Source organism: Miniopterus schreibersii (genome assembly GCF_964146895.1).
Source record: "Miniopterus schreibersii genome assembly, chromosome: 2".
NCBI classification, from domain to species: domain Eukaryota; kingdom Metazoa; phylum Chordata; class Mammalia; order Chiroptera; family Miniopteridae; genus Miniopterus; species Miniopterus schreibersii.
The window spans coordinates 179,087,180-179,663,895 of NC_138102.1; the positions used below are offsets into that span (position 1 = coordinate 179,087,180).

General features: G+C 46.4%; 8 protein-coding genes, 1 long non-coding RNA gene and 1 pseudogene across 38 annotated transcripts; 3 read left to right on the plus strand and 7 right to left on the minus strand.

Annotated features, from left to right (window-relative positions):
* Positions 1-2,039: 2,039 nt before the first annotated feature.
* Positions 2,040-14,232, plus strand: RASD2 (RASD family member 2). The gene is made up of 3 exons (XM_081129219.1): positions 2,040-3,047; positions 8,214-8,493; positions 11,911-14,232. The coding sequence occupies exons 2-3, from the start codon at positions 8,223-8,225 to the stop codon at positions 12,438-12,440; spliced, it is 801 nt and encodes a 266-aa protein (XP_080985345.1). The 5' UTR covers positions 2,040-3,047; positions 8,214-8,222; the 3' UTR covers positions 12,441-14,232.
* A 35,126-nt stretch (positions 14,233-49,358) lies between these two features.
* MB (myoglobin) lies at positions 49,359-63,136 on the minus strand. Of its 3 annotated transcripts, none has more exons than XM_081128895.1 (4): positions 63,056-63,136; positions 58,964-59,066; positions 53,843-54,065; positions 49,359-50,030 (listed from the first exon to the last, which is right to left on the minus strand). In XM_081128895.1, the coding sequence occupies exons 2-4, from the start codon at positions 59,056-59,058 to the stop codon at positions 49,884-49,886; spliced, it is 465 nt and encodes a 154-aa protein (XP_080985021.1). In that variant the 5' UTR covers positions 59,059-59,066; positions 63,056-63,136; the 3' UTR covers positions 49,359-49,883. The 3 variants fall into 3 exon arrangements, with proteins under 3 accessions (XP_080985021.1, XP_080985022.1, XP_080985020.1); XM_081128896.1 differs by having other exon boundaries at positions 63,060-63,104; XM_081128894.1 differs by lacking the exon at positions 63,056-63,136 and having other exon boundaries at positions 58,964-59,380.
* A 17,198-nt stretch (positions 63,137-80,334) lies between these two features.
* On the plus strand, positions 80,335-95,737 carry APOL6 (apolipoprotein L6). 5 transcript variants are annotated; one of them, XM_081128309.1, is made up of 7 exons: positions 80,355-80,463; positions 87,872-87,924; positions 88,005-88,105; positions 90,278-90,395; positions 92,547-93,381; positions 94,179-94,272; positions 95,157-95,737. In XM_081128309.1, exons 3-7 carry the CDS (start codon positions 88,042-88,044, stop codon positions 95,168-95,170), a joined length of 1,125 nt encoding a protein of 374 aa, XP_080984435.1. In that variant the 5' UTR covers positions 80,355-80,463; positions 87,872-87,924; positions 88,005-88,041; the 3' UTR covers positions 95,171-95,737. The 5 variants fall into 5 exon arrangements, with proteins under 5 accessions (XP_080984437.1, XP_080984435.1, XP_080984434.1 ...); XM_081128308.1 differs by lacking the exon at positions 80,355-80,463 and adding an exon at positions 83,519-83,652; XM_081128311.1 differs by lacking the exon at positions 87,872-87,924 and having other exon boundaries at positions 80,335-80,463.
* Positions 95,738-104,784: 9,047 nt separating this feature from the next.
* Positions 104,785-105,432, plus strand: APOL5 (apolipoprotein L5; the record flags this gene model as incomplete). Its single annotated transcript, XM_081127832.1, is given in 4 exon segments — positions 104,785-104,962; positions 104,965-105,096; positions 105,099-105,256; positions 105,259-105,432. Coding segments are annotated over 4 exon segments (642 nt in total).
* A 3,721-nt stretch (positions 105,433-109,153) lies between these two features.
* On the minus strand, positions 109,154-358,356 carry RBFOX2 (RNA binding fox-1 homolog 2). Of its 20 annotated transcripts, XM_081129938.1 has the most exons (15): positions 358,073-358,356; positions 276,691-276,741; positions 162,174-162,398; positions 148,314-148,460; positions 145,663-145,716; positions 136,256-136,348; positions 133,504-133,564; positions 130,448-130,501; positions 130,235-130,327; positions 129,202-129,334; positions 125,437-125,476; positions 120,573-120,604; positions 116,626-116,714; positions 116,208-116,280; positions 109,156-114,533 (listed from the first exon to the last, which is right to left on the minus strand). In XM_081129938.1, exons 1-15 carry the CDS (start codon positions 358,259-358,261, stop codon positions 114,479-114,481), a joined length of 1,389 nt encoding a protein of 462 aa, XP_080986064.1. In that variant the 5' UTR covers positions 358,262-358,356; the 3' UTR covers positions 109,156-114,478. The 20 variants fall into 20 exon arrangements, with proteins under 20 accessions (XP_080986067.1, XP_080986069.1, XP_080986068.1 ...); XM_081129941.1 differs by lacking the exons at positions 120,573-120,604; positions 125,437-125,476 and adding an exon at positions 122,586-122,628 and having other exon boundaries at positions 109,154-114,533; positions 148,314-148,457; XM_081129943.1 differs by lacking the exon at positions 120,573-120,604 and having other exon boundaries at positions 109,154-114,533; positions 148,314-148,457.
* An 8,059-nt stretch (positions 358,357-366,415) lies between these two features.
* Positions 366,416-366,655, minus strand: LOC308552626 (cytochrome c oxidase subunit 7B2, mitochondrial pseudogene; annotated as a pseudogene). The gene has a single exon. The product of its transcript is annotated as a cytochrome c oxidase subunit 7B2, mitochondrial pseudogene (transcript).
* Positions 366,656-388,825: 22,170 nt separating this feature from the next.
* LOC308553136 lies at positions 388,826-402,126 on the minus strand. Of its 2 annotated transcripts, XR_013998191.1 has the most exons (4): positions 401,886-402,126; positions 400,021-400,181; positions 392,554-392,782; positions 388,826-389,172 (listed from the first exon to the last, which is right to left on the minus strand). It is a non-coding gene; the product is annotated as an uncharacterized lncRNA (long non-coding RNA). The 2 variants fall into 2 exon arrangements; XR_013998192.1 differs by lacking the exons at positions 400,021-400,181; positions 401,886-402,126 and adding an exon at positions 397,216-397,343 and having other exon boundaries at positions 388,834-389,172.
* A 4,326-nt stretch (positions 402,127-406,452) lies between these two features.
* On the minus strand, positions 406,453-416,621 carry LOC308550503 (apolipoprotein L2-like). 3 transcript variants are annotated; one of them, XM_081124390.1, is made up of 5 exons: positions 416,509-416,621; positions 411,901-411,942; positions 411,600-411,708; positions 409,574-409,694; positions 406,453-408,428 (listed from the first exon to the last, which is right to left on the minus strand). In XM_081124390.1, exons 3-5 carry the CDS (start codon positions 411,628-411,630, stop codon positions 407,570-407,572), a joined length of 1,011 nt encoding a protein of 336 aa, XP_080980516.1. In that variant the 5' UTR covers positions 411,631-411,708; positions 411,901-411,942; positions 416,509-416,621; the 3' UTR covers positions 406,453-407,569. The 3 variants fall into 3 exon arrangements, with proteins under 3 accessions (XP_080980516.1, XP_080980518.1, XP_080980517.1); XM_081124392.1 differs by lacking the exon at positions 411,901-411,942 and having other exon boundaries at positions 416,519-416,621; XM_081124391.1 differs by lacking the exon at positions 411,901-411,942 and having other exon boundaries at positions 416,509-416,620.
* Positions 416,622-421,982: 5,361 nt separating this feature from the next.
* On the minus strand, positions 421,983-510,170 carry MYH9 (myosin heavy chain 9). The gene is made up of 41 exons (XM_081127966.1): positions 509,936-510,170; positions 479,905-480,256; positions 475,497-475,653; positions 461,654-461,681; positions 460,815-460,908; positions 456,738-456,830; positions 456,161-456,224; positions 455,512-455,610; positions 454,986-455,129; positions 454,064-454,159; positions 453,139-453,257; positions 451,554-451,706; positions 450,542-450,715; positions 449,029-449,202; positions 446,998-447,112; positions 444,504-444,697; positions 444,028-444,149; positions 443,224-443,293; positions 441,263-441,423; positions 440,323-440,431; positions 439,124-439,255; positions 438,493-438,699; positions 437,837-437,974; positions 436,698-436,821; positions 435,554-435,725; positions 434,534-434,746; positions 433,982-434,126; positions 432,483-432,689; positions 432,147-432,251; positions 431,721-431,873; positions 430,352-430,600; positions 429,060-429,272; positions 428,731-428,943; positions 428,252-428,413; positions 427,067-427,195; positions 426,062-426,150; positions 425,850-425,973; positions 425,408-425,616; positions 424,702-424,810; positions 424,423-424,595; positions 421,983-423,515 (listed from the first exon to the last, which is right to left on the minus strand). The coding sequence occupies exons 2-41, from the start codon at positions 480,235-480,237 to the stop codon at positions 423,398-423,400; spliced, it is 5,883 nt and encodes a 1,960-aa protein (XP_080984092.1). The 5' UTR covers positions 480,238-480,256; positions 509,936-510,170; the 3' UTR covers positions 421,983-423,397.
* Positions 510,171-564,754: 54,584 nt separating this feature from the next.
* TXN2 (thioredoxin 2) lies at positions 564,755-576,115 on the minus strand. The gene is made up of 4 exons (XM_081126048.1): positions 576,008-576,115; positions 574,950-575,212; positions 572,538-572,661; positions 564,755-565,349 (listed from the first exon to the last, which is right to left on the minus strand). Exons 2-4 carry the CDS (start codon positions 575,210-575,212, stop codon positions 565,236-565,238), a joined length of 501 nt encoding a protein of 166 aa, XP_080982174.1. The 5' UTR covers positions 576,008-576,115; the 3' UTR covers positions 564,755-565,235.
* Positions 576,116-576,716: the final 601 nt, after the last annotated feature.

Sequence of the window (576,716 nt, forward strand, 5' to 3'; positions counted from 1 at the left end):
GATAGGGAAGCGGGCACACACGGGAGGTGCGCTGTTGCCACGTGAAGCTTCTTTGGGCATCGATCCCTTATGAGCACCTGCTTATTGACCAAGCCATTCTGCACTGGGTGGGGAGGGAAAGGGGTAGCAACAAGGGCAAGGTGGGTCTCCCAGGGCCCCGCAGCTCCACACACAGCACCCTCAATATGAGGATATGGTAAGTAGAGCGTGACCCACTCAGGGTGAAGAACTCAGCTGAAGCGGTAGGTAATGGGTTCCTGGGCGGGCTCAGACCTGGCCACCTGCCACGTTACCAGGTGGGGGTGAGGGAATTGGCCCAGTGGCCTGAGTCCTCCTGACCCCAGCCTTCCAGGTGAAGCGTGCCACCCTGCCTGCCTCCCACTGCCAAGTTCACCGCCAGCTCAAGGTTTGTAACCTCTTTGCGTCAAGCTGAGCACCAACCCTCCTGGTCTGAAGCCAGTTCCTAGAAGCAAAGTCTGGATGTGGAAAGAGCACAGGGCTGGGATCCTGCCACTTGCTGGCTGAGTGACCTTGGGAACATGCATCTTAGCCCCTCTGAGGCCTAAATGTCACTTCCTCCAGTTAGGAGATAAACACAAAAAGGGCAAGTGCTATGCTCTCCAACTAGTCCTTCCCCCTCCACCTGCCCCATCTTCTCTGGTTAATGTCCCTGGAGAATCTCAAGACTGCACAGGGACAAGAGGAGCAAGCCACTTTTTATAATCAAAGTCTAAGACCAGGTAAGTACTTTTGTCACTTGGTGGACCTAGCATATCATACCCATTTTATAGATGACACAACCAAGGCCCAGAGAATTTCCATGACTGGCCCAGGGCCAAATATTTGAGAGGTTACAGAGGGAGGCTTGAATGCCAATCTCTCATTTAACAGAGCTGGTCCTTCAGTTTGCTGCCCGCAGATCCCCACTGTTTATCAAGAGGTGAGATGATAAATCCGTTGGTGGGAGGAGGGTTGGCAGACATCCTCCAACTCCAGGGTTCTGGAAATGAGGGATTTCCCTGGCTGATACAAAATATGGGTTGACAGGCACAGTATTATGCCCCTTAACTGCATCAGAGCGAGAACATTCTCTTTTCAGCCTGCAGATAGCACGATGGAGAAGTCTATTGGATGCTAATGGGTCTTTAACACCTCTCCAACCCTGGCCGATCCCCCCTTTTCACAGAGGGCACATCTCAAGCCTTGGCAGACCAGTTTCCAACTTGAATTTAATAACCTTGGTTTGTTTTCATTGTGCTCATTTTTACTCTTACCTTCTATTTATGGCAATAGATACTGGTTTCTCATTTAAGGCAGTGATATAACGATTCTCTAAAAAAACGTGTTTAAGAAAGAAAACCTGGGTCTTGGATTTAAAGAAAATACTAATAAATGGTGTCTAGATTTGGCACAACGAGAATGACTGACGTCTGCCACAGTCCAAGGTGGGGAGAATGGACGTGAGAGAGGCGCTGTCCCAGGGCGCCCGGTACGTCCCAGCAGGGCTCCCTCTACAGTGCTCGCCCAGACCTGCACTCCCAGCAGACCTAGACCAAGGCGAGTCCACGGCCCCTTCTGGCGGCACGTGCGCGACCCATGTGCCATCCCATAGGGTCCCGCGGACCCGAGACCTCGGAGGCGGCAGCTAAAGGCGTGTGGTTTCCACGATGGAGGAGGGCGCGGGAGCCCTGGCCAGCGGGCTGCAGCTCGACCCAGCGCAAGCAGCTGGGGACCCCGGCCAGCTGGCAGAGGGACCCTCGCAAGTCACCTGAGGCCGAGGCCGTGTGCATGTGAGCGCGAGCGCAGACGTCAGCCTCCGGGGCCCGTGCCGCCTTCCGGTCACGGAGCGCGTCCCCGGCCACCCCCAGCGGTCCCGGCCCCACGCGCCCGGGCACGCGGAGCGCCAGACCGCAGCGCCCCGGCGGGCGGGGGCGGGGCGGGCGGGGCGGGGCCAGGCAGCGGGACCACCGCCCATTGGTCGAGCCCAGGGCCGGGGGCGGGGCGCCGGGCGAAGGCGGGTGAGCCGGCTCCGGGAGGCGGAGGCCCGCGCGGGGCGGCGGGACTGGCGGCGGGCGGCTGCGGAGCGGGTGGTCGCCGCGCGCCGGGTCCGCGTAGGGGCTCTCACGGGGACTGCGGGGCACCCAGACTGTGCTGGGCTTCTGCCGCCGGAACCGCCGCCGGGAGCCTGGGCTCCGACCACTTTTCCGAGGGACCATCGACCTTGCTCTGTGGGGCGTTCGCCTTCGGGAGAGGGAAGCGGGGAGGAGCCGGGGCCACGCAGACAGAAAGTTCGCAGGCTCGGGGGCCGGAGGAGGCGCACTGGGAGGAGGAAAGGCTCAGACTAACTCGGAGCTGCGAAGCCTTGGGGCGGCGTTCAAGGCCCCCTCCCACACGCGCGCGGAGCGCAGCGCCTCGCTCCTCCTTCAGCGGCCGGCGTCGCCTCGCCTCGCGGGGTTTCAGAAAGGAGCCTGGTCTCGGCGCGGGGAGAGCTGCGGAGCTGCGGAGCTGCGGGCAGAAGCGGAGGCCGCGGCCGCGCCGAGGAGCGCCCCAACCCGAGCGACCCCCTCTGGGGTGGGCAGGGGAGGTAGCCCCGGCGGCCAGGACGAGCGCCAGAGGACCCTCCGGGAGTCCCTAAGGACTCTGTTTAAGCCCCGAAGTCGCCCCTACCGCTCTCCCCTCTGCCCGGAGCCCCAGGCGGGGACCCCGGGATCCGACGTCTCCGCCTCTCCGGGCACCTGGCTCAACAGGAGTTCCCCGGGTCGGGGCAGGGCAGGGCCGGCGGCGGCGAGCCGGAGCCCGCCCAGCGCCCGGGCCCCGCCGAGCCCTCGGAACCCACCCATGGGGCACCAGCTCCCCGCGTCCCCTTGCCCGGCTGCGCCCAGACCGGCTCCCCGAGCGGCGCAGAGGAGGAGCCCGGCGCAGTGACCCAGGAGCCGCAGACCCTGGAAGACGCGGCGGCGGGGGGAGAGACAGGCTCTTCCCCGCATCTCCAGACGCTTCCAGGCAGCCCTCCGAGCCGACCCAGAGGCCTGGCCCGCCATCCCCAGGTAGGAGAGGGGCACCGACAGAACTGGGGCGCGGGGTGAAGTGTGGAAGCCAGGGAAAGAAGGTTGGGGGGTGGTCGGAAGGCTAGTGAAGCTTTACAGGACTAGCACAGTAAAACTGATGGAGCCTCTACAGTGTGTCAGGTCCACACGGCGACCTTACAGATCTACAGAAAATGAAATTAGCGGAGCACCTACTGTGTGCCAGGCTGGGTGCTAGGCCCTTTACTTACGCCTGCTAAGAAAAACTTACTGAACTTCTACTCCTATTGATTGGAGCTAGGAGCTTCCATTTAAGAGCCCATTCTGGTATGAGGAAACTGATTCTCAGGGAGGAAGAGGTGCTTATCTTCCCCAAACACTCCCGCCCCTTCTTCCTGAGCCAGCTGCTGCCTGCATACCTGGAAGCAGGGTGGGGCTGGGGTGCCACCAGTTGGTGTCCCCGCTCCCCCAATCCAGCCCTGACAGGACCTCCTCTGAGGAGGAAGGATTTTGGTGCAAGGAATGAGTTTCCTGAGTGATTCTCTTCCCAGGATGGGTGTCCTGTACTCAGCTGACCAGAGGGTCCCCAAACACCTCTGAGGGGCTCCCTCTGACCTCTCTTCCCTTTGCCCCCAGCCCTGGGAGGATGATGAAGGATGTTGTCCAGGACCTTATGGGAGGTAGGAGGCCAGGCTGGGAAGGGCAGCCAGCTCAGAAGCCTGAGATTCAGGCTTCCCCTGGCATCAGAGAAGCAAGATGGGGTCCCCCAAGACCTCTGCCTGCACTCCAGTGCCACCCCACCTAGCTGCTCCAAGAAGCCCCTTGACTGCCTAGAAGCTCCACAAAGCAAGGAACCCGCTTGCTGTGTGCCAGGAGCTGTGTCAGCCTCTTGGCTTCTCAGTGGACTCCTAGGGCCATGCTCTGGGTTTCTACCGTGTCCCTTTGAGAGATGACCAACCCCAGCAGGCCAGGCCGTTTTCCCAAGGTTGCTGAGCTGGTGAAAGGCAGAGCTGGTCTGCCGACAGTTGACGCCTGCCTGCTTTCTCCCATCCTGAGCCGCCAAGGGTGGTGAGGCCGGTGTTGCAGAGCCCCCAGGACTCATCTCAGCATGCGAGTGAATCCGTGTGTCCAGAGAGGCTGGGATGTGCCCTAACCGAGGAGACTTGGCGTGTGTGGGAGGGGGGGAGGACAGTGCAGTGACAGGCGCTCTGGGGTACTCACAGGGAGGAGCACACGTCCCCACTCATCCTGCTGTCTTTGCTCACCTGACCCCTCCATTTTCCAGATAGGCCCTGGGGGAGGGGCTCAAAGAAGGGGTGAGTCCACAGAGGCATTCGCTGGGAGCTGCTGAGCAGGGTTTGGAGGAGAGTCCTGGGCAGGGGACCAGTACCCGGCTGCCTGTAGGGAGAGAAGGGGAGTGAGAATGTAATAGGCCTCGGGGGTCATTTCCCCTGCCTGACTCTAGCTGAGGCTTCACTGAGTCAGACACTGTTTTGAAAGGCTCTGGTTTTGGTCTGGGGGTGGATCTTCACAGGGGTCAGAGCCCAGGCTTTGGAGCCAACTGCCTGGTTTTAATCCTGGCCCAGCCAATCGTCTGTGTGAACCAGGGCAAGTGACTCCAGTGTCCCTATCAGTCCAATGGGCAGATGATGGTCCCCTCTTCATGGGGCTGCTGTGAAGTCATTGGAATAAGGTACAGCATGGAGCCTGCCAGGCAGTGGTGACTGTTCTCCCAGGATGGCCCCACCCATCTCTGCTTCGGGCCTTTCTGCCTCCCTTAGAATGGTCCTGGGGTGGGGCCTGCCTAGTCACAGAACCTGCATTCAGGTACTCATGCTGCTATTGGTCCCCATTAACCAACAGGGTGGGACTCTAAATTCTAAAAGGGCCATTTGAACTCTGACCCCTGACTCCTCCTGTCAGCCTGGCTGATGATAGAGGAGCAGGCAGCAGAGGAGAGAAGCTGTGCCCACAGCAGCTCCCCTGGGGGAGGAGAAGGGAAGAGAGATGTGGGGGTGGAAGGCAGAGCCCACAAATGTGCTGTCGCCTGGCATCCAGGTGTCTGGGTGCCTCACATAGCCCCATGTGGTTGAGGCCATGTGAAGATTCACAGTCCTCTCTCAAAGAAGAAGGTCGCAGATTCCCCTCTCCCTTGTTTGCCTCTCTTTGACTCCCTGCCTTCTCTCCCTGACTCCCTGCCTCTCTCTCTGCCTCTCTGCCTCTCTCCCTGACTCCCTGCCTTCTCTCCCTGACTCCCTGCCTCTCTCTCTGCCTCTCTGCCTCTCTCTCTGACTCTGCCTCTCTCTCTGACTCCCTGTCTCCTCTCTCTGACTCCCTGCCTCCTCTCTCTGACTCCCTGTCTCCTCTCTCCCTGACTCCCTGTCTCCTCTCTCTGACTCCCTGCCTCTCTCTCTGACTCCCTGCCTCCTCTCTCTGACTCCCTGCCTCCTCTCTCTGACTCCCTGCCTCCTCTCTCTGACTCCCTACCTCTCTTTCTGACTCCCTGTCTCCTCTCTCTAACTCCCTGTCTCCTCTCTCTGACTCTCTGCTTCCTCTTTCTGTGCCTTAGCCCATTTGGTCACTGATATTAGTATGTCTATACTAACAGCCCTAAGGGTAGAGGCTGGGGCACGCAGTGACAGAGACAAACACTGTTCCTGAGGGCTGCTGGCCTCCTTCCCTCTCGATCTAGACAGAGGTGACCACCAGCAGAGTCAATTTCCCTGCAGAGGGACTTGGGGAGGGGATGTCCTGGTGTGGGGCCTCTTTCCCCACATCCCTGTTGAAGGCCCAGACTAGCTCACCCAGCCCCAAAGGAGACTGAGAAGGACTCACTGCTGTTGATTTTGTATGCCCTGCTCCCCACTGTCGACCTATGAGTGTGCCCAAGGCACTGCGACCCTCCTCATCACAGCTCCTGGGCCAGCCAGGCAGGGTGGGGTGGAGGGAGAAGGCCCCAGAGGAGGCTTTAAGTGAGCTCCAGAGGTAGAGCCATTTGCTCCATTCATTCATGGATCACTTTTTGATGGAGCACCTGCTGTGTACACGACACTGAAATCCTGTGGGATAAATTGAAAGATGGCTTCGGACATGAATTGTGTGGGTAATGTGGGGGTTTTAGGCTTGGAGTCACTGTCCTGACTCCTTTAGTAACTCATGGGCTAGTCCCATAGCTTTAAAGCACCAGGGTCCTTACTAGGGAAATGGGGAAGGTAATATGAACCTCAAAGGTTGGTGGTGAGGAGACTCCATAGCCCAGGGCAGACTGCCTGTGGTCCAGTCCCTCCTCTGCTGATTACAGGCCTAGTAACCATGAACAAGTTACTAGATTTCTCTGTGCTTCAGTGTCTTCATCTGTAAATTGGGGTAACTCCACTTGCCTTCTGGGATTACTGAGGGATAGAGCAGGTTATTACATGTTCTCACCCCTTAGAACATTCTGGCATACATTAACTGCAAAATAAATGTCAGCTATTATTATTCTATACTTAGCACAGTGCTCGGCACGCGGCAGGGGCTTGGTTAATGGTGAGTGTTACCCTGGCTCCAGGCACGGGGTCAGCGGTGTGCTGAGCAGGCTTATTGTGTGGGTCTCTTTGCAATTCATTTATTGACATCATCTTGGTAGCTTGCAATCAGCCACAGTGGCAGGATGTGCGCCATGGAAATTGACAAACGCTACCAATAAGAGCTTTTTAAAAAGGTATTTTTGAGAGCTGGTTTACTGCGCAGCAACTCTCAGTCGAGTGGGTGGGCAGATTTGGATGCCTGAATGCCCTGGACAGAATGTGTGCCGGGAGACTCGCACACAGGAGCTATCTCTACCTCGGGTCTCTTGGCATCATGGCAGATAGAACAGTATGATGCTGGAGAGAGAGCATTGCAGGCTACTGACCTGGGACATCCAAGGGTGGGGGCCAGTCAGAGCTGGCATATACAGCTCTTTGAGACTCCTCTGAGCCCCCATTTCCCCACCCAGCCTGTACCTCCAGTGTGGCAGCCTGGGGGGGTGTTGATATTTCAGCAGGCCTGTATCCATTTGTGGTTCCTGTTCTCCAGAGAGGGGAGGGATTCCTGCTGGAGAGGGTAGGGGTCAGAGAAACCTTCAGACACGAGGTGGCATTTGAGCCAGACCCTGAAACATAAAGGGGAGGGGCTGTTTCAGGGGAGGGACTAGCCTGAGCTAAGGAGTGGAAGCAGAGCTCAGCAGAGCTCAAACTAACTAGAGTGACAGGGGCTCAGGGGTCCTGGGGGAATTCTGATGGACGTTGAGATAGGAAAGGAGGGTGGCTGGGCTGTGACTGGCCTTTGGGGTGGGCCTGATGGAGCCCCTGGAGGTTTACTTATGTCCTGGACCACTTGGGGTCTAGAGCTTGGGTTCATTGCAGCCTCTTCCACAAGGCCAGGAGGCTCCCATAGAAAGTTCTGGGTATATCCAGAACCATAAGCCCTCGGAGTTATAAGGGACTTAAGTTGTTCATGGGTCATTTCTCCGACCCACATCACCTAGTCCAGGTCTCTGGGTCTCCTAAGGTGGACAAACTCCCAGGGCTTGGGGGGCAAAAGTTGCCTGGCAGCCCCACGCTCTGGCATGAAGGATGTGGTCTGGACATGGCTTTTCCCCTCCACTGGGAGAGCTGAAAGGCCACAGCACTGTGTGCTCTCAAATGCTCTCCAGTGCCTTCCCCATATCCTGTCCCAGAATCATGGGCTTCTGGGCTGCCAGAGACAGAAAGGACAGATGGATCAGAGAGCGAACGGATTTTAACAAGAGTTAACATCTCTGAGGTCTCACCGTGTGCTGAGCCCTTCACGACAGCCCTATGAGTTGAGTCCATTGTATAGATGAGAAAAGTGACTCCCAGGGAAGGTAGGCTGCTTGCCCAGGAACAATAGTGAGTTAGTGATAAAGTGAGGATTCAAGCCCTAGCAGTCTGGTGCTGGAATAAATAAGGGGATGAATATGAGTGAGCGGATGAACGAAGGAGGAAAGACACGAGGGCGTGAGTGAATGAACGGGCAGAACTCCAAAGCCTCTTAGAGAGGCCCTAGTCTGCATTTCCCATTTTACAGACAGAAAACTGAGCCCTAGTCAGGAGCCACACAGAGGAGGCCAAGGCCTTCAGCAGGGGGCTGCGGGGCTGCATCCGGGGCCTCCTGACACCTGCTCCCCTCTCTCTGTTGCAGCCCCGAGCCATGATGAAGACCTTGTCCAGCGGGAACTGCACGTTCAGCGTGCCCGCCAAGAACTCGTACCGCATGGTGGTGCTGGGCGCCTCTCGGGTGGGCAAGAGCTCCATTGTCTCTCGCTTCCTCAACGGCCGCTTCGAGGACCAGTACACACCCACCATCGAGGACTTCCACCGGAAGGTCTACAACATCCGAGGTGACATGTACCAGCTGGACATCCTGGACACATCCGGCAACCACCCCTTCCCTGCCATGCGCAGGCTCTCCATCCTCACAGGTGGGTGCCTGGGGCGGGCATGGGCGCCGCGTATGTGGGCGTGTGTTCTTGGCACTTTACAGTTTGCAAAGCACTTGCCTAGCTATCATCTGAAATGAAGGTCACAGCAGGCCTCCGTGTGCTGTGCGGGTCAGAGAGGCGTTGCTGCTGGCCCGAGCAAATGCTGGGGCTGCGGCCCAAATTCCATTCTGTCCGACTCTGGATCAGTTACTCACGACGCCTGGTGCTGCCTTCTCGATCAGGAGCTGATAGAGACGGGCCCTGGGGATGTTCCTCTCCAGGGAATGTGGGGCTGCTGCCTTCCTCCTGAGGGAGGCGACTCAGCAGAGCTCCAGCGCCCCTGGTCAGGCTGCTAGGCTCAGGTCTCTTGACACCCCATGTCCTTTGCCACCTCTCAGAGCAGTAACAACAGGACCCAGGTAGGGGCCAGCCAGAGGGCAGGCAGGGGCTCTGCCCATGCCGGGAGCTCGGCAGTAATTACAGTAATGGTAATGGCGATAGCTAACACTTATCAAGAGCTGTGTGCCTGGGTCCAGTCTTAGAGCGTGGCATTTATTTAATCCTCACAACTAACCTAGGAGATGGATATTTGCCTCCATTTTACAGGTGGGGAAACTGAGGCCCGGAGAGGTTAAGTTAATCCAAGTGGTAACACAGCTGATAAATGGAAGTCTGTCTCATGCTTTGCCGCTGTGGTATCCTGTAGCCGCTCAGCCTGTGAGAGTGGTGGGAGGGAGGGAGAGATTGTTGGGGATTAAGGGGGAGGTGGCAGTGTGGGGCTGGGCCATCATTCATGTGACTCCAGCAGTTTCGTGTGGAAACTAAGAGGAAAGGCCTAAAAACCAGTCTGCCTGGACCCAAATCCTGATTCCCCTGCTTCCTGGTTTTGTGCTGGGCACAGACTTGATCTCTTTGCGCCTCAGTTTTCTCATCTGTGTGTTGGCGTCACATTAGCACCCATCCCAAAGGTCATTGTGAGAATTAAATGAGTTAATGTATGAAAAGTGCTAGGTAAGCAGATTGCAAGTGCTCGATAAATATTGGTCTTAAATTAAAACAGCATTTATAGTGACCCTGCAGAGTCATGTCCTAAGCCATGCCTCTCCCATTGCTGGGCAGTGAAGAGGGGAAGGAATGAGCAAGTCACCCACCCTCCAGGCACCGCTGAAGTAACCCCCAAACCAGATACTTCTGCACAAGAAACCCAGGCCATGGCACCCCTCCCCCCACACCTGGTGAAGCCCCATCTTGGGGTCCCCTGGGCAAACAGCTTTCTCTTCCAGACTGTCCTTGCTGACCACCCGACACAGATCACACTCAGATCTCTCCCTCCCCCAATATTTCGGAGAGGCAGTGTATGGATAGGAGGAGCCCTGGGTTGACCTGGGTTTGAGTCCTGGCTCCATCATTGGGGTGCCTTAGACAGGTGACCAGAGGTCTGAATCTCAGTCTTGCCAGCTGGACATGACCTTGCTTCCTTCAGGTATTGCCGAGTGGAGGAAAGCGCGTAGGGGGGCACTTCCGGCATACGATGAATATCGCAGGAATGTCAGTTCTTGGGGAGGGGCCTGGGTGCCCACCCATGTAAATAAGCTAACGTCACAGGGAGGGAGAGGGGAGATGCAGAGAGGGACCATGTGCATGTTTTCAAAATTAATTTTTAATTACACAAATAATATACAAACGCCCTTCTTTAAACATATAGACAAGCCTAAAAATCCCCCTTGACTCATGTCCCCACCCCCCAGGTTCCAGCCCCCTCCCGGAGGTGGCCACCCCATCAATCCGGAGTGGAGTCTTCTGGCCCTCCCCCACAAACACGTTAACATTCATAGTTGCATCCCCGTAGCAGAGAGCATTCTTGTCTGTCTCTCTTACGTGCATATACCATTCCGAGCACATCTGTCTGCTGCTTGCTTTTCCACTCAGCAATCCGTGCCTCATTTTCCAACCTGGTGCTGGTACGCAGGAAAACCATTAATTCTGCCGCCACCCCTCCTTCCAGCAGCCAGCCCGGCCGGCTGACTCTGAAGCTTGGCATCGGCGCAGTCTTGCATTTGAATGTGTCAAGGCTGCCGAATCCTCAGGGGCCCCGGGTTAGCCTAATGGGTTGGGTTTGGCACCCCAAGTGGAGTTGGTTGCCAGGCTGGTACGGCCTGGCACGTGCTTTTCTAAACAGCCCACACCAATCATTCCATCCCATCCTGTCCCGTCCATTCAGCCAGCTTTGTGAACACCCACTGTGTGCTGGGCACCGGGAGGTGAAGTCCCCCTCCGCTCCAGAGCTCGCTGTTCAGAGCACACCGTTGGCTGGAACAGTTCTGAACATGGCATGTGCTGTGACGGGGACAGATGGGTATGCTCTGGGGTCCGGCGCTACAGGCAGCAGCTCCAGGCCTGGAATCACTTGATTCTCCCCTCGAGAGCTTGGGCCAGTTGCCGATGCCTCTGAGCCTCAATTGCCTCGTCTGTAAAACAGGGATCTTGACATCTTATCAAAGTGAGGAAGGTCCTCTGAGCGTGAGATTGTGATCACGGTAGGAAGATCTAGAAACTGCGACGAAGGCACCAGCCCTCCCTGCCACCCCTGCCGTCTCCACATGGTCCCTGTTTCAGAGTCAAAGTTCTCAAGTGATGCAGTGAGCTAACCTAGGGATACTGTGGGCCTTGGAGGCCAGCATTCGCTTATTCTTTCAAGATTTACTCAAGAAGCAGAGAGCACCTACTGTGTGCTGGGCACTGGCTAGGTGAGGACAGACTTGGGCCCCAATCTTGGCCTGGCCACATCAGAGCTGTGTGATCTGGGGCACGTTGCTTACCCTTTCTGGGCCGCAGCTTGCTCACCTGTACCGTGAAGGTGACATATCTCACAGAGGTTTTGTAAAGACTCAGGGAAACAGTGGGCGTGACTTGTGTGGCCCATGCTGGCTCCCCAACATGCTTGCTCTCATTGTCACTGTTGATGCCGAAGACCACTGACCAGCATCCCTGCAGTCATTGTCTCCTGTGACCCTCGAGGCCACCTCACAAGGCAGTGCTTCATCCACATGGGGGAGATGGGGAAATGAGATTTGGGGAGGTTGCGTGGCTGGTAAGTGGAGAAGGCGAGATGTGCACCCAGGCCACCCGATGCCACGCTCCGAGTTCCTGCTGTGCGTGAGGTATGCCTCCAGGCCGGGGATGTGCACTGAACAGGACAGGCAGGACCCCACTCCCCTGGAAATTGTATTTATTATTATCCTGACACCATCTCCACAAGCTCATAGGCCACTTGGCCCGTCTCCAGCCCTGCAGGGAAATGTAGGGTGAATGAACTGTGTCCCAGCGGGTTGTGCCGTGGCTGAGCTGCGGGGCCTTGCGGGGGCGGGGCCTTCAGGAGCCCCCTTGAGCTCACCGCCTGGGTTTCTCTCCCCGCAGGGGACGTGTTCATCCTGGTGTTCAGCCTGGACAGCCGGGAGTCCTTCGATGAGGTCAAGCGCCTGCAGAAGCAGATCCTGGAGGTCAAGTCCTGCCTGAAGAACAAGACCAAGGAGGCGGCGGAGCTGCCCATGGTCATCTGTGGCAACAAGAATGACCACGGCGAGCTCTGCCGCCAGGTGCCTGCCACCGAGGCCGAGCTGCTGGTGTCGGGCGACGAGAACTGCGCCTACTTTGAGGTGTCGGCCAAGAAGAACACCAACGTGGACGAGATGTTCTATGTGCTCTTCAGCATGGCCAAGCTGCCACACGAGATGAGCCCAGCCCTGCACCGGAAGATCTCCGTGCAGTACGGCGACACCTTCCACCCCAGGCCCTTCTGCATGCGTCGCGTCAAGGAGACGGACGCCTACGGCATGGTCTCGCCCTTCGCCCGCCGCCCCAGCGTCAACAGTGACCTCAAGTACATCAAGGCCAAGGTCCTTCGGGAGGGCCAGGCCCGGGAGCGGGACAAATGCACCATCCAGTGAGCAGGAAGGACGCTGGGGTGGGGCTCGGGCAGTGCCTTATGGGCGGTGGCCCCAGATGCCCGCACCCCACCTTGAGACCCCAATGGCAGTCTTATTGGAAGAACTTTGGCACCAGACTGGAGGACCCCAGCCTTGAACCTCTGTACCTTCTCTTGCCTTCTCATCACTTCCCTCCAATTCCATAGTTCCCCCATGGTCCCAGCTCCTCAGTGTGGGACTAGATCTCTGCAGAGCAGGAGACAAGGTTGGGAGACATCTGGATTTATGCAGGGATCCAAGTCAGAGCCTCCCTGTCGTCGGGTTGTAAGAAACACTGATGCCAGAGGGGCCAGGACCCCTGCATCCGACAGAGCTCCTGGAACTGAAACAGGATGAAAACTGCACCCAGAGCCAGATGGGAGAGAGCTCTCCTGTCCTGGCATGAGACCCAGCTTGGTTTAGGTGGCAGCTAGGACACCCCCTCTTCACTCCCAATCTTGGAATTCTGGCCCTCTGACTCAGCTGTTTCTACCCCTGCCCCCCGCATTGGCCCCTGACTGTCCTTGACACCAAGCCAGGGGCATGTGTGTGTGTGAAGGGGGTGCAGCCACATCTGGACCATGCCCGCCTCTGGGACCACATCTGTCTCCAGGACCACCTCCTCCCTCAGCCTCCTCCCAGGTTCCTCCCGGCTGCTGGTTGCACTGTGTTGTTACAGCTGTCCTCACATCATGTGTAGCGTAGGAATGGAAATCCTTGTACTGTAAAAGCCTAGTGACCCCTCGTTGGCCAGGCCTCCACCCAGTTCACATCCACTGCCTCTCCCGCTCCCCATGGGGTTCCCGTGGCCTGTCTGCAGCTGGACACTGCCCTCCGCACTGAGCTTTACAGTTTATACTCGCACAGGCGGGGCAGGCCCCGGCCACTTCTGTCCCAGCCCCCCCTCCCCTACCCCCCAGCTAGTTCAGGACAGAGCTCCACCTAGAACTAGGCTATCCTCGACTGTGCTTGTTCCTCGAGCATTTATTGAGCACCTGCTGGGTGCTGGAAACAAAGAGGGTGAGTGATGCACTTTATGACTCTGAGGCTAGGACCTCCCTCAGTCCTGGCCTCTTACCCTTCACCCGAGAGCCCTCTGCCCACACCTGCTGTCCCACTGCCTTCTGCACGTGCAGCTGGTAGGAGGCTTGGAGGAGCAGCCTGGAGCCAAGGCTGAGCCTGGGAGAAGCAGGTAGAAAAGCTCCCAGTGGGTCTTTTTCTTGTGCCTGGAATTGGGCTGTACTGGGTACCAGGCCTGGTGGGATTTGAACCTCTAGATCAAATGCTCTTGTCATCAGCTCTTAAATACATTTTGTATTTTAATCTCCTGAAAATATTTATGTTTAGGGCCACAAAGAACCTTAGCGATCATCTAGTGACTTTTTCAAGGCCCAGAGAGAGGGTAGGTAACTTGCCCCAGGTCACACAGCAAGTCTATGAGTGGTAGACACAGGGCTAGGTCTGGGCATTCGGCACACACCATGATGTGCGTCCTCTCCTCATGCTGCCTCTGAGGGCTCCTGTAAATTCTGTGTACATTATGCCCACGTATGTAATGTACACACATGTGAACACATAACACACAAGCCCTAGCCTCAGCTCTGCACATCCTACACTCCTGCCCTGGCCCTGCTGCTCAGTGCAGCAGGCCTGACCCTGCTTCTGTGCCCCCCCCCCGAATCTCTAGTACCTTGGTACCTTGGCCAGGACAGGTGTGTGGCCTGGTCTCATGCAGATCTCTGTGTACACTCTCAATTAAAGTGGGTTCGTTTCTAAGCTGTGCCCTTGACCATGTGTATTTTCTGTATTTCCAAGAGGAGGTGTGCCTCTTCGCAACCAGGCTGGCCTTTCCCTCCCCAAGTGGCACCTGCTAGGGTCCTCGCTCTGCATGTCAGTCTGAGTTAGTCCTCAAGGTTAAATATGTGGGGGAGGGGGAGGAATAAAGCCCCAGCCCCTCTCAGCCCAGGCCCTCCTGGGCCCTCTGTGGGGGAGGGGTGTGTGTGCTGAGTGGCTGGGACCCTCTAGAGGAGTGGACAGGTGAGACGGGAGGAGAACTATGGACCGTCAGCCCAGCGGAGTCACCACATGTTTGAGTTCTGTGTGGCTCCTATAGAGCATCAGTTTTGCCCCCAGGGGACATTTGGCAGTGTCTAGAAACACTTTTGATTGAAACTTGGTGGGGTGTGTTGTGTTACTGACATCTGGTTCCCAGAGGTTAGGGATGCTGCTGAACACTCCCTGTGGCCAAGACACTCCACAAGAAGGAGTCACCCTGCTCTGAATTTTGGCCATGGGACTGTCAGCCCTTGAGGGCAGGACACTGCCCAGGTCTGTGCATGGTTGATGTGACGTACAACTTTCTGGATGGTCCTTAATAAACACTGGACAAGCAGTGTGTGCCCTGCTGGACAACAAGACAGGGCGTGGGTGGGGAGGCAGGTGGAAGTAGAGGGAGAAGGTGTTGTCCCGAATATGCCACCTGGGACCAAGGTTCTCCCTGGGTGGGGGGAGAGAAGGGAGTCAGCCAGGCACCGGCTGCCTGCTTCTCACACCTCATCTCTGGCCGTCCTCAGATCTTCAGCTCCAGGAGATGCACCCTCCTCATGTTTATCAGTTTTCAGTATTGTGTCCTAGATGGCACAGCTGATGAAGTGGCAGGTTGGGGAGTCCAAACCAGAGGCCATTGGTCTCCACGTGGGTGAGGAAAGGATTTACATCTGGGAGATGGAGACAGGTCTATGCTATCGATCAATCAGCAAACGCCCCTGAGCATGTAGGTGCAAGGCCCCCGGAGATCGAGGTCAGGCTGGGCCCTGCACCTACATGCTCAGAAAGAAACAGGGCAGGCCCCTGTGTGCCAGGAGCTCAGGCTCTGGAGCAAGAAGCCCCTACTTCACATTCACAAAGCAAAGTGAGCCTGGCTGTGGTGGAGGCAAAACCAGGCAAACCTGGGATGTGGGGGAGCAGGGGAGAGCTCCCAATCTCGGCCCACCCTGGAGGGAGCCCAGCTCCTTTCTCTGCCCACCTGGGAGCCCAGCCCCCTCCCATCCTTTGCCCACACCAGCCAGAGAAGGTCAGCGTGGAAGGCGAGTCACCCTGATGCTTTCCCAGACCTGGTTTTTGTAAACGTGTAATGTGGCGATGAGCACTCCCCCTGCACTGCAAGTCTCTGCACTGCAGGTCAGAGCTGCACCCCGAGAAGGGCTGAACAGGGAGGCAGCTGGGTGCACCGGAGCAAGCCTCCCACAGGCATCAGGCCCAGCCGGCCCACCTCCTCCATGTGCGACTGCAAGGAAGTCACGTTTTCTCCCAGGATTCAGGTGGTTCGGCTCTAAATGAGAGGTGGGGAGGAGGGCAGCCAACCTAGATAACAGCCGAACAGCCCCTTGCAGCCCTGTGTTGTCTACAAGAGAATTAATATTCCTATTACATAACCCATAACATTCCGATCGTTGCTAAACAGAACACGCTTGCTCCAGCCCCAGTCCCCACATCCCACAGACACCCTGGAGTAGGGTTAGCCAGCAAAGGGCTTTGTTAGAGGAGGAAGGTTTCCCCAACAAATCTCTTCTTAGCCCTGGGACGGGGGTTGGAATAAGACTGTAGGAAAACCCCCTCACGGACAAGCCCAGGACAGCCAATTTAATTCCCGACCCTAGGCCTTGGGTGTCTGATTTCAGAGAACTCTGCGCTGCGAATTCTAAGTGCTTGTTCTGTTCCGCCTCCCTGAACCTGTCACTTACTCAAAAGAAAAACTTCAGCCTGCGTCACAGCTTGGCGGGGGCTGACTAGAGGCCAGCCGGTTCTCAGAGGCAAAGGCTGCTGGGAATGGGGGAAGGGAAAGGGGGAAGGGAAAGGGAGCTGACCTGTGTTGAAGACCTACCGTGCACCAAGCACTGTGATGGGTCTGTTACCTGTATCCACTCACTGGATCCTCATGGCAAAGCGATGTGGAAGGATGATGCATCCCTTTTCACATATGAGGGAAACTGAGGCTCAGAGAGGTAAAGCCACTTGCCCAGGGTTGCATGCCAAGTGGCAGATCTGGGCTTGGATCCATGTCTGATAGCAAAGCATGTTTTCTCCCCAGAGCTTTTGTCGCTGGGCCAGCTGAGGGGCTGCCCTCTGGAGGGAGAGGCCAGCAGGTTGGAAGTTGTTCAGAGACGGGGGCAGGTGTAACTCACAGGGCGGGAGATGCCCTACCACTCATAGCAAAAGGAGAACTTGATTTCTCTTTCATGGGAAAGTCCGAGATAAGCATGCTAGGCCAGAGGGTGGCTGTGCTCCACCTGGTCACTCAGGCTCCACCTCTAGGACCTTGTCACCATTGGCAAGGTCGAAGCCACTGCCACAGGCGGGTTCCGCAAAGGGGTAAGGGAAAAGCGCGCAGAGGATGCATATCTGCTGTTTTCAGGGCCCTGGACACATCCCCTCCACTCACTTTCCCCTGGCAAGACTCAGTCACGGGACCTCCCCCATCTGTGAGAAGGGCTGGGAGATGCAGCTCCCGGCTAGGTGGCCACGGGCCCTGTGGTGACTCATTACTGTAGAGAAAGGGCAGGACCGATCTGGCTGGCCAGCTGACAGTCTCCACCCAGTGGCCTCAGGCAGTGGGTCCCGGCCTCAGGACCCACATGCATCCTGACTCAAACCAGCTCAGCTCCACAGGCCAGATCAGAGGGCAGCTCTGACCTCCCACTGCTCCTTTAGACCGCCGCTGGCTTTATTGTCCCCCTTTCCTCGATGAAGACAGACTGTCCCGTGCTTTTTCTCATCTATACCCAGGGCACTACAGGTGGCAAATACAGCCTCAGTGAAGCCTTCGGCCCATTTCAGCCTTCATTCAGAGGGAAGACTCTCCCTTCTTCCCTGGGGCGAGCGAGGTCTGCGCACAAAAAGCTGCAATCTGGGGGAGAGGAGGGTGGGCAGATTCTCTTTTTCACTCTCCATGGGCCCTTAGCTAATTTCAGTCCCTCTCTCCTGCATTCTTGGGAGGTGGGTCTGGTGGTGGGGGCAGAATTGCTCACAGACACTGGGACGTCTCCTTGCCTGGTGCCATGGTACCGTAATACAGACGGTCATTGCTCAGTGCAATGACTGTCATGGTAGATGTTTAACGATGGCACTGAAATCTCAGGGATAATTTTGTAGATTTTTTCAGAGGCCATATAATAAGTGCCAGCCATAATTATTTCTGTACCAGTGAGGTCCCTGCGGGCCCACCTGGGGTGGGCAACACCTGATGTGGCCCCACCCTGCAGCACCAGCTCTGGCTGTGTGCCTTTTATGAGCCAACTGTGGACACATCACTTCTCTCCGCTTCCATGTCTTCATCCCCGAATCTCAGGACCAGAGGAAAGGTGTACACGAAAGCACTCGGCCATTTGTAATCTGGAGTGCAAACGTTGGCCATTTGTCATGTGTTCGCTGAAGGTTTTAAGACATGGCCCCCCACTGCTTTGTCCCACCTTGATGTTTGTGCCCTTCCCCTTGATCTGGATGAGCTTCTGACTGCTTGGACCAAAAGAGTGTGCTGGCGCGATGCTCGGTGAGTCCTAAGGCCAGCTCAGAAAAGGCCACGCAGCTCTGCCTGGTCTTCCTGGACCGTTCTCTCGCTCCCAGGACGCTCTCTCAGCACCCAGCTGCTGTGCTGTGAGAAGCCCCCTCTTTGTGGAGAGGCCGTGGGGTGCTCCGGGCACAGTCCTAGCTGAGCCCAGCCCAAATGTCAGGCACATGCCAGCAGGAGCCTCCAGGTAGCTCCAGCTGCAGTCGTTCTGATCTTTTGGACGTAATGGAGAAGAGATAAGCCATTCCTGCTGTGCTCTGTCCGAATTCCTGACCACAGGATCTGACAGCAGAATAAAACAGTTGCTGTTTTATGCCACTAAATTTGGAGGCAGCAATGCTCATTTAAAACATTCACCAACCTGCCTTCTCTGTCCAGGTCTTAGGGCACAGAAATCAATCAGAGGCAGCCCCTACTCCACAAAGGACCAACATACAGCCCATACGCAGGCAATCGCAATGTAGTCTCTTACATGCTGTGACAGGGGCTGTGGAAGCTCAGAGGAAGGGCCCCTTGCCCAGCCTGGGTGAGGTTCTGGACTGACCTTTTTCTGAGGGAAATGAGGTTGGAGTGAATCTACAGCTCAGCAAAAGCTAACCAGGAGAACGGGGGAGCAGGTTTCTAAACAGAATGTGCAAGGGACTAGAGCTCAGTGTGCTGGAGCACAGAGAACAAAGGCCTGCTTTTCCTCAGAACACCCTAACTACCCCCTGCCACAGGGCCTTTGCACGTGCAGTTATCTCTGCCTGGAATGTGCTTCCTCTAGAGACCCTGCTGGCTCACTTGCTGACTTCATTTATATCTCTGCTCAAATGTCTCCTACTCAGAGAAGCTTCTCCTGACCCCTCTCCCTAAACTCTCCAGATCCATCACTCTCCATCCGCTTCCCCTGCTTTATCTTACCTGACTTGACTCTTTGCAATGTGTTTGTTGATTGCGTGGCTCTTCCACAAGAATGTGAACTGCGCTGGACTAAGGCACAGGCCCTCCCAGCATAGCATAGTGCCTGGCACACAGCAGGTCTTTGATAAATACATCAGGAGTGGGTGGGTGAATGCAGAGAGAGGCATGCTCAGCTACACCTTTTGGAAGCCCATCCTGGCTGCAGGAAATGGGTTGGAGGGGCATAAAAGGGGCGAGGAGAGCAAGTGAGGGGGGTTTTGTTATCCAGGTGGGAGCTGATGGCATGAAAGAGCCTCTTCTGAGACATGGTGTGTGGATGGCGAGGAGAGGGTGATTCCAGTGGGCAGAAATGAAAGCCTGGGATCACAGCCCAGCCGTGGGGTGTTGCACTGGGTGGAGGGTCCAAGGTGGAGCTCAGGATTGGCGTTCGGGCAGCTGGGTGGTCAGTGGTGCCAGCCACCAAAATGAGGGCTCCAGGAGGAGAGGGTGCAGGTAGGAAGGCCATGTGTGGTGGGGAACAGGAGGGGAAGACAAGTTGACTTTGAATCGTGGGGAGTTTGGTGTCCTTTGGACTTTTAAGCACAATTGGCCGGCAGGAGACTGGATGGGAGGGTCTAAAGCTCGGGAGAGTCCGGCCTTGAGTGACAGACCCAAGGGTCATGTCAGCCATGGGGAGAATGCCAATCAGACAGACCAGGCAGGGAGAAGGGGGCCTAGAGGAAACCCACAGTTTAGGGAAAGACAGCAGAGTACGAAGAAGGAAGAGAGGAGAGGCGGATGGGAAGCTGGGTGCGGGGCCACCAAGGCCGGGGAACAGGACAGCTGGGGAAGGAAGAGATGGCTCCAGGGTCAAACGCTGCCACGAAGGGCTGAAGCGTGGCCTCTGGGCGCCGGAAGAAGCCCAACCGGAGGACAGACCGCGCAGGACAGACCTCAGACCTCGAGGGGAGGGTGTGGCATGCACACAGGGAGGGTACCTTCGTCTCTTCTTTTAAATTTGTAATAAGCATGGCTATAATATAGATGAGAAACACGGTGCAGAACTGGAGGGGTGTTGGGGGTTCAGGGAGGATGGTTGTTAGTATCACCACCATTTTTAATTTAATTTTATTTTTTAAATATATCTTTATTGGTTTCAGAGAGAGGAAAGGAAAGGGAGAGAGAGAGATAGAAACATCAATGATGAGAGAGTCATTGGTTGAGCCCGCAACCCGGGCATGTGCCCTGACCGGGAATCGAACCCCAATCGCCTGGATCCTAGGTCGACGCTCAACCGCTGAGCCACGCCCGGCCGGGCATCACCACCATTTTTTAAGATGGAGAGGTTTGAACTCGCTGCAGTGCTGTTGAGAAAGATCCAGAAAAGAAAAAAGATGACAGGAGAGAAGGCAGGATGACTGCTGAGGACGTGGGAAGGGCTGGGCTGCGGGCTGCAGGGGAGGCTTGGCTTCAGTGGAGAGGGAGGCTGACCTCCAGGGGGAGAGCCCGACGGCCTGCGACTGAGCCAGCTCCAGGGGAGCCAGTGTCCTCCCTCCAGAGCCAGCGGAGTCCTGGGGTGCTGCCTGCTGGGACGGAGGCTGGCCCCCAAGGGAGCGTGTTCTCAGCTCGCTAATGTTTTTACAAGAAATTAAACCTGAAGTAGAAAGGCCTGGATCAATTTTATACAAAATGAGAAAGGAGCGGAGATGATGGCTGCAGTCCAGAGGGGTGGGGACTGGAATTGTGGAGACAACTGGAGGGAAGAAGCCACTTGACATTTAATATTCACCCCACAAACACAGATCCTGCGGTGCTGGGAGCTGGGACAGATGTATAAGGTTCTCAGGGGATCGTGGGGTCGGAGGGACTGACAGGTGCCTTAATTCAGGGAAAGGCTGGGAAAGGTTTCTCGGAGGAGATAACAATTTTAGCTGCCCCTGAAGGATTTGCAGAATTTTACCAGGAAGAACTTCCTGGAGGTGGGGAATTACATTATGCTACTTAATATAAATGTAATTATATTTCACATAAAAGCTCTTAGCTCAGCGCCTGCCGTGTCGTCAGCTCGCAAAATAAGTGAGCCATTCAAATATTATTGCTAATAATTTCCATGTGTTTATAAGTTTGACTTCGCCCAACTGCCGCAGGGTTTTTTTGATGCTTATACTTACTGTGGACCCTGACGTTCACAGGAAACCGGACGCAGGTCTTTAACAATGCCCCGTTGGGAAGCACTGTCTCCAGCAAAGTGTAAGTGACATGTGAAGCTGCTGTCCCGACACCTAGTGGCTCTGAAGCGAGGACTCTGGGTTATTAGCGTGGGCTCCGCCTGCCGCTCCCGCTTGAGCTGCTCCATGCCAGCAGCAGAGGGTCCCTTGCCTGGCTCCCACTGCGAGCAGCATATGGTGAGCTCGTTTGGAGCTGCAGACCTAAGCCAGGGCCGAATGCGACTCTACTCTTCAATCCGCTCCCTGCTGCTGAGTAATGTTTCAGGCGTCTCATCTTTCTTGCCATGATTAGCACTAGGAACTGGAATTCTTCTGAAGCCATTTTCCTGAAGGAAACAGTGCTTATCACTAGGGGAGCAGCGAGGCTCACTCACTAGTTCAGTTCCATGCTGACATTTTTGCCTCATCAAAAATGTAAATTATAACAAGCCCTGGGTCTCTGGGTGACTTGCAGTGAGCCCAAACTGCATGCTAAACCCTGGAATGTCAAGGACTTTTTGGGTTTTCCAACCTTTCCCCTTCCCGAATGTAGCCTTTAAATCACCTAACGCTCCACACTGCCTAACACACATGTACACACACGCACACACAGGTACAGGTGCATGCATGCACACATAGGTATATGCATTCACTCACGTACACATGAGCACACATGCACACAGGCATATCACAAGGCACATGAGCACATGCTTGCACACAGAAGTTCACACGCATGCTGTCACACACTGACACTTGTACTCACACATAAACACACATTCATGCATGTGGAGCACAGACATGCACACATCTACCACCACCACACATGCATGCATGCACACATATGTACACCACCACACACACACAGGAGCACATGCAATTTTAGTCATGCATGCACACACAGGCATAGAAGTGCTTGCACACACATGCACACACAACGTGCATGCACAGGTACACCCTCACGTGCATGCACACACAACATGCATGCATGCATGCAAGACACAGCCTTGCATGTCAACGCTTGCACACAACACATGCACATGTACAGGTATATCCTCATACACAAAGCACGCGCACGCACACACACATGCTCAGCGCGGCAGGCGCAGGCATTCACAACTCTGACAGGAACAAGTGAGGAGGAGGAAGGTAGACACGTCACTCTTCTCCCTCCTGTTCAAATGACTTCTCTTCCTTGGCACCAACCTTTGTATTGATATATTTGTTATTTTTTTAGATCACGAAGACATGGGACTGGAACCAAATCCCCAGTTTTACAGATGGGAGATTCGATTCCTAGCAATGAATCTTCTTGCACAAAATGACACAACAACAGATGAACTTGGAGGCCCCTCGGAGTGTTGGAGTGTTCGTTGTATCTGCAGCACCCCAGGCCCGGCCCGGCGGGAGGCAGCGCAGCGAGGGGACCACACTGACTGAGGCCGCGCTCTGTTTCTGGCAGCTCTGCTGCTCCTTTGCTGTGGGCACTTGGTCAACTCACTCCCCGGCTCTGGTCCTTCCAGCTTTGACATTCGAAGGTTTGGGTGTCTGCTTATAACAGATGGAGACATGGCGGAGCTTTCCGAGGCTCCACGGAGCTGGATCTCAAGTGCAGTTCCCACCAGGGTCTCTCACTACAGGGCTCCCCAAATTTGACCGTGCACACGAATCACAGGATCTTGTTAAAATGCGGAGTCTGAGTCGATGGATCTGGAGTGGCCCTGAGACTCTTCCTGACACACTCCCAGGTGACGTGGATGCTGCTGGCCGGCAACTGCACCTTTACTAGAAAGGCCTTACCCTCTGCCACACTTTACATGGTAGAGTGAGGCTGAGGTTTGCCACCCCCGCCCCACGGCACCCCAAGCCCCTGGCTGGGACAGAGATGATGCACCTTCTCTCAGAGCTGCTCCTTTTGCCTTGGGCTCTGGGTCTCCCCAGGGCCACCCACCGCCCTTTTCCAAGGCAGCTCCTCCCCCCACCCCCACCTTTGAATCTGTGGGTGTCAGAAGATCCGCGTTGCATTTTGCTGGCCTCCGGAGGCCTGGGGCAAGTTCTCCCTCCTGTTGGAGCCTCAGTTTCCCCCTCTGTATGAAGAGGTGGTTGGTTGGGCTTGTTCTTGGCCCTGGCTGCCCTCTGGCAGAACCTTTACCAAGTACCCTAGCCCAGGTGCCCCTCTCAAGGATTTTTATTTAATCGGACGGGGGGAGGCCCATACATGCTTGTTTTTAAATAGCTGCCCAGGTGATTCTGATGGATGCCAGTGTTGAGAACCACGGGTTCGATGCTCGCTAGGGGTCAGCTCAGCGCTGTCAGTGTGGGTCCAGTGGCTGGGCCTGCGCACAGACCTCACACGATCGGTCTCAGGGCTCGGGAGCAGACAGTGAGGCCTCAGAAGGATTTTGGCCCAGCTGTTAGACAAGGTCGCTCTAGCCCCACAGGAAAGAGCTCTTGCAGGGATGCTCAGGATAACGCCCCTGGCTTTGAGTTGAACTTTCTTTTCTGACTGGCACACAGTGCACATTTTAATTAAAGACTCAACCCCACACGTCAATCACCCGCAGACCTCCCCCACCGACGCACCTTCCCACAGGAGGGCTGGTGGCAGCAGCCGCAATGTATGTGCAGCGGGGGGAGGGGGGGGAGAGGAGGAAGGGAAAGGAGGGGACGGTGGGGGATGGTGCGGGGCTGGCACAGGTGGCTGCTGTGCACTGGGAGTTAACCTGACATCCTGGCCAAACAGGGGGCCCAATTAGCTAGAACCCCCTTGGCTGCCACCCAGCAGAGCCCCAAACGGAGCCTTCCTTGAAGCCAGCGGCGACGTGGCTGTAGAGTCCCCTGGTTTCCATAGCAACCTGTCCCTGGCTGACAATGGGCTCTGTCCCTGGGGGAGGCTTTCAGGGTCTAAGAGGCCCAACCCAGAATGGGTCACCAGACCCATCCAGTCTCTGCTCAGTGATGCCTGCTGGTGGCTCAGGGAACATCCTTGGGGCAAGGGATGGAGACGCCAGGTGGGCAGCTGCTCGCCCTCGCCAGCGCCCCAGAAGATGGGAAAGCGGTCATTAGGGTTAGGACAGTCAGCGGGTACCTGTCCAAGGTCAGTGGCAGTGTATCGAGGTGGCCCAGCACTGGACACTGGAGCCAGACCCCCTGCGGCTACAATCCTGACTGCACCCAGGTGCTCAGAACTGTTAGCACCTGGCGGCTCCGAGCTTCAGTCTCCAGCTGTGGATAGGAACGGTAATAACACCTCCCCTTCGTCCGACCCTTCCGAGGATTGTATGTGTTCATCAAGGGAAGGCCTTACGACAGTGTCCAGCACAGCACGGCCCCTGCGTTTCCTCTCACTGCTACTGCCCCACAGTCCTCGGCAGTGGGACAGTCTCCCATGTCCAGGTTAGGAAGGGCTCCGCCAGGGCCCAGGCTCCCCACTGGCCAGAACACTGGGGACTTAATTATCCTGCTGTCCAAGCACACTGGGACCTCTGAGAGGGGGACTCAGGCGTCGCGGTTTTAGAAAACTCCGCGGGTAGTGCCAAGGGGCAGCCAGAATTAAGCACCCCTAGAAATCTGGAAGTATTGGCCTGTAAGGTTTACTCAGCCTGAGTTCCCAGGGAGCTCCTGAAGTCAGCGAGGACTTTGAGGGTGGGGACAGCATGGAAACTGCTGTTTGTGCAGAGGTGCCCTCTGCTCGTTCCTTCCTTCCACGCAAGCACTTAAGCTCCTAAGAGCCCGGCTGTGCGTAAGACCTGGAATGAGGTGGGGGCCCTGCCCCAGGCTGCTTCCTGACTTCTAGGGAGGCAACATGTGCCCATTTATCACACAAACACACCTGTAATTACAAGTGACAGTCAGGGCCACGAGGGGCGGCCTAAGGGACCAGGGAAGGCTTCCCATTCAAGTCGAAGTCTAAAAGATATGAAGTTCGCAGGTGGGAGGAGGCCTATTCCAGGTGAAAAATCCCACATGGGCGACAAGTCCCATGGCCAGATAGAACATGGCCCCTTCAAGAAACCAAAGGACAGGTGGGGTGGTTAAAACTGGGGAGGAGGGGACCGAGATGAGGGCAGCGGAGTGAGCTGAGCCAGGCCAGGACTGGCAGCGGGGGGTGCAGTCCAGCTGGGCTCTGTGCCTTTGTCCAGGCGCTGCAAGGCCCACATAGGTGTTAAGCACCAGATGACATCGGATTTGCAATTTAAAAGATCCTTTGAGCTGCTGTCGGGGGAGCAGACTGTCACCCTCGCAACGGTGCTGTCAGCCAAGTCTATTAGACAAGCAGTGAACCTGAGGCCTAGGAGACTGAGTCCCCTGTCAGGGTCATGTGGCCAACAAGCCACGGAGGCCGGACTCCAGCCCAGGTCTTCACACCCAAGTCTGGGCTCTTTCCATTTCCTTTCGTTCTCACTGCATCGCCTTCGTCCTGCACGGCCCTGTCAGCCGCACAATGTCATCGTCAACTCCAAAGTCCCCTGAGACCTGCCTGCTAATCCACATTGGATGACATCCCTTCCCAAAGCCACACTGAGGGCGGATCTTCATTCTTTGAAGATCGATCTGACTTAGAGCAGCAGCCAGAGGCCAGCAGCAGCCAAATTTGGCAGGATAAGGTGGTAATTATATCAGTTATCACTGCTGTGTAACAAATTTCCTCAAAATTACAATCAACATTTATTATCTCGCACAGTTTCGGCGGGTCAGGAACCTGGAGCAGCTGAGCTAGGGGTTCAGGCTCAGGGTTGCTCCCAAGGTTGAAGTCAGGGTGTCAGCCAGGGTTGCAGTCACCTGGAGGCTGGACTGGGGCCGAGGAGGGTCCACTCCCAAGGCAACTGCCTCCTGAGGCCAACAGCTTACACCAGCCATTGGCTGGAAGCCCCGGTCCTTGCCAGGTGGGCCCCTTTGTGGCTGCTTGTGTGTCCACACAATGTGGCAGCTGGCAGATCCACTCAGTGGAATATTATTCAGCCTTAAAAAGGAAGGAAACTGACACATGCCACAACATAGATGGACCTTGAGGACATTGTGCTGAGTGAAACAAGCCATCACAAAAAAACAAATGCTGTATGATTTCACTTATATGAGGACCCTGGAGCAGTCGAATTCACAGAGACAGAAAGTAGAATGGTGGTTCCCAGGGGCCCGGAGGGGAGGGGAATGGGGAGTTAGTATTTAATGGGAGCGGAGTTTTTATTTGGGGAAATGAAAGGAGTTCTGGGGATGGATGGTGGTGATGGTTATACAACGATATGAGTGTACTTAATGCCACTGAACTGTACACCTAAAAGTAATTAAAATGATACATTTTATGTTATGTATATTTTGAAAAAAATCTCCCCAGGACCCCAATTCCAAGAGAGCTCCTGGCTGTCGGGTCCCAATCCTTGGGAGAGATGGGACCTGCCACCCCCGAGGCAGGAAACTCATGTTTGCTGAGTGACTATGCGGCTGGGACTTCCTGGGGTGGGGAGGACAGTGGTGAGCCCGGCTGACCCCCAACCCCGACAGGCAGCCCTGATAGAGCTCGTAATCAGGCGGGACAGACAGACACCAGCCAAATAAGCAGAGGGACAAGGAACCCTGCAACCCTAGGAAAGGCTGCTGGAGTACATAAGGGGGAGCTCAGGAAGGCTTCCTGGGGAGGCGCTGCTCAGCCGAGGTTAGGAGAGAACCGGGTAAATATGAACCGAGGAAGAGGAACCCGCTGCTCCGAGGGCCTCGGTGACTTTTTCAAGGGAGGAAGGGGGCAGGGAAACTGGTGGCAGGAGGAAAGGTCGGGGAAGAATGTGATGGCAGAGGCCGCGGGGCTGAGCGTGGTTAGAGCCACAGGGCAGGGCCCTGCTGTCCCCGGCAGTGTCCCTGAGAGGGCACCCGGAGGCAGCCACAGCCCAGCCAGCCTCCCGGGGCTGAATTCCAGCTAAGGGGCACGGGGCCTTGGCAGCCCGCAGGGGAAAGGAGCTGTGCTGTCATCTGTCACTTCCAGGAGCTGGCACTGTCCTGCTCGCAGGGTCCAGCCCTCCTAGCTGCAACCTCACAGCCTGCTGCCCTGGGGGCACAAATGTCCCCTGTCCTGGCTCTCTCCCAGGGCCACACCTTTTGTGAAGCAGGCTCAAGTCTGGGACTATCTTGGCCACATACTGAAACCAGGCCCCAGCCCCCTCTGAGCCATTAGCAGCCCCAAAGACAATGGCAAGAGGCCCCTTCTTAGGTCTCCCTGCCTCTTTGCACGTCTGTGCCTGGACAACACAGCAGATCGAACCTCTCCCCTGATGGAAACCGTCAAAGGCTCCCACCTCCCTGGGAAAACGCCTGAACTCCTTCCTGGGGCCTCTGAGGTTCATGCCATTTCTCTGCATCTGCCCCTCCACACTCCCACTCAGGCCTTGCACTGTGCCTCCCACCCCCCAGCTATGCACAAACCTCAGGGCCTTTGTCCCTGCTTTGCCCACTGCCTCTTTTCCCAAACACATGGGGCTTCATCTCTCCCTTCACCCAGTCTCTGCTTAAATCTCAACGATTCAGAGAGGCTTTCCCTGGCTTCTCTGTCCAAAAGGACCACCCCTCTGGCACTCTGCTCCCTCTGCTTCTTTCCTTCATAGCACCCACCACACTTTGTGTATGTGTAATTTGTTATTTATCATCTATGTCTCCCCTAGAATGCAAATTCCATGGGGTTATACCATTGGTTTTGTTCAGTGCTATATCCCCAGTGCCTATAGTGTAGCCTCAAGTATAGTAGGCCCTCAGAAAAGATTTATTGAATGAATGAATGAATTAGGCACATAGTAGGTTGTCAAAATATGGACTGAATGAAGGATGCTATGATGGCCAAAGTTTGGCCCCGAGTTTTTGAGTGGCAAGTATTTGTTGAATGAATATATGAATTTGTATTGACCTGGGTACTGTTTGAAGAGTTCTCTTGCTGGGTGTGTGTCCTGGATCTTCCACTCACTGGTCAGCTTCATTCATGTCTCCTTTGGAGGTCTCAGTCTCCCTCTCTGTAATATGGGGGACTTGTATTAGATAAGTGATTTTTTAAAAAGTCGCTTATATTTTTGAAGCAGCTTTCAAATAAAAACGTATGTGACAACCTGACAGGTTAGTGGAGGTGTTGTTGCTTAATGTGGAAGTTTGGAGCTCTGTTCACTTGTACCCCAAGCAGGGGTGTGTGTGTGCTTCTGAGAACAGTTTAAAACCCACTAGACCCCAGGTTCCCTAAATCCCAGTAATAAATTATATTGTTTTTTTTAGCAAACATTTATCACCAGCCCTGCCCACTAGTGTTGAGCTTGGCCACTCAACTCGGCTTATTCCCCCAAATGTGGGCCTAAGTGACAGTGTGACAGTTCCCAGTAGAGGCCTTACGAGTTCCCCTCATCCCTCTTGCATGCCTGACCCTGCCCTGAGAACATAACATCCCAGATAAGAGCTGCCTGTTCATCCTGGGTCATGGAAGGGATGAATGTGGAGCAGACCTGACCCTGATCACAGCCTGGGCCAGAGCCACAGCAGCTGGGCCCCTGCCACCAACGTGCAACATAGTTGAGAAGCACTGGGTGGGCAAAAGTAGGTTTACAGTTGCAATACAAATAAATAATACAGTAATGAATAAATAATAATACAAGAATAAACTGTGTTTTGTGTACTCACAACTGTGAGTTATTGTTGTAAGAAGCTGAGATTTTTGGGGGGGATTGCTTGTTATGCAGCATAACCTGCTGAAAACTGACTAATATAGGTCCCTTCCAGCACTGACGTGACTGGCTCTTAGCTCTGGAGGGGGGAACCCAGGTTTGTAATTTCTTTTATCAACCTTCTGGCTTTTTCCTCACCATGTGATCCTTCCTTAAAAATGCTCCTCATCTCTCAAACTGGTGGGCCCTGGCTGCATGGAACTTGAATTCGTGCCCTTTTTGACCCGGATTTACTCATTCATGTGTTCTGTTGCTCATTTTTTTTATCTTTTAAACAAATGAACTCTATGCCCATCCACCTACATGTGAATCTGACCACACAGCTGTAGGTTTCTGAGCCGCCTCTTAGTAAGTGTTAGTGTTGTAGCTACGCTGCCAGGGCTGCGGAGATGAACATGAAACAGGCCCTGCCTCCATGTAATTCAGGATATTACACTCAGGGTAGGAAAAGAGCCTGAAATGAGTAAACCACCATCAACAACACACAAAAAAGCCCTCTTCATCTCAAATTCAAAAAGCATCCGTCATTTCTAGTTAGTGGGACTGGGTAATTTCTGAAATTGATGGATGCTTATAGTATACACAAGAAAAGCATTCTGGCAGCAACGGAACCTTTTATCTGGCTTACAGGCAGCGGAAAACATCCCAAACCATGCTTTTTAGCTGTCTTCACTGAGACTAATTTTCACAAACATCATTTTGAAAGTGGGCCATGGTTTGCAAAAGTCAGAAGAGTGTGCCTGAGGATTCAGGCACACATGTGGCTGGGGGTCCCAAAGGAAGTCATTTCTCCCCTCTGAGCCTCAGTTTCTTTATCTGCAATGCGGGATCATGTAAGCAAATGGGGCCGGACCAGATGACCTCTTAGTGCTTTAAGTCTCTCAGGCTGAATCCAGAATGTCAAGAGCGTGTTCCTGCTCATCTGCTAAGTCCAAGTGGCTTGCTGCTCATGGGGGCAGAGGTCTGGGAGGATGAACCCGAAGAATGTTCCCTCTCCCCAGCCCAGCAAGGCAAGGCCGAGCCTGGGGGCCTCCTCCCCAGCTCCCCAAGCCCAGGATCCCTAACCAGCTTCCATATCACCTCCTGCCTTTTCTTCTCTGACGCCATCCACATCCCCCATATTAACCCCCACCCAACGACGTCACTGCTCTCCGACCCCAGGGCCTTCTTGCTGGCTTCTGGAACATGCCCAGCGGGTTACAGCCAGGAAGTGGCCCAGCAAAGCGATCTCCGTTCTCTAGTCTCTTAAAAGCCACCTGGGGCTAGGGCTGCAGCCTGGGAGCTCCCTGTCCCAGAGGGAAAGCTGTCAGTCCGCAGGGAGCTCATCTCCTCCCTCCCACGGCACCTGCCACCTGCCACCTGGCAGTGTCACATGGCACCGGGAGTGAAGCCTGCGGGGGCGCCTCCCCTGGGAGGCTGTGCGGGAGCCCTGGGAGCTGCGCTTCGTGGGTGGCAGCAGAGGACGCGCACGTGTTCGGGTGCATGCCCATGCTGGCGTGTGCGCGCTCTCCCTCCCTCATGCTCCCCCCCCACCCCCGGCTCCTCCACGGAAGTCTCCGCTGTCAGAAATGGCAGGAAACCTTGGAGACCCGCCAGGCCAGCCCCCTCCCTTGTCAATAAAATCTAGAGCCCTGTGTGTCAGAATCAGGGCAGGCCTGGGTGAGGTCAGGGTCCTTTCAAGAACATGCACTGAGCATGTCTGTTACATGCAAGGGCTCCAGTGTCAGACCCCCTGGGTTACCATCTGGGCTGTCTCCCATCTAGTTGACCCCAAACAAGATCCTTGACATCTCTGAGCCTCCGTTTCCTCACCCACTTTAAGACACTATTTACTGAACCCTTGCTTAGTGACAGGCATAGTTTTATGGTCTGTGCCCATATTTACTCCCCCAAGCAATCCCATGAAGCAAATATTTTTGTCGTCTGATTTAGATGTGAGGGAATCGAGGCACAGAGTGGTTAGGTAACTTGCCCAAGGTCACACAGCTGGGAAGCAATGGAGCCAGGATTTGATCCTGGACAATGAGGCTCCAGAGTCCCTGAGCTACGCCAATGAGATACGACATTAAACACCCAGCACTGTTGGTTCAGAGTCAGCACTCAATACATCATTATTATCAATAGCAACGACTCCATGGACCTGTTGAGAGTCTGATGAAAGCTACAGATCCCGTTGGTAGAAGACGGCACGTGCACACACTAAACACTGCACACAAGTTCAGGGGGCTCCTGCTCCTGAAGCCCACCCGCCAGCCCATCTTGGGGACCCCTGCTCAAGCCCAGCCCTGTTATTCACACACTAGAAAGGGAGAGGAGCGGGCATGCTGAGTGTGTTCACATCCTATTACCCCACTTGTGATTGTCTGAGGTGGGTATCACTAACCCATTGGACAGATGAGAAAACCGAGGGAAATGTCAAAGTCCCACAACAAGCTGGTGGCAGATGGGGCTCTCCTCTTCTCGGGGGGCTGCTTCCCTGGCTGTGTGCCGACTGGCCCTGAGGCCAAGGCAAGAAATGAAGTCCCCGGGGCCATGTCCTTGTGTGGTACATACTCAGCAAAGGATATGTGGTGAGCGAGCGAGTGAAATGCAGTCATGAGCGGGTCCACACTGGGCCAAGCCACGTCCAAGGCCAGGGACTCAGCTCCCCCGGCCCAGCTCCTCTCTTGGGTCCTCGTGGCTCTTCATGAGGAGGAGCAGTTGAGGGACAAACGAGGCAAAGCAGGAGGGATCCTGGCAGGTCAGGAGCCTCTCCCACACCCCCCTGTTTACAGGCAAAAACCCCTGAGGCCTGAGCCTGATGACACAGAGTCACACGCCGGGGTGGCGGCCAGGCCTGGACATGGGGTCTCAGGTAGTGGTGGTCAGAAGGAAAAAGCTGTCACTCATTAGTGCTGAGACTTTAGACAAACCATGTGGCCCCAGTTCCCACATTTGCAAAACGGCGATAGTATCTGCCGGCGAGGCCGCCGTTAGAATGGAGCAGCCTGACCATTTTCTAGTTGGGGCTGTCCAGCGTGTGCCCTCATTTGTCAAGCGAGGACGGGCTGTTGTGAGTATTAAATGGGAACGCAGGCAGAGTGCCTGGCAGAACACAAGTGCTCAGTAAGTGGTCGCTGTTACTCTAAATGCTGCCGTTACAATGCTGAGCGCTCAGGACATACCTCTCTGAATGTCGCATGAACAACTGGATGGACGAATAGATGGGCTGAGAAGGGGGCTGGCAGAGCAGTGGGAATGGGGTGGGGAGATGAATGGATGGGTGGGAGGAAGGTGACAAGTGGATGGATGTGTGGGGTAGTTGGTAAGAGAGGTGGATTGGATGGATGGATGGATGGATGGATGGATGGATGGATGGATGATGGATGGATGGATGATGGATGGATGGATGGATGGATGGATGGATGATGGATGGATGGATGGATGGATGATGGATGGATGGATGGATGATGGATGGATGATGGATGGATGGATGGATGGATGGATGGATGGATGATGGATGGATGGATGGATGGATGATGGGTGGATGGATGGATGGATGGATGGATGGATGGATGATGGATGGATGGATGGGGTAGCTGGGTAGATGGGTGAAAAGATGAATGAATGAACTGGGGGGCAGGAAGATAGAGACGTAGGTGGATGGAAGACCGGAGAGTGAGTGGATGGCGAGTGTTCCTTCCCCTTGAACCGAAGCTGAGGAGCTGGTGGTGGCAGCTACGGAACTGACATGGTATCCACAGGGTGGGGAGGAAGGAGGTCAGGAGCTTCTTGCTTCCACCGGGCCACCCCAGCGGTGAGCAGTTGCTTATTGTAGCCCAGCGTCTGTGCTTGGATGGGAGCCCTGTGGAGCGAGATGACAGGCAGGCAAGCACAGGGCCCTGACCGCATCTACTCACGCTCCTCACTGCCAAGTGCGCCGGGAGGGCTGCTTAGGAGGGCACAGCTTCTACCAGATGCGGTGGAAGCTCCACAGCCTGGAAGGGACCCTCAGCTGGAGAGGCCTTGGCAAAGGCAAATCAGAATGCATCCCCGGGGACTCCTTGCATTTAGCTGGGAAAAACAAAACGTCCTGTTCACTGAGAGCTCTGCAGCAGGGGGGACCTGCTCTGGAAGGGAGGAGCCTTGGGCTTGATTGCTAACAGTCTCCGATGCACTGAGTGACCTTGGACAAGCCCCTTCCCCTCTCCAGCCTCCTTTCCTCACCTGTAATTGAAGTCAAATCACTTCCAAGGTCACTTTTAGTGCTGACACCTTATGAAGATCACAGATTTCTAGGAACATCATATGGAGGGGGTGGGGCTTCAAGGGTTTAGCTGACAGGACACCTTGGGATAGCTCCTCACCTCATTCAAGTCCGCGCCCAGTGGCCACTGTGGTATTTGGCTCTGCTCTAACCCCGCCATCTCTCTGGCAACTCTCATCTCACTTTGCCTGGCCCAACCCTCCCCCCAGAGAACCACATGATCACTCCCTCGGGTCCTACACGACCTATTTAAATCCCACCCCTTGGTCCCCACCCCAGCATGCCCTATCACCCCAGCACGTACTACTTTCTAACACACTCTTTAATATATTTATTTTGTTTATTGGTTGTCTTCCCCAGTATCAGAATGTCAGTTTCGAGGGCAGGGACTTTTGTGTTGGGTTCTGTAAAAGTTAATAAGGAAATCTCAACTAAAATTGGAGTTGGGACAGCCTGTAGAGAAAGCTCTCAGGCCCACCACTCATCATCAATTACCCAAAACAGGAAGAGGCACACCCTGCATTCCCAACAAGAAGCTGTATCTACTTACTACCCCTGCAGGAGGAAGGAAGATTTTCTTCTTGCCCAGCAACAAGCCCAGCCAATGAAAAACACTGCAGCTCAGCCAATGAGAAGCCATTGTCGCCTGAACTCTTACTTTCCTCCAATTAACTTTCTTCTTTTTTTTTTTTTTTGATAATGACCTCCTTGCCCCACCCTCTTTTCTATAAAAACCTTCCCTTGTGTATAACTCCTGTGTTTCTCTGAGTTGCTAGGTGAGATGCTGTCTGATTTATAAGTCATTTAATAAAGCCAATTATCTTTAGATTTTTCTGAGTTGAATTTTTTTAATAGTTCCTGGCACACAGCGCCCCATAGTATTATCTGCGATTACCCAATAAGTGTAATGTGATCATGATGAGGGCAAGCAATAATGGGGTGTTTGCCCGTGTGCCAGGCACAGGGCTCACTCACTTATTCCTCAGGGCGCCCCCAGGAGACGTGGTTGTCATCTCCTGGTTTACAGAGAGGAGAGCAGACACTCAGGGAGGGGTCTGCTCGGGTCCCGCAGCAAAACCGAGACCAGAACGTGCCAGAGTCAGGTCCAGGGTCATCCCTGGGTAGGGAGAGTCCACGGTGCCCCAGACAAGCCCAGGGCCCCAGGCTTGGTTTAGGGTAATCCAGGATAATGCCACTCGCTAGCTCCGGGTCAAAGATCAAGTCCCTCCTTTCTAGAAGTTTCTTTCGTCCCAGCTCCAGCAGACGCAGCCTCCAGGGAACTTCTCACAGCTGGTGGGACATGGCCGCTGGGAGGAGCACGGGGGTGGGGACAGGAAGAGCCTAATGCTTTCCCAGGCTGAAGGCCACCAAGGAGCTGCTCTTTAATTCCTCCCGAAATGGCTTTCCCAGACCCCGCTGGCCCGGCTGCTGGTGATAAATACAGAGGAGCCGGCTCCCCAGGGGGAGGGGAGGGCCTTGCAAAGAAGAGGACTCTGGGGGTTCGGGGCAAGCACACATCCGGTGAGCTTGGGGCTGGGATTGCAATTCTCTTGGGCAACTCCAAACTCAGTTTCCTCACCTAGAAAATGGGTTTGGACTGGACGATTTCCCCGGAGCAGGCCAGAGCTGGAGTCCAGAAGAACAGAGCAAGCAGCCCCAGGACCTGCCTGGGAAACAGCTCCCTTCCTCCCCTCACCCCTGTGGGAGGGGGCAAATCGTCCCCTACCTCTGCCTCAGGCTCCGCTTGTGCAAAATGGCCTGGTTGAGCTGGAAGGTCCTTGAAATCCTTCCCTCTGCCACTCTTTTACATCTGGAAGAGGAAGGAGGGTTAGGGCTGGGAGGGAAAGAGCACTTAGTGAGCTCCAGCTGTGCCAGCTGCTTTTTGGACTTTATCTCCTTCACCTGTGTATTAGTTTCCTATTGCTGCTGCAACAAATCACCGCAAACTCGGTGGCTTAAAACAACACTCATTTACTACCTCGCAGTTCTGGAGGTGAGGAGTCCAAAATCCACCTCACTGGGTGGAAGGTGTCAGCAGGGCTGGTTCTCCGGGGGCTCCAGGGGAGAGTCCTTTTCCTGGCCTTTTCTAGAATGGATGCTGTCTTCATCCCCACGTCACAGGGCCTCTTCTCCCTCCGCTTCCTCTGTCCCATCCGCTTCTTCCCACTCTGACCCTCCTGCCTCCCTCTCAGAAGGATCCTTGCAATTACATTGGGCTCATCGGATAATCCAGGATAATGCTCCTATCTCAAGATCCTTACCTTAATCACATCTGCAAAGTTCCCTTTGCCAAGTAAGTGTTTTGGGGATTAGGATGTGGATAGCTCTGGAGGGCCATTATTCAACTCACTACATCTGTCAATGCGAATCTGGGTGTAGAGCTTGGTTTCAAAGCCCAGCTTCTGACACATTGCAGCTGTGTGATCTTGGGCAAGGACCTAACCTCTCTGGGCCTGTTTCCTCACCTGTAAAATAGAGATAATGGCTGAGGATTGCTAGAGGTAACGCAGGTAAAGCTCTGAACACAGAGCTTGGATGAATGTATATAGTAACTGCAATTATAATAGTAAGAACAACTCTTGTTTATTGAGGAACTTACTATGTGCCGGACACTGAACTGAGTATTGAGTTTATGTAGGGAAACTAAATAGACATGATCCAGGCGCTAATGGAAATTACAACAGAGCCAAGAAGACAGACAGGACAAAGAATCACAAATAATTAGTTAATTGCCATCGAGGCCCAGAGAGGCCTGAGGTCACATAGTTGGGAAGAGGCGGAGTGGGCGGGATTCACACCCAAGTCTGTCTGATTCCCAAGCCCTTATTTTCCCATGATGCTCAGAGTCTCTCAAGGTTGTTTGAGGCCAACAGAGGACCAGAGACGGGAAGGGACTTGCCAAAGGCAGACCCAGATCTCTGGGCATCCTGCCCAAGCTTCTTCCTGGGGGAGATTTGGAGACGTAAAGTGGTAATGACTCTTGACAGTGCTCACTGCGTCTCGCTCCGGGTCAGGAGGCAGGGTGGACACTTTACACGTTCGGTGTCATTGGGTCTCCATGATGCCCAGGGAGAGGCTTGTTATCCTGTTTCACAGACAAAGAACCTGAAGTCTTAGGTCAGATGACATGTGCAGGGTCACCCGGAGAGTTAATTGGCAGGAGAGAGCCAGGACGCTCACTATGGGGAGGGCCTTGGGTGAACCCTCCCAGTTCAAGTTTGCCTGACCCTAAAACCTGTCTTTAACGCTGGCACACTCTGCCCCTGCCAGCTGGCCTGTCCTGAGGGTTTAACCCCAGGGTGGAATTCTTCCTGAGAACAGCCTTCAGGGAGACGGGTGACCTGCTGGCGCCACCTCGTGGCCTGTAGGAGGCACGCCACTTACCCCTGGGAGCCTCGAGGACCCGCAGAGGTCCTGGGGGAGATATGAACAGAACTTCTGCAATCTCCACCCAGCTGGATCCCTGTGGCAAACTGATGAGGCTGAGCTAAGAGTGATCAGCATGACCAGCCTCCTTTTTCTCATGAGGAAACTGAGGCCCAGACAGAGAACGACACACTCAGCCAGTCAGGGGCAGGCCCAGGTGGCCGGAGGGACTGGCTGGGCAATAAGGCTTGCCCTGAGCCCGTCCAGCCTCTGGGGCCTTTGTGGAGGGTGCAAACAATGAGGCCCAGAGGGGAGAGGGGCCTGCCCGGGCTCCCACCCATGCCAGAGGCCAGGCCAGGACTGCAGGAGGCCCGTCTCCCGCCCAGCTCCATGCTGGCACATGAACTCCGGGTCCACTTATGGGTAGGCCATGGAAGACCAGAGCAGCAGGACTTGTTGCTCTAGGTTTGGCCTAGGAGCACCTATAACCCAGGGCCAAGAGGAGGGTGTGGCTGGTAGGAGCTGACTATGGTGGGATTCCTGAGGCCAGCAGAAGGCAGGCTGGGAAGAGAGATGGACTCCTTTTTTTAAAAAAAAAAATATTTTTATTGATTTTTAGAGAGAGAAGAAGGGAAAGGGAGAGCGAGGAAGAGAGACAAATACAGATGTGAGAGAGGAACATGGACCAGTTGCCTCCCACACGCACCCCTACTGAGGATCGAACCCTCAACCTGGGCATGTGCCCTGGTCGGGAATTGAACCGCCGACCTTTCAATGCACAGGGTGACACTCAACCAACTGAGCCACACTGGCCAGGGCGAGATGGACTCTCTTGGCTGAAGTAATAACCACAGCTCCTCCCACAGAGATCGTTCATGATTCTTAGGGACAAATAAGGCTGGAGAAATCCCATGATTTTTAGGGACAAACATGGCTGGAAAAATTCCATCATTCTTAGGGACAGCCTTAGCTAAAGAAATCCCATAATTCTTCAGGGCAACCTTGGCTAGGGAAATCCTATGATTCTTAGGGACAAATAGTCCTTGCCCTCAAGGAGCTTGATAATATTGCCTTCATTCAATCAATAAGCAATCACCGACCACCTACTCTGTGCCCGCCATGTGAGGGGTGCTGAGGACCCACAAACCAACCGGACCTGGTTCTTACTCTGCAAAATCCCACATCCCAGTGGGGCAAACGGACCATGAGAACCAGAGCTTATGGCCCAGAGCCAGCGCCTCCTGTCCAGCTGCTGGGAGGATGCCTTGTCCCCTACCTGTGGATGCCAGCTGGACGAGACAGGAGAGAGAGGACAGCTTCTGTCAAGTCACTCCCAGTGCAACCAAGTCTCTTGGGAGTGGGGTGGGGTCAGAGCTCAGATTCTAGTCAGCTTGTCATCACAGCACTCCTTAGCCAGACTGCTAAGGTTACACAGTCCAGGGTGCTGGCTGGGTCACGGAGGACCTCAGGAGCTCTCTTCTCTGGATCTGAAACAATATGGTGGGGGCAGAACTAAAGATAACATTGGAAAACCACCAGCCCCTCTCACCCTCTAAGAAAAGGAGACTACAATGTTCTGCGGGCTCCTTGGGAACACGGAGCACTCCTGCGCACCCTGACGCAAGAAGGGAACTGGGTGGCACAGAGCTTGACCCCTTGGGAGAGGTGTGGGGTCCAAGGGGTCTGGGCACAGGCCACCCGGGTTCAGGTCAGGCTCTACCCATCTCAGTCACTGTGTGGCCTCAAACAGGTTCCTCAACCTCTCTGCACCTCTGAAAAAGTCATCTGAAAAAATTAGGGTGGCGCCAGCCTGGTGTGAGACGAATGCTTACATGCTCCAGGGTCTCCAGTTTACCTGGAGTCTTTCCAAGGACCGTACGAGGTGAATTTGTGACTGCCATTTACAGATGAAGGAACTGAGGTTAAGACTCTCTCGGGGGCCACACCGAGCTAATAAGAGGTGGAAACTGTCAGGGTTCAAAGCTGAGCACTGTGCTTGCCTCTGTGTCCCCTTGCCCCTCTTCATTGTCAAGACTTTTGTGCAACACCTGTTAAATGCCATCATTGTCATCAAGCAAATAGAATGGTTTCGGGGGTGGGTAGCGAGCTCCCCATCACTCCAGAGGTCTGCAAGTCCAGCCTGAGTGAGGTAAGGGTCTTCAAGTGTTGGATTTAGGGTTCAACAACTCAGTGCCATTTAAGGTTTCTGCCTGCCCATAGGTGCCCAGGTTCATCACTGTCCTCGCTAAGAGAAAAAGAAGACACAGGGATGATTAGACTCACTTTATAGTGGGGTAAACTGAGTCCCAGGGCCAGGATTTTCCCAGTGTCAGGCATCCAGCTCAGGGTGAGTGAGTTGGGGCCTCAGTCAGGGCAGACGCTCAGTGAGCCCACCCTACACCCCACCAGGCTTAAGAGCGAGACAGAGCAGGAAGGTGGCTCCTGCGCCGAGTGATGAGAAGGCAGACAGGGGAGTGAAGACAAGGCCTCAGACACGCGTGGGCAGTCCTAGGGCCAAGGGTGGGCGCTCGGGACATGGGCGCCTGGGAGCGGGCGGAGGCCATCAGAAACTCAGGCCTTAGGCTTCTGCGGCCCAGTCCCCTCATAGGGCTGACGGACAGTTGAGGACCCAGAGAGGAGAATGCCCCAGGCCTGTAATGTCATTCAGGCCACAGGGCTGCTGAGGAGGTGGGAGGAGGGGGGAGTGCAGGCCAAGCTGGGCCAAGCCTGGTGCTCAGCAAAGGGGCATAATTCACCCGGGGAGCGGGGCAGGGTGGATTTGGAGTCTCCGGGCCTCACTCAGCTCTCCTCCCACTTCTCCAACAACAGAAAGAGCCACTGTTTCCCAAGCCGTTGGGATGCGCTAAGCCCTGCTCCCATGTTCTGCACAGATGCCTTCATCTTTTTCCTTTTAAAAATATGTCTTTATTGATTTCAGAGAGAGGAAGGGAGAGGGAGAGAGAGGTAGAAACATCAGTGATGAAAGTCATCGATCAGCTGCATCCTGCGTGCTCCCTACCGGGACTGAGCCTGCAGTCGGAGCATGTGCCCTGACCGGAATCGAACTGGGATCTCCCGGATCATAGGTCGGTGCTCAACCGCTGAGCCATGTCGGCCGGGCCAGATGACCTCATTTATCTTAACAAATCCCTGTGAGGTAAGGACCGAGCATATCATCACCTCATTTTTTCACAAGAGGAGACTGCAGCCAGAGAGGTTCAGTAACTTCCTTGAGGCCACAGAGCCAGTGAGTGGCAGAGCTGGGGGTTAAACTCTGGCAGTGGCTGCTGAGTCCCAGGTCTTTACCCCGTGCCACCCTGGCTCTGGTAGCCTCCTTCTGAGGGGAGAGGGTGGACCCTCCCTCCTATCCTTCCAAGTTCATCTCATCTGACCTTCAGGGTGAGACTGTCTCCACCTCAGCCCCATCCTCTGTAAAATGACTCATGCTCTGGCCAGGAAACCACAGCCCATGCCCGGGACACTGCCAGGCAGCAAAGCAGCCAACAAGGTTGGCGCTGTGAGCCTCAAGCACCCACATGTGCCAGCCAGCCACCCACAGGCGCCTTCTTTTTATTACCAGCTTTTCTGGAGATAGACCTCACAGTCTCTGCACGTCACCAGTTTAAAGTGCACAGCTTAGTGGTTTCAGTACACTCAGAGTTGAGCAACCATCACCACAGTCCACTTGAGAGTCATCACCCCAGAAGAAGCTCTGCACCCCTTAGCGATCACTTCCCAGCCCCGCGCCCTGCTGCCCTCGGCGACCACTGACTTACTTTCTGTCTCGGTGGATTTGCCTCTTCTGGACATTTCTATAAATGGAATCTCGCGGCGTGTGGCACATTTGCAGTTAGATGGTGTTCTTTCAATTTTATAGGTGAGGGGTCTGCAGCTCAGAGTGGTCAGATCACTTGCCCAAAGTCATCCAGCTGGGAAATGGGGGACGGATTTGGATTATGTCTTTCTGGTTCCAGACACCCCAGGTCACCCTCATAGGCCTGGAACCCGGAGTTGCCTGACAGCTCCAGGGGCTTTTACAGGGTGGGAGGAGGGCTGAGGAGGTGGGGGAGTGTGCGGGTGCCAAGGGCTCTGGGGGAGGCACTGGGTCCAGACACCACGTACCAGGATCACCGGGAGGAAGGGAAATGGGCAGGGCAGGTGGGGGCAGGTGGGGGCAGGTGGGGGCAGGTGGTGGGGACGGGCAGATGGGGGAGGGGTGGCTGAATATCCCCTCAGGCGGGCAGTCCCGGGCTCTGCCCTTCCGGCTCATTGGCCTACTCTTATCTCCGGCTTTTGCCTCCCTGCCTCTCCCCCTGGAAACAGCCCTCTCCCCTCCTGCTCCCAGACCCTGGCCTAGTAGGATGACTCAGCCGCTGTCCCTCTGCCACCTCCTCCTCCCCGACACCTGTCCCTGTCTGGCAGAAGCTCCCGGGACATAATTATGACCAAAGCCAGGGTGGCCAGCATCCAAGGGCGGGCAGCTGTGCCCCACGTCCCCTGTGCCAGCCCCTCACCCCTCACTGGCAAGCCCGCTTTGGGTGAACAGAAGAACTTCAGGCCTTCTTGCAATGCTTTTTGCATTTTAAAAAATGATTTCCATAGCTTGATCAAAAAAAATCAAATTTTAGAATATGCTCTTTCAGGCTGTTCTCAGCTTTGGAGCCCAACCCAGTCCATCCCAGCAGCCCCTTAGGAGCCACTGACTAATGAACCCCTGACACATAGGAAGGTTTCCCCTTTGATGGGTGGGGAAACTGAGTCTCAGAAGGAAAGGGACTTCCCCAAGGCCGCTCGGCTTCGAAGGGGCAGGCTGGAAGTGTGGCTGTGTGTCCCGGCTCCCAGCACCGTGATCCCACGAAAACGCAATTCTGAAGGTGAGGTTGTGGGCCCAGCCTGCCAGGGCGGGGAGGGGGGACTCCGGGACCCTTGGTGACCCAATTCAAATGATAGCAGCAGCTGCTTTCTACACTCAAGCACCAAAACATGACACTTCCTCTTCCACTAATTCATTTAGAGCCTGACAGTCTGGGCTGGAATACCGGCTCCACCAAACTGAGTGCTCCGGGACTTTGTGACGGTCAGCTGATCTCTTTGAGCCTCAGTCTCCTCATCTATAAAATGGGTATGAAAATAATAGCCCCTGCCTTACAGGGCTACAGTGAAGATTAAATGAGTTAATAGGTGTACAGTGCCCGGCACATACCGAGTGCTTGATCAATGTGAGCTGCTATTGTTATTATTAGGTCTGACCAGTGCATTGTGTGGGCAGAGCCCAATCCCACCGGCCCCCGGCCCCAAGGAGCTCACAGTGGAGTGCAGGAGACAGTCAAGAAAATGGGGCTGTTATGATCCAGAGAGGTGAGGCCTGGGACGAAATTTCTCTATAACGGGGACCTGGCCCAGCCCAGGGCCCCTAAGGAGGTCCACAGTGCTGTGGAGGGTGCCAGCGGGAGGCAGAGGCCAGGGCTCTGGCTCCAGCTCTGCTGCCCACCTGCTCTTGACCTTGGGCAGGTCACTCTCCCGCTCTGGGCTGCAGGTTCGGGCTCTGCACGGGGGAGAGCTGGGCTGCTTCTCCAGGGGCTGGGCAGCCAGGCTTGCAGGAGGCCAGCCATGACTCCCGGGCTATTTTTACCGGGACTGCGGGCAGTCACACCACCCGTTTTGGAACCAGAAGCCCACAGGTGCAAGGAGCCTGAAGGTCATATAGCCTGACCCCTCCTGTGCCTGAGGCCGGACTGGCTCCCTCGCCAGCCTCCTCGCCTGTGAAATCTGAGGTGGGGGCAGAGCTGGACTCCACGCTAAGCCCCTGGCCTCACTGCGCCCCGTGATTACCACCCCTTCTCATCTCCGTTTGCATGCCTGTAAATGTTTTATTTTAAGCTGTTTGCAGAGTCCCAGAGCGTTATGGAATTGGAGATGGGGAGAGAAGGAGAGATAGAGATGTCACCTGTGACAGAGATAGAGAGACAGAGACAGGGTGAGGGAACAGAGACACAGATGGAGATAGAACAAGACAGATGGACAGAGATAGAAACTGAGAGACAGAGTTGAGGACAGCAATGGAAAGAGAGACATAGTCAGTACAAGGAGACAGAGAGAAAGAAAAATAGAGAAAGAAGTAGTGAGGGGAGAGGACACAAATGGAGGGGACAGAAAGACAGAGGTGGCTTCCCCAAAACAGAGCAGCTGGCAAGAGGGGTCAGGCTTGGGGCCCTGGCCCAGGTTCACCTTCTCTGAGCCTCGGTTTTCTCAACTGAAAACCAGATCTGATCTAAGGGGCACCCAAGGGCACCCGGACGCTGACCTCAGGCCCTGTGCCGTGAGGCACCGTGAGAAGGCATCAGGACGGAGGCCCCCAGGCAGGTCCCCACTGTGCCCCCGGGTGTCTGCAGACCCGCATCCAAGTCTCCTGTGACTGTCCCATCGCCTCCTCTGCTTCACTCTCTCTCTGGCCACCCTCTGGGGACAAGGGCAGAGGTGACCCAGCCCCACACATGCTCTTCCCACAAGGTCTGGGATCCTCTCTCAGCAAAGGGTAGGCCCTTTCTACCCCCTTCCTTAGGGAGAAACTGCGGCCCGGGCCCTTTCACTGAGGACAGACACAAACCCGGGGTAAGGAGTCCAGCTCCTGTCCTGCTGCGGGCCCCCGCGAGGCTGCTCCCCACGCTCAGTGTAAGACTGACGGGGAGAGCCAGCAGGAAAGGCGGGCCCGGTCCAGGAGCCTGATGTGTGCTAATCCGTGTAATCCTCAGGAAGGCCTTCGGGGTAAAGAACTTCTTATTTTTATTCCTCAGATGAGGAAACTGAGGCACAGGGTAGTGGAATAACTTCCCCCAATTCACCCCCTGGGAAGAGGCAGGCTGGCTCGAGAGCCTGAGTCGGTGATGACTAAGGCTTGTGTCACACCGTCTTCTGGATTTACATTCAAGCACAACTCTGTCCCAAGGTGACAGCTCACCCTCCCTGAGTCCCCATGTCCTCATGCCAACACTGCTGGTCCCCTCCATCCCATCTTCCTTGCCTCGAGTCCATGCTGGCCTGGGAGTTCACCCCCAGGGGAGCTCAGGGAAGGTAACTCCAGCCCTAGCCCCAGAGGTGAGTTACAATTGCTGTCAGCCCATCGTGGTGGTCTTGCCCGTGACTGGCATAGACATGGACATGTGATCCAATCCTGGAAAATGGGGGCTGGGAGGGGATCTGTCAGAGTGGAGGGAGAGGGGCTTCTAGGAAGGTCTTCCTTGCTTTCAAAAGAGGACATGAAGCAGAGACTTGCCTTTTCCTGCTTTTGCATGTTGGGTGAGGATGTGATAACAGGAGCTGTGGCAGCAGTTTTGTGATCTTGAGGGGAAGGTGAATTATAAAGAAGCAGACCTATAGCCGTGTGGGTGGCCCTGAGCCAGAGCCCCCTCGCTGAGCACGATCAACCTCGAGAATCATGAGAGGCAGTAATGAAATACTGAACTGTTGTTTTAAACCATTGCATTTGGAGTGGTTTATTATGCAGCAATAGAAATCAGAACAGTAATTAAATGTACTAGGTACATGACTAGCTAATTTTCCTTTTAGAAAAGCAGCCGTGTAAAAGAAACCAAGAGTTTCCATAGAGCGGCAGTGACCTCAGATCGCCTGGAATGGTTCGCTTCTGCTCCAGTGACACTCCCACGTAAGGTGAGAGGTGAGATATGAGTGACCTGGATCTGGCCAACCCAGTAGCCTTTGGAATATCACCCACAGCTTAGGATCCTGGCCAGCCCAGCCTGTAGACACTTAGCGGGGGATTTGGTCACTTGTCTTCAACTGGCAGATTAGTGGGTCTTGCCTGGAGAATGTCATCGAATGAATGTCATCACGCTGCCTCAGTGTGCCTGCAGAATGGAGGCCGGGACTGACTCCAGGACGCAGGTCGCTGGACCAAGGAGCGTCAGCCTGCCCTGAAAGGATATCACAGCTGTGTGGCTGGTGACTCCTGCCCAGCCTTCAAGACCCTACATTCCCCGATCCCCTCTCTGCCTACCCCTGCACCCTGGAGACACTCCTCTCCCTCCCTCTCCCTCTCTCTCTTTATCGCAAATTGCCCAAAGCTGGAGGCTTTATCTCATCCATCCTTTTGTTTCTCCATGTCTAGCTGTGCCTGCCACAGAGGCATTTGATAAATGTTGCTGAATAAGTTGAATGGTCCCAGCCAGGGGTCATGTAGTCCATTCTTGGTTGCGTCTGGTGACGGGGAGCTCACTTCTCCCCAGGCAATCAGTTTCCGTTTTTGAACTCAAACCCACTGATTTTTTAGAGAGAGTGAAAGGGACGGGGGAGTGGGGGAGAGAGAAAGAAACATTTATATGAGAGAGATGTGTTGGTTGGTTGCCTCCCACACACGGGCCCTGACTGGGGCCAGGGAATGAACCTGCAACCCAGGTACGTGCCCTTGACTGGAATCCAACCTACGACCCTCCGGTGTGCTGGCCGACGCTCTGACCACTGAGCACGCCGGCCAGGGCTCGTATGAAAGCTTTTGATGAGCTGGTTGAAAGCTACATTCACCACCGTGTGGAAAGGCCACACACCCAGCCTGGGGAGCTCGTGGCTCCGCCATGGTGCTCGTTTTCTGTAAGGAAACAGCGTCCTTTGATGAGTAGAAATAATTTCAGTGAAGACTCTGCTTTCCTAAATATGTTAACATGGGTTCAATGATTTTGTTTCTGTTTCTGTGAGAAATGTCAGCACGGGAAGAATTTTTACATTCGTGGCTGATCTGTGGTCCGAAAAGGCCACAGAATTGATTGGGTCAATAAGTGAAGGCTTTGTGGCTTTTTTAAAAAAGATAAACTTTTCACTTGTTTGGTGACACTAAATGAATGGGGAGAGCGCGCGAGAGAGCACAAGCACAATGAAATATAAAGTGAGATATCATTTAAATTATCGATAAAATGACAAACGCATGTGTGTTTTCGGTATACTTTGTGAAACCTGCGCCAGCATTTGTAAATTTTTTTTGTCACCGGAGGCCTCCAGCTCTCCTAGCTAAAGACCTGCAAGCCAAGGGCTCCAGTGGCCGTCACACACGCGCTTCACCGGTCCTGCCTGTGCGCCCCCAGACCTTTCCTGTGCTCCCTGACTTCTCCGCCTGGCTTCCCCTGGAAAGCCACATCCGGCACAGTCACAGGGCCGGGGTTACCGTCCCTGGAGAGGTCATGTCGGCTGTCCTGGGGGCACGACTCCTGTGGGTTTCAGAGCGGGAGTAAAGATTGTAAAAATGTTTACAATCTTTAAAAATGGATAAGTGAGCAAGCACGTGAACAGGCAAGTGGACTCAAAGCCAAGATCAGACCCAGCAGTGGAGGAGGTGGACGTTCACACGCTCAGTCTCACAGAGATGCACACACCCAGCATCTTCCCGGAGACGCCCCACACAGGGCAACGGGCGCGCGCACACACACGCACACACGCACACACACACGCACACACACACACACACACGCACCCAGCTCCAGTTCAGGAACCAGACGTTCAGAACAGGCGCCACTGGTGCTGACACTGAGCATCAGGCCAGGGGCTCATCATTTGCAACGAGGAGCGAAGCAGAGGGGACTCCTGCCTTCCTGTCCAACACGGGAGAAGCAAATGAAACCTAGGCAGGGGGGAAAAACACACCCCAATTCATAATTATAAATTGTGATAAAGATTTCCATTTTTGAAAGTACAACAGACGAGATATCCTGAAATACACTCCACTCCTAATACCACAATAACTCTGGATAAAAAGTTTTTACAATCTTTAAAAATGGATAACTGAGCAAGCAAGAAAATAAGGGATATCCTTACTCAGGATACAAAATAGCAAAGAGGGGAAAACAGGAGAGAGCTGTGGAGGACAGCATGAACCAGACTAAAACACGTCTTATAGGAAATGCAGGAGGTAACAGAGTGACGTGTGACTGACCATTGAAGAGATATTTTATAGATATTATTATATATAGTATATATTCTTATATATTTTATATCTCTCTCTATGTAAACTATAGATTATATATTAATCATATATGATATATTCTTATATAGTCTATATTACTATCTCTTCAAATGTAACATTTCATATATATTTATAAAATATATTACATATATATAAATAAATCTTACAGGTCCTGCTTCTCTGGAGAACCCTGACTAATGTCTACCATCTGTGTGACTTCAGTCCACCGTGACTGGGCCTGTCTCCCCTGGCCCCTCAGGCCCCTGCCTTACCCTCTCCATACCCCAGAGTCCTCTGCCTCGTGAGCACCCCGAAGGCAGGGGCAGGCCTGTCGGCTTCGCCGTGGCCCCTGAAGCCCAGCCCAGTGCCCGGCACGCTTCAGGTCCCAGTGAGTATCAGTCTGACAAATGCACTCAGGCACCATTGGTGAGTTCATTTTGAGAGCCTCTCCTAGTGCAGCCTGGCACCTGACCCCTGCTTCCCCTTTCTCCCCTTATCAAGCCCCCCACTGCCCTCAGGCCCTGAGGCCTGCGCTGGCTCCTCCCCAGGCCCACACCACAGAAGCTGCATGAGGGCTGGGACCCTCTGCCTGCTCTGGGGCCCGGCACATAGCATTTGCTCAGTAAATATTTGGAAAATCAATGCAGAATAAAAGCCACAGCAGGATCATATTCTGAACGTATTAGCCTGTATCTTCCATTGGGATCTTCTTCCCTCCTTGGCTCTTTGCTTTTCAGACAGCAGGCATTTTGGGGCCTCAGCAAAGGATGTGACTGCTGAAAGCAAGAAAAGCAGGTCTCCTGCCTGGATTTGCAGATTCAAAAGCTCAAGCCCTGAGATGACCCAAAAGAAACATGTAAATTATAAAAGACTTGGAGAAAATCGTGAGGCGTCCCTGCTTGCTAGGCTGGAAATGATTTTCTGAACGATCAGGAGGTAGAGCGTTGAAAAGGGAACAGGGAGATCGCCATCAGTGGTGGTTCCAAGAGAAAGCGTTTTTCCCCCTGCTCGAGGCCATCGCCAGCTCAGAGCTCCCTTTGTAGCCAGGAAAACGCCCCCCCTCCGGCCCTGCAGCTTGGCAACTGGACCCGGCCCTAACTGGCTCCCTTGGCCGAGCCCCGTGTGGGGCACTCCAGCCCATACAACTGCACAGGGCAGCCCTGCCAAGCCCAGGAGAGGGCGGCGAAAGCTCAGACAGGCCTGTGGGGCCTGTGCCTCACATCCCCCCGGGGCAGGGGAGCCCCTAAGGAGAAGTGGCCTGAGGCAGAAGTAGCCTTGGGCAGCCTCAGACTTTCATAAATGCCCGATGGGACAATACGTAACTGAAGATGGGGGCCGGGGGGGGGGGGGCAGCATCCCTGAGGACAACACTGGGGACAGGGGACAGCAACAGCCAGGCTGCCACTTGACTGTCCTCAGGTGTCACACCTTGGCACACAGAAGGCCCTTGGAATTAGCCAAAACCCCTAGGAAATTTGGAACTGGGGAGAAACCTCAAAGAGACTGAGATGAAGTATCTGCCACCCAGCCACAAAGAGGATTCCAAAAAAAATTCAGTTGACTTACTAAAAAAAAAAAAAAAAAAGTGGCATTTTGTGCCCATCAAAGGTATAAACTGAGATTTTTTTTTTTTTTTTTAACTTGCTGTGGTCCACAAATATTCACTGAATGAGTGCCGAATGAATGGCAAGTGGCTGGTACTTCTCTGCAGCCCTAACCTTGCTCCACAGATTCAATTATCAATGCGAGTGGTCTCCCTGACCAGGTTGATGATGGTCTGAGGGCAGGGACCAGCTTCTGCAACTTAAAATCCTGCACACGTGTCCTGTGCAGAAGTGCCCAGTGCCTGGGCATTCAACTGAATTGCTATAAACACATGGGATTTTTTTCCAGGCTCCAGGAACAAAAAGCACCCCTCCCTGTCCTCTCCTCCCTTCTCCCTCACCTCCTCAGAGATCACCCTATTCCCAAAGCCTGGCCCAGGCACAGACAGAAGGAGGTGGCCCCATTAATGCTGTCCTCTGGCGCTGCAGCACGGCCTGGAAAATAACCTGTTAGGACCTGAGACACGTCTGCATTCGGCAGATGAACTCTGCCCATTCAGCGGCCGTGAGCCTTGGTGCGGTCTGAGGCTTGGGGCAGCGAGGTCGGGCTCCTTCCAGGAGCCTGAGCCCCCGATGGACACTTGAGGGTAGGGGGCACTAGGTTACTTGTCCTGGGAGCCCCTGGGAATTTATGGGACCAAGGACTTGGGGCTTCCCAGAGTTGGTGCCTCGAGTCTTAGGTGCTGTTCAAGGCCCTCCAGGCTTGGGCACCCAGAGGGTCCCAGACCACCAGCCCATTTTCCACGGCCCCTGTCCACAGCCCCTCCTCCAGCCTGGTCACATGCCAGTGCTTTATTCTGGGTCCTGGAAGTCATACTCACACGTTCTGCCCAAGCACTTGGCCTCTGTCGATATGGATTCTGTCTCTTGGCTTGTGCTTGTAAGTTGTTCCCCTGTGTCTGTCCTTTCTCTGTGGCCAGAAGGTCAGCGCTTGTCACGGGCTGGCCGCCTAGCTGTCTCCCTAGCTGGAGTCCCCCCTGCCTCACAAGCCACCATTTGAGCTCTACCACTGACTAGTTAGTGTCCTTGGCTAGTGTTATTTAGGTTGTTAGGACCACCTGACCATCTCCCCTGGTTCTGTGACCCTGCTTCTGGCACAAACCACTCCATGTGACAAAAGTCTGTTGAGCTGCCCACTGTTGCCACCAGACGAGGCTCTCCCCTCCATTCCCCGAGCCCAGCATTGTCCCTGCCACTGAGTAGTGGCCTAAGGAAAGCGGTTCCCGACCTGTCTCCCCTCCCGCTCTCCCCTCCTCTCCCTCCGCCTCCCCACAAGGCTCTCGCACACTCTGTTCCAATGTCTGCCTCCCCACCGGTTGGCCCTAGAAGCCCCTCCTCTTGTTCTAGGGGGTGAAACACTCGGGGCAGAGGCTGTGGTGTAGCAGAGTCTTTTATTAAAACCAGGTGAGACACTCGGTTAGCTGAGAAGGCGCACTTCTGCTCCAGGCACCCCATGCCTCCCTGGGCTGGGTGTGACTGTCCCACCCTGCCCAGACCTCCTTCTCATTGCAAAGGGACGATCTGTGGTGATGGGTCAGAGAATGATTGTGGCTGGGGCTTAGTTTACTGCTTGGATTTGGGGTTAAAGGCGAGGGTGCAGGTGTGGGTCAGTTTGGAGGTTGGAAGGAATTGGGTTGGGATTTAGGTGAGAGGAGAGTTAAGTACGACCCAAACTCTGCAGGCCACAGTGAGCCAAGGGCCAGCTTCTCCCTGCTCCCAAGGCGATGACCCCCCATAGGGACCCACCCCCAGGTGTGTGAAGCCACCTTGCCCACCCCCCTCCCAGCCCACCTCTCATACACAAAACAGACACTCAGAAACTCTATGCGACTACGTGAGATTCGGTCCCCACGCTCCGCTGCGGCCAGGCCCAGGTGGGTGGGGATGGGGGCTGCCGGGGGCTTAGCCCTGGAACCCCAGCTCCTTGTACTTGGCAGCAATGTCGTTCCGGAACAGCTCCAGGGCCTTCTTCATGGCTCCCTGGGCGTCAGCGCCGAAGTCCCCTCCGAGCTTGCTCTGCAGAACCTGGATGATGGCTTCGGAGATGAACTGCAGGGAGGGCGAGAGGGTGCAGGTCACTGGGCCGGGACCCGCAGGGCCGGCTGGAAATCAGACCGAGTCCCATCTCTTTTTTCCCTGGACCATTTATCCAGCACTTACTACACACTAGGCGCATCTGAGCGGTCTCCACAAACTCCTCTAATCCCCACGGCCCTCGAGACAGGGACGGGTCGGGAAACTGAGGCCCATCTTGGTACAGATGAGGAAAGGTTAAGCCGTGTGCGCAAGGTGCTCACCCACTACCCTCCTCAGCGAGTGCTCAGGGCGAGGACCCAGCCGCAGCCAGGCCAGAGCTCAGGGCACTGCCAACTGGGGGGGTGAAGGGAGGAGGGAAATGCTCACGGTCCATGATTTTATCTAGCATTTTGCAGTCAGGAAATCTAGAAAAATCCATTTCCATTTGCGTGTATTTAATTTTTGCATTAAGTACTTAGTGAGGTCATTGCTTTAAATAGCCAGGGGTGGGGCAGGGTATAGAGCATCACATTTTCTGTGCCAAGCACACATTGGAGCTCAGAAATATTGGTGGGAGGGAAGGCGAGAGACGGGGAGGACCGGGCCAGGCCCGCAGCTCACCCCCAGGACCGTAACGTCTTGTGCTGGCTTCACCGCCACCAGCTGTCATGTCCACAGTGTCATCACCAGGAACATGGAAGCAGGAAAAGCTATAGCGCGGGGCTGCTTTGGGACTGGAAGGTCTCATGGATGTAAAATGCTCCTGTGCTGGCCCTGCCCTGTGTTGCTCAGTGGTTAGAGCATCAGCCTGTGCACCAGAGGGTCACAGGTTCGATTCCTGGCCAAGGGCACATGCCTGGGTTGCAGGTTTGATCCCTGGCTCCGGCTGGGGCACGTGCAGGAGACAACCAATCGCAGTGTCTCTCTCACATCGATGTTTCTCTCTCTCTCTCTCTCTTCCCCCTCCCTTCCTTCCACTCTCTGTAAAAGTCAATGGAAAAAATATCCCCTGGTGAGGGTTAACACAACAAAAATGGTCCTGTGCTTTTTCAATGGTTAATCAAGACCTGATGCCAGCCACAGTGCTGGTCAGTAGACCAGGCGGGGTCGTTGACAGAGGCCCAGACAGGGAAGTGGCCAGACTGAGCTCGGAGCTGGAGTTTGCACCCAGGGCACTGTGGACGGCTGACTACCAGAGCCAGAGACAGCCAGTGACTACACGCGGTCGGGTTTTCCCATTTCCCCAGGGTGCCCAGGGTGCAAGGGACCGAAAGCAGGGAATGGGAGGCCGCGTGCTGAGAGGCCTCACAGAGCACGAGTATCAACACCCAGTCAACACCGTGTGGCTCGAAAACCACAAACACCTACCTTTGGGCCTTGATTTGGGGACATATGTCAAGTTCACCTTTAATGTTATAAATGCAACAAAATGAAGTGTGGCTACAGGTGGAGCAAGTCCTGCCCTTGGAGAACTTGGGAGACCTGCGTCCCAGGCCCAGCTCTGCCCTGACCCTCCACCACGTGTGACTTCACCTGTAAAATGGGGGTTCTGATGACCCCATCAGGCCCCCCCAACTCAGCCTTTCCTGAGTCTATGGCAGAGCCACCAATATCTAGAAAATTGTGGGATGGGGCAGCCGGACAAAGGAGAAAAGACAGTGGCCCTTAGCATCTCAGCACCCAAGTGGGAAGGAGCAATTTCTTACGAAGGGCTCGGAAGGAGGGGAAGGGCATTCATGGGGCTCAGTCTTCATTGTTTGCAGTGAATTAGACTTGTTTCCACAGTCCTGGGTTCTAGCCCACTAGCTGGTTCCAACCTGGCTACATGGTTTTTTCTCTCAGCCTCAGTTGCCTCGTCCCTAGAGAGGGGATTGGTCATTCCAGTTGTCCGGTGAGCCCACCATGTGCCGCTGGGGTCAGCAATGGGAGAGGGCCCAGGCCTGCCCTTAAGGAGCGCAGGCCCAGTCATAAGACAGCTGGGTAAAGAAAGAAATCACAGCACAGCCGGGCAGGTGACATAACAGACTGAGGACCAAGAACCTTTGCTGGGGGAGGGCTGGGGACGGAGCAGCTGGCTGCCTGGTGCAGAGGAGGTGGCTTCTGAGCTGAGCCTTGGGCAGGAACAGGGAACAGGGATTTGCCAGGAGGAGAAGGGGAGGGGTCAGGGGGCGCAGTATGTGCAGATCTCAAAGGCGGGAACCGGCTCCTCACGTCTGTGATGCTGAGTAGGTTGGGCAAGCAGGGTTGTTTGTGTGTGATTGGGGGGGGCGTAGGGGTTCGGGGGGTGAGGCTGAAGAGGGGTGGTGGTGCTGCTTGTTGATGGGGGAGATTGTGTCACGGGGAGTAAGAGCTTGGGTTCCAGAGTACCGCAGGTCAAACTGTACCTCCTGGCTTATTAGCTGCCCAACCTTGGGCAAGCTGCTTAACCTCTCTGAGCCCTCAGTTTCCAAATCTTTAAAATGGGGATGAAAAAGTTCCCTGCCTGGGGCAGGGGCTGCTGATTGCCTGCCCATGTTCGTTCTCTCTTCCCTCCCTGCTAACAGAATGCGAATTGTGCTGGAGTGGCAACAGACTCCACTAGCCAGCTTCCCGCGCCCACAGGTGTGGTCTTAGAACTTCCGGCCAACGAGGTGCATGCAAAATTGTTGGAGGAGATTTCTGGGACTCCTTAAACTCCTTAGAAGGGAGCCTTCCTCTCTTCCTCCCGCTTCCTGTTTGGAACATGGACTAGATGGCTGGAGCTCTGGCAGCTGCCTTGGACTGAGTCAACTTTGGATGGCAGAACAGAAAGAGCCTACATCCCTGGGGCGTCCATACCAGCTCTGGACTCCCTACCGCTGACCTTTTGAGTGAGAGAAAAAGGAAACTGAATGCAATTCCTAACCTTTTGGTGTAATTGTGAGAATCCCACACAGTGACCCAGGCAAATCATATCACCATTATCCTTATGGTCATTGCTGCACCCGCCTGCCTGCTGCTCTCACCCCAGAGGATGCACCTATCCACATGACCCTTTGTCCCTGAGCTCCCTAGTGCTCCTGCCACCACATCCCTCCTCCCCTAAGACACCTGAGGCTCTGTCTCTTCATCTGTAAATATGCTGGAACCAATAAAACCAGCCTGCTGGCCACCCCCGCACCAGAGCTGAGCCCCAGTAGCTGAGCTCCTGCCACGTGAGTCCTGCATGTCTCAGACGCTCAGTGCACAAGTTAGAAGCTGGGGTTCTGCAGGAATATAGACCTCATTTGAATCCTGGCTCTGCTATTTGCTAACTCTGTGACCACACACAAGCTATTTAACCCCTCTGTGCCTCCGTTTCATCTGTCAAGTGAGCATAATAATAGTCCTACCTGTGGAGAGAATGCAAGTTGTGCACCTGCCCGGCCGGCATGGCTCAGGGCTGAGCATCGGCCTAGGATCCAGGGGATCACGGTTTGATTCCCGATCAGGGCACATGCCCGGGTTGCGGGCTCGATCCCCAGCAGGAGGTGTGTGTGAGGCAGCCGATCAATAACTCTCTCTCGCATTGATGTTTCTATCTCTCTCTCCCTCTCCCTCTCTCTGAAATCAATAAAATTTTTTTTTTAAAGTTTTGCACCCAATATCTACTCTCCCCTTCATAACGACATACTGATTTGGGAGAAAAATATATACAATCTCAATGACCCCAGGAGGAAGGCAAAGTGGGTGACAGCCCACTTGACAGATGAGGACACGGAAGCACAGAGAGCAGTGACATAGGTCACCCAGCAGGGACTTGAACCCTGCTGGGACTTGAACCCAAATATCATCCCTTTGAGGCCTCTCCTTCTGTCCTCCCACCAGCCCCCGGCCCCGCTTCCCACCTCCAGGTACTTGACAGGGATCTTGTGCTTGGTGGCGTGCGACTGGGCCAGGGGCTTCAGCTCGGCCTCATGCTGTCCCTTCTTCTTGAGGATGCCCCCCAGGGCAGTGAGCACGGTGGTGCCATGCTTCTTCAGGTCCTCGGAGGCCTTCATCTCGTCCTCAGTCTTCAGGTTCTTGAACTTGTCGAACTTCTCCAGGGTCTCGGGGTGACCCTTAAAGAGACTGTGGGCACAAGGAGGGCTGGAGTCAGACCAGGGAACACGCAGTGGGTTCTGGAGGTGGCCAGGCTTGAGTTCAAATCCAGGCTCCCCTGCTTCCCAGCTGTGTGACCTTGGCAACTCACTCCACCTCTCTGTGCCTCAGCTTCCTCACCTGCGACGTGGGGATAACTGGTCACTGTCTATAGGAGTGCTGAGGATTATATGAGGTCGGATGTGCCGAGTGCCACGCAGCAAGTGCTGCGTGAATGCTTGCTACTAGGATTCTTCCCATCTCCCCTCTTCCTTGCTACTGTGAGAGGCAGGGAGGAAAGACATCGTCACCTTGCACCCTGGCCTCACCCCAACTTTCTCTAAGTGGTTTGTAGAGTAGATGTCAGAGGAGCATCAAGGGTGTAGCAGAGACGGGCCAAAGGGCACTGGATTTGCTGAGTACCTGCCACCTGCAGGCCCTGTGCTGGGCTCTGCACCTGCACTTCCCTTAGGGCCATATGATCCCCACTTTAAAGATGAGGAAACAGGAGCTAGGAGGTGCGAAGGCCTAGTTCAATATTACAGGGCTGGTGTGCACAAAAGCCAGACTGAAATCAGGTCCGAGTGACTCAAAATGTAGTCGGTGCTGGGGACCATCTCTGCAGTTTCCTGCCCAGGGCTCATCCTTGCGTTGCTTAAATACTTCCAGCTACAGGAGGCTCACTACCTGTGGGAGCTGTTCCACTCCAGAGCCACTCTCAGGCTCAGAAAACTCTTGCTTTTTTTGAGCCTAAGCTCTGATTCCCTGCACCTCCCATGCCCTTCACAGTACAGATGGCGAGGGGCCCTGGTGAGAGCTACCTGCCAAAGACCAGGTCCTCGCTCCAGCCAAGGACCCAGGGAGCTGGCCACAGAGGGATTCTATTGTAATCCTGAGCAGGCACCTCCAGCCTTGGACCCATCTTTCCTGCCATGAGAAGGCTGGTGTTGGTTAAAGGGAGTCATATCTGGCCCTGGGGTGATTTTCCCCATTTCACCCATGGGCAAACAGAAGACCACAGTGGTAAGTGACTAGCCCAGGGCCACACAGCCAGTTGGTGACAGAGCCCAGACCCGAACCCAACACTGGACGAGGTCTCCATAACTCACGCTTTCTCCCTCGGGCTGCACCCTGAAACATGTGTAGGAGTAACCCCGCCTGCCCCAGCTTTCTCTCCTCCTGCCTAACGGCTTCAGTTCCTCGAAAGCTTCCTCCTTTGTACATTCCTGGCTCTGCGACACCCTTAAACCTATGGACACACACACAAGTATGCTCCAGACAGCACGGACAGGGAGCACTTCCTTTCCCAAAGGCCGTATCCCCAGCTCTCCCAGAAGGCCCAGGGCTGACCACAGACTAGACGTGCCCAAAGTCACCTCCTCACCCTGGGGCCCGGGCCAAGCCTTGAGTGTCACTGATAGCTCATCTCTGGCACCTTTCACCCAAGGGTCCATGGCTCCTGGCTATTATTATCTGGTGACAATGATCCTGGAACTCCTGTCTGACAGAAGTGAGACCCAGCACCCAAAGGTGGGGGCCTGATGTCGGGACACTGGAAGGAGACTGGGACAGAATGGGGCCAAGGACCTGGGACCCAAAGGGGCTAGGGATCTCAGGCATTTTGGGTGCCCCCTCCCCCCAGATGCCTGGAAGAAAGAACATGGGACTGAGAATTAAAGAAGCTGAGTTTTGGCCCCAGCTCTGACTCCAATGTGCTGTGTGACATTCAAGAAGCCACGCAACCTCTCTGAGTCTTGTTTCACCTGCCTGTAAACCAAAAGGGTCGGTCTAGCTGATTTCTCAGCCTTCAAATTCTTAGGCTTGACCCCCGTCTCACCCTCTACTCTGAGCACCAGTCAGCGGCAGAAGGAGCCCAGACCTATTTCATATAATACCGGAGAGTTTGTCTGATGAGTGCCCGCTGCTCTCAGTGCCTGCAGCTGAGAGCCCCAGGGCAGCCGCAGGGGGCCATACCCAGACTTGCCTGACAGCAGCAACCCCCAAAGTGAGCTCACATAGCACCTCACCTTGCGGAAATGGGTGGGGGCGTTTCCCTCGCCTTGTGTTTCCATTTCCAATTCCATCACTGACCTGCCCGGCTTATCACAGGGCTGCAGGCAGGTCAGAGAGAAAGGAGGCCACTTCCCGGCTGTCTGCTGAAGGACACCATTCAGACACCGAAACCAAAGACTGAGGACTGTCGGACCTGCGGAATTCTCTGCTCCAGGACCAAAGAACCAGAGTGGGGATGGGCACTCATCTCTAATGTGCCAGGGTCGTGGGGCAACACAGCACAGCAGTGAGAGCCGCAGCGCTGGATCCAGGCTGCCTGGGTTTGAATTCCAGCTGTGTGGCTTCGGGCAAGTTACTTAACCTCTCTGTTAAATGTGGTGATAATAATCATTCTAACCTCATAAAGTTGTTGCGAGGCTTAAATGAGTTAATACGTGCGAATTACTTAACACGGCCTGGCAGTCGGTGTGCACTGTTCAAATATTTGCTGCCCGCTTTCTAGTCCTACAGCCGCCATCGCCTCCCTCCCCCTCCCCGCGCCTCCGCGCAGCAGCAGCGTGCCTGGTAGGGGCGGGAAGCCTGGGCTCTGCTGGGCTCTGCTGGAGCTGCCACTGGCTAGCTGACCCCGGGCCAGGCTTCCCCTCTGCGCTATGAGAATTACTGGCCAAGGCAGTGATTTTCAAACTGTTCATGACCTCGACATCCTTCGTTCAAATGCAAAACTAAAGCAAGAAAACTTGGGGCAAGAGAAGGAAAGGCAGGGGCCCGGGGCCCACTCAGCAACCCCCTCGCTCCTGAAGCCCCACTCCTGGAACTGGGTTCTCCAGCTGCCCCTCCAGCTTTCACGTCCTGAAGTTTACGATCGTGAGCTTGCGGTGAGCCCTCAGCGGTTTATTCACAGGCTCAGCTGAACCGAATCGCCTCTTTTGTAATCAGAGGCGTGGGAGAAATGACCTTCCAGGTCCATTACCTGGGGCAGAACCAAGAGGCCAGGTCACCCAGGGGCACTGGCAGGCCTGGGAGTGAGCATCCTCTCCCCCCCCCCCCCAACACTGAGAAGGAAGAACCAGTTGTCGTGGCCTCTGCGTGTCCCACAGCCTAAGATGTGATAGGGCATCTTAAGGAGCCACGAGCCTTAGGCATCACGTCTTGTCCCTGGCACCTGGCCCGTGGCACCGCTCTGATCCACCCTGGGAAGGGAGAAAATGTTTCTCCTGATGACACAATACCCGAGTCTCCTTCAAGACATCCAGTCACTGCCTTGGGGCTGGCAGCCCTCAGAGCTCCTTGGAAAGACTCCGCTCTGCTAACTAGTCTCCCACCCCGACTCCCCTGCCCCCTCTCCAATAGCAGGGACAAAGGACTCGGAGGATGCCAGGGCAGGAGGGCGGGAAGGACCTCAGAGACATGGCAGAAAACGCCTTCACTTAACCAATAGGAATTAGGACCCAGAGAAGAACAGTAACTTGTTCAAGGTCACACAGCAAATTGGTGCTTGAGGAATTTATGTCAACTTGGGGGGAAACCTTTTATCCAATCAAACAGGACCCGTTGTAGCCCCAGCAGTCAGATGACAGAGCCAAGAGGAGAAAGATATAAGAAAATGCCCTGAGATACCAGTTAGAGTCAACAGAGAACGTCCTTGACTGTCCTTCCTCAAGTGTCCTAGTGTGGGCCACGAAGGGCTCGAACTTCGGATAACAGAGCTTCCAGGACCGACCATTGTCCCCGGACATGAGATCTGGAGATGGGCGAAGCCCAGGGGAGACCGAAAAGGCATCTGAGTGGAGAGGAAAACCTGCTCTGGCTCAGAGCGAAGGAGAAATTCATCTGTGAATTAAAGTGCGAAGGACAACGCACTCACTCCTGGCAACCCCGCAGCCCCTACCGAGCACGGAAATGCTGACTTAGGCCACATCGGGCACCTGACCTGCGCTGTCCCGGAGCACGAGAGACGAGGCTCGGAGAAGAGGAGCGTCGATCACCATTTGGGGTGGAGGGCAATGGGAAAATGAGATTCCATTTACAAGTCACAAGCCATCCCAATGTAGGAAACTTGGAACTTTTCTCGGGTTTACTTGGGGACCCCTTGCTGTAGAAGGCAAGATGTGTTTGGAGACCACACCTATCTGAGCCCTCAGATTCAAGACATGCTCGAAGTCAAAAGCCACTGATGGGCCTCTGTCCTCTGCTTTCTGATGACAATACCGCAAAGGTCCCTAGGCTGGGCTTCATCTACAACAGTCATTAACATCTAGAGTTCACTATATGCCAGGACCGGTGCCGGGCCCCTCACACGCATCATCTTATTTAATTCTCACTTCTCCTCTGGAATGCAGATTTGGGGATCTCCCTCATTGTGCAGGAGAAGAAATCGAGGCTCGGAGAGGTTGTGGACCTTCCCACGGGTCCCAGGGCCACTTAGGGGCAAAGCGGGTCTAGAGCTACCTGTCTCATCTTGAGGGCCAGGTCTTAGCCTAGACACTGCACAGGCTTCAGTGGATGGGTGACTCTGGGGGGCGTTGTCCCCTCTCAGCCCTTGCTGCCCTCACCCAGTGAGCGAGGCAGCTGGATAAGGTCACTCGTGGCCCTTGCTAACTCTGGCTGCCTAGAAGTCCTCTTGGTGGGCTCCAGGCATTCAGGGTTTGACCATCGGGCTGCTCCCAACTGCTGCCGTGGGCATGGGGTGGATTCCCTGCCCTGCTCTGACCCCCACCCCTGACTTAGAAGCAAAAGAAAACCAAATGGGGGCTCAGTCAGCAAACTCAACTAGCACAGCCAACTGGTCAACCCAGGGGCAAACATCCCACCCAGCTGCCAGGCAGCCTTGGTCTTTGGCAAGTAGGTGATAGGACGGTGGGATCTCTCCTTTTTACCTGATGAGGACGGCCTGCCCGTGGCCCGGGATGTCAGCCTCCACCTTCCCCCAGGCATTCAGCACCAGCTGCCATTCCCCGTCGCTGAGCGCCATGGCGAAGTCTGGAGAGGACAGGAAGAGCAGGTGTAGGTCGACTGGGTGTCCTGGCCCTGACAGCTGGGATTTGAGGCTGGCCGGCCCCGAAGGGGTTTTATACCTTCCCGGTGCTTGACACAGATCACTTGACAGCTTGCTCCCCTCAACCCCCGCCCCCATGCAGGGGTCTAATCTCTTCCTTTCTCTCGCCCTCACATGGAAGCTATTTTGGGGCAGGTGCCATTGTGGGGAGGTAGGACAACTCAGGCCACTCAGAGGTGGGGGTGGCTGTGTGTGTGGAAAGAGCGGGGAGAAGGTTGAGCCACTGTCTGGACTTTCAAAGGCCAACAGAAAGGGCACCACCGAGGCCGATGCCAGCAGCCTGAAACCCAACCCTCCTGCCGTCAGCCGGGGGGACTGGCAGGGCTCATCGCTCTCCTGGTCCACGCTCGTCCCGCTTTGTCAGAACGCCCCTCACCCAGCCCGAAGTGGTGGGAGGACCCGAGATGGTTTTATGCTTATAGCTGGCAAACCCAGACAAATCCATAGCCTTTTGGAGTCTGAGTTTCTCTCACTCCACCCAGAAAACCGGCTCCGTGACCTTGCTCAAATATTGCCCTCTGAAGAGCTTTGCTTGGCGTACCCCTCAAGGCACCGTTCATTGCTTTCTGCTTCCACTTATCTATCGGGGGTCCTGTCATATTGCCCCTCACTGCATCGTATTTCTTTGTTTCCATTCGACCGACTCTCCCCTCAGCCCTGTGCTGGGTGCCAGACCCTGTTCCAAGTACCTCACGCCTGGTAACCCATCCTGACACACTGGCATTGTCCCCATTTAACCGAGAGGAAGTTAGGGAAGCTCGCCACCGTCGCCCAGCTAGGGGACGGAAGAGCTGGAATTCAAACCCAGACAGTGGGGCCCCTGAATCCCTAACTTTGATGGTCAAGTGGCCAGGGCCTGTTTCATTCATCTGAGTATCTCTTGGGCTTCACACAGGTCTTGTACCGGGTTCAAATTAAATAAGTGCTCGCTGGATAACAAGAGGATGGCCTTGCACGGGGTGAGTGAAGGTGACTGGCCCTTAAATCCACCCACCCCCCGTCACCCACCTGCTGGCCCATCCGTTCATTCGTCCGTCGCCCATCCTCCCATTCGTCCATCGCCCATCCGCCCGTCGTTCATCCAGCACACAGCTAGAGAGCACCTACTGTGTGCCTGAAACTGTGCTACGTCCAGAGGACAACAAAACCAAATGAGACCTATCTCTGTGTTCAAGAAACTCCCAGTCTCCTTGGGGAGACGCGGAGGAGGAATGCGCTTCAGCAGTTAGTCTAGCGCCGTGGCCGAGGCCCGCACGAGGCCCGCACTCCACGCGCACGGGATTTTACAGCTACGAAGGGCCTGCGTGGGCAGGATTGCATCTAACCCTTACGGTGGCCCATTTTACAGCTGTGGACAATGAGGCTAAGGAAGAATAGGCGAGCGGGCTGACGGCCCTGGGCCTGTGCTGGACGTCGGTTCTGACTACCCTCCATACACGCTCTTTCCAAAAGTAACTGTCCCGCCCCAGCCCTGCCGAGGGGCAGGCCCAGCAGCCACGCTCGCTGTCCCCGCAGCTTGCTGCCCGACTCAGCTGACAGGACCGGAGCTGGCGCCTGGCCTGAGGCAGCCAAGGGCAGGGCCTGTCCCACAGCCGGTGTCTATTGGCCGAGTCAATCAGGTCCCCTCTTCAGAATGTGGACAGGCGCGTCGGGCAGGAACTGACTAGGTAGCAGGAAATGCAGAGGCCAAGAGTCCGCTTCGCGGCCAGCATTAAGAACCCCGAACCCGGAGCCTCCCTGCCTCCTGGGCTCCACCATGACCTCCATGATGATCTGCTTAAAGCCGCGCCCAGCGGCCATCTGAGGACTGCCTTGGGCTGCCGCTTGCTACACAACCCCCTGTGTATCCTTTCAATGAGCCCCATTTGTTTATTGAGTCAGCTGCTCCCTATCAACCCAAAGGGTCAAGCGCCTGCCCCTGACAATGTGCTCAGAAGTCAACCACGAGTCCTCACCCAGGAGGCAGAGCAGGGGGACCACCAGGAGCTCATCCAGCTTCAACGGTGGAAGATGCAGCAGCAAAATCAGTAGCTAAAAATGCTATCAGGATTTTTCAGGGGGCCATGATTCATTCATTGGTTTTCATTCATTCATTCCTTTGTTCATTCATTCAACAGCCTGGAACTGAGGGCCCACTCTGCTCCAGGCCCAGGATTGAAAGGAAAGGTGACTGTGAGGTCTGCTCAGACCCCTGCTCAGGCCCACAGCAGCCTCAGCCCTACTTCTGCTCACTTGCCTGGCTGGCTATTATCCCACCTGCCTGTAAGGAAGCAAAGACTTGAAGGTTGGCAAGCGGCAGAGCTGAAAACCAAACTCGAATCTACAGCTTTTCTCCCATCTCCAGCGCCCGAGTTGTCTGGGGACAGCCTGAGTATTTAAAATCTCATCAACTCATTACCAACGCTAAAGTGTTTAATATGAAGCTGTCACCCCTTGGCAGGCACCCGCATTAACTGGCACGCTCGTGGAAACCTGTGGCTCTGAAGTCTTTGAACCTTTTAAGTTTTACCATTTAAGCTAATAGGAAGGAGCCAACATCTGTTTGTACTTACACATCTCTACAACAGAGCAGGCGTTGCCTAACGGTTGCTATGGCTACCTGGAGTCCCAGCTCTGTTTGGGGGCTATAATTATCCCCGTGGCAGCCTTCGAGTGGCCAGAGAGGGAAGCTGGAGGCGCATGAAATAGGAAAGCCATGCTGCCTTTGCGTGCACAACTTTCTGCAGCCTTGCACACTTGTGTCACACATTCACACACACACACACAGGTGGGTTAGTTTGACACCCAGTGGGGCAAAACTGGATCCCACCTACTCAGACTCTTTTGAATGTGAAAATCTGAGACTTGTAGAATCATCCTCAAGTCTGCAAATTCTGGAGTCTTGAGACCCCAGAATTAGAATTCTAGAGTGCTCAAGTCTTCAGCTTTCACCACTCTGGAAACTTGGGTTCTAGGTTCCAGAATCATAGAAAGGTAGAGATAGAGAAGTCTAGAATCATAGGGCCAGAGTATCCTGAAGCTAACAGGCCACCTTCAATGGTGTCTTGTCCAAGTTCCCACTAAATGCAGCAATTCTTCCTAAAGATCATTGTTGAGCATCTGCTTGACTACTCCCAGGAGCAGTGAGGTCACTACCTAAAGCTTTAAAGAGGCTTCTTTATATTGAACCAAAATACGCCTTCTTGTCACACTTACTCCCTTGTCCTGGCTCTGCTGGCTCCTTGGGGGTTTAGAGGACCAAACAGGTCTCTCTCACGAGGAAAACTGCAGGTTCACCCAAGACTCCTTGTACAGACCAAACACCCCCAGGTGTCTAACTGAGCACCTGCCCTGGCAGAGTAAGCCGGGAGCCTGCCTGGTGGGGGAAGACCAGCTCTGTGCTTCAGTGTCTCATCACAAACATACACAGAGAGAACTCCCTAGCAAGGGGCTTCCAGCACCCACCACACAGGTTTGAGTCCCCAGGTGGCTGTGCACCAGGCCCCTTTCAAGGGACACAAATCTAGCCCAGGTGACCTGGGAATTGCTACCCCTTGGGCATCCAGCAACTCCCTGCAGGAATGGGGGGCGGGGTACACTTTAAGATGCCACCAGGGAGACCAAGGATGGAAAGGAGAACACTTTGGCTCTTCAAAGCCAGGGGTCCCCTCAACCTTGGCCTCTGCCCTTCCTCCTCGCGGAGCCGCCCCCTGGAGGCCAGCCTGGACGATGCCTCCTCCCGCCCAGCTCGGCCTGCCCCTTCCTGGAAGGGTCTGTCCCCTGAACCAGTGCCAGCCAGACTCAGAGCGGGGCTGGGCCCGGAGCCTGCAGAACCAGCCTGAGGTCCTCAGTGGGGCAGTGGGATCCCCTAACTTGCCCCAGACCCCACTCAGGCCCCCCACCCACTCCTCCCAGCCCCTGGCAGCCACCGTACCAACCACGTCTCCCCTTCTCCCCAGCTGTCCTCCTGGAGCCTCCAGCCAGGCGGCAGGGCTGGGGGTGGGGAGAGGTGTCTTATAGCAGCTGGGGAGAGGCCCAGGGAACTAAAAATACAGCTCCACCGCAAGGCTCCTCCTCTCCCTGGAGGCCCAGAGGGGCTTACTGGAGGGGGCTGGCCGGGACACAGGATCCCAATATTCCAGGCAACAGGTGTAGCCTGGGGACATTGCCTTCTTTCCCCTCCGCTTTCCTCCCAGCCTCCGGATGGCTCCTCCAGCCCCACCTCACACCTGTCACCTGGTTGGAGCCCAGCCCCACCGCCACAGCACCCCCTCCCTTCCCGGCCCACCTCACAGAAACAGCTCTCCTGGGAATCCTCCCCTGCGCTACTCCCTCCCAGCAGGTGTGTCCTCTCCCCCTCCAGGCTCCAGCACAGGTGCAGCCCTCTCATCTCTCTCTGCTTTGGAATATAGCACAGCTCCCCATTGCTACCCTGTGAGCTTCTCAGAAGCAGAAATGTAAACGCCACAGACATCCACTGCACTTTCTGCACCCCAAGGCCCTGCCTCTCCCAGCAGCCCTTTTCAATAGACATTTTTATAAGCCCACTGAACACACGAGGAGACTGGGGCACAGAGAAGTTAAGTGACTTGCCCAAGGTCACACAGTTAGGAATTGCCAAGCATGACATTTGAGCCCAGGCAGAGTTTGTGCTTCACAGATAGGAACTGGTCTAACTTTTGGATCCTTCCTCTTTCCCTTCTCACCTTTCTAACGGCACGTAGCAAAGGGCCAGGTCAGTAAGCTCTTTGAATGTTTATTTTACTGAACTGAGTCCTCCAAGGTCTTGGCTCCGTGGGGGTGAAGGCAAAGACAGCTGGAAGGTTAGCAACTGGGAGGCCCGGCTGCCCTCTCGTGGCAGCAATGGGAAAAGCCTCTGCCTCGGGCTCAGCCCTTCCACACGGGCCCAGCCTCCCAGCCGACCAGGATGGTCTTTCCATCTGCATATTCGCAGCACCGACCTGGAACGGCTTAACAAGTTCCTAAAAGATGAATAAGCCATGGTCCTTGCCCCCCGATCGACTCAAAGTCCAGTGGAGGGAACACCCCAAAGGGATTGGGAATGCAACAGAGATTTGCGGTGACATCTACATGGAGAAGACCTGCTGGCAGAGGTGACGATCGGTTGGACCCAAAAGTACGGAGGAGCATTCTGCAGGGTCCCCTAAGTGCGGGTGACAAACTGTGTGTGCCAAAGCCCAACGGATGCGGGGGACACATGGGGACAGGGTGCTGTGGAAGGTGAGACCTCCTGGGAAAGTCTCCCGTGCCAGAACAAGGGTGAGGGACTTAAAAGTGACAGTTCTGTTCCACAAGCACTCAAGCTCGCCTGCTGCCAGGCTCTGTGCCGGGCCTTGGGGAGACCCGGGGGGCACCACACAGTCCCCGAGCTTTAGGGGTGACGGGAGGGAGGGATGTGTACACAGAGGCTGACAGTGCTCTGAGACAAGGACAGTACCAGAGGCATTTAAGTGTAGGGTTAAAGGCTTTGGAACCAGATGCTTGGATTAGGTGCTTGACTCACTGTGTTTTATTTTTATGATCCAGGGAAACTATCATAACTTTCCAGGGCTTTTGTCTTTTTATCTGTAAAAATGACAGCTTTGAAAATAATTACCTGTCTCAAAGATCGTCTTGAGGATTAAAACAGGGGGTACATGTACAAGACTCAGCATGATGCCTAGCACACAGTAAGTGCTCCATAATTGCTCACAGTGATACAAGGTACAAAGCAATCACAAAGGAAGAAATGACTCATTCCACCAAGGAACGTATAACAGAGAAGATGGTGCCTGAATGGGAATTTGAAGGGTCCATAAGGGTTTATTAGGAGCAAAGTGAGGAAAGGATATTCCAAGCACAAGGACCAAAACATTTAAGGACGTGGAGGTTGGTGTGTTAGGACCAGGTTTGTTTGTGGGCGATGGAAATTCCAAAATAACATGGTTTCAGCAGGAGAGGCAGTGGTGCAGGGCTGGTATGGTAGATAACAGTGTCGGGGACCTGGCCTTTGTCCACTTTAGTGCTCGGCCATGTTACACACATGGCCTTCACCTCTTGATCCCAGCTGGCTGCTTGAGCTCCAGCCATCACGTCATCATCCCAACCAGCAGGAAAGCAAAAAGGGTGAAGAAGACTGCGCCCCCTATCTTCAGGGACACTTTCAAGAAGTGGTCATCAATACTTCTTCTCACTGCACATCACATGGCCACACCTCTCTCCAAGGAAGGCTGGGAAAGGCAGCCTTTATTATCATTCAGCCATAATCCCCAGATAAAAATTGAGAGTTCTAAACAAAACCAATCGGACTCACAGATACAGACGACAGACTGGTGGTTACCAGAGGGGAAGAGGGTGGGGGGAGAGTGAGATGGGTAAAGGGGTCAGCTATGTGGTGGAGCATGGAAACCAGACTTTCGGTGGTGAGGACACTAGAGTGCATACAGATATGAAACCACAGTGGTGTGCACCTGAAACTTATATAATGCTATTAACCAATGTTACCTCAATAAAAATAAATAAATTCAAAATAAGAAATTAAAACTGAGATAGAAGGGAGTTTTATAAATTGGGAAGAAGGGAAGGAAGTAAATTGAATGTAAATTAGAAATTTCTGCCCAGAAGTTGTAAAAAGAAAAACAAATATTTTGGTGTTTCTGTGGTGGAAAAAGTGAGGGAGGGAGTGACGGAAGATGTGGCCAGGGAAATAAACACAGGCCCAAAGTGGTCGCGGTCGGAAGGACTGCGGGTTTCAGGCAGGGGAGGGCGCGGCCTGGTCTGCTGTCAGAACCCCCACTAGTGCGGATGGGGATCAGGTAATGGGGGGCAGGCCTCCCCAACACTTTATCACAAATGTTCACACATGCAGCAAAGGGGAAGGCTTTGGAGTGAACACCGTATACCCACCACCGAAGCGCTACCACTGACATTTTACCAGTTTTACCACATACCTCCCCACCCCTCCGTGGCCACCCGCCTTTCTTATTTTTGTGGCATTTCAAAGTAACTTGCAGACGACCGTCCTGTCCCACCACTTCCCCTAAATACCTCAGCCTGCCTGCCCTTAAGGAGAGTTCAATATTTGCATTTTTTTCTTTTGATGTCAAATTTCCATCCAATCCAATGCATGTCTGAAGCTGCATTTGCTGCATTTTGATGAATTCATACACCGGCATAACCCCAACCCCCTATCAGGATAGGCGCATTATCAGCACCCCAAAAAGTGCCCACATGTCCCTTCCGGGCCGCCCCCCGCCCCCCACCTCTCAGACGCAGCCTCGGCCCTGATGTCTTGCTCCATTTGCGGAAGGGAGACCTCTTAGAGCCTGCTGTGGCACCCTGTCTGGGGAGGGGGCAGGGCCGAGGGACAGAGAGGAAGGGGGACAGGCTCTGCTGGGGAGGCTGGGGAGGGGGCAGTGAGTGACCCTGCAGATGATGGCGCCATTTACTAAAGCGGGAGGGGACAGGTCTCTCTTGGGACAGTAGCATCTGGAGTGTTTGCCGGACATCTGTCCAGCAGGCCTGGGGATACCCATGCGTCCCCGAGACTTGCACCCCTGGCAAGGTGGCATCAGGGAGGTGGCCGTGGTTCTCCAGCCTCTACGTCACCCACAGCCCAGCTCTAGTAGCCACAGGACTCCTGCCACCGCAGGGGACCCCTCCTCCGCTGTCCTGTGAGGAAGAAGGCCACGGCCCTGCCTTCGCCAGGCCGCTGTGTGGGCCTGGAGATGGCACAGGGCGTGCCTGCCTCTGGTGGGCAGGGCGCAGAGAGGAGCCCTCACTCCCGGGGGCAGGGCTGGCAGCGCCCACCCGGCGGGCCCCTTGCCCCTCCTTGCAGCCTGTCTCCCAACTTGGACAGCCATGTACCCCTCCTGTCCCTCCACCTCCACCCCTTCCCCAAGCCCTCCCCCGCCTCAGGTCCGAAAGCCCCTCGGGGGAAGGATGCCGGCTCTGCTGCCTGGGAGGGAACAGTGGGAGCAGAGACACAACATGAAGCAGGGGCCCACAGCCAGACGCGGGTGGGCGTCCTCTCATCTGCCTAAAATCACCGCAGCACAGAGCAGTTTCTCCAAACCCGCTTGTCGGCAGGAGATGCTCCGTCCTCCCATTCGCGGGACTTGGGGTGAATCCTTGGGAATGAATCTGCTGACCTCCTCCTACCCAGAGGGGACCGGCCCGCACTCTGAGCTCCGGCACAGAACACCCTGGATTTACCTGGCAATTAGGAGAAGCCTCAGTTTACCCCATCCGCACAGGGCCCGAGACTGAGTTAGTGCCGAGGAAGCAGCAGGTCACCTGGGAGAGGACGTCGCGAAGAAGAGAAGGACCCTGACCTTAGGAATTGGGGAGGGGGGAGGAGACGGAGACGGAAACCTCCAAGGACAGCCGGAGCCCTGAGGAGCTCAGGGCGAGGGTGACAGGTCAGGCCTGATCTGGAGGGCGGAGGAGAGGGAGCCGTGCGGGAAGTGCGGGCAAATACGAAGGACTCCTCTGTTCCAGGCGTGGGTGAGGGCTGAAGCGCAGGCAGACGTGCCAGTGTGAGTTAGAGCACTAGCTGCTGTGAAGACAACCCCCCAAATCTCGGGGTTCATTAGGTCTTAACGATGGCTTCCTAGGTTTGGTTCTCAGTTACCTCATAATTCAAAGCAAGCTGGGGACCGGACTCTGCTCCACAAAGTGATCCAGGGACCCAGTCCCCTCCCCCAAGGACTTCAAAGACCTTGGATCCCTCTGTACCCAGCAGGCAAACAAGAGAGAAATAAATGTGAATAAAATAAATGTGAATAAATGTGAATGTTTTATGGTCTCGCGGACAGATGAGAAAGATGAGCCGGGAACAAACATTCATACAAATAACGTCTCAACATCCCACAGAGCACACAGTGGGCGCTCAGTATCTGTTAAAGCTCCCGGATCGCACCCGCCACCCAGCGCCCTACCCTGTAGGTGAGCCGATCACTGAACCGCCTGGCAGGTGGGGAGAGGGGCAGGTGAAAGGGGCTGGGGGAGGGCGATGGCACCGGGCGGTGGGGTCTGTGATGGTTAGAAAGGCGTTCTCAAAGTGTGGGCGTTGGAGCAGGACCTGGAAAGATTGGATCAGAGAGTTACGGAAGCAAGAACGTGTATAGAATATTCTGGAAAACCCCCGAGAAGATCAGCTCATCCGGTCAGAAGTTCCGTGAAGCAGATTGGTGGTGGGTGAGTTTGGAATGCAGATAAGGAATGACTTTGAATTTAGGAATTTTGGCAGCTCTTCAGCAGGCCCTGAGGAGTGGCTGTGGCTGTGGCTTGGGGTGCGGCCAGGGGAGGGGGTTCCCGGCCATCTGGGATGGGTCAGCATGGTCAGTTAAAATTAGTCACAGTGGCCCAGCACTGAGGAGCCAAAGGCCAACAGTTGCTCGGGCTCCTGTGGCAACAGGGTGTGTTTCCCTGAGGACCTCCGGCCTTCCTGTTTCGGACTGGGGGGCTCAGAGTGGGAGCGCGTGCTCTGGGCTGTCCCCGGACCTCCGCTCTGGGCTGTGGCGCAGCTCCTCCAGGCTTCTGACCTTGGCAGCAGGAGGGGCGGGTGAGAGCAGCCTCTCTTGACCGGAGTGGCCTCCTTCCACCTTGCCGGCCCTTCCTTCAGGGGTTTCTTCACCAGTAAGACCAGTTGGTAGGCTCTCCATGAGGCAATATTCACAACTGTAACTGTAAAGTGGATAATGGTTGTAAGCTTTTAAATTATGCATTATTGCCCGGCCGGCATGGCTCAGTGGTGAAGCGTTGACCCATGAACCAGGAGGTCATAGTTCAATTCCTGGGCAGGGCGACATGCCCAGGTTTTGGGTTCAGCCCCCGGGGTGGGGGGAGGTGCAGGAGGCAGCCGATCAATGACTCTCTCATCATTGATATTTCTAACTCTCCCTCTCCCTTCCTCTCAATGAAATCAATAAAAACATTTAAAAAATTTTTTTAATTATGCATTACTCAGTAGGCTCAATACAAAGTCCCATCCTTTGCCTTCCCTCTTGTCCCATACACCCACCCAGGCACCATGTAGGAGGGGGAGAAAGTGTGGTGAGGTTAGGAACCCGGCGAGGGGGTGGGGGGCTCGCTGAGATACTGAGTACTTACTAGGAAAGACTGAGATCCTGTGAACTGGCTCATCTAAGCCCACACCCCACCCCTGAGCACACGCGCGCACACACACACACACACACACACACACACACAGCAGAGGGTGCTTATCAACAACAGGCAATGTAGTATAGTGGATGCTAGAGCCAGACTACTGGGTTTGAATTCTGGCTACACTGTTTGCTAGCTGTGTGACTTAAGGCAAGTTACTTAACCTCTCTGTGCCCCAGTTTCTTCATCTGTCAAATGGCAGTCATAACAGTACCTGCCTCATAGGGTGTTGTGAGATTTAAACTGGGCAAAATACTTCAAACTATGCCTGGCACAGAGTAAGCTCTCAGCACATGGGTGGGCTGATGGTCTCAGTTATAGCTAATAAACCACATTTTATAAAAGAAACCACCTTTGTTTACACATCTTAGTTGAAATAGATGGTGACACTTGGTGAGTAAGGTCCTTCTCCCTGATCCACTGTGAGGCGCACGAAAGCGGGTCCCATATCCGTCTTGTATGTCCACTGCCTGGTACGAGGCCGAGATCACGCTGATAAGAGCTGGGCCAACCCGCTCGGCACCACGCCGCGAGCAGGCGCTGCTGGCCTGGCCCCGAGTCCTTCACGTGCAGAGGCTCGTTCAGTCCTCCAGCCACCCTGAGCAGGAGTGCCTGGTAAATGTTTGTTGAATAAGGAAATGCCTAGATCCTGGGACCAGGTAGATAATGGATGGAGAAATGCTTTGTAAACTGTAAAGTGCACAACTTGAGGATATGAAACACTTAGCGCCTCTTCCTGGAGGGTCTAGGGTCCCATGCTATTGTTGGCTCAGCGGCAGTGCCTTGGGGGAACACAGCCTTGGTTTATGGCTGCACTGCTCCTGGGTCTCCCTCTGTCCTCACATGGCCTGCCCCTCTGTGTCTCCTCTTCTGTCTCTTTTAAGGGCACTGTCATTGGATTTAAGACCCACCCTAAATCCAGGATGATCTCTTCTCGAGATCCTTAATCACATCGGCAAAGACCCTATTTCCAAATAAGGTCACATTCATGGGTGCCAGGGTGAGGACTTGGATGCAGCATTTTGGGGTCACCAGTCAACCCATTACAGATGGAGAAACGCAGGCCCAGAGGAGAAGGGATTTGCTTGGGACCCCCCGGGCAGCCAAGGGACAGCTTGCTCTCCCGACGCTGGGTAGCAGCTCCGTCCCAGCCCGCGCTGCTCCTGCTCTCCGAGTCCACACAGCTCCCCCCTCTCTCAGAGTCCACGTCACCCCTGCTCTGGGGGTCACACTCCCATCTCCTTCTCCACTGAGGCCAGAGGCAGCCCTGGAAACAATGGAGACCAGAGAGGGACGAGGTTCCCCCTGACCTTGGGGTCTCCTTCTTTCAAGGAGAGGAATCCTGTGCTCTTTGGAGAGAGCCAGAGAGCACTGCATAGGGTTTAAACTGATGAGTCGCACTGCAAGTCCTCGGGTCTCAGCGGCTGCAGGGCACAGTGATTCGGGTGCAGGGCACAGTGATTCGTGTTCCGACCTTGAGGCCCAGCCGTGGGGCTCTGGTCCCAGCTCTACCCGTGGATGGATGTGGCCTTGGGCGTGGCATTTACTTCTCCAAGTCTCAGCATTCTCACTGGTACAACAGGGACAGAGCTCACTGACCTCCTGGAGTTATAAAAAGAATTAACCTAAGCACCTAAAGCCCTCCTCACAGGGCCCATGGTAAGATGAGGAGAGATGGCTGTTGTCACTGTGCCTGATCTGTGGGGCCACTGACCGCAGGCTCAAGCTACAAATAAAGTCAAATGCCTACTACAATCAAATTAATAGGACCGTTCGCCTGAGCTCTTCCTTGCCAGAAGATTCTCTCTTCTCATTAGTACCGTTTAGCCCCAGGGCTTTGCTTTTCTGTGCAAATCCCAGCTCAGGTCCTGTATAGAGAGAGGGCACTCTGACTTTCTGCGTCCCTTTGACAATTCACCATGGAGCCACCGTCAGCCAGGACGGTTATGTCAAGTGCTAGCTCAGGACCGAGGGAATGCAGCGCAACGGGAGCACCCTTGGGAGGAGCCCAGAATGCCCCAATCACAAGTCTGAACACTCGGATAAGGACTCCACCGGGACACGGGTGCGAGTGGGACCTCCACCCCTGCTGGGCTGTAAGAGCGCAGAGCTCCGCCCATCCACCTCTCAAGCTGGGCTGTACCAGGATCATGCTCCGAGCCCTGCCGGACTTCCGCCCCCGGACGCCTGCTGCCACTGCGGCCGCCTGGCTCGAGACCGACGCCAGCCTCTCTGCCCGCGGCCACGGCCCGTGTCTGGGACTCCGGGATGGACCTCGCTCCGCTGGCTTCTATCGCATCAGCTCCCTTCTCTGTGTGTAACCAGCGTGACTCTGGGCTTACTGGGGAGTCTCCCCTAAGAAACCTGGCATCGTGGAAAGACATCCGCGTGTGAGGCTCCTTCTGGGGATGCTCCCTTGCTCCCGACAGGTCCTCAGCTAGGGAACCGCCACAGGCCACATGGTTTGACCCCTTCTTCTAACGCGTGGCTGCCTCCACGTGGCAGTCTGAGCGCAGGGCAGCAGGCCGGATCGGGGTCAGGCTGCTGGCGGGGGCGGGGGGGGGTCTTGCCCCCTCGTGAGCAAAAGGCTCACAGTGCCGGTTGAGACAGGGGAGCGAGGGGCTCGCTCCCTCTCTCCCGAAGGCTTCTGGGCCTCCGCAAACCTGCCCGATGCATAGCCATCAACTCTGCGCTCCACACGGCGCAGCGTGGGGCGCGAGTGTGGGTTGTTCTCTGTCGAGCCCAACGCTTGCCTTCTTTCCCATGGAATTGCAGAATCTAGAATGAGAACCTAGAACCTGAAATGCTAAGTGCTGTGGGGCGTCCAGCAGCCCAGGCTCGCCTCTTCCTTGGGCCTCCCTGGCCAGCATGCCTCACGGCCACATCGGAGAATCCAGACGCACAGACAGAAAGAGCTGGAGGCCTCACCCTTGCTGACAAGGTCACAGCTGGCAGCAATGGCCAAAGAGCCCCATTTCCTCTGCTTTGTCACAGTCCCGCACCTAGCAGTCCCTTCCTTCTGTCCCCTCTGACCTCTCCCCAGCTCCACACTCCTCCATCCCGAGGTGCCATGAATTTGTCTTCCAGCCTCAAAATAGGCCTCTCCCAAGGACAGAGCCCAGTGTGCTGCCTGCCTGCTCTGTTGGCGGAGAGGGGGCCAGTCCAGCCGCCAGGCCCCCTCCGGCCCCTCTGAGCTCTGGGGCCTAACGTTTTCTCCGCCTCACTACATGGGAACCACGTGCCGGTGAGCTGTGGGATTTAGGTCACTGTGGAGCTGGGAGCTAATTGCCAAGGAGAAAAGAAGACAAAGGCACAGGTGTCACCTAGTGAAGGGTATAAAAGTGGGAGAGCTCACGGCCACCACAGGAGTCCTGTCTCCCCTAAAGCTACGTTCCCCGTAAAAGCACAACCTCTCTCCATCCAGGGAGATCAAATAAACGCTGGGTGGGCGGCCTTCTTCCGTGCGCCGTGATGTGAAAAACGGAGCCCTGGGGCTGGGGAGAGGATAAGACTCGATCCAAAGCAACAGTCAAGGAGCGAAATCATCCAGGGTTCTCAGTCCCTGGAGCCTCAGAGTCACAGAATGTTAGGTTCCAGGGATTATAGAATCAGAACCAGCTCACCCAGTGGGTTCCCTTGTTTTCCGGTGTGGACAGGGATCTGGTGGCTTCGGGGGAGCCCACCACCTTCCACACTCTTTCCAAGCCTGGCAATCCTCCCTCCAGAAGACACTCTGGGTGGTGATAAGGTGACCAGGGACCCCGACGAGCCTGCTGGAGTCCGACTGCCCACCTATGTGGAGGGAGCAGCATCCCCACACCCACTGCAGGAAGGAGGCACAGCTGGGCCCAGGGCCCCTGGCGAGGCTCAGGTGGCCTCCGGACTTTGATCCTTGGCTACCACCGCAACCCTTCCTGGAGCCAGCCAACAGTTCCTTGGCTGAGTCGACACCATCCCCAGCTAAGCAAGAGGGCAAGTTCTGATCCCAGGGGGACCAGCTCTCTGTGAGCAACACGGAGAGATGCCCCAAATTTGGGATTTCCCCAGATCCCATGGCCAGAGAGCTTAGCGGACATCCTGAGATGGATTCTTCCTTTGGAGCAGAGTGGGCAGGCTCACCGGGGTTCTGCAGACCTGTAGGGCACCCAGATCCCCCCAGCCCTGGAGGATCAGCTCCCTGGGAAAGAAGCCACTTTGCAAAATGCTACCCAGATGGTCCCTGGGCCAAACGAGCAGCAGCCAGCTCTTTGACACCTGGCCCTCTGTAGAGGACAGTCGTTGGCTGACTTGTCCAGATAGCACCCTCTTTACTTGGGCCTGCTTTCTTCCCCCCCTCCAACCTCCTGGTTCCGGTGAGGACTTCCAGAAACAGGTCGCTGCTTTTGCCACAGGGGAGGGAATGTGACCCAGGCTGGGGAATCTGAGAACCACAGTCCCCTGGCCATGAGGAACCAGTGGGACAGGGACACAGGTCAGCCCAGAGATACCTTCCAGAGGAATCTTCTCACTGAATCTGGAAACACTCTTACAGCGACAGTCCAGGACACAGGCAGACATGAGTGGGGTTAGGCCCGAGGCCCTGTGCTCTCTTATGGAAAAGGCCTACCTACGCTGCGACTGAATGAGGCTGGAAAGAAAAGCACAGTGTTTGGGGGGAAGGAAAGAGTGAGAGCGAGAGAGACCTGTGACCTATGAGCTACGAGGGGGTCCCTAATCCCAGGACCTGAAGTTCCCGGAGCTCCTGCCACCTGTGGATTTCCCTTTGGTTCTCTGAGCTAGATCAGGAGCTCTCATTCTATCCATGGCCCATTGCACACTGCAGTCCAGAACACAGACCCGTGCACACACACACATACGTGTTGCGACTCTATGTATGTAGTTTCCATGGGACAATACATACCCGTATTGTGTATGACACCCTCTGGCACTTTCTGTTCTGTTCCTTGTTATTTTCTCTTACTAAACATGGAGACCCACTAAGTTGATTTCATAGCAGGATAAAGGGCCATGACCTGCAGAATAAAAACAGCCAAGCTGGATATAGCCTTCAAACCAATCTCTGTTTTAGCCAACGCTAGTTCAAGTTGGGTTTGTCCCTTGCAGGCCAAGAAAATGCTAACAGAATTCACCCCTCACACGCCCTTCGCTTCCCTTTCCAGCCCTGCCCCCCCATGCCTGGCCAGGCTACCAGGAGGAGCGGGTTTGCAAACTTATTTATCCGTGGAAGAGCCTGAGGGCCTCTGGAATGTGCCCTGGTGGAAGGAGAGCCGGGAGCCAGCAGACCGCGGTTCTCAGCAACCCCAGCACTTAGCGGTGGTCAGGCACGGCACCGGGGAAGGTACTCGAACCCACGAGCCTTGGTCTTGGCAGCTCTACTTTGGGCTGTGCTCCCTGCCTTTTAGAAGGACCCTGTGGATGAAATGAGACCACACATGAAACATTCCGTGATACTGTGATTTAGGGTAAGAAATATATAGTTAGTCTGCGATCCCATTCCTGGCACAGAGCTCTTAAAGCCTTGGAATTCCCTGAGGGAGGAGAGCAATAGAGGGGTCTTGTGTTGAGTTAATAAGGTGTCTTTTGGAATTTCCTGCATCACCTGAGGATGGGGCTGGTTGCCAGGGGAACCAGCCGTGTGATGAGGGGCTGGAACTTTCAGTCCCTCTCTGACCTCCAGCGAGGGGAGAGGGGCTGGAGATGCGAGCTCAGTCCCTAAGGGTGAGTGATTTAATCAGCCAGGCCTGTGTATGAATCTCCATAAGCCCCAAAAGGACGGGTTCAGAGCGCTTCCCGTTGGTGAACCCGTGGAGGGGCGGGGAGCCTGGTGCCCCCGAGAGGGCACGGGAGCTCTGGGCCCTCCCCACCCCCTGCCCTGTGCATCTCCTCCACCCGGCTGTTCCCGAGTCACATCCTTTATAATAAACCAGTTACGTAGGAGTAAAGTGCTTCTCTGAGTTCTGTGAGCTGCTCTAGCAAATCGATGGAACCCAAGGAGGAAGTCACAGAAACTCCCAATCTACAGCGTGCAGGTCAAACACAGGCGACAGCTGGACTTGAGGTTTGCGTCTGCAGCTGGGGGAGTCTTGCAGGACTGAGCCCTCAGCCTGTGGGATCACTTGGCAGGTCCCATCCCTCCAGCCCCACAATCACAAAAAATCTTTATTTCCACTGCAGGGTAGGAGAAGGAAGGGGAACATCCCCTCAAGAGCCTCTCAGCTCCCCCACAAAAGGCGAGTCCTGTGTGTATAAAAAGGACAAGAGTCGACAGTCTTTCCCACGTGAAGATAAACTCGTTCAGTCCCTTGAGAACCTGGAGGCGGGTGACATGCTGTGGGGTGGTTATGAGGACAACAATCAGGGGCCTGGAACCAGGGTCGAGGGGCCCAGCTCGGTGCCCCCCTCCCGCCCCGTTCCCACCGCAGGATTCCAGGTCCGGGTTCCCGGGCAGCCTCCTGGCGAAGCTGCGGCGCAGGGATGGGACTTTTGCTACAGTTGGCACACGGCGCTCCCTGGGCGGCGCGCTCCATCCCTAACTGAGATTCCGGGAATCCAAGAATATCAGGGTCAGAGTGTCCCTCCTGGCGCTTCTCCATGCCTCCTGCTGGCACTGCCTGGGCCGGGTTCTGCCATGGGGCTGCCAGAGCGGCAGGGCCTTTGGGGGCCGGTGCACATCGGAAGCATGGCTGGGTTATTGTCGCCGTGGCCTAATGGGTCCCACTCCCACTACCACTCCCACTCCCACTCCCACTCCCACTCCCACTCCCACTCCCACTCCCACGGGCGCAGCTGGCCTGGTTGGGCTGCCCCCTCGGGGTGGGAGAAGCGAGTGGGCAGCTTGGCTGTGTTCCAGGCGAGGTCCCGGCCTCCCCCAGCTCTGGGAGGGGAGTCCCGCCTGCCAAGGGGCCTCAGAAAGCAAAGAGCAGCACGTCCTGTGGCAGATACACATCCAACGCATCACCTTTACCATGCTTTAGCGTGCAGATCAGGGGCGGTAAGCACGTTACGCTGCTGTGCAAACATCGCCCCCTCCAGAATTATGTCATCCTGCAAGACTCAGACTGTCCCCATCCAACGCCAGCTCCCCTTTCCTCCCTCCGCCGGCCCCTGGCAGCTCGGTTCTGCTTCTGTGTCTGTGAACCTGACTCCCCCGAGGGCTGCACACAAGCAGAACCCTACAGGACTTGTCCTGTTGTGTCTGGCCTCTTTCACGTAGCATAATGTTCCCGAGGTTCACCATGTGGTAGCACTGCCAGAATTTCCTTCTCGTAAGGTTGAAGAACATTGCAAGGTGTGTGCCTGCAGCATTTCGTTTCTCCGGGGGTGCTCGGGTGGCTCCCACCTCCTGGCTACTGTGAACAACGCTGATACGGACACGGGTGTGCAGATCTCTCTGAGATCCTGCTTTCAGTTCTCTTGGGTGTGATAATTCAATTTTTTATATTTTGAGGAACCTCCATACCATTTTTCCACAGCAGCTGCACCATTTGACATTTCCATCAACAGCGCACAGGGTTCCAATTCCTCCACCTCCTTGCCAACACTTGTTATTCTCTGTATTTTTTTTTTTAAATAACAGCCAACCTTCTGGGTGTGAGGTGTCATATGGTGACAGGGCAGCGCTCTCTCTGCTTCGCCAGGGAAGCTGAGACCTGGTGACCCCAGCAGGGGTGGGCAGGATGCTTCCAATAACCAAATCCATGAGGCCAGAGACCAACGGGTGGGGCGGGGGAGCTGTCTCTTAAAATTACACCACCAGCCTCCATATTTTGCTTCCCATAACATGCCTTGGGGCTCTACTCATCTGGAAGGTTTAGCTGAATACTGAAAGGAGAAATACACCCACCAGTTCACCCAGTAGTTGTCAAACTGGAAACTGAAAGTGTGAGCTGGCCTTTAAAAAACACACAGCCTTACTGAGATATAATTCAACACCATACAATTCTCCCACAAATGTGCACGTCAGTGGTTTATAGTATGTTCCACAATATTTTCAAATCAGCCTCAAAGAAACCCCACACCCTTGCCCTCCCCTCCACCCCGGCAACCACCAACCTACTTTCTGTTTCAATATATTTGCCTATTTGGACGCCTCATATAAACGGCCTCATACAGTGTGTGGCCCTTTGGGACTGGCTCCTTTCACTCAGCAAAATATTCTCAAGGTTCATCCTTGCTTTAGCATGTATCCGTGCTTCATTCTTTTTTATTGCAAAATAATTTTATTGCAAAACAATATTCCATTTTAACAAGTTTATCCATTCACCCGTTGATGGACATTTGGGTTGTTTCTACCTTTTGGCTCTTAGGAACAATGCTGCTGTGCACATTCACGTACCTGTTTTTGTGTGGACATGTTTTCGTTTCTCTTGGGCATACACCCAGGAGTGGAATTGCTGAGTTCTAGAGTAACTAACTCTATGTTTAACCTTTTTTTTTTTTTTTTTTTTTGACACAGCAAAAAGATGCATTTATTTAGTAATTCCTAACCTTTTTGGACCCAAATCAATTGCCCTGACTTTTTAAACCTGGGTACTCTTGGAACAGTCCCCAGCACGTGGCAAGCGCTCAGCAGATTATAGCTATAGCGATTACCCCGACTATTATTACTAAATCAGAGCATAAAATTAGCTGTGTAGTACATGACTAATGCTGTGTAGCCATCACCTCTATCTAGTTCCAAATGTTTTCATCGCTCTAAAAAGAAACCCCGGGCCCCTTAAAGAGTCACTTTCTATCCCTTCTCCCCCCAGCCCTGGGCAACCATGGATTTGCTCTCTGCCGCCGTGAATTCCCCTTTCTAGACATTTCCTGTAAATGGAGTCATACACTGTGACCTGTCCTGTCTGGTTTCCGTCACTGAGCATAAAGCCTTCGAGGTTCTTCCCCTGGTGTCATGTACCGGTACTTAATTCCTTTTTACAGCCATAAAAGAATATGCCATGATTTATTGACCCATCGATCCATTGATGGCATATTGAACTTTCTGAGGAACTGCCAGGCTGTTTCCTAGAGTAGCTGCACCATTTTACTTTGAGCTGGACTTTTTTTAAAAAAAATTGTGGTAAGATGCATATAACATAAAATTTATCATATTGACCCAGTGCGAGCTGCCCTTTTTGAGCTCCTGGGCCACGAAGGAAATAGGTGGAAAGAGAATCATGTTGTTGGCCAAGTGGCCGGCTGTACCCGTCAGAGGGATGTAGCCTTGCCAATATGCCCTGGTGCGGGGGGTGCCGTGCCTGCTTGCCCCACTGGGGGCTGCTCCAAGGCTCCCACCACTGCCTCGGGAAGGCGGGACCTGGTGATCACGGAGGAAAGTCACAAATACCCACCATGACCTTGAGCTGACTCTTGTAATGCCCTTGGAGCAGTGCCCAGCACGTGGCAAGCGCTCAGTAAATTATAGCTGTAGTGATTACCACGACTCTTATTACTAACATTTTTTCAAACTGGTAATAATAGTAATACCAGTTTTAGAAAAGAGTGTAACTTTTTGCTTGCTGTCTCGTGGAATACCTTTTCCTTCCTTTCCTCTTCATTCCCTTTGCTGTCTGTTCGTGGCGGTTCATGTTACCACTTAGGCCATAGGCGGGCGTGTCAGCGAGGGTGGGATGGGGTGGGTGAGAGGCCAGAGGTCCTGGAGCCATAGCCGGCGGCTCCCCGGGGACCCACTGCCAAGCACCAGGCGTGAGAGTCACCTCAGAGCTTTATCCGAGTTATCACGTCTTGTAAGGAGGCATTTTAAAATTCTGGATCTGAAAAGAAGGGTATGTGTGAGTGTGTGTTATGTGTGTTGTATGTGCATGTGGTGTGTGTTGTATGTGTGTGTGTGTTATGTGTGTGTAGCGTATGTGTGAATATGTGTGTGGTGTGTGTGTAGTGTATGTGTGTGGTGTGCGTGTGTAGTGTATGTGTGTGTATGTGTGTGGTGTGTGTATGGGTGTGTGTGTGTAGTGTGTGTGTATGGTGTGTGGTGTGTGTATGTGTGTGGTGTGTGTGTAGTGTGTTTGTGTGGTGTTGTATGTGTGTGGTGTGTAGTGTGTGTGAGTGTGTTATGTGTGTAGTGTATGTGAGTGTGTATGTGTGATGTGTGGGAGTGTGGTGTGTGTGTGTGTGTGTGTTGGGCAAAGGATAGAATGCAGTGAATGCCTTTGTTTTTGTTTCCCAACTCTCCCAACTTCCCCTCTTGGCCTTTTCTGGGAACAGCACCCCTTTCCTTTGGGTAACTGCCTCTCCTCCACCCCATGTGGTCCTGGTGGGTGGACTAACCAACAAGCCTCACCTTCATGCCCACCACTCTGCTATTGCCTAAGTGTTTGTGTCCCCAAAATTCACATGTTGGATCCTGCGCCGGTGTGATGGCTTTAGGAGATGGGCCTTCGGGAGGTGATCAGGTCATGAGGGTGGAACCTCCTGAATGGAATTAGTGCTTCTAGGAACCTGGCCCCTTTCGCCATGTGAGGACACAGCAAGAAGTCTGCAAAGAAGAGAGTCCTCACCAGAACCTGACCATGCTGACACCTTGGGCTTAGACTTCCAGCCTCCAGAACTGTGAAAAATAAAGGCCTGTTATTTATAAGCCATGCAGTCTTTGGTATTTTGTTATAGCAATCTGAATGGACTAGGACACACTCCCAAACACAGGGCTGGGCATGTGACCTCAGCTAGGGCAATCAGATTCTCTCCCAGGAATGTGAAACTGGAGTGGACAAGACGGGACATATGGCTGAGTCTGAAACAGGTAGAATAAAATGTTCCCAAAACTTGCTCCCTCGAGTCAAGCCCACCAGAACTATGGCAGTTATCAACAGCTATAAAACAATGTTCCAGGAACCAACCTGACTTCTTGTAGGTTTTTCAGATCTAAAGCCACAGTACCACAAACTAAATACTCGGTTGGGAAAGTCCCTTCCTGCATCCCATAATAAATACTGCACAATCCCAGAATGCTTTGCTTCACTGATGTATACCCAGACATCAGTGTTCCAAAAAAGGAAAAAGTCTGCTACCCTACTCCCTGATTGGTTAATCCCAGAAACTTCCTGGGACCCTATATCAGTGTTCTCACCCTCTGCAGAGCCTCAACACCTCTGCCTTTGCTTGGATCAATGTTCCTGGGCTAACTTCTTTTCATCAGGAGACAAGAACCCAAGCTCATCCGATGGAAGCAGCCTGGTGAGTCACCCCCTGAGCTCCCACCAGGCTTCCTATTCTCTCCCAGGGCCGGTCAGTCAGCTATACCTCTGAGGCTGGAGCTGACCAAGGCCTTTCAAAAATTCTTAAATTTAAATTAGCCCAACTCTATCCCTACCATTTGTGTTCAAAGAACGAAAATTGCAACCCCAGGCAGCCAAGGTGTCTGATCGTAACCAGAATCCAAGGTCGGCTGCCTGCCGCCATGAAACCCAAACTCATGAGGCAGGTGCTGGTAAAAAGGAAAGAAGTTTATTCAAATGCCAGCCGCCTGAGGCGATGGGCGCCGCCTGTCACAAAGCCGTCTCTATGTCTCAGTTCAGGCAGAGGCTTTTATAAGGAGGGAGAGGAGAAGCAGAACAAAGAGATCGAGGGGAGGGGTTGAAGGTTCTCTCTGAGCAGCCAGCACAGTCCTTTCCAATAAGAATCCTGAAACTGGTCAAGGGATGGTCCCAGCTTCCTTGTCCTAGTTTTACGGTTGAAAGTCAGCACTTCTCCTAGAGCTGGGATGACTAAAGGTCTAAGTCTGTATCTTCTGAAGTTCATTCCTAAGATTCTTATACAAGCATGCTGTTTATCTACAAGCTAATATTAGTCAGAGTCAGCATTTACAGACACAATGGCAAAAGAATGGGCGGGGGGTTTACAGTTTTCCATTGTGACATGATGGTCAGCCAGTAGATTGTCCAGCAGCGATGACTGTCCTCAGGCCCCAGGGTGGGGAGAGGCCCCCACAGGAGGGTCTGACTTCCAGCCATCAGCGTGGTTAACCTGACTGGTGCCCCTATCACACTCACTTAGGTTATGAAAGTGAAAACGTTCCTTGTTTATTAACAATAGACATTCTCTAAATTTCTGACAAGTGAAACAGGGATATTTTTGAAATACCTCCTGGCATATAGTTCCCTTTTTTGGAAATTGTTCCCCCCAACAGACCCCTTTCTTCTCTGACAAAGGATTAAGAACAAAGGACAAGTCGTTGGGGTAAGGGAGGGGCAGGAATGACCTATGAAGTCTCCACCAGACCGGGGCGTGGGGACAAGTCTTCCAGGATGGGGAGGGAAACAGGCCGATGGAGGGACAAGAACAGAAAGTCAGAGGCTGGTGTCGCCTGCAGCTCCTCCCCATCACCGCCCAACTGTGGCAGAGATGGTACAAAAACTGCCCTTGGTGAAAAAGGCAACTAGGCACAGCGAGGACGTGGGCAGAGCAGGGGCCGTGCGGCTGCTCAGGGAGAGAGTGGGCAGGGCACCACCTCCCCCTCTGCCCTGTCCAGTCCCTCCGCCCACAGGAGCTCCTCCGGGCCTGGGCAAGGCACAGGAGAAGGCTGAGGGCGAGGGCTGAGGGTTCGGGATCGCAGGGAGCTGGGATGCAGTTGTGGCTGAAACCAAGTGGGAGGGTGGGACAAAGGAGGCCTCTGCCAGCCAGTGAGACCCCAGAGGGCCAACGCAGGCACCAATGCCCAGATGCCATCTAGGGGCACAGCAAACTTTTAAGGAAAGAGAAAAGGCCCAGATAGGAAATTTGAATCTGAATTTGCCTAAACATTCACTCCCAAGTGACTGACTCTACCTGACAGAGTGGGTTTTAAACAGAAAAAGAATGAGGTACTTTAAGGTAAGTTTGTTTCTTTCAGCAGGTCGGGGCCCTGAGAAAGCTTGGGGAGTTTAAGCAACGACACAGCCCCATCCTCTGGCTCTCCTGGGCTACGGGGGGCTCATCTGTTTTCTGTCTTGCACATGCGCAGCATTCCCCAAATGTGGCAGGTCTTTTTGCTCCCTTGGCCTCTCCTGGGGCTTTGGTTTCATAAGAGCTGCTGTGGGAAACACCACCCCCGGTCCAGTGGCTGGCCTGGTCCCGGAGGCCCCAGGACTGAGGACAAACAGCAGGGAGGCCCAGCTGGTCTGGCTGCCAGCCAGCTCCACCTCCAGGACAGCCCCTGTTCAGAGTGGGCCCAAGTTCAGGAGGCCAGACGCCAGGGCTGTAAAGTCCCCTACGGGTCCCAGCTCAATGGGCCCATCAGCCTCCCATTCCTGCTCATAGCACCCAGGGGACATCAGTTAGCTCCCGCCCCCTGTAGAGCCAAGACTGACTGACTGGGCGACACCTTCTGCAAAGCAACAACCCTGGTGTGGCCTCAGGTAGGGCGAAGGAGAGGATGGGGGAGCTTTTGGGCAAATAAATTTGAGCAGACCACAGGGCCCGGTCCCAGCTTGCACACACACACAGAGATACAAACCTCAGCCAGACCCCACCATGAGCTCATTCCTACAAGTGGAGTCCAGAACTGGCTCTGCCTTTGCTCAGCTGCGGGACCACGGGCAAGCCACCAACCCTCTTGAAGTCTCAGTTTCCTCATCTGCAAAATGGGCGAGTCAGGACCATAGTCCTGTATCTCAAAACATGGGGGCCAGATGTGTTTCAGAGTTTCCAATTTGGGGTTTTTTTGAAAAGGTACAGATACTGTGCATTGTGTAACATCTCAGCAGCCCTCCTCACTCAAACACGGTTAATATTTCTACAGTGACACAATGAATATTCAGAGTAAATGGGATTCATCAAAACTATAAACTTGTACCAATTCAGGTCAAGTTTTACCACCCAATGAATTAGGAAAAAAGTTTCCGTTTTCGGAGAATTTTGCATTTCACATCCCGATAAAAGGTGTTAGAGTTTTAATGTCATTCCCCTCAGAGGGTGGGACAGAGATGTGACAAGAGTCATCACAGCTGCCCCTGACTCGATGTTGGGTGCTCATTCCACGGGGGGCGTTGAGTAGCTCGCTGGGGGCTCCTCGCCACAGCTCCGGGCCCGGGGGCTGTTTTAAGGCCATTTCACAGATGGGGAGTGGAGGCCACGGCTCAGGCGATACCGCTGGGCGGGTGGCTCCACTCCAGAGCCCTTGCAGGACCACCCAGCCTCCACTGATCCCACGGCCCCCTCCCCTCACATCTACCAGAGAAAGAGGCGAGAAAGAAAGTGAAAACAAAAGCGGCTTCTCGCTTCTCAGCAACCCCGGGGTTCCTGGAAGGGGCGTGGGCTTTAGGAGGAGGCAGCTGGCAGCCCCGCCGGGAGCAGACGGCGGGCGGCCGGCCGCGCTCGGACCCGCTCTCCCCTCCGTCCTCGCAGCCAGCGGCTCGCAGCGCCCGCCGACTTGGAGGCCCCGGGCAGGTGAGGCCAGGAGCCGGGGGTGCAGGGAGAGCAGGTGGGCACAGGCAGAGGGGGGCAGCTCGGGCCCACGGGGCGGCTGGGAACAGGAGCTGTGGTCAGGCTGCCGGGATTCAAGTCCCTGCCCTGCCGGTTACTGTGAGCCCGGGGAGGGTCTGAAATTCAAAAATTTTTTTTTTTAGTAGATTTTTAGAGGGAGAGGGAAAGAGACAGAGACAGAAGAGAGAGAAAAACTATGATTTGTTGTTCCACTTATTAATACGTTCACTGGTTGATTCTTGTATGTGCCCTGACCGGAGATCGAACCTGCAACCTTGGTGTGTGGGGTCGATGCTCTAACCAACTGAGCTACCCGGCCAGGACTGAAGTCCACATTCTTTACTGATAAATCAGGACAGGAATCTCTCCCTCACGGGCCATTTGAAATTCAAATGAAAATCTGATTAAGAGTGTGACATGACCAACCACGTCTTCCCCTCCATGGGCCGGGGACCCAGGGCCCTAAAGGGAGAGGGCCTGGCCCCCAGAATATGGACACTTCCAGGCCACAGGTGTTTCCCTGGAAGTCCCTACGGGAGAGGCTTAGGGGTGTCATCTTTGTAGAAGAAAGAGGCTGGGCGAGTTGTGGAGAGTGCAAAGCCAACCCCAGTGTCTCCTGGATTGTAGGGTTTTTTGGGGTGGTTGTGGGAAGGGGGGGAGGGCGGCTGGTGATAAAGATTAAGGGGGCTGTCCCCAAGCTGTGTTTTCAGAGTAACCCACATTTTCTTACTTAGAGTGCATGTGGGGGGGGGGGGTCGGTCTGCGGGGACGAACAGTTGAGGAACGCAGGGGACTAAAGGGTCCCCCAGCAGGCCCACAAAGCCCGTCAGAAATATGAGCCGTCCAAATGAAATAACACCGTTAATCCAGCCATCAACTCTGTTGTCTCCCCTCAATCTGCCAAGGTCAGTGGGGAGGGCACATGTTCCGATCGAAGAGCTCCCTGCCTTCACCTCTGCCCTTCACCTGGTAGGACTAACACCACAACTGGGGAGGCGCCACAGGTGCTGGTGGAGAGGGGGACCCCAGGGCAGTTTCTAAGTCTCAGCCCCACTGCCGTTTTGGGCGGGATCCTTCTCTGTCGTGGCCCATTCTGTGCCTTGGAGGTTGTTTAGCAGCATCGCTGGCCTCTACCCACTAGATACCAGCAGCACCCCCCAACCCCCCTACCACCAATATCTACAGACATTACCAGTATCCCCTGGGGAGAAAGCTCACCCCTGACTGAGATCCACTGCTCTAGGCTCGTACTAGCTGTTGTCCCAGCTGGAATCACACTGGGCTCTCCCAACCATCAACTGCATGACATTGGCCTCCCTGTGCCTCGGTTTCCTCATCTGTAAAATGGGAATAATATTAGCATCTCGTTCACACTGTCAGAGAGGATTAAAGGTGTCTAAAGTAGGTAGATGCATGTCTGGCTGATTTATAGGCCATGGGCACCCTGGAGCCAAACCCTCCACACCCCACTTTATAAACCAGAGAGGAGAAAACCTTTTTTTTTTTTATTAAATCTTTGATGTATTAATTCTACCCGAAAGACTATCCCAAAGAAATAACCAAGCATTATTTATAAAACAAAAACTGAAACTGAAACTGAAAACAACCCAAAGATTCAACAGCTGGGGGGTAATTAAATACGAAACAACACATCCATAGAATGAAACGTTACACAACCTTTAAATACCCTGTTTGAAACTATTTAGTAATATGAGGAACCACTAGAATATAAAGTTAAGGGACAAAAATTCACGCAAAACCACAGGAACGTCATGAGTTTAACTTTTTTGTTTTTTAAAATAAAATGCTGACGATGTTTATTTCTGTGTAGTGAGAGTGCAGATGAATTTTATTCTTTGTTTCTAAATTTTCTATCATAAATCTGCATTCATTTAAATAATAAGGAAAAAAAGGGTTATATGGATTTTTCTAACTTCAAAATATGTAGGGGAGGATTCGTTTTCTAAGAATTTTAGAAGTCACACAGGAACCGGAGAAGGGGAAGGAGGAGGGTCATGAGGGCGGGAGGGGGCATAGATCTTCAAAGACCTATTTCCAAATAAAGCCACGTTCTGAGGTTTCAGCTGGACATAAAGTTTGGGGGCACATTATTCAACCCACTACAGGGAACAGTCTTTAAAAATTTGCCTGGCCAGTGTGGCTCAGCGGTTGAGCATTGACCCATGAACCAAGAGGTCACTGGTTTGATTCCCGGTCAGGGCACATGCCCGAGTTGCGGACTTGATCCCCAGTAGGGGGCACGCAGGAGGCAGCCGACCAATGTTTCTCTCTCATCGATGTTTCTCTCTCTCTCTCCCTCTCCCTTCCCCTCTCTCTAAAAATCAATGAAAACATATATATTTTTTAATTATTTAAAAAAAATTTGTTGGTATCACAGACAGGCACATGGGAAAACTCATTGATACAAAAAGTATAAAAGGGTATACAGTGAAAAGCAAGTGTTTCTTTCATCTCTGACCCTTAACAGTATTAACTAGCCTCTTGTCTATACAAACACAGGTATCTTTTTTGTATACAAAGGAAGCATCTGTACATTGTGTGTACCCTGCCTTCTCATTTACCGATGCACGTGGGGGATCCTTCCGCACCCGCTCATGTAGATTTGCCTCATTTGGTTTCATGGCTGCGTATTATTTCATCACTAGATACGCCATAGCTTATTTAACCAACCCACTTTACAAGAATGCTGGGCAGCCTTTAGACTTTTTGAAAACCATGAGTAATGTTGCAATGCTTCTTTTTTGTATCTGCATCCAGTGGCTGTTTTTTTAAAATTAGACTTTTTTTTTTTAGAGCAGTTTTAGATTCAGAGCAAAATTGAGGGGAAGGTACAGAGGTTTCCCATATACGCCCCCCCCCCACATGCACAGCCTCCCCCATTATCAACATGCCCTACTGAGCCTACACTGACCCATCATCACCCAAAGTCCATAGTTTGTATTAAGGTTCACTCTTGGTGTACATTCCGTGGTTTGGAGGAATGTCTAAGGACATGAATCCACCATTAGGGCATCACATAGAATAGTTTCAATGCCCCCAAAATCCTCTGTGCTCCACCTCTTCATCCCTCCCTTCTCCCAGCCCCTAGCAACCACTGATCTTTTTACTTTCAAAATTGTACCTTTTCCAGAATGTCATATAGTTGGAATCATAAAGAATGCAGCCTTTGCAGACTGGCTTCTTTCACTTAGTAATATGGATTTCCGTTTCCTCCTTGTCTTTTCATGGCTTGGTAGCTCATTTCCTTTCGCACTGAACAATATTCCATTGTCTGGATGTCCCAGTTTATTTAACCATTCACCTACTGAAGGACATCTTGGTTGCTTCCAAGTTTTGGCAATTATGAATAAAGCTGCTATAAACATCCCTGTGCAGGTTTTTGTGTGGACATAATTTTTCAACTCCTTTTGGGTAAAATACGAAGAAGCCCAATTGCTGGATCATATGGTAAGAGTATGTTTAATTTTGTAAGAAAGTGATAAACTATCTTCCAAAGAAGCTGTGCCATTTTGCATTCCCGTCATCAGTGAAGGAGCGTTCCTGTTGCTCCACATCTTCCTCAGCATTTGATGTTGTCGGTGTTCCGGATTTTGGCCATTCTGATAGGTGTATGCTATGTTTTCAAGTTTTAATTTTGAGATAATTGTAGATTCACATGCAGAAAGATCCCATGTATCTCCCTTTACCCAATTTCCCCACCAGGAACAGTTTACAAAACTCTAATATATCACAACCAAGAAGTTGACATGGATACAAACCACTTATTCAGATTTCACCAGCTTCCCTCGCACTCCTGTGTGTGTGTGTGTGAGCATTTAGTTCTACGCAACTTTCTCACACATGCAGCTTTGGGTGGTCAGCATCACAATGAAGATACAGAACAGTTCCATCGCAAGGACACGTTTGTGCTACCCTTTCATGGACACAGCCACCTCCCTGGCCTGCCACACATGGCTCATCCTGCAGGTTTAACTTTCCAAGTCCCTCTGTTTCAGATGCGTCTCTTTTAAGAAGTGCATGTAGTTGGACTTTGCTTTCTGACCCAATCAAAGAGTCTTTTCCTTTTAATAGAGCATTTTTATCCTGCTTGTTTTATGAAAAATGCAGAAACTACTGTCCCACAACACTTAATGAGATAAGCATTTTACTCTCGCCTTCACAGGTAAGGAAAGGGAAACAGGGTGGCGAGTGAATTTCCTTGAAATCAGGGAACTGGTAAGTGACCGAGGAGGCTTTGATCCACTTTACCGCGCTGTCTCTCTCCTAATTTGAAGGTCATCTTTCTCCTGGTGCAGGTAAGACATCTCAGCCAGACACCCTGTCACCCTGAAAATGGGAAAGAGCCAAAATACCATTTCAAACGTGGCAACAATACAGACATCTCAAATCTACCCGGGTAAGCTTTCCCCTACCCCAGCCGTTTTCACTGGAGGGTAAAGCAGAATCCAGCGGTGTCTTTGCAAGAGAAGATGGAAAGGAGAATGGCCCAGAACACATAAAAATACAAGGACACGCAAAAACTCGGCAGTCACACACCAACAGTTTGTTCCCGGGAAACCCCGGTTGGGTTCAGGCTGCCGGTCGCTGTGTCCAGTTCAGCGGAGGCGGGGTTGAATCATATAAGGCATGTGTTGAGAAGGCCGGCCACCACGGAGACAGGGAGCACACGAGCATCCAAACCCTGTCTTACCGCGCGGCGGGAGGGACAGGATTACAGAGGGGAGCGGGGTAAGTTGAGGCTGGAACGGAATGCAGCTACCTGCAGCCCCAGAGGGCCGCAGACGCCAGCTATTGCTTTGACCGTTCTGTCGATGCCCAGACAAAACCGCATCTGAGTCTTGCGGTCAGCACTTGTCTCTGGCTGCTCTGTGCCTCTAGATTTATGACTGTTCTTATCGCCCTGTGGGTTTGGGTCCAACCAAAACCGGTCTGCTGAATTCAAAGGGAACACAAAGGGCCTGGAAAGGACAAACTTGCAACAATATACATCATACTATGAAACAAGCACAACTAGTTATACAATCAAACTATAAATCATAATATTCAGGCTATTGCACCCCATCAAGTTCACTGGATTCCAAAATTCCGTTCTTAGGTCTCCTGTCCTTCCCCAGCTGGCCTCTCCTCTCCTCCCTGGCTTAGCTGCTGGAGTCCTCCAGGGCTCAACCTTGGGCCGTGCTTGGCTTCTATGACTCTCTCTCTAGGGTTCACACACAATTTTGTGGCTTTAACTACTTTCTACACTGACAGCTCCCCCATTTAATCTCCCAGCCAGAACAAGACCCATCTATCCACTGTCTACTCAGCGTCACTTGGATATCTAATCGGGTATCTCAGACTCAGCCCACCCCAGACAGAACTCTATTCCCTGCCCAGGAAACCTTCCACCACCTCAGCAGATGGGATCTTCGATGCAACAGTCCTTCAGGCCCCAAACCTGACTCACCCTGAGGTCATCCTCGACTCTGCTCTCTCCCATCCCACATCCATGGAAAAATCCCGTGGATCCCTTCAAATCCATCACTCTTATCATTTCTACCAACCTGGTTCAAACAGCTATCTCCTCTTGCTCTGATCGCTGCAATAGCTTCCTAACGGGTCAACCTGTTTCCTCTCTTACACCTAGAGTCTATTTGCCAGCCCAAGTGATCATTTTAACCTATAAATTAAACCAGGGCCACTGCCAGCCCAGACAGTGCCTTAGGGCTTATCAGAAAAAGCCCACCCACAAGTGGATGTACCTCTGTGAATACACATATCTACAAGTGGATGACAACTTCGTGCAATCAATCAATTGATCGATCTAAGTGCTCCTCTCTCCAGAGAGACACAGCACCTCCCCCCACCCCTGGTCCCCAGGTCTCATCACTTGGCAAGTAGATTCTGGGAGGGATTTCAGACTCCACCTGCATGCTCAGACAGGGCCTTCTGCAGTTCTCATAATATTATTATGTCCTTGGGAATATAATTTGTATAAAGGGGCCTTATAAGTTGTTGCCTTGTCTTGTAAACATGAGCTTTTAATGATTTACAATCAATTCATTCATAATAGTCAATGGCTGACTATTGATTTGAAACAAACAGATCAATTGATAGAATAGATAAGCAAATTGTAGTGTGTTTATATAATGAAATGCTACACAGCAATCATCTTTTAAAAACTACTGATACCTACAAGAATTATATGAAGTTCAAGAACGGGAAAACTAATCAATGGTTATAGAAATCAGAATAGTGGTTACCTCTGGGGTGGGTATTGACAGGGAATAGTTACAGGAAATCTTCTATATCTTGGTCTGGGTGATGATTACATGGGGGGATATATATACATATATATATATATATATGTATATATATATCTCAACATTTATTGATTTATTGAGCTGGACTTCAATTTATGTACTTATATATAAACTGCACTGCAATATAAAATGTAAGAATAGTTTGCCAACATTTAGTACAAGTGTTTCACTATTATTTTGGTTCCACATTTGTAAAATCCCTCCCACTTGAATTTCATAAGGTTTTGTGGCACTGCAGTCACCTTGTTTTCCATGTTTCCAACCAGAAAGTCATTTGACCCCAGAGGACACCCCTAACTTTCCCATGGGCGAGATGAGCACGGAGGTGAAGCTGCCAGACAACCAGGCAGAGCAAGAACTCAAGGCTGGAGTTGGTTTGCAAAGGTAACCCAGCGAGTTTTGTCCCCGGGGACAGGGACAAGTGGCAGGCATCCTCATGATATGCAATGGATGTGTTCCAAAGGTGCCAGCCAAACGGAGGCCCTGTCCTCCCACTCAGGAGATATATTCTCCTAGAGAAAAAATATTGCACAGGGTACACTAAATATTTTGGAGAGCAAGTCAAGATCTAATTAGGTACATGACACTGAGTAATGGGACGCTAAGGGTATAAACTGTCCCGCTCTAGGGGCCTCAGCTTTGTGAGGCCTCGGAAGCAGGAGCTCAGTCTTTTGGGCTCACCCGTGGTCAGGAAAGCCGTGCAGTGTTTCTGCATTCATGAATTTACGCCCAGTTACCTGTGGGTCCGCAGACGTAGCATCCCCAGCCCCCAGCACAATATGGGCGATCAACAGACGTTGGCCAAGTGAACTCGGTGAGCCGTGTGCTGTCCTCGTGGAACCAGGCTGCAATGTGACACTGTGTCAGTGGGCACCGCTGCCTCATACAGGATGTACTGTGCCCAAAATGTCCATATTTGAGGACTGGGCTTAATTTTTAAAAAAGCACAAGCAGCCACGCTTGCCTTAGCTTGTCGATCGCGTTCAAGTCAAGACTTTAGAATGAATGCAAAGTGGTGGTGTCCCAGCTGCAACCACATAGCAGTTTGTTCTTTCTCTTTGTCCCTACAAACCTGGGAAAGACAGGGGTCAGGGTGGCTGGCTGGTGGCACCTGTAAGGTTTGGGGTTCCTCAGCAGGGCCTTCCTCCTCGCCTTCACCCCACCCCGTCCCACCGCAGCCCCTGGCAACCCGACACGCAGCTGCCAACTAACTGACAACGGGGCTTAAATTCATTAACACTAAAGGGTTTCCTTGGTAGGACATTTCCCATCCTTTCCCACTGAGAAAGAGTGTGTGCGTGGTGTGCATGTGCGTGTGTGGAGAGAAAGGAAAATGGAAGGGCACGTGCACATACGCCTCAGGAGGAATCCGACGTAACTGATGGACGAGATGAACAACTGAAGCTCTGCGCCCCATTCAAAGCTCCCCCTCGGCCCCCGTGTCCCTTCGGGCGAGTCTCCTTTCCTCCCTGGGCTTCCACTGTCTCCATCAAAGAGTAAAGGCGCAGCTCAGCTCCTCTCCAGGGCTCCCCCAGCTCAGACACCCGTCTGCCCGCCCGCACCCCATCACTTTAGTCTGTTTCAGCTGTCCCCTTCCTTCTTGAATGTATCAAAACGCACACTGGGCGACAGGCGGCTTCCGGGCTGCCAAAGAGGGTGTACTCTCTGCCCGTGTGCACTCTTTCCTCGGACCCTCCCCTTGGCGCCAGGGAATCGGTGTCGTCCCCAGGCCTCCTGACCTCGCCCTGACGGAAATGCACAGTGACACTTGGCACGAGGAAAGTGCCCACAGGGGTCGGCTTTCCTCTTCCCGTCACTGCTCTCCCATGGGGGACACACTCCATGGCCAAGACCCCTTAACCCTTCACACTATGAGATATTCGGGGAGCAGGCCCTGGGCCCACTGTCCCTGACCTCTCCCAGGAAGGACCAATCCCACCTGCTTGACCCAGTGCCAAGGAGAACGGCCAGAACGTTACTGGTCGTTTGTCTTCGCCCTCTTGGTGTGCTGCTCTTCACAGAAGCAAAGACACACCACGGTGGCCAGGCTCAAGGTCATCACAGTGGAGGTCGCGCCACACAGCAGGGCGCCTGCTCCCTCGGGCCCGCCTCGGCCTCTACAGAACTTTCAGCCTCCCGCCCAGCACCCGGCCTCCCCCTCCACTGGCCCCGGGCTTCACGAGGGCCTTAGCGTTTCCCCAGGGCCTCTTGTCGGTGACAGTTCCACCGTCTCTCTGAACACGGCCACAAACATCCGTCAGGGTTACTCTCCCCTCTGCCCCCCCTTTGGCCAAGGCTACGTTTCTCCCACGTGCCCCTCCAGATGCCCCTCTTGCATGTTGCTTCCCTCCCTGGCACCGCAGCCCCCAGTGCCCTGGGACTTTTCACGGCCGGGTCGGCGGGAAAGGAGGTGTCAGGGAGACGCAGGCAGGATTCCAAGGCGGGGTGGCCGGAACATGGGACAGCGCCCGGCCTAAGAGCGTGGCTTTCCCAGCTGGGACACTGAGGCCGAGTCTTTATTTCCCTCGTCCGCAGGGGCGACGCTGACACTCCCCTGGGTGAAGATGTGCAGCAACTAGACGGAGATCTGTCCGCCGAACAAATAGCGCTTTTTAAAAAAGAGTTTCCCGCTTTTAAAGAGCGACAAGAAGCAATCATCAGAGGGTACCGTGCCTTTGCTGACGACATCGACAAAACCCACAAAAATTTCATCAAGACCAGCGTGGTGACCAGCTCCGTGGCCGTCGTCTCCGGAATGGCGAGCATCCTGGGCTTACTCCTCGCTCCGGCAACAGCGGGAGGAAGCCTGCTGCTCTCCACCGCCGGCCAAGGGTTGGGGACAGTAGCTGGGGCCGCCAGCCTCTTCACCAACCTTCTGGAATACTTTCACAATAAAAAAGTTCAAGCTCAGGCCAGCAGGGAATTGTCTACCGTCAGTCACAAGGTCGAAGACCCTGCAAAGGACATATCCCATTTGGTAAGTGCTGGAAAGACCATCTATGACTGCAGAAGAGCCATCAAGGCCATCAAGAAAAACAGCAGTGCCCTGAAGATAGCCAGAGCCCACCCGAGCCTGGCCAAGGCCGCCAAGCGGTTTGTGGCCACCGGCCAGCTCCCGGCCAATCGGATCGAACAAGTGCAAAAGGCCTTTGGAGGTACGCCGCTCGCGCTGGGGAGAAAAGCTCGCTGGCTGGGCGGTGTGACCGGGGGCCTCTTCCTCAGCATGGACGTGCACAGCCTCCTGAAGGACTGGAAGGAACTGAAGGACGGAGCCAGGACAGAGTTGGCACAAGACCTAAGGGCCGAGGCTGAGGAGCTGGAGAGAGAGCTGGAAGAGCTCACCCTGTTCTACGAGAGCCTGCAGCAGGAGGTGGGCTGTGCCTTCCCTCGGGGTGGGCTGGAGGTGGGGGGGAGACAGAATCCAGGCTTGTGGGCACCCAGGTTACCGGAGGGTGTGAAGGAAGCCAGCCCGTGTGACATTTGCGTGGCTGTTCCTGAGGATGAGGGGCTCTTGGGGGTGATGGTGCCAGTCCTGGACAGGCCTGGCCATGCCTTCTCTTTCTCCCTGATGACCTGCGGGGTCCCTGGGCTGGGGAGAGGGTCTTCCAGTTGTACAGAAGAGGGCGCTGAGCCACAGGGAGTGTTGGGGATGGAAATGTTGCTCCCTAATATTCATACGTTGAAGCTCCAGTGTGAGTGTTTGGAGATGACGCTTTGGGGAGGTGATTGGGGTTTTATGAGGTTGTAGGGGTGGGGACATAATCCTAAGGGACTGGTGTCCTTATAAGAGGAGGAAACACAAGAGGGATCTCTCTCTGCCTGCACCGGCCCAGAGAGGCCATGTGAGGACACAGCCAGAGGTGGCCATCGGCACACCAGGAGGAGAGCCCTGACCAGAACCAAACTGGCCGACACCTTGATCCAGGCCGTGGAGTCTCCGCAGCTATGAGAAAACACATTCCTGGTGTTGAAGCCCCAGTATTCTGTTAGGTGGCCCGAGCGGACTCACACCGGGAGCTCACGTCACTGCGGGGCCCTCCCAGCTGGGTGGGGGTGGAGGCGGGAAGACCGAGCCAGGAGCCTGACTTCAGAGCTGGGCCCCACTCTGCCCTGCCCCACAGCTCTCCTGTCATTGGTGTTTTTGTTTCTTTACTGAAACTCTTGCAGGAAAGAAGCCTTGGGAGCTCATCTTCGGAGGAAGCCAAGGTGACACTGCCTCAGCCCCCAGCCAAGCAGGGGGAAGCAGGACCCCTGGTGACAGGTGAGGCGAAGGCAGGCTCAGCCCAGGGGCCTCTGAGTGGAATCAAAGGGGACAGCATGGGGCGGGCAAGGTTGGCAGAGGAAATGCCTGGAGACCTACCCCCTGGGAGGGCCAGCTGGGTCCCGAGGGCGCTGTCAGCCAGTGAGTGTCCTGAAGGTCAATCTGCCCCCTCTCTTCCATCGCTCCCCTGTGTCTTCATTGTTGCTCATTCCTTCCCTGGGGGGGGGGGGTGCTAACTCAGTCACTTGCTTCCTCAGCCCCCACTCACTCTCCCAGTCAGCCCACATTCTTGTTTCATGCTGGGCTCCAAATTAAGTGTTGATGATAAAACAATAGGGTCCCTGGTGTGAAAGGTGTCACCCAGAAAATAAAAAGGCCCTCCGAAGTGAGAGGGAAACAATTGTTTATTTGAGACCAATAAGGACAGCTATTCAGGAATCACTAATCCAGGCAGAAGCCCAAATAATATTCTGGTTAGGAGACCAAGGCCAGGGGTATTGATGAGACAGGGAAGGGGAACAATTACTCAATAGAAGGAAGGCATTTCTACTGGTGCAGATAACGTAACACAGTGAGGCTAATTCTAAATGACGTTTTTCATGTTCAGTCCCGTAGACATCATTCCATTAGTCACAATAACTGCTTTCTTGTCTTTGTAAACAGTTTTTTGGGTTCAAGATTGCTTAGGCCCAGTCCGAAGGTCATTTTAACACTCCAAAGGTTTGAGGCATACTGTGCGCAAGGCAGTTCCTCTGGGATGGCAGCTCCAGCTCCACTGCAAAGCGGCTCCGTTTACATAATTGTTAACAAGGGTGTGCTGTGTGGTTCCTTCATCAACTCACCTTCAGTTTTTTCTCTGCTCTCTTTCTCCCCGCCCTGGGCAGCAATGGGTGGATAAGGTACCCCTTTGTTTGCACACAAAAGGATGTCACTGGAACCGGCTCAACCAGATTCCATTAGGAAAGAGAGAGGCCCTGTCATCCCCAAGACCCAGGAGCTGGAACTGAGTTTAGGACATCGGAACTCCTAGGAACTGCCCTGCCTGCCCAGTCCACCTATCTTAAACATGTTTTTGTGTATGTGGGGTTTTTTTTTTTATGTTTTAGCTGCTCTCTTGAAAGTAGTGCATTGACGTTAAATACAATTTTTTAAAATTCCGGAAAGTAAAAAATAGGGGGGAGAAATAATGCGCCAGCCAAGGTGACTACTGTTGGTGTTTTGGTGTACAACTTTCTTCCTGTGCTTTTCTTGGGTTGGGTGTTAAGATACTGGCTTTGCGTAGCTGTCATCAGTCTGCCTGCTGGGAGCCCTCCCTCGGGCTGTATTAGCAGATTTTTTCATTCTCAATGCCCTCATTCCCCTGCAGATCTATTTACTTTTCCTGATGCTGTTTTCACTCGGTAATGTTTTCTACCGCTCTGTATTCCACTTGGATCTAATAAACATTGCTTTTAGGTTGTAAAATGTTCTCTTGACTGTACGTACAATCTTTTAATTAGACATATATTAGTCATCACTTTATCAAAACCAACTCAAACTTGGCCTATACAGAAAGAGGGATTTATTGTCTCACGTACTTAAAAACTTTAGGGCTTCAGGTGTGTCAGGAGCCCGACGATAAAAATGTCACCTGGCCTCTGCATGTCTCAAGATGTGCCCCCTTCCCACCTGGCAAACCCTACAGACCCGCTCTGACAGGTCAGGACTGGGTCACGTGCTCTCGCCTCCGCAGGTTGATGGGAACTATATGGAACTTAGGTCATTTCCAGTTTCTTATTATACATGGTGGTAAAATGAGCATCTGTATGCCAAAAGGTTGTTGGATGACTATTAGAATTTTTTTCTTAAAACAGAGTACCTAAAATAAAAAATGACCTCATGGAGAAAAGGAGTCTTCCCCTCTGCCCTCCACAGTACATTAGTGAAACAATTATAGGACATTTGAGAGAGAATTTACAGGTGGAGGGGAAAGAGCAACCCTATCAACATTGTGGGCGACACCTGCCAGTCTTGCGATCTAGGGCGTTAAACATTGTAATCCCACCCCTGGGCCACCGTGTTTTCAGCTTTTGTTGATCTCAATTCTTTGTTTTAATTTTTCCATACCTGTAAGTAAACAGCTATCTCCACATTTTATATTGTTCTCTTGTGTATGAGCATCCTTAGAGTTCAGAATAAACATCATCCAAAATAATACATGGCGTAACATAGACAGTCATCAAGCTTGGAGTTTGGTTTGTCTGGAATTTAGAAAAAAAGAATGAATTAGAGAATGGAGACTTGAGACTCACCTCTGACATTCATTTGCCTGGGCCAGTTTCTGAGCTTTGGTTTCTTCAGCCATGAAGTCAGTGTGACCTGAACGAAACCCACCGCTCCCTGTGGGCGGGAGGGTAGTGCCCCTCACAGAGATGGGCGTCTGGGAGAGAACACCCTTCACAAAAATTCCAACCCTTCATAAAGTGTTTGCGCCAATACCAAGGGAGGTGGGAGAGGCTCATTCTTCCCTCTTCCCTCAGTCTCAGACGGTCTTCCACGAGGCCAGAGGCTCTTGCACTACCTCCCCCTACCTGCCTGGCCGGCCCCCCCCCCCCCCCCCCCCCCCCCCCCCGTCTGACCCTCCCCTGCTGTCTGGCCCCCCCCTCCGTCTGACCCTCCCTTTCTGTCTGACCCTCCCTCTCTGACTGGCCCCTCCCTCTGTCTGACCCTCCCCCTCTGTCTGACCCTCCCCCTCTGTCTGACCCTCCCCCTCTGTCTGACCCTCCCCTGTCTGACCCTCCCCTGCTGTCTGGCCCCTCCCCCTCTGTCTGACCCTCCCCCTCTAGCTGACCCTCCCCCTCTGTCTGACCCTCCCCTGTCTGACCCTCCCCTGCTGTCTGGCCCTCCCCTCTGTCTGACCCTCCCCCTCTAGCTGACCCTCCCCCTCTGTCTGACCCTCCCCTGTCTGACCCTCCCCTGCTGTCTGGCCCCTTCCCCTCCTGACTCACAGCCTCAGCAGCTCTCCTGGCTCCCTCCCTGCCCCGCCTCCAGCCCCAAGCTGCCCTCGGGGTCACCGTCTCCTCTGAAGCGCCATCCCCTGCTGCACCCGGAGTCCTGGCGCACATGCCCTCACCTCATTAGAGCTCCACCAGTTAAACCTTCACTGCTCGCCGAAGGAAGCCCATTGACTCTCCAAGCTACTCGGGGCGACCCCACCGGCACGACTGTCCCTCCCTCCGGGTGGAGTGGGGTGCTTCAGGTGTGCCCCTGAGGGGGCGCAGACTCCTCCGGCGTGGCCAGTGAGGCCAGGAGTTGGAGAAAGCCGTCCACTCTCCCACGTAATCTCTACTTTCTAAGATGAGGAAGAGACGCAAACTCCAATGAAAGTGGAGCAATCAGCTCTCAGAGGCCCCGATGCCGCAGCCAACACCGTCGGAGGCTTTTCCAGAGTGTCGGACCTTCCAGAGTGGCCAGTGAACTTGTCCCGCCCATGCTGAGGTCTGTGACCTCAGGTGGTCCACAGGCCTGCTCATGACCTGCCCTCCCATACTAGAAGCAAAGCAGGGATCTCAGTCACCAAGCAGAACCCCAGAGCGGCTGGGGAAGGGGGATGGGCCCCAACTGGGGTTGAGAAACCTCACTTTCCCAGTTCCATTAGCACCTCACTAGCTGTGGGAGGTCTCAAGGGGCCTTCCTGTGTCATTCCAGCTTGTCCCGGTCCACCCTCACCAACCACGAGCTTCAAGTGGCCCTTGAATGTGTGACGAAATGCAAGCTGTTGTCACCTGTAAGTCACACTCCTTTGGACCTAAAATCTAACATTCAACCAAAAGAAAACCAAAAGGCCGCTGTTCGGTCAGCGCCCGACGTTACCGTGAGGGGGATGCGGACAGGAACCAGGCCGGGAAGCACGGAGGGGTTTGGAAGATTCTGCCGCAGCATCTTCAGCGGGCTGAGACCAGCAGCACAGGGCAGCCCGAAAGTGGGGGTGAGCTTTCTCTCGCAGGGGCTTAGGATGGGGTGAGGGCGGCGGTGCTTCTGTCCCAAAGTAAATACACTCTTTCCTCTGAGGCGTTTACCATAAAAGGTGCTGGCCTTTACCTTTTGTGGTCAACGCCCCCTTGTGCTGAGAAAGCCAGAGTGTGTCTGTGCCCCCCCACCTGGTGCTGAGCGGTCCCTTATTGATCAAGCCCTTTGTCCTCGGTCTACCAGGCACAGCAGACAGCGGTCGGCGGTGGCCGGACCCTCGGGAGCCCGGCCTGAAATTCCAAAGTTAGGAAGAGGCGTCTGCGCTGCGGGGACCCAGCGTGGCAGCCAAAAGCGAGCCAGCTAAAGAGAGGGTCCCCGGCCTGCACTCCCGCGCACGGGGAGACCCCGCCCGGCTGCGCTGCGCTTCTCTTGGCTGGAAGATGCGGGGACATATGTGCACTCACCCTGCAAGGCGGTTGGGAGCAGGCGGGAGGGAATGGCCGCGAGGTCCTTCAGGAAGGAACCGGCGGCCCGCGCAGTGGCTGCAGGCGATCGGCACCCGCGGCGGGCTGACGGCGACTCGCCTGCTTCCTCTTGTCCAGCCGCAGTGTCTGCAACATAGTTGGTCGGTTTTGAGTAAAAAGTCAAAAAGATAGAAGCGTTATCGGTTTCTAGATAAATTCTAAAAAGTAAACCTAAGATATTATGAATCAAAATATCTCTTCTATGCACCTAAGAACTGATAGCATGCCACAGAAATATGCAGGGACATGAAAATGACAACTGTCACAGGCACTCGCAGGTCCTCTGAAGACCGCTATCCTTACAGCTTCCCAGGCCCGCCCCAGTATTTGTCCTGTACACGTTTTCTGTTTTCTTCTTTGGGGAGCCAGTCGGCATAGGGTGGAGCCTCTATCCCAGATGTTCTGGCCCAACTTTCTTAGCATTGTTTCCGGGTCATTTTGCCCACTTTCTTCATCTCTGTCTTTGGTGCCTTTTTTTTTTTTTTTTTAAATAGGGTGCCTTGTCCCTTGTGTGCCTTCCCATAAGCATTCATTGTGCGACGGCTTTATTTCCCCGGCTCTTCTTCCCAGGCGCCCCAGCTGTCACTCATGTCCCCGTTGTCCTGCTGCGCCTCCCTGGGGCCTTCGCAGCTGTTCTACGGTCTTGCGTTGTCAAGGAAATGGTTTCCCTGACTTTAAAAAAGTTAATTGCCAAACAAGTGTTTGCAATTTTCATTGGCTTTTTGGCAACACTTTCCAGGTGAATGTTCTTTACCTGCCATTTGTTTTTCTTGTTGGTGTCACTTTTTTTTTTTTTGGTGATTTTTTTCTTGTGGTAAAATATATATAACATAAAATTGACCATTATAACCATTTCTAAGTGTCCAGTTCAGTGGCATTACGCACATCCATACTGTTGGGCAACCATCACCACCGCCCATCTCCAGAACCTTCTATCTTCCCGAACTGAACTCCGCACGATTAAACGCTCGCTCCCCAGGCCCTCAGCTCCTACAATTATGGCTGTTCTCACTCTTCCCCTTTCTGTCTCCCTGAACTTGGCTTTTCTACATTCCTCACAGAAATGGAATCAGACACTATTTGTCTTTTGTGGCTGGTTTAACTTTCTAGGGCCAGGATGGAGCTGCTCCTGCCCGGATGCTGCAACAGCAAAACTCGGGTAACTTCCATGTTCCTGCAAGTGTCCTGCTTGACCAGAAACGCACCGCATCTCGACAGCTGATCCCAAAACCTCAGGCCACCTCTGGGCCTCCTCACCCCAAACCTGGTCAACTGTGTGGCCCCAGCCAGTCCGATCGTTCCTGTTTGCCTCTTCCTTGTTTCTCGTTTTTTTTACCCCATAAAAGCTGCCTGGCTTCCACCTCATTTTGCGTTTCTCCGAAATGCACTTCATGAAGCGCTATGAAGTTTGTTTGTAACACCTAAATTGTCTTCTTTAATCTTCTATTTAAAGCTGGCATAATGTCTTCAAAGTTCCCCCTGTTGTCGCATTATCAGAATTGCATTCCTTCCTGCGGCTGAGCGCTATCCCACCGCACGCACACCCCACATCTTACTCAGCCCCCCGTCCGCCAGGGACGCCTGGGTGGTTCCTGCCTTTCAGCTGCTGTGAAGGTGCTGCTGTGATCATGGGCGCACACATGTCCGTTCTAGACCCTACTTTCAATTCTTTTGGGTGTACACCCAGAAGTGAAATTGCTGGATCATACGGAAATGCTATCTTTGATTTTTTTTAGTAACTACGATAGCGTTGGCCGTGGCTGCACCATTTTATATTCCCACAAGCAGCGCACAAGGGTTTCAATTTCCCCACCATCTTGCCAACACTTGTTTTTTGGTTGGTTGGTTGTTGGTTTTTGATAATAGTCATCCTAACGGGCATGAGGTAGTATCTCCTTGTGGTTTTGATTTGTATTGCCCTAAATCAGTGACACTGACCATCTTTTCATGTGCTTATTGGCCATTTGTATATCCCCTTTAGAGAAATGCCTATTTAAGTCCTTTGCCCATTTTTTTTCAATTGGGTTGGTTGTTTTCTGTTGTTAATATTTTTTGTGTAGACCTTGTGCTGGCTGCTTTTTTGCATGGACCGGCTATTTGTAGGAGATTTAAATAAGGGAGAAGCCAGGGCTGGCGGAACTGTTCTTTCCGATCTAGGGCTGTTTTCAGTCTTTACTTGTCCCTGGGCAAAGGACCTGGTCAGCTTTCAGACTGTTCGCAACGCAGTCTTTTCTGTCCGTCTCAGGGACAAACCGCACCCTACCAGTATGGCTGTTCCCACTGCGTTCCTCATGTAGTCCTGTCTTCACTGCTTCTGCGACCCAGTCCAGATTAGTGCCAACTTGCATACATTGTTCTTACTATTTTAAAAAGGGATTTTAGTTTCGCACTTTGCAAGTCCCTTGAAGAGGGGCTTTTTCCTGAAACCTGTGGCATTGCCTCTTTCTGAAACCCACAGTTGTCAGCATCCTTTCCCCTTTCCCTCCCAAAGCCTCACTCAGTCCCTTTGTTTTGCATCCTTTTAGCCTAGTTTACCCATTTTTCCTCGTTTCTAATAGATGGTGCTTGTGTCATTTTTTTGTGGCTATTGGATAATTGCCAAGAGAGGAGAAACTGGTAACTTGATTCATTTATCTTTGCCCCAAGAGCTCACAGAAAGCGTTCTGAGCACCTCACATCATCACACGGACAGGAACTAGACGTGGCATCAGACGAAGCAGACTTCGGTTCCCCCCCCACCTCTCCCCCCTCTTCATAAAATCCGTCTTAGCAAAGGAAATTTAAGACCTTTAATAAGCACACTAATAGGTGCCCAGACACCAGGCCTATCGGGTGTTGGCGTCTTGGAGCAGGATTTGCTCCATTTGCCCCAGTCCAGGAACACTCCTTCCCCAGCCCTTCTCCAGCCTTGCCCCAGGCACGAGACTGTCTAGGCCTCGCCTTGAGAACCACACTCCTGGGATCTGCCTTTCCACAGCCTTTGCCTGGCCACCTAGACTCCCCGATAGAGCCGGGCTGCAGGTTCTACTCAGCATAGGCTCTGCTGCCTGACACAGGCTGTTCTCACTCTTGCTAAAGTATCTAGAAGTTTCTGTAAAATGAGGTGCACTCTTCCACTCTTTAGATTCCTCCCCACAGCTCCACTCAATCCCAAGATAACTCAAAACATTGTCCTTCCCATTTGCTGCTGGCTGATGAACCGACTTGGACTAAATGGGGTCGCTTCCCATGTGCCTGCGAACGTGTCTTCCCTCCTCTGCTGAAGGCAGACAGGCGGGGTTTCCTTTCTCAGTGGTGAGGCAGAGCAGAGGCTTCTGGGAGGCTGCAGTCCTAGGTTCTGTCAACCGATGGGCGCTGGCACCAATTCAACACCAACAGGAATCCCCAATTTGGGGTGTGGCGAGAAGGAAACTCCGCTTGGTGCAAAACAACTCAAGTGCATAGCTGCAAGGTGGCCCTGGGCCAGGCCCCTCTCTGGCTGGACAGCCCTTCTCGGCTCTGCGTGGCTCTGCTCTGTGCTGACATCCGTGTTGCAGCTCAGCCGGGGAATCACCCCCCGGCCCTGGGGAGCTGGTTTACACAAACAGAAGTCCCCACCTCTGGTCCCTGACGGCCTGTTCTCATGCAAATAAGGACTCCAAATCCTTGCAGTGTGATTGGTCCAAAAGGGCCAGGTGACTGTCCTGATTGGTCAGCATAGAGCCTCTCTAATTGGTCAGAGCTGTGCAGCTCCGTTGGATGGGGAAGGCCTCGGTCCTACTGGTTGAAATAGGGTGGCAGGAGCTCATCCTCAAGGGCTGGTGCGATGGCAGAAACGGGGGGGGGGGGGCAGTTCAGTGCGGCTTCTCCCTGAAGTGCACTTTGCAGGAGGCCCATGAGTAGAAACGGCTGCTAGGCTCTCTGTGTGTGCCTGTGTGTTTGTTTAATTTGAGCCCAGTTAGCCACCAGGGGCCTGTCTTAGTAGGTCTCTTCCTTCTCAGGGCCCACAGTTCTCTCCCTAATTCCATCACTACCTGGACTGTGACCTAGGATTGGAAATCACCCGGCTTGGGGCCAGACTTCTCCTGTGGAAGAGGGATGGACTCACTGCCGGTGAAAGTGGCAGCCTGCCTGTTATCGTCAGCGCTGGGTAGCCTCAGGGGTCAGCTGTAGTATTCTTTCTCAAAGAGCCCGCAGGCAGCCTCACAATTCTTCTCAAAGTGGCCTAGACACCTTTTTACCAACAAGGGCTAGGGACTTTGCACCTCTTTGCTATCCATGTACCAGAAGATCTCGGTGAGCCTTCCAGGTCTAACATCCCACAGCTCTTTAAGATTTAGGTTGGAGGGGGGCTGAACTCCTACGTGTGTGGAGACACCCCAAAGAAAACTCTGATTAGGCCTTTTTTTAAGAGTGACTTGATGGGGAAGGAAGTCAGATGGCCCCTCCTGCTTCCCTGGGGAGGGGAGAGTTGGCTGGTCTACCTGAGGCTGCTGATGGCCTTGCCCAGGGAGCAGAGGGCTCTAAAGCCATTGTCAACTGTTCCTTTGGGGCCTTGGGGCTGCTTGGTCTCAGCAAAGACTTCCTGCGAGCCCTGCCTCTTTCCCAAAGACACGCTCTCCAGTATCCTAAACCTACTCCCCGACCATGGTAGGTGCTCAGTTCGAAGGGAGACAGGAACGAACCTGAGGGTCACACAGGTCAGACTCCTGCGTGTGGCAGGAAGCTGACTGCAGCATCCTGCACAGCATCCGTCCGCTGGGAAGGCGCATCCTTGACAAGGCGCTTCTCCTCCTGGCCTGTTAACACATGAAGAGGGTGGAGCCCGCTGCTTCTAGGCACGACCACCCATCTGTCAGAAATCTACTTTCAGTTTCCAAAATACACACGCGTCAGAGTGAATGACACTCTCCCTGTGGGAGAGATGATACTCGGTGTCTCACTGGAGGGCCTCCCACCTTTTTCTTTAGATTACTTTACCATTGTTTGAATAATTCTAATACATGCACGTTACAAAACTTAAAAGGAGCAAGAGGGCAAACAGTGAAAAGTGTGTGTCCCGTTAAGCTTTGTCCCCAGCTCCCCGGCTCCCCTCCCCAGAAGCAACCACAATTTTCAGGTAGATCCCCTTTAAACAGAAAAGAAGGAAACTGAGACAAACCCTCTACAGGATATTTATTTATTTTTATTTTGTAATCCTCACCCGAGGATATTTTTTCCATTGCTTTTCAGAGAACGTGGGAGAGAGAGAGAGAAGAGAGAAAGAGAGAGAGAGAGAAACATCGATTCGATTGGTCGTCTTGACTGGGACCTGGGATTAAACCTGCAACCGAGGTACGTGTCCTCGGCCAGAATCGAACCTGGGACCCGTCAGTCCGTGGGCCAGCGCTCTAACCACCGAGCCAAACCGGCCAGGGCCTCTGCAGGCTCTTAGTGCTCTATTTCCCAGGATAGAACTGCTCACAGTCTGTACAGATGTATGAATTACATACGTGTGTGCATATATGTATATATTTATCTTTATTGTTGAAAGTATTACAGATGTCCCCCTTTCCCCCCACTGACCCCTCCACCCCGCACCCTGTGCTCAGTGAAATAAGCCAGTCAGAGGAAGACAAGTATCACATGCTCTCACTTATATGTGGAATCTAATGAACAAAATAAGCTGACGAACAAGAGACCCAGAGACAGAGAAGCATGGAACAGACTGAGGGATCTCAGAGGGAAGGGGGTGTGGGGGGGGCACACATATGTATTTTTTTTAAGCAAAAATTTGGTGACAAAAGTCGGTGGTGCTTTAAGTTGTGTTTGATTTATCACGTCAGTGTCACAGCCAGTCTGGATGTGCAGAGGGACAGCATCAACCGTCCTGCTGAAAACACAAGGGGGACAGGCCCAAGGGCGACCCTCTGTCATGCTGCTCCCCAGTTGTACCGTGACCCCCAGGGCCCTGCTCCCTGAGTGTGTTCGAGAACTCAGACGACCTAAGAGCCTCTCGCCTCCCTGGGGAGCCTGTCCCAGAGCTGGAAAGATACCTGTGTGACGCAGTCTGTCCCCAGGCATGAAGCCATTGTGCCCCACTGCATCCTGGTGCGAGGTGCCGCGACTCGAGGAGGGGTCCAGGCCACCTGGGAATCTGTCACAGGAGGAAAGAACGTTTCTCTTAGAGTTTCCCTTGTGGAGCTTTAAGACGGAAAAGATGATCAGAGAACTTAACAGCATCGCAGACCAAGTTGACACAACCACAGGATGCTCACCAAGACCAGCCTGGTAGCCAGCTCCTCAGGTGCTGTGTCCACCGTCATGACCATCCTGGGTGTGGCCCTGGCACCTGTGACAACAGGGGGGAGCCTGATACTCTCAGTGGCTGGCAGGGCCTGGGGGTAGCAGTTGCTGTCACCAACATTTTGACAAGTGTCTTAGAAAACAGGAGCAATTCGGCAGCGAGAGACAGAGCCAGCAGACTGGTGGCTCGTCCAGTGACACTGGAGCAGGGGACTGGTGGAGGGACAGATATTTCCGAAGTTAAACGGCAGGGATTCGCGTTAGGAGGTGTATTGAAATCCCCGGGAGCACCAGGCAGCTTTGTGCCCACCAGGCCGCCCAAGCCAACCCTGGCTGCATTGTGATGGTCAGGAACTTTGTGGCCACAAGCCATGGGCCCCTCTGGAGGGCCACAGGGATGCAGAGACCCGCGGTGCCCAGATGATGAGCGCAGCTGGGGCTGGCTTCTTACTCGTGCAAAGTGTCAGCAGCACCGGCAGAACTGGAGGCGCCTGGAAGGGGGCGAGGACAGAGGTGGCCGCAGATAGATGACATAATCACAGTCGCCTTTCCCACACCCCTCACTTAAATTAGGTCCCTCCTGTTGTTTCCAGCACCCTGTGCTGAGCACACTTTTTTGAGATCACGTGTTTGCTAGGTGCTGGCTGGCTGTCTTCCTGCCGAGCACCCCCTCTGGGCACCGAGCGGTGCTGGGCACACAGCAGGTGCACCATACATCTGTGTTGAATGACCCGAGTCTGGCATTTCCTGATAAAGGTGACATTTCACATGAGTTGAGAAAGAACCTTTATTTGAAAACTAGTTTGTATTTCTAGACTCTCATTCAGAGCCATTAACTATCTATTTGTAAAAAATGAAAATGACTACCAGAAAATGAAGCAGAATTTCAAAATTCCTCCTTAATTCTACAGAGAGGGTGGGATGGGACTGGGTCGCAAGGCCACTGCCCAAGACCCTGGCAAGGGACACAGAAGACTGTGAGACTCACAAATTCATTGTCATTAGTTCAGGTAGGTCAGACGTTCTGCGGGGGCCCCTCCCGATGTGGAAGCGCTGACTCCTGATTGTCCCTGCGGGTGGGACGCTGTGGGGAAGACAGACAGAGACGCGACCAGGAGCACACAGCGTGCCACGGCCCAGAAACAGAAGCCTGTGTGGTTCCCCTCACATCCAGGCTTCTCTTTGAACCAAAAAGCTGGTCCTTGGCTGCCGTAGCAGCAGCTTGGGAGCATGGAGTGAGGGTGTAGTCCAAGCACCTGCATGGAGCTGACTTTCTGATCCTGAGTTTTATATGACACCTCCGGGGAGTGTGGTTTCGTTCCCAGCACAGCCCGTGCCTGTCACAGCTGTGGCCGTGTGTCCCAGGCTCTCTTTCTGTGGCATCTTCAGGAACTCTGGCAGGTGCCCCAAGGAGGCGTTAGAAAGCTGGGCATGATTAATCTGGTCCTGTGACCTCTGGAAGCTCAGCCGAGAGGGGAAAAGACAGGTACGCTTCCCTAACAGAGAAGCCAGCGGCTCCAAGCTGCGTGTCACCAACCAATGTTCGTGTGGTTAACAGACGCTGCAGGTCTGGACTGAGCTTGGGTCAGAGAAAAGCCTGCCTCAGTTAAAGCCGTTGAAACAGGAACAATTTTGTGTGGAAAGGGTTCAAGCCAACAGTGTAAAATGTATGAAGAGCATACTATGTGCTGAAAACGAGTCGACTTTGGATGCTTTCGGGCTGGGCCAGAGGCCCCGACCCAGCAGGGCAGGTGCTATGGTGGCGTGTGGTGCGGAGCAGCAGAGGGCAGCAGGTCGAGGTGACACCTGAGCTGAGCCCTGAAGGTCGAGGACAACTCCACTTCGGGGGGGCGATAGAGGAGCAAAGGCAAGGGGTGCGGGGGCACGGCTTCTTCGGGGGGACAGGCTCTGGTGACAGGGCAGGTGGATGGGGTGGCCTGAGACCAGCGTGAGGCCTTCAGCGCCATCTTAAGGAATTTGGATTTTGGACGCAGGACAATGGGAATTTCTCAAGGCGCATGTATTCTGGGAGAATCGGGGTGGAGGGCAGAGGGTGGACTGACTGGAGGAAGGCATTGGAAGCCGAGGTCAGGCCTTTCTGTCAGCAGCCTGAGTGTGCCTGACCCGTAGGGCTCATGTTACTGTTGCTGTTTCACGGATTCGGGCAGAAGACACAGGACGGTGGAGACAAAGGACTTCATCGCTCACGCACAGCGGCCGCAGGAGCTCAGCACAGGTGAGCTTCCCTTGGCGCACGCAGCAGGCCTACAGCGCAGTGGAGGGCATCGGACGCACCTTCCTCGGCAGGTGGTAGGCAGCTTGATCTCTGTCCGAGGGACGCCGCACTCCTCTAGGACGCTTGCCGCAAACACCCCCTGAAAAGGCCTGGAAGGAGCAGCAGGGCCCGGCGGAGGCGAACCCAGTGAGATGCACAGGAGCTGGGGGACGGAGGAGCGGTGCGCCCGGCACCGCCTCAGGGCTGCGCGGCACCGAACGGATGCACGTGGAGGGGCCTCACCAGTGCTCTGAAGTGTCCGCTACGAGCACCAGGGGTCAATATGGAGGCAGATATGGAAACATCATTTTAAAAAATTGAAAAAAGTAATTCAACAAATGTTTACTGAATGCTTCCATGTGCCAGGCACCAGAGATACAGCAGTGAACAGAACAAAGTTCCTGACCTCCGGGTGCTTCCACTAGAAGTACAAGGAAAATAAACCAGCAGGGAGCACATCGCCTCAGGCCTCAGGGAAGGGGCAGCGCCTGGAGCTCTGCACAGAAGCCCATCGCCGTGCAATTTATGCTGAAGCAGTCTGTTTAGAGACCAGATGTGGGCGGGGTGCTGCTGCTGCCAGGAAACAACAGAGGTAGAGGCGTTAAGGAGCCAAGGCCAGATGTGCCAGCTCGTCCTGGGTGGCAGCAGTGGAGGAACTCACTGCCCCTGGCCTGCCGCAGTCCGACAGGCAAGTGGAAGGTCTCGGACCGGGCAGCACTGGACGCCAGGAGGCAAGTGCACCCAGAAGGGGCTGCTACGGTCCTGGAGGGAGAAGCCCGCCGGCAGCAGGGTGAAGAGTAAGTGGACGCAGCGGGCAGAAACTTACTCCAGAAGTATGCGTGGAGAGGACTTGGGATCTTGAAAAATTGTTCTAATGGGTTTAAAAGACTTAAGCATGTTTAAATGCCGCAGGGACTAGAGGGAAAGGTTAACCATGCAGGAGAGGGCAACAAAGCACGTCCCCGAGAAGGTGGGAAAGGACGGGACGCAGAACGCGAGCCCCTCTTCCAGAGCAGGAAAAGGGGAAGAATGGGTGTGAGCTCAAGAAGGTGTGCAGACCTGGCAGCAAAAAGTTCACCCCAGGAGCCCCCGGGACGGCCTCTGCGTTCCCCGTGAAATAGGAAGCAACCGGGTGATCTGGGAGAGGTCGAGCTGGAGACCTATGGAGGTCAGAGACTTGCGGACTACTGGCCGGAGGGAAGGTGAGAAAGCCCAGGTGAGCAAGAAAAGCGCCAGGCGGGACCCCTGGAGGGGCGTTTCCTGCAGGTGAGGGGAAGGCTCAGGAGCCTGGTGGCCCTGGCAGCCAGGGGCACAGGTGGGAGGCAGGAAGGTGCCTAAGGCTTCAGGAAGGTCCCGCGGGTGGACTGGGCCCAGGGAGGTCACGGTGAGGGCAGCAGCCAGGAGTCGGAGAAGATGGAGGGTGAGGCAGTGAAGCTGAAAGGAGCCGGCAGGAGCACAAGGGCGGCTTCTGCAAGGACCGGCGCTCACGAGGGAAGGCAGCCAAGGGGAGGCCTCACCGACCTCCCGGCTCCCCACTCCTTAGAGGACTTAGAGTCAGGAAGCGCTGCAGTTTGCCACCGCCTATTTCACCCTAACAAGCCAAATCCAGCCCGGCCAGGCGTGGCTCAGCGGTTGAGCGTCGACCTAGGATCGTAGGCGATGGGGGTTCGATTCCTGGTCAGGGCACATGCCCGGGTTGCGGGCTCGATCAATGACTCATCACTGATGTTTCTCTCTCTCCCCCTCCCCTTTCCTCTCTCTGCAATCAATAAAGATATATTTAAAAAAAGAAAAAAAGCTAAATCCAAGTTGTAACTTTGAGCCTCCAGGAGGCAACAGGGATTATGGATCAACACGCACAGGCCAGAGGATGGTGTTTCTCTCTTTTATTTAAAAACAGTGCTTCATTACCATTGGCAAAGGCAGAGGCGGTGCTCCCCCTTCGCGTAGAGTTTATAAAAGCCAGCAACATGATCAATAATTTATACACATGGATAGTAATACAAAAAAATAAGGAATAAAAGCTAAAGATCTAACTACTCCGACCTTCACAATTCCAGCTACTTGATAATAATAGGAGTAACCCAATGAATACTGTATGGTCTGAAAGCTACTATACAATATGATTCTTAACGAGAAGGGGAGGGAATCAGAGACTGTCACAAAGCCCTGGGGTGCTTCTCTGGAGTCGCAGGGAAACAGGACCCTGGGCAAGCAGCTCGGGTGTCCTAGGAAGTGATCTGGGGAGGGGGTGGGAGAGAAGGCGAGGTGGTCAATTATACAAGCATCCCACGTGATGTCCCCCTGCCCCGAAGGTACCTGTTTTGCCATGGCAATGGGAGGGGCCGGAGAAACGCATGTTGCATGTGGGGATGGTTGAGTCCCTGCCACGGGGGTGGGGGAGGAGAAGAGGTTCTGTGGCGTTTTCAGCCTTGCAAAGATGTGGACTGAAGAGCTCAGAGGCTAGGGAGGTCAGCCCGTTGGGACAGCGACGACCCCCCCAGCTCTCAGCGCTCTGCAGCCCTAGCTTACGTGTGTCAGCCCCAGGTTTGCTCCAGCTTTCACAAGCAGAATTATAACACAAGAAAAACAATTCATATCCCTTAGGGAAAAAGAGGATCAGTTCATCACTCGATATATAATACAGCCAGAACGAGCTGCCAAACAAGCACACACACAAGAATACTGTGAACAGAAAGGTACAGGAAATGACCAAGATCGGAGTCTTGGTGGGTACAGACACTGCTTAAAGCACTTAGTCCCCGGGAAAACCAAACCAAAGAAACGTTTTTTAAAAATTCAAAAACTAGTGGACCCCCCCTGGGAATCTGGTGTCAGTAACAGGGATGGGGGTGGGGAGAGAAAAGAGAACCAATGTTCCCTTTCTGCCTGCCAGCGTGAACCGAGCCCTCGCGGCGCCGGCACGCACGTGACGCCAGAGGCCCGAGTCCGCGCTGGCAGTCTCCTTAAAGGCAAGGCTGAGTGCTGGCTGACGAGCGGTTCCCAGTTACCAATCCTGCCAACCAGCACTACCATGGCTGAAGTGATCGGCCGATTTCCTGAGTAAACTGGAGCTGGCTACAGTGCCGGTAACGTGGGTGAGAACTCAGCTACCACAGCCAGCTGCGACACTCCAGGACCCCCTCGGCTCCTCGCGGGATGCGGGCATTCAAGAACCTGCTGCAGCGTGGGCTGCGAGTCTCACTTTAAGACAGGTGCCAGGGACTCCGCCGCACTCCTAACCACGGGCAAGTGCTGGCCTAGGACACCCAGAGCCGACCTGGGAGGGCCTGCTTCATGCTCTCGCTCTCGGATGGCTATTGCCTGGTTGATCAGTAAAGCAAGTATGAAGTACAGAGGAAAGGCGAAAGGGAGGAGGGAAGAGGCTTTTGGACAGTAACATTTCAAAAAAAATAGTGTTTTCTGCAACAGAGAATCAAGTTTCACTGGTGTACACTACAAATGGTCAAACATTTTCAAGAGCATGACAAAATAAAAACACACAAATTTACGTCTGATGTTCACCTTGCCCACTATTTTTTTCCTATCTTAAAACAGTGCAAACAGGTAACTTATGCGTTTAAAACACCACGACCCCTTCCCCACCCCCCAAAGTCCCTTTCCTCCTATTACCTGGGGGGAAATCTGCAATTCTGCAAATGTTACTGTGCTAGAGGGCTGCAAGCAGTAGAGAAGCAGCCGGCCGGCCTTGGTGAGAGGGGAGGGTGGTGTCCCCTCCCTTCCTATGTGTCCAGTACCCTCCAGACCGGCCCTCGCTTGGCCTCGTTCTCCCACCAGCGTGAAGGGACCATCACGCCCTTCTCGCAGATCCTGGAGTTGCTTCCATCCCGAGTTCCCACCTCCCTCCTATCTGGAAGCTACGTGACTAGTCATAGGGTGATGGCGACTCACCAACTTATCTGCTAATCTCTAGGAAAGTAGAACCTAAACTAAGAGCAGTTCAGCCCCTGAGGAGTCGCTTTTGAGGAAAAGCTGCTATCATTTATTTCTATGAAATAGGTCTCCACTAGCTCCCCTTAAACTGAGTTGAACCCACTCCCCTTCTTTTTCAAGGAAAAATAAAAGTGGCTCAATTCTCACTGTGACTGTTGGAGGATGGTGGTGACGATAGGTTTTGTAAAACCTGAGCGCCTTAAAAGCAACGAATCACCAGGGCTGATCCGGGTCCATAGGAGCTGAACTATGTAATGCAAGGGATTCTGGAAAAGACCTAAGGACAGCTCTCTGGGCTGAAAGAGGCATATTCAGATAGATTTCTGCTAGAGGTCTCCTTTAGCTAAAGGAGGCCGGCATCTAAAAGTAAGATGCTTGTATAGGAAGTTCGAGTCATGAGCTACAGTGAAGTGATGAGATCATTCCTGTTCTGTGACTCAGCATCAGTAAGTTTTGGGAATTATCAACCAGCACCCTCTAACAAACTTGCAAGATGTCAAACTCTTTTCTGACTGTGGCTTATCCAGTGGGGGATCAAGTCAGGAACCCACAAGCACTGATGCCTTGAGGAACCTGCCTCTGATGGAGCCTCAAAGTTCAAAAGTGGGTGGGAAGGTCAAACCCATCAAATCCAGGTGTTTCAAGAGCCCTACTTCTCAGTGCAGACACAGAAAACCAAAGGCCTTTAGTGAAAAACAGAACTTGAACTTGTCCTGCTCAGGAAAGGGAGCTGGAGGAAGCAGCGTGATCCCCAGGGGAGGGTGGCAGAAGTCCACCCAGAACACGGAGCTTGCCCTTGGGGTCCTCAGCCAGAGCCAGCTAAGCTGAAACAAACGGAGCTTCCACCTCTTTAAAAGGGTGTGGAAGCTGCCTTCTCTACCTTTCCTGTCACCCTTACTTCTTTCTGGAGGAGAGGAGACAAGAAGGAGGAGACTCTCAAATTTGTTGCCCTCCTCTCCTCCCTGCTGCAGACACAGCTGTTCAGAATGTGGCCCTGTCTCCATGAGGAGTGTCTTGCCATTTCGTGAGAATGGCCCTGCTCTGAACATGACACAAAATTTCTGTTTCTTTAGTCAGTAAAAGCTCTCCCTCAAAACAAAAGCAAAAAAGAAAGAAAAAACAATCCTCCCTGCCCCCATTCCCTAGAACTTCCCATCCCCCCACCTCTAACTAAAATATTTATATACATACAACAAAAATTGTCTTAACAGCAACAAACCAAACTTTGGCTTGGGGAGGGGAACCCTTAAAAAGCGGCCAGTGGACGGGGCAGTTTGGTGTCCTCTATTCTACAGTCCTCCCCAGAATCAACAAGAATTGCATCGAGGCCTCTAGCTTCCTTGATGTCCCCGACTTTCAGGGTCAGCCCCTCTCCCAGCTGCTAGGAGAGAGAATTCCGAAGGGGGAGAGATATGTGTTACACCCGACAGGCCAGGTCCTCCCAGATAAAGGCTCTGCTTACAAAGAATGCTTGATGCTGTCATACGTCAGTCATTTTAATTCAGGGACAAGAACATGTGTGGAGGCAGGAGTAAAAAAATCCAAACCAAACCCATAACAAGCCAGAAGCTCCATGTCTCTGAATTCCTCCCTGTATCAGCTATCCCTTGGGTGAAAGGTCACCCTAGTACCAATGTGAGTAGACCAGAGAGCCAGACAGGCCATGCTTTTCTATTTTCAATGCCTTCATGTTGGAAATGCTGCAGGACCCTTGCCTTTACCATTAAAAGCTAACAGCTCGAAGAGAAACACTTTCTCCCTTACCTAACAATATATATATAAAGTTGAAGCCAGGCAGCAACAGCAGTGACTCACTGCCACAGCCGCCCTGTAACTCCTTCTGGCCACCTCAGCCCTCCTTCCATATGGGAGGAGGGCAGCCTCGGGCTTCGTTTTCCATCCTGTAGTGTGGATGTAAACCAAGTGGCCCAGGCGCTCAGCTGGGGTCTTTGGAGGGTAATGAGAAGCTGGGTGGAATGGCCATGGGGCTCAAGACTGGAGAGAAGTGACTCATAAAGGCTCTGGATGAGAATTCCTATGGCTTTGGAGCTAGTACAAAGTGCCTTTGCTGCCCTGACATGCCCTAATCACCAAACCTTCCAGGGACAGCTGACCCAGGACTCGGTGCTCCGTCTCTTGCCAAGAGCCTTTACTCTCTCTTCTGCTCTGTACTGCTTTTCTGATGAAGATCAGGAGGTCAGAGTGCTTGCAGACACCATCGAAAACCCCTTCTCCTCTCTTCGCCCTCAGTACGGGCTCTTGACAATCAGTATTTCACCCTCTAGCCCTTCCAGTAAGAAATACGGCCACTAGCTCTTTATTTATTCTTCTGTCCCTGGGCCCTAAATTCTTGAATCTTGAGGACATGGGGGCAGGGTGTTAACAAATGATAGATGAGCTAAGCTGTGGTTCAATTAAAAGGGAAGCAGCCCAGCAGGAATGCCAGGATGGCAAGAAAGAAAAGAATCTTTTTCATTCTCCAGAGTTCATTCTGAGATTGGTTTCCTAATGAGGTGTTTATTATCCACAATCTGAGAGCATGTTTGGAAATATTAATACCATAATTCCAAAAACTATGCCAACTGTCTCAGGCTGTGCATATAAGATGATTGTAAAAAGAATGGAGAAGACAGTAGGGAAGAGGAAAGGAAAGTGTGTTAAATTTTCCTGCTCTGCAAGCACAAATTCCTATCATCTATCAGCATGTGGATTCCAGCCACAGCCAATCAGAACTGCCTGCCAAAGACCAGACACTCAGAGGACTAGAAGGGTATCTGCTGCAGAAAGGTCTCTTCCGCTCCTGCTTGTCACCCAGCGTTCAGCACCAGATACACTTTGGTAATTCTGTCTGCTGATTTCTGATCAGACGTATTTCTCAGCTCCTAATGTCTCTCCTCTCTCATTAACTGCCTCTTCCGTGATTGACAGAATAAGCTAAGCACGGACATACAGACATGGAAATGCATTTTTTTTTTTTTTTTACCACAGTTAAAAAAAAAAGAAGAAAAAAAAAAAGAAAAAAATGCACAATCTTTGGAACAAAAGAATTAAAGGCAGAAATTTAAAGGAAAATACATATTCAAAGAACATAGTGAGGTATAAAAAAGTATTCTCTCTTTTTTTGTGTTTTTTGTTTTGTTTTGTTTGTTTTTCCTCTTCATCTTGCTATAGAGTTCCTCTACTAGTAAATATTGCAATAGCCAGGCCTCATGAACTGGGGGCTGTCCCATTTGCAGGGGTCTCACGTCACTTCAGTAGGGGGCAAATCGGCTGTAGCCACCTCGGTATAAACTCGCCTGCAGTAATTAAAGACATAAAAATAATTAAAAGATTGATGAGAGAAGCATTAAAAATGAAGGAAAATGTCCTGAGAAGGAATTTGGGAAAACAGCTTCCTTGGACACTTCAAAGCAGCTGGTTAGATGCTGCCCGGGTGTGCAGTGAAGTCAGGAAACCCACTCTGCCTCCAAGATGCTCAAACCAGCGCCCAGAACATTTACAGCCAACCTGACCTTCTCAGAAAGAGGGCATGCTAATGGTTCATTTTGTGAACCATTGGTTCATTTTGTAAACATGAACTACCATGGAAGGGAAAGTCAATACAGTTCAAAACTAGGTCTGTAAATAGTTTGAATTTAAAAGCATGGGTCTTTGTTTACCTTGATTACATCATTATAATCATGACCTTCTTACACTTTACCTGTCAGTGGAGAACATGTTACTTCTGACTGCTCTCTCATATCCCATGTTTGAGATAGTGTTGGGTTTAAACCTGAGTCAGTCTTTCAACTAATAGAGCCTATTTCCTCTATAATCTATAAAACACACCAAAGTTGTTCCTTGACATATCCAAATTTACACGTATATATAACTGGAGTTTTAACTGGGCTTTACTCCTGCTTCATGTTTATCTAATGGTTTCTTTTTTTCAAATAAAATATCCCTAGAAACATAGCTCTCTTTGGCCTATTCTTTTAGTAGAGGACTTATATCATGTTGGCACTAAATAAAACCTTAGGAACTTCACCACCTTCTTTATATTGTATGTCTCTACCTCAATTCTAAACATACACCACCTCCGACACCTCCCACCCCAGGACCCTATTATTTCCTCCCACAAATCCTCATCAGTAAAAACTCAGTGTGTGACAATGACGGGCTCTCTCATTGTCCTTAAGCCTTAAATCTGGCCCATCATCTACCTCCCTCTCAGATACCTTTGTGCATGCTCCCAGGCAGCTGCCCAGTGGCATCTCAGATTGCAGAGTTTCTGGCATTAGCAGGCATCATTGTGGAAAGGCCTCCTTGGCTGGAGCCTGTGAGACCCTATCATTGGACCTGGAGGTGTCCAGGCCAACACAAAAATGCTGGGGTGAGGATCTGAGTTCAGTTAGGAGGGATCATTATAGAAGAGCTCTATACTTCTGTGAAAATACCATATTGCACGACAGATGTTACTAATAACGTATCTTTGTAAAGCGTTCATTCGCCTGGTGATTTCTAGTACTATCTACCAGAAGGTTTAAGAATAGTAGGGACAGCCTTTGGCATCTGCATTTGAAACTCATACAAATTAAGTTTTTTGAAAAGCTTACTGTGAAAACTGAAGAGTCTCATGCCCGGTCGTTGCTAACACCTATCAATAAAACTGTACCACAGGTATGTATCCCACATTCGAGCCAATGTAAAACATCAACCTGTTCCCTTCTTTCTCTCCCAAACAGTGCCATTACTCAGGGCAGACTGTCACCGTTCATTTCTTCCCACTGCCCTTAACCAGGCCACATGGCTCATACTATAATGCCCAGGGAAAGAAGGTGATGTGAAATTTCCAGATAGTCCCTATGTGGTTTTAATACCTTAGCAATGGAAGAGGGAATAAATTTACTACATCTCTAGATCTTTTGTAGTCTGTAGGTGAAAAGTTAGTAGGAGTAGAATGTTTAAAAACAAATTGTACATATACTTACCACAGCGCCAACTCCATAGCTAGCGGCAGGGGCAAGGGCATGGTAGGGGTCAGCTGTGTACACCCTGCCATAACTGGAAAGAAGAAAGACAATCAGGGAGAGAAAGGAAAGACAGCAATCCCCCGATGAAAGGGTTTACAGTGCTAAGGACTTGTGAGTGGCTTGGTCTTGGAACGTTATTAGGGAACTAGCAGAATGGAAAAGACCTTCAGATTTCTACTCCTAAATGCAGAACTCTCTTTAAAATGGAAAAGAAGGGAGTCAGAGACAACAAAGAGGGGGGCTGGGGAAAAAGGAGCCAGTGCCACCTGCTTTTGGTATGACAGAGGCCGTGAGGAGGCCAGGTCTGCAGGCAGACCCAGGTACCAGGTGCAGCTCCGGTGCGGGGAGGCGGCGACACGCGGCGGGGCGTACATACCCGTCGCTGTAAGCGGCGGCGGCGGCTGCAGCAGCCGTGGCTGCGGTTGCAGTAGCAGGCTGTGCATATCTGTAGGCTGCATATCCGCCCTACAGGAGAGAAGAGAACTGACTTTACAGCTACCTCTCCCCCGGGAAGCACAGGTGAACACACACCCACCCACACGCAGACGGACAGACGCTGGGAGACACAAACACAGACACACACATGGGAAGAGGGTGTTTCAAACTGCATCAGTCCACATGTTACTCCTCTAGAGCAAGAGCAGCTCCCTCCAGCGCAGAGATTTGTGTTCCAATTTGTGATGGTAATAAAATAACCCATCCTGGTAGTACCTGTTCTCAAATTTAAGAAATAAAGATATGAGTTTTGATCCGTCTCATTTCAGCCTCTGCTGGAACTTTCCGCAGGGAAGATATTTATAGGAAGTTGGGAGAACTTTGACAGGAAATATTAATTATAGAATGAAAACATTAAGTTTATGGGTATTAACTTCAGATTCCCTGATGCATACTCAGACTGATTTATTGCTAAGACACTGCAGTATATAACAAAGGCCCCATATAGAGCTATGCTCCATCAGCCTAGCATGTTTGCCAGGAGGCTAAGATAGTCAGGCAGTATTTAAAAGGAAAAACTAGGGTAGATTAAGAGTTGGCAGACTTCAGCCTGTGAGCCAATGTCACTTGCCACCTGTTCTGAAAGTAGTTGTGAAAGAGACTGTATGGCCTACAAAACTGGAAATATTTACCACTTGGCCCTTTACAGAAAAGTTTGCTGACTCCAACCTGTTTTTCAGATTCTGGCAAGTCAGACTTACACATGGCTGACCCTCTTGGCTGGATTCAAATAGAGATTAAGAATCCCCTACCCCAAGCATTAACTGCATTTATTCCCCTTTCCTAACAATGCTGAAGTCTCAAATCCTGATGGGACAGCAGGCTGGGAGCTTTTCTTTCAATGGCTCAAATATCCTTTCCGTCCTAAGGACTTTCAAATGCTCACATTCCACTATTTCACCTCAGTTTCCATGAACCAAATACTGTGAAGGTTTTCACTGTCGGGTGAACCACATGCACTCCGGAAAGGAGTGCAAAGGTAACCACACAACTGCACAGGAGGCAGGCTATTACCAAGGGGCAAACTCTACCTTGGCTGCTTCTTTACCCTTCCAGTATTCATGTATTTTATCTAAATGTAAGTCAGGTATGAATTTTTATTATTGCCTTTCCCTATTAAACAGAACCATGCTCAACTGGCCCATTTTGACACCATTTCAGGAGTGAATGACGGCACATTTCGTTTCTGTAGGTTAGCATGTCCATTTCTCACAGACATCAGAAGCTTTCTGCCCTGTGCTTTCTACTTCCTATTCCCTCAAATGTTCAAGTTTTGCAAAATCTACACAAGGAATTTCAAATTTCCTTCTGCACTGTTTCTTAGGATAGGTAACAAATATTTTCAAGTTGGCCTCCTTGGCCAGCTGAAGTGGGAGCTTCTAGCTTGCTGCTTTCATTTCTGTCCAAATCTTATTTTGGAAATATCTGCAATTTCTTAGGGGCTCCTAAAGCTTTGTGCTTCCTTTTAATATAATGTATGCTTTCTCTAACTGGAGAAACTGTGCTGTGGAGGAACATTTACTCTTGCTCTTTAAATTTATCTGCTTGAAGTCATCAGAAGTAGCTTCAAATGTGCATTTTTAAAACCTCTGATTGGCTTTCAGTGGTTACGTGTTATTCCTTCTTTGTTCTTCAAGGGAATGACTTAGAAAAAAGTAAACATTTATTTCTCAACTACAAGTTCTACAGATATTCATATAAATAAGAAAATTCTAATTAATATTAGCAAGCACTGGAAATGACATGGCCATGAATGGGACATGGTGGGAAGCGCCACAGGGGCTGTTCTCGATCTGCATGTCTCCTTTCGCCCTAGTCGGTTCTGTGGGAGCGGGCAGGCCGGACCAATGTGGGCAAAGCTGTACATTCTGGCGGCAACCTCTACACATACCCATTATGCCACTTATAAACTAACTGAAGTTTCTCTTTATTTCTTTTTTAAACTTCTAAAAAGGAAATGAAGTAGTAAAAGCATTTGTTAAAACAACAAGCTAATAAATACTGTTGGAATGTTGGGCTTTAAATGGACCTTAAAGGCTCAGTTTTCATTGTAACTAGAGATGGCTCCATTAGTTCAGAATTAACGTTTGCTACTGTGAAGTCTGGAGCAGGGTCACCTTTGTTAGAACTTCTCTGTAAACCAGGATGTGGTAAGCAAGCATTATGCCGTTTGTCTCTAGTATGCCCTCAAACACCCAAATAATCTTTAAAAATTGAAAAAGTCAAGGTAATAAAAGCAGTTAAAGCCCAATATTTGTTTACTTGAGTAGAACATTTAAAAACTAAAGTTCTACGCCATAGGGCTCACAGTACTGTTCGTGTTGCTAAGATGGAGATTTTGGGAAGTACATCATATCAGTACAGCTTCGAGCTGCATCTCACTATTTCTGGAAAAAAGAGCTTCTGAATGGGGTTCCCAAAAGAACCACTTCCCCTCCCTCTCCTCAGCCGCCAGAAGCCATTAGAACCTCAGTGTGTTGGGGTTAAGTTACTGTCAATCCAAAGGGATCAGACTGTGGGGAAGAAGTTTCCCTCCAAGCCAGGAGACGGACAGAATCTGTCTGCAGTAGTTTCCTTCTCTGAATAAGTGAATCTGACCTTGGAGCTTGAATTTGATGGGGTCCTCTGCTATTCAAATTTAGGAAAACAGGGCAGGGCTGCAAATATTTTACTGACAAGAAAAGGCTCAAGAAGAATATCAACATTAAGAAAAACTACATTAATGTGTGCTTTTTAAAATATAACTACTATGACTACTCCTCTAATTACTCTATGATAATGGTGTTACTGAGGGGTCTTTTAAAGGGGGTCTATGTTTAGGACGGGCAGGTAATATCCTAATAAACGAATCTGGTAATTCATCAATGACTACCCCAAAATTAGAAAAATTAAATTGTATATCATGGATTTACTTGTCTTAGAGGTAGTCTTACTCCAAAGTATTTCTGCTCCTTAAAATTGGTTATTGAACAAAATACATCGCATAATATAAAGCAGGACAAAGAAAATTCAGATATATTTATTTCGATTTTAAATTAGGAGCGAGTAAAGATTCCAGGCTGAGAAACCTCTCAGTTTCCCTTCTACTAGCAAATTTGAAGTCTTTTCTAGAACATGAGAACAAAGTGCAGTTTGAAACACCAAGGTTTTCATTACTGTCTCTTAAGTTTTTCAAAAAGAACAAGGGTGGGGAAGTGGGTAGGAGAGACAGGGTTCAGGCGTGGGGAGGGGATATGGCGCCACATTTATTAATCACATTAAGAACTAAGCATGCCAACATCTGGAGCTAAAACAACCAGCAAAATCACCACGTTCAGACTCGGATTGGCTAACTCTATCTATCCCAGCATTCTCTTGGGACAGCGGTTTGCCCTAGGCTCTACCACAAGCTCGGTGAAGTACACAGCCTCAATTACTAGAGCGTGCAGCCACAACGACCTGGTATTACGGAAACAGTCAGTCACCACTTGAGTTAACATTCCATACCCTAACGACTGGCCCCTCCCCAGCCCAAAGAAATAGGAAATCTTGCCCACCCTAGCCCTGGCCCACACCACAATGTTAATAATTATAACAAGCAGTAACCCATCTGTTATATCAGAGAAGGGAACAGAGACTCCACTGAGAGATTTAGAGTGAGATGTTAACATTTCTTCAGCTGACTGCACAAACAAACAAACAAAAAAAAGAGGAGAAATAATTCATTTGGAGATATGAAGTCATGAAATAGCTGATGTGTATTGCTTTTAACCATGCACTGATGCAAAACTGAAGCAACCATTAATAATAAAAATTAAAAAGGACATATGTATTTACACACAATCAGACCTGTTTGATCTGAAGCAGTTTGCAGATTCTATCTGTGTGTGATTTGAAATAAAACAAAAAATGGGGATTAGCATGGCCACAGCACATCCTAATGTAGGAGGGCACACACGGACAGCTTTTGAACCCTGATTGCTGGATAAATTTGGCATGGCTAAGCCCTATCCAAATACACACATTTCCCTTTAAAAATAACTACTTTCTTATTCCTTTGCAATTCATTCTGAATGATTCCTAGTGCTCCCAATGGGGGGCAGCCTAATGCTACATGGCTCCCCTATTCAATCTCCCTGACCCTAACAATGTGACTCGGTCCTGACCTGCAGCACTCACGTGTATGCTTGCCCTCTGTCAACACCCATACATCTACCCACAGTGCTCTAAAATATTTCCCGTTTAAGCACTGTATCATTACACATAGCTATAACATACCTCTGCCTTCAAATTCCAGCGTTTTCAAAAGAAAATCCTTTTGTTGTTGTTAAAGTCTCAGTTTTCCATGGCTCAAAGTCACCTCCTAGGGATTTTCTACTGCACTCGATCTAATTAACTTTATAACGTTGCCACGCTGACCACATGGTTTTCTGCACAGTTCTGCAGCTGTGCTTTAAACCAGAACAAAATGCAGGGTTCTACATATCGTCCCTCCTGAATCTGACCTTTATCTGCCACTCTATTAGCTCAATCTCACACTGGCAGATTTTCCCCATCTTGATTTTAACCTAGCCTTTAATTTCATTATATTTTGTTTTAGGTTTACATTAAAACAGGACTTTGGTGAGCATGTGATGTCAAGACACCTTCATTCTACCTGAAGACAATGACATTATGTGACACTGAGGAGAAGGGTGTGTATTTCAAGACCAGCAGACAAAATGAAAGCTCATTCCCTATATGTACAGGGCTGGGAGAGCTCATTCCCTATGTGTGTGGGAGGAATGGCAGGTGCGTTGCTGAAAATCACTGCAGCAGAGAGCGCTGCTCCAGCTGGCTGGGCTCGAATGCTGTGCGCCTCTGTGACTCTTATTTGTCCCTACATGACTCTAACCCCCTCCTCGTTTGCCTCCTCCCCACTTCAGCTGGGAACCGCTGCTCTAGCTACTCTAGATTGCTTTCGCATGAGGGGCTCTTGAGGAGACAGAGTTCTTATGTGGCAACATGGCGCCTTTGACTGAAAGTGAGTAACACAGACCTGAGTACAAAAATTTATAATTGTTATAATCAACTTGTTATCTCTCACTTCTAAGAGAGATAAGAGATCATCTTTAATGAATTTAACCTTTCAAACACTCTATTATTCCACATCTCCCCAAAGTCGTTCATTTCCAAACTCTCTCTGGGTAGCTACATAAATGAACTAATTGAATTGTGAAACACTATCCTAGTATCCAGCCATCAGCAGCAAGCCTTCTAACAGTGCATTAGAATCCAAATGGATTCACTGATCTTGTTTTAAGGTGAAAGGAAAAGCAGAAGGAAAATACATGTTTCAATTTTAGAGTCCCAATATGTCTGTATTTTTAAGGCAACTTCAACGTAATGTAGCAGTATAGTCCAATTACTACTACAATTCCACTACAGGGCCCAATCTGGGATTCAGGAGCCCTCTTTGGACAGATTCTACTTCCTCCCTTTCCTCATTTCTTTCACAGTGGTAAGAAAATGTCCCCACCTGCTAAGATCTCCAAATAGAAAAGCTGGTTTAAACACCACTATTCAATGTGATTTACAGACTAAAAGAGGTGGCAGTGATGGGATAGTGCATTAACACGCCCGATGCGGATATGTGGCAATGGGACAGGAGCACTAAATTTTGGAGCTAGTGCCATCATGTATGAACTTTACTATGTGCACTGCTGAGGTAGCAGGGCTTAGATCACACGCTCACAAGTCTTGATTGTCCAAAAAAGCCTCTGTTCCCATCTCTAACGTGGAGCTGGAATGGTTAGTATAATTCAATTTTTTTCACTGCAATCCACAATCTGATTGATCGGCAGGTCACACTGGCACGCCTACCTGAGGTATTTTAGCGCTAATGATTGGTTCCTGTAAGACTATTCTATAACAGAACACAGGAAGAGCAGTTCAAAACACAGCTGTGGAAGGAAAACGATCATACAAAAAGCCCGCCAAGGGGCCCACCAGCCTTTTCTTTCCTCTGGATGCAAGCATGCTTTTCATGGGCTAATTAGCAACAGTTTGGTACCCACTTAAAAGTGAATTAGGGTGGACCCATGCCTTTTCTACTGGCCAAATAAAAGGGGGCAGGTGGACAGAATCTATCTCCCAAGTCTTAGCGGGGGAGCGGGGGTCCCTTTACAAACTGCGGGCACAATCGCTCGATCAGCTCTCCAGAGAAGAGCGTGCCATAAAAGCAACAGGGAGGAGGGGATGGCTACCAGGGCTTTCGGCCTAAGAGCAGATCAGGGAGAAGAGACTGTAAAACCGCCACAATTAATAGTCTAAATTAACATAACAAAACTGAACCAGCACCTTACACTCTGTTCCCCCCGTGTCCCCTCTCAAGTTCAGTGCCCGCTGTTCTACACCAGATGAACCGTCCACTCTTTCCATTCCTAACCTACCCTCTGAGGAAACGAGAGCTAAGCACACGACAGATTTCCACAGATGGAAGGCACAGAGAGAAGCGGAACGGACTCAAGGTAAAACAACAGCACTTTCCTGTGTGTGTTTTTAAGACACACCCTTTACTCCCTCACAGATGAAATAGGGAGCATAAAGTTTTAAAAGTGGAGTTATATTAGGCCTCACTCAACATTTAGCTCATAATGTATTCTTATTTTCATTAGTAGACTCGGATACTATTTCAGCTCTAGTGACCAACTTTTTCCTCCAAGTAACCGCACTAAGATAGGAACTGAAAAATGATAACATTACTATTAAGTCTTTTCATCAACAAGGGGTCATGGGTCAAAAACACTTAGTAAGGTCACTGAATTACTTCTGTTTAGCTTGATAAGGTAATCCAGCAAGAAGATAAAAAATTCAAGGTTTTTTTTTCTCAACAAGTGCAGAAACATCATCTCTCTCTTAATGAAATCATATATTGTGAACTAAGGAAGGGAGAGAACTGTCAACAAATATTTTTGGTTGGTTGACTTCAGGTGGAATTAGGTCATACTTTTAAAAAATCCCCAAATATGGAACATATTCAAGAGGAAAAAAACTTGATTTAAGAAATAATTCATAGAAAAAGTATGCTCTAATAGATTTCAAGAAAACAACTTTAATAACATAAAGATGAGTTTCATGAGAATATGGATACTAATGTACATGACAGAATGTACATGCTAAGATCACATGTAAATGTGCACATTTAGAAAAGTGTAACTTGGTGTAAAACTAGGATATATTTCCCTAATCCTCAAGTTTCACTGTGAGCACAGAAAAGAACACACCTTTCAATACCTCTTGAAAATCATCTGAGGAAAGATGTGAATTTTGACTAAATACTAAGAGGTAATGAAATATGGATTAGTTGTGTTTGGTTATAAAAATAACTCATGTAATCCGGGGTGAGTCACAATCTCTCTGAGAAACGTATCTATGAAGTGAGAGGGTTGGGGCCGAATCATGGCTAAGGTTCCTTGAAGCACTTGTCAAATTAAAGGGTACTGTGAAGGTCTACTCTACATGGGACAGGTGTGTACAGTTGCTTACAGCACCTCATAGGATCATCTTATACTATCTCTGCTTTCTGCTACACAGACCCTTCAAGTACATTCTGAAAGTGCTCAAACATTTTTAGATTGCCAGAGAATCTTTGGCTGATTGTGAAAATTAGTTCACTAAAAAGATACCCTTATTGATTTTGGGGGGTAAAGGTGGAGAAAGCATTTCCAAACAATTGTAACCTAGGCCAAGAAATAATTTCATGATGACAAATTTATCTCACACAACTGTTCCTTAGTGATCTGATGGTTAGACCAAGCTTGCATTCAGAAAAAGGTCATTTGGGGAGGTCCCAACAAAAGACATCAAAAATCACAAACTTTGACTCTTTGTCAGTTAGATCACTTTGTCCATATTTTAAATAAAATGTGACAAACCAATCACAGAATTCCAGCTATAGCTAGACAGTCTAAGTAATGGATTGCATGTTAACATGGCTGGTAGAATCAACACATCATGTATGATAGTCCAATGTGTGTAAGAGAAGTCTGGGTAGCTAATTCTGCCCATTTCCCTCTCGATGGCTCTTAAGGAAAGAGACCCTCCAGTTGTGAACCTTTTGATAAAGAAAGGCCTTAGGCAACTGAGTATTTGGTTTCTTCTCATTCCTACCCACTCTCCACTGGCATCCACCCCTTCTTTCACTTTCACATGATAGTGCTCTCTCAAAGTATGGAAAACAGGAAAACACCAATTCAGAAAGCTTACTGCCATCTACCTAAATCAAAGCTCTAATGATCTAAAGAGGGATGTGAAATGAGAAGAAAAGCAGAAAAGGGAAAGAGTTGGTTTAAGGCTAAGCTGTCCAGTCATTTATGTATGCACATGATACGACAGTAATAAAAGACTTTAAACCTGCTGATAATCTTGCAAATATGTTAGTGATCCATAGACCATCTGTGGGTATAGGGAAGGGAAAAGAATATGTCCAGTAGACTGACTCTGGCAATGATGGAAACCCAAAGGCTTAGTTTTTGCACCCAGGGGCAAGCGCAGTGGCAGAGAAGCATGCTTGCATTCTTAAATATATAAATATATATATATCCACAAGGAAAAAGAAAACAAAAACTAAATAAATTATATTTTAAAAAACCAAATCAAACCAAAGAAACAGAAAAAAAAAGGCTGGCTTGTCAGGGGGTGGGGTCGAGAAGGCCCCAGTGTGTGTACTTACATAGAGGTCAGCACCGTAAAATCCGTCCTGGTAAACCACACTGCAGAAAATCCACACAAAAACAAAAACAAAAAAACAAAAGAACAGAAACACATTCCGGTTATTGAGGACGGCAGCATGCACATGCGCTCTACACGGGCAGGTGATGTATGAATACACGACCTGGGCTCGGGCCATGGCCAGTCAGTGAGGAGATGGGAAAGCGCACACAAGTTACTCAAGTCCAGGACACGCGAGGAAGGAAAGGAATGCGAACCTGGAATGACCCACCTGGATGTCTGGCAATTAAAGTAAGATGAAAACAATAGAGTATGCCCAGAGGGCCTAACATAGCTGCTGAAAATCTGCTGGAAACATCAACTCTTCATACCTGGAGTATTTGTAAAATAAGCTTGCCCTAGGAGGAAGTTTTTCTTTAAAGAGGGGCAAAAGGTGTGTGTGTATGTGTGGGTGGGTCGGTGGGTGGGTAGGGGTGTGGGGGCTGGCGTGAAGAGAGGGGTTTAACATGAAAAAACTGAACACAAAGAATTCCATTAAGGCAAGACCTAGGCAAAAGTATATTCCAAAATTATGTTTAGTATTTTGTTTTATTTTCGTAGTAACATGTAAATTTTTTCTGATATCCATACATCACCTGCTTTTTACCCTGCACATTAGACATGCGATAAGATTTGGCTGATCACACAAGCATGCAAAGTATTATTATTCAGCATTTTAAGAACCAATGCAACACCTCAGAAAAACAAGTCAATCAATTCTGACCAAAGTAAATAGAGAAATGTAATTAAAAAAAAACACAACCAAAAATACCCACAATGCATTGCTTTCACAAGCAGAGATAATGAGCTTATAAAGGTTAAGGTGATTGGTCCAAGGTCCAAGAATTGAAAGGTGCAGTGGGGATCCCAGATAGTAACAATATAATCCAGAGTGGGAAGGAGTAACGGGAAGATTTTAAGGGTTCTTTTTTGATCCTAAGAATATTCATGGAATTCTGAAAAATACAATTGTTAACTAGAGTTCTGGGCATGACCTGTTTTATTTAAAAGAATAAAACTGAAAAGGTTGCTGATTAGGAGCAGAAGGGTTTATTTTCCTGTTTAGAACATTAATTTGTATCAATCAAGCAAAGTACATGAATCTTTTTGTTTTAATCCTAAGCAAGACTAAACTATTAAAATTAAAATACAGATTTCAAACCTTTTGAGGTATTTTGGCATTTGTGCATATAATTTCCCCAAAACATTATTTTGGAACTAAGAGACATAGAACAGTGGTAGAGCTAAAAGATAAGACTTTCTTCTTCATAAATGTTAAATCAAGATTTGTCTATTTTAAATTAGATGTTTATTGTTTATTCAACTAAACAAACTGGAAAATTTCACCACTACCTTCTCTGTTACAGTAAACAAGTTAGCAAGTAAAATCATCACATCACATTTTCAACTTGAACATGAAATCACTTTTATATGTAGCAGGAAAGTTTCTGAATTCTACTTCCAGTGACTTTTGTTGTGTTTATAAGACAGCAGGGTCACACTCTGCAATGCCCCACATATGCTGTGGCTTTGTCTTACACAACAGGCAAATTAAACTCATCTGTGATGTTCATTTAGCTAAGTCCTATCCATTTTCAGAGTCTCTGATTGCAGTTAAAGAATGGTATCAGAAAGTAATCTGCCTCTCAACTGCACTTTTCTAAAATGGAGACTTGTTCATAATGAGATGTCTACTAAAATGCAAAGCATAGATGCCAAGTGGTGATTAGTTAACCTTCAACTATTTCAGTATGGGGATACAGGAAAAAGACTGAAAAATATTTCTTCTATAGAGAAAAGTGGTGACCTTAAAAACATGAATAAATTTTACAATAATTTTGCATCACTTATTGGGAATATTCACCTAAATTCTAGAAGAATTTCAATATTCCCTGTATCAAATACCACAAGGAAGCTAGAACACAATGATTAATGATGAAATTAGTTTACTAAGCTGAGAAGCAATTTTAGGCCATTCCCCATAAAATACTGGACTTATTCCTTGCCATCTTCCATGTAAATAAGGTGGTTTAGTTAATAAAAAAGAAAACATGGGAGATTAGTGTTCAATGTAATGCATGGAAATTGATGTAATTAGACATAAAGATAAAATATCTTTGAGCAAATATACCTGACACACCTGGGAGAGGGTGTGCTCTCAGGTTTGGCCAATATACTGAAATGGCCTAGGCTGAGTAGGAGTGAACTGAGCCCTTTGTAAAGTAACTTGGGAGTAGTGCAAACAAAGGAGCCCCACGTTCCTGCTGAGTGGCATCTCTCCGCAACTGTAACGGCCAAATCTCTTGGACTGAGATGGAAAACGCTTCATGAACAATTTTCCTAGTGTGCAGAACTTCCGAAAGGTTTGTTTTTATGTTTTACTTGATTATTTCTTGATGAAACAATACTGCATCTTTATTTACTTCTTTAAAAGGAGATGTCAGAGGCTGAAGGTCAAAGGTCAAGTGAGAGGTGAGAGGATAAAATTAAAGTAACGGCAGAAGATGGAGATGACGGGATGCATGGGAGCTGAACATCTGTGCACTGTGAGCAGAAGCTGATTTTAAGGCAGTTCCCTTCCAGTAGCTTCTGGAGCCTGCCCACTTCAACCTGCTTGCTTATCTTGTCTAATAAAAATGCTTTAATGCTGTGGAGTGGAGGACCCCTAACGGCATGCCCGCTGAGTCAATTAATGCATGCTGAATTGGCACACCTGAAAGCCAGTGCTGTCAGAAAAGGACCTACAAATCAGGCTCTTTCCCTCAGATTTTAACTAAGTGGTAATGAACAGGCTCCTCTGCCTCTACATTTATTCCTCCGTAGGAATATGGGAAAAAACACACACCTGTCACAGGCAGAGAAAAGGTAAAGAACGCAAGTGTCACATCTCTGAGGAAGGAAAGTACTTGATACAACTCCCTTATAAAAAGTCCACTGGAAAAATATACATTTTAGGCTGACCCTGAGAAACAACTAAAAACAAAAGCTGCCACCTTCACTCCTTCCCCCCACTCAGTAACAAAGGATTTGTTTGTTGCTATGGAATCATTCCACTGCATGAGGCACCCTCCACGCGGAAATCCAAGGGTGAAGGATGCTCAGCTACGTTAGTTGTTTTACCACCACTCAGAAGCCAACCGCAGTTTAATTCTTCCTACTTCTCCCTTTCTCCCTTGATTCAATTGGACTTGGTTCATCTTTGAATTAACCTCTTTTTATCTGTTTCCTACAAAGAAAGCAAATCCATTGTGGGTAACTAGCTCTGCTGCTCACCACCCAGGCAGTGAAAGCAAGAGGGAGGGCACATGTGAGAGCCTCAGCCTCAGCCCCAGCCCCAGCCCAGGGTGGTGATGGGGGTGAGCACAGCAGATGCAGGCTCGGACTACAATCTTGAGCTCCTATTTTGGTTCTCTGCAGTAGTGTTAATCCACATTCGTGCGATGCTGAGTGAACTCCATGCCAACACATTGCTAGTAAACACAAGACGGTTCTGGCTACTGTCTTAAGCCACTACCTTGAGGGCTTAAGGTGGCCAAAATGAAGATTTACATAATGAATTGATATCTGTTATATTCTGATGATGGTATATTTTGGTTCTTGCCATCTACTCCATTAATTTGCAAATATTCGTAGAATCTCTACTATGTGGCACGGCAACGTCCCAGAAGTTATAAGAGGGCCACGGTATTTTCTTGTCCGACTGCTTATTCTGGAATCTAATACTTACCCTGGATAGGCGGGAATGGCTGTTGGAGGTACCGCTCGGACTGCACCATAAACCGTCCGCCCCCTGCCCCTCAGATGGGCTCCTCTGAAAGCGGCCGCCGTGGTGGCTGCAGTTGGGTAAGGGAATCCAGGAACTAAAGGGAGACCCAAAATATGACAGAAATGTCAACTTTGATTCAACAGTAGGTGTACAGTCACAACTTACTTTGAACCAATTACAGGAAAGATTAAAAAGTATGTAGCACATCTTTTCTGAAAAAGAAAGGGAAAGTGAACCAATATGCAAAAGCTCGCAGTGGCACACCTCATTCATCACAATCTCAGCGAGTTCTCTGCTCCCTCCCAGTTCTGGCATCGCAATGCTAGCCCGTGAGCAGCAGTCAAAAGCTCAGAGAACTCCTGCCATGGTGAGAGATGACACTTCATTTCTGTGGGCAGTTTAAATGGACTGATATAAACTCTTTAACTGGCCAATTATTAACCTTGTTTCCAACATTATTATGTGCATATCGAAATCATTCATCATAGGAACATTCTTTTGTGTTTTTACAGGGTGCAAAACTCCAAGGAACACAATAGTCTTCAGGCATTTCATCCCATTAGTCAACTTTATTCCTTTATCTAAAGGATTTTAATCCAGAAATGTAAGGTGAGAGGGAAACTTTCTGTCCCTTGCTGCCTTGTACCCTGTAAGGAGGCAGACGCTGTCTAAGGGTCTGTTTTAAGGGTGCTCTGCTCCGGAAGGCATGCAGACACCAATTCCACGTCCACCGGACTAATTCTACCTCTTGCTGGAGCAAAATGGCTCATGTCAAAGTAACTTTGAGATAGAACAGAGCTGAGGAAAATCGACAGTCTTGACGGTGCTTTTAAGTGCTACTCTACCAGAGGGCCAACGCTGACTTGACAGCATTATCTCCCTGAGAATGCCTCCTTTTCAGTTATGCATTATACTTGGGGGAAAAAGACTTGTAGCACATCACTGCTTACTCACAACAGTCAAAATCCATGCCAGGCCAACATAGGCTACTTACTGATTAAAGGAATGTAAGTGTTAATGCCCCCTCTTCCTGACAGGGGCACTGCCGCTTCATTGCCCAGGGACACATCTGCTTGAAAGCTGGATGCTGCTTGCATTTAAAAAAATTTAAAAAATGCAAAAAGATTACAAAGGAATAGTGAATTGCAAAACAACAGATGTTGTTACAGTTAAATAGCACACATGGAAAAACCAACTTAAATACTACCTGCATATAACTCGGGGCCATATACAGCTCCAACCACGGGGCTTAATTTCCAACCTGAAATGGAAGAGAAGACAGTGAGCATTTGCGACGGCAGGAGGAATACGGCCAACGGAGTGATGCACAAGCTGGCCTCAGACCGGGGGTTATTTCTGTCTAGTCCCATCCCTTCCTCAGAATGCCACTTGGGGTTTATATGAGAGGGCAATGACGCTTCCAGACCCGATTATCTTTAAGCAGGACTAGCACAGTGAAGGGAAGGGGAGGGGCTGGGGGAGGGGGAGGGATGAAGGGGAAGGAAAAACGGGGAGGGGGGGGACAAGGGAAAGGGAATGGGAAGGGAAAAGGAAAGTAAGCACATCTTGGGGTTTGGTACAGTGTCTCCCACAGAACTGCCTAATGACCTGTTCTTTTGTCCAGGAAAAGGAAAAAAGGCAGAGTCTAGTATACGTCACTCTGAATCACGCTGTGACGCACTCTCATGTGCCACCCTAACACTGCTCAGTGCCTGGGTGCTTTATGAAGGTGCCCTCTGACTGAATTCAAGTCTGGCCTGGATCTCGGAACTCCCCGTTCCCTTATACCACGCTGATGGGTTCCAGGGAAACGGAAATCTCTTTTCATCAGCATTTACCATTGGGGCTTCACTGCGGTTAACCAAGCCAACAACGAAAAACACACAGTAATAAAATTCAAGCTACACTACCAACTTCCATACATGTCTTCTGAGATTTTAATTTGTAATGAATACATTTAAGTTAATCAGACTTTTAAAGGATACTAGACTGCCGATGAACCTTAGCTTAAGCATTTTAAAATTTTAAGTATTTGCAAACATTAGGCTTGGTATCAATTGTATTTCTTCATTCCCTCTTTATATTTACAGGAACATGGCAAGTGTTAAATAAAATGCCTACTGTTACAGATTAGAATTACATACAAAAACTTTAATCATCAATATTTATTGAATTTTACACATAAATAAGCAAACATGCCCTATTATGTTTCTGATGGCAATATAAAAGACCGGCTCTTTGGTTTACTTCTTTTATATTAGTTAGCTCAAGGGCCTAACACTGTGCCACTGCGTAAAATTATGAATGGAAAGAAGAGGTCAATTACCAGATTTAAATGGCTACATTATTCAAGAGAAAACCCATTCATTCTGAATCAATCCAATCCCCATTCATTATTTTATTGTTCACAGACATGCCCGTTCATTATTCTATGTAAATATTGGCCCAAATCTGGGTTTAAAGCCTACTGGAGTTGTAAGAACGCAAATGCCCTGTAATGTCAGACAGATCAAGTAATTCCAACCACCATAAATAAAATCTGCAAATTTGCCGGAAGGGCACCCAGCACACTCTGGTCACAACCTTTAACACTGCAGAGGCAGATTTCTACAGTGTGGCTCCATTAGACCTGAATACTGATTTAGAACAATATTAAAAAATGACCCTTCTCTTTCCTATCAATGGCACTATTACTTAAGCACTTCCTTTAAATGCATACAATGGATGCGCATTATAATAATGGTATACAATGGTATGCTGTCAATAATGTTGAATATGTTCAGTTTTGTACAATTTACAATGTATTTTCACAGACATTTATGTAATTTTGATCTTCACAAAACCCAAGATAAGTATCACCTGTGGGACAATGAGTATGTACTATATTTCTCTGGGTTTAATTTCCTAAATAATAAGAAGCTAAAAAGGTTGAATTCTGATGACTTATAAAGAGCTTCCTGATGCTAGAATTCTGTGACTGCAAATTTAGAGATGAAAACAGATCAGGCAGATTAGGAAACTGGCTCACGGTCAGAGTAAAGTGAGTCAAACCTAGAAGCAGAATCTGTGACCTGAGTTCCACCACTCTCCCGGGAGCTAAAGGAAATCTAACATACTTTGCCTCTCCTTTTTTGTCTGCACTGCATTTTCATCAGAATTGCAGACACTTCCACTTTTGTGAGAGCAGTGAAAAGAAGAAAACGAGGTACAGTGGGAGGCAGTGGAACCACGTGATAAGCCGCTGATAAAATAAGTAGGGAAAATGCAATTATGCTGACCTGTACCATCTGTTTGAAAAGCTAGTTAAATCTACTTATTGACGACTTCATGGGATACATTCAATACTAATATACTCCTATTTGATTTAAGACATTACCAGCACATACTGTCACTCTAGCAGTTAGGTCCAAACTTTCACAAAGCACTAAAAAGGGAGAAACTCCCCCTTTTATTCTAGATAAAAGAGTTGCAGAACTCTAAAATATACAACAGAGAATGAGTTGCTCAGATCAAAGTAGAGCTGGAAGCCTCAGGACCCAATCCATCCAGTTTCCTTCCCCAGCCAAGATGGTCCTGTAGAACACAATTTGCAAACCACTTTTGTACAGAAGATTAAAATGATATTCCATCTCATCTAGAGAATACGAATCTAGATTAAATTTGACAACTGATGTAAAAGTTCTGTTTCTGTTAGACCAAAGAGTCACAGAAAATTTTCTTCTCAATGAAAAAGATGTATAAACTCACTACATGACATGTAGTCATGGAATAGAAAACAGAACACACACCCCCCCCATGGCTGTTACCTCTAGAAAAAAAGGACAGCAAGGGGTCAAGAATTATTCTACTCTACTCATGCTCAGATGAATAGGAATTAGCAGTAAAAGTAACAGTTGGTGGGCATCCAGGGGTATTATGGACCAGCCTAATAATGTATTACAAAGAACTACAGCAGCTAAAAATAAGAGTACTCTAGTGGGACCTAACTTAACAGGTAATCTCAAATGACACGTTCACACTGTGTATCAGATGAACTTTACTGAGACCATAACACCTTAATAACTAAAAAATTAGCTTAATTCTAAGAAAAAGGTTAATTTCTAAAAATAAAATACCCTCCTAGGTAAAGAAAATACTTCCATGTAAATGAAACAAACTGTTTTGAGACTGAAATCAAGAGAGATTCTTTGATGTTTATGAAAAGCTCCTATATTTATACAAGAATAAATGATACCATTCTGAAGATGACTTGTAATCTCTTACCATTTGCATATGGTGTGACCATCTTCTTATTGGTCATTACACGTGCTGTAGCATTATTCACCTAAAAACAGAAAGGGGCAGGGGAAAAGTAGACCACATTAAGAAACATGATGTTGCTCATCCAATAACATAGTACTCAGTTTAAAATGTAAATTTTAAAGAGCATTGATTTAAATAATATAGCAATATAAAATATTAATATAAGTATTTTAACTAAAGTGTTTATTAAATGAGGCTAACAAGAGTAAAATGCAGTTTCTTAGTCTCCAAATGGAAAACTAGGGCCACTTTACCACCCAGTACTCCAAAGAAAAAATACATTTGCAAGTTCTTCAGAGATCTCTTAATCAAAGAAGTCTCTATATTAAGAAAAATACGGGAAAATAGTAAATTAGAAACATGAACTCGGAAGTTCAATAAAATAGAGGAAATAGATTTACAGGAGGATAAGAAAATAAACCTGTGAATTTAACCTATTCTAATGTTCAGCATTTTGAGTATGTTTGTACAAGATTTTACTGTTTGAAGTTAGTAAACAAATATAGGAACTTAGATTTCCATGTTCACAGTCTTCAGAACCACTGTGAATTTTCTACACCATGTGGTCTAGTCATTTATGAATCAAGTTTTCAGAAGGCCTTTAAATTAGGCACTTAAAATAACTGAAAAAATAAAGCCTGTTTCCTGTCTGATGGCCCTCTCCACCGTCGTCACAGAACGGCAGAATTCAAAGCGTTCTCGGTGCCAGGGTCAGGGCGTAAAGGATGGTGCTGGCGAAGGAGGAGGCGAGCAGCTCCGGAGCCCGGGCAGAGCCAGCTCACAGCTCCAAGGAGGCGCAGCCTGACCGCAGCACTTGCTTCTACACTGTGTTGTCAGGTCATAAAACAGGTCCGTTTTGAAAAAAATCATCAAATATACAAAATATAAATATGTCTTATTTGGCCTCTGGGGATTTACATGCTAAATTTGTATAGTGATAAAATTGTGTTATAAAAAGACCAATTTTAGAATTGGAACTAAAAAAATGCTTTTAGGATTTGTATAGTGGTAATATTTCTGTGAGGAAAAGAACTTGAAACTCCATTTACTCTAGTTTAACCCAGCAAAAAATACAAACATTTCACATTTAAAAAGAAAGAATGGGATACAACAATGATGAGACTGAGAGCATGCTGTTAAACACACACACACAAGTAAAGAAAGGAGAAACAATCACTTTGGGGGCGAAGGGAGAGAGGAGCGGGACTCCCACGACAGGGATGAAATGAGGCCAGAGCTCCCACCAGCTGCAGGGGCAGAATGCACCCAAGCACTTAAAAGAAAAATGGCCAGAACCAATCAGAGCCCACCAGTCAGCACGAGACCAAGGGCTGCACAGAGCAGAAAGGGGGGGAAAGGAAGAGAGGGGACGGCAGGAACAGAACTTGGGTCAAGAGACCGAGAAAGGGGAAAAGGGAAAGTCAGGGAGGGTGTCACGGGCAGGAAGGACAAAGAAAGAACAGTCACAGCTCTAAACAGAGGTTTGGGAAAGAGGAAAAGTGGGGGAGGAAGTAGGGGCAGGAAATGCATTAATAAAACCAGCCAAACTGGAGTTCAGTAACTCTGAGTAAGATGTGCAAGGGGGGAATCACCATGACGTCAGTATCAAGCAGCTCAGACTGCTACAAAACAATGTACATCCAAAGTCCAGGCGGCATTGCTCAACAGCATCGAAAATAAAGGGGGGAGGGAGAGGAAGGGGAGCAACAAGTCAAATCACATTTTGTCGTGTTAATGTGAGATGGCAGATGGACCTTTTCTTTCTTACTTAATTGTTTTGTAATTACATTTTATAAAGCTTCTTCTCTAGTGCTTTGGTTTCACTTACCGCCAACGGGCACCATCGCCAGCATTGTGTATAGTTACCATGGAAAGAGTGAGTCAAGTGAAGGGCCCTAAATGCTAAACCATTGGAAAGGGAGGGGGGAAAAAAGCAAAATATGCAGACATCTTACTCAAAATGGTGGCTTTTATATTTCATACTTTTCAAAATTGGGAAAGGGGAAAGGAGCCAGTTAACCTTCACTGCCTTATTAAGAAAGAAGCGCTCGTGAACGCCAGGTGGCTGACTCAATCATGATAGCACATTCACCAGGCAACCATCAAACCCTCGGTTTGAGTATTTTACCCATTAACTGCTGAAATTCTTGACATTAAATATATCTAATGAGTTTTGGATTCCCCCTCCCCCCAACCTCTATGATCTTCTCTATTTCTTACCACATACATGGAGGCGAACTGGCCTCCTGAGAGAGAGGGAGGGCATTGGCTGGCCCCGTGATTTATTACAGGACACAATGTTACAAACTGGATAGAGATAGACATTTTTAAAGTTAGTTTTATTTTGGCCTGATCACAGGAATTTGGAGTCTTGCAAACTGAAGCAAAGGAAAAAAATCAAGAGAGCAGAAGGATGAACACTTTGAAGGAAAAAAGTAAATGAAAAATACACACACACACACACACACATACACACACAAGTAAAACAAAATTAAAACCCCCACACAACAAAAAAAGGTGGGGGAGGAGGATTGAAGTGTTACTTTTATACATTTTAGTGCAAGAAGGTGAAGGACACAGAGACACAAACACACATACATGTGTGCACGCACACACACAAACAAGACAGGGCTGCAAATGTGAAATAAGTGAGGCAATACAAAAAAGAGAAACAAAAATATAAACCAGAAATTGAATTATTGAAGACATGCACCTCGATTTTACGGCCCTCTACCACGGTGCCGTGTAATTTCTCCCTGGCCCTGTCTGCATCAGCACTATTCTCGAAAGTTACGAACCCGAATCCCTGCATGCAGCGGGAGAAGGGGGGAAAACATGCACATCGTTATATTGAAATACTGATCTCTTGGTAAATAGAGAAAAAAAATATCACAGTATGAAACTGACATCAGCAACAACTCAGCAATATGCTCCTGAAGTCACATTTTTGGACCATGCACATTTTGTAAAGGGAAATTAAATCCAATAAGAGAATAAATAACTGTAGTGGTAGTAATAATAATAATATAATTAACAATAACAATAATAAAATAAAACATAAAGGCATGTGAGGCCAGACCAAAATTAAGGTATAGAGTTACTCGGGTCAAATTACTCAACCAAGAATGAGTATTTTTTTAAAATGTCCTACCTTTCTCTCTCAATTCATGCTGCTAACATACGTGTCCCTTTATGTAAGACTAAAGTATACTTACTTAAGTTGATGATTCCCTAGTAACTTCCACATGAAACATGATATTTAAGTATAATCATTATATAATGAGGTTTTTAGGAGGCCTAATCATTTGAGCCCCCACACTTTGCCTCTTGCTTATTCCACCATTAATTCTTTTGGAAATAGGATAATTTAAGACACAATCTTGAAGTATAATTCTGTGGATATTGGGTGTTTGTCTAAGCAAATGAAACTATCACTAAGCAGTGGTCAACTATGACCTTTCTTCAGTGGCAATTTTAAACGACCTGACTGGCACACAGAGTAAAAATATAGACGTGAGCAAAAGTAGGTTTGCATTTGTAAGTACACGAGACAATTTATTCTTGTATTATTTATTTATTATTATCTTCCATACGAACAACTATAAGCCTACTTCTGCCCACCCCCATGTTCAGCTAAATTTCAGAAAATTATTTATCCAAATTTGCCTAAGTTGTACATCTGCTGACACCTGTGTCTGCTACTAAATGTATTAGCAATTGTCCACATATAGAGAAAAAAGGAGCAGCCAAAAAGGCAATGGGAATGAAATCTACGTTAGTGATACCAGTTGCATGCTACTCAATAGGAAAAGAAAGAAAGCAGCAATATAGTTGCTACCTTGAGTTAGGATTAATTCATTTGTGCATTGTAGATACTGCAAAACAAAAACAAAAACAGCCCACAAAGCTTTAATTCACTAAGTGGACAAAGCAGGAGCCCAGAGCTAAGCCACTTCACTGTTCCCACGGTATCTGGAAAGACCGTATGAGGTATGGGTTACAATCATACCATTAATTTCACCATCTGCAGGGTTTGCCCTACTCTCATACAACCATTGCATAAAGCATCACACCAGATTCATTTTAGGTCGCTGTCCTTAGCTTTCCACTCTGCGACTATAAAATTTTCTCACTCTATCTACATCTGTAGAGTGGTAAATTCTTAGAATTTTCTGGGAAAGGCCTCATTTTTTTCAATAGCTTCATTGTTCCTCTAGCATTTTTTAAAAAGATTTTTAAAAATTGATTTTGAGAGAGAAACATCGATCAGCTGCTTCTTGCACACCCCCGACTGGGGATCGAGCCCAAAGCCTGGGCATGTGCCCTGACCGGGAATGGAGCCTGCAATCCTCCGGTGCACGGGTTGATGCCCAAGCAACTGAGCCACACTGGCCAGGGCCTCTAGCATTTTTTGAACGTCCATTGTAGGATAACCTGGAACCCTTTATGTTACTCAAGTTCTGCTTTACAGCTTCATACCATGAACCCTACACATACACAAAACATGTTCTGAGATGGTAAACAGTGTGCAGTGTTCAATAAAATTCTATGGAAGCAACTCCATCATTTTGAAGGATATATTACTCAGTATTTTACACGATTATATAGCTGGGCAGTGAACCATGGAGGATTCCAATGGACCATCTCTATCTTCAATTTGTATATTACCACAAATACCCTAGAATGTGCAATGCTAAGCTGATAGAAAACTTTAAATATATGTTCCTTGGGATAGAATATTATGGGTAAGTTTAGTTAATACTTCCCTTAAAAATGTAAATGTGTTAAAACTATCAATAGGAACACATTTTGAAAATCAAATTTTATTTTATTTTTTTAAAAATATATCTTTATTGATTTCAGAGAGAGGAAAGGAGAGGGGGAGAGAGAGATAGAAACATCAATGATGAGAGAGTCATTGAATGGCTGCAGCCCACAACCCGGGCATGTGCCCTGACCGGGAAACGAACCCCGATCGCCTGGATCCTAGGCCGATGCTCAACCGCTGAGCCACACCCGGCTGGGCGAAAATCAAATTTTGATGTCAGCATGTACAGGTATACAAGGGCAAGTTACTAATTAATTATACCATTTGTTGTCTACACTAGATCTGCTGAAGACAGGAAACCAGTTCTCCAACTCTGGAGAATCTTAGAAAAAGTTAAATCTTTTAAGACATCACAGATAGTGATGAGTTTTTACACCACTTTTATAAAACAGATTATGTGCAGACTAAAGCTAGGCTTAAAATTTGAGCATTATGACTATACCTACCTACATACATATATACATGTTTGTCTTTTATTTATTTATTTTTAAAATATATCTTTATTGATTTCAGAGAGAGGAAGGGAGAGTGCGAGAGAGAGAGACAGAAATATCAATGATGAGAGTCATTGATCGGCTGCCTCCTGCACACCCCCGACTGAGTATCGAGCCCACAACCGGGGCATGTGCCCTGACCGGGAATTGAACCTCGATCTCCTGGATCCTAGGTCGATGCTCAACAGCTGAGCCACGCCTGGCCAGGCATACATGTTTAAATACAACCATGGGGTAGAAAGGATAAACCTGTTGGTTTCACTGAGAAGGTAAAGCAACTGAGTAAAAGTGAGGTTAAGTACTCAGGCTCAAAGCATCAACAAGGCCTTCTACCTTCCAGGCAGCTTCTTCCTAAAGCTAATGGTGAGGAGATTAGAAATTCAGCTTTGAAATCTAAGTTCAGTATTCTATTTACTAAACTACATTAGTCCCCAAATCGTTTTCATTTTTTCTCTCAAATCTAATTGTTAAATGTAATCTATGACCCTCCTTTCTGGATGTGTGGGTAGGACACCCTGCACACCTGGTAACTGCATGTCCAGCAGGATGCAGGGTGTCACAAGCACTGACACTGTACAGTCAGCAAGGGCCAAGGTTAACACTGAAGCCAGCTTTCGTAAGATTTCTGTCAATAATGACTTTAATATTCTGAAACAAAGTTTCACTTTCAAAAGTTTTAAAAAGAAAGGTGCTTGTACGTCAAAGGAAATGCTAATAGAGATACCGAAGACAAGAAAATTAAGCCAGCTTCACAGGCATTTCTAGGGTAAGAGGAGGAAGGCCTTGCTGATACTTTGGGAGCCCTGATCTGAAACAGAGGTAAGAGGATTTTCTCTCCTATGAAGATAAATAGACCTTGTGGCAGGCAGAATAATGCCCCCCACCCCATCCTAATCTCTGGAACCTGTGAATATGTTACTTTACGTGGCAAAAGGGATTTTGCAGATGTTAAATTAATGATCATGAGATTGGGAGATTATCCTGGATTATCTAGGTGAGCCCAATGTAATCACAAGAGTGCCTATATATGAAAGAGGGAAACAGGAGAGTCAGAGTCAGATGGAGCAGCCTGAGAAAGACTGGACCAGCCATGGCTGGCTTAATATATTTGGAAAGGGACTATAAACTAAGGCACGTGGGCCACCTCCAGAAGCTGGAAAAGGCAAGGAAGTTATCATTCCAAAAAATTACTGGAAGGAATGCAGCCCTCCAATACTTTGATTTTAATCTAGTAAGACCCATTTTGGACTTCTGTCCTCCAGAACTATAAGAAAATAAATTTGTGTGGTATTAAGCCACCAAATTTGTGGTAAGTTGCTCAGAAGCAATAGGAAATTAATACACCTCACAGAATTAAAGTCTCATTAGGACGGCGAGAAGCATAGCCAGCATTCTTAAAGTACTGGTCCTTAAAATACTTTTGTGTTGAAACTTCAAACAGGTAATTTTCCATCAACTCAACTTAATGCTTGCTTACCTATCACATTTACAATATGGTTTCAAGAATATTAATTCAAATAAAGCCTGAAAATTTGTTTTAATGTACAATGTTCTTTAATAAAATGTAACATTTTTTTAAATGTGCCAGGAATTGAGCTAAGGATATTCACAGATTATCCAGGCTTAAAAAGTTACTAATAGGAAAGTATGCTTACATGAAATTATGTTTAAATGTGCCTTTATTCTTAGAAATCTAACTCACATTAAGTGAAAAAAATTAATGAAATTATGTCTAAACCTAATACATTTTCCTTAGAAGAGCTTCAAAATGAGCATTCAATGTATCAGAAAGGGAAACATAACAACCAGTCTAAATAGCTTCAAAGTCAAACTAAGATTTAATCTTAAACTCTTAATGAGAGTAAATATACCAGGTATGTATGAAGATGAAAAACAGATAAAAAGTAAACTTTTAATTTAAAAAATGACGTTATGTTTGTCAACACCAGCACAATCAGACAGAAATATAACAAGATTCACTTACATAATTTAAAAAGTCCTACTAGCCACATTAATTCACTAGGTGAATTAATTTCAATAATGTATTTTATTTAACCCAATATATACAACATATTATTTCAAACTGGCATCGATATAAACATGCTATTAGTTTGAAATTGGTGCGCATTTTACACTTAAAGCACATCTCAATGCAGATTTGCCACATTTCAAGGGCTCAACTCGGCCACTGTACTGGACAATGCAGGTCCACATGCTTTATACTCTTACCTAAGGTTCTCAGTTCCCCAAGTCCTCCTATGGGAACAATTTGAACACTCCAGTGTCACATTAGTGATTACCAGCTATCTTAGCTGTCTTTTGGAAACTGAGGAATAATGTGTTTATCAGTTGTGGTTAAAGCTTCTTCCAAGCACAACAAAAATTTTATCACCTGCCTTGATATCATCAAGGGCATACAGGAGCCGAGTAACTGTCACCTTTTTAGTCTGGCCTCAGACTGCAATAAATAACAAGCAATAGGATGAGCATTGTAAAAGTATTTTTTATTTGTATAATCTTTGAATTTTTCCATCTCAGAAGAATGAGAAAGAAAATTTACCATGTAACTTTTTAGGGAGAAATCAAAAGCAGACGGTTCTCCTGGGTATGGCCAGAACACAGAAATTAAAAAATAAATAAAAGAAAAATAAAACTAAAACCCACAAAATGGTAACAAAAGAAAATAAACTAAGCCCTCTGGAAATACACATACAGTTAATTCAGTTTTAAATACAATGAAAAACACTTCACCTCAGCATTACCTGTCAAATTTTACCGAAAATCACAAAAGCTAACAGTGCAATTTCAAAGACAGTCTTTTGACCATTTTTTGAAAGAAACAATTCCCCCTTTCATGAAATCGAAAGCCAGGGAAATCGGCAAGAAATTCGAGCATATTACCTGTGCATGAGGAATGGAAATAGAGGTTTTATCTTCCCTAACTCCAGCCTAAACTTAAGCCTAACCCAAACCCAGACGGATCTCCATCATTCCAGAAATCCACCTGAGAGAAGCAACAACACATCAACTAAAAATTTCCTGGAAATCTCAGTAACTGCTGCTGTGCTCCACTGTGTAGTCCTTTCATCAACTTAATAATTGGCACTGTCTGAAGAAGTAACGGGCTTCTATACATCCAGTATTTATAATACATACATGTCCCTTCAAGAGACGACTATACCAAAAGTATGTTGAAAAAACTTTATGGAAACTACAAATGTTAGATTATGCTTAATTCTTTATTTAATAAGCTTTATAACTATCACAAATTGTTAAGGGGCTGGGTGATAATGAACAGGATGGTGGGAAATCTGAATTTCAATGATGGGATAAACATTGAAAAGCAACAAATTCACAGGCTCTAAAAGTATCCAGCAGAGAAGGCAAGGTCAAGAGCACTGGGGTTGAACTAGGCGACCCGTATTTAGAGTTCTGTTTAAGATTCTATGTGAGAAAAAAGACTGGAAGGACATACATGAGAATATTAGTGAATATTCTCTTTAATGAGCTATGTATGCTTTTTTTCTACTTCTCATTAAGCATGTTTTCCTTTTATAATCATTTTTAAAAGGGTGCTTTTTAAAAGTTGTTATTCAAAGGATCTATAAGAAGAGCGACAATATAATTTACTGTCCAAACTGGCATATAAAGGAAAAAAGGGACATTAATAATAATTATGCTAAGACAACAGGTATAAACTGGGACTATCCTAGATAAACCAGGACATGCGGCTACTCTACCTATATCTTCTTGTTTACATTAATACTTTGTCATGAATGATGGCATTTGGAGAATCGATAAAGCTACATGTCTGTATAATCCTTTTCTAGATTCTGTTTGAGTACATTAGTTAATTTTTTGGCAGAGGTACCATTTTTCATCAAATATCCTAACTGAACATTTTCAAAAGGACAGTCTGTCTTTGTTTCAGTTAATCACAGAAAATTAAACACAGCTGACTTTATATTTATACAAAAGAGTAGGGAGTAAAAAGATTTTTAAAAACAACATGTATAGTGTGCACGTGTATGCATGTAAACAATATATATTCATCCCATAATCTAGGTAAACCAAATCCAGACTATGAAGGTCAAAGAAGGAAAAAGGAAAATAGTTAGCAACAAAGGAACAATTACTTCCTGGAGCACAGAAATCCTACTCTGCTGGCAAGCTGTAAAGAGAATAGAGGCAGGCGGGGAGCGATGGGCACGGCAGCATCAGTGTCCACTTAGGGTTTTAAGTGGGTATATTCTAAGCCCCTGGCTGAAAGCCTCATTATGAAAAATAAGACATGGTAAAGAGCTGCTTTTTGTTTTGGAGCCATTTGGTTAAATACTGCTTTACATGTAAGTATTACTTGTCTCAGAATTAATTTGTGACTAGTTTTTCCATTACTGCTTCAAAAAAAATTCAGTGAAGCTAATTTCTGTACAGAAAACACTCTTAAAAGACTGAACAACTCTTAACTAAACAATTGGACCACATAAGTTTCCTTTTCTCGGGTTCAAGACGTAATTTTATAGTCAACCTAAAACATATTAGAAATGAGAAACTAACCTTAATTTACAAAAAGAAAAGTACTGGTTAATTTATCTTAGGTGGATTCTTGAAGAGGTACCTAGGTTTGACTCCAAGAGAAACCTCTATTAACGAGCCTCAAAACAGTTCCAGAGGGACCCGTTCCAGCAAAGAACTGTAGATAACAACAGTTAAGAAGGGCAAGGAGGAAGACAGGTTTTGTATCTGTCCCTGAAGGCGGGCTCAAGACAATCCCGAATTCTGTGCTTTGTTTGAAAACATTTACCAATTAGTAATAGTCTGTCTACTCTTCAGAAGCCCAAAGAAAAAGGGGCAGTGAGGACACAGCATAGAGCTGAGAGGAGAGGCATATGCTTTTAGATTCCCCAAAGAGAAGAGGAAGGTTTGTGTCATTTAAAAATCAAAATTACAGGGGATAAGCAATTGAATTGGGTAAATTTAAAAATCCTTGAAGTCAATGAAAGAAGCTTTAAGAAAGATCAATTTCCTTTGCTTTAAAGAATTCAATCAACTTATTTTCTTGGTAAGGAGAAAGTCCTCAATGTCTGATGAAATTATACTGGGCTTTCGGTTGTTAGAATCTTGTTAAGGATATTTCAAGTGCACACACTTAAAAAACAAAAACACTTAAACTGCTACTTTAGATAAACAGTGTAGCCAATAATCTTCACATATTTATTTTATATTCATGTGCTTCTCATCTTTAAACCATTGTCATTTTTTCACCTTGTATCTAAAAAGGTCACAAAAAATAAAAGTAAACTGTATGACAAAGAAATAGAAATCCATTGTGAGGAAATTACAAACATAAATAGTTTTACTGGTTACAGTTTGAATTGATTTCACCTTAAAAATACTTACCAAGTAAGTGCTGGAGAAAGCTCGGTATAGGCATAGTAATCTTTTTTGTTTTAACTGAAAACTGGAAGCTTAGAGTATAAATACCTCTTTAATATTAAAAATTATTACGGTCAGTATTAAACACGTTTAGTGCTGATACAGTCTATAAAGAAAGGGAACAGCGATCAGGAGCATCAGAACATACACTTGTACCGGTACAGATGGGGCAGCAGGTATAGATCATTCTGTAGATATGTGGTATTAATTCCCAAAGTGTGGGGAATTTGGAATAAGAAATTGGAGAGAAATAAATACTAAGTTAAATAAAGCAAATAAATGAGTTTTCTCAAATAATATTCTTAGAGATTTAATCATGGCCAAGGGCTATTTTCAAAGTTCAGTAGAGCTGACCAAATGAAAATTAATTAAAAAAACCGGTCTTACCTAAAAATGCCAGTAAACTGAACATAGCAAGGTAAATATTTGTAAGCCTGGCCACAGGTGACTGTGTCTGTGGGGTGTATTTAATTTAATTTGTTGAGGAGGAGGAAAACTTTCAAGTAAAACTTTCCAAAATTCAATTAATCAAACCTTCTCCAATAATGCCACTGTAGGACTTTACCATTTACTCATTCCTAAAAACATCGCTGCTTATTTTAGTGTATAAAAATTCTGAATCATACAGATTGGGAATTTAACAGTAAATTATTAAGGGAAAATAAATTTTAATTAAAAATCTCAGTTCTTATAGTGAACACATTTAGAAGAGAATATACATCAATTTGTACGCTGTTAATTCTTTCATTTTTATGCAAAAAAAAGTCACTCACTGTATTTGGATCAAAGTGACTACATTCTGCAGCTGGCCTACATGGGTTTCCCTTAAAGGAGGAACTCAGTTCCCAGAGAAGCCCTGAGTCACTGAGCTCCCTGTACCTAAGCCTTGTCTAATTCATTGGGAAGAGAGCAAGCCAACTGAATAACTGAAATATTAAATTGGTTCTAAGTATGTCATTTCATAGTTTGATTTTTAAAAGCTGAATTGTTCTGAGACTTCAGAACAGAATTTTCACAGAACTTCACTTTCATCGGTCTTCTCTCTTTTACTTTAACGTGCGAAGCTTAGGGCAAACTGGCATCTGATGAAGGACTGGTGTCTCCCATGTCCTATTTTCCTGACTGCCACACTCTCCCCTCCAACTTCTCTTGCTTCCATCCCATCACTCTCCCGATTTAAGTATCTAGATACAGTTTGGCCATGTGGCAGCTTATTTTTAAAGATAATCTAATCCAAGCTAAATAGCTGGGGATACTTTTTGCAGGCTTGAAGAACAGTGTAAGTCTTCTGATTACTTACTGTTTAAAATAAAACAAAACCAAAAAGAAACCAAGCTGACTTAATGCTGAAATGGAGCTTACCTTAGAGCCGCGTTCATTAAAGATTATTTCTACATCTAGGATTTTGCCAAACTGCTGCAGAAACAAAAATAAAAACATTTGTTTATGGTCAGCTTTTATCCACATACTTTACTTTCTTCTAAAAAAGAAACAAACCCTCCGCCCCCCATACTATCTATTGTCCATGTTTCTATTTGTCTGTAGGTCTGAATACCAGTTTCCGAGTTTTCCATGTCCCTGAGCTGCTAACCCCTCTGTTTCTGCTCCTTTCTCAATTCACTCACTCAGGCATCACCCCTGTGGTGGGAGCTGTCTACAGGACACATTCGGTTTCCCTACCACATGTGTCTCCGCACGGGCAAGAGCTAGGGATGCTCCCCACTGTATCTCTGATTTTCCATGTCTCAGTTTTTGGAAGTAAATCCTAAGTAGAAAGACTTGAAGGCTGTTTTGCTTCCCTTTCTTTTTTTCTTTAATTTATGAAAGTAAATCATGTTCACTATAAAATTAGAAAATATAGATGAAAAGGAAAGGGGAAGCAGGAAATGAGTATCACCCGCAGCCCCACCCGCTCAGGTGTGGTGCACAGCCTTTCCGGCTATTCCTTAGGCACGTACTGTTAAAGAACTATTCCCACATAGTACTCTTATTTATCTATTTATTTATTTATTTAGCTTAATATACTATGAACGACTTTCCAAGTCAATAAATTTCTATAAGTTACATGCTAATTTCCATTATACTTAAACATTCATGGACACTATGTATGATCCCATTTATTTGCCACTTTAATCTTTCTACAATGAATGTGATCAAGAATATTTTAAATAGTAACTATTTTGTAATTAGTTAAATACTTTAACATTTGGAAAATCAAACGAAGCTAAAACCACAAAGGCTAAATAACTCTATTGTTAAGCAGCTAAGAGCTGACAAGGGGGTCATACACAACACAGTAATTGTTTGGAGAGGATGTGTATACAGTGACAAACTACCTGTCTTACTTAATCCTTGTATAAACTGCACTGAGGAGATGTGCAGGTGATATCTTTTTAGCTCACACTTCTCTCTGAGTACTAAACTCATATATCCAATTATCTATTTTACTTGGGTTTCAAACTAGACTTTGGGAAATGTGCAAAAACTAAAAAATAAAAAGAGCAAACAGAAATCATGCTTTCTCATTAGGCTAAAACATTACTATCTTTATAAAAAACATGTATTAAGAGCCCAAGTTTTCTAGAATAGGACTTCTGGGCTTGCTTCCCGTTTATTATAGAAAAAATCAAAGAAAGAGAAAAATGTCTTATTTTAGATAGAAGGGCATTTTATTTTTTTCCTATACCTATCCTATAAAACTAAGATTTGTAGGGTGTTTTAGAGTTTGTTTTCTTTTAAGTTTTCTAATGCATCCTTCTAGCATCCTTCTAAAGTAAGGACTGCTTTCCTTTTGTGGTTAAAAAAATGAGGCTGAAAGAAGCTATTTGTCAAGTTCACAGAGCTGATAAAATGGAGCATGAAGTCCCTGCTCTTTACCAAAGCAACTGTCATTCTATGTAATGGGTACTAACCATGTGGAAGGAGACAGAGCAACCAGGTACCCCTTGCAAGGAAATTGAATTTTTGTGTACTCAGTGCCTTGTGGGAAGGGTATAATACATTTCGAGAAATCACTGCTAAGTGGCCTAGGCAGATCCCCAATGAACACGCTTCTGACAAGAGAATGCATTCCATTTTCACAGAGCCCCAGAGAGTAAGATTCCATATTATCTCTGACAATTCAGCAGAGAACCTAATAACTCATACTCCCAGGAAGTTTCTTCTCAAATGTAACCTAAATTCTTTATGCTGCCCTTTGTATCTTCTGTTGCGCTCTTTTCTGTAGAGAAAGAGACCAGCTGGCTACCATCTTCTGTGTAAAAGCTCTCTTCAAGTTCTTCAAGAACATCGCTAAATCTCAACCCTGGTCTTGCCTTCAGTGCGCAGTACACATCCAGGTAATCAGCTATAAGTGACAGAACACTGTCTTGTCACCATGAAGTATCTAAGACTTCAGGAAGGGGAATTGCTTTTCTGACAAAGCACCAGGCTGTGATACTAATAAAATTTTTAAAAACCCAATTACCTCTTAGTCCTAGATCAAGTTAAGAGCTTGCTCAAATTAAAACAGGCAACAACACAATATAAACCCAGAAAAATATTAAGATGCTCAGCAGTATTCACTTCCCAATAACTGAAATCTTTGCTATTACACTTTGTTTTCATGACTGAGTTTGGGAAGAATTAAGCAGCTGGAAGAACACATCAGAGTAGCAAACTAAACCCCATACCTGATTTTAGATATTAGTCTTGATACTGCTGAATTATAAGCAAGGAAGTAAAAACAAAACACAGGTAATAAGATATTACTTTATTTAATTTGTAACACTCTGAAAGGTACGGATTCCTTTCTTGCCCTGATTTTAGCACTGAAAGTCTCATGTCCCAAGCAAATGGTCACCTTATTTACGTGAGAATTTGCAAAGCTGATGTGCACTAGACAGGTGACAGGAAAAGTTTCTGATGAAAATAAATATTTACACCAGCATCCCTAAAGTACTGATGACCAATTACACCTGGTGGATTAAATTATATTTTAATTGTAAACCCAAAAATGGAATTCAGAGACTTACCCCAAACATCTGCCGGAGGTCGGGGTCCCGGAAGCGGAAAGGAATATTAGAGACATGCAGCCGTTTAGGGGTAGATTTACTCTCTGAATTTTCACTACTTTGTGTCTGTGACTGCTGGCCGTCTGTCTGTGCTCCCCCTTCTGTCTGCTAAGCAAAGAAATAACAGTGAGTAAAAAATAAATATAATTACTTCACAAAAATTTGTAAAATACAGTCCTCCCACACTCCAATCATTCTCAAACAGTATGTCTTTAAGCAAAAATTAGTTGTCCTATGAGAAAAAAACAAAACAAAGTTATTATCTATGTTCAGAACACTATAATTTACAAATAAAATTCAGGTTTTTTAATATCTAGAGTATATTACTAAAATGGAAGAAACAGAAACGCTGAGTTACTTGCCCAAGATCACATGGAGATGTGTCAGGGTAACGGAAGATACAAAAACAGTGCTGTTACTCTTAGATTCTTAGTAGAGCTTTCTATTTTTAAGATGTTCATATTTGACAATGAAGAGTCTGTTGTATTAGTTCTGAAGATTGCTGCATTTTTGGTCTATCATTTCAGGAAATAAGAAAATTTTAAAATATTTCATTTCTTCTATTAGTTCCCGAGTTTACAACTAGTAGGTTTACCAAGTATAATTTATGCAGAGGAGACACCTGGTGACAATGGTCACTTAACTTAGAAACTGAAGAAGCATCTTCCTCTGAAAGCAGCCTGCGCTTTCCTCCCTAATCCCGCTTCCAGCTAACTCTGGCAGGCGCCCACCTTTCGCAGCCCAGAGCAAAGCTGCACTGAGAAAATGTCTGGAAAGGCTTTAAGGGAGTCTGACTAATCCACCACACACAGAAATGAAAGATCTGTGTAGTGTGTGAGTGTGAGGGGCATTTTTAATCATGAATCTCTGAAGCATCCCAGGCTCATCTAATTTTTCCCCCAATCAATCCTCAAAAACGTCAAGAAACACTTTTGACAAATATCTAACGGCTGTGACACAATCTTGCAGCATTTGCCTGGCAATCCCAGAAGTGTCGGTCTCTTCACCAGGAGGCGCGTGCCAGGCCAGACGGCAAGCTGAGCTAGTTAAAACCAACACACTTTCAACAGGAGTGGGAGCCACTGTTTTACTCTCTCAATAGGTTAGAACCGAGTCCCTCACCAGTTCTGCTGGGTGACACAGAACAAATCCCTTCCCTTTGACCCAATGCTCAACTAAAAGAAACTGTGAATCAGAGACACTTTTCTAGAAATGTTAGCAACCGTCATGAAATGAAGTTTGAGACTTTAAAATACAAAGGATAATCAGGAATAAACTCCAAATGAATACTAGCTTTTCAAGTGTCAATCTGAGTGATGGCAGCTTTTATCTCATTCCATTCAGGCCTTGCAGATGGCTTAAATGTGCAATGATTCATGTGATATAAAAATAGCAGAAAAGGGAAGAGCCATGAAGCAATGTTCTGCGAAAGTGTGAGGTTTTCAATCATCAATCTGGACACAATGCAGACTAAACAAAACAAATTCCATCCAAAGAAGAAACTCACTAAGTTACTAAAACAGCATCATGGATACCAAAGCAAAAAGCATGAGCATCAATTACAATGAATGCTTATCAAGAACCTTCAACCCTGCCTCTTATATCTCACAGCTGGATCACATAAAAGTTTATTGAATCAAACTTTAAAAGCACCAGCTCAGGTCTGCAGGATATCAGAGTATCACTCCAAAAAAGTAAAAAGACTGATCCCAGCTCCAAACCAGTTTTATATATAATTTATATACGGGTGGGCAGATGTAGGTTTATAGTTGTTCATATGAAAAATGCAGTAATAAATAAATAATAATACAAGAATAAACTCTTCTGCGAGCTTACAACTGTAAACCTACGTCCCCCCCCTCCCCCTGTGTGTAGTCCCTGTAATCGTAATACTGTATGTGAGATGACAGGATAAATGGAAACTAATGACTACTTCAAAGAATATTGCCCAAGCTACTTATTTGTTGCTTCTGAGTTTTTTACAGCCCTGAGACAGAATTTAAGAAAGGTCAGAAGCCAGGCTAGTTAATTTTCCGGCGCTGTAGTGAACACCTACTTTTTTTGTATTTTCCGACTCAGCCTTGCCTACCGCAATCAGACAGGCAGAAAGCTCGAGTGACAACCCTTTTTGCTTGCAGCTGCACTGGAACCTAACACCTACATTTTTTAGAAGTATGAAATAATTTTTTTAAATCCTCACCCAGGGATATGGTTTTTATTGTTTTTTAGTGATATTTTGAGAGAGAGGAAGGGGGGTGGGGGGTGGAGAGGGAAGGAGGGAGGGAGGGACGGAGGGAGGGAGCGGGAGAGAGGGAGAGAGGGAGAGAGAGAGAGCTCAATGTCAGAGAGAAACATCGATTGGTTGCCTCCTATAAATGCCCCAACCCAGGATTGAACCTGCAGCCTAGGTATCTGCCCTGACCTAGAATTGAACCTGCAATCTTTTTGGTGCACCAGACAACGCTCCAAACAATTGAGCTACCCAACCAGGGCAATTCTAGAAAGATTGGCAAGTGGAATAAGTGAGCTATCATTTCCAAAATTCTCAAGCTTTCTGATTTAATATAAATTTTCAATTGAAGTGGAACATACACTGTAGATACAAATGCACAAATCAGAAGCAAATAGCTAAAATGAATTTTCACAAAGAAAACACACCCAGGTAACCATCAAATTAGATCAAGCATCAAAACTCCAGAAGCACCCTCAGACTCTATTCCAGTAGGTACTATTTCTTACCCTGCTTTTCAGATGAATCGTCTGAGGAATAGAAAAAATTGCCTAAGTAACAGAGCAGGCACTGGAACACAGGCAGTCTGGCTCGAGTACATGTACTTAGCCACTATATTATATTGTACTTTAATGTATTATTTTTTAAAATTCTCACAATAATCTATGAGGAAGGTACTATTATTATCTCCAATTGACAGAGGCAGGAACTGGCACAGAGAGGTTAAGTTAGTTGCCCAAGGTCACATATTAAGTGGTAGAATAAAAATTAAAACTAGGCAGCCCAGTTTCAAGTGCTAGTCCGCCTCCTTTCTGTGCTGCACCATGCTCTCTCCTCCTCTCACTGGAAGGGTGAATATGGTGGACCCCTTCTCTGTCTCAGGACACACCTGAAGGAGCAGGGCTTCTCCTGGGTAGAGACAAGCATAGGGGTAAGGGACAAGAAAAACTTTGCAAGAGGTGACATGTATTCTACACCTTGAGGTCAGGCCATAAAGGAGAAGAAAAGTTAGAGGAAAGAAAACCAGCCAGGCACACTGGCATTTAAGAAGGAAAAATGCCAGAGAACTACTAAACTGGTACTCAAAAGGGCTGCAGAGTAGATTTCAGTGCTGAGTGGGCACAGGAATGGAAAATATACATTCAATGTAATTAAATGAGATCGTATTTCCCATCTGACGTTCTCAACTTAAATTTTATCTTACTACAGACTAATTATTGAAATAGATAAATCACAGAGAAAAGGAAAAGGTTTTTAGGCTCTATCTTTGTGAGAAGCGGACAGTTAAACTGTTCTGAGAAAAATCTGTCAATACAGCATTGGTTTGCTTTATTTTCTGTTGTTAGCCACTGAGCAACTTTACTGACTGTATAAACAGCCTCCGAAGGTTCTGTTTTTTCCTTCTGTGGTCATTTTCTGACCTAATTTATTCACTGGGCAGGGGATGAAACAGAAGAGGCGGCAGTCTGTGCACTGAGAGTTTACAGTAGGACTGGCAGCGGCAAGGCTGGACGCAATCCGATGACTCACGTCTGTACATCCACTCTTCAAACACCGTGGCCGCCCAGTGAGGTCCAGCTATCTGTCAACACTGCAGAGGAGCCCAGGCTTTTACACTGAGCAGCACATCAGATTTTTAAGTCGCAAAACCTCATTCTAGAAATGAGACTAAAAATGTTTTGTTTTGATAAACTCAAACTTTTAAAATCCTTATAACTGGGAAATGGATGAATTTTTCTGACTCTTCTATGAAACATAAAATATTTTAATTATTTATATATTGTGAATCAATGTTCTGTTATGGACTGAAAGAGAACTCTGGGCAATACAAGGTGAAGTATCACTTTCTAAGTCTCTTTCATAAAACTTCATGCACAATCTGAGATATAAAGGAATCTCTTAATTCAGGAATAATATTTTGATTTATGATTATCTATTTTCTTCAATATTTAATTTTTCTGTTTCCTGGGATGTTGTCATTTCTTCTTTTCATCTCTGTAAGGTGAAAGGGAAGAAGAGGGAATTCAATTTAACACAGTCAATTTCTTGAGAATCTGACTCATGTCTGAATCATCTATTAAGCCAACCCATTTTAATGAGTTGGACTGGGTATAGAAATCTAGGTTAACAAAATTCCTTTAGAATTTTGAAGGCAACTTTCATCTGTTGTCCAGCTCCCAGTGTTGCTGTTGAGAAGTCCGAAGGCACCATGATTCCTGTCTTCTTGTGTGTGACTTCCCCCCATTCTCTCTGGTGTGTAGACTACCCAAATATGTCCAGTGCTCTAAAATTCCACACTGATATGCCTTAATGTGGGCTTATTTCCCTTTGATCTATTTTTCTGGGAATTCAATGGTCTCATAAATTGGAAATTAATGTCCTTCAGTCCAGGGAAGTTTTCTTGAATTACTTTGCTGATGACTCCCACCCTATATATTTTGTCTTTCTCTCTTTCTGGAACTTGTATTATTAGATATTGGATATTCTGGATGGGTCCTCTAATTTTCTTACCTCTCTCTTGTATTTTCCATCTCTCTGCCTTTTGACTCTATTTTCTGGGTACTCAACCTAAAAACTTTAGGGCCAAATGTGTATCAGAATTCAGAATTTTTAAGTTTGGCCAGAAATAATGGTATATAATCTATAATGTAAAACCCTCTGTAAGACTTGAGGCAGTGATAGCTCATTAGCAAAATGTATGCATGTTCACATAAATAGGACAAAGGTTATATATAGGTTGTAAGTTTTGCTGTAAACTTACAAAAATAATTTGTTTTTCAGGACTTTTGGGTTTTAGAATTGTGGATAAGAGACTGTAGATCGCTAGCTGGATTCAATTTCTTTTGGATGGAAGTTGGTCTTCAGTCAAGGTTTAAATGAATCCTCCTCATAGGATGAATTAGATATTTTCACAGTGTTACAAAGTCAGTCACATATGGTTCTGAAAACTGCAAATTTCAAAACTAAGAATAGAAATACCAAAGAATAGAAAATATATCTGTTAACTGCTAAGAGTAGAGCTGCCATGTGAATTGCCATATAATTCATATAGCTTTGAAATTAGGCAACTTTCATTTAGGAAGATTCACATTGGTTATGTTAAAGGAACCAAATTGGGCCCAAAATGAAGTCGCTCATGCTAAGCCCCACATCGACAAGCCAAAACCTATCTGAATTTCTATGCTTGCTCTCCCAGAAAAGGCAGGCCTAGGGCACCCAACTAGCACTAGCCTGCTCAGCACAAGCTCCCTGACCCAGCCCCAAGATTTCCCTTTGCTCCGTATAAGGGAGGAGCCTGCCTTAGCCAATCAGCAAACACCCAGCATAACTTCCTCGTTCCTGCTCCCTGCGGCCTATAAACCTCTTGCTTTGCACAGCTCTTCAGAGCTGCTTTCTATCTGCTCAATTGGATACTACCCAATTCATGAATTACTAGATAAAGTCAATAAGATCTGTATAATTTTCTTAGTTGAATTTTGTTCTTTAATAGTTTAAAAGTTGCACGAAAGTGAAATTTCATTAGTTTTTCTAAATCACACCATTTCAATGCAGAAGAATTAAAATTTGCAGAAAGTAAAACTGCTGGATCTTATACCCAAGAAAAATTAGTGGAAAGCTCACTGCTCAAAAAAGCTTTAGCCCTGGCCATGTGGCTCAGATGGTTGGCGTGTTGTTCTGGACACTAACAAGTTGTGGGTTTGTTCTGGGCAACAGGAGGCAACCGACTGATGTTTCTCTCTCACATCAATGTTTCTCTCCCCCCACCCCCCCGCCCACTCTCTCCCCCTTTCTCTCTCTAAAAGTCAATAAAAACATATCTTCGGGTGAGGATTAAAAAAAAGATTTTTTTTAAAAGCTTTAAGTGCATGTAAAGGGTATGTGTGGGAGGGGGGGTATGCTTCAAAAATCACAGAGCAGTATTTTCTAAAGGGTAGAATGTCAGTTCTGTAGGATGCTAATTGGTGTTTTGCAGAAAATGAGTTTCATGGTCAAGTAAATTTGGAAAATACCAGACTAAATAAAGTTAATAGGGTTCTTATGAATTATGAAGAGGGAAAACTCACCTTTCTCCCCAAACATGCATTACATAGTTCATTCATTCATTCATTTATATTTGTACAGCAGGGTATAAAATTCACTTGGAAAAATGTTACTGTTATCAGAATGGCTCTTCAGGCACTAGCTCCCAAGAGTGCAAGGAAAGAAAATGGCCAAAGAGAAAAGGGATATAATTCGATTGCCTCTTAATTTGTATCATTTTATACATTAAGAGCTGCCTATAACACTTTCTTTGAAATTAAATAACTATATACTGATAGTGTCATAACTAATATTTATTGAACACCTACTATGTGCTAGGCATTATATATATACTATTTACTATTCATTTTCTTATTTAATCCTAAAAACAACCCTATGAGGTAGGAACTATTATCACCATTTTTACAGGTAAGGAAAATGAGCATTAAAGTTATAATTCTCTAATATAAGAGTTATAATAATTCTCACATTTAGCAAATGGAAATAGCTGAGGTCTAAATCCAACTCAATCTGATTTTCAGCACTCAGGTTCCCTAACCACGTATTATTTAACAAAAACATTTTTTAAAAAACAGCTTTCCCCCACTAATTAAGTTTTTCCTGATAATATTTTAGAAAGTGGATTGGGGTACTTTTCCTTGTTACTTTACAGTGCCTTAAAAAATATAAGGAACTACAATCCATATCGATTCACCAACTACAGTTTTAGCATTTAAAGCAGTTTTATAAATATTTATAATGGAGTATCTGATGGTTAAAAACTTGGTGAAATTAGACCATATGAGCTCCTTCTTAAAAAGTAAAAATGTCACCCTGGCAGATGTTACTCAATGGTTAGAGTGTCAGCCCGCACACCAAAGGGTCTTGGGTTGGATTCCCAGTCATGGGCAGTACTTCAGCTGCAGGTTCGATCCCCGGCCCCAGTTAGGGCTGGGCAAGAGGCAACCAAATGATGAGTCTCTCTCTCCCTTCCTCTCCCTCCCACCCTTCCACTCTCTCTAAAAAAATATCCTCAGGTGAGGATTAACAAAAACAACAACAAAAAATTGTCCTAACATGATAGAATATTATTTTAAAAGTAAAATCTTGGCCCATATGCTAATTTACTAAAAATAAGGGTATTTCACAGTGCTAAAATAACATACTAATAAAAACAGCTGTGAATATATATTTTTTAATCTAATGCTACCATCAAACAATTTTTGGGGGTACAGAAAATTGAATTTACATCTATGTAAATTACTCAATAGCAATTCCCTATTGAGGGAGATTACTCTTAGACATAGTTATTTTAAAGAGAAATGCCTAAGCATTTCTTCTGTGTATCTGAATACTGCTATGACAGCCAAATTCCGAGAATCTAGTCCAGTCTGGGCATTTAAATGTAAGCTAACAGTGTTTTCAATAAACTAGTAATTCAATTTTCTAAAGAAAACGTCTAGCTCTACTTTTTTCTGTGGGCCATAGTGCTATAAAAAGGAATGACAAAAGGCATCATTTGTATATGTAGTACATACTGATTATCCCTATCATACAGTGAAACGAAAACCAGTATCACACTGTTAAACAAATGTCATAGCCAGTCACTTATTTTTTTAAATCAGGAGTGAGAATTAGATAAAAATTATGAAACATAGATAGAAGATCACCTCAAATTTAAAAAACTTTATACTTACCTGAATGATTCTTTAATATTTTAATACACATTTTAATTTTAGAATGAACGAAATCATTATGTTCTAGCTGGAGTTCTTAGGTTTAAAGTTGAAGAGTAAATGGAAGCTAAGAAGATAAAACCTACAGAGGCCTTTGGTTTTTTATAATTTGCATGGGGAAGGGGAAAAAACCTTGACTGACAGCAATTCCTGAGTTCTAGCTCTGTTATGAGCACAAGGAAGGCAAAAGATAATTTCTAAAATTCATTTTAGTTTTAAAATTCAGTGATTCTAATCATAGTTTACTGACTTCAAAGGACAGTATTAAAAATACTTATGGAAAATGTACACCTCTTGCAGACAGGGTAAGAAAAACCATGCTCCCAAGTCAATCATCAGTGCTGCTGCATCCTTGCCCCAACATGGAGGAGGGATAAGGGTCGGTGGGGCCCAGTATTATCCTTCCTAGTACTTTTCAGTTTTAGTTTCTTTTGGTGAGGGGGAGTATATAAGCGAAGGCAAGCAAAGGAGAAGAAGCAATAATCATGAAGTTAACAATATTAACAATGTGTTGAAAGGGTGTTTTGAGTCTCACATGAACCAAAGGGCAAGTTTCTCTATTCAAAAATATCCATGCCTGGCTCTGAGTGTGTTTTTCTGTAGCAACTCTTGCATTTTCAGATCAGGCTATAGTTTCCTCACGGATCCAGCTTTGAAACTGCCAAGCTGCTTATAGGCACCAAAACTCCAGAGCTATAGGGTACAAGTAATTATTTTTAAGGGAAAATTGATAACAAGTGTAGACAGTTTGTGTGTGCTCAACATTCTCTACCTTTTATTACTTTGGGGGGAAATGAGGGTCTCTCCTGGAAAAGCAGGTGGTGGTTGAATGAATTCCCTTGTCATCCCAGGCCTCTAACTCTAGCCTCAAGGAAAACGTGCTAATGACAATCCCTCTGTTGCAGGCTGAAGGTAATATGGCCCAATGATACATAATGTGATAGGAAGATTTGGGCCCCATTTTTTCCATTATGTTCCAGAAGTCCTCATTTGGGCAAATGGGCCCACTGGCAAAGGGTATAACTTCTTGGCTATGTTTTAGTGGGTCTACATCCACAAGGGAGTCAGTGGGTAATTCCAAAGAAAGGGTGTGGGGAAGAAACGGAGGATGGAGGACAATATGGGGTCTGAGCCCCCTTTATTTAGAGGTGAACTCGAAAGGCCAAGAATGAACATCCATTACATCTCAATGGGAGCAATAAGAAGATGACAATGGTTCCTGCCCTCAAGAAATGTATAATCTACTAAGTAGGAAGAGTATGTATACAAATATAAACCTCATATCCGAAGATTATTCACCAAAGCCTGTTCACTTCAAATACTCTGCTTCTTCGTGCCTGCTGCACTTGGAAAGACATCTAAATGCATGGGAACTGCCACCCTTTCTTCTCTGTAGGCAGGCTCAGGGGTCACCAAGCCTTTGCAGACCCAGGTGGGAGCCCCTGACTGCTCTCCTTTGCAAATGCTCAGTATGAGACCAACTGACTATCAAAACAAGCTCTCATCTTAAGAGTACAATGTTAAAATCAATTTCTAAAATATATTTCAGAGACAAAATTCCAGGTTTCACTGCTTATTTCTCATTTTTGTATGAGAAGTCCCTTCTTCTGTTCTCCCCATCAATAAGATGGGGCTAACCAACATGAACAAGGTTAGTATTAAAACACAGCAGCAGCTTGCAATAACAAAAAGCACTTGTAAGTGACTTCGATCAGGACAAATGATTTAAAAAGATGGTTAAAAGCAATTATCTTAAAGAACTATTTAAACAAGTAATTTTCACAAAGCATTTATAATTTATTCCCACTACAATACTGTCATTATTAACTTAATTTGATAGGAAATGGAAACTTGGGAGGTACAGTGATTTATTCAAGATAGTTATTGCATAAGGATCACACAATCTTTGACGCCAACCTTACTTTACTCATCCAATCAGCTGTCAAATCCTGTATAGTCTACCTTCATAACTTCTTTAATTCATCCCTCCTCAACATAACCACTGCAACCCCCTAGTCCAGAACCTCATTATCAATTCCAAGCCTAAGACTCTTTCCTACCAGTCTCATGGCTTCTCCACTCATCTTGTATATACAACAGATTCATCTTTTGGAAGTACAATTCTGCTCACTTCCATTTCCCTGCTCAAAACCTTCAATAAAGTCATTTCTCAGTCAGGTATTCAAATACTCTTCCCAATCTGTACTCAGGGACCCTTCTCCCGGCTTATTTCCCATTGGTATGTACCAACACCCAAAGCTTTAGCCAAATGGAAACCCACGCTTTCATTCAAAGACATCTTGATTTTTCCCATCCCTCCAACTCTACGTTGAGAAATGACTTTTCTATTCTTCTCACCACCACCTGTGCATGCTCAAATTCTAGTCACTTTCAATACAAGGCCCAGATCAACACGATCTCCACCAAGAAGCCCTCGATTCTCTCTCCTCTGATCTCCCCTGGCACACCTGTATCTTCTTTCATTCCCCACCAAAAATTTACTGAGTAACTATTAAGGGCCAGGCACTGTGATAAGTCAGTGAATGCAAAGATGAACAAAAATAAATTTTTCTTTAAAGGCTTACAGTTTAATTAGGGAGACAAAAGTACAGAATAATCACACCTTATAAGTACCACAAAAACTGGACACTTGAGCCTCAATGAAGGATTCACCAATCTGGCTTCACTCGGCACGTCAAGCAAGGCTTCCAGCAGAGCTGACATGGGCTGAGTGGGAACAGAGGCAAGTGCCTGCTAAGAGGACCGATGCACAGCTACACTGTCTTCTGCTGTGGAACCGGAGATGGGGAGCAGAGTGTTGGAGAGGAAGGTATGGACTTTGAATTCTGAACTGTAAATACCTTAACAAACCACAAAGGGCTATTTTATGAACCACAATAAAATACTGTTTGTGGAAACAAATTTTAAACTAAAAAGTGTTATGCAAACTTAAGGTATCATTTATTTATAAATAACAATGCTTCCTATCTACCTTTCCCCCCCATTGCTCTTCAGGCAGAGTGGAAAGGCGGGGGAGACAGAAAGATAAAGGGGCATCAATGTGAGAGACACACATCAATTCTCACACATTGATTGGTTGCCTCTTGCACACACCCTGACCCAGGCCAGGGATGGAGCTGGAGACCCTTCAATCCACGGGCCAACTCTCTAGCCACTGAGCCAAACCGGCTAGGGCTCCTGTCTACCTTTTGAATTTAATTGGCCAGAGTAATCACCAGACCCATTTTAAGAAACATATGATTAGATAGTAAAAGTTTAACAGAATAATCTATAATGTTGTCAAATCTAGATTTTATGATACACTCACTACTCTACTGCTCAATCTCTATATACACACATCCCCCAAGAACACACACATATACAACTCCCAAAGGCAAATGGCTTAAGAGCAGCAAATCCACACTCATGTTTAAAATGAACACTTAAAAATATAACAAGTATCTTCAACAGAGTTCCCTAATAATTTATTATTTTATTGTTAGCAACTTCCCAAATTATAAAACCTGTGCTATCTCTGTTTGTAGACACAACTTGAAGGGGACTTTCCATTTTCTCCTCAGCACCAATAAATTCAGCATCTAAACATTAAAGTGTCATGTGGATTCCTAATATTATTTCAATATTTCTTTAGGAATTCAAATTGGCCAATAAATACCAAACTGTATAGCAAATTGTTGTCTTAACTGTATAGACTTATATTAAGGAACAGAGCTCGCCTTTCAAACTGTCAGAAACCTACCATCTGGAAGCCTGGAACAATGGGAAACGGTGGCACTGAGGAAAAAGGTAGAGAAATGGGCAATGGCCAGGAGGTGCAGTGAGACCTGTCAACTCTTACACAATGACTCAGGGAAAGGGCTTCTGGCTATGATGGCATGAGCAGGTCAGGGAATCCTCTCCTCAAAAGAGGACAACAGTAAGAATACTGGACAAAACTGTCCCACTGTCATGGCAGGGTTCTGGAAATCAATCAAAGGCAAATAATAAACAGAGAAATTTCTTGAAAAATTGCTAGAGCTTAGAGTAAGGCCAGCAGGAGTCTACAAACTTACTGCCTGGGGCTATTCCAACCCACTAGCCCCACCTCTAATCCCTCAGCAATGCTGGGGAGAACTTGGTTTGATCAGCACAGGGCTGGAGCCATGAAAACCAGTAGACTCAGCCTGGGGCATCTGGAGGAGGGAGACAGTAGAAAACATACAGCTTTGTAGGCTAAAAGTGGGAAATTGAGTAGAAACCTAACGGGAAATACAGTTTTTCTTGCTTGAGGTTGTGGTCTAATTGGGGTGAGTGGTGGGCCAGCCAGAAATCTAAAGGGGAGCCCCTGGAAATGAGACAATTACAGAAGAGCTGGATACGCTCTTCTCACTTTCCTCACTGACTATGAATCTACACAGATGAAGGGGAGATACAAGAAGGTCGAAGAGAAAGAAAAATCCAAGGCAAACTTGAGAATTGGCTGAACTCTTAATGTGCTTCACAACCCACAAACAGATGGTGAAAGTTTTACAAGCTCCAGATGCTTAAGCACAACCTCTGCCCAGATGACTGGCTGACCACTAAGCTATGGAGACACAGAGGTAACTTCTAGCGAGGCTTAAAAGTAAAAAATGAGAGTGAAAATCACTAAGCAGAAACATTAGTGGCTGCATACCATAGAGTAGCTTAAGTCCAGGCAAATAAATTAAATCCATTCCAAAGTTTAAGTCAAGGCAAATTACAGAAAACACACACATGTGAATCTTATCATATGTATTAACGGCTGGATAATCTGATAGAGGAAAGGCAAAAGAATATAAAAACTCTAGCTAGATATTTCTATATAGAGCATAGAAAATTTTTACCTTTGGGAAATATATCATACAATCCCAAAGACTGTATGATTTCCTGTAGAATAATATATATGCGATACATACCTACTGCTAATTTAAGACATTTCCTTTACTTTAGCAAGTTAGTAGTAAGAAGTAAGGTCAAAGAGACTGGGGCCAGGGATTAGTAAAGCAAGTAGAGAGTTTGGATTTTATTCTGAGCATGTTGGGGAACATAAGCAGAACAATAGAGTTATTTGCATTGGTTTTTTTTAAACCTATCTTGGCTGCTATGTGGAGAATGGTGGCAGCAACACAGGAAATAAGGGCTGAGGTCTGAATTAGAGTAGTGACGACGATGATAAACACCTTACACGAACTAGACTCTTTAAAACCACCTAACAGCCACTTGATGTAAGAACTACTGTCTTCATTTTACAGATGAGCAAACCAAGGCAGAAAGAGATTAAATAACTGGCCCAAGGTCATACTGCTAAGTGGGGGCCACATTAGGACCCAAACCCAGGAAATCTGGCAGAAGAGCTGAGCTCTTAGTCATGTAACACTATCCAGCTGTAGTGTTAAGACAGAGAAGAGGTTGAAGTAAGAAAATATTTTCAGGTTACGGTTGCCAGGACTTGCTAATGGGTAAGATGTAGAGATGAAGGAAAAAAAGAAATAAAGAATGACTCACAGGTTTTGCTTGAGCAACTAGATAAAAACAGCAGCATCCCCCTAAGTTTAGTCTCACCAGCACACTTACCTTGTTAAACTGTCTGCTCCACCTCTAGTCTACAAGCTCCTGGGCAGGGGCAGGGCTGTGAGGATGAAGGTTAAAGCCTCATCTTCTAATTACAATGCTTGGAATAGAACCGAAAGGACATAATGCAATGTAGTGTAATGTAAATGCTAAGTTAACTCAAAGGGTTTCTGGTAGGCCGATCAAGGTAAGATTTCACAGATGACACGCACCCTTCCATTTTCCACCTGAGAATTCACATACCGTCAGAGATCCATTTTGTGCGCTGGGTGAGTTGCTACTCTGCTCCCCGTGGGCCTGCGTACTTCCGTAGAGTGTCAGGTTGTGTTCACTGGTCTGGCCGGCATAGTCCTGAGTGTGTGGCACTCCGTATTCTGTGGGAATTCCGTTCTGTGGAGGAGGTGGAAACGGGATGGTAGTAAAAGGCTGAACCATTGCGTCAGGAGTTGTTGTTGGCTCCTGGTTACCCTATAAGAAACAGTGGGAGAGAGAAAATAAGGAGAAAAAGTGACTTTACGTTCTCATTACATAATTATTTTTAAGGTAAGTATATCAAATTCTCTGAATACTCCCTCACTGCTCAGGTAAAATATAACACTTACTTGACGGCCATTAAAACGCATACTCTCTCAAACAAAACGCATTCAAAGAAAGCTACAGAAAGATCTCACACTATTTTTAAAGAGTCAACCATCATTACTACAATCAGCTATTCTGCATATAATAAAACAGAAAAAAACTACAAAGGCTATTATAAATGAGAAATACGTGATCATGAATTGGGAAGCTTGATATTCTTAAGATGATCATGCACCCAAAACTCCACAGATCCAACCATAAACTCAGTGTGTATTTTTACAGAAATTGACAAGCTATTATTAAAATTTATATGGAAATACAAAGGACCTAGAAGAGTGAAAACAATTTTGAAAAAATAACAAAAACTGAAGGACTTATACTACCTGATTTCAGACTTATAAAGCTACGGTAATCAAAACAGTGTGGTACTGGCTTAAAGACAGACAAATAGGTGAATGAGAAAGAAAAGAAACCAGAGACAGACACATGCATGTACAGTTAGTATTAAGGCATCAAATCAACTCCATGGGGGAAAGAAAACCTTTCTTGAAAAATGAAAAATTCAATACCCAATGGAAATAAAATAAACCTCAACTCTCATCCCATACATGCAAAAGTTAACAGACCTAAATGTAAGAGCTAAAACTATAAAACTTTTAGGGGAAAAGAAAGGAAAATCTTCACAACTTCATAATAAACAAAGAATTCTTGGGACACCAACAATAAGAACTATTAAAGAAAAGGTTGATAAACTGGACTTCATAATAATTAAAAACCTGCTCTTTGAAAGACACCATTAAGATAATAAAAAGACAAGACAGAGACTGAGAGACAGTATCCACAACACATACATCTGACAAAGAACAGGTATCCAGAGTCTGTAAGAACTGTTACAAATTATAATGAAGGAAAAGCATTTCTTTAAAAATGGGCTAATGACTATAACAAACAACTTCCCACAAAAAGATATACCAATGGGGAGAAAATACATGGATGGAAGGCTCAACAACCACATGTATCAGGGACATGAAATTAAAATCAAATGAGATACCATTTTACACTAGAATGGCTAAAACACACAAAACACCAAATGTTGACAAGGATAAGAACTTTCATACATTGCTTATAAAAGTGTAAAATGGCGTATCCACTTTATAGGACTGTTTTGCAGTTTTACTTTTTTATAAAGTTAAAATACTACCAGGGAATCAATGGGGGGGGGGGGCGGCGGGCGGACATCTGTAATACTTTCAACAATAAAGATAAATTTAAAAAATAAAATAAAACATCAAGAATAAAAAATTTTTTTAAATTAAAAATACTGCCTATATATACCCCAAAGGAGTAAAAGCATATGTGTACAAAACACTTGCACAAGACTGTCTGTGGAAGCTCCAATCTGAGACTGACTGCTGAAGTCAACAGGAAAACAGATAAACTAATTGTGGTCTGTTCATAAAATGGAATGCTACAGAGCAAAAAGAAGGGAGGCATAAACTAAATGACAACGTGGATGAATCTTAACACTGCACTTAATGAAAGAAAGCAGACACAAAAAATACATACTGTGTAATTCCATTCATGCGGAGGGTAAGAATAGCAAGAACAGAAAAAACTAATCTGTGGTAACAGGAATGAGAAAGTAGTTTTTTGGGGGGTGGCAGTAGTTGATGGAAATCTGGTACTGTAGAACATTCTAGAATGATGGAAATGTTATGTATTTTATTATGGATGGTGGTATCAAATTATTAAAATTCATTAAACTGAACTCTTGGTAAATATGTTAATTATAACAAAAAAAGTAGACAATAAAAGCCATCAGCAACCATCTGCTAAATTGTGAAATACTTGTCATTACTTTTAAAAATCAGAAGATAATTACACCCATCACTATTAATACTAATGCATACAATAAGTCAATAAAAAATGAAATGGAGATACAAATAAGAAAAAGAGACAAGTTATCCTTGCAAATATGGCTATGTACTTAGAAAAGTCAAAAGAACTAACTACAGACTAGTAGACCTAATATTAAAAATATCAGATTTAACCTGGCCAGTGTGGCCCAGTGGTTGAGCATCGACCTATGATCCAGGAGAGCTGGTCAGGGCACATGCTCAGGTTGCAGGCTTGATCCCCAGAAGGGGGCGTGCAGGAGGCAGCCAATCAATGACTCTCTCATCATTGATTTTTCTGTCTCTCTCTATCTCCCTCTCCCTTCTTCTCTCTGAAATCAATAAAGACATATTTAAATATATATATCAGATTTATACATAACTGTTTTAAAACTAGCAGTAACCAGTTACTCAAAAGAGTAACAAAATTTATATTATAATAGAAAACATACACTATATAATATAAAACAAGATATAAATAAATAGAAAGATACATTTTGTTTCTGGAGGAAAACTTAATAATGTTAATCCTTCTCAAAATAAATGTATGCCTAATGTCATTTCCAATCAGAAGCAAATGTGTCTGGGAAAGGAAACAGGACTAAATACTTTTCCAATGTGTATATGAAAACCCACTAGGAAAGTTTGGAAAGACAAACTATGAAGTGGGACATACTCTATCGTGTATTAAAGCTTGCCACGAAACTACTGGGACTAAACAGTAAGATTTACAAAGGGATGAATGGAACAATGATAATCCTAAAAAAGAGTCCAGTTTATATGGAAACTTAATAGAAGATAAAGGTGGCATTTCAATTCAGTTGGGGGTGGGGTGGAGGAATGGTTTATCACACAGTATTTGTAAAAGTTGGGTACCTACCAGAAAGAAAATAAAATGAGCCCCTCAGCTTATAGTCCATACCAAAAATGTTCCAGAGGAATAAAGTCTAATATAACAACTAAAACTGTAAAAATACAAAAAAATCTTGGGAGTATAACTGGAGTCTGGAGAATTTTAAAGTGAAACAGGAAACCTAAAAACCAGAAAGGAAAAAAAAGGACAGATTTGGCTATGAGTCAGGAAGAACAGAAGAGGGAGCGCTGCAGGGAGGACAACAGGAAGGGACAGAAAGGGGCGGCAAAGTCAAAGTAAAGCCACAGAGGGCGTTCAACAGGTGGGAAAGACAATGGGTCCTACCATCATAATGCAAGAGTAAGTTACATAAATTGATAAGAAACACAACAGAAAAAGAGGCAAATGGAATTATTCACAGAAGATGAAATACAAATGGCTGATAAACATGCACAATCTCACTAACAAATAGAAATGCATATTAACAGCAAAATAAGTCGAATTTTTAGTCATAAATAAAAAAAATTAAAAAATTTTATTGAGGTGTAATAAACTGCATCTATTTATAGTTACAATTTAGTCAGTTTGACATATATGTACATACTTCATATGCACACACATGAAGTCATCACCACAATCAAAATAGTAAACATATCTATCCGAAATCCTCAAGTTCCCTTGTACTCCTAATAATAAGCATATATTACTTTTGTAATAAAGTCTACAAAGTATTTTTAATATAAAAGAGAATGAAAAGAAAAATGTAATCAATAAGAGGAAGCCAATATGCTGAAGCACTGAATTATTGTACTGTCCTTAAGAAAATGATAGTGACATTCCCTAGAGATAAAGATTCATTAGTCTTTCATTTTAAAGTTATACAGCATCAAAATTCAGCAGTCCCCAGTGCCCGAGAATCATTTCTACATGGTACTAAGGTTTGCTTTACAGAAAAATCTTCCCATTGTTTAGTTCTTAGGAAAATAAAATAATTCTCTTCCTCTCCTTCAAATTATTCGGTGCTGTATCTCTATGGATCTGCCTACCCACCCACCCACCCACATCACGCAGGATGCTTCAGAAGCCCTCGCAGGATTTCCTGCCTGAAGGCAGGTATGAAAGAGAGCGTTCAAATTCAGGCGGACTAGTGAATGAAAGGGAGTGAGAGCACCGAAGGTCTCCACAGATCTACATTCTAGCTCCAGGCAGAAATAAATCTTATAGGGCACAGGGAGGGGCCCCTAAGTAATCTGCGAAGGCTAAAAGACACTCTTCCCCAGCTCTGACTAACATGGCGAAGGGGACTTCGAATGCTCTGCCTGGGCTCCTCGCCCTCTCCTCTCTGTCCTCGAGCCCTGCTGGGCCGGCACTCCAGCGCGCTGGTGCGGGTAGTCACCCTCCCACAGGGGCAGTCTTGACAAAGCCAGCTCAGCCAACTGAAAAAACACCTCGACTAGCAGTGGGGGACAAGGGAAGGGGAAGGTAAAAACACTCTGCAGGATCCACCTGCAGCCTCAGCACCATGTATTTCAAAGAAATGCAAGAGAGAAAAGGAGGAAGGTCAGGAAGCAATTCTTGGTAGATTACAGAAATGTTAGATTTACAGAAATGTTTTTTATTTTTGTTAAACAAAAACCACCATTATACTTACATACTAAGGGAATAAAATTGGGATAGTGATTTCATATTTTATCTCATACATTCTGCAATGTCTGAAAAATTTCCCAAGTATATATTATTATTATTAAAAATGTTAAATGGTTGCTGATTTCTATTAAATTTCCAGGTCATATTCCAGAGTTATAAGTCCAGAAGAGAAGTACTGTAGCTCTCAGCAAACTATGATAACAGTTCACATGATTATTTCTAGGCAAAAATTTACCTCTGTATTTGTGTGAAAATGTTTTGTTTTTAATACCACAGGCTAAAGCAGCTTGTGTCTCTCATCTGAGAAAATGAATGATTCACTGAACATCTACCATGGGTCCACAACTGTGGTAGGCACTGAGACCACATAACAAAAGTTAGAAATGAGTGAACGGTCACATTGGGGAGGTTGCTGCAAGTATGCAAAACTTCAGTACAGTTTAGAGCAGTAGGTGTGAGTACTGAATTGGTGACACAGAGGTTCACCAGTCCCTGCTAAATACATCCTGAACACCAGACGCTCTCACCTGCATCAGCAGCTTACATGCAATGAATGCTCATTATGTATCTAGCAATACACTAAGCACTTTATATACACAAATTCATTCAATTCTTGAACCCTATCAAGTACATATCCCATTCTTTTTCTTTTACAGGCAAGGAAACTGACATTTTAAAAGGTTAAGTATCTTATCAAAGACCACTCAGCTAGTAACTGGCACAAGCAGACTCAAATCCAAGCCAATTCTAAAGCCGGTGTTCCTAGTCACTACTCCATGTGGCTTCTCCAGTGGGGTCTTTAACCAATTTCCCCCCAGTCATGTCATACACAACCCCTAACTCTAATTGTGTGTCACAGTGAATCGAGACAACTCAATATTCCCCACAGACGGTGCTTTCCCAAACACAGCTAGATTGCCATGGCAGGGATCACTGTCCTTCCCCAAGCTACATCCTCTATCAAGAATAGTCATGTAGAACGAAAAACTTAGCTGGCCATATAGGATCGACTCCATCGTTCTCCATGGAGCCAGGCCTAGAAAAGAAGTATGGCAGAAAGCAGGGGTCAGCACTTCTGTAAAGGACCAGAGAGTAAGTAGTATCTTAAGTTTGCAGGCCACAGTCTCTGATAGGACGACTCAACCCCGCTGTTCTAACACAAAGGCAGCCACAAATGTGTTTTTCCTTTAAATCACATGCAGTAACTGCAGTAACTAACAGAGGTGATACATTATCGTATATGGTCTTTTGGTGTACAATGTGAAATATGCTAAATGTTTTAATTCTAAATTCAAATATACTATTGCAGTACATTTGTTACTATCTAACAGAAAAAATGTATAACCCAAGGACCAAGTCTCAGCCCCTTTATCAGTCTATTCCTCACCCACAGCCACCTCAGAACTTCAACTCTCGTGGGTGGCTTCTCAGGAGTTTTTAGGTCTAACCAGGTCCTTTCTCCCAAGCTTTCATGGGAGCGAAAGTAAAAAGAAGAGCATGAGCCTGACAGACAGGCCTAAGTTTGAATCCAAACTACACCTCTTATCAGACATGGATAAACCACTTACTTAACCCTTTCCAGCCGGTTTCTCTGTCTGCAAACAGGATTGTTTACTTCAGAAGATTGTTGTGAGGATTAAATGAGAGCAAGTGAAACTCATTAATATGGTACCAGCCATTCTAATTAATTAGGTTTCTTTGCTTGCTTCCAATTCTTCCAGGTGCACATTCCCAACTCAGACTGGATCTTTCCACCCTAAGTATCCCACTATTATAAACTCTGTATATCTAAAAAGTAAATTTACTGCCTTCTTATTTCTGCTAATTGAGTTAGCCATTTTTTTCAGTCAACTAGACTTACTTGAAACCTCTCCTTACCCTTTATGATATTTTGCTCTATGTACTGCTTGGGGTAAATGGTCTGCTTTGTTATTGTTTCTTAAGCATAGCCTCTGATCCTACTTAATTATTCTGAGTATTACTTAATCAATTATTACTTAATCAATTATTTACTGACATTTAGGGAGACACAAAAATAAGACTTTGCTTCTGGAGGGCCAAGTTTAAAAGGTGAGAAAGGCACGTAAACTAATAATTACATCAATGTTATTTGTGATGCAAATAAAGTTAAGCATAAAGTGTTACAGAACATAGAAAGAATGGCCCAAAATGTAACTGCCTTCATTTTTCTATAATAATTAAAGTCTATGTAATACTGAGGAGAGAAGAGTATTTTTGTTTGTTCATATCTTCCCATTTATTTTTCAACTTCATTCAAGTATTTTCAGGTTGGTAATCCTGCATCCCACATACCTAGTCAGCTATTGTGCTGCTCCCAATGAACTTGCTCCAAGTCCTAAAAGTTTCCCACTTCCCATTACATCTATGATCAGAATGGATCACCAACAGAAATAGATCAGCATTAATTTTATTCGCACTAGCATAAAAAAGAATCACTTTGTTATTTAGGTAGAGAGCCTTCTCACCTGTTCACCACCACTAATGTCACTAATCATATTCCCAATGCTGTAGATATAAAAAGGAAATATTTTTACCTTTAAACATTTTAATGATGATATCACTTTTCTCCCCTGGGATTTGCTTAGGTAGGCTCAGATTTCAACTCTACCTGTCTTTGTATAAAAGTTTACAAATGCTCTACACTGACAGCACCTAAGGAAAGGCCTCTCATTCTTCTCAGCTCTAGCACTAAAAGCAGTGATTTCTGCCCATATCTGCGATCAAAGGGAAAAAAAGCACTATATAACTGTTATTGCAGAGAGGTAAGAAAACTGGATTTAAGATAACCTAGAATCAATTAAAAATAAATTTTAAAAACTATGTAGAAGAGAGAAAACCCAGAGAAATAAAATGGGAATAAATATGTACAAAGAAAACAAGGTGCACTTACTAGACATAAAGTGAAATTCATTCCAGACTCTCAATTTACCGACGTATTTAAATCGAGTAACGACAAAAGTAAGTCAGATCAATGTTTCCTCTCTCACAGTGAACATAAATTATACTCAGAACCGTAAGATGTTGGGCAATCTGAGGGTAAATTAGAAACTGGGAGGAAAAACCTCTACATGAAGTTTCCTGTAGTCTCCAATTTTTATGTACAAGTTGAATTCCAACAGTTCATTCTTCACTTGGTTGTCTGTAACTTAGTTGATGGCTGGGATCTCAAGGAATTTCACAAAAATAGATTTAATGATTATATGATAATGATTATAGTAATAAAAATCCAACCAACTGAAATATAAACTTGAAGGGAAAGTACTGATTCCAAGAAAGGAGTCCAGGGACACATCTATTCCTGCTGTAGTCTAAACAGTAAGATCACTAACCCCTAACCCCATGCATGTGGACCCACTTCCACTACACTCAGCCGTCCACACCCACAAACTCATCTTTTACCTAGTTCCTTGAGTACAGGGATTACCAGATTTTCTCGTGCCTAACAACCACTCTGGGAATATATATAATTTTAAAATCAAGATCCATTCCCTACATATTATGATTGAGAAAGACTGCTTTAAGGCCTTTGGCTGGGCAGAATGGGAGAGAATTACGGTGGTGGGAGGTGCCTCCAGAAAATGCCATGAGGCACCTACACTTCTAGAAGGGTGAAGATTAGGAAAGGAATAGGTTATAAGAAGAAGGTAACAGTAGCGATAGATGTAAATTACCTGAAAGTAGAGGACTGCCTTCTTATATGGAACCCACAGGTGACATGCAAACCTAATAATAGGTCCTTCTTTTAGTGTGGGGAGAACTGAAAAACTAGGACCCGGTGACCTGAAAAACTAGGACCCAAAGTAGGAGTTTGCGACAGCCACACGAAGGGGAGATGAAGTACAGGAGGGAACTAAGTGCAATCTTGAGCTCTTGCTCAAGACAACAAATAAAAATGAATCAGGAAATACAATATACTTAGAATAAAAATAATAACAGGATCTGGTACATGCAAGTCTAAGGACAGGTCTAGGCTTGGCCAACAATCCTACAAACTTGCCAACAAATGATGTCTTCAACACACATACACACCTACCTCTTTCAAATTACTCAGAGAAAAGCCAGCTCAACCTCTCCCCTGAGTTTTGCCATCTCAAAGCAATGAATATTTAAACACATAAATATTTCAGAACAAAGTCATTCAAACCAATAGTCTATTAGGTTAAAAATGACGAACCCTGTATTCATTTTAATATCCCCAACCTCTTAAAAGCTCTTTCTTCCCTATCTCCTGAAAGCAGTATTTAGAACCTCAAACGCCCATGAGTCATGTCTTCTACCAGCAACAAAAGACAAGAGATACTCTAGGTCAGCTACCTGCTTCCTTGGAAACGGAAGGCTCTACACACAATTAATGATTGGTAGCCTATTCTATTCAATGTAATTGTTGATTTATACAATGCACAAATGATTATTCTTTTTCTCGTCCAAACTTTTCACTACAACTTAATTTATTCTTTATGTCGTCTTCATGAACAATTAAGTTTGCATTTTCTATATGTTGAAAGTTAAACTGGAATATCCTTGAACATAGCCATAACTCAGTTTCAGAATGAAACATTAGCAAGATTTTGTAGTGCCTCCTGAATCATAAAATATCTAATTATTCTTCATAGATTTTTGCACTGGATGAGTGACTCAGATGATATACATATAGTAACAGACAAAATTTTCCCCTATACCCACCCATCCCAGAACATAACTGCATTTTGTCTGAACTACAGTTATATGATGGTGATTTCAGAAGTAAAGCCCCTAAGTGGATCAGGGTCTGAATCTTACTTCCTCACCAAATGATGCACACATAGTAGTTAATCTTTAGAAAATGCTTGCTAAATTGAATTAACCAGGTAGTTGAATATCTGCTTCTGAAGTAAAAAATCTGTAAAAGAGATAGAAACCTTTCTTTCTCTCAAGTTTTAGGAACTCTGCAGAAAGTTTACCACAATATAATCATTCATAAATATTTACCATAGAAAATGGGTTATTTCAGTTCTACTAAATATGAATATTAATTGAAAGGCTACATGTGAGAGTTCACATTATGTACTGTGAAGTGAAAAAAATAACTCTCTTATTAACGCTCACCCAAAAGAATCTTTCTTTTAATAGTTCTCCTTTCTTCTAACTTAACCTCAACGTAATCAATTTTCCAAGCAGCTGCTAGAATATTTCTAAAATACAATCTAAATCAGATACTGCTAATTCTCTTCTTAAAATCCTAGGTTCCTCAGTGCCTAGTCTCAATCTAAACACCTGTGTGTAGAAGTCCTGCCCCTTGCTGACCTCAGCTGTTCACCTTCAATTCCTGCCATCAAATATTTACTGAATACCTAGCCTGTGTTAGACACTTTGTTCTAGGTTCTGCGGAAACAATGGTGATTAAAAAGACAAAGTTTCTGTCCTTCTGGAGTTTGCATTCTAGTAGGGAGAGACAAATAAGCAGGCAGTCAAAACAAGAAACAGATGGCACGCGGTGGAGAAAAATAAAACGAGAAGATACATGAGCATGGGGTTGGAGGCATGGAGGACCACTATTGACACAGGGTGGTCGGGGCAGGTAACATCTGAGCAGACACCTAAAGAAATTCAGGGACCAAGCCAAGTGTGTACCTGGGAGAAGAACATTCCTGACAAAGGGAACACAAACAGGAAGGCTCAGAGGTGGAAACATGCTCAGCTTACTGTAGGAACTAGGAACAAGGAGGCCCATGTGATGGAGTTGGAATAAGCAAGGAACAGAGTGGCAGAGCAGGGGATGGAGAAAGGTGGCAATGGGGAAAGAGCCACACTGGGTAGAATCTTGTAAAGCTTAAGCCACTGCAGGGATTTGGGCTGCCATTCTCCAATGAGTTTGAGCAGGGAACAGCAGTGGTCAGCTTTAGGTTTTAATGGATACTCAGCAAAGGCAGGTAGATCAGTTAGGTGGCTATAAGAATAACCCAGCTGAGAGGTGAGAGTGATTTGGCCCAGGTGGTACTCTTATGTATAGCAAATCCTGGAAGACACCTTGTGCAGTTTCACCTTCCAGTTTCCTTGCACCTGCTCTTCTTTCTGCTTAGAAAGCCTTTCTCCTTTCTACCCATCTGGCTAACTTGTACATACTCTTTAATGTTTGGTTTGACCATCTACTGCTCCCTGAGGTTTCTCTGATGCACCCAAATAGGAAAAAATAATTCTCTCCTCTTACCCACCTTTGAAGCTAATACCTAACTTTATTATAGCACTTCTATTCTATCACAATTAGTTACTTACACAGCTGCTGCCTCTATAGAACATGAACTCTTTGAGGAATGGCAACTGTCCAGGTCTAATTCATCTTTTTTTATTTTTGTTAATCTTCACCTGAGAATATTTTTTCCATTGATTTTTTAGAGAGTGGGAGGGAGGGAAAAAGAGAGAAAGAAACACATCAATTGGTTGCCTCCAGCACACACCTGACTAGGGCCAGAGACCGAACCCGCCACACTTCTGAGCGAGGACCGACGCTTGAATTCATCTTTGTATCCCAGGGGCTGCCTTAAAAGCACTCAGTGTTTGTTCAAGGAAAAAGAGAAATACATATAACCCAGTGAAGTATGTAAGCAACTACAGACATTTGTTATTTTTGAAGGTTATAACCAAAATTAGTACAAAGACCAAGGAGCAGTAATTGTGCACAATCTCTCTGAAGGCATCTCCTGAAGCCAGGTGACCAGCAACGCGGTTACGGAGCTCTGGCCAGCCTTTCTTCCTTGTCTTCACTCCCCTTTCCTCACCCCGCTTTCCTGAGATTGCGCTCCCTCATAAAGTATCAGGAGGTGAGATTTCGTCTCAGGCTGTTTTCTAGGGAATGTGGATTAAGGAAATCATCTGTGTCTTACCTCTTATATTTTCCATCTTCATGTCTTGAAGCTCTACATTTTGGGAGATATCTTCAACTTGATTTTCTATCCTTCTATGGCATGTTTTTTTTACAATCACATTCTTAATCTCTAACCTTCTCATTGCACATTCCCAAATTCTTCCCTTTTCATTACACCCAGGACTGGTTTTATGAATGTATTATCTTCTTGAGTCTGACTATATTTGCTGGAATGCTTTAAATTCTCCTCTGTTTCCTGGATTATCTCTTTCCTCTAGGGTCAAGTTTTCTTTTTCTTCTGGTTTCTTTCATGTTGACTGAAAGTTCCTCTCATAAGACTGATGATCCTCATGTAGTGGTGACCCAGGTATAAGCACTGGGTTAGCTGGTGTGGGTTCCTCCACTTTTGTAGAAGTAAATATTTTCTGATTAGGTCTCTCCCTGGAATTAAAGTTTTAACTGGGAACTCAGTATGAGATAAGAAAAAGCATGGCAATTGGCAAGCGCTGCTAGGGGAGCGCGGAATGACCCCCCTTCCGTATCCCCTAAATATCAGACTACAGGAAGAGGTGTCAATATCCAATACAGAAAGAATTAAGTATCCCCAAACATTCCGATCAACTTCTTTCAAACTGAACAATCCAGGGTTTTTGTTCTTCCTTCTCACTGCTGGAGAAAGGGGGCAGTAAATCCTGGTTACTTGTTGGGAAGGGGTGCGAAAGGCTGCGGCGCTGCCAAGGAGATGAGTTATCCTCTATATAATGCTCACGGAATCCCTGTTTCACACCTGCTCTGAACCCAGAATCTCTTTGGGGTGCTTGCTGGGCAGACTGGTTCCCACACCACTCACACCACTAACAGCCTCCTTGAAATGCTAGGCTTTAGCTGCTCCATTTCATCCACCAATTGGTTCCCACTTGCTTTAACTTTTCCAAAAATTTATTTAACCCTCCTGTTTATTAGTAATATTGCCCTTCACCCTCTTCTTTTTGCTATTTATTTCTTTTTGTACTTCTATATTGTTAGTTATTTCAGTGGGTTTCTCATGAGAGAAGAGTGAAAGTATCTACTGTCTTGACCAGAAGTCATGATTTTCTACAAAACATTTCAACCTTAGGTCAGCTCCAGAATTCCAGGTTCCTTTTTAATTTTGAGAAAATATGTAAGTTTATAAACGTCTATGTTTCTTTAAAATAACCCTTTAACCACACTAAGATTTATTACAAGCAAATTAGAGAAGCTTAAGGGAAAATGAAGTGTTTACTACAATTCTTAAGACAGCCCTTATACTTATTAACACTTTAATAAATCAGATACATTTCATTACAGGAAGCAAAGCAAACCAGGCAAGTAACAGAACTAAACGTGTACAGTAAGGCATAGTCCAAGTGCCATCCACAAGTACATCCAGCACTAGGTGTTAAACATTATTCTAAGTCCTGACAAACACAAAAGATTTTCAATTCAAGGGCCTAACCACTCTCAGAAAATAAAGCAAAACAAAAATCAAGTATTTACCAATCAGGATGCCTAACTCTTCACACATCCCGCCTTCTTCATGAATGCAACTGTGTGAAGATCAGAGGGCAGCCTAAAGGGAGGAAAACATTTCCCGTTACCCCACTGATCTCTAACACGTAGATCAATAAGGCCTGCCCTGAGCTCTGACCCTCCAGTCAGGAACGGCAATGAAATATAAATCCGTGACTGCAGTATGAATCCTTTATCACAATGAGACAAATAAACCTAGAGAAGAAATGAGACTCCGATGCTAAGAGAGGTTATCAAGAAGCTATATCATAAAGCAGCTGTCACACGGAGGAGGAAAACCTGTCTCAGAGTAAGGGAGGACATTCAACTTGAGAAAGGTGGCACGCAGAAAGACTAAGAATGGGGATCTAAAATCAGCTCCTAAAGCACCAACCAAAGCTGTCTATAATGGTTGCTTAGTAACGAAGCATTCCCGGATTTCTTTCCACATTTCCTATCTTTCCATGCCAAGTCAAATTCTCAAAAACAAAGACAAAAAATTATCTTTAAGCATACTCAAAAAAATAAAATAAAATAAATCGAAAGGGGCACCTATTTCTTCTTCTCATGTAACATCTTTCGCACCTAGACCTTCATTATTATTATTATCACACCAACTAGACCAGCTTCATTCAAAAATTATTTTCCAACAAAGAATACCCCAAGATACACGATTTCTATTCATTTGAAGATTTTTCCCTTTCAGGAATGAGCAGCATATAGACTTGATATTTTAGCCTCTCTAAATTAAACATCTTTTGTTAAAAGCCTGAACTTCCTAGGCGGAAGTTCTGAAGGTAGAAGTAACACCAGACACAGACTATGGAAAAATTAGTTCTAGCTCCAATTCTGCCATTACCTCGCCATATGACCTTGAACAACTTCGGTTTCTCCCTGGATCTGGATCCTGATTTGTAAAATAAAGACTACCCTAGCTCTAAGAATCTATGATCCTGTGATGAGGCCTTACCAAAGGAGCAGCAGACAGTAGAAGAAGAAACATGTATGCTACCATGTGAAACTGAGTATTTTGTTCTGTAATGGAAAGAGTCAATAAGCAAAGTGCCATTAAGTTGTTTATCTGTTCCCCTGCCAAAAGTGGCTAAGAGCTACTCTAAACAGGCAATACTTGGATTTCCCTCTTACCCTGCACAAATGTTCCCATATGAAATACTAAACCATCGAACTGTAAAACCTCTGTGCTGAGATAAAATTTCAGGAAACTAAAGTTGTGTATAGAATAAACAAATTGATCAATTCTACAGTTATCCCAGAGGAACCTAAGGGTCCAAGAAAATTAGTAGACATTTCTTAAGGTTTTGGCCACAGGTGAGTTACAGAGATTTTTCTTATATATAAAAAAGTTAAATAAATATTACAGCCTGTATTCTTCATATTATACTTAATGTAATGGTTACTACACCCCCCCCCCCAAAAGAGGTAAATAGCATAAACTAGGGAATAAGATAAAGGTGGGTGACTCTGGACAAGTCACTAAACCTCTTGATGCCTTATTTTTTTCATCTGTAAAATGAGAAGGACAGCTACCTAATGGGTTACCTGTAAGAACTACCTAATGGGTTACCTGTAAGAACTCACTGCAATCCTATATACAAAATCCTTTGCTTCTGGCTTAAAAAAAAAAAGTGGTAGAGATAATCATCATCAATACTGTGAAGAAAAAAGAGCAAGAGTATATATATAGTCTACAATATAAGACCTTAAAGGTCTTCCTCTTCTTTCTCATATAAACAGTCACAACAATACAAACAAAGGGGGTAGGGAACCACGTTCTTCTTACTAAAGGCTTTATATAAAACAAGGCTAAGTGACATGAAACCAAACAGAACCCACACATTCCTAGGCTCTCAAAAATGTCTCCTGGTTCCTCAAGGGAGAAAAGTGTAACACATATACTTGGATGAACTTTTGGTCACAGTTGCTATGCTAGGAAATGACAGTCTGGCAACCATTTTATTTAATTAATTAATTTATTTTTTAATCCTCACCTGAGGATATTTTTTCTACTGCTTTTCAGAAAGAGTGGAAGGGAGGGAGAAGAGAGGGGGAGAGGGGAGGGAGGGAGAAGGAGAGAAAAGGGGGGGAGAGAGAGAGAAACATTGATGTGAGAGAAACACATGGACTGGTTGCCTCCTTCGCTGGGGATGAGCCTGCAACCGAGGTACGCGCCCTTGGCCAGCATCAAACCCGGGACCCTTCAGTCCACGGGCCGACACTCTAACCACTGAGCCGAGTTGGCCAGGGCAGCCTGGCAACCATTTTAACTGAAGTCTTCCCAAAAGCTCTAAACAGTGCCATCTACATTCTTCAGTATTTCTGAATGATCATCATCTTTACAGTCCCAAGTGCCCCCCCGCCCATCTTCCACACAGTTTAAGTGAACTAACAGTGCTTTGGCATTTCTCTTTCCTTATCTGCTAGAATTGCAATGATACGTGATCCACAAGAGAAAAGAATCTTTCTCCTTCTCTACAGCAGACCACAAACCATGCTTAACTACAAAAACACGAACACTATTTTCCCTGTGATCGTGTGCACATATATTTGTTAATTGTTTTTACCTTTAGTCTGATCAGTCCTACACACTCTCAGAAACTATTCTGCCACTGACTCTCATTCAATACTCAGTAATTTGGTTCTAGATTCAGATAATGTCTTGTATAACTCACACACAACAATACATGCCATAGCCTTTCCTCTCACCCTTTCCACCTCAGCCAAACTTCCCAAACTAATTCTTTCCTCAGAATGAATTACTGACATATTAATGTAAGTTACCATATTTCATCTTGTATTTTAATTATTTATGCATCTTAAGCATTCTACTCCTTGAAATTACTGTTCAACTGACTTTTCATTAATAAATTAGGAATATATTAAATGAGATACCACTTAATTTTCATTTAAAAATAAGTGGTCTTACTGCTACTTCCAATCAAGATGGAGTAGCAAGGACCATCTCAAACAACTAAAAATCAGAAAAAAATACATGAAACAGCACTCAAGGCATTGCACAGTAGATAAAAAACGACAGTGATCCCTGAGACAGGAAACAACCAAGGTGAGCTTTGTAACTGCCCCAGCTAACTGCCTGGAGAAAGTTTCCAGGCTGTGACACAGAGAGAGGGAAGCGAGGTAGAGCCTGGTGGTCTCCATGAGTTGAGAAGATCAAGCTAGGAGTCTAGAGAAGCCAAGACAGCTCGAGTTCACAGGGAAGAGTACTGCAGAAGAGGAAGCTGCACAGAGACAACTCTGAAGATCTCAGTTAAGTAACGATCACCACATGTACCCGAGGAACTACCTGAGGCTAGAGAAACGACCACCTGACAGAGTTGAAGGGAATAGTGCTAGGAGCTCACCCAGTGTCAGGAATAAAGCCTGTTCTCAATGAGAGTGGTAAATGTAAGGAGCACCAGTTAGGGTGCTAAGAATCTTGTCTCAACCATGGAGAAAAATCAACCAGAGATCAAACAGAGCTCTGGTCATATCATAAAGCTTGAAAACGAGAACTGAAAGGATCAAATTATTTCTATAAAAATCAGCTCAAGAATATTTATAAAAATTTAAAAATACCTAGCATCTTACAAGGTAATATTCATGTTTGGCATCCAATCAAAAACTACCAGGATTATAAAAAAGCAGAAAAATGCAACCCATAATAGTAGTGGGGGGAATCAATCAGTTGCAACTGATCCAGAACTAATAATATAGATGCTAGAATTAGCAGACAGGACATTAAAACATCTGTGTTCCATATGTGCAAGAAAAATGGTATGTAAAAGAGAAAAATATGATCTGAGAAACAGAAAAAAGATCCATATCAAAAATCCTGAGGTGAAAACTATAATGTCTAAGATTTTTTTTAAAAACCCACATTGAATTGGATTAATGGCAGATGAGATATTGCAGAAGGAAAGATTAGTACACTTGATAACACCACAAGAGAAACTATCCCAAAGAAAATAAACAGAGGGAGGAAAAAAAGACTAAAAACACAATGAACATGGAGCCTTGAAAATGACATGGAATGACTATGGTCTAATACATGTGCTTGCTGACAGCTTTTCAAAGTTAGTATGCAAAGAATCTAACTCTAGGTCATCTTGAGTGGAAGGAAAAGGAGACATGGAGATAGCTGTATTTGATATACTGCCTTGATACGCTAGTTACTATGGTTTGTCAAACCCTAAAATTTCATTGTCACTTCTCCATTTCTCTTTGCCCTATACACACTACTTATTGGGGTGATCCTCTTTTTCCCCCTTTCCTGACTTCCCAGGAGACTAGAACTCCTATGCCACTTACACACACGCTACCTTCTGGACAAACACAGCCTTGCACAGGAACATCTGCAAGAGATCTGTGTGTTCCTCCAAATAGCTGTTTACTTCAAAATCCTTCTTCCAAATAAAGTGTCCATTTCCAAAATAACATTATATTTTAAGTATTAACTGATTTGAGTAATAAGCACTTAGAATGTGTGATTACTCAAATTGACTCTCCTGTTTTGCATTTCAAAAGAGGACCCTGTCAATGCATCAACATGCATTTAACTAAACCTTTAATGCAAAGAATTAATCATGTGGGAGAAAGAGGTATTCTGGCCCAAAATAATAATCATGAAATCAAATATATATATATATGAAAAGCAGGAAGTATGAAATATGGCATATTTGGTGAATTGTAAATGGTTCAGATTTGGAGGTGGGTAGACGTAGAAAGTGAGGAAAAGGGAAGAATCCCCCTATTTTCGGGGGGTGGGGGTGGGGAATGAAAGAGCAGGTCAGGGGTTTCACACTGATCCAAGGTCCCACAGGATCCAAGATAAACTGTCAAAACTGTGTTCCTATCATCAAGCTATGTGGGAAAACTTTCCCTATACTAAAAAAGTATGGAGTACCTGCATCCCTCTAAGGGAGAGGTTGGCAAACTATGGCTTTGGTCCAAAGCTGGTCCACCACCTATTTTTGTACAACCTGAAAGCTAAGCATGGTTTTATATTTTTAAACAGTTAAAGAATATTTGGAAAATATATGAAATTCAAATTTCAGTGTCCATAAGTAAAGTTGTATTGAAACATAGCCACCTCCATTCATTTATGCATCATCCGACTTCTTTCAGGCCAACAGAAGAGTTGGACAGCACGGCCCCACAGTCGAAAAATATTGACTATCTAGACATTGACAGAAAACATTTGTGACTGTCATCTCCAAGTTAAATCTTTCACAATTTCACTCTCGTTACTTAAGTGTCAGTTTGCCTCCTCCAAACTTCTTACAAGGGATCTCATAATCAATATTAGTTAAAAGAACAAAATTATATATAATTTGTGGATATAAAAGTATTCTTTATAATTTCATAAAATTATTGACTTACATTAGCATATGTTCTGCTTAAATATTCCTTTATATATGAAATACTACATTTTGGTTGCAGAACTTTATCCTGTAGTTCTGAATGAATTAAACATCTCCAGTTACATGACTTCAAGTTATAATAAAAAAATCATTTCTTTTTGCCCTAGCCAGTTTGGCTCAGTGGTTAGAGTGTCAGCCCGTGGACTGAAGGGTCCTGGGTTCAATTCTGGTTTTTCAACACTTTTTTGATACAATTTTAAGATCTCAAGGGAAGTGATCAAATTTACTTTTGCTGATTCTCAATTATGTCATTTGTCGGTCTAATTGGCATCAAAACAGTATTTCTACAAAATAAGTTTTAAAATAAAGATTTCAGTGTTAGAAACCTTTGAGGGATCTGAGCAAGACCTAGAGGTTGAAAGACAGGTAGATTTACACCAATCAGCCAACAGCATGCTTTAAATGGAGTAGAAAAACAATATTCCCCTAAGAGTGAAGGATAATATCCTTATTTTTGAAATTATAAATTATTATTATTATTATTATTATCTTATTGATTTCAGAGAGAGGAAGGGAGAAGGAGAGGGAGAGAGAGAGATAGAAACATCAATGATGAGAGAGTCACTGACCGGCTAGCCCACAACCCGGGCATGTGCCCTGACCGGGAATCAAACCATTTCTAACAAAGATACAATACTTAATAATACTCATATTGATATTTTACTTAGTAATTAGACATAAACGATAAGTCATTCGTATAAATTGACACGATTAATCCAGGATAGTGAAGGCTCTGGAACCATGCTTTCCGATCTATGTAGAATAATTCAAGGACGCAGGTAGAATTAGTCAAGAGAACAGAGTATTGAAGGGAACCACTAGCCAGTATCTTCAAATATTTGGTTTTTATGAAGAAGAGAAATTAAACTACACTATGTGACCAAGGGATGATAGAACTAGGAAGAGTATGAAGACAATAATGGAAACAGATTTTAGCTAACAATATGGAAAATTTTCTACTTTTTAATGACCAAAAATAGAACTATTTATGAGACTGGTAGTATAATGGCAATGTGTGCAAATTTGGGATTAAATAGATCTAAAGTTTGAAATTTATCTCTCTGTATCCAGAGTTATCAGGTTGCTTGCAAGACCTCTTGAATTTCAAAAGTCTAATGAATGGGAAAAAATAGGAAAAATACCACTAACCTCAAAAGGTGATTGACAAATGATATATGATATAAATATAATAATTGTTATGTATATAAATGTGACCTGTGTGTAAAATAGGTACAAAGCAGATATGCAAAATTAAGTTATTTCCATAACAGTCATTATTCCTGGTGGTTAAGAATAGGGAAGGTGGAGCCAAACTCCTTGGGTTAAATCCTGGCATTGCCACCTTAGGCAAGCTACTTAACCTCTCTGTACACCTGTTTCCTGATTTCTGCAATATGGACATTAATACTATAAGACTGCTGAAAGGAATAAATGACAAAATATATAAGGCATTGACAAATAGTGCTAATGCATAATATGTACTCTGTAATGTTACCTATTATGTAATATTATAATAATGAACTTTTATTCAATAGTGAATTCCCTGTTATTGCAAGTATTCCATCCTCGAATTAGTAAGATGGAAATTCCAGAAGTAACCAGTCTCAACTAAATTAATTCATTTATATATTCAATGAATATGTACTGAATATGTAATATCTACAGGAGGCATTAGAGTATGGATTACAGTGGTTAAGAGTATGGATTCCCCAAACCTAACCCTAACAACATCCCTCCCCCCAAAAACGAGTAGACTCCCAAACCAGTCTGTGGATATGAATCCCCATAACCTCTCTCATTAGGTATAAAAACTTGGGCAAGTGACTAACCATTACATGCCTCAGTTTCCTCTTCTGTACTATGGGGATAATTGCAGAGGTGTTGGAGGATTCGATGAGTTAATGTAGGTAAAGTGCTCAGAACAGTACCTGATAACTGTATATAAGGGTTAGCTTGTTAGCTATTATTATGACTACATTCCAGGCACAGTTCTAGACACCAGGAATATAACAGACTGCTGACAAGGTCCTTGACCCTTTTTGTGGGGAAGGGGCAAAGATAACAACCAAACATAATAAGTAACGATAGGCACTAAAATCAGTGACTCAGGGTAGTGGACAGGGAATGACGGGAGAATTCAAGTTGAGATACGAAGGTCAATAAAGAGCCCTCCTTCGAGAAGCCACGTGGGGATCTGGGGGAAGAGCGTTTCCAGCTAAGAGAAAACAGAAAGGCCCCAGGAGGATGCAGGCGCACTAACTGAACGGCAAGGAGGCAGTGTCGCTGTTGTGGGAGAGAAGCGCAGCACGACCTGAGGCTGTGGAGAGGCCAGGTTCCTTACCATGCAGGGCCTTAAGAGACTGGAGTAGGGACACAGGATTTTACTCTGAGCGGGAAGGGAAACAACTGGAAGATTTTAAAGCACAGAAGTGACAAAATCAGCCCTGCAATTTAAATGGTTCACTTTGGCAATGACCTCTAATGAATTATTTGACACCAAGGTGTCCTGAATTCAATCATCCCAATAGTAAGAGAGGGACATTTAAGCATCTGGAACGGAAACAATACAGCATGACAGCAGACTGCAGCATTTTGAACTGCTTAGAGCAGTGAGCCTGGAGCCCAATGGTAGAGTCACTACATTCAAAACAGCAAACCATTTACTGCAGGGGAACATTCCATCTGTGTTTGCTGGATTTAATATATGAAGTATTGTGAAGAAATGTTTAAGAAAGATTTGACAGTGGTTTGGGAATACTGGAAAAAAGAGAAGAACAAGGAATTATGATTCCAGAAGGGACCAACACAGTCAGATTCCAGAGGAACAGTCCATCAAAAGGACGCAGGTGGGCACAGGGGCTGTCATCACTGTGACTGGTTCCTAGTGATGATCTGTCTCAATGTCACATATAGATGTCCAAGAACCACCGAGAGGGATGAGGAGTGATATTCACCTTTCAACTTGGAGATGTACTCTGTAGCAATACAAACTTGAACAGCAGATGGTCCAAGGCTAAGCCGACCTAGTCTCAACTGCAAAACTAAGGAGAAAGATAAAGGAAAAAATAAAGAGAAGGACACAAAGGATGTATGCTTGGGGTGGGGATAAGTGAATGGGAAGAAAAACCATTTAATGAGTCAAATTTATTCATACTTATGGAATTCTAGGTGTTCTTTTCAGGAAAGCTAAATAATTTTTAGAACAGCCATATTTTTCAAAAGCCAATCTTGGTCTTGGCAAGGAAATGGTTATAACTGAAGATACAGAGTAGTGTAGAAGAATTCAGAAAGAAACCAAATCTCTGGAAAAAGTGAGGCTTTTTTTGATTCATTGTAAAGGAACATAAATTAGTCTCCAACCCACAATCTCCGCCTACCCCCCAACTTCCCAGAGTCCTGTGCAGCCCATAGAAAGTGGAAAGTGAGCCAAAACAAACAGCGTGGCCTGAAGCTCTGTGGATGAAGGGTGGGATGAGGTTTGGGTGGAACTGGCAGGCAACCGAAGGGAATCACTTTAAAGCAATGCCACAAAATGGAGACTAAATAATCACTGAGGACTTTCAAAATGCACAGAAAATAGGATATGTTTAGCAAAACCATAAAATAGATTCCTTACTCCGATTCATTTAAAACAACAACAAAAAACCCAGAAAGGATAGGAAAAACGAAACAAAGCAAAACATACCTGCTCTCTTATCTGTCAAATTAAACCATAAAACACCCTCCTCTTATCTAATTAAACCATAAAATACCCTCCCTCTCCTCTTCTCCCAACCACCCTGGAAGAGAATAGCTAACTGGCAGCAGCTCAGGTGAAAGACTCCAGCCTTCCAGCTACAAAGGGGAGATAGCAGACAATGGAACTGGTGATTCATTACAAAAGAATACACTCAAGAGAGGCCTGCTGCCACATGGGCTCACTCACTGCACTATTTAAAGGAACAGTCACCCCCTTTCCAACCTCCCTTAGTCTTAACACCTTCCCTCCTCTTGGTCCTGATGGAAAACAGATTTTGAAGAAAATGCCAGCAAAGCACTGAGCTGTCCAAGAAAGGGAGGGCTTTGTGTTCCACAGAAACTGGCAGTCCTATGCCATAGTGGAGTACAAAAATTTTCTTTCACATCCATACTGTGAAATCTTTTCCTTTCTGCCAAGTATATTTCACCTTTCAGCAACAAATAGTATAACTGAGTCTGAGTCTAGCTAAACATTTTTTTAATTAATTGGAGTTGGAGTCGTTTGCAATTTTTCTAATTTCACACATATTACAAGAATGATTTTTCCTCTTTTCCTTCAATTCCACAGTTATTTGTATAGATGTGAGGAGATACAGTGAAATACTCCTACAACATATACATGAACAAGAGAAAAACCTGCCTGGCAGGTGTGGCTTAGCAGTTGAGCATCGACCTATGACCCAAGAGATGGAGGTTTGATTCTGGTCAGGGCACATGCTTGGGGGGCGGGCAGTTGGGGGTGTGCAGGAGGCAGCCAATCAATGACTCTCTCATCACTGATGTTTCTATCTCTTTCTCTCTCCCTCTCCCTTCCTCCCTCTGAAATTAATAAAGACATATTTTTTAAAAAGTAGAGAAAAACCTAAAGATATAAAAAAAAAAAGACTGCATGTGCATGTCTGCCATATTAAAATTTTGTGATTAAATTCCTATTTGTTTTGTTTTTTTTAGTTGCCTCCCATACTCGCCCTAATTGGGGATTGAACCCACAACCTTTTTTGGTGTTCAGGAAGATGCTCCAACCAACTGAGCCACTCGGCCAGGGCCTTACTTGCTTTTTTAAAGCAAAGCACTGATTACTTATTGTAAATCACAAAGCAGTTTGCTTATTAAACCAAAAAGAGGCCTTATAAAACTAGAGCATATATAATAATAAAGCACACATGCTGTGCAACTACTGACACAGATCTAATATTATACGATGAAAATGTCATCCACTGAGAGCCCTTTTCCCTTCTTCCACCTCATGAGTGATGGAAACTAGAGGATACAGAAATGTTAAGATCCGAGAGGCAAGGCCTAGGTGCCAAGTGGTGAAATCCCATCTAAGTACCTTTCTTAATATACTAATCAAGATACTAAATACAATAATAAACCATCTAACTTTGAAAACCAAACCCTAAACAGTGCAGACACTTTTTATTCAGACACTTATGTGACAGGTCATTATCATATATTTAAATTAGATGTCTGGCTTGACAAACAAGCAAAAACAAAAAATCCCCCCAAATACAAAAAACACCCTCTCCCCCAAACACCCATAGGACAGGTAAACATTTGGCTCATCTGGTTATCTCCTTTGATTTTTTTCCTAGATTACCAACAACTATGTACATTACATTAACAGAGAAAGTGTACACCAAAACAAGTATGCTGGAGTAGTGAAAACTGACTAATTTGATATTCTCTTTCCCATTGTATAAATTCCGGAGGGGCAAAAACAAGTTACTTGCTTCCTACAGCATTCAGCACATTATGAGAAAAATCATAATGATTTTAATTTATTTATTAGACTTCTTCACTATCCCTCTTTCCCATTTCTACTTATCTCTTCTGCTTCATTCCTAAAATTATAGTTTCCTTAAATACCAATTAGCAAGACCACAACATTAAGTGTGCATATGCATGTGCACTCCCACTTGTGCTTACACATGCTTAACCAGCTCCTCTAGAAACTAAAAGGACATGTTCCAAGAGGTATAAAAAGTCCTAGTTTAAATAACTCTTCCACTGATTTAAATATATATATAATGAAAAGTCAAGTAGTTGAAAAGCCTCCGGTAATAGCTGAGAAAGAACAGAGCTGATACCCTCTAATATTGCCAGTTAATGAAAATTGAATGAGGGCTCCAAGGTTAAAAAGTATCATCTCTCAAGCAACAAAGAGAATACAGAAATAGATTCTCTCTTATGGAAATTTTTAAAAAGTAAAGCAATATTTCAAAAGAGTTAATTAGACTGACGAAGGGATAAGATGTAGAGAAAATATTTTAAGGATTTCTCCATTTTCCAAAAGAGGGAGGGGGTTCTTGATAATCTCCAAACTCAGATCTAGTGAAGAATTACTTTGGAAAGAGATATTCTTTGAAAGTTCCCTTTCCTCTAGATCGAGTTGGGAAAATCTGCCTAATGCTTACCCTCCTTCCAAAGAGCACTGCAGGGCATTATATAACATTTAACGGAACAGGGGTTCCAGCTCCTAAACGGATGCCTCTGTCCCAATGGCTAGCCAACTCTCTCGCCCTCCGGTGGTGACTTCGAGAGGCAGAGAAGAGAGAATACAAAAAAAGGGCAACCTCCTTAAAAGGAAAGCACCGTCCAGTGATGAAATTTCCCTACAGAACATAAAAGCCTGGAGTGAAAATGACCCTAAGTCTGAGACTAAAGGACACGAACATTCTATAGCGCAAATGATTTCTCATTGATAAATCACAGCCTCATCATTCCCTCTCACCCTAAATATAAAAGACAAGGGGTAAAGGAACACACAGAAGGGTGCCAACAAGAAAAATAGCACTCACTGCCAGGGGGAACCATGGAAGAATATTCACCTTTCCATTTGTCAGGAATGACTTGCTAAAATGCAGATTAGATATTGCCTGGCATAACCAAAGACAGCTAGAAAGAGAGAGAGAGAGAGGGAGGGAGGGAGAGAGACCTCCCATTTCCCACTCCTTCTCCTTCAAATGCCTTTTAATGCCCCCGTGATCATCATTTATACATTCAGATCAGTTCTCCTGTCAGGGAGGGCTCTACCTGCGTCTGCAGCACCTGCATACTCCTATGGTTCCTACTTTCTTTGCCAGTAACAAAGCCAGGAAAAGGAAACATTTTCCTAGTCTTCATTTTTAATAAGCCATTTAGAGCGAAGGTAGGAAAACTGCAATTCCATAGCCAATTCTGAGGAACCGGAGTGAATGTGGAATCAGATTTCCCTGTAACACAAATTCTTCTGCAAATCTTAAAAGGAAGCCAATCCCTCTCCCCTCTTTTTGGCAGTCTATGAGAATCTCTTCCTACCTCTGCAGTCTCTCTCTCCCTCCCTCTTCTCAGAACCAAGACAAAGAGGTAGACAAATCCCCACAGGGTTTTTCCTGAGCTACAGCTGCACAGTACAGGAAACAGGAATCTGCTAAGGAGGGGGTGGGGGAGGAAAGGATACGGATACCTCTCTCTCTCACTCTCTCTCAACACAGACTTTTCAGCTGATAACAATAAATCTGGTCTTTTCTAAGAAGACAATAATAATTGAAACTCTAATGGCTATACCCCACCCCCATATCTTTATTTAGATCCCAGGAACGGGAACAGAAACACACCGAGGAAACACAAACCTTACCTGAGTTACCATTTTCTTTTTCTCCATAAACCAAACGGAGTAACGATGAACACTTCAGGGCAGTCCACGGGGCACACCTTCCACAGCTGGCTCCCCCCTCCCCCCCAGTCTAGCCAGTTAAGGGTAAGCAGCTGATCTCCCTTTACCCTACCCCTCTTCCTTTTTCTTTCTAGTGTTTCTTCCTTTCTTTTCTCTTCCTCTCTGGCAGTCTCTCCCCCTCCTCCCTTCTCCAGCTCCCTCCCATATCTCAGGCAGATGGCTGAAGGAAGCCCCACCCCTGAATGCCTAAGGCAATTAATCAGAGTGGAGCCCCACCTCTTCCTCCTCCTCCCAGCCCCTCCCAGCAGGCTGACATCTCCCAACTCCAGAACCGGGCCTGCTGGAGAATGGCAGTTTGGTGTGTGCTTTGCGCACGCGCGCGTGTATAGAGTGTGTGTGTGTGTGTGTGTGTGTGTGTGTGTGTGTGTGTGTGTGTGTGTAGGAGGGAAGGGGGGGAGAGAGAAGGAGGAGCAGGCGCCATGTGCAGGCATATTTTAAGGAGTGGATAGCTGCGATGGTGGCATTAACTCTATAGCACTGGAAGCATTTGTAGCTTACAACAGTTAATACAGATTTAAAATATTTCGCCCATGAATATATGCTAATAAATAAGAAATGAAACAAAAATTATTTTTAAAAAGCATTTCCACTGCTGCACAGTTTATAGGTGTAGTGGATTTAATGAAACACATGAAAAGCTCTGTTGAATGGCCACTGACTGGAAGGGTTTTCAAGGAATGGGAACATGCAAGAACCCTCCTGAACCAAATCAGTCCAATGACTGCAAAGGACTAAAAAGAGAGGAGGAAGGTAACGAAAGTGCTTATTTTTTCTACTGTAAAAAACTTGGGGATTCCATAAAAGCTGTCTACAAACATTACTCCTTGAGGCTCCCAGCTTCACTGAAAATTCTGGCAGCCTGGGCATTCACCCGTTGTGCCCCAGGCTTCTGTATTTCACCTTCTACTGAAAACACAACCCTTGTTACATATACACTGGGCATCTGCACCATCACTGCACACAGTACCTGTCACTACAGAGCGCTACAGATATACAAGGCTCGGGAGAATGTTTACTGAATATAAGAGTTTCTTTAGTTCTCTTAGTAAAAGGAAATAATGGAAAAAAGCTTCAAAGATGTGATTCAGTCCAGAGGTTCTGGTCTAAGTCCTAATTGGGCCCTTTACAAGTAAATGATCTTGGAAAAGTTTTAGACCCTTAATATAAATTTTATAATCTCCCTACTTTATATTATTCAAATAGAATAATCTCTGTGAATATTTGATGAGTTTATGATGTTTATCATTTGTCTCATAGAATAGATTTTCTAATTTTTTTAGTATTCTAATAAGATCCTAAAGGATTTTATTATATATTTTAGTTATGCTATATTTATTATATTATAATCTCTACTAGATCACCCACAGGGCAAAGAGATTAATTCCAAAATTAAGCTTCCTATTTTAAAAATAAACACATAAAGAAATCAAAATTAAAAGTCACGAATCCCACTGAGAATACAAAGTTTTTGCTGTCTCTATAAGAATTGTTTGGCAAAATGCATAACCATGCTTTTCAAAAATTTACTGTATAATAATGCTGGTTGGTACATTACCAATATAATATTATCACACTCCCACTCACATTAATAAATATTTAAACAATTCTGAAAAGAACACAGGAACTAGCAAACAATCTGTAGACCCTGGAGAAACTGGCACAATCACAGCTATTTACTGAGTACCTACAATACCTCAGGCACTATTCTGAGCATTTTACAGACATCTGTATACTTTTGCTATCACCCATAATATGTGAAGAAATATGTACGAAAGCATGGCATCTTTAAACATTAGGAAAAAACATGATGAGAAATGGAATAATCAGTACTAGGCTTGTTCTTATTTAACATTTTTAGAAATGATCTGGAAGACAGAACATATTGTATTCTCTAAATTTGCAACTGAAAAGCTATTAGGAGATAAAATGCATTCAAAATTTTTAAAAGGCAAAGTGAGTAAGCAGAAAATAGGTAGGCAAGTTTCACTGAAAACAGGGGCAACCCAGTGTACTTTTGGAAAAATCTAAATCACATTTATGGGATTATTTACATTTTCAGTTCTATATAAGAAATAAAACCAAGAATCACTGTATACCATTCTCTAAATTCACTGGTCCATTATAGTGCAAGGGGCAAAAAACCTGAGCACCAAGTACGGAGACTCCCCGACTCTCCACCACACACACTATCCTTGTGAAAGCCACAGCTATCTTGAAGCAGGCCACACATAAAAAGACAACAAGGCCCCAAGAAGAGAACTGTGTTTGCTTTTTGTTTTGTTTTGTTTTTTTAAATAAAAAGGCAAATGAGAGATCCCTGCATACAAAAAGTCTAGGATTAGGACTAGGAGAAAGGTTTCCTTAGGCCTGGTTTTAATGCCTCTTTTCTACAGTTAGGACCAACATTTAATCCTGCAAATAATAAGCTTATACAAGTCATTAGCACAAGAGTTATATGAGCTAAAGTAAAATTAAATCTTAAAATGATTTTTATAAACTCACTGAATAACAGGATCATTGTGAGCACTGGACAAATGCAAGGGTATTTTGAAGTGTGTCCCTGACTTTAAAGGCTGGCATTAAAGAGGATAATTTGCTCCCTGGTGCCCAAGAGAGAGAAGAGCAGTTGAACAGCCTGACTCTGATCCAGCAGAACAACCCCAGTCCCCTGGTAGCTTAATGTGCCCAGTAGAGCACTGAGGAGAAACTCATTTCAGGGCATTTTCTGGGTGAGGGTACGGGGTTGGGGAGGTGGGGCAGCACACATACAATAAGAACGGCAGCTAAGGAAGGAGACCACGTCCACCTTCACGGCTCAACCCCCAGCTTCCAGCACAGTGCCTGATAGGTACTCAATAAACATTTGTTAAATAAAAGAATGTCTCCTAGTTGGCTCAATTTCTTCATTACTTCCTCAATGTTTCATGCAATCCCCAGAACTCTAGCTTCCTTTCCCCCATACCAGTCAATGGAAATTTATCTTACTGAAGTCACCAAAGACCTCGGATAGTCAAATTCAATGGCTATTTTTATATCTTCTTTGACTTATCTGTGGCATTTGGCACTCTCGCCTTTGGGAAATTCTCATTCTCAGCTTCAAATGATACCAGTCTTTCTTGATTTTCCTCTTTCCACGTTCACTCGCTTCCCCTTCTTCCTCTTCTTCCTGTCTACCCTCTAAGAGTCTAAATGTTGCTATTGCTTGAGGTGCCCTCAGACCTCTATTTAACTGCATACCACAGATTCTTAACCTCAGGTGTACAGCTCCTCACACAGGCACCCCTGTGGAAATTTGTTTTCTTATGTATACTTCTGTGCAGAGAGGATCTATAGGACTTACCTGAGTCTCCAAAGGGTGCAAACCTCAAAAAAGTTCAACACTGCTGAACACGCCTGCTCTAGGTGATGTACCCCATCCCATTGCTTCAATTACTACCCATTTACCCTGATGACCCCCACATTTCTATGTCGAGTCCAGATATCTCTCCTGAACTCCACATCAAAAAATGCAACTGCTGCCCTGGCCAGTGTTGTTCAGTGGTTAGAGCATCAGCCCACACTCCAAAGAGTGGCAGGTTCAATCCCCAGTCCTGGTCGGGGCTCCTGCAGGAGGCAACCAATCGATCTGTCTCTCTCACCCCCCCTTTTTTTTTCTCCCTCCCTTCCACTCTCCCTAAAAATCAATGGAAAAAATATCCTCAGGTGAGGATTAACAACAAAAAAGCCAACTGCCAAATAATGGTCAACTCCATTTAGATATCATACAAATTTCTCTAATTTAAAAGTCCGAAACTAAATTTTCAAACTTGAATCATTAATTCATTTAACAAATGTTTGAGAGCCAACTATGTGCTGGGCACTATTCTAGGCACAGGGGGAAACCAGTAATGGACAAAGGAGATAAAAATTCCTCTCTGTGTGAAGCTTAGATTCTAGTACCCATTGTACCATGTTAGTTTTCTTGGTGAATGGTTAAATTTCACGGCCAGTAAAATAGCTACCGTTTCATGGGAGTTTCCTCTGTGGTGGCTTCCCATCAGGCAACTCCTTATGTTATTAGCTCACTTCACCCTCATGGCGAGATTCTTTAATCTCCGTCTTAGAGATGAGGAAACTCTCTCTGCCTCCAGTCTACCATTCCCATCTAAGTTTCTCTCTACTGCCAAAGCAATCTTTCTAAATGCACATCTCATCATGCCACTTCCTGATTAAAATCCTCAACTATTCCCACAGCCTGAAAGGGGGGAAAATCCTAACTCTTAAATAGACACCTAACACATAATCTGCCCTCTGCATTCTAGTCAGTCACTCCCCACCTCTTGCTCTCCTCTGCCCCTGCCACACTGAACAACATGCAGTCAGTTCCTCAACAGTTCCTTGCTGTTTTCTGTTCTCACTCTTCTAATATGGCCTTCTATCTGGTTAGTTCATCCTTCCAGGCTCACTTCAGGGATCCCCTAGCTCAGAAAGCCTTTCCTGACCCTACCTGCTCCCATATCTGGGTTAGGCAGCCTGTATCCCTGTGCCTCAGCGCCGACCCCACGGTTCATAGCTGGGGTTAGTGTTTCTGTGTAACTATGACTAGATTGTGAGCAATCTGAGGAGAGGAACTGTGTGCTTCGTATCCCCAGTTCCTAAGCCCCTGCCTGAATTCATAGTAGATGAATAAATGTTTGTAGAAATCAAACAGTAATGCCTTGACTTCTATCACTAACCATTTATTTATCCATACATAGATACCTAAGAATAAAGAGTATCTATGAGGTTATCAAAATACTGTAAAATCATTCTTTTCTTCCAGAAGAGTACTTGGAAATAGCTTCAACTTCATAAACTTATTTCACTGCCTTAGAAATGGAAGCTTAGAGGAAGCCATACAAAGAGAGGGGAAAAAGGCTTAATTTCAACTTTATTATAATAGCTTAGATTCTAGACAAAATAACACTGATTAAAAAACTCACAACTTTAGGTGCTCTTGCTCTTTACAGTTTTACACAGATGTGACTCAACTCCCTTCCCTTCCACCCCCGTAACAGCAACGCCATAAAAGCAGATCCCAGAGTCCCTGACTAGAAGGCAGGTTTTGCTCATCCTTTCCCAGGCTGCCTTTGACACCCAAGTGAAAGGCAACATTAAAGGGACGGCATTTCCTGCAATAATAAAAACTTGTTAATATAAAAGCTCTTCGCAGCACGCCCCCACACAATAACTCTAACTAAGTGTAAATAACAATTTACACCTAATAGATATTAAATGCCTTCTCAGAAGCATCTTTAACACAATAATACTTTAATATCCTTTGCCCCAACATTCCCTTTAATATAAATGCAGTCAAATTATAGCTAAATCTATTATTTCCTAGCTTCTTTTCTCTAGTTCAGGCAGGGTTCACTGATATAGAAGCCATTCTAGAAAATAAGGTGAGAGCAGAATTTGAAATCAACTGCTTTAGACTTTATATGCTTATAAAACCAACTAACCTTCATATTTATTTCTAGTCCCCCAAAATTAAATCTTTAGAACAAGACCACAAATAACATACACTAAAACATCACTTTCTAAATTATTATCTAGATTTGGATATCTTTAAAATATCCCAAACTCTAGACAACTGGAGTCACATACTCAATTAAATTTAGGTATACAGTCTCTGTATTCTATGAGAGATTAAGGGAAAGGTTCTTAGGCAAAGATTAAAAAGGGATGGGATGTAAACAAATTTATCAACAACCAGATTATCAAAAAATAACGCCCTGGCCGAGTAGCCGGGAAGCTCAGTTGGTTAGAGGGCCACCCTGATACACTAAGGTTGTGGGTGCGATCTCTGATAAGGACACATACAAGAAGCAACTAATGAATGTATAACTAAGTGGAACAACAAATGGCTGTTTCTCTCTCTCTCTCCACCCCCTTCCTCTCTTTCCAAAATCAATCAATAAAAAAAAATAATAATGCTCAACTAACTTGTGCAAATAGAGGTGCTGTTTCTCCAATATTAAAATATGCTATCTCTCTCTCTTACTAAATTACTGGAGATTCCGCTGTCTTCTTCACCACTTAATCCTGTGACTGGCACACAATAGGTACTCAAAAAACATTGTCAAAATGAGAAATTAAAGAATCATAAGTCCCTCTACATCAAGGCCATCTGATAGGCTCTCAAGTAGAGAGCCTCTGGGCTAACTCACTCTAGGGAATTCTGCAGACCAGAGCACAGGCTAGGCAAATGTGCCTTTTAGATAGGTATCTTCCTGTCTCTCATCTTCCAGGTGCCTAGCATCCTTAAGTTGTACTTGGCTGCCCTCAACATCAATCAGGACACTTAGCTACACTCCCAGTAATATAAGACTCTTATTTCCTCCTCCAACTGCCCCATTTACCTCAAAATGATATTCAGTGCAAATGTGTTCAACGGGTGAGAGGTTAAATAAAACTGCCTCAGGAAAAACTGTGACAACAGGCAAACCCCTAACTCTCCCCCACCCATTTTTTAAAATTGTAGTAACATACAGATGCCATAAAATTTACTATCTTAGCCATTTTCAAGTATACAGTTCAATGGTTATTATACATAGTTCTAATGTGGTACCATCACCACCATCCATCTCTAGAAGTCATTTTTGAAACTGAAACTCTATACCCATTAAACAATAACTCTTCATTTTCCTTGTGCCCAGAATCCTTGGAAACCACTTTCTGTCTCTATGATTTTGACTATTCTAGGTACTTCGTCTAAGTGGAATCATTCTATATTTGTCCTTTTGTGGCTGGCTTATGTCACTTAGCATAATATCCTCAAGGTTCTTCCATGTTGCAGCTTATTTCAGAATTTCCTTCCTTTTAAAGGCGGAGTAATATTCCCCTGTGTGTATATACCATAGTTTGGTTACCCATTCACCTTCTGATGGCCACTTGGGTGGCTGCATCTACCTCCTGGCTACTGTGAATAGTGCTGGTATGAACATGGGTTTGCGAATATCTCTTCAAGACCCTGCTTTCAATTCTCTTGGTCATATACCCAGGAGTAGAATTGCTGGGTCATATAGTAATTCTATTTTTAATTTTTGGAGGGACCTCCATACCGTTTTCCACAGCAGCTGCACCATTTTATATTCCCATCAACAGTGCACAAGGTTCCAGTTTCTCCACCTCTTTGCCAACACATGTTCTGCTTGACAGTAGCCATCCTGACAAATTATATTTTAACCGTCCAGTCAGAGGCAGTCAATGTTTAACACAAAAGAATAATTTCAGGAACAATTTCTCAAATAGATTTTTTTTCTGGGGAGGGATCCTATATTTCATTGCCCTTTAAGTCATATCTAGCAAGCCCCTATCTACTTACTCTGCCTGTATTTTAAACTGATTTAGCCCAGGTTTGGTTCTGCAAAAATTCTAACTAATAAAATAACCAATTTCAACTGCACACTTGCATGATCTTATTAACAATAAGAGCAATAAAAAAGGTCAAGTACCTAAAATATTATATTGCCTTATGTTGAGGAGACTCACTTTGTTTCATTATCTCAACACTAGCAATTCTAGAAAGAGTTAACCCTTGAGCAACACTGAGGTTAGGGGGATGGACCAACCCCCCTCCCCAACCCCACCTGCCAAATCTCAGTGTAACTTGACTACAATGGGCCCCCTGCCCTTCACATCTGAGAACTCAACCAACCTTGGAGACAAAACAGTATTTGTGATCTGAGGTGGGACTCCGCAATTTGAATGCGAAAATACGGTTTTCCATCGGGGGTTGATTGAATCCTCAGATGAGAAACCCACAGATACAAAGGGATAACTGTATTTATTGAAAGAAAAAAAAAAAATTCGCATATAAGTAGACTGGCACAGTTCAAATCCACTTTGTTCACGGTCAGCTGTGCTTAACTTTAAAAATAGGCGCAAAACCTTTCATTGAAAAATTACTTTTCCAATAATATTGTAATAACTATATATGGTGGCAGGTGGGTACTTGAAATATTGGGGGGGAACACTTTGTAAAGTACATGATTGTCTAACCACTACGCTGCACACCTGAAACAAATATAAAACAAAATAAAATACAGTCAAACCTCGGTTCTCGAACGTCTCCCATCTCGAACAATTCAGTTCCTGACCAAGTTGTTCACAGAAAAAAAAAAGTCTCTATTTTCTAACAGAACTTCAGTTCTCAACCTGATAACCTTTTCATGCTGATACATCAACATGACAAAAAGTGTCTCTCTGGCCACAAACAAAGGAGAAAATGCTAGTCTAGTCAGTGAGTCAGTTTAGGGCTAAACCTCGCATTGCTAACATCTCAGGAAATCATGCTGTCAATACTTGTGTATGTTTTTTTCCCTTTTGTTGCTGGTGAAATGGACAATTAGCACAATTTTAAAACATAAAGAGGCCATCAAGGTGCTGATGTTGCTGAGGGTGTGAAAGTGCTCAGGAAACAACAATTACAGGCAATGGAAGAGGTAGAAACACTGATGTTGATTTGGATAAACGAAAAGCAGTTCTGTGGAACCTCAGTTCTTAATTCGTTCGTTCGGGAAGGCTGTTCGAGAAGCAATTTGTTCGAAAACCGAATCATTTTGTCTTATTAGAAATAATGTAAACTGAATTAATTAGTTCCAGACCCCCAAATGATTCCATTTTAACCTTTCTTATATACAGTACACATCTAATGTACTGTTTAATCTATAAACATACACTTATCTTAAATTTATCACACTACCTCCCCTACTAGCCTTAAAAGAATCACTTACAGCCTCGTTCCAGGGGTGAAGCATCTTCAGTTTTTCACATATCATTGCCTTCAAACTGCTGTTACTAGCTATGTAAAATGCTTTTCAAGTCTTAAAAAATACTACGTAATCATGTCCTCAATAATTTTCAATTGTATAATACACTGGTACAGAATCACAACTATTATGCAATGAGGAGCTTGACTTAGGTGTAAGAATATAACCAAAAGCTAAAAAAGGAAATTTTATAACCATAGTTAAGTGTTTGGGTAGCAAAGAGCCATCTACCACTCATTTACAAAGGTACTGAAAGAAAACTGTTACTTTAACAGTATTAACAAATAAGATTATAAAGTAGTTTTGGCTCCTTGACCTTAAAATTGTTTTTTCAATCCCATTAATTTCCCTGATGTGGTGGAATGGAGGGTATACTCTTAAATTTTAATACTCCATTACCTGCCTTTCTAAGCTACCTTCATTTCAGATAGAATAAACCTACCAAATGGAGCAGAGCCAGGAAAAGTGTTGTTTCAAACAATAACCACTGCATTTCCCAGTACGAAATCTTAATGACCAAGAAGACTTCAGGTGGCAAATTCACTTTATCATAAATGAGTACAATTTCATTGTAAAACACTTCATCAAACAGGTCATAATTTCTAAAAGAAACTTTTAATCCACCCCACAACTTTTATTTGGAGGGGGAGACAATTTTCTACCTCAAAAAAATCACTGACATATTAAAATTATTTTAAATATATTTCCAGTTTCTTCAATCGTCTTTGAAAATACATTTACATTTTCAGTTCTTTTCCTCAGACAATTTTGCTTATATTACAGTTATTACAAGTCCCTTGCTTTGCTAGATGGGTCTCAGAAATTTACTGCTCACAGATGTTTCTCTTCAAAAACACATCAATATTTACTTGTAAGAAGCTTTGCTTCTGATCTAGTCTCATGACATTTCTAGCCTTAGGCTGTCATATAGACTGATCTATTGTTTAATGCCAGCAGAGAAATAGTTCATAGATAAATGAGCCCCACAAATATACCAAAACCTTATTATCGTAAATATAATATACTCTTAATTTGAATAACTCCGTAAATGGAAACTGTATGTAGTTAACATAAAACATACAGTATAGACCAGTGTGTTAGAATCTAGCTAGAGACATAACCACCTCCCCTCCCAGGTAACCTCAGTACTGGTAGCTTGACTTAAATGAAGAACAGTGAATTTACTCTGAAGAGGTTCCCCAACAGGTCCAATTAAAAACAGTTTGGTTTTGCCCTGGCTGGTGTGGCTCAGTGGTTCAGTTAGTGCCGGCTGTGCAGAAGCAACAAATGGATGTGTCTCTCTCACATCGATGATTTTCTCTCCCTCTTTCTCTCCCTCCCTACCTACCTACCTTCCACTCTCTCTAAAAAATCAATGAAAAAAACATCCTCTGGTGAGGATTAACGAAACAAAACCAAACCAAAAAAAAAGCTTGGTTTAGCCTTTTGGCTAAATACCTAATAAAATGTACTGGTTAGTCACTATCTTTAACCCTGTGTATTTCTGTCCAACCTAAAACTTAAGAACTAATTATCAGAGAAATGTCCAAAGAAAAAAAATAATTAGCTGCCATGAAAACACAAATAAACTAAAAGTGAGAAACCAAGAAGTATCTATAATTCAGAATTAATTGTATTAACTATTTTTATTTTCCAGTTCTGGGTTTTCAGCACAATTAATATTTCAAAGAATCCATAACAAATGAAAGATCATCTGGTCCACCCCCTTCATTTTATATACAAAGAAAATGAGGTCAAGGAAAAAGAAGCTATTTGAGCATGAACACGGAGGTGGTTAACACTATAACTTGACTCAGAACCCAGGATATCCAAGAGTATGCTACATAATGGCCTAAAATTTTCTGATTCTAGATTTCAACAAGTTAATAACTAAGATGCCACTAATCCCATTATAAAACAGTCTAAAATGTTAAGTGTGGAACATGTCCTCTGCTGTATATTACCTTTTTTAAAAATACAGCAACAACAAAAATACAGCAACATTTGGAAATTGCCACCTATGCTTCTCATCTACTCAAAACAAAGCCTGAAGTTTAATATAATATAGTGGCTTTACGTTATTTATAATGCCAAGCCCATTTTGTTTAAAACACACACGTGGGTGCGCACACCCATGGAGACATTCACACAAAAATCTCTCTCAAGTTTCAGAACTCTAGAGTTGAAAGCAACCACCCTGCCAAGCCTTCAATACTATGTAAAACTCAATCTCCCTCTTACAGCAAATTAGCAAAAAACTTCGGGGAAATCTACACTCTGAAGAATACCAGGTCAAAAGACAGAAAGTTTATAAGCATTTCATTCCACCACAAAACCTTCACATCGATCAAATAGTATCTAGAAAACAAGTTAGAACCCTTAGCTTACCTGGACAACAGGATATTGATAATCCATACAATATACACCATACATAGCAATGGGGGGGAATCTTCAGATAGAGATAGTACAAAAAAGTGCCTAAGCCTTTGCCTTGTGTGAACTGGCTGTCCTGTCCAAAGGAACTGGGTAGCACCAAAAAATCCTTGGCTGACTTCCAGTCTACGCAGATAGGTATGCTGGCTCTGATGATGAAGCTGGAGCTTGGTTTGGCCTAGGCTTCCACCCCAGTAAGATTCAACACTACACAGAAGAAATGTTCAGGAAAAAGCAAAAAGCTCCAACTGAGTTACTAGTTATAGGCAGAAAACTACACTAGAGATTCGCTGTTACTGTTGGTTTTACTGACAACTCCACCAGAAACTTGAGGCTGAGAATGACAGCCAAGGAAGGGAACACCGGCTCCTTAAAGTAGCGCACAAAAACAGTAGGAAGCACAAGGTATCCAGGATCCAAAATGATATATATGTTCCAGGCTTTAAGTGCGTCAGAGGGAACACTTCCAATCCAGGACACGGAAAGGCGGACGGGACTGGTATTATTTCTCTGTTCCTTCTTGGGCAGGACCTTGCGCACGCGCACGCACACACACACACACACAACCCCCCTTCTCAATGTCTCCAGCAGGGACAGGTGTTAGGATTAACAGTATAAAACCCCTGTGTCGTGAAAAGGAATGGAAGAAAAAAGAAGTCACACTGCTACATGCAGTAAAGGGATCCCTTTCATGATACTGTATGTTTGTGTATCATTTACACCTCCTTCCCTCTGCTTCAACAGGGGCTAGGACAGCTGGCAGGATCAGCACTAGAAAAGAGGAAGGTGGCACCAACTCTGAGGCAATATGAGTCCACTGGAGACCTTCAGATATGCAAGAGACTCTCTCAGCTGTTCCAATCAAACATGTAAGGATTAACTCTGGCTGCCTGCAAAAAGGTGGGGGTGGAAAGGTCTTTTCAGAAAGGCCAGTTGCTTTTCCTGTTTTAGGAAGCTGCTATACCCACCCTACCATTATATGCAAACACACATGTGAGCACGTATTTCTATAACAGATATTAAAAGCACTAACAAACATGGACAGGTGTTAAGTCAGTCTGACAAAGCAGGGAAGGTTGAAGAGTTGGCTTTCAGAGCCTAAATGGCTCATCTAAAAACAAGAGAAATGCTACAAAAAATTTTTAGAAAACAGGACACAGAGTGAGCAAAAATAAATGCTTAGTAAGAGACACGCTATTTACAACTATTGCTAAGAAATCCTCTAGTTGGGGCAATCATTCAAAAATTCAAAATGATAAATAATTCTAAATTAGTTTCAGGGTTACAATCTCCCTAATCTTGGAGAGTTAGTGATATTATAACATGTTTGGTAAGATTAAACCACAAGGATTAAATGTAACGGGGAGGCATTTGTGAGAATTAATGTATGACAGCACTACCCCTAACCAGTGCAATTTTTCTCCTCTTATAGTCATTGCAATTTATTTTAGGATTGATCAGAAAAAAAATTTTTAAGAGTTAAACTGCCTTAGTACACCTAAGATAGTTCTCTTAGTTAAACATTTACCTTAAATTGGTTCTAAGAGATTAGTAGGATCAACACAGCGCACTAGATTACCTTCAGATTGCTGGCAGAATCCATGTGTATTACACAGGAGAGACAACAATAAATCAGTGCAGTCAGTATAACTTAAAAAGCATTCACTGGGCAGCTACTACACACAAGGTACGGTGCTAAGCATGGAGAAATGAATGGATGCAGTCCTGTTGTCAAGCACTTCACAGTTCATGAGAGACAGAGGTAAGTACGCAGATAAAACCAAAGGCAAAACAATGCAATGGCACAAAATCTAACATTGTAAGCAACCCCATACAGGGAGTAACATTTTTAAAAGCTGCTCTTAATGAACACTTCCATAGCATCACTTTCTCACCACTAAAACTATGAGACCCTGCCTTGTCAATTCCCAACAGAGATTATCTGAGCCTCATGACATTTTTTATCTGATTTACCACACCTTAAGGGCCTATCACACACACATTCTGTCCCTTATATAGCTATTACAATGTTACAAATAACAAAAGGAGTGTTTCTGTAATACAACTTTATACTAAATTTCCTATCCCAACCAAGTCAAATAATTCTCCAATCCTCCTCCTCCCTGTACACTATGCCATTACACCAGCAGTCCTGGCCACATAGAGACTTGTATACTAGCATGTTAAATCTCGCTGACATTCTTGATATGAAGACGGGGAAGTGAGGATACTTCTTATAAGCCAAAGAGGGCTGTGATCCTGAACTATGGCTGACAAACTTAAACTTTATTAGTTAATTCAATTCAATATGTGGTGAATTAATTACAGAAGACAGACTTTCCAGATGGTATGGTACTTAAGATGACAGATTGTAATTCAAATTCTAGAATAACTGACGTAATTTAAACCCGAAAGTGGTCCCCAAATAAGTTATTGAGGGCCTAGTCAATTTCTGGAGCTTTAAATTCTTCTTGAGGATAGATCTAAACATACAAGGAGAGAAGATGTGACTGATACATTATTAAGTGAAAAAATTATATTGCAGAGTGTCATTCCATATTTGTAAATGCACATATGTATCTGTATGTCAATCAATAAATTATGTATGTCATTTATAAGCTTTTATATGTCTTCTATGTTATACATGTATTCATACACACATATAACTTATTGGTTCACACACATATCAATGTATGCCATATATAGCATATAATGCCATATATAGTATACACACATACACATATATTGTAGGCATAAGATAAAACCAATAAAACCTCTAGGGGGAGGGGTGGGGGGGTAGTTGTTTTTCATTTATTACTTCAGAGATAAACTTCCCAGTTGTTCTAATATTTAAATAAGCATTATCACTCCTAAATTTATCTTTTTGTAAGTTTAAGGGAATCAAAACAAATTTTACTTTGAGTACAAGTACTATAAAATTTAGTAATGCTCTTTCAGTCTCTAATTTATATTGTCACTTCTGCTTTAAGACTGAAGGATATAGACAATAAACAATCTTAATCATGCCTTACCTAGATTCTGCCCAAACTATACCCAGGTCTATTCAAATAATTAGCCCTTTAGAAAAATGGCAAAATAATTCAATATTTGAATTATAACTTCCTGCACTTCTTGTCTTTTTACCCATCTCTTCCTATAACATTTTCAATTCAGAAATTACTACCAATTCCCTCCCTCAAAACAGACTGGGCATTTCCTTAAAAGCTTAAATACTATCATATTCACTCAAAAATTCCAGAAATAAAAAGACATCTCCACAATAAGCTCAGAGTTATCTGCTGACAATGCCAATTGACACCATTTGAAAAAGTACACACTCTGCAATGTTTACATGCTTTTTTATAGTATCAAAGTTTTTGTGTACTGATCAGTTACAAACATGAAACCAGAAAATGGCCTTTCACATATACTGCTATACATCTTATTAGCAGAGGCATGCGGACCATACGTTTCAACACTTGGCATACCTAGAACATGTCTGTTAAATAGAATGTAATGATACTAGAGAGAAACAGACCTAGTGATGCTTAAGAGTGAGATCTAGAAACGATCTTGAATTTATGAGGTGTTAAGTGTTGCTAGGGATAAAGTAGACAATTTGCCGCATCAGTCCTGTGCCAAAGGATGTGGTTGGTGACACTGCAGCAAAATCTGCACCAACCACAAGCCTAGGGACCTCAAAACTTACCAAGTACTGGGGAACCAAAAAATATGTGAGAGTCTTCTCTCTTCTACTCTCTCATTCTTGTCTTCTCTCCCTTCCCTTCCCTCTGCCTACGCCACAATCCTACCAAGTGTCCAAAGATACTAGTTAGGACTAGGGTAGGGGTAGAATGCTTCAGCCAAGCTTTCTAAGGCTGCTGGTCTAAGGTATGAGATTGGCTTTAGTTGCAATAGTCTTAGAGGTTCCAAAGGCTGCTGCATCCTGGGATGATGTAAAAGTTAGACGAGGATGGAGGGGGTGTGGGAAGTAGAGATACACATGTAGCAAAATGTGCCCTCAGACATCTGCAAGGCTTACTTAGGGGTCAGTGGGGCCCGTCTACTGGACTGTGGGTGAACAGTGGCCAACGGCAAGAAAAGCAGGTCAGAATCGTGGCGGGCCTAGGACAGTAAGCTATGCATTTCATACCTCGTCTCTAAAGGCTGTTTGAGAGGGAAAAAGTGCTACAGAAATAACAGTTTGTGAAAATGGTTCTGGTGGCTGCAGGAGGAGTGTAGAGGGGAACAGGTTTGAAGTTATAGCAGGCCCCCAATAGGAAATGTAGGTGGCCACTGCAGAGAGAGGCGAGGGTTAGAAATGAAGATCCAATAAGAGTACAGGAGGAAAAGCCAAGGCCAGAATGTGGGTGAGGTTTTCTCCATACTTATCACTGCACATTTATTGAACATCACCCACGTACTTCAAAAAAGAAAAGACAAATAGAGAAGAAGCATAAGAAAGAAAAAAAGTAAAGGACAAAAGAGGGGAGGGGAGGGGAGCACTGTAGAGACAAGGCAAAGGGCTGAAAGTAGAGCCTGAAGGAATACTCACTTCTGGAAGGCAGAAATAGCAACAGAGGATAAACAGATTAGGCAGGATCGAGTACTATTCACAAAAGCCAGGGCACAGAGGACATCTGTTACTTTTCTTCAATCCTACGTTCTTTACACTAGGGAAGTATTTCATAAATTGATATCAGAGATGAGTATATAACAATGTCAAGTAGAAATACAGAAAGGTTAAAAGGCATAAAAATTTAGAAAAGATGACTGAATTTAGCAAATAAGCAATCAAGATAAGTTTTGAAAGACAGCCGTTTTAATAACATCAGTAAAAGGATGGCAGCAAAAATGATAAATTCATGATGAGAATGAAAATAGACATGATGCCTACATATAAATTTTAACAAAACTTTCTACCTGGGGATACTTCTTTGTCTTCCAAGTGGCAATAAAGTACGAAAATAATTATAGATACCCTACTGTTGCCCCTATTAAGAAGGTAGATTTTTATCTTATTTTGTTTTTTCTCTTTGTCCCTTTCTTTGATCATATTGTTTTCTTATCCAGATGAAAATGTCCAAATCTTAAAATGGAACCCTCTGAAGCCTACCTTAAATGCTAATGATGCTCCACAAAGCTCTCCATGATTGCTTCAAAAATACTCATGAGAGTCCTACTGGTTCTAAGGTACTGCAAGAATTGAATTTTCTACACCAATGGAAATGCTTGAATTATACCTACCAGAGAACAGCTAACTACATCAATACTCCTTTGTATGACACATAGTACAAGGGAAGTATGGGTAAGCTATGCTCTGGCTGAAATACATTATTCTAATTAAAGTGCGAGACACAACATGCAAACTATAAGGCCAGAAATTAGCACTTTTGTTACTAATGAACTGTCTCTCATTACTCTTCCATTCTAAGTAAGTACTACTAAGAAGTAAAATATACCCATAAATAATAGGAAAACAGACATTCACTTTAAGTCCAGAAAGACAGCACATAAAGGGTAAGGGTAAAGATGTAGCTTTTAAAGCAGCAAATAACTGTAAATATTGTAATACTGTTAGGAAAATATATCTACAAATGATTCCACACATATTATCTTATATAATAGAGCCTTTTACCCACCACAGAAACTTTGATCTCAACTTACTCAAAATATCTCTGAGGTAGATTACAAAAGGGGCCACAATATTTCACAAACCCTCCAACAAGAGGTGGAATTTTCCCTTCACCCCTTGAATGTGACTTTGGCCTTATGACTTACATTGGCCTTTGACACATTAGCAAACGTGATGTAAGCAGAGGCCTGACAGGTACTTGTTCACTGGGGCTTGCCCTCCCCTACTACTCTCTGAACCCCTGAGACCATTGTGTGAAGAACCATGAGGATGGATAAGAAACCAAGTGGAATTAAGATTAACGATTTCAGTTGAGCTCCTCCCCTCCCCCACACCAATCAGTCTGGCAGCTGCCAGACATGAAAGTGAGGTCATCTCAGACCACCCAGGCCCAGCCAACCCAGACTAGAAGAACCTCCCAAATTCCTGACCCACAGAACTGTGGGCAGATAAATGATTAACACTGTTTTAAGCCATTAAGTTTTGGGGAGGTTTGTTATACAGCAAAATCTAACTGACACAAACTCACTGCATAACATTAAGAGGTATATCTCACTTTGACACCAATACCATACAATCTTAATTACTGTTGCTTGAAATCAGGCTGTATTAGGCCTCCAATTTTCTTTTTCAAAGTTGTTTGGGCTAATCTAGGTCCTTGGCATTTCCATATGAATTTTAGAATCAGCTTGTTAATTTCTACAAAAGCCTTGCTTGGATTTTGATTACACGGAACCTAAAGACCAGTTTGGAAAGAATTAGCATCCTAAGAAATATCTAGTCTTTCAGCCCATGAACACAGTATATTTCTCCACTTTGTTCCACTATTCAAAAATAGGTTTTTAAAGACTATAACTATCTTTTCTCTAGGTATGTACTGAAATCAAAAACTGTGCCTGAAGTTTATAAAATCTACTATCACTTTTCTGAAGTCCACTACGCTAGATCCTATAACATTTGTATCCCTATAAGACAGTGTGGTATTTGTGTCAAGATAGAAAAACAGATCAGTAGAACAGAATAAAAAGTGTGCAAATAGAGCCACAGGTGCAAAGGGAATTCAGTGGAAAAAGAATCGTCTTTTCAACAAATGGTATCAGAACAACTGGATATCCATATGCAATAAAAATAAACCTTTAGCCCGGCCAGGCGTGGCTCAGCTGTTGAGGGTCGTCCTAGGATCCAGGAGATCGGGGTTCGATTCCTGGTCAGGGCACATGCCTGGGTTGCTGGCTCGATCCCCAGTCAGGGGTGTGCAGGAGGCAGCTGATCAATAACTCTCTCATCATTGATGTTTCTATCTCTCTCTCCCTCTCCTTTCCTCTCTCTGAAATCAATAAAGGTATATTTTTTAAAAATTAAAAATAAACCTTTATCCATACCTTATATATATACAACATTTAACTCAAGATGGATGACAGACCTAAAAATGTAAAACATGAAACTATAAAACTTCCAGGAGTAAACCTTTGTGACCTTGCATTAGGTAAAAGTTTCTAAGATATGTCCCCAAAAACACAATACTAAAAGAACCAATTAGTAAAATGGACTTCATTAAAAACTTCTGCTCTACAAAAGACATTATGAGAATAAAAAGACAAGCCACAACTGAGAGAAAATATTTGCAAAGCATATATCTGATAAAGGACTTGTACCCAGAATATGTAGAACATTCCAAGCTCAACCATAAAAAAACAAGTAACCCAATTTTCAAAAAAATGGACAAAAGATTTGGACACTTGACCAAAGAAGATATAAGGATGGTAAATAAACACTTCAAAAGATGCTCAATATCATCATTCATTTGGCCAGTAAAGCCACAATGATATCACTCCCTACCTACTAGAATGACTAAAATTAAAAAGACTGACAATTCCAAGTGTTGCCAAGGCTATAGAGAAATGCAAAGTCTCAGATACTGCTGGTGGGAATGTAAAATGGTACAATTAATGTGGAAACAATTTAGCAACTTCTTGAAAAGTTAAATATACACTGACCATATGATCCATCCATTCCACTTCTAAGTATTTATGCAAGAGAAATGAAAACATATCCATATAAAGACTTGTATATAAGTTGTATAAGACTTGTCATATCGGCTTCATTTGTCAGAGCCTAAAATTGAAAACAACCCAAATGTCCATCAACAGGTAAATGATTAATAAATTACGGTATACCCACAACTGAGTATTACTTAGCAATAAAAATGAACAAACCATCAGTATATGCAATAACATTGATGATCTAAACTATGCTGGGTGAAAAAAGCTGGGCAAAAAAAGAGCATTTATTATATGATGCAATTTTTTATAAAATACTGGAAAATGAAAACTAATCTATAGTGACAGAAAGCAGATAAGTGGTTTCATGGAGACGTGTGGGGTAGGAGGGCAATTGAAAGGAGCACAAGGAAACTTTTGGAGATGATTAATATATTATCTTGGCTGCAGTGGCAATTTTGTGGCTGTATACATATGCCAAAACTTAACCAAATTATAAACTTTACATATGTGCAATTTATTGTATACCAATTATACTTCAAAAGAGCTGTTAAAAGATTAAAACAAATGAATTCCAGCCACGCTTACCACAATGAGTTTGGGGAGGAGAGTGACCTGGTAAAAGGAGATGGGGGGAAGTCACTAGCATGTCCTCAGACATTACAGAGAAAATAAAAAGGGAGAATTATGGGTATGGTGGCAAATTAGGTCTGAGATTCGAGCAGAAGTAAAAAGGTAGGTTTTCTGAAAATTACTTCTGCATAGTCTAGGTTGGATCTTGGCTACACACCCCCTCAGCGCTTGCACATAGCCTTCCACCTTGTAATACAGTAATTCCCGACTCTCCCACTCCAGGGAGGCAGGGATTATATAGCCTCTCATTCCTCTGCTAGGGGTAATACCTAGCAGAACGCCTAATTGTTGCACATAAGCAATACTGTGTGTGGTTAAGAGTTCAGGGTTCTGAAGCCAGACCACTTGGATTCAAACCACAGGTCCATTACTTCCTAGCTGTGTAACTTTGGAAAAGTTATTTAACATATCTCTGCCTCAGCTCCTTCACCTGAAAAAAGAAGATATTAATACCTACCTCACAAGACTGACTGATGATTAAATCAGTCAAGATATGAATAGGCCTGCCATATAGTGAATATTAAATTACAGCTGATGCTGTCATTGCATCATTGTTGTCATCATTGTCATTACCAATAATTTAAGAGAATTTAAAGAAAATACCGGGTTATCTGATGTATGAAGCCAGCACTGTATCTGAGAAATAAGTGGGCTCAACAGGAAGCAAACAGTATATAAAGAGCTCTGTAATTGTGTTAGAAAGAGGAAAGGCAGTAGTGGAGGGGAAAGGAAGAGGAAACTCCTACACTTACCCAGTGTTAGGGCAAGACATTTCTGTTGAACAAATAACTCAATCAAGTGAGAAGACCATTCTTGACCAAGAAGGGAATATTAATATGTAAAGGAGTAGAGAAAGTACAAGTGATTTTTATCCCAAAGTGCAAAGCAGGTAACATGTACAATGAGAAACTGTTCCCTTGTGTTCCAAATAAAAAGCTAACGAAAGGGAAAGGCCAAAGGGTCTTGAACGGGTAACTGCCTCTCTTCTTGAATTGTGTTCACCATGCTGTGCCTTACAGATGAACTGTCAGGCACCACCTGACTCTCATCCCTACTGGGAATAGGGACACGGCTCTCTGACAGCAGCAATGCAGCGGTGTGGGAATCCTTGGGTTGGCACCAGCCCCTTGCTCAATTCAGACCTGTAATCTCTTCTGACTTTGATTTAATGCAGCAATTACTGGTAATGTGGTTTGAAGGAGATAAATGCCCAGTGTAGCCGGCTGTCGCTTACTCTGCTCACGATGCAAGAACATTTTTTAATTAAAATTCTCTTTATGATAAAGAAGCTGCTTCACTGAATGTTTCTGTGCAGCCCTGATACGGAGCTTCCCCCAAAGAGGATTAGAAATCAAAGCTGCCTCTCACTTCTGGCAAAGCACGCGCAGGCACGCTCACTCCACCACCTAAAGTGAGTTCTCTAACCCCAAATTTTCCCATTTATCGAATTAGATTCTGGTAAGAACTTCTTCCTGGTTCTCACAATCACAATATCAGCATTACAGTACTGCCAATAATACAGATATCTCTGATTTTCTGCAAAGAAATTCCCTTAATTTGCTTTTAAATAAATATGCAAAATAAACTTTCATCAACTTTCACGCATAAAAAGACTCTGTATTCATTTCATTTGGAAAAAATAAAGGATAGCTGAATATAAAATATCAATAGTTCTAAAACCACTTTTATTTTAATTCATAATACAATGGTTTACTATGCCTTTTATACTTAGGAATCCTAGAGTATTTGTCATAAGTGAAATAATCATAGAAAAATTAATACAGAAGTCTACCAGAGTTTTTCCCCCCATGACATAAAACCATCACATTCTAGCAGTTTAAGGAATCTAAATTAGTATTGTAATTATTAGTTCAAAAAAAACAATAGCAACAACCACCCAATAACTAGTGAGAGAACAGTAATTACATGGGCCCTCAAGAGAGATAATTTGGTATAGTATTACTGGTTTCTGAATCAATCAGCAAAACTTTCGATTCACTTACGAAAGTTCACACACCTAAAAGTAGAAATAAGGATGGATATTATTTTGATTGCTGGGAGAGGACAGTCACTGACAATTATCCTTTAAAAATAAGAAAGAAACAGTACAAGGTCCAAATCAGTTCTATTCCACAAAATGGGAGCAAAAAGATCCACCACCAAATGTGTATTTTCTTCCCTGAAGGCAAACAGCACAATTTCAACGTGAAGGTCAAGAGTTAAGAACTGATAGTCTGTTCCACTATAAGAGAATGGTGTGTCAATTATAAATAATTCAAACTAATTTTATTATTATTATTTTTTACCAAAAGCCTCTAAACTCAAAACCCCTCTTTCATAAGGGCACCATCCGCCTTCTCAGAGAATCCAAGATGAAGGCCAGGTTCCCTCTCAGGGGCGCCGCCAAGACCTTCTTTAACCTCAGGTGTCAAACACACAGCTGATGACCTCCCTGCGAGGCCAACGCTGCTCTGGAGAAGTGTGTGGCTCTCTGGCTCTTTGTGAGAAAACGATGCTCTCTTTCAGAGAGAAAGATATCTTTGGAAAAACAACTATATGAATATTTACCACCCCCTCCCCCCCAAACACACCCTAGCCCTTGGGAAATTGGTCTGGCATAATTAACAAGATTAAAGATGGATTTAGGATAAGTAAGATCAAAGTTAGTCTGATCCTTACAGGATTAAACTCAAAATCCTAATACGAATCCAACGATTTTTAAGATCAACCCCATATAACAGGATTAAACCAATAGCAGCTTTTGTTTTCAACCTAGGAACAATCACAGCTGGCAAGTCCAGGCCCAGAGTGAGTACCATCTCAGTAGTTACACGGGGAGGGGGTGGTGTGCAGGGCCAACCACAGGGGAACAGGGGCTCTTCCTCCAACCCAGTTTGCTGACTGCCCTATTTCCACAGGTCCAAAATTCCTTCTGTGTAATTCTAAAATCCAAAAAAGCTTGGCAAACTCTTTCTTTCTTCTTCATCCCCAAACTCAAATTTGGTGTGTGGTAGTGGTGAAGGAGGAAGAACTCATTTGGTGATAAAATGTGACCTAAACACCAAAACTGGTGTGAATATTCAAAAACATTTAGCTGCGAATATGTGAAGTGTGTGATTAATACAGAGCACATGTCCTTCAGTTCCTTTCAAAACTCCAAGATTCCACATTACAATAGATATCTGGCCCCGAGGGTTTCAGATAAAGAACTGCGAGATTTTATTAACTTTCCAATGTGTAGTCCTTCAGCTTAAAAAAGGCAACCATGACATGAATGACAGCAAATTAGGAAACAAATGAAAACTCCTGACGCAATAGGCAACAACATGCCAAACAATGGCTAACCACCCGCAGCCAGCGTGTCCAAGGGGGACATGCACGGGGGATAAATTAGAAGAGAAAGAGACCCAGCTGGAACCATAATGTTGCAGGTTGATAGTTACATTTTAATCATGGCCAGAAACGCAGTATATTTTGAAGAAATTTTCTCAAAAATCTAGTTTCAGGGTAAGTTTTAAAAACTTGCCATCAATCAAAGGCAAACAAAGTAACTTTTGGAGGTATACCAAAAAAGATACCATGATGATTCTATTCAAATGGCATAATTAGGAACTGTTTATTTCCTGAGAACTTTTAGAGACCTATGGTTCTTAGAATTCTAATTCCGAAAGACATTTAACACAGAAAAGCAATTTGTAAGACAGCACACGTACCATTTATTTCTCTGGGAACATTCATATTAATAAATTAACTTTCTTCTTAGAGAATAAAAATGCTTTCAGACTCCCAGGAAACAGTTAACACATTAAAAAAAATTAACTTTCCAACTCACATTTATATGTATAAATTAATGTTTACATTAAACACCATTTCTTTCTCTTGGAACACTTATATTAATACATTAATTTACACACGTTTCTCTTTGCCAGAAATACTGTCAATTAACATAAAGCAAAACTAGTGACTTCTGCTTCCAGGAAGAAGGAAGACATATACTTATCTGTATTCCTCCCACTAAGCACAATTTAAAACTCTCAACATTTTACATATTAAACAAATATAAGGCTCTTAAAGGTAGAGAGAAGAAAGCAAACTGGATCGGGACCTCAGGACATAGTGGTGAGTTCCCTAGGTTTTCTTTTTGTCTTATATAGCCTAGACTTGGAGCTAAAGAACCTGGAAATGCCAACAGTCGCAGACAATAAAGGTCCCAACAAAAGCCTACTCTCTGCAACCAAAGGACAAGGAAAGCAGTACCCTGCCAGGATGGAAAATTTTAGACTACTCTTATCCAGCCAAATCCTACCTCACTCCCACCCAGGTCAACAGGGGCCAAGTGGAGAGCCTAGATGTCTATCCTCAGCAGGCTATAACCAAGCACCTCAATACCACTGCCCAAATAATATTAGAAAGGAAGTAGGGAGCCAATATGTTCCTCCCAACAAAACTATAAAACTTTCAGATAAAACACAGAAGAAAATCTTTACGACCTAAGGCTACACAAAGAGCCCTTACACTTGACACAAAAGCACAGTTCATAAAAGGTAGAACTGAGAAATTGGACTTAATCAAAATTTAAAACTTTGCTCTGTAAAAGACCCTGACAAGAAAAAGACAAGCTACAGAGTGGGAGAAAATATTTGCAAACTACATGTCTGACAAAGGACTGGTATCTAGAATACCAAGAGTTCTAAAAATCTACAGTAAAGAAACAAACAATTCTATTAGAACATTGACAAAGACATGCCACCAAAGAGGACTGTAAGTAAATAAGCACACATAAAGATGTTCAATTAACATCATTAGCCACTAGGGAAATGCAATGCAAATTAAAGCTATGAGAGACCACTACATACCAGAATGGCTTGCATACACAAACAAAATCAAATGCTGTCGAGGAGGCAGAAAAACTGAGTAACTCATACATTGCTGGTGGGCCTGTAAAATGGTACAGCCAACTCTAGAAAAGTTTGGCCGTTTGCTAGGAAAGTAAATATGCAGTTACCATAGGATCCAGCAGTTGCAGTCCTGGGCATGTATCCCAGAGAAATGTTCACACAAAAATCTATACAAAAATGTTTATAGCAACTTTATTCATGACAGGCAAAAACTGGAAACAACCCAGATGTCTTTCAATGTGTGAATGTTTAAACAAACTATGGTACATCCAAAACATAGAATACTACTAAGCAATAAAAAGATACTTGCAAGAATCAGGAGGAATCTCCAAAGAATTATGCCACATTAAAAAATAAAATTCCAAAAGGTTATATGCTATATGATTCCATTTATATAACATCTTGAAATGAAAAATTTACAGAAATGGAGAAGAGAGTAGTGGTTGTGATGAGTTAAAGAGAAGGAGGGGCAGGCAAGTAGTGCCTGTGGCTCTCAATGGGAAACAAAGGAACCCTTGTGGTGTTAAAGTGTTCTGCGTGTTAACAGCATCACTGTCAGCTTCCTGGTTGTGATATTGTACTATAGTTTTGCAAGATGTTACCACAGGGGGAAAATTGTTAAAGGGGGCTCATGGGATCTCTCTGTACTATTTCTTATAACTGTATGCAAATCTCAATTATCTGAAAGAAAAAGTTTCATGAAAAGGAAAGCCTATCTGTTGCCATAAAAAACATTGTTGGGTCAAATGGCAAACTGGAATGTGGGCTGCATATGAGATAATGGTATCTACATTAAATGCCCTAGTTTTTATAACAGTACTGTGGTTATGTAAGAGACCGCCCCTGTTTTTAGAAAATACAGAAGTACTATATTTCAAACTAAAGGGATGTGATACACACACACATACATATATACATACATACTTTTTCCATTTTTGCTGTATCCTTACTGTACTTTTGTCACATTGTAAACTATTACATATATTTTTAATTTACTCAAAAAGTTCAGAAAAATTATAGAAAAGTAAGAAAATAGTAAAGCAAATGTGGCAAGATATAAAGGAAAAACTTGGGAGTGATGGATAATATTCATTATCTTCATTGTGACACAGATATTTACCTATGTCAAAACCCCATCAAATATGTGCAGTGTATCTACAATTATCTCAAAAGAAAGATTAAAAAAAACACCTAGTTAGCGCTGAAATCCAGAAAATCTGAATACATCTGCCAGCAGCTTTATATTTTGATGTCACCCAAAACACTATATAATGATTATGCCTAATGTTTGCAATCATATATGCTTCTTCTTGTAAAATTACTGAAGCATTTTATGGACTTTACCATGTATTCTTTCCGTTCACCAGACACATAGTTGCCCACATTTTAAGGCAAAATCAGTATGCAAACACCTCCTCATAGCCTTTTATTTATTATTCATGTTTCTTAAATATATTAACTAAATGTTGTTGCATTGGTAAGGGCTATAAGAACTTAAGAAATATTTCCTCTGTTAATATGTCTGATTAGCTTTCTTAAAAGTTAGCATTCTTTGAAATTATTTTATAATAAAAAAATGACTCAAACCTTCCATTTGATCATCAGTTTCAGAGTTAAAAATTTTTTGTATTACCTCCAGAGTAAGTTCCCTTCAATCACCTTAGCCAAAAACAAAATATAAACATCAAGCAAAAGACACAAACACTGCCCAGCCGGTGTGGCTAAGTGGTTGAGCATCGAGCCATGAACCAAGAGATCACTGGTTAGATTCCTGGTTCAGGGCACATGCCCGGGTTGTGGGTTCAGTCTCAGTAGGGGGCGCGCAAGAGGCAGCCGATCGATGTTTCTATCTATCCCTCTCTTCTTCTTCTTTCTCTAAAATCAATAAAAACATATTAAGAAAAAAAAAAGACACATGTTTTTAGATAATTATTTTACCAATGGAATAGTCAACATTGTATATATGACACTTTTTTAAAAACTAGTTTTTATATTACCTACATAAAAATATTTTTTTTAATCCTCACCCAAGGATATTTTTTCCATTGCTTTTCAGAGAGAGTGAAGGGGGGGGGGGGCGGGAGAGAGGGAGGAGGGAGAGAGAGAGAAACATAGATTGGTTGCCTCCTGGAAGCCCCCCAACCAAGGCCAGGGAGAGGTATATGCCCTTGGCAGAAATCGAACCTGGCACCCTTCCGTCTGTGGGCCAACGCTCTAGCCACTGAGCAAAACTGGCCAGGGCCCTATATAAAATATTAACACTGAATGGAGCCCTGGCCAGTGTGGCTCGGTTGGTTGGAGCGTCATTCCGGGAAAGGGAAGGTCACATGTTCGATTCCCAGTCCGAGAGCATTCAGGATGCAACCAATCTATCTCTCTCTCTCTCTCCCCCTCCCTCCCGCTCTAAAATCAATTTAAAAAAACATTTAAAAGAAAACTGAATGGAAGGAAGAAAGGAAGAAGGGAGGAAGGAAGGGAAGACTGATTAAGACAGAAGTTCTGATTCAAATCAATTAAGGACCAATATATACCAGTGTGTACAGAATCTTCCTAGATAGTCTAGGTTAATACTATAGCACTTGTTACTTCCCTCTGAAAACAACAATGGGAATGCATCTATCACAGATATTTTGGAGTCATCATTTAAAGCTAAAATAACATGAGTAAGATTCCTGAAAAAGTGATCATCAAAATAATGTTTCATATGAAACTGTACCAAAAATATATTATTTACCACCAAAATCAAAAGAACCTAGGAAAGCCAATCCCTAAGTTCTAAAACATTAGTGAGGGCAGGAAGAAATACTTTTGTCTGTTATCTCCTTCCTTCCATTCTAGCCAGGCTGTCTCACATTCCACCAAGCCTCAGGCTGACAACTGAGGAATCCATTCCTCCCTTCCCCCAAAACAGAAGTGGTTTGTGAAGATGCAATGGGCTGATTCAGCAACCAAATCAAGTCCACTGTGTACTCCCAGCACCTACAACAGCGCTAGGCCCACAGTAGGTTTACACAGTGTTATTTACTGAATAAAAGAAAAAGGAAGGAAGGGAGGAAGGGGGGAAGAAATGGTATCTAAAACTTGTTTACTAGAGGGGCCTTGAATCCCTAGTGCTCAGGCATCTTACCCAAGAATCTAATCCCTAAAATACTGCCTAGGCTATTTGTCTTAGCATCAAAATGTATGTTTGACTAGTATCCTTGGATTCTAGACTCACACCCATGGATCTTCAGTATCTCCTGACCCTTCGGTATTTATTCAACCCCAGTGAGTAAGCCCACTCTGGCTCTAGTTTTCCTCAACATACAGGCCTCACTCCAAATATATCGCCTGGATCCAGCCTGCTATTTCCACCTATCTACAAACTGCCGTATCCAGAAACATCCAATTTCACATTTGCCTCTGTGATCTTGATTCCCCATCTTGTAGTTCTACACTCCCTGTGGTTTTAGTGTGGAAGTTAGGTGATTTGGAGGAATTCTGTGTTTGTTGCTTTTCAGTATCCTACAATTTTAGCTTGCTAACAGTATCTTTTTATGATGTATCCTTTTGTACAACAGGATAAATGACTTGTTCAGAGTCACAGTGAATGACAGCACCTGGATTGCAGCCAATTTTCCAGGACCTTCTGTCCAGCCCATTAAATAGCATACCTTATATCTCAGCTGTATCAATTATGTGCAGGGTTTTTTTTAAAAACAGACAAATCTAGCCTGGCCGGGCGTGGCTCAGCGGTTGAGCATCGACCTAGGATCCAGGCGATCAGGGTTCGATTCCTGGTAAGGGCACATGCCCGGGTTGTGGGCTCGATCAATGACTCTCTCACCACTGATGTTTCTCTCTCTCTCCCTCTCCTTTCCTCTTTCTGAAATCAATAAAGATATATTTTAAAAAACAAAACAAAAAACAAAACAAAAAAAACCCAGACAAATCTATGTTTTTAATTCTAATCAGAAGAAAACTCATTTGAACCATATTGTAAGGATACTTGAAATATATTTACTAATAAAGACAACCAACACTCTGCTTTTACTTTTATCAGCATTAATTTTATGCTGAATTTACTCCTGGGCCATAAGTTTTTGTTTCTTTAGTTTCTTCTGGGATATCTTTTTCTTCTGTGCCACCTCTTTTTCTGTTTTAGGAACAATCTGCTCTTTCTCAGTTGGATCATCTATCTCAGTGTGGCAGGGAGAGCTCCTGTGTGGGTTAACCTGTCCATGAGCTCCATAAGTTCTGCGCCACACCTGCATGTGCTCAATAACCAGAGAATCTACATCTAAACCCTTATGTTCAGCACTACTCTCTGCATTGTTAAGCATGTGCAGCAAAAATTCACCACTCTTTCTGGGCCACCACCGACCCTGCGTCCAGCCCCACTGTTTGGCCTGGACACACCTACCAACCAACTCCACCACTGTAACCACACGATGGCACACACAGCTTCTGTAAAGTGACATCCTTCAGACATTCCATGGCTTTTCAAACATGCATACCCTTGATGGCCTGGGAGGGTTTCGTGAGCGTTCTTCAAGTGAACACAAAAATCTAAACCTCTTGATTTGCATGATTTTGTGGGGCTCTCTGGGTCAAGTGCACAGCCAACCATTTTCAGGAGCCACCTCTGGCCACTTACAGGAAGAGAACTCATGTTCAATTTCTTTTTTTAAGTACTAAGTAAAGAGACACGAAAAAAATTAAGTTCCTTAAAATACAAATACTATTACTGTCTGGCACAAGAGTACATATCTAATGCACGCATACATCTGTACCTTGAATGTAATCCATTCTTTATGCACATGCCAAACAAACCGAATCATCTTATAACACCCAAATATTTCCAGTGGCATCAAGTTCACCATAATCTGGCTAAGTCTGGGTAATAGCCGATGACAGAAAAGTTAACACATTCTTAATATCGTTGGGCTTCACAGGGACCATGATCCTCTCAAAACTGTGTGCAAAATGTTGTAAATATGTACATTGTTCTGGGGACCTGGTTCAGAGCTTTCATTAGATGTTCAATGAGGTTCAAGACCCAAAATAAAGATTGAACCGATAGGCCTGAAAATTAACAAAGTTAATTCCTTCTTTAAGGAGCTATTCTATTCAAACACTTCTATGTTTCCTTGGTGAACAACTATTATTTCTAATTTAGGTATTTCTCCCAAGCTCATGTCCTAATCCTACCTCTTTTGAATGTTTTCTTTTGATAAAATGGCCTTTATTTTAATTTCTAACCCTCATCTTCTTTCACAAAAACCCCAACCCCCCTCTCTTCCAAGGTCTAGGCCAGAGACCCAAATCCTAGACTCCCTGTAATTCTTTCAAGTCAGGAACCAACTGACAAGAAAACACTCCAGTTCTAACATTCCAACTGTCTTACTAAGGGCCTGGTCCACTAAGAAAGGTCTTTGTTTATTTTGTGTGGGGTTTTTTGTTTTTTGTCAAACGGTTGTTTAAGCCAATCTGGTTTTAAATCCTCAAGGGAAAATCTGGGGTCAAGAATCTATTGCCCCTTTTTGGTCATGCCTGAATTTTCCTTGAGTCAACCCCATCTTTTAGTCTGAACAAGCTCTAACAATGATACACGTCTACTGCAGGCTTACTAAAGTGGAAATTTTTTTAGTCACTCAGAAAATTAGAGACTCTAAACTGATGTTTCTTAACCTTTTAAAAATCCCTTGTTCTATAATATTTACTCACTTTTATCTTCTGAACCTTCCATCAGCTCAGAATACCACAGAGAGTCTTACTTTCTGAAATGTCCATTATGACTTAGAAGTTTAAATATTCTTGTCTAAACTGTATAGTCTCTCTCCCCCCAGCCCTGAGATTCTGATTTATACCTCCTTCTCATTCTTGACTGAGATCATGGGTCTAAACATAATGTAAACATGGACTTTTGTGGCACAGTCCACTCAAAAGGTTCAAGATAGTAACCTATATACAAAATGATAAGGGTAATAGAAAAAGGGCTTTTCAGCAACTTCTGTGTCACAAGAGAAACAATAAAATCAAATTAAAAACAACAGGAGTTTCCAGCTAACTGAGAACTGTCATATGTGAGAATCAATAAAATAATACAGAACTATACTGAAAATATCTGGGTGACATTATGAACATCAACTATAATGCAGAATATACGCATACATGTAGGAGACGTGGCTGGAGTTATACAGAACATATGCTTTTCTGGATAAATGGTTGATAAAAGCAGGTGTCAATTTCCTCTGAAAATAGTAGGTTATGTTTTAGGCACTGACTTCCAGTTATTTGAACTTTTAGGATTTGTTTGGAAGCATCAAATAGTTTAATGAGCTATTCTCTTTTGACCTTTTACTCAGAGATGTATTTAAAAAACATGATTTAGTCTACTTACCAATGCAATGAGCCATGGCTACAGAGAATACGAAATTTAAAGAAAACAACTAACTGGGGCTTTCAATGTATTCCGGATTGCCTCTATTATTATTATTATTTTTTTTAAATATATCTTTATTGATTTCAGAGAGAGGAAAGGAGAGGGAGAGAGAGATAGAAACATCAATGATGTGAGAGTCATTGACCAGCCGCCTCCCGCACACCCCCAACTGGGGATCGAGCCCGCAACCCGGGCATGTGCCCTGACTGGGAATCGAACCCTGATTTCCTGGATCCTAGGTCGACGCTCAACTGCTGAGCCACACCCAGCTGGGAATCTATGATTATTATTTTTAAATGTTTCCCACATCAGAGCCAGCACAATTCTCCCCCCTCCCCCTTTGCTCTTCCTGCTTCCATTTAGCTCCCTGGTTTTGAAGCTTCCGCTTTACAGCATCACCCTTCGTGCTTACTGCTTCACGCCAGTGGCTTCCAAACGCAACAGCATCCTGGGGGAGTTGGTATCTTGCTACCTCCCTTGCAAGCTACTCTACAAGGTCACTATTTTCATTTGTGTTTATTACCTAGGGAGAGACTGATGAAGGAAAGCTGAACTTGGACAGTGCACAAACATGTTTCCAAGACCCACGCTCGGAAATATAACTGGGTTTCCCTAAGTAATGTGTATTGTATGGCTCAGAGAGGGAAACAAAAGAAATGTGAAGGTAAGAGAAGGGAATTTATTTTTTAAAGTAGGAGGCTGTAAAGATCCAGTACAGAAGAAAAGGAGTTCTAAACAATAGTTAAGAGGAGCTTCAGACTGAGTGTAACTTTAGTATGCAACAATGAAAATATAGGGAAATGGTGGAGGCCTGAAAGCAAGGAATTATTAAATGAAAAAAAGACTTGCCAAGGTAGAAAAAGGGAAAAGTTGTATTGCCTACAGAAAGAGGGCAAAGTCCAAATGATCAAGTCTTAAGGACATAGCAAACTAGCCTAAATCTGAGCTGTTCTTGTTCAAGGGCTTCAGTGTGAGAAGACAAGGCAGTCTCGCTTTTCCTAGGCACACAGGAAGGAATACTATCAAATGCAGAGCAAGAAAATGGGGATCAGGATCCAATAAATCTTTAAAAGGCACTAGCAATACATGGTTGAGAAAATCCTTTGTTAACTGAACTGGGGATCAGTGTTTGGCTCAGGTCCCAAGAAAAACTAGAGTGCTACCATGCACCAGAACAAAAAGACCAGGAGAAGAGACTAGCCAGTCTAATAAGGGCAACGTTTAACCCCTGGCAAATGGGTAATGAGGCATCACATTATTTAAAGACTGTGCTGACTAGTGGGAAAGTAGCTGCTTAACATAAGGGCAAACTAAACTCTAATTTAAAGTAGAGAATTGTACCTGCAAGCCTGATGACTATAAACAAGACAGTAAGCGAGAGTTCAAACCAGTTCAACATCTACTATCTGGCATGTGTTCAGCACTGCACCAAGTGCTGGAACACAGAGAATTCATCCCTGACTTTAAAGGGCTTATAGGAGAAACTAGAGTGGCCAGTCCATGACCACTTATCATAGGGCTGCTGTTAGAATTCAATGTGTTAATGATCTTAAAATGTTTAGTATAAAGCCTGGCAAATGGTGGGCATTCAAAAATCAGTAGCTGCTAACCAGCATCCTTATAATTGTTACCATCATCACTACAATACCTATTACCGTGTTGTAGGAATAACAGATTTGAAATTTTAGAAGAAACAGCTTTAATTTGTGCAGAATTTGTTTCTAAATGGTTTGTTTCTTAATACTGTGCTCATCCAACTAAGGATTTCTGTTAAAACTAGGGAAAGACCTCTCCCCACTCATGATCTAGTTCCTTCAGTAGTCTTAGTGACACTGTTTCTGGCAAACTTTCTCTATCAGTCATGGAAATATTAACACCAACTCAGTCTCACACCCATGTTGCCCACTTTTTTTACATCCTGTGAAACTGACTTCATAGTTTGTTGCTGATATTCACAGAAGGAGAAAAGCCAGAGACTTCAGAACAACTACTTTCAAATGTCACAGATCGAAAGGGAGGAATTAGAAGGGAAAGCGCAAACAAGGTCTTTCCTTCCCTCAAGAGTAAAACATAGATCACTGTCATCACCATCTTCATACTTACTGATCTCCCATAACGGATCAGATGCTTTAGGAAAAGTATACAAGAAAACCGAGATCCCTAGCTGCCTCAGGATAAGTTCTAAGAGAGAACGCTGTGAGGAAACTTGCCTAGCAAAGGGCAGTAGACTATAGGGATACAAACCAAGTATGTTCTAAAGTGACTAAAAAGCAATTTAATTTACAGTATATTTAGTTTAAAAGGTTTGCAGGATACCTAACAGAAAGAAAATAAAATATTCTATCTACTGGCTAAACTTTTAAAGAGTTAATAAATATAGTAAATTTATAAGTTCTTAGAAAATATATCCAATTTAGGGAAAGGATAGGTGGAGAGAGGACAGAGCATGAGACAAAAATACGAAGAAACTAAAGGTAAAACAAAGAAACAAAGGGTGAAAACTGAGGGGAAACCTGACACAAACCACCCTAAATATACTAGGAAAGAGAGAGATGAGAGGAAAATGAAGATGAAACTACCATGGATTGAATGAGACTGAGTTACAGCTACTGCTGGTCTGACACCTTTGTTCCACTGATAAAGAAAGTGCAGTCCACTGAGGTTGAGTAATTTCTTTGAGCTGACACAGCTAGAGTGGCAAGTCTATAAAGGTGATTAGTACACAGTAAATACTCAAATTTTTGATGAGTTAAAAAGACAAGTATTATGGGTCTGAATGTTTGTGTCCCTCCCACCTGCGGATTCACATGGTGAAGCCCTCACCACCTGTGTGGCAGCGCTGGGCAACAGGGCCTCTAGAGAAGTTCTTATGGTTACATGAGGTTATACGGGAGTCCCCGATCCGACAGGATTAGTGTCCTCATAAGAAGGGACATCAGAGAACTTGCCCGCACCTGTACCAGTGCCTTCTCGCCCTTACTCCCCCCCCCACACACACACAAGAGGACACGAGAGCAAACCGGGAGGTGGGGCAGCCTATAAGCCAAGAGGAGAGGCCTCCGCAGGAAACCTACCTCACAGGCGCCTTGGTCACGGGATTCTCAGCATCCGAGCTGTGAGAGAGAAATCTGTGCTGTTCAGGCTACCTGGTATGTGGTCATCTGTTACAGCATTCCCCAGACTAAGACCACGAGCAGTGCAAAGTACTCAAAAGGACAAGTTTTTTTGTTTTGTTTTGTTTTGCTTTAACCATGATGTGTAATTTTATTTTTGTAACCTGAAGACATGGTAAAAGAATAGTAGATTTTATTTTATTTTTTTATTTTATTTTATTTTTTTAAGTTTTATTATTGTTTAAAATATTACAGATGTCCCTTTTTCTCCCCAATGACCCGTTCCACCCCGTTCCTTCCCCCTCCCCAGTCCCTCTCCCCACCATTGTCCATGTCCTTGGGTTGTGTATATATGCACATAAATTCTTTGGTTACTCTCTCCCCCTCCACCCACCCGTCCTCCTCCATCCCTCTGATATTCATCAGTCTCATCTATGCTTCCATGTCATTGAATCTATTCTGTTCATCAGTTTATTAAGTTCTTTAGATTCCACGTATAAGCGAAATCATGTGATATTTGTCTTTTGCTGCCTGGCTTATTTCACTTAGCATAATATTCTCCAGGTCCATCCATACTAAAACTAAAGTACGAGCCCTCATCCCCTTTCCTGCTCCTTTCTTCCTGTCAGAGAATGAAAATGGGGCCACCGGCTAGGTTTAGTTTCAGTAAAAACCCAGGGAGCCCTCCTAAAGGCAAAACTCTCCTACGAGATACCTACAAATAGTAGACGCTCAATAAACTTTCAATCAAATAATGAGCAGTCAGAACTCAATTCTGCATGGCCCCAGCCGGGCAGCTCAGTTGGCTAGAGCGTCGTCCAGACATGCCAAGGCCTGCACCAGCAGCATTATACTGCGCCTACACTATAAACCACCACGCACATAGGGACAAGTGGTCCCTCGTGAGAGAATAACTGGTGACAAACACAGAGTTCCACATACTGATTCCTAAAGTTAATTCCTAAGTAGTCCCTTGTTAAGAAAAATAGCAAGTAGAAAACCTCTGGAATGTAGCACTCATCTGACAAATACTTGCTGAGCATTATTCACTGTTCCAGACACTGGGAACCAGCAATAAACAAAACCAGACAAAATCTCTAGAGGGAGACAAGTAGTAAAAAAAAAAAAAAAGATGTTTTTATAATATACTGGAAGATGGTAAGGGCTATGGAGAATTTAAAACAGAATCACTAAAAAAGAACTGAAAGGTAACATTTGAACAAAAATGTGACTCCGATGAAGGCGGACCTGAGGCTATCTGGAGACGGGCATTAAAAGTGGAGGAGACAAGTCCAAAGGACCTGGCAAGTTTGAGGAACAGCAGGAAGGCTGGTGTGGCTGGAGGAGGGTGAGAAAAGGGAAGAACAGGAGATGGAAGCCAAAGAGATATGTGGGAGCCAGCTCGACCTCAGCATTGTACGGACTCCAGCTTTTCCTGAGTGAAATCCACTAGTGGGTTTTTGAGCATGATCAGATTTCTATTTTGAGAAAGGATCACGTCTGATGCTGTGTTCAGAATCAATTATTTGGAGTCGAAGGTGGAAGCAGGGAGACCAGGAAGGAGGCCATTAAAATAATCCAGGCAAGAGAGGGTGGTGTACTGACTCAGGATGGAAGGAGCAGAGCTAGTGAAAAGGAGTCAGCTTTGGTTATTTTTGAAAGGCAGAACCTAAAGGACTTGCTGATTCATGAGACTGGAGAGAAGAAGAAGAACCCCAGATAACGCCAAGTTTTTTCTGGTCCAAGCAACAGAAAGATGTCATTATCTGCAAAGGGGGAAACTGTAGGTCTTCCCACAGGTTTGAGAGTGATTTTTCACCAACCTTTGCTCATAAATTATTCCTAACCATGTTTTTAAAATGACTAAAATAATAAAATAAACGGCGTGCTCATTTAGAAAAGTGATACAAAAGTGAAATAAACCATCACTGACACGTCATCCCTCAGTTTTCTTACTGCTCAGTAGAAAGTACTGCGTCATTTCAAGGAGGCATTAAAGGAGACTGGAGACACCGTCTTTACAGTCTGCTTGGTTTTCACTGAATATAGTTAAGAATTCAGTTTTTCGCTTCCCACCCATAATGACAAAGAAAAGAAAAACTAACACAGGAAAATGTTTCCCCACTCTAAAATTAGATGAATCAAAAGGTGAGCAAACATGATAGCAGCACTCTAAACTCTAATGATGATGGTGAAATTTTCTTTTTTATCTTTGGATAATTTTATTCATTATCTTTTACATTTTTATTTATTTTTTAAAATTTATTTATTTAAATCCTTTTGTTGAATTTATTGGGTTAACAAAATTATACAGGTTTCAGGTGCACAACTCTATAACACACTGTCCGTATACTGCATTGTGTGTTCACCACCCCAAGTCAGGCCTCCGTTGTCCATCACCACTGATGATGGTGATATTTGATATGTAAGTGAAATTTTGAGGCTTCTTTAGATGATTATATTCTAACTTAGGATATAATCTTGACCAAAGTCAAGAATCAATATTGAACAATACATTTCTAAGAAACTACTATGGTAGTTTCACTCAGTTCAACAGAAAGAATTTCTTCATGCAGTGTTTTTTATTGTTAACACTATTACAGATGTCTCCCACTCCCCCCACACACACACTTTGCTCACCTCCACCTAGTCTTCATCCTGTATTTTGCAACAAGAACTGGGACCATCCACTTTCACTAAAAGGCCATGTGACAGACAGTGTCCTTTCAGAGAGTATGACAAAATTTACAGTTCATAAGTGGCCAAGTGTTGAAATTAGGTATATATACAAAGATAATGGAAGGAAACAGATAATATAAAAATGAAAATAAAAATTCTTTGAATTGCTCATTCCAAGATGTTTATAAATCTAAAAATAATTATGTAACTATGGAGCAAAGAAGACATCCATCCTCCCTTCAACAAAATTATGTACTGTCAAAAGTTTTTAAAAAAAACTTTAAATACTGCATTTAGACTATGTAAGTGCAAGGAGACCCAGAAGTGTAAGAAGCTAGAACCTATTAGAGATATATTTGGAATCTGGAATCAAGATTTACAAAATGCGTATGTCTGACAGTTCATAAGCAATTAAATCACATTCAAAGAAAGTTGTCTTTTGAGGTATATATGCTTTCAAAACAAGGAAAATAGGGAACAAAAATTTGGACAGTATCTTTCAGTGAAACAGCACTTATTTGGAAGGTTCAGATCCACACAGGGAGAGAGCTGCGACAGGACAAGAGCACAACAAAGGGTCAAAGCAGCACGAGCACTGACACAGAACCTAGAACTCCCGGCCACGGTGTAACTGACAACTCTAGAACAAGTTTGGGACTGGCATGAGTACTATTCAGCAAAAAACTTGCCTTAGTTTGTGCTATGAGGAAGAATAGGTTGAATTTCAATGTATTTTCACAGATGGAAAGGAAGAGAAATCAAGAGCACACTCTTGATTTCAAAGAGATTGGATTTCAAAGAGAAATTGGATTTCAAAGAGATTTGATGATCCTTTTCGTCCTAAGAAAAACTGCTAATGTTTTCTTCTCAGCTCAGAGTTTTCTCAACTGTTAATAGATTCAAAAACCCGTTTAAAAAAAAAAATACCTGAGGTGATCTTGTACAAGGATAAAGGAGGGGCAAACAGTGATAGAGTAAGAATCTACACTTGGGAAAAAATGATTGAAGGATAGCTTGTGTCTACTTTCCTCAGTATGGTTGACATTAGTACAGTGAATGCCTTCATTTTGCAAGAAAAGCTTCAATTATAAGATTGAAAATTAATAAGATAATCCCTCATACAGGTAGGAAATGAACTTGCAGGAACAAATACAGAACTAGAAAGGTAACGTCTACCCTCCCAACCATAAGCATGGACTCATATAATGAAAGAGAAAGGGGGGAGGGGGGGAGAGCAGGGAGGGCGTGGCTCAGCGGTTGAACATCGACCTATGATCCAGGAGATCGTGGTTCAATTCCTGGTCAGAGCACATGCCCGGGCTGTGGGCTCGATCCCCAGTGGGGGGCATGCAGGAGGCAGCTGATCAATGACTCTCTCATCTGACGTTTCAACTCTCTCTCTCCTCTTTTCCCTTCCTCTCTCTGAAATCAATAAAGATATATTGTTTTTAAAAAAGAGAGAAAGAAAAAGGGAAGGAAAGAAGGGAGAGAGGCAGGCAGGGAGGGAACAAAAACATGAAGTATTACCCTTCTCTACCTTATGCTCTCATGTTTAAAAGGCCTTTTGTGTGACTCTTAAGGCACTACTACCTTTGACTTTTCTGTCTTAACAAAAGGTTTTATAGCCACACCCTCAGATTCATCTTTAGACTACCATTCTCCTGGCAGTACTCTTGAAATGATCTTTACTAAGAACCCATGTCTTAATTTTGCCATCATTTGCCATGCAGAAAGGCTGAGAATTTTCAAAATCAATTCCTGGCTGTGTTTTTGTTTAACAGTCCTCTCCTCAGTTCTTTTCTCTCCTCTCACACTTTACTGTAAGCAGCAAGAAGAAACCAGGGGCACCTTCAATGTTTTGCTTGGAAATTTACATAGCTAGCTCTCCCAGCTCATTAAGCACATTTTCTGCTTTCCATAACTACAAACAATAGTGTTGCTAAACTTTCTGCCCTTTCTTCCAGTTTCCTGTCCTTTATGCCCTCATGGCAATCTCCTCAAAGTTCCAGACTTTACAAACAACATGTTCAGGGTACTCTTTTCACTAACATTCTCCTCAAAGTCCACTGCCCAGTTCCAAAGTTACTCCCACATTTTAGATTTCTGCTATAGAATCAGCCCACTTCTAGTACCAATATCTATAGAGAGAACTATAGAGAGCAAGCACCCAAGATGAAAGCCACAGTCTCTTTGTAAGCAAATCTTGGAAATAATATCCCATCACCTTTGCAATATTCTGTTACCGCAAAGTGAGTCACTAGGTCCAGCCTACACTCGGAGGCAAGGGATTGCACAAGAGCATACGAGGGAATCACTGGGGGCCATCCCATAGGCTGTCTACACAGGCTGGCGGAAAGTATTATAGCATACTGGGTAGGAGTACTGGCTGAAGCCAGACTACTGGGTTTGACTCTTGTTTCCAAACTGTAAAATTATTTCATAACAACATAATAAAATAATAGTTGTGAAAGGACCTGACCCAGTATGCCTCATACATAGGAGGCCCCTGGGAATCTCTGTTCCTTCTCCTTTCCGATCCCAATTGTTTTTAACAATCTTGAAAATTTCTCTGGATTGGATAAAATCTGCAAACATCTAGTACTAGAGCAACATAGTACTAAGCAACATGTAAAAATATGACTGTGACTTTCAATAAGTACAGGAAACTTAAATTTGATGAATTTAATTTAATAAAATTAAACAAGAAAACAGGAGGATAATAAAAATCACCCCAAGTAATGAACAGAGCAAAGGGGAGCACACACGCTAGCGAATGTCACCCCTAAACACGTGTCCCACCACACTGCCAACTGCTTTTAAGCTGTAATGTCTAGTGAGACTTTGAAACTAATCTTGGCAAAAAAACATTATATTACTTTATATCTAACTGGCAACTATAAGTACAATAAACAGAATAAATCAATCATTAAGAATGTTTTTATTTAGACATCAGCCTATTTGAGGACTAACATTCAACAGTGACTGTGAAGTAACATCGTGCCCATCTTACAGATGAGAGACAGAGCCTAAAGACCTTGGGACTTGTTATCACTGAGCCACAAACAGAGCTGTAATCAGCATATAATGTAATACACAACGAAGCTATAATCGATTTCTGATTTTCATGGATATGGCAATCTGGCCAGTGATTAAAGGGCTCATCTCACACTCAGAAAAAATAACTTGACAGTTATTTTAAAGAATAAAAGTAGGCTTTCACTTATTTTACCTCTAATTTAATGGTCTAGATTCAAACAAGCTCTAAAACACCATGAGTTACTACACAAAAAAGATAGTTCCGAACCTACAGATGTGAGTTAAGTGGAAGCAAAATCCACTATTTTAGTTGGACACTTTGCTACACAGACAGTTCATTATATTCAGAATATTTAATTAACTTTTCAAACAATATTTGTGGAGTGCCTATTCTATGCTGGCCTTTTATTAGAAGTACTGTAAGTTATCTCATTTCATAACAGCAAACAGTGCCGAAAAAGCATTTGTGAGGAGCAGCAGCAAGTTGACGTTCAGAGGACAAGGCTAACTGAGAACAAGAAGGTACTGCTTAAAACCAGATACGAGTTTTAAAAGCAGCACATATTTCCAGAGCCAAGAAGAGGGAAAGGTAACTCCTAATATCTACTTTATCGTAGCAAAAAGAAACTACAGGACCTGAGGTGATGGGCAGAGGTTTCCTCAGGACAACTGTGTCAGGCATCTCTGACTTTGGCACTTAAGGAAGAAGTGCGTGTGTGATCATTTCTTCTGAGAGAGAGCGGTTTCTAAGTGATTCAGTTTAAGTATCAGCAAACATTTATGAAACAGCTACTTTATGCAGCACATGAGGACACCAAGTGTGTTGGGAGAGGTAGTCCCTGTATCCCCCTCCCTTTAGCAGTATGTATACTTTGATCATACTGATTTTCTAACCCTCCCAAACGTACAATTTAAAATCTACAAAAATGAATACTTGCTAAATTGGTTACAAATTTATTCCCTAATTTATAAATTTTAAAACAACAAAATTCCATTTTCTGGTTTGAAACATGACAAATTATACTTGTTAAAGGTTAAATGCCATATTAAAACAGTATTAAAACATACATATCAAAACAAGGCAGCTTTCTTATGCAACTGGAAGCTTATCATCTTTTAGCATTCATATACAAGGCTTCAACTCTACTTGAAAATTTTATTCACTTCCATACCCTGATCCCAAGGCCTTTTTACCTCATACCTGAACAACTACAATAGTAACTGCTTTTGCTGCTTCTAGTCCCTTCCCAAACCATCCTACCCACAGAATCTAATTTACAAAGCACTATTTCAAGAAAGTTAAATACTGGTTTACTGAATATTTTTAAATAATTCCTATTTACTACAAAAATAATGACCTAACATTCAACATCTTCTAGTTTATCCATCAAACCACTGCTTCCATTCCTCTCTTCCAGTGAGAATGGCCTTTTCACTTTTCCCTAAAGTTTCCTTCCTCCCTTCTTTTCACTCCACAAATGTCCAATCAGTGCCCACTATGTGCCAAGCACCTCTCTAGGCACAGAAGATACACCAGTGCCTTCATGGGGCTTACATTCTAGTTGGAGGAGACATTAAACAAATACACAGCAAGTCAGATGGTGATGGGTGCTATGGAGAAAAATAAAACTGGAGAGAAGGGGATGGGAAATGTTGCATAAAGAGGTAGAGATTACCACTTACATAGGGGGCTCATGAGAACGTGACATTTGAATAGAGAATTCATGTAAACAAGGGAGTCATGCTGCAGTGTGGAGGAAGACCGGGAAGGCAGGCCAGTGCTAAGGCCCTAGGCAAGGGACTGTTTGATATGTTCAAAGAATGGCAGGGAGTGCAGAAGAGCATGAGCTCAAGAGCTTAGCTATGGGAGCAAGTCACGCAGGGCCTGAAAGGCCAAGGGAAGGGTGTTTGATTTTTACCATTAGAAGCCCCTGGAGAGTTTTGAATGGAGGAGCAACATAATGTGACATTTAAAAGGAACACTCTGGCTGCTGGGTTGAGGACAGGCTTCAGTTAGGGGTTGCAGAAGAACAGAAGCAGGGAGGCTAGTTAGAAAATTATTATAATGATATAGGCAAGAGATAATAATGGTGGCTTGGGCCAGGATGAAAGCAATGAGATTCTTGAGTAGTCAAGTTTCATGTTCATTCTTGACACCATACCTCTCTGCTTATGCCAGTTCTCCATCTGGCTTGTCTGTTTAGTCCTGCCAGAATCTAGCTTAACTTATACCTCCTTCAAGAAACCTTCCCAAATCAATCCCATCTTCAGTGATTGCCCATTTTTCTGAACTCCTGTTGACAACTGCCCATTACTACCTACTGACTGGCAGGTAGTCTTTGCTACAATGTATTATTTATCTATTTAACTTCTATGTTCTTTTACTCCATTATTCTTGAAGAAAAAGAAAAAAAAACTTTACAACTCTTGGTATCCTCATCGCGCTGCATAAAATAAATATTCAATTAATGCTTGATGCTAATCAAACTGAACCACTTAGAAACTGGTATCTCACAAAAGAAATGATCATATGCTCACTTCCTCCTTAAACTGCCAAAGCCGGAAAGATGCCTGGCACAGCTGTCCTGAGGAAACCTCTGCCCATCACCCAGGCCACACATCATCTTGAGCTGCAGTTCACAATAGCTGCTAACCTAGCCACAACTAGTTTCTCTGGAACAATGGTTTTTTAATTTTTTTTTTTTATTTATTTTTTTTATTTTTATTTTGGAACAATGGTTTTTGAAGTGTGGTCTCTGGACCAGCAGCATCAGCATCACTTGGGCATTTATTAGAAATGTAAATACCGAGGTCCACCCAGATCTAATGAATCTAAAACTCTGGAGGTGGGACTCGGCATTCTGTGCATTCTGAAACAATATGGAAGTTTGAAAACTACTGCTCTGGTTTAAAGGTTTAACTAATTACCCAGTTTTTCCAAGGAATTTCTGAACAAATCCATCCTGGCTTATAGCCTCATTCACCTCAATCATTATCAAAAGTCCACCCCTTCCAGATGGCTCACTCCATACAACTCTGTATATCCACTTATCTGATCCCATCTGCTCTTCTGTGCCCTCCTGAGCCATAGAAGCCATGAGCTTCCCTCGCAAACTCTTCCGTACACTTACTCTTTTCTGTGATGTTCCCTTCACCCTTTTGCTCTAAAGAAAGCCTGGCAGGCCCGAGAATACTGCTTCTTCCACCGTGTAAGGTTTACTCCTACCCCCACATACCTCAGCAGGGGCACGCATCCTGGCTCCCATCAGCATTTATGTTGGACCTTACAAGCATCCTCCCTGCTCTCTAACACTACTTTCAAACCACTTCTCTTCCCTCCACCCAACCTGGACAGGGTTCCCTGTTTTCATCCCCTCTGTCGGTCTTATCATTCTTGATGATTTCAACACCCACACAGGTGATTCATCCAATACTTTGGCTTCCTAGTTGCTGTTGTTTTAATGTCTTTAGCACCAATTAAATATTTTTTCCATTTCACCTAAGCCACCCACCTAGCTTCATATCCTAGCACTGTCATCACCAATAAAGATACATGAATACATTCTACTCTCACACCACCAAGCTGGCTTCCTCTAGCAGTTTCCCCACGCCAGCATTTCTCCAGCCCCCTTGGTCCTCTAATCTACACGTTGACCCTGCCACTTTTTCACTCCTCCTCCTTCTACTACTACTACTCATGTTCTTACTTCCCTCCTAAGCCAGCTCAGATTCTAGGGTTCAATACTACATGAGGTCCTTTTCAAAAATCTCATTTCTCTTGTCCCTTTTTCTCTTAGTCTAACTTACCTGATAAAATCTCAACTCCTGGTTAAATCCAACTATCTACTTATGCCTGTCTTGCATCTAAATGAAGATTGCTGGATAAAAATCATGCAGCTGACTTGCCACCACTCACATCAAGTTTATGACCACAGGTCTTTTTTTTTTTAAGTAGCTGTGTGGTTTCTTTGTTTGTTTTTAATATATCTTTATTGATTTCAGGAGAGGAAAGGAGAAGGAGAGAGAGATAGAAACATCAATGATGAGAGAGTCATTCATCGAGCCCGCAACCGGGCATGTGCCCTGACCGGGAATTCAACCCTGATCTCCTGGCTCCTAGGTTGACGCTCAACTGCTGAGCCACGCCCGGTAGGGCGTGACCACAGGTCTTAAGCCTACTACATCTCTCTAGTGAGTTCACTCGCATTTTTTGAGATTACTATTTCACACCTTTGTCCTCTCCTCAAATCTGTAACACTACTTCCTACACATCCAGTTTTAGCTACATTCATCTTATGTTATAAAGAAAGCAGACAATCAGAGGACTCACTCTCCTGCCTGAAACCAATGCCACTAGCCGACCCGGCTCTAACCACTGTGCCCTTCTGCCCATTAAAAAGAAAAACGTGCTCTGGCCCACGTAAGGCCATCCCTCTTCTGTGCTGGATATGACATATTTTACTTCTCCAATTAGCCTCCTTTTCAGCATCCTCAATTTCTTCCCCTCTGCTAGATCTTTCCTATTGACATAAAGCATGCCTTAATATCACCTAAAATCCTCCCCTGAACCCACATACCCATCCAGTTACTACCCCAATTCACTGCTCTACTCCACAACTAAACAATACTCACTGACTCATCCTCACTGACCAGTTAACAACTCAAGCCATTCCAATTGGCTATTTATCCCCATTGTTCCAAGTGAAACAACTTTTACCAAGGTTTCACCAATGACCAATATCCTACCAAGGCCAATGGTCCATTACTTGGTCTTCAATTTTGCCAACCCAACAAGCACAATCTTCTCCAGAGTCTGTGATATCTCACACTTGCCTTGTTTCCCTCCTACCCTATGAAATTCTAAATATCCTTCAGACTTCTACTGAACTGCCTCAGCCCTACTCTCTAGTCACATATTGTCCCAAGGCTTTAAATATGTACTGATGAATCTCAACTTCATCATTACACCCCCAGCTCACATCTCTCTTCTGAACTTGACTCATATCAAACTGCCACTGAACTTCTCCACCTGGCTATCTAATAGTCATTTCAAACTTTAACAAACCCAAACCATAAACATTGTTTTTGTGTACTCTCGTTCTGTTGTAAAGAAATGGTCCCTCCGCTCTAATTCCTCAAGCCAAAAGCTGAATAACCCATATCCCTCTTTTATCTCACCACACATGCAAGGCCTCTTCAGTCTCATCAAACTGCCCTCCAGAATCTAAGCCACCACCTGTAGCTTAGATATAGCAAGAGCTTCCTGAACTCCCCTTATCACTTTTCCTAAAGAAAATCACTATCCTGCTGAAATCTCCCAATATCTTCCCATTTTAACCAGAACAAAACTCAAGCTGCTACGGGGGGGGGGGGGGGGGGGGTAGCTGGGGGAGTAAATCTCATCTTTCTTACCTTCCTACATTCTTTTGTTCTCTGCACTCGAACCAAGTCATCCCTCTTTCTAAAAGCCCCAAGTGCATTCTCATCTGAAGACTGCATCTGTTCATCCTGCTTATAACGCTTTCCTTCCCTATCATTCAGGCCTTTCTCAGCCTATGAACCATTCAGGTTTACATTACCTTGTCTTCTCTATAGCACTTACTAGTAGTAGTTTCTGAAATTATCTTGTTTGCTTAAATGTTTACCGTTTTCTTTTCTCAGTTAAAAAATACAAACTATGGGAAAGAACTTTGTCTTATTCATGCTCTTTCTGAACCCCTTAGGAAGTGACTGGCACACAGTAGTCATCAATAAATGTGTTAACTGCTTGAGACTCATATTAATATAATGATTTGTTTAGCCCCTTACAGTTTTTTGAGCTTTTAAAATATGTATCAAACCACCAGTCTAGGCATGGTTCAGCGGTTGAGTGTCGACCTAGGATCCAGAAGATCCCAGTTCGATTCCCAGTCAGGGCACATGCCCGGGGTTGTGGGCTCAATCTCCAGCAGGGGGCGTGCAGGGGGCAGCCAATCAATGATGACTCTCCCATCATTGATGTTTCTATCTCTCCCTCTTCCTTCCTCTCTCTGAAATCAACAAAGATATATTTTTTAAAAAATAAAATAAGGCAAAATATAAAAATAAAATATGCATCAAACCAGTTTCACCCAAAGTATAAATATAAATTCTGCAATAATAATAGAAGCCTCTTGTTATCTTCCTAATATATAAATCTGATCATACCTGATCCTGTTTAAAATCTATCAGTGGCTCCTTATTGGAATAAACAAACACCTTAAACTATTCCAATAATCTGGCCTCTGAATTTAAAATTTTTATCTATTATTATTCCATTCCTCCCACACATACAAGCCACATGGAATTATATATGGTTCCCAAATATATATACTTTTTCACCATCTATTCCTTGTTGGAAAATCAATGCACTTTTCTACACCTCATCCACTCTGCTTGTCCAAGACTTTCTGAACTCCTAGAGGCTGTTAGATCATCTGTCCTCTATCTGCTTTGCCTCCTGTTAAATGGAAGAGTTCTTCCTTACTTCTAAAGTCAATCCTATTTTCGCAAAGTATAAGAGCAATTATCCCTTCTCTTATATAGTCTACTCCTCCTTCTCAAATAAATTTATTCAATTAGCTTTTAAAGATGATCAAGTCCCCCTTATTTAAAATAAAACAAATAACCCTTTTCTACTCCTCATACTCTTCTAGCTACCCTCTACATTCCTTCAGAGTCAAACTTTTCCAACAACTGTCTATACCCACTAATTCAATCTCCATTTCCTTGCCTCCCCATGAACTCCTCCACTGACTCCACTACTCTCAAGCTTCTGCCCTCAATAGTCCACAGAAACAACCTTTGCAAAGGTCATCAAAGGCCTCCACGCTGCTAAATCCCTATTTCCGTTCTCTCTCCCTGCCACTCTTCTATCCTAATCTCCCAGTGCCCTGGCTTCCCTCCTGAAGAGCAGGTTCTCCAGAACCTTGTTCCCGGCCTCCTTGGAGGGTTCATCTCCCCATCAGGCATTAACTTCTCCTTTTGCTCCACATTTTCTCCCTACAGGCCATTCCCCTCTTAAGCCATGACCGTACCCCTGCCCACAGTTTCAACTACTACTGCCTGCATTTTTCTCGCAAATTTATAGCTTAAGCCTTTATCTTTCCTTATATTTCCAGACCTAGGTAGACAACTATCTAAGCAGTATTTCCCCTTGAACATCTCAAAGTTACCCAAAAATACTAAATCCAAAAATCAAACTCATGATCCCCTTCATCTTTCTTCTTACAAAAAACAAACAAACAAACCCCACAACCCTGGTCCTCCTCCAAATCATGGCAGTATCTTATCAATTATACTTCCTAAATATTTCTCCTCTTCCAAATCATGCCAATATCCTGTCACTTAACCTTATGAGTATCTGTCACACAGTTCTAGTTCTCTCTAGCACATGTTGTCATTATCATTCTTTGTCACTTTAGACTATTACACAACAATTACCTAACTTCTCTCTGCATACTTACTCCCCTCTAGTCTGTGTAGATAACTTTTAAAAAACAAATCTAATTATAAATTGCACTTCAGCCTACTGCAATCTTACTTAAAATCTTTTAATGGCTTTTTACTGCCAAGTATCTAGATACTGTGACTAGATACTGTATCTGGCCTCCAATGTTATCTGAACTAAACTGTTCCTACATTTTGTGATAACTCAATTTACTAGTAAGTCTAGTTCGTTAACTATGCATAACAATTAGAAGGGCAAAACAGTGATAAAAAGTGAGTATTAATTAAAAGATCAGCCCGACTGTAACCTGAATAATAGCTGTTGTTATTATCATTACCTTCTATTTTGCTTAGTACAAAATGCTTCCAAAAACCTTTAACAGAGATTATCTCAATAATCTGTTAGGTATTAATAGTCCCATTATCAAGATTAAAAAATTAATGCTAAAAAGGTCATACACTGACAAATGGCACCACCAAGACCAAAACTATGTCTTCTGACTCACAATGCATGATTTCTATGTTTTATGATAAAGCCATCAGTTACCACTTTATTTCTAAAATGGCTGATAAACATTTTTCTGAGATTACTCCATTAATGTCCTCGCAAGAACTATCATATCCTTTTTACAAATCAAGGTATATACAGTTTAGTAACTTGTCTGAAGTAATTAATGGACATGGAAACAGAACTCAGGTTACCTTATTTTCATTTCTCTACTCTGCCTGTATCATGCTGAATGGTAGCAATGATAAACCTGACACTATTGAACAAAGAAAGTGTGATGTAATAAGTTCTGAGGCCAGACGGGCCCAGGTTCAAATCTACCTCTTCCAATTCTAGATTGTGTGACTGTAGCAAGTTACTGAAGATTCTGCTTTCTCATCTGTAAAATGAAGATAACAGCTAACTCCCACTCCCAGGTGTGCTGAGGACTAAGTAAGATATAGGACGCTATCACTCAATAAATGATTTAAAGTTAACAAAACAAAAACATTAGCTTCTCCCCAAAAAGGACAATGTGGAAAGAAAGAAGAATCAGAGTTTAAAAAAAAAAAAGATAATGTTGAGTTTCCAGCTCTGCCATTTACTGTCACACTCTCTCTCGGTCCCTTCATTTGTACAATAGAGAGAGAATGATGCTCAGCCCTTAGCACTGCTGTGAGGATGAAACAAGATAACATATAAAAGCACTTTCTTAATTGAATAGCATCATGCAAAAATCATTATTATCTTTGTACAAACACTCTATCACTGTTATAAATTCTTTGAAGACATGAGATATCTTAAATCATCTTTGCATGTGTAACAGCTGGTAGCACAGTCTTCCACCCATTATAGGCATTCAAATGTTGGCTGAACTGATTATTAAGAAGACAGGATTAAACTATGATAAAATAACAATACAAAATGAGATCCAGAAGTTCATCCATATAGAATATAAGTAAAGAGAACCTGGTACCAGTCTAGCTAAGATCAGCTCAGACATAAGAACATATCGTGTCTCCTGGGAATTTAAATAAGTGGTCTTTAACTTTGTTTGCTGAGTATAAATTATATAACCATCAAACAAGTTCCCTCAGTACAGGAGTCCTGTGTGTTTCCCTCCCTCCCCTCCGCCCCTCCTTGTTTTGGACAATGAAGAGGAGAGAATAAATGATGTAATTAATGAACACTTCACAGTACTGCACCCCTCCAAAAAGTTTAGAAAAAACAATAGGGATGTGCTCCATCAGGAGGCAATTTTAATGAGGGCTCACTAGTTGAAAGTACTTAAAATACTGATTAAAGGGAGACATGTTTCACATAAAACTAGTTTGCGTTTATCAAAGTCCTCCTCACAGGAATTCAAAGACATCCTTACACTAGAGAGTAAAATGCCTTGGGTAGTGAGTGGTTTGTCCATGCAAACATTCAAAGCAAAATGCTGGCCTGCACTGAGTATCTATGTGCCATCCACTCTGTTAAGCGTGTTTCACAGATTATCTCATATCCTCACAGTATATAATCCTGCATGACAGGCATTATTTTCCCTATATGATAAATGAAGAAACAGGTTCAGAGATGTTAAGCAATTTGTTCACAGCCATACAACTAGAAATGATAGAGGTGGGGTTTGCACCTAGGAAAGTCTCTAAAAGTCAAATTCTTTCCACCATACCATGCTGTCCACATTCACTAAAAAGATGACTCGACAGCAACGTGGGGAGATCTGGCAAAGAGACATATACAAAGCACAGGATGGCATTCTATCTCAAGAGTTCTAGACACAGGAGCAAATTAATAAGCTGCACCTAACTACACAAACTAAAATGCCTGGATGAGCTATAACTTCTACTCTTCAGCTCTACAGGTTCTAAAAATGTCCACACTCATAGTTCATAAATTTTTCTAGCATACTCAGAAACAGTACCTTGAACTCACTGCCGGGACCAAAACAAGCAGGCGATGGAGCTGATACATGTTTCTTGCTCATGTTTTCCAAGACCCAAACATCCTTGTACAACTGAGCGTTTTTCTGGCATATGCACTGCTACACAAAATTCACTTCACAGAATTTTAGAATTAGAAGAGGTTCTATTAGCTTATGGATGTAGAAACTGAGACTCAGGCCAGTTACATGGCTGCACAATGTCACATGGCTGGGTGCTGGCCTAGACAAACTCTCATTTCCTATTCCTCATGCGGTAAGTTTCCTCACAGCACTTCCTCAGTGCCTGACACTTAACGCTTGAGCACCTCAATTTCCGCCTCTGTATCTGGATGTTACGCAGCTAGGGCTCCTCCTGGACAATTTCACTGAACTCAACAAATGTGTGGGGCACTGGGCTAGACAATGCAGATAACAAAGAGACAGAGCTACACACTTTTTACCCTCCAGACCAGGGTGGGGGACGTCTGGACCAAGAAATCATTTGGTCTGGCCCTGCCAAGGCAACTGCAGGAGGGACTTTGGAATTCAATAAATCTAGGAGCTATTTTTATAGCTAATTTTTAAGATGATAATTTTGTATGGCCCGAGAATGATGTTATAAATACCCAAATGGCCCTTGGCAGAAAAAAGGTTCCCCACCTCTACTCTAGACAGTGCTACCCAAGTGTTCAGTTGTCTTGGGTGTAATACTTATATGGCACAAAGTGGCAAACAAACTAGAGTACACATGGTCCAAGTGACCAGGGAAATCCTAGGCCCTACCTGGCTGCTCCAAGGGCTGAGAGGAATAGTTGGTTACCTTGGCATTCATGTATATCAATCCAACATGTGGTACTTTGGCTGGGAAGCTCTGTTCTAGGGCTAATAAGTGAAGGGGATTGAAACAAATTTACAAATAACTGTAATATATGCACAAAGGAAACAACTGAGGAGACTGTCACTGTCTGCTTTCATCAAACATAAATGAGTGGAAATGAAATTAATTCAACTTGCTTCCTTTCATAGCTCCTCTTCCAAACAAATCCAAATACAGAATACCCCATCCTTTGGTCAACAGATAGCTGACCAGACCCACCGACAAGGCTGCAAAGACCCTAGACACAGGTGACTAGTTCACAGGGAGATGAAAAGTACTTCAAGCACATAAGTGTGCCAGAAAAGTTCTTTGACTGCTTACAAATACTACAAAAATAATCCAGAGGGGAGGAAATTACATTTCAAGGTCATATTCAAATACGAAGGAAGAAGCAGGAAAAACCCCTCCCAACATACACCCCCCCACACACACCCTCTGTGACCAAACACAATCTCCATAAACCTACTTAAAATTCTGCCTTCTGATATTTATAAATTTAGCCTGTCTGAGCCAAGTAGGTTTCTGCAATTCCAGACATCTAGGCTGAAGGGCAAAGGGCAAGGTGAAACTTTCAAAAGCTGGCCAGTAGCCAAAGGCATCACATCTATGAGGCTCCCTTAGCAACACACAACAGCTATCTGCTCAAGACAGGATACCGCCATCTTTGCAAGAAACTATAGATGCTCTTGTTTTCACAACTAAAAGCAGGCTTTATTTTCCCCCATATGATTTTCCCTGTTATTCTCCTAAAAATTATCACATTTCAAAACTGAAAAACCTCTCCAATCCCAGTATGTTTCCCTCCTTCCCAAATTACAATGCCATGGTTAACAATAAATTAAAATAACATAAGGTGTTAAGTTCTTGGAAAATATAAATGTTTTAAAATGTCTGGTTATTATTTATTATTCGAGCTGCTCTCGGCTTGGTTTCTAACTATGAGCAAAGTCACTCTGTGACTTAATTACTTCCCTCATAAAAATTTAATAACAAGTGACCTACTTCACAAGACTATTGTGAAGGACAATAAAAATGATTAGACAAAATCTTATAAAAGTTTATTCCTTATTAAGCATCATGCCACCTACTGGCTTTCAATATCTAAAGAGATGGTTTGATTATCAAAGTCAGTGCCCCCCAAAAAACACAGGTGGATCCTGACCAACCAAGAAGACTGCAGCTGCTCAAGGGACCGGCTCATTTCACCTGCCCAATCCGCCTTCTCTGAACCTACCAGCAAGTCCAGAGGATGGCACTGCACCGGAGCTCACCCTTACGCCTAAGTCTAACTAGATAAACAACATTTTTTAAAAAAACAACCAATGTCACAATCACTGCTAGGCTTTAAAAACCTAACACCTGGGAACAGAAGGGGACGTGGCAGCCTGTGCTTTGTGGGGAAGGCATTTGTGCAAGAGCAGAATCTCGCAGCTTTCCACTCCTTATATGAGCAAGTGCAAACCCTCACCCACAGCACTCAGTACTCACCCAGAGGTACATCATGTCAGACTGGGCTGCTCAAGCTCAGCGGTCAGTTGATCCTGGACTGCAAAAAGGCACTTTCAGTAGGAAAGGAGGTGCCAGAATGGGGGACTAGGGTTCGGGTGGGGAGAAACTCCCCCCCAAAATCACTTGAGTTTAAAAAACGACCAGCTCCTCCCCCCTCCTCCCTCCTCTCCAGCTGACTGTTCTGTTGTTCTCTCTCCTCCCTCTCACCCTCTCTCTCCCTCTCCCTCTCTCTCTCTCTCTGGGAGTTCCCAGCCCCGTGTGTCTGAACTGGAGTGTACAGCACACTCTCTGTATTTGCCTTCAGGGAATCTCTCTCTCTGTCATTCTACTTCTAGAAATACAATCATCACTCACAGAGATTATTGCAAAAGGCAGGGATGGGTGGGGTAGTAATAAACCACCAGCACCAGTTTCTAGTGCTAGAGATAAACTAGTTTAAGATGGGTTCTTTAAACATAAATGAAGCAATCAAAAAACTCTGACCTCCAATATCAAGGGGAGTGAGCCAAGCTTCCTCTCTGCCCCAATTCTTCTGGAGCCCCTTGCAGAAGCCAAGCACGAACACAGAACCTGCTCAGAGCCTACATCCCCTCCCCAAAACGTTGGCCTGTGTCACTTTATAAAGTTTCACCACAAATAATTCTGAGTCTTCGAAGATTTTAAAACACAGAAAAAATTATTTATAAACTGAGATAAGTTTTTGTCATTTTATTACTACCTTCCTGGTTCAGATCAAGTCTCCCTTCTGAAAGGAGAAAGGATAAGGGCTTCAGAGTCCAGTGGGTTTTGAACCCCTACCATGTTGCAGATTCTTTACGAGGGACAGCGACAGAGCAGGAGACAAAGCCTGGGTTTGCAATCTGGATCTCCAATCACTATTATCTCGGCCTAGGGAAAGTTATTTAACCTGCCTGAGCCTCTGTTCCCTCAACCAAAAACTGGGTACAATACTCCTTTTGAAGCTGCAACTAGATCGAAGGATATAACTGTGTAAACTACCTGCCATGTTCCTGGTGACCCCAATTTCTAATTCAGTTCAGTTTAAACATTTATTAAGTGCCTCCTATATGCCCGACATATATTTATCCATTATGTTCAATGCTGAATGTCAAATCATCTGATCTAGTGGGGTTTTGGGGGAGGGGATTAATCCTCACTAGAGGATATTTTTTCCGTTGCTTTTTAGAGAGAGTGGGAGGGAGAGGGGAAGAGAGAAAAAAAACATGGATGTGAGAGAGACACCAATTGGTTGCCTCCCACTCTCGCCCTTACCAGAGCCAGGGATCAAGCCTGCAACCGAGGTATGTGCTCTTGGCCAAAATCGAACTCAGGACCCTTCAGTCCATGGGCCGACGCTCTAACCACTGAGTTAAAGCGGCCAGGGCTGTTCTAGTGGTTTTTATTCAGAAAGTAGCTGACTTCTTAATATGCCAAAGCCCATATTCGTTCCTTATTTACCTACTCATTTCTCCATGTTCAAATCCAAAGTCCAGCCCAGCTGTAACTGATCTCTCCCTCCTCTGGGAGCCTGGTCCTGTAACAAGACAGTCACCACCTCTGCCAGTTTCTACTACAGGTATTCCTTTGTCTACCAATCTTGTCTCCTTTATCCACATCTTTCAAGGTAGATTTCATTGATTTTTGGCCATACAGTCTTTAGCACAGTGTCATGCACACAGTAGGTGCACAATATGTTCTCAAAGGGCCCTGTGTTTTGAGGAGTATTTCATGCCTTTAACTCATTAAACTAAAACAAGAGCCCTGCCACCTTCCAGCTGCCTCAGGGTTCCATTTCCCTTGGACATGCTGAAACAGCTCTCTCCTGCTTATAAACTCTCTGAGGTCTGCAAGTCTCACAGTCAAGGTAGGCTCTGGGCAGGTGGTACGTTCACTCTCTGGTCTGAGCTGCCTGCTAGGCGAAGTTTCTTTTTCTCTTAGGGTAGAAGTCACTCTTCCTTTTCTTCTACACTAAGATGTGACGTTTCTCTCCTTCCACCTTCAGCTCCCAGTTCATTTAAAGTTGGAGAGGTGGGGCAAGTATTCTCAGCCTCACCCAAACCTTTCCTTTCTTTATGCAGAACCTCTCAGCTTCCTCTGAAGGCAAGATTACCTCATTTCCAGTACAAAAGAACGTATGAGACAGCCTTTTTTTAAAATGGAAAAACAAATCTTGACTTTTTATAAACTGTTACTTAGAGTGTTTTATATATCCATAATCAATGTTTATATGCAACTTTCCTCTCTAGTCTCCTGGCCCATACCCTGAATCTTATGTCACCAGACCTCCCTACATACATCCTAAATAACTGTATTAAAATCACACTAAGAGCCCGGCCAGGCATGGTTCAGCAGTTGAGCATCGACCTAGGATCCAGGAGATTGCGGTTCGATTCCCAGTCAGGGCACATGCCCGGGTTGCAGGCTCGATCCCCAGTCGGGGGCATGTGGGAGGCAGCCAATCAATAACTCTCTCATCAATGATGTTTCTCTCTCTCTCCCTCTCCCTCTCTCCCTTTCTCTCTCTGAAGTCAATAAAGATATATATATATTTTTAATCACACTAAGAGATTATAGGCCTTTCAAGTACTTTAGAGACACAAAATTGATAATATTCATTCTTAAGCAAGTATCAAAAACATATACAATAAAATTTCACAGTATGTAAAATTTTACTCTGATCTTTTAATAAAGTTTAGGGTAAGATAAAGATATTCCTGCTTCCCTGCAGTAAAGTAGGAGAAAATACATAGAGAAAAGGGAGCCTCGAAATGAAAAACTAAAATATGTCACAAAAACTCTGACAACGACCTCCAGAAGTCCCATGAGCACAACCATTATAAACGTCCTTGGAACCACAGGAAGAGTTCATAAATCCCTACTCTAAATGCATCTCTTCCTTTTCTGGTCATAATTTTAAGAACTGGGCGAACAGTCTGGTCAAAAACTAAATGCTTCAGTGTGGTTTCTTCATGAACACACAAAAAAACCCAAAAACCCACAGGCAAGTGAAATGAATCTCTTTATTCATGCTCCTGCATGTCCACATTTCCCTACCTTTAAAAAAAAAAAAAAAAAAGGAAGAATGAAAGGAAACAAAGAGGTAAGAGAAAAAAAAATTGTCTCAAATCATCAAAGTCAAATAAGGAAACCTATGCTTTACAGCTATGCAGGACTCAGATTAAGAGACACAAGGTCTAATAGTTCCACGGTAGGAAGACACCCAGAGAAGCATCAGTCTTATACACAGGATTAAGATGCACACAAACTAATTCTATCAGAGCATTTTATCAGACTGTGTGACTGTACTTGGAAGCTTATCAGCCTTTTCATTAGTTCCGGGGGGGGGGGGGGGGGGAATGTGTGAATTTGAGCATCAGAAAAGGAATTCTTCTATGGAGCACCCACAGAGGAAGTTTGGCATACTTACTTCTGAGAAAGAAAAATCAGATTATCTGGGTCAGCAATAAGGGTGCTGCCAGTTATTCTAACCCTATATTGTATCCTGAATTCCTGCTTCTGAAAATGCTGGGTTTTGTAATGTGAAGAGCATGGTAGGCAGAAAGGGTTCAGAGCCACATTTTAAAGAATTTTATTTATGTTTTTCCTATCACCATTTATCCCCCCTATACCCTATTCTACCTCCCCCTGTCCCTGCAATCACCACACTGTTGTCGATGTCAATGAGTTCTTTCTCTTTTGTGGCCACCCCTGTAGCCACCCTCCCCAGCTGTCAGTCTGCTCTCTATGAGCTTGTCTCTATTTTGCTTGTTAGTTCAGTTTGTTCATTAGATTCCACATGAGTGAAATCGTATGGTACTTGTCTTTCTCTGACTGGCTTATTTCACTTAGCATAATGTTCTCCAGGCCCATCCATGCTGTTGCAAAGGGTAAAAGTCCCCTCTTTTTTATGGCCGAGTAGTATTCCATCGTGTAAATGTACCACAGCTGCTTTATACATTCATCTACTCATGGACACCTGGGTTGCTTCCAAGTCTTTGGAGCCACATTTGAGACTCCCTGCCTCAAAGTCTAATAATTTAAGAGACTGTGGTGTTTTATGCAAGTTTTTCTGTGGGTGTAAAAGGCTGGTGAGGGAAGCCAACACAATTTCTCAAAAATATTCCTGAGAAGTCAGGTGCTGAAAATTTTTCAAAAGAAATCTGAAAAGGTTTTTCAAGAGCAACCCTCTGTAGATAACTGATCATCCTTTCCCTTCAGGACGCGTGGAGACAATAGAGACTTACCACAAATACTAAGCTATAGAAATGGGTCATCCGAGGTGCAATTGAATTTGACTTTTGAAAAAAAGTTGAAAGGATGGGGCTCTTTTAGCCTTGTTTCCTCTCAGCTTAAAATAGAAAAATTCCCAGAGGGCAGTTCTCTATTAGAATCTTGCTACGCAACTGGGGGATTCTTAGATATGAACAATCTCAGGCCCCATCCTAAACTTACAGAATCAAAATCAACCCAGTAACAAAGGCCCCAGGTGATTCACATGCACACTGAAGTCTGAGAAGCTGGTGAAGAGAGAGCACTGTCCTCACACAGCAGCAGACACTCAGGGAGGAAAGGGGTAGAGGTGGTTGCCACTTTCCAGTTAGGGGATCTGAACCACTCCAGAAGTTAACTGAGCACCCTGCTTGCTGATTTCAATATAACAACACCAGCTACTGTTTACTCAAACACATGTACTGAAACTCTGCATGTGTCATCTCATTGCATCTTCACAGTATCTCTGTAAGTTCTATGTTATCTTTTTCACATATAAAAGGAAATTGGGCCTTAAAATGGTCAAATAATTTGCCCATGGTCTCACAGCAAATGAGTAGAGGAGCCAAAAGCTGAACACAACTTTGTAAGACTCCAAGATTATTTCAATTACAACACACTTATTCACTGATAAAAATCAAATCAAGACTGCAAAAATCATTGGAAATTTTACCTTGGATAGAACCCTGCAGTCTGCCTCTGCCCATTACCAAGACTGCACACAACCAGTAATGGAGGAGAGGTTTGAGACTCCATGTACACACACAGTACGTGACTTTCCAAAGGCTGGGGCTCTGGTCCAGTACTGCTTCCATGACTGATGTCATTCAGAGAATGATTCCAGAAACTCTTGTCGATATTGCCCTCTATGATGTCTAAAGTGAGTTCTAGATGCATACGTGGAAAAAAGAGTACATCTACAGGCAAATAAATGATTTGTTAGAACTCTTACCCCCATTTTTAGGGAACTCAGAGTGACCATCCTTAAAAGAGGAAAATGTATTACCTTAAGTGGTCTGCTTTTCCTTAGTATGTTTCAGTCATAACCTCCCATATTTCTAACTTACTCTGGCATCCCCTCCACTACAGTTTTTGGCTTCATGAAGTCCCCTATCCCAACCACATTTTCCTTTATCTATCCCCTCCAATCCTGTCTTCCACTCACTCCATGGTACATAATTACAATCCCTCCCTCCCCACAATCATTTGTCCTCTCCATCACTACCACCTGTCAAAACTCCCGTCCTGGTTAAATACAGTTATCTGCATTCTCTGTGCCTGGGCACAATCAGCTGAATGTTGCCAGAGATAAATCACATAACCAAGCTGACTGACTTCATTATATATTCATGACACAAACCTCAATTTGGCACTTGTCAATGAATGCCAGACAATCCTACCAAAGCTGCCCTTGTAAGCCTTCGGGTTCACCACAATTACTATTTCTTATCTATTCCTCAAACCTATTTCATTCTCTCCCTACCACCCAACTCTCAGCTGTTGCTTTACCCAACAAATAAAAACATTTTATTTTAAAAGAGGAGCATTCAGACAGTCTCTTCTGTCCACCAAATCTACAACCATGCCTAGAAATGCAAGCACCTCTTCCCCCTTCCATCTGTTAGAATGAAGGGTGCATCCCTAGCAGCAAAGGCCCAATTCACCACTTGTGCTCACACCCCATCCTGCCGAGCCTGTGTGAGGACTGTGCTACTACTGTTAAATCATCCATCGTCTCCCTCTCTAATCATTACTGTCATACCAGCAAATAAATGCGCATGCATCTTCAGAAAACCTCCCCTCTGCTCTCATATACTGATGGGGAAAGTAGACATTGGTATCCACTCTGAAAGTCAGATTGGGAATATCTAGTCAGTTTTGAAATGTGCATAGCCTACAGCTCAGCAATTCTACCTCCAAGGAGCCTATCTTAGAAAATCCCCACTGGAGTAGAAAATAGTACACTGTAGCAATCTGTAAAAGAAAAAATACAAATGTCCAGTAATAGGTCAGTGACTAAATGAACCACAGTTTTTAAAAAAAAATTCTCCTTCAACCCCTCTCCTCCTCCTAGCTACCTACCATTTTCCACTCACCACTTCACAGTAAAACTTCTTTAAAAAGCTGTCTCCACTTCACCTCTCATTTCTTCTTCAATCTACTCAAAACAGAGTTTCCAAGCTCTCCACTCTATTAAGTAACTGGTCAATGTCAACCACTTCCACGTTACTTAACCCAATGGACATTTTGCTGTCCTCAGCTTATCTGACCTCACAGCAGGACTTGACGAAGTTGGCAACCTTCTTAAACATTCTCTTCTTCTAGCTTCTGAGATACTACAACCCTGGTTTATTTCCTGCATCACCGACTACTTCTCAGTATCTTTTTCTGGCTTCTCCCTCAACAGACCTCTAAAAAGGAAGTATTCCTGGGGGCTCATACTCATCTCTTTTTCAGTTGTCTCATGCATTCCCACTGCTCCAAATGTCATCAGCAGGCTCATAATTACCAGTTATATCCCTAGCCTAGATCTCTTCTTATGCTCCAATATGACTACATAGCTGTCTCAGAGGCAAGTCAAACATACGTTCGCAAAACTGGGCCCTTAAATCGCCGCCGCCACCACCCTTGAAATCTGGTTTACTCCTGGAGTGCCCCACCTCAGCAGGTGGTATTACTTTGCAATTATGAAAGCCAGAGACTCTTCCCTTTTCGATCACCCCCATATCAAACCCATTAGTAACTCCTGTGTGTCTGACTTCTCGATATGTCCAATGCCACCAACTTAACTCAAGCTACCATCACTCTTTCCTGGACATCACAATAGTTCCTCCACTCCCACTGTTGCTTCTCTTCAAAACATTCATGACAGTGGCCAGAGGGACTTCTTAAAACGAAAACCAGATCATATCACTTCTCTGATTCTACAGCTTCACATTGCACTTAATTTTTTTTCTATCCAAAGTCCTTATAATGGCCTGTAAGGTCCTTTATGATCTGCTAAGTGCCTGCCTTTCCGGCCCTCAATGCATATTATCATCTCTCTTTCAATCACTATGCTGTAAATACACTGATCTTGTGTCAATTACTAATCTAGAGCAAATACATTCCTCTCCCTGGCACCCCTGTAACCCTTTTTTCCCTCTTCCTGAAATCCCTCATCCTGCCTTCATTCTTTGCAAGGCTGGCTCCTGCTTATCTTTCAGACCTCAGCTTAAATAACACCTCCTCAAATAAAACTCTCCAGACGACTCTACTAGTTGTAGATCCTTCCCCACAAGTCTATATCCTCTATTACTGTGCTCTGTTTATTTTCGTCCTAGCAGTTACAAAAATCCATAATTAATTTGTTTTCTTATTTGTTGTAGAGTTCTCCACTAGAAAGTAATATCCCGTGTATATCACATACAACTAAGATCTACTATGGAACATTTTATCCCTCGACTTTGGTGAGGGAAGGTCAAAGTTATTTGTAGGAGTTTCTGGCACTCAGGCAACTGTCTAACTAAGTCCTATAAATAAAGTTAGAGTGCTACTAATTTTTCCCTAGTTACCAAAAGGACAAAAGTTTTACCCTAGCTACAAAACCATAACTACATGCTGGCACCAATGGCTTTAGAATGCTAGTCTGAAATAATCGTAATATTAATATAAAAAAGCAGTTCCAATCTAATCATTTGCTTAAGCTAATTTGAGCATAAACATTCCAAATTGTCTCCCTCCCAATACTATAAATTTGCTCAGCACAATAAAATAACAGCATCCCAATCCAAGCTCCACTATTATCAAGATTGCTGTACAAAAGTTAATTACCTAGAGTCTACAACCATGCGTCCAACAGAGTGGCCACTAGTTACATGTAGCTATTTGAATTTCATTTCATTTAAATTAAAAACTAGTATTCAATTGTCAGTTCCTCAGCCTTAATATTAAAATTTCAGTTCCTCAGTCACATTAGCCACATTTCAGGTGCTCAAGTACCACATGGGGCTTGTGGCTATTACAATGGACAGGGCAGGTGTGACACATTTCCACTGACACAACTATCTTGACTGTAGAACATGGCAATAACTGGACACAAAAGGCCCTTTAAGTAGTCAGAATATCAAAATGTTCATGCACTTTCATCAGCAGAAAAGCTCCGCCAGGCTTTCTTCTATATTTATTTTTATTTTAGAAGTGTTTCTGTCCTGGTTGTCTGGCTGCTTGCCCACCAAATATTAAAGCAAATTAGGAAAGGGAGCTAAGAAGCAGAAGGAAACAGGGCCAGAAGAAAGGGGATACAGCGGTACCTCGGTTTTTGAATGTGATCCGTTCCAGAAGACTGTTCGAGCTCTGGAACGTTCGGAAACCGAGGGATCTGCAGCCGACAGCTGGGCCTCAGGATCCTGCCCTCAGCAGAAGCCGCGGGGCATGTTCGACTTCCGAGGCGGGTTCGAAAACCGACGCATTTGCTTCCGGGTTTACGGCGTTCCTAACCCGAAATGCTCGCCAATGGAGATGTTGGAAAACCGAGGCACCACTGTATTCTATTAGAGGTGGCCACATCAGAAACGAGAGACCAAGAGAAAGAAATCTAAAACCCCGGGAAGACATCAAAAAGTAGACATGTGTCAAAACAAGGCAACACAGTAATGCAAAACCAACAGAGGCTCCTGAGACACCAGTCTTTTCCAGTCTGAACAGCAACTGATGTTGACAATTGTCACATCATTAAAAGTGTCTATTATACTATTAAGAACACATACATTATATAGTTATACAGTATTTCAGAAGGACTTACTGCATCCATAGAATGGAACACTTTGGGGGAGGGATGAGGATTATCTTGAAATACTAACATGAAACACCCTCCTACGTGTCTTCAAGTTATTTTAAAAAGCTTCAGAACAACATTAGCACAGTACCACTGAATTAAAAAAGAAACTTGGGCTTGGGGCCCAAAGAATGCTGTGAACTTGTCAAACCTCTTATACCAACTTTATACAGAAAATACTACACCAGTAACTTCAGCTTCCTCTTTAAAGCACTGAAGAAAAGATGGGAGTTAAGAGGTTGTAGGAACAAGAGTAGTAAAAGGTTTAAAGCAATTAGTGAATATGATGCATCTGAAAAATACAAACTGTTCAGCATTTCACAAGTTGTTAATATGTAGTCCAATGAATTTTAAATTGACGCAGTACAGTATTTCTCTTCTACATTTTATTCATTCAAAATAAAAATACTAAACACATGTATATAATTTCTATCGTTTAAAAGTTGGATGCCATTTTGAGAAATGAAAATAATATGTGAGGTCCTGTGATGCAGGAAGATAATTTTTAACCAGTGCACTAAGGCATAGGCAGTAATTTAAAACAAAAATGGCTTAATCGCTTTCATTTTTTGCACTTAAAAATGACTTAACTTCTCTAAAACATGCTTTGAAGTCTGAAGCAAATGAATTCACTTCTTGAAGCCATTAACTCATCTCTAAAACCATTTCTGGTGACGACTTTAATCCATACCCACATTTGTGCATGAGTCATACTGCACCGTGCCGTTCAATGCATTATATTTTGAAAAGCATTCCACAGTAAAATAACTTTGAGAAACATGCATTAAGCAATTTTACTATTTGTCAAATTTCTGCTTTTCATCTTCTGACAGCATATTAAAATTAATAGATGCTTTTTACTAATTTCAAATATACCTATAGAAAGAAAATAAGTATCCGAGGAGTGTCAGAGATTAGCTGACAGGCAGACTGTCACACAATTTAAAGGGCTACAATAAGGATAAAGGGAGTGTGAGAAACAGACACTTGAAAGTTCTTGTTCCCCAGAAGGGATACCAAAGGTATAGCTGATTTACATACTCCTCTGCTCTGAATGGCCATATTAAAGCAGCTTTAAGTAAGCAGTAAGATTTCTGGAGAATTAGGACTCTGCCTTTCCTAAATGACACACTTATAATGCCTATTTATGAATCTAAATGTATGACTAGGGGCTGAGGGTCTTCTGAACTAGCAGGGAAAAAATCTATCTAATCCATGCTAAAGTGGACTAGACCATTCCACCCCAGATCTAACCGATGGCTTCAATGTCAAAGTTCTCCCAAACGTTAGCGCATAACAAACTCTAGACACTTATTTTCAGGCTATAACTACACTTTTACTAACATAAATGAGTTCTGTGGGACTTAATCATTTCAGAAACATAGTTTATTTTTAGTAAATATAATAGTCCCCCACATGGGAAGCTACAACCATGCCAAAAATTTTCTATGAGGAGATAAAATCCTATTTATAGACCTATCAGTTGCTCCTTGCTTAGGTTGTAACATAGTTTCCACTTTAATCCTGATATGACCTCCCCTGACTTCTCAGGTCTCTAATGTTCTTCTCATCCTAAAGTTGCTCACATTTATCTTTATCTGCACAGGGTACTTAAGTTAAGCTACTATGGAGTGGGGGGAAGGAAGAAGGAAGGAATCTCCTTTCCCTAAGCCTTCTCCCACTGGCTTTTAGGTAAGTTTCAGGAAAGAGGAGAAGAGAGCTGCTCTTCATGTGGTGAGCTTCTGGGGAGGGAACCTCATAAACATTCAGCAATCATTAACAGTACTGCCACTCGCGTGAGCCATGCATATGGCAAATGGGGCTACTGATGTCTTTATCTGTGCATGCTTTAGCTTAAAGCTTTCCATCTTTAAACCCAACAAGAATAAATGTCCAGGGGTTTCTAATGTGGAGAATACCATACTCAAAAGCTAACCAGGGGCCCAGCCGGGCGTGGCTCAGCAGTTGAGCATCGACCTAGGATGTAGGAGATCGCAGTTCGATTCCCAGTCAGGGCACATGCCCGGGTTGCAGGCTCGATCCCCAGTCTGGGGCATGCAGGACGCAGCGTATCAATGACGACTCTCTTATCATTGATGTTTCTCTCTCTCCTTCTCCCTTCCTCTCTCTGAAATCAATAAAGATATATTTTTTTAAAAAGAGCTAACCAGGGAACCAAAAGATAAATATGAGATTTATTAAATTTTTCTTAAAAGTTGTGATCCCCTCAGAAGGTTAGCTGTTGTTTTACATTAGCTGCTGGCATCTTTACATGCCCTGTTAAAATGCTAATTAATGGAATCTATCTCCCCCACTCCAGCCCGGTTTCTGGATATGACACCATCAGCAATCCTGTAAGGGCATCTTACTCTAACTTGGTGAACCATTTTCACTGTTCCCTTTCACTAGAAGCAGCATGACCCAGAGCCCATCTCATCCCAGCCCTGGCCCACTCCATACTCTGGATGAAACTGTAAATAAACCCTGTCTTTGCTCCTCTGGAGAACCCTAACCCCTTCATCTCTGAAGCCCAGTAATTTGCTGACCCTGGCTCACCTGTTTTGTCTGTCTTTTACAATCTTAAGCATATACTGCCTTTTGATATTAACTGCATGTTTGTGGGTCTCATATCCTGAATGAGGCTGCAAACTCTATTATGAGCTCCTAAACGGCAACGACCAGGTCTTATCAGTCTCAACAGCATCGGTGTCATGCCAAGCAGCTGGCATATGGCAGGCACACAGTAGACATTGTTGAAATATCTGTTCGGCTGGTCCGGATGGCAAAGACAGTGTAGCAATTATACTTCTCTAATGTGAATCTCTCATTGCACACAACTGGGAAAGCCCAATACAACTGTAGTAGAATTGAATCACAAGCAGTTCCTGAGAGGGAGAAGCACAAGGCCATTAAGTAATGCCAACCTGCCTTTCACTGGATTCTCGTCATCTTTCTCAGGCGATCTAAGAGATGATGGGCACAGGATATACAAAATGCAGGGCAAACTGCAACACTTCCTTACCACAAGAAAACTGCCTGCTTTTCTCCCTATAAATTACTTATTCATCCTCTAAGGCCAACCTCTTCCTGCCCACCCTAATCCACAGTGAAATTCCTAACCCTCCAGTACCTGATGTAGTTACTTACATTTTCACTTGTAACAAGAAGGGATGGATGGCTTGAAGTTTCAGTAAAAATAAATCAAATTAAACACTGGTGCATTGCCCTGACTGTGAAAGCTAGCAATCACCTTGACTTGGGGTGGTAAACACACAATACAATGTACGGATGACTTACGGTAGAATTATACACCTGAAACCTATATAATTTTATTAACCAATGTCACTGCCAATAAATTAAATAAATAAATGTTAGCAAGCACCAGAAAATACTTCTTTAAAAGTTTTTCAACTGTGAAGTTTATCATATAAAATGTTATTTCCCTTTTTCTAAAAAATTGATTTAGAGAGAGGGAGGGAGGGAGCCGGAGCCAGAGAGCACACTAGCACGAGAAGGGGAGGTAGAAAGAGAGAGGTGTGAGAAAAAAACATCAATTGGAGAGAGAGAGGTGTGAGAAAGAAACATCAATTGGGGAACGGGGGAGAGAGAGAAAGAAAGAGAGAGAGAGAGAGGGATAGGTGTGAGAAAAAAACATTAATTGGAAAGAGGAAGAGGGAGAGGGGGAGGGGGAGGAGAGGGAGGAGGAGGGGAGGGGAGAGGGAGAAGGGGAGGGAAGGGGAAGGGGGAGGGAGGGGAGGGGAAGGCAGAGGGGAGGGAGAGGGGAGAGGGGAGAGGGGAGGGGAGGGAGAGGGGAGAGGGAGGGAGAGGGGGAGAGGGGGAAGGAGAGGAAGAGGGAAGGGGAGGGGAAGGAGGGGAGAGGGAGGGAGAAGGGAGAGGGAGGGAGAGGTGTGAGAAAAAAATCAATTGGAGGGAGAGGGGAGGGGACGGGAGAGGGAGGGGGAGGGAGGGAGGGAGGGAGGGAGGGAGGGAGGGAGAGATCTCTGAGAGAGAAGTGTGAGAAAGAAACATCAATTGGTTGCCTCCCATAAGCTCCTGGACTAGAGACCATGTATGGTGCCCTGACCTGGAATCAAACTCACTACCTTTGGGTGTACAGGACGATGCTCCCTTTTTCAAAGAAGACGTATGGTTTTTTCTGGGGTGATCAGAGTTGAGGCACGGGTGTGAATGATTAAATGACCTCTCAAGATCATTTTCCAGATCAGCATGTAAAGTACTGAAGAAAGAACTTAGGTTTGGAAGTAAGACAGACCAGGAATCAAACTGCCAAATCACCACTCTCTAACTGAGACTTTGAGCAAGTACTTTAATCTCTCTTAACCCTTGTTTTCAAATAAATCTGTTCTTCATCTATAAATGCAGGGTTATTATGAAAATAAGAAATAATGTACTTAAAGCACCTAGGTAAGTGGCTGGCTCAATAAATTACAATTGTTAATAGATTTGCTTATTGTCACTTTTCTTAGCCCACAATAAACAGCAGAAAATGAATCCTTGGAAAATCAGACATTTTAGGGCTACTAGCATAATTTATTTTAAATTGGTAGCAAGAGAATATCAGTAAGACCCACCCGAGGAAAGCTATTTTCTCTGAATCTGCATGCCCTGGCTGGTGTGGCTCAGGTGGCTGGGGGTTGTCCTGTGCACCAAAAAGTTGCCAGTTGGACCCCCAGTCATGTGGTTGTGGGCTCAATCCCTGAAGTGCGGCATGCAGGAGAGGCAGTAGCTGCAATAAATATTGTGCTCTCACATCAATGTCTCTCCCTCTCCCTTCCTCTCTAAAAATCAATAAAAATATATACTTTTTAAGTTAAAAACTGCAGGAAGAGAAACACAAAGTGTTCCATGGGTAAGATGTCCTTATTAAACCAGATTGTAGGGTAATTTATAAGGACCTTAGTGAAAACTAAGCTCTTAGAGGTGAGGAGGGGGCAGGCATCTAATGGGAGATAGCTACTATAGAGACTCGGGTAAGGGTAAACCCAATATTGCAGTATCTGTGTCACTGAAAAGCTTTGAGTAAAGGATGTTTTTTTTAAATCTCCTCAAAATTCTCCCTTAAACCAGAGATACTTACCTGACAACCATAAACACAAGGCAAAGAGGAGGAAGTCCCTGAGGCTGTGTGAGAAAGGGGGCTGCTGAGGAAGTGAGAGATGCTGGTACCCAGGATGGGAACTTTGCTATGGAGGAAAGAGAACACTGGTGGCTGTGCTGTCTGCTGCTGCTGCTGCTGCTTTCAGGAGATGGCAGGGATGTTTACATCACTTACCTGCTCTAGTAACAGGGCTGTGAAAGGGGAGATAGTAGCTTTTGGTCTTTCTATATACAAGGCAGGATGGGAAAACGGTGAAGGAGTTAAAGCTTTCAGTGTTATAATGAAAATTCTGGACCGACTTCAGGGCTTTTCTAGGCAGCCCAGTGGAATGAAAGAGTGGGCATTAGAGCCAGATGGGCCTCCCTAGGAATTTACCTTGGGGAAGTTGGACAGCCTCTCTAGCCTTCCCTCTTTTCGTCTACAAAATTGGTTGAACAGCATTTGCCTGCGGAGGACAAACTGTAAAAAGCAAACTGTTTCAAAACAGGGGTTCAATACAGGTTAAATGCTCTCCCCAAGCCCCAGGCTCACCACACAGAGAACACGGGTGGCTGCCACATCCAGCGCGATCATAAACATTCATTCTCTCCCTTTCCTTTCCTGCTTAGCAGAAAGGGAATTAAATCAAGTCCAAGGAGGGAAAGTGTCTTTCCCAAGGTTACACTGCTGCTTGGTGGCAGAATTAGGGCTTAAAATCAGTTTCTTCAAGCTCAGTGCATTGCACCTTGCCTGGTTTGTGACATTCCCTTGGGGACACAGCAAGCTTAGCTTAGTATTACATGGGCTCAGAGAGTCAATGTGAACAACAGAACAAACTAACTGCAATGTCAGCAGCTCCCTGTGATTCAGACACCCAAGAGTTAAACGCTCAGCCTCAGCCAAGGCTCCAAGAGCTGCAGAGCTGCGGTTGGGCAGACTCCTTATGGGAGGAGGCCAGGGAGGCACGGAAATCCATTCTTCAGTGTGATTGGTTGGTTCCCAAAAGGGGGAAGGGGGGAAGAAAAGGGAGAAGAATGTCACCCGATCCCAGGGGTACACAACAGCGGGAGCATCTGCTCGGTTTTCAACTAAATCTGTAAAATATTTCTGAACACTTGACCACCAAACTCGTAATACTATAACCTCTGACCTTCACAAACAAGAGAGCCCTTGTTCTGTAATGACCAGATTCTTAGTAATACAATCCGGATGAACAAATGCAAAAGGACAGTTTAATATTTCTCTAGCACAAAATTAGTACTCAACCCTCTCGTGCTCTAGGTGCTTGAAATCAACACGGGCATCATCCCTCCTAAGCCCCTTGCTGTTACAGAGGAACCAGCGTGCTCGCTTCTACTCTACCATGTTTTTCAAACCCTGCCATTTCCAAAACATGACAAGGCAGCACAATCACATCCCCTCCTCTGAATTTCTCTCCATCCTTTCTAAGAGAAGCCCCCTCCTTTTAAAAAAGGGTATCTTATTGCAAGATGCAACTTCTCTGTAATTATGTTAGCACACATGTGCAAAGCAGAGAGAAGAGAGGGTTTGGGGAGAGAGAAACCCAATACCTTGCCAAATCCATTGGGAAGTCTGCCCAAGTTATTAATCCAGGCTGGGGCCACTTAACTGAATTGGCTGAGGCAATGCCCTTCAATCCTGGCTACATTCTTTCCCCCAGTGGAGAATGCAGGAAAGGCCCATGTCAAAATCTTATTATTCCCAACAATTCTCCCTCTCCTTGGAAGTTTCTCTCTCCCACTTCAAGGGTATATACAAAATATTTCAGTTCTGAACAGAGAGTGAGAGAGGCAGCCCCTCATCTCTAATGCACTTCAGGGACTCCACAGACTGATCACTGAAGAGCCCCCAAAACTGCAATCCCTTTGTCCTTACTTTGGAACACAACTCGATTCGAAAGTCCCAGTAACTGAAACACAGGGTCTAGAGGAGAGCTAAAGTCAAACTGAAGAGAACGCCTCCTACTGAATGACTAAACCAGGACGACCTTTAAGAAACCAAGTAAGCCCTGGCCGGTGTGGCTCAGTGGTTAGAGCATCAGCCTGCATGCCCAAAGGGTCACAGGTTCGATTCCCAGTCAATGGCATGTACCTTGGTTACAGGTTTCTCCCCCCCACCCTCAATTCCTCCCTCCCTTCCACTCTCTCTAAAAAGCAATGGGAAAAAATATCCTTGGGTGAGGATTAAAGGAAAACAATTTTTTAAAAAAAAGAAACCAAGTCAGTGCCGGGACCAACTTGAGTCCACCTTAGTGTGGCTTCAGGAACCAAACAGTCCGAAATTGCTGAGCAGACCCATGTCTCAGGATTATGCAGACCAGGAATGACCTGAAACCATGGTGGACTCAAAAAGCAAAGGTTCCTCAACACTGGGCAGAACAAGGCAAACAGACTTCAGGAAGTGGCAGAGGCTCCTACATCTCCCCTTTGTTTCTGCTCTGTAATCCCAACGCCAGATTTAATCCAAACTATGCTACTAATGCCCTTGCTAACACTGATGTCTCATTTATAAATCTCAGGGAACATAAGTGACTCAGCTCTCTTTCACAGGAATGTTCAGCAAATTAACTATTCAAGCAGGTTCCACGTGGTCATTAAACACACAGGCTTCAGTGTCAGACAGGCCTAGGTTTTAAATACCTGTTCCACCACTTCCTAGCTCTGACTCAAGCCTCTCCAAAGCTCAGTTCCTTCGTCTGTCAAATACGGCTGCTACCGTCTACCTTATATGGAGAGTTGTTAATAATGAGGAATTGAGGGGTGTGTGTGTGTGTGTGTGTGTGTGTGTGTGTGTGTGTATTTAACCTACTGCTTGATGCATACTAAGCGTTCAATAAATGGGAGCTGTCACTATACATTATTACTGAGGACTATAAAACAACTCCTATAAAGAAATAATACTGTCAGCTGACAACTGCATTAGCATTCCTGCACCTTAGCCATCCCATTAGCAGAAGACTGGTAAAGATTATTTAATGACTCTCTTTTGAGCAATATGCTAGGTGCCAGGGAAGAGTAAAGGACACAACCTCTCCCTGCAGAGCAGCTCATGCAGAGGGCAGGCACCACAGAAAGGCAGTCATGAGGAGGAAGTCATATACAGAGGGGGTGGGGGTCTCAGTAGGGAACCACTACTCGGTGTATGTGTTCCATGTGGAAGGGTTGTTTGTAAGTCTAGTCCCAGCAGTCTGGGTCATGTTCACAGATCTACTAAGGTCATGGGGCAGGGGAGTGCTGGAAAGCAAGGCCCATCTGCAGCTCTATACACTAAGTGTGATTCGAGGGGAGAGTGGGAATATGTACAGTGGGAGGATTTTGGTCTTTTCTCTTCACATTATACTGGGCAAAAATGATACCAAGCATGGAGTTGGCAACCATGACCAAACATTCTCAGGCAGGCACTACACGATTACTGCTCACTGGCTTAGTGCAGCAGCACATACATTTTTTAGCAAATAGATGTGGAGCTCTCAAGGAATTGACAACAGTGTAATAAAAAACACACATACTCCCCGGAAACCGTGCACTGGGGAAGACCAGAAGGGCTGGGTTCTACTAGTTAGTGGCACCCAAACTCGTATCAGTGCTCTCGCTCTCTTAAAATTTTCATCACCACAATTCCAACCTGGTGAACTCACACACACACCTTAAGGCCTGCACTGTTGATGGAGTGGAGCAGGGTTAGGCCAGTCCTTGGTCATGAGAGCACACAACTGTCAGATAACAGCAAAACACTGTGGGAAAGCACTGAACTGAGAATGCAGGCTCTATATCACAGACCCAGCTCTGCCACTACCAAGAGTTCTAAGAATATAGGACGAGAGCCTTGGGAAAGTCACCTAACCTCCCTGGGACTCAGTTCCCCACCTGCAGAACAAGGGCAATGTGATGAAATCCAGCTCTGACATTCAATGATTTAGGACCTGAGGGCCAAGCTGATGTTCCCTACCCTGTTCTTGTTTCAATGTTAGGGCAGATATTCCACGGAAGAGTAAGGGTATTAAGATGAGTAATTATAATTCACTCTCCAAACTAGATGAACGTTCAGGCAGAAAGCCAGCCACAACATTTCTGGAATACAAACTAAAAGGTTTTGGGACTTACAGTCCTGGCCTAGACCATTCATTTTATGAAGGTCAGGATTCTCTCTTCCTTAGACAGTAAACCAGGTAAGAAAGCACCAGAAAGCAATGGGACAACAGTAAAGGACCGGGCACATCATTTGCTTGCTAAAGGAGCCTTCCTAACACTACACTGAGAAGGACATGCTGGGGCCTTAGAGTAAGCATTCATTCCAAAAATACGGGAATGACAGTAGCTATTTCTGGCCAACAGGTCAGGACCTGAAAGGTGGGTGTAATCTCCACTGAACAAATCATATAGTCAGAAACAATCTTGCAACTGCCAGCACTCAACAAACTGGCAGCTCTTTAGAGAGAACTCTCTGGGGACCCAGAGCTGCAGTAACCAAGGGAAATGTACCCAGATTAGATCAGCAAAGGCCTCTCTGGTTCCACATGGGGTATTGTAGGGGGCAGTGGCACTGGCCAACACAAGATTTACACAATAAGCTCCCTGAAGGCTGCACGTGTTCAGGTCAGAAGAGCTGCCGCTATGCTACAAACGCCTCATAAGCAGCAGATGCCAAGAGTCCTATTTACCTATCTTTGCCTTTAGTTACAATTCTTCAAGAGAGTCTGATAGGTTTATTTTTCACAGAAGTTGCCCATTCTTGTCCATTTTAAGTTAAGAAAAAGTCTTATCTATTGTGCCATTCATACCCCTTACCTTTGTCAAACTAAAATAAAAACCTAAATAAGATGTGATGTGTCCATAAAATGGAATATGATTTGGCAATAAAAAAGAAAGTAGTACTGATGCATGCTACAACATGGAGGAAACTTGAGAACATTACACTCAATGAAAGAAGCCAGACATAAAGGACCACATATTACATTGAGTCCATTTATATGAAATATCCAGAAAAGGTAAATCTGTAAAGACAAAAAGTAGATTACTGGTTGCTTAGGGATTGGGGTACAGGAAGGGTAGTGGAATTGGAAAATGATGACTAAGGGGTACGTGGTTTGTTTTTGGAGTGATCAAAATGTTCTAAAATTGGTTGTGGTGACAGTTGAACAACTGTGAACATAACAACTGAACATACTAAAAGCCAATGAACTGTACACTTTAAATAAGTGAACTGTATACTTTAAATGGGTAAACTGTATAGTATCAACTTATATCTCAATAAAGCTGTTAAAGAATGCCTCAAAGGAATGACAACCTCCTCTAGAAAGGGAAATTTAATGAGAGAGGTCTGACTCTTTTGGCCATCCCTTGTTTCTAAAGGCCTGCCCTCGTTCCTTCCTAGCAACTACTCATTTTGCTATTTCCATCCCCTGCTCCACCGCAGTCTCCAGCTCAGGCTTACGATTTTCCCAAGATAACTGGGCTGGACGGTAGCACTGCTTGGGTCTTAAAGTCTACCCCTGCTCTATCTTGACTTTAGTGTCCCTCCTTTTACATATAGTTTCCCTCTGTCCCTGAAGAGATAGTAAAATCACCCCAAAACCATCCTCCCCAGCAGAAGCTACTGACCTGCTACACAATGAAAAAGGAATGAAGATAAATGATATTATAAAAGCACAGGTTTGGGACCAACCAGCATGGCTCAGTAGTTGAGCATTAACCTATGATCCAGGAGATCGAGGTTCGATTCCCAGTCAGGGCACATGCCCAGGTTGCGGGCTCAATCCCCAGTAGGAGGAATGCAGGAGGCAGCCTATCAATGAATCTCTCATCATTGATGTTTTTTTCTCTCTCTCCATTCCTCTCTCTGAAATCAATAAAGATATATTTAAAAAACAGAAAAGGAAAAAAAGCACAGGTTTGGTAGTTTCAACAAATCTGGGCTCCAATCAAAGCACTTGACCAAGTTAAAGTCTCGCTCTCGTTTTCCACTTTCATGAGATGGGGAAAACACTACCTAATGCACCTAAAGCACACGGTTAGTATACAAATTAAGTGGGAAAATCTATGCAATGATTACTGTGATGCCTGGCACACAGAAGGTACTCAGTAAATAATAACCATTATTTACAGAAGCCTTATGCCCAGTCTTTTCATACTGTCATCCAGCAGATCAGCCTCTATGTCAAAAAGGCAGCAATAAAAGCAAGCCGGTGGCACCACCAAATTGTTTATAATCATTCTTCTGACTATTTGCTTTAACCTATCTCTCTCACACACCCCTAGTCCATTCCTAATACGTTTGGAATTTTTACTTCAATTATTTTCGCTTCTAGATTCACTTTAACCTCAAACATTAGGCTTAGTACTGTCTCTCCAGCTCCATGTTCCCTCCTCAGCCATAACCTGCATGTATCACTTTAATCAGAATACTTAAAGCCACTGTGGGTAAACTGTTTACGCAGAGCAGCACAGCACTCAACACCCTATTCCTCCTAAACGCCTACCATGGAATCAAAACAAGACAGACTTTAGAAAGAGTTATGACAGAATCTTAGAATAGAATACTAAGCAACCATAAAAGTGATACTATAGAAATAGTTAATGGCATAAAAATATGTTTATGGTGGAATAGGAAAGAGCTGGGCGCACATTACAGAAGTATGTACAGTGTGATGACATTTTGTAAGAAATTTTAAAATGTGCATATATGCAAATACAGCTGCATAGAAACAAGATTAGACCAACAAACAATAAAAGGACAAAGTTAAACATGTTAAAGAAATTTTTATTTTATTCTTTGGTCTGCTGTATTTTCTAAGTTTTTTTATGAATGTATATTGCTTTTAAGAAAAAGAGTTTATGGACGTTTAAAAAATGAATTTAAATAATACAATGTTTCTTATCATTTTCTTAGCAGACACTATAGCATGGCTCTGGAGTCAAAAAGACCAGGATTCAAATCTCTACTCCAGCACCTATTATATGTATGACTTCAGCAGTTACGGAACCCTTTTAGGCTTGGTGTTCTCATCTGGAAAACACAGATGAAGGTGAACATCCTAGTGGAATGCCTGGCACATGGTCTTCAGCAAGTCTCAGTGTCCTGCTCTCTGGCAGTGGTTCTCCACTTGATCATGCATCAGAATCACCCGGAGAGCCTGCTGAATGAGATGGCTGGTTTCTGATTCAGCAGGTCTGTGGGGAGGAGCATATGAATATGAATATGCATAAGTTCCAAGGTGATGCTGATGCTGCTGGTCTGGAAAACACTTTTGAGGATCGCTGCTGTAGGTAATAAGAGAAGTCTTCGTATAATATGCTATGCAGATATTAATTAAGTGCTCTTTCAGAACAATAATATTTCAGGAATATTTGCTTAGTGGATACTGAATTAAATTAGAGCCTAATGTTGCTCATTCACCTAAAATCCCAGACTTCACAATATGGGGTAATTCACTCCAAGACATTGAGGGGACTGGCTTTCCACTTACGTTGTAAGCAAAAAACAATTATTAGGACATATTTAGCATATCAGACTTCAGCATGGGACAAAGTATCTGAGAAAGTAGACACAGAACAAAATGCAAGAGACAGCCCCACGGTGAGTCCGTGTTTTGAGAGCAGAGCAGTCCCCCGTGTCAGAGCACTTGCTTTGCTCTGGGTGCCCTCTGCTGATGAAAACAGACATAGCCACTTGCTCCACTGCTCCCTCCCTCTTCTCCCCTCCCAGGAGAGCCAAGAGTCCTTGAGTGTGACTCAGACTTGAGGAAAGGTTTCCAGTGACGAAATTTTCCTAAGCCCATACACAGCAGGGATAGACCTTTTCTTCTGCCAGTTTCCCCAGTCCCCTTCTCTTTGCTCCTGCAGCTTATCTCCAAACAGGTTAACTGAGTCAGGATGGCAGAACAAGAAGTAAACAGCATTTATTGTAAAGGTACTGCATGAGGAATTTAAATCGCAACTGCGCTTCACTTCAGAAATGGCTACCATTTAGCACAGTGGGAAGAATTCCCTTTAGAAACAATCTCCAATGTGAAACCCTGCCGGCATTAAAAAAAGAAGAAGATACTAACTGGTGAAGCATTTACACTTTCTATAAATGAAAACTGTTTCATAGCACCATTCCGGACAACTAAAAGTAGACTGAGAAAATTGTCTGGCAAAGACCTCTACTATTATCATCTCCAACCCTCATTGATATGGGGAAACTGAAGAACCCAAGGAAGTAAAGTGGCATACACAAAGTCACAGACTCGGTAACAAAGTCGTTTCCTGACTCCTGCATGACTCATGTTCTTTCCACTATACTACACAGTCTTTAGTTAGAGACCGTTTTCATTTAGTCATTACCAAGACAAGGATAACTTCATTTTAACCACTTCATAGAGGGTAAAGAAACTAATGAACATGTAACTATTCTTGAAAGAGGGAGAAAAAAAATGCTACCTTTTTCTATTGTGGAAATTAAGCCTTTCCTGTATCAATACTTCCTTAATAGCAATCATTTTTTAATTAAGTTAATCTTCACAGGGTCAAAAACTACACTGGTTATCAAGCAATGTCTAAATCAGAAGCAGTCAGACTATGGTCCATGGGCCAAATCCAGCCCGTGGCTTCTTTTTATACTATCCACGTACAATGTACATACCATAAGCTAAGATGGGTTTTACATTTTTTAATGAGGGGGGATCAAAAGAAACATAATATTTCATGACATGTAAAATTTTTATGAAATTCAAACTCCAATGTCCACAAATAAAGTTTTATTAGAACACAAAGCAATCCTCATTCCTTTACATATTATCTGTGGCTGCTTACCTGCTACATCAGCAGAGCTGAGTAGCTGCACCAGAGACTGTATGGCCCAAAAAGCCTAAAATATTTCTCTCTGATCCTTTGCAGAAAATCTTTGCCCATTCCTGTTCTAAACTATTAATAAATGTGAGGTGTGAACCTTCAGTCATCAAGTCAAAGTACTGGGTTATAAGTTCTATAGAGGCCCAGTCTCAGCAGTGAGCTCCCTACAAATTTAGCAGGAGTCCTGCACAGGGTGAGTGGATGACCTATACTGCCTGACAACCTGATCTCTGCTCCAGAAATGCAGAGGGCACTGTGCTAGGTTTTCACATGGTTTTCAGTTGCTATTTATCAGCAATCCTATAAAAGCATTCCCATTTTATAAATGAGGAACCAAGCCTAAGACATAAGAGGTTAAACATCAGGCCCAAACTAGAAATTGAGTCTGGACCTGTCTGATACCAAAGTTCTCTGAGCATTCCCCAGTGGTTTTTAAACTGTGTTCAGTCAGCTGGGCAGCCTCACAGGCGAAGGGAAGTCCAGAGGGCGGGGCTCAGGTCTTCCATAACTTTCCTACTAGGACCACCCCACCTATATTTTTTATATATTGTGTCTATATAATTTGTTTGAAAAAGAGAATTTGCTGTTTGAAAATTTAGTTTGACAGTGTAACTCCTCAAAAGCTAAGCTCTATGCCACTTATTAGCACCTTTGACAAATTTCTCACAAAATTGGAAAGCTTAATGTCCTCATCTACCAATGGAGATTAGAACTCTGACCCCCTGCACACAGACCACACTGGGGTCTCAGTAAGATCAAATGAGAATGAATATGAAACTGTTACACAGGATTATAGAAATATAATACAGAATTATCACCTCAGTAAAGTGCTGGGGAGGGGAGAAAATAGGGAAATATTTGTTGCTGACCAAAGAAAAATCAAACATACAAGTAAAATGTAAAAAAAATAAGTATGCAATTAAAAATAAGTAAGTAAAAGACATGTACAAAGTAGAAATATCATAAACTTTGAAATCTTGATGGTTGCCAGACAGGACAGGAGTGAGGAGGATGGGCAAAAATGGAAAGAGATTAAGACACAAACTGCCAGTTACAACTGCAGTCACGGGGTGGGGAAAGCATGGCACAGGGATGACAGGGAGTAGTACTTTAACTATGCATGGTGTCAGATGGGTCCTACACTTACTGGGACGGTGACTTCATAAATTATATAAATGTCTAATCACTACATTGTACACCTGAAACTAATATAATATGGTATGTCAACTGTAACTGAAAATCTTAAAAATTATTTTAAAAATAACAGTAAACTTTGAAATCTAACACATTTAGATTTAAAACCCAGCTTCCCAATTAATAGCTATATAGCCTAGGGCAATAGCTTAAATCTCCTTGAGCTTGGTTTCCTCACCTGCAAATGGGATGAAATAAACTACTACTAACTAAATGCTTTATACAAGGCCTGGCACATAATCAGTGTTTAGTTCATGTTAGCTCTCTTTTCATGGGGACCCCCTACTTGTTACTCTGAAATTAAGACACACCTGCTCGAATTAATGTACGAGTTCCCTGTACCTGTAACGAAATAACAGAACTAAGAAGCTAGAAGCATCTTCAGCCAACATGACTCTGTGGTCCACATGGCACCACAAAGCCTGTGAAAGCATAGGCTAATGGCGCCCTAGAGGAACAATGAAAGAGCCTAATAGTGGGAGATACACAGGCAGGCCCGTTGACAAATCCTGCTAATTCAATAAGGATATTTATTGAGTGTTTTAAGAGCCTTCTATGGCTCCATAAAATGACAGATTTACATTTAATATCCACTTGACCAACCCATTAAACTTGTAAGAGGTCCTCTCTTGCTGAATGAAGATCAGATATGTAGCTTAAGTATTAATTTTTCATACCACTCTAGAAAAGCAAAGGTAATAAAAACCTAGCAAAAGTCTGAACAAAGTTTATTTCCTTTGTCCATAGGAAAAAAATCCCAACAGAGTAGGCTCTCCAGTTCAAGAAGGCTGAAGATAAGTTTACTTTTAAATTTATCCCTTTACCAAATTCTTACTGGGCATTTGCTTTGTGCAGAGTATAAAAGAATATGAAGAAGTATGGCAGGGTCCTTGTTCTCAGAGAACTGCACGGGTCATCCCACCTGCTCACCATAAGCTAACATGCACAAAGTGTCGCCGCAGAGACAAAAGCATGTGCTTGGGAGTTCAGTGGACATTATAAGTCTATTCCCAAATAAGTGCACCAGGCAAGGCTTTATGGAGAAAGTAGCACTTAAAGTGGGATTCAAAGGACAGACTGTATTAAACGTGGAAAATATCATAAGTAAAGAAATTAGAATTAAAACCCATTATTTGATTTCAAAGCTATACTGCCCTGCCCCAGAGTGTGTCTAGAACACAGAATACCTTTTATGACACAGAAGGAAAAAGTCTGGGGCCAGATCATGGAAAGCCTAGAGTTTTCAGCAGATAAAAGCTAAGCAGAGTAATGAGACCCCAGTGAGATCAGAGCTGTGCCTTTGTTTAAATGCATGATTACAGCCCGGCCAGGCGTGGCTCAGCGGTTGAGCATGACCTAGGATCCAGGAGATGGCAGTTTGATTCCCAGTCAGGGCACATGCCTGGGTTTCGGGCTCGATCCCCAGTGGGGGTGTGCAGGAGGCAGCCGGTCAATGACTCTCTCATCATTGATGTTTCTATCTCTCTCTCCCCCTCTCCCTGAAATCAATAAAGATATATTTTAAATAAATAAATAAATAATAAATGCATGATTACATAGAACTTGCTGAAATTATTTTCTGGTGGCACCAAATTTTCTAACAAAGACCTTAAGTCATCTGTTGTATTCCTTTGTCTCTCTAACTCAACCCTAAATCAGCTCAGTATAATGGCATACAGCTAATGCTACTAATAAAATATTTAATCTATAATTAAAACACATAACTATATTGTCTGCTAACTATGAGACCTTTTGCCTTATCTTTTACTTACCTACTTAGTTTCATTCTAAATCACTTGTTGAATGACTTAGATTCATGTTGAACGATTTAGATGGCTGTCTGCTGAAGAACAAAGGGTTGAGGAGACATATCAAGCTTCTTAAAAGTAGCTCACAAAATGGTAGTCAGGGTTGGTTGTGGGAAGACCATCTGTTGTTTGCTGGTACTAACCACTACAGCAAGAATATAGCCTACTAACTACTTTGCTGCCTGAGCAATTGTAGACAGATAAAGTTCCTAACTTTGAAAATTGCTAATAAAGGAAATTCTATAATTTTCCTTTGTAAATAGTCCCAGTGATTAACAAACTTTAGTCAGATAATTCTTTTTGATGGCCACTGTAAAACCTCTCATTATAATATAAATCAGTTGCCTGTATACAAAGCATTAGGTCAATCTACTAGAAAGCCAAGCAGTGAAGTTATGATCCATCCATTTACAAAATACTTAAGCAAAATTGTTTCAAGAGTCGAATACAAATTACTCTGACAGCCTAAAAATCACAGCAACCCCAAACTGAGCAAAAAGAGGGAAAGCAGTCGAACTGTGGTGTAAGAGAGGGTGTGACGGAGGAATCAAGTACCGGAAAGAGATGAGAAGCAAAGCCAAACACGCTTCCATGCTTCTGGCCCAAGGCGCTCTGTCCACAGACCCGCAGCAGTCCTGCGAGGTTCAGAGGTAAGAGGGTAAGTGATAAAGGCTCCTTTCGTTTCCACAACGAAGTGTGACACTCCCAAGAACCACAAAATCAAACCCATTAGACCCAAGAGAGCTCTTACAGAAAAAGGAACCCAGGCCCAGTGATGAGAAGAGACCTTCTAGATTACATGGAAAGCTAAAGGCAGAGGTTAGTGTGGCATCACAGCATCCACCTGTAAGTCACTGCAGACCTAGGAAGTTTTTAAAAATTTAATCCTTATAACTGCCTTACAATAGTACCATTATCCTCACTTTCACAGATGAGAAAACTGAGTCTTCAAGAAATTAAATGATTTGCTCATGGTCTTAACAGTATGTCCCAAACTCACTTGCTCTGAACCCTATGGGAATGTTCATACTACAGACAACATGTTAAATGAGTTCAAATAATTAGAGCCAATTAGGAAACAGCTCATAAAGGAGGTTAAGTTTGTAGCCAGGGATGCTTAGAATTCTGCTGGGAAATGGAGAAATATTTCAAGCAAAAGGCAGTAGGAAGAAATAAATATCCAAGACATATTTGAAGGACTGTGAGGAGACACACAGAGCAGAAGAAATATACAAACAGGGTAACAATGAGCCAGACAAGTTTGGAGACACCTGAATGTCTGGCTGAGTTTGGACCTGATTCTGCTCAAGTCATAAAGGCCTCAAAAAGTACTCTCTTTTTCTGCTGACACTGCCAGGACCTGTAAAGAGTTAGGTAAATAAACTTACACATATTTCATTTCCCTCACACAGACATATTTTTCTTGAAAATATGGCAAAGCTATGTTCCTGAGCTGGAAATTTCAGCCCTACAGATATAACTCGTTTCACAAGGTGAATAACTAAGAACCAAAAAGAGAAGATTAGGCAGACAGACAGACTGTAAGAGCCAATCATCCCCCACGAAGCTTCCCGAAGGCCTCTTTTCTGTACAATAAATGAGAAGAATGATTTATCTGACCCCATTCCATGCCTGCAAATTTCCATATGTTATCTCCAATCCTACGACAACTTTTCAGAGTAGATACTACTCCTATTTTACAGATGAAGGGACTGCGGCATAGAGAAGGAAAACTTGCCCAGGGTTATACAGCCTGCAAGGGCAGAGCGGACACTTAAACGCAAAGGCGGGGGGGGGGGGGGGGGGGGATTGAGAAATTTCCATGAAATGGCTTACATAGAAGCTACAGTGTCTTAAGTGGAAAAAATAAGCCAATGAACATGGCTGATCCTCTACCATACCACATCCCTTAGGACATGCAGAAAGCAGCATACAGTGGTGTCTTAACTACATGAAGAGCTTTCTTGCCCAAACATGCCTGTCACTAAGTATCTGGAGAAGGCTGTGTCAGCCAAAGACAAAGCCACTATAAACCTGTCAGTCTTCCTTGGAGCAATCACTAGGCCTGAACAGAGACAGTCAATGCCTGTTTTCACATTCTCTTTCATATGATAGTTATGCAGAGTTTATCCAAACTTAGCACATAGTTTTGTTTTATTGGGGCAAGGAGGAAAAACTTGTCTTGCAAAATCTGACAACAGAAAAAATATTTACAAATTGTAAACCTGACAAAGAATCTGCATCTAAAAAACTCTTACAACTCAATAATAAGACGACAAACCAAATAAAAAGACTTGAACAGGTGTCTCAACAAAGAAATATAAATGGCTAATAATAAGCACATGCAAGGTACTCCAAATTGTTAATTATTAGGGAAAAACAAAATTTAACCCACGCTGAACCCTGGCCAGGTGGCTCAGGTTGGTTGGAGCGTTGTCCAGTACACCAAAAGGCTGTGGGTTCAATTCCCAGTCACGGCATATACCTAGGTTGTGGGTTCAATCCCCGGTCAGGAGTGTAAAGGAGGGAACCGATTGATGTTTCTCTCTTCCTCTCTCTCTAAAATCAGTAAAAACATATCCTCGGGTGAGGATTAAAAAAAATTAAAGCCACAATGAGACAGCACTACACACTTACTACAATAAAAAAGGTCACTAATACCAAGAAACTTTGGAAAATAGTTGGCAAGTTCTTTAAAAGTGCAGCATGAGCTTACCATAAACCCCAGCAATTCCACTCCTAGAAATCTACTCAAGAGAAATTAAAACATATATCCACATAAGACTGTATGCAAATGTTCATAACAGCATTATTCATAATAGCCAAACTGAAAACAGTCCGAATATCCATCATCTGGTAAATGGATTAATAAAATGTGGTACATCTATATAAGGGAATACCATTCAGCAATAAAAAGTAATGATGTAGTGATACTTACAACAACATGGACAAACTTGAAAAACATTATGCTAAATGAAAGAAGTCACACACAAGACTACATACATATCATACGATTCCATTTACATGAAATGTCCAGAAAAGACAATTTTATGGAGTCAGAAAGCAGATCAGTGATTGCCTAAGGGCTGGAGTTGGAGATTGACTATAAAAGAATTCAAGAATTTGGGGGGGGGGGCGATAATGGAAATGTTCGAAAACTGGACTGTAGTAATGGTGGCACAACTCTAAATTTAATAAAATCACTGAATAAATATACTTACAATGAGTGAACTTTATGGTATGGAATTCATATAGTGCCATTTAAAAAAGTAATTACTAAATATATATTTATTCCTATATATTTATGTATCTATTTAGTAACTCTGGGAGAAACAAAAAAGTATATAAGGGAATGTAATCATAATATTTTATGGTTCAACTATAAAAAATATTTACATAGTCATAATAATTATCATGCAATCATAAATCAATAATGAACCCTAATTTAACAAAAAGAAAAAGGGGGGGCCTTATTTGAAAGGAGAGTGTTTCCGTAAACCTTAATTTCTCATCTTCAACAGCAGGAAGCCAATGGGTAGAGTAGTGTCTAAAGTTGATAAATCAAGAAATAGCAAAATAAGCATGTTATTTAAATACACAGCAGCAAGCAGCAGAAGAAATAAAATGGTCTTTCCCAGGAGGGAAAAGCTTATAAACTATCTGCAGAAGGCAATCGTAAGCCTGAGCTGATTTCATGGTTTGAGAAAAGCGTTCGAGAACACTCGATACATTTACCAGCCCTTCATCCACTAGAGGGCACAAGGCAACACCTCAGAAGAACCTCAACCCATTGATGTCAGATACTGAAGAGAAGCAATCATTTGAATACACCTTTGCATAAAGATTGAAAGTGGGGTTCCAGACAACTAAGTAGAAAGAAAAGAAAGTGGGTTCATACTTTCTGTAATTGAAAAGCAAAGCAAAAGTGTTTTTAGTTAAATAGGGAACCAGTAAGAAAATTATTATAGAATGTGAAGTACAAAAGGGGCATGAAACATTTTGCTTCTAAACCAGTCATTTTAATCCAGTCTCCACCTGGGACAGCGGGGTAAAATAAAATTTCTCACTCAACAAATAAGTTCTAGCTGGAATCAATATTAAACACAGAAAATGATAAATGTACTGCCTAGACAGTTTAAGGTTGCATTTGGTGGGGGGGCCTTCCTAAAATTCATTCTTCACAGCAACCAGAATGCTTTGCTTTTTTAATGTAAAATAGATCATGTCACTTCCTTCCTTAAAACCTTTAAAGGCTTAGCATTAAATTGAGGACACTACTCAATTTATTCATTCAACAAATATTGATTGATCTTTTTCTAAATGCCAGGCTCTGCTCTAAGCAAAGTCACAGCTTGCACAGACTTCTATTTTAGTGGGAGAGACAGACAATAAAGTACCCGCACTAGATAATTTCAGATAATGATTAGAAATTTGAGGAAAATGAGGCTGAAGAGTTAGTAATGTATGTAGACAACTTTAGACTAGTGCAGTCAGAGAAGCTTCTCTCAGGGGTAAACTTTGTATCTGTGACCTGGATGAGGAGGAGGTAAGGATCTGGGCAAAGGACACTGCAGATCTGAAGGTGGAGGAGACAGTGATTCCACAGGCCTACAGCTGGGATCAAGCTTGATGAGTTCAAGAATGAAAAGAATGGCCTATGAGGCTGAAGCCAATTGTAAGAGCTGCAGGAGCAGGAATTACAGAGGTAGGCAGTCGGCTCCCCTAGAGTGCTCCTATACCAACCCATATGATGGGGTAATATTCTGCCCACAGAAAAGGAATGAAGTACTGACTCATGCTACTACATGATGAACCTTGAAAACGCTATGTCAAGTGAAAGAAGCCAGTCACAAAAGACCAGCTATTGTATGATTCCAGTTATATGAAGTATCTAGAATAAGCAAATCCAGAGACAGAAAGATTAATGGTTCCTAGAGCTGGGGTGAGGGGATGAGGAACAGGACAAGGGCACGAGGTTTCTTCACGGGTATAATTTTAAGGACAACAATTATGAGAATTTTGTTTGCAAAACTACACATTGCAATTTATTAGTGGGTGCGGGAAGGAAATCAACTTTGGTCAATCAATTGTTGGTCACATCAACAATTTTTTTAATGGAATAAAACAGAATGGAAAATATCACAGTGCTTAGAACATAGTAAGAATAAGTATTACCGCCCAGCCACATGTGGCTCAGCAGTTGAGCATCGACCGAGGATCCAGGAGATCGCAGTTCAATTCCCGGTCAGGGCACATGCCCGGGTTGTGGGCTCGATCCCCAGCAGGGGGCGTGCAGGACGCAGCTGATCAATGATGATTCTCTCATCATTGATGTTCTCTCTCCCTCTCTCTCTGTCTCTCTCCCTCTCTCCCTCCCTTCCTCTCTCTGAAGTCAATTAAAAAAACAAAAACAAGAAGATATATTTTTTTAAAAAAAGTATTACTTGGTAAGACTAATTCTAAGTTATATTCACACAGATGTGTGTGTGTGTGTGTGTGTGCCTGCGTGCACACAATGGATCACAATGTAAAAGCTATTGCTTACTAGTCGTTGCCGTCTTTTTTTTTTTCCAGATTGGAAGAAAAAACTTGAACATCCTCACTATGTCTTCCATTCTAACTCTCCCCAAGGGAAGAAAAGTATCCATCATTTCTTTGCCACCAAACCAAATGAGTATGAAAGAAAATGCATTTGCCATTGTCTATGGCTCCCAATCAAAATAACTAAAATCCCCAGAAGTTCATTTACAAAAAATCAGACTAAAATAAAGTCCATTCCAGGGATAAAGTAGAGAACTGGTTATAAAAAAGTAAATAAAAAATTCTTGAGAGGAAAATACTTTGGAAAAAAAAATATTCCCTGTCATTTAAATTTATCCTCTAAATTAAAAGGCTGCCACTCTGAATTTAAATCTCTAATTGTTTAAGTCACATCTGTAAACTTAAACATCTCCTTTGATATTCCCTATTCCCACTTTGTTTCCGTGAATCATCTGAATATGCCCATACTGTGGCTTTTCAACAGAACTTTAGAAAATTGAAGGGAAAAAATTTTAAGGAGCCACTGACTTAGCATTTAAAAAATCAGATAAAGGGCTTAATTACCACGACATTATTTCTTTATATTTAAAATACAAAAAAGATAAATTGTGAACCATAAGCTATTCTGACAAATAAGAAAGAAAACTACTATCTATGTGACACTGGGAAATTCAATTAAAAATCTCTGCTTTGGTTTTCTTATCTATAAAATCTGGGTAAGAAAGCCCAACCTACCTGGAAAGAGCTATTGTAAAGATCAAAACATACATGGAAGCACACATTATAAACTATAAAGCACTTTACAAACATTTGTTTTTATAATTTACTAACATTCCCGTTTCCATATAGCTGACTCAACACCTGAACCCAACCAAGAGTCTGTGCTATCACCTCTCACCCCAAATGTGAATAGCAATGTTGCATTCCCACAGTGTTAGGCACTGTGTCATAATCCTAAATCCAATTACTTTACTTCAGAGTTCACTATATTTCTTTCTTTATAGCTAGAGTGACCATACATCCCATTCATCCAGGTTTGCCTAGGACTATTTCAACATTAGCATGCCTTTCCACTCTCAAAAGTGCCCCAACTTGAATAATAAATGTTAAGGTCACCCTAATTATATCAGACATAAAGTTGTAGCACCAAAAGGTGACAAGGGGCTGACCTTAGGATTCCCACTGTATGTTCCAGGAGCCCCCTGAAAGCCATCACAAATAAACAAACAATGTTAGCAAATAACAGTAAGCTTGCTATGCAGAACTAAGCCTAGTCAGATTGCTGCTTCTCCTATATAGACCCTCCTATATAAAATCTCTGGAGCTAATGCACACAAATACTCTCTCATTTAAAACATATTACAAACCCACAAAATATTCCAGCCTTAGTAAACACTTGAGAACTCATGTACACACATGCACACACACATCAATCACAAAGAAACAGTCAACTAGGAATTTAAACCACTGCACCATATCATCAACAGAAAATTCTGCAGAGCCTCAGATAAAACAATCAGCCTTCTGAGCTGATTTTCACCCCTGTAAGTCTGAAACAATGTTTGTCTCCTCCATTTCCATAAAGAGAACACATTAGCAAGCACAGTAAAGTACTTGAAGTGCTGTATAAAAGCAATGGACTGCCATCCCATTAAGCCTGTTAACTGATTGGGAAAGAAGACTAAGGTGACCATGCATAAAAAAGCAAAACCTCTGCAACGTCGCGGGTACTTCTTTCCCCTCCTTTCCTTCACAGGTTTTTAATTCAAGTGTGTTGCCAGGACTTTATAACAGATGAAAAGGGTCATTAAAACAGTGAAATGTCCGCCCACTTCCTGCTAGGGAACTTGGTTGTAATAATCTTTAACCAACGGTCATGGACTCCTAGAGATCTATAGTTGAGCTTCAAAGGGTCTATGAAGCCCCCAAATGGTAAATAAAGTACTACTGAGTGAGCAGGCACACATGCACGTAACTATTTCTCCTTGGATGAATCGACAAACCCCAGTGTAGAGGAAAAGACCCTCAACAGAAGACAAATTTTAGTTCTTACTCAGCTACTAACCTGCATTGTTACCTTGGGTAAATCATTTTAATCTCTCTGTGCCTCAGTTTCCTCATCTTTCCAAAGGGAATATTTGTTTTATCTACTTCAAAAGGTGGTTATGAGGATGAGATGAGACAGTATCAATGAAAATGCTCTGCACCAATCAAAAAACTGCAATTTTTATATCTTTAAAATCACTAGTAGATGCTTATAAAACTCCTGCCTGGGGATGGCTCCTATCTATTTAGAAAGGAAGTAAAAGACTTTAAAACTGCAAATAATAACACACAATTAAAATTCACCTTCACCCCACTTCCCAGCTCCTGGATTTGCTGAGCCAAACCACGCTGGGGAGATGTAAAGATCAGAAATTTGGTCTCTGCCCAGCTTAGGCTGCTCAATGGCCTATGTTTCACACTGATAAATGACTCCTGAATCTCAGAGCACAAAGTGAGAGTTAGGAAGGTTAGGCGCATTAATTAGCAGTACTCGTTTGGATTCTGTGGTCATCAAATAAAACAAGCAGCTATTCAATATTTGCCTATTCATACTACTCTAAGATCTCAAATTCAAAGATTCAGCCAGAGAACAAAATAACCCCCAGGAAAATGAACTAAAATAAACCTGTCGCCATCAGAATGTGCCTCAAAGTAAATGAAGAAGCTTTAAAGCACGGCAAAGGGTCTACACGGGCCTACAGTAGAGGTAGAGTGAGTTACAGGTTACAGAGCTGGGTCCCTGCTGCAAAAGAAAGGAAAAATAAGTAGTTCCAGGCAAAGACTCTACTTTTTATGCTTTAACAAACTCCTCTTAATGTCTTTTGCTTGCCTCCTTATTGATTAGTAATGCCCACAGCAAGAACAGAGCATTATACAGAACCCTGTCAGATTCTTTTAAACTCAGCAAGTCTATTCCCATACTTTACACTTCAATTTGTTTTATCTTTCTATATTTAAAATCAGCCTATATGCAAAATCAGCCTATAAGCAACATAAATAATTAAATACTTGTTTTAGTACACATGATTAGATTAAGGAGTGATCCCTTATACTTTAAGAGTCACAGGTGAAAAGTACAGAAACAGAAAAGATCACTCCTTGAAAGCAGCCCACAAACCTGACTGCACAACAGAATCACCTATAGGAACTGCTAAATATCTGAATGACAAAGCCCAATCTTAGACCTATTCAATCAGAATCTTGAGGGCCAGATTTCCAGGCAACAATATTTTTCTGATGTATGCACACGAAATACATCAAAGGGCATATATTTTGATGTGCTCGTACTATCAAAGGGTATATATTTTACAGCTTACAGAAGATCTAGGGCAAACCCAAACCAAAAAGAAAGGAAAAAAAAAAACCCTCTATGTTCTCTTCAGATTTGGGGTAAATGACCATATCTTTCACCAAAAACTTTCACAGAGACAATCTTAAATTCCAAGGGTAATGATCGCACAGGGAAATGTACACAGTATGAAAAACCTGTTTTCTCTTCCTTGTTCTCTGTATCCTACTTAGGGCCATTCTGATGTCAACCCAGCACCAAGAGTACAAGAACTGGGCAAATAGTCTCAAATCTGGAGGCCCCCCCGCAAAGAGGTGACTATTGATTATGGGGCCATCCTAGTTGTTAAAATCAGCTTCAGGGGCTTTGATGAGATTCAACTAATTCCTGGAAGGGGAACAATGTCAACTTTGGATTGACGCTCTGATGACACCTATTCCTTGGACAAGCCTAGTAACGGTGGCACCTTTTTTTTTTTTTTTTTTTTGACAACCCTACAAGGAATGGTAGATAAGCATTCAAAGATATTTCTAGGAGCTGCCCTTTCAAATCTCCTGAAGAATGTCAATATCCTGCCCTGGCCAGGTAGCTCAGTTGGTTAGAGCATCATCCTGATACACCAAGGTTGTGGATTCAATCCTCAGTCAGGGCACATACAAGAATCACCCAATGAATGCATAAGTAAGTAAAACAACAAATCAATGTTTCTCTTTCTTTCTTTTTTTTTCTCTCTCTCTCCCCTGCCTCTTTCCTCTCTCTCAAACCAATCAATAAATAAGATTTTTTTTTTAAAAAAGAATGTCAATATCCCCAAACAGCAAGGAGGTAAATTTCAGACACTAGGTGTCTTAAACCACATCATCTCTTTGAAGTAGCCTTACCTGTTCTTCCACCCTAACTCTGCTCTGGCCTCATCTGCTTAAAGCTTCAAATAGCAAAAGACAGGGAAGGCATTTTATACACTCACCTAAACCATACAGAGGATGTCTCATAGGATGCAGTTCTGCTCTAACCCACAATAGGGCCTTGGCTTTTTCCAGTCATCCTCCCTATCTAACAAAGAAAGACAGCAGAAACTTCCCTCTCTCAAACAAGCCTTCCCTGATTAAAACCATAAGGCTGAATCCCCCAGGGAGGAGAATGGAATTTTCTTGTTACAGATTATTGCAGGGTTCAAAAAATTTGTGAAAGCAGGGGCTAAGTGACAGAGAATAAAGAGACAAGTCCAGTATTTAGAATTATGAGGCATCAAGGAAACCTGATTTAGAATTATTAGCCTGGAGAAGAAAAACAAAAGCAACTGTGATTGCATTTGAGTGATTTTTTCCCCCTATAAAATCCACAATTTCAATAAGGTGATTACATGCTTTTAGGATTAAGAAATAAAGGGTGGGGCAAAAGTAGGCTTACAGTTGTTCGTATGGAAAATAGTACAATAATTAACAAATAACATAATAAACTATTTCACGTATTCACGACTGTAAACCTTTTTGCCCCCCCCCCGTATATTTTATTTATATCTCTAAGTATAAATTCATTGCTGAAATTAACCATATCACTCTCCAAAATAAATAATTTCAGGACATGCTCGCTATCATAGCATCCTTAGACACACACACACACACACACACACACACACACACACACACCATCTGAGTTATAAATAACAAATACCAACCTGGCTGTCCCGTGCTGGGAATCCATGATAACCTGGGGTCAGAGGCTCGTTCTAAAAGAAATAAAAGAAAACTATAAGATGAAAGAAAATGTTAAGAATAATCAAAAATCATCCAAATTAATCAAGTATAAATTCCTGCACCAGATCCTAAAGTGTTCTGTTGCTATATTCCACTCTACCCAACTATAAACATTTCCCAGTTTAGCCTTCACAATTGCAAATAAACAAAATCAAACGCACAAGAAAACCAGTATCTTCTTACAAACACTATCATAAACACTATTTTCCTCCCTGTACAGCTAAATCTATTTCCTTCCCAGTATATACCAACCAGGGAGGTAGTGGGATTTGGGGCCAAACCATCCCTAACCTCACACTGTGGAACTTTAGCATCCCTGACCCCTAACCACTAAAAGCCAGTAGCAGTCCTGAACACCAGGACAACCAAAACATCCACAAATTTCCAAAAGCCCTGGTTGGAAAGGGGACAGTACTACCCCTAATGAGAACTACCTCTTGACCTGAAGTTTTAGCCCCTCCCTCTACCAATCTGCTTTCCTTCAGTTCTTTTAAACCTAGAAGAAATTCTACCTCTGTTCCAGACTTCCCCTACCACCTTATATCAGCTTATGGACTCAAGTAACTCCTAACATGTATACATGCTAAAATTTGTTTAGGTTACTTACACAATTTACTTATGACTCAATAACTCTTATTTTTGTAAAGGTGTATCACATTCAGTGTCTCATATTCACATTAATTGTTAAATCTAGATCTTTGAGAGCAAGAATGATAACTAATAAAAGCTATACAAACCCTAATTTAGTATAAGGCCATACAATATCATTTATGGCTTACCTGACCCATTCAACCATTCAGTCACCATATATTGAATACCTAGTATTTTCAAAATACTGTTAGGCGACTGAGAGTAAGAAAGATGAAAAAAACAAGTCTTGCCTTCAAGAGAACTTTTAAATGGGAGGAGATACATATGCACACAAAGGTGTAAATAAGAACATACGATGCTTTTGCAATTTCTTCTTCAAAGTGCTCACTACAGCTACATGAAAAGACCCTCATCCTCTTATATCCATTTGTACTTTCATTCCTACCAGCAGAATAACAAGAAGAATTTTCATTAATAGGGCTTTCATATATGACAAGAGTGTAAACTTTCTACTAATGGTACATCTGCTTTGATAATATCCATAGCTTTTATAATCTAAAGTTCACACTTCTTTCAGAAACATGAAAGCCAGGATTCAACTTAAGCTCACATGCAGAGACCCCATGTCTTGTTCACGGTTTTCCTGCAATCTAACAGTGTCTAACACATGGTGAACACCCAAAAGAACGTGTAAATAAATAAATGTAGTTCGATGACCAGAATTTTTTAGACATTCAGTCACTGATTCAATCATAGACAATCCGGTTCTCCTTTTTTTATTCCTAAGTATTTGGACATTTATAAATTAAGTCTCTCCAAAGAAAACATGGCAAAGATAACTGCCTTAAGAAGCACAGGTGCCAAAACAATCTTGAGAAAGAAGAGCAAAGTTCAAAGGACTCATACTTCCTGATTTCAAAGTTTACTACAAAGTTCAGTAATCAAGGTAGTGCAATACTGGCATAAGGACAAAAATAGAGACCAATGACACACTATTGAAAAGTCTCAAAATAAACCTTTACAGTTATGAAACTTGATCTGTGAAAGGGTGCCAAAAATTAATGGGGGACAAAGGAGCCTTTTCAATGAATGGTGCTAGGACAGCTGGGTATCCACATATAAAAGAAGTTGGAACTCCTCACAACGTACACAAAATTAACTCAAAATACATCACAGACTAAACCACAGAACTCTTAGGAGAAACACAGGAGTAAATCTCCATGTCCTGTGACTAGATAATAGTTTCTTCAATATGACACCAAAAACAGAAGTAACAAAGGAAAAAAAATAGATAAATTGGACTTTATCAAAATTAAAAAACTTTTGTTCTTCAAAGGACACACTACCAGTTCTGAGGATCTAATGTTCAGCATAGTGATTATAGTTAATAATACTATATTATATACTTGAAAGTTGCTAAGAAAGGAGATCTTAAATGTTCTCAGAAAAAAAAAAAAATGTTAATTATATGGCATAATGCAGGTGTTAGCTAAGGCTGTGATGATAATCATTTTGCAATTATATATCAAATATTATGTATCAAATCAACACATTGTACACCTTAAACTTACACGATGTTATACATCAATTATAACCGGATAAAGTTGGGTGGTGGGGGGAAGACACCACCAAGTGAAAAGAAAGCCCACAGAATGAGAGAAAATATTTGTAAATCATATGTCTGAGAAAGGACCTGTATTCAGAATATCGTATAAAGAACTCTTACAACTCAACAACAAAAAGACAGCCCAAATTTTAAAATGAGCAAAGGGTTTGAACAGGAAGTTCTCCAAAGAAGATACACAAACGGCAAGCACATGAAAAGATGCTCAACAGCATTAGTCATTAGGGAAATGCAAATCAAAACCACAGTGAGATAACATTTCACACTCACTAGGATGGCTATAATAATAAAAAAGTTGGCGAATATAACAAGTATTGAAAAGGATATGGAGAAACTGAAATTTCATATTTGCTGGTAGAAATGTAAAATGATACAGACACTTTGGAAACAGTTTGATAGCCCCTCAAAATGTTAAAACAGAGTTACCATCTGACCCAGCAATTCCACACCCAGGTATAACCAAAAAAGTGAAAACATGTTCACCCAAAATCTTGTACACAAATGTTCACAGCAGCATTATTTCACAATAGCCAAAAAGTAAAAACAATCCAAATGTCCACCAACTGATAAATGGACAATGCGGTACATATCCATAATTGAGTATTATTCAGCAATAAAAAGGGATGCAGTACTGATACAACATGGGTGAATCTTGAAAAGACCAATGCTAAGTTTAAAAAAACCTAGAGAAAAAAGGCTACAAATTATGTAATTCCATTTATATGAAATATCCAGAATGGGCAAATCCATGGAGAAAGAAAGTAAATTAGTCTAATCGTTCTAGAAGCTAAAGGAGAGGAATGGGGAGTGACTGCTAATGGGTACTAGGTTTATTTTTGGTGATGAAAATATTCTGGAATTAGATAGTGGTGATGGATGCACAACGCTATGATTATATACTAAAATCCACCAAAACACTAAAAATACTTTAAAAGGGTGAGATTTATGGTCTGTGAATTATATGTCAATACACCTATTATTTAAAAATAATAATTACCGGTAATGTTGACTATTTTCACACAAAGTTTTACAGGGGAGACATAGATAGCTTAAACTGTAACCAAAGAACAGGGCTCCTTCTGAAATCCACAAGTGCCTTGTTTGTTCTGAATTCCAAAAATGTAATTCAACACCATTCCCTACAGATTTTAACGATGATGATAAAGATGATAACACTAGATACTGAGCAACTGGATGGAGAGGAGGAAGAGAAAGTTGCAAAGAGGAGATGATAAAGTATAGCCAGTAAGTGGGAAAGTCAAACTTTCAACCCAGGTCTGTTGGACTCCAAAGCCCCCACTCTTTCCATTTTATCAAGTTCTCTTCTCTAATAACCATCGCGCAGCATTCTTTTCCCGTGAATAGTTCAAGGTTGTCCGAAAAAGGAATTGTATGATTAAGAAAGTAATCGAAAACATCCAACGACATAATTAACAGAGATTCGTCACTCCCAGAAAATATCCATGTTTAAACGACATTCTTGGGTTCAACGATTCAGAAAACGTTTTATAAGGAAAAAAGTCACATGCCTACAAGCCATTATTGTCAAAAACTTGAATAGCAAAGACAGACATAACAGCACAGAGATGTGCCAGAGGAAATTATTTATTCCTCCACTTGCCTTAGCAAAGCAGTACTCTTCCATGTCTCCATTTCTCAAATAGGCTATTTGGAATTCTCTGGCCCTCAGAAATTCCCTGACCCTCTGCAAGTGGCCTATGCTTAATGACAAAAGCTTGCTTCCCTTTTTAACATTTCCATGCATATATCTTTCCCTTCAAAATATACTAACTTTGCATGTTTTTGAAGCTTATTAAAAAAGGATCCTATTGTATGTATTCTTTAGTAATTTCCTTTTTTTACTCAATACTATCAGATTAATTTCACTAATTCTGACTACTGTTTAGTATTCTAATTTATGGGCATGTCACTATATATTTAAATTGTTCCCAGTTCTTTTTGTTTGCACTCACAAACAATGCTGTCTATGAACATGCTTTTAGATTTGAGATATTTTTACTCATGAGACTGGTGAAAATAATATCACAAATTAGTACGAAGAATAAATAGATATCTTCACATCTAATACTAGGAATTTAAGTATATTAGGACCACTGTTCTGGAAAGCAATTTGACAATAATTATTAAAATATCAAATGCACGTATCTTCTTGTAAATTTCACATCTTTGATCTAGAGAATCACTTGCACATGTGGATCAAAGAAGCATGTGCAAAAATGATCAATAGTTTGTAATCATGAAAAACTAGAAAGAACTACAAGTCTCCATTAATAACAGGAAAACAGTATCATTAACTATTGTATTATTTCAATATCCTCTGTATAAGTTTTTAAAAAGGTAAAATCTCTATGAATTACCGAAGTCATGTTAAATGATAGCAAAGCAGTGTTATTTTTTTAATTACAATACAAAAAGAGGCATTTCTACATGCATATAAAGAAGTAAATAGCCCGGCCGGCCGGCGCGGCTCAGCGGTTAAGCACTGATCTAGGTAGGATCCAGGAGATTGTGGTTCGATTCCAGGTCAGGGCACATGCCCAGGTTGTGGACTCAATCCCCAGCAGGGAGCGTGCAGGAGGCAGCCGATCAACGGCTCATCATTGATGTTTCTCTCTCTCTCTCCCTCTCCCTTCCTCTCTCTGAAATCAATAAAAATGTTTTTAAAAAAATTTTTTTAAAGAATAAGTGCACAAAGATACAGACAAATAAATATATAACAAACCTATTACTTCTAACAGTGGTTACGTCTAGGGAAAAGAGTAAGATTTGTGGAAGGATGAGAGGGCATACTTTATCTGAATTGTTTGAATTTTACAAAATGTGAAATTCATGTATTACTTAGAATACTAAAAAGAACCCAAAAAGTCACTACTACCAGTGTTTCATGTTTTAAAATTTATAAAAACACCTTCACATCATCTTATATAATCCTCACAATGCAGAAAACAGGTCTTATACTCATTTTACAGATGACAAAACTAAATGTCAGGAAGATTAAAGTGATTTACTCAAGGAAAAATAGCTAATGATAGTGGCTGAGCTGCCTTCAAACTTAGGTCTTAACTCTATACCCAGTACTTCTGCTGCTTCATGACAACTAGTAAAAAAAAAATTCCCCTGGTCCATGTAGGGATGATCATGATTACCTAAAGACATGTAGATCTGGGTTTTTAATCAATGTAAAAATAATAACTGACATTTAAAGCAGAAATGGAATCACAAGACAAGCTAATGAAACAGATGGGATAGAAATCAGAGGTGTTAAACTCTAAGAGCTATTCGCTAGTAAGACTGAGTTAGAAACTGACTCTACCTAGGCACAGAGACTGCTCAAAAACAAAATGGCCCTGGCCCAGTGGCTCAGTTTGTTGAAGCATCATCTCACACACCAAAAGACTGTGGGTTCAATTCCTAGTCTGGGCACATATCTAGGTTGCAGGTTCGATCCCCAGTTGGGGCATGTACAGGAGACAACCAATTGATGTTTCTCTCTCACATCAATGTTTCTTGCTCTCTCCCTTTCTCTCTAAAAATCACTAAAAACATACTCAAGTGAGGATTCTAAATAAATAAATAAATAAATAAAATACATAAGAAATAAAAATACCAACCACAAGAATCCTTGCTGACTACAGAGGACAGCAATTAAACCAGTTTAGAAGCTTTGTTAGTGAGCATGTGAAAGAGTAACCGAAGGATCCTTAAGTAACTGTCCAATATGGCAACTGCGATGGACTGTGCATGTACAGTGCAGACAGAGAAGTGAAGGAAAGCATCACCTGCCATTGTATTCTTCACTGGCTCCTTAGAAGTTTCCATATGCACCTGTGTTTGAAAAATCCATTTAAGCAGAAGAATTCTTCATTGAACAATTGTTTTACTACAAGCACTGGGCTGGTACACTTGCCCTTGAGGAGCTCAAAGTCATAATAATTACAAGGTAATTATGCCATAACTAAAGTCTAAAAAAAAATACTACAGGACTCCAGAAAACACCAGATCTTTTTAAAAAGGCGGGGGGGGGGGGGAGTGCAATAACCTCTAACTTCTTATTGGAGGACAAGATTTCCAATACTGTGATGGATGATGCATACTGAAAAGACCATTTCCAAAGCCACTTTTCTAAATGCATTCTGAAAATCATCAATATCCTTTCTAAATAATTAGCCAATATACTTGGCCCAATACTGCGCCTGACAGGAAAACAAAATTGCTGTTTCCTTAAGAATTTTTAAAAACTAGTTAAAAGTGCTAAGAGGACTTAACAACACTGAAGATCAAAAAAGCCCTGCTTAGCCCTGGCCAATGTGGTTGGTGCACTGAAGGGTCTCGGGTTCACTTCCCGGTCAAGGGCACGTAACTGGGTTGCAGGTTCAATTCTCAGCCCTGGAAGGGGCTCACTGGTTGGAGGCAACCAATTGACGTGTCTCTCTCAGACCAATGTTTCTTTCTATCTCTCTCCCCTCCCCCTTCCATGCTCTCTAAAAATCAATGGAAAAAATATCCTCGGGTAAGGATCAACAAAAAATAAAATTAAAATTAAAAAGCCCTGCTTTGTTTGGTTACAAGAATATGTCTTACTGGCTTCTATCACTAAGAGGAGGGTACAGAAAACTGGACACACACAACGAAGTTACTCCAGATGATTTAAAAAAATTTAAAAACCTACCCTGTTGTCTTTGGTGTCTAACAAAATCAAAACCATTTCACAAAATGGAAGGGGAAGAAAAATACTGTAAAATGAAACAAAATAAATTCTTGCCACCATGCACTTTAGGGGGAAGAAGGTAAAAGGAAGCAAAGGAAACTAAGAAATAAAGCTGTCCTTTATAAACAACATTTGGGCAGTGGTACAAGCCCAGATTTTTCACTGACTTAAACCTGACTGAAACTGAATTTCACATTACCTTACACACATTTTTTAACAATGGAAGGAAAGATTGCTTTAGACCATACTGGCTGGGAAAAAAAGCAAATCACATTTTCCAGGATATTTCACTACCCTGTTTTGCAGCCAAAGTTACTGGATTCCAAGTAGTAAACCTATTTTTGAATTGGGACAGGGAAGGGAACACAACAGGAACTGAAGACGTACCTAAGTTCCATATGCTATTCCACACAAAAACCAATCCCAGCAACAAGTACCTTCAGCTCAGGAAGATGATTGCTAACAGACCAGGGCATCACTGCTTCCAATCCATGTAGGGTTCAATAAAGATAAAAGCTTCTAAGGGATATGAATCTGGTGGTACCTAAAAACATAGTCTCAATATAAGGTCCACTTGGTAACTGGTAAGCTGAGCTTTCATGCTCCAAAAAAATAAAACATAATTCATTCTACCTACCCATCAAGACAAATGATGATAGTTCTTTGAGACACCACCCCATCCCAAATACCCTGTTTCTCTTTTCTCCCTTAAGTTAAAAATGCCCTAATGTAAGCATTTTTCACATCTGACACAGGAATTTATCGGGTCTTCAAAGCCCATCTTTGGAACATACTAAAATTCTCCTTTTCAGTAACAGTCACAGATTTCTAAGAGATAACCAATCGAACCCCTTTTCTTTATAGGTGAGGAAACTAAGACTGAAAGAAGTGTTCTGTCCACAGTCATCTAAACAGACATTAGAAAGGACCAAGAACTTAGAACTCTGGACTCTCAAATCATGCAAACTATTCATGCTTCAGGCTCTGCTAATTGCAGATACAGCCAGCTCCTTTCATGATGCTATAGAGAAAGCATGGACTTTGGGAGCCAAAGTGATGTAGATTCAAATGGGAGCCAAAGAGATGTAGATTCAAATACTGACTGTGTCACTTCTAACTATGTGACTCTGGTCAAATTACTTAATCTCTCTGACCCTCAATTTTCTCAACTGTGTAACAGATAATCTCTACCTCATGAAGCTTAAAGTGAGGATTAAATGAGAATTCAGGTGAAGTTTATCTGGCACAGTATTTAACATACAGGAGAAGCTCCATAAGAATTCCTTCCCCACCCCTATGTTTATCAGTTGCAAATTACTTGAGAGATAAACTGAAGCCATCTACGGGACTCATTTTCAAAAAGTAACTGATTTCCAAATAACTGAACTTCAACTGTTCTTAGCTTATCCTAAAGTCAGTTCTTTAGGAATGTGTGCCAATTGGCCATCCAGCTTCACTGAAGATGTTCAAAACTAGATAAAAATTAGTGATGTTGGAAACCGATTCCAGCATTCAACAAGAGAATGAATGCCTCTAAGGCGATCAAAGCAACTTTGCCTTTTGTGACATATATGCTTCAAACAGCTAAGCAGTCCATCCTGCTGGATCAATTCCTATTGGCTAGCATTCTCAGTTCTTTAAATTTCCTTTACAAATCCATTCTGTTCTTATATTTTAAATTAAAATTCAATCATGATAACAAAATTATATTTTGAAGTATATAAATAATAAATCTCTCCTTCAATATAACCCTTCAAATACTAAGGTTTGAGATCATACTATAAATATTCTTCAGCAATTTCCTTTTTTAAAAAAAAATTGTGATTACATATAAATAGCATAAAAGTTACCATATCAATCTCCTTTAAGTGTACAGTTCTGTAGCATTAAGTACATTCACATTATTGGGCAAACATCAACACCATCCATCTCTAGAACTTTCTCCAACTGGAACTCCACACCCATTTAACCCCCCAATATACCCTCCCCCTAGGCCCTGGCAACCACCATTCTACTTTCTCTCTCTATGAATTTGACTACTCTAAAAACCCCATATAAGTGGAATCATACAATACTTGTCCTTTTGAAATACTGGCTTAGTTTATTTACCATGCTTCATGGTTCATCCACATTTAGCATGAGTCAGAATTTCCTTCTTTTTAAGGCTGAATAATAATATTCCATTGTATATAGGCACTGCATTTTTTATCCATTCATCTGTTCATGGACACTTGAGTTGTTTCCACCTTTTGGTTCCTGTGAATTATACTGCAATGAATATGGGTGTAGAAATACCTATCGGAATCCCTGCTTTCAACTCTTTGAGGTATATACCTAGAAGCAGAATTACTGGATTACTGGTAACCCAGGTTTAATACTTTGAAGAGTCTCCACACCCTTTTCCACAGCAGCTGTCCGTTTTACATTCCCACCCGCAACGCACAAGAGTTCCAGTATTCCTATAGCCTCCCCAAATAACATTTGTTATTTTGTTTTCTGTTTGGTTTTTTTACCACAGGCATTCTAATGGATGTGAAGTGTTTTCTCATTGTGGTTTTGATTTGCATTTCCCCTATGATTGTTGATGTCATGTGTTTATCGGCCATTTGTATATCTTCTCTGAAGAAATGTCTATTCAAGTCCTACACCATTTTTTAAATGGGCTGTTTGCTGTTGTTGAGCTGTAGAAGTCCTTTTTATATTTTGAATATTAATCCCTTATCAGATATATAATTTGTAATGATTTGTAAATATGTTATCCCATACATGGGCTACCTTTTCACTCTGTTGGTAATGTCCTTTCGTCCACAAAGTCTGTAATTTTCAGAAAGTTCAATTTATCTATTTTTTCTTTTGTTATGTGTGCTTTTGGTGTCATATCCAAGAATCTATTGCCAAATTCAAAGTCATGTTTTACCCCTATGTTTTCTTCTAAGAATTTTATACTTTTAGCTTTGATGTTTTGACTTTTGATCCATTGAGTTGATTTTGTATATGGTGTAAGGGTCCAACTTCATTTTTTTTTTTTCTGCACGTTTCTTACTTATATTTGAAGTTCCTTAGATCTCTGTTTGCCATCTTCTTCCTGGTTTCTGATTATCTAGAATTAAATATCCATTCTATCCATATGCTGGTTATCAATGAATTGACTCAGCTCCGAATTCACCCTTTTTGCCTGCTTGCTCTGTGAAAATGAATCTGGGCCCTTTAAATATTTTTCCTTTGCCAGCCATGATGTCAAGCTTCCTCATTAGAGCACAGGAAAAACATTTTAGTAGAAAGAGGTTTTGCTTCCTGGTCTCAGTGAGCTTTCTCAGCAGTTTCCTCCTTCCTGGCTCCTGCAATGCATAGCAGCCAGCAGCACCCCGGAGCCACTTTCCCCTAGTAACCCTGTTTGGGCTGTTATACAGCAGAGTGCCTCTGGTAAGACTACAGTAATCCCTATGAACAGCTTTCCCCAGTAGGGTAGATTTCTGGCAATTTTAAAAAGGCAGATTTCCAACAAGTTCTTCAGGTCTGGTATCTCAGGGACTCACTTCTCTGCTACTCAGAGAGCCACAGCCATGCCCTCTCCAACAAGGTCTAGATTTCAGCCCCTAGTGCAGAGGATAGGAAACAGTGGAGCTACCTCTCTTTTGGGTGCTTTATCTCAACCCTGGGGCAATGAATAATTACATGCTAATTATATTATTGGTATTTTATCATATATCAATCACATTATTAGATTACATTATACTATATCTTCTATATTACATTTGCTCCTCTTTAGAGCTCTCTTTACTTCTTACAAGCCAGTCCCTCATTACTTCAATCTTCTGTTGTAGTAAATAATTCTTTATGTTACATTCTGGGTCCAAATTACTTGTAGCCTCTCTCCTGATTCAACCCAGACTGACACAGGTGAGCTGAAACAAAATATTAAGAGCCACTTACTATATACAGGACATATATTATGCTTAGTGTTTTCTATACATTATCACTTTGCATTCTCACTAAAACTCTCGTGACATATCTCTCTATAGTAAGAAAACTGAGGCTCATAAACCTATGCAATTTGCCTACAACAACACAAATTCAGGACTGTCTGACACTGAAGTCCCTGCTGATTCTCTGCTATGGCATTTATTTTTCTTCACAAAACCCAGGATACTTTTTAAGGAATTCAACACCTATGTACAGGGAAAGAATGAACAAAGCAGGCCTGACTGCCATCTTTAGAAAGTGGCAGGTGCCTGGAAACTTAGATTTCGGGATGGTTCTATTCCCAGAACTGTTGAGAGCAGCTTCACTGTGCCTAAACTGTGCAAACATTATCATCTGTGCTGAACACCTACTTTCCTACTGGGAGTCTGGAATTCTGGTGTGTGCTAGTTAGAGGGTGGCTCTGTGAACAACCCTTCCTACCCACCCCCAACAACAAAAAATTTCAGCACTCTCTCTAATGACTTCCCTGGTAGACAACAACTGTCACAACTTGCTGCTGAAGGAAGGAAGCACAACCTCTGTGACTCCACTAGGAGAGCAGCCTCGGCAGCTTGACCCTGCTTTCTTCTGGACTTCACCCTACACACATTTTCTCCTCCTGATTTTGTGTTATGTCTGTTTACTATTATAAATCATTGCCATGAGATGACTATATGCTGAGTTCTATAAATCCTACTGAATCACTGGAGTCTTGGGGAGCCCCAACACAACCTATGACAAGCCAAGCATTTTATTAAATGAGGAGGACACAAAGGCGAATAGGGCCTTTGCCCTCAAGGAATTTGACAGTCTATTTATATGTCCGTTCTTTCATTTCTCTGATCTCCACTTCTTAGTCTGTTCACCACTTAAAATAGATTAGATACAGTTCCCTGAGCTAAATTTCATTCTTAGTGCTGAAGTGATGCTAAATATTTAATAAGTCCATCAGGCAAAAGCTGAGCTACAAAGCTCTAATAAACTCAAAGGCCACACATTACTTTCTCTTTACTTTCCCCATCTTATTGTGCTCCTCATTAAAAATAAATTGACAAACCCTTGTACATTGCTGGTGGGAATATAAAATGATGCAGCTGCTACAAAAAACAGTTCGGTAGCTCCTCAAAGTTAAATATCAAACTACCATATGGCCCCATAATTCTACTCCTAGGTATATCCCCCAAATAAAACAGGTACTCAAACAAATACTTGTACACACATGTTCGTAGCAGCACTAGACACAACAGTCAAAAGATGCAAACAACACAAATATCTATCAACAAATAAACTGATCAACTGTGGTATATACATACAAAGAAATATTATTCAGCTATAAAAAAACAATGCCCAGCCGGGCGTGGCTCAGAGGTTGAGCGTCAGCCTAGGATCCAGGTGATCGTGGTTCGATTCCTGGTCAGGGCTCGATCCCCAGTTGGGGGCATGCAGGAGGCAGCCGATCAATGACTCTCTCATCATTGATGTTTCTTTCTCTCTCTCTCTCTCTCTCCTTTCCTCTCTCTCAAATCAATAAAGATATATTTAAAAAATAAATAAACAAACAAACAACAATGTACTGGTATATTCTACAACAGATAAACCTTGAAAACATTACGCTGAGTGAAAGAAGCCAGATGTAAAAGATCACACATTGTATGATTCCCTTTAAGTGATATATTCAGAACAGGTAAGTTCACAGAGACAGAAAGCAAACTGGTGGTTGTCAGGGGCTGGAGGAAAGGGGAAATGGAGGGTGACTGCTTAATGGGTATGAGTGGTTCTTTTGGGGGTGATGAAATGTTTGGAATTAGATAGGGGTGGTGGCTGCACAACACTAAATATACTAAATACAACCAAACTGTTCACTTAAAAAAGTCTGATTTTTATGCTACATAAGTTTCATCTTGATAAAAAAAAAATTTTGAAAAGCAATGCGGCATATACACTATGGCGTAAATGAAGAAAACTAAACCTTCTTGATACTATCTGAATTAGTACTTATAGCACGAAATAAAATCATCAGTGACTGCAGTAGATACATATTCAAGAAAAGTGCTGTATCTTAGTATATATCCTGGAAAAATGAAGATTCAAAGTGGTTCTAAACAATAATACAGAAGAGATGCAGTTCTTCCAAAATCATAAAAAAACACACACATATTTCTAAGTTATATCATTTTGTATGTGGTTTTGAATATGCATACATAAATAAATAAAATCAATATTTTAAAGACATTTGTCCATTTCATAAACATCCCTAAAAGTTTCTACATTTAGGCTGGCCCACCCTTTCAATGGAAAACACTCAGCATAAAGCCTTTATATTCAGACATATATGGCATATATACATACTGTTTTGTTTTTTAAGGCTAGAAGAATGTATCCCAAAATGTTTAGTGATTGTATGTCCTGACATTGAGTTTGGGTATATGAGTGATACACATTTTTTTTATCTTCCCTATCTGTATTTCCTAGTTTTTCAACACTGAACATGTATTATTTTTATTTAACTATCAAAAACATGGAGACAATAACAGTACCTCCTCAAGGATGCCGTGAAGAGTAAATGAGGTAAAACAAACAAAGCTCTTAGCAGCTTTCAGGATATCGTATGTACACAATAAATGTTACGTAGTATGGATATTATTATGTTTATGTTTTTGTAACTGATCCTCAAGATACATGTCTTTCATTATCAATGGCAAAGGCCTTCACATAACCCAGGCCTGTGTCACCCCAGTGAGCCTACACTGCTATAATTTCTTAGCTGGTCTAGCAGCATCTATCCACCTCTTCACAATTTCCTTACCAAGGCCAGGGGTAATTCTGTAAAACACCACTCACATCACTCCCATTCAAATGGCCCTCCATTACTTATATGACCAAGTTGCAAACATTGTAAAATTGGGTCTCGCCTGGTCATTCCCTTTTCATCCCATTTATTTATGTCTCCAACAAACATTTACTGATGGACTTCCCATGTGCCTGGTACGATGGTAGAAACGGGCAAATAGGTATTAGTTCTTCTCTTAAAGAAACTCACAGTCTATAAGAGAGACTAAAGTTCAGTATTTTTTTCAAACTATGGGTCAAAACCCACTTATGACTTATTTAAGAGGTCTCAACTATTATTAAAAAAAAATTAGAGTAGCCCAGTCGGGCGTGGCTCAGAGGTTGAGCATCGACCTAGGATCCAGGAGATCACAGTTCCATTCCTGGTCAGGGCATATGCCTGGGCTGCGGGCTCGATCCCCAGCAGGGGGCATGCAGGAGGCAGCTGATCAATGACTCTCTCATTGATGATGTTTCTATCTCTCCCTCTCCCTCTCTCTGAAACCAATAATGATATATTTAAAAAAAAAAAAAAGTTATAGTAGTAGCTCTCAAACTTTTTGGTCTTAGAATCCCTTTACAAATTAAAAATTATTAAAGATTCCCTAAAACTTTTATGTGGGTTATAAGTATTGATATTTGCCTATTAGAAACTAAAACTGAGTAATTTTTAAAAATATTTTAAAGTATTTGCTAACATAAAAAATACTTGATGAAAATTAACTATATTTTATAAAACAAAAACCAAATTCAGTAAAAAATAGTTTTACTGTCTGATATTTTTACAAATACCTTTCATATCCAACTTAATAAAAGATGGCTAGATTCTCCTATCAGCTTCTACATTCAATCTGCTGTGATATTTTGGTTGAAATAAATGAAGAAAATTTGGCTTTCCACAGACATGTATTTAGAAAAGGAAAGAGTATTTTAATAGTCTTTTCAAGTGTCTATGGATAATATTCCTTAATATTGTACCAAAACTTGAAAACTGACAGTTTCTTAATAGTTGCAATGTGGCATCTGAAACCACAGCAATAAATTTTCCATACACCCTGTTATGTTAAATCTATTGGTCTGTCTTGCATTTTGAAGGAATTTTTACCTATCATGATTATGTTACATTATACATTGTTCATTTATAAAATACTGGCTCACTAAGTTATTAAGATCTTCTAAATCTTGACACATTTCATTATATAATAGAGGGGAGGAAATGACATAAATCACCATCTATCTCATCAGAAAAGTCTTTTCTTATTGGAGCTGTCAAGCCCACTGCCCAGAACACACGTTTTGCAAAATTCTAATTTTGCTTGAGAGCTCAAATTTTACCATTGGGAACAAATATTGTCATTGTTTTCCTTGAAGTGAGAGGTTCACATCCTTCATTTTTAATAAAATGTCTGCAAAATACCCAAGACTGAATAACCATAGTCTCAAAGTTTGTTTTTCAAGGAAAAAAACAGTGTTCCCTGAGAAGAGTGGCTAGCTCAGCTGGAAACAAATAATCGCAAGTGTTTTCCCTTGAGATAACCATCCTATTCAGTATGCAGAAATGCCTTATGTATATTACCCATTTTGTGACACAGAATATTAAAAAGATGAGTAATCAGAGTAAAGATTTAATAATACTAATCATTTTTACTACTTCATCAACAACATTTTAAGTGAAAATGGCCCTTTTTTCTTTTTTTACTGCAAGTGCATGGCGGTGAACAAGACTACTAGTACGACTTGGTGCAGCAGTGTGACTTGATTCATGCTAGGGTGTCAGCAGTTTTACCCATCACTGCTCCTAAAACATCAGTGCAAATGCCAACACAGTGGGAAAGGAAAATAACATCTTAGTGTTATTATAAAAAAGTTTTGACCTTGAAGACCCCCTAAATGGGTCTTATGTACCTTGAGGGGTCCACTTTAAGAATCACTGTACTAGACTACAATAAAATTTTTTCTAAAAATCAAGTACCTCACATTTAGTAAAAGCATTATTTCAAGAAATTTGTTTTAGTCGCATATATACAGACAAATATTTAACTATATACTAGGTTGTTACATAAAGTGGATCTCTTAACATGGGTCAAAAGAGCTTGCAAAACACTCCTCTAGCCCACAGCAATTACTCCCTTCTTAAAACTACTATAGCATTTACTGAGTACTTGAGTTTATTCCACCACAGACTAATTTCTAAATGTATTATGTACATGCCTATGCCTCCTATTTCCAAAGAGGTCATAAATTCCCAAACTACATCTTATACATCTTTGTATATATTTCCCTCAATGACACTAAATATATCATAGTCTCAAAAAAAATTGTGTTGCATTTCCTTATTAGCATATAATGAGCCTAAAAAGCAAATCTGTCCGTTGCATACTAAGCCCACAAAAACTTCCTAGTTCTGACATGTCACGAATAATTCCATACACAGTGAGGTACAGAGGGGAAAGTACAGTCATTGGTATTGCACTGACCTGAGTTATGTCCTTGCCACTTATTAGCTCCATAATCATGGAACGGTACTTCATCTCTAAGCTTCAAATTTTTCACCTTCTAAATGAGAACCCCACCTACCTCCTTGGGTTGTTCCAAGGACTGAGTGAGGTAATGCAGGCTAAGTGACCTGCACAGTGCCTGTTCCTAATGGGGTGGCACTACTGAAGAACAATGATAAGCAGAAACAATGTCTTAGTCGTACAAAACACTTCACTATATACAAAACACAGGCAGGCCCAACAATTATAGGGTCACAGATTCTGAGGGCACCACATAGGTCACCTAATTCTAATCCAGCTCCTTTACCTGCATTCTCCTCACCTTGCCCCATCCTCATACACACACACACACACACACACACACACACACAGACCTTACAGATAAGAAAACCAAAGCAGCACAAGGTTTTAAATGTCTTTCTCATAGTTACAGAGCCAGTGAGGACCAGAACCGGGTGTCAAACACATCCTCTTATTCATAACAATTCTGCTAACATTATTCCTTTTTGATTGATAGAGAAACTCAGGGTCAGACTTACTGAGGTTAAGCGACATGTCCAAGGCCTCATAGACAGCAAATAACAAAAAGGTCGTGGAACCCAAGTCTCACCACAAGTCTAGAGTTCTTCCAACTATAACTTAGAAGCTATCAAAGAATATAAAATTCACTTTGTGTAATCATTGACAATTATCTGCATTTAGATCTGAATAGAAGAACTGACATGATTATGTAAACTTATTCTGACTAAATATGCCAACTGATAACCACCAAGTTCGTTTTATGTTGTGATATTCAATTCAAACCGGTGTTTCACTGAACTTCACAAGCTTTGGCATTTAAAAAGAAATACTTCGCCTGGCCAGGCATGGCTCAGCAGCTGAGCATCAACCTGGGATCCAAGAGATCAAGGTTCGATTCCCAGTCAGAGAACATGTCTGGGTTGCGGGCTCAGTCCCCAGGGGAGGGCTTGCAGGAAGCAGCTGATCAATGAGGACTCTCTCATCATTGATGTTTCTATCTCTCTTTCCCTCTCCCTTCCTCTCTCTGAAATCAATAAAGATATTTTTTTCAAAAAAGAAATGAAAATGGGAGGATTTGCTTTAAAAAATAAAAATGAATAAAAAATAAAGAAAAAGAAATACTTCTTTACTACCCTCAGAATATAAAGGAAATATACATTCCAAAAAGATAATTCTGCAATGTTCAAAAAAATCCCTCTGAGATAGACTAACACACTGAGTTATCAGTCTTACTTTAAATTAACACTTTCACCAAAAAGGTCAACATAGACAAAATAAATTTTAACTGGCATATATTATAGCTGTTTCAATTTAAACAGTCTCATCACTCACACTGATATTCAACGTGACGTCAAAACAACTCTGGTGCTTATTAGCAAAGTGACTTAGGGCAAGTACTCAACCTTTCTGATCTGTAAAACATGGAATTATGCCTATACCTTGCAGGGATGTTAAGTAAGATTAGGCATGATGTATGTATACAAAGCACCTAAGTGCGTACCTAAAGAAGAAAGCTATTATAACAATTATTATTACATGCTTAGAGTTTACAATCCTGTCTTATCCCTCAGTCCCCTAAGATCTGCATGATTTAGTGAAAAGGGACCTTTCTATTTCCTACTCCTGCCAGTACTTCCAATACCCTACTGGCTACAACTGCCAATCCACTAACCTAAACTCTCTGCCACCTACTTCTGATGTCTCCACAGCAAGTCCCTGAACTTGTTTTTATTGTATTAATTCCCTAGACAGAAAAAAAAAAAATGCTAATTACTTAACTCAATGATTTTCCGATATGTTATGCTAATTCTTGCTTGGGACTGTCTAAAAGACTTCAAATAAAACTATCTGAATTTATGGTTCTCTTTTTTTTCTAATACCAGTTTTTTTAAAAAAACAAACTTAATTGTCTTAAACATATGGTCAACTATTAAGAATTTATAACACAGCCGCCTCCATCAGATCTCATCACACCTTAATTCCTGCACCAGCTCAACTATTCAACTCCTATGTTCTTCTTCTTCCAGCCTTCCTGGATAATAGTCTCCAGTAAGTAAAAGGCACTTTGCAGAAAAAGATGGCAAAGAAAACTACACATACAGTTCTCTGCAGTACAATTAGATGCTCAAGACAGCTGGGAGAAGGGCAAGAGGCAAGGAGCCTACACAGACAGGATGGCATTGGGTCTCCACGGGCAGTCATTTCTGAGGGAGAGAACCACTAAGATTATCACTGAAAGGTTGAAGGGAAGGGGAGGGGAAAGGCACTAACATATGCAGGGACCACAATGTGCTATATACTTTATACACATTATTTCCACAGTCTAGGTATTAGTTCCATTGTCCGGTGAGGAGAATGAGACTCAGAGAGGTGAAATGACTGAACCAAGGCCAAATAGCTAGTAAACAGTGAAGCCAGAGCCACAATTTTAACTGCTCTTTCCATTCCACAGTGCACAGTGACTTAGTCCAGAGAAGCATTTAGGCCTAGGTTAAGCACCAGAGAGGTAAGTACATGCTCATCTATGCACTGGCTTAGCCAGACTGTTTCTCTTCCACCATGGGAACAATTTGAGATAACTCACTTTAACCCTGTAGTCATTGCCCAGTCTCTCCTACTAGAATAAAAGCAGTGTTTCTCACATTTTAACATGCATAGAGGTCATTGTAGGGTATCTTGTTTAAAATGCAGATTCTGATTCAGTGGGTTTGGGGTAACAGCTGAGATTCTGCATTTCGATCAAGCTCCCAGTACTTGGGCCATACTAAAAATAGATTATACTCAGTGGTTCGCAAACCTGGCTGATCATCAGAATCATCCAGGAATCACTTAAAAACAATAAATTCTTGAGTCTCTCCTTCCAGGACATTCAGTGGTGTCTGGGACCTTCTACCTCATAATTCTGTAATTCAAAGAACTGTATAATTATTAATGACAATAATAAAAGCAAGCAGTGACTGAGGACATACCAAATGTCCAAGTGCTTCCCACATCAGCTCGCGTACCCCTCCCCACTACACTATACGGCTGGTGCTTACAGCACTATCATTCTATTTTACACATGAGGAAATCAAGGCGCAAAGGACAGCTACTTGTCCAAGGTCAGTCAGGGAGTAGCAGGACAGGGGTTCAGACTTGAGCCAATCTGACTCCAAGGAGTCTATACTCCCGCACACACTACATAATGCTGCTTCCCACATTACCCAATAGCAATGCCACTGATTTTAACAGACACACTTGAACAAACACATCCAAATGGGTCACCTCAGAAGATGTCGCCCTGGGAAGGTTATGTTCTTATTCCTCAGATGCCGCCATCATTCAGAACATTGCCACTGCTAAACTAAATAATCTAAGAGTTCTTGATCTAAAAGTGAAAATGCCTTCAGAACCAAAACCTATGACTTTAAATATCTTTAACTGGGATAAAAGCTCATCATTTGAGCATAGATTTGATTTTTGACAACCCAAAATTAGGAAAAGCCTATTCAAAAAAACCTGCTGTCTGATCAAGTTAGGTATTTTTTAATTAAAAAATTCAGTGCTGGGTATTGAAAATGTTTTCCTCATCACTCATCTCTGAAGCTGATTCCAATGAGAAGTCTTTATGTTTTTGCGCAATGGCTGCATCACTAGAGCCAAAGTGACTATTTTGAAGGGCAGTGCTCATTTGGGTGCACAGAACTGTTATATTTGTTTAAAAAGAAATTTAGCCTCTTGGTCATTCTAAAAGAACTACATCTGCCCTTCACAATCAGTACAAACACACACGCATCTATCTGTTCAGAACGACTGTCTTGAAGCATGCAGCTTTCCTTTCTGCCGCAAAAGGAAATGCTTTGATTTTCTTTCAGAATTGTCTAATAAAAAGTGTATTTCACTTACACACATCCATCCATAGAAAAATAAATACGATAATAAGGCATTAATGAAGCATTTAACTGCATGCAGCACAGTAAAAGGCATCACACAAAGGCAACTATATATCCGAAATGTGTGCACAAATACCCTCACATTCAAGGGATAAAGGCACACACAAATACTACAGGGAGTATAACTATAAAAAGATATTATATTCTACATCAAGATTAGTTCCTTTGTTAAATGAATACGTCCTTTTTCAACAAAGAAAGCATTCTGCAAATTCAGAATGATTAACAGATTTTTTAAAAAGCAGGCATTAATGCAGATCAGCACAATTCCACACAACCAACCTCTCTGCTTGAACTGGACTCTCCACACCTTACTGAAGCCACAAATTCCCCTGCACAAACTCCCACTCCACCACCCCCCACACACACCCAACTCCCCACCAACCTCACAGGGGTTCCTGGGCTGGTCCATGGAATCTGATGACATCACTCTCCCTTCCTTCCTGGAATTCTAAACCCTGCTGCTCTCCCCTTGCACACAGCTACCATCTCCATGGCAACCTCACCTCCTCCTGCTTCCCTATTGGCTTCATAGAGCAGGATACACAAAAAGGTTTTCCGTTTCCCCACCACCTCCCGCCCCCAAAAAAACGATGCTTTCAACAGGAACCTGAGCTAAATTTAGCTACCTGGGATTCAGAGCCCTATGACTAAGAAAACAACAGAGAAACGACCTCCTCCTTGCGTTCCACCCTCCTCTCAATCCCACCCCAAAGCGGCGGCTTCATCTCCTTCTCTCAGGCCCCAACCTAAAAGCAAGTGGCAATATCTGCTGAGTGTTAGAAGAGCTGGACTGCTCCCCACAGAGGGCTGGCACACACGAAATTCTCACCTTCCTCCCAACAAGAGAGAGGGGAAAAGAGGGCAAAAATAAAAGTAAGCAGCAGTCAAAAACACTGTGTGTGCTGAGCATCAGTCTTCTGCTGCTTCCCTCCATCCCAAGCCAAGGATTGGGACTCCATGCCTAAAGGCACAATCGTCTCTAACCTCTTAAAAGACCAGATTCTCTTGCTGCTTGCTTGGTATTATTTCTTCCACCAGAGGGAAAGAGGAGGAGGAAAGGGGGAGGAAGTGAGGGAGAAAGAAAGCATACTTCAGTGACCAAATACGCGAAGCCTCGAACCACAAATCCAGGGTCCAACTTTCCATCCCAGGGGATGACCTGCTATGTAATTGGAGCAGCTTCTCACATCCCTCACCTAAAAAGCAGCTCCCACTCATAGATGGCATAAGAATTTCTGACAAACTAATGTGAAGTAGTTTAAGTCCCTGTGCCAAAGGGACTGAATAGAGGAAACTGACATCATTAAAGTTCCTATGTATATTAACAGAAATTAATAATTCTCAAAGGAAGAACATGAATTTCTAGAAAAGTATCCTTTTATAAGCATAGATATACCATAAAACATGCACAACTTCTTGAACCATAGGCAATTTCTTAAAAGGTATCTACTTCTAGTAAACCCAGCTATAGTCACCTCACATACCAGCCAAATTTTGACTAGTAGTCAATTTTGGATCTGGCCCTATTTTCTCTTTGCTTAGCCCTAACTCTAATTTGACATTGCTACTCACTCTCCCTAAATGATGACTGAATATGAACCAGGGCTTCATTTTCCAGCTCAGCTGCCCACTTCCCATTCTAGGGAAGGAATTTTTTCTCAGAACCATATGTGACAGCTGAACACTGAATCAACCCAGTGGCTATGTCCTATATGATTCTAAAGGACAAAGCATCAATTGTAACCAAGTAGGAAAGGCTCCAAGGAGGTCAGAGCCTTGTATGAAAGGGAGTGGATTAAAATAAGACACACCCGGGAAAACTGTATTTTTGGTTTGCAGGGCAAAGACTCAACTCCAGGACACCAACTCCCCAGTGAAAAATATAGACATGAAAGGAAAATGACTTAGTACAATTAAAAAAAAATAGTCATTTACCCCAAACAGAACTTAAACAATCTGAAACATTTAGCAAAGGCAAAATGTCCCACTAGTTAACACACAGGCATCCAGAATAAGCTTCACAAGTGCTGTGGAAAACAGCAAAGGATGCAGCATTTGCTAATAAATGGATGAAACATTCTAGGAGTAAAGAGGGGAGGAAGGGACTCAGTCTGATTAGCCCATCTCTGAGATATGTTCTTTTTATCTCACCCCTGTGGACTCCTAACAAGCCATTTCTTGTGTGAAACCTTTCCTGGGTACACCACTGGTCAGATAGCTCCACAGGCTAATCAAGATGAGCACTCTTCTGAAAGACCTTCCTAATACTTAAAAACTAACAGAAGACCAGTCCCCTTATTCTACAATGGGAAAGCTGAAGCAGTTTTATTACTGAGTTTGATTTCTGTTAGCTATCAGTATGAAATCTATCAACAGTAGTCTGGACTAAGTGAACTGCTGCAAATAAAGTTATATTTATCCATTCCTTTCATTCAAATGTGCATTAGATTCATTTATCATGGGCCAGGGGTTTTATATGGGTTGTCGTATGGGTTTTATATGGGTTTCTCAAAAATAAAACCAAAAACCTCAAGTTGTATATATTCTTACCTCACTTTACAAAAGAAGAAACGAGTTCCAGAGATGTCAATGTGACCAAGGTTACATAACTCATTTAATATTTTAAAAGCTACGATTCTAACCCAGATCTGCTTGGATGCCAAACTCTGTGCTTTTTCTTACTGGCCTCCTATTTACAGACTGTTGGAGCTAGAAAGAATGATTTAGAATTCATTTTGTATCTATGGTTTCTATGTCATCAATAAAATATAGGTTGCTTGACATCAAGGTCAAAGTCATACTTTTTACATATTACTAACAAGTATTAAACCCTAAGCAGCACTCAATATGTGTTAATTATTCTAATCCTATTAGTCTAAACTTCTGAACAAACAGCAATGATTCTACTCAGATCTTTTTAAATTACAACTGACTTGAGAAAGAAATTACATGCTGAAGTGAAATGACAAAACTTCAGATAACATATTCTGGAATTTAATTTATAATATTTGAGATGAACAAAATAAATGCTGTCATAATGCCTACAATGGCCCAGTCATAATGTCCTAATGCCTACAGAGTCTCATCTGCTGGTTTTAATCTATAAACCCTAATGCAGTCAGGATCTATACATTAGATTTATGATTTCTAAATTCTGCATACAGAACCAGAGCATTTCAAAGTATTTCTCCAGGGATTCCACTAAAATTAAATCAGCTGATTAGAGGGCAATGCTAAAGAGGCCAAGGTCACGTGTCGGATACCTATATGAACCAGTTAGCATCACTCTCTTCTACTACCACGACATACACCCTGCTGTAAAATTACACCCCCGTTTTACTAAAAATTAATGCAAAGCATCACTTTTTTTCAAAAAAAAATTTTAAACATATATCTACTGATGTCAAATATTATAACTGGCTTTTATTCTTTAAATAATAACTATTGTCTTTCAGAAAATATGCCCATCATTCATCCTTTCCTTCAGTATTGACTGAAAACCTACCACATGCCATCTGATAGTCTCAAAAGGTAGCCCTGGAGGACAATCACACTTGTATGTAATAAGTGATATAGCAGGGGTGTGTATTGGTGCAGTGAAGTATACAACAGGGTTAACTCTAGAAGTGTCATGCAGAACGAGCTCCAGGAGTTCACATAAGTAAATGAGGCAAGTCAGGGACTTCAGAGAGAGAATGAAAATTTACAGAGGTGTGCTCATCAGGCAACATGGCAAACTTAAGACAGCTTCCAAGTATTTCACTAAGGCCAGGTTGAGAATTGAGAGGTATGACCAGCTGAGAGAAGGCAAGACAACATCTTTTAGACTTTTTACCTCAACCAGGTTAAGTTTTCCTAAAATGCCTTACTTACTGTGAGTTAGATTTCCACAGAGTAAGGGGGAAAAATATTAATACCATGTGGAGATTTCTTCTCTTTATAGTTTCCATGATAAGAATAAATGTCAATAAAAAGCTTCTGCACAGCAAAAGAGATCATCAACAATACGGAAAGGCAACCTACGGAATGGAAGAAAATACTTGCAAATCACATATCAGATAAGAGATAGCTATCCAAAATATGTAACAACTCAACAGAAAAACAACAACCTGACTATAAAATAGGCAGAGGATCTGAATAGGCATTTTTCCAAAGAAGACATACAGATAGTCAACAGGTGCATGAAAAAATGTTCAAAAATCACCAATCATGAAGGAAATGCAAATCAAAACCACAATGAGTTATCACCTCACACCTGTTAGAAAGGCTATTCTCAAAAAGACAAGAAAAAACAAGTGTTAGCCAGGATATAGAGAAAAAGGAACCCTAGTGCACTACTGGTGGGAATGTAAACTGGTAAAACCACTACGAAAAAGAGTATGGAGGTTCCTTTAAAAACTAAATACAGAACTACCATATAATCCAGCAATTCTACTTCCTGGTCTTTATCCAAAGGAAACAAAAGCACTAAATAGAAAAGGAACATGCAGACCCCCATGTTCATTGCAGCATTTTGACAACAGCCAAGATGTAGAAACAACCTAAGCGTCCATCAACAGATGACTGGAAAAAAGAAATATGGTGTGTGTGTGTATGTATATGTGTATGTGTGTGTATATATATACACAATAGAATATTATTCAGTCATAAAAAGGAAGAAAATCCTGCCATTTACGACAATATGGATGGACCTTGCAGGCATTATGCTAAATGAGTAAGTCAGACAGAGAAAGACAATACCATTAAGATCTCACTTATATGTAGAATCTAAAAAAATAAATAATAAACTTACACAGAGAACAGACTGTGGTTGCCAGAGGGAGAGAGTGGAAGAAATGGGTGAGAGGGTAAAGAAATACAAACTTCCAGTTATAAAATAAATAAGAGATGGAGATGTAATACACAGCATGGTGACTACAGTTAATACTGTATTGTAAATTTGAAAGTTACTAAGAAAGTAGATCTTAAAAGCTCTCATCACAAGAAAAAATCCATAACTATGTGAAGTGATGGATGTTGCCCAGACATATTAAGGTGACCATTTCACAATACACATATATAGAATCATCATCCCTGAAACTAATACACTGTTACATATCAATTATATCTCAATTTTAAAAGAAGAATAAAGGTCAAAATGAGGTGTATTCTTCTGAGAATAAAGTTTCAGTGGCTGAGAATCCTTTAGTTAAGACGATATTCAGTCTGTAGAGCAAAATCCAAGTGTGCTGCCCTGTGAGACAGAATGGAAGTCTCCTTACTCTATTCAGAGAAAGGGTGTGAGACATGATCAGTGGAGTTTACTCACCAGCCTTCCTTTCCCACAGCTGTTTGAAACTCAATGTGCTGAATACTTGAAAAGCAAATTTATATTAATAAAAGCACCTTCATGCCCACACAACAACCCTAATGTATAAACACAAAGTGCACACATACCCACATCCCATCAGCTTTGACAGGCCACACAACAACCCTAATATATAAACACAAAGTGCACGCATACCCACATCCCACCAGCTTTGACAGGCAACGGATTAGCTCATGTATAAACTGCAGCAATCACAGGACAAAAGTAGAATCAAATTCTTAAGTAAACTTTTCAATGAAGTGACTATATATACAGAAATGGGCAAAAATCATAAGTGTACAATTCAATGAATTTCCACAAAGTGACTCACCCACGTAACCAGTAACTAGGTTAAAAAAGAAATGGAACTCCAGAAGCCCATCTCATGCCTCTGCAAAGTCACTCCTACCAAGCCACAGCAATGGCTTGACCACCACAGACTCGCTCTGCCTGCTGGGAACTTATACATGGAGCACACATTATGTACTTTTTGTACTGGCTTTACTCACTCCAGATTGTATTTGTGAAACTGATACATTTGTTTAGTATAGCAATAATTCATTCATTGACATTACCGTAAAATAAAATATTCTATTTTATAAAAATATCAGTTAATTTAAAAACATTTCAGTAACGTTGAAAGGCATTCTGTTATTTCCAGCTTGGGGCAATTACTAAAAAAGCTGCTACATACATTCTTGTACTTGTCTTTTGGTGCACATATGTGCACATTCTGTTGGGTATACCCAGGAGTGGAATTGCTGGTTATAGTGTACCCTGATGTTCAGCTTTGGGAGTTACTATCAACTGCCAGTTTCCCAAAAGTTGTACAAATTTACATTCCCACTAGCAGTGCATTGAGGGTTTCTGATGCTGAACAATCTCACCAACATTTGCTAATGTCTGCCTTTTTCATTTTAGTCATTCTAGAGTTAGTGTAGCAGTATCTCACTGCGGTTATTTGCTTTACCCTGATGATTAATAATGTTGATCACTTTGTGGGCATTTGGATCTCATCTTTTGTGAAATACCTATTAAATCTTTTGTCTATTTTTTTTTTTAAATATATCTTTATTGATTTCAGAGAGAGGAAAGGAGGGGGAGAGAGAGAGATAGAAATATCAATGATGAGTCATTGATCGGCTGCAGCCCGCAACCCGGGCATGTGCCCTGACCAGGAATCGAACCCCGATCGCCTGGATCCTAAGTCGACGCTCAACCGCTGAGCCACGCCCGGCCGGGCTCTTTTGTCTATTTTTTCACTGGGTTGTTCAAAGGTTGATTTATAGGACTTCTTTTATATAATGATTTGTAGGAGTTATGTACATATTCTGGATACCAGCCAAATACCTATATCGCCAATATCATCTATTCTGTTTCTTGCCTTTTTTACTTTCTTAATGGTGTCTTTTAATGAACAGATATTACTAACTTTAATGTAGCTGGTCTATCATTTTTTCCTTTAGAGTCAGTATTTATGTCCTAGTTCAAGTAAAGGCTTATCATGAAGATACTCTCACATGTTTTCTTCTGGAAACTCCAATAAAGTATCATTGAAAATGCACTATTTTTACAATTCCCAGGCACGGCATGTATACGTATACAGAATGTACATATGGAAGTTTTCTTCTACCGAGTAGATAAACCAACTCAAACAATCTGTGATTTGAGCAAGATCACACTAAATGAAATTCATTAAGTATCTCTTAAAGGCCAGACTGTGTTAGGTGCTACAAAAGATGAAGGGGATATGTAAGAGGTGATCCCTGACTTAAGCAAATATTAACCTTACCTGAAAGTATGACAAATATTAGTTGTGTCTAGTGTTTAGGCAAAACTCACTGAAGATTTTTATATCAGAGCTCAAAAATCATAAATAATCCTCCACATCCTCAGCTCTCCAAGCAAATTTTTACTTCAGTAAGGAACAGTAGGACAAAGGCATTACTTTTATTACTGCTACTGCTTCTTTAATACGCACATCTTAAAACCATTTATCAACTTTCACAAAAGTATATCATAGATTTATAATAAGATAACAACTACAAATTCAGTATTATAGCCCAACAACCTAAAAGAAATAGCTGAATCTAAAAATTATGCAATTTTTCCCAGAAAAGAAAAAATATTTCTGTACACACACACACACTCTCACACACCCACACAACCCTACATTTTTTCCATGTTTTCCAATTATCTTGCCCATATTATCTGTTCTTCCTGGTCCTGGGGAGAAAGGTTACCTAAAAAAAAGCTTAAGAAAGTCTTAGTGAGTTAAGGATCAAATATATATATAACCCTTTTATAAAAGATTGATTTAGGGAAGGTCAATTCTAGGATGAGAAGTTGAAAGGGGTTAAATGAAAGAATATGCATTAAACCAATTTACATGAGCAGAGAATTTTAAACCAGTCACTGAGTTTTCTTCATTCTCCTATTTTGTAACAAGCCTCAAAATAGAACTGTGCCACTCTTCCAAACATGTAGAACAGGAGGAGAAAGAACCAGTCTACTATTTTTAGAGGTGAAGGTGGACCAGATGCTTCATAGCCTGGCCTTCTAGGCCTTAAGCATGTTTTCTGAAATGAAGCAAGAATCCATTAGCAGAGCTTAAGGGATGACCTCAAACTAGGGTAGTTTACTACCTTGTTATAAGGAAAAAAGAAAAGAAGCCTATGAAAGTAAAACTCTTTAATCAGGAAAATTTTCAAAGTCAGTACCCTGATCCAAAATAATAGGCAAAGGCAAGGCCAGTTAAGAATTAAGCTCTTCAACAGGAACCATAATTTCCCATGGTATTCATTCATTCAACAAACTTTCATGATCATGTATACCTACTATGGTCCCAAGGTCTAGGCACCATGTACACAGTGTGAAAAAAACACAGTACCTGCCCTAATGAAGTTCAGTCAAACTGGAGAGAAGACATTACTCCAGGTAAGTAAGCAAATATTTACTTACAAATCACGATAAAGAAAGAAAGTGGAAATAAATATACTTTAGGTTAAAAATAAAGGCCTCCTTAGGAAGGTGACATCTAAGCTAATGGGAAAACAATGAAAGGAATCTTCAGAGTGATCATAACCAAAGATGTCTGGTTGATCCACCCCTACCAATTCCAACTCATTTTTCCCAAGGTCTGCTACTGTCTCCACCCCCAAATGAACCCTATATTCTGAGTGTTGTCTCTGCTCTAGCAAATCAAGATTCCATGGTAGGGCCTGCTTGAACTAGGAATTGCAACTGGGTGTCTCTCATGGTATGACACTTAACAGTATTTGATAAGTGCACATCCCAAAGACAGCAGAGAGCTGCTAAGGTTAAGCAAGGTCTCAAGAACCCCACATACAACCTCCTTCCACACTGCCTTAGAAGAAGAGTAAAGGTGTTGGTCTGCCTCTAAATCAGAACCTCTGCCTTCCTGCCATTTCAAAAGCAGCTTTTGTGCAACTGCATGTGAATCTACAATTACCCCAATAAAAATTTCAATTAAAAAAGCAGCTTTTGCAGCCCTTGCCATGTGACTCAGTTAGTTGGAGCATCATCCCAGTTCACCAAGGTTGCGGGTTCTATCCCCAGTCAGGGCACATACAAGAATCAACCAATGAATGCACAAATAAAGTGGAACAAGAAATGGATGTTTCTCTCTCTCTCTCTCTCCGCCCCCCAAATCGATAAATAAAATAATAAGAAGCAGCTTTAAATGACCTGTAAGTAAACTTTTAGGCACTACATTTCCCTTAGAAAAGAATTTCTCCTGAGAGGAATTTAGGACTTATAACCCACGATGTAGAAGAACATATATCACCTTTGGATCCAGAACATAACAGGTTGAACCTATCTCTCTGACACTTACTAGCTGTGTGGCACTGGGCAAGTACAGTTTCCTCATGTGCAAATGAAAGTAAGGCCACCTCATATTAAGTGAGATAATATGAGTCTGAAACTTGGCAAATAATAGCCACTGAAAAAAATCAAACAAGCAAACAATCATACACATACACACACTTTAGCTGCCTTCTCTTCACACCTAAAGGGGAATCTTAAAAAATAAAGGTGGGGGAGAGATAAGAGAGGGTAAAGTGATGGAGAGACTTGACTTAGGGTGGTGGACACACAATACAGATGCTGTGTTATAAAACTGTACCCCTGAAACCTATGTAATTTTATTAACCAATGTCACCCAAATAAATTCAATAATTAATTAATTAATTAATGTAAGAAAGAAGATCCTACTGGTAAATTGAGAACATTATCATAAGCAGCTGATGATTAAAAATATCAGGTAATTCTGCATTAGCTTCAATGCTACATTGCTATAATCACTCATAAAAAGGGGGACCATCTGACCTGTCTTAAGAAATCTCAATCTCAAATACTCTGACCCATTATTCCTACTAACATTAAAATATCCCAGAAATTCAAATATTTCCATTTCCAATATATATTTCCCGGACAATCTCATTACCTAAGAACAGCACAAAAGTTTCTCATCAAATAACAAATTCCACATTTGACTCAAGAAACGTGATCATTAGGATAAAAGGGACACCAAAAGGAGACAGGTCAGGGAAGCAAACAAATGCTATTGAGAACTTTGACTACGTAGTATATTTTTACAGTCTATCCTAAAAAGATCACATTTATGCAACAACATGAATACTCAAATGGATGAGAATGAAACTGCACAGACCCAGGCGAGCCCGGGAATGCAGAGTTTCTGCGGTCATCAGCTAGCTCGAGAGGACTGAGATTTGAATACCAAGCATACCCTCAGCTTCACAGGCATCTGGACCAAACAGAAAATCAAGTTTATACACAAAGTATACCCCTGGTAGAGTCTGGAAGGCCCATAAGAACGACTCAGTCCTTGCAGCCTAGCCTCACAAAATCCTCTTGTAACCTTAGCGGAGCGCCTGGGATGTTGTGCAGTAGAGAAGTGGGCCAAGTTCAAGCCTACATCAGAGCACAGAAGGTATGCTCCCTTGGCAACAGTGCTACATGGAATCTGACTGCAAAATACCCTTCTGCCTCTACTGGGTTTAAAGTCACTGTCAAATTTGCGCTTTGACACAAAGCCAGAAAGGACCAGTGAGACTCAGTGTATAATGTAAACAAACCATTCCCATGCAACATTCTGAAGCCTTTGGAAAGGGTGCCAGGATTGAAAAATAAAAAAATAAAAAATGGCTTGGTTTTCCAAGTTGGCTTCACGTTCTCATGTTCCCAATACCGACTTCCAGCAAACATCTGCCAGGTTCAGGAAAAAAAGCCTTTCAGCATCTGCCTTTAATTTAACCATTCCTCCCCCTCCTCTTGGCTCCCACCCCAACAAGGAATAGGGAAATATATATAATATATATATTTTTCACATTCATATTTATTCTTTAATGTTCCCTGAAAACAACAGAAGAGATGAGAGAGGAAAGGAGACTAAAATGGGGAGGTAAACTGGGCAGTCACAGAGCGAGGCCCGAAGAGAAGAGCCGGAGATGGCTGCCTGGAGCTGCAGCAGTGAGGGCTGTTTCTGATTAGGTGAGTACAATCGCAGAGCTGTGCAGGAAGTGCTCGGGGCCCTCAGTCAGCCCCATCCCAAACACACTGAAAACCTTTGTAGTGTAGCAGGCCCATCTGGAATCAGTTAGCACCAGGCTCCAAGCGGGCCTTTCCTTTTAGGGGGGACATAAAAAACTCTCTAAAAGCACTAGGCTGAGCTTTCCAGGCTGAGCTTTTCTGGCTTGCAACCTTCTCATCCCTTCCCCCTAAATCACCCTTCAGAGCACATTTCTCCATCTCCTATTCTAGGGTCACCATACACAAGAGTCACATTAAGAACATGAAGCATTCAGAAAGCTAGCACCCAGGCCCAGAAACCCCTAGAAAATTACAGCATTTGTGCAACTAAAATCCCTTTCACATAGTTTGGGGATGCTTTAAATGTTATTTTTAGAAATCTGAAGTGGCCTACTTTGTTCTTTAAGCATCTAAATGAAGCATATTCTTCATGAAATTTTGTTCACTTTCTTATGTCTTCTAAATCATACAAAAAGTAGATAAAGAGACACTCTGGAATAGTTCTCCTAGCATTCAAAAGGAAAAAATATTTTCCACTCACATTCTTCAGTTAAATTGCCAATAATCGTTTCTGCAGAAAATAAATTTTTACTGATGCTTTCTATAAAGAAAACAGAACTTCTCTGGTAGCACGGTAAATGCTTAGAACTAAGACTCCGGAAACCTAGAGAATATGGTCCTTAATTAGCCATGTGGCTAGGAATAAACTATTTCATCTTTCTGAATCTGTTTTTCAGGCATAGAATGTGGGGGTCAAACAGATTCTCTACAATTATTTCCAGCACCACCACCCCCTCAATTTCCACACACCTAACAGGAGTACATACACAACCAGCCTCCAGCTTCACCTAAGAATCACCATTTTAAGGCAATTTTCTTATTGCCCCCAAGACCATACAGAAAGGAGTTAGGTATAGGGCGGGGAAGAACAGGCAGAGCCTGGCAGCTGGTATGTGGCTTCTCTACGCCGCCACGTTTTCTGTCTTCATATTGCTTAGGAATATCATAGCCAAGGCGAGGGTAAAATGTTTAAGTACCAGGCCCAGCCACATAATCAGAGAAGCACAGCACAAAGACCTAGAGAATTAAATTCACAAATAAACTACTGAAATATAACTCTGTCATTTGTGCTCAGTTTAACAAGAATAGACCAATGAATGCATATAAGTGGAACAACAAAAATCAATGTTTCTCTCTAAAAATCAATAATTTTTTTAAAACGTCTTTATAAAAAAGAAAAAGACCAGTTAAGCAAGTAAGAGAATTGCTGATTCAAACTGGATTAGAACTGTCTTTAGTGTGCAGCCTTGCCCTCAGCCACAACCAGAATGCCAGGCATTACTGTAAACCACTAGTAGGGTTTGGGGCTAGAAGTACATACCTCGAAACACCTGCCTTTATCACAGGTCTGTGATCAATGTTTCCCCTAAGTAAAATGGTCAAACAAGGGTCTAGTTCTTAAAGGGCCTGTTTTCCATTTCATACCTGGAAGTAGAAAAAATAATAATCCTATAAAACTGACACCTCTTTTCTCAATCTCCTACCCTAGTGTAACCTGAAGGTTGAGTGGGCTCCTCTTCCTGGGCCACTGCATAGGGTACCCCATTCTGGGTACGCTCCCTAAAAACATCTTCCCTTCAGTAAGTTAAACTCCTCTCCCTAAACTGGCAAGACTTCAAACCATGAGAGAGAAGTAAGAATCTATGACATGGGGTTCCAGGAACAGCAGGGGCACATTCCCTTTGGAATGTGGAGAGCTGAACTGTAGGAGGCATACTGAAGGACTGGGCACTCTCCCTAAACATGAACACATTTCAGATTAGGTACATTGAACTTGGCAGCTCAGCTGACTCTCAAACCAGCTCTGAACAAAACTGGACTGGTCAGGAATCATCGTGGCAAACAACAGTAGAGGGGCCAATCAAAACTTTCGGCCCTGCCAAAGAACTGCAGCCTTTTCCTTAAAGGGAAAACCCTTCGAGGTAAATATTCCTGTGTGCAGTTGTGAGGAGAGGCATTTTGGGACTTTCTGAATTCCAACTTCAGGTAACTTTGCTTCCATAAATTCCTTTTCTTGTACTTGTTCTCTCAACACCAGCATTGCCACAGAGTGTAATAAAAGCAGGCTAGGAATCTACAGAAAGGCCACCACAATCCAAACACTACATTTGACCCAAGGAGGAAGGGTGTTCCTCCCTCCTCTCTTAGGAGGGAACTGGGACTCACCCTTGCTGCTACCACTTGAGGGCAGTTTAGAGACTTTTCCTAAAGAGTCTTCCCCTAGACCCTCACCTCTCCAGATCACCTCTTTGGCTTTCTGACTCGGTCTCCCCTGCCATTCAAAACTCAGAGTCTGCTGGAGGGCTGGAGTAAACTGCATATTACTGCCAGTAGCTCCACAGCAGAGAGGCAGCATGGTCAGCGCAGGGCTTCTCACACTAACTGTAGCAACCCTCTCCTTTTTAAATTTCCAATCCATCATAGAATGATACTTTTATAAAATGCAGTAAAATGAATTTCTGGAAAAAATAAATTTTTAAAAGGCATACATAATATAAACTTTATTATTAGATTCAACACTCAAAATTACTCTATCATATTGTTATAAAAGTCTCTAAATACTAACAATCAATTTCTGTACCTATCTTATAGTGAACAGTTAGTGAACCAATACCAAGCAGCCTACTAATGACAGACATTGCAATTATTTATTCTCAGTACAATTAAAGAGAACAACCTTTTGACACTACACAGTCATAGGGACGAATCGCAGCTTAATCACTTACCAGTTATATGACTTTGGCCAAATCATTTATTTTTCTTAATTTTTTATTGCATTTATTGGTGGCTATATCATTTAATTTTCCTGAATCTCAATTTCTGCATTTCTAAAATAGAAACGTACTATCACCAAATACTTTGCAGGGTTATGGAACGATTAGGAAAACAATGGCAAGACGCCTAGCACAGTGCCTAAATGAGACTAAGAATCCAATAAAATAATAACTATTGCTATAAGGTTTTTCCAGATATTTCCTTTCATCATTCTCTTTTAATCAAAGGCAATTCCGATTCCAGTAAATCCTCACCTTAGAAATTAGTATTTTCATGGCTAATGATAATTATCAAAAGCCAGACCTATAATCTCTTACTATCTTTAGTATCCTTTCCTTTTCTAAGTCAGGAAAAGCCAAACATTCTTCTTTGTGCCAAAATGCATTCCCTCTGATTTCTAGTATTTTCTGTTTAACCCAAAATATATTCCAATTTGATTTACAGTTAAACTCTTACCAGTTCTATCACCAATTCTGCTGTCATTCCAGCTTTGCTGTTTTGTTTTACTACATAATGAACAGATACAAGAATATTTATGAATTGCCTAAAGGATATAAAGAATAACAGAAACATGTATCACCCCACTTAGAATTTGCCTTTCCCTCCCCCCCATAGGCTGCTAAGACCCTTCTTTACAACTCTTCTAAAAGATCTTAATTTAAGCCCCAGCTCTGCCATTCTGTGACCCACGTAATCCTCAGTAAGTCATATCTCCTCTCTTACATACCAAATGAAGCTCCCTGTTTGATTTCATCTAGGTTCAACACTTTCAACACACACCATGTTAAACCCACTCCCTCCCCCACCCTTGCCCCCAGCACCTTATCTTTCTATTTTGGACAGCTCTAGCAGCCATCCTCCTACCCCAGAATTGGCTATACTGAATTCTCTCACCAAAGAATGGCTACCATCACCACTCCTCTTATTTTTCCCTCAGTCCTTCCTTCCTTTTCTCAACAATACCCTTCAGTCAAGGCAAAGAGGCAACTCCACCTGATCCTCCAAGATCACCACCTCCCCTCAAGCTGAGATTCACCCTCTTACAAATATTTCTCTTGGGTAGTCATAGCATAAAGGCTGTATTCACAGCATAAAGGCTATATGGAAAGCCCCAGAAAATCCAATCCAGCATTTTTATATACTAAAGAAGCTATGTTTATAATTTAAAACGGAATGGAAGAAAATACCTGCAAGCACATATCTGATAGTGGACTGGTAAAAGGAATATATACAGAACTCATTAAGAACATGAACAATCCAATTTTTAAAAAGAGGAAAAGATTTAACAGACCCACCATTAAAGAGAAATGGATGGCAAATATGCAAATAAAAAGCTGCTCAACATCATTAGGATTTAGGAAAAGAGCAATTAAAACCACAAAGAGATACTACTACATACCTATTGGAATGACTCAATTTTTAAAAAGAAGGAAAAAACCCCCGACAATACCAGATAGTAAAAGGATATGGAACTGTAACCCTCATACACTCATTGCTGATGGGAATGCAAAAATTCTAAGTCACTTTGGAAGACAGTTTGGCAGTTTCTTATAAAGTTAAATATATGTATAAGATATGACCCAGCAATCCCACCCCTGAGTATTTACCTAAGAGAAACAAAGACTTATGACAACACAAAACACAAATATTTATTGCAGCCTTATTTGTAATTGTCAAAAGCTGGAAACAACCCAAGTATCCATCAACTGGTGAATGGAAAATTAAATTGTGGTACAGGCATAACTAAATAACTACTCAACAATAAAAAGGAACAAATTATTAATGCAGAAAATAGCAAAGATGAGTCTCAAAAGAACACAAAGTGAAAGAAGCCAGACTTAAAAAAGCTACAGAGTATATGATTCTATTTATATGACATTTTAGAAAAGGCAAAACCATAGGAACAGAAATCAGATCAGTGATAGCCAGCAGCTAGGGATTGGCAGAAGGGTAGACTAGGAAAAAAGTTCCCAAGGGAACTTTCTATGGTAATAAAAGTATTCTATATCATCATTGTAGCAGTGGTTACATGACTTACATTTGTCAAAATTCATAAAAATGTATACCTTTAAAAGAACAAATTTTACTGCATGTAAATTATACTTCAATAAACAAACAAAAAATATATAACCTTCCTCAAATAATAATGGCCTCATGGAACAGACTGATGAAACTCAGAGGGAAGGCGGGGGGTAGGGGCATAGGGGAGGTAAAAACCTAAGAACTTACATGCATATACACATAACCCATGACAACAGGCAGCAGTGTGGGGAAGGCCTGGGGGGAGGACAGGTGGAGGGGATCAATGGGGGAAACGGGGGGACATTTGTAATACTTTCAACAATAAAGATAAATTTAATAATAATAATGATGATGACAATAACAGCCTCCTTCCCCTTCCATCATAGAGGAGGTCAGCACAATAGCTAAGAATACAGGGTTAGGAGTTGAGGAATTGTAAGGAGGCACAGGCCAGCAGGCCCAGAGGCCAAGCACACAAAGTGGCAGGGGAGCTGAGGACTATGAGGAAGATGGGGAACTGTGGGGAGGTTGGGAGGCCCTATGGAAGAACGGGCCAGAGGGCCCATTGGCTGATTCCAGGCCATGAAGAGTGGGGTACAGAGGTAGAGGAGAGAGACACTGTGGTTGGGAAATTGGTTACATTAAGCAAATACTTAAAATGAAATAATTAAATATACTGAGAATAAGAGGAGCCAAGTCTCTCCCTAGTTGAGAATATGTTTACAAAAATGGAAAGAGACTGGCTGGATTTAAGATGGAGTCAATGGCCCAGCCGGATGTAGCTCAGCAGTTGAGCATCGATCTAGGATCCAGGAGATCGTGATTCGATTCCCCATCAGGGCACATGCCGGGTTGTGGGCTCAATCCCCAGTAGGGGGCGTGCAGGAAGCAGCCGATCAATGATGACTCTCCCATCATTGATGTTGCTATCTTCCTCTCTCCCTCTCCCTTCCTCTCTTTGAAATCAATAAAGATATATTTAGAAAAAAAAAAGAGCCAATGGCATAAACTCAGGTTTCATAATATAAAATATCTAACCTATACACACATGCAAACATCATGCACATATTTGTACACACTTATATACATACAGAAATACAGAAAGTTACAAGTGTACATGTATGGTGTATCTATGCATATGTGTGTGTGTGTGCTGTGTATACATATATACTTACATATATCTTCTGTCTCCTGACATAGCCTAGAGGCAATGATACCCCAATAGCAATGTGCATGTCTAGCACCCAGGTTTTGGTTTCTAGTTACTATCCTCCATTTAAAAGAACCAGGTCTCCTTAGAAATGGCTGATTCCAGGGCTAGGGCAGGAAAAGAACAAGGGAAGCTTAGAAAATCTGTGCTAGAAAGTCAAGAAACGAAGAAACGTCCCATGAATGAGAGGGAAGGTCAATAGTACAAAGAAGCCAGAATAAAGCAGGTCCCCCTGGCCACATTGGGGACAGCCTGAGGATCAGAATAATTATAGAAATGAATTCCAAACCACGGAATAAAACAAGAATTCATGAGACCCCACTGACAGAAATAAATAAATGAGAAGGAAAAACTCTTCCTTATAGGAGAATGGCAACTAACAAATATAGACAGACTAATAGAAACAATCACCACGCGGCAACTATCGCAGAAGTGGCAGGTTCAGGAAGATGCCAATGGATATCAGGCAGAGCTCGTGAGGAACAGACTAGAGGTATCACCTCAGAATATCTTTCCACAAGATAATAATAATTATAAAAGGGAAATGGTGAATTTAATGTGCAGAAATCTGGCAAACACCAAATAAAGCAGGTGATAAAGGTTATTATCACTAATAGTGGGGGAGACAGAAATCACTTGCCTTCACGTCTAATACGTATTGAGAAGAGAGCAGCAACATCTCTGTGATACTCCTGTTAAGACACGACTGTTGTCATGAACAAACAAATGAGAAGGAAAAACTCTTCCTTATAGGAGAATGGCATAGAGTCAATGGCATAAATAGAGTCTAACAAATATAGACAGACTAATAGGAACAGAGAATCACCAGGCGGCAACTATCACAGAAGTGGCTGGTTCAGGAAGAAGATGCCAATGGATGTCAGGCAGAGCTGGTGAGGGACAGACACAGACCTCAGCAGATCAAAAATGTCAAGGACACGAAGAAAGGCAAAGACTGAGGAACTGTTACAGACTGAAGGGGTCTGAGGAGACATGCAACTAAACGTTAACACATATTCCTAGAGAGGATTCTGGACCAAAAAAAGGAAAAAGAGACATCACAGGAACAACTGGTAAAATGTCAATGGGGTCTGCGGATGGATGGTAATGTTGTACCAATACTGATTTCCTGTTCCTGACTTGGAGAGTTGTATACTGGTTATATAGGAAAGCCCTATTTGGGGGAATACACACTGGAGTGTTTGCTCTCAAAAAAGTTCAGAAAAGAAATAATCATAAATGGTATGTATGTGTACACACACACACACACACACACACACAGAGTGGGTATGGAGGAAATGCAATAAAATATTAACAACTGGGGAATGTGAATGAGGAGTATATAAGATTTTTAAGGGGTTTTATGTTTTTAGTTGTTCTGCGAACCTTACTCTACTTGTAAAATTATTTCAAAATAAATTATTGGGGGGGAAATAATAGCCATCTACTGCCAGAAATTATGCAGGGCACAGTATCTTTTATCCTTAAGGCTCAGAAGGTTAGGCCCTGGCCAGTGTGGCTCAGTTGGTTGAGTGTGGTCCAGTGCACCAAGAGGTAGCTGGGTTCAATTCCCGGACAGGGCACATGCTGGAATTGCAGGCTTGATCCCTTGTGGGGAGCATGCAGGAGGCGCCAATTGATGTTCTCTCTCTCCCTCTCCCTTCCTCTCTCTAATATCAATAAAAACATATTAAAGAAGAAGAAGGTTAAAACTCTGACCAAGCTAAAGGTCCTCTAGTTACCAAGTGCAGAACCCATCAAACTGAGGTCTGTCAAACTCTAAAACTTTCAATCTTCTACAACACCTTGCCGCCTCATTCAACAAAGAGACAACCATTTATTTAAGGATATGCCAACATCTGGACTGATCACAAGGATGTAAAGTGAATCAGAACGCCCCTGCCCTCAGGAATTCAGTCTAACAGAGTCACACAGACGTGTAACCTGTAAAAAGTTGTAGGTGCTACAGCTTGCCTTTACTTCACAGGGAATTTGGCCCTTACTCTACAACAAAGTCAGGATAGTCCATTAGAAGGTGGAAGATCGGGCTCTGAGACATACAGGACAAATAGACCAATGGCTACAATGGAACGTGCTTAGGTCATGTAAGTAAGAGGTCCCCATCTCTCACACACACACACCCTCCAAGGTTTGAACTACCCTTAAGAAAACAAGAGGACGGAGGAATATACAAGTATATTTGAGAAGTCTAAAAACTACACTTCTCCTGAGGTTTTCATCACACCCAGAGGTATTCTGTGTTTTGTTTTAAAGGGGCCTTTTCTAAAAAGTAGTGGATATGATGGGATTACAACTATTTGGCCCAATTCTAGACTGCATTACTGCCAGAAGTCATACCCGTTTACTACTCCAAGCAAAAAAGTAACTCCTGTGTATGAAAGAAAGCAAAATGAATCTCTACCACAGCACTGAGAATCAGGTTTACTAGGCTCCCTGCTCCAATGACTCTGAAAGCCAAATTTACCCCCAGAGGAAGTGGATTTTACCATCAATTATGTGCAAATTCAGTGGTTTTCTTCTGGTTATAAAACAAGAGGGATTGTCCTGAGTTTTGCAATTAGGTTGGTTCCAATCACACACCATACATTATTAATTTATTTATTTATTTTTAAATGTCTTTATCGATTTCAGAGAGAGGACAGGAAAGGGAGAGAGAGTGAAACATCAATGATGAGAGAGTCATTGACTGTCTGCCTCCTACACACCCTCCACTGGGGATCAAGCCTGCAACCTAGGCATGTGCCCTGACCGCTAATCGAACCGTAATCTCCTGGATCACAGGTCAATACTCAACCTCTAAGTCATGCCAGCCAGGCACCATACATCATTTAAGTGAAGGAGGAAGATCCAGGCTACACACTGATAATACAATAGCAGACATGACAGTCACTGTCCACCAAAAACTTCTAGACAGATAAATAAAAATATTATGATGGAACATCTAGTAAGGACACCTTCTAGACTGTGGTGGAACCAGGGTGAGGAAAGGCTTCCTTGAAAAGGGATCACCATTTAGCTCAGATCCAAAGAACAAGAGAACGTAAGCCTAAAAATACCAGGTTTGTGTATTTTATTTGGTGGAGAATTTTCTGAGAGGGCAGGTAAAAATCAATACCAAAAAAAACATGTATAAAAGCAAAGAGGGGGCCCGGCAGGCATGGCTTAGTGGTTGAGCATCAACCTAGGATCCAGGAGATCGTGGTTCGATTCCCAGTCAGGGCACATGCCTGGGATTGTGGGCTCTATCCCCAGTAAGGGTGTATGCAGGAGGACGCCTATCAATGACTCTCTCATCGTTGTTGTTTCTGTCTTTCTCTCTTCCTCTCCCCTCCTCTCTCTAAAATCAATAGACATATCTTAAAAAAAAAAAAAAAAAAAAAAGCAAAGTGGGGGAGAAAGAGCTAGTGATTCCATCTTGCTGAGACACACATACTAAGAAAGAAGCCTGTCAACGGCTTTTAGTAGAAAATTAACATCTGATCATTACAACCATTCTATGGTAGTTATTAACTTTGATTTACTAGTGACAAAACTGAGGCTTGAGAAAAGTTAAAACAATTGGACAAGGTCAAACAAATAAGTGGCAGGTCGGCTATAAAGCCCATCCTGCTTCTATTTCACCCACCTTAGAGTTTTACCCAGAATACTAGTTTCTTGGATTCCCAGAAAAATCATCTGTTTCCTGGATATTGAAATCTTGTTTAACACTTTCAAAATCCAAGCAGTCACCAAAGTTAATTTTAGCTCCATTTAGGGGTCAATCCCTCAGTAAGATCTAGTATACTCATTTTTATGTTTTTGCCAATGTGAATTTCAATACAAAAACAAAACAAAACATTTTTCCCTTACTACAGAGGCCCCCAAAAGCTTAAGGCAGCAGTAAGAAGGCAGCTCACACAGAATTCCTTGTATACTCAGTAATGCACAACACATCAGCATCTATTTTATCTGGCAGCAGGAAGAGTTAGTTAGGACCCCACAATTATCCCTGTAGAAAGGCACACCAAAGGGATTGCAGGCATAACAGCTACAATAATGGTAATGCAAATAACCATCTGTACTGACAGCCAGTCATGCCAAGAGCTTTTAAACACCCACATCCCTAATGCCTCCCTCTCCCCCCATGCAGGTAGGCCAATTCCTTTCCATTCTTTTCCAGCCCACAGAATTCCAAAGGAAAAGAAAATCTGCTGCCAGGAGTGGGAAGCAAAGAAAGCTGCTGTACTTTCAACACAAAACACCAAAAAAGAAGGGTCCTAACTCCCCACCCCATGTTCTACCCATTAACCCAGTGTCTCCCTATTTTTTCTTCTGTTTAAAACATACAGAAATGTAGCTCCTGTTACCTCCCCAGCTCCATTTCCCTTACATCTACCCTGCCCCAGCTAGATCAGGTACCTTGTCCCCCATCTCCACATTTACTCGCCTCTCCCGTGGCATTTACCACACCTGCTTGGTACTAATCAGTCTCCCAACTATACTGAGAGAGTATTGAGAACAGGGCCTGTCTCACAATCCACCTCCCTCCATACATCCTTAACGGCTGGCATACAGTTGGGCATACAGGTGTTGAATTAAGGTTCACTGGGTGAATACAAAAACTGCTGGATAAAAGAGAAGTGCTCAGAGGCAAAGAAAATGGTTGGACAGTAATCTGAGGTCTGAAGGTCCAGCATATCAGAACTGAAATCAAGGTATAGTCTCTACACTGGAACAACATGTTCACTGCAACATTTACACAAGAATATCGCCCTTTAATAGTCCCTAATAAGTTCAAAACAAAAGATAAAGCTAAGAGTATCATTTTTAAAAAAACTAACCATAATTATTAGTGTTATGTCCCCAAAAGCAAAACAGCAACAAAAGAACAGTCTACAAAACTTTTACAGCCTTACCACCCATCTCCAGGTCCCAACACAAACATCTTTTCAGGGCTCCTTTTTTTGGGGGGAAGCTTTTTTGCCCACTGACTTCCCTTTACCCTCTGCATTCTCCCCTCTCCCCAAAGCCTGCCAAAGAAAACAATAAATGTATTGCAATATCCAAGAATTCTGAGCAAGACACATCTCCCCAGCTGTCCTAAGTTTATCTTGAAAGCCGCTAGCAAGATAAGCAATTTGTTCCCAGTTATAGTAAACTTCATCTGGATAATGAATGGAGTCAACAGCTCCTCAACATGGTGCTGGGAACAATGCAAGATCTCAAAAACAAACTTTGGCAGCAGCATTTCCTAACTGCCTGCAACTCTAACAGTGAGGCTTTTCCCAGACTCTTCTCTTGCTCTAATCCACTGGCTACTTCCTCCCCAAGGGAGATCTACTCTGGAATCTTCTTTACCAACTCTACATGTCAAAATCTCTACATATCAAAAGCAAACAGAACCTGATAGAAAGATAAGATGGGAAAGGGTTTGGTATGGTCCTGGCATTGTTTTCATTTAAACCCTTTTGGCCATACTTTTTCTTGAATTTTTTTTTTCCACTGAAGGAAACTATAATAATTACTTTGGAGAGGTGCTGATTTTTACTAGATTTTACTTGGGATCATTGTAATAAGAATGCCAAAGCTGAAAACAACCTCATCATATCCCCACATTTATTTAACGCATGGAGAAAGGCCCAAAGAAGTTAAGAGCTGCCTAACTAAGGTTACAGAAAGAATTCCTTAGAATGTCAAATCCTAAATGGCAAGACTTGTATATAATTCATCCCCAGGGTCCAGTACTGTGTTCAGCACTTGGTAAATGGTTGGTAAACTGAACTAAATGAACACAGCTAATCAGCAGGAAATCTAGCACTATGACCCATGATGTTTCACTTCAAGTACAGTGTTTTTTCATCACATGTGACTAGAAAGCTAGAGTCTATGGATAGTAATTGATGTGTAAAGCAGACCATATGGAATTCAGGCTCTCTCCCTCATCAACTAGGTACATTCCCTTTATTTCTGACACCATCTATAAGATTTCCAACCCCTATGTTCCAACTGCTCTAAAAATCATACAATTCTAGACTGATTTCCTAAAATATTCCTCCTCTTCTACCAGATGCTATTTTAATAATTCTTTTAAATTCCTTCTTAATGTCTTTAGGATGACTCCTTACACCTCAACTTACAATAACCTACCTTCCTTCCCTTGTCTATACTGCCCTAAGCCAACAGTTCTTAACCTTGGCTGCACACTGGAATCACCCGGGCATGTTTTTTAAGAATACTGATTCCTGGGTACTACCCCCAGAGTTCATGATTTAATTGTGGTCTGTGTGGGGTATAGCCAAGGAATGAAATTTTTTAAAACTCCAAGAGGGCATCTGTAACACTTTCAACAATAAAGGTAAATTTAAACAAAAAAAACTCCCTGGTGATGCTAATGCACAACTAGCTAACACTGAGAACCTTTGCCCTACACCCTCAGGAATTCACCGCTAGGTCCATTATATACTCTAAAAATAACTACTGCCATTTGTTCTGGACTTGCAAAATATGCTGCTCTGCACCAAGGCACAAGTGTTGCTAGACTAAAGGCACATTATAACCACACCCTTGCTTCACATCTGTCATTTAATAACACTTTGGTAAATAGGTCGGGGAAGCTGTCTAAAAAATTAATGATACTGAATGGCAACAGCCTTCTAAAAGACTTCAGAGGGGGAATTTTTTCCAGTATAGTTTTCTATGCTGGAGTTTTCTAACTCAGAAACATATTTAGTTTCTGATTTTTTTTTTTTTTACCAATGACTCAGAGTCCTTCAGATCCAGATGGTCTTTCTATATCAAAAATAGCTTTTTGTGACCAACCCCAAATAAGCACAAGAATATGCCATGTATTTTCATGCCTCCATGACTCTGCTCCAACCAATATCTTTCTATATGAAAAACTCCTATTCGTCCTTCAAAGTCCAATTCAAATGCCTCCATTAGCCATCCATTCAACAAATACTGAGAATCTATTAAGTGACAGGCATTGTTCTAGGCACTGGAGACACAACACTGAATAAGACATAGTCTCTGGTCTCACAATGCTTACATTCTACTTGGGAAGCCAGATAGTAAACAACGAGACAAAATAATTCCAGATAATGGTTAGGTAAAATGAAGAAAATGCAACAACATGACATGACACAGTAACAGTGGGTGGTGACTATTCCCAAAAGCAGACTCATTCGGTCCCTCAAGACCAAATCAAGAACAGGAGCCTTTAACATATTCCTCCCTACACTCCCAGTATTTACTCTTAGTATACACGCAATGAATATTTTTAATCAATTAAAAAACAAAGGTAAGAAAAAAGGTAGAAGTAAAAACAAAGAATCATCATCATAATTAACTAATAGTGAAAAGACATGAATCCTCACCTAAGGTTTCCCACTATCTATAAGATTTTGGTCAAATCCCTTCCTCTTTTCTGTAAAATAAGTAGAATGGATTAGAATAGGGTTGCAATGCCACCAGAAGTCACATCAAAAATGAAGTGTGGCCCAGCTGGGCGTGGCTCAGTGGCTGAGCATCGACCTATGAACCAGGAGATTGCAGTTCGATTCCTGGTCAGGGCACATGCCCAGGGTTGCAGGCTCAATCCCCAGTCGGGGGTGTGCAAGAGGCAGCCAATTAATGACAACTCTCATCATTGATGTTTCTAACTCTCTCTCCCCCCTCCCCTCCTCTCTCTAAAATCAATAAAGATTTTTTTTTTTTTTTTAAATTAAGTGTGCAGGTAGAGACTGTGTAGTTACTAGAGCAAACAGGCCACTCCTAAAGGGAACAGCCACTATTCAGCTCCCAGAGTGTACCATGCAGGAATGCAGGCCCAGTGTTTCCAAGAGAAACCAAAACGCTGGATTCATGTGAGTTCTCCCAGTGTTTAAATGTTAAATCCAAATGTCTTTAAAATACTGTGTTAGCCAAACAAAACCCACTTTGTAAGGGCCAGACCATAGGCCTACAGTTTGCAACCTCTGGACTGGATCACCTCAAGTCCTTCGACTTCTAGCAGCCCAGGGCTCTAAAATGAAATCTTCTTAAAGAAGATTCTTAATGAAGAAGACACAACATGATTAGAGAACAAAAAGAGAAAAGAATGGTCTCCTCCAGCATTCCAGGCATGCCACAGGAGAGTCTTCTTCCTAACTTCTCAGGTCGTAAATTCTTGTTACCTGGAAAGAAAATTATGTACCCTGGACAAAGAAAGACCAATCCAACCTCTCCTTTACATTATAAAAGCAGCAAGTCTACTACATTTTCAGTGGTTTGAAGCTGAACTATTGTGCTATGGCCAACAGGTACTTAATAAATATTCTTATCCTAGGCAATGAGGGATGCTTAAACAGGGGCAAAGCTCATGGGCACACAAGCTGACAGACACAGACAGACATACACACGTACCTCGCTAAGCAAGGAAATCAATTACGCTGAAGACTGGCACAATGCCCCAAAGACACGGCAGAAATTTGATATGAACAGCAGGATGAGGAAGAAGAATGAATAATTCAGACTCCCCGATTCACTTAACAAAGTTCTGTCAAGCACAAGCTGAGATCCATGGTTTGCAGGCTGAGCTCCCTCAGCTGAAAAGCAATACCAGCTCACTGTTGAATGGAAAACCAACTGTGCCTACTGTAAAGGTGGGAGATGGGAGAAATGACAAACCCGCACCTAGAGTAAGTCTGAGAGCCAATTCACCATAAAAGATCAAACTTGAAAGCAGACAATGTTTTCATACTGTCATTAGCAAAGGAAAAAGAACATGCATATTTTATTTATGCCCACCCTCTTTAAGAAGGTCTGCATTAGACTTTAAAGCCAAAGCAAACAAGATAATGAGGGAGGCAAAAGAAGAGTATCAGCCAGAACTGCTAAAAGTATACCGACATCTTCCCAAGCCCCAGTGTCCTACTTCCAAAGCTGAAGAAAGTTACCAGCATGCATTACCTTTAAACAAGCAATCATGACCAATTTATGAACTATTCACCAATTGCTTAAGCTAAGTTCACATGATTTTTAGACACAGGCAATTCTGAAAACAGATCTACATCTATCCTGAACATTTATCAGTCATCATAAACTCTTAGTTTGGTGGAAACGTGGGTATCTTATAAAGATTTTTTAAAAGCTGCTACATAAATGACCCAAAAAAAAAGAAAGGTAAACAGTCCAACCTGTTTTCTTGTGTGTCTATACTAGGTTTGGTGTTTTATCTTCCATTTTTGTTTCTTTTAATGACAAGAGTAAAATATTTGTAATCATTCAGCATTTAAATATCTCAAATCTATGATACTTACTGATGCAAGTAATTCCTTCAGTCTTGTATTTGTGAAATGTAACTGTAAACACAACACCAAGAATGTATTAACTTCTAAAGACTACAGTACTCAAATTGTGCTGGTACAAAAATCAAGGCAAGAGAACAAATTTAAGGTGCTCCTGAAATCCTCCTAAGGCTACGAAGAGACGATCTCTATGCAATAAACAGATCCTAAATATTATACTAATTGAGTAGCAGAAAACAGATTTCATCAAGCAATTACTACCACAAATAAGTACACTCAAGAATGAGCTCATACTTTTAAAAACCGTTTTAAAAATTAACCTAATTTCTTAAAATTACCAAAAGCAACAAACAACTTCCCCAAAATTCAAATGGGTGAAAGGGATGTTTCAGCCCTAAAAGTAAAGAAAAAATAGCTTTTTTAAAAAAACTAATTAAATAACAACCTGCTCCTTCTGGTGAAAACACCAAATTTTCTTATTTACATAAAGTTGGCTCATAGGAAATTAATCTGTCCACCCATCATGAAGAGGCTTGTGATACAACAGCAGTGACTCAAACCAGACACACTATTAGAAGAGACAGTGACTACACCAGACAGAAATCTTCTGCTCACATTCTCTATTACAGATCATGATCCCAGGGTTCATAAGGCATGTTCCCAAGGGTCACAGAGAGAAAAGGGCTCCTAATTTCCAAATCCTTAATGACTGATGCTTCTAGAAATTAGATAACATAAACTCTTACCTGCCATTTCTTTTGTCAAAGAGCAATCAGGCTACTGTTGATCAATTTTAACAAGCTGGAAATGGATGGCTTCCCAGAATAAGAATAAAAGTTATTCTCTTATTTGGTCAGGTTGGGCAATGGGATTTTTTAAGCTCCCCAGATGATACTAATGGGCAGCCAGAAACATTGGTCTAAACACTGAAATCAAGGGTAATACGTTAAAAGGAGGTTTTGGTCTTTGAATACTACTTTGTTTCAAATGATTCTCTCTAACAAAAGAACCAAATGCCACTCTGTAATCACTCACCAGGAAAATGTGGGATCTCTATTCTGTATAGATAATGCTGTTTCAGTTCTAAAATCCTATAACCTATCCAACCATTACACACCCAATAAATATTGGCCTACTATACATGTATCAGGCACTGTGCTAGATAACGGGAATTTTAAAAGAAAAAAGATCAAAGCATAGTCCCTTCCCTCTAGGAACTTATAGTTTTGAAGATCAAAGTAAATAGATACTTATAATTCAGCAAAGTTAAGTGCTAGAAAGGGATAAGTACAGCATGTATGACAGCAGTTAGGAGAGTTCCTAACCCCATCTTAGATGCTCCACAAACGTTTCCAAAGAAAACAAACCCAAAACCGAAATCTCAAATATGAGGGGCAGAGCAGCAAAAGGTGGGAGGAGAAATATTATAGAGGTAACTTCAGGTACAGCTGCATGGTCTGTGTATGAGTGGGTCCAGGATTTGGGAGAAAAGGTAGGAGCGGGATCATCAATCTTTTTTAATGGGACTAAAGGGCAACAATATGATGAGAGCTGTTTCAGAAGGATCACTCTAACAAAGATCACTGCAACGCAGTAATGGGGAATGGGAGTGGCAAAACCAAAGGCAGATGCACACTGAACAGCTGGACACAGATATCTGAAGTGCAGGAAAGAGATCTAGGCTAGAGACAGCAGTTTGGCAGTTGTCAGCATACAGATGATAAATAAGGCCTTAGCTATGGATGAGCTTGCCCGAGAAGAGCATGTATAATAAAGAGAGAGAAAAAATGATTAAAAAATAAATAAATAAAAATAAATAAAAAAATAGAGAAAAGGACCTAGAGCAGAATCCTGAATAACATCAACTTTTAAGTCGTTAAGAAAAGGGACTAAGAAAGGGTACTGGCAGAAAGAGGAAAAATTTTTTAAAGGATGGTGCTAGAGAAGCCAGGGAAAGACAGGTTTTTTAAGGTTATAGAAGACAGAAAAGGATATTCATTAGATTTATCCACCAAGGGTTTACTGGTGCTACTGGGGAAAAGAGTTTCAGTACTGTAGTTGAGGAAGAACCAGACTTGCAATGGGTTCAAAGGGTACAGACAATTATTTCAAAAAGTTGGCTTGTAGAACGGAGATGAATGAAAAGGAGCTGGCGGACGAAGGACTGTGCCAGAGCTCACTTTCAATGCAGTAAGTGCGCATAAAGTTGATAAAGGATAGAGAGAGGCAGATTTAAAAACCTATTCAAGAGATACTAAAGAAAGAAACTGAAAAAAATACAAATAACTGGAGGCATATACCATGTTCATTGAGAGGAAGTATTAGCATTGTTAAAATGTCCATACTACCCAAAGCAATCAATAGATTCAAAATAATTCCTATCAAGATACCAATGACATATTTCACAGAACTGGAACAAAAATTCCAAAAATTTATATGGAACCACAGAAGACCCCAAATAGCTATAGCAATCTTGAAAAGGGATAACAAAGCTAGAGAAATCATGCTACCTGATGTTAAACTATACTACAAGGCCATAGTAATCAAAACAGCATGGTACTGCCCAGCCAGGCGTGACTCAGCAGTTGAGCATCGACCTAGGATCCAGTAGATCACAGTTCAATTCCTGGTCAGGGCACATGCCCGGGCTGCGGGCTCGATCCCTAGTTGAGGGTGTGCAGGAGGCAGCCGATCAATGACTCTCTCATCATTGATTTTTCTCTCTCTCCCTCTTCCTTCCTCTCTCTAAAATCAGTAAAGATATATGTACAAAAAACACCAAACCACAGCACGGTACTGGCATTAAAACATATGTGTAGATCATGGAACAGCATAGAGAGCCCAGAAATAAACCTACACCTTTATGGTCAATTAATATTTGACAAAGGTGGCAAGAAATGGAGTAAAGATAGTCTATTCAATAAATGGTGCTCGGAAAACTGGACATATACATGAAAAAAAAGAAAACGAAACTAGACCACCTTCTTACACCATATACAAGAATAAACTCAAAATGGACTGAAGACTTAAATGTTAGACTCAAAATTATAAAAATTCTACAAGGAAATATGGGCAATAAAATCTCAGATATTCCTTATAGCAATATTTTTTCTGATATATCTCCTCGGGCAAGGGAAACACAAGAAAAAATAAACAGCCCAGCTGGTGTGTCTCAGTGGTTGAGCCCATGCACCAAGAGGTCAATGGTTCAAGTCCTGTTCCGGGCACATGCCCAGGTTGTAGGCTCATTCCCCAACAGTACTGGGTAGGAAGAAGGCAGCCTATCAATGTTTCTTTCTCATCAGTGTTTCTACCTCTTTCTCTAACTCTCCCTTCCTTCCTAAAATCAATAAAAACCTATTTTTAAAATAAAGAATAATTTTTAAAAATTAAAAAGTATATAAAATAAACAAATGGGACTACTTCAAACTAAAAAGTTTTTGCACAGCAAAGAAAACCATCAACAAAATGAAAAGACAACCCACTGAACAGGAGAACATATTCACCAATGATACATCTGGATAAGGGGTTAATATCCAAAATTTATAAAGAACCTTAAAAAAACTCAACACCAAAAAAATGAACAATCCAATTTAAAAATGGGCAAAGGACCTGAATAGACACTTCTCCAAAGAGGACAGGCAGATGGCCAATAGGCATATGAAAAGACGCTCAACATCACTAATCATCAGAGAAATACAAATTAAAACCACAATGAGATACTACCTCATACCTTCAGAATGGCTATCATCAATAAATCAACAAACAACAAGTATTGGTGAGGATATGGAGAAAAGGGAACCCTTGTGCACTGTTGGTGGGAATACAGATTGGTGCAGCCACTGTGGTAAGCAGTATGGAGTTACCTCAAATAATTAAAAATAGGACTGCCCTATGACCCAGTGACTCCAGTTCTCAGAAAATATCCAAAGAGCCTCGAGACACTAATTCAAAGAATATATGCACCCCTGTGTTCATTGCAACATTATTTACAATAGCCAAGATTTGGAAGTAGCCCAAGTGTTCACCAGCAGATGAATGGATAAAGAAGCTGTGGTACATTTACACAATGGAATACTACTTGGCAGTAAAAAAAAAAAAAAAAAAAAAGGAAATCTTATCCTGTGACAGCATGGATGAACCTGGAGAACATTATGCTAAGTGAAATAAGCCAGTCAGAGAAATTTAATCCACATGATTTCACTTATATATGGAATCTAATGAACAAAATAAACAAACAAAAGAGAAACAGACTCATAGATAGAGAACAGACTGACAGCTGTCAGAGGAGAAGGGGGTTATGGGGCTAGGTGAAAAAGGTGAAGGAATTAAGCGGGGGGAATTAATAGACACAGACAACCTCGTGGTGATTACCAGAGGGGAAGGGGAGTGGGGGGAGGTAGAAGAGGTTATAGGATGAAAAAACGGTGATGGAAGGAGACTTGACTTGGGATGGTGAACAATAAACTGATGATATGTTATAGAATCATACACCTGAAATCTATATAATTAGAATGAATGAATGAATGAACAAAAATCTAGGAAAGAGATACAAGTAGTATTCACCACAGAAAAGAAAAAAGATACATCTTTCACTGTAACAGATAAAGATTATAGGTCTGGTGGCAGGAAGTTAAAAGAGTTCCAATCTGATGGCTCCTATTCCATCTATAAATTAAGAGGCAAGATTTCTTGCTGAAAGTGAAGGGGAAGTGAATGTAGGGCAATGAGGAATGTTTGACCAGCCATTGTGGCAACTCACCAAGGCAAGAGTCAAGGATCCAGGAAAGACTGGAAACCAAGAAGGCAGACAGTTAGTTGTACTGATCTAGGCCTGGGGTTTTGCTAGGTAGCTAAAACAAAATAAAAAGAAATAGAAGATACTGGCCAAAGAGCTGTTTAAGCCAAGAACCACGAAGTCGAAACAAGACAGGGAAGAAAGCAAAGACAGGAATCAACAAAAACGGAGAGAGCGTAAGAGAGCCACTACAGTGGGTTTCTCGATAACACTGGAGAAAAGAGATAGTGGGAGAAAATGAATGAGAGAACTGGAAGTCTTAATGAGAAAACAAGATGCTAGTCTTCAAGTTTTCAGAAAAGAAGCAGTTCCAGACTCTCAAGAGCCAGGGTATGTCCTTAGAACAAAGGGTGAAAGTGTGACTAGAGTCAGGGAAGCAGATTAACTAAAGAACTGAGAGATGGGAACAGCTAAGGTGCTGAATTAGTCATCTATGTAGACAGCAGAGTCTCCTACAACGATGACAATACTTAAGGTAGAAAGAAAATCCATGATCCAAGTGGAAACGTTTGTTGTTGTTTTTAATGAGGAAGAAAGGCAAAGCAATCAATAAATGACAGCACTGAGTAAGGGAAAAGGGTAGATGAGGCAGATTACAAAAGCTTTAAAAGAGCAAGGAATTGGCCCTGGCTGGGTAGTTCAGTTGGTTGGAGTGTTGTCCTGATGTGCCAAGGTTACGGGTTCGATCTCCAGTAGAGGTACATACAGGTGTCAACCACTGAATTGAATGCATGGATAGGTGAAACAAGAAATCGATGTTTCTCTCTCCCTCCCTTCTCCTCTCTCTATAAATCAATGAATTTTTTTAAAAAGAGCAGAGAATTTTGTCCAAGGGTAGAATATTGGATAGGAGTATTAGAAAAAGGAGAGAGTGCCCGGCTGGGCGTGGCTCAGCAGTTGAGCGTCGACCTGGGATCCAGGCGATCGGGGTTCAATTCCCAGTCAGGGCACATGCCCGGGCTGCGGGCTAGATCAATGACTCTCTCATCACTGATGTTCCTATCTCTCTCTCTCCCTCTCCTTTCCTCTCTCTGAAGTCAATAAAGATATATTTAAAAAAAGAAAAAAAAAGAAAAGAAAAAGGAGAGAGGTCATGATACTGACCTCCCTAATGTAGGTGAACAAATAACACCCACTAGGAGGAGAACGTGATATCCTCAGAAAGAAACCCAACTTAGTTAAGAGAAAGGGGTAGAAATAACGTGCAGTTAAAAGGCTGACAATAAAGAAGTTTGTTTACTAGGCAAGAGGGAAAGGGGGATAGTCTATGAGGGAAGGAACCACTGGAAGATCAAGGCAGGAGAGAAAAAACATCAGGTCAGGTCACAGGAATATACAGATGGCCACAGCTGCTTACATTCTGGATGCTGACCAGAGTACAGAGTTAAATGCAATGATCTGTTTGGCTGTTGCTAGGTTTCTTTAAATTAAAAAAAAAAAGAGAGAGAGAGAGAGTTCCAACAATTCCTTAATAGAAAATTGGAGGGGTACAGAAGGACTTGGGCCTTTTGATAAGAGACAGCATTAGCCAGGTTTAAGTGAGCTTCTGGAGGAGTCAAAGTCTAAGCTGAAGACCAAAACAGGGTAATTTAAATCCCACGTGACCTACTATGTATAAAAACCAATGATGGCCTCTATCACTGGAGACAGGGGGTGCCCTCAGGCTCTGCAAGTAAGAAACCATGGCCTAGCCCTAGAATATCTATTTTGTCACAGCATACAAGAAAACTCTCTGGATGAAGTCAGTTTTAATACGGACCCATTTGGGCTGACAAGATCAGACACCACATTTGAGCTTTCGGTTGGTACCTCCAATAACAATGCTTGATCAACCATAAAATAATGTCAAATAAATATTGAGAGGTTCATGATTCAAGAATTTCGATGCCTCTAATAAAAAGCGAAACAACTTTTTACAAATCTAAGTAACTGCTCCTGTGTGAAGAGCTTTACTTGTAACATCTCATTAGTTTTCACAACTCTGTGAGATGAAAACTATTATTAATATTTTATAGATGAAGGAACTAAGCCTCAGAGAAATTAAGAAATTTGCTCAAGGTTATAAACTTATTAAGCAGCAGAGACAACAGGGCTCTAAACCCCAAACTTTTAACCGCTGTGCTCTGTGCCTGACTCACCACACCGTAAACATTGACAAAATATCTAAGTACACATCCTCTTGAATATACAACTCAAAATATAGTCATTATTGGAGAGAACATAAAGAAATAAAAGGCATGGTCCTTAAGAAAATTAAGTCTCGCTAGAGAGACAAGAGATAACCACACACACACAAAAAGCAACAATTCAAAACTATACTCAAGTGAAGCAGGTTCCAGGATGTCTTCTCGTTCAGTGTTGTTTCCTTATAATGCTGATAGCATGCAGTAGGAACTTAACTCTTGTTTACATCAATTAGCCTGTGGTAAAACTGGTTTCATTAGACATCATTTCTCTTAAAGTCACAGAACCTATCGACAACGTTAAGTGAGGACATACTGTACCAAGATTATAATAACAGTAACAAGGATTTAAAAGACTCAACAGACTTTTAATTCTCTTTCCAAGGCAATCAACTTTCTAATAAGCCATTCAGCTAAGTTTTCAGACTTCTAAAATGGAGGAGATAATGTTAAATTCCTCAGGAAATATCTGAGTAAATCATACCAAGACACCAGGGAGAGAAAAAAAGAAGTCAGCCCAGCCCGAATTGCTCAGCAGTTGAGCATCAACTTATGATCCAGGAGATTGTGGTTCAATTCCCAGTCAGGGCACATGCCCAGGTTGCAGGCCCAATCCCTAGCAGAGGGCGTGCAGGAGGCAGCCGATCAATGACTCTCTCCTCCTTGATGTTTCTCTCTCTCCCCCTCTCCTTCCCTCTCTCTGAAATCAATAAAAACATGTTTTTTAAAAAATGAAGTCAAGTGGTTTGAAATGAATACCTGCTCTCCTGAGTCTTGAACTGCATCTTAATCCAACCACTTTCCCCTAGTTTACCTAGTATACTTAATTTCCTTGTACTAAAGCTCCATTTTGACCCAGAGCAGACAAAAACTGACCCTCATTAATTATGTCTACTGGGCCATTTATCCTATAGGTCTTGGCTATTGCCTAAAGCTAAACTGCAGAATTCTGAAGCTGAGTCAAAAACAAAACAGCTACACAAGAAGGCAAGGATGAATCCACCTTTGGAAACTCAGCAGTGTGCTTTACACAGTTATTCAAATAGAACCTTAGCTCCCATACTACACTTATGGCTACCTGAGAGTACCATCTATGTCTCTGTCCAATACACCTCTATATCCCTCACAACACCTTCGCTCAGCCTCACCTGTAAATGAACTCATCTCCATTTCCCTACTTGTGGAATAGAAACCAAAATGAGGCCAGGTAGCTCAGCTGGTTAGAGCATCATCCCAATACACCAACACTGCATTCTCCCTTGGAGGGAGCTAGACTTGCCTCTGACCAATATAATACAGTAGAAATGACTATACTTCAGAGGCTAGATCATAAGAGGCACTACAACTTCCTCTTCACTTTATCATTAAGGAAGACATTCAAGGAGCCTAAGGAGAGGTCCATGAGGGAAGGAAGGCCTCTTGCCAACAATCAGTGAGCACTGACAACATGCCAACAGCCATGAAATGAGCCATATTTGAAGTGAATGCTCCAGCCCCAGTGCAGCCATAGCCAAGAGCTTGACTGAAACCTTATGAGAGAGGAGAGATCCTGAGCCAGAACCACACTGCTAAGGTGCTCCCAAATTTCTGCCCCACAGAAAGTGTGAGATAATAAATGTTTGTTGTTTTAAATCAGTAAAGTTAAGTACAGGGGTAATTTGTTACGCAGCAATAAATATACAGGGTGTGTTGTAGTACACTGGGTTGTGAATTCCAAACTATCCAAAGGTCCCTTACGGTTCTGGAAACAGATACTACCAGAGAGAAGCACACCAGTACTTCAGTAACTTCCACTTCTGTTTAGAGCAGCAATATCTAACAGAAATATAACAAGAGCCAGGAATATGAGCCATTTATGTAATTTAAAATTTTTCTAGTAGCCACAAAAAAGGATAAAAAGAAATGAGTGAGATTAATTTTAATAATACACTTCATTGAATCTAACATATCCAAAATATTAGCATTTCAACATGCCAATATAAAAACATAGCCTATATTTTATAAATCTCAATGAAATCTGTTTCTGTCCTAAATCTTTGAAATTTAGTGTGTATTTTACACTTTAGAACATCTCAGTTTGTACCAGCCATATTTCAGGTCCTGGACAACACATGTTGCTAATGGCTACTGTATTAGAGCAGGTCTAGAGGATTTCTTCTGCAGTGTGTTACCCTTTTAGAAACTTGAGTGTAGAGCCCAAAGTGGTAAAATTGAAGAATTTTTTTAATACCTAAAAGATCCTTTATATTTTCTTTACTGAGATATCTCATTTGTTTAGGTTCCCAAGCTGGGAAGAAGTGGCCCTCATGGAGGAAAGAGGGAGGGAAAGGGAAGTGCTTAATGTTAGGAAGAGAGACCACTTTGAAAAACTGGGGACATACACACACATACACACAACAACAACAACGAATTCTACCTACAAAACATCAACACCAAGAATCAGAGTGAGTACAAAGAACATTATCCCCACTTTTAACTGACATTTCCCTCGCATTCACTTACCTACCCATTTCACACACAACTCTACACCCATTTCAAAAGGAAAGAAGCAGTTTGTTCTGAAATGGAAGGTTTGGAAGGAAATGAGGGGAAAAAAGCAAAAGAACATTTGCTTTCTCCAAAAACACCTCTTCCACTAACACATCTGCCTACCCCCCAGCAATGTTAACTTCCAGGATCACTGCTTTACAAGAGGACAAATCAAGCCCGGAGCCCTCAGCAGACGGGGGCCTCAACAAGAGAGCCACTCCAGCACCACCAGGACCCTCTTCCTCCCTCCCGCTCCTGCTTCTTGAGAAGCTAGATTCAGACCAAAATGGAAAAGAGCCCAGTTGTGTGAGTCACTGCAGCCATCCCAAGGGGCCTGGGTAAAATCCAGAGGACAGCTGGAAACAGCTGCTGTGAGATCAACTGCAACTGGGAGGGAAGAAGGAAAGAGAGTGAATTCATCATTTATTACACATGGTCTCATTCTGGCCTCAGAAAAGCTGGTTTTTATTTTCTCTCCCTTAACAGAAAGTTTCTTCTCCCTTCTTACTTAAGACTCTTCTCCTAATGAAGGTTACAACAAGTGATTCACCACTAAAGCCCCGCTGAGACCATTATCCAACGGGGGATACCACTCCCACAGTGTCTCTCACAACACAGAGCAATAAGAATCCACCAGGGTAAGTAAAAGTAGTTGTGAAGGCAAGACATCTATGACTTGAATAAAACTCTTTTTGAAAAACTCACCAGGAAATATGAGACTGCTGAAATCCAGAACAGCCACAGGGAAAGAGGGGTTCCACTCTCATTCCTCACATGATGATGTTATAAACACTGCTGATTAAGGAAAAGAAGTGCCAGAGAGTGTTTCTCTGCACAACTAGAAAGCCCTCAGCCTCTAGATTTCTAATGCACTTTCCCACTAGCCAAAAAGATGCAGACCTTCACACACCAGTCCTTGAGGTCCTGAAGAAAAAGGTGGCTAACCCCTGGTTCAGAGAGCATACTAAAATGAGCAATGTGACAACAGGTACCTACCTGTCCTAAACAAGAACTTCTCAGGGATTTATTGGCATCTGGCACAAACTAGGAGCAATGGGTTCTGGTAATCTAAGATACGGGTAATCTAAAAATGCTGGTATTCTTTTCTACCTGGTCCCAGTCCACCCAGACAGCCACCCTTCAAACCCCTGTGCCTACAGCTCAAATGGCTTTGAGCAACACACACTCCTGGGTGGGCAGTCTTAGATTCTTCTGTCATTTTAGACACTCACATGGTAGAAGTATAGCCCATATCCTTCAAATTCATCAGTCAACCCATCCTTGAAAACAGAAGAACTACTGTCTTCAGAAGAGGTCTAGAGAGATTTTCTAAGCCAATGAAAAGCCCCTTCAACCCTCCCAGGTGCCCAGCTGATATGAGTAACACTGTTCCTAAAGTAAGATACAAAGATTCAAAATATCCCTATACATTCCCTTCTCTTTCACTGCAGAACTTTAGTTATTTCTTCCACACACAAAAAATTTAAGTATTTACTCTATTACTTCATGTATCGGGCCTCTTCCAACTAATTTCCTAAGCCAGCCTGCTGGAGATCCTGGAAGGAACTAAGGTGAGGAGAGAGTATAGAGGAAAGTCTGAGTCAGCTTCCAGGGCCAGAGGAAAGTTTCCCTTGGCCCCCCAAGTTTAAGATTAAAATAATGTCAACTTTGTTAAAAAGAATATAAAGTCATAAAAAATTTTTCAGTTGCTGTAGCTTACATTCTGAATCCCCTTTTTTCCCCCTCAGTTATGTTTCACCTTTCCAAGCATACAGCAAATCTACAAAAACAATTGTGGTACAATTTTGTAATAGTCTTTCTCGTCAACAAATCAGCAGGGTAGATGATCCTTTACCATATTTTATACCACCAACTTGAATTGTTATTTAATTCTGGCTCAGTTTATATATCATAACCCAAATAAATCAGTGTGGCTGAGAAGTTGAACGTAGACCCAGGAACCAAGAGGTCACAGTTCGATTCCAGGTCAGGGCACATGCCCAAGGTTACATGCTCAGTCCCCAGTAGGGGGCATGCAGGAAGCAGCCGATACAAGATGTTTCCCTATCATTGATGTTTCTGTCTCTCTATCCCTCTCCCTTCTTCTCTCTCTCTAAAAATCAATAAAAACTTTTTTTTTAAGGCTTTACAGAACATCCTGTGGCTCTTACCCTTCCTACCCACACCTCACACAGAGCAGAGCCTCAAACACCACCTCTTCATGTTTTACTTTATATAAAATGAGTGCAGGGGTAAGATAAGACCAGATCTAAAATGCACAAAATGAGGGAAGCAACAAAGGTGATTCTTTCCAGAAGAAGCCATCCCCAGCACTGAAAAAGAAAGCTTTTGATCAAATTTCAGGAGAGGATACCATCTAAGGCCTCCACATCTCCCCACAACAGATAGTGAGCAAGGCTAAGCAGCCACTGCCACTTACACTTTCATCCCTTCGCCTTCACTATGTATTTCTGATAACCACAATAACTTCCTTTCCAATTAGCCCACAGTGACAGCCACTGCCATGAAAACCAGCAATGATTTTAATAAGTTGTCATGTGTTTTCAAGGGCAACTTCAGGAAACCAACAGATAAGAATGTCCAAGCCAGCTCAAGGGGGGTCTGTGAGGCTACAAAGGTAAAAGGGGGTTTGTGAGAGGAAATTATCATTAGCTAAAAGGTCAAAGTGTATTCAACTCAAATGTGTACATGATAAAAACCACAGGATTTTTTTATGTTCTTTGCCCCCCAACTAAGGCAACAACAAAAAAGAATCACAATTAGGATCTGATTTTTAAAAGCAGAAACTGATTTTTAAAAGTTTGGTTAACTATATATTGTTGGACAGGTACTACTATCCATACTTAGCAGGCAAAGAAACAGGGAAGTTCAACATCTCAGCTCAGGGTTTCACAGAAGAAAGAAGGTATCCAAAGACAGAAACCGAATTTCTAAAGGCGTAATGTATGGGGAGAAATTCTGTCTTAGACATGAAATACAAAACATACAGGAATGCATTGTTAATTTTACACATTTAATCTAAAAACAGGAAATGTAAATGTTATAGTTCTTATAACAACGCTAAAACACCTGCACTATATTTAAACAAAATTTTATAGCTGGAAGGGATGGCTAGACAATAAATCAATATAATTACAATTCTAACCACACTTGTATCCAAAGAGTTCAAAGCACTTGGCTTTAAGTACCATATATATGCAGCATGAGTAAGACTTTAAACTTTACACTTTTAACTTTTACACTTTATAATTTGTGCTAATTCACAATCTATGTATTACACTTAACTTTATTCTAAGAAAAAGAAATGAAGGAAGGAAAGCAAGGAGGGAGAGAAGGAAGACAGGAAAAAAGGGAGGGAAGGAAGGTGAACAAAGATACCCAAAATGTTTCCTGCCTCCTGTAATATGAAAAAAATGCACCCAACTCGGTTTATCTACCTTCCCTGTGTCTGGCTTTCTTTTGTTTTCCTCTGTTCTCTCTGGATTTTTGTTTGTTGCTTTCTGCTCACAGTCCTGGTTTTTCTCTCCATTACCCTTGGTGCTTCTTCCTGTCTTCCTTCCACATCCACCAGCCCGCCTCTTTACAGCTTTCCCCTTACCTGCCTCCAACACCACATTGCCACACTACACGAAAGTAAATCCCACTCAAAAGCAAACACAAAAATTTTAGAACTGCAAGCTCTTTACAATGTTAAATCATCTGATCTAATCCCTCCAATTTAAGAAACTGAGGCTCTGAGAGATTACATAATTTGTCCATTGTCACAAAATAAATGATGAAACCAAAACTAAAATCCAGGTTTCCCCATTAAAGTACTAAAAGAAAGTGCAGAAAGTTAAGTCTAAGTTGAGAAGATCTTTCTGAGAAAAAAGATCCAAAAGTTTAAAATAAATACCTTATATATTTCATTACATTAAAATGTTTTTGTCTGGTCCCAAAACACACATGAACACATACATATACACTTACACACACTAAACAAATTCAAAAGAGAAATAACTGAACGGGAAATTTTGCAACATGAATGACAAAAGCTAATTTACTTATATAAGTGCTTACTAATCAGTAAGAAAAAAACAATTCTTTCAAACCTGAGTTCATGACAAAAAAATACAAATTACTTTTACACAAAAAAAGATCTCCTTATAGTACAGAAATACAAAAGATCAAGATACCATTTTTCACTTATCAGGCTGCTGAAAATCAAAGTATGGTAACACAGCTGGCCAAGATGGCAGGGAAAAGTCACACCACCTCGCTGTTCATAGTAGTGCACAATTTTGGAGGCTGCTTGGCAATACCTATCAAAAGTTTAAACGTACATACCCTTGTATACTTACCTCTGTACATGGAAGCATACAAGCAGCATGCTTATAGTAGCAAAAGACTAGAAACAATCAAAATGTCTAGCAATAGGAATTGTGTAAACAAATCATAATTTTTTTTAAAAACCTTACTATGAATAATATGTTGTCATGTCAAAAGAATGAGGTTGACCTGCACAGACTGAAACAGCATGTTCAGTGAAAAACAGTAAGGAGCCTTTGGGGATAAAGGTGTATACATCTACACATACATGCACGTATAGAATGTCTCCAGGATGTAACAGAAACTACTAAGGTTTCTATCACACTAACACTTCAAAAGGATCTTCAGGACTCTTCCAGCTCTAAAACTGCTAAATTAGTAAGTTCTTCCCCACTGCTAACCTGCAATAACCTTCTTCAAGACTCATCCTCTACTAGCTCTCCTTGAACTCTTTGAGCCCTATATGATGAAGATCTCTGTTCCTTCTCAGCCCCTTCTTCACCTGTCTGCCAGATCATCAACTGGATCCCTTGGTCCCCTTTCTACACTTCTATAGCTTTAATTTTTCTTCACTCTTTCAATACTTCTACATCCTAATATTAACTCTCACTTTTCCATAAACATGCCTCACAGCCTTCCAAACAAAGCCTGAAGGCCATCACCAGGAGTTGGCATTCTTTTGCTCCCATTGCTGCTTTCCTATCAATTCATTTCATTCATTATTCCGCAAACATGTATTGGGTGACATCTGCATAACACGTATTATACGAGGAAGTCAAAAAGAGAAACCAAACCTGGTCCCTGGTTTTTGTTTTTTTTAATATATCTTTATTGATTTCAGAGAGAGGAAGGAAGAGGGAGAAAGAGAGAAACAATGATGGGAGTCATTGATCAGCTGCCTCCTGCACAACCCCCACTGGGAATCGAGCCTGCAACCCGGGCATGTGCCCTGACTTGGGAATCGAACCGTGACCTCCTGGATCATAGGTCAGTGCTCAACCACTAAGCCACGCCAGCCAGGAGACCTCGTCCCTGTTTTAATAAACTAGCACCTTAGGACAAACTTTCTAAATTAAACCTCAGCATAGTATAAAAGAGAGGGAAAGAAACTAGATGTAGAGGCAGCACCTTTCTACTGTTCAGCTACACATACCAAACTGGTGGCTCTGGGGACCGCTGGGGAAGAACAGAGAATGGAGGTGTCAAAGTGGCCACTGGCTTTATGTGTTTGAGTTTTTGGTTTTGTATCTCTAAGAATATATTTCCATGTAGTTTATTATTAACATAATTTAAACATAAACTTCAAGAAGATAATGGCTAATGAATCTTTATATTACTAATGCCTGGCACATAAATGGACCTCCATAATGATCACTAAATGAAGACTAAATGGATGTGCAGAGTTCTGGAGAGCAGAGTGGAAGGGGAGAGAAACAATCATCCTATTGCCTTTCCCAACAACTGCTCTTTTAAAATTAATGCAGGGTTTCTCATCCTCGGCACTACTGACATTTTGGGCTGATAACTCTTCATTGGAGGGAGCTGCCCTACGCATTTTAGAATGTTAAAGCAGCATGCCTAGCCTCTCCGCAATAGAGGCCAGCAGCACCTCTACAGTTATGAGAATCAAAAATGTCTCCAAACATTGCCAAATGTCCCTTGGGGGACAAAACCTCCCCCAATTGAGAATCATTTGGTAATGCTTACACATCAGCCTCTCCACTTTCTCAACCACTATGACTTTCTCCCAACTTACCCAATGATTTCAATACTTAGTCCTCAATTATTTCAACACTCCAGTTGGTGACCCTTCCAAAGCCTCCAAGCTCTTCAACTCACTGATTTCCAGGGGCTTTATCTCCACCACAATCATCCATTAAATAGCTACTCTTCAGGAATCATCACAATCCAAACTCTTCTAACCATCAAAATCTCAAACTCATATCACAAAAGCCTGTCCTCTGGCTTCTTCCACCCCCTTCTTCCACCTGGTCCTGTTAGTCCCAATTTACCAATGCTCAGCCCAGGGGACAGTGCACCTAGGCACACTTATGGGCCTCTGATTACCCTTTGGTAAAGCCAGAAAACCTCCAGGACTACCTCAATCCAAGCTGGCACTTAACAAGATTTAGCAATCCTTTTATTCTTCTTTTTGATGAATCTTTATTACACTGGAACAGCCCCTACTTCTAAACTCTCCTCAAAGTGTCAATACCACCCCTGCCTACAGGCTACCATTCCCCTCCCTAATGGAAGGAAGACAGAGGTCCTCCTGAAGGCCTCTGACATGGGCCCCATCAACTTTGCTTCTCATTACCTCATACACATTAGGTGCTCAATAAATATGTCTTATATTCGTGAAGGTAAAAACATCATGGCTTTATATTGGTTATATTTTAAAGAGTGATTTTTATGAGGGGAAAAATGCTCTAAATTTTACTCTGATTCAAAAATGTTATTCTACAATACTAAGCAACCTTAAGGAAAGTCCACATGCCTCTGCAGTTTCTCAAGGCAACCACCATGGAACAATGGTACAAACTGCTACCACAAATGAACCCTCTGGGTAATACTAAAGCACAGGGAGGTTTCAGAATTAGTATAAAATATAAACTCCAATCAAACTGACTATACTGCAAATAAAAAGTGCTTCCCGTAACTGAGTGATTCTTAAATCCACAATTCAATGAAATGCAGAGGTGCCTTAACAGGATGACACAGTATCAGTGGCAATTCTACACGCTGGCAATTCCACATGAAGACTGGTCACTTGGCTCTCTGTCAAGACTAATAAATATTCCGTGACAGTAAAAATTGCTCTGCAACAGGAAATAAGGGCCTTAATTAATGAGCATAGGCAATGGTACAATATCTCAGAATTAAATGTCGCATGCTCACCTAACACTAACGCCTCCCAGATACAAGTTTACTGTCACAGAAACAGGCAGCATCTACATATGTTCTACTTAAAGAATCTCTAGGCTCCTACCGAATCTAAAGCATAAAGCTCCCCCCAGCTTTTGTCTCGTGAAGCAATTATGGAATGAGATGCTTGGCAAAACTTTGGCAAAATAGAGCCAATCGTTTCTCAAAAAGTGTTCTAAACTTTTTTTCTTGACCTTCAGCTTATGGGAGCTCAGACAAGTATCTTAAAAGCATTTGTAGTCAGCCATTTTTGGTAACTTGTGAGGAAAATTATTTTTAGCTGACAAAATGTATTTCAATCCCTCTCTCGTAACTCAGAAGCATCTGACCAGGTTTGTTCAAGCTTTCCAAAATAATTTACCTTTGAGGCGATTCAAAGCACAGAACATTTCGGCTTCAAAGGAGAAACTTTGTCCATAAGAGGCGTGAACAACCAGAATGTTCTAATATACAACACAGGTGAAGAAGTGTCACTCGCCTCCCTGCCACCTATCCTGGGAGACTGTGGAGATCAAGCGCTTAAACGTTCAGAAAGTTTGTGAAAGCCTATGATGGACAAAACATTGCTGTTACAGCATTCCTGCTATGAAGAACAAAATGTCTGTCTGCGTGGTAGAAAGGACTTCACATGAATATAGTGAAATAGAACATAAGGTTCAAGTTATTTCCATGCAGCATTCAAACTGTGATTCCAAAGAGGGGGCAAGAGACAGCTGGGGGAAAAAAGTAGTTCTGCTAGAAGGCTGCACCACTACATATATGCAACGTAACCAAATACAGGTTTTCCTTGTTTTCTCTTCCTCTCTCTTTTCTTTGGATAAACAAAGGCAGTGTTACTACTCCACCTACCACTACAAGGCTATGCTCCTTGAGTGGTAGGATAACCAATCACCATCATCCAGTCAGCTTGAGAAGAATGGTACATGACTGCAAGGGGATGGCAGTCACTGGATGAACTACCTACCAAAGACACTGGGAAATCCCCTGCCCTCGTGGCTCCATTCCAGGCCTACTGACCCACCTGCAATTCCTCCCATGCCTGTCCCTGTACAGACTACTTCTTCCTCCTGGAACAGCCTGCCCCTCACTCTCCTTTGCCTGCCTTACCCCTACTCACTCACTCAATACTCAGCAACGGCTCCTGCAGAATGTTCTCCCTGTGCCCATCCTACCCCAGCTTGGTAAGAACCCTTCTATTACTATGCTCCCATAGAAACACTGCCCTCACTCCTCTCAGGTACTCCTCTCATTTGCCATCAGGTTAGGTCTGGAATGAAAGACAGCTCCTAAGTCCATTAGTTCATAAATTCCAATGTGAAAAAAAGCAAGTTGCCCGTGGGTGCACATCTAGTGAAAGAACATTTCTTAAGAAAACCACAGAAGCTTGTGGAATTGGTTCTGACTTGTTTTGTTTCTTCTCAACTCACTATGATTTGCACTTGAACCTTTATAATTGTCTATGTGGTTGAATCATTCATACTCAACACTGTTTCCACTTATAATCACCTCTACATTTATCCAGCCTTTGTATCAGCATTTTCATTATAATTAGAGGCTTTTTCCCTTAGTGAATAAGACGGTTAATAGTAAAACATAGTTAATAATATCATACAGGCACTGTAAACACCCTACACACCAATAAACAATGTGACAGACAAAATTAAAATAACCTATGCCACCACTAGCACCATTTTGTCTTTGTGGTATAAAGAATTGGCACACTTTTGCTCCAGCACATAACTTTATTCATTATTCCATGAAAATTAGCAAGTTCAATAATGATAAGCACACAGCTCCTGTATTTATTCCTATGGAATTTTTTAAAATTATTTTTAAAACACTATGTGCATGTAATATAAAAGTCAAAAGCACAAAAGGTATACCATGAAAATTAAGTCTTCACCTATACCCCTATTCCTGTCACTCAGTACTTCTACCCAGAGCCAACCGCTTTTACAGTCTTGCATTTCCTGGCAGAGAGTCTATGTGCATATCAATATACACTTTTTTTCATTACACAAACAGTAGCAAACTATACACTTATCTGCATCTTGACTTTTCACACTTGATGTATTTTAGAATCTTCTATGTCCACTCATATAGAGCTAATTCTTTTTTTTTAATGTTTTTATTGATTTCAGAGAGAGGAAGGGAGAGGGAAAGAGGGAAAGAGAGAGAGAGAAACATCAATGATGAGAGTCATTGATCGGCTGCCTCCTGCATGCCCTCTACTGGGGATCAAGCCCACAACCCGGGCATGTGCCCTGACCAGGAATCGAGCCTCGATCTCCTGGATCATAGGTCAATGCTCAATGGCTGAGCCAAGCTGGCTGGGCTAGAGATAATTCTTTTTAATGGTGGCATGGTATTCCATTTTATGAATGTAACATTTTAGTTCACAGATTTCCTGTCAAGCAGCATTTTGGTTCTTCAATTTTTTGCTATTTCAAATAATGCTGTAATATATATCACATTACACATAGATGCAAGAGTATCTGTAGGATAAAATCCTAAAGATGGAACTGCTGAGTCAAAGAATATATGCCTATTACATTTTAACAGATACTGTTAAGTAACGCTCTTTTCATGGAGGTTATGGGACTTTTTACCCTGCCAGCAATATGAGTACCTACTTCTTTACCTACACCCTTACCAATACATTGTGTGATCAAATTTTTATTCTAATGTATAGATGTTCCAGAAACCAGCCCATAAATCTCACAGGTTCCATAAAAATATTCTAACTCTGTAACCTGGGATCTAACATGTCCTAAGCATTCAAATGTTGTTAAAAGAATGAATGACCGAGCAAAAGAGTAAGGGCTTTTGCACAATGAGAGGTTTACTTTTAATATAAAGAACAATGAAACTAATTTAAATATTAGCACTTTTTCCCTTTTAGAGAGGGCAGATGGATGAAGTGATTCTGATCTGAAGTGGTTTCTCCTAGAGATTTTAAAAAATCAGGAGATTCATACCTGTCTGAACTAATAAGTACTGTCCTACCTTAAAGTAAAGTACATAGCCTTTTTTCAGAAAACTCAAGGGCCTTTAATGTAACTCCCAAAGGAGGAGCAAGGGTCCTTCTCTTAAATGCCATGGGATACCAAAGTTTGTCAAATCAATATCTTTTTACATGACTTTCAAAAAGACTGACTCTTATGTATCGTAAATAATCACATAGTTGGTTAACATTTAATTGATTTGCTTCTGTATAGTGCCTGACATAATTAATATTAAAAATCTCTCTGTGACTACAATAAATACTGAACTCTGCACAGCCCTCGGTCAGCATGTGTTTGCCATGGTCTCTGGTGCCCCTCCTTGGTGCTATAACAACCATCCTAACAACAGATAATACTTACATAGTGTTATCAGGGACCAAGCACTCTTCCAGGCACATCATATTTATTATATTAACGCATTTAATACAACAATCTTGTGAGGTAGAAACTATTATTATTCCCATTTTACAGATAAAAAAGTGAAGCACAGCCCAGCCGGGCGTGGCTCAGCGGTTGAACATCGACCTAGGATCCAGGAGACCGCGGTTCAATTCCCAGTCAAAGCACATGCAGGGTGTGGGATCGATCCCCAGTTGGGGGGTGTGCAGGAGGTAGCCAATCAATGACTTTCATCACTGATGTTTCTCTCTCTCTCTCTCCCTTCCTCTATGAAATCAATAAAGATATATTTTTTTAAAAAAATGAAGCACAGAGGAGGTAACTTGCCCAAAGGTCAGAATTACGTAAGTATAGATAAAAGAATTTTAATCTAGGCAGTCTCGTACCAGAATGGGTCCTCTTCACCCAATATTTTAGTACAATGTGATAACTACTATGATGAAGTTGTACACAAAGGGCATGTTACCAAAACACTAGGCTTTGACTTACGCTTTGTGTTTACCTCTATCAGAGCAATTACCATACTGTATTAAAATTATCTGTGTACATATCCACTTCCTATTGCAAGTTCAAGTCTTAGTCATCACTGCACCTAGCACTACCTGACATAAATTCTTCAACTGGTTTTTAGGTTAAGAGAATTCTATTTCTATTCCTTGAGTTTGCACTTCATGTTTGCAATGTTGATGCTTCTACTCCTGTGTGCTACCATTTTCTAAGACCCATCTCCTGTAAGATAAGGTCTGCTCCTCAAACTGTGCTGCTTACTAGTGATGCTGGCCAGACCTCTCAAACTGCCTTGGGTACATTCTTGCAGTCCTGAAACACTGAGACCCACACCACCATTCCTGCTGGACAGGGCGCTGGCAGTACAGCTCCCACCCCCAGCAGCCAGCAGCCTGGATCAGTGGCTCTTATCAGGAAGATGGAGTAATTTGAGCCACCTGCCAACCCATCTCTCAACTGCTAAGACAGGCGCTTTCTGCTATCAGGTTGCACAAATGCCTGGAAACCTTATACTGGGTGTGAAGGAAGAAGCAATAGGGGAAACAACACAGCATCTGGTGCCCTGCCTGCTTCCATTCACTGCTTGGGGCCATAAAGATCAAGTAGACCTAATTCACTCCAGTGAGGCCTTGGGACCATAAAGATTGCATGGTGGGTGAGATTAACAGTACCATACAATAGAGGTCAGCATTCATCCAGAGTGCAAGACATAGCCTCGCTGACAGTCATTCTCCAAACAGTTGGAATGCTACCTCCTCTGTAATATTCTTGTGGAGACAAAGGTCCACTGCAGAAGCCAACTCTGAAAAGCACAATTTTACTTCCTATCTTTAATTGTGGACGTCTGTAAAGGATAATAGAGCCAGAGAAAAGCCTAAGCTTGAAACTCTTAATTCTGTGTCTAAGTCAGAATCCACTATGTTCAGTAAGCAAAAGAAAAATATTCCGTTTGTTGTACCATATCTACTTCTTTCCCATCAAGTCTCAGTGGCAGGGTGGGCATATCCCAGGGATGAAAAGCACTCACTCAATCCTGGGACTTTCCACAAACACAGGGGCTAAGGAAAACCAACGTCAATTATGGCTGCCAAGATGCAAACATCTATTAGGACCTAAACCTTTCTTTCTCACAACTCAACACAAAACCTGGTTCACTGAACAGCCTCCTGACAGTACTGATATTCAATCAGGATAAACCTTGGCATTTTGGATATATCTGGTATGAAGGATGTCATACTGAATAAAATCACACTGCAGTTAGGCTCTATGTGCAATGACTGGGTGTCATTACTAACTCAGTGACAAACAAGGTATCTGCCCCAAAATGGGACCCACTAGGGCAAAAAGGCCGAGGAGCAGCTGACTGGGGAAGGTAGAGAGCTGAGGAAGCCTATATTTTGCTCCTACCTTCAAAATAGTGTTACTATATTTTAAAGCCTATCTTTAAAAGGAATCACCAGTCAGGGATTTGTAAGGTATTCAAGTGAAAGAATGGAAATGCAAATTAGATCTCCCATTGGGTGATTCCACAATTGTTTAAAAAAACAAAAAAAACCCCACAGAGATCAAACTTTGTGAGACTCAAACTTTGTGAGACCCTGTATTGAACATGGTCATCCTTACCAGAGACATTTAGACCTAGTTATTTCAGTAGACCAAAACAGAATAATCCCAATCCCAGAAACCTAGCAAATAGAGAAAAAAATCTAAACCGACATAAAACTGATCTCCAAATACATAGAAAACCAAAGCAAAGAATAGAAAATGTTATGCAGGTACTATCTCTGGAAGGATACCCAGATAATTAACCATACTGATCACCTGCAAGGAGAGACACTAGGTAGTGGGCAGAAAGCAGACTTTACTCTTCAGTCTTTTGCATATTATGAATCATAACCATGTGAACATATTATAGGCTGTAAAAATAACGGGGAAAAACTCCATACACGAAACTCTCAGAGAAATCGCACCAGAATAGTAAAAAAACCTAAGAAATGAAAGATTCTATTTAGCCCTAAAGCCAAAAGTTTGAGCATATTGTTTGCTCTCACATACTCACTCCAAGCCTGAGATAACTTGTCCATTAAAATGAGTTCATCATCTACTTTTCCGGAGTGAAGCATGGAACTGGTCCCTTCAGCTCTTACAATTTCATACTACCCACCATTATCAACCACTGACTTATCTCCTGTTGATCTACAATTTGCTCAAATCAGAGATGAAATAACTTTGAGGCAAAAGAACAAGTACACAACAACAACAAACCACAATACATACAATTATCCCATTTAAATTCCTGTGAATATGAACTACAGAAAACTGAAACAAACACATAAAGTTCCTAATACAATGCTTGGCACATGCAAGTATACAATAAATTTTAGCAAAATCCCAATCCAAAATGCTGGCTAGATCCAAATTATTGAAGAAACTGGGGTTCAATGTTCACTTCAAGTTCTACACAAGTCAGCTTTCAGATAATGGGTAAAATATTTTCAATATTAAACACATAGCATGCGAAGACAAGAAAGTACATATTCACTCCACTCCTCAGCAATCATACTATTCAGTCTGAGGGGCCTGAGGCCCAGAGGAAAGCCACATGATTAGGGCAGAAGCATCAGCATTGCCTCTTCCTAGTCATGAGGCTTATAAAGTTCTACGTTCACTATCTGAAGAATCACCTGTCTTTCAGGAATTTATCCCCTGTTGTAGGGAATAAATAAGACCTGCATCAAAGGATTTTATAAACTGCAAAGTATAATATAAATTTAATAACTGAGTGGTATGTGCAATTTTATTCACCATGCTTCAAATCCAGAGATGGTGATTACAGGAAAAGCAACAAAAATTATTAAGACGCTGATGTCTTTTTTCAATATTTACTTGGTTCTTTATAATATATCCCTGGCACTGAAGGAGGAGCCAAGGATATAAAAATTAAGAAACTGTTCCTGCCTTTAAGGAATTCAAAAAGCACAAGGGTACAAATATATAGCATTGGGTAATAATAATAAAACGGCTATTATACGGGTGCAACAAATATAGGCTTACAGTTGTAAGTACATGAAAAAGTTTATTCTTCTATTATTATTTGTTAATTATTGTATTATTTCCCATACAAACCTCAGTAAACCTACTTTTGCCCCACCCTGTACACTATGTGTCAGGCCTGGAGCTAAGCACATTACATACCTTATCTCTTCATCCTTACACTAATCCTACAACTCATTTTACAAGGTAAGAACCTGAGGCTTAGTTACTTAACCAAGTACCTTAACCAAGATCACACAGCTATGACGTGGTAAAGCTGGGACTCCAACTCAGGTCTGTCTGCAAGCCCATTCTTGCCGATGGAAAAAACTTTTCTAAGCATAACACAAACGAACAGAAACTATAATGTGAAACTATAATGTGAACATTAACTGACCTAGTCACATTAAAAAGGAAAATTAAGCTCTGATATAGTAAATTAAAAAAACAAAGTGGAAGAGAATGTGGTAAGTATGCTACTATTTGTGTAATAAGAAAGGAGAAGTAACGGAAGAAACAACAATGGTACTCGTTCTGTGAATGGGCACCAGGCAGATAAGAAACAGTGATGAGAGGGAGACTCTTCATAAATACCTTTTCAGGAATTTAGAGTCACAGCATCTGCTTATGACAAGTAAAATGCAATAGTTAAGAAAATTTTGCTTGACTTTTTTTCCCCCCAAAATGATAACTATTATTTCTCAAATAATTAATGAAAACAGGTTGGGATACCCTGAATTAGACAATTTCCTTGCTTAAAACAGGATGCTGGACCAGTCAAATTTTTTAGGTTTCTTCAAACTTTAAAATACTCGTAAACCAAACAAGTATTTACTATTTGCCTAAAACTAACACAGCAGAAAACAATTCATGGTAAAGCAAAAATCCTGAAAGGATAAATAATCCCTACACCACTCCCAAGAAAATCAAATATAAAGGGTTCTTGAAACAGGCTTCCCAGAATTAAAAAGCAAAATCTACAGGGTAACACTCCAAACTACTCATAGAGAGAGAAATACAAGGTAAGCGTAAAGTAAAACTGCACATACACACAGACACATGGGTATCTGTTAATCACAGCATTTTTATACAGCTGACAAGAATCACTAATGGTCCCTAATAAGCACCTTTCTGAAGGCTTCGTAACATGCCAACAATAACCAACTGATCTCCAACACTGTAAAACACAGCCAGTTCAAAGCCAAAATGTTGCTGCAAAAAGATCTATCTAGTAAAACAACAAGCAGCTAAAGACCTAGAACAGAAAGTAGGGGGACAAAGGATGTGTCTATAATGCATAATGAGTAGCAGCTGGGGATGGGGAGAAGGTAGCCAACAAAAATATTAACCTCTAAGCTCAACACAGACCTTCTAAATATGAAGCATCACTTCAAAGTCTAGGATGATATCAAAATTAGCCAAATCAGCTTATTTAAAGTCATGAGTCAAACTATGACTACAACATACAAACCATGCAATAAAATTTGTACATGAGGATAGCAAACACAGACATTTATGTAATGGACCACATATGTGACAGCTGTATAGCACTATTCTCCATCCTTTAAGCAAGTCTGCCTCTGACTCTCTCACAGAGATGTCCAGCATAAAACCACAGACTTTCAAAGCAAGTACTACCACCTCCCTGTAAGCTTTGCCAAAGCTCCCACTGTGAGAGGCAGCCATTGTGCAGACTTCCTGAAGTTCAAACAAAGTCCTCAAACCCACTGTGCCAGCCACTGACAGTGACAGTGTTCCTGGAAGTTTGTATGAGGTGCAAACCAATGAGTTAAGCTTTGTGGGTACTGGGAGCCACCACAAAACATCTTCCAATTTTGCCAGTTCTTGTTTTGAAATTACACAGTCCTATTACCCCATCCCCTAGAAACCAAGAAACAGCAGGTGAAAGCTGTCAAAGCCACATACGTATTCAGACTGATTAGGGGACAAGCCAGTCTGATGAGAGGATAAGCAACCTCATTTGCAGATTCTTTTTGCAAAGGACTGGAGGTGGCAGGGTAGGGGAGTTGAGGAAGAAAGTAGAGGAAGGAGCCAAACAATTCCTGCTTTCTACCCAAAATTATTACCTCCTCTCCTCAGAATTTTTGTGGAGCACTAAACTGCACAGGGGGGAAAAAAGAAAAAGGAAATTTAAGGCCATGACTGTGACTGTATAAAAATCCCCAAGACAGGATGACCTATGAAACTAAGCTCCATGCAACAAGGGCTAACTATGCAGCTGCTTTTCTACTTGCCTAACAGTCCAAGATAAACAGAGCAGGCTCATAGAAGCCCACCAACTTCCAGGAAAATGGAACCAAAGTCCTCTTGACTCAGAACAAGCCACACACCCCTGAAATAGATCCCTAAATGAAATTCACATAGGTCTGCTTTGGAAATCATCTGGCTGTCAGCAATTAATGCCCCCTCCTCCAAACAGCTCCAATTTGCAGAGGAAAAAGCTGCTCAAATAAAGCATTTGGAAGAACTCCCCATGAGCCTCTTTCCCAAAAGCATTCCAACCCAAGCAGTAGCTGGAGCTCACATTCAGGCCCCACAACACCCCCAGATAATGTCCACAGTTCCTTTAATTCTGCTAATGTGTAGCTTCTGCCCCACCCGAAGCCCCAGAGCTGAGAGACTCCCACAGCTACCCTCTACCCCTCCCTCCCGATAAATCATGCTTTGCTTGTGATAGTCACAATTAGGATCTGACAAAATCAATGTGGCCAAAAAGAAAAATAAACAGTATGCCTCCTCAAAAACCACATGCCTGGAATAAAATATCCAATACTCTGCAAAATCTCTTTTCCTCAGGAAAGGAGAAACCAAGGAACCAGACTTTACATGGGAAAAATCCCATATACCAGGGTATTATCTGGGGGCTTAGGTCCCTAAAAAAAACAAGTATTATGGTTGAACACACCCATGTGGAAATCTAAACTTCAAAGGCTCCTTTCCTACCCTTGGGAAAATAGGTTTTTAAGCACTTACTCAACCATTATCATTTGGCAATTCAAAATTGTCATCTACTTCATAAGTGGTATTTATCATGTGTCCTGTGCCTTGAATCCTCAGCTGAAATTTCTAGATGCCACGCATGTATGTGCAGGACACGTCAGAAGGAAGTGATATTGCAGGCTTCTCCCTCCCCCCCGCCCTTCTCTTTCCCTTCTCAGAACCAGCTTTATTCATTCAAAATCCAAAAAGCCAGAGGCACTACAGAGTATACCCCTTTGCCTTTAAAGAAGCCTCAACGCAAGGGAAGTCTTGAGGCTGGAGAACAGGCAAGAACTATACAGGAGCACAAATCAGAGGCTTAAAGGGAAGGATGCAGGGAGAACAACGACCAATGAAAGACAATTTCTGTAAAATTATTTTATGAATCTATGTCCAAAGGTGAGATTTAAAAGAACTGTATCAAGCGTCCTCATTTTCAAACATAACCAATGAGTAATCTGAAAAATAGCTTGTATTTTTGTCAGGTGTCTCAGCTTGGTATTTTTTCTGCATCCATAAAAACAAGCTGTAACAGCTTATGAAATTCACTGATTGATAAGGGAAAGGTTAAGGTCCATAGTTGATCAAATGGGCTTAGTCCCAAATAGTGGTAAGATAGCCAACTGCAACACTCCAGAATCTCTCAGCAGCACTGTAGAAGGCAGATCAACAGACTGCTCCAATGAACTGGAACAGTTTAGCTCTAATTGCCCCTTCCTCGTGTGAGTCCTCTATTTTCCTTAATCACACCATCACAAAGGCACTTTTTAGACATACACACATGCACGCAATTAATATCTGAGCACAGGAAACTAAACATCTGGTTGCCATGACCACCCAGCACATTCAGCAGTTAAATTCTACCCCAGCTTCTGTTTTCAAAGACCTCCCCCTCACCTTTAACCCAAAATCAATGAAAAGATCAGGTACCATTCACAAATCCCACAACACCCAGTCCTCACTTGAGCTGGAAAGCAGAACAAGGGCCAGACCCCCAGGGAAAATCTGGAGAAACAAGTAAAGACATCTGCAGGCCCCAACTGAAAAGCAAAAGTTCAGTTCAACAAGCATCATAGCCCCAGGCACAGTGCTAAATCCTATGAACCCTAAAGGATCCCTTGACCTCATAGTCTGTGTAGGGGTAGAAGGGCAGACATTTGAGCAAATGCTAATCTAAAAGTCCTAACACAGAGCTATGGACATTACTATGTTTTGGAAACCAGCAGGAATGTGGGAGGGATGGGAGGCAATACAAAAGGCATCCAGGAGGAATCAATATCCCAACTTATTCTTGAAGATTAAGCCTTACAAATGAAGAGATATGAGGCAGGAATTGCAGGTTGAAGGAACAGAAACAAGAGGTATGAATTATCAGGGGTGGCAGCGTGCTCAGGAAACTACAAAGAGATGAGGCTAGACAGAGATGAGGATAGAAGGTCAGGCAGAAATCAAGACAGGAGGACCTGGTAGGCCAAACAAGAGAATAGACATTATCCTGAAGTCAAAGACAAACTATCACATGATTTCAAACTCTTTTAGACGGATGAATCTGTTAACGGTCTAGAGGGTGGGCTTAAAGAGCCTGGAATAATACCTCAAGAGACAAAGGCATCTCAGCTCCATTTCCACAAACCAAAATGAGGACAAAAAGTACCATCTACGTGGTGCAACGTGTTTAACCAACAAACCTTATAAAATTTGAAACACATACATGTACCACCAAAACAGCCAGTGTACAACCATCACCCACACTCCCAGTAGAGATCCCACAGTTTCCATGAAACGTCCACATGCCTGATGCAGATACTGTGATATTTCAGAAGTCCTTTCAGTCCTTACTTAGTGTCTCCTCCTCTAACTAGAGAGACCACATGGCCAGATCCATTTTCCTCCTCCACCCTGACTACCTGCAAATGAGGTTTCCCAGTTTAACGCACTGCTCATCTCTAGTAGTTCCCAACTCTGGCACTTAATCGAAAGTGCATTAACCACTCCAGGCTGATATAGCAGTAAGCAGGAACTCAGAGTGCTGTACAGCAGGTTAGAAGGGAGGCAAGAAATAAACATTTACTGCTGGATTCTATGACAGGCACTTTAAATAATCTCAGTTACTCATAATAGCAGCTCGTTAGAGTATGTATTAGTTATCCCAGTTCACAGATGTATAAACAGGAGTGCAGATGTTAAATATCTCGCCAAAGGTCATTCAGTTGGCAAGTGGAGGAGTCGGAATACAAACCCAAATATGAGAAATTTGAAATAGTGCTTCTTTCACTACACCAAACTTCAAGTATACATGGATAACAAATGTAATTATATATTAAGGTTGGTGATAATAATAGTAATAACAATATCTCCCCTTTAAAAACTGAGAGGGAACCCACATCATATCACCTTGGATTAAGGGATCACTCAGAGAAGTCATAACTGAGTAATCACAACTGGAATCTCCGAATGCTACTAAAAAAGGTCATTCCTGAGCATTAGTGACCAAAAAATGTTCAGACTCAAATAATCAGAGCAACTTGACTCTACTCCAAAAAATGTATCAAATCCTCCATGCACTTTCCTCAGTCTCTAAGACATTCGGACAAATGTGTGGCCAATAGCTCACTTTTGTGTCCTCCCTCCCCCCTCCGCCCCCTCTCTCGTTATTTCCCAAACTATTTTCCCCACCCAAATTACAGAAAGATGTCCAGGATTCACCTGGCCTTTCTGATCCGATTTGTCCCAATCCTAGTCAAGTAGCTTTCTGCATTACCCTCCTAACTAGATCAGCGCCAGCCAATAGGTTTATTCAAGCTGATCTGTGATGGATTAGATAATGAAACCTTAACCATGTAAGCTGCCTGCTTGTACTGGGGCTGCAGGGGAGAAGAATAAGAAACCCAATACTCCTAGGGGCCGCATAAAACACCAAATGCAGCCGCCATCCCTCACTCCATCTGTTTGCCCATGCTCCAATTACTTCCATTTCCTTCCCATCATCTCTGATGCTCTTCCCTCTTGTCTCTGAAGGAAGTGCACATCTGCCCCAAAATAATATTACTATGCTTTACAAATATATATCAACAAAAATTCAAACAAATCCACTCACTAAAATGACTGTCTTATTTCTACAATTAAAGCCTGACATCAAACTGACAGCCTAAAAGATATCAAACTAGTAATTCACTAGTGCAACATTCTTGTTTACATTAAGTAGTATAGTGAATTTCTTTTTCCACAGTCCTGTAATCTTCAGGCCTGTCCGCACCAGTCTGCTTTATATCAAAATGAAAGCTAAATCTCTAGTTAGCTTCTGCTGTGTTCATATGTCAGTGTGTTAGGGGGGAAAAATGACAAGGTGGCTAGAAAATGGGAGAGAGAGTTGGGAAACAAATTCAACTCAGGCTAATTTCTTGAGTCACCCTGAAGAACAATTCTACTTTGAATTCAGACCTGAATTTCTTCTCAAAGACAGTCCCAGTTTTACATTCGCAGTCTTCTTTGTGAGGTTTTTAAAAAATTAGTAATGTTGATGCGACTGTGCCTCAGTTTCTGCATCTGCAATACCACTCTGGTAGTGTTATGGGCTGAAAGTCTATGTTGCCCCAAAATTACTATGTTGAAGCCCTAGCCCATAATGTGATGGTATAGGGACTCTGGGAGATAGTTAGGTTTAGATTAGATTATAAGGATAGGACCCTCATGATGGGATTAGTGCCCTTGTAAGAAGAGGAGGAGATATATCTCTCTCTCTCTCCAGGAACTCACACCAAGGAAAGGCCATGTGAGCACACAGCAACAAGGCAGCTGACTATAAGCCAGGAAGACAACCCTCACCACACAATGAGTCTGCCAGCACCCTGATCTTGGACTTCCAGCCTCCATAACTGTGAGAAATAAATTTGTTTTTTCAGCCATCATATCTACAGTATTTTGTTACAGCAGCCCGAGCAGACTAAGACAGGTAGAGGTGAAAAAATTCAACAATTTTAGTGAAATTGTTCATGATTATTAATTGGAAGGAAAGCACATTACTTTTTTTTTAACACTCACCCAAGGATATGTCCTTTATTGATTTTAGAGAGAAAGGAAGGGAGAGAGAAACATTGATCAGTTGCCTCCCGTACACACCCCAACCAGGGATCAAACCCACAACCTGGGTATGTGCGCTGACCAGGAATCAAACCTGCAACCTTTCGGTGTACTGAACGATGCACCAACTAAATGAGCTACCCGGCTAGGGCAGGAAAGCACATTACTTTTATACTCTACTCAAATGGTAGCACCATGTTTAGTTTCAGCACCAAATACCCAAATGAGGGCCCCAAGAGACATCCACCTAGGAGAAAAGAAAATCAGAAACAAGCAAATGGGAAGATAAACTATTTCAAGAAATACAGCATACACATAGCAATTATAGGCTACCTGGAACCCCTTCCCTGAGACCAGGTGAAAGTCTTCCTACTACTAGAATCAACAACTAATATGAACTGCTCACCCCATTTAGCTAAACTGGACTTATGAGTCTATGGTCAGAAGCAGTTATTAAGCCATATAGTAACTACATGCCAACATTTCACTGCTATAAAGAATTTTGCTGAAAGCTGTAAGTAATAGTTAAGGTGCACCTTGCCTTATAAAGCAGCTAAGTTCCTGGAAAGTTGCACAAAAACTGAATTTTTGTTAAGTTGTTTTTATTCACTGGAACAGATAACCGGAAGAATTCATTCACCAGTATGTTTTAGAAAGCCCAATCTTCATACATATCAAAACTTGTGTAAAGTGAAATGAACCTCTGAAATCTATACAGTTAACCTTCCACCAGGTTAGAGTACAATATTGTCAAGTACCCCCTTTAACAAGTAACTTCATTTCTCAAATCATATCCCAGTTTTCAAGTTGAAAACTGTCTCTTCCGTCCTGGCTCCATGGTTCAGGGTTCTGTTGCTATACTATTTCCAGGGTTGTGCTGACTCCTCTTCCATCCACATACACCTTCTGGATCCTGCCCTTGAAAGGACCAACCCTTTCTCTCTGCCCTTGTGAGCCTAAGGATTACAATGTAAGTAACACCAATACTCTCATGTTCTCTATGGTCCACTTTGGAAGTAATAATTTACTCCAAAAGCTTAGTGGCTGTAACTCAACAGGGTTCAGCTTTAGAATCTGCAGCTTAGAGGTGCAGCTCCATTTCATAAGCAACCTTGAGAAATTAACCCCAGTAAATAACTTTCTTCTGTAAAAAAGGATGAATCTTTTGACAATCAAAATATTGGGGAGTTTCATGAAGGTACTCTCACCCCTGAATTCCATTTTTTTCTATCCCTTAATTATTTGTTTTTAAAAAGTGAATGAATTTCAACTTCAACCCTACAGGCACTGAGCACTTGCTATGTACCCAAAAGTGTTAGGTATTAATAATAAATACAAAGAAAATATCATTCCCATCTTCTAGAAGCTTACAGTCTCACTAAGGAAATAACACCACAACGAAGGGACTATGTGATGCATAAGTAAATATCAATAAAAAGGAGACAAGAGAGTGCCCTGGCCTGCATGGCTCAGTTGGTAGAGCATTATCCTGTGCACCAAAAGGTCATGGGTTCTATTCCCAGTCAGGACACATGCCCAGATTGCAGGCTCGATCTCTGGTGGTGTGTGTGAAGGAGACAGCCAATCAATGTTTCCCTCACATTGATGTTTCTCTCTCTCTCCCTCTTCCTTCCTCTTTCTCTCTAAAATGAACAAAAACATATTTAAAATAAATAAAGACATAAAGGAGACAAATTGCAACCTTCCCATAAAGCTTTCCTTGGCCATTTCAGCGGGAATGTCCATCTTCAGGACCCAGTGGCACAAATCCTCTGCATACTTTGGCTCTAAGTTATGCAATGCCTTTTGACATGCACCTATCCTGTGGTATCTCCACTCCAGTTCCACTGAACTTACAAAAAAAATGTCATTTACATATACACTTTTTTAAACTTTTCACCCATGTTGTCTCCCCACCTGAATTGTAAGCACCAAGTACATTAAGATAAGGGAACTTGACATATTTTTTAGAAGGTAACTTAGAAATCATCCTGTATAAACACTTTATTTTACAACTAACGAAACAGAGGCCTCAAAACGAGGGATTTCCCAAAACCATACAGCTAGTTGAAGACAGGGGACTAAATCAATGATGATATGAATACCTGTGTAGCATGGTGTGTTAGAACTACAACAATGAAGATGCATACAGTGAAAAATAAACATCCACAAATACAAAGAATGAAAAAAAGATTCTCTGTGGGATAGTTCTAAGTTGCCCATTTGTACCCAAAGGACCTAATCCACTCCTTCCTCTTTATACCCCAAAGTCCCTATACACTCCTCACTTCCAAATGCTACTGTCCTTAGCCCATTTGAAGGCAACCAGCAAATAATGGGCCCCAGGAGGAAAGGGAGGAGTCTCACTGTTAACTATGATTGACAAAAACAATAAATGAATATAGACATACAGATGCACACACCAAGCAAATCACACCAGCACTAAATCCAGTCTTCCCTCCTTACCATCCAGTATTAAACCCCTCACCTAAAGTCTCCCCATATTCCTCCATATTTTTTCCATGGCCCGGAGCTTTTACTTCTCACGATCCCTCTGCCTAAAAGAGTTCTAATGGAGAACAAAAGCAGGCAAACAAAAGAATTTAAAAATAAACACCAAGAGGATCACTTTACCCAAATAGACAGAAGTAACAGAGTGGCGTCTGCAAAGGAGACCCAGAAGCACACAGCAAACATGCCAGGCTTATATACAGCTCCATCTTTAACACAGGAAGTCAGGCAGAGCCTTGAAAAGCAGGAGCAGAGCACAGGAAGTTTTTGGCACTGCAGAGATTTCTAAGAGTGGTGTAATGGAGAGAGCACAGGAATAGGATAGAAAACTAGGCTTTCAGTTCTACTTTTACTACTAGCTAACTGGGTGGCCTAAGGCAAGTCACCAGTCTTCTCTGGACTTTTGATTCCTCCATCTATAAAATGAGGTGGTTAAACATTTGGGGTCTTGAATCCACTCCAAAAAAATAATAACTATTGACTCTCTCCCACCAAAAAGTGCACGTAAACTATTTTGCATAAGAATCTTCCAAGTCTATCCTGGTTAAGAACCCCTGGAAAAGATGTCTCTGGTCCCTTCTAACATTCTGATTCTAAGAGAATTAGGCAGATGTCTAAACAATTGCTGGGATGTAAGCCCCCCACCACTTCATAGCAAGTAATTTCTGAACAGACACCAAATCCTAAAACCTATGAAGGTTTCATGTTCTTCCACAAATTACGGTCAACTGACATCACTACATTTCCCATTCCCTACCCAATTCAACCAGCTTATCCTGAGTCCACAACTCAGAATCCAGCCTTCTAACAGCCCTGCACATTTTCTTTTATATCCCAGAACACTAAAGAGCTAGTCAATACCCTAGCTACATAAGATGCAACTGGAAAAGTACAGGAGGGACATGTCCCGGTCTCTCTTCAGACCCATTAGCAAGCGCCACAAAGTTAATGTGACTGAGCATCACGCTGTCCCCACAACACTGCCAAAGTCCTCGTACTTCTCACGCTCCTTGTGATTTAACCCACAATCGAAGCCACATCCCCTTGAGGCTCTCGAGGAGTTTTCTCGCTTTCCAGTCCACTCCTTTATATGCCACTCCCTTCCCCATCCCAGTGTGTCAAGGACTGCCAAAAAGGTAGCCTTCATGGGATGGTTCCCGCCACTGTCCCCTCGTCCTCGACTCAGTCCAGTGGCTCTCTGGGCAGCAGACCCAGGATCTCCTGGCTTCCACTCCACACCAAGGAACTGAGGAGAGGTCTGAAGAAATGGAATCCATCTCAACCATGTTCGATTCCCCCAAAAGAAACTATGGACGTGCCGTGTCCCCTCAGGAATCAGGACCCTCGTGGACACACCAGGGTCCTCCTGTCCCCTTCGCCTCCAAGCCGGAGCTCGCCCTACCTTTCAACCAGGCCCCGACCGGCCCCTCCCACTTCCAAACCAGGATCCCTGGAGTCCTCCCCGCGCCAAGCCCGGGCCGCCCTCCCGGCCCCGCGCCGCACCCCCGCCGTAACGGGGCGCCCGTCCCGCGCCGTCACCTGCATCCCGCCGCCGTCGTCGTCGGCCGCCGCCTCCTCGGTGCGCGGCCGCTTGCTGAGGCCGGGCTCGGCTCCGTCTCCTCCCCCTCCGGGGACCGGCAGCTCCAGCTCCGACTCCCGCTTCATCCCCCGGGCAGCGGCGCCGGGCCCGAGCTGAAGCGGCTGCTGCGGCTGGGCGCCTTCCGCCATCCGCCCGCGCCCCCCTCGCCTTCGGGAGCCGGGCGACCCGCGACAGGCCACCTCCCCCTGGGCCTCGGCCCCCGACAGTCGCGACAGGCGGGCGCGCGCCTGCCCCCGCCCCCGCGTGCGTGCGTGCGTGCGCGCGCGCGCGGGCCCAGCGCCCCTCGGCCACTGGCGCTCGGCGCTCGCCGGGTCCTCGGCTCCGCGCGGCTGGCGAGTCGCGACCGACACTCGCTCGCGCCCTGACGCGCACACGCGACCTCCGGCCTGGCCTGGCCCGCCGCGCGCCCCGCCTCTCGCGCTCACGGAGCTCGCCCGCCGGCCCGCGCCCGCTGCCTCACACTGTCCCTCACAACACGCCGGGCCGAGGGAGGAAGGGGGCGGTCCGGGCTCCCGAGGTGTGGGGAGGGGTGTTTATTTGGGGGAGGAGTGGCTCGAGGCAGGAACGAGCTGACTGGCCGGGATCCTCCGACCCGCCACTGTGGCAGCACCGGGAAGGCGGGGAGAGAGAAAGGAGGAGGGAGGGACCGGGATCTGGGACTCCAGCCCGCGCGGGAGGCTGTGGCGGGGGTGGGGCGGAGAGGGCGGGGCGGTGGTGGCGACGGAGCCTGCGGAGGGGGCGGGGCCAACGCCCCTCGGCAATCTCCGCCTCCTCTCCGGGCGTCCGAGGGAGGCCGGGAAGAGGTCGGGAAAGTTCGGGAATCTTCGGCACCGGCGAGGGATGGTCCTGGAGGAACTGCGAGGCTGGAATTCCAGCCGGCGCAGAGGGGGCGGAGTCTGCTTCCCTTAAGGGCGGGGCCACAGCCTGGGGTGGGCGGAGCTTGAGAGGCCCAAGGGCTGGGTTAGTTCCAGGCGAGGGAAGGGCGCTTTGCCTGCTCCCTCTCCCGCCGAAGAACGGGGATCCGTCTCCAGACGGAAGGTCCAGGAAAGCAATCACTTCATGGCTCTCCCCAATGCTGAAAGCTTTTACTCTAATCGTCATCATAATTATCATCACATCCCTGATCATCTTACTAGCTGGTGTCCTTTCTAGTTTGCACGGTGCGTTCACAGACCCGTTTTGAAGCTGATGGTATAGGCAGAGCATATACCAGGAACCACTTCACATTGATGCTAAAAAGTGTCAGAGCCTGATCTCAGGACACCAGATCATATTCTCTTTTTCTATACCTTGCTGCCTGTGTAACACTTTATTTCTTATCAAGTTTGTGCAATTAGAGATATTTGTGCAATACCTTCTTTCTCCTAAGAGACTGTAAGGACCAAGAGGGCATCTATTTTCTCTGGGTTCCCTATTGTGGCCTATGTGTTGCAGGGATACAATGATGTTGCACGAACGGACTGGATTTTACTTAAACAAGTTACTTCATCTCTCTTTGGGCGCGTGATCCATCATTTGTAAAATGAGGAGATGGTTTAGATCAGTGGTTTGCAACCAGGGGCAATTTTGCCCCTTCCCCACTCCCCCAGGACATCTGGAGACATTTTTTGTTGTTACAACAGGAGGTGCTGCTGGCTGGCATCTAGTGGGTAGAGGCCAGGTATGTTGTTCACCATCCTGTGGTGAACAGGACAGTCCTCACAACAGTTGTCCAGCCAAAAATATCAATAGTGCTAAGGTTAAGAAACCCTGAGTTAGATGATTTATACAATTATTTTCAGATGGGTCTGTGATTTGACCTTGGGACTTGGATTTAATCTGGCTAGCGCTGGAACAGTACAATGATAAAGATCCTTGCTTTGGAGTCAGACCAACCCAGGTTTGAATCCAGGCCTTAGCACCTATTGCCCATGTGATGTCATACCAGTGATCACTTAAGAATTTCTATACAGAAGGAGTTTAGGGCCTGCAGACTGATTAGAAGGGAAGACTGAAGGACTTGTCTTGAAGGCTAATTTTCATAACAAGCGCATATTTTTTACTTGGGCTGTGTCATAGATCAATGAAAATAGCCAAATTTTAGCTCTGCCACTTACAAGTCATGATGCCTTGTGAATTTACTTAGCCTTTCTATGCCTCAGTTTCTTCATCTGAAAATTAGGATAATAATAGTACCTTCCTGAAAGGACTATTGTGAGGATTCAATGAGTCATCACATATTAAGAACTTTGAACAGATTGGCCTATGATACACAGTCAATAAATGTTAGCTATTATTATTTTTACCATTATCATTTTATTCACATTTTAAATGAGAGAGAAAAATGTTCATTGTTAAGATCAAAGAATATCATCACTACTATTGGATTTTTTTAATTACATAAGGTAGCTTGGGTGGGGCCACTACTGATTAAGATGGGCAGACAAAGTTCCCCAAGTCACCCTTTGATGCAGCCACTATGTTGGGCAAGTCTTTTATTTTCACTAAGCCTTACATTCCTTGCTTGTAAAATAATAATAGTCACAGTGTTGTTTCAAAAATTAAATGAAATAAAATAAAGCACTTAGCGCCTAACATATAGTAACTGCTTCATAAGTGATTAAGTCAATATTTATTATCTAATACTGCTACTTGGGCCATCAAGTTGGAAGTCCAAGTGCCTGCAAGCTTGTTCTTGAGCTGAATTAGACAGTCTCAATCAGGGCTCTCCAGTTGGGAGTACCCCATAGCAGATGGGGCTTAATCCTGGGCAACTGAGCACAAGCATTATGACTTTGAAGAGAAATCAGATTTTTCTGGTGGCCTGTGGAACAACGACTTTTTTTTTTTAACCTAGGGACATCAGTGGTTGATTTTCTGAAAAATTTACTTAAATAAACTGATATCTGAAGAATTCTTCTCCTCTCTCTACCTGCTTTGCCAAAATACTGGAATCTAAATGATGCTAGGTCCTTCCTGAACTGCTCCATGACCCAGCAAGAAATGAGATTTGGGATCAGGTCTGGTTGTGACTCAAATTATTGTTTATTCAAGTATTTCCCTAAGAAATAGAGCAGTGAGGTATAGAAATGTTTGACTAACCAGGCAGAACAAAGAGAAATTGGATCTTAGCCTGTAAACAAACGTTAAGCATTTGGGGGAAGGGGGACAGAAGAGAAGCCTATAAATAGTTGAAGAAGCCAAATTGTGCCCGTGGCGGCACAAAGATCAGGACCATTTCTTTCATGTGCATCTGCAGTTACCTCTGTGAGAACAGATGGTTATAAAATATTACAGGGGAAGAAGACAATTAAAGAATATTTTCCTAGAAAGAATTTCAGCTGCAGAAACTACTGAAGTTCTAACATGTATCATTTATCTATTCGACCAACTATGAGCAAGAGTCTGGGATACCAAGAAGAATGAAATTAATTCCTGATACTAAGGAGTTCTCAGCCTGGGGAAGAAAGGGTGAACAAATAAAAAGACAATTACAGTGCATCCTGGTGAGGTCATCGCTCACAGTGGTCAAGAACGGGGACTCTGGTGTCACACAGACATGGGTTTGAGTCTGACTTGGCCTTATATTTGACCTCGGACAAAATCCTTAGCATCTCGAAGGCCCAGTGCTTCACTTGTGTGGCAAGCACTGGTAATTCCCAACCCAATATCTACTGTCCTCTTAGTCCTTACCAGCAGACCCACAATTTTGTTCAGGGCAGAACTCTACATAGCTTTAAAGAGAGAGGGGGAAAAAGAATTCTCAGGCTCCCTGACAGCTAAGGGTGGCCACAGAACACGGTTCTGGCTAGCGAGATGTAGGTAGGGGATAGCATCACTTCCCAATCATAAGACAAAACCACAAAAAGAAAAGAGTCTTTGCCCTTCATCCATTGCCCTTTGATCTTCACCCTTCCTCCTGCCTAGAATGCAGATTGGAAAAACAGCATCTATCTTGTCTCCACAGTAACAAAAGCTACACACTAAGAATGGTATTATGCAGCCACCATACCAGCCTTAGCGCCTCTACCTCAAATTTATTGTTGTTTGAGCAAAATAAGTTCCATTTGGTTAAGTCACCATGGACAGGTTTCTACATGCAGCCAAACTGAACTCTTAGCTGATAAAATCTGTAAACTGAGGACAATAATAGTATCTCCCCCTAGGGTTCTCTTGAGCATTAAATAATGCATGTAGAGCACTTAGCATAACACCTGGCTCATAGACACACTCAATATGGTAACATAGACCTTTTTACTACTGTTATCACTCTTATTATCCTTATTAATAAGATTATTATATGTGCCAAAAGCTATAGGAGCATATAGGAAGACGTCACTCCCCCTGCCTGGGGAAGACAGGACAGGCTTCACTGAGAATGTTATGTTTGATCTGGGTCTTTAAAAATGAAGAAGAGTTTCCCAGGATATGGTTTCTACTGAACAGTGAGCTAATTCTTGTGTGCCTGCAAGCGCTTGGGAGGAGTTCAGCACCAGCACTGTTCACCAGGAGAAAAGATACAGCACTGGCCTTGGGGTCAAAGGATCAGGAATGGAGTTAGGACCAGCTGTGGTCCTCAAATTGAGACTGAGAGAGGCAAGTGGGTGTCTGAGCACCTAGCCACAGGGTTATTGTGGGGTCATAGGAGATAACAGATCTTATGAAAGATCTATTCATATGCCATGTATTGTTAACCCAGTACTCTGGTTACCTGACAGCCATCAGACAACCTGGTGGTGTAAATCTCTGTGTGTTTTTAACCAATCTTTTTAGTTTTATTTTTTAATATATTTTATACATTTTTTATTGATTTCAGAGATAGGAAGGGGAAGAGAGAGATAGAAACATCAATAATGAGAATCATTGATCAGCTGCCTCCTGCACACCCCCTACTGGGGGTGGAGCTGGCAACCCAGGCACGTGTCCTGACCTGGAACAGAACCGTGATCTCCTCGTTCATGGGTTGATGCGCAACAACAGGGCACAGGTGAAATCTCCGTATTTTATAAGCTCTTTCAGAACATGAATGCTTTCTTAATACCTTACTTGATTTTTGTGTCCCTAGAACCAAGCACAGAGCTTGACACAAAATATGTGGTAATTCCAACAACCCTAAAAACATTCAAAAACGCAGCCTGAGACCTCACACTCCCCCTGGACCAACAGATAAAGACCCAGAGCGGAGCAGATGAGCTTAGCATGCTCTCTTCACCATGCACTCCTCTAAACAAAGAAGGCAGAGTGCTCAGGGCGAGGGTCCTTCGCCCAAATTTATCATCCCTCTAGTGAGAGAGGAGTAGATATAAACAGAAGACAGCATTTTCTACTCCAAAGCTTTCTTTTCCCAAAAAGAAAGGCAGAGGATACCCCTGATAATTCATGAGCCAGAGAAAGTGGTCGCAGTTCCTGCCACGCGGCTGGCCGACCCAGGAGCCGATACAAAGCCTAATGAGAAACTGAGTTCAGCAAACGGGGCCCACGTGATGTTTAAGCCTCATTAGTGCTATGAAGCCAGCCTCTCCGCACAGACCCGCTATTGGCTTGACCACACTCCCCTACCTCCCTCTGCTCATGGCATTATTGAACCTGGCTTTTTCCTATGGGCCAGAACCTTGCCAAGCCTTTTGCCCTTCACATAATGTGTTTGTCTGGTTTCTATTTCTGTCGTGTGATGAAGGATGATAGCAGGGTATTGAGTTGTTGTGTTTCATTTAGTGCAGTTACCGCCCTCACCCTATCCCCTACCCCACCCTGCTCTCAAGTCGAGTTTTCATTGTCTGTTTTGTGCCTCCTCCTAGGTTTTTATTGTTTCCTTACAGAGTGGGGGAGGCATTTTATTTTAATTATTTTATTTTATTTTCAGGGTCTTGGCATACATAAGCTCATGTATTCATCTTTTCTGCAAAGAATTACTGTGTTTTGAAGTTGGAAATGACTGCAGAGGGAAGCCAGCGAGGGAAGCCTGCTGGCCAGCGAGGTTCAGATGTTCACGAACGGAGCCTCTAATATGAACCAGGCCCTGAACTAGGTGCTTTTTTTGCACTTATTCCCCACAGCACATCCTTGAGGTAGGCAGTGTTACATCTCATTTTACATATTAGAAAACTGAGCCCTGGAGAGGTGAAACGACAGGCTCAAGGTCACACAGAATGGTTACTAACAAAGGAACTCCTATCCCCCACTCCAAGTCCACTGCCTCTTCCATGCTTCACCATGCTCTGTGGACTTTTTAGGGTGTTTTAGTTTGGGTGGGTACAAGTCTCCTAAGAAAAGGGAACAAAACAAGTTAAATTTCTTGTTCTCTGAAGCAATTTAACTACCATGATCCTGCATTCATCTGGGGCCTAAGCTCCTGGACCTTTGTTGTATCATGGCATTGGGTCTTCATTATCCCAGCCAGCACCTGCTCAGGTGTCTTCCTCTGGGTGCCAGTCTGGTTGTCGTATCGATCCCAATTGGCCTCCACTAAGCTGTCCAGTCTGCTCCTAAGTCATTGATTCATGCATAGTACAGCTTGCCCAGGGCCCCTCCAGGAAAGACTCTGTCTTATGGACTTCACAACTCTGTCAAGGGTCTGGGAAAACTCTGGCTGCTCCCACACTACTCAAGGGCCTTATGAATCTCTGAGAGGCAGTCTCCGACCCCTGCTATGCAGATACACTAAAGAGGCCTCCCTACTCCTCAAACCCTTGCTGGAGGGGAACACTGTAAATGTCCCCCCTGCCAGGACCTCCAGTGGGAGGTGAGCACAGATCTCCTCTTTCCAGATACCATACCTTCCTGCAACTGTTTCTCCCTCTCCCCCAAAGTCTCCATCTAGAAGGAGGCAGGGGACAGGGGTCTGCCAGAGGCCCCATGAGAGCCCCCATGAGGCTCCAGCTCTTGCTTTCTCTCTCTCATTCTCTCTCCCTCCCTCCCTCTCTCTCTCTCTCTCTCTCTCTCTCCACCTCTTGCCACTTGCCACATTTGCCTCATCTGGGGGGAGGGGGCAAGACTGGTCCTAACTGATACTGATTTTGGCAAAAATCTCTAAATTTTGTAGGGCATGGATATGGTGACCAGAGTCATGCAGGGTTGAGCCCTTGGTAGTTAAAAAACCAGGGTTTTGAAACACAGAGGCTTTCCTCTCAAGCCATATGTTTCAAAGTCTACTTGGTCATTCAAAAGCTCAAGCCCACTCTTCTCCCTGCATTTCCACTGTAACAGCTTTAATCCTGAAAGAAAGGGAGAGTGGGAGAGTGGAAGACACCTGGGAGAGGGGGAAGACAGAACATAAATTAATATTCTGTGGCAAAGATTATCTCTGTACCATTTCCTCCTCCTGCAAATACAGGGGGACAGTTCTCAGCCTCCTTGGCAGTCAGAATGGGGATGTGTGACAACATTCTAGCAATGGGATGTAGGTAAAAGTGATAGAGATCACTTACAGGCCTGGCTCCCAAAATGTCCCTGCCAATCTTCCAGCTCTCTCACCACCCTCCACCCCTCCGCACCACCCCTGCCACCCCAAAGCAGCTGTGGAGACCATGAGCTAAAGACAGTAACATCACAAGAGGAAGGGAGCCAGGATGCCCAAGTCATCCATTGGAGAGCTGTAGTAGAAGCTGCATGAAAAGCCGCCCCTCCTCTGGACAGACTATGATGTGATCAGGAAATGAAACTTCATTGTGTTAAGTCACTGAGGTTTGGGGGGGGAGGGGGGGATGTCGTTACCGCAGTTTATATTACTTATTCTGACTGATAAAATACCTAAATATTGTTCCCCCTCATAATCAATGCACAAAAGATCAGAGATTGGGAACCAGAAGCTTGACCATTTAATTAAAATTCAATTTGAGTAAAATCGAAGGTGTATAGAATGATAGCAATTCCAAGAAAATACTAAGGATTACCTTTGGACAATATTCAAAGCCTGACACTGAAGGAGAGGGATGGGGGGAAAGCAGGAATGATACCCCAAATCCCTTCTTCCAGCCAGCCTGGCACAATACCTGGCATATCGAGATGCTTAATAAGTAATGACTGACTGTATGAAAATCCATTAACCCATCAACTCTGGTTAAACCCAGGACATTTACTTTTTTTTTTTAATTCTACTTTCAAATATTTGTTATTCATAATCCCCTCTAATCTACACTCACTGTTACAGCCTTGTTTCCAGATATTAAATACCTACTTTCAATAACTTTTTAAAGATTTCCAATGTATCTTAATGTTTAATTATGCTATATTTAAATGAGCAGCAAATTGCTTAAATGACAAATTGATTTTGAAATAATTCTGCATTATAGCAACTGTGATGGTTATTCATCATTCCATTCTTTTTGGGTGACTCTGCCAAGAGGGGACAGTTTCATTCGATTCCAGTCTGTTTGGTTGTAAATATCCATGAACAACACAGAAAGTGGTTCTACTGGCTAGTACAGCATTACCATATTTGTCATGAAAATCTGGGAGCTTCTGTAGCTCTGCCTTGCCCTAATTTGCTGAATGCTTTGAATCTTGAGGCTTCTTAGTATATTTCTAGCCGAGGGGAGCATCATGAAGGTGTTATGAAGTTGCAGTTGATTGCAGTTGCTGGTCTATTTCCCTGTAAAGAGACAGTTCTAGAGGCTGGAGAGGCCAAGAACTAGGTGCTGATGAGAGCCCTGTTCCTGGCTTGAGACTACTGCCTCCTCACTGTGTCCTCACATGTCAGAGAGAAAGGGAGAGAAGAGGAGAGAAGGGGAGGGGAGGGGAGGATATTTACTATTTTAGGTTTTATGGGGAGGAGCAAAGGAGGTAGAGATAAAAATTTTTAAATGGAGAGAGAAGAGAAAGAAAGTAGGGACAAGTGCAAAGGCAAGGTGGAAATGATTTTCCAGAAAGCATTTACCTTTACCCATGCCCACTTCTGTGACGTAAAACAGGGCTTATCAGCCAGAGCCCTCAGTAATTTTGCTTTCTACATGCTCACAACATACAAAAGTAAGATTACAATTCCTGTTTATTATTGATAGTAACACACAAAATGAAGCTGAGCACAGAAAATGCCACAATGAGAGGCAAGTGGAAGCTAATAAGTTGGAAAAAGCCTTTCTATCCCTAAGACTTATAATCATGCAGAAAGACTTCTGGGGTTTGAAGGAGCTCAATAAATACCACTTTTCTTTCCTATCAAGTCAGGAACCGATTTAAAGACAGACACAAGAAACAGAGAGCCTGGCTGGAGTAGCTCAGGGGTTGAGAGTTGATCTATGAACCAGTAGGTCACCGTTCAGTTACGTCAGGGCACATGCCCGGGTTGCAGGCTAGATCCTCAGTAGGGGGCGTGCAGGAGGCAGCTGATCAATGACTCTCATCATTCATGTTTCTAGCTCTCTCCCTCTCCCTTCTTTTCTCTGAAATCAATAAAAACATTTTTCTAAAAAAAGAGACAAAGAGCCCTAGCTGGTTTGGCTCAGTGGTTAGAGTGTCGGCTGGTGGACTGAAGGGTCCTGGGTTCAGTTCTGGCCAAGGGCAGGTACCTTGGTTGGGGGCTCAATGCCCAGCCCCAGTTGGCTTGTGAGTGGGAGGGAGCCAACTGATGTGTCTCTCTTGCATCAATGTTTCTCTCTTTCTCTCTCTCCACCTTTCACTCTCTCTGAAAAGCAAGGGAAAAACTATCCCTGGGTGAGGGTTAGAAAAACAAAAAAAGAGAGACAGAGAGAGGAAATCAAAATGTTTGACTTATTACTGATAAACACTAGGTTGAGTGTGAAACCAATTGGATAGGCTATGAGCCTCCACTCTTGAATTGACCAACTCAACTGCCAAGGCACTAGCCTAGCTAGAAAACTGCCGATTGCCCCCAACACAGACAAGCTTGGTACTACATGGCAGAGAGCTCTCTAGAAATGCCCCTCTCAGAGTCAAGCAGAGGTGGAGAAAGAGTGAGAAAAGAATGAAGCCAACTCACATCCAGTTCTTCTTCCCAAACCACCAATCAGATAAATCACCTGTTCTAACCATCAGCTAAAGTATGTGGCAAAAGCAAACACCTGCAAATTCTCAGTGGCTATCAGCCACAAAGACTTCTTGTTTACGTATCCAGTGTGGGTTGGTATATGTCGCCTTCACTCTGGGACCCAGGCAGATGGGCTGGTTTATAACTTGGTTGCTACATGCATACCTCATTTTATTGCGCTTCGCTTTATTGTGCTTCACAGATGCTATATTTTTTTACAAATTGAAGGTTTGTGCCAACCCTGCACCGAGCAAATCTAAGGTGCCATTTTTCCAACAGCATTTGCTCGCTTTGTGTCTTCATGTCACATTTTGGTAATTCTCACAACATTTCAAACTTTCTCATTATTATTATATGTGTTATAGTGATCTCTGATATTACTACTGTAATTGTTTTGGAGCACATGAACCAAGCCCATATGACAGTGAACTTAATTCATAAATGTTGTGTATATTCTGACTGCTCTGATGACCAGCCATTCATTCCCCTGTCCCTCTCTCTCTCACTCTGGCCTCCATATTCCATGAGACACAATAATATTGAGATTAGGCCAATTAATAACCCGACATGGTCTCTAAGCATTCAAGTGAAAGGAAGAATCGCACATCTCAAACTTTAAGTCAAAAGCTAGAACTAATTAAGTTTAATGAGGGAGGTATGTTGAAAACCAAGAAGGTACGTTGAAAACCAAAAGCTAGGCCTCTTGAGCAAAACAGCCAAGTTGTGAATGCAAAGGAAAAGTTCTTCAAGGAAATTAAAAGTGCTAATCCAGTGAACACACAAATGATAAGAAAGCAAAACAAGCCTTATTGCCGATATGGAGAAAGTTTTAGTGGTCTGGATAGCAGATCCATTAGCCACACTATTCTCTTAAGCCAAAGCCTAATCCATAGCAAGGCCTTAACTCTTTTTTTTTTAATATATCTTTATTGATTTCAGAGAGAGGAAAGGCGAGGGAGAGAGAGAGCTAGAAACATCAATGATGAGAGAGTCATTGATCGGCTGCAGCCCACAACCCGGGCATGTGCCCTGACCGGGAATCGAACCCTGATCTCTTGGATCCTAGGTCGATGCTTAACCGCTGAGCCACGCCCGGCCGGGCAAGGCCTTAACTCTTAAAATCTATGAAGGCTAAGGGAAACTGCAAAAGAAAAGTTTGAAGCTAACAAAGGCTCAAGAAAAGAAGCCGCCTCCATACCATAAAAGTGCAAGGTGAAGAAGCAGCGAGTGCTGATGTAAAAGGTGCATCGGGTTCTCCAGAAGACCTGGCTAAGATAATTAATGAAGGTGGCTGCACTAAACAACAGTTTTTTAATTAGGTGAAGTAGCCTTATATTGGAAGAAGATGCCATCTAGAACTTTCACAGCTAGAGAGGAGAAGTCATTGTCTGGCTTCATTTTCAGAAGACAGGCTGACTCTCTTTTCAGAAGCTAATACAGCTGGTGACTTTAAGTTGAAGCCAATGTTCATTTACCATTCTGAAAACCCTAGAGCCCTTAAGAACTAAAAGCTGCTCTGCCTGTGCTCTATAAATGGAACAACAAAGTCTGGATAACAGCTCATGGTTTACTAAATATATTAAGCCCACTGTTGAGACCTATGTCTCAGGAAAAAACATTCCTTTCAAAGTATTACTGCTCATGGACAATGCACCTGGTCATCCAAGAGCTCTGAGGGAGATGTACAAGATTGATGTCGTTCTCATGTTTGCTGACACAGCATTCATTCTACTGTCCATGGATCAAGGAGTAATTTCAACTTTCAAGTCTTAATATTAAAGAAAGTCATTTCATAAGGCTAAAGCTGCCATAGTTGGATCTGGGCAAAGTGAATTGAAAAACTCTGGAAAGGATTCACCATGTAGATACCATTAAGAACATTTGTGATTCATGAAAAGAAGTCAAAATATCAACATTAACAATTTGGAAGAAGCCCTTATGGATGACTTTGAGGGCTTCAGGACTTCAGTGACAGAAGTAACATCAAATGTGAAAATAGCAAAAGAACTAGAATTATAAGTGGAGCCTGGAGATGTGACTGAATTGCTGCAATCTTATAAAACTTTAATGGATAAGAAGTTTCTTATGGATGAGCAAATAAAGTTGTTTCTTTCTGTTTTTAAATATGTTTTTATTGATTTCAGAGAGAGGAAGGACAAGGGAGAGAGAAATAGAAACATCAGTGATGAGAGAGTCATTAATCGGCTGCCTCCTACATGCCCCCTACTGGGGATCGAGCCTGAAACCCCAGCATGTGCCCTGACTGGAATCAAACTAGTGACCTCCTGGTTCATGGGTTGATGCTCAACCACTGAGCCACACTGGCAAGGCAGAAAGTGGTTTCTTGAGATAAAATCTACTGCTAGTAAAGATCTGTGAAAGTTGTTGAAATAACAACAAAGGATTTAAAATATTACATAAACTTAGTTGAGAAAGCAGTGGCAGGTTTTGATAGGATTGACTCAGTTCTGAAAGAAGTTCTGCTTTGGGTAAAATGCTATCAAATAGCATTGCATACTACAGAGTAGTTGTTCAAGAAAGGAAGAGTCTATCAATGCAGCAAACTTCATGGCTGTCTCGTTTTAAGCCAACCCAGCCTTTAGCAAATACCACCCTGATCAGTCAGCAGCCATCAACATGGAGGCAACACCCCCTACCAGCAAAAAAAGTTGACTCGTTGAAGGCTCAGATGATGGTTAGATTTTCTTTTAGCAAAAAAGCATTTTAAATTAAGATATGTACATTTTTTAGACATAATGCTTTTGTACACTTAGTAGACTTCAGTATAGCGTAAACATAACTTTATATATACTGGGAAACCAAAAAATTTGTATGACTTGCTTTATTGTGAAATTCACTTTATTGCATTGGTCTGCAACGAACCTGCATTATCTCTGAGGTATGTCTGGGCTGGTTTGTGGCAGAAGGAAAAGAGGGAGGGTGATGGACCACATAATGGAAGAGACACACCTGTATACTCCTCTTATTCCATGGGCCAAAACAAGTTACATGTCCAAGCCTGCCCTCAATGGGGTGGAGATGTTTAATCCTCCTGAAGGGAGAGGCAACGGATGTAATAATACAATCTACTACAGTCCTTCTCCCAAGGGGAAAATAAAAATACAGGATTCACGTTTCCCCATCTGTACCCAGAAGTAGCAGGTGCTGCTGTTGCCACATGAAAATCCCCTTGGCCTATTGTGGAAGTCATCATGCATTCTGCAGACAATTCCCACACATTCCACACATGTCACCTGTTTCCTAACTTGGACACCGGCCAGAGGACTTTCTTTGGCTGCAGAAGCATGCTTGACCATAGAGCCAAGGGTTTCAGGAACACCCCCAGGGGCATCCCTTGACCAAGGAGGGCCAGAAGTTGCTGTATAAATCCCCCACCTTCCTCACCTCTCAGTAGAACAGCTTTGAGATATTTCTACACAGTCTCTCAGAGGACCCCCAATGGGAGTGAGCCCCAGTTGCCCACAATGGTAACTGGCTCATAAATGTACCATTTCTTTTCTTTTCTTCCTCCCCCACTATGCTTTCTGGGATCACAACCCAAATAAAACACTGCGCTCAAATCCCTGGGTCAGGGTCTGTTTTATTTTGTTTGTTTTTTTAAAATATATCTTTATTGATTTCAGAGAGAGGAAGGGAGAGGGAGAAAGAGAGAGAAACATCAATGATGAGAGAGTCATTGATCGGCTGCCTCCTGCGTGCCCCCTGCTGGGGATCGACCCCGAAACTTGGGCATATGCCCTGACCGGGAATCGAACTGCGATCTCCTGGATCCTAGGTCCATGCTCAACTGCTGAGCCACGCCAGCCAGGCCAGGGTCTGTTTTGAAGAAACCCAACTACAACGGGATGAAGCCTCTCCTGTCAAAGACCTGCTTCCTGGGCCCTCCTTACTCTCCAGCAACCTTTCTTCTGCCTACTCAGGCCCACAACACAGAACAGACAGTGTGGGTGCAAAATTCATCTTAAACAATCACTAACACCTTCCTTCCGGCTGAAACTGGCATCTCCTAGTAATCTGCCTAAATGACCAACACAAATGGCAGGAGCAGAGGCACTGCTATGTGCTCTCTAGGCCTTTTAGAAAACATGAAGTTGCTCCTTTGGCCACATACACGCAAACCTACAAGACAGGCGATGTTGTCAACATCAAGGGAATGGGCCCTATTCAAAAGGAACATCCTCCAAATATTCCCATGGCAAACTGGGAAGAGTCCCCAAGGTTGCCCAGCACACCGTTGACATTGTACTAAACAAACAATTTAAGGGCAAGATTCTTGCCAAGAGATGAGATGTATACATGGGGCATATTTAAGCACCCTAAGAGCTGAGATAGCTCCCTGAAATGTATGGAGGACAAGGGTCGGAAAAAGAAGAAAGCCAAAGAGAAAGGCACTTGGGTTCAACTGAGGCGCAAGCTTGCTTAACCCAGAGAAGCACACTTTGTGAGAACCAACGGAAAGGACCCTGAGCCCCTGGGACCTGTTCCCTGGTAATTCCTGGAATCATAGGGATAAAAATGAATGAATGAGTGAATGAATGACCTCTGGCTTTAAAAAAGAAAAGTAAATAAAATAGCTAACATTTATATACTAAGCACCTTCTTATACTGAATCTCACTTTAATTCTCCAACTAACCATGTGAGGTTGGTATCACTATCATCCCCATCTCTTGGATGAGCAAACTGAGGCCCCGAGAGGAGTCTTCTCCAGGCACCAACTCTGGCCATCCAGTGCCGGCCCCCCTAGCACTTGTGGGGAGGCTTCTGGCTTCCGGTCAAACCACCTTGACTTTGGGCCATCTCAGCTGCTGTTAGCCGGTCGCTGCCGTAGACATCTTGGTGCCTCTTTCTTCCCAGCCTGTAATTTAGGATTTGTAACTGTCCCCTTGTATGCATTGTCATGCCTCATCCACAGCTCACTCACATTCAACAAATGCAGGGCGACTCCTAAGAAGCAGGATTGAGGTGGGCACTCACAGAGCTTGCTGTCGGGTGAGGAGGGGAACGAGCGCCTGATAGTGGTAAGTGCTGCTCGGGGTCAGGAGGCCGTGGTGGGCTTGAGGAGCAGCCGGTGGCGACTTCTGTTTTTTCATTGTTTTGGTTTTCTTTCTTTTTTGTTTGTTGTTTTTGTTTGGTTGGGGGTGCTATTTTTCATTGGGAGACCAGGAAAGGCTTCTTCTCTGAGAGGGTCACTTTTATTTATTTTTAATCCTCACAAGACAATATTTTTTCCATTGCTTTTCAGAAAGAGAAGGGAGAGAGAGAGAGAGTGAGAGAGAGAGAGAAACATGGATGTGAGAGAGGCACATGGATTGGTTGTCTCTGCACGCACCCCAACCAAGGCCTGGGCCGAGCCTGCATCCGAGGTTTGTGCCCTTGGTCGGAATCGAATCTGGGGCCCTCCAGTCCACGGGCCGACTCTCTAACCACTGGGCCAAACCGGCCAGGGCTCTGCGAGGGTCACTTTCGAGCTAAGCACTGAACGACAAGAAGACGCCAGCCCCGGAAAGATGTGGGGAAAGAGCATCCCCCAGAGAGAGCAGCCTACGGGAGGGGCCTCAGGGAGCACTGGCCTGAGGCGAGCCTAGAGGGCCCTAGTAAGGACGCTGCCCCGGGGCGCTCCGGGGAGGCCGGCCACCCTGGGGTCCTGCGCTTGGAGGAGTCAGTAGGAGGGGGGTGGGCTCCGGGCTTGATTTCCACCACAGCCCCTCCTCACTCCCTCACCACTGCAGTTTATTCTCTCTCAGCGCTGCTTGGAATCTGGAATCCCCCCCCCCCAACTGCGGTGAAATGAACTGCTCCTCCAGGACCCCACCGCAGCACGTCCCAGCCGCGTGGCCCTGGGACTCCGTCAGCTCTCTGCCTCCCTCCGGCACCAGGAGCTCCGTGGGGGCTGGACTCTCTATCTACCTGCCTGTCTCTCTATCTATCTCTGTCTCTGTCTCTGTCTCTGTCTCTGTCTCTCTATCTCTATATCTATCTATCTCTATCTCTATCTCTACCTCTGTCTGTCTCTGTCTCTGTCTCTTCCCCTCACCGCCCCCTCTCCAGCCTTCAGGAAGGCACAGAGCACACAGTAGGTGTGTCAGAAACGCTAAGTGAAGAACCCCTTCCAGGCCCCTGGGTACATGAACCTCGCTGGGTGACACCTTCCCCATGCCGCCGTCCTCCGGCCCCCAGCGTGCACCCCAGCTGCCAGCAGCCCAGCCACGCCCGGGACTGACCGCTGGGCCTCGTTACCTGCCTCCCCTCCAGGGGCCGTCCAGGGCGGCAAACCCAACGCCCACCGGCCCGGGCGGCCAAGGCAACGGGACGCCGATGGCAAACTAATTTTCATGTCACGCTGGAAATTTGGATTTCTATGTGAAATCTTCAGATGTTTACATGCTAGCAGTTAATTGTTTGGAAAAGCTAAATCAGCCCTCAAGGGTAGAGATCTCATTTTGTTCCTAATGGTATTCTCAGTATCTCACACAAGAAACCACAAATTACACTTGCTCAATAGGCACTTGTTGAATGAATGAAACAAACGCTATGGAATTAATTAGATCACCTCTTCTCTTCGAAGTCCACCTAGGCCTTAGACTGTTGTCATCATTTGGCGTGGCCAGAATTGAATCCCCGGTGACATGTAGGGTGGACTCGGTTTCCTTCGTCACGTCACGCAGTGGCATTCCAGTTTGTTTTCTTTATTGCTCCACTATCCCAAATGACTCCCATGGCCCTGGGGTTGTCTGGGCAGAAGATCAAGTGGCTCCAAAGCAGGCCAGTTTCCACAGGTGGCTCAGCTGGGCTCACACGCTAATCAGACAAACCTCTTATGACTAATTGCTCAGAATCCAGAAATGTTGCACCAACATTAGCAGAACCCTAGCATAGCACTGGAAGCACTCAGCCTGCAGTCCCACAGCCCCAACTAGCAGAGGAAGAAAGGACTTGGAAAGTGACCCGCCCAGGGTCACCTGATCCTCGGGCCGAGTCTTCTCTCCTCACTGCTTTCTTCGGCTCTGCTCAGAAGGGAGCCACAGGTCCTCATCTCACACCATGTCTAAGGCCGTGCCCAATCTTTGTGACAAAGGCCCAAATGTGTCCCGAAGCCCTGCAGGCCGGTTCACAGAGCGGCGGCCGGGGACTCTCCTCGGGCTAACACCAGGACGGCTGCCATGAGGGGTCCTGGGAGGTGCAGAGGGCAGCTGGGAGCCGTGAGCCAAAGGGAGGCAGCGGGTTCCTCCCCGCCTTTGCACCACCAATGGCAGCTGGCAGGGGGTTTCTATCGCAGTCCGTATTTGTTGAGCAGTGGGCACCGTGTGTTGGGCATTGTTCCAAACAGCGGATCTCAAAGCAGAATCCCGGGTACTCCTGGGGGCCCCCAAGGCCCTTTCAGAGGGTTAAAAATGTGTTTGCAACAATACTGTTATTTACCTTTTTCGCGCTCCCCCTCTCGTGAGTATACACTGGAGTTTTCCGGGGGCTACATGACATGATAGCTTAGAGAATGTGTGTTTGTGATTCTTGTGTTTTGACAATTTCCCAGTTTTAATTTCAAATATGGTAAACATCAATAGAGACAACCCACATAAGAGTTTTTTTGAAGTCTTCAACAATATTTAAAAGCACAAAAGGGGTCTTGAAATAAAAAATTTTGAGATCCACTATTCTGAGGATATAAGAAGCTAATAAATACTATACTATGAAAAAAGAAAGAGCAGAGGAGGGTAAGGGGAGCTGAAGGGCCTGAGACCGGGAGGCAGGTGATGGGGGGGTAAGCAGGGGGTGGGGGTGGGGGCAGCTTGCTTTTTTAAAAAATTTATCTTTATTGTTGAACAGCTTGTGTACGAGTTGGCCTAATTGAGAAATAAACCAACAGATCAAATATATCTCTGAATTGCCATTTAACATGCCCTCATTTATCCTAAATTTAAATGTTTTATTGTAAATCCTAAATATATAAGAATCTATCATTATGTGTTACCATTTTTAAAAATTAGTTAAGAAAAAAGAATATTTCTGGTAACTTTAAAATTGCACTGTGAGCCCCTCCAAAGCAGCACTCTCCTCACAAACATAAGCCCTATTCTGATTTCTGAGTTAAGTTTTCCTTTGCACCTTTTTGCAGTTTACCATCTGCATATACATACATGTGTATACATAAATGATATATTGGTTAGTTTTGAATAAGCAAGAAACATGCTCAAACTATTGTAAGAAAGGGGCAATATTGCTCTTAATAGATTTTTCTCTCCCAGTAGAAAATGAACTGGACAGACTGGGGGCTCCTAGTGTGGCTCCAGCTGTTTACAAGAGCTGCTTCCCTGGAAGTCAGTGGCATTATCAGGGCATCTGAAAGGGGGGCAGAAATACCTTCATGGGGAGAAGGCTACTCTGTATTGTCTTTGCTTTTGTTTTCCGTTTTGCCTTTCAGCGCATGACCCATCTCTAGGTCTTGGGAGTGGGTCAAAGCTGAACACATCAAGAGCTGAAACAAATGCAGGGCACCCTGGGGAGAGCAGGAGCTCCGTGGGCACCTGGTCAAGGTGAGTCAGATCTAGGCAAGAATCAGAGCTCCACTTATCTGGGCACTCTCTTCCTAGAGCCAGGGTGCTGGCGATAATGCCAAAAACATGTCTGTCTGTCTCTATGCCAAGTCCCAGGTCGCCCTCTGAACCGTTGGAACTGGTTACCCTGAGTCTGGGGCACGACTGTCACTCTCTCCGGTTTAGTGATTTACCCTCTTTGTTTAGGTGGAACTTGTCCTCCAGTGGCTGGCTGAGGGAGGCTGTGCAGGAAAGTATTTTGGGATCTTGGATGTCTAAAAATGTTTTTGTCAAACCTTCATAGCCATCTGATACCTTCACTGAGAGTAGAATTCTAGATTCAAGATTATTTTCATTGACTTTTAAATGCACTGGGACATCTTCTGGCCCCCGGTGTTGCTATGAGAAGTCTGAAGCTGTTCCGATTTTTTTTTTCTCTTTCTGGAATATTGTAGGATCTTCCTTCTTTTCCTCAGTGTTCTAATATTTCAGTAAGGTGCCTTGATTTGGGTCTATTTTTATCCATCACGCTGGCACTTGGCCCTTTCAGTGTGTTCTGCAGAACCTCTTGAGTTTCCCATCAGTGATAGCCTCCCCTCCCTTTTCTCTGTTCTCTTCTTCTGGAACCCCTATTATTCTGATGTTGGAGCTCCTGATCTGGGCTCCCATTTATTCTTTTTTCCTACTTTAAATTTCTTTGTCTTTTTGTGATTTTTAAAAAATTGTTTTTATTGATTTCAGAGAAAGGAAGGAGAGAGAGAGAGAGAGAGAAACATCAATGATGAGAGAGTCATTGATCAGTTGCCTCCTGCACGCCCCTCACTGGGGATCGAGCCCTGAAACCCCAGAAACCCCGGCATGCGCCCTGACCGGGAATTGAACCTCGATCTCCTGGTTCATAGGTCGATGTTCAACCACTGAGCCACGCCAGCTGAGTGTCTTTTTGTGATTAAGATGTTTCCTCAACAGGATCTTCCAACTTTTTGACTGATTATTTTTATTTCAACTATCATATCTTTCATTTCTAAATCTTCGAATGTTTTCTAGTGGTATTCTGTTTTCGTTTCAGTTTAGACATGCACTGCTCTTTTCTTATCTCTCTGAAGACAATGCGTTTTTAAAAGCTTCCTGCGTGGTATCTGTGTCCTCCAGGTTGCTTTTACCCTGTTTGTTTTGGTCTCTCTTCCACGGGCAAGGTTTTCCTCAGATATGAGGTGTTCCTTGGCTCTACGGACAACGAAAAACTAAAGAGCTAACTGGAAGCTTTTAGAGCCTGGGGGGCTGTCCGCTTGGAGCTTCCAAATAGGGTTGTCTGGGGGCCTACTTGGGAAGCCCAGGCTGTCAGTGTTTTTAAATCTTTCCTTGAAGCGAGACGTCTTCTAACCCCCTCCCTGGAAGGCAGGGTTTGGTTGCCAGAGTTCCAGGAACCGGGCTGCGGGGTGGGGTAGGAGGAGTGGAGGGGCGGTGTTCCCACATTCGGCATTAAAACACATATGGTTCCTTTATGCCCGTCTCCTGTGCAATGCCCACGTCCTCAGCTGTGCTTGGCATCCCCCACCCAGAGAAGCTCCGCGTCACCCTCTCGGAGAACCTTCCAGACTTCTCCCTGCTTGGGGAGGATCAGCTGCAAGGGCGAGTGGGGAGTGGGGAATAGGAGAGGGGATCTAGGGTCTGTTGCTTCCTAACAGCTCGGCCATGGTTCTAGCTTAGCACCCCCTGCGCCCTTCACTCCCCGAGGCCCGGGCTGTGGGCTCTTTGTCCTGGCCGCGCGGGCTGTAAATCCCGCGTGTGCTCAGCCCTTCCCTGGCTGCCTCGGACGCAGCTTTCCCAGGCCTGCCCACTGAGCTACCCCGTCATTCTCCTCCTGTGGCTGTGGTTTCCCATCCTGTTTTCTCAACATTGTGGGTTTATTATGTTTTTCAAAAAGCCCTCTTCCAGAAGTTTTTGCGGTTTCAGGGAGGAGCAAAATTAGACACATATATTTAATCTGTCACTATAAGCTGAATACTACCCTAAAATTCTGAGATCCAATCTGCTTCTGAAATTCCAGTTGCTCTGCTGGAATCTGGGAATGCAGATGTGTTTGGGACGTGGTGCCCATCCTCACGGATATCCGTTAAGCAGAAGAGATGGACATATTCAAGGGAACGGAATACAGGTCCACAATCCTTGAGGGTCAAGTGGGTCTTGGATTTCAGAATTTATCCGATTGTAGAAAGATAATACAGGACACATACCATTATTCTCTTAGCACACCCACAGGGCCTGCAGCAACACATGGGAATGAAACACATTTATATTGCTGCAGTGAAACAGTAAGTAGGCTAAAAAAAAAAAGACTATAAATAGCCTAGCGTCCATTCAGGGCAAGTTTTAAAACCAAACGATTTAACAAACCAAGTCCAGTTTCAGCTTGGGGATTCTGAGTTGTTGATTAGGCCCTGTGACCCTCTACAATACATTAAGTTCTATAGATGAAGTTTGTACGAAGTCCTGTGGGTAGAGACTGGAAGGCTTCATAGAGGAGGTGATATTTGAGCTAGACTTTGAAGAGTGAATAGGAGCTCACCAGAAAGAAAAGTGAGTTCCAGGGAGTCCTCAAGGTCAAAAATATGTTCAGAGCGAACAGCTCAAGCAAAGGCCCAGAGGTTTGAAGCAGGAAAGATGTTCTCCTGCTCCTGGAGAACAGTGAGCAGCTAGGCAGCTTGATTTGGGTTCTAGAGCCAGGTCTCCCCACAGGGTGAGCCCACTCTTTCCAGCTAAAGCATGAACTTCAGTAGGGATGGAATGGTGTGACAGATGGGGTGCGGAGGCTGGCAAGGGCAGGTCACAGATAGCTGCCTGGGCCACACCAAGAAGTTTGGACCTCACCCTGTACGACAGCATTTCTCAAAGTGTGGTCCCCAAACTCTTTCAAGGAGTCCAGGAGGTCAGAAGCATTATCACATTATGTATTTGCTTTTTAAAAACTCTGTTGACATGTGCAACAATGCAAAAGCAATGCTGAGTAAGTACAGGTAGGCAGTCATTTTATGCTTCCCCACTAGGCAAGTGCAGTTTTTTATTTTTATTTTTTTTAATAAAAAATAAAGGAGGATATTTTTTCCATTGCTTTTCAGAGAGAGTGGAAGGGAGAGAGAGGGAGAAACATTGATTGGTTGCTTCCCAAACACACCCTGACAGGGGACTGAGGTATGTGCCCCTGATCTGGAATCAAACCCGAGACCCTTCGGTGCCCGGCCGGCACTCTATCCACTGAACCACACCAGCCACAGCCGCTGGTTGTTTTTTTATATGTTCCCTGATGGGTGATCGAAACCACAACCTTGGTATATCGGGATGATGCTCTAACCAACTGAGCTGCCCGGCCAGGACCTATTTTTATTTTTTAATTAATAAATAGACATTTAAAACATTCTTACTTCCAATTTCTAACCAGATAAATGTTGATAGATATAACCCACATAAAGAAAAGTTCTTGGGGTTCTTGATAACTTTTAAGATTTCAAAGAAGTCCTGCGACCAAAAGGTTTGAGAATCTTTGCTGCAAGCAAGAAGTCTGTCGCAGATTTGAACAAGAGCAGAGATTTTGTTCTAGAAAGATCCTTTGAAAAGCAGTGTGCAAGCCAGACTAGAGCAGAACCAGGTTGCAGACAGGCGTCCCAGTGAGGAAGCGAGGAGTGATGAGGAGAGAATGGAAATGGCAAGGGGAGAGGATAGGACTTTCACAAGGAACATTCCAGAAGTAGAAAAGTCAACACTGTTGGCTCTTGGCCCACCCTGACCCCACCCATGGCTCCTACCACAGCAAGCATTTCACCTACATTCCTCTTACTCTTAGCTCACCTTTCTAGTGCACATCAAGTTTAATGTGTCCCCAAACAGACCCCTGACTTTCCCAACCAAAACCCGCTCCTTCTAGTCTTCCCCATCTTAATAAACAACGACTCCATTCCTCCAGTTGCTTAGGCCAAATACCTTGGAACCCTTAAATCCAGCAGCAAATTCTATCAGCAACGTATTAAAAATATTTCCATAATCCAACCACCTCCCACCATCCTTGGCTACCTCTCTGAGCTCCTGTTCCACCCCCACCTTGGCCATCCGTCCCCAGTCAGGTGGCCTCCATGCTGACCACTGACCCTGCTAAGCACACTCCTACCTCAGGGCCATCGCACTGGCTCTTCCCTCTGTCTGGATTGCTCTTCCCCCAGGTATCCAAATGGCTCACTTTTCTACTTGCTTCAAATCTCTGCTCCAATGTCTCCTTATCAGAGAGGCCTTCCCATAGACAAGTTTCCTTCCCACAGCTCTCCGTAAACCCCTTATTCAGCCTTACTCCTCTGTTTAGTCTTTATCACCACCTGTTATGAATTTATTTTGGTGGGGTTTTTTTTTGTATATTATATTCTTCCCTTCAGTAGCATGTATGCTCTTTGATAGCAGAGATGCTTGAATTTTGTATCCCCAACACCTAGATGACGCCTGCCCAGAGTAGACACTCAATATTTATTTGCTAAACAAATGGATGAATGCATGATTTGACATCTACGTAAGTTTTTGTTTGGGAAAAACAACAAAAAACTTGGAAACCACTAATCTCTGGATGAGATCATCTGTGTCTGACACAATCCCTGAACAGTCTCTGAGCCCTTACTATAAACTGCCCTAAATGTTTTTCAGGCAGCCAGCCTTCCTTCCTCACCCAAGGATATATTTTTATTGATTTTAGAGAGAGAGGGAGGGAGAGAGAGGAACATCGATGTGAGAGAGAAATATCAATTGGTGGCCTCCCAGATGCACACTGACCCTGACGGGGGATTGAACTGGCAACCTGGGTATGTGCCCCAACTGGAAATCAAACCCGAGACCTTTTGGTTTACGGGAAGATGCTCCAACCAACCGAGCCACACTGGACAGGACTTTTCAAGTATTCTTTCATTAATCTTTTCAGCAACCAGTGAAGCAGATGCCATTGTCTATTTTACAGGTGGGGAAACAGGCAAAGAGAGATTAAGTAACTTGCCCAAGATCACACAGCTAGTTAGTGTCTCAGCAAGAGTTTAAGACAAGTGGTTTGGCCCTATAGTCCACATCTTAACTACTCTGCTAAGATAAATGGATCTGGGAAGACCCTAAACATGTTATGAAGGGGTTGGGCCATGATCTCTGAGGTGCTCCTAGTTCTTTGGGTCTATGATGTTGAAAGTCTACTTATCTACAATATTAATTGATTACTTAATTTATACATAAATAAATATATATTCTAAATTAAGTATATATTTATATATGAATAAATTATTCACTTATGCAACAAATATTTATTGGCTGCATGCTACATGTCAGGTTCTATACCAGGAATTTCATATAGATCTTCTTTAATCCTAAGAGATAGGTACGATGATGCCCATCTTATAGATGAGAAAACTGAGGTACATAGAATTTATGACCTAACCGAGGTCATGGTGTTATGAGCAGAAATAAGATTCCAGCCCTGGTCTCAGGTCTGCTTGTTTTCAAAACTCAAGCTTCTTCCCTGTCCCCAACCTGCTGCTCTTCAAGCAGTGGAGGGGGCCTGCGGGGACGGATTGGCCTGAGGTCCTGATGAACGCATTGAGAGGCCTGGAGGGTCAGGACAGGGCACTGCCTCCTGACCTCCCAGGCTGGGCTGGAACCCAGGGCACCGGCTGGGTGTAGAAACCCTGGCTGGAGAGTTAGTGAAGAATGGAGGGGAGCATTTTAACAAAGCCCCACGATGGGTCACTTTTTAACCTAATCCTCTCCTTTCCCTGCAGCCTGCTCTGGCCAGCGTCAGTCACCTGAGCATAAGCTTCATTAACAGAGAAGCCAAGCCGGGGACCCCCGGGTAATTTAGCAGCAGGTCCTTCAACCATGGGACCCTGCCCACTCCCAAGGCCTGCCTTCCAGTGGGCACCTCCGAGTGGTCTGCAGGGGCAATTAGCACGCCCTCGGGGACGTCGGGGAAAAGCGAGACAGGCACAACCACATCTAGAGGCGCGTATTCGGGGACTGGGGGGGGGGGGAGGGGGTAGAAGTAGCACAAGCCTGCCTGGCTCCAAGGAACTCGGCCCTCTGGGAACACAGATAGGGTCACGACCTCTCGAGCTCCCCACCCGCGGCGCCACAGGCAGCGCCCCGCTCCTCCCCGGCTTCCCGCGGGCTCCCGCCCCAGTCCCCGCGCCGCCCGCAGCGGCACGAAGCTCAGTCGCGCCCCCTGGAGGCGAGTCCGTTGCTGGCGCCTCTCCGCGCGAAGACCTGCGGGGCCTCGCTCCACCTCTGTTGGAGCGCGTGCTGGCCCAGGAAGCGCCTTCAAAGGCATCTTTGGAAGTGACAAGGAGAAGAAACCCCCTTCCCTTCGTGTTACCCTCTGTTCCACGGCCAAATGCCCAGGTCCTAAGCGATGATTTCCCATCATCTCCCCGCGTTTCCTCTGGGGGGCGCACACGCACCGCCAGGACCGGTTTGGGGAGGGCTGTCCAGGCGCTTAACGGTGTTTTCTCCCGGCCCCTGGACTTGCCCTGTGACACAGACCCCTCTGGACTCGCCCTGTGACACAAACCCCTCTCAACTCGCCTGGTGACACAGAGCCCTCTGGACTCCCCTGGTGACACAGACCCCTCTGGACTCGCCTCGTGACACAGACCCCTCTGGACCTGCCCTGTGACACAGACCCCTCTGGACTCCCCTGGTGACATAGACCCCTCTGCACTCGCCTCGTGACACAGACCCCTCTGGGCCTGCCCTGTGACACAGACCCCTGTGGACTCGCCTGGTGACACAGACCCCTCTGCACTCGCCTCGTGACACAGACCCCTCTGCACTTGCTTCGCGACACAGACCCCTCTGGACTCGCCTGGTGACACAGACCCCTCCAAAGGTTGGAGATCTGAGAGCAGCTGTCGGAAGGACGCTACAAGACCTCAGCCTTCCTGCATCCAGCATGGGGCGGGGGCAGGAGGAGAGAATATTTGTGTCAGTCGCTGTTCTAAGCCCTTTTTATGTTTTTTTGCCCATTCGATCCTCACAACCACCAGAGGAGGCAGATACTACTATTACCCCCCTTCACAGTCTGGCTTAGGGAGGTGAAGTAATTCGCCCACTGGCCCACAGCTGCAAATGGCAGAGCAGGATTCAAACCCAGGCCGCCGGGCCCCACAGGCCAGGCTCCTTCCTGCGGCCCTGTGCGGGTTGTGAGGAGGCCCACTGGCCTGAGACAGCCCAGGGGGCTGGCGGGGAGGACCGCAGAGATTGGGGTTGATGACTGTGATGGTCAGTTTTATGTGTCACTTTGGGTAGGCTCGAGTCCCCGGTTACTCAATCAAACGTTAGGTGCTGCTGTGAAGGTATCTTGTAGCCGTGACTGGTCTGTGTAATCCATTTCACTCAGAGAGATTACCCTATTAGATCATCTGGGTGTGTTGGATTCAATCCATTCCAAGGCTTTGGGAGCAGAACTGAAAGCCTGCTGAAGAGGACATTCCGCCTGCAGACCAGGTTCCGCCTCCCTTGACAACCTGCCCGAAGATGTCGAACTTGCCTTCCAGCTCCCACAACTGCATAAACCAATTCCTTGCAATAAATCTCCTAATATATCCCGCTGGTTCTGTTTCTCCAGCTGAACCTTGACTGATACAATGACCAAAGACCAGACAGATGCCTGTGAGGGGGGCGATGACATCACTGCCTAGGATTCCGTTCAATGGGAGTTGTCTTCGGTGACTAGCTGCCACTCTGGGGAGAGTTGGCAAATCCCAAATGGACTGATAAGTTACCATCATCGAAGGGAATGGAGACTCAATAAAGAAATCTAGTTTGGATATCAAAAAATGAAGATATTTTTGCACTCCCAAGTTCATGGGCTAAGCAGAGACACATCTATTATACCCTGTTAGCACCCTACACCTACTTCAGGTGCAACAGAAAACAGATACAATAACTAGCCACACCATAATAATGAATGTATTATCTGATTGGAAGAGATGATCAGGTGTTCCTTACTGAACCTCACTTCCATTACCTAACAGCAACCTTGGAGTGGACGGATGGTTATTAGCCCCTTTACAAAAGAGGAACCGAGACCTGGGAAGATAAAAGAATTGCCCCATTGTTCCATGGCTGGGGAGTGAGAGTCAGGATTCAAGACCTGCCCTGTTTGCCTCCAGAGCAGTACTTTAATGACTATGCTATCCCGATCTCTATCAAAACAACTGAAATTCCCCCTCAGACCCACCAGTTCTCCTTCAAATTTCCCAGAGAATTTCACATTTGCTCCTCAGCTACCACAAGAGACCCTTTCTCCTTCCTCCTGGCGTTTGTCTCGTGTCCTTTGATCAGCTCAGGATTCACTAGGAAGCTCCCAGATTCTGCCAGTATCTCTGCTCCAGGCTGAAGATGTTGCTAGTGTCACTGCCTCAGGGCCGGGTCACTGATGCTCCCCCACTAGACTCCACCAGTCCTACCCTGCTTTTCTGGGCCAGCAGCTCTGTTTACAATAGCCAAAAGGTGCAGACAATTCAAATGTTCATCAACTGATAAATGTGGTATATCCACACAAGGGAATATTATTCAGCCATAAAAAATGAAATATGGATACATGTTACAACATGGATGAACCCCAAAAACATTATGCTAAGTGATAGAAGCCAGACGCAAAATGTCACATATTATATGGTTCCATTTATATGAAATAACCAGAATAGGTAAATCTAAAGACAAAGAAATCTTACTAATGGTTGCTAGGGACGAGGGCTATGGGGGAAATGGAGAGTGGCTGCTTCATGGGAATGGGGTGTCCTTTGAGGGGTGGTGAAATGTTTTGGAACTAGATAGAGATGATGGTTGCACAGCACTGTGAATGTACTAAATGCCACTGAACTGTACATTTTAAAATGTAAATTTATGTTATGGGAATTTGCCTCAATAAAAACAAATGCATAAATAAATAATGCTAGGTCACCGGTGTCATCCACTCCTAGTGCGTTTTCATCTGACTGCATTCTGTCTTCCTGTCAGCCACCCTCTCTCTAGGAACTTGCTGTAAGGTCCCGGGGCTGGCGCTGGGCTAGCAGGCAATTTGCCAGCATTGCTCTGGTCTGCCTTAAGTTCCCCTGCCTTTCCGGTCCCCCCTGGGTCTTCCCAGGCAAGTGGGGAGCTCTGCCCCTCCAGGGGACCTCTCGCATCCAGTACCCGCCCCGGAGGATTAGAATATCTTACTAATCAGAGCTTTTCGTTGCAAGTAACAGAAACACACTCTGGCTGATTAAGCAGAAAAGGAGCTTATTGGAAGGATATGAACTCACGGAATCGGTTGAGGCACTGGCGGGCTTGGCTCAAGGCTAAGCTTCCAGGACCAGTGCCCCGAGATGGCCACAGGAACAGCTGGATGAGAAAAGGCCACCGCTCCTGCTGCTCCACTAGGACATTTCTGTACGAGTTTCACCCTAAACTGAGCGCAGCAGCCACCCTCACGGACAGAGCCTCTTCCTCTAAGCTCTCCCTTCCTTTTCCAAGTGTCCCCGGGCGAGTCTGATTGTGGATGGGGGACACCTGCCGGAGTCTTAGCGGCCGGAAGGCTGGGAAGCCAGTGGCCTGTGGTGGGGAGAATGGGGCTCGTGAGGCCAGCAATTTCTCAACAGCTGCAAGGTGTTGAAAATGCAGTGCACATAGGGTAAGCATCGCAGATTGCTTAAATCATCACCCAAGGATATTTTTTCCATTGATTTTTAGAGAAGAAGGGAGGGAAGGAGGGAGGGAGAGAAATGTGGATGTGAGAGAGACACAATAGGTTGCCTTCCATACGCCCCCAACCAGGGATCATACCTGAAACCCAGGTATGTCCCTGACCCAGAACCGAACCAGCAACCTCTTGGTGCACATGATGACGCTCTACCAACTGAGCCACTCCGGCTGGGCCAGAGGGAGCATTTTTTATTCCTCCATATGGCAGCCCCAGCTCATTTGACATTGTCTCTCTCATGAGGCAACTTGGGCCTCCTGCAAACAGAGACCCCGCCTGGCGGCTCTGGTTTTTGATGGTCCAGAACTTTACTCCTGCCCCGCCCCTCCCCCAGACATGTAGGTCTCCTGGGGCTGTCAGTCATACAGTCCATCCACCTACCCACCCCTAGTTAGGAGGTAGGTCAGTAACTCAGATTGGATCGTTTCCCAACAACAGTGATCAGTCCATAGGACCCATGATCAAAACAGTGCCATTTAGAATTTTCCTGCCTGGCCCAGCCGGCGTGGCTCAGCGGTTGAGCGTCGACCTAGGATCCAGGCGATCGGGGTTCGATTCCTGGTCAGGGCACATGCCCGGGTTGCGGGCTTGATCCCCAGTCAGGGACGTGCAGGAGGCAGCCGATCAATGACTCTCTCATCATTGATGTTTCTATCTCTCTCTCCCTCTCCTTTCCTCTCTGAAATCAATAAAGATATAAAAATAAATAAATAGAATTTTCCCTGGGATTGATATGATGAAGTATGGGGGGGATTGGGAAGGGGCCTCTCTTTTGCCTTGGAGTTGTTAAACTAGGAGGAAATTTATTTATTGCAGTTGGTGGCCATCTTCCCTGGGCACTTGGAAGAAACTATACGCAGTAGGAGAAAACTAGGTCAGCTTAGAAAGATGAGAGGTGGTGAGACAGCCAGAAAAATATGGTTCCATCTCCTGGATCCAACTATGCCTGAAGGTACTTCATCTCTGGTTTTTTATTACATGAGCCAATAAGTTCCTTTATACAGCTTTAGCTAATTGGAGTTGGATTTCTCTCATAACTCTCTAGTGGGAAATTTATTAGGAAGCACTTTTCTGTCCATTATCTCATTTGAGAGTGGATTTTAAAGTAAGAGAGCCTTAATAATAATAAAAAAATAATGAATATCATTATCCCAATTTTACATAGAAGAAAATTTGGGCTCAAAGGGGTTAAGGGACTTGGCCAAGGTCACACAGCTAATTGTTGTTTGGCTTGAATTTGAACTCAGTTCTGCCTACCTTCAAGCTCAGCACTGTTCTAGAAATCTATAGTCAAATTTTATTTTCAGAACTAATTCCATTCCTCATAGTTTTCCCCAATCCTTGGTGTACTCAGGACTTTCAAAGCCATCTCTTGGTTCCTAATAATATAATAAATCACTGAAATAGCTAATGGAGTTATTCTTCCTGGTGTGTTTTCATTTTCAAAATATGTAAAAGCCAAGGAATACAGCTCTGAAGAAGAAATTTCAGCTGCTGATTTTGGATGTGGGGTCTCAGAGCTCCTGGAACCTCAATCCCCCCCCCCCCCGGGGGGCCTTTCTCTCACCAGAAGCCCTTTCTGGGAAACCCAAGGGTTTCTAGATGGCAGGGGACACAGTAGCACCATGTCTCTGGAGCACTGTATAATTCTCGGGCCCCTGCAACCTGAGCACAGCCTCTTCCAAGTTGCAGGTCAGCACCTGGGGGGTAGTTATTTGGGAAGGAAAGGTGGTGGAGAGGGTCATGGGAATTCAGGTTCACTGAGTACCTGCCAAGGATGGAAAATAAAATTCACCTGCACCCTCAGCTTCACTCACGCGTTGACAGGAGGCAGCCCCCAGGCTCGGTGGTGACGTCCGCCCTGGGCATGGGGGGCCTGGGGCGAGGGCTGGGGCTCGGCCCTTTCTGGCCACGAGCCAGGCAATTTGCATTTTTGTCCCAAGTTTCCACGAGCTTTGGAGCGGGACTTACTCACCTTACTTTGCAGAGAAGGAAGCGGCGGTTTGGAGGGGATGCTACTTGCCTCTTGTGAAAGCTGCTAAGTGGATGCGTCTTTAAGACTTAATAAATAAAATCACACCCAACCACAACAAAAACAGCAGCATTACTCACCACGCACTGTGTGTTCTACAGGCAAGATGCTGCATTAAGCCTGGTGTGTATCTTATCTGAGCTCGTTTCCCAGGGCCTGGGGAGGTAACTCACCATTTCACAGGTGAGAAAACTGAGGGGCGGGGAACCCAAGTGCCGCATCCGATGTCACCAGCTAATGGGAAGCCCGGGGTGTCCGGGGCCCTGGTGCTGCGGCTGTTTCGTCACACTGGTTCCTTTTCATCGCAGGGGGCCCCTTGGTGGGGAGGGGGGTTCTGAGAGAGTGAAATGTGGGCTGAAATATGACACGGCGACAAAAGCGGACTTACACACTTCTGGAGAGGCTTTCTAATAAAATACTTCTGCAAGGGACACGGGGCGGGGTTTTCACACACCAGGCCTGCTCAGAACAGGGCAGGCCTGTCCCTGTGGCCCGCGCCCCTCTTAGGCTTTTTGAGCACCCCTCCTCCCGTGGGGCCCCCACAGCTCCCACGGCCTGCCTTGGCTCCCCCTCTGGCCGAGACAGAGACTCGGGGGACGTCCTGCGCCAGGCCCACGCCCTGGGGAAAGCCCTCGGCTGCTTTGTATCCAAAACTCGAGGCAGCTGGGTGCTGTGACGGGAGCGGTGCCACTGTCCTGGCTGGGTGACCTTGAGCCGACAGAGGTTTCCTCGTCTGGAAAGCAAGAAGGGCCGCCTATGTGACATCCAAGTGACTTAGTTGCTCTAAATCGTCTGAAACTCCTGAGTCCGTGGACAGTCTCCGCGCTCTCCCTCGGACCCTGATCCTTTTCATCCCCCCCTTTTTTGTTCTCTCTCATTCCTGTCCCATCACGCTTTTATTCTCGCTCTATCTCCCCCTTGGCTAATAATTTTCCAACATCTTATTATGAAAATTTTCAAACAAGCAGGAAAATGGAATCAGTTTTACAGGGAGCACCCATATACCCACCTGCTAGACGCCCCCTGGTCCCCTTCAGCTGCTGCCCTGGGTGGCCAGAGGCAGAGAGCTCCCAAGCACCCCTCCCTGCGACACCAGGGTGGGGTGCAGTCAGAACCGCCCCCCTACTGGGTTCGCATGCTCCTGCAGCCCCCCCGGCCTCCAAGTCCTTCCTCTCTGTCCATAGCCATCTTTCCAGCCATACCCACGTCCCCTCCTGCTGCGGTGACCCCGGATGGGACCTCAGTGCCTTTCTCACGGGGTGGCGCAGAAGGGCGGAGCTTGCCAGACAGCCCCTGGGGCCGCGCCTGGCACGTGCTCCCCGAGTTTAGCTAGTGAGATTGCTCCAGGGCGCTTCTTTCCTTGTGTTTTGGACACTGGGGAAGAGGTGGGAAAGAGGTGAAGGTCACTGGGATTCTCACCAGAGTTGGTATTTAAAAAAATTTTTTTTTAAATAAGTTTTTATTGATTTTTTAGAGAAAGAAAAAGGGAGAGGGAGAGAGCGAGAAACATCGGTGAGAGAGAAACATCATTGATCAGCTGCCTCCTGCACGCCCCCTGCTGGGGATCGAGCCAGCAATCCGGGCCCGGGCCCTGACTGGGATCCAACCAGTGACCTCGGGGTTCCTGGGCTGATGCTCAACCGCTGAGCAACACCAGCTGGGCGACGAGAGTTGATATTTATTCTCTTCTCTGATACCTGATCCTCTAAGGAAGGTGCTTATTATTTCCATGTTATAGAGCAGGGGTGGGGAACCTTTTTTCTGCCAAGGGCCATTTGGGTATTTATAAATCATTTGAGGGCCATAGGAAATTATCATTGCCATGAAAAAAGCTCCTAGATTTATTGAATTTCGAGTCCTGCTTGCGGTTGCCTTGGCAGGGTCAGACCAAATGATTTTGCCAGACGTTCCCCACCCCTGGTCTAGAGGAATCTGAAGCACAGAGAGACAGCAGCCTGCCCAAAGTCACACAGCTGGGAAGTGGCAGAGCCTGGAAACAAGCCCAAGCAGTCTGGCTCCGAAGTCTGGGCCCTAAATCATGAGATGGCACCGCCTCTTCTAACGTCACTCTTTGTCCCTCTGTCATGCCCAACATTTCCCAGCACCTTCATAAACGCCACCTAATTTGACTAATGAGATTTGGGAGGAAGACATGCCAAGAACAGTGTACTAGCTCTCTCTTGCTGCCTAACAAATTACTCTAAAACAGCAGACACCACAGTTTCTGTGGGTCAGGAAGCTGGGTGCAGCTTAGCTGGGCCCTCCAGCTCAGGGTCTCAGTCAAGGTGACAGGCGGGAGACCACAGTTACCCCAAAATCCAACCGGGGCAGGATCCACTTTCAAGCTCATTCAGTGGTAGGATTCGGTTGGACCGAGGGCCTCAGCTCCTTGCCATGTGGGCTTCTCCATGGGGCGGCCTACGACGTGGCCGCTCCTTCACCATCGGGCCAGTGGGAGAAAGAGAGACCGTGCCTGCCACAAACCATATTATCCTGTTTGTATATATTATTATATATTTATATCATTTTAAGTGCAAGGCAGCATATTAATAGATTTGGCACCATTGTGCAGTGGCAAATACATGAGCTTTGTGGCCAGAAAGACCTGGGTTCAAATGTTGGATCCTTGTGTTCCTAGCTGTGTGACCTTGAGCAAGTTACTCGACTTCTCTTTGGCTTGGCTTTGTCATCTGCAAAATGGGGACAAAAATACCTACCTTGAAGGATTATTGCCAGAATTCAGTGAAGTGATGTATGCTACACGTTGTAGGAGCTCGGTAAACGATATCTAATCACCACCACCGCGGCTGGAACAGAACTGACGCGGGTGGGCCGAGGCGGTTTCCCCCGAGGGTGTCTTTATAAACATCACCACGAGGTGGCAGCCGCTATCGCACTGGGCATTTACCTCCCCTCCTTGGTAAACCATAAGGATGTGTGCACAGAAATCTCAAGGGTTACTCTGGGAATGAGGGGCACATGAAGCAATAACCCGCACCCCTATCTCTATTACTTCACCCTCCTCTGAACCAGCTCCCGTGAACCTGTGTTCCTCTCCTCTGCTGCGCCCGCCTCCGACAGGGACATCCCTTCCCCACCTTCCCCGGGCCTGCTGGCTCCTTCCAGCCCCACTACATGCAGTTCACAAGCTTTCTCGGGCCTCCCTGCCGCTGCTTAAGGGAACCTCTGCTTCCATTCCACTCATGTCAGGTTTCATCTAACTCTAGAAGCCTTTCCTGACCCCTCCACCCAGACTCCAGGTAGCATGGGCCCCCTCACCCACGCTCTCCCCTGTCACAGCCCTTGACTCCACCCCCAGTAGACTCTGATCTCCCGTGGGCACAGGGCCTGGCCCCCAGTAGGATGTGCAGCCTGATAAATATTTACGGTTTCCCTCTCTGGGCCAGGTGCTAGTTTCTGGGGACCTACTGGCAATCTTTCTTCGAATGAACAAGGCAGAAGCCTGACAAAGAGGGCCTCTACCAAGGACATCATCGGCCCTTGAGCTATCAGAGCAGCCACACACCTCTTTTCTCTTCATGATAGGGTTGCCAGATAAAATACAGGATGCCCAGTTAGCTTTCATTTTCAGATAAACAACAAATAATTTTAGTACTAATATATCCAATGCAATATTTAAGACACATTAAATAATTAAGTGAATAAGCAATTAAATAATATGTCCTAAGTACTGCATCAGACATAGTAATACTAAAGAGTTATGTGTTGTTTATTGGAAATTCAAATTTAACTGTGCATCGTGGGTTTTTGTTGTTTCCTTTTAGTTTGGTTTAGTTTTTGATAAATCTGGCCAAAGGCCTTGTTTACTCAGAGGAAGTTCAACGTGGCCATGTGATCGCATCTCCATGAAGGGCCAGTGCCGCACAAGAGTCCTCCTGTTGAGAGCCAAAGGTACTTTGATATTTAATGAGACGTGATTTTTTTTAACCAGAAATCGCTTTCCAGTGGATTCCATATTTTCTGACCTTCTTGGTGGATCCCTCCTCAGAATTTAGATTCCCATCCCAGAAACATTTGGTGTGATTTACGGAAAAAGCTTTGGTCTTAAAGCAGAGTCACAGTGAGAAGTAAGGGCAGGGTGGCCTTTAGTTACCTTTAGACAAGTTTAAATTCCAGTGAATCTTGATGGTCTTCAGTGAGGGAGGCTGGTATATGTTGCTCCTCTCTGGCCTTGATGGCTGCATCACCGGGGAGCAGCCCATTGCCCTGATTTGATGGATGAATTGAGCCAGTCAGAGGTTGCACACAAACCATCCCAGCCAGGTGGGCTGTCAGGTGACTCTGGACACTCCTGGGGCACAGCAGTGGACAGAGCACTGAATCTAGGGTGCAAGACAGATTCAAGTTCTGGCTCTGCCACCTGCCAGCTCAGTGACACTCATTCTAAACTCATTCACTCATCTATTAATCAGCCATTAGAACCTTAAAAACATTACGCTAAGTGAAAGAAGCCAGTCACAAAGGATTACATATTATATAATTGTATTTATATGAAACAGCCAGAGTAGGCAAATCCACAGGAACAAAAAACAGATTGGAGGTTGCCAGGGGCTGGGGGAGAGGGAAATGGGGAGAGAGTGCTATTGTGTACAGGGCTCCTTTGGGGTGATGAAATGTTTTGGAGTTAGCTAGTGGGGACGGTTGCACAGCTCCGTGACTATATGGAAACCCACTGAAGTGTATACTTTTAAAGGGAAAATTTTATGGTATGTGAAATATATCTCAATAAAGCTGTTAAAATACATATACATATAGCCCCCCTTGGTGTGCTTTACATCACTTATAACCAAAGAGACCTATTTAAAGGAAGTTAGGAAGGTGGGTAATGAAAGGATGGGTAGAAGCCAAAAAAGACATCCGCAGTCCAATATCTTTTTACGTTATAAAAGTAGAATATGTTAATAAAAAATTATAAATAATATAGAGAGATAACTTGAAGGTCTTGCAACTCTCACTCCTCAGAGGTAACCACTGTTAGAATATTGAGAGTCTATCTATCAGGGCGTTTTGGTTTCACGCACAGATACCAGCCCTGGGGAGTGTGAGCAACGATGGAACTCATTGGAAGGACGTGAGTTTGCTCAGTTCTGACAACCCAGAAGCTGACCTGCAGGCTCACCAGGGCACTGCTGTTGGGAGAGGCAGCTCCAATCATTTCTCCTCAATCACTGAGAGTCAGAGCTCCCGGGAGAGGAGCCTTCTTTGTGATGCCCACTCAAGGCCTGACTTGTGATTGGAGGGGCGCAGTTGTCCAAACCCGTCACTGTGGCTGAGAAAGTTGGTGCTCCGATTGGCCATGTCTGAGCCCCTTGCTCCAGCCCTGGGGGTGGTGGGAGGAACAGAGTCTTACCAAACCACAGGGACAGATGTGGGAAGAAACAGTTCCCCAAAGGAGACCTGGCTACTATTTCCAGGAGAAGACAGAATGAGCATCTCTGGACAGGTAGAAACAATCAGTGTCCACTACAGTAACCTTCCAGATAGACAGACAGATGATAGATAGATTGTAGACAGAACTAAAACTAAGCTGGAATGAGACATAAATATACAGAGATAAAATAAAAACACCTGTATGTATACACAGAAATCTCTTTGTTTTATAACAATACAGCATTCTGTAACCTGCTTTGTTTTCACAACAACATATTGAGGACATATTGACATATGTCTGCTGACTCTGCTGGTCCTTCCTTATAAGTACACAGTCTCCTTATTCTTATATATTTTTTTAAAATATGTTTTTATTGATTTTAGAGAGAGAAGAAGGGAGTAGGAGAGAGAGATAGAAACATAGATAAGAGAGAAACATGGATCAGCTGCCTCCTGCACGCCTCCTACTGGGGATCGAGCCCACGGCCTGGACATGTGCCCTGACCAGGAATTGAACCTGCGACCTCTCAATGCATGGGGACAACGCTCAACCACTGAGCCACACTGGCTGGGCTCCTCAATCTTTTTAAATACCTCCATACCGTTCCATCGTTTAGAGGTACCTTAATTTATTTAATCCCTCTTCTCCTGACGGACGTTCAGGTTGCTCTGGTTGTGTATGACCACAAACACCATTGCGGTGAACATTCCCAGATGTTTCCGATGCCCACACTAGATTTCCACATCTATTTCCATCATCCCCATTCCATGTTACCTCTCTCTAGAAAACTAGAAAGATGGTCAGCAAAGTCCAAAGGGGGATTCGATCCCCATGGGCTGGACTGGTCAAGGAAGACTTGCTGGAGCTGGAGCTGGAGCTGGAGCTGGAGCTGATTCTTAAAGAATGAGGGAGAATTATCCAGGTAAAGAAGAAAGTAAAGGGCATTCCCGGCAGGGAGGGCAATGTGAGGATGGTCTGTAGCTCAAGTTCCAGTTACGATTTTAGGTTGCTTTATCTCGGAATTAGGAAGTGTTTAATTGTGCCCGGCCGGCGTGGCTCAGTGGTTGAGCGTCAGCCTAGGATCCAGGAGATCGGGGTTCGATTCCGGGTCCGGCCACGTGCCCGGGCTGCGGGCTCGATCCCCAGTCAGGGGCGTGCAGGAGGCAGCCGATCAACGACACTCTTGTCATTGCTGTTTCTCTCTCTCCCTCTCTCCTTTCCTCTCTCTGAAATCAATAAAGATATATATATTTTAAAAGTGTTTGTGTTTATGGATTCTATGGGTCAGGAATTTGCACAGGGCACAGCAGGGACAGATTGTCTCTGTCCCATAATGTTTGGGGTCTCAGCTGGGAAGACTCAAAGTCTTGGGGTGACCTGGCAGGTGAGGCCTGCAATCATCTGTCTTCACTCACATGCCTGTCAGCTGGGCTGCACGTGGCCTCTCCAGGTGTTTCTTCATTTGGGTTAATTTGGGCTTCCTCCTAGCATGGTGGCTGGGTTTCAAGAGTCAGTGTCCTAAGAGAGCAAAGTGGCAGAACACGGCATTTTAACAATCTAGCCTCAGAAGTTACACAGTGAATTCTGCCATGAGGTAGTCACAAGGGTCTGCCCCAGCTCAAGGGGAGAAGACATGGGTCCACTCAATGGGAGGGTTGTTAGGTTACATAAAGGGTGCAGATGGCAGAGCCATTGTTGGAGGAAAACCTGCCTCAACACATCTTGTCAGCATGTCACATTAAAAGGAAACATGAGCCTGATATCCACATCCATGCTGTGGGCTCTTAAAATGTCAAGGCTGGGCAGTGGTGGGGAGAGTTAATTTTATACTACTCAGCAACACTTTTTAAAATTATCTTTCTTGGGAGTCGAATCAAGATGCTAGACTGAGCACATGCTTTCACTAATACTTTCATCCTCAATCCCCAGCCACGACAGAAAAGAAATACTTAAAATCAATAGATCCAAATAGAGCTGGAAGCTGAGCGGCATTGGTGGACTAGTAATGTTGAGGCATCTCAGGACAGAAAGCATACAGAATCAATTTGTGGGAGGAACCACAGCCCAAAACATGTGCAGAAGGGGAAGGCTGTGAACAGTGGAAGGTTTTCTGGGAGTTTTCCAAATCAGAGGCAATGGATTTAAAGGCCTTGGGGTCACCATCAGTGGTTAACTTCACTTGGTCCTGATGGCAATACTTAGAGAAAGGACTGGAAGGAATCGCTGCTCCTGACATTTTACAGATGAGCAGTCTGATGCTCAGAGAGGTTAAGTGACTTGCTCAAGGTTACACGGCCAGGAAATGGCAGAGCAGCCCCTTCAACACTGGAGCTACCTGACTCCAGGCGCAAATAACTGGAGCACAAGGTGCTGAGTGGAGATTCCAAGCAGCAGTCAGGGCTTAGGCACGATTCGCTAACGGGCTCTCTGCAGTCACAAACATGACGTTTCTATTAATATGCCCACTGTGTGCCCTCTGGAAACAGACCAGCTGTATTTTTGGTTAGGGCTCCACTGGGGAGAATTTCCTCCGCCGCCCATTTCAGTGGAATGCCCAGGGCCCACCAGCTGCCCGCCTCCCTGCGCACCACAGTCAGGGACGGAGCCCGGGCCGGGGCGGGCGGCGGGTGGAGCAGGAAACAGGCGGCCTTTGGAGAGCTAGTATTTTCCATGACGCAGGAGTGACTTCCACTGCACTTCATCAGACGTTTTTAAGATGCTCTACATCTTTTTCTAATTACCTGGCGGTTCGGTGGGCTGGGGGGAGGAGGGAGCGGTGCGGGGGAAGGAAGGCAAGGGCCCACCTTGACAGCTCTGAGCACACCGCAGGAGGCTTATGTGTTTCACAAAGATTTTGCTGGAAACACAAATAGTGACCTGCAGCCCAGTCCCCTGGAGCCAGAAAGCCAGCCCCAGAGGGCACCCTGTTCCCCCTCTGGGCTGTGGGGCAAGGACCCCGTACAGGTTGGCTGTCCACAGGGGGTGGGGGGCATCGCTTCCTGAGCCAGCCCCCAGGGTGCCAAGCAGTTTCCCTGTCCCATGTCCCTTCTGACTACACTGGAAGGTCCCTTCAGTGTCCAGCGCTTGCTGGGCCCTAGGGAGGAGATGAGTAACGCCTGGCCCTCATTCTCAAGGACTTTGCCGTTGACAAGGGAGCTGCACGTGTGTCTCACGCCTCTAATCTGGCCACACGCGTGAAGCAGGGGCTCCCAGGGGCCTGTGGGGCTCAGGGAGCTAGGGCCCCGCTTCAGGAGACTTCTGCTGTTGGCCAGGACTGGACTCACGGCTGGGCAGCCTCCTAGCTGTGACCCCAGACAAGTGATTTGACTACTTTTTAAGGTCTCCGTTCCCCCGCTGTGAAAAGGGAACTGTGGTAACGCTCACCTTGCAGGGCTGTTGAGAGGAGAAGCGGCACCATAGGGACGGGACAGGGCAGCTGGTTACGGACCAGTGGAGACCATTGTCGTCACTGCTCAGAGCAGAAAGCTCGAGCTTGGGAGGAAAGCTGGACTGAGGCCTGGGGAGGCGGCGGTGCAGAGAGGAGGGCCGAGATGCGGAGGGGAGGCAGGGAAGGGCTAAGCCAACAGAAGCGCCCTCCCCCTAGTGGCTGGGAGCCCAAGAGAAGGTTTGGGAGGGGGAAGGTAGGACTGGCCCAGAGGGAGGGGGAGGGGGTCAGGGCCCCACGTGTTGGAGAGACTGTGAACCTATCTCGGGGCCCAAACTGCCACCCACTCTGCCCAGAAGGCTGCTTCCTGCAGATTGGCAAATCGCTCTGGCCTGGAATTTTTCTGCTTGCGGGTGTTGGTGGAGCCAGGTTCAATGTTAAGAACGTCCAGTTACCAACATTCCTGAAACAGATGCAGGGGAGGCAGACACAGACTGCACAGTTTCCACTGGGAAGTGGGGAGCAGGCCAGGGGCTGAGGCAGAGATGGATATGCCAGACGCCCCTGCCCAGCGTGGCGCCCTCCCTGGGGCCCTGCTCCAGCCACCCCTCCTCTCACTGAGCACGCTGGTGAGGATCATGCTGGGGCAACGAGGAGTCAATCACATGTGAATACTCAGCAGAGAAGGGCCCTGAATCCTGGAACCCTAGGGTGGGGAGGGACCCAAGAGCACCCTCCCCCGCCCATGCACTTTACAGACTAGGAAGAGGGAAAGACTGTCCTAGGCCACACACTCTACCACAAATACAAGAGTCCCCAGAAAGAGCTGAGCTCACTAATGTGTTCCACGGGGGCACAGAGAGAGCCAGCCACCTGCCACGTCCCTCAGCAGACCCCAGGGGCTTACTGGGATCTGACACCTCACCGTTGGGAGTTTGCTAGACTCACGGTGGACCCATAGCATAGGGAATATTATCTTCCCCATTTCCCCGATGAAGGAATCAAGGCTCGGAGAGGCCGGGTGACCTCTTCAAGGTCACAGCTGTAGTTTACAGGGACCCAGATCCTTTCGCCCCAGGGACCGAGTTCATCCCACTAGCTCAGGGCTCTCTCTGGGGTATGTCACCATGCTCCAAACTTGGAGATTTTGCTCCTTTTGAAAGCAGCTCAAATCCCAGCAGGCCCCTGAGACTGTCATTTCTGTGTTGCAGGTGCAGCCATCTGTGTCTTCCCTTGGATTTAAGCTACTCTTTCATGTCCCAGCAGTGCCCAAGTGAATGGATTTAGGTTAAAACAGTGGATTTATGTGACCTCTTGTGACACTGGGAATGAGCTCAGGCTCAGGGTTGCAGATCTGGGTATGAGTCCCTTCTCTGCCTCCTTGTACTGAGTGACCTTGGTTAGGTCAATTCTAAACTACATATTTTTGACCAAGTAATAAAAGTCCATGCTTTGGCTCTGGCCAGGTAGCTCAGCTGGTTAGAGTGTCATCCCGATAAGCCAAGGTTGCAGGTTTGATCCCTGGTCAGGGCACATATAAGAATCAGCGAATGAATGCATAAATAAGTGGAACAGCAAATCAATCAATCTCTCTCTCTCTCTTCACCCCTCTAAAATCAATCAATAAATTAAAAAAAAAAAAAAAACAATTAAAAAGTCCATGTTACAGAATTCAAAAGTATATAAAGTATTAATAAATCTGCTTACTAGGCCCCCAGTTTCCCTCCCCAGAGACAACACCTTATCAGTTTCCTGTGTCTTCACAGGTTCTCAATAAACGTGCAGGTATCGTGTGCTCAGGTTTAAGCTGAAGATCAAAGCGACTTTAAGGAGAAAGGCCCAGTGAACACCCAGGTTCCATGTGTCAAGGGAGCAAAAGCCTCTCATGACAACTTGGGTCTGTACTCCGGTTCCCTTCCTTGCCTTTCGCTTCCTGAGATGTCTGGGAGGGGAGGTCTGGTGAGGTCTCCAAACGCGCCCACCAACAGCTTGCCCCCCCCTGCAGGTGCATGCTGCTCCTCCCGTCAAAAGCAGCGGCCAAGTCTGGGTCTGGCCGTGGGACTTGATCTGACCGGTCAAATGCAGAAGGAGTGTTGCTTTGTGAGTTGCAGGCCTGGCCCTCAGGGGGCCTGGCGATTTTTGGTTTTCCCTCTTGGAACCCGGCTGCCCTGATGAAGAGCGAGGACACATGAAGAATGGAGAGAGAGCCCTGGAGGAAAGGGCACCACGTGCGGAAGAGGCGAGACACCCCAGCCACCGCCAGCATCAATGTTGAGAGACCTTCTGGGACCTTCTGGGACCTTCCAGCCCAGCCCAGCCCGATCTCCAGCTGAGTGCAGCTGAGCTCTGCTCAGCTCCTACCCACAACATCATGAGAGTGTATAAATCTTTGTCGCTTTAAGCCACTCAGCGTCGGGTGGTATGTTACGCGGTGACACACAACTGACGCAGAATTATCTGTGGGAGAAGCACACCCCTGCTAACCTTGATGTCTGCTCTGCTGCAAATCTGAGCTGAGAACATAAAAAAAAAAAAAAAAAGAAAGAAATCCTGCCCTGGCCGGGTGGCTCAGTTGATTGCAGCATTGTCCCGTACACCAAAAAGGTTGTGGGTTCTATGCCCGCTCGGGGCGCATACAGGGAGCAACCAATCGGCGTTCCTCTCTCTCCCTCTCTCCCTAAAATCAACAAAGACATGTCCTCAGGTAAGGACTGAAAACCCACGCAGACTCCAGGGGGATGCTCTGTTCTCTGAGAATGAGCTGGAATCGGCTCCTGAGTGGGTCCAGAGGGGTGTTTACTCACTTTGAAGGGACAGTTTCTTGCTGTCCCTTGAATGGTGCCTTGGAAGATGGCCCTTCTCACTGCCCCGCTGCCACGGTCACTGCGGTGGCTCTCCGGCCGTCCTGCCCAGGCAGAATCTCAGGCAGCTGTGGCTGGGTCTGCGTAATTCTAGAAATAGGAGTCTGTGGGGCAGCAACAGCAAATGGTCAGTGCCAGGGACCAAAGGCCGGCTTGGGAGCAACACCACAACTGAACACAACCCTGGGTTGGAGGAAAGGTGCTTAAATGTCATTATGTGGGTCAAACAGCAAAACTCAAATATGGACTGTGCATTAGGTAATAATATAGGGTTGCCAGATAAAATACAGGACGCCCAGTAAAATGTGGATTTCAGATAAGCAACACATAAGTTCTTAATATAATATAGCCCATGTAATATTTGGGACATATTTACACTAAAAATTTATTTGTTGTTTATCTGGAAGCCACATTTTACTGGGTGTCTTGTAGTTTAATTTACTAAATCAAGCAACCTTCTAACATTACTACATAATGTATACTCTTGAATAATAGTACTGGAGTTATCCAGGAGAATGTCCATCTTCCTAGAAGACACACATAGAAGCATTAAGGGGTAAAGGGTCAAAATGCCTGTGATTTACTCTTAAATGGTTCAGCAAAAATATTAATGGTAATAATAAAATTAATAATAAAGAGTGACAAAGCAAATGTGGCAAAATGTTGACCAATGAGGACTGTTGAGGTAATGAGGCAAACAGATGGTGCTCAATATGTTAATGAAATTTGTCATTTGCAGGAAGCTGCTAAAGAAGCCCATGACAATTTTCCCACCACCTGTGTCTGTGGCCTGATTTTCTACGACTCCATCCATTCCCGCCACACGGAAGCACTCCTGCGTGCTCGACCATCTGCTCTGGGGGTCTGGTTAAGTACATTATGGCCCAGCCATAGGATGGAATACCACATAGCCATTAAAAAGAAAGGGGTACATTTGAACACAGCTGATTAAAAAAGATGCCCAGCGCCCTGGCCGGTGTGGCTCTGTTGGTTGGGCTTCATCCAGTGCACCAAAGGCTGCCAGTTCAATTCCCAGTCAAGGGCACATGCCCAGATTGTGGACTCCATCCCCAGTAGGGGGCGTGCAAGAGGCAGCCGATTGAGGTTGTACTCTCACATCCATGTTTCTCTCTCTCCCTTTCCCTTCTTCTCTCTATAAAAATCAATAAACTATTCTTTAAAAAAAAAAAAAAAGATGCCCAAAATGTTATTAATAGGATGAGACAAGCTAAGGAACCTGTGCAAAGTAGGATGCTTCAGTGATATATTGTAAGGATATTGCTCAACACACGCGTGCTGGTGTCTGCATGGGTGATCTCCTGTAAGGATCCACCCGGAGCTGTCAACACAGATTCCCTCATGGGAAAGGGCCCAGTGGAGCAGGTAGGCTTTTGCTTTGCTTTTTACTTTTTCTGTGCAGTTGACATTCCCTGCTATTACCGAGTCAGTGCAGTCCTGTGGTGCCCTAGGTCACAGTGCTTTTTATGGATGAGCTGCACCTCACCCACCACTGTGCAGCAGGCTCCGATGTTATCCCCATTTTATAGGTGAGGAAAGTAAGGCACAGAGAGATTAAGTAATTTGTTTAAAGACACACAGCAAGTAGTGGAGCTGGGATTTAGACGCAGGCAATGGAGTTCCATAGTTTCCATTTTTACCCACTGACACTATCTCTTAATGTACTGGTTTTTTATCTATTTAAATAACTTACAGCAGTTTTCTATTACAGGTCATTTTTAAAAAAACTTCTTTATATGCTTTTTTAAAAACAGAAACAACAAATGGCCTACAATGAATTGCTCCATTACCTGTAATTCTTATTGTCTGTTGGTTGGTTCCATCGCTCCATGACCACAGATTGATGGAAGGCACAGATGGGAAGAACATGACTTTGGGAATCCAATGGCGCTCATGCTTATCTCAGCTCTGCATGAATTGCAGCATGACCTTGGCCAGGCCCCTTCCCCTCCCTGGCTCAGCCTCCATCTGTGGAGCCGGAACAGCCCTGGAGCCGATGACCTCCACGGCCCTCTTGCTCAAGGAGTCTTCGGCTCCTTCTGGTCTATTTTTGCCTGCTACCTCTCCCAGGGGCCTGTGGGCCTGAGCTAATTTCCCTGGCTGGCCCCAATCCAGGCAGCTCAGGTGGAGAGCACCAAGCTAATGAGGCCAAGGTCATGGGCCAGTTAGCGGCTCTCGGAGGAAACGTGGCTTTGCAGCCGGACTGCGCCTCCCCCCCAGTCACCGGGCTTAGCACCGGCGGACCCCAGGAGGGTGAAAAGAGCAAAGCTGGCTCCTGCAGGTCATCACTTCCAGGAGGAGCCGCTCGCAGCCCGGCCCCAGTAACCCTTTGTGGCTGCAGTGTGTCCCCGTGTCACTCGAAAAGCAGGGGGACTCAAGAAGTATGTGGGGCTGGGGCAGGGAGAAGACCAGATGGTTTATCAGGCGCAGGGAGACCCAATCCCATGTCTGAGGGCACGCCCGCCCTCTCCAGGGTGCCCACTGCCCGGCTCCGCTCCCTCTTTCTGTGTCAGTCACCTTCATGCCTCCCACTCGGGTGACAGAGAGAAGGGCTTCCTCTTTTACCGTATGAGCTGCCGTGGGGACAGGGGTTGTCTGTTTTGTTCCCTGCTGCATCCCTGGCACCCGGTTGTGCCTGGCACCCAAGCAGTAGGAGCTCAATAAGTATGGCCTGAGTGAATCGGTTTCCCTTTGTCCCAGAGACGGGCTGTGGACTGTCCGAAAGGACAGCATCACCCATGGGTTCCACTTGGTTATTTTCAAATAACCCTGTCTCAGAGGGCCAGGGAAGCTTGAACCTGTGTGAGGGCTCCAAGAAGAAAGAGGACTCCTTTTGCAGTGTGCCCCCCACCCCCCATTTCAACAGTTTGCAAGTTTGAATTTTCTTTTTTCCGAGAATTTTTATAAGAGTTTGTTTGAGCTACCCTGATGATGTGATGGGAAGCAAGGTCTCAAATGCTTTGGAACACAAACTTGAATTTTCTTATTTTCAAATTTGAATTTTCAATTCAGTTCAGTTGATATTCATTATTAATTACTATACTGTTAATTTTTAATTGAGTTTTTACCATCAGCCGGGCTTTGAGCTAAGCACATAACAAGTATTGACTCATTTCATTTTCATACAGCCATATCCCCATTTTACAAATGAGAAAACTGAGGCAGACAGAGGTGAAGCAGCTTGCTCATACGCCCATGGATAGAGGCTCTGAAGCTCCAGAGCCCACACTCCTCATCGCAACTAATGCTGCTCTTCAGGACTTACTTTGCATGCAAGCATCTGTCTACGAGGTGCTGGTGATGAAAAAATGAGTGAGGCTGCCCACAGGGGCATGCTTAGCATACTGTGGCCCATCCACACCGTGGGGTACTGCTCAGCAACGAAAATGAATGAACGCTCCTGAGAATTATGCCGAGTGTAAAAAGACAATTGCAAAAGTTTCCTACTGCCTCATTCCATGCATAACACATCCTTGAAGGAACAAGTTTATAGAAATGAAGATAGATGAGTCATGCCATGGGCTAAGGAGGGGTGGAGGCGGGAGGGGAGAAGGCGTGTCTATGAAAGGGCCACACGAGGGCCCTGGCCGGGTGGCTCAGTTGGTTGGAGCTTCGTCCCACACATCAAAAGGCTCCAAGTTTGATCCCTGGTCGAGGTGCGCACAGGAAGCGACCGATTGGTGTTTCTCTCTCACATTGATGTTTCTATCTTTATGTATAACAGCAGCTTAGTGGTGGAAAGAGTGAGGATTTGGGGCTCAGAGGACCCTGTATTTGAATCTCAATTCTACCACTTACTAGCTATGGGCTTGATCTTTAGTGTCCCTTAGCCTCTGCCCCTTCATCTCCGTCGATGAGACTAATTATACTACACAGGTCAGTAATACCAAACACACAGGGCTGCGGTGGGGATTAACGAGAAAACGTTTGCCAAAGAACATAGTATGATGCAAGCAATCAATAAGTGATGTTCATTATTATTAACAATTGTTCTAGCTTATATGAGAAATTAAAGATATGCACCTTTCACACAGTGCTCTACAACTAGTACCGTGGTTTCTAGGGGTTTTGCCTGTATCAGTCGGGATAGTCTAGGATTTGCTGCAGTAACAAACACCCACCAAATCTCAGTGGTTTACAGCAACAAAGGTTACCTGCAGTCTGCTCCTGTAGTCCTCTCTCCCGGACCCAGGACAATGGAGCAGCCAGTCTCTGGAATGTTGCTGGCAGAGGAAAAAGGTCTTATATCAACATTAAATGCTATGGCTTAGGTTTGACATATATTATTTCCATTCAAAAGTCAGTGGTCAGAGCTCTGGTTACACATTCCCACCCAACCAGAAGGACAGGAATATAATCCTACCACGTGTCTAGAAGGGGGAAAACCAGGAACACGTTGCCAACAGCCCTAGTGACTAGCATATGCTTTTGCGAACCACTGCCCAGCCCAGAGGGATAGGGTAGACAATAGGAGGGTGGCAGGAGGCAGAGGGGGTCCAGGAGGACACAGAGAGGCCCGAATGGAGTGCCGTCCTAAGTCAGTGTGCAGGGCCGAGGCTGGGGGAGCCCTCTGCACCTTTCTCATCTGGACCTGACCCAAACTCATCTGGCCCACTGTGTTCTGCAGGCAAGCAGAGGAGGTGGGAGGCCCCGCTCTCAATATGGATGGTGAAGGTGGATGTGGCCCGCTTCCCTGGCCCCCCAGCTGCCGGGCCAAGCAGCCTCACACAGCAGTATTTCTCTGGCTCCATCCCTCCTGCTCTGCTGGTTTCCCAGACCTATTGGATTCTTCTAAGTTTCAGGAGTCCCCCAGGGAATGTGCCCAGTGCTCTCACCCTGCCCTTTCCTGATGCAACCATCGGCCCCTCCCTGCTCTGGCTCCTGGGTCTCCTGTTACTGCTGACGTCAAAAGTGGCAGCTCTGTGGCATTGTCCTCAAGGTCCCGAGCTGCAGGTGCACAGATCCAACAGCAGTGATATCTGTGCCGACAGTGCCACCTCCCGTCCCTGCAGAGCCTGCTGGCCAAGTCTAGTGCCCCAATGCCCCAGATTTCCGACCACTGTCCTTGCTGGAGAACTCAGCATGGGCCCTGGCGGGGAAGCCTGGGTGGCCACACTGCAGTTCCATCAGCGTCCTTTCTGACCCATCCTCCTCAACCTTTGGGCAACCTTCAAATATGGGCTCAAGTGCCCCTTCTTCAGGGAAGCCTCCCATGACTCCTCAAACTAAGCCAAGCCCCCCAATATAAGATCTCTCTCCTTAATGTTGGGCTGGGAGGTAGTGATGGGGGATCCAGAAGAAGAGATACCCACTGGTCAAAGCATTTCCAAACAGCGAACAAACTCTCCCTGTTCCTCGTGGGAATTGGTACCTCGCCCGGCAAGCTGCTCACACGGCCCTTGTGCTCTTCAGAGGGCCTGTCACACACGTCGGCCTTGGTGAGAAAGCCTCTGTGCGTTTCTAGTTTGCCCCACTAAACTCACGCGGGTCAAGGTCGTGCCGACCTGAGTGGCTGGGAAAGGAACCTCCTCCGTGCTGCTTCCCACGGTTGGCTCACCTGCTCATATGGAGGAGAGCCGGCATTTCCTTGCCAGGGTGGGCCTGGTCCTCGCTGTGGGCCACGGGAGGCAAAGGCCATGAGTGCTCCAGGTGGGGCGGTGTCCCTCAGTCCCGCTGTGGGACATCACTTCCCAAATAAACCCTCAGGGAGCCTGGCCTCCAGCTCTGTGCTTGGGGGACCCCAGGCTACAACAGGTTCCTTTAGGCCGGGTGGAGGTTTCCAGCTTTTGTGCAGGGGAAAGGGAAGCCACTGAAAAGCTGGGAGCAGGCGCTTGGTAAGATCTGTATTCCTAAGGGCTGTTCTGGCTCAGCGTGGAGAATGGGCTGGGGGCAGGGGCAGTGCCACGAGGGGAGACACAGACCATTCTGGAAGCTCTTGAAGGAGGTGAAATGTGAGGGCAGCTTGGGAGAGGACGTTTGCTGTCTGGCCGTCTTTCTCTGTCCCTCAATTTATCCGTGACCCTCTCGCACACCTGCAAACAAGCCCTTCTGATCTTAGTCAGCCTCGTGTGCCACAGTCGATCTGGGGTCCCAGCTGCTGGGGGAGGAACACACCTGTGCTCAGCCCAAGCCAGATGTGCACAAGCTTCCCCTCTGGTGTCCCAGTGGAGCTTACAGGGCACCACGTCTCAGGGACAAGACTGGGGGGGGGGGGGAGTGGGAGCCCAGTGAGCGAGCGAGCAGGAGGAGCAATGGAAGATTTGCTTCCTGGGATCCTGGAGGACAGGCTCATGGGGAAGGGAAGTGGACACCCAGAGCCCAGATGAGGCCACTAATCCACACAACAAAGGCTCAGTGTATCAGTCCACAGCCCATGTTTATTGAACCAAAGTCTATAGAACACAAGATGGGGGAAAACAGACGGATCTAAAATATCACCTTGTCCAGCACCTCCATCCCTCCAACCGGATGGAGAGGCTGTGTCTCGTGGCCCCACTCTGGTAGATCTGTGCACATCTGGTTTCACTTTACTTTTTTCAAATCAACCACTAGTTCAAGGCAGCATTTGGAGTTTCACTGGCATTTCATTGGTCTCTGGGAGCACCCTGGCCCCAAGGAGCACCAGCAACTTGTCAAATGCTCCACCCACTCTGCTGCCATCACCGCCACCGCCAACATCACCACCACCACGGTCAAGAAGCCACTGCCTACAGTCGATAATATTGTAATAACTGTGAATGGTGCCGCGTGGCTACTGGGCTTATCAGTTGATCATTCCAATCACTATATTGTATACCTAAAACTAATGTAATTTTGTATGCCAACTGTGATTGAGAAATTTAAAAATACAAAGATAGAACGTTTTTATAAAAAGAAGTCACTACCTAAGATAAACCTGCTAGAAGACAAAGGCGACTTGCAACTGTAATTGAAAAATAAAATAATAGAATGTTTTTTAAAAAAAAGAGGTCACTGCTGATCTAAGACAAACCTGCTGGAAGACAGTGGTGAGGAGGACCTGGAAGGCAGGGCTGGAGACCACGACCAGCGAAAGACTCCCTTTCTGCTGGGACAGCAAACCATGGGGAGGGCCAGGAGAGGAGCCACCGTTACTTCCATATGGCAACAACTCAGACTCCCGCTTTCTCCCGTTGTCAGCTCTTCAGGAGTTCTGGCCTTCTTGGGGCTTATTCCTCCACATCTCTCTTTACTCATGACCCCAATGTCTTTCTTAGTCCAAAATGAAGTTTCTCCCCAACCCCTCCCCTCTTGCCCCCTCTCTCCCCTTTTTCAAGATTCCTGCCATCCGCATGAACCCCTCTCTTGCCGTGCTCAGCTATAGAAATACCAGACTCTTTAACGCCCAGTTCCATCAATTTTATCTCACCCTCTTTTCCCTCCTAACGGGTCCCTCCACACCTTTGTCCCACATATGCCACTGTTACCTGCACTGTCGGGGATCAGTCAGGCCCTCTCATAGCCTTTTGTGAATGGAGATGAGTTTCTGCAGCTTTGCCTCCAGCTCCTGGGCCTGCTGCCTCAACTCTTCAGCCGACTGTGTCTTTGGCCCCTCAAGCAAGTGCTTTGACTCCTTTGCAAGTTCGATCGCATCTATCAGAAGAAACACAGCTGCACTGGTTGCACCAAAGATCCTGGCTCCTTTGGTCATCGCCAGAGCAGTGCCTCCAAAAGCTTTCTGCACCCGCCTGCTGCTTCGGACCGAGGTCGCCCCAGCGGTCATGAAGCGTGTGGCCTGTGCTGCTAAGGAAGGGTTGGATTTGACCAGCTTGAAGGCGCGGCCATGCTTTACAAGGTTTATCAGGGATTTGATGCACTTTTCTGCTACAGAAGCAATTTTGGGTGCACTGCTACGTAGAACCTTCAAAACTACCTCCTCCTCCTTGATGGCAGTTGACACTAGCCGACTGGCTTTGGCTTTTGCTGACACATTCTTTGAGTGTTCCACGATGCTGGAGGACACACTGGTCACAGAGGCTGCTACCCCAAGTCCTATCCCAGTTCCAAGAAGCGCCAGGCTAGCCCCTGCTGTCACAGGTGCCAGAGCCAGGCCAACGATGGTCAGAATGCCAGACACAACGCCGGTCGAATTGGCCACCACTTTGGAGATGGTACAGTCCCTGTGTACCTTGTCGACCTCCTCTGCAAGTGCATGGAGCTCTCTTATGTGCTCCTCAAGCTCCTGTTTCACCAGAGGAAACTCATCCATAAACCTCTTCCTATGCAGCTCTTCTTTCGAGGGCATGTCTTCGGTCTCCACGGCCATGAGACTTTTCAGCTCACTCAAGTCTTCATATAGTGCATCTGCCTCATCCCTGGAATAATAAGGTCAGGTGATTAACAAAGGCAGCTTGCTTCTCTGTAATATGGGCTCGTAAGATCCATTCTGCATAATCACAGAGCTTTGACTATAAATCATATGGAAAAGAATTTGACAAATGTAAGGAATTTTTCTTTCAACGTTAAACACACATGTTGTACCTTGTAGCTGCTCCATAGGACTTATTCAATCGGGGAATAAACGTGGAAAAGTCCTCTTAGGATGCTCTTAACCGGTAAGTGTTTGATAGAGATGGCTTCTCACTCAAGGGAGGTCGACCCCCTCACCCTCAAAGTGTTTGTAGAGTGGGAACTCCAGGGACGAACAAGGAAAAGTGGGGTTGGAGCAGGAAAACCTTCATTCAGAGAATCTTAGAGTGTGGTGAAGACTTCACCTGACCACGAAGAGGTCTGCCCTTTGCCCTTGGGAAATGATCTCTGGGATCCTAGAATGTGCTGATTGATAGGAGTGTCACTGTTTGCCTGGCATTTGGCCAGGGAACAGTCTGACAAGGTGATGCGTGATGGTATCAGTTCTGGCCTATGAAGGAACTAGCAGCAAAAGGCACACGTTGGCCCTCCGGGGGGGCTGCAGACTACAGGTCAGCTGTGCGGACAGCGTGCAGTCGAGCCCCAGTTAACCTCTGTGCACTGAGTCACTGCCAAATTGACATGAGGCTCTTCTGAGCCCTCTTCTCGACTAGGCCTTGATCTTGGCCTTCTATGTTCTGTCCTTGACAGCCTGTATCTTCCTGTCTTAGCAAGAATCCTGCTAAGTCAGCTGAGCGAGGCTCACACTTTTTTTTTTTTTTAAATCATCACCCGAGGCCATGCTTAGGGAGAGGAAGGGAGAGAAAGAGACATTGGTGTGGGAGAGAAACACTGAAGGGTCGCCTTGTGGGACAGTGGTCACGTAACCTGCCCAAGTTCATGTCGCCTTCCCCCTGCAGGTTTCATCTCTTCTCAACCTGAGGCTATTGTCTATCAATGAATGATATGAAGGAAATATTCCTCATGGACTGTTGAGAAGGAACATATTCAACCCCAACCACAGGATCCTGCCTGGAGGAGGTGTGCCTGCCAGAGGAAACTAGATCAGGGGGACATTTGGGTGACAATACAGGCATCCCCTGGAGGTTACCGGGACACATTGGCCGCCATCACAAATCTCTCCCAGGCTGCATCACTCAGCAGGAGTTGCAGTTTCTCTGTGCTCGTTGGGTCCATTATATACTCAATGACATCCTCAAAGTCTTTGCCATCTAGACGGAAAGAAAAAAGTAAAAGAAGAAATTGTGGCAGAACATAAATGTGTTGAGTATAAATACGTGGGCAGGTGCTCCTCTTCCTGAGCAGATGTCACCTGGGGTACATTTGATGCAGTCACCTGATGTTATGGACTAAACTGTGTCGCCCAAAATTCACATGTTGAAGCCCTGAACCCCCACATGATGGAATTTTGTGATTAAGTGAGGTCATAAGTGTGGGATCCTAATCCAATATGACTGGTGTCCTTATGAGTATGAGCAGAAGGAGAGATACCAGATTTCTCCCCTCCCCTTCTCTCTCTAAAAATCAATGTTATTTTAATTTTTTTAAATTTTTTATTTTTAAAATATATATCTTTATTGATTTCAGAGAGAGGAAAGGAGATGGAGAGAGAGAGGTAGAAACATCAATGATGAGAGTCATTGATTGGCTGCAGCCCACAACCCGGGCATGTCCTGACCGGGAGTCGAACCCTGATCTCCTGGATCCTAGGTCAACGCTCAACCACTGAGCCACGCCCGGCCGGGCTCAATGTTATTTTTAAAATTAAAAAAAAATCTTTAAAAATAATATGTGACTCTCAGGAATTTAGAGACCATGGAATTGCAGATAAGGCACTTGGACTGGTGTGTGTTTTGTGTGTGCAGAGACATGACATCAATGTGTTTCCTGCTATATACACTCGCGGGGAATTATTCTTATTTCGCAGAAAAAGGAAGCGAAACTCAGGACAAGGGAAGGTCCAAAGCCAACAAGCAGAAAGCTCAAGGTTGAATCCAAGGCCAACCCTCAGACATTTCCTTACATTAGTTTGAAGCCTCCATATGTTTCAAAAATTCATGTGATTTCTGCATTCTACCCTGTAGTTTACCTATGGCTTGTTTTGTTTAAAAATAATGTTTCAGACCACACACCATTGATTGAGGAAAACTACCCAACAAAGAGGACTCCTCCTGCTTCTCACAGATGCCCCAAGATGGGCAACGGAGGAGGTGTCTTCAGGTGGGTGGGGAGTTGAACCCTCAGCTCTAACTCTGTGATCACTCAGGATCACCTCTGTCCCCTCCAGGCTGGTCTCAGGGGCCACAGCTCCCCATTGGCACCTCTGACCCCAAGCTGGCCCATTTCTTAAACAAGAGATCATCTTGTTTATCCTCAGAAATCCACCAGCTCCAGCCCTCCCTCAAGGACCCCAGAGCCTGCTCAGGAGCAGCTGGCCTCCGATCTGTCCTCTCCTCCCTCATTCTGCAACATGAACAAGTGTTTTCCTCTCCTGGGAGGGCGATTTGGTTGCCTGGCAATGCGCTGTAGATCTGTGTGGGTGCAGGGTTGTTTTTCTTTTTCTGGCTTCATTCACTGAGGGAAAAAGGAAGCCAGGGCTTCCATGGAACCCCGAGCACCAAATCTGTGTATTTCTTGGATGTGGTGGGGAAATAACAAAGCCAGCCTCTGTAGTGGCCTTTGAGACCAACAGAAGTTTCTGCCTGAGACAGTCCACCCGGTAGGCTGGTGTTTGTAACTGGGAGCACAGGTCAGGGCCCTAACTCATCTGTGGGGCTGGAGGTGCAATGGAGGGGGAAGGTTTCCACCTGGAACTAGCAGTTTCTGGGTACAGGGGACAAGCAGTGCCCACCTCCGCGGGCTGTCCTGGCCTCTTTGGAGCCACTGCATGCATGGCAGTGGAAGGGGGGCAGTGAGCACCCTAAGGAGAGAACCATGAAGGAGGTCCCCCCATAGACTCTGGGTTGAGGAGACTCCCCTTGGCTCCTCTTGGGGGCTTGAGGACACATTAATTCCCTTGGAGGTTCTTGATTCCTGTGTAGTTTAACCCAGTCTGGAGGCAGCACCCTCAATTCTAGGTCATAAGTAGGAACCGGCCAGAGGAGGAAGGTGACTACCTGGGGCCATCCCGTCGGCTTCTGAGGTCATGGTGTCAGCAGTGGGATCTCAGAGTTTCCCCTTCAGCTCACCAGCCTGTGCCTGGCTGGAAGGAGGTGTTGCTTCACCCTTAGGAGAGAGAAAACAAATTATGGGGTCGAATATGAGCCAGCTGTGGCACCAGGGAGCAGCGAGGGGCCGGGTCTCTGGCGCTTCCCTCTGGGACGGTCACAAATGCCATCAGTCCAAAGATGGACTCAATCCAATGTGTTTCTCTGGCTGCTGGGCTCTGCTGGCTGCTACTTAAGAGAAGTTGCTCACCTCACTCCAGCCCACTCCCAGCCAAGTGACAGTCCTGTTGTCCTGTTGGGGCACAAGGAGGAGACCATCAGACAAGGAGACAGACAGCTGAGGAGCAACAGAACCAAAGAGGCAATAAAACCACACACAGAAGAGAAGGTGGTGAGGAATGCTCTGGAAATTACTTGAGGATGGGAGCATTTGTGTGTACTACTTGCTGGAGCTAATATTGATTGTGTCTACGGTAGGGTCCTTGCCTGGTCCCTCATCAGCACGCGTGCACATTTCACGTCATGAGCGCTGTTGTGGCTCCCCTTTGACAGTGGAGGAAACCATCACCCAGTCGAGGTTTTCACCAAAACTCAGGCCAGCCCAAGTTTCCACAATAGTACTGCGGCCAGGACCCAAACCCAAGTCATTCCGATCCAAATCCCATGTTTGTGAGGACTATGCTCTACTCTCTGTAATATAAAAAAATAATGTTTATTAATGTGTATTTGTTTACTTGTAAATGACTCTTCTTGTTCGAAAATGATGTCTTGAACCCTATGCCCAAGTCTGTCTTGAGAAATTCCTGGGGCTGTAGTTTCCCAAAGCCTGTGCCCTTCTTGCTTCTGTAAGACCCTCTTCCCCTAAGGGCCCGGGGTCCTGGCCCCATCCCTGCAGCCCTGCTGGGGCTGCCCAGCCCTCCTGACAGTGCCAGGTCCTCTCTGCTGTCCTCTCCCAACCATTGGACCTTAGCTTGTTTCTAATTCTTTACGAAGAGTGCAAAAACACTCTTCTTGCATAGAACTTTACCCGCATTTGAGATTGTTTCCCTCAGATATTTCTGGAAGTAGAATGATTGGGTCAGAAGGAATCTACATATGAAAATTCCTTCATACCTCGAGCTACACTGTATGCAAGCAAATTGCACCAATTTACATTTATACTCACAGTATATGAGCTGTCCAACTCTTCCATCTTCCAGTGCTCAGTAATTTTTTTAAAGAAACATGTCTTTCATTTTTAAAAAATTTTTATTATACTAAAAAATTTGTACAACATAAAATTTATGCTTAACCATTTTTAAGTGTACAGTTCTTCACTGTTAAATACATTCATGTTGTTGTGCAACCAGTCTCCAGAACTCTTTTCATCTTGCAGAACAGAAACTCTGTACCCACTAAACAGAAACTCCCCATCCCCCTTCCCAGGCCCTGGAAACCGCAATTCTATTTTCTGTGTCTCCGGATCTGAGTGCCTCCTAGAAGTGAATCACACAGTCTTCATCCTTTGGAGACTGGCTTATCTTACTCAGAATAATGTCGTCAAGCTTCATGAATGTTGTAGCCTGGGCCAGAATCCCCTTCATTTCAAGGCAATAATACATTTTGTTTTGATAATTTCTAGAGGAGTTTATTTGAGTCAAACTGAGCAAGACCTCATATGCACTGGGGAATACGTTTCTCAGTTTCTCCCGTGCATCGGAACTGAAGGAGGCCGTGTAAGGAAGGTTGCAGGAAAGTGGGAGCAAGCAGGTGGGGAGTGCATCGCAGGAATGTTAACAAGATTGTGCTCTCTTGAGGGAGGTTATTTCAAAGGTGTGTTAACCATGACGCACAGAAACAAAGGACAGGGCTTGCTGACGGCAAACATAAACCTTTGACTAAAAGTTATATGCCTGGGCTGTGACCACCCACCGGGAACCGCCCGGTTAGGATTTTATGATCAGATAACACTGTGAGGTTACATTCTGTAGAACGCCGGTTTTTTTCATCCACAGTCTCCCTTTTGATCATAAACCAATTTGAAGGATACGTGGGTGACAGTGTGGTCTCCGAGCGCTAGGAAGGCGCATCCCTCGGAAGTCTCCGTGTTGAAGTCTCTTGTTGACCGTTGGGGATGGGGCAGTACTGTAATCATGGGATCTGAGTTGAGGCCAGATTTTCCCCAAATGGGAAGGGCAGGTACATGGAAGGCAGTCAGGTCTTATGGCCTTCACTGTGAGCAAATGCTCTGGCCCTGCCAGGTAGCTCAGCTGGCTAGAGCCTCGCCCAGTTTGCCAAGGTTGCGGGTTGGATAAGATAAGGCATGTATGTGTGGCACAAACAGGAGTCAGCCATGCCCAACAGTGTGGAGCGACTGATGTTTCTCTCTCCCCCTCTCAGGTCAATAAGAGTAAATAAATACTCTGGATCAATTCTATTCGATGAACTATCATGATCTAAACAGATCTTCCCAGAGAGAGAATTTCTCTCAGTTCTGTCTGTGACTACCTTGCCTTGGGAGACAAAGGAAGTAAGCAAATGTTGATTGTGATTAGGGGTTATTTTAAGAAGGTAAACCAGCATTTATCAACTACCCCTCCTGAGACCCGCCTGAAACCAGAACAAAGGACTTGGTATAATAATTGCTAATGATAAGGTGGCTGACCTGTGTGGTGTTTGCTCTGCCCCAGAGTGCTCTAAGGCTTTGCAAGTAATGACTCATGTTCTTCCAATAATCTTTGAACTGTGTATCATTTGTATCTGTATCTGTTCTCTGCTGCCCCTCCTATCCCCGGGCACCCTCCCGGCACCGCTGGCTAAATCCTGGGGTATGTCCCATGGTGGGGACACAGGACAACCCCAGTTTCACTGGAAACGGAGTCATTCCATTTGCATTTCTTGTTGATCTTGGTGAAAAGCTCTTTCTGGCAGAAAACAAATAAAACTATGACTCAGATTTCACACAAATTACCCCCACTGAGTTAATGGACTTTTGACAGTTCTGTCAGATTTCAGAGTTCCATTGATTTCCCCGTCTCCTTCCTGCAGCCATAATTTCTTAATATGATGACAGAGAGGAAGAGAAGAATGTGAAAAATACGGGTTCCCGTTATAATCTGATACAGACGCTGGGCCCTGGGCAGGACCTGCCGGAGCCCCCCGCCCCCCGCGGGCCGGGCCCAGCTCCCTCCTGCCTCTCCCACTCCGCTTTTCTCACAGCATCGGAGGCTCCTTTGAAGGCTCAGGGACAGCTGTGTCCCTTTGTGGCTGCTGTAGGTGCCCATTTGCCGTGCAGAAGGAAGACATGGAAGATGAAGACACAGAAGAGGAGGAGGAGAGGAAGAAGGCACGAAAGCTTCTATAAAATCAATCAATCAATCAATCAATCCTAAAGGAATCGAAGTGTAAGTCAGAAAGAAAAAACTATAAATGTGCTGGAAAGAAATGTTAAAACTAATGTTGTTGCGGAAACATTGCTAATCAAGACACAAATCCCAGAAGCCATAAAGGAAAAGTGTGATTGATTGGCTCTCGTAAAAATGGAAAACCGCAGGCGCTGCCATAACGGGCCGAGCGCGAGAGGCCGGGGGCCGCCGGGGGCCGTCGGCCTGTGGACCAGAGGCGGCCGCTCCGCACCGGGCACCGGGCACCGGGCACCGGGCACCGGGCATGCAGCTCAGCGCCAAGGGCTGAAGCCAAGCTCTTACAAATGGGCGGGACGTGCGAGCAAATCCTTTCAGGGCAGCGGCTGGCCCCGCGTCACCAGCCCTTGGAGGGCACCACGGAGGCGGCCCCTTCTGATGCGGGTGTTTAAGGAGGGAGCGCGGCTTGAATGATGGCGCCGTTTCCAGGCTTGGCTCTGCCTGTGTAGACGCCTAGGCTCTGCCTGTGTAGACGCCTAGGTCTAAGCTCAGACGCCTGCTGTACCCACGTCCACAGCTGGTTTCTGAAGGTGACAGCTGGGGTCATGCACCACGCCCGTCGCACTCCCTACGTCTGGGCCTTCCTTTCGATCCTGGACACACAGGACCGCCTCTTCCTCCTCCCGTCACCCCCGGCCCTGAACCGAGGGCCAGCCAGGAGCGGGGAGAGCCCGACCACTGTCCCTCTCGGCCTCCATCTTCCATCTTGGCACCCGGGGCAAGTCACTGCCCACTCAGGGCTTCAGCTTCCCCACAGGGCCTGGCACTAAGCTGACCGTGTGGGTGAAACAACCTCTCGATTTTTGAAATCTCAAAAGAAATCCTGTGCCCCCATCAGCCTCGGCAGCAGCCCCGGGGGCAGCCTCAGGGCGCCGGCCACAAGGACCACAGGCTCGGGGTCACCTGCCCTCCTCCACCTCCCCTGCTTCCTCCGAATGGCCCAACATCCACCTTCCTCTGGGGTCACTGGCTCATGCCTCGGGTAGCCCAGGACTGAGCTGCACTGGGAGCAGGGCTTGAGAACCCATCTGAGCAGTTCCCCCTCCACTGTTTAGGCCGCAGGATGAGGGAGGAAGGCATCAGACAGACCTGAGTTCCAATCCCGCCTCTGCCTCTGTTTCCGTGTGCCCTTGGGCCCATTACCTAGACCCCTGAGCTTCAGTTTTCCCTCATCTGTAAACTAGTGACACTAATCCTTGTCTTAGAAAGAGCTGTGAGGCCCAGCCGGGCGTGGCTCAGCGGTTGAGCGTCAACCTAGGATCCAGGTGATCAGGGTTCAATTCTAGATCAGGGCACATGCCGGGGCTGCGGGCTGCAGCCGATCAATGACTTTCCCATCACTGATGTTTCTATCTCTCTCTCCCCCTCTCCTTTCCTCTCTCTGAAATCAATAAAGATATATTTAAAAAAAGAAAGAGCTCTGAGGATGAGAAGATGGGTGGGGGGCTCCTACTCACCCCAGCTTACCAAGAATCTCCCTCCGGCTGGTTTGGAACAAGATCCAGTTATCCTTAGCTGCCCAGATCCACTCGGCAGCTGTGTCTGCATAAAACCAGACGCTCCTGTGTCCAGAGGTGCCGGGGAAACGAAAGTGAAAGAGCCTGTCGAAGTCTAGAGAAGCTCATGATCAAACACATTACACAACCGGCGCCCCAGACTAGCCCCGCCCTGCCTGCTGGCCGCTGAGCGGAGCAACCCTGGATCTGACATCCCAGGTCCTCCTGGGCTCAACCCATCCTGCCTCCAGCTTCTAGGAGGAAGACCTGCCACTGATGGACTGAGGGATCCTGAGCAAATTACAAAGCCCTCCGCCCCACGGGCTTGTTGCCAGACTCCTCCTCTCTCATGCTCTCCCACAATCCCCCAAATGCCTGCCTTGTACACCTTTCTGCCACCAGCAACTAGCACAGTCCCTGAACATACCAAGGCTCCTTGCGCACTTGTGTTCATTGCGTACCTGCTGCTATTGAAGGCCGCGGATGCTTACGTACATCCTTCTGCCAGGAGCACCTGCTTCTACCACCTGGAAAAATCATGCTCATCCTTCAAAGCCCAAATCAGGTATCACCTCCTTTGAGAAGCCCTCCAGCATCTTCCCCCACAGTCTACTGTCCCCTGCTGGCTCTGCTCCCATGGCACCAGGGAGCCCACTGCTAGGCCACCGTGTTCACGTCTCCCCTGATCTCTTGAGATCAGGTCTCTCTCCAGACTTGTCCCTGGTGGCAGGGACAGTGCCTTCAGATCACAGTGACCTGCCTGAGGAGGCCCATCCATGGTGGTCAATGCCATTTGTGTGGACACAGAGGTTGTCGACTTGGCACAGAGAACCTTGCTGCTGTCTCTCCTGGCTCCTTTCCTCTTGACGACAGACCTTTTTATAGGAAACCCGGTGTCATGGTGACACTGGAAAGTCTGAAAACGGAAAAAACACCTCCAAAAGCACTGCCAGGCTTTTGAGCAGAGCAGCCACCATGGACAAAGGGCAGAGTGGGTGTCAGGCACTGTGCCGGCACCTCTTTGCCTTTTGTATTTCATCCTCACATCAGCTCTGGGAATTATTAACTCGATGTTACAGATAAAGAAACTGGGAGGAAAATGTCCCACAGCCTGTAATCCCAGCGGCGGTTGGGCTTTTCGGCTTCCCCCAGGCAGGAGGGGCTGGAAATGGACGCCTCCATCTGGGCCTGTTCATCCTGGCAAATGCCCATGGGGCACCGTGGCCACCCCCCCCCCCCCAGCTTTTCAGGGAGGGACAGCAGAGTGATGGATAATATTGCATAAAGGCCACACAGAGAGCTTGGGCTTACAGTCACCCTGCAAAGGCCTGATTTCCCAGAAGAGGAAGCCAAGGCGAGGAGAGAGGCCCTGCTTTCTCCAGGCAACTCGAGGGAGGAGCCAAGACTCCAAGCAAGTGTCACATTTCACCTTAGACTTGTTTAAAGTTATTTCTCGTCATGTTTTTCCTGTCACCTCCCTTCTTCCTGATTTCACTTGCATGACTTCAGCTTGACATCCAAACACGGCCATTGTGAGATGCAGAACTAACTCGATACCGGCATGAGCCTTGGCCCAGTGGTCATAAGGATCCTCTGATGAGCGTGCAGAATGGACCCCAGACGGACATCCCTGGCCTCAACGAACATGGATGTCCCAGTGCGAGGAAAATCCCAGTTCAGTGGAAATGTGACCCAAAATCACTTAGAAAGGTGTCTGGCATGTGCCACCAGCATCACCTGGAGGAGTCACCAGCCAGAGGCACACAGCCAGCACCCCCCCCCCCCCCCCAGGCTCTCCAGCACATGGGGAGCTATGCTCGGCTCAGACACGCTGGACATTATGAGTTTTGTGTGTAGAACAGGGACCCTATGTCCCTGTCGTCCTGTTTTTTACAGGGACAATGGGAGTGGGCAGGGAGCTTCAAACCGAGCATGTAACCAAGGGTCCTGTGCAGGCATCAGAGTGCCCTGGCTCAGAGACAGGCCCCTCGGGCTGCAGAGCACAGGGGCCTGCACTCCACGCCAACGGCGCCAGCCGACCTCACGGGAAGCGGCCACTGGTCTGAGCCCCTCGTCGCCAGGCTGCCAGCACCGAGCAGGGGACAATCCTCCGCGTCTTTCCTCATGTCCTGAAATTGGGCCCCGGGTGAGTAACAACTGTCAACTCAGGAACGGTTCGGACTAAGTATAAAAGTGACAAAACTCAACCCCACGATGTTAGTATTTTCATGGTGAAATCAAAACAAACACTGCGTTCAGTTTTAGTGCCCGTGTAACGTCGAAGAGAACTGGGCGCATTCTCAGGGTTAACAACCTTTGGGTCCAATTTAAAACAGGCGATTGAGTAATTTATCTAGATTAAGGGTTGTTACGTGGAAAGGCACTCTGCCCAGTACCGAGGACAGGAGGAAGCAGCCTCGGGCCCACAGATCCCAACCGGGAGGGGTGAGGAGTGGCGGGGGGGGGGGGGGGGGGGGGGGGGGGGCTGTGAAAGCCACACCAGGCGACGCCTCCGCCTCCGCCCCCCGAGCACGCGTAGGGAGCGCCACCAAGCCCTCTGCTCCTGGCGGGCCTTAAAGATAAGAGCAGCCTGCCCTGGCTGCTGTGGCTCAGTTGGTTGGAGCACCATCCCGTGCACCGAAAGGCCGTGGGTTCGATTCACGGCCAGGGTGTGGGTCCGTTCCCTTGTCGGGCTGAGTACAGGAGGCAGCCGGGTGGTTTCTCCCTCCCTCTGTGCGTATAGATGTGTCTCTTTCACATCTATGTTTCTCCCTCTCCCTCCTCTCTAAAATCAATAACAAAACATAAATTAAAAAAAAAAAAATAGCATCCATGCCCTAGCTGTTGGGCTGTGGTTAGAGCGTCGGCCCACAGACTGTTGGGTCCCGGGTTCGATTCCAGCCAAGGGCACATACCTTGGTTGCAGGCTCGATCCCCGATCCCTGGCCCCGGTCCAGGGGCACGTGGGAGGCAATCAATCGATGTGTGTCTCTCACATCGATTTCTCTCTGTCTCTCCCTTTCACTCTCTTTGAAAAGCAATGGAAAAGATGTCCTCAGCTGAGGATTAAAAAAAAATAAGAAGAATTATAAGTGGAATAAAAATAAAACTTTAAAAAATAATAATAGCATCCAGCCCTAGCCAGCGTGGCTCAATGGTTAGAGTGCCGGCCTGCAGACCTAAGGGTCACAGGTTCGATTCCCGGTCAAGGGCATGTACTTGGGTTGCAGGTTCGCTCCCCGGTCCCGGTCAGGGTGCCTGCAGGAGGCAGCCAATCAATGTATCTCCCTCACATCCGTGTTTCTCTCTCTCCCCCCTACCCTCCCTTCCTTCCACTCTCTCTTAAAAATCAATGGAAAAAAATATATCTTCCAGGGAGGATTTAAGAAGAAACAGCATCTAGTCACTGAATAAATCAGTATGGCAGTTCCTAAAAAATTTAAACATAGAATTACATTACAATCCAGCAAGCACACTTCTGGGTATACACCTTCCACAACTGAAAGCAGGGTCTCAACGAGATACCTGTACACGCATGTTCAAAGCAGCATCACTCACAGCAGCTTAAAGGTGGGAGCTACCCACGCGGCCACCAGTGGACGACCGGGCAAGAACGCTGTGGGTGGATCCACACAAGGGAATATTACTCACACTACGAAGGCAATTCCGACACATGCTACAGCGCGGACGAACCTTGAGGACAATATGCTTAAGTCTAATAAGCCATCAAAGAAGACAAACGCTGTGCGGTTCCTTAGAGGTGCCTGGAGTAGTCAAATTCATTGGCGGAAAGGTGCCAGGGGCTGGGAAGGGAGGGGACACGGAGAGTTAGTGTTCAGTGGGGGAGGATTTCTACTTTTACAAAACAAAAATATTCTGCAGATGGATGGTGGTGATTAAGCACAATGTGAATGAGCTTAATGCCGTGAAACTGTACCCTTGAAAATGGTTCAGATGGTAAGTTTTGCTGTTTCGTATCATGGTTTAAAAAAATTTTGAATAAATCCTAAAGAAGCTCAACCTTTATGGGGGAAAAATAACAGCACCTGAGTCCTTTACACGTTGCGAAGCATTTTCACACATTATCTCAACTCTTACAACGGCCCTGTGATGAAAACATTTATGACACATTTCCAAACAGAAAACTAAGGTTCAGATGGGGTGCAATGACTTGCCCCAAAGGGAGGAGGTGGGCGCTGGTGCCTGCCTCGTTGTTTTCTGGACCATGCCGTTTGCCCACAGGAAGAGAAATCCTTAAAACCCCCAAGTATGCTAACAGGGTACTTTCTTCCCTAAGTCCCTGTTGGCTCCAGGTGTGTCAGAAAATTTCCACGCCTCAGCCCTGGCCAGGTAGCTCAGTTGGTCAGAGCGTCCCTGATACGTTGCTGGTCTGATGCCCGGTCAGGGCACATGTAAGAATCGACCAATGAGAGCATGAATTAGTGGAACAAATCGATGTTTCTCTCTCGCTCTCTCCCTTCCTCTCTCTAAAATAAAATAATAAATAAAAAAGAAGGGAAACTTCCACACCCCTGGTTCAAGGTTGCAATGAGGTGGTGAAGCTGAAATCCAACCCAGAGCGTCTGATGTGACAACGAATGTGGATGAATTTTGCAGCTCGGGAATCCCAATGTTACTGAAAGGAAGGAGCAGCCCCCCAAGCCCTCCAGGGCCTGGCTCTACCTCCCTCTCATGGTGTCTTCTCCTGCTCCCTCCCCAGGGGAGAAAGTGTGCCCGCTGAGGCTGGATGGGTCAGTGATCCGAGGCCTGGAAAATGTCCTGCCCAGAGGCACGTGGCTCTCCTTAGCCACCGAGCTGGCCCAACAGTGGCCCAGGGCTTGCTGCTTAAGTCCACACCTGAGGTCAAGTGGGTGCCATCTCCCTTCTCTGCGGAAAACCTGTCTTCCCTCCCCACCTACTGAAAGTGCAGGAACATCCGTCTTCCTCCATTGCCCTTATGCTCCTGGTAAGCAAGGGGCCTGGTTCAAAAATGAATGAATCAAGCTTTGACAGTCCTATGAAGAGCCTCCTGCTCCCATTCCTACAGGCAGACTCACCAAGTCCCCCATTCCTGCCTCTACTGCCCTTGGGACAACCCTCCTTAGGGCAGACTGTGCAGTCTGGTGACTAAGGAAGCCCATGGAACTTAGGCCTGCGCCTGGTGTCTCTACCTTGTGCCAGCTCAGTGTCAAGCACACAGTAGGTGCTCAATAGCTAATGAACTAAGGCTCACAGGAGACGCTCTCAGCTCCCTTGAGCCTGACCCAGCTGCCTTTCTCTCACCTTTTCTGCACGATGCTGCCCCATCCAGGCCTGTGTCCACCACGCTGCACTCCTGGAAGCTTCCAGGATGCACAAAGCAGGTGCCTGCTGCACAGACAAAGCACAGCCCCTCCCAGGCCCCCTCTGCGGCCCACAGACACCAAGACACATGCTCATAGCACATGGATTCTTTATTGTGACGCTCAGTGGGAACACCTGTAAACCAGCTTCCTGTAGTGGTGACAGCTGCAGCACATGCTAAGGCACTTTTATTCTATAAAAAAGGGTTGGGGTGCGAGGTCCATTCACTCCTTTGTGACAGCAACTGGGACCTGAATTCAGAGCTCTGGAGGCAGACGTAGCTTTAACACAGCTTCATGATTTGTTGAGTTTGTTTCCTTTTATAAAAAAATGCCTTCTTTGCCATAAGTAAGTCTAAATGCAGCATATACAAAACAGTTAGGAATACAGGTAAATTCAGCAACCAGTGTAGACCAGTGTAGGACACGCTACTCTCTTCTAAACATGGTTCCAAAGGAAAGGCAGTGATCAAAACTGGGGACTTTACCATTTATTACGGGGGGAAAAGAAAACCTTTCATTTTTCTCTTTTCCAAAACATCTGTGCAGATGGCGGTTTTCGACTATACTGAGTCAACGCTTCAGATAAACCACCACGGGCCCGTCCTGGAGCAGGTACAAGGTCATGTGGGAGGGTCACGGGCCCCGTCTGATGCTCTTGTCAGAGTTGGGACAAGTCCCTTAACCATTAAATACATTTGGTCCCCAAGAGTGTCGGGAGAGGCCACTGCTGGCCTTTCCAGCTTGGCCCCAAGGCCCTGTCTGCTCCGCCCAAGGGCCTTACTGTGGCGGGGCAGGCTGCCCTCCGCAAAGGGAAAGGGGTCATCATTGCACTAGAGACCTTCTAGAATCAGGAAGGGACAGTGGCGCTGCCCAGTGGGAGTGGGGAGGAACGCCTTCCTCCCCACCCCCAGCATTCTGTGCCCTGCACAGAGGTGGTAGCCCTGGGGTCTGCTCTGCGGGACGACCCAGAGCCCAAGGGGGGGGGGGGGGTGATGGGGCAGAAGGTGTGAGGTCACCGCGTGTGATTGCCAACAGCAAAGAAGTAGGTGGGGGAAGAGCTGGTGGCAGAGGGGGGAAGGTGACAATTCTCCTGGGGTGTTGGGCTATCAAAAAGCCTTAGTCTGAAGAAAAATAGACACGTAGAAAAGTCTAGCCCATCCCCAGCTGCTGCCACTCGGGCCTCACCACCTTGCCCTTTTGGCAAGAGGAGGCCAAAGATCTTGCAGGTCACTCAGTCCCCAACAAGGGGCCAGGACTCTGACTCTTTGGTATTAGATTCTGAAGGATGGGAGGGGAGCAGCAGACAAGCCGAAGGGCCGACGCAAGGCCTGGGGGTTAGGGGGAGGTGCAGGCCCAAGGCCCCCTGGCCTGGCGGGAGGGGTGGGGGTCACGGTCACAGCAGTCCCAAGGAGGTGAAGGGAGTGCTGCCCAGGTGAGGAAGGGGAGGCGGAGTCATCCATTGGTCGATCGGTCTGTCTGTCCTTCTGGCGCAAGAAGCAGAGAGGTTATTCGGCAGCTTTGGCCTCTGCCCCGTCGGCCTTGCCATCCACCTCGTCATCAGAGCACTCGCCAGTGCCTTTGCGAGCCATTCGGCGGGGCACAACAAATGGCAGGTCCCCACGCCTGCGGGCAGATGCAGAGGGTCAGGCAGGGTGGCCCAAGCACAGCTCACACGTTCCACAGCGACCTCTAGAGGGCATATGGGCGCCTAACATCCCGTAGGAGAAGCAATGCAGGGCCTCTGGAGCCACAGCCTCCACACAGGACAGACAGGCTCCAAGAGACCAGGCGATCGAAGCTTCTGCTTTAACCAGAAACACTAGCAAAACCCACAAGGAAATCAGGACTGATGAAAAGGGGGAAAGCACAAGAATAGATGGAGTCGCCTTCTGCAAAATCCCACCCTTTGCTCAAACAGTAGAAAGCAGGGGAAACTGAGATACAGGGAGGACTGTTTACACAGCGTGCGAAGCCCGGCACCTTCCTCCCATCACACGTCAGAAAACTAGCGTTAAATACTGAGAGAATGCCTGCTGTTGTTGATTTCATGCTTTAAAAGAGGACTGTCCCAAAAAGAAGGTAAGAAACAAGAATCTGGGGGGGAAGACCCTGTGCCTCAGCCATTGTACTCTTGAATGTTAACCCTCCCTTGAGAAATGCAAGAGGCCCTCTGTCCTGCAGGCGCGGTCAGAGGACAGCAGCTGCTCAGCAAGCTCACTAGGCACCTAGGAGGGGCCAGGACCTGCCAGGCTGCCCTGTGCCTTCCAGTTCCAAATGCTCAGCATGGGACTGTTCCCATCGGGGGGGAGCAGCCACCTGAGCAGACCTTCCAGCTAGGAAGGAGCAGGTGCCCTTGAGCTGACAGTTTATTCGCAGGCTGGGCTAGAGCCTGGGAGGCAAGAACTTCCAGGGGCCCCGGGCCCTGACTGCACTTTTCCCGTCCTCCGGCGCTCTGCTCACTGGTGTCTAGAGCCAACTTACTTGCGAAGGAGAAATAACTGGGAAGGGGCCAGGCAGAGGCAGGGCTCACCTGAGCTTGTTCTTGAGCGAGCTGACCTCCCGGTTCATGGCGTCAGCGGTCTCGGTGGCATCCTCCAGCTCGCGCTGCAGTTTCCGACGGGAGGCGTTGGCCCGCTGGGCCTCCTCCTCGGCCTCCTCCAGCTGCCGCTTGAGCTGCTTCAGGCGGGTGGACGCCTTGTCAGCCTGTGGGGATGTGTGGCCAGTGGCCCTGGTTAGTCGCTCTGGGAGAGGGTGGCCTGCCTGGCACCTGGCTGGCCTGGGGGCACCGCTGCTCTGCCCGCAAACACACCTGGTCCTTGAACTGCTCGGCGTTCCTGCGCTCGTCATCCACCTGCAGCAACACGTCCTTCAGCTTCTTCTCTGCCCGACGCACCTGCTTGCAGGCCGCCTGGCGCTCCCTGCCGGGCAGACAAAGCAGCTCAGGGGACACCTCCTTCAGAGAGGCTGGCCCACAAACCCCTAGCCGGACCATCCATTCCCAGGGCCTCACTGCTATTCCCCCGAAAGGGAAGCCTTGCCCCTCATTAATGAACACCCACTATGAGCTTTGTCTCTTCTGGGAGGCACTTTAATTGGCTCCATTTCACAGATGGGGAAATGGGGGCTCAGAGAAGGGAAGAGACACATTTCAGAGCATATATGGCCCTAGGAAAAGGGAAAATGGAGATTGGGGGCCCAGTGTGACCCTCATTAGCTCCCCACAATTCTGTCTTGCTGAGCCCAGACTGTCTGCCCAGATGGTTATGACCCCTATCTTCTCTGCTGCAGCCTCAGAGACAGTCACCAAAACCCCCAACTTGAGAGGTGGGCCATGGGCTCCTACTCAGACTCTACAGGACCCCAGTGAAACTGAGGAGAGCAGAAGAGCCCATTGGGTGCTGAGGGAAAACAGACTCTGGGACTGGGGGACAGCGAGCTGGTTCCTGACTGGACTCAGGGACAGGATCACAGATGGGATAGAAGACTGTCCCAGGCGACAGGAGAGGGATGCCTACTTAGTCTCATTGTCCAGCTGCTCCTCCAGCTGCGCGATCTTGGCCTCCAGGGCAGTGATGGAGGCCTTGTACTTGGACTTGACAGTGCCCTCCATCTCCTGCAGCTTGACCTTGAGCTCCTTGTTCTGGCGCTCCATCTGCTGCCTGGCATTCTCGTTCTTCTGCGCGTGGCTGCGCTCGAGGTTCAGGTCAGTGTTGATCTGGTCGATCTGTGGGAAGAGGGGCTGGTGACCTTGGGGAAGGCTAGGGATCTGCTGGGGACAGAGGTGGGACAGCAGGATCCTGCAGAGCCCCTCATAATACCAGGTTCCCAAAACTTAACAGGGGCCAGGACATCCTCCCCTAAGTGACCAGGAAGCTGCTGGCTTTCCCAAGGTCGCTCTCAGGACCTGCAGCCCCAAGCATGGTGCCGAGGGAGTGCCCAGGATGCCAGCCTGCCCACCTGCAGGTTGGCCTTCTTGAGCCGGTCGTTCACCAGCTCTGTGTTGCCCTGCTCTTCTTCCAGCTCCTCCTCCAGCTGGGCGATGCGAGCCTCCAGGCGCCGCTTCTCCTCCAACGCCAGGGCTCTGCGGGAAGCCAAGGAGGAGTGAGAAGGGGCCAGTCCCAGAGCTGGGGTCCCCCTCAGCACCCACCTTTACTTAGTGGCTCACTCACCCTTTGCCGCTGCTGTTGGCAATCTCGTCTGCCAGCTCGTCCCGCTCCTGCTGGGCCTGACGCTTGGCACGCTCGGCAGCTGCCAGTTCCTGCCATGAGAACCCAGAGTGTGACCCACTGGGGCGCCCACGGCCCTGAAAGGCCACTTCTTCCATTCCTGGTCCTCTGGAACCCTGTCCTCCCCAGGCCCCTGGCCCTTCCTCAAACCCCTTCCTGGGCCTGCCTCCTCCATGAAGTCCTTTCTCATGAGCCCCTCTGGCTTACAGGACTGATTCCTCCCTCTGAGGCACCACATGTTGACAAAGCCCCCACATCTAAGAGCTAGGGGCCAGGCCAGGCCAGGCCTAGTGCCAGGGATGTAGAGATGATTAAGAAATTGTCCTGGCCTAATGGGCTGTGCTGGTCCCTCTCTCCCAGGTAGACGAGATATTAGGAGGGATAAGCTAGAAATTAGTTAGGACCTGGGCGTGAGGTCTCTGAAAGCCAGGTAGAGGAGAAGGGCTTCATCCCCAGTGTAAGGGGCCGTGGCCCCAAGTGTGGCCATGGAGGAAAGGATGCCACCCACACCCAGGTAGGAGAGCACAGTCACTTAGGCCACAGTAGGTGAGGACATGCCTGGGTGTCTGGCCCAGTGAGAAGCAGAACTCAGTAGCCCTAACCCCACACCTAAAAGATGGCCTAGATCCTGGGGAATGTTTCCATATGTGCCTCACGTGTCACAGATTAGGGGACACTCAGCACACAGATCTGGGAGGGTCCTCTCCTGCTCAGGAGGCAATTCACAGCAGGAGTGGAGATTACACGAAGTCTCATTTCACACCAGGGAGACTTGCTACTTACTGAAGCCCTGCAGGGAATTCTTTCAGCAAGAACCACCCCCACCTCATTCATGCAGTTCCCCTAGCTTGTTTCAGCCCTGCCCAAAGCTGGCCCAGTGGAGGCCCTGTGCTGCCCCCTACTGGCCAGAGCACAGAGATCCTGAGTGCCCCCATGGCCCCGGACCACCTCCTGCAGCTGAATCATCTCGGCCTCCATGCTCTTCAGCTTCTTCTCGTTCTCCTTGGCCTGTGCCAGGATCTCCTCGCGGGAGGTGCGCGTGTCATCCAGCTCCCGCATATAGTCCTTCATCTGGGCCTGGGGGCAGGAGGAGAAGCTTGGTACCATTACTGCAACCCCAGGGGCCACGCATGTCCCACCTGCCCCACCATCCACCTGCTCCCAGGGACAAACACCAACTGGTGCTTTTGGCTACTTTTCACCTTCATAGCACAATTAACCAGCATAACTACAAGGACAAAACAGTAACGAAGGACCAAGTGTCTCTACCCTACAGCATTTTACACTTTCTGACCATTAGGATCTACAAAGCTACTCTGGGCAGTGTTAGTCGCCGTGTACACATTAGCCCACGTGGCGTAGTGTTTTACTCTGTACAACTCCCTGTTGGCTCGAACCCAGTGCACAGGCACCACGCCCCCACACACCCGCTGCTCTGCCAGGTTATCCCAACCACACACACTCAGGAGCACATTTCCTATGCCATTCTCCTGCGAAATGTTTTAACTCTAAAGATCTTTGTCAAGTAGCTTTTTTTTTTTGCAGGAAATTCCAAATTTGGCCTTCCCATGTCAAAGGGTAAGAAGACTCTTGTTGGGTTCAGCCACGTGGCACTGGGAGGATGCTGCCAGCCAGCAGGGCATCTGTGCCCTTTGACTTCACCTGCCACGGATGTTGAAATTTATTCTTGTTGCAGAAGGTTTGCTAGGTAGGAATGTGGCATCTCAGAGCTCTTTCAATTTGTTACTCTTTAATTAAAGGTCAGGGGAAAATTTCCCAAATGTGTGTCCCTGCTCCAGCTGCTCCCTCAACCTTCAGCACCACTTCCCATCCTTGTCCGTTAGGCTGCACCGGGTCACACGTAGGTCATATCAGGTTTATTCTGAAAATGTGCCACTAAGTGACTATGTTCCCTAACTCCATTGCAAGTTTGCATTTGGACTACATTTTCACACTCAGCCTCTGGGCCTGAGTCTCCATCTATGAGACAGGCTAAGAACATCAGACCTTCCTTGGATAGGGGAAGGTGGCAATTCCCAGTGTTCACTGGACACCTGTCTAGAGTCCCAGCCCCTCACTGAGCCCAGCGCCACCATGTGCGTCCAGATCTGGTTTGGTCCGGCCTGACCTCACCTGCAGCTTCCGCAGCTGTTTGATGGCTTCATCGCGGTTCTTGTTGGCAGAGTCGATGTGGGCCTCTAGGTCCTTCAGGTCCATCTCCAGCTTCTTCCGAGCGGCCACTGCCAGTGAGCGCTGCTTCCTCTCGTCTTCCAGCTCTGCCTCCATCTCCCGCACCTGAGGGAGATGCAAACAGCTTGCAGCCCAGAACCACACACAGACCCTACCCCAGCTCTGAGCCCAGGTGGGTTTGGCTCAATTCTGTGGGATCCATGGGGACTCCAGGGCCAATGAAAATTACTGAACAGAAAAATCCTGATATTGTCACTGATCCCCCGTACTTCCCCGGGACAGGGGACTGGAAGAAATGCCTAGGGAGCCTTCCACCATCCAGGTAGAGAAAGGAGTGAGAGAGCCTGCTGGAAACCTGGGGGTCCCTGCCCCCTGCCGAGGCGGAGACGGCCTGTCCAGGGGAGCAGGAGAGCCATGCGCACCTGTCTGACCAGCTGCTTCTTCTTCTCCTCGCTCTGCTCGTCCCGGCCCTGCAGGTCCCGCTCGAACTGGGCCTTCATGGCCTGCAGGTTCACCTCCAGCCGCAGCTTGGCATCTTCAGTGGCCTGAAGCTCATCCTCCAGCTCCTCGAGCTGGGTCTTCATCTCCTCCACCTGCTGCTCCAGGGCCCGCTTAGACTTCTCCAGCTCGTGGACCTGCCACCAGAGGGAACCCCAGTCAGGAGCAGAGGGCCAAGAGGTCCCCGAGGGCCCTGGCCCAGCATCCACGCCCCCTCCCCCTCTGTGCTGCCCCCTCGGCTCCATGTACTCACGCTCTTGCCTACGTCGTCCTTGGAGCTCATGAGGTCCTCCATCTCGGTGCGGAACTGCTTGTTGAGCCGCTCCAGCTCAGCCTTCTGCTCCATGGCCTCCTCCAGGGCCCGGGCCAGCGAAAGCGCCTTGGTCTCCTTCTCACGGGCCTCCGCCTCAGCCCGGTCGCGCTCCTCCGCGTACTTGGCAGAGACGGTTTTCTCCTCAGCCAGGAGCTGGGAAAGACATGGGCGCCATGAGACTCGAGCAACGGCACTTAGAGCCCTGAACCTGCTGACCCCAGGCAGGCTAAACATGCCTGAGGCAGGAAGGGCCGATGCTGGCTCTGAGGGGAGGAGCACCAAGAAAGCGAGCACCAGCTGCTGCTTGGGGAACTCATCTGGCTCCCAGGGTGACATGCACCATCCAGTGTGTCCTTGTAACCGGATGAGGGTAGAGATCGCCTCTGCCACCATGCTTCAAGTCTGTCACTTTCATCACTTACTACGACTTTGTCCCACAGTGCCCCTTCCGTGAGAACCCACAGGACATGCTACAGCTCAGAACCTGGAAAGGCTCTGGTTTTCCTCCACCGCTGCTTGGCGTTTACCTTGAAGAGTGTGACTCCGGCTGCTGTGGCCTCATCTAAGGATGAGTTTAAATCCCCGTGTCCACTCTCTGTGTGGACCTACATACCCTCGCTAGGCCTTCTTTTCCCACATTCCCATTCCCTTTGCCCCAATCCCTCATTTATCCCATGGACCTATTTCTTAAAGGACCAGAGAGCAAACACGTTAGACTTTGCAGGCTGTGTCTACGTAGGCACTACCTGACTGTTCTGACAGTGTGAAAGCAGCTAGACGGCAGACAGGAAGCAGCATGGTTGAGCCCAGTACGCCTTCAGCCACACGACAATGCAGCGGGTGGCCCAAGCCCAGGGAGCTGAGCCCCGATTCATTCCATTTTTCTATCTCAACCCACTGTCTGCACCTCTGAACACTCCCTCAGGTTGTTTGGAATGAGGAAGGGGTATGATCACCTGAATAAAAATTCTGAAGAAAAATTGGTTCATTATAGAAAATGTGAAACACAAGAAACCAGAAAGCAGAAAAGTCACTCTAAACCTATCCTATGAAGATGCCCGGTTCCAAGCACTTTCTTGCCAGGCCCCTCAACAAGGGGGAAACCCAGCAGGACCTTTGAGCGCCTGCTGGTAGTGACAGGAAATCAGGATTCGCTGGCTGTCAGCAGCCTTGGCCTGAGGCCATGGCATTTGCAGAAGAGAGGAAATGAGGAGGACACTGACGGCACACACCTGGTCAAACTTCTTCTGCTTCTTCTCCAGGTTGGAGACACTCTGCCGCTGGTGGTCCAGGTCCACGAGCAGGTCGTCCAGCTCCTGCTGTAGCCGCGTCTTGGTCTTCTCTAGCTTGTCGTAGGCGGCCACCTTCTCCTCGTAGCGCTGGCTCAGTCCCTCCAGGTCCTTCTGGAGCTTCCTCTTGGCTTCCTCGGCAGTCTCCAGGCAACCCACGCCATCCTCCATCTTCTTCTTCATGTCGGTCACCTGGGCAGGAGCAAAGTGTAAGGAAACACGCAAGACGGCACCTGTTCAGGTAACACACGTGCCTGAGACAGCTGGGAGCTGGCCTGCTACCTCATTAGCAGAGGCCAGGGAGCCAGCCCAGTTATGGACACTTCCCTCTTCCACTGGGGCAAGAGAAACGGACTTTCTGCAGAGGGTGTCTGCCTAGTACATGAAGCCTAGCGCAGGTCAGCTCAGGAGGTCCTCTCCATGTGACCTCTTCCAGGCTTCTCATTTGTTTACAAAGACGGAGGCCCAGAGGGGAGCCTCCTCCAGTCACCTTGCCCCACACAGCAGGGCCGGTGCCCTCTGGGGAATTGGGCTGCTGGAGGCAGGAGGACTCCAGGTACCTGTCCTGCAGGCTCCTCCTGGACATAAAGCTGCCATCACGCCCATGTGCTGGCTACTTCTACCCAGACCATGGAGCGGACTGTGAGCTCATCCTGGGTTTAGGACAGATCTTCTGGCCTGGCGCATTTAAGTCCCAAGACGGGATCTAGATCAGGGCTCTTGGTCTGTTTTTGGCCGTGAATGCTTTGATACTCTAGAGCAGACTATGGACTCCTCATCATAACATTTTGGTATTCATAAAATATATGGAGTTATCAAGAATGCCATTATAGGAAAATGCGGTTGTCAGATATTTTAAAAACTGGTTCAGTGACACATGTGCTTCTTTTTTAGCATATCAAATAGCAGCCTCCTGACCTGCAAGGAGCACATGAAGTCCCCAAAGCCCCACCGTGGCCTGGACACGTGACTGGGGGTTTCTAGTGAACAAGGCCACAGGCACTGGGGCTGCTATGGCCTGTTGTCTACATTCATAAGGAAGGAAATGCTAGATGTCAGCTAGAGGCTGGTGAAAATAAAGATGTTCAGTCTCTTCCCACAAAGTTCACAGATCCCCTAATTCTACCTGGGGACCCCAGGCTAAGAGCCCTGGGCTGGAGAGGACAGGAGCTCCCTGAGGAAGGGCACCCAGCTCAGGCAGGCCTGCGTGGACCCAGCACACAGGGCTGTGCCTCCCCAGCCTGCAGAGTCCAGCCCATTTCCCTGCACCACGGGGCCCTCTGGGTGTCCTGTCAGGGAGCTAGGCCCGAACCTGGGCGTGGAGGGTGGAAATCTGCTTTTCCAGGTTCCTCTTGGCCTCCTCCTCCTCCTCCAGTTGCTCCTTGAGGGAGTTCTTCTCGTCTTCCACCTGCTTCAGCTTGGTGCTCAGGCTCAGCTTCTGCCGGTTCTCCTCCTGCAGCAGCTCCTACTCCGAGGACAAGAGGGGCCCAGGGCCCAGAAGGCACCACATCAGAGGCTCGCAGTCCCCACACCCTTGGAGGGAGAACCCACCCTCTGATTCAGGGGACAGCTGGTAAAGGCCTGGTGGGGAGGACCCAGGGTCTCCGTGGACACAGGGGAGGACAGGTAATCAGAGGAGCTCTGGGACGGAAGTCCCAGAGGTGTGGCAGGCGATGCCACATGGGCACCGCATCCTCCCAGGAAAAGTCCAGCTGCAGATATCTGCTGCCACCCTTACCTGTGTGTCCTGCAGCTGGGACTCCAGAGTGGAGAAGTCCTTGGTGAGCTTGCTGGACTTGCTGTCAGACTGGGTGAGAAGACCTGTCACATTGTCCAGCTCGACCTACACAGGGACAGGGGGGACAAAGGCTCATGAGCTCGACCATAACTGCTCTGACCCCATCTTGGTGCTTTTAGACTAAGCTGAACCTGAATCACAGACTGCACCCAGAAAACCTCGCTGAGGACCCAGTTTGAAGCAAGAAAAAGAACAGGAGCCCTGGAGAACTGGGCCATGATCGAGGAGCTGCTAAAGGGACCACTGCCCAGGCCTGGGTCCCAGCGGAGGCCTCACCTGCAGCTTGGTGACCTTGTCGGCCAGCTCCGTGCGCACTCGCTCTCCCTCGTTGAACTTCACCTGCAGCTCCTGGAGCTGGGCCTCCACTTTCTTCCGCTTGTGCTCTGAGTCCCCTTTGCCCTGCAGCAGGGCCTTCACCTCGTTGGCCAGCTCACCTCGCTCATTCTCCAGGGTCTGCTTGGCCTTCTCAAGGTTGGCTTTTACCTGGTAGGGAAGGAAGCAAAGGTGTGAAAAGAGGCATCATCACACCCCGTCATGAGGCTGGTCTTTCTAGAATCACTGGAAGAACTGCAGGATTCAGATCCAGAAACCGCTGCCTCTGCAGCAAAAATGATGTTGGGTAAGTCTGGGAGGTGGCCTGCTCGCCAGAGCGCTGGACGGGGAAGGCTCACACCTGATCAGTACTCATCACTCAACCAGTACGTGACACCCAGCACGTGTCCTTGTCTGAGAGCCTCAGCTTCCCACCTCTAAAACAACCCCTGCCCAGCCTCCCTCACAGGTAGAGGGAACATTCAAGGGTAAGACGTTGTCACTGCTCATATGATGACTTCAGTAATGATATTACAGGATGAAGGAAATTATAATCGTTCACAGTTAGACATCCAGTAAAGCCTCTTTCAAATGTGATGTTCAAAGTAATGATGTAATGTTCTTCCAAAAAAATAAAGTGGAGTTTATGGAATTAATACGACAATCCCATTCTAGTCTGCACCAAGCTGGCCACAGGGTCAAGGGCAAGTTCAAGGGTAAACCGTGAGTGCAAAGGAATGCTGGGTAAACAGCTAAAGGACAAAGAAAGAACCAGGTGGAAGTTGAAGGGAGACAGGTGGACAGGGCTTGTTTCTAAAATATTTTATAGGTTGCCACACAGAAGAGCCTTTGACCTCTCAGGCTGCCACTGAGAGTGGCTGGGAGCTGGGAGCCACAGGAGGCAGGATTTGTCCTGTGAAGGAACTGCCAGGCCATCAGAGGCCTGGCAGAGAAACCAGCTGGGATTAATATCCCCAGGGCTTTCCCAAGACGACTCCAGCTGACCACCTGTTGGGGGTGTTCTAGAGAGGACCCAGGTTTCAGAAAAGGGACCCCAAGGCCCTGTGAAACTCAGTTTCAGGGTCGCTCCAATTCCTTGAAGCTTTCTGGTCTGGCAAGTTGTTGAATAAAATAACGATAACTGTATTTGAACAACTTCCTGAGCCCTTATTAAGTGCTTTACATGTCATCAACTCCAACTCACATAAAGATATTAGACAGACCTATCATGAGCCTCCTTTCCAGATGGGGAAACTGAGGCACAGAGGTAACTATCTGCCCAAGTCACACAGCCACCTAGGGCTGGAGCTGAACCCTGACCCAGGCAGTCTGGCTCTGGAGCTGCTCTGTTCTACAGGAATGGCCCAGAGTGATAGCTAGTCTCCAGGAGGGCCCACCCCTGAAAGGAGCAAGACCCCCCCACATGAAGTCATGGACCAAGTCCCTGGGGGAAGCCCACGCACCCGCTTTGTCTGCTCCAGCTGCTCAGCCAGCTCCTCCACAGCCTGTGAGTGCTTCTGCCTCATCTCCTGGATCTGGGCCTCGTGAGTCTTGGCCTCATCCTCGAGGGTCTTCTTCAGGATATTCACTTCCTGTTCACGTTTGGACCTGGAGAGAAATACCCTCAGGATGGAGCCCAGGGACCTGGAGCGATGCGCGATGCTGCCCCCGGGGCTCTTCCCTGGCTGCAGAGACCAGCGAGGTGCACTGGCCACCTCAGGCAGCTTTTCTGCCGAGGGGGCTTCCTCAGCTGTCCATCCTCTACAGGCTCAGACACTGCAGAGGCTTGCATACCTTTCCAGCCTTAAAGCCCATCCTGTCTCACCCAAACTGCAAGCCAGGTTCTCAAATAGGTCTTTTTGGTAGAGGGAAGATACTGAGGAACCTTCAGCTTCCACACTCTGTGGCATATGACAATAAGGCCACTGTGTGTATTCAGAGGCCTGGGACCCACCCTTGTCAGGCCACGGCCTCCTTTCCCCTGTCTGACTTGGCTAGGCTGCCCCATGGCACACCTGAGCTCCTGCTGGGCAGCCGTAGAATCCAGGGTGTCCTCCAACTCTGTTTTTAGAGCCTCTAGCTCTTCCCCAAGGTCCCGTTTCTGCTTCTCAGCTTTATTCCGAGAAGCACGCTCAGACTCCAGGTCTTCCTGAAGTTCAGATATCTGAGATTCCAGCTCACGGATCTTCTTTAGGGCCATGTTTTTCTGGGTTGCTTCCTCCTCCACTCTGCCAAAGAAACCGATATCAAGATGAGGCCATTTCGCTTTCAGGGAGCAGAGTTTGCAGAAAAGGTTTTGAGAGAGTCAGCCAAAGCCATGTCTGGCAGTCCGAGGCATGGCCCTTAGAAGCTTCACTCAGCAAAAATAACATCTGAGGCACACCATATCTAAGAGTTAAGGGCAAAACCACTTTGAAAATTGGAAAACCTCATACGAGAATTGGAAAACCTCATACAGAAATCATTTCATTTTCCAAATTAGTGCTTTAAACATAAAAAGTTCAAATGTTCTATAAAAAAATAAAAAGGAAATAAAACACTATAGTCCATGAAGACTGCAACAAAATAAAAATACAAATGCATCACAGATTTTGGGTGATAATGATGTATGCAGGTTCATCAATTGTAACAAATGTATACCACTCTAGTGCAGGGTGCTGGTACCAGAGGAGGCTGTGTGTGTAGGGGAAGAAGGGTTATCAAAATTCCCCATGCTGGGGCTCAACTTTGCTGTGAACCTAAAACTGCTCTAAAAAAATGGCCTAGTTAAAAAAAAAAAAAAAAAAAAGCATGCCTGTAGCTAATAAATTTTTAAAAGTTAAAGAAATGAAAGGACTATAGTGGTTAAATGATACTGTGGGTGACTTTTTTGGGATTACAAACAAACAAATGACGGGAAATGTTTTGCTGTGAAATGGTTTCCAAGACAACAGCGAATGCTCACAGCTCACTGATGCAACAAGAACCACAGCAGGAAGCCGGAGGGAAGTGCCAGCTCTGGCTACGTGGCTGCGGGCTAATGCTCTGGCTCTCACCTGGCCAGGGCAGCCTGGACCTCCTCCTCTTTCTTGGCCAGCTGCATCTTGAGCTCAGCAATCTGAGCCTGGAGCTCAGCGATCTGGTCGTTGAGGTCCGTGGAGTCTCCCTCCAGCTTCCGGCGGGTCTTCTCCAGCTCCTGACGCTGCTTCTCCTCTCTTCGGAGGCGCTCTGAGAAGGAAGGACAGGGAGAAGCTATCAGAGAGCCCTTAGTGCCCATAGGCTTTGCTGTCTTTGTTCTTAATTCTTACATAAACACTGCATATTATAAAATATATATGAAGGTTAAAGGGTCACAATACACAGATACCAACTCCTGGATGAAGGAAAAGAACATCACCATGAGCTGCCAGGTCCTATGTCTGCCCAATCCCACCCACTGCCCTGGACCCACCGGGATGCCACTGGTCCCGCAGAGGGTACAATAGGTTCTGGCATGAACTCAGGGTTCCAGATTTCCCCATCACCTATGTCCACTCCTCTCAAGGGGCAGGGGCAAGGGGTCCACAGACAGCCACAGGCCTGCACATCTACCCCATTCTCCTCACCACAGAACCCAGAGCACCGGGAGATGAAGACATGATCTGTCACCTGCCCCAAGACAAGCAATGACGTTGCAATATCGGTCTAGCATTTTACTGTACATGCAGCATGTCCACAAGCATTAGGTAGTTTAGTCCTCACAAATGTGCTTTCACTGTGTCCTCTCAGAGGTAAAAGTAAAACTAAAGCTCATGGAGATGAACAGACACAAGATGACACAGCTAGTAAGCAGCAGAGCTGGGGGGCAGGGGGGTCAACCTAGAACATCTTAGGGATTCTCGAAAGCTTGTGAAACCCACTGTCCATGGTGCACAACAGAGAAACGCCAGGGCTTTACTCTGAACGCTCTTCGCTTAGAGGAAGCTCCCTCCCAATCACACAGAGCCGGTGCCTGGTGGCCCAGAGTCCCATAGGGACTGGATGTTGAACCCTAGGTTTTCAGGGCAGTGCTGGTTGCTGCGGACCGTGAGCCTCGCCCATGCAGAGTGAGCGTGACACTAGCCTGGCGCTCCGGCTCCTGGCAGTGGCGCCCAGATTGGCCCTGAGCAGTGAATGCCTCAGGCTCCCGAGTCAGGCAGCTCCCGCCCATCACCCTCTTACCCTCCAGGTCAGTGATCATGGCCTCATGTTTGTTCTTGAGCTTGGCGAGGCTCTTCGACTTCTCCTCCTCTTCCGTGAGGTTGGTGGTGAACTCGGCTATTCTGTCTTCCAACAGCTTCTTCTCCTGGAGGGGGTGTGGAGGGGGGATCAGAGCTTAGCATTAGTTGACCACAGACATTTAGCTCTCTCCAAGGTATGAATCGTCCAGAAATTGAGGACTGAGTGGAGGAATAAGGAGACTTAAATACTTGATTCATTAGGACTTCCTAGATCAAAGGGGTCACTTTTTAAAGCCACTGACTCCCTTTAAAGAGCTGGATAAGCTTCCTGGATCTACAAATGTGGGCATCCAAGACTATCCCTTTGGGCTCAGGTAAGAAAGGTTTCCAGGTGGCAGCTAGTGTTGGTGGCCCCGTGCTTGTCCACTGGGTGGGCTATGACCTCCCACCTCCTCACGCCCCCGAAGTACCCTAGGCTGCTCCCTTCCTTGTCTGCATTGTGTGGCCACCACTGGAGTCTTAATTCAGTAGGTCTCCCCACAACAACAGAGCCACCATAATAAATACACACCGTCACTCAGTATGAGCACCTCACTACCTGCATCACAGAGCTCCCAGGCAGGCATCCCACCATCTCAGCCCCCAGCCCTCGGGGTTCTGACTGTGTCCTTCCTTCTCCTCTAACACACTTTTCCAGTTTCTATCTGCTCACTTAGCTGACAGGGACCCAACTTGGTTCTCAGAAGACACAGCCACCACCTTGGAGAAGGCCGAAGGAGAAGCACCCACACCTCAATACCAAGGAACTGAGGTGCCCAAACCCCACCGGTGACAAACATGCAGCGCCACACAGATGGTTCAGCTCTGCCAAGTCTTGGTTCTCAAGAGCTTATGAAGAGCTTTACTGAGAAGAAATGTCAAACCTTTCCCTTGGGCCCCACTCACTTAAGAGAAACATCCCTTCAAAGGTGACCCTGGCTCCCAGAGGCCATGGGACACCAGGAGGGACACCCAGGAAGGAGACTCTGCTCCTGAGCAGAAGCCGCAGTGCTGCAGACACAGAGGTGAGAAGGCACAGCCAAGAGCCTGGGTCCTGGCTCACTCTCCACAGCCCACATCTCTGCGCGCCGAGGGCCTCACCTTGGCCAGCTTGCAGTTCTGATCTTCCAAGATGATCTGGTCTTCCTCCAGCTTCTTCAGCTTGGCCTCAGTGGTCACCTTCTCCAGCTGCAGCTTCTGGCGGGCACTCTCCTCCTCCTCCAGCTGCTCCTCCAGTTCCTATCACAAAGCAGAGGGACTGTGAGGAGCGCAGGCCACACAAGCCCAGTGGTATGGCCAAGACGTGGCCCAACCCCCACATGTGGGGTCCCATGTTTAAAACTGGGTTATAGGGACAAGAACCCTGGTCCAATCATGTGGTGGCTTGTTCCAAGGAGCTTCCTTTAGCAAGTTTCCCACCAGTAATGACATGGGCAGTGAGCAGAGCAGATCACCCTCTGCTCCTCAGACTGGCCAGAGCAAGACCAAGGGAGGGACATGAAACTGACTTTGATGCTCCGCTGGGCAGTGCACGTGGAGAGCTGAGGCACAGGTTTGAGAAACAGCTTCCTCAAAGAGAAAGCCCCTCAAAGGTTGCCCCAAGTGGACAGAAGGGGGAGGAGCTGGCCTTCCATGGCACTTCCGTTTCTGTGTCCTTTCCAGTTCCTGTGTCACTGCTCCTCACAGCACCCTGTCCCCTCCTCCCCATGTCTGGTGTCCAGCCCACCCCTTTCTCCAGAGGGGCAAAGCTGGGCTACCTGGATGTTTTGCTGCATTTTCTTCTTCTCTGCCTGCAGGTGCTGGCAGCGCTCCTCCTCTTCCTCCACCCTGGCCTCAAGGTCATGGCAAATCTCCTCCAGCTCCTGCTTCTTGGCAGTCAGGCGGGCCCGGAGCTCCTCGGCTTCAGCACACAGTTCTGTTTCCGCCTGGAGCTGCTCCTGCAGCTGCAACTTCTCTGCCATGAGCTGCAAACAACATGTGCAAAATGCAAGTTCCTTGCAACCTCCTCAAGCCACCCAAGGAAACATGTTCTCTAGCTCCGGCTTCCAAAGGGAGAACCATGCTGACAAGAGCAGTGTCCCTCTTGGGAGTGCTAAGCTCCCAGGCACTTTCTAAATATCATGTCCTCTTACCCTTTACCACTATGCCATGGTATACAATCTCTCTAGGAAACAGGCTCAGAGAGGTTACGTGCTGGAGCTGGGCATCAACCTGACACTCAGCTTTCCATCCCATCGGGCGGCCTCCCTACATCACATAACCCTGAATGAAGTCTACAGAGAGATTAACCATTTCTCTAGTGAAGCATCTCTTGCCTCGCCTGCAGATGGCCAGCAGGTGGCAACGCCGGGATCAGCTGCGCTGTGGGCAGAGTCCACAGGCACTCACCTGGGACTGGAGGGTCTCCATCTCCGTGAGCCTGTTCTCTGCAGCCAGCTGCTTCTCTCGGACCTTCACCAGCTCCTCCTCCTTGGCCATCATCTCCTCTTCCTGGCGGCTCACCTGCAGCAGCGGCTTGACCTGGGAGAGAAGGTGAGGACACGCTCAGCTGAAGGCGGCTGTCCTGGACAACAGCCACGAGGCTTTCCCCTCACCTGTGGAAACGCGAGCTCCTGAGGGTGAGGGGTAACTAGGCATGCTATGGGAATTGAGAGCGAGCCTTCTGGAAATTAATTTGGTGCTGTGTGCCACAGGCTTCTCACCTGCTAATTACATTTGGGGAAACCGTCCCTCTGTATGCAAGAAGATTTCACGACAGCATTATTTAGAGTAATAAAAAATTAGGAATTAGATCAAGACCCATCACTGGAAAAGTAGCCAGTTAAATTATGAATGTCTCTAGGGAACCATGTGCTGACTTTTTAAAACGGATGCAGATAAAAAAAACAAAATGATGCTCATGAAGGAATTTTAAATAAAAAATGTAAAACACAAAACTTTATACAAGCCAGAGCTCTGCTATGTAAGAATGTACATGGTTTACAGAGCAGAGACTTCAGGGAGTAAAAAAAAAAAAAAGCAGGAATAAATACTGAAACATCTATTCAACGTTGACATTGGCTTGGCATTGAAGGGATTATGAATGAATTTTTATTTTCTTCTTTATGCATTTTGTTAGCTTAACTTTTCACAATTACTACAAATTAGTTATTATAAATAAAAGCAGAATGAACAACTTATTTTTTTAAGAGGGATTTTTTATAGGCTAGGAGGACCCGCCTAGCTGTGTACAAAGATTCTGACTGTCCATGGCTTCCCAGGAGGGCAGCACCCAAGACACATGTGGCCGTGGCAGGTGGGCCTTTACATCTTGGAAGCTGCTGTTTGAGCCACTCTATCCTAGCCTATCAGCAGGCCATGGCCATCCATACTGGACACATGCCACAGTTCACTTGCCCCTAGACCCCATGGGCAGGACAGCCCGGAGTCATGTTGCCAGACACAGGGGAGGCACAGGGAAAGCACCCCTCCCAGGGACATGAGCCCTGCATGGAGGCCAACGTAAGGTCTGCTTGTCCCCTGTCCACAAGGGAAGCTGGCAAGGCATGAGCTGGGCTGCAGTAAGGGATGGCCCTTCCAGGACCTACCTTGGTGAAAAGCCTCCACCACTGCCAGTTCCTCAGCTTGAGGTAGGCAGCGCAGTTCCTCTGTAGGACCTTCATGGCTGTCAGCTGCTGCTGCCGCTTGGCAAAGGCCCTGTGAGTGAGGGACACGGTCAGCACCTCAGGGCAGGGGGACAACAGACCTCTAATCTGTCAGCCCTGACCTTGCTCCAGGTAGCTTTTCTGGAGGGATGACCCCTGCCCGGGGCACCTCAAGACAGAAGTGTAGGGAAAGAGGCTGGCTTTGGGGTTGAGTCCTATGGGTGACCTTGCAGAGGGTGGCAAGGGCGTAGGTCACAGGACCACTCTTTTTCACTAAGGGGTAAGTGAGTTCATGAGGTGAAAGAGCCTTGTGCACTAACTACAGATCCAAGTCAAGTGTGATGGCTGGTCATTCAGCCGATCTACTGACTTCAGCTTCCCACCCTCAAGACACCCACTAGCAGGGCTTCTGGATAAACAAGGCTCTGGCTCCCAGCACTCAGAGCTTGGGCTGTAGTGTATGTCCCTGAACATAGACACGGGCTCAGGAGACCAATGTCCCGCAGCAAGTGAGTCCCTGACTCCCAAAGAAGCTGCTTGGGACTCAAGGGCAGCCTCCTCCCCTTGGAACTCAGGGTACTCTGGGGGCAACCAGGTTCTGGGTGTCATCCCCACACAAGGGACACAGAAAGAAATACCAGTGAGCGGAAGGCCTTCAGAGCAGGCAAATCCAAGCACAGTCACCACCTAAACCTGTCACTTTAAACATCAGGTGGAAATCCAGAAAGCAAGGGATCAGGAAGAGCCTCCCTTAGGCAGACACCTAACTGGCATTAGGGGTCCCAAGGCAACAGCTTCCTAAAGCGCCCTTCTGCACCAGGAGAGCTTGAAGGGTCTTGAGTGTGGGACAGGCTAGGTGGAGACCGGTGTCTCTGGAACTCACTTTCTGGCCAGGTAGCCCCTGCAGCAGGCCTGGAACCCAATGATGACATCGGTGATCTTCAGGTCCCTCTCCTCCTCCAGGTGGGCCAACACGCCGGCCCGGAAGAAGACCTTGCTCTGGCCGATGCGGTACAGGTTGCTGTCGAGCTCCAAGGCTTTGATCTAGACAGGGGAGATCATGCTATTTACTGCATGCCACCCAGAACCCTGGAACAACGAATGCTGAGAACCTGCCTGGGGGTGGAGGTTGGGGGGGACAAGACAGGGTCAGTCCTGGAGCTCCTGCTTCTCTGTTGTGCAGCCTAACTCTGTCTCCTGGGGCCCAGGGGGACGCCGGGAAGAGGGGCAGGTAGGTTCCGGGATAGGGCAGGGTGACAAGTCAGATTTGAGGAGAAGCACAGAACCTCAGCATTAAAGGGAACTTGAAGGTCCTCTCTTCCTCCACCCTCCTGCTTCTGCATACTACAGTCTCGCTCTTCAAATGCCCAGGATGCCACCCTCCAACCAAGTGCCATCGTCATGGTCAGTAAGAGTAGCACACACTTCAGAAGAGGCCAGGCCCAGGTTCAAATATTGGGTGATCCTGGGCCTTAACCTCTATGAGCCTATGTTCCCTAAGCTATAAAATAGGAATGCTTTAATTAAAAAAAAAAAAGTTAATGAACAGAGCAAATAATCATACCCTCTTCACAGCAGAACTGTGGGAATTAAATGAGAGAATGCAGAAAGCGCTGAGCACAGGCTCAAGCATGTAGTGAATGCTTAATACATTCAACTGTCCTTATTACTGAGCAGTTTTAGTACCGTAACGAGGCTCTCTCTGAAGCCTACTGGCAAGGGTCTGTCTGCTTGGGAGAGGGATTTAGAGCTCCAAAAAGGCAGAGCTTTGAATGGGATAAGTGGATCTAGAGACCCTCATGGCCCTGGCAGTCCTGGATGAGGCCCTGGGAGAAGGCAAGACCAGGAGAGGTGGACCCAACATGGGCATCTCCCCTCCCTGCACAATGAGCCTCAGGAGACAGGTTCCATCTTCCCTGTAGAGCAGGGTGGGAAGGGGAACTGCCTGTGTCTTAAGGAGGGACATCCCTCACCTGACCAGCAATCAACCAAGTCTTCTTGAGGAAGGGTGGCCCAGACAACAGTTGGAGGCATCCCTATCCTTCGTACCTTCTTTCCCATCAGCTGGTAAGCATCAGAGAGCAGAGAGCTGGGTCTTCCCCCCGTTTTCCTGGCATCAATCTCCCTATCACTTAATGTAGTGCTTTGCACATAGTAGGAGCTGAGTTTTCCTTCCCTTTTCTCTTTCCTCCCACCAGCCCTCCCTTCAGACTCTTTGGAAAGAATGCAAAGCAAAGAAAAGCAAAGAAAAGCAAAGGGAGTGGCTGAGAACCCTGGACACATCAGAAACAGGACACTGGCAAAGCAGAAAAAATTACCCACGGGATACAGCCCCAGCTTGGCCACTCAGTCACCACAAAGCCTTCACTCATTCAGCAGAGTTCAGAGTACCCACTGCCCATCCAGCTCTGCTGTAGGAGTGGAGGAAGAGAGAGGAAAGGTCCAAAAGCATGGCATCTAGGAATTCTGGGCCAGTCTCAGTGCTCCAGCCCCACTGCCCTGGCTGTGAGCTGCCTTCCTGACCACACTGGGCATGAATATTGGAGACGTGAGTAAGAAAGCACAAGCATGTGTCCCAAAAGGAAGGGACCGTCTAACGTCAAAGCCCTGCCATGCCACAGCTCTAGTCTCCACACCACCCTGGCCCCATGCGCCATCCCTGACTATCCAAGGGCCAAGGGGGCTGCCGCTCAGGGAACCTGGCAGAATCAGACCTGGAGCATTGGACAGCAATAGAGCATGGGCGCCACCTGACCCATTGGGCACCCATCCAGTCAGACAGGCACTGGTCATGTGGGCATGCACCAGCCAAAGGTCCTTCCAACCCCAGGAAGCTCAACTCACCATAAGCACACACGCCTGCTTCCCATCCATGAAGCCCTTAGGGATGGAGTTTGGTGTCAGGATTTCATATCTAAGGCAGAGAAAAGAAGCTGGGTCAATTCCTCCCTTGCTTCAAAGCCATGTGGCCTGAAATGTACGTGAGAGAGGACCATGCCAAAGGTGTAGCAGATGCAGAATCCCTTTCATGTCAAGAATACACTTGGCAACCCCCCCCCTGCCTTTTTCTTAGGCTGAATGGTACAAGGCAGGCTCTGAATTTTCTGGAAAGTGAATGGAAACTCACGTTGAACTATTTAACTCACTGAAGCTTTAGGTTGGGATTATAACTGCTAATTACAGTATCCGCGTCTGTAACCCCAGACGGCCACTCATGTCTTCCTGAGATGATGCCGGGCACTGCTAATAAATAGGATGGTCCAAGAAATAGAGGGCTGCGTTGTGATAGCAACCGGCACTAAACACAATCATTAGGCAAACAGGACAGTGCACACATGACAAGAAGCTGCAGTGTTCTATGACTTCCATTTCCTAAAGTTCCTTTGATACTCAAGTCTCTGGCTGATCTTGGTACATTTCACAGCTCCTCTAACTGGAGCAAACAGTGCCAGGCCCCGCAGTCACTAGGCATGAAAGCCAACAAGATTCCGTTCATTTCAGTAATAAAAGGAGGGAAATCCTTTTTCATGTAGGGGGTGGAGTAGAGAAGGTGTGAGGAGCTGGCCAGACCTCAGCTCTGGGTGGCCGAGGAAAATGCTTCCTTGCTGGTGGTCCCTGCGGGAGAAGCGGCTGCAGGCCCCGGCTCACCTCTGCCGGAACTCCTGAAAGACCACCCGGTTGGGGAAGCCCTGGCGGCAGATCCGAATGCCCTCAAGAACCCCGTTGCAGCGCAGCTGGTCCAGCACCAGATGGGGATCCAGTTTGCCAGCCTAAAGAAAACACATGCGTGTGGTCTTGCTTCTGTGCCCAGGAACTCATGGAGAAAGGTGGGCTGGGCCCCTCTGGACTCAACAGGGCAAAAGCCTCAGGAGTTACAGCAGCCCACAGCCTTTGATGCTAAGTTACATGATGCAAGTCCTGGAGAGGCTATGAGACAGCGTAACCAAGCGGAAACGCATGCCACAAATGTAGCCTGCCTCCTGGGGAGCCTCGAGTCAGTCTGCAGATGGACAGACCACTGAGGGCGCTCTGTGTGCTGTGGGGAAGGAACCATTGCTGCTGGGGAGACAGAAAGAGTGGGACACCCTCAAGTGCCCTGCCCACACCCTGCTGAGTGGCCACACCTTCTTCTCATGGTTGGGGATGATGCAGCGGACAAAGTTGGGGTTGGTATTTCTTAGTGTGGCCATCAGCTTGGCCAGCTGCTCCTTGTAGAGCTGTCCCACGGTGCGGAACATGCCCTTCCTCGTCTTGAAGGCCCCGGGCAGCGCCGTCTCCGACATGCCAGCTACCTGGTCCAGGCCAATGATGCGGTCCACTGCAGAGACCATGCAAAAGCACGTGAACACCCAGTGGTCCCAGTAGGGCAGTAAAGAGACAGACATCTGGACAGAGAAAGACGTGAGACTACAGAGCAGCAGGACCCTTTCTGCTTAGAGTCCACAGTCATCTCCAAATGTTGAACATACTTGACCTTCTGAGCAGGAAGCAGGAAAAGGGGAAAGACTGCACAGCCACCAGGGCTGATCTCCCCTGGGAAGCAGTCCATAAGCTACGTTCACATTACCTATCTTCAGCCCACTTTAGAAGCTCCTATTCCCACAGAGACACAAGAAAGCTAACAATGTATTTTGGAACAGTGAGCCTAGAGACTAGCTGTTTTGCCAGCCTGGCTCTGAGGCAGTGTTAAAACCTGTCTTAGAGCCCGGCCGGGCGTGGCTCAGCAGTTGAGCGTCGACCTAGGATCTAGGCGATCAGGGTTCGATTTCCGGTCAGGGCACATGCCCGGGTTGCGGGCTCGATCAATGACTCTCATCATTGATGCTTCTATCTCTCTCTCTCCCTCTCCTTTCCTCTCTCTGAAATCAATAAAGATATATTTAAAAAAAAACAACAAACCTGTCTTACAGAATCCTATAGTTGGAGGAAAAAAAAAATCAGTATCCTGAATTCCCACTGCCCTTTACCTAGAGCATGGGGCTAGGAGTCAGAAGGTGGGAGCACTAGAGCTACTCTGCCATTGTCTACAGAACTCTGATGATTCCCCATCTGGGATCCACCTAGGCACTGCTCTCTACACCAGGGACCTGGAGCAGCACGGGTGGTGTCAGAAGTGGAGTGCTCCACAGAGCCACTACCAACAGTGACTACTCCAGAGCTAGGATTCCTCACGCTCTACAACCTGCTTTGTCTCCCAGCTCACAGGTCTTTATCATTTGAACCAAGACTCCAAGAAGTTGCCCTTGTCACCGTGACTCATGCCCAGAGCAATAAAATGAACTGCTTCCTCCAAGGCATAAACAAAACAACAAACGAACCCAAAGCGGCCAGCGACTTGAGGTCAGTCAAGCAAGAGCCAATATTAAATCTGAAGCCTTCTGTTGCTAGATGCAAAAGTTAAGAATTCTGTGACAGTCTGTTTCATATTCCTTTACAGCTAGATCTCAACTATTTATCTGAAGACAGCAAAAAGGACAGAAACTCAAGACAAAAACCCAGAGTGAGGATGGACCAGATGAACCAATTAAAACAGGAGGCATGTTTGACCTTCTGCACCCAGGGCTCATTTTACTGGCGACCAGAAGTTTCCTGGGAGTGGCAGGCTTGTCAAGGCCACTTGGCTTGCCCAGGGGAAGATCAAATATGCCCCATAATAACTGGTCATTTCATGTAGGCCCGTCCTGCCCCCAGGAAGCCCACCCAGCAAGGAGCCCGTGCTTGTGGCGTGCTTAGTGAATGAACACACAAATGCCACTTGATCTCAGAGGCACATGCACACGGCAGCATCACACCTGACGCTCATGCTGAGACACCAGCAGCCATTCAAGCAGTAGGACGCCACCTTCACCAAGTGGAAATCTGAAGAGCATGTGGGTTTTTAAACAACTTGTTTTCCTTTAAGATCTACAACGTGAAGTCTCCTGATTTGGCTGGTTTTCTACCAGAGGCTTGGGATGGGTCCGATGGGGAGGAGCCTTCCCACAAGCCCGGTCAGACCAGGGTGGGGGCAGTCAAGCAAGAAGAGCCAACAGTGGGACGATTCAGCAGAAGCATTTGCCGCACAGCCCTGGATGCACCACACACAAGGGACGCCACTCTGGGTGGCCAGTCACCTGGTTCTAGGTGGAGAATGGGAAAGCGTTGATAGAAATAGGCTCTCTGAGTGCTCTGCATCTCTGCAACAGAGAGGTTAAAGCAAAACCCAGGCAGAAGGGAGAGGAAACCGATAGAAACCGTGAGAAAGCACAACTCCAAAGCCACCAGTCTACCCAGGAGAGGCGGCAGCACAGTGAGCCATGGGATAGGAACCTGCGTGGCCAGGCTTTGAGCCACCTGTGACTTCCCACATGTGGAAAGTGCTGTGGCTTGTCTGTGGACAGCAAAGCCCTAGAGGAAATGGCTATGCAGTAAGCTCAAGGGCACTCAAGGGCAGCCTCACCCCTTCGGTTTGAGGAGACACTGTTGTGGCAGCTACGGCACATGAACCTGAACCCCACCCCACCCCGCAGCCTGTGTCAGGTGGAGATGTGCTGCTTGTTTTGTGGCTCAGCCACTACAAAGATTGGGAGAGCCCAGCTGCAGCCACAGGGGGACAGGAGTGGAGGGCAAAGGGCATACCATCCTTCCACAGCTCTGAGACGAACTTGTCGGAGGACTGGTGCAGAAGTGTGGCGATGTTGTCGTTCAGGGGGTCCATGTTCTTCATCAGCCACTCGTCAGCTTTGTAATCCACCTGCAAGAGCCAGAGTCCCAAATCACAGGCTGCTCTGGGGACATGAGAACTCACAGCCTCTGGGAGGACAAGCGGACCCCATGTGGAAAAGTTTTAACTTTTTAAATGTTTACACGAACACTCCTGACCTGGTGTTTCTATCTCTAAGGAAATGATGAATGACAAGGGCAATGGAGTAGCAACAAGATTTTCTCTGCGGTGTTATGCAGACAGCAAATAATTTAAAACAACACAAGTACCCAGCAAACCAGACTAAGAAAACTGTGCTTCAGCTACACAATAGAATATTCTGGGTTGGTTTTCATTATTCTATTTTTAGGTAATACAACAATAAAGAAATATCCTAGAAAGGCATATGCCAAAATGTTATAATATTTCTTTTTAGTAATAGGACAAATAATTTTTACTTTTTGTCTTTTCAGGATATCCAAGTTTTCTGTGATGAGTATGTATTATTCTTATCTTTTCTGAAATATGTCCTTAAAACTGTACATATTGTGTCTTCATTGCAAAAAGTAACATATTGTATCTTCATTGCAAAGACCCCAAAACAATATGAATGGAGCAACAGGCCACCCTGGCCTCTCTATCTAGCCCACACCAGGGCCAGAGGTGACTGCTGTGCTCTGCCCAGTGGTCCTCATGTGCACTCCTGTCAACATGCACGATGTTGCTTCTTTTTCCTAGGAGCACAGTTACATCCTGGGAGATGACAAGCCCCAGAGCCAGTGTCTTGGCCACCTGGACACAGCCAGCCTCCTGGTCCTTTTAGCTGCCGCAGCGCAGCCCAGGTGCCCAGGTGCCCAGGTGTGGATGTGCACAGCCAGATTTGTCATTGTCCAGCCCCGCCCCGCCTCAACCTGGGCTTCAGGTATGCCATTTTTTTGCATTATAAACAACACTGCAATAAAAGCCTCCTGTGAAGCCTCTGTGCATGTGTATTTCTAACAGAGGGGTAAGGAAAGGTGCACATTCAGGGGGCACTGCCTTAGGTGACTATAGAAACAGTTTTCTTGTTTTTTTAATGGGTAGTTTAAAATCAAGAGTTGCTTCGGCAGCCTTTGGAATCCAAGGAGCGAAGTTGGAGAGGCTGGGCAGTGCAGGGCCACATGTAGGAGCAGCGGGCGAGGACACATGTGGCTCAGGAGTAGTAACAGGAAAGCTCCCGGCTCTCCTCACTGGGTCACTTTGGCAATAACCAAACTATCTCTGCCAGTGGAGGCTCTCTACCAGGGCGACTGGGCCACACCCCCACCTCCACCATAATAACTATTTGGCAAGGTCTGGGGACATTTCTGGTTAGGGAGGGTGCTACTGACCTCTGGTGGGAAGAAGCCAGGGATGCTGCTAAACATCCTACAAAACACAAGACAGTCCCCAACAATAACGACTGGTCCAGCCCATGATGCTGGTAGTGCAGAGGTTGAGAGGCCCTGCCCTAGAGTACTGACCTGTGCCCAGCGCTGGGCTTCACAAGCTCACTTAATAATGTAACCCTGTAAGGTGATGGTCACCCCCATTTTCCAGATGAGGCAATCAAGGCTCAGAGAGGTTAAGCAGCCAAAAGTCACAATGGCAGAGTTCTAATTCAAACTCCAGAGCCCATGCCTTTGGCACAGATCTCATTTCTGCACTGGGAAAATTCACCTAGTGATAATACAAATAACATTATACCTGAGTAGCTTCCAGGAGTGCTGAAAGCTCCTATGAAATGTAACATGTGACGGGCTTTCTTTGCGAGGTGCGCAGCTGTGTGAGTGTTGATTACTGCCACCAGGCACCTTATCGATGAGTCACTGGACAAGAACACTGTGGCCCTGTCCCCTGCCGGGGGCTGCCCAGCTCATGGTCTTAGAATCATTCCCACCTCTCCTGAGGAGATCCAGCCACCCCCTTCCTGTGTGCGCTCTGCTCACCTTGCCAGCATAGTGGATGATGCAGAAATCAGCTTTGTCCTTCAGCTGCTTGGGCTTCTGGAACTTGGGGTGGGTGCCCTGCTCCTGTACCACCTTCTCCACGAAGCTCTTGTCAGTGGCTTTGGGGAACCAGCACTCCTCATCCAGCAGGGCGAGGATGCCAGGGGGACCTGCCTGGAGGAAGCATAGCATCACACAGGTGAACGTGACCTGGGAACCCCACCCCAACCCTGCCTAAACAAGAGGCCAAAGCCTGGGGGTTCCTGGGAGTTATCAGAACCCCCAGAATCTCACCAGAAGGTGGGCAGCACTTCTCCCATAGGGGTAAAGAAAGAAGGAGTATTACTCAACTTAAGAATTCTAGTTTGAAGAGAAACTTCGGAGGTCTAGGCTGTGGCCAACACACCTTAATCCAATGATCCATCACGTTACAGCTCTGAAAATCACCTGGTGGGCTTGATGGACTGTGCAGACCCCCTAATCTAGGTGCCCAGAGTTTGCCCTCAACTGGCGCCCTTGGAGTCACTCTGCAACATCACCCCACACACTTTGTGTCTGCACAACTATGTGGTGAGACATGATGTTTAGGACAAACCCCTTGAGGAAGAGAAAGTGTGGCAGAGCCCCAGAGCTTTCCATACAGAAAGCAGGTACAGACACTGTAGAGACTGGGTGGCAGGACTAAGCCAGGTTTTTGTTCACTGGAAAAAACTGATTACCACAAACTCATCACAAAAGTAAACTTTCAGGTTAGGATTACAGAGTCTCAAACCCCACCTTTGGCTAATACTCTCAAAATGCACAAACTTCTTCCTAGGCCTTCTGATCACTTAACATTTCAGTGTCACTCTGGGGTATACATTCTCAAGCAGCTCAGGATTCGGGGAAAACGTGAGTTCAGTGTGTTTAACTCTAATCAAGACAACCCACAAACAGGAATAGCCTGGGCTCCAAAAGAGCACAGCGCTCAAACCTAACCCAGACTGCACCAGGCAAGAGCTTTCAACAGAAACTGACAACAAAGGGGAAGGGCTTTCTAGCTACCACATCCACCAACAGTCATTGTGGGGCAGAAGCCAGGTGCCACGTTAGCCCTAAGAGAGGACAGACAGAACTTCAACACGTGCACTGGAAACAGCATTCGGCACCCTGGGTCCACACAGTCCCGCACTACAGTGAAAGCATCTGGGGCTAGGCACCTGCTACATAAAAGCATGCCTATTTCTTTAGGACAAAGAAAGGCTTGTTGAGCCCACCCCTCAAGTAGATGCTGGGTGGTCTTCTGGGACTAAAGACAGGAAACCCAGGCACCAGCCACATCCCCACCTGGTCAGCAGCTGCCTGAGGCTCCCAGGCACCAGATCCAAGTCCCAGAGCTTATTCCTCCAGGTGGCACTGGCAGTAGAGGAACTAAACACCCCAACCAACATAGAGTGGGAGGTGAGAACAGGGTCCCCAGAGGGAACGAACAGGGCCAGGCCAGGTGTGAGATCTGAGCAGGGATGGCTCTTACTGGCTTCTCAATGAGGTCAATGCAGGGCTGCAGGTCAAGCCCAAAGTCGATGAAGTTCCACTCGATGCCCTCGCGCTGGTACTCCTCCTGCTCCAGGATGAACATGGTGTGGTTGAAGAGCTGCTGCAGCTTCTCGTTGGTGTAGTTGATGCAGAGCTGCTCGAAGGAGTTCAGCTGCAAGGAGGGAGAGCAACGTCAGGGAGCTGCCCACCATGAGCCCAGAGCCCCTTGGGAAGGAGTGGGTTCTGCACTTTCTGAAGCCCATGGAACTCTCCATCAGCCTGGTAAAGCCCTTCTAAGAATGTTTTACAATGCATAAAATAGATAAATTACAAAAAGAAAAAAGTTACGTTAAAATATAATTATCAAAATACTGCGACATAGTAATACCTTGTGCTTTTTCAACAAGCACTAGCCATGGGCTTAGTAACTTCTAAAATTTTGAAGTAGAGATGAACATAAAAGATATTACAACATCTCAGTGACAACTGCAACATATGAAACCTACTGCTAGTGCAGCTGTGGTTTGTGCACTGTGCTCAATTCACAGTGAGAAAAAAAGTGTCATTTCAATAAGAGGCCAGTGAAAAATAAAGAGGCAATGTTTACCCCCCAAGTTCATGGTTCCTCTGGAATCTACCACGGACCCCCAGGTTAAGACCCTCTGATTTACCAATTATCAGGTTTTTCCTATGACAGCTCAAAGTCTTTATGGGCAGAAGCAATGTCTTGTCTGAACACTCAATAATTATTTGCTGGAAGAATAAATCCACAGAAAGGCCTGCCACGATGACCCCCAGAACACCATTCTCTCCCGCACTTCTGGTTAGCAACAGGCACACCTGTTTCAGCTTAAAATACACCGAACTGCTAGCTCTTGTCTCCATGCAAGGAAGGAGATGGCCAACTCAGGTTGCTGTGGAACCACCAGAAAGAAGATTCACAGACAAGGAGAAGGAGCCAAGAGGCTAAGGAGGCAGCAAGGACATAAGGGCAAGAGGGAGATGCTCACATCAAAGATCTCGAAGCCAGCAATGTCCAGGATCCCGATGAATGAGGCGCCCTGCCGCTTGGTCTTGTCCAGGGCCTTGTTGATGCGCAGCACCAGCCAGCGGAACATGCGCTCGTAGGTGGCCTTGGCCAAAGCCTCGATGGCAAAGTCAGCCTGTGGGGAAGAACATGCAGGGGACAGAGTGTCAGATACAAGGAGCCTTTAAACCTGTACCCTTTGCCCCAGTAATTTCACCTGCAGGGCCCTCCCCGAGAGAAACAGACCTAAATATGAGGGGAAAGCTTCTTGCACAAATATGTTCACTGCAATGTTATTTACAGTGACGAAAAGTTGAAACAACCTAACTATCCAACAATTTGGACATGGCAGACTTAGAAAGTCATATTTGCAAAGACCTTTTTACAATAAATGGGGATATACAGAAGTATCTACAGAAGAAATGACAAGACATCTGAGATTTGCTTCAAATAATGCGGTCGCGGGTGGGGGCATGAAAGATTAATGATGAGCCAAGACTGGCTGTGAGTTAGTCACTCTTGAAGCTGCCTGTGTGATGGGCACCTGGGGCTCGTTACAGTATCCTCTCTATCTGCAAATGTTCAAAAAGTTCTGTAATCAAAAGCCAAGGTGACAACTAAGTTTAAAATAAAAAGAACGAAAAGGCCTTGAAGGAAATAAAAAGCTGCCAATAACTGTCAGTGGGCAGGACTAGGGCAATTTTTTTCCTTCTCTAGACTTTTCTGTATTTCCCGAATCTACAGCATTTGTGTATCACTCTCGTAATGAAAAAGTAAAGGTCCTAACTATTAGGGAAATGAACAGTTGGTAATAATTATGCATGCTGTCTGGAAAACAATGTTCTTGGCTCTGGTGGGATGGCTCTGCACAGAATCTCCCGCAGGCTGCTGGCCACCAGTGTGAGGAACAGAGGGTGGCACCCTTGGGCAAAAGGACTAATCAACTTGAACTTCAAAATATTTTTGAGAGATGAGAATAGCACCTTAAAAACGCCTATTGCCACTACAGAAACTAGAAACGCCAACAGAGGAAAAAAGTGGTCCTGACTGGGAGGGACCTCAGCTCCCGGGAAAGGTGGACACATTTGTGAGATGCAGCTGAGGAAAAGGCTCCTGCTCGTCTCTCACCACAGGCAGCAGACAGCAGGTGGTAGAGAAACAGCCACTGGCATGGGCCTCAGGGATGGTGGATGCCTCCGCTCCCCTAGCACCAGAAACATCAAGTTCTCGCTTTAGACCAGAAGAGGACAGGCCTATGTCTTCACTGACCAATCAGTCTAAACATCGGCTTGATGCAAAGAGGCACAACGCAATCTAAAGGGCCCTACCTAAGGATGGCCCTTTCTGGGCCAGTGGCCTTGGGCATGTTATGAACTTCTCAGGGTCAGCTTCCTCATGTTTTTAATGAAGTGAACACCACCCTGCTCTCAGAGCTGGTTTGAGGACTGAATGAGGGAACCCACGCGGCAGTGCCCAACAGCCGATGGCTCACAGCAGCCCTCCAATTGGCCACTGCCAGGGCCCCATTAAGGAGGCAGCCCAACCTCGCCCCCAGCGGGCATGCATACCTGTTCCTTTGTCTGTGCCTTCTGGACGTAATCCCGTCCCACCTTGATTCGAGGGGTGAGGATTCCTCTGGTGAAATCAGTCACATTGATACCCAAGAGGTGGGACACTTTTTGGGCAGCTAATATTTTTCAAAGAGGAGGGGAAGAGTAAAAAGTTTTAATTAAACCCAAGAGAACCAGTTTCTCTGCTTCCCCTGGTAGCGAAGAAGAATGCTGTGGTGCTAACTGAGCTATCACTACTGACTCTGGAGCCTTCCTCAGCAGGGCAGGCACCAGCTCTCCCCTTCCACCCAGCGGGCATGGCAGAGAGGAAGGCGTCCCAACCGGGGCCCAGCCTCGGTTCCTCTGCACACTCTCGGCCTCATCTGCCAAGTGTGCAAGCGGGTCCTACCCACAAACAGGGCTGAGAGGAGGCAGCCCACCAGGACCTGGTGAGGGGACCAAATAGCACATGGCCCACAGAAATATCTTTTAATCCAGCACCCACACGTACAATTTTTCAAATGCCCCTAAGAAGGGCACATTAAGGTTGAAAATTTAAATGGGGTCACATGCAGTGACCCAAAGGAATAGAAGTTGCTGAGGCAGATACGTAACCAGTGTTTCGAGGTCTAATGCATGCATGGGTAAAGCGTGCCTGGAGCAGCAGCAGAAATCACTGTCTTACTGAGACACCTGGTTTGGTCTCAGGGATGAATGACGGAAACCCTGGTTCTTGTGATACAGGCTTTCTACCTCACTCTGATGCTGGCTCTATGAAGAAGGGCCATGCTCAGGTGTGTTTCACAAAAAGTACAGTGAAAGCCAGCCAATAACATACACAAAATTAAAAAGAGTGGGGTGTGGAATTCCTACAAGGCTTTCTCCTGAGCTGATCCATGCCCAGGCACCTCCCCATATTTCAGTGGGAGGACAACAGTGTTACCTGTGTTGTCGGGCATGGATGCCTGGTCAGTGTTACGCTCCTTCTTGAAGGCGATGTTGCCAAGCTGAAGAACCCCCGAGATGACCCGCAGCAAACCTTGGGTTGCAATCAAAGGCAGCTTAGAATCCAGCAGGGGATGGAATAAGCCCCTAGTGAGCTGTGGTCTAGTCCACATGGAGGGCTCAGCACCCTGGAGGGCTCACTGCCTCCCTGCCAGTGTGGCTCTGTCTTCAGGGCCTCTGCCAGACCTCAACTTGAGCAACCCTGTACTTAGTTACGGGGTGTTAATCTTCCCAACACTTTGAAATCTGGACCAAGAATAAGCCTCTAGCCCAGGAGCCACTGTGTTTTTATAAATAAAGTTTTATTGAAACATAGTCAGGCCCATCCAATTACATATTATCTGTGGCTGAGCAAAGGTGGTTCCAATCTTATTGCTAGGGAATGGGTGCACTCTCCACAACTTTCTAAAATAAAGCCTCAAAGCCTCTTCACCCCCCCTCTAGGGAAATGAGAAGACGCAGGCAGGTTCCATACCGCTATTCATTCTAAGCCTCACCAATGTAAAGCTCCCAGCCCCAGCCCCTTCCACACTCTGCTGAGACAAGGTAGGAATAGTCTACTTTCAGCAAATGAAAAGGACTGCAGCGGTGGACCCAGACCCTGGGCAGCTGAGCACCTGTACTTGGTTCCCCTCTGCATAAATGCCTGTGGTATCACAGGGAAAAAATAACCCTGAAACTCAAACTCAAGGTACCATCTCCCACACACTCAAGGCCTTCCTTCTGGCCTCTACAGGGCTCCCAAAGAGTCAGAGCCAGCAGGAAGCCCTCTCCAGGCCCATCAGCTGCTCTGATGCCCACAAGAACGTGAACCAGCCTCTGGCCTTCCCTTCCTCACCCCAAAGGGGACCAGCCCTTACCAACTTGCTCCTCCTCTGGGATGCTCATAATCCTCATGGCCTCCATGGTCTCCTGGAACAGGTCCTTGTCCTGCTGACCAGGAATGGTGACATGCCCATTGGACAGGAAGCGGTATTTGTTGTATGGCTCCAACAGGAGGTCAGCTGTAAGGGATGGAGGGCAAGGGCAGTCAGTGAGGTGCTGACACCAGGGGTTCTAGTCAACGTTGAAACATCAGACTGGGAAACACCCCAAAGCCCCGAGAGACCCCAGCAACTGCAGAATAGCCAGGATGCTAACTTTCCTCAGCAGAGACTGACATGCATGGAGCCCATGAGGCCCGTGATTCACAGCTGCACCTGCAACTGGCCCTGGTTTTTCTCTGGTGTGGTCAGAAACAGAGGCCAAGTCCTCAGGATGGCCCGGAAAACAGAACTCATCTGGCATCTCGTCCCCAACCTAAGGCCAGAGTTTTCATTCCCAACTGGAGTGTGTGGTCCGACCACAGCAGGAGCCCCCATGTCAGGCAGTGGGCCCACCACTCACTCTTCAGGTGCTCTCCAGCCCCAGACAGGAGATAGTAGAAGATGTGGAAGGTCCTCTCGTCCTTGGCTTGACGAATAGCACGAGATTTCTCCAAAAGATCTTTGCAAACATTGAGGAATTGTGCAAGCTGGAAGGAAGGCAACCCTCCCCTTTCCTCTATTCCCATCAAAAGCCACTGAACTTCACCAGGTGCAAAGAATGGCACAAAATGGCCGAATAAAATACAAGCAAACTCTCTTGGCTCTCTAGCCTGTCCAAAGAGCAGTGCTCACACCTGGGAGCCTTGTCTATTTCAAGGGCCCCCTTCTCGAGAGCCAATGGAGATCAGAGACTCCCACCAGCAAAGGCTGTAATGCTGGTGTAGGAGAGAAATAAATTAGCATTCACCCCCAACTCCACCCCTCAGCACTGGGTGATCTTCCATAGTCCCGTCCCATTCTAGGCTGAGCCTTATACTGCCAATAAGAAAAGCCTAGCTGGGAGCTGGGTTCTCAATGAACCGCTCCTGGTACTCTGATGCCACAGATGAGGTGTCACAATAGGCCCACAAAAGGGAAACTGCTGGAATCAGGTAGCAGCTTCTTCTCCATCAAGGTAACTTCCCCCCCTCTAGACGCGGCACTCTTGCTACAATTAACCACAAGGATACAAGTCTCAATATTGGCTCCCACGATGTAGCCATTGACATCAAAGTTGATGCGAATGAATTTGCCCTAAGGAAAGACAATGAAGAAATTAGAGGCCCCATCCTCTGGTCCCTACCTCCAGCTGGTAAAGCCCAGAGGGAGAAAGCCAATGTGTACAGCAGCCAGGGGCCCTGCACCCACATTGCACATGCACTCGGGCCTCAGAAATGCCACACTGCTTCAAGCTTGGAACCAAGAGGAGGTCCAGTGGTACCCAAGTTCCTCCGCACAGGGGAAAAAGTGTCCTAGCTGCCTGACCTGGCGCTGAGTCCTAACTGGCTACCATGGGACAATCAGGGGGACCAGCAGTGATTTCCCCTTCCCTAGCTGGCTTTTTGCCACCTAGGTTGAAGAAGCTACTTAAGCAGGTGCACACCAACTGGAGTATGACCCAGCCTACTCCATGTAGCCAGCCCAGAAGCACCAAGTCTGAACGTTGCTCACTTTTAAAGAGAGAGCACCCAATTGGGAGGTGACATGTGCCAAAGCTGCGTAGGAGCCCCAGCCCCGCAAGCTGGGACGAGGCCAGCCACTACTCACAAATCGTGAGGAGTTGTCATTCTTCACTGTCTTGGCGTTCCCAAAGGCCTCCAGGATGGGGTTGGCCTGCAGCAGCTGCCGTTCCAGCTCGCCCTAGAAAGGAACCCAGAGGTGCAGTGAAGGCCAGGCAGAGGCTTGGGCTGCCAAACCTGCTCTGCCAGGCAGAGGAGATGGTGGCAGAGCCATGTATACACGCCTAACATGCTGGAAGGGAGGCTTCCGGTGGCCCTCCATGCCAGCCTTGGCCTGGTCTCCGTGTCACTCAAGAGCAACCTTCCCACCAGAGCTCTGGAGACCTTGAGTGGTTTGAACTTAGTTCTCTGACTGACTGACCAGTGGCCCTAGAAAGGGAAAGCGGCAGCTCCCTCAGGTCCAGGAACCTGGTACAAACAAGGACCCAGATCAACCCCAGAAGATGCGTTGGAGGGCAGCATACGAACCAAAAGGAGATGCGGAGCACTGTTCTTTCTCTGGGACTGGCTCCATTCCAGGTACCCTGGCTTCCCTCTGCCCTCCTTGCCTAAATCTCCACCCAACATGCCACATTTTTTTCCACTTCATAGGCCAGATCTACGAAAGACACAAGCTCATCTCATCCATGTCTTAATATTAACATTTCATTTCCTTGCAGGTCCTCTGTCCTACCACCACCCCAAACCTGCTCCCAGCACATTAGGTACATGAGTATGGAACTGAGAAGGGTTCTAAACTGTTTATCAACACCAGTGAACTCTAATTATGGTTTCATGATGCTTTGTGGTTGACAAAAATCGCCCTTATGCCTTCTTATCCCTGGATTCTCATGATACCCAGGGTAGGAAAAACAGAGTAGTCCCATTTCGCAGAAGAGAAAGTCAAGGTTGAGGGAAGGAGAATGATCTGTCTGAGGTTATGCAGCTATCAACTAGCAAAGCAGGTATTGGAATCCGAGTCTTCTACCAACAACTGGCAGTCACTGCCATTATCCTGCCCTTCGGGACTCTACCTGTCAGGTCAGATCAACATTGGAAGCAGCCACTGTCCTCCCAGCAGGCCAGATAATAACTGACACTGGCTGGGAAAATACAGATCTCCTTCACCTTAATACCTGGGTACCCTCTAGGGGGAAAGAAGATCTTGCAAGGGCTGGGCAGGGGTTCTGTATTTATTAGCAAGGCTGGAGCCAAGCCAGGATTTTATAGGAATAAAGGCTGCCTGTGAATGATGAAAAGGAAGCCTGGTAGTAGCAGGAGCTCCTTGGAGAGTCGTAAACTACAGCTTTCCAGGCACACCTGCCACAGACAAGACCTGTATGCAGAGCACTGAAGATGTAAGAAGCCCACCAGAGACTGGAAGGGGCCCAGCAGACCCACCTCTCCTACCAGGCCTGGGGGAGTCTTCTATTCTCAGACCATACAGGGAAGTGAAGGTGGGTTGGAGCAGCCAGGTCAAAGGGCAGAGGCCAAACACCCACAGAGAAGGCTCTCCATGTGTGTCTGGCACCAGTGGTCACAACGCACTGGATTGCCACTCCTGGGGCTTGGGCAAGCCTGGAAAGTCAGCGAGGCAGCCCACGGGGCCAGGATTGGATGAGTGCTGCTCCCCTACCCATTAAAATGCTCATCTCAAAACAGGCCAGGGGGCCAGGCGGCCAGGCTGGCCGAGCTACCACCATTCCCACAGACAGATGGAACTGTGGCCCCAACTGGAGCCTGCCACTGCCTCAGCTTAGAGGTGAACCTAACGCCTCTGTCATAGGCCATTGCCATGGAACGCAGGACTGCCAGACCAAGCTTGGGAGCAACCATTTGAGATTCTAGAAGCCAGCTCCCTGCTGACAGTGGTGATGGCTAACCGAGGGGTTTTTCTTTATGGATACCTAATTGAGCACAGAGGAGACTTATTTTTTCAATGAAATTAAGAGGTACTGGAGGCAGCGTATGCTGATTGGGTTTGAAATTCCCCATCTGGTGTCTGAAGGGCTTTACTGGGTGGTGTTTCTGGCAGTGGGCTACAACTAGTGCACAAAAAACAGAGGGAGGAAGAGGAATGGGGGACAAAGGTCACTGTTCAGACCTTTGTGGAAGTCCCTTCGCTCAAGCTCTACTTTGCCAACCTGCAGCCCTGCCAAAGCCCAGCCTTCCCACAGCAAGGTGAGGTTTGGGACATACTGGTGGGTGGTCTTGGGATGAGCAACTGAGTCACTCACTGCAAGGGGGAGAGAGCTCTGCCGGAGCATGCCACGACAGGCCTCAGAGCACAAGAGGGGTAAACCAAGTTCAAGAGTCTCATGGCCCAGCTGTATGGAAAATCAGAGTATACAGCTTCAGGAAAGGAAATGAACCAAACTGGTCAATGGCCTTTACAACTGAGGGCGTGAGCAGTGAGCAAAACCAGAGGCAACCTACTCAATCACTGTGGCTGGACCTGGAGTCAGGGACAGGGTGCCTATCACACACTGAAGCCTGAGAAAGAAGATGTGACAAGTTTGCTCCCACTTATCACACCCTCCTCCACATGCCATCCTATCTCAGGGCTGGGGGCCTGCCTGCCCCTCTGCAGCTGGAGTCCCAGAAGAATGCAAACGGGTCTACATTCCTGCTCATTAACAGGGACTCCAAGGTCACCCTCCAGAGACCCAGGAGCATACTAGGCATTCAATAAATAGTTGGGAAATGGATTTTACAGCAAATTCGAAGATGGAAAACCACAGCTAGAGAACTCCTAACCTCACAGCCCTGTTTTAAAAATAGGCCTCCTAAAAAGAATGGAAAATGGGGGGTGAAGAGAGGGAGCAAAAGAAACTTTATTAGTTTCTAAATATAACTCCTGACGCCCCATGGAAAAAGATTCAGAATGTCTTGGGAAGCTTGGCACATGAAAAGTTACTTTTGGTTCCATTCCAGAAGACTGTACTCATTAGGACATTCTGCAGGACACACCCAAGTCTGCATGCAAAGAGACACACACCCCTACTTACTTATATGTGCTGCACACAGCACCCCTGTAAGGGGGGGCCATGCAGGCGGCGCAGTTCCCCCGCAGCTTGAGGGGACACCATAGACACTTAGATTTGACAGGGAAGTTTAAGAGTGTGTGCTTGAGAGGAAGAGAGAGCACCACACAGGCATGCTGAGACTGATCCCCCCAACTTGGGCAAGTCCAATGTGGGTCTTCCAAGTACTGCTTCTGACCAGCACAGAGGTGGCAGGTGAGGGCCCAGCCATCACCATCTGGTCTGAAACACTGAGCACGTGGGGATCCAGGGGGGCAGATTCCCGTCCCACTGTGCCTCGGTCAGGGCTCTGCACAGGGTGTTAGAGCTATCATGCCCGCGGGAATTCGGGCAAGACTGGAACTTCTGAGAGCAGCTAGGTGATGAGGCCCATAAGCATTCTGGAGGCTGTCATTTCAGAGTGCACAGGAGGCCACCATGTGTCACACCCAGCACCCACCCCTCCTCAGACAGTCAGTGAACCGAGCCTATGAGAATAGTTCTAGCTGCAGAAAGTGACAACAGTGTGAAGTGAAAAGCTGCTTAGGAAAAAATACATAATTCAAGGGCACACGATGATCAGAACACGCATTCCTGGTGCAGAACGTGCAGTAAACGTGCAGCTCACCTAGCGAGGACACTGTTGAGTTCGACCATAATCCACCAAGAGGGAGAGGGAAAAAAAGGAAGTAAGAAGACTTTCCGATTGCCCTTTCTCTCTCCGCTGGGGGGCTGTCCACCCAGAGGCATTTCAACAGCAGCGAGAAGAAGCAGGGAGTCAAATGCAGGTGTGCCCGAGATCCTGCAAGTCTCCATCAGCTTGAGAACCAAGTTTTGGAATCTCTCTTCCAACCTCAGAGGTGGAGGCCACACAGCAATTAGCTGTCAACCACTGGTGGGTTCCAGTTTCCATAGCAACGCAGAAAGTTAGGAGGCCAGGGGAGAAATAAGATGGCTACCAATGGGCCCACTCCCAAGATAGACACGCTGCAGCTTTGATGAAAGCGGGAGCAGCCTCTGCTTCGTTCCCCAAACGCTTTCATTTTAATCCAAGCCAGGAAGCATTAAATGATCTTCCTCACAGAGAGGAAGGCCCCACTCACCTGGTCCTTCTTGCTCTTATGTGAGGAGGCCACGTGAGCCAGATACTGAATGACTTTCTTGGTGTTCTCTGTCTTGCCAGCTCCAGACTCACCCCTGCCAAGAGAGTCAAGGAAGTTCTCAGGGGGGAGGTGGCCAAATCCTTGAAGTCTGTCCCTTCCCCACTGCATGCTCTACTGCCTACCATTCTGCTGGGAGCTGCTGAGGGACCCAGCACCTAGTGGCAAAAAGGGGGACATGCAAAATAATGCTTGTTCTGGAATCCTCACTCAGGCCATTTCCCATGGCCCACTGCCTGCCCTGGTCACTTGGCAGCCTTTGCATCCAAATGTCTTTGGAATCAGTCTGAGGCAGCTGTTGACTCAGGGGTCAAAGGCACTCATACATGTTCCTTCAAAACTGCACCTGAAGGAATATTCTGTACCACTAACTCCCTCAGCAGCGGGGCTTAATTATCTGCTTGTCAAGTTCAGAGGATGAGGGTGAGATGTGCAGTGTCCACTTCAATCCAGGTAAAGGAAGCCACTGCTCAGAGCCAGAAGGAATGTGTGCCAGAGGGGCCAACAGTTGCCAGCCTGCTCTGCTGAGAAGACTCTCGCTTTTCCTCTCTGCTATAAACCCACCCCACTGATCATCAGCTCCTCTGAGGAAGGAGGCTAGATCTTTGCCCAAGAAATAAAGCTCATCCATGCTGTGGGACCACTGAGCAGCCAGTCCCTTGGGGAAGAGGCAGGGTTTAAGTTGGGAATAGAACTCATCAGCCCAGGTTTTGGTAGGAGTCCTTAAGCGTAAGGGCAGATCAGATGACACATGGCCCTGCCACCCTGACAGAAACACTTACGTGCACAAAATGGACTGGTCCTCTCGGTCTGAAACAAAGAAGACATTGGGTTAACTTCTGCCTGATGTGAAAGCCTCCCCCTCTGGCTTCTGAAGAGCTGCCCACTCCCAGGAAAGAGAGCCTCGAATGCTGCCCTTACAGGGGGCCCTCCACACCAGCTGGTATGTGCTCACCCATGCCTCACTCAGAGGAGGGATATTCCTAGGTGGCAGCACCACTGGGCAGCCACTCGTCCTCCAGGGGCTCCAACTGCCCACGCTCACTGCCCTCCCTGCCCCTGTGACACCAGAAATAGTTCTGTCTCTCTCACTTCTGAGAAAGGCAAAATATGAAAAGCTCCCCAGGAGTCTACTTTTCTGAGTGCTAAGGGGGGGGCATTCCCTGTGTTTATAACCGAGAGTTTAGGCTGTCAGAAATCAGGCCTGTGGCAGGTGTTTTAAATATTGTCCCCATTTAGGTAAGGAGCATCGGTTAAGAGGCTGGGTGAGGGGTGTGGTACTGACAAGGCTGGCTTTGCAATGGGACAGGCTTGGGGCAAGATGCTGCCCTGGTCACATGCACAGCCTCTCAGAGCCCTGGCCTCCTCCTGAGATGGCGATAATGGTATACATGTAAATAACATGCACAAAAGCACCAGTGTGGTGTCTGTCACATGGTAAATGCTCAATGATGTTAGCTTAGAGACAGCTCGGAAAAAACAGAAGCTCATCAGAATCACAGCTTCTGACCAGTTTCCAGGCCTGGCTGTCAGGAACTTTCAGCAACTCTCTCCAGCTCTGTGAGCCTCTCGGCAATTAAGGATCTAAACAACTCACTCCCCTTGGGTGCAGGAGAAGCAGTAACACCCACACTTTGAAGCTAAGTTTGACGGAAATGCTTTAAGACCTCCGGTTGACCTGTGCCAGTGCTGGGTGTCCAGTTTTAAGCAGTGGCTGAAAACACAAGCTCATTTTTCTCCCTCTTCACTCCGCACCACGGAACACCCCCAACCCACTTGAAGTCAATCTGCCTGAATCCAGGACCAGGCTAGTTACTAATATTTGAGCTGTGGAGAGGTATTTAACTCCAGTCTGTTTCCTTATCCATAAAGTAAATATGCTCCCAAATCCCTGGGAGAATTAGTTTGATGAACAGAAACAACACATGAAACGGGCTCATGCAGCACCCTATAAATAGGATGCACTCCACAAAGGTCTGCTGCCTGTTTACTTCCCCCTCAGGAAGCTGCCCTGATGTGGGGGGTAGTGGCATTGTCAGGGCAGTGGGAGTACTTATAGTTGTTAGCACAGGTGCTGGACAGAAGCCGACAGCCATCTAGAAGGACACACTCACTGGCCCCTCGTGGGCCGGCCAGGGGCCGGCAGCATGTGGCCTTGCGAAGGTGACTCATAGCTTCCTGTGTGCATGGCCTCAGGAGACAGATTTGCAGACACAGCGAGGTCTCCTGCTCTTGGCAAGGTGAGCCTCCAGTGTACCTGATCTTACAGCACACACGCCTGGGCTCTTTCTACCATCTCTTCTCTGGTCTGTGGGTCACTCAGGAGGGAAAGAGGCAGTCAGGACAGAAAGGAGGAAAACTTAACCTCATACCCAACACAAACAGCAGTTGCCCACCCACCTCTTCAGCCTACCTCCACCCCCACCAGAAAATAACAGGGTGGGGGTTACGGAAAGAACTCAGCTGCCCCACCCCATCCTGCTCTGCACTATGGAGCCGCTCAGAGCAGACTCCACAGGGGCAACCTTGCTGCCCCCATCTCAACTTTCCCACAAAACAGAGTCCTTCAAGGCCGCAGCCAGGGCTGAGGCAATCTCCATAAGACAGGCAGGAAGGCAGAGGGAAGGAGGCTGGGAGCTAAAGGTTGGGGAAGACACGCAGTTTCCACTGCCTGCCCATAAGAACAGTGTGGAGACTGAGAAGAATCTGGGACAAACACAGTTGTGATCTGGGGCCCCAGCTCCCTCACCACATCTTCCTGGGCCAGCCCCAGCTGCAGGCATGTTTAGTCACCGCTCACAAGCGGGCAAGACTGTACCTGCACATGCTGGCAAGTCGTGAGACGGTAGCAGCTGACACTACCATAAAAGGAAACATTCCCATCCCTTCCAGAAAAAAAACATTTTCCCAGAACTGTCTAGGCCAGGTCCCTGGGATGGCTGAAATTCCTCTAATTGTGTGAGGAGTCAGATGCTGAGTTGTTGAACAACAGGAAGCAGAGCCCCCCCCACATGTCGGTGCATACATAGGCGCACATGCACACACAGACACACATGCACACACAGGCATGTGGACAAGCTGCACATGGACACATATGCATATGCAATCACATGTGCACACACAAGTACATGTATAAGAGATGCACACACACAGAGGCACATGCACACAGATTCCTGCACACACTCAACTTCTAACTCTACACCACGCACCCCACCACAGCTCTTCCTCTCCTCTGACCTTTCACCTCCAATTCCTGAAGCCAAGTTAGCATCATCAACGCAGCCTAAAAGGAAAAACTCTGAAACTTTCCTTTTTCACTTTAAAGAAGTCTTAATTCACTTTGCCAAGGGCATTCATTTAGGCAAATGCTTAGGCAGAGGAAAACTGACAGGAGGCCTATCTCATTTCCTTAACTCTTGTCTCTACCACTTGGTCCACCTGCCCACAATGAATGACACCCTGGCCCCTAACATCCCAAAAGGTCTTTTCAATTCTTACAGTAGTTTTGGCTCTGTTATCTTGTGGCCTTACAACAACCTCAGGAGGTAGATAAGGCAGGCTTTGTCCCTGTTTTGCATAAGCCTCCTCTCCCAGCACTGCTTCTGTTTTGTTCTGAGCTCAGAAGCATCTCTTCTGGGCAGTGGAATGGTTAGAATTCTTAGCAACCAGCGGGCTCTCCACCTACTCAGTTTACTCTGCCAGACCCCTGGTGCATTCCAGTGAGGACCCACCTTAACACTCTATAAGCCCTTCCCACAGGGTCATCTCATGGGATGGGGACATCCCAGAGTCCAGCCCACTCAGTTGCTTTGGCTCAAGTCCTTATTTGGGCCGATATGGACTAATGGCTTATTTGAAAACGCCCTTCCTTCCTCCACACCAAAAGAGACAGACAAACAGACAGGAACCCTGTGGCCCAGACCAGGGGGATGCACTGAGAGACAACCCTCTTCTGGAAAACAGGCTCCCTGCCGGGATGAAGACCCTTAACCTGACTTCAGAGCCTGAATCCCTCTTGCTGAGCCCTACCTCGGTGAGGGTGGGGTAGAAACACAACTATGACTCTCTGCAGTGGTTTTCCATGCTTTTAAAAAAACAGCAGTCTTTCCTCAGATAAAATCTTCCCAAATCCTCAATATGAAGAACAGGTAATAAAATCCAGAGCTGCCTGGGAGGTGAAAACAGGGTTCCTCAGAGCACACTTTAACAACCACTGCTCCGCATGTCTGGGGCAGTGACATCAAGGAGAAAGCCATCAGCCGTGTGCTCCAGAGCCCTGGTTCCAATCCTCACTCTGCACTCCCCCGTCGTGATGCCTGCCCCAGACCTCTTGGGGAATCAGAGGGCAGGGGCCTCACTGGCAGGACGCTCTGAGGACTGAATGGAGTGGGTGCAGCACAGCACAAGTGCTCAGAAGCACTGTCCTTAACCACCTGAGCCCTCTGTGCCTCCCAGGCCTCCACTGTGTACCTTCCTCAGAACAACAGGAAAGGTTTTAAGATATACATTCGTGATGAGGCCATTTCCTCTCCTGATTTTATTTTAAACCCCAACTGCCCCAAGGCCTTTTGGAGCTGAAGCACATATCCAAATGGATAAGTTTCCAGGCAGCTTAGAAGTCCCCTGTTCAGGTGGGCGGAGGGGACATCTGACCACAGGTATTTCACACCAGGTTCAGACATATGCTAGGGGCCTTATCGCTCACTTCCTCTGTGAGAGGAGCTGCCGATACTTGTCCATAAAAGGCCATGGGGCTCACACAGCAGTGACATCAGCCCCGACAGGAAGTACAGAAGGAAGAGAACAGCCTGGTTCACCAACAGCCGGGGCCCGGGGCCCGGGGACCAGGGCCCAGGGCCCGGGGCTGACTCATTGGAACGCTCACTAAGATAATGCCTCCTGAGGTTCGGCCAGAGCTGCTCTCTCAGGGGTACACCTGGAAGAGCACCCTATCCCCAAGACCCATCTTCAGGTCAACCAGGTTTCTTGAGAACAAGGAAAAATGACACAAAGGGCAGTTTCAGGTTGGGCGATGGGCCTGCATAGGGTGAGACCAATGGGATAACCCATGACAAGTGGGCCTGCAACCCTCTACCACCAAGGGATCTGTCTTTCATGAAAACTGCAGAGCAGATGCCTGGGTCACTCATTGTTTGAACCCTGCTCCACGTCACCTGGGATGAGATGTCTCAGGCTGCCCAAGGCAAACTCCTGGGCTCCAGTGTTCCTTCCCCTGAGAGCCTCTTGCGAACAGCATCAGGGTCTCAATGGGCCAAAGTGCAAGTACACTTGGGCCAAAACCAGTATAAAGCATGTAGAGACCTGTGGGTTTGAGCTCAGAGCCTGGAGACTGGGAAGGCCCTAGAGGGCACCTGGTTCTACCACCTGTATCTAGAGGTCAGGACACCGAGTCCCAAGATACCCAATGACTTGACCAAAGTCACACAAGCTGGGCTAAGAACCCAGGTCTCTGGATGCCTAGTGCTTCCCAAGAGAGTTCCTACAGGGCAGGGCACTGCGCACCAGCAGTCCTGCCTCAGTGCTGCCCACTCACAGTGTCACAGGGGGCCTTGCAAGCTGTCTGCTACTGTCTCCAAAGCCAGCCCAATTCATGAGCTTGGGTTACAAGCACTTGGGAAGCAGAGAGGTGAGAAAAAGCAGGTGCAAAATGATGCTTCATGTTAGCTGAGGCTGCAGGTAGGCAGCAGGCCTCAGAGGCCTCTGTTGTGGAGCCTCTAGCAGGCAGCCAGTGAGAAGGCAGGCCCTGCTCGTAGCTTCCAAGCACACAACATGGTCCCCGACAATGTTCTCTCCAAGGCATAAAGGTAGGCCCCCACCAGACTGACGCTTGGTCAGCAGCAACCCAAGCCAGAAGCCAGCTGGACTTGGCCCAGTGCCCCCGCCCACACGCTCCCCAGGTGGGGCTGTGGTGTGAACCCTGCTGAGGAGGCCCCAGTCCCCAGTTACAGGAAGCAAAGAACAGGCAGCCCTCCCCCCCAGGCACCCATGATAATTAGAAAGAAGCCCAAGGGACTGCTCTTAGCTTTCATTACGTCAGAGGGCAGGGCCCCAAACAAGCCTTCTCTAGGTCAAAACGCATCCAGCAGCTCACACAGGTGAGCTCCCAGTGCACAGGCAAACCTGCCAGAAACCACTGCTGGTTGTTTATCTACCTTTCCCATGGGCGGGGCCAGGAGCGAGAACGTTCTGTGGGGTGGCTGCTGAGGCAGCTCCTATACGTTCATCAGGGTGGAGGGAAATTCGAAAGCCACATGTGAGTGCTGATGGCCCACAGCAAACGCCACCAGGACACTGGGAGGTCACTGACACCTTACGTCAGTTCTGCTCCGCTCTTCAACAACACTCCCCTCAGGGAAAAGGAAAGACAGGCAGAAGAGACCCTGTCTGAGTCCTGTGCAGAGAGGACTAAGCTACGGGTCACAGGTATGCAGAGGGCTGGGTTCTCAGTGTGGGAGAAAAAGGAGGACAGGAGAGAAGGACAACACTGCCACGAACAGGGAACGAGACACACACTGCCAGGCAAAGCTCAGGACAAACTTGACGCAACACTGGAGAATAAACAGCCCTGCAAAGAGAACAAAGGGCTTTGCGAAACACCCTTTTGATGAGTTGGGTAGAACTTGCTGGAGAATGCCAGGAACTTGAACACTAGGAGATGAACAATAGGGCACATGAAGATGCTTCCTGAAGAAACCAGGGGCTCTGGTCACCTTGGAGAAAGGGCAGTCAGATGAAATGAAAGACCAGAATGTGCTCCCAGAGCATGGCTTCCTTCCTTGGCTTTCAGTTTAGACCTCTGCCCTATTGTACTTGTGGGCCAGTTCATGTTGGAGAAACAGTATCTTCATCAAGAGTCACGAAGCCCAGTTGGAAAGACATCCTGAGCCCCAATCAGCACTGTTTGTTTGCCAAAAGAACACCGCGGGTCCTCAGAGTTTATTACAAAGGTGGACACTGGGCCAACGCCTTGGTCAAGACTACAGGAATTTTACAGAAGCCACTTACAGAATCCTTACTCTTATCCCTGCAACTTTCAGCTCTCTTCTCTCTCTTTAGTTTTAGGGAATTCTTTTTCTCATCTGATAGCTTAATTCCAGAAATCAGGCAGGGAAGGAAAGCAACCCTCTTCTCCAAATGCATCACTGTTCAGCCCTAACATTGTGCAACACAGCCCTCCTGGAGTCTCGGAGGCAGCACTTGAGAGAACAGGAAAAACGGGCTGGTAAGCAGTGTTCACTATGCAGCATCCAGGAGGCCTGAAAGCCCAAAGCGGCTTAGCCATCAGAGACTTTGCAGGTGAGTTTTTGTTGTTTGTTTTGGGGGAGCAGTAACAGAGACATTGAGCCAAGTTTTCAACCACCCCCAAAGTTTCAGGTTCCAAGAGGGCCCTTCTTTCTTCTCCCACTTCAGTTGCACAGAGCAAAGCACAGTGGGCCTGTTGGCTTGGATTAAAAACAAAACAAAAATGCAAGCCCAAAGATGAATCGCTGAAAAGGACCCATTAACCACAGATCCCTCTTCTAAAAAGAACATCTTATAGAAATGAGACTGACAGGCATGACCATGTTATAATTAAGCAGCCTCATTCCAGGGTCTGGGTTTTCCTTCTGGGGGGCATGACAAGCTGCCTCCTAGGGTGGCCCCAGGAAAGTGCCTCCGGATCCAGGCTAAGTACTTGGGGGTAGGCCCAGGGAGGCTTGTCACAGAACCCCTCTCGGTCCCCACCAGTACATCACTCCATTGATGCTGAAGAACCATCTCTAGAGCACACATGACATTCTCCAAAAGCCCCACCACACTCTCCCACAGAGGCCACATCAACCCAAAGGCCCACTCTGGGCCCACGGACTAGATCAGACAAGTTGGAGGTCCTGTCTGCCGGCGCCGCCTGTGTGTCATGCGGTCACTGCAGGGAAGGTAGCTTTGACAAGCCACTTCCTGTGCGTGCTGCTACCCAGAGCCTGAACTCTTTGAGGAGAGTAAAACGCCTGCCAGGAGGAAGCATCTGGCTATCACCTTCATTAAGCAGCAGGAGCGTGGACTGAAGGAACACGTGGGACTTGCAGGAAGGGACAGTTCAGTCCAAAAACTGCATTGCCAGACTCCTCTTGCTACCCTCTAAGGGGTACTTACTGCAGGCCTGAAGCCTTCTTTAATTTCTACAATAACCTTGCCATTTTATTAACACCAAGAGGTAGATGAGAAAATAAGACCCAGTCAGAGTGACACAATCGGGAAGTGACAAAGTCAGATTCTGACTCAAACCCAGTCCAAGCCCCACATGCTCTTCTCCACACCACACTTCCTGTTCACAAGGCAAGCTGCTCCCTAACACTAAGGCCCAGCAGATCCTTTTTGGTGACCTACCACAGAAGGCTCTGTCATTATCAAAGCCCCTCGCTACCCCAGCACCCTCAAAGCTAAGTGGGGCGCCCCGTCTGTGCTAGACTCTCACTCTCATGAAGTTTATTTACTTGCCTCTCTGGACTGGACCTTGACCTCCTCCAGGCAGAACCATGACTAGCACACAGTAGGTGCTCAGCTAACACGGGGAACCATGTGCGGGCATAGAGCACACCAATGCTGCCTCCACAGCACACGCAGGCGAACGGCCCGGCTCAGACCTCCCTGCAGACAGCAGGCCTTTGTGTGCCACTGGCTTGCAGGGCTGGCAGGGCCAAGCCCCTGGTCGGCACATTCCTGCTTAAGTGGAATCATCACATCTGTGGCTTCCTCATTGAGTAGGCTCAAAGTCATGCTTTACTGTACCTTCGAAGCATTGCCCAGCCTCTCACCAACGGTGCTTTTCCTTGGAAAGCAGACAACTCCTCAGGAGCAACTACCACCAGGGCAGAAAGAATGCAGAGAGAGGGGAAGGAGGGCCAGAGAGAATTCCTCCAAACACCAGCCAGAGAAATGAAAGGCAATCGTGTCCTTGGGGGTGGGCAACAGGACAGAGTCAGGAGACCCCGGTTTCTGGAGCTGACTACCTTTGGGCCTCTGGACAAGTCAGTTAACATTTCTGGGCCTGTCCCTTTTCCTGTGAATTAGAAGGGTCATGCTCAGATATAAAGATACCACTAAAATTCTACCCTTCATTGTTTACCCCAAAAGGTTAGGCAACTGCTGAGAGGAATGTGGACACTCACCGGGCACTTTGAGCAACTGCTTGGTGACCAACCACTTCTGGTGCAGCTTCCGCTGAGAAGCAGAGCAAAGGGTTAAATAAATAGCTCTTGGATTAGTTTAGGCCTGGAATGAAAGCAGACCCTGCTGCCACTCCCCCCAGAAATGCTGGGAGCTCATTAAAATACCATAAAGTCACTGGAGGTGAGCTACATTCTAACTAATTAACATAGAAGAGGGTGTTTTTCCTACTCTTACTGGGGAGATAACTAGGCTCAAGTCAAATTCTTTAACTAGCCAGTTCAGTAAGAACATACATACTCTTTATCCGCAGACGGAGACGCAGAAGGCCTGGCCCCAAAGAAAGCCAGGAGCACCACTTCCCAACCCAGGCACACCTTTTACAGACCAGGCGCTGCTCCTGCAGAATTCCCCAGGCAGTCCCTTGTACATGCCCCAGACAGGTTCCTGTTCCCCCCTAGGGCTGAAGGCTGCCTAGCAGGGGGCACAGCTACACGGAGTTTCCGCTCTCATCCTCCCAGGCTCAGGCAGTCCACACTTTAGAGTCCTGAGGATTGGTTCAATCCCTAAGACAGGAAGGCCCATCCACAGCCTCGACAACAAATGAACCAAACGTGAAAGCCAAGGTTGGGAAGGTTAACGAACTATGTCACCACAACTTTAATTAAACTCAAAGCTGAGGATTAAAACAACAAACAAAGCTCCGCCAGGCACGTCTGGGCTGCACTATAACCACTCATTGGCACACACCTGCCAGCCTCTCCGCAGGATCCGACCACCACGGTGCCTTTCCGGCCACCCCAGGCCTCAACGCCCACACCTTCCTCTGAACTCCCGAGACACCTGCTGCAGTTGTGTTGGCACCAGGTGTAGGTAGCAACTTGCCTTGTTATATAGCTACAGTCATGTGTACAAACATGGCTCACCTCTCCACTTAGACTGCCAGGGCCTCTAGGGCCAGGATAAGGTATTAAACCTGTTGATATTCTAGTACTTTCTATCTCTTATCTCTATGGCCTAATGTGGACACCATATGCTGCCATGCCCCATCCTGTGCCCATGGCAGACAGCAATAATCTATCCCAGCATTCTCTGGCATTGAATCTCAGGTCCCTGCCAACTCGGGGCCGGGCAAGCCAGTACTCATTGATAGGAGTTGACAGAGTAAAACCAATCTGCAATGCTTAGTCCAATGGTTCTCCAAAGGGGGCAATTTTGCCCCCCAGAGAACATTTGGTAGCAATGTCTGGGAACATTTTTGGTTGTCACAACTAGAGAGAGAGAGTAGTACTGGCACATAGTGGGTAGAGGCCAAGATGATGCTAACCAGCCTACAATGCAGGACAGGTATCCCAGCCCCAAAAGAGAATTATCTGACCCCAAGTGCCAAATGTGAGAAACACTGACTTAGGTAGAGGAACCATATAACTTATCACCTAAACTGGGAATGCTTCTGAAAGTGAAAGGGGGCACTATATTAATACTAACTCCAGGACAACAGGCACGAATCAGGGCGTACAGACTAACCAGAGCATTTAAGAGATGAAAGACAGAGGGAAGTCCCTTGGAAGGGTCAAACAGCTCATCTCATAAGAGTCCCCAGACAAAGCCACGAACTACCCTACTTGCCAGAATAAATACTAGTATGCCATAAGCCATATCCAGCAGAATGGAAATCTTTTCTACTTCTTGTTTAAAGAAAAAACAGAAAGGGAACTGCCTCGATGTGCCTTTTAAGATGTGAGTGGCAGAGAACAAACCTGTTCCCTCTAAAGCCAAGGGGGCAGCATGTGCTAAGACATGCTCTCCAAAAGAGAGGAGCTCATTCTAATAGCTTGCTGACCCTGAGGCTCCCTGCTGACACCCAACTTGGGGTGAGAACCAAAGGCTACTCTCAGGAAGTTTCTTTACTAATGAACCATCTTGTCATAACAGGGCAACTTCTGTTAATTAAGTTCCTCCTTGCCCCAAGGACAAGAGGCCTATTGCTAATTGCTTTGCAGGTCAACTGTGTACAAGAGGAAGTTGGAAATGTCCTCACTCGGTCAACATGGGAGCTTAAGAAATACAGCAAGGCCCTGGCCAGTTCGGCTCAGTGGCTGGAGTGTCAGCCCGCAGACCAAAGGGTCCCAGGTTCAATTCTGGCCAAGGGCACGTACCTTGGTTGCAGGCTTGGCCCTGGTGAGGGCTCGAGCGAGAAGCAACCACTTGATGTGTCTCTCTCACATCAATGTTTCTCTCTCTCCCTTCTACTCTCTCTGAAAAAATAAAATAAAACCTTTAAAATACATGTATTAAAAAAAAAAAAAAAAAAGAACTACAGCAAGTCCAAACTTAATCTGAAGGTGAGTGAAAACCTCTCAGAATGAGGTTAGAGAGTATGTGAACCCAGCACCTGTACACACCGTTAAAAAGAGGCATTGAGACCTTAGCTCCCCGTGCCCACAAATGAATTTCCCATCCCTGGTCTCCACAAGAAAAAAACACACACCCACCTGCCCTTATAATTTGGGGCAGCTCCTAGGTTCCTATCAAGGCCATTCCATTATGGCCAAGAAAGGAAAGCTCCAGCTCTCTGCACAGTCTTTTTTTTTTTAGAATTATCTCCAACCTGTAGAGCTGACTTTTGTCCCTCAATTTTGTTGTTGTCATTGAACAAATAAACCATGAATTTGGGAAGGAATCCCACAGGTTGTCAGGAAGTCCAGTTCCAAGAATGCCAACTCCTGGTGCCACGCTTTGCATAGTTACATTATTCTTGTCATAAGAGTCTGTCTGAAAATGAATAGAGCCTGCTTGACAGGACACGGTTCAAGTCCAGCATCCAAGTGCGGGAGCACTCCTGACTCAGTAGGGCAGAGCTCAAGAAGGGTCCAGGATGCAATTCTTGTACTTGGCCAATTAAAGGAGCCAGGAAAAAACTGACTCATAACCTCTAGAGACAGGACGAAGGCTCTTCTGGAATCTCATAGAATGTTCTTCCACCAGACTGCTTTAGTTAGCACTTTGAAACAGACATATTACCTTAAAACTAAAGGGCTAGAATCCTTAAGGAATTTTGATAGACATGCACTTAAGCCAAAGGGCAGGCCAAACTTGTACCTCATCCATAACTCACCCAGCTTGGCAACGAAACACCGTCTCTACAGCACTGTGTGTATAGTACAGACAGACAGACAGACATGCTGCCTTTTAAACCACTAAACCAGAGACAATGTTATGTTAACCACAATAACAAAATCATGACTATCACTGCCTGAACTGATTACAAAGTTTAAAGAAATAAAGAATGCACATGTAATAGGACATGAAAAACCACTATCAATATGAGATATGAGAAAACATATATATAAATATGAGAATATAGCCCTGCCTAAAAACTGGGCTTGACTCCAAATTACAGTAAATACAGTCCTGCCTGAAAGTTGGGCTTGACTCCAAATTACAATAAATGCAACCATATGCCAGGTACCTGGCTAAGCTCTGAGAATAGAAAGGCAAGGTGAGACCTGTCTATGTCTAGGAGAGAAAAACAAATATGTAAACATCTAATTCAAATAAAGTATAACCAGGGCCCTTATGCAAATCTAGCCCAGATAGCCTCCCTGAAGGGTAATAATGCTTCAGTCGTGTCTTTAACAAAAGAACAGGGACTTGCCAAGTATTGCAGGCAGAGGGAACAGATATGGTGGTTTGAAAAAGGAGTTCCATGTAGCTGGGAAGCTGAAGAGATGGGCAGAAGGCCAATCACAGAGGGCACTGTGTCCTGCTAGAGGGTTTGAGTGTTATCCTGGGGGCAACGAGGAGCCTTTTCAAGACTTTGAGTTAAGATTTGATCAGATTTGCATTCTAGAAAGATGACCTCTGTTGGAAACACAAAGAGAGGGCCCTATTAGAGTGAAAGTTAAGAGTCCATAGCAAAGCATGCAGACAAATGATTTGAGGGGGGCCTGAATTAAAGCCATGGCCACGTGGATAAGAGGGGGTAGGAGGTCAAAACATGACAAGAGATAGTCTATAGAAAGTGCTGAATGACTTGGAAAAGAAGTGAGAAAGAGAGAGGAGAGTGTAAGATGAGCCAGGTTCAAGACTGAATAGAAAAATGGCAGCTGGGAGCAAGTGGGATCAGATGACAGGGCCAGTCCTCAGCCAGGAAGTGATGGAGAAGCTACTTGAGTGAATGGGGCCATCATCTAAAGGAATATGCGAAGTGAGCAGACAAGACCTTGAGGAGCATCAATGTGTGGGGAAGGGGGAGTAACAGGAAATAACTACACAGATGGAGCCTGGGCGGGTGTGGCTCAGCGGTTGAGCATCGACCTAGGATCCAGGCAATCGGGGTTTGATTCCTGGTAGGGGCACATTCCCGGGTTGTGGGCTTCATCCCCAGGCGAGGGCGTGCAGGAGGCAGCCGATCAATGACTCTCTCATCATTGATATTTCTAGCTCTCTCTCTCCCTCTCCCTTCCTCTCTCTGAAATCAATAAAGATATATTTAATAAAAAAAAAAAAAGAACTACGCAGATGGGGAGGGCAGAGATAAGGGGAACTAGAGACAGGGTCACAGGAAGGAAGGGCTTTCGAAAGGGAGTGGTCAAGATTGTCCAATGCTGGGCAGAGGGTAAGTAAAATAAGAATTCATGAGTACAATGAGTTTTTCAACACAGAAGTAAAGATGACCTTTGTGGGACAGTCTCTGAGAAGTGGTAGGGCCAGACATGCACAGATACTTCCTCTAAAAAACTGCTGTGGCCCTGGCCAGGTGGCTCAGTTGGTTGGAGTGTTTTCCCATGCACCAAAAGGTTGTGGGTTTAGTTCCCGGTCAGGGCACATACCCAGGTTGCACGTTTGATCCCCAGTCAGGGCACAAATGGGAGGCAACCGATTGATGTTTCTCTCTCACATCAATGTTTCTCTCTCCCTCTCTCTTTCTCCCTTCCTCTCTCTAAAAATCAATAAAAATATCTAAAATATATATATAGCCTCGGGTGAGGACTGAAAATAAAACCAACTCCGCTGTGATGGGACAGAGAGAGCAGATACAAGTTAGAGAATTCAGGAGAGACTGTGTCTGTGTTCTTAAATGGGAAAAACTCAGCATATTTACAGACTGTGGGGATGCAAGAAAGAGGTGAAACAAGGAAGAAAGGAAGTAACCAGTAGAAGAAGGGGTACAGAAGTGAAGGACTGATGCAGGAGCTTATGACAAGAATGAGAAACTGGGAAAATAACTAAAACTTCTAGAACTTTCTATCAAAATATAAACATGTCCTTCGACAGCCATTGGTCTTGACTCTCACACGCTGGTTTTCAGACCTCGACAACGCACAGCCCCATCACCAGTTCATCAGCCACTGATCCAGCTACTAGATCACTGTGACTAGTGAGTGAGCTCCTGCAAAGGCTGGTCAACAAGGCTGCAGGTAGAAACGGCCACTGGGGAGGCAGGGCACTCACCTTGCATCATGCTCCTGTAGGCGGAGTCTGTGATGGCATAGATGTGAGGGGGCATCTCATGCCTCTTCTTGCCTTTATACATTTCCACAATCTCTTCAGAGTAGATGGGCAGGTTCTTATAAGGATTGATGACCACACAGAACAGGCCTGAATAGGTCTAAAGAAAAGAGCAGCAAATAGGAATGGGTTAGGAAGTCTCATTCTCAGCGGCGTGCAAACATTGTGGCAAAGATCTGCCTCTGAGGCCCCACGTCAGCCTGACTTGAAGGTGCTCCTTAGAGCGCCTTGCTCTCTGGGCCATGCTCAGCAGCCCTGCTGCACATGTGGGGGCACCAGCACCATCTCTGCCCTTTCGGTGAGGTTCCTCCCTCAATGGGATGACAGCTGCAGGCTTTGCACGTCGATGATCATGTGCATCGGGCGAGATACATGGCAGGGACCGTGGAGAGCAAAAGTCCAGTTACAAAACTCACTTCCAAGGACAAAAAGAGATGTGTCTGTCATCGCAAGATGCACAAAGAGAAAAGGATTCAGCTACAGCAAGCAAACTGTATAGAAACACAAATTATTCTACCCTGAAGGACTCTGAGATATTCAAGTCTAAGCTTGCCTAGCACTGGGGAGAACTCACTGTGTTCCTCAACCAATTATATCTTTTGTGGGCTAGGAGATCACTGACAGATACTCCCTGAAATCTTCTAGAGACATTCACATGAAAATCTCTCAAAAACTCAGACCACTTTCATGTCCCCTGTGAGCCTTCTCCAAGACTCAAGTCTTTTGTTAAGGGAAATCCAATTAGTCAATACCCTTAAAGAGAGGCACCCAAAAATACACTCACTACTCCAAGTCTGACTTGACCATGTTAAAATCAGACCCTGGAGTCAAGTGTCCTGAATTCAAATCCCAACAAGGGCAAGTTTCTTAACCTCTCTCTCCCTCCACATCTCAATCCTTAAAAGGGGGATGGAAGAAGGCAGGTGAAGTGACACCCAGGTGCCATGATTCACACACACCTGCAGCCCTAGGCAGTTAACAGAACTCAGAGCAGACCCAGTCTCATACTCTCCAGTTCAGACCTCCAGAACTGATCATGGAGGCCAGTTCTCTGAGCTCCTCACATCTTTCGGTTGTTCTCGTTAGAAGTGGCCTCCACCCTCACTCACTGTCCATGGTTTAGCTCCTTGATCCAACAGCAGCCAACATCTGAGGGGCTGCACTATGGGTCAACCCAGCCCCTTGCACCCCTGCCCTCTCTAATCTGCCAAAACTGATGATGGATCTTGTGGCTGAACCCAGGCAGGGTCTACCCAGGAACCAGTCAGAGGACAGAGTCTCTACCTAGCGTTGGCCAAGGGCCACGGCACTTGGATGTTCCAAGCAGAAGTTAGGCTGAAAGCAGAACTCCAGAGGGACCCACCAACCATACACTGGTCTGCATGCAAAAGAGCAGCTGAGTTTGGACATGAACATGCGGGTCTGCCTGCCTCTTCTGTTTGGAGGAGGGTACACAGAGCCCTCAATTTCCTTTTTTCCTGGGATAATCAGTCACTTGTTTTCCCTCCAACTACTCTTTTCACAAGGGACCAGGAAAGTGCTGAAGCAAAGATGTCTGAATGTGGTGTTGGCAACCTGAGGCTTGGGTATTACAGGAAGACAGGAGGGCAGCCAGGACTACTATTTTCCCTGTGACTGGCGGGTGGGTATGAGATAGAAGGCCAGGGAGCAGCGAGGTCATCCCAGGAGCTCAGAAACAATTGAGCTTTGTTCCCAGGGTTTGAGAAAACCCACACTCTAGGAAACCAGCCTGATGAAAAGTGAAGGACACATGGCCACACATTTAGGGCGTGCCATAGAGCCAGATGTTTAGGAACAGCTGGTGGTGATAGCAGAAGGGGCTGGGGGTTACTAGGACAAGTCTTTCTGACAGCTGGGTGGGCAGATGGTCCTTCGAGACTTCTATAGGGCCTCAAAGTTCTCTGGGATAATCCCATCAAGTCAGTGGATTTGATCACGCTGAGCCCTGGGGAGTGAGTGCAGTAGCTCAGGTGGGAGGAAGGAGGTTTGACTGCGAGCCACTCTCTCTGGATGCTCGTGGAGGCGCAGACATTGAGCAAGTGGCTTTGCTCCCACATGGGCCACGCCAGGAAGCTGCTCCATTCACGGGCCACAGAGGCTCTTTGTGCCTGACCGCCCCCTATCCCAGTGCCTCACCCCCTGAAGAAACAGACAGAGCAGCTGTGGTGCAGAATTAGCCACACCGCCCACAAGGCCAGGCAAACATGCTGCACACAAAGGCTCCCGGTATCGAAATTTGGAATGTCGTATACAGAGAGGTGGACTGTGAATGGGGGGAGGGGGGACCACCCCCTACCCAGGCAGCCCCGCCAAGTGGCTTTGATCTTGCCACAGCTCTGCACCTGCTGGGGTCTTCATTAGGGCAACTGCAAAGACAATCAATTTCCCTTCTGGTGACGACACTTAGGAGGAGGCTGGTCTGAGGCAAGAGGACTGCACACAGGAGGTGACAGCATAGAAACAAAATTGGGCATTTGTGCCTCCAGCCAAAGAGTTCTAGAGAAAAAGCTCAGGTCCTAACCACCATGCCCGCCTACTGAGTAAACCCACACTTCAGAGGAAAGATGAAGCAACTACACTGAATGCACTTTAATAACTAATACCCCCCATCTGTGGCAGGGACGGACTATGTGCAGTCGGCTGACATAGGCAACTGCAGGCTCTGGCTTGTTTCACACTCAGCAAATCTCTAACAGGACCCAAGTTGAACAGTGACACCAGTAAAAGACTGAGCAGAGGGAGACAGGTGATGTTTCCTTAAAGTGCCTTTGTTTTTGTAGGTCACTAGTTCTGAATTTCAAGGACAGGGGCTTTTAATTTGGTCCAAACAATATTCTCACCAAGAAACAGATAAGTGGGTGGAGAGTCAGGAAACCGAAGTTCCAATCTCAGGCCTGCCAACACCTCCCTATGTGACTCTGCATAAGCCCCTTGCCCTCTCTGGGCCTTAATTCTTCCCACCTGCCATATTAGAAGGTTGGGCTAAGCTGGTCTATATAGAGGACTTTTGCAAGCAGACAGTTCTGTGTATCTCCTTACTGATAGGCCCCTGACTAATCAAGCTCATGAAGAGCAGGAAACGAGGACCTCATTACAACAGACCAATTGGCAAGGTAATACAGTCCTGGCACAGTCTAGCCCGGTCAGGACTTCTGGGCAATACAAAATGGCCCAGCACATTGCAGGGTACCCAGAAGTATCAGTCCAGTGGGGTTAGGGTAGTGCACTGGGGAAACGTGTGCTGAAGTCACCCTGAAATTGTATAGAAAAGAAAATGGCTGGCTCTTTAGGAGCCTTTCACCCTCCCTGTAACAGGACGAGCTCAGCGCCTCCTTTTGTGACATACGTGATCATGGGCAAACCCCTGGGGCTGAGACTTAGTCTTCCCATCTATAAAATGAGAGGCTTGTAATGATTGAAATGTTTTCTTCCTCCAATTCAAAAAAATGTTGAAAACTGTTTTATCCAGCTCCAAGACCAAGAAGGCCAAGGTGAATATAACAGCATAATTAAATAAAGAGCTATTTTAGGAATAAGAACCAGATATTTCTTCCCTACTGAGGACAAAACCAGAAGGAAATATCTTTAAACTGAACAGAGGAAACTGGGATGGATATTAGAAAGAACTTTGTGACCCTAGGGCCATAAGAGCTTGGAGCCTCTTGCCAAGGGAATGGGTAAATGCCCATCTCTTCACATTTTCTACAGCAGTGATGAGCTGTCTTTCTGCAACCGTAGCCCTGCTAACTAGAAAAGATAAAAAAGACAAAAGACTGCCCCTATCTTTTGCATGCTTTGGGCCTTTGTACATGCAGTTTTCTGCACTCTAAGCCTGGCATGGAGCCAGCCTAAAGTGTTGGATGAACTAGGACTCCAAGCCTTCCTCTTGGTAGCTTGCTCTGCTCAAAGCACACTCCTCAGGGAAGGAGGCCATACTGACAGATGCGAGGGGCAAGGGAGGAGGGGAACAAGTGGCGCAGGAGGAGCAAGGTGGGAAAGCAGAACACGGCAGTCCCGTCCTTGATGAGGAACTGATCACACTGGCCTGGCCCTTCCTATCTCCAGCAAGACTGAGGACCAAGGCCAGTACGTGAGCATACCTCACGCATGTCATGCTCTGCCTACACCTGACCTGAAACAGGCTTCCTGTTGTGGTTTTGGCTATGTAGAGAGGAGACCAAAGTCATGCTGTGAGAGCACTCCATTAGGATGCTCAGACGCTACAGTTCAAGGCTGTCGCCCCAGCATTCTTACAAGCCCTCTTCTCTCCCAGGACCTGAGGGGGGGACAGACGTAGAGCCCCCCCGCCTCAGAGCCCGGGCCCACTTACATAGATGAGCCCTGAGTAGTAGCGCTCCTTGAGGTTGTGCAACACCGAGGCTTCGTTGAGGCACGTGAGCTCCGCCATGTCCTCCACCTTGGAGAACTTGGGTGGGTTCATCTTCTGGATGTCATCCTTGTTCACCTTCACCTTCTTCCCGTTCTCCACCAGCTCCACCACGGCCTCATCGCCCACCTCTTCCTTGAGGCTGGCAGGCTCAAAGCCACTCTTGTCAGACGGCACCCAGACCAGCTTCTTGGCAGCCCAGTCGGCCTGGGCCAAGGGGTTATTGATGAAGTTCTTATCCACATAGAGATACTTATCAGCCGCTTGCTGCGCCATGGTGACTCACAGCCAGGACCTGAGGGAGAAAGGACAAACATTAGACACACTGACTACATCAGGCATACCAGAAGTGCCAACTACAGAGCAGTCTAGTGCAGTAAAAGTCTACATAACCAGGCTGCACAATCTGCCAGACTCTTCTTGCTTCTACTTTTAGGAGAAAGATATACATCACTGAGAAAACAAGTTGGTATCAGGGATGCTGTAAGAAACTAATGGTAAGGTATATCCCAGGATCAATACACAATTAAACTACCTCTAAACAACTATTATACCCAGTGATGAGCATTAAGGGTCTCAAAGATAGATGCAATTATAGGCACTGTCACGCCTGCAAAGGCACGAAAGTGACCACACGATTTAAGAGAACTTCCAACAAAGACAGGTTCCTAAACAGCCAAAAAATGGCTACAATCACACCTGGTGGGAGCTTCCAGTTTAAAAAACTTTTTCTTATTTCACAAAGTCAACCAAAAGAAAACACCAACATGTTGCCAATAGACTTTAATTCCATCTTGATAATACAGCCCAAAGAAATAAGGCAAGAAGAGAGAAGTCAGGCTCCAGGAACCTCATAGAACGAGAGTGCTGCCCTTTCTGGGGCACGGACGTGCAAAGGCAGCCCTCACAATTACAGGCCAGGAGAATGCAAGCACATGTGCATTTGCTTTTTTCCTAAACTTATTTGCAAAACAAAGGTGATGAAATAATAATCCCTCACACCTGTGTGGTTTTATTGTTCATAAAATGCTTTCACACACATTTCACCATCTGGAAAGATCCTTGTCATAACAACCCTGTAAGAGGGGTAAGGTATGTGTTATCCCATTTTACAGATGAGGAAATAGAAGCTCCCAGAGGTAAGGGGCTTGTGCAGAGTTGCCCAGGAAGAACTCCAGACTCCTGGTCCTGCTGCCTTTTCACAGTGTATCCATAGAACTGAGTCCTATTCAAAGGCTCAGGCTCGGATCAGCTCAGAGGACAGCTGCTCTGAGTGAACCAAAAGCAGGACACAGAAACCCTAGACTAAGAGCCTGCCCATGCCACTGGAGAAATAGCCCAGAAGCTCACTCCCTGGCTCACAGCACAGGCAGGCTTTTCCCTTGCGAGATCAAGGCCCCCAGCCCAGGCGCAGGAAGCCAGGACCCAGATCCAAACCCAGAGTCACACAGGCTTTCATGCTTCCAGATACCAAAAGGGACTTGTATGCCAAGGAAGCTGGAGGCTTGGGAGGGAGAAAATAAAAGGAAAAGTCTGGCTGCCGAGGCCTTCTTATCTGGGCTCATTAAATGGTTTCCAGATCAAGGAGAAGGGGCTCCCCTGGACTCACTCCACGAGAGGCTGTTTTCCAGGAAATCTGCTCGCTCCCCCCACATGAGGGAAGGCAAGTCCAAGGAGCAGAGCCTGGCAGCCTCTCCAGCTCCCCCAGCCGATGACTTGGTTTACATTCCCAGCACAAATAAACCCTGGCAGCCCCTTTCAGGGGACCAAGGGCACCATCCACCTGCAAGGACCACCCCCCAAGAGAAGGCAGGGCCCAAAGTTAGGTAGCAGCAAACAAGGTATGAACAGGACAGCTAGAAACCACCTGGTCAGCTCTAGTCTTTTGTGTGGGACTGGGGTCTAAGGAGGTGGCAGCACCCAGAGCACCCCCAGCTTACTTCCAGTTGTCCTTGTTCCCACACTGGCCAGTCCATTCAAGCAATCGAAGACTTCCCTCTGCCAGCGTAAATACCAGTTGTCCTCTGCCTGTCTGCTGTTTATCTGACCACTGGTCAGTCAGCTTCTCCAAAGTCTCAGTACCCTGGCTCCCAAAACCAGTCTCCCCATGGCAATCAAGACCTTGCAATGATCGCAGAGCACAGGACCTCAAAGGCTGCTGGGTTCTCAATCTTTTCTTTTTTTTTAAATATATCTTTATTGATTTCAGAGAGAAGAAAGGAGAGGGGGAGAGAGAGATAGAAACATCAATGATGAGAGAGTCATTGACGGGCTGCCTCCTGCATGCTCCCGACTAGGGTTTGAGCCCACAACCTGGGCATGTGCCCTGACTGGGGATCAAACCCCGATTGACTGGATCTTAGGTCAATGCTCAACTGCTGAGCCACGCCTAGACGGGCTGGGTTCTCAATCTTTTTGCAAACTTCAAACCCATAAACGACAAGAATAATCTCCCATCAATATACAAAAAGGGATTCACCTGAACCCTGTCTTCCCAAATCCTAAATCTGCTGCTGGTTGAAAGTTCCACTGACGCAACCCAGTGAAAACACTGAGGATATCCCACGCCCTTTACAAGATCCCTCCAAGAGAAGGAGGGAAAGGGATGGTCATTCAGAGTGTAGATACTGCCAACATCAAGTTCTGTTTATTCCTAACCTCACTTAACCATCAATCACCCTGGAAAAGAGCTTTTATTATCCCCAATTTATAAATGAGCCTCAGAGACAGCAAGTCATTTGCCCAGTCTCCCAGCCCAGTCATGACATAGGATCCTAACCCAGATCTGCCTCACCCCCAGGCCTGGGCTCTTCCCAGCACACTTGTGCCAGGGGTCTCACAAAAAAAGTTAGGCCGAAACTGTTGATAAGTTGAGTGGGACATGGGGAGTGCAGAGGCAGGCATTCCACAGCATTCAACAAATATTTACTGAGCAAGCAGGCAGGGAGGCTGAGAATGAGCCTTCCTGGTGTGGACCATGTGACCTGTCAAAAAGCAGAGTGCGTTAAAACTCAATATTCTCACTCCCCTGGCCTGAAGGCCTGGCATCACAGCAGCACCTGGGCTCCCTTCAGGCTGCAGGCCCTGGGCCCACCCTGGAAATCAGGTAGACTGCCCAGTCCCGTCATTGGTGGGTCAGTGCTGCAGAGCCACAAACAATGCATAGCAAATGGGGGGGGGCGGGGGGGGGGAGAGATGATCCACCCAACCCACTGCCCTACCTTCAGGCCTCGGAAGGAGATAAGGGGCAATTACAGGCCAGTGTTGTCTACCTCTAACACCTAGCAAAAGACCTGGGGGCCAAGCCATACTTCCTGTAACAGAAAGGGACACACGGCGTTCCCTCAGAACTGGACCGACAGAGGGCTATGGTGCCAAGGCACCAAGGACGGTGGGCTTTAGGAGTGCCCACTTGCCTCAGTGCCTCTCTCCGGGAAGAACTTTTCATTAAATGTGGCTGGGCCGTGCTGAGCCAGACCAAGGACAGAGCTATCTGGTTTCAGCAATTCTGCTGGAATGACGCGGGAGAGCAGCAGTGCCAAGATCAATAGACGGGCTGGACTGATGGGGAGATCCACAGAGGTCATGATGCAGTGGGGTTGCTATTAAAGCTCCCACCCAGCCCGGCCAGGAACATCCACATTCAAGGATTTGGACACCACAGGGCTGAAGCTGAGCTTCACCTGTGCAAGGCAAAGAGGCTCCCAGGCTCCAGCAGCTGCTGAGCTGTGTGTGCCCATGGTGAAGCCAGGGGTGCAGACAAGTTAGGGCTCACCTCTACGGATGCAGGTGGAGTAAGCTGCCACTGTCAAGAGATGTTGGAAATGAAATGAGGGGCATTAGAGAAAGGGTACTAAGGAGGCAATCTACTCAGTGCAGCAGCCAACATGAGGCCACTTTCCCGATCCCATCCTGGGACCCCGCTAAATCGCTCCTTTGAAACTTAAAAAAAAACTGAACGCAATACAAAGGTCTTCAAAATAAAAGAAAAATATCCCCCTAAACTCCTGACCTTCTCCTCCCCCAAATCAGTTTTCCCTTTTTCAATGGTCCCTTCTAGTCCCAGTTCATAGAAACACTTGATTTTTAGCTACCTTAGGCAAAGAGTGGAGTTTCATATTTTGTATTTTCCTACTTTTTATGACTATTTCCCCAGAGGGCCATAGTTTGCTTGTTGACCATTTTTATCCAAACACTTCACTTTACAGGTGATGATGCAGAGGCTCTGCGAGGGAAGTACCTCCACTCAGTCACAGAGCTGGGAGAGCAAAAACTCAAACCCAGGACTCCTAACTCCAAACGCCTGGTTATTGGCCACTTTTAATGGCTACATAATATTCCAAAGTGATTTCTTTAAAAACTCACTACTTACTAGGTTTTTTCTTCTTATCTATGAGAGAAATTGCCAGAAGTGGAGTTACTGGACCAAAATAATCAGGACACTTTTATGGCCCTGAGATGTGTTATCAAAATGTTTGCCAAAGGGATTGACTGGTGTGCACAGCCACTTGAGCAGGGTATTCATGGGGCAGCAACCACACCAGCACTTGGAAAACTGTTTGCAGGAAAGAGCTTGGTAGCTCATATTAGGGGCGCTCCGGAAGCCCTGGGAATCAGGGGGCTGGGCCAGCCAGCAAAGAGTTAAAGAGAAAGAAGGCAGCTCTCTCCCATTGGAGACCAGATCAGGCTGAGGCAGGCCCTTCCAGCCCTTCCCATGCGGCTTCCTGTGGGTGCCATTCCAACTCCAAGAAACCCAAGTAGTTGCCTTTTTAGGCCATAATCGAGAGGACACAACCAGAGGCTAAATTAGGACGCTCAGGAAATGATGAAACTGAAAGTAAATAGGTTAACCAAAAACCTCTGCTTTCAACCCAAAATGTAATTCCTCGATTATTTGCCTTCTCCCTTTCCCCCCCAACATATACTTGGACCTTTTACTCCTTCCTATTTTCCCAAAGAATCCCCTCCCTCTCTCCCTCCCTCTGGTTCTCCTTGTACTTATTTGTGTGCTTGTCTGGAAAAGAAACCACTAGCCCCTTAAAGACAGAATTTATTCTGCTAGGACAAATCACTGGTCCAAAGACTGAGCGTTTCCATTCCTAGACAACGAAGATTATGTAAAGCTTTCCATGGGCCAAGTTCTAGGCTTGCAGCTTTTAAGTCAGCCCAACTCATCTTAAAGATACCAAGTACGGAGGGCCTGCAAATAAGCTGTTTTCTCACTCAAGCCTTGCAATCATTTCATAAGTTATATATCATCACATTCATTTTACAGGTGAGGGAAATGAGGCTCAGACAGATCCCAAAACCCAGGTTCAAACTCAGACCTAATGCTCTGCTCAGTTTTCACTTAAACAGAGAGCCCCTGGTTACTCAAATCAGTAAAACAGACATTAATTTACCAATTTAAAGCTGCAAACCCCATATTCTCCTTGTGCTGGATTGTACCAGGGACACTTCCACCTCAAATCACTACGCAGAAAGTAAGAGGATGTGGGGCATAGCCTTGAACAAGCCATTTAAGTTCTCTGAGCCAAGGTTCCAGTCCAGAGGCCCCAGGCGGCTTCAACCCAGACACTGGAGCCCTGTTCCAGCTTAACCATCAATGTACGCGAGTAAGCCCCGACTGTTTTTCATCCTACCCTCATCCCAGGGCACACAGGTGAACATGCCCCTTCTCTTTCTACTTGCAGCCATTGCTTTTGAGTTCAACGAACTATTAAGGAAGGTTCTGTGAAAACAGCTACTGCAAACCCATTGGATTTCCTTATTCAATCAACCAAATCATACTGAGGATCTATGTGCAAAAATACTGTGACAAAGGTATAAAGGATCCAAGGAGTTTATAATGTACTAGATGACACATACCGCTGAGGTGCCAATCTGGGACTTTATTACAGAGTTCAGAGTGGACAGAGCAAGCTCCTTGGTTTTCTGCCCTGTTAACTGCTGCACCCAACACCAAGTATGGCGGGCGCTCAATAGACAGATGTCATATGGATTAAGAAGTACTTGCTTGTGACCCTGGGCATGTGCCACCTCTCTGGCTCAACTGTAAATGCAGATATTTTGTGCCACCTCTACCTCACAAGGCTGTTTAATTCAACATTAAATGTAGGTAACAATGAGACAGGACACTTGTCTTTGTGGAACATTCACTGCAGAGGAGAGACCATGTCAACAACCAGCTCTAACACAAGAATCTGCAGGAATACAGAAATGAGCAGCTTGCTGTAGGAAAACTTGGAAGCTCGAGGTAGTTTCATGGAGATGACATTTAAGCTGGGTCCTGAAAGATGGATGGAACATTGATGGGGGTGGGGGAATGGTAGATAAGGATTCCAGGCCAAGAGAGGAGAGGGTGCAGTTTTTCATGAACCATAAAATGATGTGATCAGATAAGGCAGGGTTTCTCAACACTATGAACATTTGGGGCCAAATAAGTTTTTGTTGTGAAGGACTGTCCTGTGAATTGTAAGATATCTAGCAGTATTTCTGGCTTGTACTCACTAGTAGACACTAGCACCCGGCCCTGGATGTAACAACCCAAAATGTCTCCAGACATTGCCAAAGGTGGGCTCTGGGAAAGGGGGGGCAAAATCACCCCCAGTTGAGAACCACTGATTTAAAGGTTAGTATGAGGAAATGTTAAACAGAAGCCAGACTTCAGGTTAGAAAAGACTCTCCCAACTGTGAAGTACACAAGCCTAATCTTTTTAAAACAGAGAAGTCCTCAGAGCAAAATGATTCCCAGGGCCCAAACAATGACCATTATGGATGACACCATCACCAAGGAGTGACTATCCCTTGTAATACACTGTGTTTTAAGGGATCTGCCCAGAAGCCACTACTGAACTATACTTTAAAGACTCCTAGGTGCCCAGTTTTTTAAAAAAGAATCAGCAAAGGCGGCGGATGTACCTCCCGAGGCAGGGCCTGAGTCTCCAGAGCCTCCAACACAGCAGCTCAGTGACTCATAAGCAAAGTTCACCAGCTCCCAGAGGTCAGGTGATTCATGGAAGACGGCAGGCAGCAGCCATACTGCGTGTGGCTCCCATGCTCTGCTGGCTCACCCCATCATCCTGGGAATGCCATCAAATGCTATTTTTTAATAGTATCAGCAAAACAGGGTTAATCCCAGGGATGATACCCAGATGAGTGTTTCCGACCCGGAACTTGCCTCCAAGATCTCAAGCACCGACCAGACGGATGTCTCCACCCTGAAGGACCCACAAGCACCATCACATCTGAACTATCCCCTACCCTCCTCTCCCCAAACCTACACTCTCTTCTGGTTATCTCTAAGACTGGTCATCTAGTCAACCAAGACAGTCACTGTAAACATCTCCCTGGTGGATTAGAAGGGCTGTGCCAACCCCATCGCTGGGGCCCAGCTGCGGCCCAGGCCTGTGTCCCCTTCTTTCTAAGCTGCACAGCTGCCTCCTTACTGCCCTCCCCTTGAGGTTTCCACACCCTTCAAATCCGTTCCCCTCGCTGCCTTCAGGATGACTTGATAGCTCCATTTCTATTCCTGCTACTTCCTATTTTACTGATATCACCACCAGTTCAAAACAGTTGAATGGCTTTTCATCTCCAGAACAAAATCTAACCATCCTTGCCCGGTGAGAAGGCCCTTTGTGACGCTGCCCATTAATCTCCTCCGTTGCTCCCAGCCCTTCCCCTCCCTCTGCCCTCTTCTCTGTCGCTTGATCGACCCCTGCTCACATCCCTCTCCGCTCGTGCCGCCAGGCCTTGGAAGAGGCTGGTGCGCCCTCTGTACCAGGAACCCTCTCTCAAACCTCAGCTCACACGCTCCCTCCTCTTTAAGGCCCTCCCAGATTGCTGCAAAAATACTTCCCTCCTCTTCGTGTCCCTCCCCTCTGTGCTCCACACTGCTGTAACCAAATAGCTTAATTGTCATTATTTGAAGTTTTATCGGAGGACAGGAACAGGGTCTCATTTTTATTTCAAATGTCTAGCATAATATCTGACCCAGAGCAAGACTCAGTTAAAGTGTCCTGAATGAATGCGTGAGAAACAAGGCAAAAATGAAGGAGTGGTGAGGTTTCTAAGAAGCTAGAAAATACCCTTGAGCTGTACAGAGGGACGGAGAGTTGGAGAGCTGACGTGAACAAGGAGACCCAAGGTGAAAGCATGCACAGGTCACAGCCACCTACTGTTACAAAACCCAAGCCACTGCCCTGGCCTGTTTGGCTCAGTAGTTAAGAGGGTCGGCCCACGGACTCAAGGGTCCCCGTTCGATTCTAGCCAAGGGCACGTACCTCGGTTGCAGTCGGGGTGTGTGCAGGAGGCAACCAATCAATGTGTCTCTCTCACATCGATGTTTCTCTTTCTCTCTCTATCTCCCTTCCACTGTCTCTGAAAAGCAATGGAAAAAATATCCTCGGGTAAGAATTAGAAAAACAAAAAAAACAAAACCCAATCCACTTATGGACTAATTTTTTTTTTAAGGACTAATTTTTATATCCCCAAAACGAGAAGGGAAAAAAAGCACATTGGAGCTTTCAATCCACAAAGAGAAAGGGGAGTAAAAGTAATTTATTGGTCCCCAAGAAACTTTTCATCAGGTTGAAAAAAAAATCTCAGTTTTCTGGAAACTTCTAGCATCCCCTGACTAACCATGTAGAAGCCCCTACTATCTACTACCAGACATACCAGATAGAGCCTCAGCTGTCATGGGCTAGTGGAGAGGGCCTCTGCCCTCCTTGGGGCCCATGGAAAGGCCTCAGGCTGCCCATCCTGCCTTTCCTGGAGCACTAGGTCTGCAAATACCAAGCAAGAGCTACAGACACCAATCTTTGGTGCCAACTCAAAAGAGAGTGACAGAACTTGGAAAAACCACTGCCCTATGAGGCACCGATTCTTCAAATCCCAAGACAGATGTTTATAACGTACTGTAAGAGGATGGAATGGAGTTGAATTTGGAGTCAGACATACTTGGGTCTGATTCTCATGCTCACAATTCCTATGATCTCAAAGCTGTTAACACCTCAATCAACTAGCTCTAGAATGAGAAAAAAATGCCTGCCATCAAAGTGGTTGTAAAATTCAAGTTCCCAGCAAAGAATCCAACACTTAATAAGAAACCCCCTCCCAACTCCTCTCTCTTGTCCTCCTGACTTAATTACTCTCAGTCCTTCCTAGAATGACACTTGGGGGCTATGAAAAGCTTCTAGAAGTTTGGTGACTCTCCAGGTGACATCAGTCCAGAGAATGACATGGCACAGTATGGTGATTCCCAAACACAGTGATTTTGCATGAGGAAAGGGGGTCTCATGGCCCAGGAAGGTAGAGCACACACTGCCACCCCGCGGGCCTCCCCGTCATAATACACACCACAGGTTCTGAGAGGCCTGCGGTAAGGAGGCCCGCTTCACTTTGTCGGGCTTAGCGCCCAGGAATATTCTGTAGGAAACGCAGGTCTGGTGGGATGTGCATGAGGCCAGTGGCAGAAGAGCTGGATTTGAGTCTGCCTTGGCACTGACCAGCTGTGCGACCCTGTGCAGCACTCAGATGATGCTATCAGGCTCAAACAGAGTAAAAGACGTACGCACAGCTATTAGAACAGTTATCTACAGGGAAGGGGTCAGCCACTCTCCACCCAGGGCCAACTTTAGAGCAGCCCCCCACCCTAAGGTGCTCATTCTCCCCAAGCTATAAAGCCGGGAGGACCCTCCCAGCTGCCCTGAGGCCAGAGGCTGCTGAGGCCTGGGAGGGCTGTGGAGGGCCCCCTCCCTCCCAACCTCAGGAATGTTGTTTGCTTACAGAAGAAGCTGGGACTTGTTTCCCTTAGCAGTATTCCAACCTCAGCCTGTGCTGATGCTTAGCAGATAAGAAAACCAGACCAGAGAGGGGGCAGAGAGGAATTTAGCACCAGAGCCCCCAAACCCATCCCCTTTGCCCTTCCCTCCTCAGAGGTCCATGGAGGGACTTCCCAGAAGTCCTGAGAGTCCAAGGGAACACTGAGAAATGTTCATGTTTGCCTGAGTGAAGAAGGCGAGGCCTGCGGTTGAAATGACACGGGAATTTGGTGCATAGATTCCCCTCCCCCTCTGTGTGTAAGGAATAAGGATTGGGAAGCAGGGAGTAGCTAGAGATGAGGCTGGAGGGGATAAGCAGGGCAGCTTACCCAGGATCTAATCAGCCATGTGGAGGAATGCAGATTTTATTCTAGGGACAAGGAGAGGCCACCACAGGAGGTGGGAGGTTGGGAGGGTGACATCATCAGATTTGTATTTTAAAAAGATCACCCTCCCTTACCTCAATTTAAGGGGGCAAGGTCAGCAGTTGGAAAGTACCATGGACGAGCCAGGAGGGGCTTCTAATCTAAGAGAGTAGGGGAGAGAGTTCTATGAGGAGGCTGGGGAGAAAGTGATCAAATGCCACAAGAAAGGGACAAATGAGGCACAGATTTCACCCTCTGATCGACTACTCCAAGCAGCCTGGCTCAGGGAGACTCCAGGGGTCACTGTCCCACCAGAGGTATTTCCTCCTCAGTGAGAAGGGCCCCAGTATCTCAGGAACTCTCCTGCCACTGATCTCAGGCATCATGTGTCATGCAGACCAAAGTACCCACTGAGACGCCTCCACTAAGATATTACTCCTGTCCTCAGGGCCACAGACACATGGCTTTGGACACAGAAACTTCCTTAATCAATGAATCAATCAACTAATCTGTCAGGGCACAAAGCAAGCAGGGCTTGAAGGCAGCCCCATTCAGAATGACAGCCCTTCCTACCTGGAGAGAAAGACCACCATGGCCTTTAAATCCCAACTATCTTTCCAGCCCAACCTCTCTTGTCACCTGCAGACACCTCCATTGTAGTCATGGCTCCCAGAGGATGTCTCTGCTCCCAGATAGCCTGGAGCAGCCTTTCCTAACACCCTAGTATATCATTCATCTCTGTATTGTACCCCCCCCCAGGCAGTCTACAGTACAATCTGCCTTATACCAGAGCCACAGCTTTTCTGCCTGTCTTAGCATCATCCCTAGGACTCCTTGAAGAAAGGGACTGTTCCCAGCTCCTAACTCAGGTGCTGACTGAGCCTCGGGCACTGCATAGAAAGGGCCCTCACTCAGTGCTTGCTGAAGCAAAGTGAACTGCTCCAAGTGCTGGGTTTGCACTTACATTGTGTCATCTGGGAACCTGGCTGTCCAAGAGATCACCATGCCAAAGGTAACCCCTCCTCACCCCACGTGTCTAATGTCCAAGGAGAGGAGAGGGCAGGCAGGTACATTAGCAACAGGTTAAGCAGGTATCACTCAATGGGAAGAGGCCAGGCCGCCGCTGATCTGTGAATCTGCAGGGAAGTCATCTGCACTGGACCCCTGACTCTACTTTTAAAGTGGCTCAATATTTGGGTAGTGAGGTCACACCTCTGCCTCACCTACCTGGTAATGAACTTGCACTCAGCAGTCCAGGAGAAACTGCAAAGAGGGAGCGATGTCCCCTCCTGAGCAGCACAAATTCTGCCCTTAGACTGGCCCCCCGTTTGACAAGGATGACAACCGTTTGGCTGCCTGCCTCTTGGGAATGAATGTTCACTGAACACACGGAGCCTGCTGTCCGGCAGACAGCACCTCCCGAGCTTCCCACATGTGCACCAGGGCAACGTGAACCTTTCAGGTTCTGCAGCAAAATTATTCCTTCCCTCTGGTTCTGCTGAATGCATGGTTTTTCTATCCTCAAGCATGCAACTGGTTTGCTGAAACTCAATGAGAAAAATAACCACACTGCGAAGAATTTTGCGATGGGAAAGTGCTGGCTTCCTGCACCCACACCATAACGGCTGAGAAACCCAGCGCAATGTCAGAAACTAAAGACAATTTCCGAAAACTACTCAGACCAGAACCTACCAGGCCCTGAGCGGCCTGCTCTTCTGAGTGACGTTTAAATAATACTTAAAAAAGAGAGAGAGAATAGTGTTGCCCCTTGCACCAATAGCCATCCTAACCCTAAGATGGGCTGAGAGCTCTAAGGCCATGATGGGTGCCAGTCCCACTGGGTCCTCCCTGCCCAACATGTAGGGGCTGAATGCCTGATGAACTGAAGCCATGGAGTCTCCCAAAAGGACCAAACTTCACAGACTCTCTGCCACCCACTCTTAAAGTGCCTAATGTTAAGCCAAATAACTCCACACCTTATTTTTCAAAAACAAGTGATTCTCGTGTTGCTCGTCTCCCCTTTAGCAGACAAGGCAGCAAAGGGCTGGGATGTGCCAAGGCTCCCCGTGACCATTCAGGACATCACTGTCCTAGTCTTCTCAGCACGCTTCCAGCTCAATCTGATGTTCATTGATCTTTACTTTGTTTCTGAGAGGCAAGAGACTGGTCAGGGGTCAAGAACAATCTTCCTGAATTGAGCAAGTGGGTCATTCAAGTCACTCCGATAATGAGCTTCATCAGAGAGGAGAGAAACTTTCCACCTGGTGATAAACTTATTCATAACCTTTACAGCAGGCATCTGAGAAAGAACGGGACTCAACAGGCAGCCCGGCTGGCTGTGGAATTCCAGACCCATCACTTAACTAAGAGAACAAACTCTGTCAGGCTGACGTGGCCCCCAGGCCTCAGTTTCTCCATTTGTAAAACGGAGGTGCTACCAGCCACCCCACAGGGCAGTACAGAGCACCAACATCGTCTCTGCAACAGGGTCAGAGCGCTGCTCAACTCACAGAACTATTGTGAGGATCAAAATGAGCTAACGGAGGAGTGGTACTTGGTGGCGCCCTGGCCTGCCAGCTCCCCTCCCCCACAATCCTTGCCTCTTCTCTCAAGAAGTCTGTGTCGCCACTGAGCTCATAATGAGTCAGTCACAGGCGCTGCCCTCACACAGCCCACTTCAGGGGTTTGAAGTCACATCCTGCCTAGCCTAACTCAACATGATTTATTCCACCCCAGGAATGTAGCTCATTTCCCAGAATTTTGTAAAGAACTTTAAAGACTGTGATTTGCAAGGGGCTCCATTTACAGGCTCAGCTGGAGTGGGAGAAGGAGACCTAGCTCAGATCAGACCAGTAGGTGGGAACCACACAAAGTTGGGGCTGAAAGAGACCCTCCCCAGAGAATCTCATCCTGGGGGTACCAATGTTTTCTTCATCTCAAACCACAGTAAAAAAAAAAAAAAAAAGTAAGAACTTTTCGTCACAAATACACACAAACATGTCAAACAAAATAAAATTCACAAATATATCCTATGCACTCTGATATTTTCCATTTGAATCTATTTTATTTAATTTCTAAAAATGCTGGTTGCCACCCACTAAATTTCACGACTCACCAATGAGTCTCAACTGACAGACTGAAAAACATCAATCTGACTCAACCAGCACTGGGGAGATGAGGCTCAGACTGGTCCAGCGACTACCCCAGGATCACACAGGGAGTTAAGGCCAAGCAGAAGCTCAAAGCCGAAGCCAAAGCCAGGCTCTGTAGGGAACACATTCCTCTCCCACTGCTCCCAAAATTTGATCACGACCACTTCAAAAAAGCCATGGCAGGTATCCTCCGCACAGCCCTCTTTCCCTGCTCCCCACCCTCCCCCTTAAGAAAGAGACTCAGAGGTGGGGGCGGGTGTGAAGCCACCTGCCCGGATATGGCTGAGGAAACATCCTTGAGCACCTGGAGTCCAGGTGGAAGGTCACAAGGACAGAAAGAAAGGGCCCAGTTTCTTTAGCATCCAGAATAGCAACAGGTCACATCTCCAGTCAAAACATCACCACTCAAAGCACCAGCCCCAGCCCCTGCTGCAGAGACACCCAGAAGTGATGTATTAAAGTTTAATGCAAGAAAGATCAGATGGGGGGCTGGGTGTGAAGGGTGAAGGGATTAAGCAAAGAAAAACAGAAAGACTCATGGACACAGACAAGTATGGTGACTGCCAGAGGGAAGGGGGTGGGGGAGGAAGAAGAGGGTAAAGGGGGGACAAATGGAGATGGAAGGACACTTGACCTGGGTTGGTGAACACAAAATAATGCAATGTACAGATGGTGTGTTATAGAATTGTACACCTGAAACCTGTATAATTTTACTAACCAATGTCACCCCAATAAATTCAATTTTAAAAAAATCAGGTGGGAGAAGAAAGCTACTGTACAGAGATGAGATTGTGGAAGGTGCTCCCCATTTTTATCTGCTTTGGGCAGCATAACTTAACTCCATAATGAACAAACCCTTGTACCCAATAATAGCCTGCCTATCTGTTTACACACACACACACACACACACACACACACACACTTGCTCTATAAACAGGAAACCCAAAGTTCCCATCTCTCTGGATCAGTGGTTCTTAACACTTTCAGCCTCCGAGGGCTCCTTTGAAGGCTGTGACCCCTTAAGGGGCTCACAGAGACCCTCAAGTTCAGCCTAAGGACTTGTAGGAGCTCCTGGTTACAAGCTCAAAGGCAAAGGAGCATTGGAGTGGCCTCCTCTCCACCAAGGCAACGTGAACAAAGACGAGAAGATTCTCTTCCTTCGTTACCCTCCAGAGGGTTAAGCAGAATCTCACAAAAGAGGTCTGAGAGCAAAGCTGCAGTCAGGACAACCCAATAATGACTTTGTGTGGGAAGAAGAGGTCACTTCCCCAGGGCAGCTCTGAATTACCCAGGATTGCGGGAACAAGAAATCCAAAACTGAACAAGCGAACGAGCTCTCCTCCAGAGAAGCCGGGGTGGACAAGCAGCATTCCAGAGCCATCAGCCTCCCTGGGGAAAATGACCCCCATACACGCCACTGAGTGAAAGTAAAACCCACTTACTTCACACTTTATAAAAAATTCAATTGCAGTTTCCTAGAGCAGGCGGTTGGAGCACCCTGATCCGAAAAACCGGCGACCCCACTGTCCTTGAACAGGGTGCCTGGCCACAGGGATGACCTCACACATCCTTCACCAGGAACCTGGCCGCTGCTTATTTTACCACCCGCCAAGAATCACTCCTTTGCCAGAGCCATAGTCTGGTTCCAAAGGGGCCACGGCTGAAGCTGCAGGTGAGAGAAGGAAGCAGCAGCAGCCCCTGCCCTAGAGAGCTTCCGGATTCAGGCCACGCCATCCTGTCCTGGGGGGGCAGAACCCTCCCTACCCCGCAAGATATATGCACACACACAGGCATGAGCACACACAGCCGTGCACACACGCCCCCGAGGGTGCGAGGTCAGGGCAGAATGTGACACAAGTCAGGCAGACCTGGATGTGAGTGCTGTGGGCTCCACTCACTGGCTGAGGGAATCTGGGTATATTATTTAAATGTTCTGAACCTCCCTTTCTTCATCTGGAAAATGGGAATCACAAAGCCCTCATCACAGGACTGTGCTGAAAACCACTAATACTTAGTCCCAGGTGCTTTTCACCCGAGATCTCACTAACCCACACACTAACCCACACAACAGCCCCGTGTGGTAGGTTCTATTTGTATCCTGTTTTGCAGCTGAGGAAACTAAAGCCCAGAATGTTTAAATGACTTACTCCAGGGCACAGGGGGACTGGCTGTTGGAGTCTATGCCCTAGAGGTCTCATCAGGCTCTAGGGTCTTTGTGCCAGTGTACCTGGCCCACAGTCTCAGAGCAAATGCAGGGAGGCAGCAAACAGCATCCAGCAAGGAGGTCCTGCAAGGAGGACCCGCATGGAGGACAAGCTAGGATGGGTAAACAGCGGGCAGCCTCAGATCAGGAAGGGGAAGGAACCTAAGGGGTAAGGGGACCCACAGTTTTCCCTGTCAACCAAACCAAAGCAGTAGTAGTGGTCCTCCTGGCTGATACCAAGCCCCTCAGCAACCATGTTTCCCCTGCAAACTCTTTTTAACCTGAGTTCACTAAGATAAAGAGTGTCAGGGTGGGGAGTGTTTATCTCCCCACCCCTCCCAGCTGTCCCCTGCGGATCCCACTGAAGAGCAAGGATTTTTTAATTGATTTTTAGAGAGAGAGGAAGGGAGGAAGAGAGAGAAAAAACAAACATGGATTCGCTATTCCATTCATTTATGCATTCATTGGTTAATTCTTGTATGTGCCCTGACCAGATATCGAACCCGCATCCTTGGCATATCGGAACGAAGCTCTAACCAACTGAGCCACCGAGCCAGGAAAAGGCAGGAATGTAATGAGCCCATAATCATCAGGGAGTCCTGCCCATGACCAATTTGGAATGTCTCGGGTCCAGGAGCACTAAAGGCTGCCTGATAAAAGGCCCGGAAGAGCTTGAATCTGGCCCCAGCCCTGCTCAGGTCCACCACCGAGTACCACATTCTTCAGATTCTTGTCTGAAAGCCAAAAGGGGGTGGGGGGAGGGGGAGCCCACTATTTCAACCTAAGGATAATTAAAGCAGGGACTTGTTTTACTCACAGGAAAAGAAGGCCATCCTTTTTCAGCCTCTAATACGCTGGTGGCCCAAGATGTGTCACTATGAAGGTCTGCCACAGGGGCTTTACAACTTGGAAGTGTCCCTGGCCCAGTGTCCCGAGTGTCCCCGCTTTGAGAATACCAAAACTCCAGGGCAGTCAGCTAGTAAGGGGCAGGGAGGGCCACTGCCAGACCTTCAGCCGCAGCCTCGGAGGCCACTGTCTATTCTTTACTCTGACATGAGGTTTAACGTGCTGGCCAGAAGTGGGCAGAACTCAGGTAGGTTTGGAGGAAGGAGCAGAGACAACTGGAGGTGAGAAGTCACAGCACTGATGGAGCCCTGTGAATTCCACAGTGCTCAGCAGCGGGTAATTAATCCTATAATGAGGCATTTTTCATGAGCACTTGGAGCAACACAGCCACCTCCTCCTCACCCTGGCAAATGCAGGAACCAGTTGGTGGGCGGCAGGCCTGGCTCTGGGCAGAAGGCAGGCTGAGAAGGGCATGCTGGTGGGCTAGGAGGCTGAGGGGAGACAGCCCAAGTCGGCTGCAGGAGCCAGGCTGATAGATCTCACACATCTGGCCACCCACCCCCACAATGCTAACCACTGACTTGTGTAGGATGGAACAGGGAGGGCTGTGTTTTACACCTGATACCATAAGCAGTGAGGCACTGGCTCCCAACAACCACTGCTTCAATGTTGTGTACAAAAGCAAGCAGTCTGCAAACCCCAGGTTCACAAACATTACCCATATGATGGGTGAAGTGGGATGAGACAGTTATTGAAAATAATTGGCCTGAAAATTAGAGGAGCGAGGAGAGGATCTGAGATCTCTAACTTGTGAACTGGGGCTAGGCACTTAGGTTCTTCGAGCCTCAGTTTTTCCCAGCTATAAAATGGGAACATTCACACTGCCACACTCATGGCACTGGGATACTCACTGCAATAACCTGAGTTTGACTTCAAACTTCACAGTGATAGAAATAGAACAAAATAGGTTTTTAAAAAAATAGATATAAACAATAAAGCTAAACTTAACTGAGTACCAAAAACCCTCCAACAAAATTCTCATTTTCCTCACTCCACAGACAAAGAAAACAGGACAGAAAGGATGCGTGACTCACCTGAGGTCAGAGAGCTGGCAAATGGGAGACCCAGAATGCAGACAGAGGGTCTGACTGCAGAGGCGCCGCCTACTTACATAAATACTAGACACATACACATCATGGTGGTTAAGCCTCAGAACCCAAAGAAATACAGCCTTCTACTCAGTCACACAGAGCTGAGGGACAGCACTGATGTTGAACCAGGGTCGGTTTGATCCAGACTCACATATGAATATATGCACCCATTTCTCAAGCGTATAGTAAGTGCCTCTCACAGGCCAGGCATGCACAGGGCCCCAGTGGCAACACCTCTAATGAGGGAAGCGAGACCAGCACAGGGAAGTGGAAGACGTCACCTGCATGGTGAGCATTGACACAGCAAGGGAAGCTCTTTCCCTGGCAGCCATCCCACACTTTGGCCAGCAACTGGTATTTTATGTTTACAGTCCTGCACCAGTTTTCTCCAAGTGTCACTCTTTGCTCATGTAAAAACAGTGTTTACGGCTCCTCGGAGGGGAGGAGCCACCTCCAAGAACACGTGGTTCACAAGGACTGGGTGGTGATGCCATCACCCCTGTGAGGAAGGCAGAGCCACCTGTGAGCTGGGAACAGCTGGCGCAGCACCGGTCAGGGTCCATTCTGCAGGCCCAGTGACTAAAGCACCCTGATCAGAAGTGGAATTCAGGAGCAGAAAGGATGAAACAGGGACAGAAGAAAAGGTGCTGGTGAGCCAGGAGCAGGTGGGGGGCAGAGGAGAGCGTATGGGGGCTGACATTTACTGGGGGCCCACCATGAACTGAGCTGATGAAAGGCTTAGTGCTTTCCATACTTTAGCTTCCCAGAGGACACCAAGATATGGTTTTTATTGACCATATTTTACAGGTGAGAAAACTGGAGCTCAAAGCAGTTAAATAAACTGGTAAAGTAGACCAAGTCCTGGAGGGCTCATCCCTCACACCTGACACAACCACTAGGCTAGTCTAACAAACTAGCAAGGGGTTATGAGCTACTTAGTAGTGTGCTTGAATTAGAGAGGCCTTTACTGACACATACACACACACACACACACACACACACACACACACCCCTTTCTCCCCTGTTGTGGTGTAAATTGTGTTCCTCCCCAACACCCAAAAATTTTATGTTGAGGCCTTAACCCCAGAATCTCAGAATATGATTGTATTTGGAGATAGGGTTTTTAAAGAGGTAATTAAGTTAAAATGAGCCATTAGGGTGGGCCCCAATCCAATCCAACTACTGTCCTTACAAGAGGAGGCAATCTGGACACCTGGGGGACAGCAGGATGCTCATGCACAAAGGGAAGACCATGCAAAGAGGCAGCATGGGCGCAGCCATCTGCAAGCCAAGGAGAGAGGACTCAGCGGAAGCCAACCCTGCCAGCACCTTGATCTTGGACTTCTGGCCTCCAGACTGTGAGAATAAGTTTCTGTGTTTAAGTCGCCCGGCCTGTGGTACTTTGTACAACACCCTCACCTGTCTCCTCTGTAGCACCTACCAGTCTGACAGGCCATGGTGAGCTTGTCTGACTGACAGAATGTAAACAGCAGAGACTTTGGTTGATTAAATCCATCAGCAATTGCCAGCACTGATGAGTATTTGATCAGCTAATAAACTGAGTAAAAATGGGACTTAAACCCAGCTGCTGCTTCTGAAGTCACCCACTCCCTTCCCACACCCTGCAGCATCTAATTCTCTATTCCTTGTGCCCACTTCTCCTCCTCCAATAGTATAGCTGGTCAATAATTAAAAACAGTATAAACTCAAAGATAATCTCTAGCCTATAATCATCACCAAATAATAGTATAAACAAGATGATAGGGAATAAATAAAAACGATATACAAAGGACCTCACCTCAACCATCAGGAAACATCTATGAAGGGCTGAAATCCCCAGCCTATGTTTCATCTTATTACTAATTTTAAGTCAATACGTAAAAAATAAAGTTAGGTTAAGATGTAGGGTTTGTTTGGGGGGGTTTTTTGGGTGTGTTCTGAATGGGGGGCATGGAGGACCATGACAGAACTCTACTAGTCAAACCACAAACCCGAGCAGCTGGTACTGAGCCAAATCCCCACTGCAGGCTGGAAAGGGAAATCAGAGGTTGGCAAAACCTGAAATACAAACAAGACTGTGGAAGTGTCCCAGTGACCATGTCTAGGGCCACCCCCCACCCTCTCATTCTCTAGGTGGGTGGCTGGGCGACAATAAGCCTTTGGCTCCTTTCCGAACAAGTGACTCCTCTCCTGCTCTCCAGGAAGACAGTGGAATTCAGGTCAGGCTCCCTAGAGCCAGGAGCTGGGAAACAGGGACACTGGGGGCTGGAAAAGGGAAAGGATACCAGCAAGGAAGCCATGTATCTGGAAGGAAAGAAAATTCCAGGGCAAAGACATTACATTCCAGTTTCTAGACCCCTGACCAACCATCTTCTCCCCTCATGTGCTGCCCAGCCCACCCCCAAATAACTCCCTTACTATTGTTAACATCTATCTCTCTGTTCAAAAGCAGCCACTAGGATTCTGAAACTTCCTTTACAACAAAACTAAACTGTTGCAACTTCTTGCTACAATCCAGGAGGCAGGAGCCACAGCACAGCCTAACTGGCCTGCCAGTAACTTTTGGACACTTTGGAGACCATCCCATCCCACCTCCTACTGCCCCCACCCTCAGCTGCCTCCTACCCATGGTCACTCAGGGGTCCCTCCCAGTAGGGCCAGGGGCTATTTCCCCAGCCTCCCTGTTGACAAGAGCCCTGGGAGCCTCTATGCCCTCACTTCCTCCCAGGGTATTTTCTGGCCAAGGCCTGAACAGGAACCACTTGGTGAGGAACAGATGATTGGAGATCTTCCTCCACTGAGCCTAGAAAGATTTCCTAGGTCCACGTTCCTAAGTTTTCTCACCACAAATGACAAAGTGGTTTTATCTGTTTTCCATCAACTCAAATTGGGCATCCAAGCTGCCACTTTCTCCTGGGCTCACCTCTATCACAACCCACAACAGCAGAGTGAAGTGATTTTTCCCTGGGTCTAGAGGATGAACCCCTTGAGGACAGGGCCTGTGATATCTCATTGATCTACATCCTAAACATCTAGCAGTTTCTGCCCTAGAACAAATGCTCAGGATCTATTTATTTGCTGAATGAGTAAATTTCCAAAAGAATTAATAAAACCTATGGAACTTTCTGGCAATGTAAATAATGGTCCTTGCCCTCCATGGATCATAACATAGCCATTAAACTAATAATTGTGGCAATATGGACAGGAAGCCCAGAAGGATGCGAACTGTGGGTGGGGTGAGGGGCAAATCTTCTTGCCAGCTTTGTTATTATTGTATGTGCTATACACAACTCTAAAAAGGGAACTGATTCTAGTAACAATTATGTCTCTCTCAACACTCCATGAAAAATCTCACCCCAGGTCCTTCAGCTGGGAACAGCATGCTGACCACACACCCAGAGGGCACAGGCAATTCCCAGCAGCCACTCAGGGGTTAAAGACCTGGGAGTGGAATCCTGCACTCCCACATTTCCCAGGAAATGACCCTGGGAAGGAGGACTTAATGGGCCATTTGGGCTCTGTAAAAGACTAGAGCTGGGGCTGGGGCTGGGCCTGGAGCTCCTAAGGAAAAGAAATCTTTTTCCAGCCCCAGTGACTCAGAGGGCCTTGGCAACCTAAATCACCTTTGAACAAAGCACGGCCAGATTCTGAGCAACTGAACAAGGTCCCAGCCCTGCTCCCTGGATGTACTGTGCCAAGTCCCCATCTTACAATCAGCTCAGATGCTGCCTCCTCCAGGAAGCCTTCTCGGACTCTGTAGCTGGCAGCACACCATCAGCTCCTGGAAACTGCTTCCTTCACCTCCATGTTCTAAGCACCCAGCCCAGTGCCTAGCACATAAAGAAGCTCTGAAGAGTGGGTACTGAATGATGATGGACAGATGAATGAATGAAGACAGAAAGGAATGCCAGTTTGTAGGATGCAAGTGGGCTGAGGTCAAGAAGAGCCCACTGGTCAAGATGGTGGCAGGGCCACTGGCTGGCTGGCTGGCTGGCTGGCTCCCCGGTGAAGACCAGCCAGGGCCCTGCCACCAGCAGGCAGGCACAGCAGCCAGGATTTACACTGCCCGGCTGCAGTCTTTTCACCTGCCCTCCCTTAGGACCAGCCACACACATTTGAAAAATGACCAGTTGAGGTTAAAGGTGAAGTCCGTCGCCAAGGCAACACTATTGAACTGGCAACCTCGCTCTGAGTAGCCAACTTGCACTATAAAACGGGAGGCCCCATTCTGCCACAGCCCAAAGCTCTGCTCCTTTCGTTAATTCTCAGTCACTGGTGAGGGAGGAGGCCCCAGGGACCAGTCCATCCCCTCACTATCAAGCTCAGGAGTGAAGGGCACCTACAAGGTCACACTGGGGTCTGGAGACAGAGCGCCTGTGTCTGAATCCCTGCTCAGTCTTTTCATCTATAAAATGGGGATAATTCCCTACCTCATGAGAATGAGGTAAGAAATGAGATAATTCATGTGAAAGCACTAGCACAGTGCTCAATAAAATTTAACTATTATTATTACTATTACTATTATTAGTAGAGCTGGGAGGACTTCAACCCAGACATCCTGACTCCCAGGCCAGTGCCCTTCCACCAGAGCCTCTTCCTTCCCTGCCCACCATCCCCACCTTCCCTCCTCCTTCCAGGCAATTCTAGTCCAGGAAGCTCCCTCAAGAGGCTCAGAAATCCCAGCCACTCAGTGTAGCACGGGCCTGCCTCATGGTGGCAAATGTCTCTCCCAGTGTCCCTACCCACTACTAGAGGGAAAGGCTCCTGAGGTCAAGGAGGGGCTCTCTGCCCTCCACCCCCACTGCAGCCGCAGCAAGCCTGGCACAGAGCAGGCCATGCAGCAGGAGCCCAAGGAGCTTCTGTTATTGACTTGACAAAAAAAATTTGAGGTCAACACCCTCAATACCCAATAGTTGGCTCTTCAATAAGAAATACACAAAAACTTTAAAATGGCTCCGTGCCACCACCTTTCTCACCCCAGAGATTTTCACACAAGTCCCTTCCATCCTCATTTTGTAAAATGGAAAGATCGCTAACTAAATGGCATTCTAAAGCTTTGGCTGCCTGGGCCTCCATGTCCCCAGGCTTACAGGCAAATGTACCAGTGAGACCTAAACTCCACTCCTGCAACAAGGACTACAGGCTGACTCTAAGCCAAGCACTGGGCGAGAACCTGGGATCCAGAGAGCAAAAAAGAGCCCGCCGCTGACCTCCAGGTCCTCACAGTCCAGTGGGTTCTAAGACCTTCTTCCCCTTCCAGCCCAGTTAGATTAAGTCACCCAAACTGTTCTAAATGCCTCGTCTTTATGTTTATCAGACAGGAAGCTGCCTTCTCCAGCCCAGTGACTTAATGCAAAACACAGGAAATGCAGCGGCTTTTGAACACAGACAACTCTAAATAAAGGTACCTCTACTGCTTTGTTATAAGCTTTTTAAAATGCTTAAGCCAGCTCATGACCAGCGCAGACGTAACAACTTGGATTGGATTGTGTGGTAAGAACGCAAAGGTAGCAGGCCTTGAAACCTCAGCATCTAGCCCAGGAAATCCGGCAGGTTCCTCAGTCATCTTAGTCATCGCACCTTGTTACCAAGGGACAGGCTGGTTGGACATATTTGAAATCTTTAAAACCTGAACATCTATTTTCTACCACCTGATGATGTTGGTGATAACATAAGAAAAAGAAGGAAGGAGAGGAACTGCACCACTATACACGTATTTTTACGTGAGTTACAACAAGGCTAAAAAGCCAGGGGTCTCCATGTCACACATGAGGAAACTGAGGATCGTGGGTAACGGGAAAAGGCGGGGTCCAGTCCCACTCCCGCCCGACCCCAAAGCCCTTGCTTTTGTTCCCTTGACTGTGGGTTTCATGTTGAAAACACAACAAATCGATCATGCAAGACATTAAGTGACTAGGAATGAGGGCTGGCCACGGGAAGCCAGTGTGGCTCTCAGAAGGGCCCACCCTGCTGCCTGGCACTTCCCCATGTGAAATATTGATTTTTGAGCTGTGGGAACTTTCAGCCTAAATGGCCATCCCACTGGAAGAAGTTCAGAGAAACACCTCCTACCCCATTTGTGAACTCTAGTGCCCACCTCCAAAACGGAAAAGATTAAGGGTGTGGAAGAATAGACTCTTGAGGAGAGATTAAAGGAGCTAAGTATGTGTTGCTTGGCTAAACTGTGCACAGAACGGATGATAACAGTTCAAAGACACTTTTAAATGAGGACGCATGACTTTGAAAGAAGGGCACTCGGGGGAGTGAAACCAGGGGCCAAAGCTTTCTTCTACCAACTCACAGGTGAGCTTGGGCAAACCACTCCTCTAATGGGGGAGAAAGATTAAAGATCCTTCCAGCTCAGGCATTCTGGTTCTCAGTAAATTCACTAGGGAGATTTTACTGTTAAGCTGATTTTTCTTTTAAGCAGGGCATCATTTAGAATTAGAGTTAAAACGAAGGGAAAAGAAACCTAAGACAAGTTCCCAAAATGTAAATGTCCATGGAAGTGAGTGTGAGAGAGGGACCTCCCTCAGAGGCCCCTTGTTCCTCTGGATAGCACTGTAGGACCCTAAGGACAAGGACCTCTGAGAGGCACCAAGGCGATGACTTGAGGGCGGGGGGGGGGGGGGGGGGGGGGGATCGGGATCAGCTCCACCTTCAATTTCTCCACGGGCCCAGCCCAACCTGCCCAGGCAGGAAGCCACACCCTTCATTGGCAACTTCCGGAAGGCCTTGCAAGGTTCCCTCCAGCCTCAGCAGGACGGTTCCTCGTGGAGTAGCCAACGGGCTGAAGAAGGTAGCTACCGATGGACGGTAGGGCTGGGGAGAAGCTCCCAAGAAGGCCCTGCCCTCAGCCAAAGGCCAGCCAAAAGTCCTTTCTGGGCCCACCTGCCCAGGGGCTCGGATGTTATGTCTCATTCTGGGTGCTGAATCACCTCGGGCCTGAGAAACTAGTCAGCAGAACGGGGGCCTGAGAAATTGCAACAGAGCAGCCAGCCTAAGTTACTTTTTAAAGAGGCATGCATCAGACACGGAGGGCAGCTCCCCTCCTGCTTCCCAAATATTTGGTACCATCAGAACACTAGGGGCAGGTGGGGCGGGGGGGTGGGGGGTGCAGGCCAGCATCCAGTCTTCAAGCCCATGTGGTGGCAGGACCGTTTTAGACCTGGGCTCATTCTGTATACTCATGTGTGTGACTCATGCCATTCCTCCAGGAGGCCAGAGGCTGCCTGGCAGGGACACAGGCCTGGCAGAGACCATGAAGGGGTCTTCTACTGCCTTTGCCACAGAAAAGAGCCAACTCAGCAGTGAGCAGAGCTGGCAGCTTCTCCAGTACCCACACCATGCAAGACTAAGATGGGCTTCCTGGAGAAGGGAATGGGGGCTCTCCAATTCAAAACACTCTTCTAATCACATTTTCTCAGGAACTTTGGGCTTTTCCACTGCTAATACATAAGAACCACAGGCCAGATGTCTGAGGGATAACTGGGGGTGGAATGCGAAGGGGAACACTAGTGGTTGCAATGACCCCAAGTGTAGAGGACCCATGAGAATAAAAGCCTGGTGTAGACTTCTGGTCAGGGTAGACTCCCCAGGAAAGGACCCGGGTGATTTGGAGGCAGGGGAACTGTGGGAAACCTGGCAAGAGGTTATCCTGGAATACTTTCCAGACACATACTGCGGGGCTCCTTTTCTCATACAGCAAAGAAAAGGCAATCATCTACCATTTTCCAGAATATGAGGGAGTGGATCAGAGTAGACATTTGTTTAAGGGGTTACTCGGGTGATAATATGACATCATGGGGAAGAAAACAGTACCCAAAAATGTTCCAGCCACCAGAGTAAGTCAGTCCAGTTTTAAACCCTTTCTTCCTTCTTTGCACACAGTAGGCATGCACTCAATATGAAACTTGGAATCTAGAGCGATGCATTTTAAAGCTGAGACCTACAAGATTGGCCAGCAGACCCCCTTATTTTTATGGGTAATAAAAATAAGAAAATTTAAGTTTTTGATGATTTAAGGGCAATACATATAAAAAGGCATTTAAAAAGTAATGCTCACCCCGCATTCCTGCGTCCTGAGCCCTTTCAATAGGCAACCACTATTACCAGAGTCTCAGTATCTTTCCAGGCCCAGAGCCAAGGTGACAAAGCATGTTTCACACAAAGGGACCACCATCTATACTACTTTACATCTACTTTTTTCCACCTACAGCATACCCTGAGAGCATGCCCTATCAGTACCTATAGATTGGCCTCATTTTTTAAAGGGCTGTGAGGATTGCCACTGCACAGCTGAGCCACGATTTATGCGACCCTTCTGATGGACAGTGAGCTTGTTTCCTGTCTTTGCCTATGACAATGCTGCAAACAATATCCTCAGACATTTCCCCTTGCACATTTGAGTTTATCTGTGGGATGCATTCCTAGAATTCAGACAGAAGGGTTATGCTTTGACAGATACTGCCGCCAAGCTACCTTCAAAAAGAAAAACTGTTACAACTCATACTCCTATCAATAGGGCAGGAGAGTACCTGAGAAACTGGGGTATCTTAGAGAAATTAAAATGACTGAATTTGTCAGTTTCCCCAGCCCTCTCGTGCATAATTAGTGGGCTCATAAACTGTGTGATGTCTTTGTAGGCAGTAATGGTGCTTTCCACAAAAATCAAATGTTCCCCCAGCTAGAGCTAGAAGCCAGGTCTCTAAACACTCAAGGCTCTTTCCATGCTCTTTCCTTGGCTATGTGCTAGATCATAGGAAACCATATTTTAGAACTAACAGTGCAGTTAGTTTGTGCACCCTCTGCCCAGGCCAGGGCTCTGAAATGAGGCTGCTCAGCACGAGCTCATCACCAAGCGCATCCAAAAGCATCAGCAGATGGGCCCCAGAACCACTTGTGTTTTTACCACTTAGGCTTCAGATCCACAAGTGCTGCACACACACGTGCACATGCACAAGCACACCTTTTTAGCAGTAGAAAGGGCACTGAGCCAGGAGCCAGGAAAACCATCTAACCCTCCTCGTCTGTTTCCTCCCCTGACAACCCCGGGAACTAAGACTGAATATTTATATACTGTCTTAAAAACTTACAAAGCCACTTTACGTACCTTACATAGGCCCTTCACATACCTTATTTCTTTTAGTTCTCACATCTGGCCCTGCAGGGTAGCTGCCATGATTCCCACATGGGTTATGTGACTTGCCTAAGGTCATAAAGCTAAGTAAGTAGCAGGGTCAGGATTGGAGCCTTGTTCCAAAGCTCAAGACCCCACCATTCCCAGCTCTAAGAATAGGATTCTGTAAGTCACAGGAGCAACACTTCCCAGGGGGCAGCCAGGGCTCCATTCACTAGTTACCAGAGGACCTGAGTGCAGGAGCTCAGCGCACCAAGGGTTAAGGCCGAGAGGCAGTGATTCTCTGGGCTGCACAAAGAGAAAATGCACTTCCTGCCCCTGAGGCAGAGATGCTCTTTTATGCTCAGCAAATTAGGACGTTTGTTTAATTAAGACGACACACAGATTTTGTTATTCTAAATATTTCTGGAACATGATGCTTGAGAGGAAGCTGTTAGGGCTTGGATTTTTTTTTTCCTTTGCTTTGGGCTTCTCTTTCTCCCCCAAGAGAAGGGTAGGGCTCGCCTCTGAGGAAAACAACAGTCAACCCCTCCTCTCCTTTTGAAATAAAGATGTCAAGCTGGTAAGGGCTGTCCTAAGTACTTTACTGAAGGATTAGCTACAAGAGGAAGTGAAGAAAGCACAGCTAGCCTGGTTTCTAGCAATACCCTACCACGCTACACAACAATGCTGCATTTTTCAAGTGTGCTTTTCTCCTTTTAAAAAGCTAACAGATCCTTGTTTTGTTTTTTCTGGAGCAAGAACAGGCGAAAGGCAGGCTGTGATTAGCATGCATCCTTCATCCTGCAAGAGGGAAGTTGTCCCATCTCCAACCCCTTAGGTTAAAAAGTTTAAAAATAAAAAACAGGCCCTAGCCAGTTTGGCTCAGTGGTTAGAGCACTCACCCTCGGACTGAAGGGTCCCGGGTTTGATTCTGGCCAAGGGCACATACCTCAGTTGCAAGCTCAATCCCTGGCCCCAGGCAGCACAAGAGCAGGAGGCAACCAATCAATGTGTCTCTCTCGCATGTATGTTTCTATCTCTCTCTCTCTCCCCCCTTCCACTCTCTATAAAGCAATGGAAAAAATATCCTTGGGTGAGGACTAAAATAAAATAAATAAATTAAAAAAACTGAATGCCAGGGCCCTGACCCTCTCTTTCCTCTTCCCTCATATGCCCTTCAGACAAGCAGCCCCTCAGAATGCACCGCTCAGGCTGCCCTTCCCCAAGCAGAGCGTGCCAATCTGGGAACCTGGATCTGCCAGCACCTGGATCTGCCCACAGACACTGCCAGGACTTGCTGAGTGTGAAGAGTAGAGCTCTTTGGTGTCACCCCGCAGCCATCTGGGGGGCACAGCGGCTCTCAAATTACACTGAGCAATCTCTTGACGCTTTTAATTACCCCTCAATTACCCACTAAATGAGTCCTCACTCTCCAACACCCAGTGCTTGCCCTCAGTTTGCAAACCTGCAACGTGCTCCTTCCTCAAGGCAGCTTCCCTCTTGGCCTCAGACAGAAGTGGCCCCTCTTGGAATTCCTCGAGTCCTTTGTCTATGGTATGCTTGGGGCACTCATCAGAGGCTGCCTTTGTATTTCAGTCACTGGGCCACTATTTCCCCTTGAGGACTGTGAACTCCTCAAAGGCAGATGCCTACGGGTCTCCACAGGATGGGCTGGCTCCCTTCTCCCAATCCCCATGACTCACAGTACCTTTCTGGGGTCTTCTGTCATCTTTGCCTCACATTAGAGTCATCTACAGATTTGTCTCCGCTCTCCCCTAAGTGCCCAAGGGCAGGGGCCAGTTACTCAACCTCACATCCCCCACCACCTGGCACAGAGAAGCCAGTTAAATATTTGCTCAATTACACATCTGTGTACCTCCCCCCCACCCCCAGCAGCCTAGTATATAAACTAACTAATATTACCGGAGTGATTGTCTCAATAAGCCTTAAAGCAACCTCTCTCCTTACCAAAAAGGGAATAATCCACCAGGTGAGTTACAGGGAGGGGCTCAAACGGTGGAGTCAGACATGGCCACAGTGCTGCAGGAAGGAGCTCAGGCTTTCTTCCCCTTCCAGTTACTCAACAGTTACTTTGAAATCCGGTCAAACCCAGAAAAGAGTGCAGTGAACCCAGAAGCGGCTGGGCCTGGGACCTCGCAGGAACCTTTCTCCCAACGCGGCTGGGTGGGGGCTGGGTGGGGCCGCAGACAGTAGCCCTGGCGCTCGCCCTGCCGCCGCCTCAAGACAGCCGGCAACCTTGTCCCGGAGGGTACTCCGTTTCGAGGGGCGGGAGAGGGGTGCAGTCCTGCTCTGGGCGTGGCCCCAGGACAGGATGGGGTGAGGACCCTTGCACAGGGACGTGGGGGCTGGAGGGGGTAAGGAACCCCGGGTCTGGCCCAAACAGGAACGATGCAATAGCCCCGGCCAGCCCTGAAGGCACAGGACCCCGTCCCTCCGCCCCCAGCCCGGGTGGGGCGGCCCCAGGTGCAGCGGAATCAGGTGCACGCCTGCGAGGCACAGATGGCTGCGGGCGCTCGCGGGCCTGCTGCCCCGGGACAGAAGTCGGAAGCCGAAGGCTGAGGCTGGAGGCAGCGGGGCCGCGTCCCGCCCGGCCGCCGGCGCCCGCCGCACCTCTCCGCCCCCTCCTCCGCCCGCCCGCGCGCCGCCGGCGAATGAGGAAGTCGGGCGCAGCGGACGGAAACCGAGCCGAGCGCAAGGTCTGCGGCGGCCCGTCCGATTCTGACTCAGGAGGACGCCCTGACAGCTGCCCAACGGTCCCGCCTGCCCGTTACCGCCGTTTCCAAAAGGCCTGAGAGACTTCCGAAGGAGCCGCAGCCGCGAGCCCACCGCCGCGTCCTCACCCGTTTGGGTCCCAGGGACAGCGGCGGCTCCCCGGAAGGGGTTAAAAAGTTTGCCCAACTTGGGCACTGGGCGAGGCGAGGCGAGGCGAGGGCGGGGCCCGCGCCGGGCAGCGGGGGGAGGTCGAGGCTCCCCGGTGCCCTGCCCCGGAGGGAGCCAGGCGGGGGTGGGGGTGGGGGGAGATGAAGGGTTTCCGGGGAGCGGTGGCCACGAAGCCTTCCTCCGCTCCCCGAGGCCGCGCTTCCAGCGGCGCCTTCCCGGAGCATCCGCGCAGGGGTCCCGCTGCCCCTCAGGGAGGGATGCGGTGCACCCGCCGAGCCCCGCGGCGTTCGCGCCCGGCGGCCGCGCCGGGGCCGAGCCCCACGCGTCGGCCCGCTCGCCCCAGAAGCCGCGCGTCCCGTCACCGCCGTCCGCGCCCGCCTGCCCGGGGCGGGACCGACTGGTGGGACTCCTCACCTGAACCTGGATCTGCCCCGGGGAACAGGCGCTGCTTCTCCCGAGAAGGCTTTCTCGAGCGCTCGGGCGACGGCGGGGTGGGGCGAGCGCGCGAGGCGGGAGCTGCAGCAGGTCAGCCTGGCTCTGCTTCCGTGCCCTGCCCAGGAACCGCGGTGATCTGCGCGCCTCACGGCACCCAGCGAGCTCCGTTCCCCGCCGCCCTCCCGCCCCGCCCCGTCCTCTCAGCCGGCCCCCCTCTCAGCCGCTAGCCCATTCCCCGCCCGGCACCCGCTCCGAGGCGGAGCCTGGAGGAGCGATCCCGCCCTCCTGACGGTCTCACCCGCTCCAGCCCGCTCCCGGTCTTGATGGACGGACATATTGGCCTATGGGAATGTGTGGGGCGGAGCCTCTGGGCCCAGAGGGGCGGGGCTTTCTCCGCTCCAACCTCTACCCTCTCTCCACCTTCCCCCACGCTTTCTAGGCGGGAGCTCCGCCTACTAGGGGCGGGTTCAGCGGACAGCCAGGTTCCAAGGGGAGGATTGACACGGAGAGCGTCCAATCTGGAGGAGGAGGAGGCTCTCGCCTGCGAGCCGGGAGGTTGGTGAGTTGCCTGGGCGGGGGCGAGGCTGGGCGGGAACAGGCTGGGAAGGTCCCCGCCCTGCGAGCTGTTTTCCCGGTCTCATGTCATCCCACCAAAAGAACAGATATTAAGTACCATATATGGAAAAAGTGCTATTTTACATAATTATGATGGCCTGGGGGGCGGACAGGACTCAGCCCCGCGTCGGTGTGGGCGCCCTGAGTTCCAGTGCTGACCCTCTCTATAGACTGGGCACGCCTGCCTCCTTTCAGCCTCCGGACCTTTGCCCAGACGGGTTCCCACTGCCCGGAATGACCTTCCAATCCTTTCTTTATCTGCACGTGTTACCTCGCAAACTTCCCCTTTAGGTATTTGTTACAAAACGTTTTCTTGGATTTTTTGTTTTTGTTTTTTTTTTTAGGCAAAGAGCAACTTTTTTGTTGTTACTGCCCACCACAAGAATTTTTTTTTTTTTTAATTTTTAAAAGTATTTTTACACTTATCTTTTAATCTATCCGGGATTTATGTTGATTTTGGAGGAAGAAACCTAATATAATTTTTGAAACAGCCAGTTGTCCACACACCATTTTCTCCACGGATTTCAGGTACCACCTTCATCACCTGTCAAACTCAGGGGCTTGGATCGGCTTCTGAGTTGTATCCACTGATCTTTCTGTGTGTTCCTGTGCCAGTTCCACAATACTTTAATGAAGGTAGCTTTGTAATACATTTTGTATCTAAGAGGGCAACTTTCTCATTACTCTATCCTTTTGGAAATTCTTTGTATCAAACCCAGGACCCTTCAGTCCTCGAGCTGACACTCTAACCACTGAGCCAAACTGGCTAGGGCTATACACACATATTTAAAATAAAATTGAAAGATCCACATATACATGGTCACCTGATTTATTACAAAGTTGCCACCATAAATAAGGAAAAGATGGTCTTTTTAATAAATGGTACGAGGTCAATGGTTAGGGTTAGGGTTAGGGTTAGGGTTAGGGATAGATGCACATGTGGAAACATGAATCTTGACCCCCACCCTCACACCATTGACAGAAATAGTTTAGGATGGATCAGAGACATAAGTGTGGAAAGCAAATAATAAAACTTCTAGAAGAAAATGTAGCAGATTCTTTTCATGACCTTAAAGTAGACAAAAATTTCTTAAACATAACCAAAAGGATATACCATAAGAGAAGATTATTAAGTTGAACTTTATTTTAAAACACATGTAAGTCTGGCTGGCATGGCTCAGCAGTTAAGCATCAACCTAGGATCCAGGAGATTGCGGTTTGAGTCCCGGTCAGGGCACATGCCCGGGTTGCAGGCTCGATCCCCAGTCGGGGGCGTGCAGGAGGCAGCCGATCGATGACTCTCATCATTGATGTTTCTATCTCTTCCTCTCCCTTCCTCTCTCTGAAATCAATAAACTATATTTAAAAAAATAATAATAACAAGACACCTCTTGGAATGGTCAAAATCCAGAACACTGACAACATCAAATGCTGGCAAGGATGTGGAGCAACAGGAACACTAATGGGGGTGCCAAATGGTACAGCCACTAAGGAAGACAGTTTAGTAGTTTCTTACAAAACTATACATACTCTTAACCATATGATCCAGCAATTGGGCTTTTTGGTAATTACCCAAAGGAGTTGAAAACTTATGTCCACACAAAACCTGCACAAGGATGTTTATAGCTGCTTTATTCATAATTGCCAAAACTTGGAAGCAACCAAGATGTCCTTCAGTAGGTGAATGGTTAAATAAACTGTGGGCGATCCAGACAATGGCATATTATTCAGTGCGAAAGGGAAATGAGCTATCAAGCCATGAAGACATAGGGGAACCTTAACTGTGTATTACTAAGTGAAAGAAGCCAGTCTGAAAATGCTATATACTGTATGTTTCCAACTGTATGACATTCTGGAAAAGGCAAAGCCATGGAGACAGTAAAAAAATCAGTGGTTGCCAGGGGTTGCGGGGAGGGATGGGGGAAGAGGTAGGGCACAGAGGATTTTTAGGGCAGTGAAACTACCGGGTATGGGGCTCTCCTGGTGGATACATTCCACATTCTCCCTGCCTCCCATAGCCCGATTTCTCCAGGGAGTGAGAAGTCCGCATCAGGCCCTCGGGGACCTCCCCTTGTTCTCACTCGCCTTCGGCCCTAACTCTCCACGACACTGCTCCTTAGAGGTCAGCAGGTTGAATGCCCCGCTCAGGCCTTGCCTTCCTAGACAGCATTTGAAACTGCTTGACATTCCCTCCCCCAACACAGGCTCTCTCAAAACCCCCAGGGGTCTGGTCACCATCCCGTTCTCCCCTCCAGGATCGCTCGCCAGCCCGTGGCCAGGGTGGATGTCCACCTGGAATGCACAGGTTTATTCAAGGCGGTGTTTCTTCTCATTGGTTGGTCCACGCGTTATATCTGTTGTTAAATATCACCTTACCAGAGGCTCACATTTTTGAGTGTTTTACCAGGTGGTAGGCGAGGCGCTAAGTGCTTTGTTTAAGCATGATCTCATTTAACCCTCACAATCACCCTGTGAGGTTAGATACGAATATTATCCTCCGTTTTACAGATGAGGAAGCTGAAGTTCAGGGAAGTTAAGTGATTTGCCAAATTCATGCATCTACTAAGTGGCAGAGCCAGAGTCAGCCACGTGTGTGGAACTTCAGAGCCCAGGTGCTACGACTACACCACGGTGCCCCTCTTCTCAGCTCTCTGCTTTTCTCCCCCCTTCAGTCTCTACCCTCTTCTTGGGCTCCAATCTACTCCCCTGCTTTCAACTATTATTATCCGTGTGAGCGACTTCCAAATCCATGTTTCCAACCCCAGCCTCATTCTGACATTCAGTATTTTTTTTAATTGTGGAAAGGCACACATATAAAATTTACCATCTTTAACCATTTTTAAGTTTGCAGTTCAGTCACATTAAATACACTCATCTCCAAAACTCTTTTCATCTTGCAAAACTGAAACCCTATACCCACTGAACACGAACTTTCTACTTCCCCAAGCCCGCCCCGCCCCAGCCTCTGGAAAACCGCGGGTCTGCTTTCAGTCTCTATGCATTTGACCACTCCAGGTTCCTCATAAGTGAAATCATACAGTGTCTTTTTCTGACCAGCTTATTTCGCTTAGCATATTGGTCTCAAGATTCATGCCTGTTGTAGCATATGTCAGAATTTCTTTCTTTTTTTAATGCTGAATAATATTTCATTGTATGACACAGCACATTTTGCTTAACCACTCATCCATGATGGACACTCATGTTGATTTTATATTTGAGCTACTGTGAGTCATACCACTATGAGCATGGGTGTACAAATATCTCTGAGATTCTGCTTTCAATTCTTTTTTGTTGTTAATCCTTACCCGAGGATATTTTTTCCATTGATTTTTTAGAGAGAGTGGAAAGGAGGGAGGGGGAGAGAGAGAGAGAGTGACATTGATTGGTTGGGGTGCCTCCCCAACAGGGCGAGGGGGGAGCAGGATATAACCTGCAAGCCAGGTATGTGCCCTTGACCTGGAATCAAACTTGTGACCTTTCAATGCTCAGGAGCCAAAGGTCAAGGCTCTACCACTGAGCCACACGGGCCAGGGCTGCTTTCAGTTCTTTTGGATGTATACCAACAGGTGGAATTGCCGGATCACACAGTAATTCTATTTTTACTTTTTTGAGGAACTGCCATATTGTTTTCCACAGCAGCTGCACCATTTTACCTTCCCACTAACAGTGCACAGGGTTCCAGTTTCTCCACAGCCCCACCAACGCTTGTGTTCCGGGCTTTGGTTCTGTCCTGTTTTTGATAGTAGCCATCCTAATTGGTAGGAAGGGGTTTCTCACTGTGGCTTTGATTTGCATTTCCCTAATGATTAGTGATGTTGAGCATCTTTTCACATGCATATTGGCCATTTGTCTATCTTCTTCGGAGAAATTATGCAAGTCCTTTGCCCATTTTTTGAATTGAGTTGTTTGGTTTTGGTTTTTGCTTTTTGTTATTGAACTTTAGGAGCTCTCTGTATACTCTGGATGTTAATCTCTTATCAGATATATGACTGGCAAGCATTTCTCCCATTTTTTTTTTCCCCATCACCATTTTTCCCCTCTATGCCCTCTTCCACCCCCCCACCCCACAATCACATTTCTCCCATTCCGTGGGTTGCATTTTTACTCTATCGATTCTATATCCTGATGTGCAAAAGTTTTTAATTTTCATGAAGTCCAATTTGCCTATTTTTTCTTTTGTTGCATGTGACCTTCAGTCTTTCTGTTTTATTTTTTTATGCCAAAATAATACATCCTAGACTAGACATAGAATATCTTTGGAAGGCTATACAAGAAGTGAGTAACATTGGCTGTTTTTATAAGAATGGGTGGCTCGGAAATAACAGAAGAGGAGCAATTTTCACTGAAAAAAACTCAACCCTTATATCTCTTAAATTTAGACTCATAAATATATTACATATTTAGATAAATCAAATTTAAATATGAAAACACAGGCTACAAATTAAAATGTAGATATAAAATAATGCATATTTATTTTTTTAAGTTACAAAATTAAAAGCATGAAGAAAAACACCTAGTCACCTCTAGTTCTATTACTGAAGAATCTTAGTGTGTCTCCCTTTTGTTCGGTGTCTAGTAATGAGCTCCCACCATCTGGTTCTTGCCAAACCTGTCTGCGCGCCTGACTTGCTGCTCTGCTCCTGTTTCTGGCCTCTCCATGCCAACCAGACTCAAGCCCAGAGGCCTCCCTAGTCCTTCCTCTTTCCTGGTCCCATTCCCTTCACTCCTCCCACCACCTCACCCAGCCCTTCTGCCCTTCTCCAGGGCCTCTCACCCAGTTCTGGCACTTGCCCTCCCTACCCCTACTCTAGGCCATGACCGTAGCTTCCCAAACACCCCCCAACCTCGTCTCTTCCCACTTTAGCTTCCCAAACACCCCCCCAACCTCGTCTCTTCCCACTTCCGCCCATATTTCCTGCCTCGGATTGATGGTCCTGAAGCCCGGCTGTGAGCATGGGCTCAGCGCAGGAAAGGAAGGCTGGTGAGGTGGTGGTGAGAGGAGGGAGGCTGAGCTCTTGTTACGTGCCAGGCCCGGTGCGAAGCACCCAGAGCACGCGCTGCCTCATTATATCCTCATCTCCATCCTTTGATGTGGGTACTATCATTATCCCCCATTTCACAGATGAGGAAACTGAGGCTCAGAGGAGTAAGTAATTTCCTCAAGCCCGTCCTTGATCTCTCGGGTTCCAATGGCATTCGGATTAGTATCGCTCCATTACCTTCAACAAGCCTGTTGTTACCGTCACTGTTTCCTCCTCATTTTACAGAGGAGAAAACGGAAGCACAGAATGTTAAGTAACTCGACCCACGTTGTTTGGCTAATAGATGGTGAGGCTGGGATTTGAACCCAGATAGGCTGCCTGCGCAAAAACCAAAACCTATTCCTCGGCACTGTCTCAGGACTCAGCCCTGGCCCCGAAAGACCCTAGAGTACATCCTGCTGTTCTCCTGCCCAAGAATATTTCTAGATCTTTATGTGTGAATCCCAAACTGCTAGCCTGGTATCCTGGGCCCCAAGCAAGTGCCTCCAACCTCCTGGGAAGCCCTGTCTCGCCCTCGTCCTCTGAGCCATACACTGAGTGCAGGGACCTAAGTGCACTCTGAACCTACCAATCCACCAACTGGCCAGTCGCACCACTGCTTTCAGATCTTCTCTGAGGATTCTGCCCCCTGGACCCCTGCCCATCTTTCAAGACCCAATCCCCCACAGAAAGTGACTTCTCACCGCCTGACCTACAGCACGTCTGCATGTCTCTGACAGCACTGTGGCATCTGTCTTGTGCTACCTGGTCAGAATCCAGGCTCTGCCTCTCATTGAACCTGCCTGTGCCTCAGTGTCCTCCTTTGTAAAATGGGATAATGGTCCTTGCAAAACTGGATTGTTGTGCAAACGAAATGGCTCAGTGTACATGAAGCTCCAAGAACAGAGATAGCAAAAGTGTTTGCTATCATGATGGTGATTCTGCATCTTCCTATCTTATCTCCTCTAGAAGACTTTATTTTTTTTATTCCTCAAATACTTCCTGAGGGCCCATTAGTTGCCAGACCCTGTGCCGGTACTGGTATCCAGTGGCAATCTGCAGTCTCTGCTCTGATAATGTCCACCCAGGACATAGGACATCACCAGACAGGACAGCTGGTAAGTGCTGCAAAGACATAAGTGCTGGGGATGCTGTAGAGGGAGAAGGGGGCATCTAGGTGAAGGTGGAGGAGGAGCTCATTCAGGCAGGAAAGCGGGGTGTGGGGCCCAGCAGAGAGAAGACACAGACTGTGCAGGGCTCTGAGCAGCTGGGTGCCCCGTGAGAAGTGTCAAGGAGACAGGAGGGGTGCGGAGGGGCAAGGGCATGCTGCAGAGAGTGCAGCCTCAGCCTCACCTGGGAGCTCATTAGAAATGCAGGGTCTCAGGACCCAGCTCAGGCCCAATGAATCCAAATCTGTGTGTTAACAAGCACCCCAGGTGGTTCCCATCATCTTAAAGTGTCACAAACCCTGGGCTTAATCAGGAAGTGTCCTGCTGAGGAATTTCCACTCTGTGTGCATTAGAATCCCTGGGGAGATTTCATTAAATCAGTATCTCAGGGCTGGGTCCTGAGCAGCCCTATTTTATAAATTTGTCATTCATTCAGCAAATGATTACTGAGCTGGAGGACCATGCCTTCTCCTTCCCTGGAATGGCACTCAGGGCCCCTCTCTTAGCATCAGTCAACAAACACTATTCATTACTCATGAATCTGGTGCAATGGCTCTGGGCCTGATTTACATTTTCTGTCTAGGGCCCACCCTGGTCGCCTCGCCGCCGTCACTCAGACATCCGCACTTCCTCTTGCCCCTGAGTCTTGGAGTGTGGCAGGGCCTTCAGGAGGCCTCTCGGGTCTCCCACGGGGCATGTGCCTTCCGCGCTCCATAGCACCCCCACGCCCGCCGTCTGCTGGCCTGCCTCTGCTGGCCTGCCTCTGGACAGATCACTGCTTTGTTTGTGCTTGTATCCCCAGGACCTGGCCTGGTTAAAGGTTTGCAGAGTGAGTAAACAAGTAAATAAGCTAATAAAACACTACGCCCGAGCTAGATAACACCATCATTCATTGTGCTTGCCCCACGGTGTCTGAGCAAAGGCCGGTCCTAGAGAATAAATAGCTATGTTTCTGGTTTTCTTTTGTCTTCTTCTTATGTTCTTATTGATTTTAGAGGGAGAGGAAGAGAGACAGAGACAGAGAGAGAAGCACTGATGTATCAACCCCGGCATGTGCCCTGACTGGGAATGGAACCTGGGACCTCCTGGTGCATGGGTTGATGTCCAACCACTGAACCACACTGGCCAGGCTTTCTGGGGTGTTTTTTTAAAGAACTTTATCGAAATATAATTTACAGGCCCAGCTGGGCGTGGCTCAGCGGTTGAGCTTCGACCTGGGATCCAGGCGAGCGAGGTTCAATTCCCGGTCGGGGCACATGCCCGGGTTGCGGGCTCGATCAATGACTCATCATTGATGTTTCTATCTCCCTCTCTCCCTCTCCTTCCCTCTCTCTGAGATCAATAAAGAAATATAATTGACATATCATACATGTCACCCATTGAAAGTAGACAAGTCAGTGGTTTTCAGTATATTCACAGATTTGTGCTTCCATCACTGCGATCTAATCCTAGAACATTTTTATCACTCCAGAGGAACCGTATCCATTGGCAGTCACTCCCCGTTCCCTCCCAACCTCCTCCACCTGGCAACCACGGATCTACTGTTTGTCTCTGTAGATTTGCCTATTCCGGACATTTCATATTAATGGAATTATGTAATAGGTGGTCTTTTGTGTCGTGTCTGGCTTCTTAGCAAGAGATTTCGAGGTCCATCTCTGCTGTAGCATGTACTTCACCCATTTCCGTTGCTGAAGGACATTCCGTTGTATGGATATACCACATTTTATTCATCCATTCATCAGGCGACAATTGCCCATCTTCCTGCAGCTATGCAGCATTTAGCTTTGCAACAGCATCTGCATGCCATCTCACTTCACCCTGACATTTTCTGTGTGAGGAGTATGTTTTTCCCCATTTTGCAGATGAGTAAGTGGAGGCTAGGGTAAGCGGCTGTGACTTGCCAGAGGTCACAAGCTATTAAATGGCAGAGTCATAACTCAGAGCCCTTTCCTCTGCACCATTCTGCCTCCTTCCCCAATCCCATTTATGTTACATGTCTCTTTTTCCCTCATAAACCCATTCTCCATGGCATCCACAGGGCCTTACGGCCACCACAGGTTTGAGTGTATGCTCAGGGAGGGTGTTCAGTTTTTATCTTATCTGGTTTATGAGCCAAAGGTCTGCCCTCGTTCTAGCCTCATGCAGACAGGCCTTTTCTGAGTCCTGGATGAGGGTGGCTGAGTCCATGACTTTGCTGTCCACCTTGCAGAAAAGGGGCCTCTCCCACTTGCCTAGGGGCCCACCTAGATCTATCTGTGCCCATTTCCTTCTACTTGCCACACCCTTTCCTCTTCAACCACAGAGAACTTTAACACACTTCTTTATAGCACTCATCCACTGAGACACAATTATTTGTTTACAAGGCTGCTCCCCCAGCCTTTGAGCCACAGAAGTGAAGGATCTTAATCATTTTAGTATCACAGGAACTGACACTGAATAGGAACTAGGTCAATATTGGTAGAATGAATGGGTCTTTCTGGGTGTTAATAGTAGTGCCTACTGTCTATTGCATGCTTAGCACAAAATATTTAATCCTGGCAATACCCCTGTGATGTGATGTCTAGTCTCCTTTTTACAGAAGAAGAATTGGAAACTCAGAAAGGTAACACTTACAAGCCCAAGGCCTCATAGGCAGTAAGAGACAGAGCTGGATTTAAATCTAGAGACCTATTTATTTCTCAGTATGCTGCTTTTCACTACAGGTGGGCCCCTCTTAGGACAAGTGAATTTAGGATCAGGTATAGTAAACAGTTAAAAAAAAAAAAAAAAGAGGCCAAGGTTGTCCAAAGCTTTTCAAACTCCACTAGCCTCTGATCTCTACTGTTAGTTCCCACTTCAGGTCTCAAGAGAGAAAAACAGCTCAGAGAGTCTGAGTGACTAACAAAAACACACAGCTCAAGGCCAGGCCTGCTCGTTTCCAAGGGCAGTCTTGCTTCGGTATACCAAAGCCACTGCATATTTATTGCACTTTGCATTGCTCAGGTGGAAGTCTCGGTTTCCACTGAAAAGCTTACAAAGGGAATGAATGCATACAAACAGTGGAGAAATTGTAATCCTCATATATTGCTGGTGGGATTGTGAAAGGGGAAGCTGCTTTGGAAACCAGTGTGGCAGTTCCTCAAAGTACCAAACATGGTGACCATCTGATCCAGCAACCCCACCTCTAGGTATTTACCCAAGAGAAATGAAAACATGTGTCCGCAAAAACTTGCATGTGAATTTACGTAAATGTTCGCAGCAGCATTATTCATAATGCCCCCTCCAATGGAGACAGCTAAGATGTCCATAAACTGATGAATGAATTTAAAAAAGTGGCATACCCATAAATGGGAGATACGTAAAAAGGAATGAAGTTCCAATGCATGTTGCCGCATGGATGAACCTTGAAAACATTACGCTAAATGAAAGAAGCTGGTCACAAAAGGCCACATGTTACATGATTCCATTGACATGAGATGTCTAGAATAGGCGAATCTATGGAGACAGAAGGTAGACCAGTGTTGCCGGGGGCTGAGGAAAGGAGGGAATGGGGAGAGATTGCTAATGGGTATGGGGCTTCTGTGGGGGAAGATGAAAATGTTCTGGAATTAGATAGTGGTGATGGTTACACAACTCTCTGACTATAATAAAAACCACTGAGTTGTATACTTTAAAAGGGTGAATTTTATGGTATATGAATTACACATTAAGAAAGCTGTTATAGCCCAGCCGGCGTGGCTCAGCAGTTGAGCATTTACCTAGGATCCAGGAAATCGAGGTTTGATTCCAGGTCAGAGCACATGCCCGGGTTGCGGACTCAATCCCCAGTGCGGGGCGTGCAGGAGGCAGCCGATCAATGACTCATCACTGACGTTTCTATCTCTCTCCCTTCCTCTCTCTGAAATCAATAAAGATATATTAAAAAAAAAAAAGTGGAATGTACTTTGCCTTTCCCAGTTCCGTGGAAACAGGTATTTGAAGATGACAACTGCCAGCCCATGGGAGGCCCCTCACCCACCCTGTGACAGGGACCTTGCCCAGCACAGCACCCGCTTGGCATGTTTAACTTGGTGTGGGAGTGTCTCTCAGCCTCTCCTTTCAAGGGTGCATTTTTAACATTTGGCCTCATATTACTTCTGTGTATCAAAGGACTTTATGGTCATAATGTATCCTTTGCTGGGAGGTCAGGCCATGTGGTGTGAAATTTGTTCCAAGATGGGGAAGCCATCTTAGCAGCCCAGCCCAGCCCAGCTGGGTGGTGATGGAGTCAGGGTGACATTGCAGGATTACAGCAAGTTGAAGCAAATGCAACTTGGACCCCTAGTGCAAAGCAGCTGGGATATAAAGGCAAGCACCCTGGCTCTGCCACCAGACATCTGAACTTGAATCTCAACTCCACCACCTACTAGCCGGTGGTCCGAAGCAGTCTCTTAAATCCCTGGAGACTCCATTTACTCACCTGAACAAACGAGGGTGATGATTCCTACCTTACAGGACAGTGAGAGGATCCTGGGCATTCAAACTAGTCCATTCAGCCCAGCAGCAGCAGCATCCCCTGGGAGCTTGCTAGAAAAGTGGGATCTCAGGCCCCACCCTTGACCTGCAGAATCAGAGTTTATCTCTTAACATCATGCCCAGGGGATTCATATGCACAGTAAAGTTGGAGATGCACTGGTGAGACTGAATTGAGATTATGAAGGTGAAAACCTGGCCCAGTGCCTGCCACAAGGTAGGTGCCACACCCATGGATGTTATGGTGTTTAATTGTTACATAGAAAGAGGGCTGAATTGGGGTCCCAATTCTGTCACTTCCTGGCTGTGTGATCTCAGGTAGTCACTTGACCATTCTGGGCCTCTGTGTTTCTGTAGAAGATTGGTTTGATAGGCTCATCTGATAAAATGTGTGAGAAAGTGAATTACAAATGCAAGAGGCCTACATGTGTACCCGGTTATCTTGGCCAATGTGGAGATAGTGACTTGCAGGGTTTTGGAGATAAGAGCAATGCTAAGGCTTCAGACACCAGGGGCAAAGACTCTGGCAAGTGGAGTGACTGAGGAAGCCCTGCTCTTGCCCAAGAGAAGCCCCTCCACCTAGAAGTCATTTAACCAAAGGAAATAGTTACAAAACTGCAAAGTGCTGTTGGGCAGGATAAGAGGGTGCCAACAAGCCGGAGGTGGAGGCTCAGCTGGATGGCTCCTTGTAAACTGAGGGCACAGGTGTCAAGCTGTTGGAAGCATGAGTGCAGGGGACAGAGGCAGCCCTTATGCAAATGCCAATGTCTAGCTTTGAGGTGGTTTCCAGAGGGTCTGGAAACTCCCCCTCTGCTCAGTCTCCCCATCAGTGGTTTCCCATGGCCTGTAGGACAGGAGCAGCTGACATTTATCCAGCACTCAGGCAGTGCCAGGAAGTTTCTGAGAACATTTCCATATATCCTCAACTGCCATCCTCACAAGGGCCTATGAAGTAGGTCTCTTTAGATTTCCCATGTTGCAAGTGAGGCCACTGAAGCCCAGAGAGGTTAGTGACTTGCCCAGTATCACAGAGCCAGCTTCAAGCCCAAGACAGCTGGCTCTAGGGCCCCCTTCTTAGCAACTCATACTGCTTAAAAAAAAATAAAAAAAAAAAACACTAAGACTTTCAGAGCAGCATTAAGTTCATGGAAAAATTGAGGGGAAGTTGCAGAGATTTCCCATTTATCCCCTGCCCCCCCATGCATACCCTCCCTATTATCAATACCCCCCCAGAGTGTTGTGATATTGTGATTTATAAGAAATATATATTTTGTCATTTACATAACCAAAACATATTTCTCATATATATTTGAGCTTCCTGGATCACAGTTCCCAAAACCTTTGGAATTTCCTAAGTGATGAGAACAACAAAGGAGTCTTCGGCTATGTTAATGAGGCCACTTTTGGACCCCCTTCCTAAGGATGGGGACTGGTTGCCAGTGGAGCCACCCAGGTGATTAGAGGGTGGGCACTTTCAGTCCCACTCCCTGACTGCTGGGGAGGGGAGAAGCTGCCGGTTGAATCAATCACTAATGGGCAATGGTTTAATCAATTGTGCCTTTGTAAAAAAAAACAAAAACACACAACTTTCATAAAAACCCAAAAGGAAGGGGTTCAGAGAGCTTCTGTGTTGGGAAACAAACGCAAGGAGATTTGGAGAAGTGGCTTCTCAGAGAGGGCATGGAATCTATGCCCCTTTCCCCATGCCTTGCCCTATGCATCTCTTCCATCTGTTTCTGAGTTAGGGCATTCTATAATAAACTAGTAACCTAATAAATAAATGGGTTTCCTGAATTCTGTGAGCTGCTCTAGCAAATCAACCAAACCTGAGGAGGGGGGTGGTGGAACCTCCGATCTATAGCTGGTGTGTCGGAAGCACAGGTGCTGCCCTGGAGATCTGACTGAAGTCTGAAGCGGTGGGAGGATCAGTCTTGCATTACTAAGACCTTAACCTGTGGGATCTGACACTACCTGGAGATAGTCAGAAATGAGTTGAATTGTAGGGCACTGAGATGGCGTTCGGAGCATTGCTTGTTGATGTGGTAGAAACTGAGGCTCAGGGAGAAGAAATGGCTCCTAAGATCACACAGACAAGGGCTCAAACCAGGACTGAACCCAGAATCAGATTCTCTTCTCTGAAATTATGTTCTCCCTAGAGAAGCCTGACTTGTTGGGTGTGGCTTCCAAAGGTTGCGCTACTGGTTACAGCTCAGTCACCTGGGTAGAGGCCAGGTCACCAGTCCTGGAGAATATAAGAAGCTGTCCTCACTCTCTCCTGACTAGTAACCATCTCCTCTCTCCCCCTCTCCACTGTCCAATTTAATTCAATGTCCACTTGCTGGGCACCAGCTGCACACATGGTCATTCCCTTTCCCTCAAGCTGGAGCACTCCACGTATTACATGGTGCCCTCCTTACTGCAGGCAGATCACTCCCAAAATGTCACCTCCACACAATCATCCCTCAAACCCTAATCCAAATAAGAACCAACATCTGGTTAGTTCAGCTGCTACTATCCTAAAGACCCATCCTCTCTAGGGTAGCCCCTTTGCCCTGCTTTAGTTTTCTTTATGAGTTTGTCTCCACTTCACAAAGTATACACTGTGCTGGTTTAGCCAATACTCTTTATGTCTTTATTAAAATGTAAACTCCAGGAATCCAGAAACTTATGGGGTTGGTTCCCTGCTCTATCCCCAGTGCCTAGAACAGTGCCTGGCATAGAGTAAGGCATTCAGTAAATGTTGAATCAATAAATGACACTGGGCCAAGGCTGTGGAGCTGGGCTAATGAACCAGTGGGGATGTGAAGGGCCGTGCTGGTGGACATTTCGACGAGCACACTCAGCCAAGTGCAAACCAAGTGGCCTGGAAGCACAGAGGAGTCCAAGATCAGTTCTGACGGGTCAGGGAGAAGGCCTCTGAGTGATGTGAAGGCGGGGTGGAACTTCAAAGATAAAGCTGTAAGTAGAGGGAGCATCCTTGTGGAGGGAAAGGCAAGGGCAAACTCAAGGGCAAAATCACAGGGCTAGAAAGGTGGGTTGGGTGCGGAGACCAACCTGCGGGGCTGTAGCTTTGGGTTCCGGTTGATAGGCAGCTGGGAGGAAGACTAGGGCAGATTGCAGAGGGCTCTGAATGCCAGGCTAAGTTTGACGTTTATAAGTATCTGATAGTGTCCCAAGAAGATCTATATCTATATCTATCTACACACATATGTGGAACACACATATATAGACATACATCATGGGAACCTATTCATTTAAAAAATATATGTAAAATTCAAAATTAAAATTTAAAATAATATGTATTTTAAATTTATATTTTAATAGGCTCCCAAGGTTCACAGTTTGGGCACAGAAGGTTCTGTGATGAAAATCTCCCCCCCCCCCCCCCCCCCGCTGCCCTCCCCAACACCCCGGCCCCCCAGAAAATGTGCCCTCCCACAGAAGTAAGCAACGTTACCGTGTTGTGGGGCTTGCTCAGCAGATGCACACTCGCAGCGAGGCCGCACAGCCGGGGGCTGTGACTGGCGTGCGGACCGCTCACGCCTCGGCTCCCCAACAGGAGGCCCGGCCCCCTCACCCCGCCCGCCAGAGGCCCTTCCCCGCCTCCTACCTCCAGGTCCCGGGCGCCCCACCCGCCGGCAGGTAGATTTTATTAGCCCGCCCACTTCTGTCGCAGGAGCCAATAGGGTCCATTAATGCAAATTACCTTAATTCCCGGCTCCCTGCGCGGGGCGACGCTCGCGGAGCTGCAGCGGGTCACCCCGGTTCCCACCGAGGCTGAGCCCAGAGATCCGTAAAGCCTCTGCCCTGGGCACAAAGAACCGGGCAAGCGTCGGGAGCTGGAGAAACGGGGACGGGCCCAAGAGCGAAGCCGAGACCGACGGCGCTGGATCTCCAAACCCGAGGCTTGAAGGGCTGCTCGACCTCATTTGCCTGACCTCCGGGCTGACCTTGACCCCGCCCCTCCCCCCGGGTCATTCCTGCCAGGTGCTCACATAGCCTGGTGAAATCACTACCTGCAGGCCTGGCCCAGCTGGCACGATAGGACACAGCTTCATCAGAAGGAGCAGGTCCAAGGTCTGGCTGCTGAGTGTGACGGGGAAAGACCCAGGGAATCAGAAGCCGACTTTGGGTGATTCATGTCAACGTTCTAAGCCTCAGTTTCCTCACCTGAAAAGTGGGAGTAATCACACCACTAGCCTCCTTGCTCTTATGTGGATTGATGGGCCCAGTCAAATGGAAAACAAGGGATTTTTATCTCTGCAAACCAGAGTGCTTGATAATTAAAAGAGTATCGCTTTGAGGTTAGCTAGACCAGGGTTCAAATCCTGGTTTTCCCAGTTACTTGAGATATGTAACTTACACAAGTCACCTTTACCTCTCTGACTCTCACTTGCTTTAACTCTGTAGTGAAAAATCCCATGGGCAGTTGTTAACTAAGTCAGGTTTATAAGGAACTTGGCACACGGCCAAGTCACGTTTGGTGGCTAGAACCAAGGGAAGTCCGGGGACCTCAGTTTCATCATCTGTCTTCTGGACACAATGATAACATTTTCCCTGCATGCCTCGCACGGGCGTCATGAGCCTTAAATGTCTTGTGACACAGTTTATAAACAGAAAAACATTACATCAATGTTGATTAGTGACACTGTGAGGCAGCCAGGGAGCAGGAAAAAGCATGATGTTAGCTCTGGCCCTGCCTTTTATTCTCTGTGTGACCTTGGACAATTATTTCACCTGTCGAGGGGAGGGGTCAGCTTCCTCTCCTGTAATATACTACCTTTATAGGACCCCTGGAAGATGGTGTGTTGAAATTACCTACTATACATCCAGCACACAACAAATTTTAATAAATGGTACCTGTTATTACCAGCAAGTTTTTCTTTAAATTTCCCTGGATTCTGTTTCTGGAACTAAGGGGCTTGGAGAATGAGGCAGAGCAAAGCTGGCTTCTCACTGTAGTTCCTTCTGTATCTTTCGACTTGTATTATGGGAACACTTTTAAAAAAATTAAATTTAAAAGGGAAACAAATTATGTAAATATAGCAAATAAAAATGAAAAGCATAGTGAATGAAAATTTAAAACTAATATTTAATCTCATGGGTAGAGGGCTTGTCAGGGCAAGGAGCCCAAGCGCAAAGCGTAACTCAGTGTCCGCACGTGCCAGAATCTACCTTAGGAAGGCAAAGTAGTATTTTCTTCTAAGATCCATGGGGAAAATTTCCAACTCCCAGCCTCTGAAAGGAGTGACCGTTCATTGGCAAACATTCTCCAAGCCACTCTGAAGTCATGTTCTATGAAAGGATGTGACCTCAGTTTAGAAATCCTTGGGATGGATTTCCCTCAGCATCAGAGGTACCCAGGACTCTGGGTGACTCAGTCCCCCCCCCCCGGACTTGCCCTCAACCCCCATCAAGGATGAATACCTCATTTAGGAGCAGTAGCTCTCCTGCACCCCAGGGCCTTACATGGGTATCATCTAGCCCTGAGCCAGCAGCCAGCCAATCCATACCGACTTGTCCCACTGTCCTAGGCTGCCTCCCCTGGGGGCACAGTCTGAACTGCCCCCCACCACCCTACACTGGAGGGTCCCACTTAGCTGGAGAAGGAGGGAAGGAAGAACATCAAGGCCCAAGTCCACTTCCTCTCCTGGTCTACTGTCAGACCTTTGCTGCGTGTGGCAGTGACCTGGAAGATCAGGTTCTGCTTCACAAATGATCAAGGCAGGCAAGAGAGACTGACGTTTGGGACATAGACTTTTAACTGCCTCATCCTGGAAGTGACACATGTCACTTTCACACATCTCACTGGCCGGAACTAATCACGGGCTCGCCCAAGTGAAAGGGTGCAGGACAGTGCTGGGGCGTGGATGGCACATTTGGTGAGCATTGCTGCGTCTGCCAGAATCTTTCTCCTCAGGCTTCCAGCCAACATTCACTGACTCTACAATCAGAGGACATTAGAGTGGAAGGAGCTCAGGATTCATCTCATCCAGTGAATTTTAGAAGCAAAAACACATTGGGATCCCCTGAGGTTGTTGTAAAAAATGCAGAGTCCTTGGCCCTGGTGGGATAGCTTAGTTGGTTAGAGCATCGTCTCCATACACCAAGGTTGTGGGTTTGATCTCCGGTCAGGGCACATACAAGAATCAACCAATAAATGCATAAATAAGTGAAACAACAAATAGATGTTTCTCTCTCAAATCAATAAATAAAAATTAAAATGGGGTGGCAAATACACAATGTATAGATGATGTATTAAAGAATTGTACATCTTAAACCTACATAATTTTATCAACCAATGTAACTCCAATAAATTCAATAAAAAATAAATTTGAAAACTTTAATTTAATTTAAAATAATAACAGAAAAGAAAGAAAAATGCAGAGTCCTTGGTTGTACCCCAGACCTACTGAATCAGAACAATCTAGAATGGGGGCAGGGAATCTGTATTTTTAGAAGCTTACCAGAAGATGCCAGCAGTAGCCAGGTTGGGGACATACAAAGTCAAATCCCCTTTTACCGATGAGGAGACTGATGCTCAGAAAGGGACAGTGACTTTCTTAAGGCCACACAGGGAGTGAATGACAGAACTTGGACCAGAAGCTAGGCTTTCTAGCCAGGGCTCTTAACACCTACAGTTGTCACCTGTAGTTTCTGCCTGCTGTGACTTCTAATAACAGCACCTCACTTCTCCTTTGGGGACCCACCAGTCCTCAATCCTCAGTCCCCATGGTCAAGTGGGGCTGACTCACTTCCCAAGTCTGGAGTGGGCACATGACTCAGGCCTCATCCTAGGATATGTTGGGAGCAGTTCTTGAAACCAAGTCTGGCAGGTGGGAGGCAGCCCCAGGACATTTGCTGGAACTATGTAGAGAAAGCAGCTCTCTTTCCAGTGAGGCTGCTAATTGGTTTGATGCCAGCCTGGAGCAGCTGGCTGTCTCTGCTATCATATAGGGAGAGCCTACCTGAAAATAAGCCCCGAATGGGGGAAAGCAGAGCTAAGGGACAGGGAGCCGGTCCTGACAGCATCATCCTGTACCTGTGTCTTCACTTATTCGAGGAGGATAGTAATAACACCTAAGTCAACACGGTTGTGGTGGGGTTTGAATGACTTCATGCCAATGAAGTGCTCAGATCAAAGTAATCACTCAGTAATAAACTTAGCTATTATTTTCTTACTGGTTACTTCAGAGTGAGACTGGATGGGAAGGAAAATAGCAATTCTTTCTTCTCTGGGTTCTCAGCCTCTTTCCCTAAGTCCTACTGACCTAAAGACACTGGACTGTCCATGCTTCAAGCCATGGGTGGGCTAGTGGAAAGATAAGTGTCACAGCCAGCCGGTGGGGAGCTCGAACCCAGCCACTTCAAGTGCTGCTGTGCCACTTTGGGCCAGTTCATTCACCTCTCTTTGCCAGATTTCCCTCATCCAAAAAATGGGTAAACTGCCTATCTTACAGGTGAAGTGTGGATTAAGAGAAAAAAACAGGCCCTGGCCGGTTTTCTCAGTGGTTAGAGCATCGGCTGTCCGACTGAAGGGTCCTGGGTTTGATTCGGCCTCGGTTGCAGGCTCATCCCCAGCCCTTGGTCGGGTGAGTGCTGGAGGCAGCCAATTGATGTGTCTCTCTCACATCGATGTTTCTCTCTCTCTCTCTCCCTCTTCCACTCTCTCTGAAAAGCAATGGAAAAAATATCCTCGGGTGAGGGTTAAAAAAAAGAGAGAGAGAAAGAACAGAAGTACAAGGGCCTGCCCCCCCCAACACACACACACACACACACACACACACACACACACCCCTCCCGTCTTCCATGAAACCACGGCCAGAGGCCGGGCAGGGTGTTCCCTCACTTCCGAAGCTCTTGCTGGTTTCTAAAAGGCCAGAGAAATGTTGCCTCCAAGGACTACTGCTTCAGTCCATGTGACCAGGATGAGGGCCTTTAACAAAAGGCCACCCACCCTCCAAGGTTTGCGGAAGAGCCTTTGCCTTCCTTTCAGGGCCTCAGATGGGGGCCAGGAAGATGCCCAGGGCGATAAATAAAGAGGGAGCAAAAATAAAACCAAAACAGTGTTTACTCTGACATGAAAGTGCACTGCAAGGACTTGTGGACAGAAACCACATGTTGGGGATGCTCTGGAATGTCACAAACTGCAATGGTAAGAAAAAGCTTCTTGGGCTGGGCTGGGCCCTGGAGGCAGGACCAGGACTCCACCCACGGAGCCCTCTGGGCACCCTGGCACCTTCGGGTCTCGGAGTCCGTGACCAATCACACCCCACCTCACACAGCCAGAGCCACCCATGTCACGCCCTCCCCACTCACTGTTCTGCCTCTGCCCTTCTCTGTTGGGCCCCTCTGCCCACCCGCGGCACCTTTGGCCAGGCCGCCCACCTTAGTCTCATCCACTCCACTGTGTTTAGACACCCTCTCTGCCGGCAACCCATTGCTCACCCCACCAGGCCCCCCAGATTCCCACACTCCGCGTTCATCCCCATCACTGCAATTCGACAATGCATTGAGATTGCTGGGCACCAGCTTCCCTCCCCTAGTAACTGCAAGCTCTTGAGGACAGAATCGTGTGATGGTGGAGGGCCGTGGACTTTGGAGCGAAACTGCCAAGGTCTGACTCTTGGCTTCCCAGCTGTGTGACCTTGGGTAAGTTAATGGATCTCTTATGCTTCAATATCTCTCTCTGTAAAATGCGGATCATCATAATAACAGCATCTGCCAGTTGCTGTGTATGTTTCTCCAATCATATATTCTGGAACTGGGGAAATAAAACCACAGGATGGTCTCAGGGACTCCACTTAGCCAGGTGTGAGACAGACCTGAGCTAAAACTCCATTGATCACCCGACCTCCATTAGCCCATACTCTGACTGGTGGACTATAGTGGCAGTTTTCGATCTCCTGGAATTAGTGTTAGTTCAGGCCATGAATGTCCAATCACTTCCCTTTCCATAATGCAGTCCCCTGGTAAATGGCTGGAAGTCCCTTTGGGGAAAGCTGGGAGAAAGATTAAGCAGATAACTTTTTAGCAGTGGAGCCGGGTCTCTTCTCCAGGGCAGCCAGCCTCCCCTTCATTCAAGGTGTCTGGGTCTATAAACCGGTTCAAGTCTGGGAATGGACTGTGGGTGGTGACTCTGTTTTGGTAACTCAGATTAGTCTCTGTTTACTTGCCCTAGAATTCTTCCACTTAGCAGATCAAGTAAGAATTTAGTAGACTTCCTATCCACTTTTTTTTCTAGGGTCCCCATGATCAACTAGCCAATGTCGCAAGTCTCTGCGAGTTTAAGTGGACTTAAGTGGGTTGATATAAGTCAAGCATAGAATCGAGTACACAGAACAGAAGGGTTTTACCATTGTCATTCCTCTTTATGCTCCCAGTGCCTGACAGTAAGAGGCAGGTGCTCAATAAATGATTACAAATGGAGCAATGGAAGGGTCAGTGATGTAGGTGCAGCTGGAGTCTCCTCCTGAGACGTAAGCAGTGTTCACCTGTGATTCAGCTAAGCCTGGGCCTATCGGCATGGGGTTGGGGAGATTTCTGGGAAAGAAATCACCAGAAGGTAAAGGAGAGCCCAAATATAAAAGGTTGATTTGAGGCCACTGGGCCAAGGCCAGAAGGGAGTATTATGAGCACAGAGCAGAGCAGCCTGGGGTATGACCCTCAGATTACCTCCACTAGGCTTAGTCATTTGTTTGTGAGTGTAGCTGTATATTTTTATTCGGCTTCTAAGAACTTCCAGCTACATAAGTTGAGCTGACATACTTTCATTACGTAGCAATCCATCTTTGGTAGTTTATGCAAGGTCCCTTTCTTATTTATTTTATGTTTTTCTTCTCCCTTGGTACCCACTCCCATTCACCTCCCAGACGTGCATGAATCTTGTCAATTTTCTTTTAAGGATTTCTTACATGTGTTTTCCTTTTCAAAGACGAAGTCTCGCTCTGTTTACCATGTTGAGATCTACCTGTCCTCGTTGCTGCATGTGCATCTCATTTGTTTCGCTGCTGCTCCAACTTCCCGAGCACGGACCTGCTACGTTTGGCCACCAGCCACGGTGCCATGAACATCCCCGCCCAAGGCCTCTCGGGGATTTTTATGAGAGATTCTCTGGGGTGATTACCCCGCAGTGGGATTGCTGGGTCACAAGGCGTGCCCAGAGTTAACGTTGCCATATCCCACCTGCTTGCTTTCCAGAATGGCTGTGCCAAGTTGCAGGGCCACAGCAGTGCTCGGGGCCTCCCATCTCCCCACAGTGTCACCAACACTTGAGAGTACTGACCTTTCTAATTTGTGGTGAGTGTGAAGTAGTATCTCACTGCTGTCATCGTTAACTTGACGTCTGTCTTCCCCGCTGGACTGAGTCCGTGATACATCAGAGTCCTTCGAAGGTACATCAGAGTCCTTCGCATTGTGCTCAGTGCCACCAAGTACTAGGTGCCTCAATTCATGCTGCCGAGGGACGAGCCAGCCCCTTCCCGAGCTCACCCTTGACTCCCGGGAAGGCAGCCGCAGCAGGAGAGAGCAAAGAGGAAGAGCTGTTCCCCTGACCGGTCGGAGAGCTGCTGGCCAAGAGGAAATTCCTGAGGGATTCCCAGACGCAGCTGGAGAGAATGGAGGGGAGGGGATGTTCCCACAGAGCCAAAGAAAAGCCACTGGTTTGCAGAGACTGGCGTCTGTGCTCATCTAGGAAACCCAGGCTCTGCTTAGATCAGGGGAGACTGGCAGGAGCCACCAGGCAGAATCCCCACAGACAGACTTGAATAGCGAAGGGGAACAAAACAGCTGCTGCTGGGTGGTTGGACCAAAGGGACTTTCCTCACATGCTGTTATTATTATTACCATAATTATTAAAATTGGGGCTAAAACAGAAGCCACATATGTCTGAACTATTCAGACCAAGACTCCTAGTAAGCCTTGCACAGAACCACTGACTGTCAAGGGTCTAGGAGATGCTTTTCTACTAGAGGTCTCAGTTTTCTCACCTGTAAAATGGGGACAGTAACGGTGCCCACCTCATCAGCCAGCATGTAGTAAGCACTCAGTGAACACTGGCTTTGAAAGGCTTTCTCACAGGCCTGGCAGCAATGAGGACCAGGAGTATGGTAAGGGGCAGGCAGCCTGGCCTTCCTCAGGCGGGAAATATTGGCTCCCTCATCCTGTGACCTTCCTTTTCTGGTTCCTGTGGGGTCATCTTATCACTTAGGTACCCACATATCCTCATTCATTCAGTCAACAAACTCCTCCAGGAGCACAGAGGACACAGGGACGAACCAGAGCAAGCTCCACCCTCCACCTGTGGGCCTGTGGGTGACACAGACACTGAGCAGGGCGATGAGGCTCTGACAAGGGAAAAATACCACAAGCTGCCCCTTACCGACCAGCTGTGTCGAACCTCGCTTTTCTCAGCTTCGTAAGAGATGCTGAGTCAGAACCACTCAGCTAAGCCGTTACTAAATTCCTGACCCACTGGAACTCTGTGAGCCAACAAATGTCTATTGTTTTAAGCTACTAAGTTTTGGGGAAATTTGTTATTTGTTAATAGAAAACCAATACAGGTAACCACTCAGCAGGCACACATTTTCACTCACAGTCACCTGGCCTTGTGTAGCTGCAAGGGAGTCTGGGAAATGTAGTCTTTAGTTGGACAGCTTGGTGCCCAGCTAAAACTTTAAGGTCCTTAACTTAATCACATCTGCAAAGTCCCTTTTGCCATGTAAGGCAACACAGTGACAGGTTCCAGGGATTTTAGGACAGAGACACCTTTGGGGTTATTATTCCACCTGCCACAATGCAGAAGCTTGTACATGAATGTTCATAGCCGCTTTATTCACAATAGCCAAAACCTGGCTAACTGTCCTTCCTTGGATGAATGGTTAAACTGTGCTATTTCCATACCATGGAATACTACTCAGCAATAAAAAGAAATGAATTATGGATACACACAACTTGGTTAAACCTCAAGAAAATTATTCTGAGTGAAAAAAAGGCAATTTCAAGAGGATACATGCTGCATGGTTCCATTTATATAATACCTGTGAATGAACTTCTTTATACAGATGGAACATAGAGGTTGCCAGGGGTTACGAATGAGAAGCAGGGGTTGGCTGTAAAGGATTGTTTCATGGTGATAGTGCATTTAAGCAGTGAAACTGGCCTGCTAGCACATGCTTTATCCCTTGCCTTTCCTCCCTGTCTCACTCACCCAGCCCCTTACCTAAGTTGCCTGGGAACACAATCCAAATAAACGACTTATTATCAGATCCTTGTCTCAGAATCTGCTTCTGCTTCCAACCCAGTTAGAATCCGCAAATGCAGAGCAAATAACAGCTGTGGCCCCAGGGGGGTCAGTGAGAGCCCGGCGGCGGAGGGAACCTTCCTGGAGGGGTAGGGCGGGGCACAAACCTTGAGCAACAAGTCGATTTTGAAAAGAGGGATAAATTGGAAGGCAAAACTGGAGAGGGGGCCTCAGGAGCCATGACACCAGGAGGTAGGACCCTGAGGCGATGCTTTTCTGTCTCTATCCTCTGTGCTGACCAAGTTACTCGGTGGCAGTTCTTTCCATATCTTTCCTTTTCACTGAGGACCAGGTTCCTCTTTGACCGAGAGAGTGACCCAAAAAGGACTGTGGTCACTTTCTTATCAGGCCTGTGGTGGAGACACACATCAGGCCCTTTCCCCAGCTCCCACAGCCTCAAGCGACTTCTCTAGTGAGGACACCCAAGCCCCACGGGGGGCCACTGCAGGGAACCTCCCAAACTCTGAGCCAGACGAAGGAGCCCCAGGCAGCGTCCTGAGGTTAGAACCTAACGCACACCGCGCAGTGGGGTCCTCGGAGAGAGCACTGGGGAGGGAGTGCAGCTGCCCACTGTAGAGTGGCCTTGCACAAGAGTCTTTACCCTTCTGAACTTCTTTCTCTTCAACAGCATCCACATACCAGGATCACGGGACAGGACACGTGAAAGGGCTTCATAAACCACAAACCATCAACAGTTGCACTGTTCAGCTGTAAGCTGTCATTCCAATGAGAGCAAAGCCCTGCCCTCATTCCACTGTGTCCCAGAACCTGCACAGGGCCTGACGCGCGGGAGGGGCTCAGTGAATGGTTGACTAATGAACGAGGGAATGAATGAATGAGAGTTGGGATATGTTATCTAGTTCAACAATTCAATCCAACAAAGTGTGTATACTAAGGGCTTCCTATGTGCTGGGAGCCGGGCTGGGCACTGAGGAAAATCACAAGGAAGAAGATGAGCGTTTGCCCTGGCCGGTGGCTCAGCTGGTGAGAGCATCATCCCGGGCACTGAAAGGTGGCGGGTTTGATTCCCAGTCAGGGCGCATGCCTACATCGAGGGCTCAGCCGCAGTCAGGGCGAGTACCAGGGGCAGCTGATCAATGTTTCCCTCTCACATCAGTGTCGCTCTCTCTCCTTTCCTCTCTTTCTAAAAGAGAGGATAGTCTTTTTTCCTTGGGCAAGGATGAAAAAAGATATTCAGGCCCAGCCGGCGTGGCTCAGTGGTTGAGCATCGACCTAGGATCCTGGAGATCGAGGTTCAATTCCCAGTCAGGGCACATGCCCAGGTTGCAGGCTCAATCCCCAGCCAGGGGCGTGCAGGAGGCAGCTGATCAATGATGACTCTTCATTGTTGATGTTTCTCTCTCTCTCTCTCTCTCTCTCTGTCCCTCTCCCTTCCTCTCTCTGAAATCAATAAATATATATATTTAAAAAGATATTCAGAAGGTTTGATTTTAAAAAGAAGAGATTTCTTACCCTCAAGAGCTTATGGCCTAATTGGGGAACAGCCTCCTTTCGAAGCCTGTGTACCTACCCCTGGGTATCCTCAGCTCATCCAACTTGAATCTCAACTCCAGGTCACTGCTCAGCCTGGCTATGGTGGCTGAACTCTAGGGCGACCCCATGATCCCACCTCCTGGTGTGGACACCCTTGTGTATTCCCCTCTCCTTGAGTGTGGGGAAGGGCCACGATTTGCCTCTAACCAACCAAATGTGGCAAAAGTGATGGGAATATATATGATTACGTGTATGTGACTCCATTACAGAAATTGTGACATTCTTGTGAGGAGGCTCCGTCTCCCTTGCTGGTGTTGATGAGGCAGGCAGCCATGCTCGGGAGCCCATGTGGCAAGGAACTGAGAGCCCACGCGCTGACAACAGCAAGGAACTGAATTCTGCCCACAACTGTGTGAGCGTGGAAGTGGATGCTTCCACAGTCAAGCCTCAGATGAGACTGCAACCCCAGCCAACAGTTTGTCACCTTGTGAGACCCTGAGCAGAGGACTGAACTAAGCCACATGCATATTCCTGACCCACAAAGATGGTGAGATCAGAATATTTGTTTAAGTCTCTGAGTTTGTGGTAATTTGTTACGCAGCAGTAGCTGACTAATACACCCTTCTTTTCCCCTAAAATGCCCTTGTCCCTGTGTACCAGCTGGTCAGTCTTCTTTGGAGTAGGCACATGCTGCTTTTTGCCTTCCCAGAATCCCATTCTACTCCCTCAGGTAACACAACCCAGTTTTCATGGGAAGAACCACCTCCCTCCCACTATTGGTCTTTTTCTTTCCTGTGGGATGACTCCACCCTCTGGCTCCAGGGTTCACATGTCGCCCTGGATTCAGCCAATCAGAAATCTCCATTCATCTGGCCATCAGCAATAGGTTCAGAGATGAGCATGTGGCCTGAACTGGTGCATCAGCATTAATGCTGGACTTTTTCTGAGTTTGCTAAACTGATGGAATATAATACTACAGCTCTAGGGGCCATTTGTGCCACTGTGCAGAGAGGACCCACTTTGAAGTGGGACCAATTGTAGGAAAACAGAGATGAGTTATGATAAAGACAAAGCCTTTATGATACTACTCACTTGAGCACCTGGATCCAGCTATGCCTGAACCTAGACATCCACCTCTGGACATTCTGCTGATGTGAGTCAATAAATTCCATTGTTTCTTTAAGCCAACTGAATCTGGTTTCTGTCACTTGCAAAAGAGAAAGTCCTGATTTACACACTCATTCGAACACCCCCAGTGGCTTTTCCTACTATAGCACTGTCCCCACTCAGCATTTCATTTTATACTCTCCTGTTGTTTTTCAGCACCTAGAGTGCGTTGTGACACTCCAACAAGATCTGAAGCATTTTTAAAGACCTTTCTCTTGTTCCAGGCACATAGTAGGTAACAAAACCAAACCAAACCAAAAAATACCTTTTGAGTCAAAATGCAATGTTGTAAAAGAGGCGGCTGGAAGAAAGGATGTTCACGACACTGCACCAAGCACTGGGGGGGGGGGGGGGTCAGGAACTTTCAAATAGGTTGTCCTAGTAACTCCCCAGAGTTATAGAGGTAGCAGTTTGGCTAAGGGATCAGATGCAAACAGTGGAAACCATACTGTCTTTAAACTAAAAAGGGAACTTACTAGAACAGTAGTTCTTAAACTTGAGTGAGCATCAGAATCCCTGGAGAGCTTATTAAACACAGATAGCTGTGCTCCACCCCATAGTTTCTGATTCAGTAGATCTCAGATTGGCCCAAGAATTTGTATTTCTAACAAGTTCCCAATATTGCTAACAAGTTTCTAACTGCAGGTCCAGGGGCCACACTTTGAGAACCACTGGATTAAATAATATTAAGATCATTATAGAACCAGTAAGTGAAACCGAGAGTCAAGCATGGAGGTTAACAGCAGGAAGCAACCCCAAGCCACACTATGGGACAGCTCAAGGGGAGAAGAACCACCTTAAGGTGGCCACCTCAGGTGCTGGGCACCTACCGCTCCGCCATTCATCGCTCTTGTTAGAAAATGGGTTCGGTGTGCCCCACACCCTCATCTGCAACCCAGGTCTGACGTCGTCACTTCTGGCCTCAAACCTCTGAGAGCTCCTTCCAGGAGAGTGCAGGGATGAGAGCAAAGCTATTTCAGGGAGCTCAGTCACATCTGGGAGACACAAAGCTCAGAGAGGAGAGGTCATCTGCCTGAGGTCACCCAGCAAGTAGATATTCATTCGAGTCTAGATTTGAATTGGGTTGGCCTGCTGTCAAAGCCCAGGCTCTTTCCACAACAAAGCCTGAATGGTTGGTTTAAAGTCTCTCATGCCTCCTTGAGAAATTTCCCTGTTCCAGAGGCATAAATTGAAACCCTTAAGAATTTCTGGATTGGCCCGGCTGGGCGTGGCTCAGCGGTTGAGCGTTGACCTAGGATCCAGGCGATCGGGGTTAGATTCCCGGTCAGGGCACATGCCCGGATTGCGGGCTCGATCAATGACTCTCTCATCATTGATGTTTCTGTCTCCCTCTCTCCCTTTCCTTTCCTCTCTCTGAAATCAATAAAGATATATTTTAAAAATAAATAAATAATTAAATAAATTAAAAAAAAGAAAAAAGGAAAAAAAGAATTTCTGGATTGATTAGGGGAGAGCAAGGAGGGGCTTTTTCAAGAGTCTGTCGCAAGTCAAGGCCCTAGGGGACCTGTCCCTATGGCTTCGGGGAAGTGTCCACCCTCCCCCTGGGCACAGCCAGCTTCCTCCAGGCTCTATTGGCCAGGCTGACACCAACCAGTGGCCATGATGGTAATAATTTCTAGTCAGTTTGACGTGGTGCTGACCCCAAGCCTGCAGGCCTCACAGCACAGACACATAGAAAACCGAAAAGAAAATCTACAAGGTCCGGGAAGCTCAGGTGTTTTCTCTGGGCCTGCTCACCTGCCAGCCTGTCTCTGTTTCTGTCCATCAATGCCTCTCTCTCTCTCTTTTTCTTGCACTCTCTTAGCATTTTGCCTCTGTTCGAACTTGAGTTCCCTCTTGTTTCTCTGACCCTTGCCTCTTCCTCTATGCATCTGATTCTTTTTTTTTTTTAATTTTTTTTCCCTCTTGCATCTTTTTTTTTTCTTAAATTCTTACCCAAGGACATGCTTTGGGGGAGGGCGGGTGAGAGAGAGAGAGAAACACCCTGCCCCAACAGGGGATCAAACCTGCAACCCAGGTGTGCACCCTGACCGGAATCGAACCCTCAACCTTTTGGTGCACAGGATGAAGCCCAACCAACCGAGCTACTCCTTCTGGGCATGATCCTCTCTGTTCTCACTACCTCCGGCTCTGGTTCTGTCCTCTGTCTTTCGTTTCCTTCTTGTCTCTGTCCCTCTGACTCCTTCCCCTTGCCCTGTCCTCCCTCTGCTCCCTGCCCCCTTCCTCTCTCCCCCTGTCCTCTCTCCCACTCCTCTCCCTCCCTCCTCCCTCCCCCGTTCCCTGGCCTCCCCCCTCTGGAGCTCAAGCACAGGGACCTGGTGGCCTCTCTGAGAGACCAGGCTCCCCCGGGGCCCAGCAGGAAGTGCAGGCTCCCCTCTGACCCCGTCAGCTGGCCCTGGGGATGCGGCCTTCCTCCCACCGCTGGTCACTCAGGCAGGATACGCAGGCTCCCTGGGGCTCAGGATAGAGTCTCACATTTGAGGGGCTCAGAGAGTGAGGGGCTGGTGGTGGTCACGTGAGCAGAGGCAGAGAACCCCACTTTCACTGAGCTCCTCCTGGGTGTTGGCCCTGGACCAGGTCTGAAGGGTGGGCTGTCAAAAGCCAGAGTCTCTTTCCCAGAAGACAGAAGGACATGTAAGGGCAAGGAGCTGGAGGTGGGGGTGGCAAGAACTGAAGCGGAGGAGGCCAGAGAGGTCTCTGCGGAGGCGGGGGGGCCTCTGGGCCATCCAGGGGGATAACCACCCCCACACATTTCCAGGGCTCTTAATATTTTTTTGACTCGTAATATATGTGAACGTTTACTGGGCGAGCATTAAGACGGGCAGTGTGGCTGGCATGTTGGACAGCGTCCAGGGGTCAGTCAGAGGTCTGGGTTCCAGTTCCATTTCCACCTTGCTCTGTGCACGACCGTGGCCAAGGCACCCCACCTCCCCCCGCCTGTTTCTTCAGGTCTGAAGCGGGTGTAAACGCCCTGCTCACTGTGGTGCTACCTAGAGAGAGGAAGGGCTTAAAGGAGCCAGAGACAGGAAAGGAAACCTTTTGGCCACGGTAACAAATGACCGTAAACTTGGCTTGAACCACACACGTTCATTATCTTACGGTTCTGGAGGTCTGACGTCCAACACGGGCTTCCCTGGTTTTAAGCTAAGGTGCCAGCGGGGCTGCGTGGGGAAGCTCTGGGGACAGTCCATGTCTGTGTCCTTTCCAGCGGCTGGCGGCGTCCACATTCACTGGCTCAGGGCCCTTCCTCCACCTTCAATGCCGGTGGCAGCGTTGTCCCTCTCTGAGCATTCTTCCACGGTCACGTCTCCTTCTGACTTTTCTCCCGCCTCCCTTCTCCCCACTTAAGGATCCTTGTGATTACATCGGGCCCAGCCAGGTAACCCAGGATAATCTCCCTATTTTTTTTCTTGAGATGTAATTGACGTGTAGCATTATATTAGTTTCAGGTGTATAACATATGATTTGATGTATGTGTATATAGCAGAATGATGCCCACCGTAAGTCTAGTTAACATTTACCATCTCACAGCTACATGTTTTTTCTTGGGATGAGAACTTTTAAGCTCTACTCTCTTAGAAACTTTCAAATATATAATACAGTGTTGTTAACTACAGTCACCGTGCTAATCTCCCCATTTAAAATATTTTATTGGCTTCTAGAGAGAGAGAGAGGAAAGGAGAGAGAGGAAGGGAGAGAGAAAGAGAAACATTGATTTGCTGCTCCACCCGTTACGCATCCACTGGCTGACTCCTGCAAGCACCCCGACCCGGTATTGAAACCACAACCCCGGTGCGGGGGCATTGGGACAACGCTCCAACCAACCGAGCCACCCAGCCAGGGCTAATCTCCCTATTTTAAGGTCAACTAAAATGCAACCTTAATTCCATCTGCAACTTTAAACCCTCTTTGCCATATAACCCAGGGATTATTCACAGGTTCCAGGGATGAGGGCAGGACCATCTTTGAGGGACCACTTTTCTGCTCCCCACATCCTGCAAAGAGGGAAGGTCACCCCACCATTAAGTGGTGGAGCTGAAATTCACATCCAGGTCTGTCTGACCTCACAGCCCACACTCTTCGGCCTCATTGCAATCCTTTCAAAACCCCAAGATGCTGTAGAAGAAAAGTTCTTTCATTCATTTAACAAGTTTGTGGAGACCTTACGACGTGCAGAGCAAAATGCCGAACGCTCTGGAGGGCTGCTCAGAGGGTGAAGAAGGGGACCTCAACTCCAGAGGACTTTCTAATCTGTTGAGAGGAGGAGGTGACATTCCCAAATGCAGAGAGGAGACAGGGGGAGAGAGGGCGAGGGGGATGAGAGGAACGGCCTCTTGGCTGCTGATTAGGACCCTGGCGTGGGAAGGCTGGTTTGGGCTCAAAGTCCAGCTCTGCTGTTTGCTCAGTGTGCATCCTAGAGCAAGTGAGCCTCTGTTTTTCTCATCTGTAAAACGGGATCAACCCTATTCACTATTTCATAAATAGAATTGTCATGAGGACTAAGATACTGTTTGTAAAGCATTAAGCAGGTGCCTGATGAACTCAGTAAAAGCAGCTGTTGCCATTATTACCATCACGATTCTGCTCAGGATTCAGGGGTCAGACAGAAAGAGAAATGGCGCTGGAGGGTTGCAAATGCACTCTGTGGAGAGGTAAAAAGAGCACTGAGCAGGGAGTCAAAAGACCACGGCTGGAGCTCTTGGCTGCTCTCCTGTGACTGAGGGGTCGCGAGCAAGGGACTTCTTTACTCAGCGCCTCGGTTCCTTCATCCCGAAACTGGTGTGATAAGCCCGCGGGCCTCCGGGTTTGTGAGGCTCCCGCGTTGGGCCTGAGTGCGCTGTGCGGGTTGTAAAGAGCCACCGAGATGGCAGAGCGCGTCGCACCATTTCCCCAGGAGCCACCCGCACGATGGGCGGCCAGGGAATCTCTGGGATGAGGCGCTGAAGTAACGCTCCAGCTCTGGCAAGTGCTGGGAAACAGTTACGGTGACCCGGCCCCAGCCACCCTCCGACTGCACAGGGGTGTTAGCTGAGAACTGGAGAGTTTGGGTGATGCGTTTGCAGAGAGGGGTTCAGGGTCTGAGGCGGGACTCCCTGACCCAGCATCCTGCCTCTCCACCTGCCCCATCCCCCGTCAGGGGCCACCGAGCCATCCTGGAGCGGGCCTGATGTGGGTCATTCTAAAACCTTACCCCAGGGGGGTTTAGGGGTCGGCTATCCTGTGGTTTGTCGATGTATCTACTACTAGGGAGCCGTTTCTCCAAAGGACACCTGCCTAGAAGCCCAATGGACGGGACTTGAAAGGGGAAGCTCGTCCCTGGGGCCTCCTAGGCCCCTCCTGACCTGGGGCCTGTGGACCTGTCCAGCCTTGTGTCTTCCTGTTCCCCACCCCATGCCCACAAAGACCCTGTTTTCCTCAAGCCCACCTTGTTCACGCCCCTTTCCAGGACTTCACCTCTCCTGCTCCCTCCCCGGAGGCAGCGCCTGGTGCTGAAATGGGGGAAGGTGGTCGGAAGTCCCACTACTGGCCCCTGTACTTATCTGTTGGGCACCCTTGGGTAAGTTACATGCCCTTTCTGGCGTCAACTCTCTCATCTGTGATATGGGTATGTGATCCAGTACCACTGTAGGGTTGGGAGCAACATCTGGCCCCCAGGGTACACTCACCAAGTTCACTATCCACTTTACACCAGGTGAGGCAGAAGCCCAGGGGTAACCCCTCACACAGGCCTTCTCTGACAACCCCCATCTCACTCCCCTGTCCTGCCCTCAATAACCCACTCAACAAACTCCTATGGAGAAACTCCTCAGTGCCAGGCTAGGCTGGGCATAATGGGGAGACCCTCAGGAAGCAGGCAGGGCCCTCCTCTGGGCAGTTCTGAAGATAGGAGCCCAGCCTCCAGGGTGGGAAGTCCCAGAACTCACTCACTCTCTAACACTCTAGGGCTCCCTGGGGCCTCCTACCTCAGGAACTGCAGAGGTGAGGCCTCAACCTGCCAGCCCCCAGGTGGCCCCATGAAGACACAAGGGGCTCTTCGCCAGCACACCGGGTGGGCACTGGCAGTCGAAGGAGCAAGGAGCCCGGGCAGGGTGTCTGAATTCAGACTTAATTTTGCTCCTCTGGGGCTGCCCTGTGCTGAGCAAGAAGAATGGCCCGGAGCCTCCTGACTCCGGAATGCAGAGCATTCTCACCACCACTAAGGAAGGGGCCAGGCCTCCTCTCCCAGATCCAGAAGGATCCAAATTGTTTGCTAAAACCACAGCCCAGGAGAGGTCTGAGAGGAATGGAGGTCTGGGGCTTGGGGGCAGAGGTGCTGGCTGGCTCTGATTACCCTGTGAGGGGAGAGGGGCCTGCCCTTTAAAAGGAAAGTCATCCTGGGATGGACCGGTGGAGGGGAGGCAGGAAGAGAACTTTCCCTCCCACACAGTAGGCTGGCTCCCAAAGAGAGGGCCCTGGGAGGCTGGTCCTCCCCCTCCAGGCACCCCCTCTTCCAGCCCAGGCCCCTTCTCATCTCAGCTCCCTACTCCAGAGTCTCCAAAGCCATCCCCTTCTCTCTCCCAGACCTTGTCAAATGCCTCATCCCAGGGCCCCTATTGGGCCTAGTCTCAGATAATTCGTTCAGTAATTATTTATTATGTGCCATGCCCTGCATTTCCCAGGCAACCTGGGGAGGGAATGGTGTGCCCCATGAGGGCAGGGGCTGTGCCTTCTCTCCTGCTGTGTCCCCAGGGTCCAGCCCACAGCTGGACTGATGAGCAGGGTTAGGCACAGATTGGCAGGGCTTTTCCAGAGCCCTCACCCTGAGTTCAGTGCTGCAGGCCTTACCCCGTCCCCCCTCCTCCCTCCAGTTCCCAATCTCCCTCCCCCCACTCCTGTGTTTGCTCAGCTGCCAGTGGGGCCTACACTCCACCTCCACCCCACCCACAGCCAAGGTCAGTGGACCAGCCTCCCTGGAGAACTAGGCCCCAACAGGGAGGCAACAGACCTTCCAGATTATTCCTGAGCTGGCTCTCCTCTGCCTTCCACCACCCTAGTCTGCGTGGTCTCCCAAATACAGACCTGGAGGCCAATTTCCCTGGGCTCCTGTACCATTGAGGCTTCCACCAGAGACCCAGAACCAGGAGGATATGTTAACCGAGTGATTGATTGGTTGAATGATTATAGAAAATTGCTTATGCAAGAGTGGGGGCTGGCTGGGTGAGTCTGAAATCTGCAAGGCGGGCTGTCAGGAAGGGCAGGCTGGACTCTCATCCCAGATCCTTAACTTAATCACACTTCCTTTTGCCATATAAGGTTTCGGGGATTAGGAAGTGAGCATGTTGGGAGGTCATTATCCTGCCTACCACAGCCCCCACCAGCTCCAGCACCCCTCCCCATTTATTCATTCATTCATTCATTCATTCATTCATTCATTCATTTTTCTGAGCTTGGCTCACCTACCTGGGCTAGGCCTGAGTGAGGTAACCTGCGACCCTGCCATGGAGAGAATCCACTGTCAAGTGGCGAGGCAGCCACAGAAACAGATGGTTGTAATACAGAAAGACAAGTGACATGGTGGCAGCCGAGTTTCAAAAGACTTCGGTGATATGATGGGGGTAAGATCTGAGAAGAGAGGAAGGAAAGACTAGTTGTGTGGAGGGAAGAGAGGGCCGTGTGAGCCCTCTCTTGTCCTAGGGACCCTCACCTCTGGTCTGTGGGGAAACGGGCTGTGCCGGGGTTTGAGAGAAGCCACAGCTAGAAAAGGTCTGCTCTCTGCAGTCAGGTTTATTCCAAACCTTTATGGCAGGAGGAGAGGGAATGTGTTATATTAAAACAAATACAGATCTGCTGGGCAGTGGAATGCAAAATTCACAAGGTCTCTTAAGAAAACAATGAAGACCTGAAGGAGCTATTGAGTAGGCCTCTGGTTCAGTTCCCTGACCCGCCTTCCCACTCCCCACCCCTTCGAATTCCCCACCAGCTCCTTTTACAATTAGGCACTGGGATGTTTGAGGAACACTGGTGGGGAGGAGAGCTCGCTCGGGCTGAACTGGACAGACTGGGTGCATTCGCTCAGTCATTCATCCTGCAGAAGGTGATGGGAAAAAGGCCCAGCCAGGTGCTCCTGCGAAGGGCACACCTGAGGGTGAGGCTCTGCCTAGGGCTGCTGGGCTGGGCCTGGCTGTGTGGCTGAGGGCCTATGAAGGCCTGTCCTGTCACCTGTCCTTATCTTAGGGTCCCCAATCTCTCTTTCACAGGCTTCCTACAACTGCTAAGTGCTAGGGACCCGAGAGAGAACCAGGGTGGCTATAAAAACAGACCCCGGGTTCAAATTCAGACTCCAAGCACTGAAAGCTGAGTGACCCAGAGCAAGACTCCTTTCTTTCATGTTAGATTAGGGTAATTCCCCACCTTCATTCCTGGCTGAAGGCCATGGACACAGAATTCCTGCCCTGTGACAGTTACAAAGCCCCAGGCACTTCACCTCCTGCCGTAACCAACCACAAAAGCAGCACTGTGCCTGCCTGTTCACCAGTCCCCAGCATCTGTCAGAGCCTGGCACACGGTAGAGGCACAATAGATTCCTTCCTTCCTTCCTTCCTTCCTTCCTTCCTTCCTTCCTTCCTTCCTTCCTTCCTTCCTTCCTTCCTCCAACAGCCCATGTTAATCAGTCTACAACATGGAGGGCAGGTGCTAGGCTGAAACTTAAGCATACCTTTCTTTATGGCCGAGGAAAGGGAGACTCAGAGAGGTGAAGTGACTTGCCCAAGGCCACACAGCAAGTAACTGACTAATTCAATATTTGAACCTAGTTCTTCTACCAGAGTTTTTCAACTTGACCCAAAGTGTAGATGTGTGGAGGAAGGAAAGGGGGTGGCCTGTTGGGGAGATGGCCAGAACAGGAGGCCATGAGCTGCTGGGAAATGGGCTGGGGCAGGGTCACCAGGATCATCCAAGGTCAGGTGACGGGCCAGTGAGGCTTGGCCTTCATCCTGTGGGCCACAGAGACTGGAATTTTGTTCCTGCTTTGGGCCGTTGTAAAACTAAAGTGGTCTCAGGTGGATGGCTTCTCACAAGTACTCAGCTTTCTTACTTGAAACATGGCACAAATATATTGGCATGTGTTCATAATCCCAAGGCTTGGGCCTTGGAGTGAAATGAACCTGGTTAAAATCCTAGCACTGCCATCCATGGCTGGGGGACTCCTGGCATATGATGAGACATTCACCTTCTCTGCGCCTCCATGGCCACCTGCGAGCAATGGGCCTGATCACACTCACCGTGAAGGCCCTTGTGAGCACCAAAGGGACAAGTTGCCTAAAGACCAGCACAGTATAAGCACAGTGGTAGCTGCTATTACTATTATTAATACATTATTATTATTATTATTATTGTTCCCATTAGCTGGGTCTTGTGGAGGTCAGACCCAGCATTGAATTCCCCCCACCCCTGCGCTGGGGAGCAGGGCTCCCTGCTGTTCTGGGGGGTCCGCCTCTCCCCACAGAACTTGGAGCCCATTACTTCTAGCTGCCTGAGTGTGTGCGCATTTTCCAAAATCTCAAGCTTAGAATAGTCCTGTTGACCCCCATGAGTATTTCAAACTGAGCAACATGGGAAAAACAAACTGGCTGGGAGACAGGAGACCAAGGCCTAAGTCCCAACTCTGCCCTGGCTCCTGACTTGCTGTGTGATCTTGAGCGAGCCATTCCTGTCTCTGGGCCTCAAACAGGGAGGTGGAGCGAACGACCCTAAGAGCCTTGCATTTCTCATCTCAGCAGCTGGGGCCAGGAGATGGAAGTCCAACACTGGGCCCAAACCCTGGAGCCCGCAGGTCCAATTCGGCATGAGGCCAGGGAGTGGATGCCCACCGCTCAGGTCCATGTGCCCAACTCCTGAAGCCTCCAAACAATTATAAAGAGGCCCGTGTACTTCAGCAAGGGGGTCAGATTTAACAAGAAAAATACGAGGTGCCCAGTTAAATTTGAATTTCAGATAAGTAATGAATCGTTTTTTTAGTATAAGTATATCCCAAATATTGCATGGGACAAACTTATACTAAAAAGTTATTTGTTCTTTTTCTGAGGTTCAAATAATTCAAATTTAACTGGGAGTTCTGGATTTTCATCTGGCAACCTAAATGCAGCCAAAGAAAAAGACACGAGAAAGCTCTTGAGGTGCTGCTAACATGGAAGGGAAAGAGCAAAGTGAAGAAAGTGTGGATAACATGCTTCCCTGAATTAAAGGGGAGGGAAGAGGCCAGGAAGGGTGTATGCAGAAGCAGCTAGAAACAGGGCTGCTCCTGGGGACGGGCCTGGTGACAGCAACCGGAGGGTGGAAGACTTTTCACGGTGCCCTCTTTGCACCTTTTGAGTTTTGTACCACGTGAATGTTTTATCCAGGCAAAAAAAATAAATAAGTAACACAATCAGGCAGTTTTGCTCTGACCCAGCTCCCCACACCCTTAACCTCCTGCATTCTAGAAATACTCCAGGGCTTGTGTTATCCTTATCAAAATTCCTTTAGCCTTTTACTCCTGTCTCATCCTGTCTGCAGCATCCCCCAGCCTGCAGGAGTGGGATGAGTCACAGTTACACAGTCCCCCCCCCCTCACACACACACACACACACACACACACACACACACACACACACGCCCCACCAGCTGTTTGCCACCTGCAGGACTTCCTGGGGAAGACCCCCTTCTAGTTGTGGCCCCATCTCCGCAAAGGCTCTGATGCCCTTTCTCTCTCACTCAGCTCTCCCTCTCTCTTCCCTGCTCTCCCCTAACCATGTAATTCAAGTGAATTCAACCCCCATTTATTGAGTGTGACAGGCAGTGTTCTAGGAACATCGAAAACCTCCCGACAGATCTGAATGGAGGAATTACCAGAGCAAGAGGAGAAGTGTGGGGTGAGTAGGGGAGTAATTCTGTATATGTGCCTGCAGGGAGGAAGCATCTGGGAAGGCTTCCTGGAGGAGGTGGTACCGTGGAAGAAAAGTGCTTTCCTGAGCAAAGCCAGGGTCTTTGGGAATTAATCAATGGCTCCTTATTGAGCACAGTGATGTGGAGAGTTCAGTGCTAAGTGCAAGGCTGAAGACAAAACACGGAGCCCGCCAGGGCCTTCCCTGGCGGAACTCAGTCATGCAGGGAGAAAAGAGCGAGTCTCAGGGAAGGCTATGGGGACAAGTCCAGCAGGGCATGCTTCCTTACCGTATTCAGGGTGGCAGGGCTAAGGGGTCCAGGAATGGGTACCAAGCCCGTGTAGAAAGGCCCTTATACATCTTTTCGTCTCACTCTCATTTTTCAGGTGAGGCTTCAGGCTCAGAGAAGGACAGGGAATTGTCCAGGTCACAGAGTGAGCCAGTGGCAAAGCCAGGACCAGACCCCAGGCCCCTGGCTCCCAGCCCAGGGCTCTTTACATAGTCCCCCACCCTCTGCCTCCCACGTGGCTGGAGCTCAGGTTGGCATCAGGGACGGCTTCCAGAAGCAGGGATAGCCAGGCACTCTGACCCTGAGCAGTCCCTCTGGCAGGTGGTGCAGATAAGTGGCACAAGGCACTGTCCCAGGAAGGGACCTACCTACTTTGTAACCTGGGGTTATTGTGCACTGGTTGGGCTCAGCACACAGTAGCTTTCAGGGCGATTCGGGAGGAGAGGGCTACCGGATAAAGGCTCTCTCATGTAATCCTCCCCATGGAACCTAATGTAGAAATCACACCCTTTTACAGGTAAGCAAATGAAGGCTGAGGGAAGTGAAGCGGCTTGCCCAAGGTCCCTAGCAGTGCCGTCCAGGCATAGCAGTGCCCTGTGCTGCATCCATGAGACAATTCTGCCTGTACTCGGAGGACCATAGCCTTTTCATCAAAACATACAAGTGTTTCCGCTGGACATTCCTGACAAGTGCCTGAAACCCCACCATGAACTCTTTCTGCCTAGTTACCACAAACACCCCCTTCAGGAACAGGTAACCCTTCAAGTTATTATCAGCCACTTACGCTTGAGTGTAAATTAGTTATCAGACCCTGAGAATGGAGCTGAATGCAGAGTCCTGTCCAAAATGAGGAGGGAGATGTCCCTGGGCAGGGCTCTGCCCTGGGAGTGGCTGGGTGGAGCTTCCTGTGGATGGCCTGGGCCCTGGGCCCTGTTTCCAGGTGGCACTGTGAAGGCAAGTGCCCAAGGGAGGAGCTACACCACCATGTGGGAAGAGCACCAACTTTGCTCAGTTTCCAGCCTGGGCTCTCCCCCCTCCTACCTGCACTGCCTTACAGGAGCCACTCACCTCCCTGAGCTTTACGACCTCGCCTGTGCCATGGGGGTGGAACTACTACTGTGCCTACCTTACAGGAGGGGTGCTTGCGAAGTCGCTCCATCCATGGGTCCTCAAACTTGAGGGAGCGTTAGAATCCCCTGGAGGGCTCCCGAAAGCCGTAAGCTCCCGCCCCGGAGTGTCTGCTTTAGTTGCCTGGTGAGGGGCCTGACTGACTACGCGCTCCAACAAGTTCCCGGGTGTTCCTGGTGCTGCTTGTGCTGGGACCTCTCCTCTGCACAGATCATGGGGTTCTATAAAAGCTGGGCAATCTGGTGTGTTTGGGGGGGTGGGGTAGAGCCTAGAAAGACACTAAGTACAAACCTGACATTTTGCAGTGATTCGATTTTGCACCCCCATCCCCAGGGTTGGACAGATGATGCCCAGAAGGAGGAGTAGAGGTGGCATTCAGGGCCTAGAGGCCAGGGCTCTGAGCTCCCCCCAATAACTGCTCCCGTGGATGCAGGAGTCTCCCCCTAAATGCACAGTGGCGAATGCTTCTGTGTATGCCAGGCACTCGCTCAGGGCTTCACATGAATTGTCTCCTATCATCTTCCCCACAAGCTGTGAAGTAGGTTATTAGCACCCCTAATTTATAGGTAAAGAATCTGCAGCAGACAGAATAACGGCCCCAAAAGATATCCCTGCTTCAACCCCTGGAACCTATGGATGTTACTTTATAGGGCAAAAAGGACTTTGCAGATATGATTTTGATTAGAGTCTTGAGGTGGGGAAGTTATCATGAATTATCCAGGTGGTCCTGATGTAATCAGAAAGGCCCGAGTAACAGGGTGGCTTATAAAAGACAAATTTATTTCTCACAGTTCTGGAGGCTAAATCCAAGATCAAGGTGCCATTATTGTGATAAAAGCAACCATGGTTTCTTTCTGGTAAGGGTCCTCTTCCTGGTTCATAGCTGACACCTTCTCACTGTCCTCACAAGGTAGAAGGGGCCAGGGATCTCTCGGGAGACTCTTTTATAAGGTCACTAATCTCAGACATGAGGGCTCCACCCTCAGACTTAAGCACCTCCCAAAGGCCCCACCTCCTCCTACCATCATTTTTGGGGTTTAGGATTTCAACATACTAATTTGGGGGGACACAAACATTCAGGCCATAGCAGTCAGAGAGGAGATGTGACGAAGGAAGCAGAAGTTGGAGTGATGTGCTTCGAAGGGGGAGGGTGGGGCCATGGGCCAAGGAGTATGGGCAGGTTCTAGAAGCCAGAAAAGGGAAGGAAACAGATTCTCGCCTGGAACCTCCAGAAAGAGCACAACCCTGGTGACACCTTGATTTTAGACCTGCAAGTCATTTTGGACTTCTGACCTCCAGAATTGTCAGATAATAAATTTGTCTTATTTTAAGCCACTCAGCATATGGTAATTTGCTACAGGAGACATAGAAAATTCATTCAGAACCCAAGGCTCAGAAGGATGCAGTGGGAGGGATAGGACTTGGGTACAGTCTTTCTGTCTGAAGGAACTATGCTCAGACACCTAACCACAAGGTTGACTCAACAGACAACCAAGGCCATTTCCCTGCGGTGAAGACCTGACCTTGGGGGGTAAGCACAGAGGAATTCTATTTGTTCATGTCAGAAGAATTGTTATGGGAAAGAGGGATTTTTTGGCTAGGCCCAGCGAAGAGTTTCCACATATTGGACCAACTCCAGCTGATGAGACTGGCTGCCTGCAGCTCTGTGCAGAGCAGGATCTTGGGCTGAGCACAGGCTCCCAGGGCAAGCGGCTGGGACTTCCTGGCGACGCTGGCCGCGGCCTGGCCGTGGCTGAACAGCCGCCCGTGTGTATCCTGATATGGATTAGATAAGCTCCTCGGGGCTGGCCCTGGGTTCGACTCATCGTTTTATTCCCAGGGTCTAGCAGCGTGCCTGAAACAGAGCAAGCACTCAATAAATGTTTGAGGGAGGGAGGAAAAGAGGAAGGAAAGGAGAGGGAGAGCAGGGAAAGAGAAACTTGTTTTCAGCGAGGCCAGGACTAGGGCCAATGGGTAAAATTCGAGGGTGGAGCTTCTGATTTGCTTCCCCAGCATCTCTTAACTCCTAGCTCTGATCCCAGCAGTCCCTTCCTTTGGTGATCTACTCCCCCACTCCCCACCCCACCCCCCATTCCATTTGGTTATAGCCTGACGGCCAATCATAAGGTCCTGTCCCTCCTATCCAGGGGCAGGTCTGTGACTCAAGCCAGGCAACCCCACTCTGTCTCACAGAACCTGCACTCACAGGGAGAGCGTCTGATGGCCACATCCTGTAGAGGTGGTCCACAAGCGCAGCATCGGGAGAGGAAGTGGTGGAGCTAAGTGGAACCCAGGCCCGTGGGCCTCCTGAGACAGAACTCAGAGACTCCTAACCTTAAAGTCACCTCTTTCAGGATCACCAAACAGCCCACGGCACGGAGACCACGGGGGAAGAAGTGAGCCGGGCCCAGCCGGGTGTGGCTCAGCGGTTGAGCGTCAACCTGGGATCTAGGTGATAGGGGTTCGATACCCGGCCAGGGCACATGCCCGGGTTGTGGGCTGCAGCCAATCAATGACTCTCGCATCATTGATGTTTCTGTCTCTCTCTCCCTCTCCTTTCCTCTCTCTAAAATCAATAAAGATATATTTAAAAAAAAAAAAAAAAGTGAGCCGGGAGGTCCAGCCACCTGGCTTTTCCTGTATTCCAGCATCTCTGCAGGTGGGGTTCCCATAAACACATCCACCTCCACTTGAATTCTGCTCAGTTATTCAGAGTCAGTTTCCATGGCTTGGAACCAAAGAACCCCAATCAATATTATAGTCTCTCTAGAAGGAGGAGCCGGCCAACAATCAGAGCTGCTCAACTTTGGGAAAATAGCTTTAGTCGGGGACTTAAGAAAAGAGGGTGCTGTGAACTGAATGTCTGTGTCCCTCAAATCCTTATGTTGAGGCTCAGGTGGGATGGTATTTGGTGGGCGCCCTTTGGGAGGGGTACTCCATGATGGATTACAGTCCTTCGAAGGAGAGGGAGAGAGCTAAGCCTTCTCTCTCTCCCTCCCAGGGAGGGCACAGTGAGGGGACAGCCATCTGTGCCTGGAAGAGGGTCTTCCCCAAGCACCTGGCCACGTTGGCACCCTGACCCGGGACGTCCAGCCTCCGGCACTATGAGGACTGACTGTCTGTTGTCTAAGCCGCCCAGGCTGTGGAGTTCTGTTATAGTGGCTGCACTGACTAAGACACAGGGACTGGGGGCCATCTTGTGGGAATAGTGTCAAATCAGCTGGGGAACTGGAGGGAGGGTCAAGACCCCTGTGGCCAGTGAGGCAAGGGTTAGAGTCCCTCCCTTCTTGCTGTTGGACCTGGGCCGGTCCCTGCGCTCTCTGAGCCTCAGTGTCTGAAAGGAGGCAGTCAGTGTGTTTCTCTCAGGGTCCCTCCAAGGCACATGGGGACAGGGCAGGTGACGCACTCAGCACGGCTCAAGCTTCTCTCTGCTCCAGGGTGCTTGCATCACATGGTGTAACACTCCATCAATATGCCCACGCAGCACATTGTGAGCGAGCGCCTGCTGTGTGCCAGCCACAGCGCTAAGAACTACCTATGTTCCTTCATTTAATATCCAAAGTGGGGACAACCATCTTCAATCCACAGATGAGGGCTCTGAGTCACAGAGAAGTTAGATAAACTATCCCCAAGGCCATCCAGCAGGCCAGCAGGGGCTGGGGCTTGAACCCCTCAAGGTCACCAGCAGGTCAGCAGGGGGCTTGAAACCCAGGTCTTTCCATCCTGAGCCCCAGATCTTAACCAGGACTCATGCTGCCTCCCCTGGGAAGAAGCCCAAATCCCTCCCGGCTCTAAGATTCCCTGATTGCACATATAGGGTCTCAGACTTTGCCCCAACAAGCTGTGGGGAAACTGGAAAGGAAACACACAGAAGCAAAAGGAAAGAGAACTGAGAAGGCAAAGTGTGCAGGGAGGGCCCAAGGAGCCAGAAGACTCTGGGAGGGGGAGGGTCCCTCTGTCGGATTTCAGGCCATATCCAGTGTCTCCAGAAAGAAAGGACTAGAAGCCAGCACCCTAATCCTGAGGCCCCGGGGAAGCAACAAGTTCCACGGAGAAAACAAGTTCCCACAGGCTTCATGCTCCATGTCACTCCTCCAGGTGCTCAGGCTTGGGGAGAGGAGGAAGAGAGGGGCTCCTCCTATCTTGGGGTGGGGTAGGAGGGCTCCCCAACACCCCAACACACACACACACACACACACACACACACACACACACACACACACACACACACAGGAGAGGGCAGGGCAGCTCAGGCTCAGAGCCTTGGGGCTAGAATGACTCTTGGATCAATGTTTTTCAAATTGCAGTTCACAACCCACTGATGGATCTTGAAATTCATACTCAGAATTTAATAATGATGATGATAAAATAGAAGAGAAAATATCAGCGTGCGTCTTGGGTAGTAAGAGTAAATTGTCTCATGAAACGCTTGTTTCAATTTTGTGTGTTGTGCCGGCTGTGATGTAACGTAGATCTCACTCCTAGTCACAGTCAAAAAGCCTTGAGGAGCCACTGCCTTAGATTACGCACCTTGCCCTTTGTGTAGCAGTGGGGGAAGTGAGCTGGCCTACGAGACCCTTCCCGAAGGGCCCAACCTGCCCGGCTCAGCCCCTGGCCCCCACAGCAACCGCAGGTTCCGGCCACACCCAGCTGGGGCCCCACCTCAGCGCTGCACACAGGCACGCCTCTGCTCCCTTCAAATCCCCCTTTCTCTCAGCCCAATGCCAATCCTGCCTTCACCCAAGGGGGTCCCATTCAAACGACAATCATCCCCCAGGGGTCAGGCTGGAGGACCCCTTCACTGTTGGCAGCCCCGGGATCTGCCACAGCACAGCACTCACCCGCTGTGAATTAGCTGGTTCCTATCAGGGGAGCTGAATGAAATCGTTCATTTAAAATGAGTGAATAAATGATTGACTGAAGGTTGAAATGCTTTTTGGGGGGCCAGGCAGTTTCGGAAGCTTGCTGCTTTAATAATCATCCAACAATTGCTGTGCACCTACTAGGCGCCTTGCACCCCACAAGCTTCTGGGGACACTAGACCAACCAGCCACTCTCCTAGAGGAATTCATGGTCCAGTGTGAGAGACAGGCATGTAAATCAAGCCCCCAGTGTGATAATAGCCTCAATAAAAGGCAGATGCCAGGGGACCCTGCCGAGCTAATGACACGGGACTGGGATCTCAGAGGATGAGGGCCGTGAGCCTAAGGACTGCAGGGCAGGGTGGAGCGGGGTCTTCCAGGCGAAAGGCAAAAACTCTCTTGGTCAGTTATAACCTATGCTTTTAAAAATTATTTTACACTTAGTTATTTAACCCCCACACTGGCCAGTAAACCCCAGGGGAGAAGGCAAGGACCATGCCTGTGTTCTGCGCACCACTGCTGAGCACCGTCTTTTTTCTTTTTTCGTTAATTCCCCCCCCCCCCCGAGGATGTATTTTTCCATTGATTTTTAAGGGGGGTGGCCGGAAAGAGAATCATCTATGTGAGAGACGTATCAATTGGTTGCCTCCTCGCGCACCCCAGCGGGATGGAACCTGCAACCCAGGCACGTGCCCTTGACCGGGAATCGAACCCGAGACCCCTTTCTGGTGAGGCACGGGAGGAATGTGCATGTCGCAGCTGAGGCCAGGCCAGGCCCTGGGGCGGATGGCCGCTCAGGTCTCCCCTCCTCCCGCCCCGGGCAGGGGGCCAGGCCAGTGCAGCCCCTCCGCCCAGGTAGACCCTCACCCTCCCTGTACTTTTATTCTTCTCTTAAAAAAACCAGCTCACATTTTAACACATTTATATCTTTTAAAAGTGAACATTAGATGGATACACGAAGGATCATTGTACTATTATCTTCCATGCCCTTGTGTGTCCGAACATTTTCATACTAAAAACATTAAATAAATGCTATGTCATGACCATATATGGAGGGCCAAGTGCCATAAATAGTAATTCTAAACTCTCCATGGAGACTCTAAGTCATCAAAAGCGAGTCGTATTATTGAATTTACCTCGCTCCTGTCTGAGGCCTGTCTTTCCTTTGCCAAAAAGGGATACTGCTAGGGAGGTGTTAGAGATGTTCTAGCACAGCCGGTCTCCTTGACCTTAAGCAGGATTTACCGGAACGTGAAAATAAATACCTCACTGTTGTTCAAAACTGCATGTAAACCACCAACACTGGCAAACAAGACCAGGGACCAAAGCTGAACTCAGAGTCACACACTGGGGGCTGGGTCTCACCTCTGACCCTCTGACCCTTAGGATGAAACCCTTAAGGGTGAACCATCTATCAAGGCCTTGCAAAGAACTCCACCAAAAATTTCTGAAAAATGCTAACCAGGTAGCAAGATGCTCACCATAACCCTGAGGAATGAGCCATCAGCACCCCCATTTTACAGATGAGGACACAGGCTCGGAAACACACCCGAACTTGCCCAGAGTTCACAAAGCCAGTAAGCAACCCAGGCGGCCTGGCTCGAGGGTTGGCTCTCACTAAACCATACCTCGGCAGGCTGGCATAGGCGATTAACATTTTAAAAATTGGGTTCAATGCCAGGCATTCTGCAGGCGCCGGGTGGGCTGGGGCATCCTGGAGGGAGGCTATTTTCCGCCCCCACCCCTGGCTTTCGGGTATCCCAGGGCTCCCCACACCCTGATTTTCAGGGCCAACGACCCCCTCTGGAGCCCCAGGTCCAAGAGTCCCGAGCCGCGGGATGGGAGGGGGCGCGGATACGCGGGACCCGGCCGAGCCCGGGCGCGGTCAAGGTCGGGCGCCCCGACGGCAGCCCACACCCCGCGTCCGGGGCAGCCTCAGGGACGGCGGGGCGGGGCGGGGCCGGGCGCGGCGGGGCGGCGCTCGCCCGCAGGCAGGCGCGGGGCGCGGCCTTGGAAGGGTGCCCCCCGCGGGCGGGCGCGGGGATGGGCGGACTCAGGTGACGCCAGCCGCCCCGGCGGGCGCGGGGCCGCGGCGCGCACCTTATAAGGGCCGGCGCCGCGGGCAGGGGTGGGGCCGGGTGCGCGGGGCCTCCCGCCCCGCCGGCCCCGCCCCGAGGCCCGCGGAAACCCGGCGGGGCTCCTCCGCCAGGGCAGGGTCGCCCCCTTCTGCCCCGAGTCCCCGGAACTTCTCCCCCTGGCCGCGCCCGACGGGTGGCGGCCGGCGCGGGACGCGCCCTGCAGGGGCGCGCGTTTCTCGGGCCCTTTTTCTCACTGGCTCGGGGGCGTCTCCGTCACCCCGGGTCGGTGCAGGGCCTGGCGAACGTCAGCCGCGGGTCCCTCGGCAGTGCTCAGTTTACCAAACCCCTCCTGGTGAGACGAGACTTTAAACCTAAGAGGAAGTGGTCAGCAAGGGACCGGTCCGCCGTGGGTCACCTGGCCTCCAGGCTTCTCCCTCCAAGCTCTTCTGAGATCCTTTCAAAACCCTCACCTGTCCACCTGCCTTCCTTCAACCTCCGCCCTACTCCTTAAAGCTCTTCACAGCCTCCCCGTTGCTTCCAGGAACTCTCAGCTCAGTTCACTCACCTCCGTGAATCTGCAGTTCCCTGGAGGCATCATGCTGTTCCACGTTCCTTCGCAACCTTTGCACCTGCCACTCCCTCCTAGAAAGCCCTTCCCTGTATACACTCAGACATATAACTCATATTTCAAAAAGATACCACGTAGTGTTCTCTCCCTGACTTCTCGAATGATTATTTAACCTTTCCGAACCTCAATGTCTTCATCTGCAAAATGGAAATAAAATAACCCCTACCTCACCGAGGGTCCAATGAGTTCATATCTGTACAATGCGCAAGACAGTGGTTGGCACATAGTAGCTGCTCATGAAAATGTTGTTGAACAAATTCATCTTACTCTGCTCTGACTACCCATGCACACACCCTGAGTTCAATGAAGGCTCTTCCTTCTCTGCTGGTGCGTATCCAGTGCCTGGCACATAGTAGGTGCTGATAGTGTTGGTGAATTAATGAATTTCAGGCAGTAGGAGGGACCAAAGGAGATAAAGGTCTTTCACTAGGATGTCCACCACTAATAGTGAGAAAATAAACCTCAGTGACATCTGCTAGGAGGTACCACGTTCTAACGTTCTGTTCACCGTCTCCTAAGAGCTTCAGGATAACCTGGGGGACATAAGATAGATATTAACCCTATTTTCCTGGGAAACCTCTGAGACATGGAGATGTGAAGCTACTTACCCACAGTTAGACAATGAGTGACAGAGTCGAGACTTGTTCCATTTTTGCCCAGCCACTGTGGCTCAGCAGTTGAGCATCAACCTAGGATCCAGGCGATTGTGCTTCGATTCTGGGTCAGGGCACATGCCTGGGTTTCAGGCTCGATCCCCAGTAAGGGGCGTGCAGGAGGTAGATGACCAATGACTCTCATCACTGATGTTTCTCTCCCTCTCCTTCTCCCTCTCCCTTTCTCTCTCTGAAATCAATAAAGACATATTTAAAAAAAAAAAAAAAAAAGGACTTGTCCCACTTTTAGCATTCCAGAAACCCTCTTAAGTCTCAGGCAAAGTAGGATGGTTGGTGACCTTAGATCGAGTTCCTAGTCTCTGAGGACCCTTACCTGGTCCTGGGCCATTGCCCCCGAGCTTTTTAGTGAGTTTCCTTAAGAGGAGACAATGCTCTCCAGCCCAGAGGGTCTGCGTATCTAACATGTCACTCTCTCTCTTACTCTAGAAAAATCAGATTCACGGTGCAGTGGGGGTAGGGGTGGGGTGAGGGACAGGAGCGTGAGAAGGACACAAGCCTGGGGCTAGGAGTTCAGTTCACTTTGACACAGACTCCTGGGTCACTCCTGTTCTAAAGAAGAAGCCAGCCTCACCCCCTAGGGCTCTGTGCCTGGCCCAGGAGACAAATGTGTGGACACTTGGCATCAGCCTGGTTGATGGACAGCTGGAGATGGACAAGGGGGTTTCTGAAGAGCCACCTCCTGACTTAGCCACTCCCTAGCTGGCTGCAGGCTCATTGTCCCCTCCCCCTCCCCTCCCCTCCCTGGCCCGATTTCCTCTGTAAACCCAGCAGCGGGAGCTGGTCTCTGAGGCCTTCCTGCCCTGAGGTTCATGATGTGGGGAGAGCAGAGTTCTGGGAACTGCGGCCTCTGGAGGGGACACATTGGAGGCCAAGCACACCCACCCAGGCCTCATGTGCACAAACAGCCTCATCTTGCCGGGCTTCCCAGGCCTGAGTAGACCCAGCTCTCATCCTCTTGGGCCGCTGTCCAGGGAAGCAGGCCTCTCTGCCTGTTCCTGGAGCCCATGAGGCCAGTGCCAGGACAGGAAGGGCCTGGGCCTGGCCGGGCAGACCCTTGGCCAAGGAGGAAGCTCTGCTCTTCTGGTCTGAGAGCTGCAGCCCTGGCATTGGCCTGGCTGTGGCTCAATGGTCAGGGCCAAGTGCTAAGTAAACACTAGGTCCATGGACAGCCAGCCCCCATCTCTGGCCACTGGAGAGTCATTCCTGGGCTGCGTGGGGTGCTCAGCTGGGAGAGCAAGAGCAGGCATGGAAAGGAGGCCCTTTTCCAGGTCCAGGGACCTGGCAGGGAGATGGGAGCCATGGGGAACTAGCTCCTGGCCCCTCCCCTCGTTCAGAAATAATCTCTCCCCCTCAACCTCCCTGCCAGCCTCAATCAAGAGCAACCCCAAGGCTGGTAGTGGGAACCCAGAGCCACCTCTGGATTCTTTCCTCGTTTGCTGGTTGACCGCAAGCAAGACTCCTGCCCTCTCTGGACTTCCATTTTTCTCTCCTCTCCCAGGCTTGGTAGCCTCCCTCCCTTATCTCAGTGTCATAGGGACCCTGTGAGATGGAATGACTAATACAGGAAATGATATGGGAAAAACAAATATGCCTGTTTCACGGGGAGGGAGGGCACACAGTGGCTGGGGCCCAGCCAGGCCGCCTTGGTGAGAAGAGAGGGGCCTTTGTAACAGGGCCTGACACAAAACAACTCCTTGGTAAAGTTACACACTTCATTCATTCATTCTTCATTCATTCATTTGCCCATCTCTCTTGCAGATTCCTGGCCCCATGGGTAGGGTAGGGGCGTGGAAGGATACGCAAGGAAGAGGTGTAATAGGATGGGCTTAGAAAGGGCTTTGGTCTTGGGAGCTGCATTTCCCAAAGCGTAATTCAGGATCCCCTGCATTGGAATCACTAGGGCTTTGAGAATGCACACTCCCAGGTCCCACCCCAAACCCATAACCATAAGCAGATTCTTATATGAAGGGTTGCTTTGGACTCAGGGTCTCAGAAACACACATATTTGGGGCCTGGAACTTTCTAAGGCTGGAGGTGGGGCAGGTCTGATGACATTCCTGCTGCTCAGCCTCCAGCCTCCCCTCACCCAAAGTAAACCAGCAAGTGGGAGGTGTAGGTGCTTGCAGGGAACCCAGCTCCAATTTCACACTTGGGGTCACTCCTCCCAGGCTCTCAGGGAAAATAAAATGCTCCCTTTGCCCTGGAGATCCCAATCTATAAAATTCAAAAGAAAAAAATAAGCTCTATGTCCACATATGGTCATTCCAACTTCATTTATAATGGAGAAAAGTATTAACTGAAAAAATACCTAAATATTGGAGAATGGGGTGAAGGCTAAGGGTATGACCCTAGCTGAGTGACACCCCCCACCCTCCACCCCGGACTGGGATAGACTAGAGGGTGGCTGTGGGACTGCAGGGAGCTGGTGCTATGGGGTGGTGATAGAGCTGTAAGGGAGGGAGCGAGAAGTGCTGGGACCCCAGAGTCAGACAGTCAGGTTTACATCCTGCCTCTGGCCCTTCTCAGCCTCCAGCACCGCGAGAAATCAATGTCTGTTGTTTAACCCACCCGATCTGTGGTACTTTGTTAGGGCAGCCCCAGCAAGACAGTGAACATGCCTAGAAATTTTTAATAGGATGCTTAGCACATACCAGCACCATGCTCTGAAATTCCACTTATTATTTCATGGCAATCTCTCAACCACGAGTGATGCAGAAAACTGAGGTTCGGCTAGTGAGGGAGAAGGCTGGGCTTAGAGCCAGGCCCGGCGACTCCAAGGCCCCGTTCACAGTCTGCCTCCATCCCCCTTGGTGGGGCCCCACTTGGCCCCTTGCACCTCAGCCTCCCTCCTTGGACAGGTCGTATACCTGTGTGTCTTTGCATATGCTGTTCCCTCTGCCTGGAATGCTCTTCCCACTGCTTGCCTCTTAGGCTAACTTCTGTTCAGTGATGCCAAACAAAGCCCTTTAAAAAAAAAAAATTTTTTTCTCTCATTCACATTTATTTTTTATTCTTTATTAAATTCACTGGAGTAACATAATGAGTTCTAGTAATAGCATTACATACATACTATATAACATTAATAACATTATATGAATTTCAGGTGTCCAGCTTTATACTACCTCTCTAAACTCTGCTGCGTGCTCCCCACCTGGAGTCTAGTCTCTCTCCATCACCTTGCATTGGGTCTCTTTTACCCTCTTTGTCCCTCCCCTCCCCCAAGATGTCACCTTCTCTCCCTAGTTCACCTGACAGGCCTTACAGATCTGCTCCTCTCGAGGACTTCATTTCTGTGCTTTATCTTTCTGCTGGTAAGTGTTATTTGTTTCTACTATGATATTTATACTCTAGATTATACCAGTGTGTTTGCTGTGAGCTCCTTGAGCATGGGCACTGTGTCTTTCTCTGCTTTGAATTCCTAATTCCCAGCCCCAGAGAAGTGCTCACACACTGGCTGACTGAGGTCAGGCTGAGGTTGCCATGTTGGGAATGGAGAGAATATTCCATTCTCCTGCTCCTGCCAGGACTCAGGGTGGGGGAGAGAGGTAGAAAAGCGAGGCCCAAAGTCCCCACTCTCGGCATGAGAGGAGGGTTTTTTTTAACTGTCCTTGGGTGCAGTGTGGCAAAGGGGAGGGATGAGGGGTTGAGTCAGGCCACCCCGGGCCCGTTTCACAGGATGTCGTGAACACATCATTCCACCCCTCTGGGCCTCAGTTTCCTCATGTGTGAAATGGGAACAACAATCACCACCTCCGGCGGGTGTTGGGAGGTTAGATGTAGGTGGAGCATTGGGCAGTGTGGGGCACCGAGGGACAGATGCTGGACTGCCTGGGAGGCTGAGGGAGGCGGCAGATCAGACAGGACAGCTACCTGCCTATAGTCACCCGGTAAGCTGGCCAAAGGCGGGGAACCTGCTCACCCTCAGTGAATAATTAGCATCTGTGTAACAGGGTGACCTAGCTCACGGGAGCTGTTCCCGCCAGCAGCTGTGTGTGGCGGCCTGGCTTAGAGAGGGAAGCATGAAGGACAGTGGGCCGACCAGTCTCGGTGAATTCCAGTGGGCATTCTCGGAGGGTGAGGTCACCACCTCTAACTCCCCGGGGCTGCCTGAGTCACAGGCACCACTAAGCCAGCTCCGGAGCAGGAGGGGGTGGGTGGTGGCAGGGCCAGGACACAGAGCCAAATGTAAGGCCCTCAGCCTGGCACAAGGACGGGCCCCTCCCATGGTGGGTGCTGTGGCCCTTATCTTGGGAAGCCTGGTGTTTCCTGTTTAAGATGTAGCTTGGAGTAGGGGGAAGCTTGGGGGAGGGGAAAGCGAGGTGATGGACACTTCTTGAGCTCCCACTAGGTACCAGAGTCTTCTACTCACTTCGCCATCTCATCTGCACCATGATCTCATTTGGCAGTAATTGGTACTAACCCCAGTTTACAAACGGTGCAACCCAAGTTCAGACTGGTGCAAATCTTGCCCCAGAGGGAAAGCAGTGTAGCTCAGGGTAAGAACGCAAAGTCTGTGGGGCCAAACGCAACTGCGTTCTGATCTGAGCTCTGACAACTGCTAATGCCAACTGACAAGCTTCCTGGGCCTCAGTTTCCTTGCCTGTAAAATGGCGATAATAATAGTCCCTGTCGCTTGGGGCTGTGGTGAAACTTCAGCAAGATGACGCATGTAACATGTGCTTGGCCAATGCTAGCCATTTCACTGAGGTGACAACTGAGCCATAAAATGGCGAGGCAACTTGCCCAAAGCTATGCCACTGGTGAGTGGCAAAGTCAGGACTTGAACCCAGGTCTGATGCTTCCTGCACACCCTTATGGAGGGCCTGGTGGCGACCCTCAGCTTCCAAAGGGCTGTCGGGAGGTGCTGGGGAGGCGAGGCTCCTTGGAACAACCAGTGGCTGGATTTCCAATGGGGCCATGAAGCCAGCCCTGGGCCTGGGTCAGGATCAAGGTCAGGGTCAGGGTCAGGGTCAGGGCCAGACCTCCGGGCAGCAGCCTGGACCTGGAAGCCTAGCTTGCCCCACAGCGTCCTTGCCAGCCACTGACGCGGCCCCAACATTGTTCTCTGGATCCTCCCAGCCCAGGGCCGGCACATTAGGGATTTCCGGAGGCCTGGCCAGAATTACCTTCACTTTCCGGAGCCGGAGCCGCTCTCCCCAGGCGGCTGAGGTGGGGACTGCACTGGGCAGGGACTGCTGGGAAGGGCCCTGGCGGCAGCTCTGTCAACATCCCCTTGACTGGACTTTCCTGGACCCAGAGACTGCCCTCCTCGCTCACCTCTCCTAAGGCCGAGGGAAAAGGCTGTGACTCATTTTCATTTTGGGGCTGGCTGAAGCCGGGGCACTTGGCCTAAAGTCCCTTTCCCAAACACACCGCGACCTGGGCACGCCGCCCCCTTTCTGTGCCCCTTTGAAGGAGACTGGGAGATGCCGGCGCCCCCTGCAGGCCCTGCCATTGGCTCCGGGCCCGCAGCCGCTTGCCCTGCCTCGGAGCATCAGCGTCCTGAGGGCCTGGTCAGTCTCCTCCTGTGTTCCGCGTGTTTAGAAGGAACTCACGGTAGTGACGACCATTCATTCATCCAAGTGATCCTGAGAACTGCCAGCGCTCTTCCATGATGCGCGTTCCTATCTGAAACTGGTCTCAGCCATCCCACTGACCTCACCCTGCACTCAATCTGCTCATCTGTGAAGTGGGGAGAACTGCCTGGCAGGGGCGTGGCGGGGATGACAGCAGAGGACATCAGCAAGGGAGCCAGCACAGCACACTCAAGTTCCCATCCCCACCTCCTGCCCCCAGGCCAACTGGATAAACTCCACATCAAGAGAATAAATACCCAGAAGCCACACCCCAGGACTGCTAGAGGCTGGGTGGGGAGCCTTCGGCAGCGACCCCTTTCCTGGGCTTTCAGCAGGTGTCTGTGCTTCAGAGGGTCTGAGGCTGGTCCCCCTGTCCACCAGCAGGACTGCCAGGCCCTGCAGCTGCACTGCCAACCCCTCTTCCCAGGCCCAGGAGCCCAAGGTGGCACCCACAGGGCAACGGTGGGCAGTGATGCAGAGCCAGCAGCGTCCGGTGAGTTCAGCGCCATGGAATTAGTCAAAGGGGATCACCCTGAGGATTCTGTACTCACGGCCAGTGACTCACGCCAGGAGCAGCCTCATGGGCAATGGCTGCCAACCTGGGAGGCCGCGGCCATCAGCTCACCTCGCACCAGCACACCTTTTAAGGAGAGGGAGCTCGGGGCAGCGCAGAGGCCCTGCCTCTGGCCCTGAGGCCTTTGCCAGGCCTCCTCCACACCCGCCCGGGGCAGAGGCCAGACCCCCACCAGGGTTCAAGGCTGGCATCGTCCCTTTTTAGATGTGACCTTGGGCAAGTGAATTTCTCTGAACCAGTTTCTTCACCTGTATATAGAAATGACGCTTGCCTCACAAGAGAGGAATTGGATGAAGTAATGTGTGTGGAAACTGCTTGGCAAAGGGCACCTTTTAAGGAGTGGCAGTGGGGTATAGTGGAAAGGGCCCAGGATCAGGAGCCAGGTACCTGGCTCTGAATTCTGGCCCCACCCCTCACCCTCTGGGTGTCTGAAAGCTTGGCATCAGTGCTTCTGTGTAAAATGAGCTGACACTACCTGCCTCATCAGCTGGTTTTGGGATTGAGATCCTACATACACTACATTTTATGAGCCGACGGGGGAGGGGCCACCCTGCCTGGCCTTGAACCCCAGCCCAGGTACCTGTGGGCTTCGTGGTCCTGGACAAGGTCCTCATGCTCTCAGAGTGGCTTTCATGTGTAAAAGGGACCACTGATGATAAGGCTCACCTAGTGGGGCTGCGGGGGTGAGGTGCGTAGAGAAGTGCCCGGCACCCAGGAAGCGCTGAGCACAGGCTGTTCTTTCACCTGACACGTGGCTCTTTCTCCACTGAGGCCAGTTGCTGGTCTATTTCCCCTTCACAGCTTTGAGATCCCAGGCCTGCGGTCTTTCAGAGGCCACAAGCCCCACTTCTGAGGCAACCCCGCTCTCCTGATTGTCACAGCAGTCCTCCCAAGGCGGTCCTTGGGCAGACCCCTCAAAGACCCCAGAGTAACTCAGGTAGTTCCAATAGGAACAGGCAAACCACTGAGAACTATGCACCCAGCAGTGGACATAGCACCCCTGGGCCAAGGGGAAGGGGGCCAGGATACCCTTGCTGTCAAGTACCCATGGCTCCCGGGAATCTGGCACCTGAGACAAAGGCAGCTCAACCCCAGGAGGGAGATAGAGGGCAGGCTTCTCAGCTGGCAAGCCTGGTCTGCCTGGCCCCTCCTCTGTGGGCCAAGGGGAGCTGGGAACAAGCAGAGAGCCTGGCATCAAGGCTGAGGGGTTCCTGCAGCACGGACAGCTGGCTGGCCCTCAGGGGCCAGGCTGCACGCTGGAGTTGCTATGTGCCAGTCAGCTGCAACAGCCCAGGCTTCAGAGGCAACCATGCCTGGGTAGAGACCCTGGCTGTGGCCCATGAGCCTCAAGTGTCCTCATCTGTGTAATGGGGACAGTGAACACATTCTTGCCTTGTATGAAGGTGTCCCTAGAACAGTGGCCATCTCTGACCAGTGTTAGTAACAAGGGCTGGTCAAGGGCAAGTGGGTGGTGGGAAGTCAGAGAAATGGGGAGAGCAGCCTAGCCTGGGAAGGGTTCACAAGTGCTCCCAGAGCCCAGACAGATGGAAGCTGTCAATAGTGCAAACCTGTTTTATTGGTCCAGTTTGTTCACAGTACAGCCTCCTGCTCAGAGAACCAAAGGGCCAGCTAATGGTGAGGAAGGGTGGACTTCCAGAGTCCACAGGACTCCCCCAACCCAATGTGTTCACAGCCCTTGTGCCTGGAAGAGAGGGAGGGGAGAAGGGAGGTGGCTCTCTGAGGGTGGGAGTGGCTGTGGAGTAATTTATGTGGGGCCCAGAGTCTGTTCACAGCAGGAGGTAGAAGGGATCACATAAAGTTCTTTATTATAGACCTACAAAACATGAGAGAATTATATATTACTCTCACTTGTTTGGGTTTCTTTTTACAAAACAGCAGGAAAGAAAAATGCAGGAGGTGGATGAGCCAGGCACCAGGGTTGGGATCAGAGGGGAGGGGGAGATGAGAGACCAAGCTGTCACTGCTGGGATAGCAATGGAGGGCTGGCCCGGGGCTCTCTCCAAGCATCTCAAGACTGTGACAGCCCGAGAGGAAGCAGACACAGGGAGAGTGGGTGGGAAGACAGCTGTCCCAAGATCAGCAGCAGCACCACTCCTCTGCGGCCACCCTGGCAGTCAGCCGGGCTGGAAGCACTGGAGGATCCGAGCTTGGAGGCCTGGCCTCCAAACACGGGCCCTCGGGGGCCAGACAGGAGGGAGGTGGGGAGGGCCCGCCCAGGACTGAGTTCTCCCGGGCGGCGGGCAAGAGCAACCAGGGCCTGTCTTGCCTGTCAGCCAATCAGCTTCTTCAGGAAGGCCTCCAGCTGGTCCTCGTCCTTGACGCCCACGAACTTGTCCACCACGTCCCCATTCTTGATGGCCAGCACGGTGGGCACCGCCGACACCTGGATGGCAGGATAAGGGAGATAAGTCATTCCGAGGTGACATGAGCTCTTCAATCACCGTTCCCAAGCCCTTGTGGGGGAGGCTGGAGGCTTCTGCAGGGGTGACTGCCCACAGCCATGGGTGGGCCTCTTCCCTTGCTGCAGGGGTGCTGCTGGGGTGCTGCAGGCCTGGAGTTCTACCCCCCTCCCCCCCCCGGAGAGACTTTTCCACTGTGGGCTCCCAGAAGTACCCTTCCCCCCCAACCGCATGACTGACTCACTGGCCCAGTGGTTTGGCTAGAATGACAGGAGATGAAAATAACCCATGCAGCTGCAGGCCGGCCGGGGGCAGGGTGGAGCTGGGGGGCTAAAGAACTTTCCTGAAGGGCAGCCTGGCACAGGGGAGACCAGGAGATGGGAGTCTGAATCCCAGCTTTGTGGCTCACTGCCTGGGGGCCTTGGCCAGGTCACACCTCCTTCAGAGCCTCAGTGCCCTCTTTCATCAGACAGGGGTGGTGGTATCTGCCTTGTTGGTTTAGATTAGGACTTAAAGGGTCACATACAAAGCTGAGTGGTTAGGAGCTTGGGCTCTGGAGCTGCTGACCCCCCTCTGGGCGAGCCACTTCATCACTAAGTATCAGTGTTATCATCAGCAAATGGGAGAGACTAACGGTACTTACATGAGAGGGTGTGGGGGCTGAATGAAAGGGTGTGTGCACTCCCAGACAGCACCCTGCACCTGGCAGGGCTGTCGACAGTGTTAGAACCTGGCACAGTGCCTGGTACACAGTGGGCACTCAGCAAATGGTGGCTGCCAAGGGGAGGTCAGGAAAGTCTAACACAAGGCCCCGAGAGCCACTTGAGCTCAAGGCCGTGATGGTTAACAGGGTCCAGAAAGTCACTGACTTGCGCTGGACAGTGTGGGAAGAGGGCTCAGCCACATATGATCTGACGTTTATTTATTATGGGGGTTGGAGGCAACATTCTTGGCCTATGAATTCAGTGTCTTCTCAAGCTCCCTCAGGGGACCTGTAGAGATTACATGGTATGTAAATAAGGCCCATGGTGCTCTGGCATTGAGCATTTTCTGTTCCCTGGGCTCCCTGCCTGGCACTGGTGGCCATTTTCAAAAATATACATAAACAGAACAAGATAAACACAGACTTTTCTTACACATAAGTTAACTACAAAGTAACAACAGTGATTTAGACAAACATCCTAGGTCTTCAAATATCCTGAGTGCTGTCCTGCCCATGAGTCGTCCTGAGGAGCCAACCTTAAGATTTACAATGTTGTAACTGTACGTATATCAGTTACAAAGAAAGAACCGAAGGCCACTCACAGACTGCATGTGGCAGACCTTCCAACCCGCTCCTAATGGGCTTTGGGGCCAAGCGCAGCAGGTAAGATGACACAGTCCCTGTCCCCGTGTCTTCAGGCCCCATCAAGGACCCGTCTGAGGCTGATGTGGGTGGCATATATGGGCAGACCCATCTGGCAGTGGGCTGACCACACATGTCACTGGTTCCTGTCCTTGTCATTTTTGACTCTGGCATGAAGTGCAAGGGTCTAGCATGTGGCTTGCTCTGTCTTCAGGCACCCACAGGGCCCAGAAAACCTTGCTCCAGGATGCCCATGAGCACTGAGGCTATGCAGTCTGACAGAGAACGTGGCTGGCGATTTATTCTTTTGCCCCCTCTAGTGGTCTGTGAAGGCAGCGGCCCTAACCTGGTAATTTGTAAGCACTAACTTCAACCTCTCCCTTGCTGGATCCCACCCTGTCCTCTCTTTTTAAGTATCAGTCTTTGATTGTTTGTTTTTAATTCATTAACCTTGGGGGGGGAGGGGGAGGAGAGAGAAACTTCGATCTGTTGTTCCACTCATCTTTATATTCTTTGGCTGATTCTTGAACGTGCCCTGATCAGGGGATCAAAAACACAGCCTTGGTGTGTTGGGATGACGCTCTAACCAACTGAGCCACCGGGCCAAGGCTTTGTCCTGTTTCTCAATAGAAACAAAAGCTGTATGTGATTGCATGTGAAGTGACCTAATTGTCTTCACGTGTCCTCTAAGCAGGCCTGAAGTGGACTGTTTTCCTCAAGAACTCTAGACGAGTGAGTCCTGTTACGATCATACTTGTACAAGTCCCACATATGCTTGTACATGCGGACCGTGCAGCAGCTGGGCGTATAGCACACACGCCATGACTATATTTTCATGACAACCAAGGTCTAGTCATTACTCATCAAGGGCATTTTTTGAAGTTTAAGCCTACATGCGCACACATACACACAGCCACAGGCTTGTCAAAGGCTGGGTTTTCTGGACACTGCAGGGAGGCTGGGCTGTAACTGGGCTTCCCTCAACCCCAAGGATGTGGCTTTGCTGGCCTGAGTTTGGCTCACAGATTGGGAGGGGTCGGTGCCTATAAACGGTGCCGTAAGTGGAAGAGCATCCTTCGGGAGTGGTGATGTGAGTATAAGAGGGGCAGTGGTGAAGCCAGGATTCAGCACCGTTCTCCATTCTGGCAGCACTGAGGGTGGAGGGGCTGGAGGGGCTGGAGGGCAGATGAAAGATGTGCTAAGATGTGCTGCCTCTCCTTGTGTGCCATGAAGCCACCTGAAGCCTCCTACTCTTGGCTAAAGACCTTGAGAACTCAGGGCAGGGGTGTGTGTGTGTGTGCATGTGTATGGTCTCTTCCCACTAACCTGCAGCCCACCCAGCTGTACTGCCACTGAGCTCAATGTCCCCAAGTCTTCTCCCTTCTCACCTAGTTTCCTCCATTTGTGAACTGTTAAGGATCTACCTAGGGACAGGCATGGTGCTAGGCTGTGCAAGAGACTGGTGACCCTCTCTTAGCTAACTGCAGAACTAACGTAAAGGGAGAGGTCACTGTCACACCAGCTGCCACATACCGGGTGCTTTTTAAGTGTTAGGGAAGATACTAACCACTTGTGCATGCTATCTCATACATTCTTGCCTCAAGTTGGGGCCATTTTTGAGATGAGAAGACTGAGGTATGAAGACTGAGTGACAAGGGGTAGAGAAGGGATTTGAAACGAGATGTCTGACTTCACTGTCCATGAAGCAGTGATCTAATCACATCACACCTTGGCCCAAGAACAAGGAACTGGAGACAAATACTGAGTCCCCGCAGGGTTAGGAAGCATGAGTAGGGAAGCGCTACAAGGATATCAAATGAGAAACCCCAAATGCTTTGTAAAAGCTTTTAGATACAGGAGGATTCTTGGAAAAAGTACTACTGAAAAAATCAAATCCAACTCTGTGACATTCTGGAAAAGGCGACACTATGGAGACAGTCAGGTCAGTGGTTGCCAGGGGTTCATGGGAAGGAGGGAAGAAAAGGGATGCACAGGGTATTTTTAGGATGGCCAAAGTGTTCTCTATGATACTATAATGGTGGATACACGTCACTACACATTTGTCCAAACCCAGGAGCGAACCCTCTGGCTGACAGGCAGCCTGTGCTGTGGCAGCAGGTGAAAAGGGCCTTTACAAGAGCACCGTGACCCTGAGGCCAGCCCAGGGCTTCAGAACTTGTGCTCTTTGATGTTTGGTCCCAGACTCCCCAGTGGCATCATCTGGAAGCTTGTTAGAAATGCAGAATCTTGCCCGCCGGGAGTGGCTCAATGGCTGAGCATCGACCTAGGATCCAGGAGATCACAGTTTGATTCTTGGTCAGGGCACATGCCCGGGTTTCGGGCTTGGTCCCCAGCAGGGGGCATGCAGGAGGCAGACGATCAATGACTCTCTCACCATTGATGTTTCTATCTCTCTCCCTTCCTCTCTCTGAAATCAATAAAGATATATTAGGAAAAAAAAAGAAAAGAAAAAGAAATGCAGAATCTTGGGCCCTCCCTGGACCTACTGAATCACAGTCTGCTTTTCAACATCCCAGGTCATATTCGTGTTTGAGAAGCAGTGATTTAGATGATTTTCAAAATGTGGGGATATGGTAATGATTGAAGGATAGTACATTCTAGCTATGAACTGTCTATGAAGTTACATGGAACATTAAAAAGAAAAAAAAAAATGAAACAGCCCAAATGAAGTACCCCCAAATTGGCAGTGGCTGTGTCTGGATGCTAAGGTTACAGGTGAAGCCTTGGCCGGTTTTTCTCAGTTGGAGCGTCGGCCTGTGGACTGAAGGGTCGTGGTTTCAATACTGGTCAAGGGCAGGCATCTCAGTTGCAGGCCCTGGAAGGGGCTCATGTAGGAGGCAACCAATCAATGCCTCTCTTATCAGTGTTTCTCTCTCTCTCTGAAAAAGCAATGGAAAAAATATCCTCGTGTGAGGATTAAAAATAATAATAATAATAATAATAAATAAGTAAGGGTCTACATCTGGATCCACCGTCTCCCCTAGTGGGGAGGTCTGAAGGATCCGGGCAACCCGAGCCACTCAGTGGGAACCTGGGAGGCGGGAGAGCAGAGCGCTTCATGCCCAAGCCAGGGCAGCGCAGAGTCTGGGGGCGGGGCTGGCAACGAATGCTGACACCCCAGGGTCCCGAGTGACTTTTCCGTCCCTCTCCTTTGGGAGACAGTGAAATTCTAGGGTGGGCAGCTGACTGAAGCACAACAAGCAGGGTGTGAAGGAGGGGCATTTGTGTGAGGAAAGACAGCCATCCTGAGGGTGTGCTGGGCATAGGACGGGGTGCCGGGAAGAGGTGCCTAATTCTGTGCACATAATTTTAAGCAGTTTCTCCAACAAGTCATCCAACATTTGGAAAAGCACTTCAGGCCCCGGAGGAAGCTATCCCAGGAGGTACTATGGATCCCTTAGCTAAAACTTCTTCCTCAGGCTCTCTTCCAAAAGAACGGGTGTGAAGGAAGGAAGGGCTGGGGAGGAGTCAAGAAGCACCCCTGTTGGAGCTTCCCAAGTCTGCAATGACATCTGCCCAGGGCTTGGCAAAACAAGTAGGCTAGGCTCAGGTGACTGGGTCCAGCAGCCTCAGGGTCTTTCTGCGTGACCTGTGCGCGCTCTCTGGACAGTGGACAGAAGAAGGAGAGAGAACTTATAAGAGGCCCCCAGCCCCTCATTTTCTAGGCTTAACACAGGACTTTGGTACCCAGCCCTACATCACCAGGCCCCCTAGAATGCAGGTGGGGTGGTCTTGGGAGCTTTCAGCACCAGTGTGACCGCCGTTGGCAGGGACTGCGTTACTCTTGTTTACGTCTGCACCAGTTACCGCAGTTCCTGGCACATGGTTGGTGCTCAAGATGTGTCTGCTGAGGTTCCACTGGCTGAGGCTGAAGCTGTGGTGTTGGGCAGTGCCAGGAGGGAGCCTAAGACATCTTAAGCCTGCCCATCACCCTGGGGATGCCCAGGCACTCCAGCCCTAAGCTCACATCAGAAGGCCACACCCTCACTCTCATAGCTGCTATGGATCTCTGGGGGACAGATGGACAAGTAGGGACCTAGGGGCATCTAAATGGTCAGACAAGTGCCCCTTTGACTGACTGATCAGTGGGAGAGCTTTTGAAAAAACAACCACCAGTGATTCATCTCCCCACCCAAGCTCTTGTAAGCAGCCGTGGTGCCCTAGTACCATGGATGGTCTAGTTTGGTAACATCCCCCAACCAACAGCAGTAGTTATCAGTGGCTCTGCCTGCCCAGTATCTATTTCCTTTGCCTCTGGTCAGAACAGCCTGATTTTCCTTCAGGTGATCCCTCCCAGCCCCAGCTCAATAGGCTACCTCCCCCCATTCCCCAACACACACTTTCTGCCACAGGACAGGCTGGAAGATGCGCATCTCTACCCGACCTAGCTAGGAAGAGTTGATTCTGAACTTCCAAATTCTAAGAAAGGGGCCCCCTCTTTCAGTCACTTGTTACCTAAAGGAGGGAGGGGTGGTGGTTCATTCTGGCAGATCCACATGTTCCCAGAGAAAACAGAAATCTGGATTTTCATGTGAAACTTTCTGAGTTCTAAATATCAACACCTGGCTTGGTAATTTAATCATGCTCTGCTCCAGGCACACAGGTCTGCAAGCAAACCTGTGAGACCACAGCCTTTGCATTTGATGTCTGCTCTGCCTGGACTGCTTTTCCAAATAACTGCATGGTTCATTCCTTACTCCCTCCAGGTCTTAGATGTCAGCTTCTCGTCGTGGCTCTCCCTAGCCCACCCTTTTAAAAACAAAACCCTCCCCAGACCCAGGCTTAGCACTCCCATCCTCTCTTTCGGATTTCTTTTTCTCCATTGCACTTAGCATCTAAAACAGGGATCAGGGAACTAGGCAAACCCAGCCTGCTGTGTTTTTGTGAATCAAGTTTTATCTGCACACAACTAAGCTCATTTGTTTATATACTGTCAAAGGCCGCTTCAGTGCTACAATGACAGTTGAGTATTTGCAACAGAGACCAATGCCCTAAAAGCCTCAAATAAGTACTACCTGGTCCTTTAGAGAACTTTGCCAACCCTAATCTAAAATACCAGAACGTAGGCTCTAAGAAGGCAGGATTTTGTCAGTTTTTTTCACTGCCATATCCTCAGCACCAAGTAACAGCACCTGGTGTTTAAGGGACCCTAAATAAACAACTGCTGAATGAACACACAAGCAAGTCAAATGTATTAGCCTACGTCGTGCCCTTGGTATGCTGTGCTCTCAGCCCCTCCTCCTTCACCATGCATCCTTCCTGTCTCTGCTGGGAGGGTCCCGCTAATGTGATGACTTCCCTGCCCCTCTACCCCTCACCCTCAGGTACAATCAGTCCGTTTTTTCATGCGTCTCTTCTCTCAGCACTTCTCGTCCTACATGGAAATGATATGCCTACTTGTCCTATTCCACTAGACTAAGAGCTGCTTGGGGACAAGGAGTTCATCTTATCTGTGCCAGAGTCACGAATGCCTGGCACACTGTAGGGCTCACAAACGACTGCTGACTGAATGAATTCAGGAATGAAGGAATGCATCAATGTCTGGAAATGCAGAGAACCATCTGGTATTTTGGGTCCTGCATTCTACTTCCTAAAGGTGGGAAAGAGAGACACGTGGCTCAGAGGTTCAATGGAGTCGCCTCTGCAAAGTGCTCTGAATTCCTGAGAGCTCTAGAAAAACCAAAACAGCTCCCCTTAGTGGCTACCTTGTTGTTCCCAAGACATCCATCTCTTGCATTAGCTATCCTGTGGCCCCAAGCATTTCCCCAAACCAACTGCCCTGTAGCAATCCCCTGCCAATTCATACCTCATACTCTATGGCGAGGTCTGTGTGGTCGTCAATATCCACCTTGGCCATCACCACCTTTCCATGCTGCTTGGCCACCACCTTCTCTAACCTTGGCCCCAGGATCTTGCAGGGACCACACCACCTCAGAAGGGAAGAAAGGAAGCATCCTGTCACAAAAGCACTCACCAACTGATCTATGGTCTCCCCAGAGCATGCCCTTGACGCACATCTTTCTGAGGGATGTTTGCCCTTATTACCTCTGTTTACAGTGTTTGAATATTAACCTGCAATGTTGACATGCCAAATGGTAATGCCAGGAGACTCTGCAAATGGGGAGTTCTCACAGGTCCCTCACTTCTAAAACACAGGCCTCATCCTAAGACTCTTATAAAAGTTATTTCACTTACTTCAACATATCTAAAAGAAAGGCATTGTGCCCGGCCGGGCGTGGCTCAGCAGTTGAGCGTCCACCTAGGATCCAGGCGATCAGGGTTCGATTCCTGGTCAGGGCACATGCCCGGGTTGCGGGCTCGATCAATGACTCTCTCATCATTGATGTTTCTATCTCTCTCTCTCCCTCTCCTTTCCTCTCTCTGAAATCAATAAAGATATATTAAAAAAAATAAAAGAAATAAAAGAAATGCATTGTCATATAGAAAAATACAGGGGTTGAGGTTAAAAGGTTTGGATTCAGAGAGAAGCTCCTCACCAACCAGCTGATCGTTCTGGGGTCCAGTTTCCTCATTTGAAAGAGAAATATGCCTCTCAGAGCTGTGATGAGAAATCGACTAAGGCATCGTGGATGACATGCTTTGTAAGCTGTAGAATTACTTGGAACACCTCAGGGACTCAGAACTAAAGGGAGGAGGAACCAATGGCTAAGGAGTGTCTAAACAGGCCAGTCACTGTGCCAGGGCCTTCTTGAATTTCGCTACACTGAACCCTCCACCCTGCAAAGGAAAAGAAAACTGAGAAATGGAGACCCACACAAGTTAAGAAACTTGTGCAAGGTCACAAAGCAAGTGAGCAGTACAGCTGGGATTGCAACCCAAGGTTGTGTTCCAAGTGTGTTCTTTTAGCCCTAGGCTATTCTGTGATTTCCCAGGCCCTGCGTCAGTGGCTATTGCTAAACACAGGTATTTCCCTCTAGGTGGTGAGCTTTTTTTTTTTTTAAATCCTCACCTGAGGGTATTTTTTCCACTGCTTTTCAGAGAGAGTGGAAGGGAGATAGAGAGAAACATGGATGTGAGAGAAACACATCAATTGGTTGCCTCCCACAGGCACCCCAAGTGGGGCGAGCCTGCAACCAAGGTACGTGCCCTTGGCTGGAATCGAACCTGGGACCTTTCAGTCCGCAGGCCAACCCTCTAACCACTGAGTCAAATTAGCTAGGGCTAGGTAGAGAGCTTTCAAGAACAGGCTGTCACCCCGAAGTATATGGCACTAAGGACAGTTCCTGGCACTGACTGAATAAATTCACACCCTGCATCATCCCAATTATCATTCATTTTGGAAACCCTCTCTGGAGTGCTCACTATACCAGGAAGCAGAACAGCTCTGCCTTCCATGAACCCCTGGCTGATGACTCCTATTTTATTTTCAGCCTTTAAAATCCTTTCCACTCAGAGATTTCAGTTAATGAAATTATAACACCTAAAAACCCAGTGTGCAAGAACCTTATCTCCTACTTCAAGTAAAGAAAGGGAAGCACAAGGACATCAAATGGCCTGCCAAGGGGGACATGGTGAGTCAGAGAAAGAACAGGAAAGAAAGCAAAAGAATCTGTCAGAGATCTGTGCAGAAAGCCTCCCAACTTGTAATTCAGGCTATACTGGCTCCTTCTAGAGTGTCTCATTCTGAGGGGTTTGTCCAGTTATTTTGTAGTCAGGCCCCAAAGGTCTGGAAATGAAGAAGGCTATGCTAAAAGTTAGTAGGCCATAGGCATTTAAATATCCTGAAAACAAACTCATACAGCACTGAAGAGAAATTCCTGCCCATTTCCTGCACACTTGGGCACCACTGTGGTGGCAATGAAAACTTTTAGCCATCCCTTCCCAGTGTGGGTGGTAAGATGTTAAAATAAAATCAACTTATCTGCAGGGCCAAGAACTGGTATACACCAAAAGCCAGGTGATGCTATAGTTATATTTTTCCTGCTTTGGTCCAAGCTGAAGATGACTGAGATATTCGGGCAGTGAGATACAGAACACAAATGTTTCCCAGAACTAATCACAGAAAGTTTTACAGACTGTTTACTGGTCTGTCTCCTACCAGACTACACTCAATCTTTGAGAGCACAGGTTGGATCTCCCCAGTATTTGTAGTGAGTCTATGCATGAGAAGCATCAAACTTGGTACTGAGACATAGCTGGCACTCAAAAATATTTGAACAAGTGACACCCCAGTCTTCTCCTGGACCCCAGGACTCACTGTGCATGAAAATCCACAACCACTGGTGTCTCACTGTTGACAACTCGGTCTTGAAAGTCAGGTCCATCCTGGATGTTAAAAGTTGTTGTACAGGCTCTGGTGGTGTATAAAGACCGGGCTTGACTGGGTTTTACCGTCAGGTCACCAGGACTGCACTGTGGGGTCTGCAGAGCCCTGGAGGTGAGGTGTGCCCACCGACCTCGAGGGGGCTTCCCGGAGATGATAGAGGCCAGGAACCTCCTCAGAAGAAGTCGCTGAGCCATCTGTGAGGGGAAGAGGCAGTTAGAGCTGTGGCAGACAAGGGTAAGTCAACATTCCAGAGAAAGAAAGGTATTTGGGAGTACTAGGGGACTCAAGATTCAGGGCTGGAAGCAAAATGCCAGGACATACATAAGCTTTCTGGAGTAGAGGTGAGTGAAGGATGAGACTCAAAGAGAAGAAGGAACTGCAAACCAGGACAAGAAAACTGTTGACAACCAAAAAGAAATCAGGGTATCGGTGTTATTACAACAGAAGAGGGGCAGGAACCCATATTTACTAAGCACCTGCTAAGGACCAAGTGCCTCACGTGCATTACAGTCCTCCCATATCAGCTTTTGAGGAGAGTTTCTACATATAGTATTGCCCATATTACAGATAAGGGTCCGAGGCTGAGTTAAGCTGTAGCACGTCCAAAGTAACCCAACTATTACAGGACAGTCAACATTGGGACCCTCGGCCATCTGCAAAGTCCTTACTCTATCAATTACTTTTTAAAAAGTGGTTTAATGGGAAATTAAGGAAAAGGGGGTGGTTGTAAAAGATCAGGAAAGAGAAACCACAACAATTCATGGAGGAGCTAAAAGGCACAGGAACAGGAGTGTGGGGTAACTAAAAAAGAAGGCACGCGTGTGCGGAGGGGACTGGGGAACTCGGGCGCCACCAGGGGCCCCAGCTCTCCGGAGGGCAGGTCCTCCGGCTGAGGCCTCCGCCCACTAGGCCGCCGGACCCCGCAGGAACGCGGCCGCGGCGTGCCTCGGCCGCGACGCCACCTCCAGCCACCCACACGGGCCTCCTACCTCCCTGCAGCGCGAGCGGAGGGATGCACAGCCCGTCCCTCCCGCCTGTCAAGGGCACTTCTGCCGTCACTTCCTTAGAGGCGGGCCTTGATCGTCACTTCCGGGGTCAGGCAACCAGGGGCCCGTCCCTCCACCACTGGAGGGTGTGGCTCGAATTTTCCGCCAATGGGAATGGCGGGGAAAGGCACCGCTAAAGGGGCGGAGCCTCAGTTAGGGACCGGAAAAGAGGGGCTCGGGAGACCCGGAAAGAGACCGGAAAAGGCAGGGCGGGCCCTTGGGGAGGGAACCGGAAAAGGCGGGAGCTCTGGGGGGGAGGAGGGAAGGGACCGGAAGAGTTGGGCGGGCCCAAGGGGAGGATCCGGAAGAGGAGGTGAGAGGAGGCGGGAACGCGGGCGAGGTATTATGAGGAGAAAAGGGAGGGGTGATTCTGGAGTTTGCAAACTCGGTCTGCCTTAAGTTCAACCAGCGCCGCCTTATTCACTGTCTTCCCCAAACTCCTAGAGGTGCTAGAAGGTTCTTCCCGTCCATTTGACAAATGAGGGATGTGCTTCTATGGTAACGAGGATTGTTGTGAGCTGAGGGCAATTTTAGGTTCAGGCTCAAGAGAAACATCTGCCCCTCCCTTTAACTACCTAGAAGAATTTGAATAAGATTATCAGCGATAATTTTTTTTAGCAAACTTCTATTTACTAAACGTCTGTTCTTATAA

Excerpts from the sequence above, each read along its gene's own strand:
- RASD2 (XM_081129219.1), top strand. The coding sequence starts at position 8,223 with ATGATGAAGACCTTGTCCAGCGGGAACTGCACGTTCAGCGTGCCCGCC. Across the intron at positions 8,494-11,910 it reads CAGGCTCTCCATCCTCACAG|GGGACGTGTTCATCCTGGTG; the intron begins GTGGGTGCCTGG and ends CTCTCCCCGCAG.
- MB (XM_081128894.1), bottom strand. The coding sequence starts at position 59,220 with ATGGGGGCGGGGGTTGAGGGGAGCAAGCTGTCAAGTGATCTGTGTCAA. Across the intron at positions 54,066-58,963 it reads GGGCAGGCCGTCCTCATCAG|TCTCTTTAAGGGTCACCCCG; the intron begins GTAAAAAGGAGA and ends TTGTGCCCACAG. Across the intron at positions 50,031-53,842 it reads TCCCTGTCAAGTACCTGGAG|TTCATCTCCGAAGCCATCAT; the intron begins GTGGGAAGCGGG and ends CCCTCCCTGCAG.
- APOL6 (XM_081128311.1), top strand. The coding sequence starts at position 88,042 with ATGGGAAAGAGCCAAAATACCATTTCAAACGTGGCAACAATACAGACA. Across the intron at positions 90,396-92,546 it reads GCTGGAGTTGGTTTGCAAAG|GGGCGACGCTGACACTCCCC; the intron begins GTAACCCAGCGA and ends CCTCGTCCGCAG. Across the intron at positions 93,382-94,178 it reads ACGAGAGCCTGCAGCAGGAG|GAAAGAAGCCTTGGGAGCTC; the intron begins GTGGGCTGTGCC and ends AAACTCTTGCAG.
- RBFOX2 (XM_081129938.1), bottom strand. The coding sequence starts at position 358,261 with ATGGCGGAAGGCGCCCAGCCGCAGCAGCCGCTTCAGCTCGGGCCCGGC. Across the intron at positions 129,335-130,234 it reads CACTTACATTCCTTTAATCA|TTCCTGGATTCCCTTACCCA; the intron begins GTAAGTAGCCTA and ends GTCTCCCTTTAG. Across the intron at positions 125,477-129,201 it reads GCCATTCCCGCCTATCCAGG|TGTGGTTTACCAGGACGGAT; the intron begins GTAAGTATTAGA and ends GATTTTCTGCAG.
- LOC308550503 (XM_081124392.1), bottom strand. The coding sequence starts at position 411,630 with ATGACCTCAGAAGCCGACGGGATGGCCCCAG. Across the intron at positions 409,695-411,599 it reads AGCCGACGGGATGGCCCCAG|ATGGCAAAGACTTTGAGGAT; the intron begins GTAGTCACCTTC and ends CTTTCCGTCTAG. Across the intron at positions 408,429-409,573 it reads ATGGCGGCCAATGTGTCCCG|GGATGAGGCAGATGCACTAT; the intron begins GTAACCTCCAGG and ends TTATTATTCCAG.
- MYH9 (XM_081127966.1), bottom strand. The coding sequence starts at position 480,237 with ATGGCGCAGCAAGCGGCTGATAAGTATCTCTATGTGGATAAGAACTTC. Across the intron at positions 456,225-456,737 it reads ATGACAACTCCTCACGATTT|GGCAAATTCATTCGCATCAA; the intron begins GTGAGTAGTGGC and ends GTCTTTCCTTAG. Across the intron at positions 425,617-425,849 it reads TCAAGAAGGCCAACCTGCAG|ATCGACCAGATCAACACTGA; the intron begins GTGGGCAGGCTG and ends CTCTTCCCACAG.
- TXN2 (XM_081126048.1), bottom strand. The coding sequence starts at position 575,212 with ATGGCTCAGCGACTTCTTCTGAGGAGGTTCCTGGCCTCTATCATCTCC. Across the intron at positions 572,662-574,949 it reads GTTGTGGATTTTCATGCACA|GTGGTGTGGTCCCTGCAAGA; the intron begins GTGAGTCCTGGG and ends TTCCCTTCTGAG. Across the intron at positions 565,350-572,537 it reads ACCTCGCCATAGAGTATGAG|GTGTCGGCGGTGCCCACCGT; the intron begins GTATGAATTGGC and ends CCTGCCATCCAG.